The 567,640-nt window shown below is 43.0% G+C and overlaps 20 protein-coding genes, 11 long non-coding RNA genes and 2 pseudogenes across 53 annotated transcripts; 18 read left to right on the top strand and 15 right to left on the bottom strand.

The window, feature by feature from the left end:
* Positions 1 to 10,426: 10,426 nt before the first annotated feature.
* On the top strand, positions 10,427 to 38,864 carry LOC125715055 (uncharacterized). Of its 12 annotated transcripts, none has more exons than XM_048986271.1 (7): positions 10,428 to 10,663; positions 12,772 to 13,074; positions 26,796 to 27,092; positions 30,716 to 30,736; positions 32,536 to 32,613; positions 36,667 to 36,695; positions 36,782 to 38,864. In XM_048986271.1, the coding sequence occupies exons 1-7, from the start codon at positions 10,603 to 10,605 to the stop codon at positions 36,905 to 36,907; spliced, it is 915 nt and encodes a 304-aa protein (XP_048842228.1). In that variant the 5' UTR covers positions 10,428 to 10,602; the 3' UTR covers positions 36,908 to 38,864. The 12 variants fall into 12 exon arrangements, with proteins under 12 accessions (XP_048842224.1, XP_048842228.1, XP_048842232.1 ...); XM_048986270.1 differs by lacking the exon at positions 26,796 to 27,092 and adding an exon at positions 13,396 to 13,692 and having other exon boundaries at positions 10,430 to 10,663; XM_048986269.1 differs by lacking the exon at positions 12,772 to 13,074 and adding an exon at positions 26,172 to 26,474 and having other exon boundaries at positions 10,434 to 10,663.
* A 4,610-nt stretch (positions 38,865 to 43,474) lies between these two features.
* Positions 43,475 to 45,198, top strand: LOC125715268 (uncharacterized). The gene is made up of 2 exons (XR_007383985.1): positions 43,475 to 43,858; positions 44,722 to 45,198. It is a non-coding gene; the product is annotated as an uncharacterized LOC125715268 (long non-coding RNA).
* Positions 45,199 to 70,770: 25,572 nt separating this feature from the next.
* On the bottom strand, positions 70,771 to 73,708 carry LOC125714999 (general transcription factor II-I repeat domain-containing protein 2-like). The gene is made up of 2 exons (XM_048986186.1): positions 72,216 to 73,708; positions 70,771 to 71,714 (listed from the first exon to the last, which is right to left on the bottom strand). Exons 1-2 carry the CDS (start codon positions 73,486 to 73,488, stop codon positions 71,200 to 71,202), a joined length of 1,788 nt encoding a protein of 595 aa, XP_048842143.1. The 5' UTR covers positions 73,489 to 73,708; the 3' UTR covers positions 70,771 to 71,199.
* A 22,494-nt stretch (positions 73,709 to 96,202) lies between these two features.
* LOC125715000 (kelch-like protein 10) lies at positions 96,203 to 212,411 on the top strand. Of its 6 annotated transcripts, none has more exons than XR_007383909.1 (6): positions 96,203 to 96,425; positions 96,942 to 97,431; positions 97,811 to 98,422; positions 98,941 to 99,090; positions 211,604 to 211,964; positions 212,052 to 212,411. XR_007383909.1 is itself a non-coding variant. In XM_048986189.1 (6 exons), the coding sequence occupies exons 1-6, from the start codon at positions 96,265 to 96,267 to the stop codon at positions 212,138 to 212,140; spliced, it is 1,602 nt and encodes a 533-aa protein (XP_048842146.1). In that variant the 5' UTR covers positions 96,203 to 96,264; the 3' UTR covers positions 212,141 to 212,411. The 6 variants fall into 6 exon arrangements, 3 of the variants coding, with proteins under 3 accessions (XP_048842146.1, XP_048842145.1, XP_048842144.1); XM_048986189.1 differs by having other exon boundaries at positions 211,604 to 211,703; XR_007383910.1 differs by lacking the exon at positions 211,604 to 211,964 and adding an exon at positions 99,726 to 100,086 and having other exon boundaries at positions 96,204 to 96,425.
* On the top strand, positions 111,331 to 116,726 carry LOC125714997 (kelch-like protein 10). The gene is made up of 6 exons (XM_048986183.1): positions 111,331 to 111,511; positions 112,041 to 112,530; positions 112,910 to 113,521; positions 114,126 to 114,275; positions 114,891 to 115,218; positions 116,203 to 116,726. The coding sequence occupies exons 1-6, from the start codon at positions 111,351 to 111,353 to the stop codon at positions 116,256 to 116,258; spliced, it is 1,797 nt and encodes a 598-aa protein (XP_048842140.1). The 5' UTR covers positions 111,331 to 111,350; the 3' UTR covers positions 116,259 to 116,726.
* LOC125715010 (odorant receptor 131-2-like) lies at positions 120,943 to 129,952 on the bottom strand. The gene is made up of 3 exons (XM_048986199.1): positions 129,765 to 129,952; positions 122,768 to 123,365; positions 120,943 to 121,002 (listed from the first exon to the last, which is right to left on the bottom strand). Exons 1-3 carry the CDS (start codon positions 129,912 to 129,914, stop codon positions 120,974 to 120,976), a joined length of 777 nt encoding a protein of 258 aa, XP_048842156.1. The 5' UTR covers positions 129,915 to 129,952; the 3' UTR covers positions 120,943 to 120,973.
* Positions 133,830 to 143,209, top strand: LOC125715003 (odorant receptor 131-2-like). 3 transcript variants are annotated; one of them, XM_048986194.1, is made up of 3 exons: positions 133,830 to 133,859; positions 142,152 to 142,448; positions 142,704 to 143,209. In XM_048986194.1, exons 2-3 carry the CDS (start codon positions 142,161 to 142,163, stop codon positions 143,106 to 143,108), a joined length of 693 nt encoding a protein of 230 aa, XP_048842151.1. In that variant the 5' UTR covers positions 133,830 to 133,859; positions 142,152 to 142,160; the 3' UTR covers positions 143,109 to 143,209. The 3 variants fall into 3 exon arrangements, with proteins under 3 accessions (XP_048842151.1, XP_048842149.1, XP_048842150.1); XM_048986192.1 differs by having other exon boundaries at positions 142,152 to 143,209; XM_048986193.1 differs by lacking the exons at positions 133,830 to 133,859; positions 142,152 to 142,448 and adding an exon at positions 138,232 to 138,573.
* LOC125715006 (odorant receptor 131-2-like) lies at positions 133,882 to 135,378 on the top strand (annotated as a pseudogene).
* On the top strand, positions 138,097 to 152,379 carry LOC125715009 (odorant receptor 131-2-like). Its single transcript, XM_048986198.1, has 3 exons — positions 138,097 to 138,127; positions 146,855 to 147,282; positions 151,839 to 152,379. Exons 2-3 carry the CDS (start codon positions 146,879 to 146,881, stop codon positions 152,377 to 152,379), a joined length of 945 nt encoding a protein of 314 aa, XP_048842155.1. The 5' UTR covers positions 138,097 to 138,127; positions 146,855 to 146,878.
* LOC125714574 (odorant receptor 131-2-like) lies at positions 160,098 to 162,975 on the top strand. Its single transcript, XM_048985292.1, has 2 exons — positions 160,098 to 161,104; positions 162,938 to 162,975. The coding sequence occupies exons 1-2, from the start codon at positions 160,183 to 160,185 to the stop codon at positions 162,973 to 162,975; spliced, it is 960 nt and encodes a 319-aa protein (XP_048841249.1). The 5' UTR covers positions 160,098 to 160,182.
* Positions 177,159 to 181,332, top strand: LOC125715001 (kelch-like protein 10). The gene is made up of 5 exons (XM_048986190.1): positions 177,159 to 177,276; positions 177,656 to 178,267; positions 178,872 to 179,021; positions 179,640 to 179,967; positions 180,951 to 181,332. The coding sequence occupies exons 2-5, from the start codon at positions 177,662 to 177,664 to the stop codon at positions 181,004 to 181,006; spliced, it is 1,140 nt and encodes a 379-aa protein (XP_048842147.1). The 5' UTR covers positions 177,159 to 177,276; positions 177,656 to 177,661; the 3' UTR covers positions 181,007 to 181,332.
* On the bottom strand, positions 185,033 to 189,045 carry LOC125715011 (odorant receptor 131-2-like). The gene is made up of 3 exons (XM_048986200.1): positions 188,998 to 189,045; positions 187,483 to 188,183; positions 185,033 to 185,717 (listed from the first exon to the last, which is right to left on the bottom strand). The coding sequence occupies exons 2-3, from the start codon at positions 188,171 to 188,173 to the stop codon at positions 185,689 to 185,691; spliced, it is 720 nt and encodes a 239-aa protein (XP_048842157.1). The 5' UTR covers positions 188,174 to 188,183; positions 188,998 to 189,045; the 3' UTR covers positions 185,033 to 185,688.
* Positions 193,324 to 195,523, bottom strand: LOC125715002 (odorant receptor 131-2-like). Its single transcript, XM_048986191.1, has 2 exons — positions 195,483 to 195,523; positions 193,324 to 194,584 (listed from the first exon to the last, which is right to left on the bottom strand). Exon 2 carries the CDS (start codon positions 194,572 to 194,574, stop codon positions 193,609 to 193,611), a length of 966 nt encoding a protein of 321 aa, XP_048842148.1. The 5' UTR covers positions 194,575 to 194,584; positions 195,483 to 195,523; the 3' UTR covers positions 193,324 to 193,608.
* LOC125715007 (odorant receptor 131-2-like) lies at positions 198,535 to 199,733 on the top strand. Of its 2 annotated transcripts, none has more exons than XM_048986197.1 (2): positions 198,535 to 198,567; positions 198,719 to 199,733. In XM_048986197.1, the coding sequence occupies exon 2, from the start codon at positions 198,728 to 198,730 to the stop codon at positions 199,670 to 199,672; it is 945 nt and encodes a 314-aa protein (XP_048842154.1). In that variant the 5' UTR covers positions 198,535 to 198,567; positions 198,719 to 198,727; the 3' UTR covers positions 199,673 to 199,733. The 2 variants fall into 2 exon arrangements, with proteins under 2 accessions (XP_048842154.1, XP_048842152.1); XM_048986195.1 differs by having other exon boundaries at positions 198,537 to 198,567; positions 198,704 to 199,733.
* LOC125715008 (odorant receptor 131-2-like) lies at positions 207,144 to 208,317 on the top strand (annotated as a pseudogene).
* Positions 212,412 to 212,894: 483 nt separating the features above from the next.
* On the bottom strand, positions 212,895 to 334,107 carry LOC125715089 (general transcription factor II-I repeat domain-containing protein 2-like). The gene is made up of 4 exons (XM_048986330.1): positions 334,023 to 334,107; positions 213,846 to 215,398; positions 213,053 to 213,344; positions 212,895 to 212,916 (listed from the first exon to the last, which is right to left on the bottom strand). The coding sequence occupies exons 2-4, from the start codon at positions 215,116 to 215,118 to the stop codon at positions 212,895 to 212,897; spliced, it is 1,587 nt and encodes a 528-aa protein (XP_048842287.1). The 5' UTR covers positions 215,119 to 215,398; positions 334,023 to 334,107.
* On the top strand, positions 226,329 to 231,784 carry LOC125714998 (kelch-like protein 10). Its single transcript, XM_048986184.1, has 6 exons — positions 226,329 to 226,568; positions 227,085 to 227,574; positions 227,949 to 228,560; positions 229,165 to 229,314; positions 229,933 to 230,260; positions 231,248 to 231,784. Exons 1-6 carry the CDS (start codon positions 226,408 to 226,410, stop codon positions 231,301 to 231,303), a joined length of 1,797 nt encoding a protein of 598 aa, XP_048842141.1. The 5' UTR covers positions 226,329 to 226,407; the 3' UTR covers positions 231,304 to 231,784.
* LOC125715088 (kelch-like protein 10) lies at positions 231,909 to 235,983 on the top strand. Its single transcript, XM_048986329.1, has 6 exons — positions 231,909 to 231,914; positions 232,526 to 232,909; positions 233,259 to 233,870; positions 234,391 to 234,540; positions 235,176 to 235,536; positions 235,624 to 235,983. Exons 1-5 carry the CDS (start codon positions 231,909 to 231,911, stop codon positions 235,479 to 235,481), a joined length of 1,458 nt encoding a protein of 485 aa, XP_048842286.1. The 3' UTR covers positions 235,482 to 235,536; positions 235,624 to 235,983.
* Positions 236,468 to 237,821, bottom strand: LOC125715087 (general transcription factor II-I repeat domain-containing protein 2-like). The gene is made up of 3 exons (XM_048986328.1): positions 237,419 to 237,821; positions 236,626 to 236,917; positions 236,468 to 236,489 (listed from the first exon to the last, which is right to left on the bottom strand). Exons 1-3 carry the CDS (start codon positions 237,819 to 237,821, stop codon positions 236,468 to 236,470), a joined length of 717 nt encoding a protein of 238 aa, XP_048842285.1.
* Positions 276,257 to 278,960, bottom strand: LOC125715013 (T-box transcription factor T-like). Its single transcript, XM_048986204.1, has 4 exons — positions 278,365 to 278,960; positions 277,759 to 277,935; positions 276,876 to 277,008; positions 276,257 to 276,563 (listed from the first exon to the last, which is right to left on the bottom strand). The coding sequence occupies exons 1-4, from the start codon at positions 278,486 to 278,488 to the stop codon at positions 276,542 to 276,544; spliced, it is 456 nt and encodes a 151-aa protein (XP_048842161.1). The 5' UTR covers positions 278,489 to 278,960; the 3' UTR covers positions 276,257 to 276,541.
* Positions 291,977 to 434,837, top strand: LOC125715015 (mitochondrial pyruvate carrier 1-like). The gene is made up of 4 exons (XM_048986206.1): positions 291,977 to 292,166; positions 433,682 to 433,778; positions 433,921 to 434,053; positions 434,268 to 434,837. The coding sequence occupies exons 1-4, from the start codon at positions 292,047 to 292,049 to the stop codon at positions 434,290 to 434,292; spliced, it is 375 nt and encodes a 124-aa protein (XP_048842163.1). The 5' UTR covers positions 291,977 to 292,046; the 3' UTR covers positions 434,293 to 434,837.
* On the bottom strand, positions 388,784 to 391,190 carry LOC125715018 (uncharacterized). 2 transcript variants are annotated; one of them, XR_007383912.1, is made up of 4 exons: positions 390,101 to 391,190; positions 389,839 to 389,935; positions 389,559 to 389,691; positions 388,784 to 389,344 (listed from the first exon to the last, which is right to left on the bottom strand). It is a non-coding gene; the product is annotated as an uncharacterized LOC125715018 (long non-coding RNA). The 2 variants fall into 2 exon arrangements; XR_007383911.1 differs by lacking the exon at positions 390,101 to 391,190 and having other exon boundaries at positions 389,839 to 390,078.
* LOC125715026 (uncharacterized) lies at positions 402,357 to 404,317 on the bottom strand. Its single transcript, XR_007383921.1, has 4 exons — positions 404,103 to 404,317; positions 403,685 to 403,916; positions 403,377 to 403,483; positions 402,357 to 402,367 (listed from the first exon to the last, which is right to left on the bottom strand). It is a non-coding gene; the product is annotated as an uncharacterized LOC125715026 (long non-coding RNA).
* Positions 404,878 to 406,632, bottom strand: LOC125715028 (uncharacterized). Its single transcript, XR_007383923.1, has 3 exons — positions 406,135 to 406,632; positions 405,389 to 405,596; positions 404,878 to 405,137 (listed from the first exon to the last, which is right to left on the bottom strand). It is a non-coding gene; the product is annotated as an uncharacterized LOC125715028 (long non-coding RNA).
* Positions 434,838 to 450,997: 16,160 nt separating the features above from the next.
* On the top strand, positions 450,998 to 460,263 carry LOC125715017 (uncharacterized). Its single transcript, XM_048986208.1, has 2 exons — positions 450,998 to 456,634; positions 457,005 to 460,263. The coding sequence occupies exons 1-2, from the start codon at positions 455,404 to 455,406 to the stop codon at positions 459,137 to 459,139; spliced, it is 3,366 nt and encodes a 1,121-aa protein (XP_048842165.1). The 5' UTR covers positions 450,998 to 455,403; the 3' UTR covers positions 459,140 to 460,263.
* Positions 460,264 to 463,173: 2,910 nt separating this feature from the next.
* On the top strand, positions 463,174 to 469,672 carry LOC125715022 (uncharacterized). Its single transcript, XR_007383917.1, has 3 exons — positions 463,174 to 463,318; positions 465,989 to 466,046; positions 467,469 to 469,672. It is a non-coding gene; the product is annotated as an uncharacterized LOC125715022 (long non-coding RNA).
* A 174-nt stretch (positions 469,673 to 469,846) lies between these two features.
* Positions 469,847 to 486,144, bottom strand: LOC125715012 (T-box transcription factor T-like). Of its 2 annotated transcripts, none has more exons than XM_048986202.1 (4): positions 486,129 to 486,144; positions 471,174 to 471,350; positions 470,291 to 470,423; positions 469,847 to 469,978 (listed from the first exon to the last, which is right to left on the bottom strand). In XM_048986202.1, exons 1-4 carry the CDS (start codon positions 486,133 to 486,135, stop codon positions 469,957 to 469,959), a joined length of 339 nt encoding a protein of 112 aa, XP_048842159.1. In that variant the 5' UTR covers positions 486,136 to 486,144; the 3' UTR covers positions 469,847 to 469,956. The 2 variants fall into 2 exon arrangements, with proteins under 2 accessions (XP_048842159.1, XP_048842158.1); XM_048986201.1 differs by lacking the exon at positions 486,129 to 486,144 and adding an exon at positions 471,771 to 472,174.
* Positions 486,145 to 514,279: 28,135 nt separating this feature from the next.
* On the bottom strand, positions 514,280 to 515,614 carry LOC125715021 (uncharacterized). 2 transcript variants are annotated; one of them, XR_007383916.1, is made up of 4 exons: positions 515,597 to 515,614; positions 515,335 to 515,431; positions 515,055 to 515,187; positions 514,280 to 514,840 (listed from the first exon to the last, which is right to left on the bottom strand). It is a non-coding gene; the product is annotated as an uncharacterized LOC125715021 (long non-coding RNA). The 2 variants fall into 2 exon arrangements; XR_007383915.1 differs by lacking the exon at positions 515,597 to 515,614 and having other exon boundaries at positions 515,335 to 515,575.
* Positions 515,615 to 518,088: 2,474 nt separating this feature from the next.
* On the top strand, positions 518,089 to 528,133 carry LOC125715024 (uncharacterized). Its single transcript, XR_007383919.1, has 2 exons — positions 518,089 to 521,463; positions 526,108 to 528,133. It is a non-coding gene; the product is annotated as an uncharacterized LOC125715024 (long non-coding RNA).
* Positions 528,134 to 528,701: 568 nt separating this feature from the next.
* Positions 528,702 to 529,644, bottom strand: LOC125715027 (uncharacterized). Its single transcript, XR_007383922.1, has 3 exons — positions 529,430 to 529,644; positions 529,012 to 529,243; positions 528,702 to 528,810 (listed from the first exon to the last, which is right to left on the bottom strand). It is a non-coding gene; the product is annotated as an uncharacterized LOC125715027 (long non-coding RNA).
* A 560-nt stretch (positions 529,645 to 530,204) lies between these two features.
* Positions 530,205 to 531,803, bottom strand: LOC125715029 (uncharacterized). The gene is made up of 3 exons (XR_007383924.1): positions 531,462 to 531,803; positions 530,716 to 530,923; positions 530,205 to 530,464 (listed from the first exon to the last, which is right to left on the bottom strand). It is a non-coding gene; the product is annotated as an uncharacterized LOC125715029 (long non-coding RNA).
* Positions 531,804 to 538,093: 6,290 nt separating this feature from the next.
* Positions 538,094 to 545,899, bottom strand: LOC125715030 (uncharacterized). Its single transcript, XR_007383925.1, has 3 exons — positions 545,273 to 545,899; positions 538,727 to 538,972; positions 538,094 to 538,225 (listed from the first exon to the last, which is right to left on the bottom strand). It is a non-coding gene; the product is annotated as an uncharacterized LOC125715030 (long non-coding RNA).
* Positions 545,900 to 556,153: 10,254 nt separating this feature from the next.
* On the top strand, positions 556,154 to 557,649 carry LOC125715025 (uncharacterized). Its single transcript, XR_007383920.1, has 4 exons — positions 556,154 to 556,328; positions 556,494 to 556,590; positions 556,733 to 556,865; positions 557,080 to 557,649. It is a non-coding gene; the product is annotated as an uncharacterized LOC125715025 (long non-coding RNA).
* The last annotated feature ends 9,991 nt before the right edge of the window (positions 557,650 to 567,640 follow it).

Here is a 567,640-nt window from a genome sequence, read left to right as displayed (position 1 = left end):
GTCAGAAATGATTTCATTTAGAATAAGTGCCTTAGTAGTTAGTGATCTAGTATTTAGTAATCCTATTTTTAGCTTAGTGGTGCAGGTGGTCTTTATCAGCTGCTCTATCTTAATACAAATTAAATTTGATAGGGATGCTTTTTGCGGTCTAGGTGTACTATTTTTGGTTCGGGGCTCAGATAAAATATCAATATGGTGGTGCAGTGGTTAGCACTGTCGCCTCACACCTCTGGGACCCGGGTTCAAGTCTCCGCCTGGGTCACATGTGTGCAGAGTTTGCATGTTCTCCCCATGTCGTCATGGGGTTTCCTCTGGGTACTCCGGTTTCCCCCCACAGTCCAAAAACATGCTGAGGCTAATTGGAGTTGCTAAATTGCCCATAGGTGTGTATGTGTGAGTGAATGGTGTGTGAGTGTGCCCTGCGATGGACTGGCCCCCCATCCTGGGTTGTTCCCTGCCTCATGCCTATTGCTTCCAGGATAGGTTCCAGACCCCCCGCAACCCAGTAGGATAAGCGGTTTGGAAAATGGATGGATGGATGGTACCTAGGTGACAACTCAAGACAACTCACAGGCAGCCGGTTTAGGTTTTCTGCCTGCAGGCTGGCCCTAGCTCCATCTTGTCAAAGGCCACCTAAACCTGTACCTGCATAACAACTAGCTGCTAAGTTCATTGAAATTTACCCCCCCGATCTTGCCTCACTATCTTCACCTACTATTGGTGACGAACACACCATGTTCCCTATTTCAAATTGGCAGCGAGCCAAAAAGGGGTCCTAACGTTAACACACACGCGCTTCCTTTTCTTGACTGTCCCGAAGCCCCCCCCCAAATATGTCTCATGCTCTTTTAAAAAGATATTCCTCCACCCCTTCCGGATACAGCTCATTAGTTACCAGAGAGTAAGTACTCTCCACAGTCCTCACTACACTATACTGTGTTATTCTACTATAAACCTAAAATTAGCTACATCAAAACCATTGGGGTAGTTTATAAACCATACAGACTATTTATAAGGTTATAAAACTGTTACATGCATGTAAATGCATGTGTATATATGTGCAGACATGTCTCGAATTGCAAATTTCACGCTAGCCAGCTGACCAAAGTTGACAACCCCGTTTAAATGTCAAGAAAGATGAATCCCTAGCTAATTACGCGTAGGAGCATAACAAGAGCTCTTCTTACAATGGGCAGTTGACCAGTGATTGTCCTGTTCTGGCTGTCCCCCTGAACACTGCAGACAGGAATGAGACACTGTAGCTCCAGTTAGCTGGCATTCAGATAGCTCTGTCTGAGTGGATCACTACACACTCTTTTGTGTCCAACACATGTGACCGCTGCCAAACTTACTCCACAAAGAGCAAGTTGAGGGAGGTGTAAAGATAATATCCCTACAGGGGATCAATAAAATATCAATAAATGACTCCCCCAGGCAACTGACATCCACATTAGTTAATACCTGTCACACATTCTCACTGTACTTCTTGTCTGCACCTTAAGTTTGAACCTATGACTACCTCATGCTTTTTACACAAAACCATACTGTACACTTAATCATAATTCATTTATAATTTATTAGATTTTTTTGTCCTCTCTTGTGACAACACGGTAGCCCAGTGGTTAGTTCCCACCTGCGCCTGTTGTTCCTGGGATAGGCTCCGGGCTTATGCACTAAACGGCAGTTCACAATATACACCATTTTTGGAGACCTTGGAAGGAGTGTTATAGAACAATCCTCCTTGGGACTCCCTTGTTTTGCTGGGGAACTTCAATGCTCACATGGACAATGACAGTGAGACCTGGAGGGATGTGATTGGGAGGAATGACCCCCCTCGATCTGAACCCAAGTGGTGTTTTGTTATTGGACTTCTGTGCTCACCACGGATTGTGCGTAATGAACATCATGTTCGAACATAAGGGTGTCCAAATGTCCACTTAGCACCAGGACACCCTAGGCCGCAGTTCAATAATTGACTTTGTGGTCGTGTCATCGGACTTGCGGCCACATGTATTGGACACCCAAGGTGGTGAGGAGAGGGGTGGAGCTGTCAATCGATCACCACCTGGTGATGGGTTGGCTCCGCTGGTAGGGAGGAAGCCGGTCAGGCCTGGCAGGCCCAAGTGTATAGTGAGGGTCTGCTGGGAACGTTCCCAGACAGAAGTGTTTTGTCCCAGAGGGCACCCTGGATATTATCGAAAGGAGTTATAGTGACAATTCCAGTCTGTACCAGAATCTGTGGTCTAGTGACCCCCGTCCTTCTCACAGAGGAATTGAAGCATTACGCACATCTGAATATGTTCCTCAGAGACTTGCAGAAGGGTGACTTACAGTAGGGTGAATTGCAGTAGGCAGATGATGGAATAGTCCTTACAGATGACACTGCAGTTGTGACCCTCTGTGCTGGCTACTTTGAGCAGTTGTTTAAAGCTAAAGCTCCTGCTAGGATGTTGGACATCTCTGGGTCCACGGTTCTCGAGGCTGAACCTCCAATCAGCTGTGAACCACCCAGTCTCACTGAGATTGCACAGGTGGTGAATCAACTGGGGGACGGGTAGGCCGCAGGGATTGTTGGTATCCGGAGTGAATTTCTCTAAGCTGGCAGTAAGTCTGTCGTCTTGTCATTGCAGGCAATCTTTGCTTCCATTTGGGATTCAGGCATCATCCCAACTGACTGAAAAGCAGGACTTCTGGAAAGGGAAAGGTGATCCACTGGATCCCCAGGGATAACTGGATCCCCAGGAACTACAGTGGGATAACACTGTTTTCAGTGCCGGGTAAGGTCCATGCTAGGGTCATCCTTTACAGGATCCATGATTTCTTGCTCACCTGTCAGTGACCAGACCAGTCTGGTTTCACATCTAAGGAGTCTACCATCGACTGCATCCTGGCACTGAGGGTACTTGTCAAGCATAAGTGTGAATATCAGCAGTGGATCTTTGCAGCCTTTGTCGATTTTGTATATCATTTGACTCAGCTGATGGAGTTGCCCTGTGGGACATCCCATATGTCATAGCTGGTCTTTACACTGATATTGTGAATGCTGTGCAGAGTGAAGAGAGAACCTTTGCGTTCTTTGCGGTTGATTCTGGAATTTGTCAGGTTTGTGTTCTTGCTTCTACTCTGTTCAATGATTCTATGGACTTCTATGGAGTATTGGGCAAGGTCATGGGGTCTAGCAGCAATGGGGCATCCATTGGTGAAGAAAGATTTACTGATCTTGACTTTGCCGAGGATATTGGGATCTTAGTGGAGTCAATAGACGCTCTGATCTTGGCTCTCGAGAGACTGAGTGAGAAGTCTCAGTGTCTAGAATTGCGGGAGTCCTGAATAAAGACCAAGATCCAGGCCTTAAATGACTTCTTAGGCACTGCCATCAGTAGTGTGTCGGTCTGCAGGGAGAAAGTTAATCTTGTCAAGAGAATTTTTCTTACCTTGGCAGCGACAATCATGTCTCTGATTTTCAGGGCCCACTGGGGGGCCAGGCATGTTGTCACAGGGGCACTGCCCCCCCCCCCCAGAACCACCCCTGGGCATGCCGAAATTATTGAGACATAGCTCAGTATCAGCATTTAATTGGCAATTAAAAAGAAAAGCAGAGAAGGAAGACCCTTAAACCATTAAGTCCCTATTTCAAGCCTATTTCCAAGTATCTTAGCCCCGACGCCAATCTTCCTTAAAAAAAAACAAGATAAACCCAAAGTAAATTTGACTTAGCCCTTGATCTTTTCAATAGCAAGAAACATCCATCAATCCATTTTCCAAACCACTTATCCTACTGGGTCGCGGGGGGTCTGGAGCCTAACCCGGACGCAATGGGCACGAGGCAGGGAACAACCCAGGATGGGGGGCCAGCCCATTGCAGGGCACACTCACATACTATTCACTCACACATGCACTCCTATGGACAATTTAGCAAGTCCTATTAGCCTCAGCATGTTTTTTTTTTGGACTGTGAAGGGAAACCAGAGTACCCGGAGGAAACCCCACGACGACATGGTGAGAACATGCAAACTCCACACGCATGTAACCCAGGCGGAGACTCGAACCCGGGTCCCAGAGGTATGAGGCAACAGTGCTAACCACTGCACCACCATGCCGCCCCTCGCAAGAAAACACATTATTAATGTTGTCATTGCATAGTTTATCCACCAGAGAGCACACTGAAACACCCCTGTGGGCAACATGTGTGTGGAATGCCACAAGTCACAATAATATGTTGCCCAAACCAAGCAGAGTTGATCAGAGTAGCCCACAATGGAGATCATCTGTGTTCATGGCAAGTTGATAATTGTTCTGTGAAATACATACTTACATAATAATAATATTCCCATCAGTTCTCCTCAGCCTAAATAAGCCTAACAACATTAATGTCAGTCAAACATGCTTTTGCTGCAGTCACATGAAAGATGGTTGTCAGGTTTCGGGTGTGCGGTCAAGCAAAAAGTGGGGAAGGACCAGGCGGGCAAGCAGGCAGGCAGGGAATTCAGGGTTTATTAAGGATAGGAACGGAGAAAGGAACAGGACATCCACTAACATTAACTAACATCAATGACGGACGAAAGGCAAGGCAAGACGTGGACTCAAATAGACAAGACTGGGCAAAAATAATAGGACACAGCTGGACAAGATCGGGGAAGCACATGTGGATAATCAGGGGGCGTGGCACACACGAGGATCGGACGAGTCGGGCATGACAGAACCCCCCCCCCCAAAGGCACGCACTCTGGGCGCGCCTCAGAGGAGGCGACGGACGAGACGAGGGAAACGGGACCTGGAAAAGAAGAACAGAACCATTAATGCGGAACAGGGAACAGAACGGACAGACAAAACTGGCATAGGGGCAAAAGCCACGACAGCACCTGACACAGGATGGGGAACGCAGATCAGGAAAGGAGACACTGAGGGAAAAGGTGGGACGAAAGGGCCAGGAGTGAACGAAGGGAACACAGGGGGACAAGGAGCAGAGATAGGCGTAGCAAAGGGACGAGGAACAAACATAGGAGGGACAAAGATGGGACGTTAGGAAGTTGGAGGGGGCACCAGGGGAGGTGATGAGGGAGCCGGAGGGGACACCGGCAAAGGCAAGGAGGGAGGGGAAGCCGCAGAAGGCGACGGTAAAGCCACAGCTGGCCCAGGCGACGTCCACCAACGCGCTGGAGTGGGGGGACCTGCAGGCGACAGCCGGACTGGAGCCCCAGGACCCACAGGCGCCCCCCGAGCCCCAGCCAAGGCGAGCAAGGGCGAACCAGGGGGCAGGGCGGGTGGGACCCCAGCCCTACGTCTATGCCCTTTCCCCTCATGAGACACAGACATGTGGGCCATCGGCCGGGGTCAAGCTAGCCGGGCCGAGGGAAGGGAGGTCACCAAGAATGCCCCCAAGGGATCCCATTCCAGCTCCTCCGCCTCCAAGGAGGGAGGAGCGGTGGTTGGATTGTCTGGGACCTCCTCGTGGACTGGAGCTGGAGGGACAGGAGCTGGAGGGGTTACAGTCACAAGTGCAGATGGAGCCGCGGGCGGACGCAGAGGAGCCTGCAGCAGCTGCAGGCGGTGGAGGCTGAGGGGCCTCGGGTGTCCCTGCCTGCCTGCTTGCCCACCTGATCCTTCCTGCCCGCCTGCCCGTCCGCTTACCCGAAACCTGACAGAATGACGGACCCAACAAAGAGAAGATTACCTCGGTCTCGTCGATCAGGTGCTGTACTGGATCGCCCAGCCCGACATCCAGGAAGATCCCTGGGCATGGGACCTCACAATCCAGAGCCGGGACATCCTGGAGGGGATGTCCCTTGAGGAGAAAATCTCCAGTGGCTTCGGGGCAGGATCACGGAAAGGCGGAACCGCCTGGACCCGCCGCGGAGGGAGGTGACCGATCTGCTGTCTCTGCTGGCTGGCGCACGTCGGAGAAGGAGGAAGAAGCGGAGAGAGCGACAACCGGAAGAAGAATTGACGATCTTCCTGGGGGCCTGCACTCTCTCCACAGCGTCGATCCCGGCTGAATATTTCCTGGTTCGGAAACCGGTGAGGCTCGCCCCTGACGTTGCAGCCACCGCTGAGCAGCCACCTCCACTGGCTGCATACCACTACCAGGTGGCGTGACTGGTGAATAATGGGGCTAGACCCCTTTGGGACACTATTCCTCGGATCCCCAGGGCTTTTAAAGGGGCAGCGCATGCGTTCACGACCCCAACCCTAGCGGCACTGGCCGACGCATCTGATCTGCCTGTCCTGTCCGTGGCTGACCAGCCTGCCCCAGAGATCCCCGATCCAGTTTCGTAGAGGCCCGCCACGACATCCCTGGCTGGGACATATTTCACCCTCCTGGGTCTCTTCTGGAGGGTGATGGAGGACCAGATGGCAGGCGAGGCTCCAGAGGTTGCCCAATTAATAATGCAGCTCCAGGAGGCCTTCGCAGCGTTTTCTCCAGCATTGTCGTCGTACGAGCTGGAGGAGATTGCCGCATCCTTGGGGAGGCTGCTACAGTTGAGGAAAGAGCAGTCCCCCTCAACAGAACCCCCCAAGGTTCCTGTGGCGCCCCCTGCTGGTCCCGATTCGGCAGCTGCTGCACCGCCCGAGCTGGAGGTCCCGGCTACGCCCGCTGTACCGGCTGCATCGCCCGAGCTGGAGGTCCCGGCTACGCCCGAGGCTCTGCCTCCGCCCGAGGTGCTGCCTGCAGCTACGCCTCGAGTTGGAGTAGATGCGTTGCCAGCTGGCCAGCTGGGAGCAAGAGCACAACTGAGGTGGTAGGCCGCGGCACCAGAAGCAGCACTGCTCGGCTGTCAGTGGGTGTGTCACGCTTTGGAGGCTCAGTTGACCCAGAAGTGCTGCAAGCCTGAGGAGGATGAATAGTGACAGTGGGAGGAGCTGGAGGAGGGGAGGCATGTTCTAGAGGTCTAGGTGGCCCAGACATGCCAGGAGCTGAAGATACGCGAGGGGCAACTGCAGGATGAACTGGAGGAGCAGTGACGTGGTCTGCTGGCCCAAGTGGATAACTAGCACTGCAAGCTGGAGGAGCATCACCACCATTACTAGTGGGACCTTGACCAGTTGCGCTACCCAATATGCAGAGCAGGAGGGGCAGCAGGGCCCCTCTAAGCCGTGTAAGGAAGGACTCGGAATGCCAGCACCCGGCAGCAGCTCAATGCCCCCCCAGCAGCCCAGCATCTGCCAGCCTCCTGGTCTCCTCCGCAAGCTTGAAAGCTGAAGGACAGCACTCTGTGTGCAACCTTGTGTGTGCCCTGAGACCTGCCTGCTTTCCTGTTATGTGTGGTTCGGAGTCTTGTGTTTGGTCCTTTTAAGAATTACTTTAAAGAGGTGCTTCACGTGAAACTGACTCACCTTGTCTTTCACTACCGCCACAATACCTGTCTGCCAAGTGCCACAGTATATACAAATATATTACCATTAGATTAAAGGGTAAATTAAACTAAATGCTAAATAAAAACTGCTTCAATTAAAATGACTGAAAAAGCAGTTTCAACAGAAGTAGCGTGTCCTCACAATCTGAAGTCAAAGTGTATGTAAAAGTTTACTATGCAGAGATCCTATGGATTTCATAGCTCCCCAGAGCTCTGGTGCAGCCATGTAGGTGGCAGAAGGAAAGGAAGCAGAAGTAGGGGAAGAATGTTGGCATTTACAGCAAGCGGCAAGCCAGCCCATACAGAAGAGCCCTATCTTGCTCTAACCAATTCCTGAGGCCTCATTTATCAAACTTAAAATTTACTGTGAAGAAATACATACACAGGAAAAGAAAAAAAAATAGTATGCAGAAAAAGACTTGGATTTATCAAACCTGGCTTATGGACATGTTGTTAATGTGCATTTGTGGAAAACCTGAGATCTTGCCCAGTTGCTGCCCAAAAATAACCATAAATGGTCAAAGCAAATGAACTACATGCTCATATAATCTACAAATCATGCCTTTTAGGTGATAATGTCAGATGATCACGACTGTAAATTAGAAAGCGAAAAGAGGAATTTTGAACAGTATGATTAGTGGCGCGACAAAGTATATTTGGGGAACTAAGTACATTTATCGTAAACAAGGTCATGCATTAACGTGCATTTTTAAATTATTTATCACATGTGTATTGTATTACTGTTTCTAGTACTTCTGCACTATTTTGCACTTTTGGATCAGCATTTCTTTGAGTACAGTACTTATATTTTATGCAATGATGATAAAGTTGAATCTAAAAAAGATTCATGAATGATAAATCCCATCATCTCTACAATATAGACTATTACCCAGAATTTATGTTAAAAAAGTGCTCTGATCTGAAGATAGAGAGGATGGGATGATTTGCTGTGCCGAGGGCCAATGTAAGAGTGTAACTATCTGGGACAAACCCACATCTTTGCCTCCAAGCTTTGATATGTGTGTGCCGGAGCAGTCGGGATATATTGATGTGGTACATAAAACTCAAAATGAGTCATATCAATGTCATGATGGCATTACAGACGACTTACCCATTAATAGAATTAAATGGCTTTTGATTAACAAAACTAGCTTAATTAATGCTCATTTCAAATTTCCGCTTCTACTGTTGCATGATTTGTTAAACTTTATTTTTAAGACTCCTGATCACAATGCACCGATTGCCCTGATTCCATTAGGAAAACTGCTTTGCTGCAAATGTAGGCTTGTTTTTACATTTGCCTGTTCATCCACAGCATAGAGAAGCATAAATTTAATGGAAATGGCAAAGTGCAAAGACATTTAAAGAAGTGTCAACAGTAAAAATAAAAGTGAAAATAGTCTTGTTGGTCTTGTTCCCTTCTAATATTTGCAATAACAAGAACACCATTATACCATATTATATTCGGACACCTAATACATTTTTAGTACAATTAATGGCAAATACAGACATTTTCAGTTCATGGGAAGAACTGACACTAATGCCTATTCAATAATGTGTTTGTTTGTAATAGTCTATTTAGTTAATTTCTATGGCACTTGAAACAAAATTTATAAATAAACACAATGGTAAAATGTAAATGAGTGGACAACTAGACTGGTTGGTAAAGATTTTACAAGAAAATATTTTGGACTGGGGATACCCATGAAGTAGCATGGTGGTATGCTGAACCAATGCCATTTGTAAAGAATGTAAATAGCTGCGTGTAGTTCGCCATTATTGTCTTGCTATTGTTTTGTACCATAACATCATGTGTAGTGGTAACATTATGTGGTTTATGTAAATGAGGTGTGCATGTGGCCACCGTGTAGCATATGAGTAGTTGGGACAACCAGCACGGTGGGCAGAGTGTAAGTTGTGAATACGACTGGCGTACATACAGTAAAAGCTATTTTTGAGCTTTCCCACACTTCTGTGTCCAGCTCATAATTTCTGTGCATTATGTCTGGTACCTGTGGTACACTAGTGTCAAAACTGGGGATGCAAGTGAAAGAGTTCAGGAAAGAAAATTGAAGAGCTTCTGGCAATCTGCCGCCAAGGGGGTACAGCAAACCTCAGGAGACCCACAGAAACTGAGAGCTCCTGCTTCCTGGGGATACTGGACACCGCTAGCACCACCCCACCTGCCCAGCTGACAGTGCTGTAACCAGGGGTAGCATGACGCGAGGAAGCAGCTGATTGCAGCAAAGAACCCCCTAAAGCTGCCCCACTAAGCCTGAACAGGATCCTTGGAACCCTACCCTGTCCAGGACCATCTAGTGAGGCGGTTCAACAGCCGGTTCCCCAAAGAAACGGCAATATAGCTGGAAAAGCAGGCACTTTAAACTTTCCTAAGCCTCTCTCCTGAGGAACTGGGTGACAGTGGAGCCCATACCACTGTGCTAGAGTGGCGACCTGGCCGGAGACAGAGCATGGAGAAGATGAGGGAGCAGCTCGGGGTCCGGCACTGGCACACCTTCAAAAGTTTGGGGCATTCATGGCCAAGCTGGAGGACTATGCATGGTGGGACTGCCTTTACTTCCCTCTGTCAGTGCTGGATGAGCTGCCCCAAAAGACTTTTGAGTGCTTTCCCTGCAACAGCATGTGTGCCTGCTGAAGCCAGCCATGCCGGGGACAGCCAGGTTTCTGCAACCTGCAGGGCACAGGTGTGAGGTAAACTGTGCCAGTGGCTGGGGAGCATGCAGAGCCACACCAGCCCTCTCCATCCTCAGAATGACGGGCCGGTTGAGCAGCTTCATCGTACCTTATCCACACAACTAAGCAATCCTCACCTACCAGCACCAGCACAATTGGGATGCACACCTTCCCCTGGTCCTATGGACTTGTCACGCAGAATTGGGGGCGAACACCAGCTGTATCCCCACCACCATCATGTTTGGCCATGAGCTGCGGACCCCAGTAGAGCTTGTGTTCAGCTCATCACCTGAGCCAGAGCTGTTAGTGATACCGGGACTGGATTACCTAGACCGATGCCAAATGTAAACAATGTATATAGCTGTATGTAGTGAATCGTGTTGTCATTGTGTTATACCATAATGTCATGTGTGGTGTTAATGTTATGTGTTGTAAATAAGGTCACACTGAGGAAATGATACCTTAGCTTCAGTGTTAAAAGCAGCTTCCACCACACACTAAGACACTGTTCACATGAAATATATCATAGAAGAAAAAGCGAACCAGAGAGAAAATGAATCTAGTGAAATATATTCTTGTTGGGCTGCTCTTAATCACTGGATATCATGCCATGGGTAAGAGAAAATAATTTTATCAATGTGGAAATATTTAGAATGTTATATATGTTTAAAATCACAAGACATTCATTAAGGATGTTGTTACTAAGGACATATTCTTAACAATGCCTTAAGCCAATATTCTTAACAATTTTTTTGAAGAGACAACAGTTAACAGATTTGTTCTACAAAATACCAATACTACAAAAGCAAGTCATCTGCACAAATATCTGTAGGAAACTTTTATGATTATGCACCATATCTACAATGTATTGATGTTTAAAAAGACTCGTGTTTATTCAGCAATTTTCCATGTGTGGTTTAATTCAGTGATGTACGGATGCCTGTAAAACAATCCTTGGCCAAAACTGATGTTACCAAATGACATCAATGAGCAGGTTGAGAGTTTGTCTCTTAAATTATGAGCCACAGCTGCTCCTATAGGCATGGCTCTGATGTTAAGAGACAACATGGTTGCTTTAAACTGTCTTACAATTTTTCTTGACTGCTTCGCAGGATTTCCCAAATGCAATTAACATTTGCAAAACAAGGAGTGTAATTCCCAATTGCGTTAGCCACCACATACAAAAGTTAATCAAGCTTTGAAAATGATTTAAAAATATACTCCATAAATTGCAGTGCTATGCCATTGTGTTTTCGGTTCCCATGGTGCATGATTTGGTTGTCAGGTAGTGCCATGATGCTCTTCTTGTGTTATGCAGAACTGTGCGACTTTTTTATTCACTATTGTACTGCGTCTTGAGATCTGAAAAAGTTACATGTGCATGCAAATGCTTTATCTGGCCAATGAACTTTGCATAGTGTAATGCAGAGCTTGTAATAATGAAACTGGAGTCTTTGACATGAATAAGTGTCAGTTTATTAAAGAAACATGATCATGTCTGTTATTGTTACGATTGTTGTGTCGGGGTCCCCCCCCCCCCCCCCCCCTTTTTTTTAAAAAAAAATTGCTGTACTAGGACGGGTAAGTTCGGAGCGGCTACACTCTTTACACTGTACCTTTAATTTAATGTATAACAAAGTTGTCCTCCGAAGAGGGGGGGGTGGTGGTGGGCAATAAAAAAAAATATATTAAAAAAAAGAAACATGATCAGTCAGTGGGAATGAGCCCAGGAGCAGACTGTACTTACACTGACATTTTGACAATGTAAACATTTTTACTGTTGTGAGTAAAATGATACTGATTGTACTTTTCATTTTGCACTGACTAGTTCATCAGTGGAATTATTTGCTTTTCAGACATGAGTTGAAACTTTTGCGTATGTTACAGGCCTTTGCAGCTAAACCATAGTGCTTTGCTGTCTGCATGAACTGCTTTGAGAAATGCTCTTGAGAATGTTAAGTATGTTTCATGAACTGTGCCAAAGTGAGCGAGAAAAACTGTAAAAGAGGTTAATTAATTAGGTACTTTAATTATAACATTACATCCATCCATCCATTATCCAAACTGCTTATCCGACTGAGTCGCAGGAGCCTATTCCGAAAGCAATGGGCACGAGGCAGGGAACAAACCAGGATGGGGGGGCCAGCCCATCACAGTGACATTACATATACTTATTTAAATAATAGAGCAATAAATATCAAGAATGGAAAATATGAAAATCAGGAAGTGACTTGGGTTTATACTGATTTATAACAAATAGAACATAGGTTTGAACCTATATCTGTTTTAGTCTCATTCAGGAGTCTTTAATTAGGTAATTAAACAATAGACTGTCTAATGTTTATTAATATCTTACACTGATGAACATTTCCTGTCTGCTTTTCTCAGTTCTGGGTTTTGTTCTGTATAAATAAGAAGTAAATAAAAGAATAGCCTTCAGTTTTAAGGAAGTATATGACTCACTCAGGGAGCAGGTTTTATGCTGTTTGTAGTCTTGATTCATGTCATCTTCTGCTTAAAGCTTCAGTACCCAACAAACAATTATGCAGTAAATTCTTTAAACAAATTCAAATCCAGTTCATGTCAAAACCAGAATCAGCTGCCAGTCACTTTTCCCTTTGTGTGTCTCTGCTGCTAATCTTTGTAGGAATAATGGGGATTTTTTTATCATGAGGAATACAAAGTGAATATCATTTCTTTTTGCTTCCATTTTCTCCTCCAGGTGTCAGTGTAGGGCTCACTGCTGTCAACTCCAGAGTGGGAGATGATGTTACTCTGCCATGTAACAATGTCATTCATTCTAACTGCTCCTCAACTACGTGGCTTTATGCACAGAGCATACATCAGGAATTAGTACAACTGGTTAATAATTCACACAGAAATGAGAAAATTACAATGGGGTCTGACTGCTCTCTGCACATTCATAAAGTCAGCACTGAGGATGCTGGGTCCTACACCTGTAGGCAGATTATCCATGGAACGCAACGTGGAGCTGATGCTGTAGTTTACCTGTCTCTACTCACAGGTATAAACTTCATTGTTAGATATAATTTTATTAATGTTCTTAAGATGTATTTGAAATAATTAATGCATGCTGATTCATTAAAAGTATAATTATTTGAGAAGAAATCCATGAACTCTTGGTAAAAATATACAAGAGAAAATATTCTTCAAGGTTTGATCTAATTACCAGCTCTTCCATGTGCATAAAGTCTGTTTATATTTCAGCCACTTAAAACCCCTTTGTTGTTGAAATGTTAACATGTAAAACATTTTGATTTACCGGCTGTACATGTGTTCTCATCATATTCTTATGCACCTGTCATTTCTCTTTCTTCTTTCTCAGTTGTTCCACTAAACGATCTGATGCCCGGCAGCAACATGACGCTACAGTGTCTCCTGTACACCTATGGTGGTCCTGGGCAGTGTAATAAACAGCCATTTAACAGTCTGACCCTGAGGTGGGTGAATGACACAGGCACTGATCTGCAGGGAGATCCCAGATACCAGATACACGCGTCCTCCTGCGACTCCACTCTGACAACTGAACTTCAGTGGACAGACAACAACAGGAAGTGGAAATGTCAGCTGGCTGATAAGGGGGAAGTGAAAGTCTCACAGAGCTACAGCAGCACATTCCCTGGTAAGAAATATTACACTGAAAATAATATTCAGTAAGGTAGTGCAGAAATGATTAATATAAACTTGAGAATTTAATTTTACCCATCCATCTTCTAACTATTTACCATGGTCAGGGCAGCAGGGAGGGCTGGAGTCTATCCAAGGCAACATATTTAGAGTACAAGGCTGAGGACACCCAGGACAGGATGGCAGTCCACAATATGGGCACAGACACAATATGGGCAATCAGAACAATATGTTTAGAGACAGAAGTTAATGCAATTGCACGTATGAGACTGCATGAGGAAACCCCTGTGGCAGGGGGAGAACATGTAAAGCTCCACACACATACAGCAGAGGTGTGATTCGAACCCCAAACCTTGGACATTAGAAGTAGCACTGCTAGTTACTGAGTAACAGGCTGAAAGTCGATAAAATAAATATTTAATAAATATTTATAGATCATGATCACTAGCATAATTGCATTTTTATTCTACTGGATTCTGCTTTTGTTTATAAAGTACAGGGTAATGTTTGTATTATTGTAACAGTTTCTGCTTCTTCTACAAGTCACAGACAGAAGCCCGACTACAGCAGGTACCGTGTTTTTACTTTTATTACCAGCTGCACTTGTAGTTACAGCTCAGGAAAAATTTAAGAGACCACAGCAAAATTTTCAGTTTCACTTATTTCTCAATTCATACTGTAGATATGTGCCTGTGTGAAATACATTATTTTGCAAACTCCAGCTTGGCTCTATCCTGTTTCTCATTAATGATGGGCTTCTTCCTTGCTTTATGGGACTTCAGTCCTGCTTCTAGGAGCCTAGCAGTGCACCTCATACCTGCACTCAATGTTTCCCATTCCTTTTGAAGGTCACTTGATGTCATCCTATAATTCATGAGAAACTGTCAGATAAGTTGATGGTCAACCTGGCTGCTTTCTGGTCACTGCCAGTGTCTCCTGCTTCACCTTGTTCTTGTGTCCTGCTGTCTTAGAAACTTTGAGCATGGAAGCAGCCTGCCTCGCAGTGTAGCCTTCTGACAGCAGAACCAGATTAAACCAGGATTTAAAAATGCACATTTTTTAAAAATGTAGAGTGGTCTCTTGATTTTTTTCCAGACCTATATATACACACACATTTAGTCTGAAGAATATAATCAGTCATCAGTGACAAAATATACAATGACAGGCTATATATATACAGCACTACACCAAATTTTACACTGTTACTATCTGTCAGCTGAATGTACCCTTTTCACTCTCTCAGTATCTCTAATCTTCTCCTGGCAGGTATGGTGCTTGGAGTTGCTCTTTTGGAGCTGTGTGCATGGCTGTTGTTGTCATGGTGATAATCAGGAGAAAACCAGGTGAGACACAGTACAGCTGACTAGAGTAAACCTCTCATAAAGTAGTAGTATGTAATGTACAGTAATTACTTAGAACAATTATTAATTCAGGAACATATTAATATGATTATGAAAAAAGCAAGACAATTTGAACTGCACCTTCTTCCCCACTTGGTACAGTGGTGCTTGAAAGTTAGTGAATGCTACAGAATTTTCCATGTTCCTGCATAAATATGACTCATTAATTATAATGGAAAATGTCAGGACATCTGCCAGTGGACTACATCTCAAGAGAAATGAGGTAATGCAGCAGACAACGACCCAAAGCACACAAGTCATTCTACCAAAGGTTGAAGAAGAATAAGATAAAGGTTTTGGAATGGCTAAGTCAAAGTCATGACCGCAACCCAATAGAAATGTTGTGGCAGGACCTGAAGCACACCATTAATTTGAGAAAACCCAGCAACATCCCTGAGTTGATGCAATTTTGGGCTAAAATTCCCCAAGCCATTGGGCAGGACTGATGAAGATCTACTGAAAATGTTTTGTTGCACACAAAACATTGAAAGAAAGGCTCATATACTTCTGTTCTGTTCATATACTCACATGTTTATGACACTGGATCATTTTCCTCAATAAATGAATTGTCATGCCCGGCTCGTCCGCTCCTCGTGTGTGCCACGCCCCCTGATTACCCACGTGTGCTTCCCTGACCGTCTCCAGCTTTGTCCGCTTCCTTTGATTAGTCTTTGTGTATTTAAGTCCTGGTCTGACCTGTTCCCCTTGTCCGTCATTGTGCATCTTGTGTGGTTTGTTCCTGCCTGATGTTCCTTCGTCCTTCTTCCCTGATTAAGCCCCGATCTCGACCTGTCTGCCTGCTCCTTGCACGCCTGCCCGCACGAACGCCGCTTACCTCCGCCGTGATCGTGACATGAATGACCAACTATGACATTTTTTTCTTATTTGTTCAATTGTTTATTCGAATGTTTAACAGTGCCGTGATTTGTTTTACACTTAATTGCTATTTTTATACTTGTATTGTTCTTGTCTTCGTGTTTATATGTGATTGTGCAGTCGCAATGTGAGCAGATTCCTCCGGGATTAATAAAGTCATCTGATTATGATTATGATTCTGACTTGGACAGTCCACGATCAAAGTAAAATCTGATGCATTCGTCCATGTGGATAATACTAAACCTCGAGATCATGGGAAAGTGACAGGGGTTATGTCGAGATCACAAGAGAAAAATAAGTAGTGATCTCGAGAAAACAACTTTGGTTATGTCGTGATCTCAAAGTAATGAAAAGAAAAAAAAAAGTTTATTCATGTCCTCTACAGACTTCTAAAGTAATATTCAGTTTACAGATTTCGCTTTGGATTGTTTATGAAATCTGATTGTATCATTTATAAGGTAACAGACTCCTGATTCTGTGCTCTATGCTGTGATTGGCCTCATAAAATCCAAGCTAGAAGAAAGAGACAAACCAGTGATAGGGTGAATAAGTGTTTGTTGTTATGGTGTGTAGGTGTTTATAATGTTTGTGTATTGCCCCCGTGGTTTAGGTCACATGTCATCAAATTTCAAGTTAAACTACGATCCATGGATCCACTTCACATGTTCATGCATCTCTGCCTGGATGTTCATGGGTTCAGTCGAGGTGGATTATTTCTGCTGCGACTCTTCAAAAGACAGTTTTCACCACACTGCAGCCAGTGCGCTCTCAGATATAACATTCTTTTGGATTTTCGTTGTATGAAATCTGCTAGTTTTCTGTACATTTTTGCTTGATCCCTTCCTTGGTTTTGTTTTACCTGGGATCCATTTATAGATTAGAGATTTTGTTTGTTACTTTAGCTGTCATTTTTTATTCGGGCTGTAGGATATGGGTGCCATTGTTTCTTTTACTCTTTTTAATATTTGTTTTTGGGTCAGTTAGGGAGTTAATATAGTGGATTGTTTTTGAGTTGTTCTTTTTTTGGTGGAGTAGGTACCTGTAGAGGTGTTTTGTTTGTTGCTTTGGCAATATCCACGTCTGAGCCAATTGTCCGTCACCAGTCACTATTATTAAATAAATCCCATTGAAAGCACATTTCTTGTAATAAGTTTAATCTTTCCCAGCTCTTCCAAACTATACACTATTCGTCTGTTATGATGTACCCCTAGACCGTATCGTAGCACCAGAAATCAACAGCTTAACTGAGTACACCTCTATCAGGACAGACAACTTATTCCGGCATTGAAAGGACCTGCTATATCATTTTATTCAAGTTACAGTATTACCAATACATTTTAATATCTTGTATATGATTGTATTTACACTCACAGCTCACCTCAACCTAAGTGGAAACAGCCTCAGCCCATATGACATCATCATCTTGGTCAAGAACAGTCCAATGCTCTTAAATGTCACAGTCCGTCCTAAACCCATTGGTTTAAAAATAAGATGCAGTGAAAAATTTTGGGGGTTGGTGGTGGGTCCTGTAGCCTAGACGGCGCTCAGCACCTGCTCTGGATCATGGTACCACAACAGCACAATAACAAAACCACTTCCCTATGTCATTAAGATTATATACAGCCCGTGATCCTTGTGGATACCCCAAATCTCGGTGTGCACTCCAAACCTACCAAAGTACAAACTCTTCATTTCACAGCCAACGATAATAATGATCCACTGAAAACAACGGATCCGATAATAATCCTGTAGCATTCGTACCTGTTCTGTACACATTAGGAAAACTGGAGTGAGAATTGTGGGTTTGGTCTGTGGTGCGTGTGTGTAATTGTTTTGGCGAGCAGGGATAAGTAAAAGGGGAAACTGCGAAAGTCACTCTCGTGTCCAGTTGTATTTATTCGGGTAAACGGCATAACAGTACCATTCCTACACGTGGGGGGAGCAACTTGATAAACACACTTATATGGACTAGAATAGCAATCCACCCTCATTACAGACAACTTGGGCTGTCCCCAACTCAAACAAATGTAACAGGACCTTGGATTTAGACCCCTACCGATAAATCAGTATCCCCAGTGAAGGTTCTAGAGCATTTCAACTGGGGGGGGGGGGGGGGGGGGGGGGCAGACTGAGGCAAGTTGTTCTATTAGGGATTGCATTAGGATGAACTTGCAGATGAATATGTTGCCTAGAATTAATCATTATATTCCTATTACTGTCATACATATGAGGTGATTGAGGCATTGATTGATTCTGATCGTATATGGACTGATCAAATACGTTCTCCATGATTCACCTGTAGTATTAAGGATAAAACCACATAAGCATGTTTTTTTCCCTCTCTGATCACTTATATAACTTGTTTTTCACAAATGACTGGTTTCAGATTATTCTTATCTTATGTGAAAGAAGCCTTACTGTCATGCCCGGCCCGTCCGCTCCTCGTGTGTGCCACGCCCCCCTGATTATCCACGTGTGCTTCCCCAATCGTACCCAGCTGCACCCTGTTATTTTGCCTGGTCTCGTTCTATATCAGTCCACATCTTGCCCTGGTGTTTTTCCGTCATTGATGTTAGTTTATGTCAGTACTAGTGTTCTGTTCTGTCCTGCCCCGCAATAAATCCCCATTTTCCCCCGACTTTCGCCTGCCTGCCTGATCCTTCCCTGCCTCCTTCCTGCCAGCCTGCCCGTCCGCACCCGTGATCCTCACACTTACCATGTTTCCCCGGATTTAGAGGGGCTTACTGGAGACAGGGAAAGGTGCTGCTCAATATGTTTTGTACGCCACTGGTCAGTGTATGAGACACCTGCCTTATCTTCATGGGGAGGGAAAGCACTGCTCAAGGACACTCCTTTAATTATTTTAGGTACTGCATCTAATTAGTCAGTGTGTGTAAAACGTTTACCCCCATCCTTAGGAGGAGGGGATACATTGATTATAGAAACGTCCCAATTGAAACTGCAGGCGACATTGCTCGGACAAAATTGGAAACTTGAGAACGCGTTGCCTGGGGTGGGGGGTATGAGCCTGGCCAGCTCGTCCCCTGCCCACATGTAATGCCCAAAATTTAGTATAAAGGAAGGGGGAGATCTCAGTGCTGGTTGGAGCTCAGCTGTGGTATAGGGCGCGCATCGCCCGGCACTTTCTTGGGACTTACGTGTTGGTCTCCTGCCAGGACTGAAAAGGGCTCCCCAGTCTGAGTGAGGGTAGGTGATGATGGCACGTCTGAGTGTGAATAGCTTTGCTGTGTCAATGTGTTGATTCAATCAATTATCACAATAACAATAATATCAATTTGCACTTTCTATGTATGCATGTTTCATTGTCACCCTTTTTATATATACACCTATACTGTAATCTCATGTATTTTCAGTTTTATTCTTGTTAATGACATATGTATATAACTATATTTATTAGATATCACTTGTGATATGGGATTATTTTGCATTGTCTTTGATCCAATGTCTTGGTATTGATTTTAATGCAAGGTTATTTTGTATTGCTTGTAATAAATAGTTTTTAGAAGCGAACCTAAGTGTGCCTGTTTGTTCCTTCAAGAGCCATATATTCCCCTCACATCATCTTAAAACAGGGATGCAGATGCATTTGGCCTTAATGTTCTCCACAAATTACGGCATTGGCCCAAATATAAGACGACCCCGATTATAAGATGACCCCCTACTTCTTAGCAACTAATTTAGAAAAGTTTAGTTTTTGGAATTCCAAATCTTTACCTTTATAAAAAAAAAATCATTTATGCATTGAGGAGAAAGGTTGAACGATGTTCAGGGGTTCCCTAAGGATAGGGAAAAGTTAGGATGATCCCAAGGGCCCCTGAGTGACAGGGGGCCAAGAAATATTTGGAAAATAACTGGAATGGTCTGGGCTGGTGGGCCCAATATGATATGATTCATGAGAAATCTCCAGCAATGCCCCTGACCATATTAATAAATGATAAGGCAGCTCTTTTAAAATGTCTTTTAAAGCAGCAGCCCAGCCTGGGAAGCCAACAATTAACACGACACCAAGGGATACACGCTAAACACACGCTTTTCCAGACTTGCCGTCTAGCGTGACACCCATACTTTTTGACTTTCAAGCACACAAGTAACCTTACGGAAAATTGGAATCATTATGGTAAGCCGAAACACTTATAAAATATTTTTGCCGTCATCTATTCCCATTTTTGTCCATAGCACAAATATAAGAGGACACAACTTTTTCAGACCTATTTTGAGGAAAAAATATCCCCATCCTATATTTGGGTCAACATGGTACTTACACTAGGATTGCCAGCATTACGAAGCAGTAAGAGCCAGTAAGAATTAGGAATTAAGGACATCAAGTAAGCCTTATGAAAGACAATTTAGCTTGCCATTAGCTTGCCAACATTCATGTCAACCAGACAGATTTTGCTGCAGTCAAGTGAAGGATAATACAATTAAACTTCAAACTTAGGTTTAATGTAGAGTGGTAGTTGAGTAGTGTAGGTTAAGCTGTTTACAGACTTGATTTTAGGTTAATGTATGAAACATGTAGGCAAATCAATTTGGGTAAAATACTCATCGATTAAAAAAAAATTGTTTCAATTATAATGAGTGAAAAACAGCTTCAACAAAAGAAAAAAAAATAGTATGCAGAAAAAGACTTGGATTTATCAAACCTGGCTTATGGACATGTTGGAACTATCTTGTTAATGTGCATTTGTGCCCAAGCTTGAGATCTTGCCCAGTTGCTGCCCACAAATAACCAAAATGGTTGATGCAAATGAACTACCTGCTCATATAATGTACAAATCATGCCTCTCCTGTTACAAAGTCAGATGATAATGACTGTAAATTAGAAACCAAAAAGAGGAATAGCCCTTAGACGACCTAGGAGAGGACCGCCACCTCTTCCCATGACAGCCGCCACTGTGTGCCCACCCATAGCATAACAAGTTGCAGGGCTGGGTCACATCACTCAGCAACCCCTACCCCCTGCAGTTCTCTGCATGCCTGCGTGGCCACCCCACGCACCATCTCACCTGTCCCAGAGCTAAGCTCACCTTCCCTGGTGTCCCTCCGCTCGCAATACTTGCACTCGTGTGCACTGCATGGGCGTCGAGACAGTGCGTCAGCATTGCCATTCTGGTCCCCTGCACGGTGGATCACCATGAACTCATAGCTCTGAAGTTCTTCCAACCAACGAGCCACCTGCCCTTCTGGCTCTTTGAAGGACATCAGCCACTGCAGGGAGGCATGATCAGAGCGCAGGGTGAAGTGCCGACCACTCAGGTAACATATGAAATTCCTGATGGCAGAGACTGCAGCCAACAGTTCCCGGTGGGCAACATGGTACCTCCGCTCTGCTTTGCTCAGTGCCTTGCTATAAAAGGCCACCACCCGCTCCCCATCTGGCCACCTCTGGGACAGAACCGCCCCCACCCCCTCCCACTCGCATCGGTGTCTAATACAAAAGGCAAGTCGGGGTCAGGGGGTGCCAGGATGGGTGAGATAGTCAGGGCTTCCTGTAGAGCTCGAAAAGCTGCCTGGCAATCCTCTGAGCAGACAAAATGACGGTCCTTTTGCAGAAGCTTGTACAAGGGGACTGCAATGCAGGAAAACCCCTCATACAAACTTCCTATAGTAGGAAGCTAAGCCTAAAAAGCTTTTCAGGCCTCTGTGATCTGCAGGTGTGGGCCACTCGCGAATGGCACGCATCTTCTCTTCTACAGTGCCCACCCCCTCACAGCCTATCCTGTGCTCCAGAAAGGTCAGTTCCCTGCTCAGGAGCTTGCACTTGTCGGGGGGTGTAGCTTCAGCCCTGCTGCCCTGATCCTCTCCAGCACCTGTAACACCTTCCTGTAATCAACGCAGAAGCGCCACTCACCCCCCTTCTTAGGGACCATGACCACTGGAGATGCCCAGGGGCTCTAAGAAGGCTCTATTATGCCAGAATGTAACATCTTTACTAGATCCTGCTCTGCAACTTCCTGTCGGCCCAACGGAAGACGGCATGGACGCTGCCGTATGGGTGCAGCGTCCCCTGAGTCAATACTGTGTTGTACAAGGGAAGTCTGCCCCAACTCGCCGTCATCGCAGGCAAAACAGTCCTGAAATTCCAGCAACAACTGCCACAGTTGTTCCTGCTGCTGCTCATCCAGATCGCTGCCACTCCTGTGCCGGATCTCCTGCAGAGCCACCTTTTTCCTATCCTCTCTGTCCAGCAAAGCATCTGGTCTGCCCTGTCCCCCCAGTAGTGGGGGCCTGCAGCATCCCACCTACTGCGACCCCGCACCGTTTCCCGCCGATTTAGCTTGTGCTGGGTAAGATCTGACTAAGTGGCTTGGCTGTCCACATCCCCAGCAAAGATGGACCGGTGCCTGCTGGTGCCTGGCTGGAGGCAAAGTTAGCCCCCATATCATCTCGGTGATCTCCTCCACCCAGGCAGGCTTCTGCACTACCCCTCTGCAATTTCCGGCTGCCCTAACTGCAGGTGACGAGTCAGCACACTGGAGCACTGGAGTATGCACTGCACAAAGAAATCACCAACATCATCACTGAATGACTATTGCCCCATAGCACTCACACCCATCATGATGAAGTGCTTTGAAAGGTTAGTCAAAAATCACATCACATCCAGACTGCCTGCTACATTTGATCAACTTCAATTTGCATACTGCCCAAATCACTCCACTGATGATGCCAGAACAACTGCACTCCATCTGACTTTGGCCCATCTGGAAAATAAAAACAGTCATGTGAGGATGCTTTTTATTGACTTCAGCTCTGCCTTCCCATACTGTCATCCCACAACACCTGGTAAAGAAACTGGAGCCGCTAGGTATCAACACCCCTATGTGTAACTGGTTACTAGACTTCCTCACAGACAGACCCCAGACAGTATGTCTTGGAAAAAACACCTCTGAGACCCACCATCATGAACACTGGGGTTCCCCAGGGCTGTGTATTAAGCTCCCTACTATTTGCCTTGTTGACCCACGACTGCTGTGCAAATTGCAACTCGAATCACATCATAAAATTCGCAGATGACACGACAGTAGTGGGACTCATCAGTAATGACGACTCCTCCGCATACAGAGAGGAAGTTAACCAAGTCATTGCCTGGTGTGGAAAAAAACAACCTGGCACGGAATGTCAGTAACACCAAAGAGACCCTCGACTTCAGAAGAAAGCACATGTCACACCGGCCACTTACAATCCATGGCAACAGTGTGGAGTCAGTGAGAAGCACCAAGTCTCTGGGAGGGCACATCATGGACGACCTGACATAGACCACAAATACCACTTCTCTTGTGAAGAGGGCACAACAGCGAAAAGAGCAAACCTCCCCTCTATTGTCCTCACAACTTTCTACAGAGGCACTATTGAAAGCATACTGACCAGCAGCATCACAGTCTGGTACCGTAGCTGCACTGCCGCTGTACAGAAGACACTTCAGAGAGTAGCGAGGACGGCGAAGAAAATCATTGGGATCTCTCTCCCATCTGTTCAAGAACTACACTACTCATGTTGCCAAAACAGATCCACTAAGATCATAACGCACCCGGCACATGGGCTGGCCCCCCGTCCTGGGTTGTTCCCTGCCTCGTGTCCATTGCTTCCGGAATAGGCTCCGGACCCCCCGCGATCCGTCGTATGAGATTGGCCTGTTCCTCTGCAGTCAATGGTCCCTGGTTGCTGACTAACTATTCTGCTAATTCTGTTGGCTTGAAAGGAGAGGCATGCAGTACTAAAATCCTGAGCTGTTGTATAAGGGTGTAAGAAAGGGTAGTAAAACAGACCATCAATGGAATCCTACCACTGTGAAAGGTTGTGTGAAATTTTTAAATGCATTTTAAATGTTATTTTAAACATGACCTACTTAAAGAATGTCAACATTTCAACTAGGAAAACCATCCCGATCCCCACCTACATACACAGCTTCACTGAGGAAATGATACCTTAGCTTCAGTGTTAAAAGCAGCTTCCACCACACACTAAGACACTGTTCACATGAAATATATCATAGAAGAAAAAGCGAACCAGAGAGAAAATGAATCTAGTGAAATATATTCTTGTTGGGCTGCTCTTAATCACTGGATATCATGCCATGGGTAAGAGAAAATAATTTTATCAATGTGGAAATATTTAGAATGTTATAATGTTTAAAATCACAAGACATTCATTAAGGATGTTGTTACTAAGGACATATTCTTAACAACGCCATATTTTATGAACGGCTGATTTTTTTGAAGAGACAACAGTTAACAGATTTGTTCTACAAAATACCAATACTACAAAAGCATGTCATCTGCACAAATATCTGTAGGAAATGTTTATGATTATGCACCATATCTACAGTGTATTGATGTTTAAAAAGACTCGTGTTTATTCAGCAATTATCCATGTGTGGTTTAATTCAGTGATGTACAGATGCCTGTAAAACAATCCTTGGCCAAAACTGATGTTACCAAATAACATCAATGAGCAGGTTGAGAGTTTGTCTCTTAAATTATGAGCCACAGCTGCTCCTATAGGCATGGCTCTGATGTTAAGAGACAACATGGTTGCTTTAAACTGTCTTACAATTTTTCTTGACTGCTTCGCAGGATTTCCCAAATGCAATTAACATTTGCGAAACAAGGAGTGTAATTCCCAATTGCGTTAGCCACCACATACAAAAGTTAATCAAGCTTTGAAAATGATTTAAAAATATACTCCATAAATTGCAGTGCTATGCCATTGTGTTTTCGGTTCCCATGGTGCATGATTTGGTTGTCAGGTAGTGCCATGATGCTCTTCTTGTGTTATGCAGAACTGTGCGACTTTTTTATTCACTATTGTACTGCGTCTTGAGATCTGAAAAAGTTACATGTGCATGCAAATGCTTTATCTGGCCAATGAACTTTGCATAGTGTAATGCAGAGCTTGTAATAATGAAACTGGAGTCTTTGACATGAATAAGTGTCAGTTTATTAAAGAAACATGATCATGTCTGTTATTGTTACGATTGTTGTGTCGGGGTCCCCCCCCCCCCCCCCCCCCCCCCTTTTTTTTTTTTTTAAATTGCTGTACTAGGACGGGTAAGTTCGTAGCGGCCACACTCTTTACACTGTACCTTTAATTTAATGTATAACAAAGTTGTGGGGGGGTGGTGGTGGGCAATAAAAAAAAATATACTAAAAAAAAGAAACATGATCAGTCAGTGGGAATGAGCCCAGGAGCAGACTGTACTTACACTGACATTTTGACAATATAAACATTTTTACTGTTGTGAGTAAAATGATACTGATTGTACTTTTCATTTTGCACTGACTAGTTCATCAGTGGAATTATTTGCTTTTCAGACATGAGTTGAAACTTTTGCGTATGTTACAGGCCTTTGCAGCTAAACCATAGTGCTTTGCTGTCTGCATGAACTGCTTTGAGAAATGCTCTTGAGAATGTTAAGTATGTTTCATGAACTGTGCCAAAGTGAGCGAGAAAAACTGTAAAAGAGGTTAATTAATTAGGTACTTTAATTATAACATTACATCCATCCATCCATTATCCAAACTGCTTATCCGACTGAGTCGCAGGAGCCTATTCCGAAAGCAATGGGCACGAGGCAGGGAACAAACCAGGATGGGGGGGCCAGCCCATCACAGTGACATTACATATACTTATTTAAATAATAGAGCAATAAATATCAAGAATGGAAAATATGAAAATCAGGAAGTGACTTGGGTTTATACTGATTTATAACAAATAGAACATAGGTTTGAACCTATATCTGTTTTAGTCTCATTCAGGAGTCTTTAATTAGGTAATTAAACAATAGACTGTCTAATGTTTATTAATATCTTACACTGATGAACATTTCCTGTCTGCTTTTCTCAGTTCTGGGTTTTGTTCTGTATAAATAAGAAGTAAATAAAAGAATAGCCTTCAGTTTTAAGGAAGTATATGACTCACTCAGGGAGCAGGTTTTATGCTGTTTGTAGTCTTGATTCATGTCATCTTCTGCTTAAAGCTTCAGTACCCAACAAACAATTATGCAGTAAATTCTTTAAACAAATTCAAATCCAGTTCATGTCAAAACCAGAATCAGCTGCCAGTCACTTTTCCCTTTGTGTGTCTCTGCTGCTTATCTTTGTAGGAATAATGGGGATTTTTTTATCATGAGGAATACAAAGTGAATATCATTTCTTTTTGCTTCCATTTTCTCCTCCAGGTGTCAGTGTAGGGCTCACTGCTGTCAACTCCAGAGTGGGAGATGATGTTACTCTGCCATGTAACAATGTCATTCATTCTAACTGCTCCTCAACTACGTGGCTTTATGCGCAGAGCATACATCAGGAATTAGTACAACTGGTTAATAATTCACACAGAAATGAGAAAATTACAATGGGGTCTGACTGCTCTCTGCACATTCATAAAGTTAGCACTGCGGATGCTGGGTCCTACACCTGTAGGCAGATTATCCATGGAACGCAACGTGGAGCTGATGCTGTAGTTTACCTGTCTCTACTCACAGGTATAAACTTCATTGTTAGATATAATTTTATTAATGTTCTTAAGATGTATTTGAAATAATTAATGCATGCTGATTCATTAAAAGTATAATTATTTGAGAAGTAATCCATGAACTCTTGGTAAAAATATACAAGAGAAAATATTCTTCAAGGTTTGATCTAATTACCAGCTCTTCCATGTGCATAAAGTCTGTTTATATTTCAGCCACTTAAAACCCCTTTGTTGTTGAAATGTTAACATGTACAACATTTTGATTTACCGGCTGTACATGTGTTCTCATCATATTCTTATGCACCTGTCATTTCTCTTGCTTTTTTCTCAGTTGTTCCACTAAACGATCTGATGCCCGGCAGCAACATGACTCTACGGTGTCTCCTGTACACCTATGGTGGTCCTGGGCAGTGTAATAAACAGCCATTTAACAGTCTGACCTTGAGGTGGGTAAATGACACAGGCACTGATCTGCAGGGAGATCCCAGATACCAGATACACGCGTCCTCCTGCGACTCCACTCTGACAACTGAACTTCAGTGGACAGACAACAACAGGAAGTGGAAATGTCAGCTGGCTGATAAGGGGGAAGTGAAAGTCTCACAGAGCTACAGCAGCACATTCCCTGGTAAGAAATATTACACTGAAAATGATATTCATAAAGGTAGTGTGGAAATGAAGTATTAATATGAACCTGAGAATTTAATTTCACCAGTTCATCTTCTAACCATTTACCATGGTCAGGGTAGCTGGAGTCTATCCAAGGCAGCATAGAGTACAAGGCTGGGGACACCCAGGACAGGAAGGCTGTCCATCACGGGGCACAGACACAATATAAGCAGTTTATAGACAGAAGTTACCCTAACTGCACATATGAGACAACATGAGGGAACGCCACTGCCATGGGGAGCTGTGGAAGTCAAAAATTTCAGACGGCCGTAAACATGGGCATCGTAGTGGAGAGAAAAGTGGGACTGTCTTACCAGGGCCCCAAGTCAAGGGAGGGCCCTTGAGAAGTCTGGAATTTAATTTTTCTTTCAATATTACTATCATAAATAAAGGTCACCATGAATGTTGCTAACTAATGTAAATTGAATGTTTTGGTTGAATAAATCGGTTGAGTGATGGATTGAATTTTGTACCCCACATACTCTGCCTCATGCCCATTGCTTCCGGGACAGGCTCCGGACCCCCCGCGACCCAGTAGGATAAGCGGTTTGGAAAATGGACGGATGGATGGATCCTACATACTGTATATAGTGTCTGAGGACAGACCACCCCTCACCCCTTGCAAAAACACAAAATGGTTTAGTGTGCCATCAGCGAGCTTTTTAACTAGACGCATTTTACTTATCGTTCCGTTCTTTTGGCTATAGCGCACATTGTAGCCTTGCCGTTGACAATGCCCATGTCCAAGAAAGTGAAATCAGGCTGTCAGGAAAGAAAAGAAAGGCAGGTACAAGAGAAAAAGCAAAATGAGGGAAGTCACCTTTTCCAAGAAAGGTGAGCACAAATGTGAAAACAGCCTATATGAAATTAAATCTCATGGGTATAAACTGCCTGAATACCTCCGCGATTGTCAGTGCTAAAAACCGCATGACGATTGATAGAACGTCTAATACACTTTAAGTGATGCCTTGGTTACATCTGTAATTTGAGGTAAAGCCCAAATAACTTGTTGTTTGCATACCACGCCATTGTAATAGTACTAATTTTAAAAATAAATGAATATTTATTAGTTATTATATGTCATAACATACTAACAGGCTAATATTTGCTTAATAAGCTCAGTGTCATAGGTTCATATAGATCAGGGCAGGGCACACACACACACATACACACATATAGTTGTGCTCAAAAGTTTACATACCCTGGCAGAATTTGTGATGTTTTGGCCATTTTTCAGAGAATATGAATGATAACACAATAACCTCTCTGTCACTCGTGGTTAGTGGTTGGGTGAAGCCATTTATTATCAAACAATTGTGTTTGCCTTTTTTACATCATAATGACAACAGAAAATATCCAAATTTCTGAAATGATTCAAGCTGTACTGCAAGACAGTGGCATGCCATTAGAGGACTGTAGAGGAGAAGGTTATGCTAATGGAGCCAACATGTCAGGGAAACTGAAAGGCATGCAAGCTCATGCATGCATCCCATTCCCTATTTGATGGGTGTACATGCAGCTGAAACGTGTCAGGAGGTCGCAACATTTTTTGGTAGTGTTAATCACCTCTACAATTTCTTCAGTGTTAGTCCAGAGCGATGGGCAATCTTGAAGAAAGAAACTGGATGCTCTCTTCATCGTCTGTCTGACACTCGATGGGGTGCACGGATTGTTGCTGTACGAGTTGTGGCAACACATTTACCCTCTATTCTGGTGGCACTAGGAGGTGTATTAGACACATGCAACCTTACGAGAGAAGCCAAGTCTGAGGCAAATGGTCTTCGATGCAGTTGTTCTACTCACTGTGTGGGTAAAGGTACTACAGTGCATTGAAAACCGAAACCTTATACTTCGGGCAGGAGATATTTCTTTGGATATTCAGGCTGCGAACATCAAGGCTCTACAGGAGGAAAGACGGGCTATTCCTGATGAATGGGACTCTCTTCTCACTGAAGCCTCTTTAGTAGCCCAAGCCATGGAGAACCCTGCTCAATTTCAGAGGCAAGAGAAGCGGAAAGGGAAAAGGAAATGTATGCCTGATGAGAGGAGGAGTCAAGAAGATGAGACTGAGTGTAATGCAGAAATGACATTCCAAAACAGTGTGTTTTTTTTGTTGCAATTGATAACATCATTAGTGATTTGAGTGCAAGATTCCAGACCACAGCCACCATATGCGAATACTCTGCACCTATTCTGAGGTTGGCGGATATGCCAGGAGAACAAATCAAGGCAACATGCCGGGCTCTGAGATGAACTTGCCCAATAGATCTCACAGTTGAATTTGAGATACTCCTAAACACACCATAAAATGCCACATTTCCTCATAACCTATCACCTCATCAGCTCCTTAATGCCATATAAAAGTAGCAGCTACAGAGCATTTTTGGAGAAATCTGCATTGTATTGAGGATTTTCTGCACCTTACCTGTCACTGTTGCTGGAAGTGAGTGGGTTTTCACCAAGATGAAACTGGTTAAAAACTACTTGAGATCAACAATGAGCCAGAATAGATTAAACAGCCTTGCCCTTCTCTCCATTGAAAGTCAAATGGCAAGAAAATTGGACTTTAAAGACCTCATCAGTGATTTTGCCCCCAAGAAAACCCGTCAAAGGGCATTTACTGGGGTATAAACTTCAGTGTCTATCACTTTTGGAAATCTTATCTTTAAATGTAAAATGACTGGTGAGTCAAGGGAGACTGCTTGTGTGTAGGGCCCATAATTTGTACTGGAGGACCATTTAATTTTGTGCTACGCCTCTGACTATAAATACAATGCATATACCTTAAGGTAGGAGACCTTACTGGTCGGTCACGAGCGACGTGTTGGGCACCCCTGGTCTATATGAACCTGCAACCCCAGGTTGATCAGAAGGATAGTGCAGATGATAGAAAAAGAGCCAATGAAACCATCTAAAACCATTCAAGCTGAGCTCCAAGGTCAAGGTGCGTCACCTTCTGATCACACCATCCATCGCATTTTGAAAAATAATGGGCTCCATGGAAGAACCCAGGAGGGCTTCACTATTGACGGAAAAACATTCAAAAAATGGATGTTGACGAGCCCCAAAGTTTCCGGGAGAGAATGACAGAATGTCCTTTGGACTGATGAGACAAAACTGGAGCTTTTTGGCCAGTCACATCAGCTCTGTGTTTACAGAAGGAAACATGAAGCTTTAAAAGAAAAGAACACAAACCTACTGTGACACATGGAGGGGGCTCGGTTTCGTTTTGGGGCTGCTTTGGTGCATCTGGCACGAGGAGCCTTGAGCACAATGACGTCTCAAGACTACCAAGGCATCCTGGAGTGAAACACACTGCCCAGTGTCAGAAAGCTCAGCCTCAGTCGCTGGTCATGGGTCACTGATTTGAGTGGCTCACCACACAGCACAAACGAGACTGACTGTAATCCCAACATGTTCTCATTCTTATTGATGTTATAGGCATATCAAGCTTTAAATTTCACTTCCACCGAGACCATGTAAAGCTCCATACAAAATCTTGTTTCTATTGTACAGTGTGATTTACTTATATCCTCATATATCTTAAGTCACATTGTAACTGCCTCTGTTTCTCCTTGACAGACAGAAGTCCTACTACAGCAGGTACAGTGTTTTTGCTTTTATTACCACATATATGTTTTATTGTCAATAATATATACTAATATATATACTAATGAACAGTAATATAATTAAAAATTCAGGAGCACTTCAGCTGGTCCATATCATTGTTTATTAACCAGTTCATACATTTTATAAGATACTGATTAACCAAATAAGTTAGGCCAGCGGTCAAGTTCAACAAATATACGGTTATACTGGATTGCGGGCTCAGGCACACTCCAGAATGCATTCATGAAGTCCAATCTAAATCAGGAAATGGAACAAAAAACTATGGGGAACAGAATTGGAACTGAATTCGAAGTTCAGGAAGATTGAAATTCCAACTCCAGTTCCGGCTTCCTGATTTGGATTGGAATTGATCAATGCATTCTAGAATGGCCCCAACCGTACTGGATTGCATGAGAAGGTGCTGGCATGACTAGAGGTTTTGAAATGGACCTAAAATCATGCTTTAAGGAAACAAACTTAAACATGACAAATCACCATGGCATTCCTCAACAATGACGTTAATGCCTGGAAACTGGCTGTCAACCAATAGGCCATGAGCAGATAAATATAATGCATAAATATAATGCGAAATGATTTCTGTGGAGAGGTGGCATGGTGGTGCAGTGGTTAGCACTGTTGCCTCACGCCTCTGGACCCGGGTTTGAGTCTCCGCCTGGGTCACATGTGTGCAGAGTTTGCATGTTCTCCTCATGTCCTCCGGGTACTCCGGTTTCCCGCCACGGTCCAAAATCATGCTGAGGCTAATTGGAGTGGCTAAATTGCCCATAGGTGTGCATGTGTGAGTAACTGGTGTGTGAGTGTGCCCTGCGATGGGCTGGCCCCCCATCCTGGGTTGTTCCCTGCCTCGTGCCCATTCCTTTCGGGATAGGCTCTGGACCCCCCGCGACCCAGTAGGATAAGCGGTTTGGAAAATGGATGGATGATTTCTGTGGAAAGTAAAAGGGGCATTAGGGTAAACCTGATCACATTCATGATAATGAATGAAAGTGTGTACCATGTACAGCCAGTTTTTAGCACCATTATCTCGAGATAACACAATAACAAATCTCGTTTTCTTCAGATAGTGAGATGATTTAGCAGCATGGCAGCGTAAGATAAAAATGGGACTTGTAGTTTATATACAGTTTAAATTGATATTTAAGGGTTGCTTTGCATGTCTGCCAATATGTAAATAGAACATTTCATTGAGTGGAATAAACCCTCAAGGATTCAGACCATTTCTTTAGATCTGAATGTGGGTGTTTATATAAAGGTCTGTTGATATCAAATTTCAGTATTTTTATTGTTGTGTATGGTGATGTCATAGCATTTCCCAGGACCATGGTGAAACTTAGTGGCAGGATATGAAATGCAAGTCACGGTAAAACACTACACAGCTGCAACACTTAATTCCAACATTAAACACAGGGATGCACACATTGAATAACACAGTTACAGTACATGTACGAGCAGCACTGCATAAGGCATGACTACCCTGCAGCGTCACAATGTTTATCATTGTAATTATTCAGAGACAATTATCTCATTATCTCAGGATAATGGCATTAAGCAAATAATTGCAAGCATGGCCGTTCTCAGCTTCAGGATACTGTAGTGCAGTTTTAGTGTACACTATACACTATACACTATACACCATACACTATACACTATAATTTCACATTTAATGTGCAGAATAGTCATTATGATTATGGTTAAATATACACAGCACAACACAGCAATGTTACACATCTACAGCTGATTGTTCTGCACTCTCTCCAATCTTCTCCTGGCAGGTATTGTGTCTGGAGTTGCTGTGTTCGGAGCTGTGTGTGTGGCTGTTGTTGTCATGGTGATAATCAAGAGGAGAGCAGGTGAGACACAGTACAGCTGACCAGACTGACTCTCTCTTAATGAAATTCAATATTTGGTTTTATTTGTGGAATTCGAAGTACACATAGCAGCGTTATCCATCAACTTACGTCCAGGTTATGTTCTGGAAGTGAGGATATAAGTCTTTGCTCTCTATTAGGCATGTAATGATTAATCGCGAATCAGTTAGAAATCGAAGTAAACATATATCAATATAAACCGGCTGATGTGGAAAATGAATCACTATTTTTGGAGTACTTCACAGTACTTTAACAGAAACACTGATGCAATCGTACTTTTGCTTTCACAATGTCAGTTCAAAATCAGATGCCACTGCGTATTCACGTCGATGTCATACGTTATTTTTTTGGTTTTGACCGAACGTGAGATGGTGAGCGAATTTGAAATTGAGGACCCACCGCCGGGTGGTGTGGTGGCACAGTGGTTAGCGGTGCTGCCTCACAGCAAGAGGGTTCGGTCCCCGGGCTGGGTGTGGCTCCTTTCTGTGTGAAGCTCGCACACGCTCCTTATGTTCATGTGGGTTTTTGCCCGAGGCTCCGGTTTCCTCCCAAAAGCGTGCAGAATAGGTTGATTGGTGAGTCTAAATAGGCCCTGTAGTTGTGTGCGCCCTGTGGTGTGTTGGCACCTGCTCAGGGTTGGTTCCCGCCTGTGCCCATTGCTCCCAGGATAGGCTCTGGTCCCCCCCCCCCCCCCCGTGACCCCAGGTGGGATTAAGAAATTTCAGAAAATGGATGGATGGATGGATGGACGCACCACTTGATCTCAAATCGGCGGTGTGACAGCATTTTAGCTTTCCGGTAATCACAAATGAGAAAGGCGAGAAAAGCACAGACAAGACAAAAACTGTGTGCAAACATTGTAAAAGACTGATAACATGCACAAATAGCACAATGAACATGCTTCAGCATGTCCACCGGCACCACAGTGAGCTCAATTCACCACCGCCAGAGCGAAGATTATTAAAAGGGCAAACCACGCTAAAAAGCTGCACATGCGAGGCTTAGATGAAAGATGAATATACAGTAGGAATATTTTTGGATAAATTTGTCTGTAGATCATTGTGTTAAAAAATCATGAGAAAATCGCATCGTGAACTCAGAATTGTGAATCATATCGAATCGTAATTTGAGTGTATTGTTACATCCCTAATCTCTATGCATGTAAATTAATCACAAAAGCCATTGATGCAAAAAAACATGTTGAATTAAGCTAATTAAAAAAAAAACACATTGCATTTAATAATATTTGGGGCTATAATTTACATCTCATTATAGTTTACATCTAAACATCGAAAATATCCATGCATCCATTTTCCAAACCGCTTATCCTACTGGGTCACGGGGGGTCTGGAGCCTATCCTAGAAGCAATGGGCACGAGGCAGGGAACAACCCAGGATGGGGGGCCAGCACATCACAGGACCCACTCACACACCATGCACTCACACATGCACACCTATGGGCAATTTAGCAACTCCAATTAGCCTCAGCATGTTTTTGGACTGTGGGGGGAAACCGGAGTACCCGGAGGAAACCCCACAACAACATGGGGAGAACATGCAAACTCCACACACATGTGACCCAGGAGGAGACTCGAACCTGGGTCCCAGAGGTATGAGGCAACAGTGCTATCACTGCACCACCATGCCGCCCCCATTGAAAATATTTCAGTTGTAATTTCATTAGTAAAATAATTAATCAATGAAAAAAGATTCGACTTCCACAGTTCAGTTCTAAAATATACAGTTTATAAAGTTCATTTTTTTAATTTAATCACCTGAATTCAATTAATTAACTTTTGCCTCAAAATAAATTTCAAGACACCAAATTTAGTTGGAAACATTCAACGTGTTTTAATGCCATTTTCATAATTCAAGGGGTAATATTCAGTCCTTTTACTTTCGCTTTACAAATACGCTGTCAAAATTTCAGTGGTTTAAAATACGGTCTGAAATTCAACCTTCTGCATCCAGGACTAGCAAGATGAGCAGTTGAGTGCCGATAGAGTTCTTGTATAGATCCACAGTGAGCATGTGATAAGTAGGCCTACAAGTTCCATCACATTTGTGGACAGAACGGTAGATTTTCATTGATTGTATCATTGCAGATATGACTAAGCGGTGTGTGTGAACGGTGTATGTGAGTGTGTGTTTAGTTTCTTTTGTACTCTCTCCCTGACTCCCCCTGAGGCATCTTGTGGTCAGTCGTGTTTTAATGGTTAGGGATGTGCAACTGTAGTGGCAAGATTGCAGGTTTGAATATCCGACCAGCAAGGTGTTGCTTGCTGGTCGCTGAATTAGCTGTTCCCTACTATATCACATTCTCACATGTGGGTTAAATGCAGAGAACACATTTTGTTAATCTGTTTGTTAATAACTAAATTCTAAATCTGATGGGTGGAGTGTGAAAAGGATGTCTCAGCTGGTTCTGCCTGCCCGCTCCCACCTGCCCTACTTGCCTGCCCACTCCCGCCTGCCCTGTCCGCCTGCCTGCTCACTCCTGCCTGCCCTGTCCGCCTGCCTGCCCACTCCTGCCTGCCCTGTCCGCCTGCCTGCTCACTCCCACCTGCCCTGTCCGCCTGCCTGCCCACTCCCGCCTGCCCTGTCTGCCTGCCTCCTCACTCCCACCTGCCCTGTCCGCCTGCCTGCCCACTCCCACCTGCCCTACCTGCTTGCCCGCCTGCCTGTTCCCATCTGCCCTACCTGCCTGCTCACTCCCGCCTGCCCTGTCCGCCTGCCTGCTCACTCCCACCTGCCCTGTCCGCCCGCCTGCCCACTCCCGCCTGCCCTGTCCGCCTGCCTGCTCACTCCCGCCTGCCCTGTCCGCCTGCCTGCTCACTCCCACCTGCCCTGTCCGCCCGCCTGCCCACTCCCGCCTGCCCTGTCCGCCTGCCTGCTCACTCCTGCCTGCCCTGTCCGCCTGCCTGCCCACTCCTGCCTGCCCTGTCCGCCTGCCTGCTCACTCCCACCTGCCCTGTCCGCCTGCCTGCCCACTCCCGCCTGCCCTGTCTGCCTGCCTCCTCACTCCCACCTGCCCTGTCCGCCTGCCTGCCCACTCCCACCTGCCCTGTCCGCTTGCCTGCCGGCTCCCACCTGCCCTACCTGCCTGCCCGTTCCCACCTGCCCTACCTGCCTGCCCGTTCCCACCTGCCCTACCTGCTTGCCCGCCTGCCTGTTCCCATCTGCCCTACCTGCCTGCTCACTCCCGCCTGCCCTGTCCGCCTGCCTGCTCACTCCCACCTGCCCTGTCCGCCCGCCTGCCCACTCCCGCCTGCCCTGTCCGCCTGCCTGCTCACTCCCGCCTGCCCTGTCCGCCTGCCTGCTCACTCCCACCTGCCCTGTCTGCCCGCCTGCCCACTCTGGCCTGCCCTGTCCGTCTGCCCGCTCCCGCCTGCCCACTCCCACCTGCCCTGTCCGCCTGCCTGCCGGCTCCCACCTGCCCTGTCCGCCTGCCCACTCCCACCTGCCCTGTCCGCCTGCCTGCCGGCTCCCACCTGCCCTGTCCGCCTGCCCACTCCCACCTGCCCTGTCCGCCTGCCTGCTGGCTCCCGCCTGCCCTCTACTACGATCCCGACCCATCTCCACTGCTCGTCCTCCCCTCTAGTCGTCTTGTCCTGTACCTGCTCGTGGGACTGACCCTTTCGGCTTTCGACTCCCTGTATCCAATCCGACTACGATTTTGGCTTGTGGACTTGGCTTTGGTTGTTCCTGGTTACAGAAGTAAAACACCTGTCTCCTGCACTACGGGGTCTGCCTCTTGTTTGCTCTCCCAGCGTCACAATATGAGTGTTTCTATACTAATACCCTTCTGAAGTAAGGGACCTGACATCTTGTGTGGGGATGTTATCAAATTTTCTAATAATTATTTCAGTGGTATAATAGCTGGTTTGTATCTAGTATCCTTTTCAGGTTTGGATAAACCTCAAAAGGATTATCCAACATTAACATGCTCTGTCTGTATGTCTTACTGACTTATTATTGCAGTCTTTATAATATATTTTATTAATATATTTAATTTATGATCTTCTTATATTTCAGGGAATCAAAAAGAAACCAGTCACAGCAAGGTCAGTAGAGTGATATTTATTCAATTTTTAAATTCATGATTATTTAGATTATATCTCATAACTAACTGCTGTTTCTTTGTAAACAGACTTGTGATTCTGAGACCTACGCTACGATCGACTACCTGACAACCCAGCAGGCAGAGAAGGGGAAACTAGAAACGTACATCTTTAGTGAATATGCCACCATAACTGAACACACACTTAAACATTAAAGCCATTAACTAATTTAAGGACTGAATACAGTCGTCTTAATCTAGGCACAAAACTAGTGGCGCTGTTTTAATATTTGGTATTTTTACTTAAGTACGGTTTCATTCCGTGAGCCTGGAACATAAACCTTATGCCTAATCAGAAGTCATTATATAAATGAATATTCATTAATTTTTTCAGTTTCCAGAAAAATTTATTTGATTTGTATAAGTAACAATATTTCAAATACAACCCCAAATCAGAATAAGTTGGGACTGAAAACAGTACTTTGTTAAATTATCTTTGACCTGAATTACATTGAAAACAATACAACAGCACATTATTTAATGTGTTCTTCATGAATTGTATTGTTTTTCTCAAAATAAACACGTATTTCAATTTTGGTTCTTGCAACACATTTAAAAAAAAGTTGGGACAGTAAAGCATTTACCACTTTGTAATGTTGCCATTCCTTTTCACAACACTTAAAAGACGTTTAGGGACACCAAGTGATGAAGTGTTTCAGGTGTAATTTTGTCCCAAACAAGTCTTAAGGTGGGCAACAGTACGGGGTCTTCGTTGTTGCATTTTGCACTTCAAAATGCGCCACACATTCTCTATTGGAGACAGGTCGGGACTGCAGGCAGGCAGTCAAGTACCCAAACCCTCTTCCTCCGCAGCCAGGACTTTGTAATGTGTGCAGAATGTGGTTTTGCATTGTCTTGTTGAAATATGTATGGGTGTCCCTGGAGAAGATGTCTTCTTTTGGAGCATATTGTGCTCTAAAATCTCTATGTACTTTTCAGCATTAATGATGCCATCACAGAAGTGCAAGTTACCTTTGCCAAGGGCACTGGCACAACCCCATACCATGACAGACCCTGGCTTTTGGACTGGTAACAGTCTGGATGATCCTTTTCTTCTTTGGTCCGTAGCACACAGCGTCCATTTCTCCCAGAAATACCTGACATACTGATTCATCTGACCACAGTAAACGTTTCCACTGTGTGATGGTCCGACCCAGATGCCTCTGAGCCCAGAGAAGTTGACGGTGGTTCTGGACACTGTTAAGATGGGGCTTCCTTTTGGTACAGTACAGTTTTAACTGGCATTTGTGGATGTAACTACGTATTGTGGTACTCGACAAAGGTTTGCCAAAGTAGCCCTGAGCCCATGTGATCATATCGCTTATAGATGAATGACGATTCTTGATGCATCGCCACCTGAGAGATCGGAGATCACGGTTGTTCAGCTTAGGCTTGTGCGCTTGTCCTTTACTCACTGAAATTCCTCCAGATTCCTTGAATCTTTTAATTATGTTATGCACTGTTTTCACAAGTCATAACTTTTTATGATTTGGGGTTGAATCAAAAGCACAGGAAGTTTTGGCTACTTATAAAACTGAACTTAGGCCTAACAGTTTGAGCATGCTGTCTAACCTTCATAGCCTGCAGGCTTTCTTTAATACATTGATTGATTTGTTCACTGCTGTAGCCTGTGTCAACTTTCCTTTCAGACAGATGTAAAGTCCTTTCTGTTTTTGTTCTGTGGAGTTTCTTTTGAACAGCATATGGCTGAATTCTGTTAGACCTCAGACTGAAGAAAATTGTGTTAATTGAAAAGCAAATATCAAAAACTCAGTCCGCAGGAATGTTTTTCAGAAGATTTCTGTGGACTTTTGGAAATTTCACGAACTTCCATCGCTCGATTACATAAACACTGAGTGAGATTTCATTGCCATTACTGCAACGTATGAAGAGGATTATGACTTATTACTTTAGGTTATCGGACTGAGTGAGTTTTGGAAATTTGCTCTTCAATCAATAACTGAAGCAGGGCTGCGAATGCAGAGGTTATATACGTCGCATATCAACAGAACTGTATGTGTATGTCTTGTCTTAATTATTTTGATTAAATGTCTGACTATTGCCAGTATGTGTGAATATACTTGGCCAAATAAAGCTGATTCTGATTCAGTCAGAGGGTAATCGTCGGTGTGATGTACTATCGTGGTGACCCACACAGAAAGCTTAGGACCATGATTTCAGTGTGCGCTTGTGTGAGGGGACAGGCAGGACGGCTGCTCACTGGGTGATGCACTCCTGTGGGTATAGGGGCTGGGGTAGGGTGCGGAGCGGTTACTCCTCAAGGAGGAGTAACGGTCACAGCCGTGGGGGGAGGAGAGGGAGAGGGTGCTCCCAAACTGGGGGTGTGGGTTTGATGAAGAGCAGAGAGACCCTGAGCCTGGGATGAACCAGCTGCCTACTGAAACAAAAGCGGATAAAGACAGAAACTAGAACCTCAAACTAAACAAGACAAACAACAATATCAAGTTATATTCAATCATTAAACAGTTATATATTTAATCTAAACAATAGTAATAAATATCGCTCCGGGCAATTTAGCAACTCCAATTAGCCTCAGCATGTTTTTGAACTGTGGGGGGAGACCGGAGTACCCGGAGGAAACCCCACAACGACATGGGGAGAACATGCAAACTCCACACCCATGTGACCCAGGCGGAGACTCGAACCCGGGTCCCAGAGGTGTGAGGCAACAGTGCTAACCACTGCACCACCATGCCACCCCCTGTATGCTATTTCATTGTATAAAAAGAAACTTACTGTACTGTACAATAAAGTATTTCAGGATGCTGTGGACTGTGTTTGTGGGTGAGCTGCAGCTGCATGTTCCTTACATTTTTTTATCAACACCAGCACCGTGAGGTTTGGCCTGGACTGGGTCCTGTCCTGCACAGTTGAAGGCATGTTGACTGATGGTGTGTTCTGTTGGATCCCACAGAAAGGAAATGGGAATCCCATTTGGATCGGATGCTGACAGTTGGAAAAAAAACTTATGTCTGTGTGTTATGAAGGAATATCAATAAATGTTTCCGAAAGGGAATGACTCATTTGGTAATTATTTACGGCTTATGTTATGGCTGCCAATGTACAGTCTTTACTGAAGTCTGACTTCTTTCGAGTCACCTTTAATATAGATTGGACACTCTCTATGCAATGTGCAATGTGCAATACTTATATAGATGGTAAATGTTTACCTGCTTGCACAGATGGTTGATTATTTTTTTCTTTTTTTGCTGCCATCTCGTGGCCAAAAGTAGGTACTGCAATTTCGTTTTTTTTTACTCTTTATACTGCCGTCTTGTGGCAAAATGTGAATACTGCAGTTTGAAAACAATTAAATGATTTCTTCCCGAAATACAAAAATTATTTTCCCCCAGTGTACTAGCAGCTTTGTGTGCCAATTGTTTATATTAAAAATACATTGGACCAAGTCAAACTATTTTAATGAAGACTTAACACCAAAAACTGAATATTATATACCTGCTTGCACAGATGGTTGATTAGGTAATTAGTGTAAGTGTGTGTGTGTGTGTGTCTCCAATGGCATGTATGTCCAAGGTCCATAGTAAATAATATACACTGATCAAGAGATGCCCGAAAGTGGATGAAAGAGGACATTAGTGGGGGTATCACTTAGTGTAACGGGTATAGGAAAATGAGCAGGACTGCAAGCCATATAATGACCCACTGTCCTTATCTAGCTCTTAATACAGTATGCATACAGTGATGTATATACAATGGACAGCTACTATAAGCAGATAGTACAGTACAGGTTTATCTGTATGCTATTTCCATCCATTCATCCATCCATTTTCCAAACTGCTTATCCTACTGGGTCGCGGTAGGTCCGGAGCCTACCCCGGAAGCAATGGGCACGAGGCAGGGAACAACCCAGGATGGGGGGGCCAGCCCATCACAGGGTACATGTCGTCGTGGGGTTTCCTCCAGGTACTCTGGTTTTCTCCCACAGTCCAAAAACATGTTGAGGCTAATTGGAGTTGCCAAATTGCCCGTAGGAATGCATGTGAGAGTGCATGGTGTGTGAGTGTGCCCTGCAACCCCATCCTGGGTTGTTCCCTGCCTCGTGCCCATTGCTTCCAGGATAGGCTCCGGACCCCCTGCGACCCAGTAGGATAAGCGTTTGGAAAATGGATGGATGGATGGATGTTTAATAATCTCACACTAATATATTGTAAGAATCCTCTGGAATTTCGTTAATGGTACCTTCACCCTGCTGCATGTTAGATCAGCTCTGTGTTTTATTGTTTGATTTCAGCACTTCTGGGGACCTATTATTAATTGGGGTCTGCCCATAGTCGCTGTGACGGACATGAGGAAGAGCCCTGAAATAATCAGCGGTTGAATGACCTTAGGTAAGAGGCAGAGGGCTCACCTTCCATCTATATGAGCGTCCCCTGGGTCACTCGGGTCTCCAGAGGGACTTTTTAAAGTTTTAAAGCTGGTTGCTCTTCTTCTTTCAGGCCTCTGACCCCTGCATGATCTCTGTCTCTCCAGCTCTTACCTGTTACTCGCTGATTTTCATGAGGTTCTCCTATCGAGTCCAGCCCCGAAACTGGCTCCTGTTCACTTGCCACATGGCCAATGTGCCGGCACAAACGATCCAGGGTGGCCGGCTCATCCGACACAAGTAGGTCCCCACCAGGCTCCCTCTAGAATATTTAAATCTCCACCCCTCATTGTGACGCGGGACGTCGGCGGTAGAGGCGCACGGGTACGGTGACGAGCGGAGAGGCAAGTGACCAGGCAGAAGTAGGGTAAACGGGGATTTATTATAACGACAAGGACTGGGGAACATGACACGCCAACGACCATCACCACCCACAAGGACACTGCTAACAGGTAAGACCAGGACTTAAAACCAGACAAGACTAATCAAAGTAACCAGATACAGCAGGGTACAATCAGGGAAATACACGTGGGAAGGCAGGGGGCGTGGCACACACGAGGATCGGACGAGCTGGGCGTCACACTCATCTGTTGATTAATGCCATATTACTGCTCGACATAGCATTTGCAGCCGGCAGCCAGGCAATCACTCTGCCAGCTTTTCTGTCAGTCAGATCCTTCCTTAAGTGTCACACAAGTACCTTTTATAGGTTTGTGTTCTTCATGAATGTTTTTTTTTCTTCCATTTCAGAATGCAGAAAATGTGAAATGAGCCTTTGCGTCCATAAAGAAATCTCCCCTCCTTCCAAATAAATATATATATATATATATATATATATATATATATATATATATATATATATATATATATATATATATATATATATAAATTTATATATCTGTGTATAAATTTCTTTCATTTTTCTTATTATGAAACCATACGTGAGTAGGGGCAATTCACTGCCCATACAAAGTGTGAGGGGATAACATTTACCTAATGTAGTCCTGTATTAGACAAAATCATTTTATCATATGGGTCAGTTACAGTTACCTACATAAGAACATAAGAAATTTACAAACGAGAGGAGACCAATCAGCCCATCAAGTTCATTTGGGGAGAACTTAACTAATAGCTCAGAGTTGTTAAAATCTTATCTAGCTCTGATTTAAAGGAACCCAGGGATTTATCTTACTACTTACTAAACTAGAAGCAAGACTATTCCTTACTCTAAAAACATGATGTGTAAAAAAGTGCTTCCTCAAATTTGTTTTAAAATGTTCTCTCACTCATGGTGGTGCAGTGGTTAGCACTGTTGCCTCACACCTCTGGGACCCAGGTTCGAGTCTCCGCCTGGGTCACATGTGTGTGGAGTTTGCATGTTCTCCCTATGTTGTCGTGGGGTTTCCTCCGGGTACTCCGGTTTCTCCCCACAGTCCAAAAACATGCTGAGGCTAATTGGAGTTGCTGAATTGCCTGTAGGTGTGAATGTGTGAGTGAATGGTGTGTGAGTGTGCCCTGCGATGGGCTGGCCCCCCATCCTGGGTTGTTCCCTGCCTCGTGCCCATTGCTTCCGGGATAGGCTCCGGACCACCCGCGACACAATAGGATAAGCGGTTTGGAAAATGGATGGATGGATGGATGAAATATTGAACAAGCGGTTTGGAAAATGGATGGATGGATGGATGAAATATTGAACAGCATCCAGACCTGTTAGAATCTTATATACCTGGATCATGTCCCTCTTAGTCTCCTTTACTCGAGGCTAAACGGATTCTGCTCAGTTAACCTCTCATAAGACATTCCTCTAAGACCAGGAATCATTCTGGTACCCCTACGTTGCACCTTTTCCAAGGCAGCAATGTCCTTCTTAAGGTATGGTGACCAAACCTGCACACAATATTCTAGGTGAGGACTTACCAAGGAATTATATAATCGAGCTGTTTGTGGTGGACAACATCAAAGGCCCTCTGCAGAACTAAGCAGATAACATCATAGGCCTTTTTGTGATCGATTTCTTTCATAGCTTCCTCAAAGAACTCAAGTAGATTAGTTAAACAGGACCTACCTCTCCTAAATCTATGATGGCTATCCCTCAGAATGTTATTTTAATCCAGGTAATCTACCGTTTTCACTTGGATTATAGCTTCCATTACCATTCCAGTTATGCAAGTTAAACTGATTGGCTTATAGTTTGCTGAATTACTTCTATCCCCTTTTTTGAATATGGGTGTTATATTAGTATGCTTCCAATTAGAAAGTGCCACACCAGTAGATAAGGATTTCTCAAATAGTAATGTTAAAGGTTGGCTAATAATATCCCTCATCTCTTTTAAAACTACATTTTATACTGTATTTAGTCCATGTCTAAGTCCGTATTCCCCAGATCCGTCATTGATGTTCGTCGCCGTCTGCCCTGTCTTCAGTGACTAAACCCTGGTTTCCTTTATCCTGCCTACCTGCCTTCTCCTTTCCCCGCTTCCTGCTTGCCCATCCTCCCCGCCGATCGCAACAGAATGACGGACCTCCTGAAAGAAGCACTGCGGCGGGCCAAGGACCAGCGCCTTGATCTACTGCAGGAGGTGCTTTATTAGCTAATTCAACTGGAGGTCCAGGAGGACCCAGCATCCCGGGATTTGGCCAGCCGGAGCGGGGACCTCCTAAGTGAGGCAGCCCCGCCCGGAGACGCGTACCCCTTGTGGGAGGTACGTGAAAATCTCCGGCTGCTAATGCAGCGGATTACTGAGCAGAGAGCCCAGTCAGTAGCGCTGTACTACGCGGAGGCTGCTGTACCGCCTTCCGTCCCTGAGGAAAAGGCCCAACCTCCCTCCACCGCTGCAAGCTGGAGAAAGAAGAGGAGGAAGCCCCAACGATCATCCTGGGGGCTTGCTCTCTCTTCCCCACTTCTCTCCTTGCAAGTGATCGGGAGGGCTCCCCGATCAGCTCGGACGTTGCCTTTGCGGGCAGCTTCCCCCTTCCGGGGAACACGCCTGGCTCTAAAAGGGGCCAGGGCAGTATGGGACGCTATCCCGCGGGTTAGCGGGCTCTTAAAGGGGCAATGCCTGCTAGTGAGGCAGCAACCCTGGAGCCCGTGACTGTCCTACCTGTCCCGCCGGCGCCTGACGTCCTTGTCCCGCCTGATCTGCCTGTCCAGCCCATATTCTCCCCATGTCGTTCTGGGGTTTCCTCCGGGTACTCCGGTTTCCCCCCACAGTCCAAAAACATGCAGAGGCTAATTGGATTGCTAAATTGCCCGTAGGTGTGCATGTGTGAGTGAATGGTGTGTGAGTGTGCCCTGCGATGGGCTGGCCCCCAATCCTGGGGTGTTCCCTGCCTCGTGCCCATTGTTTCTGGCAGCTTGCTACCCTTATGGGCCGTATCCAGGAGGCAGGCACTGAGATTGTGGAGGCCAAGGCTGGGGCAGGCTCTGCCACACTGGATGGCATATGCAGGGGCTGGATTCACATACTCTCTGCTGGATGCTATGAATGACAAAGAGGGGGTGTGGAGTGTGTGTTTCTGAGGTCTGAGGAAAGTGAAAATACTTCTCTACCCCTCTCCTCCTTAGGAGACATGGAATTGAGAAGAACCTGGGCCTTGGCGAGCTCTCCACCTTTGATGAGAAGCTGGTGGCAGAGGCTTTGGGCTTGAAGTTGACGGCCTCCATCATGTAAGGGGAGGATTTAGTGCTGCTCAAGGGCAGCCCCACAAAAATGGACCGTGACAACCTGGAGCAAAAGTAAAAAGACAGTGCTTCTCACGCAGGCTTTTTGCAACATTTTCTCTGTTCTGCTTTTCTAAGATCTAAATATTCCTGGAATGATGGGAAAGAGCAGGATCTGGCTGTGGTAACATCTACTGTCCTCAAATCTACTTTTAGTAGTCTTACAACCTACTTTTTTGTGTGTTGTTTTTTGGTGTGTCAAACAAAAAACTGAGAGTAAAGTAAAGGTTAATATGTATTCCGTTGCACTGGATTTATTTTGATCTGTTTCGGATTTTAAGTTTTTATAAGCTGCCAAACTAAAAAAAAGTTTTCAGAGTATTCCTCATTGCCCTCTTGCCTGCTTGTTTCCTTAAAGGCTCTCTGTGTGTGTGAAAGTGAGTTAATTCTTTATTTTCTCTCGTTGTTCAACCGCTGAGATGATTCTTTTTTCATGTCTGGAGTTAAGCTGTTTATGCACTAACTGTACTAGTGCAGCATGTTTTTGTTTCACCAAGTTGCCAACTGTTATTCTCAGGGCTCTCAAGTCTCATGTATTTCAACCAGTTCACACGTTCACATGCTACACCTTATATTTCTCACGCTGAGTGTCACACCCTGCTCACCTGTTCCTTGTCTGTGCCACGCCCCCTCATTTACCGCGTGTGCCCGTCTTCTGAATCAAAGCCTGCCCAACTCGTGATTCCCCGCTTCCTACTTGCTCGCTCGACATGGATCGTTACTGAATGACAGACCACCCTGAAGACTCACCACAGCGAGCCGAGAGCCAGCTGGAGGTCATGTACTGGCTCAACCAGCCCGAGGTCGGCGTGTGCTTTCCTCACACTGTTTGGTGTGTAAAAGTAGTTTCAGCATGAGGAAGAACAGACTCATAACTTTAACCCTGCAGCTAAGATAATTGCATATTTCAGCTTAAATGTAGCTTGAATGTTTCCTGGTCAACATTAGACAGAGGAATACAAGCCAGTTAACCCCTAGTCAGTGCCCCCCCCCCCCCCAGCGGAGACACCGGGTTGGTCTCATAAGCTCTTGATCTGAGCTTTTCCGAAGGGATGTTGAGGCACACTGTTGAGGCTCTTCAGGTGGTGGGCCGCCCTGAAGATGGGCCCCAGTCAGCAGGAGACAGCAGGTCCATCCAGAGCAGACTACAGAAGCAGGGATCAGGAAGAGGAATCCTTGAGATCCTGGGGTCCCCCACACATTATCAAGCAGCACGAAATGGCACTGAATAATAAACGTATATGTCTGACACACTTGTCCTTTTTTAATTACAAATACTATATTGGGAAATAAAAAATAACCTCCTCCTTTTGCATACAGAATGAAATATTGTTATTTACGTCTAAAATGGAGTAATGGAAGCCCCTAATCTTGAGGTTTTAAGTAACTACTTCCATTAATATTATCTTCAGCAGACCAATTAGAACCAACTTCTATATTGGATTTATCTGTGTGTATGGAGCCACCATTTTCAGAGTTACTGTGTGTTATTGTTAGAGTGTATCTGTGTATTTTATCATATTATTATCCTCCTATATGTGTACGTGCAACCCTTAACATCTAACCCATGGCCCAGAAAGGGTTGCAGACAAGATGTCCTCACAGGGGCCTACCAGATTGTGACGCAGGAATAAGAGACCTTGAGAAAGGAAACAGATTCTGTCAACATAGCAGGGGGCCCACCTTGAGAAATGTAATGCTTTGTATTAACCCTGTTTCACGGAGGCCTCACACAGCATTGACTAGTTTAAAGACAAGACCCATGTAACCCCTCCCCTACCCTATAAATAAAGAAGCCAAGGGACTGTCCTGTGTGACACTCAACAGAGGCGCAGATACTGTCTGTTGCACCTGAAGTGGGCACCCTTGCGCAAGTAAAACAGAAAGACGTGTGCTGTCTCGTTATTCCTGGGTCCTAAAAGTGGAAGTGTGTGAGTAGTAAGCTGCGGCGCTTCCTCACACAGGAGATTGTAGGAGTGAAAGCTATGGCGCTTTCTCCTAACAGTTATGTCTGCTGTACAGCCCTGATGTGGTAGCTGCTGAAATCATTCACTGGGGCTAAGCAGAAACAGCAGTGTACTCCAACACCTTAACCTCCAGAAAGAGCCATGCAGCTCAAAGCCACGCAGAGAAAGCGTTGCATCAAAGGAAGATCAAAATGCCTGATCGTCATGAGAATTTCCCCACAGGGATCAATAAAGTGTTATTATTATATTTCAGGCTTACCTAGATTAAGGGCATGTTGTTAGTGTATAGTGCTTAGAATGTTTAATTACTCTTGTTTTCTTAACTTGTATAATAGATGAGCCATCATATCCTTAATGTGTATTGATATATGCAAAGGGAGGAGAAGGGAACAGACCCAAGGTGCAGAGTAAGCGTTAATGTTGAGTAAAATAGCATTAGAGAAATAGAATTTACAATAAATTCATGGTTTATGTCCATGGTTAATGTTACATTAACTTTATCCAGTCTCCTAGCTGAATATGTTAAGCAGGGTTTCAAGTGGGCTGGAAAGATCTGGAACAGGGTTCTGACACCTTCATTTAATAAATAAATAAATATTATTGCCAATTTCATACATAAAGTCAAGAGTTTTTTTTCATTTGTTGCATCCTGGCCTTCCTTCCAGTTGATGCTATAAAGACCAGTATTTCCCACACAAAGACTGCTTGTAGGGCTCCAGACTGGAACAATTTATTCACATTTTGAGATAATTTTTGGAGAAAGTGTCACTAAATTTAAGTGTGATATCTGAATGGTATCAACAATTAGATATCGCCTAATACTATTAAATCTTTTGGTTATATATGACCCAATCCACCGGATTAAATTATACCACAAGTAAGTGTTATGCGTAGTTACGAAATTATCTGCTGCTAGAACTAAAAGTTAGTCTTCATGTACAAACGTTTAAGAACTGTGGTAGGTATTACATGCTTATACCCAGATACACTATATGGACAAATGTTTTGGGACACAGGAGCCAGGCCATGTCCAACATTAATGCCTGACCTCACAAATGCTCTTCTGGATGAATGGAAAAAAAATCCCACAGACACCCTCCAAAATCTTGTGGTCAGCCTTTCAGGAACATTGGCAGCTGTTATAGCTGCAAGGGGGGGACCAACTCCACATTGATGCCTAAGGATTTCATAGAATTTCCTGTAGGTATTGTGGCCAGATGTCCCAGTACTTTTGTCCATAGAGTGTAGCTGGAAGACTCAGGTTAGGCTCGGCTGATGTGCTGCAGTGTCGGCTTAGTTTGCAGTGGCTTACAGGAGTTGTGCCAAGTGCGGCTTATGCACGGCAATCAGGGTGTTGGCAAAAAGTAAGAGGACCGATTCATTTATGCTACCATTGGCGCAGTTACGCTCAGGCCATGGTTGCATATCATAAGGCAACCGGTAAGGATCCATGAACTAAGTTTTCCCGTTTCACAACAACTCTGTACATAAATAAGGAGCCTACCGTCCATTTTTGTGTCAATAACATATTTATGTACATTCTGATTTTTTATGATGATGTGTTAAATATGCTGGATCCAATTTAGAATAGCTTTCTGTTTTTCAAATATTATGTATAAAATAATAAATTATGTCAATTTTTATTAACATATGAAGATGTTTTGTTATCATATTTATGATATTTACACTGTAAAAATATCCATGCTCTTACAAGACAAAGTACTGTATTTTGATTATACTAAGTGTCCGTATTATTGCAAATACAGGACTGTTATTTTTTCCCAACTTCGCATGCATTCTGGGTTTTGCAATAGCTGTTGGAGATCACGAGCCTGAAGACATATTACAGCTTTACTGTGACAGTCTCCAAACCTGCTGTCAGAAAGAGCATCACCTCTGGGGTAACATGTGTTTCTGTAGATTTATTCATATTATTAGTTGGTCATTAGATAATTACGGTGAACTCTGTTGTTCAATGTATAAAATTTAACTGTTAACCCTGCTGAAAAAACCAACAAAGACCAGCATAGCTGGTAACCAGCATGACCAGCATAATGCATGTGATTATACCAGCATATATTGTATTTTAGTGCCGGGTGACCAGCATCATTAATGAAATATTGCTGGTCGAACAGCTTCACGTGAAAGTGCGGACAGAAAATTGGACATTGGTAGACCCGGGAGGGGAGGCATATTGGGTCTGTTATGTCTTAGGCAAGAAGAGATTGTTTTGAATACTGCATGACCTCGCTCCATGATAGCTGCCTGCAGTTAGTTCCACAGACACTGAAGAGAGATCAGAACTTAGAGAGACAGACAGTGGAGTACAGTGGGGGGGGGGGGAGAAACTGCATGCGGAAGGTATTCGAAGCTACCCCAACTGGTGCACATAGAGTTGTAGTTATAAAGTAGTCACAGTAGGCCTTATGCAATATGTTATGCGGTAGTACAAATATATTGTCACGTTAATCCTATTAAATGTTAACCATGTATTTACAGTGACTCAATGACAAGATGTCAATAACAATCTTGAATCAAAGGTCAACCTAATATTCACTGTGATTCAATGTCAATATAATCAATATCTATATTCTTATCTCAGGTAGGAGCCTGTTCTGGTAAATTGATCAAAATGGGTGGATTTTACCTTGCTGCAAATGTGAACCAATAGAACTTGATTTCTTGTTGTTTCATGACCAATCAGGACTTAGATGTCCTTATAGGGAATTAGCTATTATAGTCTATCAACTGGTTGCTCTTTGTGCTCGGGGTACCTGATGGATGGAATAATAAATATGACTGGTGTGTGCGTGTCAGGGGCGCCGCTAGCAATTTTGGGCCCTATGACAAAATATGAGGTTGGGCCCCCCTACCACACCCATTCAGATCTCTGGGGGCCCCTAAAGGGCGTGGGCCCTTAGAATTGTCCCAACTTTCCCCCCCTTAGCGGCGCCCCTGGTGCGTGTACCCTGCGATGGGCTGCCCCCCCACCCCATCCTGGGTTGTTCCCTGCCTCGTGCCCATTGCTTACGGGATAGGCTCCGGACTCCCCGCGACCCAGAAGGATAAGCGGATGGATGGATGGAATAATAAAAAAGTTACGTGTGATCCCGCTGCAAATAATAATACGTAATACGTTATTTACATGAATGCGCACACATCCGGAGTGCAGAAAAGGTGGAAGCGTAAGAGCAGGATCCGATGAATGCGGTAGGCAGGGGTCTTAAGTCCCACGCATTAACAGTGAGACACGCGTTTCTCCCATAATGTAATCTATCTTAAAGGTTTTGATGAAACTTGAGAGCCTTGAATAAAATAAGGCAACAATTTGCACCCACATAACTGTTTATTGGAGTAAACTGTTTTTTGTGAAATACACCCAATTTAAAGAAAATAGATATTTTAAATATTTAACTGTAAAATGTGGAATTCTACACTGTACTGTTTTTTCGCCATACTACCTTTACCAGCATGCTGTGCAGTTTGTACATTCCCACCGTTAAGGCAGTTTTTTTTTTCATCTTGGATGGACCAATTACAGTGGAGAAATCCACTTAGCCCGCGAAATCGCGGCGGCGATGCGTCAGTTGCTGGAGTTGTTCTTTTTGGCGGAGATAACGGGTCTGTCGGCAAAGACTTATTTTGTTTGTTTGTTAATATAATCGTGGTTTGCGGTTGGAGTTGTGTACAGCTGGCAAAGTTAAAAATTACCAGGAGGATAATGTTAGCTGACCGGGAGGAGCCAACCGCGGTTAAACTAATTCATCTTGCCGCCCCTCCGAAATTCGGTGAAGAAATTAATTCGAAATCGTAGTCCGGTGTTGGACCCACCAGAGACACTGGATCTAAGACGGGGAGACGGATCCCTCATCGTGCTGCTGTGTGCCATGTGGTCGGCTGTAACCAACCTCGCCATAGGATGTTCCCTATCTACTCATTGGAGGTAGTGGCAGGACACCCGCTCCACCTGTTACAGGCTCCGTGACTGAGAGAAACCATTTGTGAGTAACCTACACCTATACTGATACACGCATACGTGTGGCATCGACAGGTCTGGGTTTGAATGTGGAAGCGCTGTAATATCTGCTGGATTTAATTCCTCCAGAGTTGAACATCATTGTGCACCAACAACGGGCCCCGACGACAAGCTCTTGATTTTAATATATATATATATATATTTTTTTCTTTTTGGTTGGCAGCGTGACTGATTCATTTGCTTATGTTAAAGTATGAACGGTTAGGGCCAGGATACAATTGACACAACGTGTACGCTACTGCGTGCTTAGTGTACGTTTATCTGGAGGATTAAGGGTCATGTCCACCAGGGGGCAGTGCGAGACAACCATCTTGCTCAGCTCCTTCATTTCCGGTGTCACTTTTTTATTTTAATTTTCAGTAAATTACATAACAAACAAGAGTACACACTACAGACCAAGGAGATTAAGTGAAGGTAGAGAGAACAAGAAACAAAATAAAACAAAAAGTTGTCATTACAATACGGCCGGTACATCAGCAGAATAGCAGGGTTACGTAAACAGATTCAACAGACTGAACATAGAGTATGTCCGGATAGCTTTTCTGTTTTTACACTTTGATATAGTTTGAAGATAAATATTTACCTCTACTTTAAATTACTCAAATACAAGGTGTTTCCTCGGTCTCACTTGTTTGTATGAGGTCGTGGCATGAAATGTGTTGGACAAGCAGTTTTTTAGTCCGCAGAAGGGGCGAACGTTGTTGCACTACATAAGATTTATGATTTAAGACGTTTTTGTACTGATCGTTAGGCAAGGTTCTTAATATTTGTGATTTGTTTTTAATTGCAATTTATGCATTATACTGTTTCCCGAGTAGTCAGTTACTGCGTCAATCCTTTCACTGTAAAAAACAAAAAGTTAAGACAACTTAAAATTTAAAGGCAACTTAGTGCACTAAATTTTGAAGTTTTTTAAGTTTAGAAGAAAAACACCTACTGTTATGCTGAGCAATTATTTTTCGCTCAGATCATTTCTTTCATATCCATAAAAACTTAATTGTACATACAATTGCTAACAACAAAAGTTGTTCCACCCTATTGTATTTCCGTAAGATTTATCTTTCATATGTGTAAAGACTTTAAAATTTGAGTTTAGTATGCTACGGCTTCACCCATTGCAGTGCCGAGGGGTACAAAAACAGTGCCCAGACATGTGCTGGGTTGGTCTTGAATAGGCAATCTTTGGGTCAGAAATGACACTGCCAAAACTCTGTAAACAGTGTTTTTGTGTTAGCACCTTATTCAGCTTATGTTCCATACACCTGTGTCAACTAAGCCTCTCTACTCATGGTTCAAAGGCCACCAGTTCAAGCCCACTGTCAGCGCATGTGGGGGCCCTTGAGCAAGGCCTGTGACCCCCAGCTCCCTATAGGTGCCACAACTGGTAGCTACCCTTCACAGTCAAGTTTGCTGTCATTCCCCACAGGGATCCTCAAAATCTGTCTGCTGTTATTTATTACTATCATGTTTTAAATAAACATGCTATTTGACTGTTTTGTTATCTTCATTTATAATAATTAGATGACACATATTTTGCGGTTTTGAATTCTTAGCATGTTTAACTGAAATTTTAAAGTTTTTACACATATGAAAGATAAATCATCTGAGTAAAAGAAAGTTGGCGCAACTTTTATTGTTTGTAATTCTTAGTATTTAAAACTAAAAATCTGATATTTTTATACATATGAAAGATTCCCAGTCAAAATGTCATATTCACTGATTCAGCTAGAACACATTAGACATTTGTGGTTGTCGGTACAAGCAACAGCTAAATGATCAGTTGTCTTTGTGCACTTAAGGTGAAACCACCGCCAGCAAATGACTCATCCCTGTACTCTGGATCAACCTTACATTTTGACGAGTAGCACAAGGCCCAGTTCTTAGTGTTTGTGTGATTTAGCTTTCACCCTTGCAAGGTAGAGTTTAGAGCTGGACGGTATAACCAAAGGTTTACAGTATATCATGGTATTTTTCAAAGTTAGATCGGTTTGACGTTACACAACTGTATTTTTTTTAAATATAATTTGAGTATGACTGGGCGTTTACCACATTTTACAGGACACATTTTTGTTTTACGCTTTTGTATTGTTCCCACGTTAATGATATTATTTTATTATTACTCATTGCATTAATGATAACAGACGGCTAACATGTTTGTTGGCTAACTGCTTATAGATTTCCTTTTCTTAGAAGGAAAATGCATTGCCTGGTTTTTATTACAAAGGCTTTAATGGGCAAATGACCTCAGTACGTATGTAGTTTGCTGACATTCCGCACCAATACATACAGAACCCGTTCATCAGTTAAGCTTCTCCTTCAGCCTCCCACCACACTCACAGTACTGAGGAAATCCGCCTTTTGTTTTTATGCACCACATGAGTGGAATATATTACAAAATACCCTGCTCAAAAAAATTTAAGGAACACTTTTTAATCAGTATAGCATCAAGTCTACTAAACTTCTGGGATATTGATCTGGTCAGTTAAGTAGCAGAGGGGGTTGTTTCAGCTGCTTTTGTGTTAATGAAATTAACAACAGGTGCACTAGAGGTGCAACAATGAGACGACCCCCAAAACAGGAATGGGTTAGCAGGTGGAGGCCACTGGCATTTTTCCATCCTCATCTTTTCTGACTCTTTTTCACTACTTTTGCATTTGAGCTACGGTCAGTGTCACTACTGGCAGCATGAGGTGATACCTGGACCCTACAGAGGTTACACAGGTCTTAGTCCAACAAAACGCTGAGCATATTAGCTGTTCTTATGAAGAAAATAAAGTCATTATTATGGCTGCAACTATGGATTATTTTAGTACTCAAGTATTCTATGAATTATTCCATCGCGTAATCGGATAAGAAATACTTTTGTCTTATTAAATAGCAATAGTAACTAGTCTTAAAATTAATAACTCATTGGTTTCCGTTTTAGGAACATTTTTAATGATTGAACTCCATACAACAACTGACAAAAGAACTAAACCCTTTTAGTGCATTGATGTACATATTTGTTTTGCTTTTTAAAAAAAAAAAACACTTTCTTAAATGCATAAAATAAATAATCGAATATTCTATCGATTATTCCATTGATTAATCGGATAAGAAATACTTTTGTCTTATTAAAAAAACAATAGTAACTATTCTAAAAAGAAAAAATAGCCAGGTCTCGTAAAATGAATGAACTCCTGGGTTTCCTTTGTAGGAACATTTTTAGTGATTGAACTCCATATACAACAACTGACAAAAGTACTAAACCCTTTTAGTACATTTATGTATATACTTGTTTTTTTTTTTGAAAGAAAACACTCTTAAATAAAAAAATAAAATAATATCAAATAAAATTACTGAAAAAAAGGTATACATATGTCTTAAACTAAGGCATAAATTAGAACAGCCTTTACTCTCTGTGTTCTTGTACATTTGTAGTTGGCATAAAAAAGTTCTGACAAGTTTGTATCTCCTGGATGAGGTAGGAATGGTGTGTGCATGTTCATGTGTGTGTAAGTGAATGTAAGTGAGAGTGTGTGTGTTTAAGTGTGTTAGAGAATGGGTGTGTGTGTAAGCCTTTAAAGGAGCATGTGGCGGTTGGATAATTCAGCGTCTCAGTTTCACTAGCCCAAGGTTGTTGGGGGAAAAGGGTGGGTGGGTAATTTTTGTATTATATTTCTATAATATTTATATTATAATTATGTAATATTATTCATAATAATCTAAATCTGCAAAATAATATCACTAAAGCCTTGAAATAGATCTAGTTGAGTACACTCCATGCTCCCCTTTAGACTCACCCCTGCATGCTGCAGATATCACTGAGAAAAAGTGTAACGGCTGCTGTCAGCCTGCTGCAAGTTTCCAAATCTAAATACTGTGTCAAACTAAGCTAACAGTTTATCTGCATACAAACAGCTTCTACTTTAATTTGTATAGCTTTACTATAGCCTTGCTGCTGTGGAACACAGACGGCGGTGGATGGGGGCAGCTGAAAACATCGCTTTTCTTCACATTTCAACTTGTTGAACAGCTGGTTTGATTAAGGACTCTCGCCAGCTCTTTACCAGTAAAGGTTTAGTAGCAATTACAAGCACTACTGTTGTTTTCCTTCACTCCACCTGAGTTCACCATCTCTGCAACGGAACCGTCTCTTTGCTGTTAGTGTATAGACATGCTCCAGCTCCATGTTAATTAAATTACGACAGCATCATTTTCACTGCTCTTATGTTATCAATGTTTTTATTTAGGAAAAATAGGGGCTGCTTCAGCTGAGTCTCGTTATACTTTTTTTATTCACACATATGCCCATAAATACACTTCTATCGCAGGTCTATTTTAACCGCGAATGTGAGTGAAACGCTCTCGCTAATCTGGTGTTGGTTCCGCTATGTGGAGTGGATGCATCGACTGGGTGCTTTCTGTTGAGATGTTCAATCATTAATGTTGTGCTATTGTGGTAAGCTAATTCGATTTTACAATGGACACACTGTACAGTATGTTCGCTTTTCTTTTGTTTGAAATGGTCCCAAACTTTAGACATTTTTCATCTTTTTCTCTGACTTTCCTCGCTATTTTCCCTGTCTTCCTCCACTGCGCCATCAAATCAAACCTGCTACACGTAATGCAGCGTAAGCACACTGTGCGACAGTGATAATCCCCCGAGTGAAACACGCTGATCACTAAGCAGTACATAGTCATGCGGTTTACACGAAGCATCGAAGCAAAGAATTTGCATCGAGGATTTTTTGTAATGGAGTAATTTGAGTTACTCGATGAATCCTTGCAGCCCTACTTTGATGTGCTTTTCACCAGTGCAGTGGATTGACACTGAGCAATAGGGGAGCTTCCTCTTTGTATCTTGGCATCTCCTCCTTTGCCTGGTCCTCTGCATTTTTCAATTTCTTTGCCGAACCTGTAGCAGAGTATGACAACACAATAAATAAGTATGAGTAATGTCACAATAGAATATCATTCTAAATACATTGTTTGTTTACAGCAATAGGCACTGAGTGACTTTGTCCGACACCCTTTCATCACAGGCTGCTAGTGAATTGTAACTTTTTAAAGCAAACTTAACACGTTTTTCAGAGATGTTTATGATGAAACATTATGGTAGTTATTTTTTCCAGTGACCTTTAAAGTATTATCAAACTAACCTGCAGCATGTGTTTGACCAAGCAGGTCAGCTAGAGAGCAAGAATGCCTTGATTACTTGTTACTGCAGAGATATCTTCTTGCTGAGGACAATGATTGCCGTCCATGTCTTTTTCTGGCAGCACATTTACATCAGTTTCTGCCTCTTCAATCTCCACTCCTGTCTCACTCTGCTGTGAAACAGCAATGCATCAATATTAGCTTTACAGAATTAGTAAATATAAGATTAGTAAGTATAAAATCCAAATGCCAGTTGAATTAAATTTACCAGACTTTGACTATCATTCACAAGTATTTATGATTTTTAAATATGGATGATTTTTAAATGAATGGATATTTAAAATGTTATTAGAATGTAAATTGTTGTTTACAGTAGTTAAACAATGCCATAAACTAAAATATTTATCTTAAATGTAGTGCCCCCTTGCTCCTTGCAGCTTCTGCAATAATTCTAGCATACGTGTCTTGGCACTGGTCCTCTGTAAGGTCGGGCAGGACTTCAAGCCTTGGATCTACATCTGAGGCCACATAAAAAATCTTCTTGGGCTTCATAGCAGTGACAATTTTTTCAGCAGCTGTTATGTCTGACTCGCTTAGTGTGCAGATCTCCTTCTCCGTCTTCCTCACTTCAGCTGAGAAGAGGGCGGCATGGATTGCTGACTGTAGTTCTAAAAAGTGCTCCAGTATGTCATGTGCACTATTTCACGTGGTAACAATGTTAGTGAGCAATGTGTTTTGAGGTAAGTTCAGCAACTTTTGTTTTTCACGGAGTACATGGCTGGCTATAGTGCCGTGTTTGAAAAAACTACTTATTCTTCTAACCTTTCCCGGCAATCGAGTGACTGATGCTAGCTTTAGCGGACACTGTGAAGCTAAATTCAGTGTGTCAACAAAGCATTTAAAATATGTCATATTGGCAAGCTGCGCTGCAATGGTCATGTTTGACTATGCTTTTTATGTCCCATACCTCCACTGCCCCTTTCAACAGCTTGGCGATGTTACCGGCAGTATGGTTCTAACGCAATGCCCTTGTCTGCAAAACACTGGAAATCAGTTGCCAGTCCTCATTAATGAGGTGCGAGGTGATCATAATGTAGGATTCAGTTGCTCACGAAGTCCAGCAATTGCACATAAGTGCCACTCTTTCTGCAGAGAGAAGAGATTTTTTTTTTTACAGCTTGCGTTACCTCCTCAACTTACCTCCGTCAGTTGTTTGCGAGTTGGGATCACATAGCACTGCTCCAGGGTGTTGACAATGTACCTGAAGCTGGTGTTTTCTGCCACGCTATAGGGGTGCGAATCCTGATAAATAAAAAACACTACCGATTCTGTAATTTTTTGAGCACTAGGCAAGGTGGATGGGAGTTTGCGATATCAAGCGTACTTTGTCTTTTTGTGTTGATAGGCTTCGGTTGTTGCCGTACTGTATCTGGAAGGTGCATGATCAAATGAGCTCGTAAATTGGTTGTGTTACCTGAATATTTTACAGAAGCGTGACACAGCGTGCAAATTGCATTTCCTTTATCCAAGTCCATACTACCTGGCTAATTTTTAAAACAGAAGTGTGTCCACACGTCGGCTTTATATGTTGAAGGGGCCGCTCTAATGACAACCGCTCGGTCTGCCATGTTTTGCGATTTCAATCTGCCAGAAATGCCAAGTGGTAATTCAAAATACCTAGCCGTACAGCGACATCTACAGCAGTTGAGACTGTAGCTGTAGGAAATCCCAAAACGTCCGGTTATATTTTCCATGATTCTCCCCCTTGAAGATATCGATTTTTGGAGTAAGAAATGGATGTAGTATATCATGAAAGGAAAATTCGGGATATATTGATGGATCAATTTTCTTTTTGCACAGCCCTACTGTTCACCAGCTTGGCTCATTGATTTTTATGTGCAGCCGAGGAGCAAATATGTTTTGCCCTGTTTGTGTTTTTTTTCCAGATCAGGTTCTGCCTCTGGGATTCTCACCATACCAGACCACCTAGTATGATGACTGCTGCTGTCTCCCTCAGAATTTGATGTGTGCATAGTCATATCACAATTATCCGTGTTGTCCTGTTTTATAGTGACATTAGGGAGAACTTGGGACATATCATGCAACAGGGAGCCATGCATTTTTGAAAGTAATGAATCTGGGGCCGGATTCACTGAGTAATCATAAACTTTTGTTCATGGTTTTTTTTCTTCCGGATTTGCTCTCACTTCCTCTACGCCTTTTCCGCATTAATGAAAGGCTGTACTCTGTTTTGTGGAGAAACGTAGCCCGGTACCCATTTCCACAGCCAGAATGTGGAAACACTTCCCTATGTGCTAGGGCAGGAGCATGTTGTGCCGCTGGAGGTATTTTGCAGTACGTGGACTGATTTGTTTGATGGACTTTTAACTACGAACACTCCCAAAGATGAATTCAGACTCACCAGGCCCATCTCAACCACAGGAGGTCTGTGACGTCAATTGATTGACATGGGCCTTGATTCGTCCAACAATGCTCTACAAGGGAATAAATGAAGGTATCTTAACATCCCACAGAGCAACAGTGACCCTCTGCTTTTTACTGTAATTTTCAGTGGTGCAACGGATCAAAAAACTCACGGGTCGGATTGGATCACAGTTTTAAGTCACGGATTGGATCAATTTTCGGATCAGCGAAAAAAGACAAGACATTTAACTCTCCATTTATTTACTTAAGTATTTTTTGCCCATTAAAAAAAATTCAACTCAAGACTTATTCCACGCAATTATATAAAAACAAATTAAGGTGCAATATGGGGCATGATAATTATTTCAGCCACAACTTTAGACTATTCCTGTTAAGCTGGTTGCTGTAAATGTTGTTATAATTTAACTAGGGCTGCAAGGATTCATCGAGTAACTCAAATAACTCGATTACAAAAGATCCTCGATGCAAATTCTTTGCTTTGATGCTTTGTGTAATCCGCATGACTATGTACTGCTTAGTGATCAGCGTGTTTCACTCGGGGGATTATCACTGTAGCACAGTGTGCTTACGCTGCATTATGTGTAGCAGGTTTGATTTGATAGACATCATCCCCCTTTGGCTCCAGGGGGGGTTCATTGGGAATTAAACCTTTGTTGTTGTTCGGCATTAACAAGAATGGGCTCAATTTCGGACAGAGTAAACTCTGACTCTATTCGCATGAAAGACATAATTTCTCAGTTCGTTACCACAACTGTAAAATAGTAAAAATTTTATTAATGGAGACTTGAAGTTTCCCAGACAGTTGCAATAACTCTCATGCCTGGTGGTGTAATTCATAAGCTCTGTGCATTAACTGTGCACATTGGCCCTCACTGGTGCCATGCAGCTGTATGCTAGGCTGTTTTCTTATTTGTTGATCATTCTGCTGTGTGTGTGACCCCATGCAGTATTTTTTATTTGGTGGGGGGGGTGTAAGGATCGATATAATCTGGTTTATGTGTATGTTAATAGGATACTAAGCTGTTCTGTTTTCCCTCTATACTACATTCACCAGCATGCTGGGCAGTTTGTACATTCCTGCTGTTCAAGATCTTTGTATTATTATTTTGGATGGACCAATTACAATGGAGGTCCAGTACAAAATGGAGAAGTGTCCATTTTGGTAGAGAAGAAAAACACCCAGTCTGACAGCAAAGACTTCTTGTCTTGTATGTACTTTTTTCTTTTGTTATTTTAATTGTGGTTTGTGGTTGCAATTGTGTGTACCTGGAGTGTTAGAAATTACCAGATGGTTTCTACATGCTGACTAGCAGGGGCCAGCGCCTTTTAAACTGATTCATCTTGTCGCTGCACCCACTGGAGGCACAGGAATTACCTGAGACGGGGAAACTGCTCCCTCATCGCGCTGCTGTGTGCCAAGTGTTTTGGCCATAACTGACCTCGCCATAGATTGTTCTGGAACTCTATTCAGCGGAAGCAGCAGCAGGACACTTGTTCTATGCTGCGGAAATGAGTGAAACCAAAATGAGTGAGTAACCTACACCTATACTGATACGCACACATATCTGTGGCATTGGCAAATCTGGGTTTTAAAGTGGATGCAGTGTAGTGTCTGCTGGATTCAGCTCCAGGAACATCACTGTGCACCAACGATGGGCCCCAACGACAAGCACTTGATTTAAACTTTTTTTTTCTGGTTGTTAATGTGAGTGATTCACCTGCTTATGTTAATATGTGAACTGTGGTATACACACGTATTTGGGAATAAGTGGCTATAAGACCAAGACCTACCCACTACTGAGACCATCCGACTGAAATCAGTGTGGGTGGGAGGGTGGGGTGCTGTAACACCCCCTTTTGCATTTTCGCCAATATCTTCTGAATTGTTAATTCTGGAGTCTAAATTCTTTTTTTTTGGTGGTCATGCCCTACCAATGTGCCAGTGGGGCTGGTAAGTTCTGCCTACGAAGTATTTCAGCTGATTAGCAAAATTTCAAAAAACCTACTTTTGTGAGGTAGTCGTACCTCTTCTAACCGACAATTGTGATGTCAGACCAGTCTGACCCCTGAGCTGGTTAATAATTGTTTAAAAAAACACGCTCAAACATAACCTTAATCACGGCAGTTTTAATCAGACAACTAGAATTTGGTGATGCCTTGTCTTCCCATGACCAAATTTGAAGTCCTACATCCCAACACCATTCTGGAGACACAGTAAAAGGTCGGCTGCATTTTGTCAATAGAATGACAAACTACAACTAGTCTGTGCAAAGGACACACATACAGTAGTCATTTTGAAATAATTAAAAAATAAAAATTACATCATTTTAAATCAGACTAACACTGTTTAGGGTATGGTTTCACAACTAAAAAATTGACCCAAACAATTTTGTTTAATACAGTACTACAGTCTTCATTAGGTATATGTTTTCTCCTTGTGCTCTGCATGCTCAGTGAATTGGGTTTAGTAATGTGTGGATTCATAGGAAAATTGAAAGGACCTCACATTTAATTCTTTGTTTATTCATTTATTTGTTGGGAAGGACGGGACAAGGAGGGCGAGTCTGCACAGCACATCGAGACTCACTTTGTCACTAATTTGCCACCACTCATTTTGTCTTTGTCTCTGTCTGTCAGTCTGTTCCGGTCTGTGTGCATTTCTGCATTTCTATGCCAAGACAGGACACAGAGACTTGGCACTTTTCTTCCCCATTCTGAAAAGGAAGAAAAAACGCATTCATGAAGAACTCAAACCTATGAAAGCCACCTGTGTGGCGCCGTTAAGGAAGGACCACACTGGGAGAAAAACTGGTTGGCTGCTGGCTACAAATGCTATGTCGAGCAGTAATGTGGCATTAATGATGAGGGGTGGTGATTTACAGGGGCGGTTCCCCCTAAAACTGAAAAAGTTTTAGGAGATGCCTAGTGTTGGTGGTGAACTGTCTGCTTTTCTGTTTTATGGTGAACTGCCCCTTCATATATACTAGAGGGAGGCTCCGCAAGAACAGTGAGCTGGTTCAAAGCCCTGGCGGCAGCCTACTTGTATTTGATGAGCTAGTTGCCCTGCATCAGTTACGCCGTCCCATTTGTGATGTGACACACAAAGAGGAGCCAGTTCCTCCACCCATATGATAAAATGATTTTGTCTAATACAGGACTACAGTCTTCATTAGGTATACAGTATGCTATGCCCTCGCACTTTGTATGGGCAGTGAATTGCCCCTACTGACGTGTGGTTTCATAATAAGAAAAATGAAAGAAATGAATGCACAGATATATAAATTTATATATATATATATATATATAATTTATTTATTTGGAAGGAGGGGAGATTTCTTTATGGCCGCAAAGGCTCATTTCACATATTTCTTCTGGATTCTGAAATGGAAGAAAAACAAACATTCATGAAGAACACAAACCTATAAAAGGTACTTGTGTGACACTATTAAGGAAGGATCTGACTAAGAGAAAAGCTGGCAGAGTGATTGCCTGGCTGCCGGCTGCAAATGCTATGTCGAGCAGTAATATGGCATTAATCAACAGATATGAGGTGAAGATTTAAATATTCTAGAGGGAGCCTGGTGGGGACCTACTTGTGTCGGATGAGCCGGCCTCCCTGGATCGTTTGTGCCGGCACATTGGCCATGTGGCAAGTGAACAGGAGCCAGTTTCGGGGCTGGACTCGATAGGAGAACCTCATGAAAATCAGCGAGTAACAGGTAAGAGCTGGGGAGACAGAGATCATGCAGGGGTCAGAGGCCTGAAAGAAGAAGAGCAACCAGCTTTAAAACTTTAAAAAGTCCCTCTGGAGTCCCGAGTGACCCAGTGGACGCTCATATAGATGGAAGGTGAGCCCTCTGCCTCTTACCGAAGTTCATTCGACCACTGATTATTTCTGGGCTCTTCCTCATATCCATCACAGCGACTATGGGCAGACCCCAATTGATTACAGGTCCCCAGAAGTGCTGAAATCAAACAATAAAACACAGAGCTGATCTAACATGCAGCAGGGTGAAGGTACCATTAAAGAAATTCCAGAGGATTCTCACAATAAATTAGTGTGAGATTATGAAACAGTAGTCATAAAATTATATTTATATTAACAAAAAAAATCAGTTTGTGACTTTCTTACCGTGCTTTTGTTGGAAGTTTTTCCCAACAGGCACATTTAGATCTCGGAAAGACAAAGGAAACAAACAAAAAAAATTATAAGTGCAATTCTGTGATCACCAGCAGCACTTCTGCAATGATGGACCCAAATGTAAGCAGTGATATGTAAAGAGCACAGTTCACCCTAAAACTGAAGGATTTTTTTAAAGGATTTACTGATATCTAACCATCTAGTTCATTGCACTGGGAGATACCTGATTTTGGAGCTGAACGGCCCCCTTTTCTCAGTTTTAGGGTGAATTGTCCTTTTTAATATATTATAGGAGCCTTTGAATGAACAGTGAGCCAGTTTGAAGCCCTGGTGGCAGCCTACTTGTATTTGATGAGCTGGCCACCCTGGATTAGTTTCACAGGCTTAAACCTCCTTTACAAAGTCTCTCTGGAGTCCCGAGTGACCCAGTGGACGCTCACACAGATGGAAGGTGAGCCCTCTGCATCTTACCGAAGGTCATTTGGCCACTGATGATCTCAGGGCTCTTCTTCATATCACTCATCGCTGCTTTGGGCAGACCTCAGTTAATCAGGTCCCCATAAGTGCTGAAATCAAACAATAAAACACAGAGCTGATCTAACATGCAGCAGGGTGAAGGTACAGTCGAACCTCGTTACTACGTACCCCGGATACAACGTTTTCACCTTTTCAACGTACAGGTTTCTAATTCCCATTTTTAGCCTAGGTATTATTCCAATAGCAGCCATTGTTTACAGCGTACACCCTTACAGCGTAAACTTCGATACAACATCCACATTTCTAGAGAAAATATGAAAACTAACCATTGTTCCAACGTACAGCACTCTCCCCGCCCACCACAACTTGTGTCGCTACATCTACCTGTATCTACCTGATCTTCGCCCGACAATGCACATTTGTCTATTGCGTTGCTTGGCGTTAAATGAGTTGCCTTGACCGATCATTACTGGACTGCGTAGTAATGGCTTAAGTGTTGTGTGCGTATTCTTTGTTTATTAAACCTTGTGAAATACCGGTCATCTCGGTAATTGTGAATTCAGAATAATAATGGAAGGAAAGGATTTTATGATTTAATTTGACCAATATTTCATTTGGATGCAAATGTTTATTTTAAAAATCCATTTTGACCAGCCGTTGTGTATTTTCGTTGCCGTTTATCGCAGGCCGGCACTAAGTAATCGTGAGTAATTTAATGAAAATTCCAAGGATCCAAATGAGCTTTGTCGAATTATTTAACAAGTAATAATGTCTATGTCATTGTAAATAAGAAACTGGTCTTAATGTTTTACATTAATTACATAAAAAAAAATATATATATGTACTTCTACTTCTTTTGTTTAAATACTAACCTGAATAATAAAACGTATATAACTGACATACTTGTCCTTTTTTAATTACAAATACTATATTGGGAAATAAAAAATAACCTCCTCCTTTTGCATGCAGATTGAAATATTGTTATTTACGTCTAAAATGGAGTAATGGAAGCCCCTAATCTTGAGGTTTTAAGTAACTACTTCCATTAATATTACCTTCAGCAGACCAATTAGAACCAACTTCTATATTGGATTTATCTGTGTGTATGGAGCCACCATTTTCAGAGTTACTGTGTGTTATGTCTGCTGTACAGCCCTGATGTGGTAGCTGCTGAAATCATTCACTGGAGTTACCATTTGTTTTGTGTCTGGTAAAATTGTTGCTTTTTAGAATACAGTCAAAATATTTCATATCTGAGTGTGATATTTGGACGGTATCAAAAATTATATACTGTATCGCCTACTACTATTAAATATGTCGGTTATATAAGACCAAATCCATCGATTTACTAAAATTAAGTATTAGTTCGGAAATTATCTGTTGCTAAAACTAAAACCTAGTCTTCAAGTACAAATGTCTAATCATTGTGATTTAAGTGGGTATTACACGGTTATACTCAGAAATACCATATGGACAAAAGTTTTGGGACACACTTCTGAATCACCGAATAGAGGTGTTTCATTCAAACCCATCACCAAAATCAAGCACCTAGCCATGCAGTCAGGTTTACAAACATTTGTGAATGAATGGGTCATTCTGAAGAACTCAATGAATTCAAGTGTGGTACTGTCATAGGGTGACACCGTGGCAATTAAAAAGTTTGTGAGATTTCTTCCCTGAAAGATATGATTCAGATCATGTATAGTAATAATGCGGGGCTTGCAGCATGCTGAGAAAATTCAAAATCCCAACAAGAAAACTGTGTGCCAGGATCTTCATGGAATGGGCTTCCATGGCTGAACAGCTGCATGCAAAGCTCACATCACGGGGTGGTGTAAAGTATGTTACCACTGGACGGCAACAGTGGAAACATGTTCTGGGGAGGGACCACTCACACTTTTCTGTCTGGAAGTCTGACAGAAGAGTCTGTGTTTGGTGCATGCCAGAAGAACATTACCTGCCTGACTACATTGTTTTAACTGTCATGGATGCTGGAGGAGAGGTGATGGTATGGGTTAGGGTTATGCCCCTTAGCTCCAGTAAAAAGAATTCTGCCAGCAAACCCAGACATTTTCAATAATTCTATGCTTCCAACTTTGTGGGAACAGTTGATGGAATGTCTTTTTCTATTCCAGAATAACTGTGCACAAAGCAAGGTCCATAAAGACATGGTTGAGTGAGTCTGGTGTGGAAGAACTCGACTGGTCAACAGAGCCCTGAACTCCACTCCATCTAACACCTTTGGGATGAGCTACAATGCAGACTGAGAGCCAGGCCTTCATGTCCAACATCAGTGCCTGACCTCACTAATGCTCTTCTGGGTGGAGAAAAAAATCCCACAGAAACACTCCAAACTCTTGTGGAAAGCCTTCACAGAAGAGTGGCAGCAGTTATGGCTGCAAAGTGGGGACCAACTCTATATCGATGCTGATCATAGAACGACATGTCATAAAAATTCCTGTAGGTGTAAAGGCCAGGTTTCCCAGTACTTTTGTCCATATAATACAGCATGAAGGTTCGGTTGAGGCTAGGCTGATGTGCTGTAGTGTCGGCTAAGTTAGCAGTGGCTTTCCAGAATCATGCTGAGCATGGCTTCCGCACGGCAACCAAGGTGTTGGCAAAAGGTTGTAGGACCGATTCATTTACGCTACCATTGACCCAATTACGCTAGGGGCCGATAAAGGTATATCATAAGGCAACATGTAAAAGTACATGACCCATGTTTTGCCATTTTTAATGACTCCGTACTTGAGGAATCTACAGGTCATGTTTGTTTCAATAACATGTTTATGCACATGCTGCTATTATGATTTATAGCTTATTATTTGTGATAAGTTAAATGAGCTGGCTGCAAATTCGACTTTTTCAAATATAATGCATAAAATATATTCTCAAATTTTAACAACATTTAGATGTTTTATCAACACATTTATAATATTTACATATATAATATTTATTATTGCAAGTACAGAACCAGACTTGAAGGAAAAGAAAGGAAACCATTCTGGGGACGGTGTGAAATCAATCAATTTAAAAATAAAGATTACAACATTTAAAATGAGACTTGTCAGGGAAACTAGAACAGAAAGGCACGGATCCAGAGATGCAAGCCCAAATACGCTTTATTTGCGCTGTAAGGCAAGCTAAGGCACCAGAAGGGAAAGGCGAAAGGCAAGGTCGAGGGACAGGCAGGTAGGTCGTAATCCGGGGAAGCAATCCGACACGGAGGCACGGGACAGGACCACACAGGGGTACAGGGACGGGACGTGCCGGGCTCGGTGGGGAAAACGGGTCAGGTGCGGGAACGGGTCTGGAACGGGAAGGAAAACAGGTAAGGCAAATACACGGGGCAAACAGATCAGGTTAGGAGTTCGGGTAAGACGATAGACAAGAAAGTGCTCGGCAAGGCTATAAATCATTAGCGCAATACTTCGCGTTTGGCTGTTGCGACTTGGCTCTTTTTATCCACCCTCTCGTTAAGCATAATACTCTACAGCTTGGCATTTATATTTATATATATGGCATTAATCAACAGATGAGGGGTGATTTAAATATACTGGAGGGAGCCTGGCAGGGGCCTACTTGTATCTGATGAGCCGGCCAGCCTGTATCAGCTGTGCCCATTTATCAATGATATGTAAAGAGCACAGTTCACCCTAAAACTGAAGGATTTTTTTAAAGGATTTACTGATATCTAACCATCTAGTTCATTGCACTGGGAGATGCCTGATTTTGGAGCTGAACGGCCCCCTTTTCTCAGTTTTAGGGTGAATTGTCCTTTTTAATATATTACAGGAGCCTTTGAATGAACAGTGAGCCGGTTTGAAGCCCTGGTGGCAGCCTACTTGTATTTGATGAGCTGGCCACCCTGGATTAGTTTCACAGGCTTAAACCTCCTTTACAAAGTCTCTCTGGAGTCCTGAGTGACCCAGTGGACGCTCACACAGATGGAAGGTGAGCCCTCTGCATCTTACCGAAGGTCATTTGGCCACTGATGATCTCAGGGCTCTTCTTCATATTACTCATCGCTGCTTTGGGCAGACCTCAGTTAATCAGGTCCCCATAAGTGCTGAAATCAAACAATAAAACACAGAGCTGATCTAACATGCAGCAGGGTGAAGGTACAGTCGAACCTCGTTACTACGTACCCCGGATACAACATTTTCACCTTTTCAACGTACAGGTTTCTAATTCCCATTTTTAGCCTAGGTATTATTCCAATAGCAGCCATTGTTTACAGCGTACACCCTTACAGCGTAAACTTCGATACAACATCCAAATTTCTAGAGAAAATATGAAAACTAACCATCGTTCCAACGTACAGCGCTCTCCCCGCCCACCACAACTTGTGTCGCTACATCTACCTGTATCTACCTGATCTTCGCCCGACAATGCACATTTGTCTATTGCGTTGCTTGGCGTTAAATGAGTTGCCTTGACCGATCATTACTGGGCTGCGTAGTAATGGCTTAAGTGTTGTGTGCGTATTCTTCGTTTATTAAACCTTGTGAAATACGGGTCATCTCGGTAATTGTGAATTCAGAATAATAATGGAAGTAAAGGATTTTATGATTTAATTTGACCAATATTTCATTTGGATGCAAATGTTTATTTTAAAAATCCATTTTGACCAGCCGTTGTGTATTTTCGTTGCCGTTTATCGCAGGCCGGCACTAAGTAATCGTGAGTAATTTAATGAAAATTCCAAGGATCCAAATGAGCTTTGTCGAATTATTTAACAAGTAATAATGTGTTCGTTTGTTTTGTAGTCAATTTAAGGGTCTGTTCTATTAAAGTTTTATCATTTACATGGATATTTCGTGAGTTCTTTCATCCATCTTCCACTAAGTGGTTACAACGTTCTATGCTTATAACGTACATGTTTTTGATATCCCGTCTTGTACGTAGTAACGAGGTTCGACTGTACCATTAAAGAAATTCCAGAGGATTCTGACAACACATCAGTGTGAGATTATTAAACAGTAGTCATAAAATTATATTTATATTAACAAAAAAATCAGTTTGTGACTTTGTTGGAATGTTTTCACAACAGGCACATTTAGATCACGGAAATAGATCATGCCCCTGCATGCCCCCACCTAGAATATTGTGTGCAGGTTTGGTCACCATACCTTAAGAAGGACATTGCTGCCTTGGAAAAGGTGCAACGTAGGGGTACCAGAATGATTCCTCGTCTTAGAGGAATGTCTTACGAGAGGTTAACTGAGCAGAATCCGTTTAGCCTCGAGTAAAGGAGACTAAGAAGGACATGATCCAGGTATATAAGATTCTAACAGGTCTGGATGCTGTTCAATATTTCAATATTAGTTTAAATATTAGAAATCGTGGCCATAAGTGGAAATTAGTGAGAGAACATTTTAAAACAAATTTGAGGAAGCACTTTTTTACACATCATGTTTTTAGAGTCTTGCTACTAGTTTAGTAAGTAGTAAGCTAAATCCCTGGGTTCCTTTAAATCAGAGCTAGATAAGATTTTAACAACTCTGAGCTATTAGTTAAGTTCTCCCCATATGAGCTTGATGGGCTGATTGGTCTCCTCTCGTTTGTAAATTTCTTTAAAGTTCTTATGTAGGTAACTGTAACTGACCCATATGATAAAATGATTTTGTCTAATACAGGACTACATTAGGTAAATGTTATCCCCTCACACTTTGTATGGGCAGTGAATTGCCCCTACTCACGTGTGGTTTCATAATAAGAAAAATGAAAGAAATGAATACACAGATATATAAATTTATATATATATATTTATTTGGAAGGAGGGGAGATTTTTCTTCTGCATTCTGAAATGGAAGAAAAAAAACATTCATGAAGAACACAAACCTATAAAAGATACTTGTGTGACACTATTAAGGAAGGATCTGACTGGCAGAAAAGCTGGCTGAGTGATTGCCTGGTTGCCGGCTGCAAATGCTATGTCGAGCAGTAATATGGCATTAATCAACAGATGAGGGGTGGAGATTTAAATATTCTAGAGGGAGCCTGGTGGAGACCTACTTGTGTCGGATGAGCCGGCCACCCTGAATTATCTGCGCCGTCGCATTGGTGACATGGCATCCGAAGAGGACTCGATAGGAGAACTTCATAAAAACGAGTGAGTTACAGGTAAGAGCTGGGGAGACAGAGATCATGCAGGGGTCAGAGGCCAGAAAGAAGAAGAGCAACCAGCTTAAAACCTTTAAAAAGTCCCTCTGGAGTCCCGAGTGACCCAGTGGACACTTATATAGATGGAAGGTGAGCCCTCAGCCTCTTACCTAAGGTCATTCGACGACTGATTATTTCAGGGCTCTTCCTCATGCCCGTCACAGCGACTATGGGCAGACCCCAATTAATTACAGGTCCCCAGAAGTGCTGAAATCAAACAATAAAACACAGAGCTGATCTAACATGCAGCAGGGTGAAGGTACCATTAACGAAATTCCAGAGGATTCTTACAATATATTAGTGTGAGATTATTAAACAGTAGTCATAAAATTACATGTATATTAACAAAAAATCAGTTTGTGACTTTCTTGCCGTGCTTTTGTTGTAAGGATTTTCCCAACAGGCACATTTAGATCACGGAAAGACAAAGAAAACAAACAAAAAAAATTATAAGTGCAATTCTGTGATCACCAGCAGCACTTCTGCAATGATGGACCCAAACGTAAGCAGTGACTTTATGCTTACATCTACAACAAAGCGAAGAGTTTAAGCTCTATATGCACTGAAGGCAATCGACAAGGAAAGTTTACATATAGGATTTTTAAATAAACTGCAAGCGCCTCTGGATGCACATACCTCCTCAGATACTTCTGAAACTCCCTGTTCCTCAGTTGGTTTACAGCTCTTTGAAAAAAATTGCTTGCCATTTAAAATTTGACGTGCCGACAGACCTGTTATCTCCGCCAAAAAGAACACCCTCACTCCAGCAACTGACGCATTGCCGCCGCTATTTCGCGGGCTAAGTGGATTTCTCCACTGTAATTGGTCCATCCAAGATGAAAAAAAAACTGCCTTAACGGTGGGAATGTACAAACTGCACAGCATGCTGGTAAAGGTAGTATGGCGGAAAAACAGTACAGTATAGAATTCCACATTTTACAGTTAAATATTTAAAATATTTATTTTCTTTAAATTGGGTGTATTTCACTAAAAAAAACAGTTTACTCCAATAAACAGTTATGTTTACTCCCAAAAAGTGGGTGCAAATTGTTGCCTTATTTTATTCAAGGCTCTCAAGTTTCATCAAAACCTTTAAGATAGATTACATTATGAGAGAAACGCGTGTCTCACTGTTAATGCGAGGACTCCTGCCTACCGCATTCATCTTGCTCTTACGCTTCCACCTTTTCCGCACTCCATCTGTGTGCGCATTCATGTAATAACGTATTACGTATTATTATTTGCAGCGGGATCACACGTAACTTACTTATTATTCCATCCATCCATTTTCCAAACCGCTTATCCTTCTACCTCGCGGGGGGCACGAGGCGGGGAACAACCCAGGATGGGGGCCAGCCCATCGCAGGGCACAGTCACACATCAGTCTTATTTATTATTCCATCCATCCATCCATTTTCCAAACCGCTTATCCTATTGGGTCGCGGGGGGTCCGGAGCCTATCCCGGAAGCAATGGGCACGAGGCAGGGAACAACCCAGGACGGGCGGCCAGCCCACACACACTCACACACCAGTCTTATTTATTATTCGCAGCGTCTTATTCGGATTTTCCGGTCCATCTTAAATGTTGCGCAGCCGAATGCAATGATGCGATTGCGCATGTAGGGGGAGCATTTTAATACCTTAAACCAGGGGTGCCCAAACATTTTCCCTTAGTGGGCCAAAATGAAAATCTATCGGAGGACCGCGGGCCAAATGTAATATTTTACACAAAATACAAACACTAATAGTAAAGTAAAGTAGTTTTATTTATCAAACAGTTATCTAACCTTCCGTTCTGTGTAAATACCATTAAACAAAATATGACAAATAAGTCATATATAGGCATTTAGAACACGTCTAAACTTTTGTAATCACATATAGTGCAAAATGTCAAAGAGTGCATGTCCAACAGCAACACAACAACAACAGTAGGAACAATATAATTGCACCACTAGTGAGAAACATGAAGCTGTTCTTTGGCGTTTATCAGCCTATCAATATTAGGTTGCAGCTGACTCACTGAGAGGGTGAGGATGTCCTGTAGGTGTGGGTCAGTCAGAGTGCTTCTGAGCCTGGACTTGTTAAGGTTCATTACACTAAAAGTCTGTTCACAGATGTAAGTGCTGCCAAACAAAGCTAACATGACCTGTGCATGTTTCCTAATGTCTGGGTACCTTTCAGATGAGACATGTGTGTAGAAGTCTTTCAGGTGTAGTGACATGAATTTATTCTTTAGCTCAGAATCACACTGAAACTCAATTAGCTGCATCTGAATGTGATCAGGCACTGAGTCCACACTTATGGTGAAGGGTTGAGAAAACAGCTCCATGTCACCTCTACTTTCCCTAAAGTCCTCAAAGCGCAACGCAAAGTCCTGGTCCAAGTGTCTGAGAAGTGCTGCATATTCAGGCAGTCTCTGCTTCACCAGGTTGACCTCTCTCAGACTAGGGAAGTGTGCAAGGTTTCCTGGGAAGAAGTGAAAGAGCTGCTAAGTCGTCAAATAATAATAAATATTGCAACATAAATGTTGTTTTATGTACTTTGAAAGAGTTAGCCTTACAATTTTATTACAATACTTTTTAACAATACTTTTTAACTGCACAACAGTGGAATATGGATATGTTAGTAAATGCACTTACTAACATATTCCACATAATATCAGTCCCAGTAACTGCACTTTTATCATGTGAGGTGCAGGTACATGCTGCCACCTTTCCTCTCCATTGTCACTTGATTAAATCATAAGCATTTTTACAATCACAAAAAATATGCAAGCTCCAAAAGACAAACAAAGCGCATGTCTGCCTGTCAATCAAGTTTAAGAACCATGGACAGCGCTGTCCCTCCGCGACACAGTTAACAAGGACGGGACTTATTTACGGCATAAAATACAGTATGATAGACATTATCACCATTAAAACTGAATGTGTATGTGTGTCTCTGTGTGTGTACAATGTATTAACCAACCTGCTGACAGATGTCGACAGAGTAGCTGCAGCTTCGACCTGAAGGCCGTTATGTGGTCAAACAGCTCAGTGATGATCTGATCCTTCCCTTGAAGCTGAATATTCAGGGTGTTGAGCAGGTCAGTGATGTCCACCATAAAAGCCACGTCACAAAACCATTTTTCATCTGTGGGGACTTGAGTGTCACTGTTCTTGCTTGTCAGAAACTCCGCGATGACATGGCGCAGCTCAAAAAATCTTTTGAGGACTTTCCCGCGGCTCAGCCACCTCACCTCTTGGTGGTAAAGCACATCCTTGTATTGTGAATCAACCTCCTCTAGAAGAGCTCTGAACTGGCGGTGTGAGAGCGCTTTTGATCGTATGCAGTTTATGATTTTAATCACGTCACGCACCACGTCTCCCATACCAACTGATCTGGCACATAGTTGCTCTTGGTGCAGGATGCAGTGGTATTTTGCCACCTTACCTCCACATTGGGAAACCTTCTGGGAAATTAGTGTGGCAAGGCCTGTTTTCCTCCCAACCATGGCAGGTGCTCCATCAGTTGTTATCCCAACCAATTTTTCCCAGCTCAGCCCGTTCGTATCCAACACTCGCTCAACGGCTGCAAACAAATCCTCACTTTTTGTTGTGCTGCGCAGTGTCTCAAATCCAGCCAGCTCCTGAGTTATTTCCATGTTTTCATTTACTCCCCGTATGAAAACCAAAAGTTGTGCAGAGTCCGAAATGTCCGTGCTCTCATCACACGCCAAAGAAAAGGCGACAAATCCAGCAGCCTTTGCTTTAAATTGCTCCTTAATGTCTCGAGACATTTCTTCAATACGACGTGTCACAGTATTTCGTGAGAGGCTGATCTGGGAGAAAGTTTTTGCCTGTGACGGGCACATGATTGTCGCAGCTATGGACAGACACTCCTTAACAAAGTCACCCGTTGAAAATGATCTCCCAGTCCGGGCAATTAGCGCAGTAATCTCAAAGCTGGCCCGTGTCGCGCTGTCCTGGGCTGTCGAGGGCCGTGTAAGAGTCCCTTGTTGCCTGTGAAGTTTAGCCAGCAGCTCCCTGGTCTTGTTCTTTCGCGCATCACCTTTGAATTGCGAAAATGCTGCGTGCTTCGTCTCATAATGACGACGAATGTTATACTCCTTTAGTACAGCAACAGACTGGTTACAAATAAGGCAGACCGCTTTAGCATTTATGTCAGTGAAAAAATATTCTTCCTCCCAGCATTTTTTAAAATGTCTTTTGTCTGTGTGCCACTGACGATGCCGCTCCATGTTGATAGTGGCTTAAGCTAGCAGCCTGGTGGTGACCCGCCACAAACTGGTTTGATCCCGTATGGCGGCAACAAAGACTCATGGGACTTTTTGCAAATTGTTAAAATATGACTATTTATGAAGTGTGAAAATGTACATATGTGCACAGATATTGTCATGCCCGGCTCGTCCACTCCTCCTGTGTGCCACGCCCCCTGATTACCCATGTGTTTTCTCCCGATTGTACCTAGCTGTATCTAGTTCATTTGCTCAGTCCTGTGTATTTCAGTCCGTGTCTTACCTGAGTCCTTCGTCCGTCATTGATGTCAGTCAGTGTCCGATGTTCCCTGTTCCCCGAAAACCTTTGATTAAATCCCCGTTTGCCCCGAATCCTGCCTGCCTGCTTCCTGATTCCCCGCTTGCCCTCACGATCGCCGCTCTGCCCGCGGTCGCCCGTGACAGATATACTCTACATTACCCTTATAGTTGCTTGTATTTCAATTTTAGTCTTAGATATTTCAAATGTAATCAAAGCACCATGAGTGAGGACTGTATAATATATATTAGTTAGGTCAACGTACACTAAAAATAAACGCACTGATAGCTACACTGGGATTCGTGCTTTAAGAGTTTTTGAAACAAATTTTAGTACAGTAATAATTAAAAATTTTAGATATCCATTGGCGGGCCAATCTAAATAGTACGGCGGGCCAACCTTGGCCCGCGGGCCCCACTTTGGGCACCCCTGCACTAAGGTTTTTCGTAATCCATTGAAATACTGGTTTAGTGCAACCCCTTCCCCTGGGACCTACAGTAAACATAGCCGGCAACTTGAATTTGGAGAAGTGATGTTACCTCTGGACTGATTACAGTATGTACTGTACACGATATTATTATATTGTGGGTGTCAGAGTTTGCGGGTGCGGACGGGCAGGCTGGCAGGAAGGAGGCAGGGAAGGACGAAGCAGGGAGGTAGAATACGGGGAAAACTGGGGTTTTATTAGGGGAAAGACGGCTATGGGCAGAACGGGACATAACAGCACTAACATCAATGACGGACATCGGACAGGGCAAGATGTGGACTGATATAGACAAAAGACATGGTGAAACAACAAGATACAGCTGGGCATGATTGGGGAAGCACACGTGGATAATCAGGGGGCGTGGCACACACGACGATCGTACGAGCCGGGCATGACAGTGGGCCTGCGTTCATAGTGGGGTACCGTAGGGTTAAATTTTAGGACCACTACTGTTCCTAATTTACATTAATGATATTGACACCAATACATACAGTAAACTGGTTACATTTGCAGACGACACCAGGGTGGGTGGTGTAGCAGGTACTGATCTAGCAGCGGAGAGGCTACAACGGGATCTGGATTTAATTAGCGACTGGGTGGATACCTGGCAGATGGAATTTAACATAGATAAATGTAAGGTAATCCATACAGGGAGCAGAAATATAAAAGTACAGATATATTATGGGTTCCATTGAAATAAAGGTAGCTGGTTATTAGAAAGATCTCGGTGTGTATGTTGATGCTTCCATGTCAGTGTGGGGAAGCAATAAAAAAGGCCAATAGGATGTTAGGTTACAACTCTAGGTGTGTGGAGTTTAAGACAAGGGAAGAGATGCTACAATTATACATTGTTCAAAAAAATTTAAGGAACACTTTTTAATTAGAGTATAGCATCAAGTCTATTAAACATCTGAGATATTGATCTGGTCAGTTAAGTAGCGGAGGGGGTGGTTAATCAGTTTCAGCTGCTTTGGTGTTAATGAAATTATGAACAGGTGAACTAGAGGGGCAACAATGGGACGACCCCCAAAACAGGAATGGTTTAACAGGTGGAGGCCACTGGCATTTTCCCCTCCTCATCTTTTCTGACGGTTTTTTCACTAGTTTTGCATTTGATGACGGTCAGTGTCACTACTAGTAGCATGAGGCGATACCTGGACCCTACAGAGGTTGCACAGGTAGTCCAACTCCTCCAGGATGGCGCATCAATATGTGCCATTGCCAGAAGATTTGCTGTGTCTCCCAGCACAGTCTCAAGGGCATGGAGGACATTCCAGGAGACAGGAAGATACTTAAGGAGAGCTGGACAGGGCCGTAGAAGGTCCTTAACCCATCAGCAGAACCGGTATTGGCTTCTTTGTGCAAGGAGGAACAGGATGAACACTGCTGAAGCCCTAGAAAATGACCTCCATCAGGCCACTGGTGTGAATGTTTCTGATTGTTTGGTCAGAGACAGACTTCATGAGGGTGGCTTGAGGGCCCAACGTCCTCTAGTGGGCCCGGTGCTCACTGCCCAGCAACATAGAGCTCGATTGGCATTTGCCATAGAATACCAAAATTTGCAGGTCTGCCACTGGCACCCTGAGCTTTTCACAGATGAGAGCAGGTTCATCCTGAGCACATACAAGGGTTGGACGCACAGGTCATGACAATTATTGTGTTATATTAGTATACTACGGGGTTAGCAAAAATATTTCTGAGCTACAGTTATTAAAGGTACCACCCTAACTTTTGGCACATAATAGCTGTGTAAAAATATTACAAAAAGTGGACCACGTCAATCAGTGGCAAAAATAATATTCCGGGGGACCTGCCCTCTAGTCTAAGTGAAAAATATTTTTAGGGAGCCACTGCTGGAAAGATAAGATTAAAGCCCTTCCTGACCCTACTTCTTAAGTACCTATGTGATCATCTGTGGCAGGGGGTCCTTAGCTCTGGTCGATATTCATTTGGGGGTCCCTGGATCAGAAGAGTTAGGAAACCCAAAATTATTAAATGAGTCCCGTTGTGGTCCTGTTTTTTATTTTTTGTATGTCTCCTGTTTAAGTTCACTGAGAGTGACAACAAACTGGAGACAAATTCCTTGTGTGATCAGCCAAAAAGCTGATTCTGACTCACATCTGGATTGTTTTCAGGGCTCTGTTCACCGGTGACTGGAAGGATTCGGGAAAGCGGGAGTACCAGTTCCCAGGCATTTCCCCAGATACGATGCAGCAGATCATGGAATACACCTACACGTACTCTGTGCTCGTCACGGCTGAGAATGTGGAGAACCTCCTGGCAGCTGCTGATCGGCTGAGTATCCTGGGCATCATACAGCGCTGCAGTGACTTTCTGCATGAGCAGCTCTGCCTCGACAACTGTGTTGGGCTTCTGAAGATCGGAGATGTCTACTGCCTCAATGAGCTGCGCCAGTCTGCATTCGACTTCATCCTGAAAAACTTCCAGGAGGTTGCCATCACCTCAAACGAGTTCCCAGAACTCACCCTGGAACAACTTTCTGACATCATAGAGCAGGATGAGCTGAATGTCAGACAAGAGGATGCGGTGTTTGACGGCATCATCCGGTGGATCGAGCACGAGCCTGCCACCCGAGAGGCCCACATTTCAGTCCTATTGGCCAAGGTGAGTATAGTTATACTATGTTCTCATTGACTTGTGTATATAACAATAGAATGCTCATTGAGTGAAGTCCTTATTACTGTAGCTAGAGACTGAACCTCCATTTCCATGTCCCATAAGTCTACAACCAAGGCTTCCAGGTATTACACCTGGGAGGAGAGTGTAACAAATAATGGAAAACAAAACACTGAAATGTCTTACATGAAATAAGTGTTAGCTGACACATCTGAGACTTTCTATGTAAATGGCTTCAGCTAATGTACCTTTAATGTTAGGAATTGCTCATCTCCAGAGATTCACAGAAAGCACTAAGGAACTCATGGGAATTCTCTCATTTTTGTTTCCTGTGTAGATTCGTATGGCTCGTATGGATCCGGAGTACTTTATGAAGATCGTCAAAGCCAACGATCTAGTGAAGGCCAATGCGGCGTGCAGGCCAATTATCACTGATGTATTGAAGATCATACATGATCTCGACGATAAAAGTCCACGATCTGACTTTGAAAGGTCACTGATCTGGCCGTCTGGTCGGGGTCTGGGCTGGTGCGCTTCTCGGCTGCTGCGGGGTCCAGGGTGGTCTTCCGGTTATATACGGGGAGTGAGAGTGTGTGTACAGCGTTCATTTCTGTGTGTCTCTATGTTGGGTGAATGTGTAAATATTTGTTTATGTGTGCATGAGGGTGGGAACGTATGCTTGTATATGTGTGTGCCTGTTTGTCTATATGCATGTGTCAGGTTGGGTTCTAGACTCCACCTGAAATAACATCTCGGGCTCTATTCCCCCCCCGCCACACTCCCTGCTGGTGGATGGGGCACCTGGCCACTGGTGCGTTGGTGGTTCTCGATGTCCAGGGCTGGGTGCTCGGGTGGGTGCTGGCTCGCCCTCGGCGGTTGCCTGGCGGGATCTGGCCCTCCTGGCTCTGTCGGGCCCTTGCTGGGGGGTGGGGGGGCCCTTGGATCTCTGGGCCCAGGGCCTGGTCTGCCCTGGTGGGGCTGGCCGCCGGTGGAGCCTGCGGGCTCGCCGCCACGGCCCCCTGGGGCTCCTGCACTGTGGCTGCCGGATGGCCTCCCTCCGGAGCTCTCCTCTGCCCTTTTCTGGGTGAGGGATGCTATTCTACCTGCGGTGGTCCTCCGGGGGCTCCCATGCCCTGGGGGGCCTCTGGCTGTCTGGGGTCCGGGCCTCCTCCGTGTCTGCTTCATGTCCTTGGGGATGGGGCTGTGGCTCCCCACACACACTAAAAGAAAAAGAAAGGCCACTGATCCGCCCACGCCTGCCCGCTGACATCTTATTGGCCATTGGTGGCTAGAATTTCCGCAAAACCAATTGGATTGAAGCCTATGACACCCGGGCCGACCACTGGCAGTGTGTACTTAAATGGCTTTGGGTATTGTTTTGGGGGTTTTGATGGCCACAATTTCACCAACACTACGCAGATTTGACCCCGTCGCACGGACATGGTAGCACATGGCACCGATGCACTGGTGCCACTGAAATGTTAGCGTGGCCGTAATTAATGGTTCCATCTATGTAATGGGTGGCCATTTACGCTTCTCGCCTCTAATCATAATCGAGTGATATGACCAAGAAGCCAACGAATGGACTATTATCCAGCCCATGCATGAGGAGCGACAGGATGCCAGTGCCACCACCCTGAATGGAAAGGTAGGTTAATAGGAGGGCGTCTGACTGTGGTTACCCTCATTTTCCCCTTGAAATTGATTATGTTACATACTCAGTAGCTCGCTTTGTCTTCAAATGGTTGATTTCAATCCATAATTTAATATAAGTTCAGTAAACGTCAGTGTTTAGATAAAACATAAATGACCTTGCATTGTCGCTCTGCATTAGTGGCACATTGGGCAGTGCTGTGGTGTCCAGCTCTGTGTTTTTGCAATTTTTCCCACAGCCCAAGACTTGTGAGATACAATAACTGGTGTTAACGTAGGAGCTTTACCCAATTCCAGTCCTGGAGGGTCAGAATCCTAAACAATTTGCAGATTTCCCTATTCAAACAAACCTAGTGAACTTAATAATTATCTGATTAAGCTGCGGTTCACAAGGGAAATGATCACAACTAACTGTAAATTCCCTACCAATGCCCATGTGCTTCCTGTGGTAGGTTCCAGGTTCACCACCACCCTGTACCAAATAAACTTTTATGGAAGATGGATGGATTAAACATGCATTAGCTAAATGTACATTTATGCTTTCTAGATCTCCATCTCCAATCATATACAGCATAACACACATCACTTGTGAACCATCTTTCCTAGATATACATTTGTGGGGGTAACAATGGAGCTCAGACCACTTCCACTGCGGAGTGCTATGATCCACTCACGTGCGAATGGACCTTGATCGCTCCCATGCGCACTCGCTGACGTGGCCTCGGAGTAGCTGCATATCAGGGAAACATCTATGCGGTGAGTGATTCCTTTCTTGTACTCTGAAACAAAGGAGTCAAATCTCAAGATTTATCTGAGACTCATTTTTTGTCACTGCTGCTGTGTCACAGATTGTAATGCGCTTAAATCAAACAAAAGAATTCAGTGGATGAAATGACCTGCTGGGAAGGCCCATCTCAATACACATATGCTCCCTGCATATCTGGGTTATAAACGAATACGCTTAGTAAAGCTTAGATTTTTAATTATAGTTATATTCTGTAGTTCCAGACATAATTGCTCTGTTTGTTGTTTTTTTTCAGTGTCTGACTACAAGTATTATTTTTAGTACTAATAAAAATAATAATAAAAGTAAAATATATGAACATAAGAAGTATTTCACTGAATTGTACAGGTTTTCTGTTGCCCAAATCCACTTTTTTCACTGCAGTTATGTTGACATGTATGTTCAACACAAACTAGTAATAAGCTTGTGTCCTATATACACAATGGGAGGTTCTGTGCAGTCTGCTATTATAGGGCGATAATTCCTTAAGAGTTCCTGACTTCCAGAAAGCTGATATTTACTTATCCGTTTGGTACCCGAGTGATCACTTACCATTGGTGTCTCCCAGGTAGGCGGTACCAACGGGGCTCATCCAGTGCGGAGTATGGAGGTTTATGACCCTGCAATTAATCAGTGGCACGCTGCACCTCCCATGAAACAACAAAGGAGCTATTTCGGCATCGCAGTGGTGGACGGCTTGCTGTTTGCAATGGGAGGCTCCGATGGCTTCAAAGTCACTGCAAAGGTGGAATGCTACAATGCAGAGAAAGGCAGCTGGTTCCGTACGCAGGACATGATTACGCCCAAGAGGAACTTCAGCTGCTGCACAGTGCCCCCCTGCATCATACAGTACGCTGCACCTCGCCCACCTGCCCCCATCTGCCTGCCTGGTGGGTAACCAGGTTACGCATCTACCGGTGTGGCTAGCATCACTGGACTTAATCAACAGAAACAGTGGACACTAACAAGAATCAGAAACATTCACCATAATAAGGAAAATGACTCTTGAATAATGGACTGAGGGAACAGAACTTAGACCTTACAGTGGAGTCAGAGCATAGAGGTTAAGGCACTAGAACAGCTATCAAAATGCAATTATGGCAAGACAACTGCTTTCCTTTGTTATCGGATGCTGTAATGGTTTGCTCCTGTTGTGTAACATGCCACTTGTTTGCATGCATTTGTTAATTGCCTTGTTCTCTCCAACCATTTCTCTGTCTTAGAGCATCTGCCAAATGAATAATACACAGAGCACAACTATAGCAGAGCTCAGCTGGGACCTCCTGCATGCTTTTACAGCAAGCAATGAGTGTGCTCTTCTAGAACAGATTTAATATCTGGCTACGGTTGTTGGGGACACATGTGTTAGATATGTGAAATGCTTTATTCATACAACTAAAGCCCTTATATTTGTATATTGTATTATATTTGTATATTTGTATAATTTGTATTATAACCAAGATGCAGCCAAAGCCCCAAAAATAAATTCTGAATATCAATCAATTAACAAAAACAATACAGAACAATGTTCTTCAACCTGATCCACAGGAACCCCCAGTCCATCCACGTTTTTGCTCCTTGCCAGACAGCTGGTGCTGGGAGAGAGCAAAAACATGGACTGCTGAGGGTCCACAAGAAACACTGATAAAACATAATATATATGCAGACCGAATGTCTATGGCACCCCCTAAAGGAGCATCATATGCGTAAAGAACTGCTTAAGGTTTCATGCCACAGCACCCTCCAGAGCATGAAAGCCAGCTTCTGCTTCTGGTTCCAACACTTAGCCAATCTACTGACCCTTCATCACCGATTGCTGAGTTGGAAACATTCAGGTGGATCAGCTGACCTGCATGCTTGCATCCAATCAGAAGCAGCAAATTTCCCTCCATTTTCCCCTTCTTTTTCTCTTATCAGCTTACAGTTATATTTCCTGTTGCTCATCTCAGTTTGTCCTAGTCAATTAATATTCTCTCATTTGTTAAGTGCTACTATTTATTGTCTTTCTGTGAGTTAAACTGAAGGTTACTTTCCCCTATAGACCGTCTCTTCCTGCTATCAGGCAATCATAGGCCAGTGGGACAGGAGGGAGGGTTCTACCCTTTTTCACTCAGGGTGACTGGAATTTTCCAAACAAACGGGCAGTTTCAGAATCCCCCATTTGTTGCGGTCTCCAGAAAAGTGTTACATATGAACCATGTGGTACAGTCTGATTAGACGAAAGCATCCCATAGAGCTGTTTCTGATCTAAATGAACAAATTCTGAATTATGACTCTTGAGCTTTGTTGATTTTAGAGTTTTCTGCCATCTGGAGTAGAAAAAAAAACACACATTTATCTCAGAATTCTGACTTATTAAGTCGAAATTCTGATTTTTTTTCCCTCACAATTCTTACTTTATTTCTCATTATTCTGAGTACTTCTCTAACAACCAGCAATTAGTCGGAGACATCACTTCTGCTCCAGCTTTAATGGTTCAGTGAGATTTGCATACAGCAGCAGACAGGAGCGAAGGCTACAATGGCTGTATCTGCTCTGTCCAGGCATTTTATTATTTCCAGTTGTGTGTGTGAATGGCAGCCTACATCAGAACTTGCAATTAATTATCCTGTAAATGTTAAGCTGGTTTGCAATGAAAATGGGCAATAGAACTTCTCTCTTGCCTAATAAGATGTGGTACAAGCAAATCTAACATTAATGCTTCGTGCATTAGACCAGGGGCGCTGTAAAGGGGGGGTAAACGATGACGATTCTCGGGGCCCATGACTGAGAGGGGGCCCAGAGAAGCCCCCAATAAACTGTGTGGGGGGCCCTGTCAAGATTCCTTTCATGGGACCCAAAATCCTTAGCAGCGCCCCTGCATTAGACATATATAATATGATGTCTACTGTTAATGTAATAACTGCCAATAATGTGCTAATTTTCCCCCTTAATATAATAAAGGCTGATACAGTAATAACTTACCAATATCATACTAACATATTTGAATCAAAAACGTATCACATTATTACATTATAGGCTTTATTACACAAAAAAACGGGAAAATTGTTATGTTATTAGCAGTTATATTAACAGTAGTTTATAGTAGCTGCTATTAACAGCAGTGATTAGCTGCTACAGACCCTAACAATCACACAATTTCTTTTGACTGCTTATGATTTTTTGCACACTACTGTACACACACACACACACATATATGTACATATTCATATGGTTGATTGCCCACAAAACTCAACTGTGATTAATCAGCCTGTTCTCCAGACCAAAGAACAGTGAAAACCATTCTAACTTAACCTACAAGAAGCAATTCCAGAACACAAAGAAGAAGATGTGCTAGATGTCTTTATGGGGACTCTGCATTCATGTCTATGGGCAAAACCCTAATCCCAACTATGAAAACGTTATCCCCTACCCAGCCCCAACCCACAGTCGTTGCTGTTGTAGTTCTCTCCTACCATTTATATTGTCACAATGAACTATATCCTAAGATGTACAAGTAAAAAGTTTGTATATAGTATAGCATGAAAAATAATAATAAGAAGAAAACTCAGCCAGAGTGGAATTGTTTTATATAAACACTCGTGCGCTCTTGCGTTGTGTACACCCAAAATGGCGATTCCACAATAAACTGCGGCTATATCGAGTGTGATGTTAGCTGCAAAAGACGCAAGCAGATCCCAACTTCACTTTGCTACACGTGCATTGTAAAAGCAGGGCCACAAACAAAACAACACCTACGTCTCTGTACTCGATTCAAACGGAAAATGTCGCCAAATCCATTCACCATTTCACTATGTGCTAGCTAGTCATGGCGCGAGCATTAGCTGCGGACGCGAACAGCTTCAGCTTATCTTCCCACAATTCAGCTCGACTGTTTAAACTTCAGCCAAAGACAACATTCTGTGTTAAGTGAGAATTCTAACGATAAATAATAATTACTTACATCGTTCAATGGGCGCCCTCGGAATATCTGTCCTGCCGCTACTCCCATCCACTTCTAGCTTAACTCGTCCATCTGTGTGGGTGCGCAAGAACGATGGGTGCCGTGAAGCTGCAGGAAAACAAACTTAAAAACCTGCACGAAAATATATTAAACGTGGAGGAGTTAGTCGGCAGAAGTGAGGAATTACAAAAAAATAAAATAAAAAACGATTTCTCAAGAAAAGATCATAAAACAGGAAAATGGTCAATAGCTCATGGAGTGATATTGCACACTGTACCTTGATTAACATAACTGCTCTATAATACATAATCGATTATATTCAATAGCGTTCAGGATTTGGGTGAAGTGTACACAGCACAATAATCATTGTGATAATTCCACACTTGCTGCAATTTGTTTTCATGACCTTATTGGGGATATATGCGGTCCGATAAATACGTCCGCCTTGTGCTAAATGTTGACCAAAACAGACGGACCGCCCAGCCCAATTTTCAAGGACTATTCTTGTTCCAAATAATTGCCACAACGGGCCGACCAGATTTACCCCATAAAATAATGTCTTGTGGACATTTGTTGCTCAATGGCTTATGTCTAAAGTGGAAACTAGGGAATAAGATGCGAATTTAAACCTCGTTCCTGACAGACATGTAAAGGACCTTTTTTGTTTTTCATTTTTAGAAACGTAGCGGAGGAGAAAAAATATGAAAACATTTATTTATTTATTTATTTTATTTCGGGAATTCGTGATTTGACTATTCTCACATAATACAAAACTTAAATTCTAAGATAAGCACGGTATACATTTTCCAAAAGTGATGTTAAAAACATTTCACTTGTTCTTCTTGTACAGCTGATTGTGCGTAGAATATACCCCCCCCCCCAATCCATTTCGAGTCTCAAATATAGATTTAAAAATAAACATTATGGTATCTTAGGAAACTGTGATGCAAAGTGCGGTTTTTGCGTCTTAGAATGTATGTACACGTCATTTCGAGTGATATAAAAAGGAGAGAGAGACGAGATATCCACATTTTTGAATTATGATGGCACACGACATGGAGCGAGTACTGATGTCCCCTGCGTTCGAAGTGTTTAACAAGCTTCGGCTGGCAGGACAGCTTTGTGACGTGGTCCTCATCACCGACGGTGTTAAATTCAACGCCCATAGAGTAATTCTGTGTGGCTGTAGCTCCTACTTCCAGTAAGTAGCTGTGACCCATATATGAAGATGCGAAAACAGCAAGGAGTCAGTTTTTATCTCTCGTTAGCAATGACTTCTCCTTGGCAATAAGGCTCTAGGATGACAGAAAGTTTATATTAATATACATTATATTAAATTATATTAATGTAGGTCAGTGCTGATCAGAAATATTTCTGATAAGTGTACCACCTTAACTTTTACTATATAATAATAATAATAATAATGGTATAAATATATAAAAAGGGGACCATGTCAAACAGGCAAAACAAAGTATTCCGGGGGACTTGCCCACCAGCCCAAGTAAAATATATTAAAGGGGGAGCTACTGTTGGAAAAATAAGAATTAAAGCCACCGGTTCCTAGTTCTTAGATGCCTATGAGATCATCTGTAGCAGGGGGTCCTCTGCTTAATTTCCATTTGGGGGTCCCTGGTTCAGAAGATTTAGAAAACCCCTTATTTAACTTTGCCTGCAAAACCGATATTTATTAGATGAGTCACTTCTGGATTGTGTTTCAGGGCTCTGTTCGCCAGTGACTGGAGTGATTCAGGAAAGCGGGAGTACCAACTCCCAGGCATTTCCCCAGAAACACTGAGGCAGGTCATAGAGTATGCCTACACATACTCTGTGGTCATCACAGCTGAAAATGTGGAGAACCTCCTGGCAGCTGCTGATTATCTCAGTGTCTTGGGCATCGTGCAGCGCTGCTGTGATTTCCTGCATGAGCAGCTCTGCCTCAACAACTGCATTGGCCTTCTTAAAATCGCCGATGTCTACTGCGTAAACGAGCTGCACCAGTCTGCATTCAACTTAATCTTGAAAAACTCGTATGGATCCGGAATACTTCATGAAAATCGTCAAAGCCAACGATCTAGTGAAGGCCAATGTGGCGTGCAGGCCAATCATCACTGATGTACTGAAGGTCATCTATGATCTTCATGATGAACGTCCACGATCTGATTTTGAGAACCCACTGATCCGCCCGCGCTTGCCCTCTGACATTTTGCTGGCTGTTGGTGGATGGAACATGCGCACGACAAACTGGATTGAAGCCTATGACACCCGGGCCGACCGCTGGGTGGATATAACACAGGGGCAGGAGACTCGCCAGTCCGGCCATGGCAGTGTGTGTTTAAATGGCTTCATGTATTGTTTTGGGGGTTATGATGGCCATAATTTCACCGATGCTGTGCTCAGATTTGACCCCGTCGCACGGACATGGCAGCACATGGCCCCTATGCACTGGCGCCGCTGTTGTGTCAGTGTGGCCGTAAGTAACGGCTTCATCTATGTGATGGGTGGCCGTTTAGACGTGTCGCCTCTGAATATCGTAGAGCGATATGACCCAAATGCCAATGAGTGGACCATCATCCAGCCCATGAACGAGGAGCGACAGGATGCCAGTGCCACCACCCTGAATGGAAAGGTAGGTTAATAGGAGGGCGTCTGCCTGTGGTTACCCTCATTTTCCCCTTGAAATTGATTATGTTACATACTCAGTAGCTCGCTTTGTCTTCAAATGGTTGATTTCAATCCATAATTGTTTATTCAGTAAACGTCAGTGTTTAGATAAAACATAAATGACCTTGCATTGTCGCTCTGCATTAGTGGCACATTGGGCAGTGCTGTGGTGTCCAGCTCTGTGTTTTTGCAATTTTGCCCACAGCCCAAGACTTGTGAGATACAATAACTGGTGTTAACGTAGGAGCTTTACCCAATTCCAGTCCTGGAGGGTCAGAATCCTAAACAATTTGCAGATTTCCCTATTCAAACAAACCTAGTGAACTTAATTAGCTGATTAAGCTGCGGTTCACAAGGGAAATGATCACAACTAACTGTAAATTCCCTACCAATGCCCATGTGCTTCCTGTGGTAGGCTCCAGGTTCACCACCACCCTGTACTGAATAGACTTTTATGGAAGGTGGATGGATTAAACATCCATTAGCTAAATGTACATTTACGCTTTCTAGATCTCCATCTCCAATCATGTACAGCATAACACACATCACTTGTGAACCATCTTTCCTAGATATACATTTGTGGGGGTAGCAATGGAGCTCAGACCACTTCCACTGCGGAGTGCTATGATCCACTCACGGGCGAATGGACCTTGATCGCTCCCATGCGCACTCGCCGACGTGGCCTTGGAGTAGCGGCATATCAGGGAAACATCTATGCGGTGAGTGATTCCTTTCTTGTACTCTGAAACAAAGGAGTCAAATCTCAAGATTTATCTGAGACTCATATTTTTTGTCACTGCTGCTGTGTCACAGATTGTAATGCGCTTAAAACAAACAAAAGAATTCAGTGGATGAAATGACCTGCTGGGAAGGCCCATCTCAATACACATATGCTCCCTGCATATCTGGGTTATAAACGAATACGCTTAGTAAAGCTTAGATTTTTGATTACAGTTATATTCTGTAGTTCCAGACGTAATTGCTCTGTTTGTTTTTTTTTTCAGTGTCTGACTACAAGTATTATTTTTAGTACTAATAAAAATAATAATAAAAGCAAAATATATGATCATAAGAAGTATTTTTTTGATGGTTGACAGTTTTCGCTGAATTGTACAGGTTTTCTGTTGCCCAAATTCCCTTTTTTTCACTGCAGTTATGTTGACATGTATGTTGAACACAAATTAGTTATAAGCTTGTGTCCTATATAGACAATGGGAGGTTCTGTGCAGCCTGCTATTATAGGGCGATAATTCCTTAAGAGTTCCTGACTTCGAGAAAGCTGATATTTACTTATCTGTTTGGTACCCGAGTGATCACTTACCATTGGTGTCTCGCAGGTGGGCGGTACCAACGGGGCTCATCCAGTGCGGACTATGGAGGTCTATGACCCTGCAATTAACCAGTGGCACGCTGGGCCTCCCATGAGACAACAAAGAAGCTATTTCGGCATCGCAGTGGTGGACGGCTTGCTGTTTGCGATGGGAGGCTCCGATGGCTTCAAAGTAACTGCAAAAGTGGAATGTTTCAATGCAGTGAAAGGCAGCTGGTGCCGTGCGCAGGAAATGATTGCACCTAAGAGGAGCTTCAGCTGCTGCACAGTGCCTGCGCACCGCCGCTTCGTACAGTACGCTGCACCTCGCCCACCTGCCCCCATCTGCCTGCCTGGTGGGTAACCAGCTCATCATGTCTAACGTTAATGCTTCGTACATTAGACCTATATAACATGTGCCCTTGAGAGGTAAAGTGGGCTATCCCACAAAAACAAAGTTTTGAGAAAATGAGCTCCAAAGTTGAATTAAAAAAAAAAAAAATCAGTGTGTCTATACCCTACAATTGATATGTATCATAGGTAGCACAGATCTCAGTATATTTAAAAGATAGATAGACCCTCAATAATTAATATTGGACAGTCATTTTTGACTGACATGTGGGATAGCCCACTTTACCTCTCAAGGGCACATATGATACCTACCGTTAATGTAATAACTGCCAATAATGTGCTAATTTTCCCCCTTAATGTAATAAAGGCTGATACAATAATATCTTGCCAATACCATACTAACATATTTGAATCAAAAACACACATTACTACATTATATACTTTATTACACAAAAAACGGGAAAATTGTTATGTTATTAGCAGTTATAGTAACAGTAGTTTAGCTGCTACAGACAGCAGCTATTAGCTGCTATTAACAGCAGTGATTAGCTGCTACAAACCGTAACAATCGTGACATCACACAATTTCTTTTGACTGCTTATGATTTTTTGCACACTACTGTACACACACACACACACATATATATGTACATATGTATATGGTTGATTGTCCACAAAAATCAACTGTGATTAATCAGCCTGATCTCCAGACCAAAGAACTGTGAAAACCATTCTAACTTAACCTACAAGAAGCAATTCCTGAACACAAAGAAGAAGATGTGCTACGGCCCTGCTACACACACACACACACACACACATATAAGGTATCTGTATCTTTGTGGGGACTCCATACTGAGTTCCAACCCACAACACAATTAATCAGTGAGGAAATTCATAGTATTATCTCTTGTTATGTTATTTTTTTAAATTATTTATAATGTATTTAAAAGCCTATGGCAAACAGTAAGTTAATGAATTGAAATTACAGGTAACCACGTGCTCAACAAGTGGCTGGCAGGGAACAAGGGAAACGCTACAGACTGACAACAGGGGAGGACAAGAAAGACTGACAACACGTGGGACGAGATGACCAATGACACCTACTGGCCAAACAGGGAAGGGACACAGAATGGGACAGTTAAATAACACTGGGATTCCCTGAAGGGTTTGGCATTCCCTGAAGCCAAGCTGTTAATTATTGTACTCCACGCCACCTCTGGTGATTGAATTGCAATGTAATGATTATGTTGTTCTATAATCTTATTGAATAAGTGTTATAAGTTGTTAGAAGTTATTTTTGTATTCTTTTATACTTCATTTTTAACAGTGTGATTTTTGACCTGACAGCTTTGTTTGGCAGTAAAAAGCTTTAAGGGGGCAGTTTAATGGCTCTATACACAGCAATATGTATAATGGCCAAAGTGTTCTTGTTGAACATGCTTAATTTATTTTTGTATACAACGTTTAAATAAATGTCTTATTTGGAGAACAAAGGCTGGAAAAAATGTTATTTGTTGTCTGAAAACCAAAATAATTTTGAGAGCTTTGTACAATTTGTTAGCAGAATTACCTTATAGACCTAATACACTTTTGAATGCAATATAATTCTCCATGGCAGTAACCCAGCTGACTGGTGGAGCAAGTTCATTTTGTCTCTGCAAGACCTCAAAGTGAATTTGAAGATCATTGTCTCCACAAAGACTACGAAGATTTTCAGGAGATACATGGAATCCACAGTTTCTTCCATTAAACCTAGAGTGCAATCCAACAAAATGTTTCAATAATAAAATTTACATTTCAAAAAGTGGCTTCTGGTTTGTCAGATGGGCAGTGTGCATTCCATACCTACTTGTAGTCATCTAGTTCTTTTTGCAGGACACCCAGAAAGCTGAATACTGTAGCAGCAAACATTTCTGTTGGTAACAGCCATTAAAGAGATTCCTTCGTCCAAAATTGCCCCCTAGTGGTGGAATATTGCAACGCAAATAATGGAGATTTCACTTCACTGTATTTTACAGCTAACGAAAATGTAATGTGTGTGTGTATACATTTTTTGTTTCATACATTTAAATGTACATTTTTTATATAACAAACAACATTACTTTATAGTTGTTTAAAAGGCAGAAACTTCAATGTACACGAAGTCACCAATAAATTACATCTATTTATCCAACATGTTATATAATATACATACTGTGTTTGAAAACTTTTCAGTTTTACGATTTCAGGACAGATCAGCCACTCTATTAGGAACATTACGCTTTTTGGTTGCGGGTGTTAGCTTTGCTGCTGCTATTACAGTTTTTACCCATTGCTTGAACACTATAGACACATGCTTAAACCAAAGTAACATAACTTGAAGTTGTTGTTACTATACCTTAAACAAAGTGCAACCATACCTTAAATAAAAGTTCTGGTTAGCACTTTAGTTGCAATTCTGCAACACACTCACTCCTTTCTACAACACACTTACTCCTGCACACTACACACTATGTCATACATAAGACACTTCATTCAAAAATGAAATCTCAGGGTACCAGTGGGAAAACACATCTATTCAAAATACAAAACACATTGGGCAATTGAAAATACTTAGACACACACCTGAAAATGCTTACTTACAAAATGGAACACCAATCAGCCAGCTACAAATACACCTCACTTAAGCCATTTTGAGAAGTTTGCAAGCATGGAAGCAGGGAGAGCTAGAGGCAGAGGTAGAGGAAGAGGAAGACAGGCAGAGAGAGAGAGGAGGAAGTGGTCGAAGAGGCTATGCAAGGACCATTATTTCTGATGACATAAGAGCAACTTTGGTGGACCATGTAATAAACCATGGCCTGACTATGAGGGAAGCTGGGCAGAGAGTCCACCCTAATCTAAGCCGTTTCACAGTTTCATCCATAATAAGGACATTCCGACTGGAAAACAGGTATGTCTTCAACTCTCTACTCTACTCAGACTGTATCTAGAGTATTTACAATACTGTACCATATCACATTGCCGTATCACATGTACTGTATTTCAGGGTGACTAATGCTCCTTTTTGAAGAAAAGTAGTAGTTTTGTGAAACATACGATGATAACGTGTTGAGATGTTTCAGTACTGTGTATGGTATACACAGTAAAGTACAGTATATACAGTACTGTAAAAAAGAAGCAAACCAATAACAATTTGTGGTTGCATTTTTCTACAGAATGGCTAGAAGACCTACTGGGGGTGGACGGCAGCGCCTGTTCACACAACAGCAGGAACTTGCCATTGTGAACCTAGTGAGAGCAAACAATGCAATCCGTCTCCACCAGCTACAGCAACAAATACTTGAAGATAGGCAGGTATTCAACAACATAAATCGAGTAAGCATTACCACTATCAGACGCATCCTGGTAAAGCACAACATGACCATGAAGCAACTGTACAGGGTCCCAATTGAGAGGAACAGTGTCAGGGTCAAAGGACTTCGACATGAATATGTACAGGTAAGTGTAACAGTCCTTTACATTTACAATACAGAATGGGTGCAGTCCAGTAACAGCTGAATATGTACCATTTGATCAGTACCACATAGATATATTCGGAAAGCTACACAGGTACCTGTGTGGTGGGGTGGGGCGGTTCTGTATGTGTAGTAGTGTAGTTGTGTGTTTTGAGTAATGCCATCTACAATATGTATTTTTTGTTGCAGAGAATTTTGGACGTGGATGGAGCTGCTCAGCCTCATGAATTTATTTACGTTGACGAGGCTGGATTCAACCTTAGCAAAAGTAGACGACGGGGACATAATATACTTGGCCAAAGGACGATTGTGCACGTCCCGGGGCAGTGCGGGGGAAATATCACATTGTGTGCCGCCATAAGCCTCCGAGGGCTACTGTACCATCATTCCAAACTGGGTCCATATAATGCGCAACACATAATCACATTTCTAGATGCACTTCATGATGCAGTTGTACAGGACAGACCAGAGCAGCCCAGGTTTGTTGTTGTCTGGGATAATGTCAGTTTCCATCGGGCTGCTATCGTCCAGAACTGGTTCACCAACCATGATCAATTTGAAGTTGTGTATTTGCCCCCTTACTCGCCATTTCTCAACCCTATAGAAGAGTTTTTTTCTGCTTGGAGATGGCGCGTATATGACCGCCAACCACATGCCCGCATGCCTCTTCTGCAGGCAATGGAACAGGCCTGCGGAGATATTGAGGAAAGGTCAATCCATGGATGGATTCGGCACACAAGGGGATATTTTCCCCGATGCTTAGCAAGAGCAGACATTGCTTGTGATGTTGATGAGATTCTGTGGCCAGACCCCAACAGACGGCAGGATCCATAAGTGCAAATGTGGAATGCTACAATGCAGAGAAAGGCAGCTGGTTCCGTACGCAGGACATGATTACACCCAAGAGGAACTTCAGCTGCTGCACAGTGCCCCCCTGCATCATACAGTACGCAGCACCTCGCCCACCTGCCCCCATCTGCCTGCCTGGTGGGTAACCAGGTTACGCATCTACCGGTGTGGCTAGCATCACTGGACTTAATCAACAGAAACAGTGGACACTAACAAGAATCAGAAACATTCACCAAAATAAGGAAAATGCCTCTTGAATAATGGACTGAGGGAACAGAACTAAGACCTTACAGTGGAGTCAGAGCATAGAGGTTAAGGCACTAGAACAGCTATCAAAATGCAATTATGGCAAGACAACTGCTTTCCTTTGTTATCGGATGCTGTAATGGTTTGCTCCTGTTGTGTAACATGCCACTTGTTTGCATGCATTTGTTAATTGCCTTGTTCTCTCCAACCATTTCTCTGTCTTAGAGCATCTGCCAAATGAATAATACACAGAGCACAACTATAGCAGAGCTCAGCTGGGACCTCCTGCATGCTTTTACAGCAAGCAATGAGTGTGCTCTTCTAGAACAGATTTAATATCTGGCTACGGTTGTTGGGGACACATGTGTTAGATATGTGAAATGCTTTATTCATACAAATAAAGCCCTTATATTTGTATTTTTATCACATGTGTTATCACATTAAATTTATGAGTAGTATCTTTATAGAATTTGTGCCGTGTGTGTGGTGTTCTCCATATTAATTCATATCTCAATTAAACATTATAACCAAGATGCAGCCAAAGCCCCAAAAATAAATTCTGAATATCAATCAATTAACAAAAACAATACAGAACAATGTTCTTCAACCTGATCCACAGGAACCCCCAGTCCATCCACGTTTTTGCTCCTTGCCAGACAGCTGGTGCTGGGAGAGAGCAAAAACATGGACTGCTGAGGGTCCACAAGAAACACTGATAAAACATAATATATATGCAGACCGAATGTCTATGGCACCCCCTAAAGGAGCATCATATGCGTAAAGAACTGCTTAAGGTTTCATGCCACAGGACCCTCCAGAGCATGAAAGCCAGCTTCTGCTTCTGGTTCCAGCACTTAGCCAATCTACTGACCCTTCATCACCGATTGCTGAGTTGGAAACATTCAGGTGGATCAGCTGACCTGCATGCTTGCATCCAATCAGAAGCAGCAAATTTCCCTCCATTTTCCCCTTCTTTTTCTCTTATCAGCTTACAGTTATATTTCCTGTTGCTCATCTCAGTTTGTCCTAGTCAATTAATATTCTCTCATTTGTTAAGTGCTACTATTTATTGTCTTTCTGTGAGTTAAACTGAAGGGTATTTTCCCTTATAGACCGTCTCTTCCTGCTATCAGGCAATCATAGGCCAGTGGGACAGGAGGGAGGGTTCTACCCTTTTTCACTCAGGGTGACTGGAATTTTCCAAACAAACGGGCAGTTTCAGAATCCCCCATTTGTTGCGGTCTCCAGAAAAGTGTTACATATGAACCATGTGGTACAGTCTGATTAGACGAAAGCATCCCATAGAGCTGTTTCTGATCTAAATGAACAAATTCTGAATTATGACTCTTGAGCTTTGTTGATTTTAGAGTTTTCTGCCATCTGGAGTAGAAAAAAAAACACACATTTATCTCAGAATTCTGACTTATTAAGTCGAAACTCTGATTTTTTTTCCCTCACAATTCTTACTTTATTTCTCATTATTCTGAGTACTTCTCTAACAACCAGCAATTAGTCGGAGACATCACTTCTGCTCCAGCTTTAATGGTTCAGTGAGATTTGCATACAGCAGCAGACAGGAGCGAAGGCTACAATGGCTGTATCTGCTCTGTCCAGGCATTTTATTATTTCCAGTTGTGTGTGTGAATGGCAGCCTACATCGGAACTTGCAATTAATTATCCTGTAAATGTTAAGCTGGTTTGCAATGAAAATGGGCAATAGAACTTCTCTCTTGCCTAATAAGTTGTGGTACAAGCATATCTAACGTTAATGCTTCGTGCATTAGACCAGGGGCGCTGTAAAGGGGGGGTAAACGATGACGATTCTCGGGGCCCATGACTGAGAGGGGGCCCAGAGAAGCCCCCAATAAACTGTGTGGGGGGCCCTGTCAAGATTCCTTTCATGGGACCCAAAATCCTTAGCAGCGCCCCTGCATTAGACATATATAATATGATGTCTACCGTTAATGTAATAACTGCCAATAATGTGCTAATTTTCCCCCTTAATATAATAAAGGCTGATACAGTAATAACTTACCAATATCATACTAACATATTTGAATCAAAAACGTATCACATTATTACATTATAGGCTTTATTACACAAAAAAATGGGAAAATTGTTATGTTATTAGCAGTTATATTAACAGTAGTTTATAGTAGCTGCTATTAACAGCAGTGATTAGCTGCTACAGACCCTAACAATCACACAATTTCTTTTGACTGCTTATGATTTTTTGCACACTACTGTACACACACACACACACACACACATATATGTACATATTCATATGGTTGATTGCCCACAAAACTCAACTGTGATTAATCAGCCTGTTCTCCAGACCAAAGAACAGTGAAAACCATTCTAACTTAACCTACAAGAAGCAATTCCAGAACACAAAGAAGAAGATGTGCTAGATGTCTTTATGGGGACTCTGCATTCATGTCTATGGGCAAAACCCTAATCCCAACTATGAAAACGTTATCCCGTACCCAGCCCCAACCCACAGTCGTTGCTGTTGTAGTTCTCTCCTACCATTTATATTGTCACAATGAACTATATCCTAAGATGTACAAGTAAAAAGTTTGTATATAGTATAGCATGAAAAATAATAAGAAGAAGAAAACTCAGCCAGAGTGGAATTGTTTTATATAAACACTCGTGCGCTCTTGCGTTGTGTACACCCAAAATGGCGATTCCACAATAAACTGCGGCTATATCGAGTGTGATGTTAGCTGCAAAAAACGCAAGCAGATCCCAACTTCACTTTGCTACACGTGCATTGTAAAAGCAGGGCCACAAACAAAACAACACCTACGTCTCTGTACTCGATTCAAACGGAAAATGTCGCCAAATCCATTCACCATTTCACTATGTGCTAGCTAGTCATGGCGCGAGCATTAGCTGCGGACGCGAACAGCTTCAGCTTATCTTGCCACAATTCAGCTCGACTGTTTAAACTTCAGCCAAAGACAACATTCTGTGTTAAGTGAGAATTCTAACGATAAATAATAATTACTTACATCGTTTAATGGGCGCCCTCGGAATATCTGTCCTGCCACTACTCCCATCCACTTCTAGCTTAACTCGTCCATCTGTGTGGGTGCGCAAGAACGATGGGTGCCGTGAAGCTGCAGGAAAACAAACTTAAAAACCTGCACGAAAATATATTAAACGTGGAGGAGTTAGTCGGCAGAAGTGAGGAATTACAAAAAATAAAATAAAAAACGATTTCTCAAGAAAAGATCATAAAACAGGAAAATGGTCAATAGCTCATGGAGTGATATTGCACACTGTACCTTGATTAACATAACTGCTCTATAATACATAATCGATTATATTCAATAGCGTTCAGGATTTGGGTGAAGTGTACACAGCACAATAATCATTGTGATAATTCCACACTTGCTGCAATTTGTTTTCATGACCGTATTGGGGATATATGCGGTCCGATAAATACGTCCGCCTTGTGCTAAATGTTGACCAAAACAGACGGACCGCCCAGCCCAATTTTCAAGGACTATTCTTGTTCCAAATAATTGCCACAACGGGCCGACCAGATTTAGCCCATAAAATAATGTCCTGTGGACATTTGTTGCTCAATGGCTTATGTCTAAAGTGGAAACTAGGGAATAAGATGCGAACTTAAACCTCGTTCCTGACAGACATGTAAAGGACCTTTTTTGTTTTTCATTTTTAGAAACGTAGCGGAGGAGAAAAAATATGAAAACATTTATTTATTTATTTATTTATTTATTTAATTTCGGGAATTCGTGCTTTGACTATTCTTACATAATACAAAACTTAAATTCTATGATAAGCACGGTATACATTTTCCAAAAGTGATGTTAAAAACATTTCACTTGTTCTTCTTGTACAGCTGATTGTGCGTAGAATATACCCCCCCCCCCCAATCCATTTCGAGTCTCAAATATAGATTTAAAAATAAACATTACGGTATCTTAGGAAACTGTGATGCAAAGTGCGGTTTTTGCGTCTTAGAACGTATGTATACGTCATTTCGAGTGATATAAAAAAGAGAGAGAGACGAGATATCCACATTCTTGAATTATGATGGCACACGACATGGAGCGAGTACTGATGTCCCCGGCGTTCGAAGTGTTTAACAAGCTTCGGCTGGCAGGACAGCTTTGTGACGTGGTCCTCATCACCGACGGTGTTCAATTCAACGCCCATACAGTAATTCTGTGTGGCTGTAGCTCCTACTTCCAGTAAGTAGCTGTGACCCATATATGAAGATGCGAAAACAGCAAGGAGTCAGTTTTTATCTCTCGTTAGCAATGACTTCTCCTTGGCAATAAGGCTCTAGGATGACAGAAAGTTTATATTAATATACATTATATTAAATTATATTAATGTAGGTCAGAGCTGATCAGAAATATTTCTGATAAGTGTACCACCTTAACTTTTACTATATAATAATAATAATGGTATAAATATATAAAAAGGGGACCATGTCAAACAGGCAAAACAAAGTATTCCGGGGGACTTGCCCACCAGCCCAAGTAAAATATATTAAAGGGGGAGCTACTGTTGGAAAAATAAGAATTAAAGCCACCGGTCCCTAGTTCTTAGATGCCTATGAGATCATCTGTAGCAGGGGGTCCTTATCTCTGCTTAATTTCCATTTGGGGGTCCCTGGTTCAGAAGATTTAGAAAACCCCTTATTTAACTTTGCCTGCAAAACCGATATTTATTAGATGAGTCACTTCTGGATTGTGTTTCAGGGCTCTGTTCGCCAGTGACTGGAATGATTCAGGAAAGCGGGAGTACCAACTCCCAGGCATTTCCCCAGAAACACTGAGGCAGGTCATAGAGTATGCCTACACGTACTCTGTGGTCATCACAGCTGACAATGTGGAGAACCTCCTGGCAGCTGCTGATTATCTCAGTGTCTTGGGCATCGTGCAGCGCTGCTGTGATTTCCTGCATGAGCAGCTCTGCCTCAACAACTGCATTGGCCTTCTTAAAATCGCCGATGTCTACTGCGTAAACGAGCTGCACCATTCTGCATTCAACTTTATCTTGAAAAACTTCAAGGAGGTTGCCATCAGCTCAAACGAGTTCCCAGAACTAAGTCTTGAACAACTTTCTGACATCATCGAGCAGGATGAGCTTAATGTCAGAGAAGAGGATGTGGTGTTTGAGGCCATCCTCCGGTGGATCGAGCACGAGCCTGCCACCCGAGAGGCCCACATTTCAGTCCTATTGGCCAAGGTGAGTATAGTTATACTATGTTCTCATTGACTTGTGTATATAACAATAGAATGCTCATTGAGTGAAGTCCTTATTACTGTAGCTAGAGACTGAACCTCCATTTCCATGTCCCATAAGTCTACAACCAAGGCTTCCAGGTATTCCACCTGGGAGGAGAGTGTAACAAATAATGGAAAACAAAACACTCAGATGTCTTACATTAAACAAGTGTTAGCTGACACATCTGAGACTTTCAAAGTAAATGGCTTCAGCTAAAGAAATAAAAATTTGCACTTACTGCTGTATCCTTAATGTTAGGAATTGCTCATCTCCAGAGATTCACAGAAAGCACTAAGGAACTCATGGGAATTCTCTCATTCTCTCATTGTTTCCTGTGTAGATTCGGATGGCTCGTATGGATCCGGAATACTTCATGAAAATCGTCAAAGCCAACGATCTAGTGAAGGCCAATGTGGCGTGCAGGCCAATTATCACTGATGTACTGAAGGTCATCTATGATCTTCATGATGAAAGTCCACTCTCTGATTTTGAGAACCCACTGATCCGCCCGCGCTTGCCCTCTGATATTTTGCTGGCTGTTGGTGGATGGAACATGCGCACGACAAACTGCATTGATGCATATGACACACGGGCCGACCGCTGGGTAGATATCACGCAGGAGGAGCAGAGCAACCTAGCTGGTCATGGCACAGTGTACCATGATGGGTTTGTGTACTGCATTGGGGGGTTTGATGGGCAAAATTTCATCAATACCGTGCGCAGATACGACCCGATCACACGAGCATGGCAGCAGATGGCCCCCATGCACTGGAATCGATGTAATGTTAGTGTGGTCGTGCTCGATGGGCTCATCTACGCCATGGGTGGCCATATTGGTTTCAGGCCCCTCAACATCGTAGAGTGCTACAACCCAATAACCAATGAATGGACCCAGATCGAGCACATGAATGAGAGGAGAAACGATGCCAGCGCCACCACCCTGAATGGCAAGGTAGGGTAATGGGAGGGCGTCTGACTGTTTACCCTCATTTTCCCCTTGAAATTGAGTATTTTACACAGTCATGAATTCTCTTTCTCTTCAGATTGCTGATTTTAATCCACAATTACTATGTTCAATACATTTAAGTATTTGGATAAATGCATTATTGGTCTCCATTAGTGGCACATTGGGTAGTGCTGTGGTGTCATATCCAAGACTTGTGAGATAGATGAAATGGTGTTCCCATGTCAGGTTTCCTTTATTCTGTTCCTGGGGGAGCAGAATCCAAAACTGTTTGCAGATTTCCCTTTTCAAACAGCCATACTAAACCTGAAAATTAGCTGATTATGGTGTGTTTGAGAAGGGAAATTTGCAAACTGTGTTCCTCCAGGAACGGGACTGGGGAACCCTGTCATACACTATGCATAGCATATACTTTTATTTTTGAGTCACAATGAACTTTATCTGTAACCTCCAAACCCCAGTCATATACAGTATAACGGTCTTCACAGTTTAACTGGTTTTCATAGATATACATCTGTGGGGGCCACAGTGGAACAGAGAGCCTTTCTACAGTGGAGTGCTTTGACCCACTCTCTAACGAATGGAGCTTGATCACTCCAATGAGCACTCCCCGTCACAGCCTTGGAGTCACGGCGTATAAAGGCAAGATCTATGCGGTGAGTGATTCCTTTCTGTGTCAAATCTCACATTTTACCTGTAAGACTCATGGTTTTTTTGTCTTTGCTGCTGTGTCTTTCATTGTGATACATTTAAACCAAACAAAACAGTTAAATGCCAGAAATACCTGCTGCAAAGGCTTATCTTTATACACATAAAAAACATATATGCTACCCTCTTTAGCCTCCCTGCATTCATTTCTGGGTTATAAATGGATCTGCTGGGGGGTCTCTGCTACTAGCTCGGGTTGTAAAGTTTAGATTTTTTATTAATTATTTTCCCTAGTTCCAGATATAATTAGTCAGATTGTTGTTTTTTTCAGTGTCTGATTAGCTTCAAGTGTTCGTTTTAAGTAATAACAATAAAAAAGCAAAATATATTAGCATAAGGAGTCTTTTTTGAAGGCTCACAATTTTCACCGAATGATACAAGTTTTCTGTTGCCCAAATCCATGTTTTCATTGCATATAGGTTGACTTCTGTATATAAGCTTGTGTCATCTATAGACAATGGGAGGTTCTAAGGCGCCTGCTTTCATAGGGTGAAAATTGCTTAAGAGTTCATGACTTTGGGAAAGTTGATGTTTGCCCATCCTTTTGGCAAGCAAGTGATAATGAATCTTTGGCATCTCTCAGGTGGGCGGTATCAACAGGCCTGATCACCTGCAGACCATGGAGGTCTATGACCCTACCACAAACCGCTGGCATGCTGTGGCCCCCATGTCCACACCGCGCAGTGAGTTTGGCATCGCAGTGGTGGACGACCTCCTATTTGTGATGGGCGGCCACGATGGGTTTGGGGTAACTAACAAGGTGGAGTGCTATGATGCGGGGACAGGCAGCTGGTATCGTGCGCAGGACATGAGCAGAGCCAGAAACCATTTCAGCTGCTGCGTAGTGCCTGCGCACCCCCGCATCATAGAATATGCTTCACCTCGTTAGTCCCTAATGGCCGCCAAGGAGGAGAGAAACCCATCTGCCCACAACAGCATGCCCAGTACGTAACCTCATTTACACCCCCCACCCCGAATTCTTTCCCTATAACATACATTGAGTTTATATAGACACCTCTTTTTTTCCCCAGACTCTGCTTCCTCATTGGAAGGTGTGTTGGTGGGATCGAGGTCTTTGAAGACGAAGCTGTCCGGAAGTAATTTTCCATGGCCTCGCTAAACTCCTCCCACACCTGAGTTTTTACCTCGACGACCGCCGAAGCCGCATTCCAACATTTCATCAACGCTGTCCACCAGCGGGTTCGGGGATTGCTGCCACAACAGGCCACAGCTCCAGTCAGCTGCCTCCACAATGGAGGCATGGAACAAGGCCCATTCGTACTAGTCAGTCCCCTGCGTCCTCCAGGACATGGGAGAAGCTCTGCTGGAGATGGGAGCTGAATCTTCTCCTGACATTGCATACTTAAAATAAAGTTTTCTTTTTCATATTATCTAGTTTGTGAAAGCGTCATAAATTTCCCATTTTGGATAAACGTTGTTCTCGTTTGACGGTTCTCTTCAGAAATTCCGCTGCAACCATCGGTGATTACTAATTAAGCACTAAGGTTTTTCGTAATCCATTGAAATACTGGTTTAGTGCAACCCCTTCCCCTGGGACCTACAGTAAACATAGCCGGCAACTTGAATTTGGAGAAGTGATGTTACCTCTGGACTGATTACAGTATGTACTGTACACGATATTATTATATTGTGGGTGTCAGAGTTTGCGGGTGCGGACGGGCAGGCTGGCAGGAAGGAGGCAGGAAAGGACGAAGCAGGGAGGTAGAATACAGGGAAAACTGGTGTTTTATTAGGGGAAAGACGGCTATGGGCAGAACAGGACATAACAGCACTAACATCAATGACGGACATCGGACAGGGCAAGATGTGGACTGATATAGACAAAAGACATGGTGAAACAACAAGATACAGCTGGGCATGATTGGGAAAGCACATGTGGATAATCAGGGGGCATGGCACACACGACGATCGTACGAGCCGGGCATGACAGTGGGCCTGCGCAGGTTCATAGTGGGGTACCGTAGGGTTAAATTTTAGGACCACTACTGTTCCTAATTTACATTAATGATATTGACACCAATACATACAGTAAACTGGTTACATTTGCAGACGACACCAGGGTGGGTGGTGTAGCAGGTACTGATCTAGCAGCGGAGAGGCTACAACGGGATCTGGATTTAATTAGTGACTGGGTGGATACCTGGCAGATGGAATTTAACATAGATAAATGTAAGGTAATCCATACAGGGAGCAGAAATATAAAAGTACAGATATATTATGGGTTCCACTGAAATAAAGGTAGCTGGTTATTAGAAAGATCTCGGTGTGTATGTTGATGCTTCCATGTCAGTGTGGGGAAGCAATAAAAAAAGGCCAATAGGATGTTAGGTTACAACTCTAGGTGTGTGGAGTTTAAGACAAGGGAAGAGATGCTACAATTATACATTGTTCAAAAAAATTTAAGGAACACTTTTTAATTAGAGTATAGCATCAAGTCTATTAAACATCTGAGATATTGATCTGGTCAGTTAAGTAGCGGAGGGGGTGGTTAATCAGTTTCAGCTGCTTTGGTGTTAATGAAATTATGAACAGGTGAACTAGAGGGGCAACAATGGGACGACCCCCAAAACAGGAATGGTTTAACAGGTGGAGGCCACTGGCATTTTCCCCTCCTCATCTTTTCTGACGGTTTTTTCACTAGTTTTGCATTTGGCGACGGTCAGTGTCACTACTAGTAGCATGAGGCGATACCTGGACCCTACAGAGGTTGCACAGGTAGTCCAACTCCTCCAGGATGGCGCATCAATATGTGCCATTGCCAGAAGATTTGCTGTGTCTCCCAGCACAGTCTCAAGGGCATGGAGGACATTCCAGGAGACAGGAAGATACTTAAGGAGAGCTGGACAGGGCCGTAGAAGGTCCTTAACCCATCAGCAGAACCGGTATTGGCTCCTTTGTGCAAGGAGGAACAGGATGAACACTGCTGAAGCCCTAGAAAATTACCTCCATCAGGCCACTGGTGTGAATGTTTCTGATTGTTTGGTCAGAGACAGACTTCATGAGGGTGGCTTGAGGGCCCAACATCCTCCAGTGGGCCCTGTGCTCACTGCCCAGCACCATAGAGCTCAATTGGCATTTGCCATAGAATACCACAATTTGCAGGTCTGCCACTGGCACCCTGAGCTTTTCACAGATGAGAGCAGGTTCATCCTGAGCACATACAAGGGCTGGACGCACAGGTCATGACAATTATTGTGTTATATTAGTATACTACGGGGTTAGCAAAAATATTTCTGAGCTACAGTTATTAAAGGTACCACCTTAACTTTTGGCATATAATAGCTGTGTAAAAATATTACAAAAAGTGGACCACGTCAATCAGTGGCAAAAATAATATTCCGGGGGACCTGCTCTCTAGTCTAAGTGAAAAATATTTTTAGGGAGCCACTGCTGGAAAGATAAGATTAAAGCCCTTCCTGACCCTACTTCTTAAGTACCTATGTGATTATCTGTGGCAGGGGGTCCTTAGCTCTGGTCGATATTCATTTGGGGGTCCCTGGATCAGAAGAGTTAGGAAACCCAAAATTATTAAATGAGTCCCGTTGTGGTCCTGTTTTTTATTTTTTGTATGTCTCCTGTTTAAGTTCACTGAGAGTGACAACAAACTGGAGACAAATTCCTTGTGTGATCAGCCAAAAAGCTGATTCTGACTCACATCTGGATTGTTTTCAGGGCTCTGTTCACCGGTGACTGGAAGGATTCGGGAAAGCGGGAGTACCAGTTCCCAGGCATTTCCCCAGATACGATGCAGCAGATCATGGAATACACCTACACGTACTCTGTGCTCGTCACGGCTGAGAATGTGGAGAACCTCCTGGCAGCTGCTGATCGGCTGAGTATCCTGGGCATCATACAGCGCTGCAGTGACTTTCTGCATGAGCAGCTCTGCCTCGACAACTGTGTTGGGCTTCTGAAGATCGGAGATGTCTACTGCCTCAATGAGCTGCGCCACTCTGTATTCGACTTCATCCTGAAAAACTTCAAGGAGGTTGCCATCACCTCAAACGAGTTCCCAGAACTCACCCTGGAACAACTTTCTGACATCATCGAGCAGGATGAGCTTAATGTCAGAGAAGAGGATGTGGTGTTTGACGCCATCCTCCAGTGGATCGAACACGAGCCTGCCACCCGAGAGGCCCACATTTCAGCTCTGTTGCCCAAGGTGAGTATAGTTATACTATGTTCTCATTGACTTGTGTATATAACAATAGAATGCTCATTGAGTGAAGTCCTTATTACTGTAGCTAGAGACTGAACCCCCATTTCCATGTCCCATAAGTCTACAACCAATGCTTCCAGGTATTACACCTGGGAGGAGAGTGTAACAAATAATGGAAAACAAAACACTCAAATGTCTTACATGAAATAAGTGTTAGCTGACACATCTGAGACTTTCTATGTAAATGGCTTCAGCTAAAGAAATTAAAATTTGCACTTACTGTTGTACCCTTAATGTTAGGAATTGCTCATCTCCAGAGATTCACAGAAAGCACTAAGGAACCCATGGGAATTCTCTCATTTTTGTTTCCTGTGTAGATTCGTATGGCTCGTATGGATCCGGAGTACTTTATGAAGATCGTCAAAGCCAACGATCTAGTGAAGGCCAATGCGGCGTGCAGGCCAATTATCAGTGATGTATTGAAGATCATACATGATCTCGACGATAAAAGTCCACGATCTGACTTTGAAAGGTCACTGATCTGGCCGTCTGGTCGGGGTCTGGGCTGGTGCGCTTCTCGGCTGCTGCGGGGTCCAGGGTGGTCTTCCGGTTTCCTCGCCAGAGGAAAAAAATGGGGTCCACAGAGAGTATATACGGGGAGTGAGAGCGTGTGTACAGCGTTCATTTCTGTGTGTCTCTATGTTGGGTGAATGTGTAAATATTTGTTTATGTGTGCATGAGGGTGGGAACGTATGCTTGTATATGTGTGTGCCTGTTTGTCTATATGCATGTGTCAGGTTGGGTTCTAGACTCCACCTGAAATAACATCTCGGGCTCTATTCCCCCCCGCCACACTCCCCGCTGGTGGATGGGGCCCCTGGCCGCTGGTGCGTTGGTGGTTCTCGATGCCCAGGACTGGGTGCTCGGGTGGGTGCTGGCTCACCCTCAGCGGTTGCCTGGCGGGATCTGGCCCTCCTGGCTCTGTCGGGCCCTTGCTGGGGGGTGGGGTGGCCCTTGGATCTCTGGGCCCAGGGCCTGGTCTGCCCTGGTGGGGCTGGCCGCCGGTGGAGCCTGCGGGCTCGCCGCCACGGCCCCCTGGGGCTCCGGATGGCCTCCCTCCGGGGAGCTCTCCTCTGCCCTTTTCTGGGTGAGGGATGCTATTCTCCCTGCGGTGGTCCTCCGGGGGCTCCCATGCCCTGGGGGGCCTCTGGCTGTCTGGGGTCCGGGCCTCCTCCGTGTCTGCTTCATGTCCTGAGGGATGGGGCTGTGGCTCCCCACACACACTACTAGACATTTACATGGAGAAACCTTTTGAACACCAGCGCGCTCACATACACAGGTGTGCACACAGGGGTACAAACAGGTACTTACAGACACATACAGGTGTACAAACAGGTACTCACAGATACACACTGTCTTGATCGGCTGTTGCTCCTTAACATGCTCATTGTGACTCGTACAGATGTTGGTTGTTGTTTTCTCTCATCAGCAGGTATTGAAGCAGATTATCTGTGGTTTTCTTTCTTCTTTTTTTTTTCTCTTTTCCCTCGCTCTCTCTCTATTTCCCTTCTTCTCCGTTTTCGTCCTTCTGTCCCCCTCTCTCTCTCCCTCTCCCTCTCTTGAGGAAATAAATAAAAATAAATAAATAAATAGAAATAAAGTAGTCCTCCGCAGAGGGGGGGTGGTGGAGGGAATATATATATAAAAAAAAAAGAAAGGCCACTGATCCGCCCACGCCTGCCCGCTGACATCTTATTGGCCATTGGTGGCTGGAATTTCCGCAAAACCAATTGGATTGAAGCCTATGACACCCGGGCCGACCACTGGGTCGATGTAACGCAGGGGCAGGAGACTCGCCAGTCCGGCCATGGCAGTGTGTGTTTAAATGGCTTTGGGTATTGTTTTGGGGGGTTTGATGGCCACAATTTCACCAACACTACGCAGATTTGACCCCGTCGCACGGACATGGTAGCACATGGCACCGATGCACTGGTGCCACTGAAATGTTAGCGTGGCCGTAATTAATGGTTCCATCTATGTAATGGGTGGCCATTTACGCTTCTCGCCTCTAATCATAATCGAGTGATATGACCAAGAAGCCAACGAATGGACTATTATCCAGCCCATGCATGAGGAGCGACAGGATGCCAGTGCCACCACCCTGAATGGAAAGGTAGGTTAATAGGAGGGCGTCTGACTGTGGTTACCCTCATTTTCCCCTCATTTTCCCCTTGAAATTGAATACTCAGTAGCTCGCTTTGTCTTCAAATGGTTGATTTCAATCCATAATTTAATATAAGTTCAGTAAACGTCAGTGTTTAGATAAAACATAAATGACCTTGCATTGTCGCTCTGCATTAGTGGCACATTGGGCAGTGCTGTGGTGTCCAGCTCTGTGTTTTTGCAATTTTGCCCACAGCCCAAGACTTGTGAGATACAATAACTGGTGTTAACGTAGGAGCTTTACCCAATTCCAGTCCTGGAGGGTCAGAATCCTAAACAATTTGCAGATTTCCCTATTCAAACAAACCTAGTGAACTTAATAATTATCTGATTAAGCTGCGGTTCACAAGGGAAATGATCACAACTAACTGTAAATTCCCTACCAATGCCCATGTGCTTCCTGTGGTAGGCTCCAGGTTCACCACCACCCTGTACCGAATAAACTTTTATGGAAGATGGATGGATTAAACATGCATTAGCTAAATGTACATTTATACTTTCTAGATCTCCATCTCCAATCATATACAGCATAACACACATCACTTGTGAACCATCTTTCCTAGATATACATTTGTGGGGGTAACAATGGAGCTCAGACCACTTCCACTGCGGAGTGCTATGATCCACTCACGGGCGAATGGACCTTGATCGCTCCCATGCGCACTCGCCGACGTGGCCTCGGAGTAGTTGCATATCAGGGAAACATCTATGCGGTGAGTGATTCCTTTCTTGTACTCTGAAACAAAGGAGTCAAATCTCAAGATTTATCTGAGACTCATTTTTTGTCACTGCTGCTGTGTCACAGATTGTAATGCGCTTAAATCAAACAAAAGAATTCAGTGGATGAAATGACCTGCTGGGAAGGCCCATCTCAATACACATATGCTCCCTGCATATCTGGGTTTTAAACGAATACGCTTAGTAAAACTTAGATTTTTGATTATAGTTATATTCTGTAGTTCCAGACACAATTGCTCTGTTTGTTGTTTTTTTCAGTGTCTGAATACAAGTATTATTTTTAGTACTAATAAAAATAATAATAAAAGCAAAATATATGAACATAAGAAGTATTTCACTGAATTGTACAGGTTTTCTGTTGCCCAAATCCACTTTTTTCACTGCAGTTATGTTGACATGTATGTTGAACACAAATTAGTTATAAGCTTGTGTCCTATATAGACAATGGGAGGTTCTGTGCAGTCTGCTATTATAGGGCGATAATTCCTTAAGATTTCCGGACTTCGAAAAAGCTGATATTTACTAATCTGTTTGGTACCCGAGTGATCACTTACCATTGGTGTCTCCCAGGTGGGCGGTACCAACGGGGCTCATCCAGTGCGGAGTATGGAGGTTTATGACCCTGCAATTAACCAGTGGCACGCTGCACCTCCCATGAAACAACAAAGGAGCTATTTCGGCATCGCAGTGGTGGACGGCTTGCTGTTTGCAATGGGAGGCTCCGATGGCTTCAAAGTCACTGCAAAGGTGGAATGCTACAATGCAGAGAAAGGCAGCTGGTTCCGTACGCAGGACATTATTACGCCCAAGAGGAACTTCAGCTGCTGCACAGTGCCCCCCTGCATCATACAGTACGCTGCACCTCGCCCACCTGCCCCCATCTGCCTGCCTGGTGGGTAACCAGGTTACGCATCGACCGGTGTGGCTAGCATCACTGGACTTAATCAACAGAAACAGTGGACACTAACAAGAATCAGAAACATTCACCAAAATAAGGAAAATGCCTCTTGAATAATGGACTGAGGGAACAGAACTTAGACCTTACAGTGGAGTCAGAGCATAGAGGTTAAGGCATTAGAACGGCTATCAAAATGCAATTATGGCAAGACAACTGCTTTCCTTTGTTATCGGATGCTGTAATGGTTTGCTCCTGTTGTGTAACATGCCACTTGTTTGCATGCATTTGTTAATTGCCTTGTTCTCTCCAACCATTTCTCTGTCTTAGAGCATCTGCCAAATGAATAATACACAGAGCACAACTATAGCAGAGCTCAGCTGGGACCTCCTGCATGCTTTTACAGCAAGCAATGAGTGTGCTCTTCTAGAACAGATTTAATATCTGGCTACGGTTGTTGGGGACACATGTGTTAGATATGTGAAATGCTTTATTCATACAAATAAAGCCCTTATATTTGTATTTTTATCACATGTGTTATCACATTAAATTTATGAGTAGTATCTTTATAGAATTTGTGCCGTGTGTGTGGTGTTCTCCATATTAATTCATATCTCAATTAAACATTATAACCAAGATGCAGCCAAAGCCCCAAAAATAAATTCTGAATATCAATCAATTAACAAAAACAATACAGAACAATGTTCTTCAACCTGATCCACAGGAACCCCCAGTCCATCCACGTTTTTGCTCCTTGCCAGACAGCTGGTGCTGGGAGAGAGCAAAAACATGGACTGCTGAGGGTCCACAAGAAACACTGATAAAACATAATATATATGCAGACCGAATGTCTATGGCACCCCCTAAAGGAGCATCATATGCGTAAAGAACTGCTTAAGGTTTCATGCCACAGGACCCTCCAGAGCATGAAAGCCAGCTTCTGCTTCTGGTTCCAGCACTTAGCCAATCTACTGACCCTTCATCACCGATTGCTGAGTTGGAAACATTCAGGTGGATCAGCTGACCTGCATGCTTGCATCCAATCAGAAGCAGCAAATTTCCCTCCATTTTCCCCTTCTTTTTCTCTTATCAGCTTACAGTTATATTTCCTGTTGCTCATCTCAGTTTGTCCTAGTCAATTAATATTCTCTCATTTGTTAAGTGCTACTATTTATTGTCTTTCTGTGAGTTAAACTGAAGGTTACTTTCCCCTATAGACCGTCTCTTCCTGCTATCAGGCAATCATAGGCCAGTGGGACAGGAGGGAGGGTTCTACCCTTTTTCACTCAGGGTGACTGGAATTTTCCAAACAAACGGGCAGTTTCAGAATCCCCCATTTGTTGCGGTCTCCAGAAAAGTGTTACATATGAACCATGTGGTACAGTCTGATTAGACGAAAGCATCCCATAGAGCTGTTTCTGATCTAAATGAACAAATTCTGAATTATGACTCTTGAGCTTTGTTGATTTTAGAGTTTTCTGCCATCTGGAGTAGAAAAAAAAACACACATTTATCTCAGAATTCTGACTTATTAAGTCGAAATTCTGATTTTTTTTCCCTCACAATTCTTACTTTATTTCTCATTATTCTGAGTACTTCTCTAACAACCAGCAATTAGTCGGAGACATCACTTCTGCTCCAGCTTTAATGGTTCAGTGAGATTTGCATACAGCAGCAGACAGGAGCGAAGGCTACAATGGCTGTATCTGCTCTGTCCAGGCATTTTATTATTTCCAGTTGTGTGTGTGAATGGCAGCCTACATCGGAACTTGCAATTAATTATCCTGTAAATGTTAAGCTGGTTTGCAATGAAAATGGGCAATAGAACTTCTCTCTTGCCTAATAAGTTGTGGTACAAGCATATCTAACGTTAATGCTTCGTGCATTAGACCAGGGGCGCTGTAAAGGGGGGGTAAACGATGACGATTCTCGGGGCCCATGACTGAGAGGGGGCCCAGAGAAGCCCCCAATAAACTGTGTGGGGGGCCCTGTCAAGATTCCTTTCATGGGACCCAAAATCCTTAGCAGCGCCCCTGCATTAGACATATATAATATGATGTCTACCGTTAATGTAATAACTGCCAATAATGTGCTAATTTTCCCCCTTAATATAATAAAGGCTGATACAGTAATAACTTACCAATATCATACTAACATATTTGAATCAAAAACGTATCACATTATTACATTATAGGCTTTATTACACAAAAAAAAAAAACGGGAAAATTGTTATGTTATTAGCAGTTATATTAACAGTAGTTTATAGTAGCTGCTATTAACAGCAGTGATTAGCTGCTACAGACCCTAACAATCACACAATTTCTTTTGACTGCTTATGATTTTTTGCACACTACTGTACACACACACACACACATATATGTACATATTCATATGGTTGATTGCCCACAAAACTCAACTGTGATTAATCAGCCTGTTCTCCAGACCAAAGAACAGTGAAAACCATTCTAACTTAACCTACAAGAAGCAATTCCAGAACACAAAGAAGAAGATGTGCTAGATGTCTTTATGGGGACTCTGCATTCATGTCTATGGGCAAAACCCTAATCCCAACTAAGAAAACGTTATCCCCTACCCAGCCCCAACCCACAGTCGTTGCTGTTGTAGTTCTCTCCTACCATTTATATTGTCACAATGAACTATATCCTAAGATGTACAAGTAAAAAGTTTGTATATAGTATAGCATGAAAAATAATAAGAAGAAAACTCAGCCAGAGTGGAATTGTTTTATATAAACACTCGTGCGCTCTTGCGTTGTGTACACCCAAAATGGCGATTCCACAATAAACTGCGGCTATATCGAGTGTGATGTTAGCTGCAAAAGACGCAAGCAGATCCCAACTTCACTTTGCTACACGTGCATTGTAAAAGCAGGGCCACAAACAAAACAACACCTACGTCTCTGTACTCGATTCAAACGGAAAATGTCGCCAAATCCATTCACCATTTCACTATGTGCTAGCTAGTCATGGCGCGAGCATTAGCTGCGGACGCGAACAGCTTCAGCTTATCTTCCCACAATTCAGCTCGACTGTTTAAACTTCAGCCAAAGACAACATTCTGTGTTAAGTGAGAATTCTAACGATAAATAATAATTACTTACATCGTTTAATGGGCGCCCTCGGAATATCTGTCCTGCCACTACTCCCATCCACTTCTAGCTTAACTCGTCCATCTGTGTGGGTGCGCAAGAACGATGGGTGCCGTGAAGCTGCAGGAAAACAAACTTAAAAACCTGCACGAAAATATATTAAACGTGGAGGAGTTAGTCGGCAGAAGTGAGGAATTACAAAAAATAAAATAAAAAACGATTTCTCAAGAAAAGATCATAAAACAGGAAAATGGTCAATAGCTCATGGAGTGATATTGCACACTGTACCTTGATTAACATAACTGCTCTATAATACATAATCGATTATATTCAATAGCGTTCAGGATTTGGGTGAAGTGTACACAGCACAATAATCACTGGGATAATTCCACACTTGCTGCAATTTGTTTTCATGACCGTATTGGGGATATATGCGGTCCGATAAATACGTCCGCCTTGTGCTAAATGTTGACCAAAACAGACGGACCGCCCAGCCCAATTTTCAAGGACTATTCTTGTTCCAAATAATTGCCACAACGGGCCGACCAGATTTAGCCCATAAAATAATGTCCTGTGGACATTTGTTGCTCAATGACTTATGTCTAAAGTGGAAACTAGGGAATAAGATGCGAACTTAAACCTCGTTCCTGACAGACATGTAAAGGACCTTTTTTGTTTTTCATTTTTAGAAACGTAGCGGAGGAGAAAAAATATGAAAACATTTATTTATTTATTTATTTTATTTCGGGAATTCGTGATTTGACTATTCTTACATAATACAAAACTTAAATTCTAAGATAAGCACGGTATACATTTTCCAAAAGTGATGTTAAAAACATTTCACTTGTTCTTCTTGTACAGCTGATTGTGCGTAGAATATACCCCCCCCCCCCCCCCGCCCCCCAATCCATTTCGAGTCTCAAATATAGATTTAAAAATAAACATTACGGTATCTTAGGAAACTGTGACGCAAAGTGCGGTTTTTGCGTCTTAGAACGTATGTACACGTCATTTCGAGTGATATAAAAAGGAGAGAGAGACGAGATATCCACATTTTTGAATTATGATGGCACACGACATGGAGCGAGTACTGATGTCCCCGGCGTTCGAAGTGTTTAACAAGCTTCGGCTGGCAGGACAGCTTTGTGACGTGGTCCTCATCACCGACGGTGTTCAATTCAACGCCCATAGAGTAATTCTGTGTGGCTGTAGCTCCTACTTCCAGTAAGTAGCTGTGACCCATATATGAAGATGCGAAAACAGCAAGGAGTCAGTTTTTATCTCTCGTTAGCAATGACTTCTCCTTGGCAATAAGGCTCTAGGATGACAGAAAGTTTATATTAATATACATTATATTAAATTATATTAATGTAGGTCAGTGCTGATCATGAAATATTTCTGATAAGTGTAACACCTTAACTTTTACTATATAATAATAATAATAATAATAATAATGGTATAAATATATAAAAAGGGGACCATGTCAAACAGGCAAAACAAAGTATTCCGGGGGACTTGCCCACCAGCCCAAGTAAAATATATTAAAGGGGGAGCTACTGTTGGAAAAATAAGAATTAAAGCCCCAGGCCCCTAGTTCTTAGATGCCTATGAGATCATCTGTAGCAGGGGGTCCTTATCTCTGCTTAATTTCCATTTGGGGGTCCCTGGTTCAGAAGATTTAGAAAACCCCTTATTTAACTTTGCCTGCAAAACCGATATTTATTAGATGAGTCACTTCTGGATTGTGTTTCAGGGCTCTGTTCGCCAGTGACTGGAATGATTCAGGAAAGCGGGAGTACCAACTCCCAGGCATTTCCCCAGAAACACTGAGGCAGGTCATAGAGTATGCCTACACATACTCTGTGGTCATCACAGCTGAGAATGTGGAGAACCTCCTGGCAGCTGCTGATTATCTCAGTGTCTTGGGCATCGTGCAGCGCTGCTGTGATTTCCTGCATGAGCAGCTCTGCCTCAACAACTGCATTGGCCTTCTTAAAATCGCCGATGTCTACTGCGTAAACGAGCTGCACCAGTCTGCATTCAACTTAATCTTGAAAAACTTCAAGGAGGTTGCCATCAGCTCAAATGAGTTCCCAGAACTAAGTCTTGAACAACTTTCTGACATCATCGAGCAGGATGAGCTTAATGTCAGAGAAGAGGATGTGGTGTTTGAGGCCATCCTCCGGTGGATCGAGCACGAGCCTGCCACCCGAGAGGCCCACATTTCAGTCCTATTGGCCAAGGTGAGTATAGTTATACTATGTTCTCATTGACTTGTGTATATAACAATAGAATGCTCATTGAGTAAAGTCCTTATTACTGTAGCTACAGACTGAACCTCCATTTCCATGTCCCATAAGTGTACAACCAAGGCTTCCAGGTATTACACCTAGGAGGAGAGTGTAACAAATAATGGAAAACAAAACACTCAGATGTCTTACATTAAACAAGTGTTAGCTGACACATCTGAGACTTTCAAAGTAAATGGCTTCAGCTAAAGAAATAAAAATTTGCACTTACTGCTGTATCCTTAATGTTAGGAATTGCTCATCTCCAGAGATTCACAGAAAGCACTAAGGAACTCATGGGAATTCTCTCATTCTCTCATTGTTTCCTGTGTAGATTCGGATGGCTCGTATGGATCCGGAATACTTCATGAAAATCGTCAAAGCCAACGATCTAGTGAAGGCCAATGTGGCGTGCAGGCCAATCATCACTAATGTACTGAAGGTCATCTATGATCTTCATGATGAACGTCCACGATCTGATTTTGAGAACCCACTGATCCGCCCGCGCTTGCCCTCTGACATTTTGCTGGCTGTTGGTGGATGGAACATGCGCACGACAAACTGGATTGAAGCCTATGACACCCGGGCCGACCGCTGGGTGGATATAACACAGGGGCAGGAGACTCGCCAGTCCGGCCATGGCAGTGTGTGTTTAAATGGCTTCATGTATTGTTTTGGGGGTTATGATGGCCATAATTTCACCGATGCTGTGCTCAGATTTGACCCCGTCGCACGGACATGGCAGCACATGGCCCCTATGCACTGGCGCCGCTGTTGTGTCAGTGTGGCCGTAAGTAACGGCTTCATCTATGTGATGGGTGGCCGTTTAGACGTGTCGCCTCTGAATATTGTAGAGCGATATGACCCAAATGCCAATGAGTGGACCATCATCCAGCCCATGCATAAGGAGCGACAGGATGCCAGTGCCACCACCCTGAATGGAAAGGTAGGTTAATAGGAGGGCGTCTGACTGTGGTTACCCTCATTTTCCCCTTGAAATTGATTATGTTACATACTCAGTAGCTCGCTTTGTCTTCAAATGGTTGATTTCAATCCATAATTGTTTATTCAGTGAACGTCAGTGTTTAGATAAAACATAAATGACCTTGCATTGTCGCTCTGCATTAGTGGCACATTGGGCAGTGCTGTGGTGTCCAGCTCTATGTTTTTGCAATTTTGCCCACAGCCCAAGACTTGTGAGATACAATAACTGGTGTTAACGTAGGAGCTTTACCCAATTCCAGTCCTGGAGGGTCAGAATCCTAAACAATTTGCAGATTTCCCTATTCAAACAAACCTAGTGAACTTAATTAGCTGATTAAGCTGCGGTTCACAAGGGAAATGATCACAACTAACTGTAAATTCCCTACCAATGCCCATGTGCTTCCTGTGGTAGGCTCCAGGTTCACCACCACCCTGTACTGAATAGACTTTTATGGAAGGTGGATGGATTAAACATCCATTAGCTAAATGTACATTTACGCTTTCTAGATCTCCATCTCCAATCATGTACAGCATAACACACATCACTTGTGAACCATCTTTCCTAGATATACATTTGTGGGGGTAGCAATGGAGCTCAGACCACTTCCACTGCGGAGTGCTATGATCCACTCACGGGCGAATGGACCTTGATCGCTCCCATGCGCACTCGCCGACGTGGCCTTGGTGTAGCGGCATATCAGGGAAACATCTATGCGGTGAGTGATTCCTTTCTTGTACTCTGAAACAAAGGAGTCAAATCTCAAGATTTATCTGAGACTCATTTTTTGTCACTGCTGCTGTGTCACAGATTGTAATGCGCTTAAATCAAACAAAAGAATTCAGTGGATGAAATGACCTGCTGGGAAGGCCCATCTCAATACACATATGCTCCCTGCATATCTGGGTTATAAACGAATACGCTTAGTAAAGCTTAGATTTTTGATTACAGTTATATTCTGTAGTTCCAGACGTAATTGCTCTGTTTGTTTTTTTTTCAGTGTCTGACTACAAGTATTATTTTTAGTACTAATAAAAATAATAATAAAAGCAAAATATATGATCATAAGAAGTATTTTTTTGATGTTTGACAGTTTTCGCTGAATTGTACAGGTTTTCTGTTGCCCAAATTCCCTTTTTTTCACTGCAGTTATGTTGACATGTATGTTGAACACAAATTAGTTATAAGCTTGTGTCCTATATAGACAATGGGAGGTTCTGTGCAGCCTGCTATTATAGGGCGATAATTCCTTAAGAGTTCCTGACTTCGAGAAAGCTGATATTTACTTATCTGTTTGGTACCCGAGTGATCACTTACCATTGGTGTCTCGCAGGTGGGCGGTACCAACGGGGCTCATCCAGTGCGGACTATGGAGGTCTATGACCCTGCAATTAACCAGTGGCACGCTGGGCCTCCCATGAGACAACAAAGAAGCTATTTCGGCATCGCAGTGGTGGACGGCTTGCTGTTTGCGATGGGAGGCTCCGATGGCTTCAAAGTAACTGCAAAAGTGGAATGTTTCAATGCAGTGAAAGGCAGCTGGTGCCGTGCGCAGGAAATGATTGCACCTAAGAGGAGCTTCAGCTGCTGCACAGTGCCTGCGCACCCCCGCTTCGTACAGTACGCTGCACCTCGCCCACCTGCCCCCATCTGTCTGCCTGGTGGGTAACCAGCTTATCATGTCTAACGTTAATGCTTCGTACATTAGACCTATATAACATGTGCCCTTGAGAGGTAAAGTGGGCTATCCCACAAAAACAAAGTTTTGAGAAAATGAGCTCCAAAGTTGAATAAAAAAAAAAAAAATCAGTGTGTCTATACCCTACAATTGATATGTATCATAGGTAGCACAGATCTCAGTATATTTAAAAGATAGATAGACCCTCAATAATTAATATTGGACAGTCATTTTTGACTGACATGTGGGATAGCCCACTTTACCTCTCAAGGGCACATATGATACCTACCGTTAATGTAATAACTGCCAATAATGTGTTAATTTTCCCCCTTAATGTAATAAAGGCTGATACAATAATATCTTGCCAATACCATACTAACATATTTGAATCAAAAACACACCACATTACTACATTATATACTTTATTACACAAAAAACGGGAAAATTGTTATGTTATTAGCAGTTATATTAACAGTAGTTTAGCTGCTACAGACAGCAGCTATTAGCTGCTATTAACAGCAGTGATTAGCTGCTACAAACCGTAACAATCGTGACATCACACAATTTCTTTTGACTGCTTATGATTTTTTGCACACTGCTGTACACACACAAACACATATATATGTACATATGTATATGGTTGATTGTCCACAAAAATCAACTGTGATTAATCAGCCTGATCTCCAGACCAAAGAACTGTGAAAACCATTCTAACTTAACCTACAAGAAGCAATTCCTGAACACAAAGAAGAAGATGTGCTACGGCCCTGCTACACACACACACACACACACACACATATAAGGTATCTGTATCTTTGTGGGGACTCCATACTGAGTTCCAACCCACAACACAATTAATCAGTGAGGAAATTCATAGTATTATCTCTTGTTATGTTATTTTTTTAAATTATTTATAATGTATTTAAAAGCCTATGGCAAACAGTAAGTTAATGAATTGAAATTACAGGTAACCACGTGCTCAACAAGTGGCTGGCAGGGAACAAGGGAAACGCTACAGACTGACAACAGGGGAGGACAAGAAAGACTGACAACACGTGGGACGAGATGACCAATGACACCTACTGGCCAAACAGGGAAGGGACACAGAATGGGACAGTTAAATAACACTGGGATTCCCTGAAGGGTTTGGCATTCCCTGAAGGGTTTGGCATTCCCTGAAGCCAAGCTGTTAATTATTGTACTCCACGCCACCTATGGTGATTGAATTGCAATGCAATGATTATGTTGTTCTATAATCTTATTGAATAAGTGTTATAAGTTGTTAGAAGTTATTTTTGTATTCTTTTATACTTCATTTTTAACAGTGTGATTTTTGACCTGACAGCTTTGTTTGGCAGTAAAAAACTTTAAGGGGGCAGTTTAATGGCTCTATACACAGCAATATGTATAATGGCCAAAGTGTTCTTATTGAACATGCTTAATTTATTTTTGTATACAACGTTTCAATAAATGTCTTATTTGGAGAACAAAGGCTGGAAAAAATGTTATTTGTTGTCTGAAAACCAAAATAATTTTGAGAGCTTTGTACAATTTGTTAGCAGAATTACCTTATAGACCTAATACACTTTTGAATGCAATATAATTCTCCATGGCAGTAACCCAGCTGACTGGTGGAGCAAGTTCATTTTGTCTCTGCAAGACCTCAAAGTGAATTTGAAGATCATTGTCTCCACAAAGACTATGAAGATTTTCAGGAGATACATGGAATCCACAGTTTCTTCCATTAAACCTAGAGTGCAATCCAACAAAATGTTTCAATAACAAAATTTACATTTCAAAAAGTGGCTTCTGGTTTGTCAGATGGGCAGTGTGCATTCCATACCTACTTGTAGTCATCTGGTTCTTTTTGCAGGACACCCAGAAAGCTGAATACTGTAGCAGCAAACATTTCTGTTGGTAACAGCCATTAAAGAGATTCCTCCGTCCAAAATTGCCCCCTAGTGGTGGAATATTGCAACGCAAATAATGGAGATTTCACTTCACTGTATTTTACAGCTAACGAAAATGTAATGTGTGTGTGTATACATTTTTTGTTTCATACATTTAAATGTACATTTTTTATATAACAAACAACATTACTTTATAGTTGTTTAAAAGGCAGAAACTTCAATGTACACGAAGTCACCAATAAATTACATCTATTTATCCAACATGTTATATAATATACATACTGTGTTTGAAAACTTTTCAGTTTTACGATTTCAGGACAGATCAGCCACTCTATTAGGAACATTACGCTTTTTGGTTGCGGGTGTTAGCTTTGCTGCTGCTATTACAGTTTTTACCCATTGCTTGAACACTATAGACACATGCTTAAACCAAAGTAACGTAACTTGAAGTTGTTGTTACTATACCTTAAACAAAGTGCAACCATACCTTAAATAAAAGTTCTGGTTAGCACTTTAGTTGCAATTCTGCAACACACTCACTCCTTTCTACAACACACTTACTCCTGCACACTACACACTATGTCATACATAAGACACTTCATTCAAAAATGAAATCTCAGGGTACCAGTGGGAAAACACATCTATTCAAAATACAAAACACATTGGGCAATTGAAAATACTTAGACACACACCTGAAAATGCTTACTTACAAAATGGAACACCAATCGGCCAGCTACAAATACACCTCACTTAAGCCATTTTGAGAAGTTTGCAAGCATGGAAGCAGGGAGAGCTAGAGGCAGAGGTAGAGGAAGAGGAAGACAGGCAGAGAGAGAGAGGAGGAAGTGGTCGAAGAGGCTATGCAAGGACCATTATTTCTGATGACATAAGAGCAACTTTGGTGGACCATGTAATAAACCATGGCCTGACTATGAGGGAAGCTGGGCAGAGAGTCCACCCTAATCTAAGCCGTTTCACAGTTTCATCCATAATAAGGACATTCCGACTGGAAAACAGGTATGTCTTCAACTCTCTACTCTACTCAGACTGTATCTAGAGTATTTTCAATACTGTACCATATCACATTGCCGTATCACATGTACTGTATTTCAGGGTGACTAATGCTCCTTTTTGAAGAAAAGTAGTAGTTTTGTGAAACATACGATGATAACGTGTTGAGATGTTTCAGTACTGTGTATGGTATACACAGTAAAGTACAGTATATACAGTACTGTAAAAAAGAAGCAAACCAATAACAATTTGTGGTTGCATTTTTCTACAGAATGGCTAGAAGACCTACTGGGGGTGGACGGCAGCGCCTGTTCACACAACAGCAGGAACTTGCCATTGTGAACCTAGTGAGAGCAAACAATGCAATCCGTCTCCACCAGCTACAGCAACAAATACTTGAAGATAGGCAGGTATTCAACAACATAAATCGAGTAAGCATTACCACTATCAGACGCATCCTGGTAAAGCACAACATGACCATGAAGCAACTGTACAGGGTCCCAATTGAGAGGAACAGTGTCAGGGTCAAAGGACTTCGACATGAATATGTACAGGTAAGTGTAACAGTCCTTTACATTTACAATACAGAATGGGTGCAGTCCAGTAACAGCTGAATATGTACCATTTGATCAGTACCACATAGACATATTCGGAAAGCTACACAGGTACCTGTGTGGTGGGGTGGGGCGGTTCTGTATGTGTAGTAGTGTAGTTGTGTGTTTTGAGTAATGCCATCTACAATATGTATTTTTTGTTGCAGAGAATCTTGGACGTGAATGGAGCTGCTCAGCCTCATGAATTTATTTACGTTGACGAGGCTGGATTCAACCTTAGCAAAAGTAGACGACGTAGCTACTGCACCATCATTCCAAACTGGGTCCATATAATGCGCAACACATAATCACATTTCTAGATGCACTTCATGATGCAGTTGTACAGGACAGACCAGAGCCGCCCAGGTTTGTTGTTGTCTGGGATAATGTCAGTTTCCATCGGGCTGCTATCATCCGGAACTGGTTCACCAACCATGATCAATTTGAAGTTGTGTATTTGCCCCCTTACTCGCCATTTCTCAACCCTATAGAAGAGTTTTTTTCCGCTTGGAGATGGCGCGTATATGACCGCCAACCACATGCCCGCACGCCTCTTCTGCAGGCAATGGAACAGGCCTGCGGAGACATTGAGGTAAGGTCAATCCATGGATGGATTCGGCACACAAGGGGATATTTTCCCCGATGCTTAGCAAGAGCAGACATTGCTTGTGATGTTGATGAGATTCTGTGGCCAGACCCCAACAGACGGCAGGATCCATAAGTCCACTTATGCACAATTGTGTTTTTCTGTGTTTACAGTAGTGTATTATTTGTTTTATTGTTGCTTTAACTGAATTTACTGTAAAGTACACGACTGTAATGTACAGTATTTAGTATTTCATTTTTTGGGGGTTGTGAAAACGTGCCTTCTGTGGAACTGAATAAAAACAGTGCAAACAAAAGCCTGCCGTGTTTTATATAAAGTAGACTAGTGTGTTGCTGCTGATTTGTAAGTGTATTCATATGATGCAAGTGGGTTTCATTTTGTCATTAGAGCGACATTTTGACAAAGGATTGTTAGGTTTTGATAGCAGAGTTTCAATTTGACATAGATGTGAATGGTTTATTTCCCAGTGTCGTGTCTTATTTTCTTGTGTGTGGAGTTTTGACATGATGAGCCAAGTTTTGCAAAACGTGTTCAAGCAACGGGCAAAAACTGTAATAATAGAAAAAGGTTTTTGAATTTTACATCATGATAAATGAGAACTATGTGTGATTACTAATTACTGTTGACTAATTTCCTGTCTGGACTTTTCCCCCCTCATTGTTAAAAGTCGTTATATGTCAGGGTGCCAGTCAGTGGCACAGACACGTTGGCCAGCTGGTCTATTCATTCAGAACCAGTCCATCAATTAGAGAATTCAGCACCACGGACAGAGATCTGTGCTACTATGACGCCAGGTCCTTTCATTGGCTCTATATATTTTTCTAGAAATAACTAAATGGCTCTTTTGTAGAAATATCTATCCAGAGACTTGGTTCCTGTACGAAGAGAATATTTTATTTTTATTCAGGCTATAAAATTACAGAAAATCAGCTATGCATGTGATCTCCCCTTTACTCCTTAAGCAGGGCACACGCACATCAACAAGTACCAATGCAGCAAATGCAGATGAACAATTTCTCACAGCTTCAGAAGAAGTCAGATTACTATGTAATTCAGAGATTGTCCAAGACTTCTGCTAGAACATTTTCTACATTTGAGCCTAATTTCAAAATAAATGGCACCTGGGTGTATTAAAAAAAGGTATCCTGGACAAACCTTTATACACGGACATTAATAACAAGGGATCCTTACTTGTCAGGTGTGACTTGGGAATATAAGCACACCAATGATGTCACTGAAATTTAAAAAACGAAAATTAACTCTGTGGAGATGTGCGTATGTCAGCAGCCCGAAAACAGCACCATCTAATGATTGAACATCTGTATTTTGATCTCCTGCAGTGTTCAATCAACACCACAAGGGGGTGCTGAAATAACATATGAATCAATTGTGATATGGTACAGTACAGTGGGTAACACAAAGCCCTGATGTAAATTTTTATAATCACTTTAAGGCTGCAGAAACAAATGATGAAAATTAGCGCTAATAAGTAGCTCCTGAGTTAGGTATAAAAGTCCTGGACTGGCCCTGCTGTCCATAATTATTAAACCGAGAGCTGATAGGTGAGATTCCAGTAGTTTTGAAAACGGAGTTGTTGTTGTTGTTGTTCGAAAAGCTTTAGCAGGAGCTCATCTCACTGGTGTTTCCTGAGAAACAGAGGCAAAGGGGCTAAGGTCATGTCTGAGGGAATGGCTTCATCAGCAACTGTGGACTAAAGGGCATATATCTTGCTTTTAGATGTTAGGTGACACAGCCAGCAGCCTGCAGCAATGGAAATGTCCATTAAAGTCATGAACAAGCAGTATTTCCCAAAAATAAACAACATGGTGAGAAGAGCCCAGTGGTCTACTGTATATGGGGGGTTTTCCTGGTGTAGTCACATGATCACACATCCTTCACCCTTTTATCAAAGCAAGGATTCAGTCTCAAGTCATGTTAATATTGTGGTAGTTAAATGTTGTAATCAATATAAATAATAGTTAGGGTTGTGGTACTACAGGAAGACAACATTTTATGAGATTTCAGGCTTAGGCACTAACTCCAGTCTCTAGCTTTTGGAACAACAAAATTTCCCTGCTAAGCTGTTGAGTGCGTGATGATTACAGAGGCTGAACGTGCTCCCTGCTCTGGGGAAGGACCTCCATCATGTGGGAGCCTGAGCTGGTCCTGCCTCCACACCTCTCCCCTGTGCTGCCATTAACACTCATCAATTATTAATGTCAGTCCTGTGATAGACGGCTTGTTTGTTCTGCTGCTGAGCAAACAGGGCTTCCCTGTGGAGATGAGCTGCCTTGTGACAGTGCGGGACCCCACAGATCTCAGCCTGGGCCTAGTCAGTGCTGAGGCCTTCTGAACAACAGGCCTGATTGCAGCCTTAGTCTGGCCTAATGGAAAAACCACATACACTCCAGTACTTGCACTTGCAATACTAACTGTGAATGCAGTCACTAACACCTGTTAACATGCCTCGACTTGTATCTGTGCCTCTCTTATTTTACAAAAATGCCTGTGTGTGACTCAACTGCAGGGAGCACAGCAGCTAATATATGGATCAGTACCTCAGAGCTTGCAGGTTATACTTCTGGGAAGCGCTGGTGAATTGCAGTGGAATTTACCATGTGCTATCTGGCCTAAGGAGCTTATACTACAGTGGGATATTCCGCTTGCATAATACCTGCAGATATGAGTTATACAGGTAACAGTACAGATTCACTGAACTGTAGACAAACTGCAGGTTATATTAGCTGATGTGCTTTGGTCATTCAAATCATCATCTATCTGAGTCACCCTGGATCTGCTGGGAGTGTAAGCGGCAGTATTACTGTCACGTCATGGGTTTGTGTTTACAGGTTTGTTTAATTTATGTACTGAAACTTCCCTGGGACCCCGACTGGATAAATGGTTAAAAGATCGATTGGCTGATAGAATCTTAGCTGATTATACTATGATTAGATTTTTCAGCAAGTACAAACATGCACACGGAATTTTACTTGGTACAAAAGGTGTGGATATAAGGACACACTGGCATGGCTCTATATACATGAACTGACTAGAGGGTAAAATATGTAAGACAGTACTGAGTAACAAGCATAATGTGAAGGTGCCATAGAGCGAAACTAATGCCTCAGTGCCAAGTCTTTGGAACTAAATGAGGAGCATCTGGTTGAATCTTCTTATCCAGGCCACAAACAGCATAGTGTTTCAATGCCTGGAAGAAGTTCTGGTCCCTCAAACCATAGATCAATGGGCTCAGGCATCGTGGAGCTATCATGAAGACAACAAAATTGACAATGCGGATTTTGGCGTAGATCACCACGCTGATCTGTAACACAGCCATCTCCACGAAAGGCGTAAGTAGCTGTATGAGGCAAAGGAGAAGCTGGATGGCATGGAGAGCCACTGTCCTCGTACCTTTGGCGCTTGACTTGCTGTTGTCACCAGAGGCAGACCGGGCAGCTGCAGCCACCTTGACGTATGTGAAGGCGATGACCATGGACATGAGCAAGAAATAGAATTTGAACACAGCAATTTGGAGGTACTTCTGCCACTCAATCACAATCAGTGCATCCATGGAGCACAAGACTCTCATGCTGAGCTGCTTAACTGAGACTGAGGCTGTGCAAGAAAAGATGATGACGAGGGCAGGTACACAGCCCAGCCCCCAAATGAGGAGCAGGCCCACCACTCTAATCCTCGGCGTGGAGATGGCAGCGTGCCTTAGGGGCTTACACACAGCCACATAGCGCTCCAGGCACATGGCCACCAAGGTCAGAGGCGTGCAGAAATCCAACCAGGTCATCATCAGGTTGAGCACTATACAGACCTCAAAGGGGATCACCACACCATAGTGCATAAACAGCACAGCCAGGTTTGTCGTCACCATCACCGAGGAATCCACAAAGAGCATGTGGGCAAAAAGGATATAGCGGGTATCAGTGCGAAAGGCCTCCTTCATGAAGAAGGTGAAGATCATGAGGCCGTTGATGTATAAGAAGATGCCCACCAGCACCTGAATGATTATCACATCGAGCATGAAACGCTTTGGAGGGACAGTATCTGATGATTTGCTGCCATTGGTTATTCCTGTCATATTGTCTGCCATTTTGAGTTTCCTGGGAACAAAGAGAAGGGGAAAATGAGCAGATGGTTTTCCTTTATTATTTTTGGTAAACACTGTTATCACTAGGCTGTAAGATTTAAAACGGCCCCTGAAATCTATTGAACAGCCTGAGTAACATGATCATTTTCCTGCTTATTTTATGAATATGTCATATACATAGGTACTGAAATGATTCCCAAAAGCCTTGGAAAATCATTGTCCACTGTATTGACATCCACGACATATCCTGAGGAACAGGAGAGCATTCTGGAAACGGGCAGAGTGTGCCTTTACGCTCCATGTGCTGCCTGAAGTAACCCTCAGTACCTCTCTTATGAGCTGAGTCCCTACGAGACTCTGCCTTTCTATATAGCTGCTACATTGAACTATGATTCACACAACATCCCAAACCTGCACGTTTGTTGAGTCGTGATTCCAAGAATTTCAGTACTATTCCCTGCTTTTCCCTGTCAGAATATCAGGGTCATTTTTTTGGATACGTCTGCTTTCTGCATTGTGCAATATAAGTATCAAAACATTCCATGTAACAAATTTCACAGATTTTTTTACGTTTATGTTTGAGGTCATAAGTATGTCAAGGCCTCCTACAACTGAAAAGTGATATCATCCGAAAATCAATCTGGCTGTTATAAAAGTGTTAATCTATTATGAATAAAGTATACAAAGTTATCAGACAGTCTGATTGGCTAATATTAGCTACATGAGAAGAGAACATTGTAAGACCATAAAAGTATTAGTCAGTGTTTTGATTTTAGGTACTCAGTCAGATCAAAATTCCCTCTCCTGAATCACGAACGTTACATTACCTTTTATGCGCTTTGAAGTGTCCTCAGTAAACAATACTGGTAAGAAACAGTTATTCTGGCCAAACCTTTATACACAGACACCAATGACAAGGGATCCTTACTTCTCAGGTGTAATCCTGGGAATAGAAGCACACCAATGATGTCACTGAAAATCAAAAACAAGAAATGGACTCTCTGGAGATGAGTGTATATCAGCAGCTTGAAAACATCGCCATCTAGTGATTAAACATCTGCATTTTGTTCTCCAGCATTTTGATCAACCAACACCATAGGGTACAGTTCTCCAATAGGCCTTTGGCCCCAGATTTCATCATCATGCTTTGTAACTCACACTTGTTGGGATTATTGTGTACTGTCAGTCATGGGCAGCAGGAATTGCTAAACAATGCAGTGGTGAAGTGTCATGGTTTGGTGAATACTGGTGATTTGCAGAGAAAAGATTTAATAGTCAGTGAGCGAAAGGTGTTTAAATCTGGTGAAGATTATGGGAGCTATAGGTGTCTAACAGACAACAGAACTACACAGGTAACCCTAAAGGAAACACATGAGTTGACTGAAAATAAGAACTTTCATAAAGGTGTAGCTCATGAGTTATGTATAGAAGTCCTGGACCGGCTCTGCTGCCCAGGATTTACATGGCTATAGATCCATCTATTTTCTGTCCGCTTGTCCTGTCTGGGGTCACAGGGGGTCAGGAGCCTTGTGGCCCATAGGAGGGAACGACCCAAGATGGTGTACCAACCCATCAGAGGACACATTCACAGAACAGTCACACTTATGGGTAGTTTGGTAACCCCAACTCACCTTAACATATATTTAGGCTGTGAAGGACAAGTCAAAAGCAAATGACATGGTTGAGAGGTAGGTTCTGGGTCGTATATGGTGGGAAATACATTTTCCTGGTATCATTTAGGCCCAGTCAGCCACTTTTAGGGCAAAGCAAATGCCAATAGTTACAAGGTCATTCTGAATGATCATCTGTGTCACAGTGAAGTGTTGAATATTCCAGGTGGCGAAGTCCCCAGCCACAGGGCACAACTGTGACTTAATGTGTCCATAAGCACAATACAAGCCCCCTGCCATGACTATCAGAGTCACTTTATTGCAATCAGATAAATAAAGGACACAGCAAAACTACCTCAGACAATGTTTTTTCATCGTTTTTCCCATAACACCAGATGATGGAAGAATGATGTCACATCCCTCCAACAGAGTTTCATACGCCTCTACTGATTGCTTTTGATAGTTCAGATGGGCTTTTTACTTTGGCATTACATGTATTTATCTCCCATAACCACTCAAATATATACAGTCATGGCCGAAATTATTGGCACCCCTGGAATTTTTCCAGAAAATTCACCATTTCTCCAAGAAAATTGTTACAATTAGAAATATTTCGGTATACACATGTTTATTTCATTTATGTGTATTGGAACAACATCAAAAAAACAGAGAAAAAAGCCAAATTTGACATCATTTCACACAGAATTCCAAAAATAGGCCAGACAAAATTATTGGCACTTAAATTGGGCAAAATCGATGGCATGTCATTTTATTTCAAGCATATGATGCTCATTTGAACGGACCTGTGGCAAGAAACAGGTGCTGGCAATATAGCAAACACTCCTGACACCAGTTAAAATGGAGAAAAGTTGACTCAACCTTTCTGTTGTGTGTCTGTGTGCCACACTAAGCATGGAGAACAGAGAGAAGAGCAGAGAATTGTCTGAGGACTTGAGAACAAAAATTGTGGAAAAATATCAACAATCTCAAGGCTACAAGTCGATCTCCAGAGATCTTCATGTTCCTCTGTCCACTGTGCACAACATAGTCAAGAAGTTCACAAGACATGGCACTGTAGCTAATCTCCCTGGACGTGGACGGAAGAGAAAGATTGATAAAAGACTGCAATGAAGGATAGTCCGAATGGTGGATAAACAGCCACAATCAACTTCTAAACAAATTCAAGCTGTTCTGCAGACTCAGGGTGAAACAGTGTCAGGTCGATCTATCCATCGACATCTGAACAAAAAGAAACACGATGGCAGGAGACCCAGAAGGACACAGAAACATAAAAAAGCCAGACTGGAGTTTTCCAAAATGTACTTGAGGAAGCCAAAATCCTTCTGGGAGAACGTCTTGTGGACAGATGAGACCAAAGTAGAGCTGTTTGGTAAAGCTCATCATTCTACTGTTTACAGAAAACGAAATGAGGCCTTTTGAAGAAAAGAACACGATGTACTGGAGAGTTCTGAAGTGGCCAGCAATGAGTCCGGATCTAAATCTGATTGAACACTTATGGAGAGATCTCAGAATTGCTGTTGGGAGAAGGCAGCCTTCATATCTGAGAGACCTTGAGCAGTTTGCAAAAGAAGAGTGGTCAAAAATTCCAGGTGAGGGGTGTAACAAGCTTGTTGATGGCTATAGGAAGCGATTGATTTCAGTTATTTTTTTACAAAGGACGCGCAACCAAATATTAAGCTGAGGCTGCCAATAATTTTGTCCGGACCAGTTTTTGAGATTTGTCTGAAATGATATCAAATTTGGCTTATTTTCTATGTTTTTTTGTTGTTGTTCCAATGCATATAAAGGAAATAAACATGTGTATACCAAAACATTTATAATTTTAACAATTATCTGGGAGAAATGGTGCATTTTCTGGAAAAATTCCAGGAGTGCCGATAATTTGTTGTAGTCAATATAAATAATATTTAGGGTTGTGGTACTACAGGAAGACAACATTTTATGAGATTTCAGGCTTAGGCACTAACTCCAGTCTCTAGTTAGTGGAACAGCAGAATTTCCCTGCTGAGCTGTCGAGTGCGTGATGATTACAGAGGCTGAACGTGCTCCCTGCTCTGGGGAAGGACCTCCATCATGTGGGAACCTGAGCTGGTCCTGCCTCCACACCTCTCCCCTGTGCTGCCATTAACACTCATCAATTATTAATGTCAGTCCTGTGATGGACGGCTTGTTTGTTCTGCTGCTGAGCAAACAGGGCTTCCCTGTGGAGATGAGCTGCCTTGTGACAGTGCTGGACCCCACAGCTCTCTGCCTGGGCCTAGTCAGTGCTGAGGCCTTCTGAACAACAGGCCTGATTGCAGCCTTAATGTGACCTAATGAAAACACCACATACACTCTGCTGCCTGCACATGCAGTGCTGAAGAAGTAATAACTGTGAATACAGTGGGCAACACCTGTTAACGTGCTTCGAGTTGTATCTTTGCCTTTCTAATTTCATGAAAATTCCTGTGTGTGACTCAGCTGCAGGGAGCACAGCAGCTAATAGATGTATCAGTACCTCAGAGCTTGCAGGTTATATTTGCGGGAAGCGCTGGTGAATTGCAGCTGACAAATGAAGACTTTTTTCGGTCTTTTGCATGACTCTAAAAGTTAGAGTATGGAAATCGCCATGTGCTGCATGGCCTTAAGGAGCTTATACAACATTAAGATGTTCCTTATGTACGATACCTGCAGATATGAGTTATTCAGGGAACAGTTCAGGTTCACTGAACTGTAAACAAAGTGTAGGTGTTAAGGAATGGGGTGCTTCTGCTATGAACTCAGGGGCATGGTACAGACAGGAAAGGAAGGTGGCGACAATCCGCTTACGGCTCCGCAGCATGGGTTTATTCACAGAAAGTGAGAACACTATAGGAACACTACAAACATGGCCTTGAGGAGCTTATACAACATTAAGATGGTCCATATGTACGATACCTTCAGATTTGAGTTATACAGGTAACAGTACAGATTCACTGAACTCTTTCCAAACTGCAGGTTATATTAGCTGATATGCTTTGGTCATTCAGATCATCAGCTGTCATCCTGGATCTGCTGGGAAGGTCAAAGGCAGCATTACTGTCAGGTCACAGGTCATCTCTACAGCTCTGGTAAGTTTATGGACTGAAAGTTCCTTGTGACCCTGATCTGGAAAAGCAGTAGAAGGATGGGTGGGCTGGGAAAACCTTAGCTTATTCTTTTAAAATGAATATTAGATGAAGCATGAAGATGAGTGTGACTTCAAAATTAAACCACATGCAGAGACCAACGAAAAAGCGCAATTTAGTTATTAGCATTTAACACATCATAATGACATTCAAATGAGGAATATGCAGTTAAACTTTGCATAATAATAATAATAATAATAATAATAATAATAATAGGGGCGGCATGGTGGTGCAGTGGTTAGCACTATTGCTTCGCACCTCTGGAACTCAGGTTCGAGTGGCCGCCTGGGTCACATGTGTGTGGAGTTTGCATGTTCTCCCCATGTCGTCGTGGGGTTTCCTCCGGGTACTCCGGTTTCCCCCCACAGTCCAAAAACATGCTGAGGCTAATTGGAGTTGCTAAATTCTGTGCATGTGTGAGTGAATGGTGTGTGAGTGTGCCCAGTGATGGGCTGGCCCCCCATCCTGGGTTGTTCCCTGCCTCGTGCCCATTGCTTCCGGGATAGGCTCCGGACCAACCACGACCCAGTAGGAAAAGCGGTTTGGAAAATGGATGGATGGATGGATGGACAATAATAATAGCAATAGCCAATATATCCAGTCTTATCCAGTCTTATCCAGTGTCTCTCATTGCTTCCTTCACATTAATGCCTCAGATCCACCTTCCTGGAATGAGAAGCAGCTGGTTGAACCTTCTTATCCAGGCCACAAACAGCATAGTGTTTCAATGCCTGGAAGAAATTCTGGTCCCTCAAACCATAGATCAATGAACTCAGGCAACGCGGCGCTATCACAAACATTATGAAATTCACAAAACGGATATAGATGTAGATCACCACGCTGATCTTTAGCAGAGCCATGTCCACAAAAGGCGTAAGTAGCTGTATGAGGCAAAGGAGAAGCTGGATGGCATGGAGAGCCACTGTCCTCGTACCTTTGGCGCTTGACTTGCTGTTTTTACCAGAGGCAGACCGGGCAGCCGCAGCCACCTTGACGTACGTGAAGGCGATGACCATGGACATGAGCAAGAAATAGAATTTGAACACAGCAATTTGGAGGTACTTCTGCCACTCAATCACAATCAGTGCATCCAAGGAGCACAAGACTCTCATGGTGAGCTGCTTCACTGAGACCAAGGCTGCGAAGGAAAGGAGGATGACGAGGGCAGGTACACAGCCCAGCCCCCAAATGAGGAGCAGGCCCACCACTCTAATCCTCGGCGTGGAGATGGCAGCGTGCCTTAGGGGCTTACACACAGCCACATAGCGCTCCAGGCACATGGCCACCAAGGTCAGAGGCGTGGAAAATTCCAGCCACATCATGACCAAGTTGAGCACTATGCAGGACTCATAGGGGATCGTCACTCTGTAGTAGGTCAGCAGCGCAATCAAGCTGGTCACCACCAGCAGTGAGGAATCCACAAAGAGCATGTGGGCAAAAAGGATATAGCGGGTATCGGTGCGAAAGGCCTCCTTCATGAAGAAGGTGAAGATCATGAGGCCGTTGATGTATAAGAAGATGCCCACCAGCACCTCTGTGATGAGAGGCCCGAATGAGAGAATTTCTGACCATTTGCTGCCATCCACTATTCCTGTCGAATTGTCCCCCATTTTCAGGGTCCTGGGAGCAAAGAGAAGGAGAAAATGTGCAAATTGAGTTTTTTTCTTTTCAGCGAACAGCATGTCACCACTGGACTGTCAGGTTGTACAGACCTGCTGAAATGTACTGAACACGCTAAATAATGGGGCCCTTTTCCTGCTTGTTTTACAAATGCACCATAAAAATATAGTCAGTGTGTACGTATTGAAATTAAAACTATAAGCCTTGGAAAGTCAATGATCACTATATTAACATCAGTCAGACATCCTGAGGAACAGGAGAGCATTCTGGAAACGGGCAGAGTGTGCCTTTATGCTCCATGTGCTGCCTGAAGTAACCCTCAGTACCTCTCTTATGAGCTGAGTCCCTACGAGTCTCTGCCTTTCTATATAGCTGCTACATTGAACTATGATTCACACAACATCCCAAACCTGCACGTTTGCTGAGTCCTGATTCTGAGAATTTCAGCACTATCCCCTGCTTTTCCTTGTCAGAATATCAGAGTCATTTTTTTGTATGTACCTGCATTTTACATTATGTATTTTAACAGGAAGTCCAAGAGTCAGTCTCAAAACATTTCAAGTGACTAATTTGATTTATTTCTCATATTATTTTGAAGGTCATAAGCATGTCAAGTCATCCTACAAATGAAAGGGTGATTCTATCCTAATTACTACCTGATTGTTATATAATCTAATAACTTCCTGAGTATTATATAATATATGTGGTATTTTGTTATAAATGTAGCGCAAAATGTTATCAGTCTAATTAGCTAAGTATATGACATTTGACTTTCAGTAAAGCAGATGGTATGAAGAAAGAACATTGTAAGACTCTAAAAGAATAACTCTGTGATTTGATTTCAGGTAATTAGTCAGATCAAAAACTCCCTCTCCTGACCTATGAACATTACATTACCTATTGCGCGCTTTGAGGGGTCCTCAATGAGCAATACTGGTAAGAAAAAGGTATCCTGGACAAACCTTTATACATGGACTTTAATGACAAGGGATCCTTACTTGTCAGGTGTGTCCTGGGAATATAAGCACACCAATGATGTCACTGGAATTTAAAAAACAAAAATTAACTCTGTAGAGACGTGCGTATGTCAGCAGCCTGAAAACAGCACAATCTAATGACTAAACATCTGCATTTTGATCTCCTGCAGTGTTCAATCAACACCACAAGGGGGTGCTGAAATATCATATGAATCAATTGTGATATGGTACAGTACAGTGGGTAACACAAAGCCCTGATGTAAATTTTTATAATCACTTTAAGGCTGTAGAAACAAATGACAAGCGGTTAGGTTTGTAATTGGGAGGATGGGTTTAAAACTGCAATATAGCTTGGACTGACATTGAACTTAAGGTCCCCCCTATGACAAAGTGATTAGTCTTGTGTACTTGTAGGTGTGCAATAGGGAGTAGAACTCTACATATTACCCTAAAGGAAAACCATGAGTTGATGAAAATAAGCGCTAATAAGTAGCTCCTGAGTTACGTGTAAAAGTCCTGGACTGGCCCAGCTGTCCATAATTATTAAACCGAGAGCTGATAGGTGAGATTCCAGTAGTTTTGAGAACAGGGTTGTTGTTGTTGTTGTTGTTGTTGTTGTTGTTCGAAAAGCTTTAGCAGGAGCTCATCTCACTGGTGTTTCCTGAGAAACAGAGGCAAAGGGGCTAAGGTCATGTCTGAGGGAATGGCTTCATCAGCAACTGTGGACTAAAGGGCATATATCTTGCTTTTAGATGTTAGGTGACACAGCCAGCAACCTGCAGCAATGGAAATGTCCATTAAAGTCATGAACAAGCAGTATTTCCCAAAAATAAACAACATGGTGAGAAGAGCCCAGTGGTCTACTGTATATGGGGGTTTTCCCGGTGTAGTCAAATGATCACACATCCTTCACCCTTTTATCAAAGCAAGGATTCAGTCTAAAGTCATGTTAATATTGTGGTAGTTAAATGTTGTAATCAATATAAATAATAGTTAGGGTTGTGGTACTACAGGAAGACAACATTTTATGAGATTTCAGGCTTAGGCACTAACTCCAGTCTCTAGTTAGTGGAACAGCAGAATTTCCCTGCTGAGCTGTCGAGTGCGTGATGATTACAGAGGCTGAACGTGCTCCCTGCTCTGGGGAAGGACCTCCATCATGTGGGAGCCTGAGCTGGTCCTGCCTCCACACCTCTCCCCTGTGCTGCCATTAACACTCATCAATTATTAATGTCAGTCCTGTGATAGACGGCTTGTTTGTTCTGCTGCTGAGCAAACAGGGCTTCCCTGTGGAGATGAGCTACCTTGTGACAGTGCAGGACACCACAGCTCTCAGCCTGGGCCTAGTCAGTGCTGAGGCCTTCTGACCAACAGGCCTGATTGCAGCCTTAGTCTGACCTAATCAAAACATCACATACACTCCAATACCTACATATGCAATGCTATAGCCTGTTAACCAATTAAACAATGACCAGAGTAGCTAAACCTTAATTAAGCTGCAGTTTACTAAAAGGACACTGCTACATAACCCCAGACAGAAAAAAATATAAACAAAACCATTGTTATTATTTTTACGATCATTAGGCTTGAGTGGGATTAACTTTGTTGCTCTGCAGTGACCTCTAGTGTCAGCTGGGCTCCTACCAGAAGGTGAGTGGAGTTAAGCGGATTAGCTGTGCAAAGTTACATGATGAATCCTGCAGCATGTAAAGGGAAAGGAAGCGGATGGTTGACAGTGCTCACAATAGCGGACAAGTGGACCTCAGCTTCCACAATATTTTATTGAGACATAAACAGGAAAATGTATGAGTAGACCTGTGTGAAACATTTGTCTTATAGGCTCGTTGTGTCTGTATGGAGGCACAAAGGTTAATGAATCAAAAATGTCCACAGAGAGGCTGGTCTCAGGCCTTTACCATTTCTGGTATGGAGCAGGACTGAAAACGTAATCACAATTTTGTTACAATATACAGTAGAAGCTTGGAACTCGAATGGCTCTTATCTCGACCAACTCGGACGTCAAGCGAGTCTCTCAGATTTCTTCCGATTTGCACCTCGACTGAAATCTTGGAACTTGTCTGTTGCAGCTTGACCAGAAACTCGGAACAAGACAAAACAAAATAGTCATGCTAAAATTTGTATGGATGGAGACGCGTCTCCCCTTCCAAGCAATAATCCCTCCTTTTCTCTTCCTCTCCACCTGCCACCTGCAGTACGCCATCAGCTCACCTCAACAGAGCTGACGTGCTCATAAATTGTCACTTATTTCATGATTATTGCTTTCCTATGTGCGTTTCATGTGTATTAGCTTTGGTAATGATTTTATCATTGATTAGGTAGGTAGTTAGGTTTAAATAGGCAATCATTTGGGTCTGGAACAGAATAAATCCATCTACATTATTTGTTATGGGGAAATTCGACTTGGATCTCAATCAAATCACAACTCAACCAACCATCCAGAACAAATTAAGTTCATATTCCAAGGTACCACTGCGCTGTATCACAGATGGCAGTGGAACGTTTGCATAGAATTAATAAGGTAGAGTCAGTAACAGTAACGATAGAGTGACTCAAAGGTGAGGACTGCATCAAAAAAATAAAAGAAACAAAAAACAAACATGATGTAACACATGCAATATTCCCTTACAATCACTGAATAATTCCCTATATTGCTTCATCTTTCTTTTTAGTAAATAACAATGACAGTGAATGTGAGAAATCGTCTTCTTTAAACTGCAGATAATAAAATACAAAAAAAAGATATAAGATATATAAAGACATACAGGTATAAGACAAAAAAAGAGAGTTTCTCCTATATAAAACCCTTCATCCTTACTTGAAATGGCTTTTTAATCTACTAATAGTAACATTCCCAACAGAGATATGCATGCCCATCACACCTCACCCCAGGGGCCTACTATGCTGGACACACCTACAGAGTGCATGTGATGTCATGTGTCATTGGATTCTTTATAAACTAGAGCACATGCTACTCCAGAAGTGTTTGAGTCAAGTACTCAACAGAGGCAGGTAAAGAAACAAATATATCTTTTATTGTGTCTCTCTTTCATTTCATTTAAATAGGGGCCTTCTTGGGAGAAATATATGTTGGTTTTGCTTATTGACAACAATTTGTGTTTTAATGTACATTTATTGTACATTTCAGCTCTTTTCGTTTCAGAGTTGACCAATGGCTGGCCAGAATGGTTCCTCTCTGGAGCTCAACTTCCTGTACTACCAGTCCATGACAGGGACAATAGACTTCATGACAACAATAAAATCATCTCTCGTGCTGTCCACTGCCCTATTCTTCATCTCCCTGAACCTCATCATGTTCGTTGCCATGTGGAGTAAACCCAGCTTCCGTGAGACTTCCCGCTATCTTCTATTCAGCCAAATGCTCCTCAGTGACTCCATCCATCTGGGATTCACCACATTGCTCTACTCGTGTAGCATGGCTAACATCAACCTCATCAAGGTGCTCTGCTCCATGATCGTCCTTGTAAGCGGGACAACTTTCCGCATCTCCCCCCTGACGTTGGCTGTCATGTGTCTGGAACGCTATGTGGCCATTTGTTTCCCACTCTGACACACTGACATCGCCACCCCCGGGAGAACCAATATTGCCATTGCAGTGGTCTGGTTCCTGGGCTCTGTGAACTATGTGATTGATATCATTTTTTTAGCAGCTACAGATGCCCATTTCTTCACTAAAACTATTTACTGCACACAGGAGCGCCTCTTTCTGGCCAAGTGGCAGTTTGATGTGTTCCAGAGCTTTAACGGTGTCTTTTTTGTTGCCGTGGGAATCATCGTCATCAGCACCTACACAGGCATCATGATGGCAGCCCGGTCCGTCAAGGCCAAAAAGGCCAGCAGGACGGTTCTCCTTCACCTGGTCCAGTTGGTCCTCTGCCTCTCCTCCTTCCTGTTCAGCAGCATCGAGAGAGCCCTATCTACAATCAGCTCAGCCCTCTTTATCCACCTGCGCTACCTGAACTTCTTTCTCCTCGTCCTCCTGCCCCGCTGCCTGAGCCCCCTCATCTATGGCCTGAGAGACGAAGGAGTTCGCCCCCTCTTCCTCTGTTACCTCCGCTGCAGTCGCTGGAGGATCAAACCAAGCACAAAACATTAACATAGTATATCAAGATATTTCAAAATGTAAGGAAAAAGTCATAAAGACATTCTAAAGAGATTTATATGAATTTATCATTATAAAATTATAGTTCCAGTGCTGTGGGGAGTAGGCAAGGCGAAATCTCTCAGGGCGGGGGGCAGAGTAGTGGGATAGGTCTCTGATCGTGATTAACTTTGCCAGGTCTTTGTTTCCTGTGTTTCTCCTTGAGTGTGTTTGTTTTCTTCTTCCCATGTCTTTAGATCCAGTAATTAATCACTACGTAATTTTTTCCCTACAAAAACAGCACAGCCCTGTACCATGTCTTTGTCATATTTTCCAAATCTAATGCGCCTTTCCTGTTGTCTGTATCTGTGTAATTGTTTGTGTTTACTTGCTTGCTGTCATGCTTGATTATGTGCATTTTGAAGGCAAAAAAAATAACAACAAACAATACGCTGATGTCTGAGTTGTCAGGGTCTCATTTCCCCAACTGTAACTGGTGTTTGCTAAGACAGTATTTAGTGGCAATAGAAACTCTTTCTTCCAATAATACGAAATGGTGAACCACAAAACATACTGTAACTACCGGCAGGGGGAGGGGGCTCCCAGGTTAGTTAGCCAATGTTGTTTTATCGATTGGTATATTATGTACTAGCTGTGTCTTTCCATATATAAGAATATAAGAAATTTACAAATGAGAGGAGGCCATTCAGCCCATCAAGCTCGTTTGGGGAGAACTTAGCTAATAGCTCAGAGTTGTTAAAATCTCATCTAGCTCTGATTTAAAGTAACCCAGGGTTTTAGCTTGCATTACACTAGCAGGAAGACTATTCCATACTCTTCATTAACTACTTCATTAACTACATGCTGTGTAAAGAAGTGCTTCCTCAAATTCGTTTTAAAATGTTCTCCCGCTAATTTCCACTTATGGCCAGGAGTTCTAGCATTTCAACTGATATTGAAATAGCTATTTGACTGAATAGCATCCAGACCTGTTAGAATCTTATATACCTGGATCATATCCCCCCCTTAGTCTCCTTTGTTCGAGGCTAAACAGATTCAGCTCAGCTAACCTCTCCTCATAAAACATTCCTCTAAGACCACCTACCTTGCGCCCGCCCCACCCCACAACCCTGTCCTCACTTAGCAGTTGGAAGATAGATGGATTATCACAAGACAATTACTAATACCAATTATTAACATGCCTCCGATTGACAACAGAATTTCCCTGCTGTGCTGTCGAGTGCGTGATGATTACAGAGGCTGAACGTGCTCCCTGCTCTGGGGAAGGACCTCCATCATGTGGGAGCCTGAGCTGGTCCTGCCTCCACACCTCTCCCCGGTGCTGCCATTAACACTCATCAATTATTAATGTCAGGCCTCTGATAGACGGCTGGTTTGTTCTGCTGCTGAGCAAACAGGGCTTCCCTGTGGAGATGAGCTGCCTTGTGACACTGCCAGACCCCACAGATCTCAGCCTGGGCCTAGTCAGTGCTGAGGCCTTCTGACCAACAGGCCTGATTGCACCCTTAGTCTGACCTAATCAAAACATCACATACACTCCAATACCTACATATGCAATGCTATAGCCTGTTAACCAATTAAACAATGACCAGAGTAGCTAAACCATAAGTTCATTAACAGGTGTAGTAGTTAATTTTGTAACAGGTTATAACGTGTTAATGTGAAGCAGTTTTATATGGAATTTTGAAGAATAATTTGTATTTTATGAATATTAAACTGCAGTTTACTAAAAGGACACTGCTACATAACCCCAGACAGAAAAAATATAAACAAAACCATTGTTATTATTTTTACGATCATTAGGCTTGAGCGGGATTAACTTTGTTGCTCTGCAGTGACCTCTAGTGTCAGCTGGGCTCCTACCAGAAGGTGAGTGGAGTTAAGCGGATTAGCTGTGTGAAGTTACATGATGAATCCTGCAGCATGTAAAGGGAAAGGAAGCGGATGGTTGACAGTGCTCACAATAGCGGACAAGTGGACCTCAGCTTCCACAATATTTTATTGAGACATAAACAGGAAAATCTATAAGTAGACCTGTGTGAAACATTTGTCTTATAGGCTCGTTGTGTCTATATGGTGGCACAAAGGTTAATCAAATCAAAAATGTCCACGGAGAGGCTGGTCTCAGGCCTTTACCATTTCTGGAATGGAGCAGGACTGAAAACGTAATCACAATTTTGTTACAATATACAGTAGAAGCTTGGAACTGGAACGGCTCTTATCTCGACCAACTCGGACGTCAAGCGGGTCTCTCAGATTTCTTCCGATTTGCACCTCGACTGAAATCTTGGAACTTGTCTGTTGCAGCTTGACCAGAAACTCGGAACAAGACAAAACAAAATAGTCATGCTAAAATTTGTACGGATGGAGACGCGTCTCCCCTTCCAAGCAATGATCCCTCCTTTTCTCTTCCTCTCCAGCTGCCACCTGCAGTACGCCATCAGCTCACCTCAACAGAGCTGACGTGCTCATAAATTGTCACTTATTTCATGATTATTGCTTTCCTATGTACGTTTCATGTGTATTAGCTTTATATTGATTGGTAATGATTTTTTCATTGATTAGGTAGGTAGATGGGTTTAAATAGGCAAACAAATTAAGTTCATATTCCAAGGTACCACTGCGCTGTATCACAGATGGCAGTGGAACGTTTGCATAGAATTAATAAGGTAGAGTCAGTAACAGTAACGATAGAGTGACTCAAAGGTGAGGACTGCATCAAAAAAATAAAAGAAACAAAAAACAAACATGATGTAACACATGCAATATTCCCTTACAATCACTGAATAATTCCCTATACTGCTTCATCTTTCTTTTTAGTAAATAACAATGACAGTGAATGTGAGAAATCGTCTTCTTTAAACTACAGATAATACAAGACAAAAAAGATATAAGATATATAAAGATATACAGGTATAAGACAAAAAAGGGAGTTTGCCCTATATAAAACCCTTCATACTTACTTGAAATGGCTTTTTAATCTACTAATAGTAACATTCCCAACAGAGATATGCATGCCCATCACACCTCACCCCAGGGGCCTACTATGCTGGACACACCTACAGAGTGCATGTGATGTCATGTGTCATTGGATTCTTTATAAACTAGAGCACATGCCACTCCAGAAGTGTTTGAGTCAAGTGCTCAACAGAGGCAGGTAAAGAAACAAATATATCTTTTATTGTGTCTCTCTTTCATTTCATTTAAATAGGGGCCTTCTTGGGAGAAATATATGTTGGTTTTGCTTATTGACAACAATTTGTGTTTTAATGTACATTTAATGTACATTTCAGCTCTTTTCGTTTGAGTTGACCAATGGCTGGCCAGAATGGTTCCTCTCTGGAGCTCAGCTTCCTGTACTACCAGTCCATAACAGGGACAATAGACTTCATGACAACAATAAAATCATTTCTCGTGCTGTCCACTGCCCTATTCTTCATCTCCCTGAACCTCATCATGTTCGTTGCCATGTGGAGTAAACCCAGCTTCCGTGAGACTTCCCGCTATCTTCTATTCAGCCAAATGCTCCTCAGTGACTCCATCCATCTGGGATTCACCACATTGCTCTACTCGTGTAGCATGGCTAACATCAACCTCATCAAGGTGCTCTGCTCCACGATCGTCCTTGTAAGCGGGACAACTTTCCACATCTCCCCCCTGACGTTGGCTGTCATGTGTCTGGAACGCTATGTGGCCATTTGTTTCCCACTCCGACACACTGACATCGCCACCCCCGGGAGAACCAATATTGCCATTGCAGTGGTCTGGTTCCTAGGCTCTGTGAACTATGTAATTAATATAATATTTTTGGCAGCCACAGATGCCTATTTCCTAACCAAAACTATTTACTGCTCACAGGAGCGCCTCTTTCTGGCCAAGTGGCAGTTTGATGTGTTCCAGAGCTTCAATGGTGTCTTTTTTGTTGCCGTGGGGATCACCGTCACCAGCACCTACACAGGCATCATGATCGCAGCCCAGTCCATCAAGGCCAAAAAGGCCAGCAGGACGGTTCTCCTTCACCTGGTCCAGTTGGTCCTCTGCCTCTCCTCCTTAGTGTACAGCAGCATCGAGAGAGCCCTGTCTACAATCAGCTCAGCCCTCTTTATCCACCTGCGCTACCTGACGTTCTTTCTCCTCGTCCTCCTGCCCCGCTGCCTGAGCCCCCTCATCTATGGACTGAGGGACGAAGGAGTTCGCCCCCTCTTCCTCTGCTACCTCCGCTGCAGACGCTGGAGGATCAAACCAAGCACAAAACATTAACATAGTATATCAAGATATTTCAAAATGTAAGGAAAAAGTCATAAAGACATTTTAAAGAGATTTATATGAATTTATCATTATAAAATTATAGTTCCAGTGCTGTGGGGAGTAGGCAAGGCAAAATCTCTCAGGGCCGGGGGGGGTGGGGGGCAGAGTAGTGAGATAGATCTCTGATCGTGATTAACTTTGCCAGGTCTTTGTTTCCTGTGTTTCTCCTTGAGTGTGTTTGTTTTCTTCTTCCCATGTCTTTAGATCCAGTAATTAATCACTACGTAATTTTTTCCCTACAAAAACAGCATAGCCCTGTACCATGTCTTTGTCATATTTTCCAAATCTAATGCGCCTTTCCTGTTGTCTGTATCTGTGTAATTGTTTGTGTTTACTTGCTTGCTGTCGTGCTTGATTATGTGCATTTTGAAGGCAAAAAAAATAACAACAAACAATACGCTGATGTCTGAGTTGTCAGGGTCTCATTTCCCCAACTGTAACTGGTGTTTGCTAAGACAGTATTTAGTGGCAATAGAAAAACTTTCGTCCAATAATACGAAATGGTGAACCACAAAACATACTGTAACTACCGGCAGGGGGAGGGGGCTCCCAGGTTAGTTAGCCAATGTTGTTTTATCGATTGGTATATTATGTACTAGCTGTGTCTTTCCATATATAAGAATATAAGAAATTTACAAATGAGAGGAGGCCATTCAGCCCATCAAGCTCGTTTGGGGAGAACTTAGCTAATAGCTCAGAGTTGTTAAAATCGTATCTAGCTCTGATTTAAAGGAACCCAGGGTTTTAGCTTGCATTACACTAGCAGGAAGACTATTCCATACTCTTCATTAACTACTTCATTAACTACATGCTGTGTAAAGAAGTGCTTCCTAAAACTCGTTTTAAAATGTTCTCCCGCTAATTTCCACTTATGGCCAGGAGTTCTAGCATTTCAACTGATATTGAAATAGCTATTTGACTGAATAGCATCCAGACCTGTTAGAATCTTATATACCTGGATCATATCCCCCCTTAGTCTCCTTTGCTCGAGGCTAAACAGATTCAGCTCAGCTAACCTCTCCTCATAAAACATTCCTCTAAGACCACCTACCTTGCGCCCGCCCCACCCCACAACCCTGTCCTCACTTAGCAGTTGGAAGATAGATGGATTATCACAAGACGATTACTAATACCAATTATTAACATGCCTCCGATTGACAACAGAATTTCCCTGCTGTGCTGTCGAGTGCGTGATGATTACAGAGGCTGAACGTGCTCCCTGCTCTGGGGAAGGACCTCCATCATGTGGGAGCCTGAGCTGGTCCTGCCTCCACACCTCTCCCCTGTGCTGCCATTAACACTCATCAATTATTAATGTCAGGCCTCTGATAGACGGCTGGTTTGTTCTGCTGCTGAGCAAACAGGGCTTCCCTGTGGAGATGAGCTACCTTGTGACAGTGCCGGACCCCACAGATCTCAGCCTGGGCCTAGTCAGTGCTGAGGCCTTCTGACCAACAGGCCTGATTGCACCCTTAGTCTGACCTAATCAAAACATCACATACACTCCAATACCTACATATGCAATGCTGCAGCTTGTTGGACAGTTAAACAGTGACCAGAATAATTAAACATTCAGTCCATTTACAGTTGTTGTGATTTTGTAATAAGTTAATCTGTGTTTTATGAATATTAAACTGCAGTTTACTAAAAGTACACTGCTTCATAAGCCCAGACAGAAACAAGACACACAAAATCACTGTAATTATTTTTAAAATCATTAAGCTTGACCGGGTTTAACCTTGTTGTTCTGTAGTGACCTCCAGTGTCAGCTGGATTCCTACAGGGAGGTGAGTGAATTTTAGCACATTAGCTGTGTAAAGTTATATGATGAATACTGCAGGGAAACGATGGCCGACAGTGCTCACAAAAGAGGACAGGTGGACCTCAGCTTCTTGCAATATTTACTGAGAGATAAATAAAAAAATATATAAATAGAACTACACACAACACACTTCTAAACTACACACCTGTATGGTGACACATAGGTTAATCAATAAAAATAGTCCAGCTGTGGGTGACCTCTGGCGTTTAACATTTCTGATACAGAGCCAGAGTGAATATTTCATCACAAAAGCCACCAGCACAGGAACCACGGAGGGCAGTGCAGCAACCACAGCACAGGAATCACAGGGGCCTGAGCAGACTAGAAACAAGGGTAGATAACATGACTACAGAACATGACAACAAGACTAGATCAAGTAAGGCTAACTAAGAACAAAGGCACAAGTAAAAAAACAATGATCACAACATACAACATGTTTCCCATGTTGACCATCTACTTTGGAATTTAGGTTCCAACTTTGTCAAATAATACAGGTATATTACTTTATTAACTTGTACTTGCAGAGTGAACTGAACGTTACGTAATGCACATGTGTACCACAATAGCCCCAGTCAACACTGGTCATTGTCCTACATTACTGCACACTAACCACCTTTGCAGCGAACACAGTGAATGTGAGATACCTAATGATCTTTTTCATTGAACTACAGCTTGAATGAGCTAAATAGAATCCCTAGTCATTGCTTGAAATGGCTTCATAATAAATTAATAGTTACTCTTCAGGCAGAGATATGCATGCCCATCCTGTTTCACCCAAGAGGCCAATTATGCTGGACACACCTACAGAGTCCATGTGATGTCATGTGTCGTTTGATTTGTTATAAACTAGAGCACATGCCACTCTAGACGTGTTTGAGGCAAATGCTTAACAGAGGTAGGTAAAAAAACATCGCATATATTTTTCATTGTGTTTGTTTTTCATTTCAGTTAAATAGAGGTCCTTCTTTTCTTCTGAGAAAGATATGTAGGTGTTTCTAACTGTGAATGACAATTTGTGTTTTAATGTATATTTCTGCTCTTTTCATTTCAGAGTTAACCAATGGCTGGCCAGAATGGTTCCTCTCTGGAGCTCAGCTTCCTGTACTACCAGTCCATAACAGAGACAATAGACTTCATGACAACAATAAAATCATCTCTCGTGCTGTCCACTGCCCTATTCTTCATCTCCCTGAACCTCATCATGTTCGTTGCCATGTGGAGTAAATCCAGCTTCCGTGAGACTTCCCGCTATCTTCTATTCAGCCAAATGCTCCTCAGTGACTCCATCCATCTGGGATTCACCACATTGCTCTACTCGTGTAGCATGGCTAACATCAACCTCATCAAGGTGCTCTGCTCCATGATCGTCCTTGTAAGCGGGACAACTTTCCGCATCTCCCCTCTGACGTTGGCTGTCATGTGTCTGGAACGCTATGTGGCCATTTGTTTCCCACTCCGACACACTGACATCGCCACCCCCGGGAGAACCAATATTGCCATTGCAGTGGTCTGGTTCCTAGGCTCTGTGAACTATGTAATTAATATAATATTTTTGGCAGCCACAGATACCTATTTCCTAACCAAAACTATTTACTGCACACAGGAGCGCCTCTTTCTGGCCAAATGGCAGTTTGATGTGTTCCAGAGCTTTAACGGTGTCTTTTTTGTTGCCGTGGGGATCACCGTCATCGGCACCTACACAGGCATCATGATGGCAGCCCAGTCAATCAAGGCCAAAAAGGCCAGCAGGACGGTTCTCCTTCACCTGGTCCAGTTGGTCCTCTGCCTCTCCTCCTTCCTGTTCAGCAGCATCGAGAGAGCCCTGTCTACAATCAGCTCAGCCCTCTTTATCCACCTGCGCACCCTAAACTTCTTTCTCCTCGTCCTCCTGCCCCGCTGCCTGAGCCCCCTCATCTATGGCCTGAGAGACGAAGGAGTTCGTCCCCTCTTCCTCCGCTACCTCCGCTGCGGTCGCTGGAGGATCAAACCACGCACAAGCACAAGATAAAATATATCAAGTTCATTCAAACTGTAAGGAAAATTTCAGAATGAAATATTAAAGAGAACAGATTTAAAGTGGTTTATATGAGTTCATAATTATAAAAACTATAGTTCCAGTGCTGTGGGGAGTAGGCGAGGTGCAGTTTGTCAGGGGTGGGGGGGTGGGACAGGTCTCTGATCGTGATTAACTTTGCCAGGTCTTTATTCCCTATGTTTCTGCTTGAGTGTGTTTGTCTTCTTCCCGGGTCTTTAGATCCAGTAATTAATCATCCATCCATCCATTTTCCAAACCGCTTACCCTACTGGGTCATGGGGGGTCCGGAGCCTATCCCGGAAGCAATGGGCACGAGGCAGGGGCAAGCCCATCGCAGGGCTCACTCACACACCATTCATTCAGACATACACACCGATGGGGAATTTAGCAAGTCCAATTAGCCTCAGCATGTCTTTGGACTGTGAGGGGAAACCGGAGTACCCGGAGGAAACCCCACGACGACATGGGGAGAACATGCAAACTCCACACACATGTGACCCAGGTGGAGACTTGAACCCGGGTCCCAGAGGTGTGAGGCAACAGTGCTAACCACTGCACCACTATGCCGCCCCGTAATTAATCACTACATCATTTTTTCCCTACAAAAACAGCACAGCCCTGTACCATGTCTTTGCCTTATTTTCCAAATCTAATGCACCTTTCCTGTTGTCTGCACCTGTGTAACTTCTTGTGTTTACTTGCTTGCTGTTGTGCTTAAATAAGTGCATTTTCAATAGACAATAAAATAATAACAAACACAATGCTGGTGTCTGAGATATCTGGGTCTCATTTCCCTAACTTTTATTCACGTTTGCTAAGACAGTATTTAGTGGTAATACAAACACTTTTTTCCAATAATACAAAATGCTGAACCACGAAACATACTGTAAGTACCGGCAGGGGGAGGGGAGGGGGCTCCCAGGCTAATTAGCGAGTGTTGTGTTATCGATTGGCATATTATCCTCCTGCCAGTGAAGCAAGTGGCTGGTTGGCACTTCCAGTCACATGCCTCTCTTTCCAGTCAGTGCTGTGTTTTTCCAGCTAGTCTAAGCTGTATCCAGTTCACAATAACTCCACCCCCTCAGCGAACTGTAATTGGAGAACAGGAATCACTGTTGGAAGTTTCTCTGCTATATCAAATCATGTTTACTTGCCTCAGTTTGCGTTAAGACATCAGTGCTGCACAAACAAACAAATCAATTAAGTAGAATCGGGTATAGCAGTGAATGAGACGCCAAATGATGTTCCAAGCAGCCATACTTCTAATATGTTTGTTGTTTTGATTATAAACGATAATAAATATATCATTAAGTAATAGTCATAGGGCCAGCACAGCTTATAGCACCAAGGTTGGCTCCTGTATCACTTCTCTATTTCCGTGGAGTTTGCACATCCTCTCTGAGTGGGGGGGTCTCTCAAACAGTCCAAAAAGTGGTTAGTTGAATTTGTGTCTTTATGTTGCCCAATGTGTGTATGACTCTGTGTGTGTTGTGACCTGTAATGGACTGTCTTTCTGTCCAGGGTGATCCCCTGCCATGCCCCCCAGGACCCTCTACTGACTTAGCGGTTGGAAGATACACAGATTACCACAAGACAATTATTAGTATCAAACATGCCTCTGATTAACAGCAGAATTTCCCTGCTGAGCTGTCGAGTGCGTGATGATTACAGAGGCTAAACATGCTCCCTGCTCTGGGGAAGGACCTCCATCATGTGGGAGCCTGAGCTGGTCCTGCCTCCACACCTCTCCCCTGTGCTGCCATTAACACTCATCAATTATTAATGTCAGTCCTGTGATAGACGGCTTGTTTGTTCTGCTGCTGAGCAAACAGGGCTTCCCTGTGGAGATGAGCTGCCTTGTGACAGTGCAGCACCCCACAGCTCTCTGCCTGGGCCTAGTCAGTGCTGAGGCCTTCTGAACAACAGGCCTGATTGCAGCCTTAGTCTGACCTAATCAAAACATCACATACACTCCAATACCTACATATGCAATGCTATAGCCTGTTAACCAATTAAACAATGACCAGAGTAGCTAAACCTTAATTAAACTGCAGTTTCCTAAAAGGACACTGCTACATAACCCCAGACAGAAAAAAATATAAACAAAACCATTGTTATTATTTTTACGATCATTAGGCTTGAGTGGGATTAACTTTGTTGCTCTGCAGTGACCTCTAGTGTCAGCTGGGCTCCTACCAGAAGGTGAGTGGAGTTAAGCGGATTAGCTGTGCAAAGTTACATGATGAATCCTGCAGCATGTAAAGGGAAAGGAAGCGGATGGTTGACAGTGCTCACAATAGCGGACAAGTGGACCTCAGCTTCCACAATATTTTATTGAGACATAAACAGGAAAATGTATAAGTAGACCTGTGTGAAACATTTGTCTTATAGGCTCGTTGTGTCTGTATGGAGGCACAAAGGTTAATGAATCAAAAATGTCCACAGAGAGGCTGGTCTCAGGCCTTTACCATTTCTGGTATGGAGCAGGACTGAAAACGTAATCACAATTTTGTTACAATATACAGTAGAAGCTTGGAACTGGAACGGCTCTTATCTCGACCAACTCGGACGTCAAGCAGGTCTTTCAGATTTCTTCCGATTTGCACCTCGACTGAAATCTTGGAACTTGTCTGTTGCAGCTTGACCAGAAACTCGGAACAAGACAAAACAAAACAGTCATGCTAAAATTTGTACGGATGGAGACGCGTCTCCCCTTCCAAGCAATAATCCCTCCTTTTCTCTTCCTCTCCACCTGCCACCTGCAGTACGCCAATCAGCTCACCTCAACAGAGCTGACGTGCTCATAAATTGTCACTTATTTCATGATTATTGCTTTCCTATGTGCGTTTCATGTGTATTTGCTTTGGTAATGATTTTATCATTGATTAGGTAGGTAGTTAGGTTTAAATAGGCAATCATTTGGGTCTGGAACAGAATAAATCCATCTACATTATTTGTTATGGGGAAATTCGACTTGGATCTCAATCAAATCACAACTCAACCAACCATCCAGAACAAATTAAGTTCATATTCCAAGGTACCACTGCGCTGTATCACAGATGGCAGTGGAACGTTTGCATAGAATTAATAAGGTAGAGTCAGTAACAGTAACGATAGAGTGACTCAAAGGTGAGGACTGCATCAAAAAAATAAAAGAAACAAAAAACAAACATGATGTAACACATGCAATATTCCCTTACAATCACTGAATAATTCCCTATATTGCTTCATCTTTCTTTTTAGTAAATAACAATAACAGTGAATGTGAGAAATCGTCTTCTTTTAACTGCAGATAATAAAATACAAAAAAAAGATATAAGATATATAAAGACATACAGATATAAGACAAAAAAAGAGAGTTTCTCCTATATAAAACCCTTCATCCTTACTTGAAATGGCTTTTTAATCTACTAATAGTAACATTCCCAACAGAGATATGCATGCCCATCACACCTCACCCCAGGGGCCTACTATGCTGGACACACCTACAGAGTGCATGTGATGTCATGTGTCATTGGATTCTTTATAAACTAGAGCACATGCTACTCCAGAAGTGTTTGAGTCAAGTACTCAACAGAGGCAGGTAAAGAAACAAATATATCTTTTATTGTGTCTCTCTTTCATTTCATTTAAATAGGGGCCTTCTTGGGAGAAATATATGTTGGTTTTGCTTACTGACAACAATTTGTGTTTTAATGTACATTTAATGTACATTTCAGCTCTTTTCGTTTCAGAGTTGACCAATGGCTGGCCAGAATGGTTCCTCTCTGGAGCTCAACTTCCTGTACTACCAGTCCATGACAGGGACAATAGACTTCATGACAACAATAAAATCATTTCTCGTGCTGTCCACTGCCCTATTCTTCATCTCCCTGAACCTCATCATGTTCGTTGCCATGTGGAGTAAACCCAGCTTCCGTGAGACTTCCCGCTATCTTCTATTCAGCCAAATGCTCCTCAGTGACTCCATCCATTTGGGATTCACCACATTGCTCTACTCATGTAGCATGGCTAACATCAACCTCATCAAGGTGCTCTGCTCCATGATCGTCCTTGTAAGCGGGACAACTTTCCGCATCTCCCCCCTGACGTTGGCTGTCATGTGTCTGGAACGCTATGTGGCCATTTGTTTCCCACTCCGACACAGATGCAGACCCTGTACAGGTGTCTCAGCAGGTGTCCTCAAGGTCAGCTCTCCTCTTGTGCTAAGCTTTGCTTTTGGTTATTTTCTTCACCTCCAAAGATCCTCCAAATAGGGACTTTTTGAACAGTTTTTATGATTGATGTGTAGTTATTTGGGTGGTTTGAAGCAGTGGATTGTGAATCTGAAAGGTGATTTTCAGTGGATTGAGATTGGGCCTGTAGGTGGTAGTGGAGCCATCTTCATTTACCTAGCCAGCTCCAGGCTTTCCAGCCACTACCACCAGGCCGGCTCAAGGCTTTTTTTCAGCCACTACCACCAGGCCGGCTCTAGGCTTTTTCTTTTCAGCCACCACCACCAGGCCGGCTAGGCTTTTTCCAGCCACCACCACCAGGCCGGCTCTAGGCTTTTTTCAGCCACCACCACCAGGCCGGCTCTAGGCTTCTAGCCACTACCATCAGGCCGGTTTCAGGCTTTCCAGCCACTACCACCAGGCCAGTTTCAGGCTTTCCAGCCACTACCACCAGTCCGGTTCCAGGCTTCCAGCTTCTAGGGTTAGCAGAACATGGCTCCTCCAAAGTTGAGGAACACAGAGGAGGAATATGCAACCATCACTCAGGTAAATGAATTGTTACAACAGCAAAAAGATATGTTCATGGCTCTGTTACAGCAACAACAGGAAATGTTCAAGGACTTTGTTAAAATTATTATGGACTCAGTGAACACCAGAATGGATAATGTTTCCAAAGAATTACAAGAGCTAAAAGCAAGTTTACAATATACACAGAAGGACGTAGATGAACTTAAAGTCACTCAGGCTAAACAGTCTGAGCATGAAAAAATCACAGAAACTGATATAGTGAAAATCTGTGAGAGTTTGCAAGTCATGTGTGACAAACAAGAATATCTTGAAGGTCAATTAAGGAGAAATAATATTGTGATTGATGGAGTTCCTGAATCCACTGGGGAATCCTGGGTAGACTCTGAAGAAAAGGTGAAGGACATTTTTAGACAAAAACTACAATTACAAGGAGACATGGAGATGGAGGGTGCACACCGAATAGGAAAACCTGAAGCTGCTAGAAACAGACCCAGATCTATTATTGTTAAATTTCTGAACTTTAAGGACAAAGCTGCTGTTATGCAAAGAGCAAAGAACCTCAAGGGCACAAAAATTTTCATTAATGACGATTACACTGATGCTGTGCGGTTAAAAAGAAAGGAATTGATGCCAAAGTTAAAAGAAGCACGGGATAAAGGAGACATTGCCTACCTCAGACACGACAAACTCATCATCCATTCCCGCACTAGCACCCCTAAGTAATCTTTTCGCAACTCTGAAGGTATGACAGCACACAAAACTCATGTATTCATTACCAAGAAAAGGCTTAAGACTAGCACATATTAATATAAACAGTCTCAGGAATAAAATCAATGATGTTGCTGAACTGTTAAATGATTATAAAATACACATTCTTGCTATCTCGGAGACTCATTTGGACTCTTCCTTTGATGACACAGAACTATTTATTGAAGGTTACAACATATACAGAAATGATAGAAATGGTTTTGGTGGGGGAGTAGCTTTTTATATTCAGAACCATTTGCCAGTAAAAATAAGAACTGATTTAATGAGTTTTAATATCGAAATATTATGGTTGCAAATGCATCTACCTCACCGAAAGTCGATACTATTGTGCTGCTGTTACCGGTCACCAAGTGCCAATTGTGAATATCTAGATACTATTTGTAAAATGTTGGATATAAATACTAATGTAAGTCAGGATATTTATTTTATGGGTGACTTAAACATTGACTGGTTTTCTAAAGACTGCCACTTGAAAAAAAAAACTGTTAATTACCGCAAATGCATGTGGACTTACCCAACTTATAAATAAACCTACAAGAATATGTTTTAAGTGCGATGGCTCCAGAACATCTACCTGTATAGATCATATTTTCACAAACCGTCCTGAACTGTGTAAAAAGGTACTGTCTATTCCTACTGGTTGCAGTGATCATAATCTGATCATTTCTGTGTTAACAACCAAGTTGAGTGGATCTGGAACTGCAGTCCTATTTAAAAGATCTTATAAATTGTTTAAAAATGACAAGTTTATTGAAGATGTTCAAGCTATATGCTGGTCTGATGTGTTGGCAACTAGTAACCTAGAAATTGCCCTCTTTAAATTTAACAATTTATTCTTGTCATTGATTGAGAAACATGCGCCTTTAAAGAAGTTTACTGTCAGGAACAACGTCACACCTTGGTTGGATGATGAACTGAAAAATTCTATGAAAAGAAGAGGTCAAATGAAAAGAACAGCAGTTACAACAGGAAATAAATATGACTGGGACCTATATCGTAAAATGAGAAATTCTGTTACTAAACTTAATAAAAAGAAGAAGAAAATCTATTTTGATAATCATGTTAAAAACATAGGTAATGATAGTAGGAAGTTATGGAATGTTTTAAATCAATTGACTGGTAAGAAAAATAAAATAATTCCATCTTTTCTGGAAACAGGGGATAAATTTATAACTAAGCCAATAGATATTGCAAATTATCTTAATGATTATTTTATAAGAAAAGTAGACAAACTAAGAGAAAATATGCCTAATCTAAGTAATGACATATCTCACCTATTAATAAGAAATGAACTGATGAAAAATAAGGATTCAAGGTTCAAATTAGAAAGTGTGAATGTAGATCAAGTAAAGAATCTTTTAAAATCCTGTAAAAACAAACCACCGGGTGTTGACGGTCTTGACAGCAGGCTTCTTAAACTAGCTGCTGACTCTATTGCCCCTGTTTTAACCCATATCATTAACCTTAGTTTTATTTGCTGTACCTATCCACATGCATGGAAGCAGGCTAAAATAATTCCTCTACCCAAAGATAAAAAACTGCCTTTTTCTGGTCCCAACAGTCGTCCGATAAGTATATTACCTGTATTATCTAAAATAATGGAATCTATAGTATATGATCAAATTAATAGCTATTTTTATATAAACGATTTATTAACAGAGTTTCAGCATGCATATAGAAAAAGTCACTCTACTGCCACTGCACTGACTCATATGTCTGATGACTGGCTTAAAGAGATTGAAAAGAAAAATATTATTGGTGCTGTATTTTTAGATTTTTCTGCTGCCTTTGACATCATAGATCACGAACTGTTATTAGCAAAGTTATCTTGTTATGGTTTTGAGCAGTCAGCAATTACATGGATGTACAGTTATCTGTCTAACAGAACACAGACAGTGTTTTTTAATGGCAGCTTCTCAGGTATCAGAAATACTACATGTGGAGTCCCCCAAGGCAGTTGTCTGGGTCCACTATTATTTAATATTTTTACGAATGATTTACCGTACATTTTACATAAGGCTAACATTGTCATGTATGCTGATGATTCAACTATATATACATCAGCAAGTACACAAATGGAATTAGAATCTGTTTTAAATTTAGAATTACAATATGTAGTAGATTGGATTAAATTAAATACATTGGCATTAAACCCAGTAAAAACAAACTGCATGATTTTAGGTTCAAACTATAACATTAATCAAAATCCTGTAATTAATATTCAAATTAATAACGTAAATATTAAACAGGTGCATGAGACCAAACTGCTGGGTGTAATAGTTGACTCTAGATTATCGTGGAAAATACATATTAGTAATATTATTGCAAAAATGGGAAGAGGTATATCTATTATGAAAAGACATGCATATTTAACTTCAAATATTATGAATTATGCTATGAAAGCACTACTATTGATATACCTCGACTATTGCCCTGCAGTTTGGGCAAATGCTACTGGTGAATATATGAATAAATTACAACTTATACAGAATAGAGCTGCTCGTGTAGCACTTAGGTGCAGCTATAGGAGAAATATTATATTAATGCACAAAGATCTTAATTGGTTGTTGGTTGAAGACAGACTGTTGTATTCACTGTTAATCTTCATAAGAAACATTTTCATCTCAAAATTGCCTTCTGTTTTGTTTAAACATCTTTCTTTTAGTGTAGACAATCATCAGTACAGTACCAGACATGCAACTAAAGGCAACTTCACCTTACCCATAGCAAGAACAAATGCCATAAAAAACACTGTTATGTTCAGAGGTATGAAGGAATGTAATAAATTGCCAAAGCATATCATACTTACTAACAATGTAAATAAGTTTAAAGTATATGTAAAAAAGCATCTATCAAAATAATATATCTGACTGCTTATATTCATTTATATATGTGTGAGGATGTGTGTATTTGCAATGTGTAGGTATATTTTTGGGGGATTATTTATGGGTGTATGTGTATAAATGCGTTTTTATATGTGTATATTTCATGCCCGTATGAGGGTATATTTGTACGTTGATTTGTGTATATACATGTGAATATGTGGGTGTATATGTGTATATGTATTTATCTTTTTTAATTATTTGTTGTATGTTTAATGATTTTTTTTTTTCAGGACCCCAGGAAGAATAGCTGCAGCATGGCTGTAGCTAATGGGGATCCTTTGAATAAAACTCAAACTCAAACTCAACACTGACATCGCCACCCCCAGGAGAACCAATATTGCCATTGCAGTGTTCTGGTTCCTAGGCTCTGTGAACTATGTAATTAATATAATATTTTTGGCAGCCACAGATACCTATTTCCTAACCAAAACTATTTACTGCACACAGGAGCGCCTCTTTCTGGCCAAATGGCAGTTTGATGTGTTCCAGAGCTTTAACGGTGTCTTTTTTGTTACCGTGGGGATTACCGTCATCAGCACCTACACAGGCATCATGATGGCAGCCCAGTCAATCAAGGCCAAAAAGGCCAGCAGGACGGTTCTCCTTCACCTGGTCCAGTTGGTCCTCTGCCTCTCCTCCTTCCTGTTCAGCAGCATCGAGAGAGCCCTGTCTACAATCAGCTCAGCCCTCTTTATCCACCTGCGCTACCTGAACTTCTTTCTCCTCGTCCTCCTACCCCGCTGCCTGAGCCCCCTCATCTATGGACTGAGGGACGAAGGAGTTCGTCCCCTCTTCCTCTGTTACCTCCGCTGCAGTCGCTGGAGGATCAAACCAAGCACAAAACATTAACATAGTATATCAAGATATTTCAAAATGTAAGGAAAAAGTCATAAAGACATTCTAAAGAGATTTATATGAATTTATCATTATAAAATTATAGTTCCAGTGCTGTGGGGAGTAGGCAAGGCGAAATCTCTCAGGGCGGGGGGCAGAGTAGTGGGATAGGTCTCTGATCGTGATTAACTTTGCCAGGTCTTTGTTTCTTGTGTTTCTCCTTGAGTGTGTTTGTTTTCTTCTTCCCATGTCTTTAGATCCAGTAATTAATCACTACGTAATTTTTTCCCTACAAAAACAGCACAGCCCTGTACCATGTCTTTGCCTTATTTTCCAAATCTAATGCACCTTTCCTGTTGTCTGTATCTGTGTAATTGTTTGTGTTTACTTGCTTGCTGTCGTGCTTGATTATGTGCATTTTGAAGGCAAAAAAAATAACAACAAACAATACGCTAATGTCTGAATTGTCAGGGTCTCATTTCCCCAACTGTAACTGGTGTTTGCTAAAACAGTATTTAGTGGCAATAGAAACTCTTTCTTCCAATAATACGAAATGCTGAACCACAAAACATACTGTAACTACCGGCAGGGGGAGGGGGCTCCCAGGTTAGTTAGCCAATGTTGTTTTATCGATTGGTATATTATGTACTAGCTGTGTCTTTCCATATATAAGAATATAAGAAATTTACAAATGAGAGGAGGCCATTCAGCCCATCAAGCTCGTTTGGGGAGAACTTAGCTAATAGCTCAGAGTTGTTAAAATCTTATCTAGCTCTGATTTAAAGGAACCCAGGGTTTTAGCTTGCATTACACTAGCAGGAAGACTATTCCATACTCTTCATTAACTACTTCATTAACTACATGCTGTGTAAAGAAGTGCTTCCTCAAATTCGTTTTAAAATGTTCTCCCGCTAATTTCCACTTATGGCCAGGAGTTCTAGCATTTCAACTGATATTGAAATAGCTATTTGACTGAATAGCATCCAGACCTGTTAGAATCTTATATACCTGGATCATATCCCCCCTTAGTCTCCTTTGCTCGAGGCTAAACAGATTCAGCTCAGCTAACCTCTCCTCATAAAACATTCCTCTAAGACCACCTACCTTGCGCCCACCCCACCCCACAACCCTGTCCTCACTTAGCAGTTGGAAGATAGATGGATTATCACAAGACGATTACTAATACCAATTATTAACATGCCTCCGATTGACAACAGAATTTCCCTGCTGAGCTGTCGAGTGCGTGATGATTACAGAGGCTGAACGTGCTCCCTGCTCTGGGGAAGGACCTCCATCATGTGGGAGCCTGAGCTGGTCCTGCCTCCACACCTCTCTCCTGTGCTGCCATTAACACTCATCAATTATTAATGTCAGTCCTGTGATGGACGGCTTGTTTGTTCTGCTGCTGAGCAAACAGGGCTTCCCTGTGGAGATGAGCTACCTTGTGACAGTGCCGGACCCCACAGATCTCAGCCTGGGCCTAGTCAGTGCTGAGGCCTTCTGACCAACAGGCCTGATTGCACCCTTAGTCTGACCTAAGCAAAACATCACATACACTCCAATACCTACATATGCAATGCTGCAGCTTGTTGGACAGTTAAACAGTGACCAGAATAATTAAACATTCAGTCCATTTACAGTTGCTGTGATTTTGTAATAAGTTAATCTGTGTTTTATGAATATTAAACTGCAGTTTACTAAAAGTACACTGCTTCATAAGCACAGACAGAAACAAGACACACAAAATCACTGTAATTATTTTTAAAATCATTAAGCTTGACCGGGTTTAACCTTGTTGTTCTGTAGTGACCTCCAGTGTCAGCTGGATTCCTACAGGGAGGTGAGTGAATTTTAGCACATTAGCTGTGTAAAGTTACATGATGAATACTGCAGGGAAACGATGGCCGACAGTGCTCACAACAGAGGACAAGTGGACCTCAGCTTCTTGCAATATTTACTGAGAGATAAATAGAAAAATATATAAATAGAACTACACACAACACACTTCTAAACTACACACCTGTATGGTGACACATAGGTTAATCAATAAAAATAGTCCAGCTGTGGGTGACCTCTGGCGTTTAACATTTCTGATACAGAGCCAGAGTGAATATTTCATCACAAAAGCCACCAGCACAGGAATCACAGGGGCCTGAGCAGACTAGAAACAAGGGTAGATAACATGACTACAGAACATGACAACAAGACTAGATCAAGTAAGGCTAACTAAGAACAAAGGCACAAGTAAAAAAACAATGATCACAACATACAACATGTTTCCCATGTTGACCATCTACTTTGGAATTTAGGTTCCAACTTTTTCAAATAATACAGGTATATTACTTTATTAACTTGTACTTGCAGAGTGAACTGAACGTTACGTAATGCATATGTGTACCACAATAGCACCAGTCAACACTGGTCATTGTCCTACATTACTGCACACTAACCACCTTTGCAGCGAACACAGTGAATGTGAGATACCTAATGATCTTTTTCATTGAACTACAGCTTGAATGAGCTAAATAGAATCCCTAGTCATTGCTTGAAATGGCTTCATAATAAATTAATAGTTACTCTTCAGGCAGAGATATGCATGCCCATCCTGTTTCACCCAAGAGGCCAATTATGCTGGACACACCTACAGAGTCCATGTGATGTCATGTGTCGTTTGATTTGTTATAAACTAGAGCACATGCCACTCTAGACGTGTTTGAGGCAAATGCTTAACAGAGGCAGGTAAAAAAACATCGCATATATTTTTCATTGTGTTTGTTTTTCATTTCAGTTAAATAGAGGTCCTTCTTTTCTTCTGAGAAAGATATGTAGGTGTTTCTAACTGTGAATGACAATTTGTGTTTTAATGTATATTTCTGCTCTTTTCATTTCAGAGTTAACCAATGGCTGACCAGAATGGTTCCTCTCTGGAGCTCAGCTTCCTGTACTACCAGTCCATAACAGGGACAATAGACTTCATGACAACAATAAAATCATTTCTCGTGCTGTCCACTGCCCTATTCTTCATCTCCCTGAACCTCATCATGTTCGTTGCCATGTGGAGTAAACCCAGCTTCCGTGAGACTTCCCGCTATATTCTATTCAGCCAAATGCTCCTCAGTGACTCCATCCATCTGGGATTCACCACATTGCTCTACTCGTGTAGCATGGCTAACATCAACCTCATCAAGGTCCTCTGCTCCACGATCGTCCTTGTAAGCGGGACAACTTTCCGCATCTCCCCCCTGACGTTGGCTGTCATGTGTCTGGAACGCTATGTGGCCATTTGTTTCCCACTCCGACACACTGACATCGCCACCCCCGGGAGAACCAATGTTGCCATTGCAGTGGTCTGGTTCCTAGGCTCTGTGAACTATGTAATTAATATGATATTTTTGGCAGCCACAGATGCCTATTTCCTAACCAAAACTATTTACTGCTCACAGGAGCGCCTCTTTCTGGCCAAGTGGCAGTTTGATGTGTTCCAGAGCTTCAACGGTGTCTTTTTTGTTGCCGTGGGGATCACCGTCACCAGCACCTACACAGGCATCATGATGGCAGCCCGGTCCGTCAAGGCCAAAAAGGCCAGCAGGACAGTTCTCCTTCACCTGGTCCAGTTGGTCCTCTGCCTCTCCTCCTTAGTGTACAGCAGCATCGAGAGAGCCCTGTCTACAATCAGCTCAGCCCTCTTTATCCACCTGCGCTACCTGACGTTCTTTCTCCTCGTCCTCCTGCCCCGCTGCCTGAGCCCCCTCATCTATGGCCTGAGAGACGAAGGAGTTCGCCCCCTCTTCCTCTGCTACCTCCGCTGCAGACGCTGGAGGATCAAACCAAGCACAAAACATTAACATAGTATATCAAGATATTTCAAAATGTAAGGAAAAAGTCATAAAGACATTTTAAAGAGATTTATATGAATTTATCATTATAAAATTATAGTTCCAGTGCTGTGGGGAGTAGGCAAGGCAAAATCTCTCACGGCCGGGGGGGGTGGGTGGGAAAGGTCTCTGATCGTGATTAACTTTGCCAGGTCTTTATTCCCTATGTTTCTGCTTGAGTGTGTTTGTCTTCTTCCCGGGTCTTTAGATCCAGTAATTAATCATCCATCCATTCATTTTCCAAACCGCTTACCCTACTGGGTCATGGGGGGTCCGGAGCCTATCCCGGAAGCAATGGGCACGAGGCAGGGGCCAGCCCATCGCAGGGCTCACTCACACACCATTCATTCAGACATACACACCGATGGGGAATTTAGCAAGTCCAATTAGCCTCAGCATGTCTTTGGACTGTGGGGGGAAACCGGAGTACCCGGAGGAAACCCCACGACGACATGGGGAGAACATGCAAACTCCACACACATGTGACCCAGGCGGAGACTTGAACCCGGGTCCCAGAGGTGTGAGGCAACAGTGCTAACCACTGCACCACTATGCCGCCCCGTAATTAATCACTACATCATTTTTTCCCTACAAAAACAGCACAGCCCTGTACCATGTCTTTGCCTTATTTTCCAAATCTAATGCACCTTTCCTGTTGTCTGCACCTGTGTAACTTCTTGTGTTTACTTGCTTGCTGTTGTGCTTAAATAAGTGCATTTTCAATAGACAATAAAATAATAACAAACACAATGCTGGTGTCTGAGATATCTGGGTCTCATTTCCCTAACTTTTATTCACGTTTGCTAAGACAGTATTTAGTGGTAATACAAACACTTTTTTCCAATAATACAAAATGCTGAACCACGAAACATACTGTAAGTACCGGCAGGGGGAGGGGAGGGGGCTCCCAGGCTAATTAGCGAGTGTTGTGTTATCGATTGGCATATTATCCTCCTGCCAGTGAAGCAAGTGGCTGGTTGGCACTTCCAGTCACATGCCTCTCTTTCCAGTCAGTGCTGTGTTTTTCCAGCTAGTCTAAGCTGTATCCAGTTCACAATAACTCCACCCCCTCAGCGAACTGTAATTGGAGAACAGGAATCACTGTTGGAAGTTTCTCTGCTATATCAAATCATGTTTACTTGCCTCAGTTTGCGTTAAGACATCAGTGCTGCACAAACAAACAAATCAATTAAGTAGAATCGGGTATAGCAGTGAATGAGACGCCAAATGATGTTCCAAGCAGCCATACTTCTAATATGTTTGTTGTTTTGATTATAAACGATAATAAATATATCATTAAGTAATAGTCATAGGGCCAACACAGCTTATAGCACCAAGGTTGGCTCCTGTATCACTTCTCTATTTCCGTGGAGTTTGCACATCCTCTCTGAGTGGGGGGGTCTCTCAAACAGTCCAAAAAGTGGTTAGTTGAATTTGTGTCTTCATGTTGCCCAATGTGTGTATGACTCTGTGTGTGTTGTGACCTGTAATGGACTGTCTTTCTGTCCAGGGTGATCCCCTGCCGTGCCCCCCAGGACCCTGTACTGACTTAGCGGTTGGAAGATACACAGATTACCACAAGACAATTATTAGTATCAAACATGCCTCTGATTAACAGCAGAATTTCCCTGCTGAGCTGTCGAGTGCGTGATGATTACAGAAGCTAAACATGCTCCCTGCTCTAGGGAAGGACCTCCATCATGTGGGAGCCTGAGCTGGTCCTGCCTCCACACCTCTCCCCTGTGCTGCCATTAACACTCATCAATTATTAATGTCAGTCCTGTGATGGACGGCTTGTTTGTTCTGCTGCTGAGCAAACAGGGCTTCCCTGTGGAGATGAGCTACCTTGTGACAGTGCGGGACCCCACAGATCTCAGCCTGGGCCTAGTCAGTGCTGAGGCCTTCTGAACAACAGGCCTGATTGCAGCCTTAGTCTGACCTAATCAAAACATCACATACACTCCAATACCTACATATGCAATGCTATAGCCTGTTAACCAATTAAACAATGACCAGAGTAGCTAAACCTTAATTAAACTGCAGTTTCCTAAAAGGACACTGCTACATAACCCCAGACAGAAAAAAATATAAACAAAACCATTGTTATTATTTTTACGATCATTAGGCTTGAGTGGGATTAACTTTGTTGCTCTGCAGTGACCTCTAGTGTCAGCTGGGCTCCTACCAGAAGGTGAGTGGAGTTAAGCGGATTAGCTGTGCAAAGTTACATGATGAATCCTGCAGCATGTAAAGGGAAAGGAAGCGGATGGTTGACAGTGCTCACAATAGCGGACAAGTGGACCTCAGCTTCCACAATATTTTATTGAGACATAAACAGGAAAATGTATGAGTAGACCTGTGTGAAACATTTGTCTTATAGGCTCGTTGTGTCTGTATGGAGGCACAAAGGTTAATGAATCAAAAATGTCCACAGAGAGGCTGGTCTCAGGCCTTTACCATTTCTGGTATGGAGCAGGACTGAAAACGTAATCACAATTTTGTTACAATATACAGTAGAAGCTTGGAACTGGAACGGCTCTTATCTCGACCAACTCGGACGTCAAGCGAGTCTCTCAGATTTCTTCCGATTTGCACCTCGACTGAAATCTTGGAACTTGTCTGTTGCAGCTTGACCAGAAACTCGGAACAAGACAAAACAAAATAGTCATGCTAAAATTTGTACGGATGGAGACGCGTCTCCCCTTCCAAGCAATAATCCCTCCTTTTCTCTTCCTCTCCAGCTGCCACCTGCAGTACACCATCAGCTCACCTCAACAGAGCTGACATGCTCATAAATTGTCACTTATTTCATGATTATTGCTTTCCTATGTGCATTTTCATGTGTATTAGCTTTATATTGATTGGTAATGATTTTTTCATTGATTAGGTAGGTAGATGGGTTTAAATAGGCAAACAAATTAAGTTCATATTCCAAGGTACCACTGCGCTGTATCACAGATGGCAGTGGAACGTTTGCATAGAATTAATAAGGTAGAGTCAGTAACAGTAACGATAGAGTGACTCAAGGTGAGGACTGCATCAAAAAAATAAAAGAAACAAAAAACAAACATGATGTAACACATGCAATATTCCCTTACAATCACTGAATAATTCCCTATACTGCTTCATCTTTCTTTTTAGTAAATAACAATGACAGTGAATGTGAGAAATCGTCTTCTTTAAACTACAGATAATACAAGACAAAAAAGATATAAGATATATAAAGATATATGTCACGATCGCGGGTCATGCTGAGCGGCGATTGTGTGGGCAGGCGTGCAAGGAGCAGGCGAGACAGGCGAAAGTCAGGGCAAACAACGAGTTTAATCCAGAGATCAGGGACCAGGGAACACCAGACAGGAAAGCACATCACCATGCCACAATGACGGACAAGGGGAACAGGTAAGACCAGGACTTAAATAGGACGTGACTAATCAAAATAAGCAGACACAGATGGAGACGATCAGGGAAGCACACGTGGGTAAGCAGGGGGCGTGGCACACACGAGGAGGGGACGAGCCGGGCATGACAATATACAGATATAACACAAAAAAGGGAGTTTGCCCTATATAAAACCCTTCATCCTTACTTGAAATGGCTTTTTAATCTACTAATAGTAACATTCCCAACAGAGATATGCATGCCCATCACACCTCACCCCAGGGGTCTACTATGCTGGACACACCTACAGAGTGCATGTGATGTCATGTGTCATTGGATTCTTTATAAACTAGAGCACATGCTACTCCAGAAGTGTTTGAGTCAAGTGCTCAACAGAGGCAGGTAAAGAAACAAATATATCTTTTATTGTGTCTCTCTTTCATTTCATTTAAATAGGGGCCCTCTTGGGAGAAATATATGTTGGTTTTGCTGACTGACAACAATTTGTGTTTTAATGTACATTTAATGTACATTTCAGCTCTTTTCATTTCAGAGTTAACCAATGGCTGACCAGAATGGTTCCTCTCTGGAGCTCAACTTCCTGTACTACCAGTCCATGACAGGGACAATAGACTTCATGACAACAATAAAATCATCTCTCGTGCTGTCCACTGCCCTATTCTTCATCTCCCTGAACCTCATCATGTTCTTTGCCATGTGGAGTAAACCCAGCTTCCGTGAGACTTCCCGCTATCTTCTATTCAGCCAAATGCTCCTCAGTGACTCCATCCATCTGGGATTCACCACATTGCTCTACTCGTGTAGCATGGCTAACATCAACCTCATCAAGGTGCTCTGCTCCATGATCGTCCTTGTAAGCGGGACAACTTTCCGCATCTCCCCCCTGACGTTGGCTGTCATGTGTCTGGAACGCTATGTGGCCATTTGTTTCCCACTCCGACACACTGACATCGCCACCCCCAGGAGAACCAATATTGCCATTGCAGTGGTCTGGTTCCTGGGCTCTGTGAACTATGTGATTGATATCATTTTTTTAGCAGCTACAGATGCCCATTTCTTCACTAAAACTATTTACTGCACACAGGAGCGCCTCTTTCTGGCCAAGTGGCAGTTTGATGTGTTCCAGAGCTTCAACGGTGTCTTTTTTGTTGCCGTGGGGATCATCGTCATCGGCAACTACACAGGCATCATGATCGCAGCCCGGTCCATCAAGGCCAAAAAGGCCAGCAGGACGGTTCTCCTTCACCTGGTCCAGTTGGGCCTCTGCCTCACCTCCTTCCTATATAGCAGCATTGAGAGAGCCCTGTCCACAGTCACCTTAGCTTCCTTTATCCACCTGCGCTACCTGAACGTCTTTCTCCTTGTCCTCCTGCCCCGCTGCCTGAACCCCCTCATCTATGGCCTGAGAGACGAAGGAGTTCGCCCCCTCTTCCTCTGTTACCTCCGCTGCAGGATCAAACCAAGCACAAAACATCCATCCATCCATCCATTTTCCAAACCGCTTATCCCATTGGGTCGCGGGGGGTCCGGAGCCTATCCCGGAATCAATGGGCACAAGGCAGGGAACAACCCAGGATGGGGGGCCAGCCCATCGCAGGGCACACTCACACACCATTCACTCACACATGCACACCTACGGGCAATTCAGCAACTCCAATTAGCCTCAGCATGTTTTTGGACTGTGGGGGGAAACCGGAGTACCCGGAGGAAACCCGACGACGACACAGGGAGAACATGCAAACTCCGCACACATGTGACCCAGGCGGAGACTCGAACCCGGGTCCCAGAGGTGTGAGGCGACAGTGCTAACCACTGCACCACCATGCCGCCCCGCACAAAACATTAACATAGTATATCAAGATATTTCAAAATGTAAGGAAAAAGTCATAAAGACATTTTAAAGTGATTTATATGAATTTATCATTATAAAATTATATTTCCAGTGATGTGGGGAGTAGGCAAGGCGAAATCTCTCAGGGCGGGGGGCAGAGTAGTGAGATAGGTCTCTGATCGTGATTAACTTTGCCAGGTCTTTGTTTGCTGTGTTTCTCCTTGAGTGTGTTTGTTTTCTTCTTCCCATGTCTTTAGATCCAGTAATTAATCACTACGTAATTTTTTCCCTACAAAAACAGCACAGCCCTGTACCATGTCTTTGTCATATTTTCCAAATCTAATGCGCCTTTCCTGTTGTCTGTATCTGTGTAATTGTTTGTGTTTACTTGCTTGCTGTCGTGCTTGATTATGTGCATTTTGAAGGCAAAAAAAATAACAACAAACAATACGCTGATGTCTGAGTTGTCAGGGTCTCATTTCCCCAACTGTAACTGGTGTTTGCTAAGACAGTATTTAGTGGCAATAGAAAAACTTTCTTCCAATAATACGAAATGGTGAACCACAAACATACTGTAACTACCGGCAGGGGGAGGGGGCTCCCAGGTTAGTTAGCCAATGTTGTTTTATCGATTGGTATATTATGTACTAGCTGTGTCTTTCCATATATAAGAATATAAGAAATTTACAAATGAGAGGAGGCCATTCAGCCCATCAAGCTCGTTTGGGGAGAACTTAGCTAATAGCTCAGAGTTGTTAAAATCTTATCTAGCTCTGATTTAAAGGAACCCAGGGTTTTAGCTTGCATTACACTAGCAGGAAGACTATTCCATACTCTTCATTAACTACTTCATTAACTACATGCTGTGTAAGGAAGTGCTTCCTCAAATTCGTTTTAAAATGTTCTCCCGCTAATTTCCACTTATGGCCAGGAGTTCTAGCATTTAAACTGATATTGAAATAGCTATTTGACTGAATAGCATCCAGACCTGTTAGAATCTTATATACCTGGATCATATCCCCCCTTAGTCTCCTTTGCTCGAGGCTAAACAGATTCAGCTCAGCTAACCTCTCCTCATAAAACATTCCTCTAAGACCACCTACCTTGCGCCCACCCCACCCCACAACCCTGTCCTCACTTAGCAGTTGGAAGATAGATGGATTATCACAAGACGATTACTAATACCAATTATTAACATGCCTCCGATTGACAACAGAATTTCCCTGCTGAGCTGTCGAGTGCGTGATGATTACAGAGGCTGAACGTGCTCCCTGCTCTGGGGAAGGACCTCCATCATGTGGGAGCCTGAGCTGGTCCTGCCTCCACACCTCTCCCCTGTGCTGCCATTAACACTCATCAATTATTAATGTCAGTCCTGTGATAGACGGCTTGTTTGTTCTGCTGCTGAGCAAACAGGGCTTCCCTGTGGAGATGAGCTACCTTGTGACACTGCCGGACCCCACAGATCTCAGCCTGGGCCTAGTCAGTGCTGAGGCCTTCTGACCAACAGGCCTGATTGTACCCTTAGTCTGACCTAAGCAAAACATCACATACACTCCAATACCTACATATGCAATGCTGCAGCTTGTTGGACAGTTAAACAGTGACCAGAATAATTAAACATTCAGTCCATTTACAGTTGCTGTGATTTTGTAATAAGTTAATCTGTGTTTTATGAATATTAAACTGCAGTTTACTAAAAGTACACTGCTTCATAAGCCCAGACAGAAACAAGACACACAAAATCACTGTAATTATTTTTAAAATCATTAAGCTTGACCGGGTTTAACCTTGTTGTTCTGTAGTGACCTCCAGTGTCAGCTGGATTCCTACAGGGAGGCGAGTGAATTTTAGCACATTAGCTGTGTAAAGTTACATGATGAATACTGCAGGGAGACGATGGCCGACAGTGCTCACAACAGAGGACAAGTGGACCTCAGCTTCTTGCAATATTTACTGAGAGATAAATAGAAAAATATATAAATAGAACTACACACAACACACTTCTAAACTACACACCTGTATGGTGACACATAGGTTAATCAATAAAAATAGTCCAGCTGTGGGTGACCTCTGGCGTTTAACATTTCTGATACAGAGCCAGAGTGAATATTTCATCACAAAAGCCACCAGCACAGGAACCACGGAGGGCAGTGCAGCAACCACAGCACAGGAATCACAGGGGCCTGAGCAGACTAGAAACAAGGGTAGATAACATGACTACAGAACATGACAACAAGACTAGATCAAGTAAGGCTAACTAAGAACAAAGGCACAAGTAAAAAAACAATGATCACAACATACAACATTTTTCCCATGTTGACCATCTACTTTGGAATTTAGGTTCCAACTTTGTCAAATAATACAGGTATATTACTTTATTAACTTGTACTTGCAGAGTGAACTGAACGTTACGTAATGCACATGTGTACCACAATAGCACCAGTCAACACTGGTCATTGTCCTACATTACTGCACACTAACCACCTTTGCAGCGAACACAGTGAATGTGAGATACCTAATGATCTTTTTCATTGAACTACAGCTTGAATGAGCTAAATACACTGAACAAAAATATAAACGCAACACTTTTGTTTTTGCTCCCATTTTTCATGAGATGGACTTAAAGATCTACAATTCATTCCAGATACACAATATTACCATTTCTCTCAAACATTTCTCACAAATCAGTCTAAATGTGTGATAGTGAGCACTTCTGCTTTGCTGAGATAATCCATCCCACCTCACAGGTGTGCCACATCAAGATGCTGATCTGACATCATGGGTAGTGCACAGGTGTACCTTATACTGCCCACAATAAAAGGCCACCCTGGAATGTGCAGTTTTGTCTCACAGCAAAATGCCACAGATGCCACAAGCATTGAGGGAGCGTGCAATTGGCATGCTGACAGCAGGAATGTCAACCAGATCTGTTGCTCGTGCATTGAATGTTCATTTCTCAACCATAAGCCGTCTCCAAAGGCGTTTCAGAGAATATGGCAGTACATCCAACCGGCCTCACAACCGCAGACCACGTGTAACCACACCAGCCCAGGACCTCCACATCCAGCAGGTTCACCTCCAAGATCGTCTGAGACCAGCCACTCAGACAGATAATGCACGGCCCCATGTTGCAAGGATCTGTACACAGTTCTTGGAAGCTGAAAATGTCCCAGTTCTTGCATGGCCAGCATACTCACCGGACATGTCACCCGTTGAGCATGTTTGGGATGTGCTTGACCGGCGTATACGACAGCGTGTACCAGTTCCCACTAATATCCAACAACTTCGCACAGCCATTGAAGAGGAGTGGACCAACATTCCACAGGCCACAATTGACAATCTGATAAACTCTATGCGAAGAAGATGTGTTGCATTGCATGAGGCAAATGGTGGTCACACCAGATACTGACCGGTTCTGAGTCCCCAGACCCCCAATAAAGCAAAAAACTGCACATTCCAGGGTGGCCTTTTATTGTGGGCAGTATAAGGTACACCTGTGCACTACCCATGATGTCAGATCAGCATCTTGATGTGGCACACCTGTGAGGTGGGATGGATTATCTCAGCAAAGCAGAAGTGCTCACTATCACACATTTAGACTGATTTGTGAGAAATGTTTGAGAGAAATGGTAATATTGTGTATCTGGAATGAATTGTAGGTCTTTAAGTCCATCTCATGAAAAATGGGAGCAGAAACAAGAGTGTTGCGTTTATATTTTTGTTCAGTATAGAATCCCTACTCATTGCTTGAAATGGCTTCATAATAATTTTTTTTTTTTTTGTGACCAAATTTTTATTAGAGAGTTTTATAACAAAGAACAAAATGGAACAAAACAGAACATACTCCACCCCCACCCCACCCCCAATACACCCTGAGACAGCAGTTCAAATATAAAGAAACAAAAAACCAATAAAGGTCACCGGCACACTCAGCCACGGAGAGCACAGATAAAAATTGAGGATAAAAGAAATAACACACTTATACCACTGAAAAATGTTAGAATTAGGAAAGTAAAAATCAAAACAAAAAACAAGGAATATGGCCTCAGGACATGACCTGCAACCAATCTTTGACCAGCTGCACGTCATGGACCCAGCTCTGGATTGTAGAACCAGACGAGTTGTTAATCCGGGCTGCAGAGAGTTCCAGCAGAAGCAGATCAAGAAAGGTGGACTTCCAGACAGAAGGAATGGCACGATCAGGAGACTTCCAACGAGAGGCTAATAACAACTTGGCCGCTAAGGAGGCAGACATCAGAAGCCTCTGCTGGAAGCGAGAGAGAGAGAGAGAAGAGAAGTCCAGGAGAAGAAGGACCATGGGAGACAGGGGGATGGGAGAGGAAAGAACTGAAGAGAGAGATCTGGCCACGTAATCCCAAAGAGCAGCCACTGGAGGACAGTCCCAGAACATATGGAGAAAGGTACCAGGGACCTGGAGGGGACAAAGATGACACAAGGGGTCAGGCTCTAAGCCCATGAGATGGCGTTTCCTGGGAGTGGGGTATAATCTGTGAACAAACTTAAATTGTGTTTGCTGGTGATTGGGATTTTTAGAACAATTTTTAATATTATGAAAAATAACACTCCAAGATAAGACGGGGGTGGGAGAGAGCTCCCCCTGCCAGACAGCAATTATGGGGAGAGGTTTATGAGAGGATTTGCGGAGGAGGGAATAGAGACTGGACACGGGCTTAGAAACAGGAGAAAGGGACAGAGCAAATCTGCACAGCGGGTGAAACGGAAGAGGTGAGGAAAAGGAGATATTACAGGCCCTAAGCATGGACCTCAGCTGGAGGTAGAAAAAATATGAAGAAGAGGGAAGATTAAATGTGACCTTAAGAGACTGGAACAATTTGAGACCCGAGCTATCAAAAATATCACCCAGGGTGGAGATACCTGACTGAGACCACGGCGAGGAAGAGATGGGGCGGCCTCCAATGTTCAGGACAGGATTATGGAGCAACGGAACACTGGGGTGCCATTTTGGGAAGGGGCCCAACAATTTCTCAACCCTTCTCCATGTGCGAAGGGCCTGACAGATAATCGGACCGACTGAGGCAGAGATGGATTTGAATTTAACAGGGAGGAAAGGGAGCGAGGCTAGACGATGGGGGAGAACATATTCTGCTTCGATAGGAAGCCAGGCAGGGGGATGCTGGGGAGGACTGATCCAGCTCCAAACTGGCCTTAGAGTAAAAGCAAGGTGGTAAATTTCGAAGTCCGGTAGAGAGACGCCTCCATCCAACCGGTCACGGATTAGGGTAGAGTGTCTGACGGAGGGTCTCTTGCCATCCCAAAGAAAAGTAGAAATAGTAGACTTAACTGAGGCCCAGTACCCAGGTGGAGGGGAGAGGGGAAGCATGGAACTCATAAAATTAATTCTAGGGAGCACGTTCATCTTAATAACAGCCAGCCTAGCCCGAAATGAGAGGGGAAGAGAAGACCACGAGGAGATCGAGGCTTTAATGCCCTCGAGAGTGCGGCGGAAGCCAGCAGCTGTGAGCTCTGAAACTGATGGGTAAATGTCCAACCCCAGGTATCTGAAAGACCCTGCCTGAGGAATAGAAGGAGGAAGTGAAGAGGAGCGGCAGGCAGGATTCAACGGAAGGAGAGAGGATTTTGCCCAGTTAATCCTATAGCCAGACAGGGATTCGTATGACTGAAACAGGCTAAGGACATGAGGGAGATCCACAGGAGCATTGCCGAGGTAAAGAAGCAGATCATCAGCATATAAAGAAACTGTCTGAGGGACACCTTTCACTAGGATGGGGGAAATAACATCTGAGTGAGGGAGAGCGGCAGCCAGAGGCTCCAACGACAGATTAAAGAGTAGGGGGGAGAGGGGACAGCCCTGCCTGGCCCCCTGAAGAAGCCGAAAAGGAGGAGAAATGTTGGCATTAGTCAAAAGGACAGAAGAGGGGGAGGAGTAAAGGGTCTGGACCAGGTTGGTAAAATAAGAGCCAAAACCCATTCTATGCAGGACCCTCCACAAAAAAGACCAATTCATCCTATCGAAAGCCTTCTCTGCGTCTAAAGAGAGAAGGGTGGCAGGGAAGGGAAAGGAAGGAGCAGTGTGAAGTACATGGAGGAGGCGACGGATGTTGTCGGCCGCGTGACGGGATTTAATAAAACCAGTTTGGTCTGGGTGAATCAATTTGGAAATCACCGCCTGCAGTCGACGGGCAAGCACCTTGGCAAGCAGTTTGATGTCTGAATTCATAAGGGACAACGGGCGATAGCTGGAGCAATCTGTAGGGTCCTTACCTTGTTTGAGCAACAAAGTCATCAAGGACTGATTAAGAGAAGGATGGAGATGGGAGGCAGAAATGGCAGAATTCAGCATGTGGAAGAGCGGAATAGAGAGCTGCTTCCAGAAGGCAGAAAGGAGTTCCGGAGGGAGGCCATCGGGCCCTGGAGACTTCCCAGGGCTCATGGAGTCCAGAGCCTCTTTAAGTTCTGACATTGAAAGGGGAGCCTCGAGCATAGAGGCTTCTGGGCCTGAGAGACAAGGAAGTGGTACAGAGTCAAGAAACGAATCAGGGTCAGAGGGTGGAAAGACAGTGGGAGGGGAGAATAGATCTGAGTAAAATTGAAAAAAGCTACTGTTAATTTCCTGTGGGTCAGTGGTGAGAGCTCCGTCCTTGGTTCTAACAGAAGAAATTGAGGAGAAAGAGTCACATTGCCGGAGCCTGAGAGCCAACAACTTACTGGGCCTAGCACCTGAGACATAATATCGTGACCTAGTGCGATGAACCATAAACTCAGCGCGGTGTGACAGAAGGACATTTAGCTCCGCCCTGGTGTTTAAAATGAGGGTCTCATGATCCGGATCAACCACTACAGGACGAGCACTCTCTAAGTGAGCTAGCCGCCTTTCGAGATCACAGATCTTCCGGTGACGTTCGCGATCCAGGCCACTGGCAAAAGCAACTGTGGCATCGCGGAGAAAGCCCTTTATTGCCATCCAGCAGTAGACTGGGTCATCAGTTGAGCCTGTATTAATTGAAATAAATTCTTCAAGTCTAGGAGTCAGATAGGCTATATATTTAGAGTTTTGAAGCAAAGAAGTGTTGAGCCTCCATCTTGGGGCCCGAGGAGAAAGAGTAGGTACAGCTAAGTGGAGGAGAGCACACTTGTGGTCAGACAAAGAGGAAGAAATCAGAGAAGCATTAGAAACAGCAGAGGCAAGAGAGCGAGAAACAAAGATATAGTCTATGCGAGACTGGGATTTGAAGCGAGGTGAGAAGAAGGAAAATTCTCTGGCGGAGGGGTTAATTAGGCGGAATGAATCGACCAAATTCAAGTCCTCCACGAATTTACACAGGGAACGTGTGGAGGGAGGCACCCGGCTACCCACGAGAGAGGGAGATTTATCAAGGACAGGGTTGTGGACAGCGTTAGCATCAGTTCCAATAACAAGGTCAAATTCCTGAAATTTAAGAAGGTGGTCAGAAAGATCCCGAAAGAATGAGGCGCGTGGGGGAGTGGGAGCGTATGCGGCAACAAAGCAGACCTTCCTACCCCCCAGGTCAGAGAGGGCGTAACAGTACCTGCCGTCAGCATCCCCCCCAGAGTTAAGAATATGAATCTGAAGGGACCGCTTGACCAATATGGCTACTCCACATCTACGTGAGGAAGCTGATGAAGTGGAGATAACCCTGTAGAACCTGGAGGCCGCCCGCAGTGCATCTCGCTGGAGAAGGTGGGTCTCAATTAAAAAGGCAAGGTCAACGTGCTGCCTCTTCAGAAAATCAGTCACACTGGACCGTTTGTTGGGGGTATTCAGAGCCCTAACATTCCAGGAAGCTATATTTATACTGGCCATGATCAAAACAAAACAGACAGTAAGATGTAAACAAGGAAAAAAAAACAAGTTAACAAAATCTCAATATGCCAGACATGAACCAGAAGCTGAATGTGCCGGTCGATGAACCGTGACTTCAAGAAGTAAGTCTCAGGGAAAAACCCCTTCCCACCCCCCCAAGCAGACACAAAAATCCCCCAGACCCATGCTCCGGACAGGCAACGCAGCAGTAACATAGAAGACATTAAAAAACTAATCGGGACTGCGGCCAGGTCCAGAACAACCACCCTCCCGCCCCCTCCGACCGAAGTCAGAAACTGCGCGCACGTGGCGCCCGAAGCTAAGCCACAAAACAGACTAACTCCGCGCACACGTCCCCCAGCCCATTCTGAGTAACAGAGACACAAATAAAACAGACCCCGTGCCACTGCTGCTGCCCCGTGTACCGAACAGGAAAAACGGCAAATGGGAGTAGTCAGGCAATAGCACTAAAGCAGACATCCAATTAATAAACTAATAGAAGCAGGCGAAAAGTGCAGAGTAAAACAAAAACAAAAACATCCCATAACAAAACAATATACAGGACCCACAGCGATCGCAGAAAAATTAAAATAAATGTAAAAATAAATGAATAATAATAATATATAAAAAAGAAAACGGCAAACCCAAAGGGGAGCGAAATAATTATACGGGAAGAGTCCCAAGAGACTGAAAATGATCCATGGCGGTATTCGCGTCCTCCGGAGTAGCGGACATGACCTGCTGGCTTCCAAAAGACAGCTTCAGGCGCGCAGGGAAAATCAGGAAAGGAGAAAGACCCAACTCCTTCGCTCTCCGGATCGGCGCGTTCATCGCCTTCCTGGCTGCAGCCGTCTTGGCGCTAAAGTCTTGAAAGAAGAAAATTCTCCCACCTTCAAAACTGAGGTCCTGGACTTTGCGGGCTTCACGTACCACAGCCTGCCGGTCACGGAAGTCCATGAAGTGCATGAGGATGGGAGGCGGACGAGAAGAGGTATCGGACCGGCCATGCAGCCTGTGGGCATGGTCAATGGCTGGCTGGAAATTAGGGAGATGGGGGAAAATAGCTGGCCAGAGGCTGTTAAGAAAAGACCGCATATCGCCCCCTTCGCGCCCTAGTTTAATCCCAACTACTTTAAGATTAAGGCGACGGCTGCGGTCCTCAATCTCAGTGATTTTAACATCCAGGGAAAGTATGCCCTTATTAAAATCAGCCAGCTCCCTGGAGTGTCGATCGGTCACAGACTTCACAGAGGCGACTTCTTTTTGTATAGATTTAAAGTCCGCCCTCAACGAGTTCAGGTCAGCGCGGAGCTCCGAATGGTGTTGCTAGAGCGTGCCATTTAAGGAGTTCACCTGTTCGGAAACGAAGTTCTTCATTTCCTCAAGAAAAGGTGCCAGGAGAGGGGAAAGGGCCTCTTCAGAAGCGCCGCCATCAGAGCGGGGCACTTTCTTCTCCGGACTGGGAAGAACTGGGCGAGGTCTGCGCTGATTAGCAGCCATCAGGAAAAATAAAAGAATGAGCGCCGAATTCGTATAGAATTGCGAACGGGTAAGTGGCAAGGGGACTGACTAAAGGGCAAATAGGTGGATGGGACGCGCGGACGAGCAGAGTTAGGCAGCCATTAGCGACGAGCGTCACGTGACCTCTCAACACACATCACTTGTGAACCATCTTTCCTAGATATACATTTGTGGGGGTAACAATGGAGCTCAGACCACTTCCACTGCGGAGTGCTATGATCCACTCACGGGCGATTGGACCTTGATCGCTCCCATGCGCACTCGCCGACGTGGCCTTGGAGTAGCGGCATATCAGGGAAACATCTATGCGGTGAGTGATTCCTTTCTTGTACTCTGAAACAAAGGAGTCAAATCTCAAGATTTATCTGAGACTCATTTTTTGTCACTGCTGCTGTGTCACAGATTGTAATGCGCTTAAATCAAACAAAAGAATTCAGTGGATGAAATGACCTGCTGGGAAGGCCCATCTCAATACACATATGCTCCCTGCATATCTGGGTTTTAAACAAATACGCTTAGTAAAACTTAGTAAAGCTTAGATTTTTTATTATAGTTATATTCTGTAGTTCCAGACACAATTGCTCTGTTTGTTGTTTTTTTCAGTGTCTGAATACAAGTATTATTTTTAGTACTAATAAAAATAATAATAAAAGCAAAACATATGAACATAAGTATTTCACTGAATTGTACATGTTTTCTGTTGGCCAAATCCACTTTTTTCACTGCAGTTACGTTGACATGTATGTTGAACACAAATTAGTTATAAGCTTGTGTCCTATATAGACAATGGGAGGTTCTGTGCAGCCTGCTATTATAGGGCGATAATTCCTTAAGAGTTCCTGACTTCGAGAAAGCTGATATTTACTTATCCGTTTGGTACCCGAGTGATCACTTACCATTGGTGTCTCCCAGGTGGGCGGTACCAATGGGGCTCATCCAGTGCGGAGTATGGAGGTTTATGACCCTGCAATTAACCAGTGGCACGCTGCGCCTAGCATGAAACAACAAAGGAGCTATTTCGGCATCGCAGTGGTGGACGGCTTGCTGTTTGCAATGGGAGGCTCCGGTGGGTTCAAAGTCACTGCAAAGGTGGAATGCTACAATGCAGAGAAAGGCAGCTGGTTCCGTACGCAGGACATGATTACGCCCAAGAGGAACTTCAGCTGCTGCACAGTGCCCCCCTGCATCGTACAGTACGCTGCACCTCGCCCACCTGCCCCCATCTGCCTGCCTGGTGGGTAACCAGGTTACGCATCTGCCGGTGTGGCTAGCATCACTGGACTTAATCAACAGAAACAGTGGACACTAACAAGAATCAGAAACATTCACCAAAATAAGGAAAATGCCTCTTGAATAATGGACTGAGGGAACAGAACTTAGACCTTACAGTGGAGTCAGAGCATAGAGGTTAAGGCACTAGAACAGCTATCAAAATGCAATTATGGCAAGACAACTGCTTTCCTTTGTTATCGGATGCTGTAATGGTTTGCTCCTGTTGTGTAACATGCCACTTGTTTGCATGCATTTGTTAATTGCCTTGTTCTCTCCAACCATTTCTCTGTCTTAGAGCATCTGCCAAATGAATAATACACAGAGCACAACTATAGCAGAGCTCAGCTGGGACCTCCTGCATGCTTTTACAGCAAGCAATGAGTGTGCTCTTCTAGAACAGATTTAATATCTGGCTACGGTTGTTGGGGACACATGTGTTAGATATGTGAAATGCTTTATTCATACAAATAAAGCCCTTATATTTGTATTTTTATCACATGTGTTATCACATTAATTTTATGAGTAGTATCTTCATAGAATTTGTGCCGTGTGTGTGGTGTTCTCCATATTAATTCATATCTCAATTAAACATTATAACCAGGATGCAGCCAAAGCCCCAAAAATAAATTCTGAATATCAGTCATTTAACAAAAACAATACAGAACAATGTTTTTCAACCTGATCCACAGGAACCCCCAGTCCATCCACGTTTTTGCTCCTTGCCAGACAGCTGTTGCTGGGAGAGAGCAAAAACATGGACTGTCTGAGTGTCCACAAGAAACACTGATAAAACATAATATATATGCAGACCGAATGTCTATGGCACCCCCTAAAGGAGCATCATATGCGTAAAGAACTGCTTAAGGTTTCATGCCACAGGACCCTCCAGAGCATGAAAGCCAGCTTCTGCTTCTGGTTCCAGCACTTAGCCAATCTACTGACCCTTCATCACCGATTGCTGAGTTGGAAACATTCAGGTGGATCAGCTGACCTGCATGCTTGCATCCAATCAGAAGCAGCAAATTTCCCTCCATTTTCCCCTTCTTTTTCTCTTATCAGCTTACAGTTATATTTCCTGTTGCTCATCTCAGTTTGTCCTAGTCAATTAATATTCTCTCATTTGTTAAGTGCTACTATTTATTGTCTTTCTGTGAGTTAAACTGAAGGTTACTTTCCCCTATAGACCGTCTCTTCCTGCTATCAGGCAATCATAGGCCAGTGGGACAGGAGGGAGGGTTCTACCCTTTTTCACTCAGGGTGACTGGAATTTTCCAAACAAACGGGCAGTTTCAGAATCCCCCATTTGTTGCGGTCTCCAGAAAAGTGTTACATATGAACCATGTGGTACAGTCTGATTAGACGAAAGCATCCCATAGAGCTGTTTCTGATCTAAATGAACAAATTCTGAATTATGACTCTTGAGCTTTGTTGATTTTAGAGTTTTCTGCCATCTGGAGTAGAAAAAAAAACACACATTTATCTCAGAATTCTGACTTATTAAGTCGAAAATCTGATTTTTTTTCCCTCACAATTCTTACTTTATTTCTCATTATTCTGAGTACTTCTCTAACAACCAGCAATTAGTCGGAGACATCACTTCTGCTCCAGCTTTAATGGTTCAGTGAGATTTGCATACAGCAGCAGACAGGAGCGAAGGCTACAATGGCTGTATCTGCTCTGTCCAGGCATTTTATTATTTCCAGTTGTGTGTGTGAATGGCAGCCTACATCGGAACTTGCAATTAATTATCCTGTAAATGTTAAGCTGGTTTGCAATGAAAATGGGCAATAGAACTTCTCTCTTGCCTAATAAGTTGTGGTACAAGCATATCTAACGTTAATGCTTCGTGCATTAGACCAGGGGCGCTGTAAAGGGGGGGTAAACGATGACGATTCTCGGGGCCCATGACTGAGAGGGGGCCCAGAGAAGCCCCCAATAAACTGTGTGGGGGGCCCTGTCAAGATTCCTTTCATGGGACCCAAAATCCTTAGCAGCGCCCCTGCATTAGACATATATAATATGATGTCTACCGTTAATGTAATAACTGCCAATAATGTGCTAATTTTCCCCCTTAATATAATAAAGGCTGATACAGTAATAACTTACCAATATCATACTAACATATTTGAATCAAAAACGTATCACATTATTACATTATAGGCTTTATTACACAAAAAAAATAAACGGGAAAATTGTTATTAGCAGTTATATTAACAGTAGTTTATAGTAGCTGCTATTAACAGCAGTGATTAGCTGCTACAGACCCTAACAATCACACAATTTCTTTTGACTGCTTATGATTTTTTGCACACTACTGTACACACACACACACACATATATGTACATATTCATATGGTTGATTGCCCACAAAACTCAACTGTGATTAATCAGCCAGTTCTCCAGACCAAAGAACAGTGAAAACCATTCTAACTTAACCTACAAGAAGCAATTCCAGAACACAAAGAAGAAGATGTGCTAGATGTCTTTATGGGGACTCTGCATTCATGTCTATGGGCAAAACCCTAATCCCAACTATGAAAACGTTATCCCCTACCCAGCCCCAACCCACAGTCGTTGCTGTTGTAGTTCTCTCCTACCATTTATATTGTCACAATGAACTATATCCTAAGATGTACAAGTAAAAAGTTTGTATATAGTATAGCATGAAAAATAATAAGAAGAAGAAAACTCAGCCAGAGTGGAATTGTTTTATATAAACACTCGTGCGCTCTTGCGTTGTGTACACCCAAAATGGCGATTCCACAATAAACTGCGGCTATATCGAGTGTGATGTTAGCTGCAAAAGACGCAAGCAGATCCCAACTTCACTTTGCTACACGTGCATTGTAAAAGCAGGGCCACAAACAAAACAACACCTACGTCTCTGTACTCGATTCAAACGGAAAATGTCGCCAAATCCATTCACCATTTCACTATGTGCTAGCTAGTCATGGCGCGAGCATTAGCTGCGGACGCGAACAGCTTCAGCTTATCTTCCCACAATTCAGCTCGACTGTTTAAACTTCAGCCAAAGACAACATTCTGTGTTAAGTGAGAATTCTAACGATAAATAATAATTACTTACATCGTTTAATGGGCGCCCTCGGAATATCTGTCCTGCCACTACTCCCATCCACTTCTAGCTTAACTCGTCCATCTGTGTGGGTGCGCAAGAACGATGGGTGCCGTGAAGCTGCAGGAAAACAAACTTAAAAACCTGCACGAAAATATATTAAACGTGGAGGAGTTAGTCGGCAGAAGTGAGGAATTACAAAAAATAAAATAAAAAACGATTTCTCAAGAAAAGATCATAAAACAGGAAAATGGTCAATAGCTCATGGAGTGATATTGCACACTGTACCTTGATTAACATAACTGCTCTATAATACATAATCGATTATATTCAATAGCGTTCAGGATTTGGGTGAAGTGTACACAGCACAATAATCATTGTGATAATTCCACACTTGCTGCAATTTGTTTTCATGACCTTATTGGGGATATATGCGGTCCGATAAATACGTCCGCCTTGTGCTAAATGTTGACCAAAACAGACGGACCGCCCAGCCCAATTTTCAAGGACTATTCTTGTTCCAAATAATTGCCACAACGGGCCGACCAGATTTAGCCCATAAAATAATGTCCTGTGGACATTTGTTGCTCAATGACTTATGTCTAAAGTGGAAACTAGGGAATAAGATGCGAACTTAAACCTCGTTCCTGACAGACATGTAAAGGACCTTTTTTGTTTTTCATTTTTAGAAACGTAGCGGAGGAGAAAAAATATGAAAACATTTATTTATTTATTTATTTTATTTCGGGAATTCGTGATTTGACTATTCTTACATAATACAAAACTTAAATTCTAAGATAAGCACGGTATACATTTTCCAAAAGTGATGTTAAAAACATTTCACTTGTTCTTCTTGTACAGCTGATTGTGCGTAGAATATACCCACCCCCCCCCCCCCGGCCCCCAATCCATTTCGAGTCTCAAATATAGATTTAAAAATAAACATTATGGTATCTTAGGAAACTGTGATGCAAAGTGCGGTTTTTGCGTCTTAGAACGTATGTACACGTCATTTCGAGTGATATAAAAAGGAGAGAGAGACGAGATATCCACATTTTTGAATTATGATGGCACACGACATGGAGCGAGTACTGATGTCCCCGGCGTTCGAAGTGTTTAACAAGCTTCGGCTGGCAGGACAGCTTTGTGACGTGGTCCTCATCACCGACGGTGTTCAATTCAACGCCCATAGAGTAATTCTGTGTGGCTGTAGCTTCTACTTCCAGTAAGTAGCTGTGACCCATATATGAAGATGCGAAAACAGCAAGGAGTCAGTTTTTATCTCTCGTTAGCAATGACTTCTCCTTGGCAATAAGGCTCTAGGATGACAGAAAGTTTATATTAATATACATTATATTAAATTATATTAATGTAGGTCAGTGCTGATCATGAAATATTTCTGATAAGTGATAAGGGGGAGCTACTGTTGGAAAAATAAGAATTAAAGCCCCAGGCCCCTAGTTCTTAAATGCCTATGAGATCATCTGTAGCAGGGGGTCCTTATCTCTGCTTAATTTCCATTTGGGGGTCCCTGGTTCAGAAGATTTAGAAAACCCCTTATTTAACTTTGCCTGCAAAACCGATATTTATTAGATGAGTCACTTCTGGATTGTGTTTCAGGGCTCTGTTCGCCAGTGACTGGAATGATTCAGGAAAGCGGGAGTACCAACTCCCAGGCATTTCCCCAGAAACACTGAGGCAGGTCATAGAGTATGCCTACACATACTCTGTGGTCATCACAGCTGAGAATGTGGAGAACCTCCTGGTAGCTGCTGATTATCTCAGTGTCTTGGGCATCGTGCAGCGCTGCTGTGATTTCCTGCATGAGCAGCTCTGCCTCAACAACTGCATTGGCCTTCTTAAAATCGCCGATGTCTACTGCGTAAACGAGCTGCACCAGTCTGCATTCAACTTAATCTTGAAAAACTTCAAGGAGGTTGCCATCAGCTCAAATGAGTTCCCAGAACTAAGTCTTGAACAACTTTCTGACATCATCGAGCAGGATGAGCTTAATGTCAGAGAAGAGGATGTGGTGTTTGAGGCCATCCTCCGGTGGATTGAGCACGAGCCTGCCACCCGAGAGGCCCACATTTCAGTCCTATTGGCCAAGGTGAGTATAGTTATACTATGTTCTCATTGACTTGTGTATATAACAATAGAATGCTCATTGAGTGAAGTCCTTATTACTGTAGCTAAAGACTGAACCTCCATTTCCATGTCCCATAAGTGTACAACCAAGGCTTCCAGGTATTACACCTAGGAGGAGAGTGTAACAAATAATGGAAAACAAAACACTCAGATGTCTTACATTAAACAAGTGTTAGCTGACACATCTGAGACTTTCAAAGTAAATGGCTTCAGCTAAAGAAATAAAAATTTGCACTTACTGCTGTATCCTTAATGTTAGGAATTGCTCATCTCCAGAGATTCACAGAAAGCACTAAGGAACTCATGGGAATTCTCTCATTCTCTCATTGTTTCCTGTGTAGATTCGGATGGCTCGTATGGATCCGGAATACTTCATGAAAATCGTCAAAGCCAACGATCTAGTGAAGGCCAATGTGGCGTGCAGGCCAATCATCACTAATGTACTGAAGGTCATCTATGATCTTCATGATGAACGTCCACGATCTGATTTTGAGAACCCACTGATCCGCCCGCGCTTGCCCTCTGACATTTTGCTGGCTGTTGGTGGATGGAACATGCGCACGACAAACTGGATTGAAGCCTATGACACCCGGGCCGACCGCTGGGTGGATATAACACAGGGGCAGGAGACTCGCCAGTCCGGCCATGGCAGTGTGTGTTTAAATGGCTTCATGTATTGTTTTGGGGGTTATGATGGCCATAATTTCACCGATGCTGTGCTCAGATTTGACCCCGTCGCACGGACATGGCAGCACATGGCCCCTATGCACTGGCGCCGCTGTTGTGTCAGTGTGGCCGTAAGTAACGGCTTCATCTATGTGATGGGTGGCCGTTTAGACGTGTCGCCTCTGAATATCGTAGAGCGATATGACCCAAATGCCAATGAGTGGACCATCATCCAGCCCATGCATGAGGAGCGACAGGATGCCAGTGCCACCACCCTGAATGGAAAGGTAGGTTAATAGGAGGGCGTCTGACTGTGGTTACCCTCATTTTCCCCTTGAAATTGATTATGTTACATACTCAGTAGCTCGCTTTGTCTTCAAATGGTTGATTTCAATCCATAATTGTTTATTCAGTGAACGTCAGTGTTTAGATAAAACATAAATGACCTTGCATTGTCGCTCTGCATTAGTGGCACATTGGGCAGTGCTGTGGTGTCCAGCTCTATGTTTTTGCAATTTTGCCCACAGCCCAAGACTTGTGAGATACAATAACTGGTGTTAACGTAGGAGCTTTACCCAATTCCAGTCCTGGAGGGTCAGAATCCTAAACAATTTGCAGATTTCCCTATTCAAACAAACCTAGTGAACTTAATTAGCTGATTAAGCTGCGGTTCACAAGGGAAATGATCACAACTAACTGTAAATTCCCTACCAATGCCCATGTGCTTCCTGTGGTAGGCTCCAGGTTCACCACCACCCTGTACTGAATAGACTTTTATGGAAGGTGGATGGATTAAACATCCATTAGCTAAATGTACATTTACGCTTTCTAGATCTCCATCTCCAATCATGTACAGCATAACACACATCACTTGTGAACCATCTTTCCTAGATATACATTTGTGGGGGTAGCAATGGAGCTCAGACCACTTCCACTGCGGAGTGCTATGATCCACTCACGGGCGAATGGACCTTGATCGCTCCCATGCGCACTCGCCGACGTGGCCTTGGAGTAGCGGCATATCAGGGAAACATCTATGCGGTGAGTGATTCCTTTCTTGTACTCTGAAACAAAGGAGTCAAATCTCAAGATTTATCTGAGACTCATATTTTTTGTCACTGCTGCTGTGTCACAGATTGTAATGCGCTTAAAACAAACAAAAGAATTCAGTGGATGAAATGACCTGCTGGGAAGGCCCATCTCAATACACATATGCTCCCTGCATATCTGGGTTATAAACGAATACGCTTAGTAAAGCTTAGATTTTTGATTACAGTTATATTCTGTAGTTCCAGACGTAATTGCTCTGTTTGTTTTTTTTTTCAGTGTCTGACTACAAGTATTATTTTTAGTACTAATAAAAATAATAATAAAAGCAAAATATATGATCATAAGAAGTATTTTTTTGATGGTTGACAGTTTTCGCTGAATTGTACAGGTTTTCTGTTGCCCAAATTCCCTTTTTTTCACTGCAGTTATGTTGACATGTATGTTGAACACAAATTAGTTATAAGCTTGTGTCCTATATAGACAATGGGAGGTTCTGTGCAGCCTGCTATTATAGGGCGATAATTCCTTAAGAGTTCCTGACTTCGAGAAAGCTGATATTTACTTATCTGTTTGGTACCCGAGTGATCACTTACCATTGGTGTCTCGCAGGTGGGCGGTACCAACGGGGCTCATCCAGTGCGGACTATGGAGGTCTATGACCCTGCAATTAACCAGTGGCACGCTGGGCCTCCCATGAGACAACAAAGAAGCTATTTCGGCATCGCAGTGGTGGACGGCTTGCTGTTTGCGATGGGAGGCTCCGATGGCTTCAAAGTAACTGCAAAAGTGGAATGTTTCAATGCAGTGAAAGGCAGCTGGTGCCGTGCGCAGGAAATGATTGCACCTAAGAGGAGCTTCAGCTGCTGCACAGTGCCTGCGCACCCCCGCTTCGTACAGTACGCTGCACCTCGCCCACCTGCCCCCATCTGCCTGCCTGGTGGGTAACCAGCTTATCATGTCTAACGTTAATGCTTCGTACATTAGACCTATATAACATGTGCCCTTGAGAGGTAAAGTGGGCTATCCCACAAAAACAAAGTTTTGAGAAAATGAGCTCCAAAGTTGAATTAAAAAAAAAAAAAATCAGTGTGTCTATACCCTACAATTGATATGTATCATAGGTAGCACAGATCTCAGTATATTTAAAAGATAGATAGACCCTCAATAATTAATATTGGACAGTCATTTTTGACTGACATGTGGGATAGCCCACTTTACCTCTCAAGGGCACATATGATACCTACCGTTAATGTAATAACTGCCAATAATGTGCTAATTTTCCCCCTTAATGTAATAAAGGCTGATACAATAATATCTTGCCAATACCATACTAACATATTTGAATCAAAAACACACCACATTACTACATTATATACTTTATTACACAAAAAACGGGAAAATTGTTATGTTATTAGCAGTTATATTAACAGTAGTTTAGCTGCTACAGACAGCAGCTATTAGCTGCTATTAACAGCAGTGATTAGCTGCTACAAACCGTAACAATCGTGACATCACACAATTTCTTTTGACTGCTTATGATTTTTTGCACACTACTGTACACACACACACACATATATATGTACATATGTATATGGTTGATTGTCCACAAAAATCAACTGTGATTAATCAGCCTGATCTCCAGACCAAAGAACTGTGAAAACCATTCTAACTTAACCTACAAGAAGCAATTCCTGAACACAAAGAAGAAGATGTGCTACGGCCCTGCTACACACACACACACACACACACATATAAGGTATCTGTATCTTTGTGGGGACTCCATACTGAGTTCCAACCCACAACACAATTAATCAGTGAGGAAATTCATAGTATTATCTCTTGTTATGTTATTTTTTTAAATTATTTATAATGTATTTAAAAGCCTATGGCAAACAGTAAGTTAATGAATTGAAATTACAGGTAACCACGTGCTCAACAAGTGGCTGGCAGGGAACAAGGGAAACGCTACAGACTGACAACAGGGGAGGACAAGAAAGACTGACAACACGTGGGACGAGATGACCAATGACACCTACTGGCCAAACAGGGAAGGGACACAGAATGGGACAGTTAAATAACACTGGGATTCCCTGAAGGGTTTGGCATTCCCTGAAGCCAAGCTGTTAATTATTGTACTCCACGCCACCTCTGGTGATTGAATTGCAATGCAATGATTATGTTGTTCTATAATCTTATTGAATAAGTGTTATAAGTTGTTAGAAGTTATTTTTGTATTCTTTTATACTTCATTTTTAACAGTGTGATTTTTGACCTGACAGCTTTGTTTGGCAGTAAAAAGCTTTAAGGGGGCAGTTTAATGGCTCTATACACAGCAATATGTATAATGGCCAAAGTGTTCTTATTGAACATGCTTAATTTATTTTTGTATACAACGTTTAAATAAATGTCTTATTTGGAGAACAAAGGCTGGAAAAATGTTATTTGTTGTCTGAAAACCAAAATAATTTTGAGAGCTTTGTACAATTTGTTAGCAGAATTACCTTATAGACCTAATACACTTTTGAATGCAATATAATTCTCCATGGCAGTAACCCAGCTGACTGGTGGAGCAAGTTCATTTTGTCTCTGCAAGACCTCAAAGTGAATTTGAAGATCATTGTCTCCACAAAGACTATGAAGATTTTCAGGAGATACATGGAATCCACAGTTTCTTCCATTAAACCTAGAGTGCAATCCAACAAAATGTTTCAATAACAAAATTTACATTTCAAAAAGTGGCTTCTGGTTTGTCAGGTGGGCAGTGTGCATTCCATACCTACTTGTAGTCATCTAGTTCTTTTTGCAGGACACCCAGAAAGCTGAATACTGTAGCAGCAAACATTTCTGTTGGTAACAGCCATTAAAGAGATTCCTCCGTCCAAAATTGCCCCCTAGTGGTGGAATATTGCAACGCAAATAATGGAGATTTCACTTCACTGTATTTTACAGCTAACGAAAATGTAATGTGTGTGTGTATACATTTTTTGTTTCATACATTTAAATGTACATTTTTTATATAACAAACAACATTACTTTATAGTTGTTTAAAAGGCAGAAACTTCAATGTACACGAAGTCACCAATAAATTACATCTATTTATCCAACATGTTATATAATATACATACTGTGTTTGAAAACTTTTCAGTTTTACGATTTCAGGACAGATCAGCCACTCTATTAGGAACATTACGCTTTTTGGTTGCGGGTGTTAGCTTTGCTGCTGCTATTACAGTTTTTACCCATTGCTTGAACACTATAGACACATGCTTAAACCAAAGTAACGTAACTTGAAGTTGTTGTTACTATACCTTAAACAAAGTGCAACCATACCTTAAATAAAAGTTCTGGTTAGCACTTTAGTTGCAATTCTGCAACACACTCACTCCTTTCTACAACACACTTACTCCTGCACACTACACACTATGTCATACATGACACTTCATTCAAAAATGAAATCTCAGGGTACCAGTGGGAAAACACATCTATTCAAAATACAAAACACATTGGGCAATTGAAAATACTTAGACACACACCTGAAAATGCTTACTTACAAAATGGAACACCAATCAGCCAGCTACAAATACACCTCACTTAAGCCATTTTGAGAAGTTTGGAAGCAGGGAGAGCTAGAGGCAGAGGTAGAGGAAGAGGAAGACAGGCAGAGAGAGAGAGGAGGAAGTGGTCGAAGAGGCTATGCAAGGACCATTATTTCTGATGACATAAGAGCAACTTTGGTGGACCATGTCATAAACCATGGCCTGGCTGTGAGGGAAGCTGGGCAGAGAGTCCACCCTAATCTAAGCCGTTTCACAGTTTCATCCATAATAAGGACATTCCGACTGGAAAACAGGTATGTCTTCAACTCTCTACTCTACTCAGACTGTATCTAGAGTATTTACAATACTGTACCATATCACATTGCCGTATCACATGTACTGTATTTCAGGGTGACTAATGCAAAAATAATAATACAAAAGTAGTAGTTTTGTGAAACATACGATGATAACGTGTTGAGATGTTTCAGTACTGTGTATGGTATACACAGTAAAGCACATACAGTACTGTAAAAAAGAAGCAAACCGATAACAATTTGTGGTTGCATTTTTCTACTGAATGGCTAAAAGACCTACTGGGGGTGGACGGCAGCACCTGTTCACACAACAGCAGGAACTTGCCATTGTGAACCTAGTGAGAGCAAACAATGCAATCCGTGTCCACCAGCTACAACAACAAATACTTGAAGATAGGCAGGTATTCAACAACATAAATCGAGTAAGCATTACCACTATCAGACGCATCCTGGTAAAGCACAACATGACCATGAAGCAACTGTACAGGGTCCCAATTGAGAGGAACAGTGTCAGGGTCAAAGGACTTCGACATGAATATGTACAGGTAAGTGTAACAGTCCTTTACATTTACAATACAGAATGGGTGCAGTCCAGTAACAGCTGAATATGTACCATTTGATCAGTACCACATAGACATATTCGGAAAGCTACACAGGTACCTGTGTGGTGGGGTGGGGCGGTTCTGTATGTGTAGTAGTGTAGTTGTGTGTTTTGAGTAATGCCATCTACAATATGTATTTTTTGTTGCAGAGAATCTTGGACGTGAATGGAGCTGCTCAGCCTCATGAATTTATTTACGTTGACGAGGCTGGATTCAACCTTAGCAAAAGTAGACGACGTAGCTACTGCACCATCATTCCAAACTGGGTCCATATAATGCGCAACACATAATCACATTTCTAGATGCACTTCATGATGCAGTTGTACAGGACAGACCAGAGCCGCCCAGGTTTGTTGTTGTCTGGGATAATGTCAGTTTCCATCGGGCTGCTATCATCCGGAACTGGTTCACCAACCATGATCAATTTGAAGTTGTGTATTTGCCCCCTTACTCGCCATTTCTCAACCCTATAGAAGAGTTTTTTTCCGCTTGGAGATGGCGCGTATATGACCGCCAACCACATGCCCGCACGCCTCTTCTGCAGGCAATGGAACAGGCCTGCGGAGACATTGAGGTAAGGTCAATCCATGGATGGATTCGGCACACAAGGGGATATTTTCCCCGATGCTTAGCAAGAGCAGACATTGCTTGTGATGTTGATGAGATTCTGTGGCCAGACCCCAACAGACGGCAGGATCCATAAGTCCACTTATGCACAATTGTGTTTTTCTGTGTTTACAGTAGTGTATTATTTGTTTTATTGTTGCTTTAACTGAATTTACTGTAAAGTACACGACTGTAATGTACAGTATTTAGTATTTCATTTTTTGGGGGTTGTGAAAACGTGCCTTCTGTGGAACTGAATAAAAACAGTGCAAACAAAAGCCTGCCGTGTTTTATATAAAGTAGACTAGTGTGTTGCTGCTGATTTGTAAGTGTATTCATATGATGCAAGTGGGTTTCATTTTGTCATTAGAGCGACATTTTGACAAAGGATTGTTAGGTTTTGATAGCAGAGTTTCAATTTGACATAGATGTGAATGGTTTATTTCCCAGTGTCGTGTCTTATTTTCTTGTGTGTGGAGTTTTGACATGATGAGCCAAGTTTTGCAAAACGTGTTCAAGCAACGGGCAAAAACTGTAATAATAGAAAAAGGTTTTTGAATTTTACATCATGATAAATGAGAACTATGTGTGATTACTAATTACTGTTGACTAATTTCCTGTCTGGACTTTTCCCCCCTCATTGTTAAAAGTCGTTATATGTCAGGGTGCCAGTCAGTGGCACAGACACGTTGGCCAGCTGGTCTATTCATTCAGAACCAGTCCATCAATTAGAGAATTCAGCACCACGGACAGAGATCTGTGCTACTATGACGCCAGGTCCTTTCATTGGCTCTATATATTTTTCTAGAAATAACTAAATGGCTCTTTTGTAGAAATATCTATCCAGAGACTTGGTTCCTGTACGAAGAGAATATTTTATTTTTATTCAGGCTATAAAATTACAGAAAATCAGCTATGCATGTGATCTCCCCTTTACTCCTTAAGCAGGGCACACGCACATCAACAAGTACCAATGCAGCAAATGCAGATGAACAATTTCTCACAGCTTCAGAAGAAGTCAGATTACTATGTAATTCAGAGATTGTCCAAGACTTCTGCTAGAACATTTTCTACATTTGAGCCTAATTTCAAAATAAATGGCACCTGGGTGTATTAAAAAAAGGTATCCTGGACAAACCTTTATACACGGACATTAATAACAAGGGATCCTTACTTGTCAGGTGTGACTTGGGAATATAAGCACACCAATGTTGTCACTGAAATTTAAAAAACGAAAATTAACTCTGTGGAGATGTGCGTATGTCAGCAGCCCGAAAACAGCACCATCTAATGATTGAACATCTGTATTTTGATCTCCTGCAGTGTTCAATCAACACCACAAGGGGGTGCTGAAATAACATATGAATCAATTGTGATATGGTACAGTACAGTGGGTAACACAAAGCCCTGATGTAAATTTTTATAATCACTTTAAGGCTGCAGAAACAAATGATGAAAATTAGCGCTAATAAGTAGCTCCTGAGTTAGGTATAAAAGTCCTGGACTGGCCCTGCTGTCCATAATTATTAAACCGAGAGCTGATAGGTGAGATTCCAGTAGTTTTGAGAACGGAGTTGTTGTTGTTGTTGTTCGAAAAGCTTTAGCAGGAGCTCATCTCACTGGTGTTTCCTGAGAAACAGAGGCAAAGGGGCTAAGGTCATGTCTGAGGGAATGGCTTCATCAGCAACTGTGGACTAAAGGGCATATATCTTGCTTTTAGATGTTAGGTGACACAGCCAGCAGCCTGCAGCAATGGAAATGTCCATTAAAGTCATGAACAAGCAGTATTTCCCAAAAATAAACAACATGGTGAGAAGAGCCCAGTGGTCTACTGTATATGGGGGGTTTTCCTGGTGTAGTCACATGATCACACATCCTTCACCCTTTTATCAAAGCAAGGATTCAGTCTCAAGTCATGTTAATATTGTGGTAATTAAATGTTGTAATCAATATAAATAATAGTTAGGGTTGTGGTACTACAGGAAGACAACATTTTATGAGATTTCAGGCTTAGGCACTAACTCCAGTCTCTAGCTTTTGGAACAACAAAATTTCCCTGCTAAGCTGTTGAGTGCGTGATGATTACAGAGGCTGAACGTGCTCCCTGCTCTGGGGAAGGACCTCCATCATGTGGGAGCCTGAGCTGGTCCTGCCTCCACACCTCTCCCCTGTGCTGCCATTAACACTCATCAATTATTAATGTCAGTCCTGTGATAGACGGCTTGTTTGTTCTGCTGCTGAGCAAACAGGGCTTCCCTGTGGAGATGAGCTGCCTTGTGACAGTGCGGGACCCCACAGATCTCAGCCTGGGCCTAGTCAGTGCTGAGGCCTTCTGAACAACAGGCCTGATTGCAGCCTTAGTCTGGCCTAATGGAAAAACCACATACACTCCAGTACTTGCACTTGCAATACTAACTGTGAATGCAGTCACTAACACCTGTTAACATGCCTCGACTTGTATCTGTGCCTCTCTTATTTTACAAAAATGCCTGTGTGTGACTCAACTGCAGGGAGCACAGCAGCTAATATATGGATCAGTACCTCAGAGCTTGCAGGTTATACTTCTGGGAAGCGCTGGTGAATTGCAGTGGAATTTACCATGTGCTATCTGGCCTAAGGAGCTTATACTACAGTGGGATATTCCGCTTGCATAATACCTGCAGATATGAGTTATACAGGTAACAGTACAGATTCACTGAACTGTAGACAAACTGCAGGTTATATTAGCTGATGTGCTTTGGTCATTCAAATCATCATCTATCTGAGTCACCCTGGATCTGCTGGGAGTGTAAGCGGCAGTATTACTGTCACGTCATGGGTTTGTGTTTACAGGTTTGTTTAATTTATGTACTGAAACTTCCCTGGGACCCCGACTGGATAAATGGTTAAAAGATCGATTGGCTGATAGAATCTTAGCTGATTATACTATGATTAGATTTTTCAGCAAGTACAAACATGCACACGGAATTTTACTTGGTACAAAAGGTGTGGATATAAGGACACACTGGCATGGCTCTATATACATGAACTGACTAGAGGGTAAAATATGTAAGACAGTACTGAGTAACAAGCATAATGTGAAGGTGCCATAGAGCGAAACTAATGCCTCAGTGCCAAGTCTTTGGAACTAAATGAGGAGCATCTGGTTGAATCTTCTTATCCAGGCCACAAACAGCATAGTGTTTCAATGCCTGGAAGAAGTTCTGGTCCCTCAAACCATAGATCAATGGGCTCAGGCATCGTGGAGCTATCATGAAGACAACAAAATTGACAATGCGGATTTTGGCGTAGATCACCACGCTGATCTGTAACACAGCCATCTCCACGAAAGGCGTAAGTAGCTGTATGAGGCAAAGGAGAAGCTGGATGGCATGGAGAGCCACTGTCCTCGTACCTTTGGCGCTTGACTTGCTGTTGTCACCAGAGGCAGACCGGGCAGCTGCAGCCACCTTGACGTATGTGAAGGCGATGACCATGGACATGAGCAAGAAATAGAATTTGAACACAGCAATTTGGAGGTACTTCTGCCACTCAATCACAATCAGTGCATCCATGGAGCACAAGACTCTCATGCTGAGCTGCTTAACTGAGACTGAGGCTGTGCAAGAAAAGATGATGACGAGGGCAGGTACACAGCCCAGCCCCCAAATGAGGAGCAGGCCCACCACTCTAATCCTCGGCGTGGAGATGGCAGCGTGCCTTAGGGGCTTACACACAGCCACATAGCGCTCCAGGCACATGGCCACCAAGGTCAGAGGCGTGCAGAAATCCAACCAGGTCATCATCAGGTTGAGCACTATACAGACCTCAAAGGGGATCACCACACCATAGTGCATAAACAGCACAGCCAGGTTTGTCGTCACCATCACCGAGGAATCCACAAAGAGCATGTGGGCAAAAAGGATATAGCGGGTATCAGTGCGAAAGGCCTCCTTCATGAAGAAGGTGAAGATCATGAGGCCGTTGATGTATAAGAAGATGCCCACCAGCACCTGAATGATTATCACATCGAGCATGAAACGCTTTGGAGGGACAGTATCTGATGATTTGCTGCCATTGGTTATTCCTGTCATATTGTCTGCCATTTTGAGTTTCCTGGGAACAAAGAGAAGGGGAAAATGAGCAGATGGTTTTCCTTTATTATTTTTGGTAAACACTGTTATCACTAGGCTGTAAGATTTAAAACGGCCCCTGAAATCTATTGAACAGCCTGAGTAACATGATCATTTTCCTGCTTATTTTATGAATATGTCATATACATAGGTACTGAAATGATTCCCAAAAGCCTTGGAAAATCATTGTCCACTGTATTGACATCCACGACATATCCTGAGGAACAGGAGAGCATTCTGGAAACGGGCAGAGTGTGCCTTTACGCTCCATGTGCTGCCTGAAGTAACCCTCAGTACCTCTCTTATGAGCTGAGTCCCTAGGAGACTCTGCCTTTCTATATAGCTGCTACATTGAACTATGATTCACACAACATCCCAAACCTGCACGTTTGTTGAGTCGTGATTCCAAGAATTTCAGTACTATTCCCTGCTTTTCCCTGTCAGAATATCAGGGTCATTTTTTTGGATACGTCTGCTTTCTGCATTGTGCAATTTAAGTATCAAAACATTCCATGTAACAAATTTCACTGATTTTTTTACGTTTATGTTTGAGGTCATAAGTATGTCAAGGCCTCCTACAACTGAAAAGTGATATCATCCGAAAATCAATCTGGCTGTTATAAAAGTGTTAATCTATTATGAATAAAGTATACAAAGTTATCAGACAGTCTGATTGGCTAATATTAGCTACATGAGAAGAGAACATTGTAAGACCATAAAAGTATTAGTCAGTGTTTTGATTTTAGGTACTCAGTCAGATCAAAATTCCCTCTCCTGAATCACGAACGTTACATTACCTTTTATGCGCTTTGAAGTGTCCTCAGTAAACAATACTGGTAAGAAACAGTTATTCTGGCCAAACCTTTATACACAGACACCAATGACAAGGGATCCTTACTTCTCAGGTGTAATCCTGGGAATAGAAGCACACCAATGATGTCACTGAAAATCAAAAACAAGAAATGGACTCTCTGGAGATGAGTGTATATCAGCAGCTTGAAAACATCGCCATCTAGTGATTAAACATCTGCATTTTGTTCTCCAGCATTTTGATCAACCAACACCATAGGGTACAGTTCTCCAATAGGCCTTTGGCCCCAGATTTCATCATCATGCTTTGTAACTCACACTTGTTGGGATTATTGTGTACTGTCAGTCATGGGCAGCAGGAATTGCTAAACAATGCAGTGGTGAAGTGTCATGGTTTGGTGAATACTGGTGATTTGCAGAGAAAAGATTTAATAGTCAGTGAGCGAAAGGTGTTTAAATCTGGTGAAGATTATGGGAGCTATAGGTGTCTAACAGACAACAGAACTACACAGGTAACCCTAAAGGAAACACATGAGTTGACTGAAAATAAGAACTTTCATAAAGGTGTAGCTCATGGGTTATGTATAGAAGTCCTGGACCGGCTCTGCTGTCCAGGATTTACATGGCTATAGATCCATCTATTTTCTGTCCGCTTATCCTGTCTGGGGTCACAGGGGGTCAGGAGCCTTGTGGCCCATAGGAGGGAACGACCCAAGATGGTGTACCAACTCATCAGAGGACACATTCACAGAACAGTCACACTTATGGGTAGTTTGGTAACCCCAACTCACCTTAACATATATTTAGGCTGTGAAGGACAAGTCAAAAGCAAATGACATGGTTGAGCGGTAGGTTCTGGGTCGTATATGGTGGGAAATACATTTTCCTGGTATCATTTAGGCCCAGTCAGCCACTTTTAGGGCAAAGCAAATGCCAATAGTTACAAGGTCATTCTGAATGATCATCTGTGTCACAGTGAAGTGTGGAATATTCCAGGTGGCGAAGTCCCCAGCCACAGGGCACAACTGTGACTTAATGTGTCCATAAGCACAATACAAGCCCCCTGCCATGACTATCAGAGTCACTTTATTGCAATCAGATAAATAAAGGACACAGCAACACTACCTCAGACAATGTTTTTTCATCGTTTTTCCCGTAACACCAGATGATGGAAGAATGATGTAACATCCCTCCAACAGAGTTTCATACGCCTCTACTGATTGCTTTTGATAGTTCAGATGGGCTTTTTACTTTGGCATTACATGTATTTATCTCCCATAACCACTCAAATATATACAGTCATGGCCGAAATTATTGGCACCCCCGGAATTTTTCCAGAAAATTCACCATTTCTCCAAGAAAATTGTTACAATTAGAAATATTTCGGTATACACATGTTTATTTCATTTATGTGTATTGGAACAACATCAAAAAAACAGAGAAAAAAGCCAAATTTGACATCATTTCACACAGAATTCCAAAAATAGGCCAGACAAAATTATTGGCACTTAAATTGGGCAAAATCGATGGCAAGTCATTTTATTTCAAGCATATGATGCTCATTTGAACGGACCTGTGGCAAGAAACAGGTGCTGGCAATATAGTAAACACTCCTGACACCAGTTAAAATGGAGAAAAGTTGACTCAACCTTTCTGTTGTGTGTCTGTGTGCCACACTAAGCATGGAGAACAGAGAGAAGAGCAGAGAATTGTCTGAGGACTTGAGAACAAAAATTGTGGAAAAATATCAACAATCTCAAGGCTACAAGTCGATCTCCAGAGATCTTCATGTTCCTCTGTCCACTGTGCACAACATAGTCAAGAAGTTCACAAGACATGGCACTGTAGCTAATCTCCCTGGACGTGGACGGAAGAGAAAGATTGATAAAAGACTGCAATGAAGGATAGTCCGAATGGTGGATAAACAGCCACAATCAACTTCTAAACAAATTCAAGCTGTTCTGCAGACTCAGGGTGAAACAGTGTCAGGTCGATCTATCCATCGACATCTGAACAAAAAGAAACACGATGGCAGGAGACCCAGAAGGACACAGAAACATAAAAAAGCCAGACTGGAGTTTTCCAAAATGTACTTGAGGAAGCCAAAATCCTTCTGGGAGAACGTCTTGTGGACAGATGAGACCAAAGTAGAGCTGTTTGGCAAAGCTCATCATTCTACTGTTTACAGAAAACGAAATGAGGCCTTTTGAAGAAAAGAACACGATGTACTGGAGAGTTCTGAAGTGGCCAGCAATGAGTCCGGATCTAAATCTGATTGAACACTTATGGAGAGATCTCAGAATTGCTTTTGGGAGAAGGCAGCCTTCATATCTGAGAGACCTTGAGCAGTTTGCAAAAGAAGAGTGGTCAAAAATTCCAGGTGAGGGGTGTAACAAGCTTGTTGATGGCTATAGGAAGCGATTGATTTCAGTTATTTTTTACAAAGGACGCGCAACCAAATATTAAGCTGAGGCTGCCAATAATTTTGTCCGGACCAGTTTTTGAGATTTGTCTGAAATGATATCAAATTTGGCTTATTTTCTATGTTTTTTTGTTGTTGTTCCAATGCATATAAAGGAAATAAACATGTGTATACCAAAACATTTATAATTTTAACAATTATCTGGGAGAAATGGTGCATTTTCTGGAAAAATTCCAGGAGTGCCGATAATTTGTTGTAGTCAATATAAATAATAGTTAGGGTTGTGGTACTACAGGAAGACAACATTTTATGAGATTTCAGGCTTAGGCACTAACTCCAGTCTCTAGTTAGTGGAACAGCAGAATTTCCCTGCTGAGCTGTCGAGTGCGTGATGATTACAGAGGCTGAACGTGCTCCCTGCTCTGGGGAAGGACCTCCATCATGTGGGAGCCTGAGCTGGTCCTGCCTCCACACCTCTCCCCTGTGCTGCCATTAACACTCATCAATTATTAATGTCAGTCCTGTGATGGACGGCTTGTTTGTTCTGCTGCTGAGCGAACAGGGCTTCCCTGTGGAGATGAGCTGCCTTGTGACAGTGCCGGACCCCACAGCTCTCTGCCTGGGCCTAGTCAGTGCTGAGGCCTTCTGAACAACAGGCCTGATTGCAGCCTTAATGTGACCTAATGAAAACACCACATACACTCTGCTGCCTGCACATGCAGTGCTGAAGAAGTAATAACTGTGAATACAGTGGGCAACACCTGTTAACATGCTTCGAGTTGTATCTTTGCCTTTCTAATTTCATGAAAATTCCTGTGTGTGACTCAGCTGCAGGGAGCACAGCAGCTAATAGATGTATCAGTACCTCAGAGCTTGCAGGTTATATTTGCGGGAAGCGCTGGTGAATTGCAGCTGACAAATGAAGACTTTTTTCGGTCTTTTGCATGACTCTAAAAGTTAGAGTATGGAAATCGCCATGTGCTGCATGGCCTTAAGGAGCTTATACAACATTAAGATGTTCCTTATGTACGATACCTGCAGATATGAGTTATTCAGGGAACAGTTCAGGTTCACTGAACTGTAAACAAAGTGTAGGTGTTAAGGAATGGGGTGCTTCTGCTATGAACTCAGGGGCATGGTACAGACAGGAAAGGAAGGTGGTGACAATCCGCTTACGGCTCCGCAGCATGGGTTTATTCACAGAAAGTGAGAACACTATAGGAACACTACAAACATGGCCTTGAGGAGCTTATACAACATTAAGATGGTCCATATGTATGATACCTTCAGATTTGAGTTATACAGGTAACAGTACAGATTCACTGAACTCTATCCAAACTGCAGGTTATATTAGCTGATATGCTTTGGCCATTCAGATCATCAGCTGTCATCCTGGATCTGCTGGGAAGGTCAAAGGCAGCATTACTGTCAGGTCACAGGTCATCTCTACAGCTCTGGTAAGTTTATGGACTGAAAGTTCCTTGTGACCCTGATCTGGAAAAGCAGTAGAAGGATGGGTGGGCTGGGAAAACCTTAGCTTATTCTTTTAAAATGAATATTAGATGAAGCATGAAGATGAGTGTGATTTCAAAATTAAACCACATGCAGAGACCAACGAAAAAGTGCAATTTAGTTATTAGCATTTAACACATCATAATGACATTCAAATGAGGAATATGCAGTTAAACTTTGCATAATAATAATAATAATAATAATAATAATAATAATAATAATAATAATAATAATAATAGGGGCGGCATGGTGGTGCAGTGGTTAGCACTATTGCTTCGCACCTCTGGGACTCAGGTTCGAGTGGCCGCCTGGGTCACATGTATGTGGAGTTTGCATGTTCTCCCCATGTCGTCGTGGGGTTTCCTCCGGTTGCCCCCACAGTCCAAAAACATGCTGAGGCTAATTGGAGTTGCTAAATTGCCCATAGGTGTGCATGTGTGAGTGAATGGTGTGTGAGTGTGCCCTGCGATGGGCTGGACCCCCATGCTGGGTTGTTCCCTGCCTCGTGCCCATTGCTTCCGGGATAGGCTCCGGACCAACCACGACCCAGTAGGATAAGCGGTTTGGAAAATGGATGGATGGATGGATGGACAATAATAATAACAATAGCCAATATGTACAGTCTATCCAGTCTTATCCAGTGTCTCTCATTGCTTCCTTCACATTAATGCCTCAGATCCACCTTCCTGGAATGAGAAGCAGCTGGTTGAACCTTCTTATCCAGGCCACAAACAGCATAGTGTTTCAATGCCTGGAAGAAATTCTGGTCCCTCAAACCATAGATCAATGAACTCAGGCAACGCGGCGCTATCACAAACATTATGAAATTCACAAAACGGATATAGATGTAGATCACCACGCTGATCTTTAGCAGAGCCATGTCCACGAAAGGCGTAAGTAGCTGTATGAGGCAAAGGAGAAGCTGGATGGCATGGAGTGCCACTGTCCTCGTACCTTTGGCGCTTGACTTGCTGTTTTTACCAGAGGCAGACCGGGCAGCCGCAGCCACCTTGACGTATGTGAAGGCGATGACCATGGACATGAGCAAGAAATAGAATTTGAACACAGCAATTTGGAGGTACTTCTGCCACTCAATCACAATCAGTGCATCCAAGGAGCACAAGACTCTCATGGTGAGCTGCTTCACTGAGACCAAGGCTGCGAAGGAAAGGAGGATGACGAGGGCAGGTACACAGCCCAGCTCCCAAATGAGGAGCAGGCCCACCACTCTAATCCTCGGCGTGAAGATGGCAGCGTGCCTTAGGGGCTTACACACAGCCACATAGCGCTCCAGGCACATGGCCACCAAGGTCAGAGGCGTGGAAAATTCCAGCCACATCATGACCAAGTTGAGCACTATGCAGGCCTCATAGGGGATCGTCACTCTGTAGTAGGTCAGCAGCGCAACCAAGCTGGTCACCACCAGCAGTGAGGAATCCACAAAGAGCATGTGGGCAAAAAGGATATAGCGGGTATCAGTGCGAAAGGCCTCCTTCATGAAGAAGGTGAAGATCATGAGGCCGTTGATGTATAAGAAGATGCCCACCAGCACCTCTGTGATGAGAGGCCCGAATGAGAGAATTTCTGACCATTTGCTGCCATCCACTATTCCTGTCGAATTCTCCACCATTTTCAGTGTCCTGGGAGCAAAGAGAAGGAGAAAATGTGCAAATTGAGTTTTTTTCTTTTCAGCGAACAGCATGTCACCACTGGACTGTCAGGTTGTACAGACCTGCTGAAATGTACTGAACACGCTAAATAATGGGGCCCTTTTCCTGCTTGTTTTACAAATGCACCATAAAAATATAGTCAGTGTGTACATATTGAAATTAAAACTATAAGCCTTGGAAAGTCAATGATCACTATATTAACATCAGTCAGACATCCTGAGGAACAGGAGAGCATTCTGGAAATGGGCAGAGTGTGCCTTTATGCTCCATGTGCTGCCTGAAGTAACCCTCAGTACCTCTCTTATGAGCTGAGTCCCTACGAGTCTCTGCCTTTCTATATAGCTGCTACTTTGAACTATGATTCACACAACATTCCAAACCTGCACGTTTGCCGAGTCCTGATTCCGAGAATTTCAGCACTATCCCCTGCTTTTCCCTGTCAGAATATCAGTCATTTTTTTGTATGTACCTGCATTTTACATTATGTATTTTAACAGGAAGTCCAAGAGTCAGTCTCAAAACATTTCAAGTGACTAATTTGATTTATTTCTCATTTTATTTTGAAGGTCATAAGCATGTCAAGTCATCCTACAAATGAAAGGGTGATTCTATCCTAATTACTACCTGATTGTTATATAATCTAATAACTTCCTGAGTATTATATAATATACGTGGTATTTTGTTATAAATATAGCGCAAAATGTTATCAGTCTAATTAGCTAAGTATATGACATTTGGCTTTCAGTAAAGCACATAGTATGAAAAAGAAAGAACATTGTAAGACTCTAAAAGAATAACTCTGTGATTTGATTTCAGGTAATTAGTCAGATCAAAAACTCCCTCTCCTGACCTATGAACATTACATTACCTATTGCGCGCTTTGAGGGGTCCTCAATGAGCAATACTGGTAAGAAAAAGGTATCCTGGACAAACCTTTATACATGGACATTAATGACAAGGGATCCTTACTTGTCAGGTGTGTCTTGGGAATATAAGCACACCAATGATGTCACTGAAATTTAAAAAACAAAAATTAACTCTGTAGAGACGTGCGTATGTCAGCAGCCTGAAAACAGCATCATCTAATAACTAAACATCTGCATTTTGATCTCCAGCAGTGTTCAATCAACACCACAAGGGGGTGCTGAAATAACATATGAATCAATTGTGATATGGTACAGTACAGTGGGTAACACAAAGCCCTGATGTAAATTTTTATAATCACTTTAAGGCTGTAGAAACAAATGACAAGCGGTTAGGTTTGTAATTGGGGGGATGGGTTTAAAACTGCAATGTGGCTTGGACTGACATTGAACTTAAGGTCCCCCCTATGACAAAGTGATTAGTCTTGAGTACTTGTAGGACAGTAGTGATGAGATGGATGATGGTTTGAAACACGTTAGTTGGGATTATTGTGTAGAGTCAGTCATGGGCTGCATGAACTTAAATTACGAGGTGAGGGGTTGTGGTTTAGTGAATAACAGTGATCTGCAAAGAGGACAGTGTTAATAATAGCCAAGAATGCATGGGAAAAGATGTTTAAAACTCATATGGTTTATGGGAGCTGTAGGTGTGCAATAGGGAGTAGAACTCTACATATCACCCTAAAGGAAAACCATGAGTTGATGAAAATTAGCGCTAATAAGTAGCTCCTGAGTTACGTATAAAAGTCCTGGACTGGCCCTGCTGTCCATAATTATTAAACCGAGAGCTGATAGGTGAGATTCCAGTAGTTTTGAGAACGGGGTTGTTGTTGTTGTTGTTCGAAAAGCTTTAGCAGGAGCTCATCTCACTGGTGTTTCCTGAGAAACAGAGGCAAAGGGGCTAAGGTCATGTCTGAGGGAATGGCTTCATCAGCAACTGTGGACTAAAGGGCATATATCTTGCTTTTAGATGTTAAGTGACACAGCCAGCAACCTGCAGCAATGGAAATGTCCATTAAAGTCATGAACAAGCAGTATTTCCCAAAAATAAACAACATGGTGAGAAGAGCCCAGTGGTCTACTGTATATGGGGGTTTTCCCGGTGTAGTCACATGATCACACATCCTTCACCCTTTTATCAAAGCAAGGATTCAGTCTCAAGTCATGTTAATATTGTGGTAGTTAAATGTTGTAATCAATATAAATAATAGTTAGGGTTGTGGTACTACAGGAAGACAACATTTTATGAGATTTCAGGCTTAGGCACTAACTCCAGTCTCTAGTTAGTGGAACAGCAGAATTTCCCTGCTGAGCTGTCAAGTGCGTGATGATTACAGAGGCTGAACGTGCTCCCTGCTCTGGGGAAGGACCTCCATCATGTGGGAGCCTGAGCTGGTCCTGCCTCCACACCTCTCCCCTGTGCTGCCATTAACACTCATCAATTATTAATGTCAGTCCTGTGATAGACGGCTTGTTTGTTCTGCTGCTGAGCAAACAGGGCTTCCCTGTGGAGATGAGCTACCTTGTGACACTGCCGGACCCCACAGATCTCAGCCTGGGCCTAGTCAGTGCTGAAGCCTTCTGACCAACAGGCCTGATTGCAGCCTTAGTCTGACCTAATCAAAACATCACATACACTCCAATACCTACATATGCAATGCTATAGCCTGTTAACCAATTAAACAATGACCAGAGTAGCTAAACCTTAATTGAACTGCAGTTTCCTAAAAGGACACTGCTACATAACCCCAGACAGAAAAAAATATAAACAAAACCATTGTTATTATTTTTACGATCATTAGGCTTGAGCGGGATTAACTTTGTTGCTCTGCAGTGACCTCTAGTGTCAGCTGGGCTCCTACCAGAAGGTGAGTGTAGCCTCTCCACAGAGAGGCTGGTATCAGGCCTTTACCATTTCTGGTATGGAGCAGGACTGAAAACGTAATCACAATTTTGTTACAATATACAGTAGAAGCTTGGAACTCGAACGGCTCTTATCTCGACCAACTCGGACGTCAAGCAAGTCTCTCAGATTTCTTCCGATTTGCACCTCGACTGAAATCTTGGAACTTGTCTGTTGCAGCTTGACCAGAAACTCGGAACAAGACAAAACAAAATAGTCATGCTAAAATTTGTACGGATGGAGACGCGTCTCCCCTTCCAAGCAATAATCCCTCCTTTTCTCTTCCTCTCCACCTGCCACCTGCAGTACGCCATCAGCTCACCTCAACAGAGCTGACGTGCTCATAAATTGTCACTTATTTCATGATTATTGCTTTCCCATGTGCGTTTCATGTGTATTAGCTTTATATTGATAGGTAATGATTTTATCATTGATTAGGTAGGTAGTTGGGTTTAAATAGGCAATCATTTGGGTCTGGAACAGAATAAATCCATCTACATTATTTGTTATGGGGAAATTCGACTTGGATCTCAAATCACAACTCAACCAACCATCCAGAACAAATTAAATTCATATTCCAAGGTACCACTGCACTGTATCACAGATGGCAGTGGAACGTTTGCATAGAATTAATAAGGTAGAGTCAGTAACAGTAACGATAGAGTGACTCAAAGTGAGGACTGCATCAAAAAAATAAAAGAAACAAAAAACAAACATGATGTAACACATGCAATATTCCCTTACAATCACTGAATAATTCCCTATACTGCTTCATCTTTCTTTTTAGTAAATAACAATGACAGTGAATGTGAGAAATCGTCTTCTTTAAACTGCAGATAATAAAATACAAAAAAAAGATATAAGATATATAAAGACATACAGGTATAAGACAAAAAAAGAGAGTTTCTCCTATATAAAACCCTTCATCCTTACTTGAAATGGCTTTTTAATCTACTAATAGTAACATTCCCAACAGAGATATGCATGCCCATCACACCTCACCCCAGGGGCCTACTATGCTGGACACACCTACAGAGTGCATGTGATGTCATGTGTCATTGGATTCTTTATAAACTAGAGCACATGCTACTCCAGAAGTGTTTGAGTCAAGTGCTCAACAGAGGCAGGTAAAGAAACAAATATATCTTTTATTGTGTCTCTCTTTCATTTCATTTAAATAGGGGCCTTCTTGGGAGAAATATATGTTGGTTTTGCTTACTGACAACAATTTGTGTTTTAATGTACATTTAATGTACATTTCAGCTCTTTTCGTTTCAGAGTTGACCAATGGCTGGCCAGAATGGTTCCTCTCTGGAGCTCAACTTCCTGTACTACCAGTCCATGACAGGGACAATAGACTTCATGACAACAATAAAATCATTTCTCGTGCTGTCCACTGCCCTATTCTTCATCTCCCTGAACCTCATCATGTTCGTTGCCATGTGGAGTAAACCCAGCTTCCGTGAGACTTCCCGCTATCTTCTATTCAGCCAAATGCTCCTCAGTGACTCCATCCATCTGGGATTCACCACATTGCTCTACTCGTGTAGCATGGCTAACATCAACCTCATCAAGGTGCTCTGCTCCATGATCGTCCTTGTAAGCGGGACAACTTTCCGCATCTCCCCCCTGACGTTGGCTGTCATGTGTCTGGAACGCTATGTGGCCATTTGTTTCCCACTCCGACACACTGACATCGCCACCCCCGGGAGAACCAATATTGCCATTGCAGTGGTCTGGTTCCTGGGCTCTGTGAACTATGTGATTGATATCATTTTTTTAGCAGCTACAGATGCCCATTTCTTCACTAAAACTATTTACTGCACACAGGAGCGCCTCTTTCTGGCCAAGTGGCAGTTTGATGTGTTCCAGAGCTTTAACGGTGTCTTTTTTGTTGCCGTGGGAATCATCGTCATCAGCACCTACACAGGCATCATGATGGCAGCCCGGTCCATCAAGGCCAAAAAGGCCAGCAGGACGGTTCTCCTTCACCTGGTCCAGTTGGGCCTCTGCCTCTCCTCCTTCCTGTTCAGCAGCATCGAGAGAGCCCTGTCTACAATCAGCTCAGCCCTCTTTATCCACCTGCGCTACCTGAACTTCTTTCTCCTCGTCCTCCTGCCCCGCTGCCTGAGCCCCCTCATCTATGGCCTGAGAGACGAAGGAGTTCGCCCCCTCTTCCTCTGTTACCTCCGCTGCAGTCGCTGGAGGATCAAACCAAGCACAAAACATTAACATAATATATCAAGATATTTCAAAATGTAAGGAAAAAGTCATAAAGACATTCTAAAGAGATTTATATGAATTTATCATTATAAAATTATAGTTCCAGTGCTGTGGGGAGTAGGCAAGGCAAAATCTCTCAGGGCCGGGGGGGGTGGGGGGCAGAGTAGTGAGATAGATCTCTGATCGTGATTAACTTTGCCAGGTCTTTGTTTCCTGTGTTTCTCCTTGAGTGTGTTTGTTTTCTTCTTCCCATGTCTTTAGATCCAGTAATTAATCACTACGTAATTTTTTCCCTACAAAAACAGCACAGCCCTGTACCATGTCTTTGTCATATTTTCCAAATCTAATGCGCCTTTCCTGTTGTCTGTATCTGTGTAATTGTTTGTGTTTACTTGCTTGCTGTCGTGCTTGATTATGTGCATTTTGAAGGCAAAAAAAATAACAACAAACAATACGCTGATGTCTGAGTTGTCAGGGTCTCATTTCCCCAACTGTAACTGGTGTTTGCTAAGACAGTATTTAGTGGCAATAGAAAAACTTTCGTCCAATAATACGAAATGGTGAACCACAAAACATACTGTAACTACCGGCAGGGGGAGGGGGCTCCCAGGTTAGTTAGCCAATGTTGTTTTATCGATTGGTATATTATGTACTAGCTGTGTCTTTCCATATATAAGAATATAAGAAATTTACAAATGAGAGGAGGCCATTCAGCCCATCAAGCTCGTTTGGGGAGAACTTAGCTAATAGCTCAGAGTTGTTAAAATCGTATCTAGCTCTGATTTAAAGGAACCCAGGGTTTTAGCTTGCATTACACTAGCAGGAAGACTATTCCATACTCTTCATTAACTACTTCATTAACTACATGCTGTGTAAAGAAGTGCTTCCTCAAACTCGTTTTAAAATGTTCTCCCGCTAATTTCCACTTATGGCCAGGAGTTCTAGCATTTCAACTGATATTGAAATAGCTATTTGACTGAATAGCATCCAGACCTGTTAGAATCTTATATACCTGGATCATATCCCCCCTTAGTCTCCTTTGCTCGAGGCTAAACAGATTCAGCTCAGCTAACCTCTCCTCATAAAACATTCCTCTAAGACCACCTACCTTGCGCCCGCCCCACCCCACAACCCTGTCCTCACTTAGCATTTGGAAGATAGATGGATTATCACAAGACGATTACTAATACCAATTATTAACATGCCTCCGATTGACAACAGAATTTCCCTGCTGTGCTGTCGAGTGCGTGATGATTACAGAGGCTGAACGTGCTCCCTGCTCTGGGGAAGGACCTCCATCATGTGGGAGCCTGAGCTGGTCCTGCCTCCACACCTCTCCCCTGTGCTGCCATTAACACTCATCAATTATTAATGTCAGGCCTCTGATAGACGGCTTGTTTGTTCTGCTGCTGAGCAAACAGGGCTTCCCTGTGGAGATGAGCTACCTTGTGACACTGCTGGACCCCACAGATCTCAGCCTGGGCCTAGTCAGTGCTGAGGCCTTCTGACCAACAGGCCTGATTGCACCCTTAGTCTGACCTAAGCAAAACATCACATACACTCCAATACCTACATATGCAATGCTGCAGCTTGTTGGACAGTTAAACAGTGACCAGAATAATTAAACATTCAGTCCATTTACAGTTGTTGTGATTTTGTAATAAGTTAATCTGTGTTTTATGAATATTAAACTGCAGTTTACTAAAAGTACACTGCTTCATAAGCCCAGACAGAAACAAGACACACAAAATCACTGTAATTATTTTTAAAATCATTAAGCTTGACCGGGTTTAACCTTGTTGTTCTGTATTGACCTCCAGTGTCAGCTGGATTCCTACAGGGAGGTGAGTGAATTTTAGCACATTAGCTGTGTAAAGTTATATGATGAATACTGCAGGGAAACGATGGCCGACAGTGCTCACAAAAGAGGACAGGTGGACCTCAGCTTCTTGCAATATTTACTGAGAGATAAATAAAAAAATATATAAATAGAACTACACACAACACACTTCTAAACTACACACATGTATGGTGACACATAGGTTAATCAATAAAAATAGTCCAGCTGTGGGTGACCTCTGGCGTTTAACATTTCTGATACAGAGCCAGAGTGAATATTTCATCACAAAAGCCACCAGCACAGGAACCACGGAGGGCAGTGCAGCAACCACAGCACAGGAATCACAGGGGCCTGAGCAGACTAGAAACAAGGGTAGATAACATGACTACAGAACATGACAACAAGACTAGATCAAGTAAGGCTAACTAAGAACAAAGGCACAAGTAAAAAAACAATGATCACAACATACAACATGTTTCCCATGTTGACCATCTACTTTGGAATTTAGGTTCCAACTTTTTCAAATAATACAGGTATATTACTTTATTAACTTGTACTTGCAGAGTGAACTGAACTTTACGTAATGCATATGTGTACCACAATAGCACCAGTCAACACTGGTCATTGTCCTACATTACTGCACACTAACCACCTTTGCAGCGAACACAGTGAATGTGAGATACCTAATGATCTTTTTCATTGAACTACAGCTTGAATGAGCTAAATAGAATCCCTAGTCATTGCTTGAAATGGCTTCATAATAAATTAATAGTTACTCTTCAGGCAGAGATATGCATGCCCATCCTGTTTCACCCAAGAGGCCAATTATGCTGGACACACCTACAGAGTCCATGTGATGTCATGTGTCGTTTGATTTGTTATAAACTAGAGCACATTCTACTCCAGAAGTGTTTGAGGCAAATGCTTAACAGAGGCAGGTAAAAAAACATCGCATATATTTTTCATTGTGTTTGTTTTTCATTTCAGTTAAATAGAGGTCCTTCTTTTCTTCTGAGAAAGATATGTAGGTGTTTCTAACTGTGAATGACAATTTGTGTTTTAATGTATATTTCTGCTCTTTTCATTTCAGAGTTAACCAATGGCTGGCCAGAATGGTTCCTCTCTGGAGCTCAGCTTCCTGTACTACCAGTCCATAACAGAGACAATAGACTTCATGACAACAATAAAATCATCTCTCGTGCTGTCCACTGCCCAATAATATTCTTCATCTCCCTGAACCTCATCATGTTCGTTGCCATGTGGAGTAAATCCAGCTTCCGTGAGACTTCCCGCTATCTTCTATTCAGCCAAATGCTCCTCAGTGACTCCATCCATCTGGGATTCACCACATTGCTCTACTCGTGTAGCATGGCTAACATCAACCTCATCAAGGTGCTCTGCTCCATGATCGTCCTTGTAAGCGGGACAACTTTCCGCATCTCCCCTCTGACGTTGGCTGTCATGTGTCTGGAACGCTATGTGGCCATTTGTTTCCCACTCCGACACACTGACATCGCCACCCCCGGGAGAACCAATATTGCCATTGCAGTGGTCTGGTTCCTAGGCTCTGTGAACTATGTAATTAATATAATATTTTTGGCAGCCACAGATACCTATTTCCTAACCAAAACTATTTACTGCACACAGGAGCGCCTCTTTCTGGCCAAATGGCAGTTTGATGTGTTCCAGAGCTTTAACGGTGTCTTTTTTGTTGCCGTGGGGATCACCGTCATCGGCACCTACACAGGCATCATGATGGCAGCCCAGTCAATCAAGGCCAAAAAGGCCAGCAGGACGGTTCTCCTTCACCTGGTCCAGTTGGTCCTCTGCCTCTCCTCCTTCCTGTTCAGCAGCATCGAGAGAGCCCTGTCTACAATCAGCTCAGCCCTCTTTATCCACCTGCGCACCCTAAACTTCTTTCTCCTCGTCCTCCTGCCCCGCTGCCTGAGCCCCCTCATCTATGGCCTGAGAGACGAAGGAGTTCGTCCCCTCTTCCTCCGCTACCTCCGCTGCGGTCGCTGGAGGATCAAACCACGCACAAGCACAAGATAAAATATATCAAGTTCATTCAAACTGTAAGGAAAATTTCAGAATGAAATATTAAAGAGAACAGATTTAAAGTGGTTTATATGAGTTCATAATTATAAAAACTATAGTTCCAGTGCTGTGGGGAGTAGGCGAGGTGCAGTTTGTCAGGGGTGGGGGGGTGGGACAGGTCTCTGATCGTGATTAACTTTGCCAGGTCTTTATTCCCTATGTTTCTGCTTGAGTGTGTTTGTCTTCTTCCCGGGTCTTTAGATCCAGTAATTAATCATCCATCCATCCATTTTCCAAACCGCTTACCCATTTTCCAAACCCGGTCATGGGGGGTCCGGAGCCTATCCCGGAAGCAATGGGCACGAGGCAGGGGCAAGCCCATCGCAGGGCTCACTCACACACCATTCATTCAGACATACACACCGATGGGGAATTTAGCAAGTCCAATTAGCCTCAGCATGTCTTTGGACTGTGAGGGGAAACCGGAGTACCCGGAGGAAACCCCACGACGACATGGGGAGAACATGCAAACTCCACACACATGTGACCCAGGCGGAGACTTGAACCCGGGTCCCAGAGGTGTGAGGCAACAGTGCTAACCACTGCACCACTATGCCGCCCCGTAATTAATCACTACATCATTTTTTCCCTACAAAAACAGCACAGCCCTGTACCATGTCTTTGCCTTATTTTCCAAATCTAATGCACCTTTCCTGTTGTCTGCACCTGTGTAACTTCTTGTGTTTACTTGCTTGCTGTTGTGCTTAAATAAGTGCATTTTCAATAGACAATAAAATAATAACAAACACAATGCTGGTGTCTGAGATATCTGGGTCTCATTTCCCTAACTTTTATTCACGTTTGCTAAGACAGTATTTAGTGGTAATACAAACACTTTTTTCCAATAATACAAAATGCTGAACCACGAAACATACTGTAAGTACCGGCAGGGGGAGGGGAGGGGGCTCCCAGGCTAATTAGCGAGTGTTGTGTTATCGATTGGCATATTATCCTCCTGCCAGTGAAGCAAGTGGCTGGTTGGCACTTCCAGTCACATGCCTCTCTTTCCAGTCAGTGCTGTGTTTTTCCAGCTAGTCTAAGCTGTATCCAGTTCACAATAACTCCACCCCCTCAGCGAACTGTAATTGGAGAACAGGAATCACTGTTGGAAGTTTCTCTGCTATATCAAATCATGTTTACTTGCCTCAGTTTGCGTTAAGACATCAGTGCTGCACAAACAAACAAATCAATTAAGTAGAATCGGGTATAGCAGTGAATGAGACGCCAAATGATGTTCCAAGCAGCCATACTTCTAATATGTTTGTTGTTTTGATTATAAACGATAATAAATATATCATTAAGTAATAGTCATAGGGCCAGCACAGCTTATAGCACCAAGGTTGGCTCCTGTATCACTTCTCTATTTCCGTGGAGTTTGCACATCCTCTCTGAGTGGGGGGGTCTCTCAAACAGTCCAAAAAGTGGTTAGTTGAATTTGTGTCTTTATGTTGCCCAATGTGTGTATGACTCTGTGTGTGTTGTGACCTGTAATGGACTGTCTTTCTGTCCAGGGTGATCCCCTGCCGTGCCCCCCAGGACCCTGTACTGACTTAGCGGTTGGAAGATACACAGATTACCACAAGACAATTATTAGTATCAAACATGCCTCTGATTAACAGCAGAATTTCCCTGCTGAGCTGTCGAGTGCGTGATGATTACAGAGGCTAAACATGCTCCCTGCTCTGGGGAAGGACCTCCATCATGTGGGAGCCTGAGCTGGTCCTGCCTCCACACCTCTCCCCTGTGCTGCCATTAACACTCATCAATTATTAATGTCAGTCCTGTGATAGACGGCTTGTTTGTTCTGCTGCTGAGCAAACAGGGCTTCCCTGTGGAGATGAGCTGCCTTGTGACAGTGCAGCACCCCACAGCTCTCAGCCTGGGCCTAGTCAGTGCTGAGGCCTTCTGACCAACAGGCCTGATTGCAGCCTTAGTCTGACCTAATCAAAACATCACATACACTCCAATACCTACATATGCAATGCTATAGCCTGTTAACCAATTAAACAATGACCAGAGTAGCTAAACCTTAATTGAACTGCAGTTTCCTAAAAGGACACTGCTACATAACCCCAGACAGAAAAAAATATAAACAAAACCATTGTTATTATTTTTACGATCATTAGGCTTGAGCGGGATTAACTTTGTTGCTCTGCAGTGACCTCTAGTGTCAGCTGGGCTCCTACCAGAAGGTGAGTGGAGTTAAGCGGATTAGCTGTGCAAAGTTACATGATGAATCCTGCAGCATGTAAAGGGAAAGGAAGCGGATGGTTGACAGTGCTCACAATAGCGGACAAGTGGACCTCAGCTTCCACAATATTTTATTGAGACATAAACAGGAAAATGTATAAGTAGACCTGTGTGAGACATTTGTCTTATAGGCTCTTTGTGTCTGTATGGAGGCACAAAGGTTAATGAATCAAAAATGTCCACAGAGAGGCTGGTCTCAGGCCTTTACCATTTCTGGTATGGAGCAGGACTGAAAACGTAATCACAATTTTCTTACAATATACAGTAGAAGCTTGGAACTCGAACGGCTCTTATCTCGACCAACTCGGACGTCAAGCAGGTCTCTCAGATTTCTTCCGATTTGCACCTCGACTGAAATCTTGGAACTTGTCTGTTGCAGCTTGACCAGAAACTCGGAACAAGACAAAACAAAACAGTCATGCTAAAATTTGTACGGATGGAGACGCGTCTCCCCTTCCAAGCAATAATCCCTCCTTTTCTCTTCCTCTCCACCTGCCACCTGCAGTACGCCAATCAGCTCACCTCAACAGAGCTGACGTGCTCATAAATTGTCACTTATTTCATGATTATTGCTTTCCTATGTGCGTTTCATGTGTATTTGCTTTGGTAATGATTTTATCATTGATTAGGTAGGTAGTTAGGTTTAAATAGGCAATCATTTGGGTCTGGAACAGAATAAATCCATCTACATTATTTGTTATGGGGAAATTCGACTTGGATCTCAATCAAATCACAACTCAACCAACCATCCAGAACAAATTAAGTTCATATTCCAAGGTACCACTGCGCTGTATCACAGATGGCAGTGGAACATTTGCATAGAATTAATAAGGTAGAGTCAGTAACAGTAACGATAGAGCAACTCAAAGGTGAGGACTGCATCAAAAAAATAAAAGAAACAAAAAACAAACATGATGTAACACATGCAATATTCCCTTACAATCACTGAATAATTCCCTATATTGCTTCATCTGTCTTTTTATTAAATAACAATGACAGTGAATGTGAGAAATCGTCTTCTTTAAACTGCAGATAATAAAATACAAAAAAAAGATATAAGATATATAAAGACATACAGGTATAAGACAAAAAAAGAGAGTTTCTCCTATATAAAACCCTTCATCCTTACTTGAAATGGCTTTTTAATCTACTAATAGTAACATTCCCAACAGAGATATGCATGCCCATCACACCTCACCCCAGGGGCCTACTATGCTGGACACACCTACAGAGTGCATGTGATGTCATGTGTCATTGGATTCTTTATAAACTAGAGCACATGCTACTCCAGAAGTGTTTGAGTCAAGTGCTCAACAGAGGCAGGTAAAGAAACAAATATATCTTTTATTGTGTCTCTCTTTCATTTCATTTAAATAGGGGCCTTCTTGGGAGAAATATATGTTGGTTTTGCTTACTGACAACAATTTGTGTTTTAATGTACATTTAATGTACATTTCAGCTCTTTTCGTTTGAGTTGACCAATGGCTGGCCAGAATGGTTCCTCTCTGGAGCTCAACTTCCTGTACTACCAGTCCATGACAGGGACAATAGACTTCATGACAACAATAAAATCATTTCTCGTGCTGTCCACTGCCCTATTCTTCATCTCCCTGAACCTCATCATGTTCGTTGCCATGTGGAGTAAACCCAGCTTCCGTGAGACTTCCCGCTATCTTCTATTCAGCCAAATGCTTCTCAGTGACTCCATCCATCTGGGATTCACCACATTGCTCTACTCGTGTAGCATGGCTAACATCAACCTCATCAAGGTGCTCTGCTCCATGATCGTCCTTGTAAGCGGGACAACTTTCCGCATCTCCCCCCTGACGTTGGCTGTCATGTGTCTGGAACGCTATGTGGCCATTTGTTTCCCACTCCGACACACTGACATCGCCACCCCCGGGAGAACCAATATTGCAATTGCAGTGGTCGGTTCCTGGGCTCTGTGAACTATGTGATTGATATCATTTTTTTAGCAGCTACAGATGCCCATTTCTTCACTAAAACTATTTACTGCACACAGGAGCGCCTCTTTCTGGCCAAATGGCAGTTTGATGTGTTCCAGAGCTTTAACGGTGTCTTTTTTGTTGCCGTGGGAATCATCGTCATCAGCACCTACACAGGCATCATGATGGCAGCCCGGTCCATCAAGGCCAAAAAGGCCAGCAGGACGGTTCTCCTTCACCTGGTCCAGTTGGGCCTCTGCCTCACCTCCTTCCTATATAGCAGCATTGAGAGAGCCCTGTCCACAGTCACCTTAGCTTCCTTTATCCACCTGCGCTACCTGAACTTCTTTCTCCTCGTCCTCCTGCCCCGCTGCCTGAGCCCCCTCATCTATGGCCTGAGAGACGAAGGAGTTCGCCCCCTCTTCCTCTGTTACCTCCGCTGCAGTCGCTGGAGGATCAAACCAAGCACAAAACATTAACATAGTATATCAAGATATTTCAAAATGTAAGGAAAAAGTCATAAAGACATTTTAAAGAGATTTATATGAATTTATCATTATAAAATTATAGTTCCAGTGCTGTGGGGAGTAGGCAAGGCAAAATCTCTCAGGGCCGGGGGGGGTGGGGGGCAGAGTAGTGAGATAGATCTCTGATCGTGATTAACTTTGCCAGGTCTTTGTTTCCTGTGTTTCTCCTTCAGTGTGTTTGTTTTCTTCTTCCCATGTCTTTAGATCCAGTAATTAATCACTACGTAATTTTTTCCCTACAAAAACAGCACAGCCCTGTACCATGTCTTTGCCTTATTTTCCAAATCTAATGCGCCTTTCCTGTTGTCTGTATCTGTGTAATTGTTTGTGTTTACTTGCTTGCTGTCGTGCTTGATTATGTGCATTTTGAAGGCAAAAAAAATAACAACAAACAATACGCTGATGTCTGAGTTGTCAGGGTCTCATTTCCCCAACTGTAACTGGTGTTTGCTAAGACAGTATTTAGTGGCAATAGAAACTCTTTCTTCCAATAATACGAAATGCTGAACCACAAAACATACTGTAACTACCGGCAGGGGGAGGGGGCTCCCAGGTTAGTTAGCCAATGTTGTTTTATCGATTGGTATATTATGTACTAGCTGTGTCTTTCCATATATAAGAATATAAGAAATTTACAAATGAGAGGAGGCCATTCAGCCCATCAAGCTCGTTTGGGGAGAACTTAGCTAATAGCTCAGAGTTGTTAAAATCGTATCTAGCTCTGATTTAAAGGAACCCAGGGTTTTAGCTTGCATTACACTAGCAGGAAGACTATTCCATACTCTTCATTAACTACTTCATTAACTACATGCTGTGTAAAGAAGTGCTTCCTCAAATTCGTTTTAAAATGTTCTCCCGCTAATTTCCACTTATGGCCAGAAGTTCTAGCATTTCAACTGATATTGAAATAGCTATTTGACTGAATAGCATCCAGACCTGTTAGAATCTAATATACCTGGATCATATCCCCCCTTAGTCTCCTTTGCTCGAGGCTAAACAGATTCAGCTCAGCTAACCTCTCCTAATAAAACATTCCTCTAAGACCACCTACCTTGCGCCCGCCCCACCCCACAACCCTGTCCTCACTTAGCAGTTGGAAGATAGATGGATTATCACAAGACGATTACTAATACCAATTATTAACATGCCTCCGATTGACAACAGAATTTCCCTGCTGTGCTGTCGAGTGCGTGATGATTACAGAGGCTGAACATGCTCCCTGCTCTGGGGAAGGACCTCCATCATGTGGGAGCCTGAGCTGGTCCTGCCTCCACACCTCTCCCCGGTGCTGCCATTAACACTCATCAATTATTAATGTCAGGCCTCTGATAGACGGCTGGTTTGTTCTGCTGCTGAGCAAACAGGGCTTCCCTGTGGAGATGAGCTACCTTGTGACACTGCCGGACCCCACAGATCTCAGCCTGGGCCTAGTCAGTGCTGAGGCCTTCTGACCAACAGGCCTGATTGCACCCTTAGTCTGACCTAATCAAAACATCACATACACTCCAATACCTACATATGCAATGCTATAGCCTGTTAACCAATTAAACAATGACCAGAGTAGCTAAACCATAAGTTCATTAACAGGTGTAGTAGTTAATTTTGTAACAGGTTATAACGTGTTAATGTGAAGCAGTTTTATATGGAATTTTGAAGAATAATTTGTATTTTATGAATATTAAACTGCAGTTTACTAAAAGGACACTGCTACATAACCCCAGACAGAAAAAAATATAAACAAAACCATTGTTATTATTTTTACGATCATTAGGCTTGAGCGGGATTAACTTTGTTGCTCTGCAGTGACCTCTAGTGTCAGCTGGGCTCCTACCAGAAGGTGAGTGGAGTTAAGCGGATTAGCTGTGTGAAGTTACATGATGAATCCTGCAGCATGTAAAGGGAAAGGAAGCGGATGGTTGACAGTGCTCACAATAGCGGACAAGTGGACCTCAGCTTCCACAATATTTTATTGAGACATAAACAGGAAAATGTATAAGTAGACCTGTGTGAAATATTTTCCCCTTGAAATTGAGTATTTTACACAGTCATGAGTTCTCTTTCTCTTCAGATTGCTGATTTTAATCCACAATTACTATGTTCAATACATTTAAGTATTTGGATAAATGCATTATTGGTCTCCATTAGTGGCACATTGGGTAGTGCTGTGGTGTCATATCCAAGACTTGTGAGATAGATGAAATGGTGTTCCCATGTCAGGTTTCCTTTATTCTGTTCCTGGGGGAGCAGAATCCAAAACTCTTTGCAGATTTCCCTTTTCAAACAGCCATACTAAACCTGAAAATTAGCTGATTATGGTGTGTTTGAGAAGGGAAATTTGCAAACTGTGTTCCTCCAGGAACGGAACTGGGGAACCCTGTCATACACTATGCATAGCACATACTTTTATTTTTGAGTCACAATGAACTTTATCTGTAACCTCCATACCCCAGTCATATACAGTATAACGGTCTTCACAGTTTAACTGGTTTTCATAGATATACATCTGTGGGGGCCACAGTGGAACAGAGAGCCTTTCTACAGTGGAGTGCTTTGACCCACTCTCTAACGAATGGAGCTTGATCACTCCAATGAGCACTCCCCGTCACAGCCTTGGAGTCACGGCGTATAAAGGCAAGATCTATGCGGTGAGTGATTCCTTTCTGTGTCAAATCTCACATTTTACCTGTAAGACTCATGGTTTTTTTGTCTTTGCTGCTGTGTCTTTCATTGTGATACATTTAAACCAAACAAAACATTTAAATGCCAGAAATACCTGCTGCAAAGGCTTATCTTTATACACATAAAAAACATATATGCTACCCTCTTTAGCCTCCCTGCATTCATTTCTGGGTTATAAATGGATCTGCTGGGGGGTCTCTGCTACTAGCTCGGGTTGTAAAGTTTAGATTTTTTATTCATTATTTTCCCTAGTTCCAGATATAATTAGTCAGATTGTTGTTTTTTTCAGTGTCTGATTAGCTTCAAGTGTTCGTTTTAAGTAATAACAATAAAAAAGCAAAATATATTAGCATAAGGAGTCTTTTTTGAAGGCTCACAGTTTTCACCGAATCATACAAGTTTTCTGTTGCCCAAATCCATGTTTTCATTGCATATAGGTTGACTTCTGTATATAAGCTTGTGTCATCTATAGACAATGGGAGGTTCTAAGGCGCCTGCTTTCATAGGGTGAAAATTGCTTAAGAGTTCATGACTTTGGGAAAGTTGATGTTTGCCCATCCTTTTGGCAAGCAAGTGATAATGAATCTTTGGCATCTCTCAGGTGGGCGGTATCAACAGGCCTGATCACCTGCAGACCATGGAGGTCTATGACCCTACCACAAACCGCTGGCATGCTGTGGCCCCCATGTCCACACCGCGCAGTGAGTTTGGCATCGCAGTGGTGGACGACCTCCTATTTGTGATGGGCGGCCACGATGGGTTTGGGGTAACTAACAAGGTGGAGTGCTATGATGCGGGGACAGGCAGCTGGTATCGTGCGCAGGACATGAGCAGAGCCAGAAACCATTTCAGCTGCTGCGTAGTGCCTGCGCACCCCCGCATCATAGAATACGCTTCACCTCGTTAGTCCCTAATGGCCGCCAAGGAGGAGAGAAACCCATCTGCCCACAACAGCATGCCCAGTACGTAACCTCATTTACACCCCCCACCCCGAATTCTTTCCCTATAACATACATTGAGTTTATATAGACACCTCTTTTTTTCCCCAGACTCTGCTTCCTCATTGGAAGGTGTGTTGGTGGGATCGAGGTCTTTGAAGACGAAGCTGTCCGGAAGTAATTTTCCATGGCCTCGCTAAACTCCTCCCACACCTGAGTTTTTACCTCGACGACCGCCGAAGCCGCATTCCAACATACCATCAACGCTGTCCACCAGCGGGTTCGGGGATTGCTGCCACAACAGGCCACAGCTCCAGTCAGCCGCCTCCACAATGGAGGCATGGAACAAGGCCCATTCGTACTAGTCAGTCCCCTGCGTCCTCCAGGACATGGGAGAAGCTCTGCTGGAGATGGGAGCTGAATCTTCTCCTGACATTGCATACTTAAAATAAAGTTTTCTTTTTCATATTATCTAGTTTGTGAAAGCGTCATAAATTTCCCATTTTGGATAAACGTTGTTCTCGTTTGACGGTTCTCTTCAGAAATTCCGCTGCAACCATCGGTGATTACTAATTAAGCACTAAGGCAGGGGTGCCCAAACATTTTCCCTTAGTGGGCCAAAATGAAAATCTATCGGAGGACCGCGGGCCAAATGTAATATTTTACACAAAATACAAACACTAATAGTAAAGTAAAGTAGTTTTATTTATCAAACAGTTATTTAACCTTCCTTTCTGTGTAAATAACATAAACAAAATATGACAAATAAGTCATATATACGCATTTAGAACACGTCTAAACTTTTGTAATCACATATAGTGCAAAATGTCAAAGAGTGCATGTCCAACAGCAACACAACAACAACAGTAGGAACAATATAATTGCACCACTAGTGAGAAACATGAAGCTGTTCTTTGGCGTTTATCAGCCTATCAATATTAGGTTGCAGCTGACTCACTGAGAGGGTGAGGATGTCCTGTAGGTGTGGGTCAGTCAGAGTCCTTCTGAGCCTGGACTTGTTATGGTTCATTACACTAAAAGTCTGTTCACAGATGTAAGTGCTGCCAAACAAAGCTAACATGACCTGTGCATGTTTCCTAATGTCTGGGTACCTTTCAGATGAGACATGTGTGTAGAAGTCTTTCAGGTGTAGTGACATGAATTTATTCTTTAGCTCAGAATCACACTGAAACTCAATTAGCTGCATCTGAATGTGATCAGGCACTGAGTCCACACTTATGGTGAAGGGTTGAGAAAACAGCTCCATGTCACCTCTACTTTCCCTAAAGTCCTCAAAGCGCAACGCAAAGTCCTGGTCCAAGTGTCTGAGAAGTGCTGCATATTCAGGCAGTCTCTGCTTCACCAGGTTGACCTCTCTCAGACTAGGGAAGTGTGCAAGGTTTCCTGGAAAGAAGTGAAAGAGCTGCTAAGTCGTCAAATAATAATAAATATTGCAACATAAATGTTGTTTTATGTACTTTGAAAGAGTTAGCCTTACAATTTTATTACAATACTTTTTAACAATACTTTTTAACTGCACAACAGTGGAATATGGATATGTTAGTAAATGCACTTACTAACATATTCCACATAATATCAATCCCAGTAACTGCACTTTTATCATGTGAGGTGCAGGTACATGCTGCCACCTTTCCTCTCCATTATCACTTGATTAAATCATAAGCATTTTTACAATCACAAAAAATATGCAAGCTCCAAAAGACAAACAAAGCGCATGTCTGCCTGTCAATCAAGTTTAAGAACCATGGACAGCGCTGTCCCTCCGCAACACAGTTAACAAGGCCGGGACTTATTTACGGCATAAAATACAGTATGATAGACATTATCACCATTAAAACTGAATGTGTATGTGTGTCTCTGTGTGTGTACAATGTATTAACCAACCTGCTGACAGATGTCGACAGAGTAGCTGCAGCTTCGACCTGAAGGCCGTTATGTGGTCAAACAGCTCAGTGATGATCTGATCCTTCCCTTGAAGCTGAATATTCAGGGTGTTGAGCAGGTCAGTGATGTCCACCATAAAATCCACGTCACAAAACCATTTTTCATCTGTGGGGACTTGAGTGTCACTGTTCTTGCTTGTCAGAAACTCCGCGATGACATGGCGCAGCTCAAAAAATCTTTTGAGGACTTTCCCGCGGCTCAGCCGCCTCACCTCTTGGTGGTAAAGCACATCCTTGTATTGTGAATCAACCTCCTCTAGAAGAGCTCTGAACTGGCGGTGTGAGAGCGCTTTTGATCGTATGCAGTTTATGATTTTAATCACGTCACGCACCACGTCTCCCATACCAACTGATCTGGCACATAGTTGCTCTTGGTGCAGGATGCAGTGGTATTTTGCCACCTTACCTCCACATTGGGAAACCTTCTGGGAAATTAGTGTGGCAAGGCCTGTTGTCCTCCCAACCATGGCAGGTGCTCCATCAGTTGTTATCCCAACCAATTTTTCCCAGCTCAGCCCGTTCGTATCCAACACTCGCTCAACGGCTGCAAACAAATCCTCACTTTTTGTTGTGCTGCGCAGTGTCTCAAATCCAGCCAGCTCCTGAGTTATTTCCATGTTTTCATTTACTCGCCGTATGAAAACCAAAAGTTGTGCAGAGTCCGAAATGTCCGTGCTTTCATCACACGCCAAAGAAAAGGCGACAAATCCAGCAGCCTTTGCTTTAAATTGCTCCTTAATGTCTCGAGACATTTCTTCAATACGACGTGTCACAGTATTTCGTGAGAGGCTGATCTGGGAGAAAGTTTTTGCCTGTGACGGGCACATGATTGTCGCAGCTATGGACAGACACTCCTTAACAAAGTCACCCGTTGAAAATGATCTCCCAGTCCGGGCAATTAGCGCAGTAATCTCAAAGCTGGCCCGTGTCGCGCTGTCCTGGGCTGTCGAGGGCCGTGTAAGAGTCCCTTGTTGCCTGTGAAGTTTAGCCAGCAGCTCCCTGGTCTTGTTCTTTCGCGCATCACCTTTGAATTGCGAAAATGCTGCATGCTTCGTCTCATAATGACGACGAATGTTATACTCCTTTAGTACAGCAACAGACTGGTTACAAATAAGGCAGACCGCTTTAGCATTTATGTCAGTGAAAAAATATTCTTCCTCCCAGCATTTTTTAAAATGTCTTTTGTCTGTGTGCCACTGACGATACCGCTCCATGTTGATAGTGGCTTAAGCTAGCAGCCTGGTGGTGACCCGCCACAAACTGGTTTGATCCCGTATGGCGGCAACAAAGACTCATGGGACTTTTTGCAAATTGTTAAAATATGACTATTTATGAAGTGTGGAAATGTACATATGTGCACAGATATTGTCATGCCCGGCTCGTCCGCTCCTCCTGTGTGCCACGCCCCCTGATTACCCACGTGTTTTCTCCCGATTGTACCCAGCTGTATCTAGTTCATTTGCTCAGTCCTGTGTATTTCAGTCCGTGTCTTACCTGAGTCCTTCGTCCGTCATTGATGTCAGTCAGTGTCCGATGTTCCCTGTTCCCCGAAAACCTTTGATTAAATCCCCGTTTGCCCCGAATCCTGCCTGCCTGCTTCCTGATTCCCCGCTTGCCCTCACGATCGCCGCTCTGCCCGCGGTCGCCCGTGACAGATATACTCTACATTACCCTTATAGTTGCTTGTATTTCAATTTTAGTCTTAGATATTTCAAATGTAATCAAAGCACCATGAGTGAGGACTGTATAATATATATTAGTTAGGTCAACGTACACTAAAAATAAACGCACTGATAGCTACACTGGGATTTGTGCTTTAAGAGTTTTTGAAACAAATTTTAGTACAGTAATAATTTAAAATTTTAGATATCCATTGGCGGGCCAATCTAAATAGTACGGCGGGCCAACCTTGGCCCGCGGGCCCCACTTTGGGCACCCCTGCACTAAGGTTTTTCGTAATCCATTGAAATACTGGTTTAGTGCAACCCCTTCCCCTGGGACCTACAGTAAACATAGCCGGCAACTTGAATTTGGAGAAGTGATGTTACCTCTGGACTGATTACAGTATGTACTGTACACGATATTATTATATTGTGGGTGTCAGAGTTTGCGGGTGCGGACGGGCAGGCTGGCAGGAAGGAGGCAGGAAAGGACGAAGCAGGGAGGTAGAATACGGGGAAAACTGGTGTTTTATTAGGGGAAAGACGGCTATGGGCAGAACAGGACATAACAGCACTAACATCAATGACGGACATCGGACAGGGCAAGATGTGGACTGATATAGACAAAAGGCATGGTGAAACAACAAGATACAGCTGGGCATGATTGGGGAAGCACACGTGGATAATCAGGGGGCGTGGCACACACGACGATCGTACGAGCCGGGCATGACAGTGGGCCTGCGTTCATAGTGGGGTACCGTGGGGTTAAATTTTAGGACCACTACTGTTCCTAATTTACATTAATGATATTGACACCAATACATACAGTAAACTGGTTACATTTGCAGACGACACCAGGGTGGGTGGTGTAGCAGGTACTGATCTAGCAGCGGAGAGGCTACAACGGGATCGGGAATAGCGACTGGGTGGATACCTGGCAGATGGAATTTAACATAGATAAATGTAAGGTAATCCATACAGGGAGCAGAAATATAAAAGTACAGATATATTATGGGTTCCACTGAAATAAAGGTAGCTGGTTATTAGAAAGATCTCGGTGTGTATGTTGATGCTTCCATGTCAGTGTGGGGAAGCAATAAAAAAGGCCAATAGGATGTTAGGTTACAACTCTAGGTGTGTGGAGTTTAAGACAAGGGAAGAGATGCTACAATTATACATTGTTCAAAAAAATTTAAGGAACACTTTTTAATTAGAGTATAGCATCAAGTCTATTAAACATCTGAGATATTGATCTGGTCAGTTAAGTAGCGGAGGGGGTGGTTAATCAGTTTCAGCTGCTTTGGTGTTAATGAAATTATGAACAGGTGAACTAGAGGGGCAACAATGGGACGACCCCCAAAACAGGAATGGTTTAACAGGTGGAGGCCACTGGCATTTTCCCCTCCTCATCTTTTCTGACGGTTTTTTCACTAGTTTTGCATTTGGTGACGGTCAGTGTCACTACTAGTAGCATGAGGCGATACCTGGACCCTACAGAGGTTGCACAGGTAGTCCAACTCCTCCAGGATGGCGCATCAATATGTGCCATTGCCAGAAGATTTGCTGTGTCTCCCAGCACAGTCTCAAGGGCATGGAGGACATTCCAGGAGACAGGAAGATACTTAAGGAGAGCTGGACAGGGCCGTAGAAGGTCCTTAACCCATCAGCAGAACCGGTATTGGCTCCTTTGTGCAAGGAGGAACAGGATGAACACTGCTGAAGCCCTAGAAAATTACCTCCATCAGGCCACTGGTGTGAATGTTTCTGATTGTTTGGTCAGAGACAGACTTCATGAGGGTGGCTTGAGGGCCCAACGTCCTCTAGTGGGCCCTGTGCTCACTGCCCAGCACCATAGAGCTCGATTGGCATTTGCCATAGAATACCAGAATTTGCAGGTCTGCCACTGGCACCCTGAGCTTTTCACAGATGAGAGCAGGTTCATCCTGAGCACATACAAGGGCTGGAGGCACAGGTCATGACAATTATTGTGTTATATTAGTATACTACGGGGTTAGCAAAAATATTTCTGAGCTACAGTTATTAAAGGTACCACCTTAACTTTTGGCATATAATAGCTGTGTAAAAATATTACAAAAAGTGGACCACGTCAATCAGTGGCAAAAATAATATTCCGGGGGACCTGCCCTCTAGTCTAAGTGAAAAATATTTTTAGGGAGCCACTGCTGGAAAGATAAGATTAAAGCCCTTCCTGACCCTACTTCTTAAGTACCTATGTGATCATCTGTGGCAGGGGGTCCTTAGCTCTGGTCGATATTCATTTGGGGGTCCCTGGTTCAGAAGATTTAGAAAACCCCTTATTTAACTTTGCCTGCAAAACCGATATTTATTAGATGAGTCACTTCTGGATTGTGTTTCAGGGCTCTGTTCGCCAGTGACTGGAATGATTCAGGAAAGCGGGAGTACCAACTCCCAGGCATTTCCCCAGAAACACTGAGGCAGGTCATAGAGTATGCCTACACGTACTCTGTGGTCATCACAGCTGAGAATGTGGAGAACCTCCTGGCAGCTGCTGATTATCTCAGTGTCTTGGGCATCGTGCAGCGCTGCTATGATTTCCTGCATGAGCAGCTCTGCCTCAACAACTGCATTGGCCTTCTTAAAATCGCCGATGTCTACTGCGTAAACGAGCTGCACCAGTCTGCATTCAACTTCATCTTGAAAAACTTTAAGGAGGTTGCCATCAGCTCAAACGAGTTCCCAGAACTAAGTCTTGAACAACTTTCTGACATCATAGAGCAGGATGAGCTTAATGTCAGAGAAGAGGATGTGGTGTTTGACGCCATCCTCCGGTGGATCGAGCACGAGCCTGCCACCCGAGAGGCCCACATTTCAGTCCTATTGCCGAAGGTGAGTATAGTTATACTATGTTCTCATTGACTTGTGTATATAACAATAGAATGCTCATTGAGTGAAGTCCTTATTACTGTAGCTAGAGACTGAACCTCCATTTCCATGTCCCATAAGTCTACAACCAAGGCTTCCAGGTATTACACCTGGGAGGAGAGTGTAAGAAATAATGGAAAACAAAACACTCAAATGTCTTACATGAAATAAGTGTTAGCTGACACATCTGAGACTTTCTATGTAAATGGCTTCAGCTAATGTACCTTTAATGTTAGGAATTGCTCATCTCCAGAGATTCACAGAAAGCACTAAGGAACTCATGGGAATTCTCTCATTTTTGTTTCCTGTGTAGATTCGCATGGCTCGTATGGATCCGGAGTACTTTATGAAGATCGTCAAAGCCAACGATCTAGTGAAGGCCAATGCGGCGTGCAGGCCAATTATCACTGATGTACTGAAGATCATACATGATCTCGACGATAAAAGTCCACGATCTGACTTTGAAAGGTCACTGATCTGGCCGTCTGGTCGGGGTCTGGGCTGGTGCGCTTCTCGGCTGCTGCGGGGTCCAGGGTGGTCTTCCGGTTTCCTCGCCAGAGGAAAAAAATGGGGTCCACAGAGAGTATATACGGGGAGTGAGAGTGTGTGTACAGCGTTCATTTCTGTGTGTCTCTATGTTGGGTGAATGTGTAAATATTTGTTTATGTGTGCATGAGGGTGGGAACGTATGCTTGTATATGTGTGTGCCTGTTTGTCTATATGCATGTGTCAGGTTGGGTTCTAGACTCCACCTGAAATAACATCTCGGGCTCTATTCCCCCCCGCCACACTCCCTGCTGGTGGATGGGGCACCTGGCCACTGGTGCGTTGGTGGTTCTCGATGTCCAGGGCTGGGTGCTCGGGTGGGTGCTGGCTCGCCCTCGGCGGTTGCCTGGCGGGATCTGGCCCTCCTGGCTCTGTCGGGCCCTTGCTGGGGGGTGGGGGGGCCCTTGGATCTCTGGGCCCAGGGCCTGGTCTGCCCTGGTGGGGCTGGCCGCCGGTGGAGCCTGCGGGCTCGCCGCCACGGCCCCCTGGGGCTCCTGCACTGTGGCTGCCGGATGGCCTCCCTCCGGAGCTCTCCTCTGCCCTTTTCTGGGTGAGGGATGCTATTCTACCTGCGGTGGTCCTCCGGGGGCTCCCATGCCCTGGGGGGCCTCTGGCTGTCTGGGGTCCGGGCCTCCTCCGTGTCTGCTTCATGTCCTTGGGGATGGGGCTGTGGCTCCCCACACACACTACTAGACATTTACATGGAGAAACCTTTTGAACACCAGCGCGCTCACATACACAGGTGTGCACACAGGGGTACAAACAGGTACTCACAGACACACACTGTCTTGATCGGCTGTTGCTCCTTAACATGCTCATTGTGACTCGTACAGATGTTGGTTGTTGTTTTCTCTCATCAGCAGGTATTGAAGCAGATTATCTGTGGTTTTCTTTCTTCTTTTTTTTTCTCTTTTCCCTCGCTCTCTCTCTATTTCCCTTCTTCTCCATTTTCGTCCTTCTGTCCCTCTCTCTCTCTCTCCCTCTCCTGAGGAAATAAATAAAAATAAATAAATAGAAATAAAGTAGTCCTCCGCAGAGGGGGGGTGGTGGAGGGAATATATATATAAAAAAAAAGAAAGGCCACTGATCCGCCCACGCCTGCCCGCTGACATCTTATTGGCCATTGGTGGCTGGAATTTCCGCAAAACCAATTGGATTGAAGCCTATGACACCCGGGCCGACCACTGGGTCGATGTAACGCAGGGGCAGGAGACTCGCCAGTCCGGCCATGGCAGTGTGTGTTTAAATGGCTTTGGGTATTGTTTTGGGGGTTTTGATGGCCACAATTTCACCAACACTACGCAGATTTAACCCCGTCGCACGGACATGGTAGCACATGGCACCGATGCACTGGTGCCACTGAAATGTTAGCGTGGCCGTAATTAATGGTTCCATCTATGTAATGGGTGGCCATTTACGCTTCTCGCCTCTAATCATAATCGAGTGATATGACCAAGAAGCCAACGAATGGACTATTATCCAGCCCATGCATGAGGAGCGACAGGATGCCAGTGCCACCACCCTGAATGGAAAGGTAGGTTAATAGGAGGGCGTCTGACTGTGGTTACCCTCATTTTCCCCTTGAAATTGATTATGTTACATACTCAGTAGCTCGCTTTGTCTTCAAATGGTTGATTTCAATCCATAATTGTTTATTCAGTAAACGTCAGTGTTTAGATAAAACATAAATGACCTTGCATTGTCGCTCTGCATTAGTGGCACATTGGGCAGTGCTGTGGTGTCCAGCTCTGTGTTTTTGCAATTTTTCCCACAGCCCAAGACTTGTGAGATACAATAACTGGTGTTAACGTAGGAGCTTTACCCAATTCCAGTCCTGGAGGGTCAGAATCCTAAACAATTTGCAGATTTCCCTATTCAAAAAACCTAGTGAACTTAATAATTATCTGATTAAGCTGCGGTTCACAAGGGAAATGATCACAACTAACTGCAAATTCCCTACCTTTGCCCATGTGCTTCCTGTGGTAGGTTCCAGGTTCACCACCACCCTGTACCGAATAAACTTTTATGGAAGATGGATGGATTAAACATGCATTAGCTAAATGTACATTTATGCTTTCTAGATCTCCATCTCCAATCATATACAGCATAACACACATCACTTGTGAACCATCTTTCCTAGATATACATTTGTGGGGGTAACAATGAAGCTCAGACCACTTCCACTGCGGAGTGCTATGATCCTCTCACGGGCGAATGGACCTTGATCGCTCCCATGCGCACTCGCCGACGTGGCCTTGAAGTAGTTGCATATCAGGGAAACATCTATGCGGTGAGTGATTCCTTTCTTGTACTCTGAAACAAAGGAGTCAAATCTCAAGATTTATCTGAGACTCATATTTTTTGTCACTGCTGCTGTGTCACAGATTGTAATGCGCTTAAATCAAACAAAAGAATTCAGTGGATGAAATGACCTGCTGGGAAGGCCCATCTCAATACACATATGCTCCCTGCATATCTGGGTTATAAACGAATACGCTTAGTAAAGCTTATATTTTTGATTATAGTTATATTCTGTAGTTCCAGACATAATTGCTCTGTTTGTTGTTTTTTTCAGTGTCTGACTACAAGTATTATTTTTAGTACTAATAAAAATAATAATAAAAGCAAAATATATGAACAAAAGAAGTATTTCACTGAATTGTACAGGTTTTCTGTTGCCCAAATCCACTTTTTTCACTGCAGTTATGTTGACATGTATGTTGAACACAAATTAGTTATAAGCTTGTGTCCTATATAGACAATAGGAGGTTCTGTGCAGTCTGCTATTATAGGGCGATAATTCCTTAAGAGTTCCTGACTTTGAGAAAGCTGATATTTACTTATCCGTTTGGCACCCGAGTGATCACTTACCATTGGTGTCTCCCAGGTGGGCGGTACCAACGGGGCTCATCCAGTGCGGAGTATGGAGGTTTATGACCCTGCAATTAACCAGTGGCACGCTGCGCCTCCCATGAAACAACAAAGGAGCTATTTCGGCATCACAGTGGTGGACGGCTTGCTGTTTGCAATGGGAGGCTCCGATGGCTTCAAAGTCACTGCAAAGGTGGAATGCTACAATGCAGAGAAAGGCAGCTGGTTCCGTACGCAGGACATGATTACACCCAAGAGGAACTTCAGCTGCTGCACAGTGCCCCCCTGCATCATACAGTACGCTGCACCTCGCCCACCTGCCCCCATCTGCCTGCCTGGTGGGTAACCGGGTTACGCATCTACCGGTGTGGCTAGCATCACTGGACTTAATTAACAGAAACAGTGGACACTAACAAGAATCAGAAACATTCACCAAAATAAGGAAAATGCCTCTTGAATAATGGACTGAGGGAACAGAACTTAGACCTTACAGTGGAGTCAGAGCATAGAGGTTAAGGCACTAGAACAGCTATCAAAATGCAATTATGGCAAGACAACTGCTTTCCTTTGTTATCGGATGCTGTAATGGTTTGCTCCTATTGTGTAACATGCCACTTGTTTGCATGCATTTGTTAATTGCCTTGTTCTCTCCAACCATTTCTCTGTCTTAGAGCATCTGACAAATGAATAATACACAGAGCACAACTATAGCAGAGCTCAGCTGGGACCTCCTGCATGCTTTTACAGCAAGCAATGAGTGTGCTCTTCTAGAACAGATTTAATATCTGGCTACGGTTGTTGGGGACACATGTGTTAGATATGTGAAATGCTTTATTCATACAAATAAAGCCCTTATATTTGTATTTTTATCACATGTGTTATCACATTAAATTTATGAGTAGTATCTTTATAGAATTTGTGCCGTGTGTGTGGTGTTCTCCATATTAATTCATATCTCAATTAAACATTATAACCAAGATGCAGCCAAAGCCCCAAAAATAAATTCTGAATATCAATCAATTAACAAAAACAATACAGAACAATGTTCTTCAACCTGATCCACAGGAACCCCCAGTCCATCCACGTTTTTGCTCCTTGCCCAGGTGCTGGGAGAGAGCAAAAACATGGACTGCTGAGGGTCCACAAGAAACACTGATAAAACATAATATATATGCAGACCGAATGTCTATGGCACCCCCTAAAGGAGCATCATATGCGTAAAGAACTGCTTAAGGTTTCATGCCACAGGACCCTCCAGAGCATGAAAGCCAGCTTCTGCTTCTGGTTCCAGCACTTAGCCAATCTACTGACCCTTCATCACCGATTGCTGAGTTGGAAACATTCAGGTGGATCAGCTGACCTGCATGCTTGCATCCAATCAGAAGCAGCAAATTTCCCTCCATTTTCCCCTTCTTTTTCTCTTATCAGCTTACAGTTATATTTCCTGTTGCTCATCTCAGTTTGTCCTAGTCAATTAATATTCTCTCATTTGTTAAGTGCTACTATTTATTGTCTTTCTGTGAGTTAAACTGAAGGTTACTTTCCCCTATAGACCGTCTCTTCCTGCTATCAGGCAATCATAGGCCAGTGGGACAGGAGGGAGGGTTCTACCCTTTTTCACTCAGGGTGACTGGAATTTTCCAAACAAACGGGCAGTTTCAGAATCCCCCATTTGTTGCGGTCTCCAGAAAAGTGTTACATATGAACCATGTGGTACAGTCTGATTAGACGAAAGCATCCCATAGAGCTGTTTCTGATCTAAATGAACAAATTCTGAATTATGACTCTTGAGCTTTGTTGATTTTAGAGTTTTCTGCCATCTGGAGTAGAAAAAAACACACATTGACTTATTGCAGACTGGTGCAGCTGCATTTCTGACTTATTAAGTCGAAATTCTGATTTTTTTTCCCTCACAATTCTTACTTTATTTCTCATTATTCTGAGTACTTCTCTAACAACCAGCAATTAGTCGGAGACATCACTTCTGCTCCAGCTTTAATGGTTCAGTGAGATTTGCATACAGCAGCAGACAGGAGCGAAGGCTACAATGGCTGTATCTGCTCTGTCCAGGCATTTTATTATTTCCAGTTGTGTGTGTGAATGGCAGCCTACATCAGAACTTGCAATTAATTATCCTGTAAATGTTAAGCTGGTTTGCAATGAAAATGGGCAATAGAACTTCTCTCTTGCCTAATAAGATGTGGTACAAGCATATCTAACATTAATGCTTCGTGCATTAGACCAGGGGCGCTGTAAAGGGGGGGTAAACGATGACGATTCTCGGGGCCCATGACTGAGAGGGGGCCCAGAGAAGCCCCCAATAAACTGTGTGGGGGGCCCTGTCAAGATTCCTTTCATGGGACCCAAAATCCTTAGCAGCGCCCCTGCATTAGACATATATAATATGATGTCTACTGTTAATGTAATAACTGCCAATAATGTGCTAATTTTCCCCCTTAATATAATAAAGGCTGATACAGTAATAACTTACCAATATCATACTAACATATTTGAATCAAAAACGTATCACATTATTACATTATAGGCTTTATTACACAAAAAAACGGGAAAATTGTTATGTTATTAGCAGTTATATTAACAGTAGTTTATAGTAGCTGCTATTAACAGCAGTGATTAGCTGCTACAGACCCTAACAATCACACAATTTCTTTTGACTGCTTATGATTTTTTGCACACTACTGTACACACACACACACACATATATGTACATATTCATATGGTTGATTGCCCACAAAACTCAACTGTGATTAATCAGCCTGTTCTCCAGACCAAAGAACAGTGAAAACCATTCTAACTTAACCTACAAGAAGCAATTCCAGAACACAAAGAAGAAGATGTGCTAGATGTCTTTATGGGGACTCTGCATTCATGTCTATGGGCAAAACCCTAATCCCAACTATGAAAACGTTATCCCCTACCCAGCCCCAACCCACAGTCGTTGCTGTTGTAGTTCTCTCCTACCATTTATATTGTCACAATGAACTATATCCTAAGATGTACAAGTAAAAAGTTTGTATATAGTATAGCATGAAAAATAATAATAAGAAGAAAACTCAGCCAGAGTGGAATTGTTTTATATAAACACTCGTGCGCTCTTGCGTTGTGTACACCCAAAATGGCGATTCCACAATAAACTGCGGCTATATCGAGTGTGATGTTAGCTGCAAAAGACGCAAGCAGATCCCAACTTCACTTTGCTACACGTGCATTGTAAAAGCAGGGCCACAAACAAAACAACACCTACGTCTCTGTACTCGATTCAAACGGAAAATGTCGCCAAATCCATTCACCATTTCACTATGTGCTAGCTAGTCATGGCGCGAGCATTAGCTGCGGACGCGAACAGCTTCAGCTTATCTTCCCACAATTCAGCTCGACTGTTTAAACTTCAGCCAAAGACAACATTCTGTGTTAAGTGAGAATTCTAACGATAAATAATAATTACTTACATCGTTTAATGGGCGCCCTCGGAATATCTGTCCTGCCACTACTCCCATCCACTTCTAGCTTAACTCGTCCATCTGTGTGGGTGCGCAAGAACGATGGGTGCCGTGAAGCTGCAGGAAAACAAACTTAAAAACCTGCACGAAAATATATTAAACGTGGAGGAGTTAGTCGGCAGAAGTGAGGAATTACAAAAAATAAAATAAAAAACGATTTCTCAAGAAAAGATCATAAAACAGGAAAATGGTCAATAGCTCATGGAGTGATATTGCACACTGTACCTTGATTAACATAACTGCTCTATAATACATAATCGATTATATTCAATAGCGTTCAGGATTTGGGTGAAGTGTACACAGCACAATAATCATTGTGATAATTCCACACTTGCTGCAATTTGTTTTCATGACCGTATTGGGGATATATGCGGTCCGATAAATACGTCCGCCTTGTGCTAAATGTTGACCAAAACAGACGGACCGCCCAGCCCAATTTTCAAGGACTATTCTTGTTCCAAATAATTGCCACAACGGGCCGACCAGATTTAGCCCATAAAATAATGTCCTGTGGACATTTGTTGCTCAATGGCTTATGTCTAAAGTGGAAACTAGGGAATAAGATGCGAACTTAAACCTCGTTCCTGACAGACATGTAAAGGACCTTTTTTGTTTTTCATTTTTAGAAACGTAGCGGAGGAGAAAAAATATGAAAACATTTATTTATTTATTTATTTATTTATTTATTTAATTTCGGGAATTCGTGCTTTGACTATTCTTACATAATACAAAACTTAAATTCTATGATAAGCACGGTATACATTTTCCAAAAGTGATGTTAAAAACATTTCACTTGTTCTTCTTGTACAGCTGATTGTGCGTAGAATATACCCCCCCCCCCAATCCATTTCGAGTCTCAAATATAGATTTAAAAATAAACATTACGGTATCTTAGGAAACTGTGATGCAAAGTGCGGTTTTTGCGTCTTAGAACGTATGTATACGTCATTTCGAGTGATATAAAAAAGAGAGAGAGACGAGATATCCACATTCTTGAATTATGATGGCACACGACATGGAGCGAGTACTGATGTCCCCGGCGTTCGAAGTGTTTAACAAGCTTCGGCTGGCAGGACAGCTTTGTGACGTGGTCCTCATCACCGACGGTGTTCAATTCAACGCCCATACAGTAATTCTGTGTGGCTGTAGCTCCTACTTCCAGTAAGTAGCTGTGACCCATATATGAAGATGCGAAAACAGCAAGGAGTCAGTTTTTATCTCTCGTTAGCAATGACTTCTCCTTGGCAATAAGGCTCTAGGATGACAGAAAGTTTATATTAATATACATTATATTAAATTATATTAATGTAGGTCAGAGCTGATCAGAAATATTTCTGATAAGTGTACCACCTTAACTTTTACTATATAATAATAATAATGGTATAAATATATAAAAAGGGGACCATGTCAAACAGGCAAAACAAAGTATTCCGGGGGACTTGCCCACCAGCCCAAGTAAAATATATTAAAGGGGGAGCTACTGTTGGAAAAATAAGAATTAAAGCCACCGGTCCCTAGTTCTTAGATGCCTATGAGATCATCTGTAGCAGGGGGTCCTTATCTCTGCTTAATTTCCATTTGGGGGTCCCTGGTTCAGAAGATTTAGAAAACCCCTTATTTAACTTTGCCTGCAAAACCGATATTTATTAGATGAGTCACTTCTGGATTGTGTTTCAGGGCTCTGTTCGCCAGTGACTGGAATGATTCAGGAAAGCGGGAGTACCAACTCCCAGGCATTTCCCCAGAAACACTGAGGCAGGTCATAGAGTATGCCTACACGTACTCTGTGGTCATCACAGCTGACAATGTGGAGAACCTCCTGGCAGCTGCTGATTATCTCAGTGTCTTGGGCATCGTGCAGCGCTGCTGTGATTTCCTGCATGAGCAGCTCTGCCTCAACAACTGCATTGGCCTTCTTAAAATCGCCGATGTCTACTGCGTAAACGAGCTGCACCAGTCTGCATTCAACTTAATCTTGAAAAACTTTAAGGAGGTTGCCATCAGCTCAAATGAGTTCCCAGAACTAAGTCTTGAACAACTTTCTGACATCATCGAGCAGGATGAGCTTAATGTCAGAGAAGAGGATGTAGTGTTTGAGGCCATCCTCCGGTGGATCGAGCACGAGCCTGCCACCCGAGAGGCCCACATTTCAGTCCTATTGGCCAAGGTGAGTATAGTTATACTATGTTCTCATTGACTTGTGTATATAACAATAGAATGCTCATTGAGTGAAGTCCTTATTACTGTAGCTAGAGACTGAACCTCCATTTCCATGTCCCATAAGTCTACAACCAAGGCTTCCAGGTATTACACCTGGGAGGAGAGTGTAACAAATAATGGAAAACAAAACACTCAGATGTCTTACATTAAACAAGTGTTAGCTGACACATCTGAGACTTTCAAAGTAAATGGCTTCAGCTAAAGAAATAAAAATTTGCACTTACTGCTGTATCCTTAATGTTAGGAATTGCTCATCTCCAGAGATTCACAGAAAGCACTAAGGAACTCATGGGAATTCTCTCATTCTTGTTTCATGTGTAGATTCGGATGGCTCGTATGGATCCGGAATACTTCATGAAAATCGTCAAAGCCAACGATCTAGTGAAGGCCAATGTGGCGTGCAGGCCAATCATCACTGATGTACTGAAGGTCATCTATGATCTTCATGATGAACGTCCACGATCTGATTTTGAGAACCCACTGATCCGCCCGCGCTTGCCCTCTGACATTTTGCTGGCTGTTGGTGGATGGAACATGCGCACGACAAACTGGATTGAAGCCTATGACACCCGGGCCGACCGCTGGGTGGATATAACACAGGGGCAGGAGACTCGCCAGTCCGGCCATGGCAGTGTGTGTTTAAATGGCTTCATGTATTGTTTTGGGGGTTATGATGGCCATAATTTCACCGATGCTGTGCTCAGATTTGACCCCGTCGCACGGACATGGCAGCACATGGCCCCTATGCACTGGCGCCGCTGTTGTGTCAGTGTGGCCGTAAGTAACGGCTTCATCTATGTGATGGGTGGCCGTTTAGACGTGTCGCCTCTGAATATCGTAGAGCGATATGACCCAAATGCCAATGAGTGGACCATCATCCAGCCCATGAACGAGGAGCGACAGGATGCCAGTGCCACCACCCTGAATGGAAAGGTAGGTTAATAGGAGGGCGTCTGCCTGTGGTTACCCTCATTTTCCCCTTGAAATTGATTATGTTACATACTCAGTAGCTCGCTTTGTCTTCAAATGGTTGATTTCAATCCATAATTGTTTATTCAGTAAACGTCAGTGTTTAGATAAAACATAAATGACCTTGCATTGTCGCTCTGCATTAGTGGCACATTGGGCAGTGCTGTGGTGTCCAGCTCTGTGTTTTTGCAATTTTGCCCACAGCCCAAGACTTGTGAGATACAATAACTGGTGTTAACGTAGGAGCTTTACCCAATTCCAGTCCTGGAGGGTCAGAATCCTAAACAATTTGCAGATTTCCCTATTCAAACAAACCTAGTGAACTTAATTAGCTGATTAAGCTGCGGTTCACAAGGGAAATGATCACAACTAACTGTAAATTCCCTACCAATGCCCATGTGCTTCCTGTGGTAGGCTCCAGGTTCACCACCACCCTGTACTGAATAGACTTTTATGGAAGGTGGATGGATTAAACATCCATTAGCTAAATGTACATTTACGCTTTCTAGATCTCCATCTCCAATCATGTACAGCATAACACACATCACTTGTGAACCATCTTTCCTAGATATACATTTGTGGGGGTAGCAATGGAGCTCAGACCACTTCCACTGCGGAGTGCTATGATCCACTCACGGGCGAATGGACCTTGATCGCTCCCATGCGCACTCGCCGACGTGGCCTTGGAGTAGCCGCATATCAGGGAAACATCTATGCGGTGAGTGATTCCTTTCTTGTACTCTGAAACAAAGGAGTCAAATCTCAAGATTAATCTGAGACTCATATTTTTTGTCACTGCTGCTGTGTCACAGATTGTAATGCGCTTAAAACAAACAAAAGAATTCAGTGGATGAAATGACCTGCTGGGAAGGCCCATCTCAATACACATATGCTCCCTGCATATCTGGGTTATAAACGAATACGCTTAGTAAAGCTTAGATTTTTGATTACAGTTATATTCTGTAGTTCCAGACGTAAATGCTCTGTTTGTTTTTTTTTTCAGTGTCTGACTACAAGTATTATTTTTAGTACTAATAAAAATAATAATAAAAGCAAAATATATGATCATAAGAAGTATTTTTTTGATGGTTGACAGTTTTCGCTGAATTGTACAGGTTTTCTGTTGCCCAAATTCCCTTTTTTTCACTGCAGTTATGTTGACATGTATGTTGAACACAAATTAGTTATAAGCTTGTGTCCTATATAGACAATGGGAGGTTCTGTGCAGCCTGCTATTATAGGGCGATAATTCCTTAAGAGTTCCTGACTTCGAGAAAGCTGATATTTACTTATCTGTTTGGTACCCGAGTGATCACTTACCATTGGTGTCTCGCAGGTGGGCGGTACCAACGGGGCTCATCCAGTGCGGACTATGGAGGTCTATGACCCTGCAATTAACCAGTGGCACGCTGGGCCTCCCATGAGACAACAAAGAAGCTATTTCGGCATCGCAGTGGTGGACGGCTTGCTGTTTGCGATGGGAGGCTCCGATGGCTTCAAAGTAACTGCAAAAGTGGAATGTTTCAATGCAGTGAAAGGCAGCTGGTGCCGTGCGCAGGAAATGATTGCACCTAAGAGGAGCTTCAGCTGCTGCACAGTGCCTGCGCACCCCCGCTTCGTACAGTACGCTGCACCTCGCCCACCTGCCCCCATCTGCCTGCCTGGTGGGTAACCAGCTCATCATGTCTAACGTTAATGCTTCGTACATTAGACCTATATAACATGTGCCCTTGAGAGGTAAAGTGGGCTATCCCACAAAAACAAAGTTTTGAGAAAATGAGCTCCAAAGTTGAATTAAAAAAAAAAAAAATCAGTGTGTCTATACCCTACAATTGATATGTATCATAGGTAGCACAGATCTCAGTATATTTAAAAGATAGATAGACCCTCAATAATTAATATTGGACAGTCATTTTTGACTGACATGTGGGATAGCCCACTTTACCTCTCAAGGGCACATATGATACCTACCGTTAATGTAATAACTGCCAATAATGTGCTAATTTTCCCCCTTAATGTAATAAAGGCTGATACAATAATATCTTGCCAATACCATACTAACATATTTGAATCAAAAACACACCACATTACTACATTATATACTTTATTACACAAAAAACGGGAAAATTGTTATGTTATTAGCAGTTATAGTAACAGTAGTTTAGCTGCTACAGACAGCAGCTATTAGCTGCTATTAACAGCAGTGATTAGCTGCTACAAACCGTAACAATCGTGACATCACACAATTTCTTTTGACTGCTTATGATTTTTTGCACACTACTGTACACACACACACACACACATATATATGTACATATGTATATGGTTGATTGTCCACAAAAATCAACTGTGATTAATCAGCCTGATCTCCAGACCAAAGAACTGTGAAAACCATTCTAACTTAACCTACAAGAAGCAATTCCTGAACACAAAGAAGAAGATGTGCTACGGCCCTGCTACACACACACACACACACACACATATAAGGTATCTGTATCTTTGTGGGGACTCCATACTGAGTTCCAACCCACAACACAATTAATCAGTGAGGAAATTCATAGTATTATCTCTTGTTATGTTATTTTTTTAAATTATTTATAATGTATTTAAAAGCCTATGGCAAACAGTAAGTTAATGAATTGAAATTACAGGTAACCACGTGCTCAACAAGTGGCTGGCAGGGAACAAGGGAAACGCTACAGACTGACAACAGGGGAGGACAAGAAAGACTGACAACACGTGGGACGAGATGACCAATGACACCTACTGGCCAAACAGGGAAGGGACACAGAATGGGACAGTTAAATAACACTGGGATTCCCTGAAGGGTTTGGCATTCCCTGAAGGGTTTGGCATTCCCTGAAGGGTTTGGCATTCCCTGAAGCCAAGCTGTTAATTATTGTACTCCACGCCACCTCTGGTGATTGAATTGCAATGTAATGATTATGTTGTTCTATAATCTTATTGAATAAGTGTTATAAGTTGTTAGAAGTTATTTTTGTATTCTTTTATACTTCATTTTTAACAGTGTGATTTTTGACCTGACAGCTTTGTTTGGCAGTAAAAAGCTTTAAGGGGGCAGTTTAATGGCTCTATACACAGCAATATGTATAATGGCCAAAGTGTTCTTGTTGAACATGCTTAATTTATTTTTGTATACAACGTTTAAATAAATGTCTTATTTGGAGAACAAAGGCTGGAAAAAATGTTATTTGTTGTCTGAAAACCAAAATAATTTTGAGAGCTTTGTACAATTTGTTAGCAGAATTACCTTATAGACCTAATACACTTTTGAATGCAATATAATTCTCCATGGCAGTAACCCAGCTGACTGGTGGAGCAAGTTCATTTTGTCTCTGCAAGACCTCAAAGTGAATTTGAAGATCATTGTCTCCACAAAGACTACGAAGATTTTCAGGAGATACATGGAATCCACAGTTTCTTCCATTAAACCTAGAGTGCAATCCAACAAAATGTTTCAATAATAAAATTTACATTTCAAAAAGTGGCTTCTGGTTTGTCAGATGGGCAGTGTGCATTCCATACCTACTTGTAGTCATCTAGTTCTTTTTGCAGGACACCCAGAAAGCTGAATACTGTAGCAGCAAACATTTCTGTTGGTAACAGCCATTAAAGAGATTCCTTCGTCCAAAATTGCCCCCTAGTGGTGGAATATTGCAACGCAAATAATGGAGATTTCACTTCACTGTATTTTACAGCTAACGAAAATGTAATGTGTGTGTGTATACATTTTTTGTTTCATACATTTAAATGTACATTTTTTATATAACAAACAACATTACTTTATAGTTGTTTAAAAGGCAGAAACTTCAATGTACACGAAGTCACCAATAAATTACATCTATTTATCCAACATGTTATATAATATACATACTGTGTTTGAAAACTTTTCAGTTTTACGATTTCAGGACAGATCAGCCACTCTATTAGGAACATTACGCTTTTTGGTTGCGGCTGATTATCTCAGTGTCTTGGGCATCGTGCAGCGCTGCTATGATTTCCTGCATGAGCAGCTCTGCCTCAACAACTGCATTGGCCTTCTTAAAATCGCCGATGTCTACTGCGTAAACGAGCTGCACCAGTCTGCATTCAACTTCATCTTGAAAAACTTTAAGGAGGTTGCCATCAGCTCAAACGAGTTCCCAGAACTAAGTCTTGAACAACTTTCTGACATCATACAGCAGGATGAGCTGAATGTCAGAGAAGAGGATGTGGTGTTTGACGCCATCCTCCGGTGGATCGAGCACGAGCCTGCCACCCGAGAGGCCCACATTTCAGCTCTGTTGCCCAAGGTGAGTATAGTTATACTATGTTCTCATTGACTTGTGTATATAACAATAGAATGCTCATTGAGTGAAGTCCTTATTACTGTAGCTAGAGACTGAACCTCCATTTCCATGTCCCATAAGTCTACAACCAAGGCTTCCAGGTATTACACCTGGGAGGAGAGTGTAACAAATAATGGAAAACAAAACACTGAAATGTCTTACATGAAATAAGTGTTAGCTGACACATCTGAGACTTTCTATGTAAATGGCTTCAGCTAATGTACCTTTAATGTTAGGAATTGCTCATCTCCAGAGATTCACAGAAAGCACTAAGGAACTCATGGGAATTCTCTCATTCTTGTTTCATGTGTAGATTCGGATGGCTCGTATGGATCCGGAGTACTTTATGAAGAGAGTCAAAGCCAACGATCTGGTGAAGGCCAATGCGGCGTGCAGGCCAATTATCACTGATGTCATGAAGGTCATCTATGATCTTCATGATGAAAGTCCATTCTCTGATTTTGAGAACCCACTGATCCGCCCGCGCTTGCCCTCTGACATTTTGCTGGCTGTTGGTGGATGGAACATGCGCACGACAAACTGCATTGATGCATATGACACACGGGCCGACCGCTGGGTGGATATCACGCAGGAGGAGCAGAGCAACCTAGCTGGTCATGGCACGGTGTACCATGATGGGTTTGTGTACTGCATTGGGGGGTTTGATGGGCAAAATTTCATCAATACCTTGCGCAGATACGACCCGATCACACGAGCATGGCAGCAGATGGCCCCCATGCACTGGCATCGATGTAATGTTAGTGTGGTCGTGCTCGATGGGCTCATCTACGCCATGGGTGGCCATATTGGTTTCAGGCCCCTCAACATCGTAGAGTGCTACAACCCAATAACCAATGAATGGACCCAGATCGAGCACATGAATGAGAGGAGAAACGATGCCAGCGCCACCACCCTGAATGGCAAGGTAGGGTAATGGGAGGGCGTCTGACTGTGTTTACCCTCATTTTACCCTTGAAATTGAGTATTTTACACAGTCATGAGTTCTCTTTCTCTTCAGATTGCTGATTTTAATCCACAATTACTATGTTCAATACATTTAAGTATTTGGATAAATGCATTATTGGTCTCCATTAGTGGCACATTGGGTAGTGCTGTGGTGTCAACTCCAAGACTTGTGAGATAGATGAAATGGTGTTCCCATGTCAGGTTTCCTTTATTCTGTTCCTGGGGGAGCAGAATCCAAAACTCTTTGCAGATTTCCCTTTTCAAACAGCCATACTAAACCTGAAAATTAGCTGATTATGGTGTGTTTGAGAAGGGAAATTTGCAAACTGTGTTCCTCCAGGAACGGGACTGGGGAACCCTGTCATACACTATGCATAGCATATACTTTTATTTTTGAGTCACAATGAACTTTATCTGTAACCTCCAAACCCCAGTCATATACAGTATAACGGTCTTCACAGTTAAATTGGTTTTCATAGATATACATCTGTGGGGGCCACAATGGAACAGAGAGCCTATCTACAGTGGAGTGCTTTGACCCACTCTCTAACGAATGGAGCTTGATCACTCCAATGAGCATTCCCCGTCACAGCCTTGGAGTCACGGCGTATAAAGGGAAGATATATGCGGTGAGTGATTCCTTTCTGTGTCAAATCTCACATTTTACCTGTAAGACTCATGGTTTTTTTGTCTTTGCTGCTGTGTCTTTCATTGTGATACATTTAAACCAAACAAAACAGTTAAATGCCAGAAATACCTGCTGCAAAGGCTTATCTTTATACACATAAAAAACATATATGCTACCCTCTTTAGCCTCCCTGCATTCATTTCTGGGTTATAAATGGATCTGCTGGGGGGTCTCTGCTACTAGCTCGGGTTGTAAAGTTTAGATTTTTTATTAATTATTTTCCCTAGTTCCAGATATAATTTGTCAGATTGTTGTTTTTTTCAGTGTCTGATTAGCTTCAAGTGTTCGTTTTAAGTAATAACAATAAAAAAGCAAAATATATTAGCATAAGGAGTCTTTTTTGAAGGCTCACAGTTTTCACCGAATCATACAAGTTTTCTGTTGCCCAAATCCATGTTTTCATTGCATATAGGTTGACTTCTGTATATAAGCTTGTGTCATCTATAGACAATGGGAGGTTCTAAGGCGCCTGCTTTCATAGGGTGAAAATTGCTTAAGAGTTCATGACTTTGGGAAAGTTGATGTTTGCCCATCCTTTTGGCAAGCAAGTGATAATGAATCTTTGGCATCTCTCAGGTGGGCGGTATCAACAGGCCTGATCGCCTGCAGACCATGGAGGTCTATGACCCTACCACAAACCGCTGGCATGCTGTGGCCCCCATGTCCACACCGCGCAGTGATTTTGGCATCGCAGTGGTGGACGACCTCCTATTCGTGATGGGCGGCCACGATGGGTTTGGGGTAACTAACAAGGTGGAGTGCTATGATGCGGGGACAGGCAGCTGGTATCGTGCGCAGGACATGAGCAGAGCCAGAAACCATTTCAGCTGCTGCGTAGTGCCTGCGCACCCCCGCATCATAGAATACGCTTCACCTCGTTAGTCCCTAATGGCCACCAAGGAGGAGAGAAACCCATCTGCCCACAACAGCATGCCCAGTACGTAACCTCATTTACACCCCCCACCCCGAATTCTTTCCCTATAACATACATTGAGTTTATATGGACACCTCTTTTTTTCCCCAGACTCTGCTTCCTCATTGGAAGGTGTGTTGGTGGGATCGAGGTCTTTGAAGACAAAGCTGTCCGGAAGTAATTTTCCATGGCCTCGCTAAACTCCTCCCACACCTGAGTTTTTACCTCGACGACCGCCGAAGCCGCATTCCAACATTTCATCAACGCTGTCCACCAGCGGGTTCGGGGATTGCTGCCACAACAGGCCACAGCTCCAGTCAGCTGCCTCCACAATGGAGGCATGGAACAAGGCCCATTCGTACTAGTCAGTCCCCTGCGTCCTCCAGGACATGGGAGAAGCTCTGCTGGAGATGGGAGCTGAATCTTCTCCTGACATTGCATACTTAAAATAAAGTTTTCTTTTTCATATTATCTAGTTTGTGAAAGCGTCATAAATTTCCCATTTTGGATAAACGTTGTTCTCGTTTGACGGTTCTCTTCAGAAATTCCGCTGCAACCATCGGTGATTACTAATTAAGCACTAAGGCAGGGGTGCCCAAACATTTTCCCTTAGTGGGCCAAAATGAAAATCTATCGGAGGACCGCGGGCCAAATGTAATATTTTACACAAAATACAAACACTAATAGTAAAGTAAAGTAGTTTTATTTATCAAACAGTTATCTAACCTTCCTTTCTGTGTAAATAACATAAACAAAATATGACAAATAAGTCATATATAGGCATTTAGAACACGTCTAAACTTTTGTAATCACATATAGTGCAAAATGTCAAAGAGTGCATGTCCAACAGCAACACAACAACAACAGTAGGAATTAATATAATTGCACCACTAGTGAGAAACATGAAGCTGTTCTTTGGCGTTTATCAGCCTATCAATATTAGGTTGCAGCTGACTCACTGAGAGGGTGAGGATGTCCTGTAGGTGTGGGTCAGTCAGAGTGCTTCTGAGCCTGGACTTGTTAAGGTTCATTACACTAAAAGTCTGTTCACAGATGTAAGTGCTGCCAAACAAAGCTAACATGACCTGTGCATGTTTCCTAATGTCTGGGTACCTTTCAGATGAGACATGTGTGTAGAAATCTTTCAGGTGTAGTGACATGAATTTATTCTTTAGCTCAGAATCACACTGAAACTCAATTAGCTGCATCTGAATGTGATCAGGCACTGAGTCCACACTTATGGTGAAGGGTTGAGAAAACAGCTCCATGTCACCTCTACTTTCCCTAAAGTCCTCAAAGCGCAACGCAAAGTCCTGGTCCAAGTGTCTGAGAAGTGCTGCATATTCAGGCAGTCTCTGCTTCACCAGGTTGACCTCTCTCAGACTAGGGAAGTGTGCAAGGTTTCCTGGGAAGAAGTGAAAGAGCTGCTAAGTCGTCAAATAATAATAAATATTGCAACATAAATGTTGTTTTATGTACTTTGAAAGAGTTAGCCTTACAATTTTATTACAATACTTTTTAACAATACTTTTTAACTGCACAACAGTGGAATATGGATATGTTAGTAAATGCACTTACTAACATATTCCACATAATATCAATCCCAGTAACTGCACTTTTATCATGTGAGGTGCAGGTACATGCTGCCACCTTTCCTCTCCATTATCACTTGATTAAATCATAAGCATTTTTACAATCACAAAAAATATGCAAGCTCCAAAAGACAAACAAAGCGCATGTCTGCCTGTCAATCAAGTTTAAGAACCATGGACAGCGCTGTCCCTCCGCAACACAGTTAACAAGGCCGGGACTTATTTACGGCATAAAATACAGTATGATAGACATTATCACCATTAAAACTGAATGTGTATGTGTGTCTCTGTGTGTGTACAATGTATTAACCAACCTGCTGACAGATGTCGACAGAGTAGCTGCAGCTTCGACCTGAAGGCCGTTATGTGGTCAAACAGCTCAGTGATGATCTGATCCTTCCCTTGAAGCTGAATATTCAGGGTGTTGAGCAGGTCAGTGATGTCCACCATAAAAGCCACGTCACAAAACCATTTTTCATCTGTGGGGACTTGAGTGTCACTGTTCTTGCTTGTCAGAAACTCCGCGATGACATGGCGCAGCTCAAAAAATCTTTTGAGGACTTTCCCGCGGCTCAGCCACCTCACCTCTTGGTGGTAAAGCACATCCTTGTATTGTGAATCAACCTCCTCTAGAAGAGCTCTGAACTGGCGGTGTGAGAGCGCTTTTGATCGTATGCAGTTTATGATTATAATCACGTCACGCACCACGTCTCCCATACCAACTGATCTGGCACATAGTTGCTCTTGGTGCAGGATGCAGTGGTATTTTGCCACCTTACCTCCACATTGGGAAACCTTCTGGGAAATTAGTGTGGCAAGGCCTGTTTTCCTCCCAGCCATGGCAGGTGCTCCATCAGTTGTTATCCCAACCAATTTTTCCCAGCTCAGCCCGTTCGTATCCAACACTCGCTCAACGGCTGCAAACAAATCCTCACTTTTTGTTGTGCTGCGCAGTGTCTCAAATCCAGCCAGCTCCTGAGTTATTTCCATGTTTTCATTTACTCCCCGTATGAAAACCAAAAGTTGTGCAGAGTCCGAAATGTCCGTGCTCTCATCACACGCCAAAGAAAAGGCGACAAATCCAGCAGCCTTTGCTTTAAATTGCTCCTTAATGTCTCGAGACATTTCTTCAATACGACGTGTCACAGTATTTCGTGAGAGGCTGATCTGGGAGAAAGTTTTTGCCTGTGACGGGCACATGATTGTCGCAGCTATGGACAGACACTCCTTAACAAAGTCACCCGTTGAAAATGATCTCCCAGTCCGGGCAATTAGCGCAGTAATCTCAATGCTGGCTCGTGTCGCGCTGTCCTGGGCTGTCGAGGGCCGTGTAAGAGTCCCTTGTTGCCTGTGAAGTTTAGCCAGCAGCTCCCTGGTCTTGTTCTTTCGCGCATCACCTTTGAATTGCGAAAATGCTGCGTGCTTCGTCTCATAATGATGACGAATGTTATACTCCTTTAGTACAGCAACAGACTGGTTACAAATAAGGCAGACCGCTTTAGCATTTATGTCAGTGAAAAAAATATTCTTCCTCCCAGCATTTTTTAAAATGTCTTTTGTCTGTGTGCCACTGACGATGCCGCTCCATGTTGATAGTGGCTTAAGCTAGCAGCCCGGTGGTGACCCGCCACAAACTGGTTTGATCGCGTATGGCGGCAACAAAGACTCATGGGACTTTTTACAAATTGTTAAAATATGACTATTTATGAAGTGTGGAAATGTACATATGTGCACAGATATACTCTACATTACCCTTATAGTTGCTTGTATTTCAATTTTAGTCTTAGATATTTCAAATGTAATCAAAGCACCATGAGTGAGGACTGTATAATATATATTAGTTAGGCCAACGTACACTAAAAAGTAAACGCACTGATAGCTACACTGGGATTCGTGCTTTAAGAGTTTTTGAAACAAATTTTAGTACAGTAATAATTTAAAATTTTAGATATCCATTGGCGGGCCAATCTAAATAGTACGCCGGGCCAACCTTGGCCCGCGGGCCCCACTTTGGGCACCCCTGGTATAAAGTATAGTTTTAAAAGAGATGAGGGATATTATTAACCAACCTTTAACATTACTATTTGAGAAATCCTTATCTACTGGTGTGGCACTTTCTAATTGGAAGCATGCTAATATAACACCCATATTCAAAAAAGGGGATAGAAGTAATCCAGCAAACTATAAGCCAATCAGTTTAACTTGCATAACTGGAATGGTAATGGAAGCTATAATCCAAGTGAAAATGGTAGATTACCTGGATTAAAATAACATTCTGAGGTATAGCCATCATAGATTTAGGAGAGGTAGGTCCTGTTTAACTAATCTACTTGAGTTCTTTGAGGAAGCTACGAAAGAAATTGATCACAAAAAGGCCTATGATGTTATCTGCTTAGTTCTGCAGAAGGCCTTTGATGTTGTCCACCACAAACGGCTCCATTATATAATTCCTCGGTAAGTCCCCACCTAGAATATTGTGTGCAGGTTTGGTCACCATACCTTAAGAAGGACATTGCTGCCTTGGAAAAGGTGCAACGTAGGGGTACCAGAATGATTCCTCGTCTTAGAGGAATGTCTTACGAGAGGTTAACTGAGCAGAATCCGTTTAGCCTCGAGTAAAGGAGACTAAGAAGGACATGATCCAGGTATATAAGATTCTAACAGGTCTGGATGCTGTTCAATATTTCAATATTAGTTTAAATATTAGAAATCGTGGCCATAAGTGGAAATTAGCGAGAGAACATTTTAAAACAAATTTGAGGAAGCACTTTTTTACACATCATGTTTTTAGAGTCTTGCTACTAGTTTAGTAAGTAGTAAGCTAAATCCCTGGGTTCCTTTAAATCAGAGCTAGATAAGATTTTAACAACTCTTGAGCTATTAGTTAAATTCTCCCCATATGAGCTTGATGGGCTGATTGGTCTCCTCTCGCTTTCTTATGTCCTTATGTAGGTAACTGTAACTGACCCATGTGATAAAATGATTTTGTCTAATACAGGACTACATTAGGTAAATGTTATCCCCTCACACTTTGTATGGGCAGTGAATTGCCCCTACTCACGTGTGGTTTCATAATAAGAAAAATGAAAGAAATGAATACACAGATATATAAATTTATATATATATATATATATTTATTTGGGAGGAGGGGAGATTTTTCTTCTGCATTATGAAATGGAAGAAAAAAACATTCATGAAAAACACAAACCTATAAAAGGTACTTGTGTGACACTATTAAGGAAGGATCTGACTAGGAGAAAAGCTGGCTGAGTGATTGCCTGGTTGCCGGCAGCAAATGCTATGTCGAGCAGTAATATGGCATTAATCAACAGATGAGGGGTGGAGATTTAAATATTCTAGAGGGAGCCTGGTGGAGACCTACTTGTGTCGGATAAGCCGGCCACCCTGAATTATCTGCGCCGTCGCATTGGTGACATGGCATCCGAAGAGGAGCCAGTATTGGCGCTGGACTTGATAGGAGAACTTCATAAAAATGAGTGAGTTACAGGTAAGAGCTGGGGAGACAGAGATCATGCAGGGGTCAGAGGCCAGAAAGAAGAAGAGCAACCAGCTTAAAACCTTTAAAAAGTCCCTCTGGAGTCCCGAGTGACCCAGTGGACACATATAGATGGAAGGTGAGCCCTCTGCCTCTTACCTAAGGTCATTCGACGACTGATTATTTCAGGGCTCTTCCTCATATCCATCACAGCGACTATGGGCAGACCCCAATTAATTACAGGTCCCCAGAAGTGCTGAAATCAAACAATAAAACACAGAGCTGATCTAACATGCAGCAGGGTGAAGGTACCATTAACGAAATTCCAGAGGATTCTTACAATATATTAGTGTGAGATTATTAAACAGTAGTCATAAAATTACATGTATATTAACAAAAAATCAGTTTCTGACTTTCTTGCCGTGCTTTTGTTGTAAGGATTTTCCCAACAGGCACATTTAGATCACGGAAAGACAAAGAAAACAAACAAAAAAAATTATAAGTGCAATTCTGTGATCACCAGCAGCACTTCTGCAATGATGGACCCAAACGTAAGAAGTGACTTTATGCTTACATCTACAACAAAGCGAAGAGTTTAAGCTCTATATGCACTGAAGGCAATCGACAAGGAAAGTTTACATATAGGATTTTTAAATAAACTGCAAGCGCCTCTGGATGCACATACCTCCTCAGATACTTCCGATACTACTTGTTCCTCAGTTGGTTCATAGCTTTTGGAAAGAAATTGCTTGCCATTTAAAATTTGACGTGCCGACAGCCCCGTTATCTCCGCCAAAAAGAACACCCTCACTCCAGCAACTGGCGCATTGCCGCCGCGATTTCGCGGGCTAAGTGGATTTCTCCACTGTAATTGAAAACAAAAAAAAACCGCCTTAACGGTGGGAATGTACAAACTGCACAGCATGCTGGTAAAGGTAGTATGGCGAAAAAACAGTACAGTATAGAATTCCACATTTTACAGTTAAATATTTAAAATATTTATTTTCTTTAAATTGGGTGTATCTCACAAAAAAAAACAGTTTACTCCAATAAACAGTTATGTTTACTCCCAAAAAGTGGGTGCAAATTGTTGCCTTATTTTATTCAAGGCTCTCAAGTTTCATCAAAACCTTTAAGATAGATTACATTATGAGAGAAACGCGTGTCTCACTGTTAATGCGAGGACCCCTGCCTACCGCATTCATCTTGCTCTTACGCTTCCACCTTTTCCGCACTCCATCTGTGTGCGCATTCATGTAATATCGTATTACGTATTATTATTTGCAGCGGGATCACACGTAACTTACTTATTATTCCATCCATCCATTTTCCAAACCGCTTATCCTTCTACCTCGCGGGGGGCACGAGGCGGGGAACAACCCAGGATGGGGGCCAGCCCATCGCAGGGCACAGTCACACATCAGTCATATTTATTATTCCATCCATCCATCCATCCATTTTCCAAATCGCTTATCCTTCTGGGTCACGGGAAGTCCGGAGCCTATCCCAGAAACAATGGGCACGAGGCAGGGAACAACCCAGGATGAGGGGCCAGCCCACACACACTCACACACCATCCATCCATCCATTTTCCAAACCGCTTATCCTACTGGGTCGCGGGGGATCCGGAGCCTATCCCGGAAGCAATGGGCACGAGGCAGGGAACAACCCAGGATGGCGGGCCAGCCCACAAACACTCACACACCAGTCATATTTATTACTCGCAGCGTTTTATTGCGCATGTAGGGGGAGCATTTTAATACTTTAAACCTCTCTGGATCAGGCATATATGAACTTCTCAGTACACGTCAGGTATGCACAATATAGAATAAGTCACATTGTCCTGGCCCAGACTGATTTAATGTATTAAAATGGGCATGGAAACCTGGCTTCTCATTCACATCTTTGTGCGCTATAGTATGACATGCCTTGTTTCCATCTGATCTTTAAAGTATTAAATCAGTCTGGGTCAGGACAATGTCACTTTTCCTATATACTGGCATACCTGATGTGTACTGAGAAGTTCATATTTGCCTGATTGGGCATATTTCTGGGCCTGATTGGGAGTGGAAAGACGTTTGCGTTTGTCTCATTTTCTGATAAAATACACACATACTATTACTGAAACTGCCCAGATATATACTTTCCTCAAAGTGGCAACAAGTCAGTATAATCGTGTTCAGTTAATAGGAATCGAAAGCCAAATGAAGTTCTGAAGGTAACCCTCGCTAAATGAGCCCCTCTACAGGCGCAATCGCGTCATTGCATTCGGCTGCGCAGCATTTAAGGTGGATCGGAAAATGTGAGTAAGGAGCTGCAAATAAGGAGCCAACTTCAGCCTTATTCGGGAAGCTCCACTCCGCGTGCCTGCGCAACCACTGATTCTATATAAGGGAAATTATGAATCAACCTCTCTGATAACTCTAGTTGAGCCATTTAGAATTAAACTCCAGACCTCTCAGTTGGTGAGAGAGTTCTCTTTTATTCAAGCAATCCAGCAAAGTGCTTCTGTCACACTCTAGCACCAGGCACCCCGAGCACAAAGAGCAACCAGTTGATAGACTATAATAGCCAATTCCCTATAAGGACATCTAAGTCCTGATTGGTCATGAAACAAGAAATCAAGTTCTATTGGTTCACATTTGCAGCAAGGTAAAATCCACCCATTTTGATCAATTTACCAGAACAGGCTCCAACCTGAGATAAGAATATTGATATTGATTATATTGACATTGAATCACAGTGAATATTAGGTTGACCTTTGATTCAAGATTGGTATTGACATCTTGTCATTGAGTCACTGTAAATACATGGTTAACATTTAATAGGATTAACGTAACAATATATTTGTACTACCGCATAACATATTGCATAAGGCCTACTGCGACTACTTTATAACTACAACTCTATGTGCACCAGTTGGGGTAGCCTCGAATACCTTCCGCATGCAGTTTCTCCCCCCCCCCCACTGTACTCCACTGTCTGTCTCTCTAAGTTCTGATCTCAGAGAGAGGGATGGAATACCGCTTCCATCAAATTGACAGGTCGGGTCAAAAGGTCACTTGGGGGCGGGGCTTGTGTAGGCGGGGCTTGGTTGTGGTGGTACGATGTAACATCACGGGAGTTGGATTTAATTTTTATTTATTTATTTATTATTTATTTAATTATTTATTATTATTTATTTTAAATTATTATTTATTATTATAAATTATTTATTATTATTATAAATTATTTATTATTATTATAAATTATTTATTTATTTTAAATGATTTATTTAATTATAATTTTATTTTTAAATTATATTGAGGAGAGTGCTTATGAGTGTGTGTGTTATTTTAACAAGTTATTATTTTGTCGGGGGGGCGGCATGGTGGTGCAGTGGTTAGCACTGTTGCCTCACACCTCTGGGACCCGGGTTCGAGTCTCCACCTGGGTCACATGTGTGCGGAGTTTGCATGTTCTCCCCATGTCGTCGTGGGGTTTCCTCCGGGTACTCCGGTTTCCCCCCACAGTCCAAAAACATGCTGAGGCTAATTGGAGTCGCTTAATTGCCCATAGGTGTGCATGTGTGAGTGAATGGTGTGTGAGTGTGCCCTGCGATGGGCTGGCCCCCCATCCTGGGTTGTTCCCTGCCTCGTGCCCATTGCTTCCGGGATAGGCTCCGGACCCCCCGCGACCCAATAGGATAAGCGGTTTGGGAAATGGATGGATGGATGGATTATTTTGTCGGGCGCCGCCAGGGCTGAGCGGGGGTGGGTTACCTGATGGAGCGTGAGCGTACGCTGTGTCTGGTGTTGCGGTACTGCGGTAAGGTCCCGGGCTTTGGAGAATCACCAAAGGACTTAGAATGCTGTGTCTGGTGCGGTACTGCGGTAAGGTCCCCACGGCCTTGGATAATCCTCGGAGAGAGCGATGCCGGAGAGCTGAGAGCCGTGCTGCTGCGCGAGTCTGATGACGGAGAGCTGAGAGCCATGCCGCTGCGCGAGTCTGATGCCGGAGAGCTGAGTCTGAGAGAAACTCTGAGAGACTGAGACTCTGGGAGAAAATGATAAAGTTGGAGCAAAGAATGAGAGGAGGCGGAGGGTCTGTCGTCCAATAAAAACGCTTGCCGGTAGTTTTGACAGTGTATGTGTGTTTCTTCCTCACGCAAGCGTTTGTATTACATCAGCGTATGGGGCCACACTTTTGAAGGCCATCTCTAACAACTTGGGCCATACATAAAATCTGTTTGAAGTGTTGTTTTTCATATATGACCTCGCACAAGTACAGATATGGGTTAATAGAGAAACAATATGAGTGCACCTGGTTAATTGCAATTAAATAATCTAGTAAAGACACGCAAGCGTTGTATTACATCAGCATATGGAGCCATACTTTTGAAGGTCATCTCTAATGACTCGGGCCATACACACTTTGTCTCCCAGTAAATCCTGTTTTTCATACACGACAGTACAGATATGGGTTAATAGAGAAACGATATGACTGCACCTGGTTGATATTACGTCGAGCGGGGGGGCCTTTTCCTCCTAGGGTAGAGGCACAAGTATCTTCGAGGTCTTACCCTTCCTGCCAGCCAAAGAGGTTCATCCAGGCCTTACCCGGTGAGTATATTATTTCTTTTATTCGCGTGATAAAAACGCTAATTAATTAAATTAAATTAAAAATAACATTCTAATAATAGGTATTCTCTGTTTTTTTTTTCTATGTACAAGAGAGAGACTGTGCTGACCGGTCAAGAGAAAATCTACAAGAGACCTGAATCAAATTGGAATCAGTAGTCTTTAAAAGAATAAATGGACTAGCAACTGTCTCTGGGGGAGCACCCCCGGTTAGGTACTATTAAGCAGCATTTAGTGACATGCATCAAAACACATTTTTAAAAACTTTGACAGAATAAAGTCTTAGTTATTTTAATAAATACGTTTTTCAGTAAATGTTTATTCACGCGCATGCAGACAAACACACACCCCGGAGGTCAAACTAAAAAAAAGTTGATACAAACTACAGTTGTATCGGACACGCACACAAAAACACAAAAGAGTTTGCTCAATCAAAAAAACACCAAACAAATATAGTTCACGTTTTTTATTAAAATGTATAAGGATTGTTTTGTTATAGCGAAATTTTAAATTAATATGAACAACCTACAAGATGAACAACCTACACACACAGACACACAGACACACACACAGCAAAACCTCAAGCATGCGCACAAGTGCACAACCAAAGGTTGGGAAGTGTGCTTTCCTTATCTCACAAGTCATGGAATGGTGGGAGGGGGGCCACATAAGTGTGGGGTAGGAACTGTGGAATCAGGCAAGGGTGTAAGAATTTAGGATATAGTCTTGTTATTTTAAAGAAGGTGTACATGATTATTTAATTATATTTAATAGGAACCAGTAAGCTGCATTTAGCACCATGCTGCAAATACACATTAAAAACTTTAAAGAATAAGGTCTTAGTTATTTTAATAAAGACATCCTACAAGGTGCCCACGGCCCCAGCTTATATAATCTACAAGCTTGATCTGAGATGCTTGCTGGAGTACAATGCTAAGTTGACAACGGTAACGGAGCTGCAGACTGTTTGACAGTTAATGAAACATAGTTCAAATTCAACAGTGTCAGCAGTCATCCACTATGCAGGGAGACTACAGATTCACTATAACGACCCCATTTATCTGCTGGAATTATTAAAAAAAAAAATTTGACAGAATAAAGCCTTAGTTATTTTAATAAATATGTTTTTTCGGTAAATGTATATTCATGCTCATGTGCACAAACACACACGCACACACACACACACACACACCGGTGGTTAGGGGCTTTAGAGTTTAACTTTAGGTCTGTGAAAGTATAGGACCGCGATGTGTATACAGACCCCAAAACATACTAACTTAGTCGTTCATGAGTCTTATTGTGAAAAACCACACAAAATAGACTTGTACCTTTTAAAGAAAACACATTAACAGCTTTTGTTAATGTTTAAATGTATAAAATTTTAGATGTGTTTGTTAAACAGTCAAACAAAAATGTGTTTCTGATTTAGTTAGTTAAATACCGATTTTAATCGTTTTTTCACTCTGCTCATTGGAGTTGTCACTACCTGACATTTTTGGAGTTTTTTGTGAGAAAAAATGCGAAAGGCCAATATTGTTCGAAGGTTTTGAAAATATATTTCCATTAACGAGGTTTCCTACAATACCTTTTATGGAAATGGAATTCCCACTCCAAGAGATTAACATGTCATCAGGAGTCACGCTGGGCCACACTCTGGGTGATTACAGTCAGAGCCACATTGGGCCTTGTGCCATGTGAGTAACATCTGATTTCACACAGAGACATGAACTGAAGCAGGTTTATGATTTCTAACATGAAAAACATTAGGTTGATTTCTAATCAGTTGCAGCTGGAAGGCTGATATATGTCTTAATCATTAACTCAGAGATTATTAATATAGTATCATTGCCTCTGAGCTATGATTTCCGTCTGAGACAGTCGAGCTTGTTCACAGTCTTGTATAAAGTACCCGAAAGTCACACTTAAGTATAAGTACAGATACCCTCCCAAGTCACCAACTAGAATTCCACTCAAGTAAAAGTCTTAAAGTACCTAGTGTTCACTGTACTTAAGTATTACAAATAATCTGTAACTAACTGTACTTGAGTAATTAAAGTGCAAGTAAATATGAATAACAACGGAACGCTGTCTAAACTTTTAATATCAAAACGTTTACTCAGCATTTTAAAGCATGGAAAAGAAAAATTTTGCATACATCACACACTTCAAAAAGAGGGCTTTAAAAACCTAAACAGGAGTATGCTATTGTTAAAAAAGAAGTACAGGTTAATGTTAACGTATTTTAAAGCCATTTCTGAAAACACAAGTCACCGTTTTTCCTATTACCAGCATGGGGTTCATTATCTCAGTCACAAAACCCTGTTTTTCAGCTTACATAACTATTTCAGTGTTCATTGTTCAAATGTCCAAGTTAATATTAGTGATTCAAATGCCCTAACCAGCCTATCACCAAGAGAAGAAAACGTTCACTTAACATCAGACACAAAGCTCTCCCCAAGCTGTTATCCAGGCTAATCATGATAACTGAAATTAATTCACTGGTGTTTACCATTAGTTTAGCTTTCCTCGATGTGCTTCTTTAGATTGAGCTTTTAAAAGCCAAAATCCCAATGTCTTTCCAATGGGACACGTCCCAAATACACAGACGCCGAACTGCAAGATGCACACACGGTGGATGATTTACACACGCTAAATACACGTGAGGATCGGACCGTTTACAAAACACGGCCAAACACACACGCGACAATAGGGAAATGCAACCATTAACATTAACAACCACAACAATGCAAGGGGTTTAATGACTGTAAATAAAAAGCGTAATTACCCCAGCAAGCAAGTCTCCATGTCTCCCGTAATGCCTCGGTCCGCCCGTCGCCACACTATATTGTGTTTTTCTTTAAAGTTTTCACTATAAAAACCAGAAAAACAATTGACAACAAATCATTATTTGGTAGACTTCTGAACGAATTAATGGAATTTAAATGCTTTCTTATTGGGAAAATTGCCTTGGATCGCGTACAAATTGGTTCACGACCACTTTCCTGGAACGGATTGTGTTCGTGAACCGCAGGCACCACTGTAGTAAGAATCCACGCAATAAAAGTCACACTGAAATATCCAGGTGTGGATACAGATGTGTCTGCGTCCATGTGCCTGCTGAGTACTTTGTACTTTATGGTATGCCAAGTGTCAAGCGCTGATTTTTCGTGACTCTGCAACAGATGAAATGCATTTCCTGCTTCCACAAAAGCACTCCGTAATTCCGCAGAATCGATTTCTTCCACGAAATGACTCTGTATCATTCATGACATTCCTTTCCTCCACAAAATGACTTTCGTTCAGGAAATGCATTTTGTACACAAAATGAATTTATTCAGTTGACAAAATTCATTTCGCCCACTAACATTCTTCCATTCAATTCCAGTCCGTTTCCAAGGAGATGTTGGAACAGTTACGTCAGTTACATAAGCAGTAGCCTACGTATGTAAGTTCTAGAATCTAGAGTGCTGATGTCATTCGCATTCCTATATAAACGGCAAATTCATCTTCACATTTCATTTTGAACAAAATCAACATACGTGCATGTACATTGACTTTAACATGGCAAGGAATTTCTTTCAGAGAGCTGTAAACCAGCTTAAAAACAAAGAGTTTCGGAAGTATCTGAGGAGGTATGTGCATCCAGAGGCGCTTGCAGTTTATGTAAAAATCCAATATGTAAACTTTCCTTGTCGATTGCCGTCAGTGTATAAGAAGCTTAAACTCTTCACTTTGTTGTAGATGTAAGCATAAAGTCACTGCTTACATTTGGGTCCCTCATTGCAGAAGTGCTGCTGGTGATCACAGAATTGCACTTATAATTTTTTTTGTTTGTTTTCTTTGTCTTTCCGTGATCTGAATGTGCCTGTTGGGAAAATCCTTACAACAAAAGCACGGTAAGAAAGTAACAAACTGATTTTTTGTTAATATACATGTAATTTTATGACTACTGTTTAATAATCTCACACTAATGTATTGTAAGAATCCTCTGAAATTTATTTAATGGTACCTTCACCCTGCTGCATGTTAGATCAGCTCTGTGTTTTATTGTTTGATTTCAGCACTTCTGGGGACCAGTTATTAATTGGGGTCTTCCCCTAGTCGCAGTCAGCGATATGAGGAAGAGCCCCGACATCATCAGCGGTCGAATGACCTTCGGTAAGAGGCAGAGGGCTCACCTTCCATCTATATGCGCGTCCACTGGGTCACTCGGGACTCCAGAGGGACTTTTTAAAGGTTTTAAGCTGGTTGCTCTTCTTCTTTCTGGCCTCTGACCCCTGCATGATCTTTGTCTCCCCAGCTCTTACCTGTTACTCTGTGATATTTATGAGGTTCTCATACCGAGTCCAGCCCCGAAACTGGCTCCTTTTTTCTTGCCACATGGCCAATGTGACGGCACAAGTGATCCAGGGAGGCCGGCTCATCCGACACAAGTAGGTCCCCACCAGGCTCCCTCTAGAATATTTAAATCTTCACCTCATATCTGTTGATTAATGCCATATTACTGCTCGACATAGCATTTGCAGCCGGCAGCCAGGCAATCACTCTGCCAGCTTTTCTCCTTAATAGTGTCACACAAGTACCTTTTATAGGTTTGTGTTCTTCATGAAAGTTTTTTTTCTTCCATTTCAGAATGCAGAACAAAAATGCGAAATGAGCCTTTCCATGCAGTAGATAAGAGCACAGACGGGTTCGTGCAGATAAAGGCAAATTGAGGAAGATCTCTACCAGATCCATGCATCAGATCAAGAGAGCAGCTGCTAAAATGCCATTATGTAGCAGCAAACAGATATTTGAAGCTGCTGGTGCCTCTGGAGTCCCATGGACATCAAGGTGTAGAGTCCTCCACTGCAACTGTGCATAAACCTTCTATTCTGCCACCACTAACCAGTGCTCACAAGCAGAAACTGTCCAAATACACAAGTTTAATGGATGCAAGACTTGTGAAGCTGCTATCAAATAAGGGGTCCTATGTCAAAATGTGACGTGACCTGTTTGATTTCAGTACATATGCTGCAAACACAACAAATGACAATTTTCAGTTCTTTGCAACTTATAAAGTGTTTTGCAGCTTACTGTGCATAATAATTTGGAACAGTTCATTGTAAGTGTTTTGTTTGACAAAAAAATACTGTAATCATTAGATTTGTTCAATAAAATTTGAATTGCACTCAATAGTTGACAACATGAGAATTATTCTGACTATATGTGTGTTCATTTCTTGCATTTTTCTTATTAGGAATCCACACGTAAGTAGGGGCAATTCACTGCCCATACAAAGTGCGAGGGGAAAATATATACCTAATGAAGACTGTAGTCCTGTATTAGACAAAATCATTTTATCATATGGTCAGTTATTTTTATACCTACATAAGAACATAAATTTACAAATGAGAGGAGGTCATTTGGCCTATCAAGCTCGTTTGGGGAGCACTCAACTAACAGCTCAGAGTTGTTAAAATCTTACAAAAGAACATAAGAAATTTACAAACGAGAGGAGACCAATCAGCCCATCAAGCTCTTTTGGGGACAACTTAACTAATAGCTCAAAGTTATTAAAATCTTCTCTAGCTCTGATTTAAAGGAACCCAGGGATTTAGCTTGCGTTACACTAGTAATAAGACTATTCCGTACTCTACGTACACGCTGTGTAAAGAAATACTTCCTCAAATTCGTTTTGAAATGTTCTCCCACTAATTTCCACTTAAGGCCACCGGTTCTATTATTTAAACTAATATTGAAATATCGAACAGCATCCAGACCTGTTAGAATTTTATATACCTGGATCATGTCCCCCCCTTAGTCTCCTTTGCTCGAGGCTAAACAGATTCAGCTCAGGTAATCTCTCCTCATAAAACATTCCTCTAAGACCAGGAATAATTCTCGTAGCCCTACATTGCACCTTTTCCAAGGCAGCAATGTCCTTCTTAAGGAATGGTGACCAAACCTGCACACAATATTCTAGGTGGGGTCTTACCAAGGAATTAAATAATCGTAGCATCAGTTCCCTTGAACTCCACACACCTAGAGATGTAACCCAACATCCTATTGGCCTTTTTAATTGCTTCCCCACACTGGCAAGAGTGGGACATGGAAGCATCAACATACACACCGAGGTCTTTCTCATAATCAGCTACCTTTATTTCAGTGGAACCCATAAAATATCTGTACTTTATATTTCTGCTCCCTGCATGGATTACCTTACATCTATCTACATTAAATTTCATCTGCCAGGTATCAGCCCAGTCGCAAATTAAATCAAGATCCCGTTGTAGCCTCTGTGCTCTTAACCAATTCTCAATCCAAGCTGCTACAGTTGCTAAAATCCCTTCAGTTTGGAGTTTAAGCAAGAGCCGTTTGTGGTGGACAACATCAAAGGCCTTCTGCAAAACTAAGCAGATCACATCATAGGCCTTTTTGTGATCAATTTCTTTTGTAGCTTCCTCAAAGAACCCAAGTAGATTAGTTAAACAGGACCTAAATCCCTAAATCCATGTTGGCTATCCCTCAGAATGTTATTTGCATCCAGGTAATCTACCATTTTCACTTGGATTATAGCTTCCATTACCATTCCAGTTATGCAAGTTAAACTGATTGGCTTATAGTTTGCTGGATTACTTCTATCCCCTTTTTTGAATATGGGTGTTATATTGGCATGCTTCCAATTAGAAAGTGCCACACCAGTAGATAAGGATTTCTCAAATAGTAATGTTAAAGGTTGGCTAATAATATCCCTCATCTCTTTTAAAACTATAGGTAAGATGCCATCAGGGCCCTGCAATTTATTTATTTTGAGCTTAGCAAGGCTTTGTACCACATCAGCCTCAGTTATACATATATTGCTCATAGAGGACACTGTATTTGTATTAAATGGTGGCAGGTTACCTGCGTTCTCTATTGTGTAAAAGAATCATTAAACTCTTATTTTTACTATATCAATTTCATTTTCAGTTATAAGACCCTTACTATCCTACAGATTACTGATTTCAGCTTTTAGAGCTCTTTTGGAGTTAAAATATTGGAGGAAACTTTTAATGTCATCCTTAGCCTCCAATCCAACCTTCCTTTCTACATTCCTCTTACAGGTTTCCCACGTGTCCTGAAAACCTGAAAATATTTAGGGTTATTTTCCAGTCATTGAAATGACCTGTAAAGTGATACAAATGGCAAAATGTCCTGGAATTTCATTTCTGTTTTTGCTTTTAAATTTTTCTACATTTGTAAAATTGAGGAATCACAATTATAACAACATCATCATGAGCAGAGCTTTGGAATGTTTCTCACCCAGTTTGCTTCTGCTATGTTTTAGATGTAATTTGTGTCCTTGTGAAATTATTATACATTATTTGCCTTTTTAAAGATGTCCAGTGAGACCATTACAATTGTTGACCCATTGGAAAAGTAAGATGCATATGAATGTAAAGTTCTGAGAAATTGGAGGTAACTGTGCATATGATGTCATGTGGGAATATTTCTAATTAAACAAGTCACTCCGATGTAATTTAATTGAAAACATGTTAAGAGTTATTACATGCATTTCAGTAATGACCATTGGAGAGAAAACACGGGCTTTAATTCTTAGCATGATTTTTTATGTTCCCAGATTTGAATACAGTTTTTAATGTCTTTTACAATATCTAGAAATTTTCTGAAGATGAGAGACTGTGCCGAGCACAATGCAGTGTGGCAAGTGCAAACCCGAGCTACAGCAAGATTCCAGCAGTTGTGGAGTTCTTATTTTGAAGGTACCTGTTTGCTGAGTTATACTGGGCAGTTATTACTTTGAATTAATATGAATACAACTGAATTTTGCAGTTTGCACCTTTCAAGGGGTCACATCAGTGATATGAAGACGAGCCAAAGTGCAGTGAGCGCATCTCGAATGGAAATTGCATGTGCACTGCTGGAATGTCGAGGTATGTTTAGGACTATTGCTAATATTTTGGCAATTACAAATGAAAAGAAGATTAAGAATCTGGATGTACCAGATGAAACACCCTCAGAGAGAGGTCTTGTGGGATGGTGACATTACACAACAGGCACAAAATATTCACATGGTAACTACACTGGACGTACAAATCCTGTTCTAGTATCAACTGTCATAAATGTATGTTTTGTGAATTTTTTGGTAATATGATCTGTATCGGTAATCATTTACATTACAAAGCGTGTCGTTTGTAGCCTAGTCTGTGGTCAGTTGTATACTGTGTTACATGGTCAACAATGCAATAGAATTACAGTAATAACTACAGTATATTGTGCAGTAACAGTGTAGTAATTTAGGGTTATTCTTTTAACCCAACTTTCAATGTTGTGGACTATAATTTGCTGAATTGTAGTTGGATTTTTCAGTTCATTTTGAATAGATTATTCAAATGGTATGCTCCTAGGAAATGTAGAGGACTACTGTGTGGTTTGCTCTATGTTGGAAGGAAATGCTGATGAAAGCATGATTGAAATGGTAAGAAGTCATACTCCCATACAAATTATTCTGTTTCTACTTTAACATCTCAACTTGTCAAAGAAACATTTCCAACCAGTACAGCATTGACTGAATTCACAAAAGGAGAACTCCTGGAAATATACCTGATCCTTGTAATGAAGATATTTTAATGGAGCCAAATGCACTTTATTATGAACTCATAAAATGCTTGTCCTAACCTCACATATTTTAATATAGATTAAAAATATTACGTTTCTCCAAAGACCTGTCATAAAGGTTTGTTTCGTTGTTTCAGATGACATATTAATTTAACTGTCTTTTAGGTGCAGTGTGACCTCTGCAGTAGGTGGGCACTTTTCTAATGTACCAAATACAAGAAAGACTTGACTTATGTGTGTGACAAATGTTCAGAAAAATAAACTTCGTTCAGTTTTTCTTTAAACCTGCTTGTTTGTTCACAGATTATTATAAAACTGAGGAAACATTTTTTTTTATCACATAAGATGCCCACAATGTGGTTAAAACCAGCAGAAATGCATGGGGCATAAGAAGCTAATAACTACTTCATCAACGATGATTATTTTATGACATTACATTCTTAGTGTAAAAAACTGATAGCCCATTAAAAACTATAGGCAGCAATTTCTGGAAGCATAAAACTATGTGTAAAAACTGCTACCCCCTTTAAAGTACAGGAAAGTTATTTTGATAGCATAAATCCTTATACAGATGTCCATTCAGGAGTATGGGTAGGAAATTCTGGCAAGGCAACAAAAAAATGGCAGAACATCGGCTTCTGCCTGTGAGCCGGAGTCAGAGCGGCTATTTTTCTTTCTCTATTTTTTTTTCCAAGCCGCATGGATTGGAAAACCTTGCTCTCGCGAGGTTTTTGTACCATGTGACATGGTCACGGGTGGTGACGTTTTGCAGCGCCGGCTGAAGTCGGACAAAAAATCCTAACCATGATGCATTGCGTTGGGACCAGAATGCATTGGTTTAAGCCAGCGCGGCAGCGTGAAGTGGAATGTACCCACAGACAAATGCAGCAATCACACGCATAGAGAAAGAAACAGGAGGGAAGGAGACGCGCGACAAAATGAGTGACCGCAGGAAACAGAGTAAAATTTGGATGCATTACATTGACAATACAAAGGCAGAGTGTAGAGCGTGCAAGGATAAAATCTCATATCGAACAGGCTCTACAAATAACCTGCATCAGCACATGAGAACTGTACGTCCATCAGTGCAGTGGGAAGAAAAAGGACAAGCAAGTGAACAATCCCTCCACTCTGCGTGTGATAAGCACAGTAGTGTCGACGGTCGATTTTCAACCACTCAGAGAGCTTGTGGACCACCTGATTAGAGAAATGTGTACCATTATCAGTGGTAATGCATGTTGGAACATCCCATCGCGGGAATATTTCTTTTAATATTTAATATTTATTTTAAATATTTAATTTAATATTTTTCGCAACTATCTGGGCCGTTGCTTGCTTGGCCGGGAAGGCTTCCACCCATCTGGAAAAGAGATCAACAACCACCAGACAATAACGATAACCTCTACAGGGTGTTAGTTCTATGAAATCCATCTGCAAATGTTGGAAAGGACCCTCAGCTGGAGGAGTTGTGGCAGTTGGTGGCTTCAATGCACGACCCATGTTGTGAGTCATACATGTGGAACACCTGGAAACGAAAGTTTGAGCATAAGCCGTGAATGAAGGGGCGGCCCAGTGTCTCTGGTCCAATCCATGGGCCACCTTTGCCAATCCTGGAAAGGCAGACTTTGGGAGGTAAGGAAGATTAGTTGTTTGTTCCCTCCAGACCCCATCACTCCCCAACACTCCAGCTTTTCGTTTCCAGTGTCCTTTGTCCTCCGGAGTTGCCCCTGTCTGTAGGAGAGAAAGGTCAGCAGGATTAGTAGTAATGCACATCATCAGCTTCACTGGGGCCTCTGGGTCTGTGGCGGCTTTCTTTGCCCACCAATCAGCCCAGTTATTCCCCACGCTCACCTCGTCCTTTTGCTTAGTGTGTGCCTTACATTTCACAATGGCTAATCGTTTTGGCAGCTGAATGGATTGGAGAAGGTCCTACACAAGTGAGTGATTTTGAATAGGTTTGCCTGAACTTGTGAGAAATCCTCTCTGTTTCCACAGTGCCCCATGGTCATGACAGACTCCGAACGCATACCTTGAGTCAGTAAAAATAGTCACTTTTTGGTTTCTCATTTTATTACAAGCCTGAGTTAGGGCATACAGCTCTATTGCCTGCACGGACCACGTCCTTGGTAACTTCCCTCCTTCTATTAGTTCCCCATTCGGCCGGACAACTGCATATGATGTGGAGGGCTCCCCATTCTCCAGCCGGAGTGAACACCCATCCACAAAAACCAGTTCTCCCTCTGTTAGGGGTCCTCCTCCAAGTCATCCCTAGGCTTTGCCAATGCCTGGGTCGCCTCAATGCAATCATGCTCGTCACCGTCCACCTCAGTGGGAACTAGTGTAGCAGGATTGACTGCTCCACATCACTCTATCGTCACGTTTGCTAAAGTTAGCAAAACGTTCTGATAATAGATCAGCCTAGCAGCAGTTAGGTGAGAGGTTTTTGCCTGAGTCAGAAGGGCATGTACTGCATGAGAGGCGCAGACCTGGAGAGGATGCATTTGCACTAGATCAGATGACATTAACACAGCTTCAGCAGTGGCTGCCACAGCCCGAAGACACGCAGGGAGGGAGCACGCCACAGAGTCCAACTTCCTAGAACAGTAAGCAATAGGTCAGAATTGGCCCCCGTGCTCCTGTCCCAGAACAGCAGTCATGAAACCACCTCTTTCATCCACACACAATTGAAACGGGCGTTTGTAATTTGGGACCCTCAATGCCGGGGTCACACAAAGCGCCTGCTTTAGATCAGTGAATGCCCGCTCGCTTTCATCTGTCCATTCTAACACATCGTGGGGTCCCATTCCCTTACCATGCATTAGGTCTTGCAGGGGCTGGGCCCTTGTGGCAAAATCCTGAATCCATGGACAGCAATAGCCAATCATACCCATCCATTTCATCATTTGCCTTTTGGTTGCAGGTTTTGGTGCCTGGGTGATAGCTTCCACCGTTTTGGCTCCCAGCTTTCTACCCTGGGAGTTCAGGACATGTCCTAGGTAGTGCACTTCAGATCTTACCAGCTGCAGCTTGCTTTTAGAGGCCTTATGTCCATTCTCTGCACAGAACAACAACGCTCGCGTATCTCTCTCACAACTCTCTCTCGTTTCTGCACACAGCAACAAATCATCCACATACTGCACCAGTGTACTTCCCCCTGGGGGGTGAAGCGCTCTAAGTTTTTTCCTAGCTCCTGAGCATAAACACTCGGTGACTCAGTATAGCCCTGTGGCATGACTGTCCAGGTGTACCTTTTCCCTTTAAAGGTGCGTGCAAACCAGTACTGAGAGTCTGGGTGAACTGGGACAGAGAAGAAAGCATTTGCCAGATCAATAACTGAAAACCATTTAGACTCTGGGGGTATGGATGATAGAATGGTGATTGGGTTAGGGACTATGGGCGCTCGCGGATACACTGAGTCATTTACCCCCCTTAGGTCCTGCACAAATCTCCAGGACCCATCTGCTTTCTTTACTGGCAGGATGAGGGAGTTCACCGGAGAATAGCTTATCTCAGCTATGGCCCCACGAGCCAGCAAATCGCCATGCACTTTTTCAATTCCCTCTTCTGCTTCTCTGGAGAGGGGGTACTGCGCGCGCTGTGGTCTGTATTGAGACTTAGGCATTACCCGTAGAGGTTCAGCCGTCACAATTTGCCCAAAATCGTTTTTCCCCTTTGCCCAAAAGTTTTCTGGGATCTCATCCAGCCATGCCGGTGAATCCTCAATCTCTACAGATTGCCCTTTTGTTCTATTATCGCAATGAATTTACCGTTTTACCTCAACAATTAAAACCTTGTCATACCTTTGTACAGTCCCGTCCTTAGTTACCCATCTACCTTTCTCCACATTCACCCAATCATCTCGCTCCTTACACTCTTTTACCCATAATCCTAGAAATTTCCAGTTTTTACCTTCTACCTTTCCCAAGGAGACATGTGGAACGCCTTCATCTCCAGGGCAGAACCAGCGAAGCTGTTGTTCTTGGAGTGTCACAGAAACAGCAGTGGCTTGATGTCCCACATAAATACAGTCAATTTGAATCATTTCTGTAGGAAATCCATTCCCCATGAAGTCTTGAATATCATCCAAATCGTGTTGTGTGGGGTTTTCCACATAAGTGGCTGTGCAGTGGAGTCGTGATGCTGGTAGACGTCGTCCAGGTTCATCACCTCCTGCCAGAAGCGGTGTCTCCCCACCTCTTGTGGATCTGGGAGGGAGTTGACCACCTCTCTGAGCTCTGCCAAGTCCCAGTTGCGCTGGACGTACAGTACACCATCCTTGGTGTTCCATCAGGCGCAGGGCCCCTTGGGTCAGGCATCTCCACCAAGGGGTACAACTGCGATGGCTGTGAGCCTGAGTCTCTCCCCCTTTGCAGCAGTCTCTGGCTCTGTCTCAGCGGCGGGGCTCCTGCTTCCCCCACTGCGTCATCTTCCTCCTTCTTCTCTGAGGGAGGGGCAGTGGCCTCCACAGACGCCGGTGCTGCTGCAGCTGTTCCTAGCTGAGGATGATAAGCAGGGGGAGGAGGCACATTCGGCAGAGGAGGGTACAGAGGTATCTCTTCCTTTTTCTTCTTAGTATTCTGTAACACCATGCTGAGGGATTGGGCCTGAGCCTCATTCTTGGCCCTTTCAGCGTTTAACTCCGCTGACTCCCTGGTCCCCCTGTTCCCCAGTTTGTCCCGCAGTCCCTTATTATTTGCCTTTTCCTTCTCTAACTCTTTCAATTTAGCCACATATATCCACTTTTCAAACTTATCATCCATCCATCCATCCATCCATTTTCCAAACCGCTTATCCTACTGGGTCGTGGGGGGTCCGGAGCTTATCCCGGAAGCAATGGGCACAAGGCAGGGAACAACCCAGGATGGGGGGCTTGCCCATCGCAGGGCACACTCTCACACCATTCACTCACACATGCACACCTATGGGCAATTTAGTAACTCCAATTAACCTCAGCATGTTTTTGGACTGTGGGGGGAAACCGGAGTACCCGGAGGAAACCCCACGAAGACATGGGGAGAACATGCAAACTCCACACACATGTGACCCAGGCGGAGACTTGAACCTGGGTCCATTTGGCACATTCTTTGCTAAAACTCTCCCATCTCAGTCTCGACCACATCGCGACATATACGTTTCTAGCCTGGCTTTCGACAACTGTGTTTTCTCATTTGTTTTTCAAATTTTGTCATACCCTCTGGGTCATATGCATGATCTGGAGCCCATTTGCTCTCTTTGCTATTTGAACTGCCCATGACTTTTCCTATCTGTTCACCAGTTACCCTCAACGAAGTACTTCAGGAAATTAAGCAGTTTACTTCGTTGCGAAAGCAGAAGCAAGTTTCTTCGTTGCAACAGAATTTGCGAGAAAGCAAAAGCAAATTCCTTCCTTGCGACAGAGCTAGCTATTTATTATGAACACAAACGAATACTTTGATTTAGCAGGATTGGTGAATAATATAATTAATATTTTATTATGCGCACCAGACACACATTCCAGCAATATAAATGTTGACTCATAAATGAGACAAATTTAGTTTGGCCCCGGCCGCTTGGCCTCCATCCGCTTTTTACACTGGTATCTCTGTCTAATTTTCTGGACGCTTATTAGTTCGTTTACCTGATATTCTGCACTAGACAACACATTCACATTCATCACAACCAGGATATTTACACGCTTCACACATTCAAACAACAACACGAATCACTGCGTGGCAGGTACTATTCATTCACTTCCCTGGCAGGATTCAGTCCGCTACCAGGCTGCCCCCGGCAGAGCCGTGTTAACTGCCAGTTGCCAGTAACGGATCAGTTTCCACACACAACCTTATTTATACCCCGGTGGGGCAAATTCCAACCAACCGGCCTGTTTTCACTCCCTCGTGAAAACCCTTTCACTTCCTTGTGAAAGACCTGTGTCTCTGTAGACACCTGTATTTGCTTCCTTGCAAATACCTGTATTCACCTTCCTGTGAATACGAGGATCCTCCTGTGGATCGCAATCCACTAGCGCTTTTTCCAAAGTTTGTCAAACAGCACATATAGATACTATACAGACTTAAACATCGACTTGTGATTTAATAAATCAACTTACAATTTTTTTCCCTTCAATTTTGGTCCGTTGATCGGATTGGGATGTCCAGGCGTTCGTCCTGAGCCGGATCGAGTAACTTTTTTCCTCGCTCCTTGGCTGGCAGTGACGTCTCACCACTCCATTCTAACAGGACACCTCGTTCCTCGCCGTCCGTGCGCTCTGGCTGCTCCCTTTCTCCGATCCCGGACGAGCCCCCAAATCTGTGGAAGAAATTTCTCAAAGTCTGATGTTTAAGTGTTTGACAGAACTTTATTATTCGATGAGCTCAAAGGGAACAGACACTCAGCAATCATGCGTCTCATGTTCTGCTCCCCGAGCAACAAATGCATACATCTTTTATGGCCTAAAATGCGACAGTCATCTGACAAATCAAGGACAAGTCGGATATCTGGACATTCCAGTTACTTCTGCCTTTCATGGTCCAGGCAGTTCAAAGAAAATTTGGCCATCTGGAGATACCAGTTTCTTCTACTTTTTCAAGGTCCACCTATCAGCTTAGAACAAGTCTATCTATTTGGGACTTTTTGCTATATTATTCTAGGACTCGTTGTTCTCTTTTTCTACATTTTATATTATCCAATACCATGCATTCATTTTATAATATCTTCATAATATAATATAATATCTTTGTACCATCAGACACACACTCTGTGTCACTGTGGGCTTCACTGCACAGTAATACACAGTTGTGTCTTCTGTCCTACTGTCACTGATGGAGAGGTTGGTGAGACATTGTTTTCTGTTCATATCCATTGAGAATCTTCCTTTAGGAGAAACCTTATCAAGTGCCTGAATCAGAAGTTCAGGAGCCTTTCTTTGGCTGCTGTACATAACGGCACACAGAGTAGAAGTTAGTAATACTAGGGCAGTATGTCAGTACATCTTTGTCTACCTCAGGTGAATTAATCAAAGGAGGCTGAACAACTTTTGATGCTTCCACTCCCACAGCAACATAAATAACTAAATAAAATATGAACAAAATTATGAATAAATAACAAATATGAATATAAGGCTGTAAATATGCTGACAGAGGATTTCATTGACTAGTATTACTACTAGGGATGTCCCGATCAGGTTTTTTTGCCCTTGAGTCCGAGTCATTTGATTTTGAGTATCTACCGATACCGAGTCCCGATCCGATACTTCTATAATACATAAAAAAAGAATAAAGAAGAGCGAGGAAAGGATGTTCCTTATTTTTTATTTATTTCACCTTATTTTAACATTCAACAACTCTGTTAACAAACAGAGCACTTCTTTAAAGTAGCTTGAACAATCATGTAATAAATAACATAAATTCTTCACTTTTGGACTAGTGCAACAGTAAATATAAAAAAAAAAGTCTAATATAAAAACAAATAGCACCTCAACTTAAAATACCTGGCAGACATGTAAACAAATAAAAAAAATAAAAGTGCCACAGTGTTTGCAAAGACAGTAATGTGCTTTTAGGAACTGCACTCCTAACTCTTACTGTCATCACAGTAGTAAGTTTCACAGAAGGAAATGTATGTTTTTCTTAATGAAAACTAACATCTCTACCTTGTCAGGTTTGAGCCTGTTTCTGTTCTCATCAAGGACATTTGCAACGGCACTAAAAAGTCTCTCACTGTCCACAGAGCTGCAGGGGGCACTGAGATACTGGGTTGCAACAGCAGCCATAGAGGGAAACTGATTAGCATGTTCTTTCCAGTACTGAAGTGGGTCGCTTTTCTTAGGGGTGTTTTTTTCTGAGAGGTAGATCTGCACTTGAGTTTCTGCTGATGTAGTACTCACAAGCGCTGAAGCACTGCCTCCAGCAGAGTCCTCTTCATTGTTTTTATTCCCTGGTCATCATCATCCTCCCGAGACAGAACACGTCTGAGGACTAATGAGTAAATGAATGATTTAATGAATGCATGGGATTATAGTTTGTTTTAAATAACATCAATAAATGTTACAGTATAAAGTAATAAATAAAAATACAAACTACCTGTTATGGCAGGGATCACATCAGCTGCAGTTGCAGTCTCCCTGCTCACACTCTGATCAGCTCTTCAAAGGGGGATAGCAGATCAGCAGTCTTATTCATCAGCTCCCACTGGTGAACTGTCAGTGTTGCTGGTAGAGTGCACTCAGCTGCAAAGACACTAAGAGCACGTTTTTGTTGCAGTAGGCTCTGCAGCATGTAGGGGCTGCTGTTCCATCGTCTGCACATAAGAGAACATGATTCACTTTATTTTTGTGCAAATTAGGTGCAGAGCACATAATGTATTAGTGGCTTACTAAATCAAGTGTATGGGAAACAATAATAAAATAGAAATACATTAAAGAAAGTTACGAGAGGAATCTCACCTGTACATCTTGCTGTAGGCGCTTGATATCCATATTTAGGTCCATCTGTATGTCTTCTAGTCGAGAGTAGGCCAACGGGGAGTGTTTAAAATGGCCTACAATCTTCCTTGCATTGGCCAGGGTCTCCGTCACGCTGCGCTGAGACAGCAGGCCCTCATGCACACAGAGTTGACAGGAATGGGCGACACAGCCCACACTCGGCACTCCCATATCCCTCATAGCTTTCTTCATATTTGCCGCGTTGTCACGCAAAATTACGTGGACCCGTTGCTTGTCAATTCCCCAGTTGTTTATCATCTTTTCCACCGATTGCTGGATGCGCTCTGCGGTGTGCGATCCGCGAAATTCCTGGACATGTAGGATCGCACGGCGTAAAACAAAACTTGAGCCAATCCACTGTGCGGTAAGGCTTAGTAGAGACATGGGAGCTACGGACGAACTCCAGATGTCTGTGGTGAACAAAACATAGGGTACATCTGATAACAGGACAAGTAGTTTGTCAGAAATCTTCTTATAAAGGGCTGGCAGAGCTTTCTCGGTGAAATAGTGGCGAGACGGCATTTCAAATCGAGGTTCTACGTGCTCCATAAGCATAAGAAATCCAGGGTTCTCTACAAAGGCGAATGGCAGGTCACTCATTGCGATCATTTGTGCTATCTTGGCTGTGATGTCCTGTGCCTTCGCGCTGTCACGGGGCATTTTTTCTCTCCTCTTCAAACTCTCCTGCAGTGTGAGCTGACTCGTCTTCGGCTGGGTTGCCTGGGTAAACTCGCTGTATTGTGTCGGGTGTTTGTTTTTGAGGTGCTGTATTAGGTTTGTTGTGTTAAATGTAGCCTTTTCCTTTCCACCACTTGCAATCCCAAGTTTACATATCTCACAGTTTGCTATGGCAATGTTGTTGTCATCAACTAATATAATACCTCCAGACCGCAGACATACTCGCGCTTTCCGCTTCAAGCTGCTTCTGTGTTCTACTTTGCCGGCATTTAACCAATAGCGTCTCTGCAACAAAGTGATGTCATGCCGCACGCGTTGCTGTTTCTGTGTGGAGTCAAGAGGTCTAACTCTGGGCCACCGCATAACTATAGATGTGTTAAAAAATAATGAGAATATATATACATATATATCCGAATCCTGATCGGGAGCTAACGTCCGATTCCGATCGAGTCTGAAACCACGTGATCGGGCCCGATTTCCGATCACGTGATCGGATCTGGACATCCCTAATTACTACTAAAATAAACATGTCCAGGTTCATGAATTAACTAGTGATCAGCATCCTCGGTGATGAGTGCACTCACAATGATTATCCATCCATCCATTTTGCAAACCGCTTATCCTTCTGGGTCGCACGGGGTCCGGAGCCTATCCTGGAAGCTATTTGCATGAGGCAGGGAACAACCCAGGACGGGGGGCCAGCTCATCACAGGGTACACTCACACATCATTCACTCACACACATCTGACTAGTTTTAGATTTGGTAATTTTGCTGGAAATTATACATAACCTCAACCTAGCTGAGAAGCAGCACAATCTGGAGGTTACAAAGCAGGCTTATCTCTGCTTCTGCACTTAATTAGGTCAAAATCATGTCACTCCACTTTTTCTCATGATAAATGTTTGGTATATATATCGAGTCATACTACATTAAAAATGTCAGTTTTTTATTTGCAAGAGAAATCGGGATCATACTGGGTTTTGTGATAGAGTAGCCCCTGCCGTTCAGCTCTGCTGTGACAAACAATCATATGGATTATTGTGCCAAGTTTTTTGGAAAGACAGATGTTTGTTTATTTTTCATAAATATATGGGTGATTTATTATGGGACAGAATCATTCCAGTACAAATAATGTTTAAATAATCTGCTTATAGTAATCAAGTAGTCCACTTACAGCATTCATTTTGGGTCTTCTTATACATGAGAACATATGGAAAAAATTAAAACTGTAATATTTTATTTTTTACTGTACCTGTCATAACCTGCTCGTATTATCCTTGTGTGTGCCACGCCCCCTTATTAACCATGTGTTCTACCCCGATTGTAACCAGCTGTTTTCTGTCAGTTTGAATAGTCCTGTGTATTTAGTCTGCGTTCAAGTCTGTTTCCCCAGCCCGGTCATTGGCGTTGCCTACCGTGTGTGCCTTGCCTTGTCGCTTTGTTTAAATAAACCTCGTTTCCTGGATTCCCGTCTGCTTGCTCCTGATTCCCCGTTCCCTACTGCTCACAGTCGTCACAGTACCTTGATCACCCTATTTTGTCTTGCAGTGACCTACCTACTTCTGGCTAGCTACCTGAGGCCAATGTGGCATGCAAGGAAAATATGATGGGAAGAAGAAAGTCATTTTCTCTCAATGACAAATATAGCCTCATCAAAGCTTATGACTTCCATGCTTATCGCTTCTATAAAACTGAATTTAATAAACATAAGGATATGACGAATTCATGCAGATTACTAACTTCTGGCCGTCACAATTCTGGCTCATACAATTGTGGGCGTAAATAAATGTCCACATAGTGGTGAAACTCCGGCATCCATGACGTATGCCCTACAATAACATACAGTATGTTGCTGTCATAATAAACTTAACTTAAATGAGACGGTCAGTATGATTTTCTGGAGAACAAATAATCACATAGATTAATCAAACCATCAGTAAAATAGTTGATAAATTAACCTACAGAAAAATATTGTTGTAAGTGGCTGCCCTAATCGCATCGCTATATCATTGAAATAGCGATATGACACTTTCTATCACAAAACAAATGTATGCTAGTGTTATCGTGGACGATTGATATGGCACAACCTTATTGCTAATACTTAAAGTCCATCCATCCATCTTCCAAACCGCTTATCCTACTGGGTCGCGGGGGGTCCGGAGCCTATCCCGGAAGCAATGGGCACGAGACATGGAACAACCCAGGACGGGGGGCCAGCTCATCACAGGGTACACTCACACACCATTCATACACACATGCATTCCTACGGGCAATTTAGCAAGTCCAATTAGCCCCAGCATGTCTTTGGACTGTGGGGGAAAACCAGAGTACCTGGAGGAAACCCCACGACGACATGGGGAGAACATGCAAACTCCATGCACATGTGTCCCAGGCGGAGACTCAAACCTGGGTCCGAGAGGTGGTGTGAGGCAACAGTGCCGCCCCATACTTAGTACATGTACAATATAATAATCTATGCCACAAATGTGTCTGCTGGGGTGTGGCACGAGTAAATGGTGTCCTGTAGTTGTGTTCTGGGCATACAGCAGCTCTGGATATAACGGATTTTGGATATAATGGACTGTTTTGCCAGGTCCCTTGAAGTTATAACGTTATAACTGGATTTACTGTAGTTAAATATTGCGCACCTCGTTATCTTTGTTACACGTCTCTGCTCCCTCCCCCAACCCGGCTCGTAAGAGAGAAACAAGCTCAGGGCTGCCACTAATTCAGCGGGATGGTGAGTTGTATTTTTACACACTTTGTTTTTAGTTGTTTCTATATCGGCCCGTGAAAATATTGTTTTACATGAAATTGATTCATGGCACAAAAAAGGTTGGGGACCATTGTGCGTTTACGCACGTCACAAGACGGCCCCCAACCAGTCCGGGGAAATGATAATGGAATAAAACCAGCCCATGGTGGCAAAAAGGTTGGGGACCACTGCTCTACAGATACCTATGCAAAACAATCATTAAACTTATTAACTATATCAATTTCACTTTTAATAATAAGACTCTTTCAATCTTGCAGATTAGTGATTTTAGCTTTTAGAGCTCTTTTAAAGTCTTATAAGAAGACTGGACAAAAATAAGAAGATGCCCATGCTTGCAAGTCTCCTGCACCACCCTCTGTCTGACAAAAGACGTTGCAGGAGAGTTTTCAGAGAGCCCTACCAGAGTTTCCAGGGCTGGGTGGAATTAGGGATAAAAGGGTTCATGGTAAACCATGGTAAAATTCCTGACGGTTAAGGTTACATAAGGTAATGGCTATGTTATTATTTTAATGTTTATGCAAACAGAAGGTGTTAAGTGTTAAGTTTCTGATTTAAAACTAGACAATTACTTTTGTCACGATCACTAGCGAGCAGAATGGCGATCGTGTGGGTGCGGCGAGCAAGCAGCAGGCACACAGGCAAATACGGGGCAAAACTGGGGTTTATTACCGAAATGGGGGTAGGAGACGCTACACCACACCATAAGCACAACAAACTACAATGACGGACAGGGGAAACGAGTCAGACCAGGACTTAAATACACAGAGACTAATCAAAGTAAGCGGACAAAGCTGGAGAAGATCAGGGAGGTACACGTGGGTAATCAGGGGGCGTGGCACACACGAGGAGCGGACGCGCCGGGCATGACAACTTTCTTGCACTGGTTGCATTATAATTATTTGCTCTAGTGGGTATCTGTATCACCTAGCAAATTAACTTGTACCAACAAAAAAGGAAACTTTTATTTTGGAGGCAAGGAAGAGTGGCAGTGTCTGGCACGCATGTGTGAAAACCGGGAAGAAGGCACTGGGAAGATGGCGACTCAGTTGAAAATAGAAGCTTTATTTGCTTAACTTAAAAGGTGTGTATGTTTTTATATTAACACTCCTAACTGAACTGTTTGGGAGCAATTATTTAAGTAGTCCATCATCCATCTGCAGATGTTAAACTTTAAATATTGTAACTATTTTTACAAAATCTAATAAGCAAAGAAAGCATAATATACAGTAGGTTTCTCTTGTCCAGTGCATTTCTTCATTGTTAATAAACCAGTCCGGGGAAGTGTTTATGGAATAAAACCAGCCCGTGGTGGCAAAAAGGTTGGGGACCACTGCTCTACAGATACCTATGCAAAACAATCATTAAACTTATTAACTATATGAATTTCATTTTAAATAATAAGACTCTCATTACAATCTTGCAAATTAGGAGTCCGGATAGGCTCATAATATACAGTAGGTTTCTCTTGTTCTGTGCATCTCTTCATTGCTAATAAGCAGTGCATATTGAATTGATAAAGGATTCAGTCTATTACAGAAGTAACGCAATGTACACCTATTTAGTATCCTATACTCTTCATATGTAAAGTATAAATGATGAATATTGGTTACTTGTCAGCTATGTTGATTTTTAAGACCAGCACATAAGATTAAAAATGTTCCTCCTTAAACAAACCTAGAGAAGGTCTTCACTTCCTTCATGTTAATTTTGCGTCCATAAATGATATGTTGACTGATTTCCTTCTGTGCACAATCGATGATGGTTCCAGCCATCCATCCATTCCATTCCAGCTTCTGGACATGAGGAAGAAAGCTCCAGTGCAGTGCATACATGTAGATCTCTTCCTCTGAATTGAGCTGGTCTGTCCTGTCCAGGTTGCAGAACATTGTATAGAAAAGGTCCAGCACTCCTCCAAAGACATCTCCACAGTCTCTTTATTCTAAATAAGTAGAGGAAAACAAGAAAAATATAGACAAGTTGTTGCTGAGGTTGTGTGGTTATCAATGAAAGATAGACAGAAAAGGATAAAACCTGCCACCAAATTAGATTTCCTACAACATTTCATGTTCGTAGCTTTTAATACCAGTGAGAGACCACACTAAATACAGAATGAATCTGTATATATTGCTTGTAAAACATTTTTGGTCAAGCTATAGTTTCAGTCGGTTCATATCTAAAAGTAATGAAGATATTATACATTTTTTTTCAAAGTTGTATTGCCTCTGGCTGTGCGTGCTGCTGCCAGTAAGATGGGAATTCCTGTTCAGGCCTCTGGTCGACACCATGAAGCGTGCAACTTCAATATTTTCTTTGCCCAAGTCAGACCTTTCTCATGAGGGCTCCTCGTAGATGCTGCTTCATGATCATCACCGTTTAGGCTTCGTTATTCCTTGCAGCATTAAGGTAAACAATAAGATGACTAAAGCCATAGATTCCTCCATAGACAACAATTTGCCATCTGTAATATGCAAAATTATAACCAAACTGCATCTGCTTATGTAGAGGTCTTAAGCTTCTCCAGTTTAAACAATAGTATGCAAGCATGTGTTACATGTAGGACTGGGCGATATGGGAAAAATCTCTCGATATTTTTTTATCAGCCAATATTGATATATATCACGATATGATTCAAATCACTGTCAAACCACCTTTTTATTGTATGTTTATATTTGTAGCATCACCATTTAAACTGTTAAAAAATATATAATTTTTTATATGGACACAAGCATTGTGCTAATTTAGTTTAAGTTCTTTCTTTGTATTATTTGTTTTTAAACTATTTACCTTTTCTAAATGACCTGATTTGAGTATCCTTTTTTATTTCTTAAATCAATTTTTTAGTAATTTTTTAGTTTAATATCATATCTATCTATCTATCTATCTATCTATCTATCTATCTATCTATCTATCTATCTATCTATCTATCTAGTATATATATACATTTTCTATATATACACACACACTCACATATATGTACACTGTGCATGTGTGTGTGTGTGTGTGTGTGTATATATATATATATATATATATATATATATATATCCATCCATCCATTTTCCAAACTGCTTATCCTACTGGGTCACGGGGGGTCCGGAGCCTATCCTGGAAGCAATGGGCACGAGGCAGGGATCAACCCAGGATGGGGGCCAGCCCGTCGCAGGGCACACTCACACACCATTCACTCACACATGCACTCCTACGGGCAATTTAGCAACTCCAGTTAGCTGACATATGTCCCAGGTTTCGCTGTCTTTGAACGCAGTAATTCACTGTAACAGAAAACGCAGATCCGACTGTACCATAAAGTCTTCTACGACAGTCCTTCACGACATGAGACCTATCAAGCAGCAACATGTCGTCTTTCCGAGTGCGCATGGGTACGCATTCTTGGAACAGAATGACTTAAGACAGATCGTGCAGCACTGTCAGTACCCTTTGCGTGCTGGCTGCACAATCTGTCTTAAGTCATCTTGCTCTCGCGAGGTTTTTGTACCATGTGACATGGTGACATGTGGTGACATTTTGCAGTGCTAGACAAAAAAATCTAACCATGATGCATTGCATCAGGACCAGAATGCATTGCTTTAAGACAGGGCTGTAAGTGGCTGCATGAAGTTGAACGCACCCTATTTTTTTCTTGTTGCCAATAGCAACCTATGACCACACCTAAGATTGGTGACAGAGAACATTTGGAATCAACACCGGGGGCATTTCAGATTTCAGCACAGACGGTTTGATTGTTACACTCTGGCAATAGCATCAAGATAAGTGTTATTAGCCCAATAAATCATGAAAACGAGGTTTAACATTTTCTACATGAAGGGCAGGGAGATTATCAGTCAATGTGTATGATTTAGTGTTGTTTTGTGCTATAGTATAGGCTGAAACCTGTGATTATCATCAAAAACAAAATGCGGTAATCGTAAGTATTAACAGGAATGTTAAATCTGCATTTGCATGATTTCAGAAACTACTGAGAGGTATGAAGAGAAAGGATGACATCACTAGTTTCTTACACACAAAGAGGAGGGATCAGGGAGGAAAAGCAGACGTAGTTGCGGATGGCGAAAGAGGAGAAGGAGCAAGAAGAAGAAGATCAAGCTGAGCCAGGGCAAGAAGGTGAAACAGGTAAGCAGCAGAGGAAGTATGAATAGACATACACTCCAAAGCTGAGGTGCTTGGGAGGAGAGACTGTGAGTTCCCTGGATTTGATGTATTTTAACCATATATGGTACATGCAGTATTAGAGAATGTAACACCTGCAAATGTATAAAGAAACGGCTTTGATTTTGCCACCCCAACTGATTTCCATGCCACCCTCATGCCACCCTAAGAAAATTTCTCTAGATCCGCCCTTGTCGGTGAACAAGGGAATGTTACCTGGCTAACTAGCCCCAGGTAGCTTACATGCCCTCCCTTAGGCTGCTTTCCTCACACTGTTCAGTGAGTAAAAGTACTTTCAGCATGAGGAAGAGCAGACTCATAACTTTAACCCTGCAGCTAAGATAATTGCATATTACAGCTTAAATGTAGCTTGAATGTTTCCTGGTCAACATTAGACAGAGGAATACAAGCCAGCTAACCCCTAGTCAGTGCCCCCCCCCCCAGCAGAGACACCGGGTTGGTCTCATAAGCTCTTGATCTGAGCTTCTCCGAAGGGATGTTGAGGCACACTGTTGAGGCTCTTCAGGTGGTGGGCCGCCCTGAAGATGGGCCCCAGTCAGCAGGAGACAGCAGGTCCATCCAGAGCAGACTACAGAAGCAGAGATCAGGAAGAGGAATCCTTGAGATCCTGGGGTCCCCCACACATTATCAAGCAGCACGAAATGGCACTGAATAATAAACGTATATGTCTGACACACTTGTCCTTTTTTAATTACAAATACTATATTGGGAAAAGAAAAATAACCTCTTCCTTTTGAATGCAGATTGAAATATTGTTATTTACATCTAAAATGGAGTAATGGAAGCCCCTAATCTTGAGGTTTTAAGTAACTACTTCCATTAATATTATCTTCAGCAGATCAATTAGAACCAACTTCTATATTGGATTTATCTGTGTGTATGGAGCCACCATTTTCAGAGTTACTGTGTGTTATGTCTGCTGTACAGCCCTGATGTGGTAGCTGCTGAAATCATTCACTGGGGCTAAGCAGAAACAGCAGTGTACTCCAACACCTTAACCTCCAGAAAGAGCCATGCAGCTCAAAGCCACGCAGAGAAAGCGTTGCATCAAAGGAAGATCAAAATGCCTGATCGTCATGAGAATTTCCCCACAGGGATCAATAAAGTGTTATTATTATATTTCAGGCTTACCTGGATTAAAGGGCATGTTGTTAGTGTATAGTGCTTAGAATGTTTAATTACTCTTATTTTCTTAACTTACATAATAGATGAGCCATCATATCCTTAATGTGTATTGATATATGCAAAGGGAGGAGAAGGGAACAGACCCAAGATGCAGAGTAAGAGCTAATGTTGAGTAAAATAGCATTAGAGAAATAAAATTTACAATAAATTCATGGTTTTTGTCCATGGTTAACCAAAATCTTTTGGTTATATATGACCCAATCCACCAGATTAAATTATACCACAAGTAAGTGTTACGCGTAGTTAGGAAATGATCTGCTGCTAGAACTAAAAGTTAGTCTTCATGTACAAACGTCTATGAACTGTGGTTTTCGTAGGTATTACATGCTTATACCCAGATACACTATATGGATAAATGTTTTGGGACACAGGAGCCAGGCCATGTCCAACATTAATGCCTGACCTCACAAATGCTCTTCTGGATGAATGGGAAAAAAATCCCACAGACACCCTCCAAAATCTTGTGGTCAGCCTTTCAGGAACATTGGCAGCTGTTATAGCTGCAAGGGGGGACCAACTCCACATTGATGCCTAAGGATTTCATAGAATTTCCTGTAGGTATTGTGGCCAGATGTCCCAGTACTTTTGTCCATAGAGTGTAGCTGGAAGACTCAGGTTAGGCTCAGCTGATGTGCTGCAGTGTCGGCTTAGTTTGCAGTGGCTTACAGGAGTTGTGCCAAGTGCGGCTTATGCACGGCAATCAGGGTGTTGGCAAAAAGTAAGAGGAACGATTCATTTATGCTACCATTGGCCCAGTTACGCTCAGGCCTATGGTTGCATATCATAAGGCAACCGGTAAGGGTCCATGAACTAAGTTTTCCCGTTTTACAACAACTCTGTACATAAATAAGGAGCCTACCGTCCATTTTTGTGTCAATAACATATTTATTCACATTATGATTTTTTATGATGAGGTGTTAAATAAGCTGGCTCCAATTTAGAATAGTGTTCTGTTTTTCAAATATTATGTATAAAATAATAAATTATGTCAATTTTATTAACATATTAAGATGTTTTGTTATCATATTTATGATATTTACACTGTAAAAATATCCATGCTCTTACAAGACAAAGTACTGTATTTTGATTATACTAAGTATGGCGTCAAATTAGTGCCAAAAGCCGTGCGCATAAAAACCAGCCGCGCATGCGCTCGCGAGCAGAAAATCCATGCTCTCTACGCGCTCGCGATTGCACAGCACTCGCTCGCTCGCTCGCTCGGCGTTAAATTAGTGCCAAAAGTCGAACCACGCGCGTGTGTGCGCTCGCGTGCTGAAAACCCATCCCCTCTACGCGCGCGTTCGCTGGACCCTATCTACGCGCTCGTGTCTGCTCAGCGCTCGCTCGCTAGACAGGAAGAATTTTGACACTTTGGAGGCGGGAACAGTGGCTAATGGCTCCGCTTCTTTGATTGTTTTTTTTTTAAATATTGACTACTATTTGCTATTTGCTTTGGTAGAAGATAAAGATAATTGACCAATGGATGTGGGATTCACACTGTCATGATGTCGGAGCAAGTAAGTCTTACACTTCACATGTTCACATGTTTTAGAGATTCTGTTTTCATATTCCACGTTAAGGATTGGAATCGCGTGTGTCTTAATTAAAGCAGAGCTTGAAATTCAATGCGGTATAGCTGGTATCTCGTGCAATATTATTTATTCACAGTCTGCTATCATAATTTGGGAATTTCCCGCTTCGTCTTACTGTATATAAAAGAATAGGCCAATGTACGGTAAATTGCATTGTGAATAACATTTCTTAATACAACATCACAAAGCCAATTTAATAAATTCAAATCCTGGGAAGAGCGCTCCTCAGATATTAGTTCTCGGGTTAGTGTTAACAGACTATAGGCGAAACCACCTTAAGTGCTATCTGTTAATGTTTATTAAATTAGCATTAGAATGGAGAGGTTTTTAATATCTTTTGTCCTTGTACCTGCTAAATACACTCATTATTAGGCCACTTAAAAAAAATTGGTTCTCGTCCTTTTTTTTGGAGGGGGTGGGTCGGGCGGGAGGGATTATTTATTTATTTATTTATTTTTACAAATTTTAATTGTTTGAACTTTCAAATATGTAAGAAAATACATATTTGAAAATACATACAGAAGAGAGCAGACCTACTTAGTACGCCTCCTCAGTTCTTCCAGTTTGTTGCGTTTCAAATATATTAAATGTAAGAAAACACAAGAATGTAAATGTATCTCATAAATGCCTTCCCAACTATGGATTTGGATACTTTATGCTGATGTTTCATGTGAATATAAAAATGATACTATTTGAAACCAATATTCTGTTTGTCATTCCCATTCTAAATGAACAACCAAGATTTTAAAATATATATCTAGAAAGAAAGTGTATTAAAACATCTTAAAACACGAGGAATTTACAAAATACAGGAACCTGAATGGTTGAACAAGGAAATGCAACTCTACAAACAAGTACTTAAGAACATGTACCACATAACTTCCCCAGATTTAAATCTTTGCACCAGCCCATCTCAGGTAGAGTCAAATTTAGGTTCATTAAACCATTCCAAGACTAGGATTACACAATGTGGATCAATCGTTGATGTGGAATGCGCGGGAAATTCAAATTTCGTCATTCTGGGGCATTTTCCATGTGATTTTTACGAAGAAAAAAAGAATTAATTCGGGTTGGAGGCATTTCAGTGGGTCGGGCGGGGACGAGAACCAATTTTTTTTTTTTAAGTGGCCTTAAAGCCATAAAGTTGTCTGCCTGCTACATTGGAATCTCCACTGAGTGTTTTTGGTGGATTTTATTTAACTTTATATAAAATGTATCATCATACATGAACAAGCACCTCACAAAACAAAAACATTTCATTTTCATAATTAAAACTTTTGAATGGTAGGCCTAGTGTGTTGATCAGAGACAAGATCTTGACACCTCATTAACTATAATTTGTTCTGTGAACAGCTCAGATACCACCTTCTCGAAAGTCTTCTGCATAAAATAGAAATGGGATTCAGCGCGACTCCACTAAATTTGGATTACCTGGAGTTCCTTTGTCATCAGGAGCTGTATCTTCTGCAGGCCCTGTCTAATCACATTGAAGTACCTCCTGCTATCACCCTGGCTTTGCAAGAGCTCTTTGACCTTGTGAGGGCACATCTGGAACGTCCAGCCCCATGTGTCACACAAGAAGTCACTGCCACCAAAGGACGACCCAAGATTTTGATTGAAGAACAACGTTTGAAAGAAATGCTCCATACACAACTTGCTGTGCCTTGCATAGCCACACTGATGGGTGTTTCAAGGAGAACAATCTTAAGAAGAATGAAAGAGTATGAGCTCTGTGTTAGGGACAAATATAATTCCATCCGTGGTGAGGAACTTGACAATTTGGTTTCTTCTGTCAAGAATGATCTACCAAATGCAGGCTACAAGATGGTCAGAGGGAGGCTGCAGTCAATGGGCTACAGGGTTCGGTGGAGAAGAGTTGCAGCCTCCATGCATAGGGTTGATTCCATGGGCATCATATCAAGGTTGTCAAGTCTTGGCTGTGTTGTACGCAGAATGTACTCTGTACCAGCGCCCTTGTCTCTGGTACAACGTGGACACAAACCACAAGTTGATCCGGTTTGTATTAACAGCAAATTCATTTGAAGTTTGTTCATCTACAGCCCTGGGTGGATTGGTGTGAGGTGGTGGTGGGGCTTTGGAGAAGATTTCCTGCCGATCAACACTGGCAGCTTATATCTATGTGTCATGGAGGTCTCGGGACTCACAGATATTCAGAGACATGTGGATAGTTTACCAGTGTTTTTCAGCAGGAAATAGTTATTACTACAAATTGTCACCCCCCCCACAGAAACTGGATCTGGCTATAGTGGGAAAATCTTTGTTTTTTTATTATTTGTGAGAACTTGACAGCCCTTAAATTGCTTTCAGCAAAGTAAACAAAACTTGGAAAAAATATATGCTCATTCACCAGCAGTTTCTAATCTGGGGTCTAAAGTGGTCAGGCTTGCAAGTGTATTTGGTTATTTGTCTATCCTAGCCTGTTGCAGTGTATATTTCCTGTATATTTTGCATATAAAAATGTTGTATGTTATGTCAGTGCTTAATATTATCATGTAGTCTTCATGAACTTTGTTTTAACCCGACTTAATGGCTTTCTTCATCTTGGCCAGGGACTGCATTTGAAAAGTAGCCACTTGACTAAAACTGGCACGTTTTCAGAAATGCCAGCAACAATAGTGATAATGAACACCCCTCTAACTGACTCTCAGTTGGTTTAGAAAAAAAGACTTTTAAGAGAAAAGAAAGCCTTCCTTTGGTTTTGCATTTTTCTCTTTTTTGTTAGCTGTGCACATCATATCAGAAGAATACATCACAATTAAATTAGTTAAGAAATAACAGACTACGTATATACAATATTAAGGTGATAACAACAACCCTCACTGTCTCTTGGTGCTGGTTCAGACAGGGCATTCTGCAGCAGGGACACCACCCGTAAATCTCCCTATCACAACAGCCCACACAACAGAATAACATTAGCGTTTGATTCAGTAGGGCTAGTCCGGGTCTGGAAAGCAGTTGGGCCAGATTTTCAAACCAAGAAATTTAGCTGGGCCAGACATTTTCAGCGGCCCAGTAAGCAGCAGGTAATGGCATTTTAAACAAACACAAATCAAGGTACATTATTTTAAAAAGATACAACTGAACAGAATCTGAGAGCAATATTTTTTTTCCACTTCTGCAATAAGAAAAATATTTTGGTCGTATCTGACCTAGACACATCTCAAAGTGCATAAAAAGAAAAATTGGGGAAAAAAAGGGAAAAACTGGCTATAATCATCATCCGCTTATACTGTAGTGATCCATTTCACCCACACAGGCATGATCACCATAAGCGGTTTCCACATTATTGTCGAGGTGACTATTCACTTTACCTCTGCTTTCTCCGACATCTTCCTGATTCTGCCGCCAACAAGGGGCTCATAGGGTGGAGACTGAGGGTGTTAAACAGACCAATCTTACTTTTGTCCCTGAATGCAACAAATAATGTTGTATTTATCTGTCAAAAGTCCAGCACCAAGAAAAGCAACAGAGCGATGATAGAAACTGCAATAATAATGGAAGTGCGCCGCCCTACAGGGAAGGAGGAGTGATGGGAGTCCAGGTGGTGGCTAAGCGTGCGTGGGGAGAGGCGTCGTACTGTGAGGCTTTATGAACTTCCGATGGGGCAGTGCTGTCATACAGGGGGGAGCCTTAGAGGGGCACTGTGGCCGCGTGCGAGAGCCCTGGGTAATGAGTGGTAGAGCTGCGCAGGAACTGAGAGCCCAAGCTGTTGTACATTCCACTGGACTGGGAAACTGGAGTGAGCGAGGAGGAGCTCATTGACCACAAACCGGGATACTGGCTGTGTGTGAGCAATGGGGTGGAGATTAAGGAAAGACGTTAAATCAGCATGCAGTGTTGCCTGGAAAAAACAACAAATAGTGTCACTGTACTAAAACAATATCAAAATAATGCCTATTTTTTATTCATTTTACTTGTAGAGTGCAAAGTACAAAGGAAAACAAAGAGTAACTATGCTGAAATAAATCAAAGCATGTCCCAGAATGCAGTGATGGGCCTGAATGGATCAGGACAGAAGAAGGTAAAAGACCTGTTAACGAGGTGAGACGATGCAGACACAGGCCGGGATGTGGGTATAGGCGAGAACAAGAGGGAAGACGGGGGCCCAAGACTCAGCATGGGGGCAGGTGGGGGAGGGGAGGCACGGGCTCACCTGGAGCTGCTCCCGGAGGTGCCGCTATGACTCATGGGTAACATGCCGGAATGGGACGGCACCTGTAGGCTGGACCAGTTGTCATGGGACGGCAACATGGACAGACAGGTAGACGAGGTGTCTGAATAAGCAGCTGCAAGTATAAAACAATAAATGAAGCAGGTATGTGGTGGGCAGTGTCCTTAATATGGTCAGTACAGAAAAGGCATGTCATCATGTTATGTATATACTACCTCCAGTTACTTAATGCCTAACTTTAATACATTGATTGATTTGTTCACTGCTGTAGCCTGTGTCAACTTTCCTTTCAGACAGATGTAAAGTCCTTTCTGTTTTTGTTCTGCTGAGTTTCTTTTGAACAGCATATGGCTGAATTCTGTTAAACCTCAGACTGAAGAGAATTGTGTTAATTGAAAAGCAAATATCAAAAACTCAGTCCGCAGGAATGTTTTTCAGAAGATTTCTGTGGACTTTTGGAAATTTCACGAAATTCCATCGCTCGATTACATAAACACTGAGTGAGATTTCATTGCCATTACTGCAACGTATGAAGAGGATTATGACTTATTACTTTAGGTTATCGGACTGAGTGAGTTTTGGAAATTTGCTCTTCAATCGATAACTGAAGCAGGGCTGCGAATGCAGAGGTTATATACGTCGCATATCAACAGAACTGTATGTGTATGTCTTGTCTTAATTATTTTGATTAAATGTCTGACTATTCCCAGTATGTGTGGACATACTTGGCCAAATAAAGCTGATTCTGATTCAGTCAGAGGGTAATCGTCGGTGTGCTGTACTATCGTGGTGACCCACAGAGAAAGCTTAGGACCATGATTTCAGTGTGCGCTTGTGTGAGGGGATAGGCAGGGCGGCTGCTCACTGGGTGATGCACTCCTGTGGGTATAGGGGCTGGGATAGGGTGCGGAGCGGTTACTCCTCAAGGAGGAGTAACGGTCACAGCTGTGGGGGGAGGAGAGGGAGAGGGTGCTCCCAAACTGGGGGTGTGGGTTTGATGAAGAGCAGAGAGACCCTGAGCCTGGGATGAACCAGCTGCCTACTGAAACGAAAGCGGATAAAGACAGAAACTAGAACCTCAAACTAAACAACACAAACAACAATATCAAGTTATATTCAATCATTGAACAGTTATATACTTAATCTAAACAATAGTAATAAATATCGCTCCGGGCAATTTAGCAACTCCAATTAGCCTCAGCATGTTTTTGGACTATGGGGGGAAACCGGAGTACCCGGAGGAAACCCCACAACGACATGGGGAGAACATGCAAACTCCACACCCATGTGACCCAGGCGGAAACTCGAACCCGGGTCCCAGAGGTGTGAGGCAACAGTGCTATCCACTGCACCACCATGCCACCCCCTGCTATTTCATTGTATAAAAAGAAACTTACTGTACTGTACAATAAAGTATTTCAGGATGCTGTGGACTGTGTTTGTGGGTGAGCTGCAGCTGCATGTTCCTTACATTTTTTTATCAACACCAGCACCGTGAGGTTTGGCCTGGACTGGGTCCTGTCCTGCATGGTTGAAGGCATGTTGACTGATGGTGTGTTCTGTTGGATCCCACAGAAAGGAAATGGGAATCCCATTTGGATCAGATGCTGACAGTTGGAAAAAAATCTTATGTCTGTGTGTTATGAAGGAATATCAATAAATGTTTCTGAAAGGGGATGACTCATTTGGTAATTATTTACGGCTTATGTTATGGCTGCCAATGTACAGTCTTTACTGAAGTCTGACTTCTTTCGAATCACCTTTAACATAGATTGGACACTCTCTATGCAATGTGCAATGTGCAATACTTATATAGATGGTAAATGTTTACCTGCTTGCACAGATGGTTAATTATTTTTTTCTTATTTCTTGCTGCCATCTCGTGGCCAAAAGTAGGTACTGCAATTTCGTTTTTTTTTTACTCTTTATACTGCCGTCTTGTGGCAAAATGTGAATACTGCAGTTTGTAAACAATTAAATGATTTCTTCCCGAAATACAAAAATTATTTTCCCACAGTGTACTAGCAGCTTTGTGTGGCAATTGTTTATATTAAAAATACATTGGACCAAGTCAAACTATTTTAATGAAGACTTAACACCAAAAATGGGCAAAAAAAACCACAACCTGCTAGTAGACTGGGAAAATAATTTTAAAATTTTCTTGCTGCCATCTCGTGGCCTAAAGTAGGTACTGCAATTTCGGGAAGAAATCATTTAATTGTTTTTAAACTGCAGTATTCAAATTTTGCCACAAGACGGCGGTATAAAGAGCGAAAAACATTATTTTACTAAACAAAAACAGTTTTTTTACGCAATAAAGCAATTTTAATATTGTTTCACTTTCCAAAAAAGTTTTCATCAATAATTACCATATAAAGCGGCCACAGGACCGTGGGAAAATCATCAATTTAATGTCAAAATTGCAATTATGGGGAAAAATGATAATCTGAATATTCTCATAAGGCCAGCAGAAGGTAGTATGTAAAATTAACAACTATTTTCCTTGTACTGGTTTGTAATTCTGCTAAGGCCCCATGGTATTAATAATTTGCCCCATCTTGCTCTCCATAAAGGCAAGAACGAGCTTGGGGGTCACAGTGAAGAGACTGCTACCTTGAGGCCCCCAGGGTTTTCAGGTCTTGTTCAAAAGCCTGTGGATATGTGGCTATTCTGCCAATTCCGAGCACGAACCGTCGACCTTCTGATCACAGCCACAGAGTCTTAGTCTGCTGAGCTACACACTCATTATATGTATTTCACTCTTCTGACCCTTATTCTTAAGTTGTTGTAGTGTTTCCATCATATGTAAGAGGGCCTGCCCATCAGAGTAATGTACATCCTGTGACATGTATTGACTATCAAGAGAAACTGAAACATGGTGTATTAGGCTGTCAATGAGTACTGGACTAGGGCGAAAATCTGTCTGATAATCTATCTATTAACTGGAAGAGTACAAACTGGAGACAGATCCCCTAATACAGAGGGATTAACGTCTGTGCCACATCCAGAACCATTCAGTGTAGGAGTCTGGTGGTTCTACTGGATACTGACAAGTACCCAGCCCCTTTGTTCCCTCTGATAATCATCAGTCCTCCTCTGAATGCCTTCACCACTCTATTCCTGAATAGGTACACATTTAAATATGCTAGCAAGATCAAGGTATTGGGATAACCGCTGTTCAGAGAATTGCAGTGAAAACCATCATACACAGCGGCCCTTTCTGGATAAGATTACCTCCCTCTGATCTAACGGGTAAAAATCAAAGCAAGGTGCATTGCAATGTCTGACACCCAGCACACTACAGCATATAAAATACAGGTATCCATCGACGTCCGGATTTGGAACCAGGACCACTTGTTGCAAGTCAATTTGGGCGTATCTCATGTTATACGAGAGAGGCAAGACATTAAGGACAGTATACACAGCACTGAAATAATAATGTACATATTAAACCACAGCACTTAATAAACAGATACTGCACTTACATTTCACAAAAAAAAAATAAAGCACAGATTGCACTAAGAAATCAAAAGATGCATGTGCTAGCAAACAGTGGGAGCTGAGGAAGAAGCAGTGGTGAAATACTTTATTGTACAGTACAGTAAGTTTCTTTTTATACAATGAAATAGCATACAGGGGGCGGCATGGTGGTGCAGTGGTTAGCACTGTTGCCTCACACCTCTGGGACCCGGGTTCGAGTCTCCGACTGGGTCACGTGTGTGTGGAGTTTGCATGTTCTCCCCATGTCATCGTGGGGTTTCCTCCGGGTACTCCGGTTTCTCCCGCACAGTCCAAAAACATGCAGAGGCTAATTGGAGTTGCTAAATTGCCCGTAGGTGTGCATGTGTGAGTGAATGGTGTGTGAGTGTGCCCTGCGATGGGCTGGCCCCAAATCCTGGGGTGTTCCCTGCCTCGTGCCCATTGTTTCTGGGATAGGCTCCAAACCCCCCGCGACCCAGTAGGATTCCAGTGGTTTGGAAAATGGATGGATGGATATACATACAGTCGTACCTGCGGTTCATGAATGCTGCGGTCTTTTGGTTTGCGACAAAAAATGTTGTGGAAAATTATGCATTGATTCGCGCACAAAATTCGCTTGACGAATAGATTCCTGGACCAGATTCCTTTTTCATGCTAGTGTAGCACCGGCAGAGCGCATGTACCAGCATGCCCCGCTTTCAATTGTAAACAGAAAGATCAGAACAGGCAACCAACAAGCACCGAACCCAAATTCACAGATGCTGCACTGCAAGATGCACATGCAGTGGATGATTTACACACGCTAAAAACACGTGAGGATCAAACCGGGTATACACATGACATGGGCAAACAATAGGGAAATGCAACTATTAATATTAACAACAACAATAAAAGGAGTTAAATGACTGTTAATAAAGACAAAGGTGTGGATGCGGGTCTTCGCTGCAACTCCCTATTTAGATTACTGATTGGCTGAAGAGTCCTCACACCTGGGTGTGACCTACAGATTACCACAAAAACCTGCATACACACCGGCCCTTTGCGGATAAGATTGGACACCCTTGTGTAATTGTTATTCTAGAAAAAGTGACAGAGTAGGATTCGTTACAACAGGAGGGAATCTGCGCCAAGATTTTTCATTGGCTTGGCTGAAAAATATTTAAAATGTAATAAAAACAGTGATACTAATGAGTAATATAACAGTGAAAGTATGAGCCCAGGAAATATTTATTATTATTTTTTTAATTTTAATTACATTTTTATTACATTGAAAATGAAAGTGAAATGTAATTACAAGAGTCTGCAAAATTAAAGCCGCCGCTCCACCTTCTGGTCATTGAAAGGTACTACTCTCCCCACAGGAAATGCCTACTGTGTGCCTTTCGTGACTTGGCAAATGAAGAAATGCATTTAGTTGTTCCAAAGGCATTGCATAATTACACAGAATCGATTTCACCCACAAAATTACTTTCTTTCATTCATGAAATGCATTTTGTCCAGAAAATGACATTCTTCCATTTAGTTCCGGTCTGTTTCAAAGGAGATGCTGGAACAGTTACGTAAGCTACATTCGGAATTTAAATCATAATGTTGTCAGATGTTCATCTCAGAGCGACATTTTCCACAGCAAGGATTATCTATGAATCTGTATAATTTACGTTTTGTTTTAAACTTGTCAGCAAATCAGTACTCAGAATGTTTTCCCGCCTTGCAAGATCAGCACAAATCATCATTTGGAACTTGTCCACCTCCATCCAGAACAATGCCAAGGTGGCAATGTTGGGTGCATCGGCCAGGACCCCTGGTGAGCCAGTTCTCCCTCTATGATATTATCTACACTCCCAGTGTTGCTGCTGACCTTAGCCACATTGAGACCAGGTCCCAGGTCACTGGCTACATCGGCCCAGATCAACTCGATGCTGCTCTGAAGGGGTGTGAAGTTGTGCTAATTCCTGCTGGAATGCACAGAAAGCCCAGAATGACTCACGATGATCTCTTTAACACCAACACCACCATCATGGCCACCCTGGCTGACGCCTGTGTCAGCAAGTGCCCTGAACCAACCCTGTAAACTCTGGATGGCATATGCAGGATTCACATTCTCTCTTCTGGATGCTATGAATGACAAAGAGGGGGTGTGGAGTGTGTGTTTCTGAGGTCTGAGGAAAGTGAAAATACTTCTCTACCCCTCTCCTCCTTAGGAGACATGGAATTGAGAAGAACCTGGGCCTTGGCGAGCTCTCCACCTTTGATGAGAAGCTGGTGACAGAGGCTTTGGGCTTGAAGTTGACGGCCTCCATCATGTAAGGGGAGGATTTAGTGCTGCTCAAGGGCAGCCCCACAAAAATGGACCGTGACAACCTGGAGCAAAAGTAAAAAGACAGTGCTTCTCACGCAGGCTTTTTGCAACATTTTCTCTGTTCTGCTTTTCTAGGATCTAAATATTCCTGGAATGATGGGAAAGAGCAGGATCTAGCTGTGGCTAACATCTACTGTGAATCCCACCTTTCAGTGTCCCAAAAGGGGAGAGGGCACAGGGCCAGTGTCCCACCCACCCTTCCCCTTGGTTCGCCCTCTCTTGCCTGGGCTGGGGCTCGGAGGAGGGGGGTGAGGGGCGCCTGCGGGTTGATGGTCCTGTGTCCCCAGTCTCGTCTCGTCTATCGCCTCCCCTGATGCACGCCTGGAGTGCGCGCCTTTGGGGGGGGGGGGGGTTCTGTCACGCCAAGCTCTTCCAATGCTTGTGTGTGCCACGCCCCCTCATTAACCGTGTGTGCTGCCCCGATTGTGATCACCTGTTTCCTGTTATTTTGGCTTGTCTTGTGTCTTCAAGTCTGTTTCCCCAGGTCTGTCATTGATGTTTGTACCTTGTGGTCCTTGTAGTTCATGCTTTCCCCGTCTTTTGAATCAAAGGCTGCCCGACTCGTGATTCCCCGCTTCCTGCTTGCTCGCTCACCAAGGTGTCCCATTATATAGAATAACTGGATGATGCGCAGGCATGCAGAGTGGAGTTTCTGCCGAATTCAATTTACAGAGCTAAAAGCCACTTACCAGACAATCAGAAAATACCATTTGTTGTTTCCAAGTAAATTGCAAAATAAATTCCTGCCCTTCCTTGAATAAAAGTCCCGTTCATTGGGTGAAGGTGGCTACATTTGATTAACTGGTGGATTGTTATGGAAATGTAGCATGAAAGCAAGATTAAAGTAACCTAAATAGCATCTGAATTGTCGTACTGATTTCAGTCAGAAGTAGTGAGGTGATCTTGTTCTCAGAAAAGATGCAGGATGAGTCTTCAGAATTATCCTTTCTCCTGCAACTGGCCCACTGTGTCTCCAAGGCACAGTAATAATTATTTCAGTGTCCTATTTCTGTGTTGGAGATGTTCAAAACCCGAGACTTCAAGTTCCTATTCAGATCTGCACTCCACTATTCCTCTAACACTGGCTGTCCAAAAGTTTTCTTTGGACTTCTGTTGGGCTTCTGTCTGTACCAATGCATCTTAGTGACAGTGGAGTCTTGGTAGGATCAGTGAATGGTCACCATCTCTCCTTCACTCACTTCAGTTGCTACATTCTGACTCACTTGGCCTTCACAGAGCCCATGTGAGGAATGAGAGCCCGGTGTGATGTCAGGTCAACACAAGAACACTGGAGTTAAACGCAGCAGATAGCAGAGCCAGGTGGCCGCCAGCATGGTTCAGACTGAGGAGGAAGTGCCAGTAGGGACCTTCTCCGGTACCCTAAGCCCCTCCTCACTGCTGCACTGTTAGGGCCGCGATATACTTCATGCAAGGCGACGTATTCACAACACGCCTCACAAGCAACAGGACTCACACGCAACGCGAGCAATGTACTGACTTTACTTGCACGCGTAGATTACGTCTATCCACCAGGGGCAATGCCAGAAAATCGGCAAATTGGCTATTTCATTTCCGGTCTCACTTGTTTTGTATGATGTTGTGACATGAAATGAGGTACAGTCGCTGCCTCCACAGTGATTGAGTTGCACGTTTTTTAATACTGCTGCTGCATTCTTTGTATTCTAACCACTGCTCCACATCATACTCTGCTCTGCCACATATGATTTTGCTACCCCATGTTAAATGTTACAATGTATATTGTTAGATATCTCGTAGTAGTTAGTATTTTGTAATTATAGTTCATGTCCACCAGGGGGCCTAACCCTAACTCTTAACCTAACCACAAAACAATGTATACTAGTGTTATGGTGGACGATTGACATGGCACAACCTTATTGCTAATACTTAAAGTCAACTTTACATAATTAAAGCAACTATTATTAATAGTCAGGCATCTGGTCAGGTAAAGTTGGATTAGTACACGTAATAGGCCTAATCTATACCACAAGTGTGTCTGCTGGGGTGTGGCATGAGTAAATGGTGTCCTGTAGTTGTGTTCTGGGCATACAGCAGCTCTGGATATAACGGACTTTGGATATAACAGACTCTTGTGCCAGGTCCCTTGAAGTTCGTTATAATGGGATTTTAGTGTAGTTAAATATTGCGCACCTCATTACAGTATCTTTGTTACACATCTCCGCTCCCTCCCCCAACCCGGCTCGTAAGAGAGAAACAAGCTCAGGGCTGCCACTAATTCTGCGGGATGGTGAGTTGTATTTTTACGCACTTTGTTTTTAGTTGTTTCTATACCGGCAAATTAGACTCCGGACTCCTCATAATATACAGTAGGTTTCTCTTGTCCTGTGCATCTCTTCATTGCTAATAAGCAGTACATATTGAACTGATAAAGGATTCAGTCTATTACAGAAGTAAAGCGGTGTACACCCATTTAGTATCCTATAACTTCACATGTAAAGTATAAATGACGACTGTTAGTTACTTGTCAGCTATGTTGATTTTTAAGACCAGCACATAAGATTAAAATAGTTCCTCCTTAAACAAACCTGGAGAAGGTCTTCACTTCCTTCGTGTTAATTTTGCATCCATAAATGACGTGTTGACTGTTTTCCTGCTGTGCACAATCGATGATGGTTCCATCCATCCATCCATCCATTCCATTCCAGCCTCTGGACATGAGGATGAATGCTCCAGTGCACCGCTTATCCTTCTGGGTCACGGGGAGTCCGGAGCCTATCCCAGAAGCAATGGGCACGAGGCAGGGAACATCCCAGGATGGGGGGCCAGCCCTTCGTGGCACACTCACACACCATTCACTCACACGGGCAATTTAGCAACTCCAATCAGCCTCAGCATGTCTTTGGACTGTGGGGGGAAACCGGAGTATCCGGAGGAAACCCCACGGCGACATGGGGGGAACATGCAAACTCCACACACACGCGACCCAGGTGGAGACTCGAACCCCGGTCCCAGAGGTGTGAGGCAACAGTGCTAACCACTGCACCACCATGCCGCCCCTACATACATACACACGTAAATCATAATTCAACTTTGGAGGAATTTTTCAGCTTTTTCTACTTTTGGGGGGGGGGGTGAATAAACATTGACTTTCTCGCTGGCTTTGAATGCAGTAATTCGCTGTAACAGAAAACGCAGATCCGACTGTGCCATGAAGTCTTGTACGACAGTCCTTCACGACATGAGACCTATCAAGCAGCAACATGTCATCTTTCCGAGTGCGCATGGGTACGCATTCTTGGAACAGAATGACTTAAGACAGATCGTGCAGCACTGTCAGTACCCTTTGCGTGCTGGCTGCACAATCTGTCTTAAGTCATCTTGCTCTCGCGAGGTTTTTGTACCATGTGACATGGTGACATGTGGTGACATTTTGCAGTGCCGGAGAAAAAAATCTAACCATGATGCATTGCATCAGGACCAGAATGCATTGCTTTAAGACAGCGCTGTAAGTGGCTGCATGAAGTTGAACGCACCCTATTTTTTTCTTGTTGCCATTAGCAACCTATGACCACACCTAAGATTGGTGACAGAGAACATTTGGAATCAACACCGGGGGCATTTCATATTTCAACACAGACGGTTTGATTGTTACACTCTGGCAATGGCATCAAGATAAGTGTTATTAGCCCAATAAATCATGAAAACGAGGTTTAAAATTTTCTACATGAAGTGCAGGGAGATTATCAGTCAATGTGTATGATTTAGTGTTGTTTTATGCTACAGTATAGGCTGAAACCTGTGATTATCATCAAAAACAAAATGCGGTAATCGTAAGTATTAACAGGAATGTTAAATCTGCATTTGCATGATTTCAGAAACTACTGAGAGGTATGAAGAGAAAGGATGACATCACTAGTTTCTTACACACAAAGAGGAGGGATCAGGGAGGAAAAGCAGACGTAGTTGCGGATGGCGAAAGAGGAGAAGGAGCAAGAAGAAGAAGAAGATCAAGCTGAGCCAGGGCAAGAAGGTGAAACAGGTAAGCAGCAGAGGAAGTATGAATAGACATACACTCCAAAGCTGAGGTGCTAGGGAGGAGAGACTGTGAGTTCCCTGGATTTGATGTATTTTAACCATATATGGTACATGCAGTATTAGAGAATGTAACACCTGCAAATGTATAAAGAAACGGCTTTGATTTTGCCATCCCAACTGATTTCCATGCCACCCTCATGCCACCCTAAGAAAATTTCTCTAGATCCGCCCTTGTCGGTGAACAAGGGAATGTTACCTGGCTAACTAGCCCCAGGTAGCTTACATGCCCTCCCTTAGGCTGCTTTCCTCACACTGTTCAGTGAGTAAAAGTACTTTCAGCATGAGGAAGAGCAGACTCATAACTTTAACCCTGCAGCTAAGATAATTGCATATTACAGCTTAAATGCAGCTTGAATGTTTCCTGGTCAACATTAGACAGAGGAATACAAGCCAGCTAACCCCTAGTCAGTGCCCCCCCCCCCAGCAGAGACACCGGGTTGGTCTCATAAGCTCTTGATCTGAGCTTCTCCGAAGGGATGTTGAGGCACACTGTTGAGGCTCTTCAGGTGGTGGGCCGCCCTGAAGATGGGCCCCAGTCAGCAGGAGACAGCAGGTCCATCCAGAGCAGACTACAGAAGCAGGGATCAGGAAGAGGAATCCTTGAGATCCTGGGGTCCCCCACACATTATCAAGCAGCACAAAATGGCACTGAACAATAAACGTATATGTCTGACATACTTGTCCTTTTTTAATTACAAAAACTATATTGGGAAATAAAAAATAACCTCCTCCTTTTGCATGCAGATTGAAATATTGTTATTTACATCTAAAATGGAGTAATGGAAGCCCCTAATCTTGAGGTTTTAAGTAACTACTTCCATTAATATTACCTTCAGCAGACCAATTAGAACCAACTTCTATATTGGATTTATCCGTGTGTATGGAGCCACCATTTTCAGAGTTACTGTGCGTTATGTCTGTTGTACAGCCCTGATGTGGTAGCTGCTGAAATCATTCACTGGAGCCAAGCAGAAACAGCAGTGTACTCCAACACCTTAACCTCCAGAAAGAGCCATGCAGCTCAAAGCCACGCAGAGGAAGTTTCGCATCAAAGGAAGTTCAAAATGCCTGATCGTCATGAGAATTTCCCCACAGGGATCAATAAAGTGTTATTGTTATATTTCAGGCTTACCTGGATTAAAGGGCATGTTGTTAGTGTATAGTGCTTAGAATGTTTAATTACTCTTATTTTCTTAACTTGTATAATAGATGAGCCATCATATCCTTAATGTGTATTGATATATGCAAAGGGAGGAGAAGGGAACAGACCCAAGGTGCAGAGTAAGAGCTAATGTTGAGTAAAATAGCATTAGAGAAATAAATTTTAAATAAATTCATGGTTTATGTCCATGGTTAATGTTACATTAACTCTATCCAGTCTCCTAGCTGAATATGTTAAGCAGGATTTCAAGTGGGCTGGAAAGATCTGGAACAGGGTTCTGACGCCTTCGTTTAATAAATAAATATATCTTGATGCCAATTTCATACATAAAGTTTGTTTTCATTTGTTGCATCCTGGCCTTCCTTCCAGTTGATGCCATAAAGATCAGTATTTCCCACACAAAGACTTTGCTTGTAGGGCTCCAGACTGGGACAATTTATTCACATTTTGAGATCATTTTTGGAGACAGTGTCACTAAATTTTATAAGAAGGTACAGCAGTGCAACTTAACATTTGTTTGTTTTTGTCTGGAATACTGTTGCTTTTTTAAATACATTCAAAATATCTTATACCTGAGTGTGATATCTGAACGGTATCAAAACATAAGAACATAAGAACTATACAAACGGGAGGAGGCGATTCGGCCCATCAAGCTCGCTTGGGGAGAACTTAACTAATAGCTCAGAGTTGTTAAAATCTTATCTAACTCTGATTTAAAGGAACCCAAGGATTTAGCTTGCACTACATTATCAAGAAGACTATTCCATACTCTGAGTACGCACTGTGTAAAGAAGTGCTTCCTTAAATCCAGTTTGAAATGTTCTCCCGCTAATTTCCACCTATGGCCACGAGTTCATGAATTTGAACTAATGCTGAAGTAACTATTTGGTTAAACAGCATCCAAACCTGTTAGAATCTTATATACCTGGATCATGTCCCCCCTCAGTCTCCTTTGCTTGAGACTGAACAGATTTAGCTCAAGTAACCTTTCCTCGTATGGCATTCCTCTAAGACCAGGAATCATTTTTGTGGCCCTACGCTGCACCTTTTCTAAGGCCACAATGTCCTTTTTAAGATATGGTGACCAAACCTGCACACAATATTCTAGGTGAGGTCTCACCAGGGAATTGTATAATCTTAGCATTACCTCCCTTGACTTATACTCCACACACCTGGAGATATACCCCAACATCCTATTGGCCTTTTTTATTGCTTCCCCACACTGACGAGAATGGGACATGGAAGCAAAATTAGATATCGCCTAATACTATTAAATCTTTTGGTTATATATGACCCAATCCACCAGATTAAGTTATACCACAAGTAAGTGTTACGCGTAGTTAGGAAATTATCTGCTGCTAGAACTAAAAGTTAGTCTTCATGTACAAACATCTAAGAACTGTGGTTTTCGCAGGTATTACATGCTTATACCCAGATACACTATATGGACAAATGTTTTGGGACACAGGAGCCAGGCCATGTCCAACATTAATGCCTGACCTCACAAATGCTCTTCTGGATGAATGGAAAAAAAATCCCACAGACACCCTCCAAAATCTTGTGGTCAGCCTTTCAGGAACATTGGCAGCTGTTATAGCTGCAAGGGGGGACCAACTCCACATTGATGCCTAAGGATTTCATATAATTTCCTGTAGGTATTGTGGCCAGATGTCCCAGTACTTTTGTCCATAGAGTGTAGCTGGAAGACTCAGGTTAGGCTCGGCTGATGTGCTGCAGTGTCGGCTTAGTTAGCAGTGGCTTACAGGAGTTGTGCCAAGTGCGGCTTATGCACGGCAATCAGGGTGTTGGCAAAAAGTAAGAGGACCGATTCATTTATGCTACCATTGGCGCAGTTACGCTCAGGCCATGGTTGCATATCATAAGGCAACCGGTAAGGATCCATGAACTAAGTTTTCCCGTTTTACAACAACTCTGTACATAAATAAGGAGCCTACCGTCCATTTTTGTGTCAATAACATATTTATGCACATTATGATTTTTTATGATGAGGTGTTAAATAAGCTGGCTCCAATTTAGAATAGCTTTCTGTTTTTCAAATATTATGTATATAATAATAAATTATGTCAATTTTTATTAACATACTAAGATGTTTTGTTATATTCATGATATTTAAACTGTAAAAATATCCATGCTCATACAAGACAAAGTACTGTATTTTGATTATACTAAGAGTCCATATTATTGCAAATACAGGACTGTTATTTTTTCCCAACTTCGCATGCATTCTGGGTATTGCAAAAGCTGTTGGAGATCACGAGCCTGAAGACATTTTATGGTTTTACTGTGTCCGAACCTGCTGTCAGAAAGAGCATCACCTCTGGGGTAACATGTGTTTCTGTAGATTTATTCACATTATTAGTTGGTCATTAGATAATTACGGTGAACTCTGTTGTTCAATGTACAAAATTTAACTGTTAACCTAAAACTAGTTTTTATGTGGCAGTCAAATCTCGTTGCATAAATCAGTAAAATTTAATACAACACATTGACCGTGAGACATACACATTCCAACCAGCCCACACACTATACTCAGCGAAAGGAATAACGCCTACTAACGTGTCCCCTTATATAGAATTAGTGGATTGCGCAGGCACGCGGAGTGGAGCTTCCCGAATAAGGCTGAAGTTGGCTCCTTATTTGCAGCTCCTTACTCAGATTTTCCGATCCACCTTAAAATGCTGCGCAGCCGAATGCAATGACGCGATTGCGCCTGTAGAGGGGCTCATTTAGCGAGGGTTACATTCAGAACTTCATTTGGCTTTCGATTCCTATTAACTGAACACGATTATACTGACTTGTTGCCACTTTGAGGAAAGTATATATCTGGGCAGATTCAGTAATAGTATGTGTGTATTTTATCAGAAAATGAGACAAACGCAAACGTCTTTTCACTCTCAATCAGGCCCAGAAATATGCCCAATCAGGCAAATATGAACTTCTCAGTACACATCAGGTATGCTACTATATCGGAAAAGTGACATTGTCCTGACCCAGACTGATTTAATACTTTAAAGATCAGATGGAAACAAGGCATGTCATACTATAGCGCACAAAGGTGTGAATGAGAAGCCAGGTTTCCATGCCCATTTTAATACATTAAATCAGTCTGGGCCAGGACAATGTGACTTATTCTATATTGTGGATACCTGACGTGTACTGAGAAGTTCATATTTGCCTGGTCCAGAGAGGTTGAAGGTATTAAACATGCGCAATCGCGTCATTGCATTCGGCTGCGCAACATTTAAGATGGACCGGAGAATCGGAATAAGACGCTGCGAAAAATAAATATGACTGGTGCGTGAGTGTGTGTGGGCTGGCCCCCCATCCTGGGTTGTTCCCTGCCTCGTGCCCATTGCTTCTGGGATAGTCTCCGGACCCCCCGCGACCCAGTAGGATAAGCGTTTTGGAAAATGGATGGATGGATGGATGGATGGTGTGTGAGTGTGTGTGGGCTCGCCCCCCATCCTGGGTTGTTCCCTGCCTCGTGCCCCCGCGACGCAGAAGGATAAGCGGTTTGGAAAATGGATGGATGGATGGAATAATAAGTAAGTTACGTGTGATCCCGCTGCAAATATTTATACGTAATACGTTATTACATGAATGCGCACACAGATGGAGTGCGGAAAAGGTGGAAGCGTAAGAGCAAGATGAATGCGGTAGGCAGGGGTCCTCGCATTAACAGTGTGACACGCGTTTCTCCCGTAATGTAATCTATCTTAAAGGTTTTGATGAAACTTGAGAGCCTTGAATAAAATAAGGCAACAATTTGCACCCACGTTTTGGGAGTAAACATAACTGTTTATTGGAGTAAACTGTTTTTTTTAGTGAGATACACCCAATTTAAAGAAAATAAATATTTTAAATATTTAACTGTAAAATCTGGAATTCTATACTGTACTGTTTTTTCGCCATACTACCTTTACCAGCATGCTGTGCAGTTTGTACATTCCCACCGTTAAGGCAGTTTTTTTTTTCATCTTGGATGGACCAATTACAGTGGAGAAATCCACTTAGCCCGCGAAATCGCGGCGGCGATGCGCCAGTTGCTGGAGTGAGGATGTTCTTTTTGGCGGAGATAACAGGTCTGTCGGCACGTCAGTTTTTAAATGGCAAGCAATTTCTTTCGAAAAGCTATGAACCAACTGAGGAACAAGGAGTTTCAGAAGTATCTGAGGAGGTATGTGCATCCAGAGGCGCTTACAGTTTATTTAAAAATCCTATATGTAAACTTTCCTTGTCGATTGCCTTCAGTGCATATAGAGCTTAAACTCTTCACTTTGTTGTAGATGTAAGCATAAAGTCACTGCTTACGTTTGGGTCCATCATTGCAGAAGTGCTGCTGGTGATCACAGAATTGCACTTATAATTTTTTTTGTTTGTGTTCTTTGTCTTTCCGTGATCTAAATGTACCTGTTGGGAAAATCCTTACAACAAAAGCACGGCAAGAAAGTCACAAACTGATTTTTTTGTTAATATAAATATAATTTTGTGACTACTGTTTAATAATTTCACACTAATATATTGTAAGAATCCTCTGGAATTTCTTTAATGGTACCTTCACCCTGCTGCATGTTAGATCAGCTCTGTGTTTTATTGTTTGATTTCGGCACTTCTGGGGACCTGTAATTAATTGGGGTCTGCCCATAGTCACTGTGATGGATATGAGGAAGAGCCCTGAAATAATCAGTCGTCGAATGACCTTCGGTAAGAGGCAGAGGGCTCACCTTCCATCTATATGAGCGTCCACTGGGTCACTCGGGACTCCAGAGGGACTTTTTAAAGGTTTTAAGCTGGTTGCTCTTCTTCTTTCTGGCCTCTGACCCCTGCATGATCTCTGTCTCCCCAGCTCTTACCGGTTACTTGCTCATTTTTATGAGGTTCTCATATCGAGTCCAGCGCCAATACTGGCTCCTCTTCGCATACCACATGGCCAATGTGACGGCACAAACGATCCAGGGAGGCCGGCTCATCCGACACAAGTAGGTCCCCACCAGGCTCCCTCTAGAATATTTAAATCTTCACCTCATATCTGTTGATTAATGCCATATTACTGCTCGACATAGCATTTGCAGCCGGCAGCCAGGCAATCACTCTGCCAGCTTTTCTCCTAGTCAGATCCTTCCTTAATAGTGTCACACAAGTACCTTTTATAGGTTTGTGTTCTTCATGAATGTTTTTTTTTCTTCCATTTCAGAATGCAGAAGAAAAATGTGAAATGAGCCTTTGCGTCCGTAAAGAAATCTCCCCTCCTGCCGCCCCCCCAAATAAATATTTATATAAATTTATATATCTGTGTATTCATTTCTTTCATTTTTCTTATTATGAAACCACACGTGAGTAGGGGCAATTCACTGCCCATACAAAGTGCGAGGGGATAACATTTACCTAATGAAGACTGTAGTCCTGTATTAGACAAAATCATTTTATCATATGGGTCAGTTACAGTTACCTACATAAGAACATAAGATATTTACAAACGAGAGGAGACCAATCAGCCCATCAAGCTCATATGGGGAGAACTTAACTAATAGCTCAGAGTTGTTAAAATCTTATCTAGCTCTGATTTAAAGGAACCCAGGAATTTAGCTTACTACTTACTAAACTAGTAGCAAGACTCTAAAACATGATGTGTAAAAAAGTGCTTCCTCAAATTTGTTTTAAAATGTTTTCTCGCTAATTTCCACTTATGGCCACGATTTCTAATATTTAAACTAATATTGAAATATTGAACAGCATCCAGACCTGTTAGAATCTTATATACCTGGATCATGTCCCTCTTAGTCTCCTTTACTCGAGGCTAAACGGATTCTGCTCAGTTAACCTCTCATAAGACATTCCTCTAAGACCAGGAATCATTCTGGTACCCCTACGTTGCACCTTTTCCAAGGCAGCAATGTCCTTCGTAAGGTATGGTGACCAAACCTGCACACAATATTCTAGGTGGGGACTTGCCAAGGAATTGTATAATCGAGCCGTTTGTGGTGGACAACATCAAAGGCCCTCTGCAGAACTAAGCAGATAACATCATAGGCCTTTTTTTGATCAATTTCTTTCGTAGCTTCCTCAAAGAACTCAAGTAGATTAATTAAACAGGACCTACCTCTCCTAAATCTATGATGGCTATCCCTCAGAATGTTATTTTAATCCAGGTAATCTACCATTTTCACTTGGATTATAGCTTCCATTACCATTCCAGTTATGCAAGTTAAACTGATTGGCTTATAGTTTGCTGGATTACTTCTATCCCCTTTTTTGAATATGGGTGTTATATTAGTATGCTTCCAATTAGAAAGTGCCACACCAGTAGATAAGGATTTCTCAAATAGTAATGTTAAAGGTTGGTTAATAATATCCCTCATCTCTTTTAAAACTATATTTTATACTGTATTTAGTCCATGTCTAAGTCCGTATTCCCCAGGTCCGTCATTGATGTTCGTCGCCGTCTGCCCTGTCTTCAGTGACTAAACCCTGGTTTCCTTTATCCTGCCTACCTGCCTTCTCCTTTCCCCGCTTCCTGCTTGCCCATCCTCCCCGCCGATCGCAACAGAATGACGGACCTCCTGAAAGAAGCACTGCGGCGGGCCAAGGACCAGCGCCTTGATCTACTGCAGGAGGTGCTTTATTAGCTAATTCAACTGGAGGTCCAGGAGGACCCAGCATCCCGGGATTTGGCCAGCCGGAGCGGGGACCTCCTAAGTGAGGCAGCCCCGCCCGGAGACGCGTACCCCTTGCGGGAGGTACGTGAAAATCTCCGGCTGCTAATGCAGCGGATTACTGAGCAGAGAGCCCAGTCAGTAGCGCTGTACTACGCGGAGGCTGCTGTACCGCCTTCCGTCCCTGAGGAAAAGGCCCAACCTCCCTCCACCGCTGCAAGCTGGAGAAAGAAGAGGAGGAAGCCCCAACGATCATCCTGGGGGCTTGCTCTCTCTTCCCCACTTCTCTCCTTGCAAGTGATCGGGAGGGCTCCCCGATCAGCTCGGACGTTGCCTTTGCGGGCAGCTTCCCCCTTCCGGGGAACACGCCTGGCTCTAAAAGGGGCCAGGGCAGTATGGGACGCTATCCCGCGGGTTAGCAGGCTCTTAAAGGGGCAATGCCTGCTAGTGAGGCAGCAACCCTGGAGCCCGTGACTGTCCTACCTGTCCCGCCGGCGCCTGACGTCCTTGTCCCGCCTGATCTGCCTGTCCAGCCCGTGCCTGATCTGCCTATCCTGCCAGATCTGCCTATCTGGCCACTGCGACGCCCCTTGCTGGCCCAGAGTCAGCGGTGCCTGCGGCACCCGAGGCGCCTGCCACGGCCCCGCCTCCAGCTACTGCTCTGCCTGAGGCCCCTCTGCCTCCGCCTGTCCCTTCTCCGCCCGAGGCCACTCTGCCTCCACCCGTGGCTCTGTCCGCGCCTGTGACTCCTGCCCCTGTTGCCCATGTCCCTGACCCAGCTCCAGTCCCCCCATCACCGGTCCCTGTCTCCGAGGAGGTCCTGGACAATCTAACCACTGCTCCTTCCTCCTTTAGGCACATCCTCAGGCTGCATGTGTGTGGAAACTGGGCACCTTACCCAGATTCTCTTCAATGTATTCTGTTAAAAATTAAGCCAACAGTAGTGCCCATTGTGGAGAGCAATATCTGCAGGGGACCAACGACATATAGGGAGGCCCTGTGCGTACCAAAGTTAATCTATTGACGCAGGCTGTGGTGACAGTTGCTAGGCAAAGGAGAACAACAGGGTGTACCAGATAAGGCGAAATTGCCAGAAAATGGAAAAGTACGGACAGGGGCGGGGGCAGCTTGTAGAAGGGGTATAAGACAAACATGAACAACAAGGAAGTCAAACTCTGTTGGGATACGGTGTGTCGCAGAGTTCCCAGATCAATCTGTTGGAATAAAAGGAATAAAAGGTTATTGGACAACTCATCCAAGCCTCCGGGTGATCACTTCTCATCCAGGGACCCGGTGGAATCGGCGTAACTCCAACACCATGGGGATGTTTAAATATTTAATAAAAATTTTGTATATTATATTCTTTATATAATTCCTTATGTACATTTTATAATATATTTTTCTATACTTTATTATAGGAGTCTTTTTTGTTGTTTTATTGTTGAGGAAACACCCCAGTGCAATTCTCATCTGTATGTATCTGTATGAAATATACATACAAGGGGCGGCATGGTGGTACAGTGGTTAGCACTGTTGCCTCACACCTCTGGGACCCGGGTTCGTGTGTGGGGAGTTTGCATGTTCTCCCCATGTCGTCGTGGGGTTTCCTCCGGGTACTCCCGCACAGTCCAAAAACATGCAGAGGCTAATTGGAGTTGCTAAATTGCCCGTAGGTGTGCATGTGTGAGTGAATGGTGTGTGAGTGTGCCCTGCGATGGGCTGGCCCCCAATCCTGGGGTGTTCCCTGCCTCGTGCCCATTGTTTCTGGGATAGGCTCCAAACCCCCCGCAACCCAGTAGGATTCCAGTGGTTTGGAAAATGGATGGATGGATATACATACAGTCGTACCTGCGGTTCATGAATGCTGCGGTCTTTTGGTTTGCGACCAAAAATGTTGTGGAAAAGAATGCATTGGTTCGCGCACAAAATTCGCTTGACGAATAGATTCCTGGACCATTTTCTTTTTTCATGCTAGTGTAGCACCGGCAGAGCGCATGTACCAGCATGCCCCGCTTTCAATTGTAAACAGAAAGATCAGAAAAGGCAACCAACAAGCACCGAACCCAAATTCACAGATGCTGCACTGCAAGATGCACATGCAGTGGATGATTTACACACGCTAAAAACACGTGAGGATCAAACCGGGTATACACACGACATGGGCAAACAATAGGGAAATGCAACTATTAATATTAACAACAACAATAAAAGGAGTTAAATGACTGTTAATAAAGACAAAGGTGTGGATGCGGGTCTTCGCTGCAACTCCCTATTTAGATTACTGATTGGCTGAAGAGTCCTCACACCTGGGTGTGACCTACAGATTACCACAAAAACCTGCATACACACCGGCCCTTTGCGGATAAGATTGGACACCCTTGTGTAATTGTTATTCTAGAAAAAGTGACAGAGTAGGATTCGTTACAACAGGAGGGAATCTGCGGCAAGATTTTTCATTGGCTTGGCTGAAAAATATTTAAAATGTAATAAAAACAGTGATACTAATGAGTAATATAACAGTGAAAGTATGAGCCCAGGAAATATTTATTATTATTTTTTTAATTTTAATTACATTTTTATTACATTGAAAATGAAAGTGAAATGTAATTTCAAGAGTCTGCAAAATTAAAGCCGCCGCTCCACCTTCTGGTCATTGAAAGGTACTACTCTCCCCACAGGAAATGCCTACTGTGTGCCTTTCGTGACTTGGCAAATGAAGAAATGCATTTAGTTGTTCCAAAGGCATTGCATAATTACACAGAATCGATTTCACCCACAAAATTACTTTCTTTCATTCATGAAATGCATTTTGTCCAGAAAATGACATTCTTCCATTTAGTTCCGGTCTGTTTCAAAGGAGATGCTGGAACAGTTACGTAAGCTACATTCGGAATTTAAATCATAATGTTGTCAGATGTTCATCTCAGAGCGACATTTCCCCAGCAAGGATTATCTATGAATCTGTATAATTTACGTTTTGTTTTAAACTTGTCAGCAAACCAGTACTCAGAATGTTTTCCCGCCTTGCAAGATCAGCACAAATCATCATTCGGAACTTGTCCACCTCCATCCAGAACAATGCCAAGGTGGCAATGTTGGGTGCATCGGCCAGGACCCCTGGTGAGCCAGTTCTCCCTCTATGATATTATCTACACTCCCGGTGTTGCTGCTGACCTTAGCCACATTGAGACCAGGTCCCAGGTCACTGGCTACATCGGCCCAGATCAACTCGATGCTGCTCTGAAGGGGTGTGAAGTTGTGCTAATTCCTGCTGGAATGCACAGAAAGCCCAGAATGACTCACGATGATCTCTTTAACACCAACACCACCATCATGGCCACCCTGGCTGACGCCTGTGTCAGCAAGTGCCCTGAACCAACCCTGTAAACTCTGGATGGCATATGCAGGGGCTGGATTCACATTCTCTCTGCTGGATGCTATGAATGACATGGAGGGGGTGTGGAGTGTGTGTTTCTGAGATCTGAGGAAAGTACAAATACTTCTCTACCCCTCTCCTCCTTAGCAGACATGGAATTGAGAAGAACCTGGGCCTTGGCGAGCTCTCCACCTTTGATGAGAAGCTGGTGGCAGAGGCTTTGGGCTTGAAGTTGACGGCCTCCATCATGTAAGGGGAGGATTTAGTGCTGCTCAAGGGCAGCCCCACAAAAATGGACCGTGACAACCTGGAGCAAAAGTAAAAAGACAGTGCTTCTCACGCAGGCTTTTTGCAACATTTTCTCTGTTCTGCTTTTCTAGGATCTAAATATTCCCAGAATGATGGGAAAGAGCAGGATCTAGCTGTGGCTAACATCTACTGTCCTCAAATCTACCGTTAGTAGTCTTACAACCTACTTTTTTGTGTGTTGTTTTTTGATGTGTCAAACAAAAAACGGAGAGTAAAGTAAAGGTTAATATGTATTCCGTTGCACTGGATTTATTTTGATCTGTTTCGGATTTTAAGTTTTCATAAGCTGCCAAACTAAAAAAAAGTTTTCAGAGTATTCCTCATTGCCCTCTTGCCTGCTTGTTTCCTTAAAGGCTCTCTGTGTGTGTGAAAGTGAGTTAATTCTTTATTTTCTCTCGTTGTTCAACCGCTGAGATGATTCTTTTTTCATGTCTGGAGTTAAGCTGTTTATGCACTAACTGTACTAGTGCAGCATGTTTTTGTTTCACCAAGTTGCCAACTGTTATTCTCAGGGCTCTCAAGTCTCATGTATTTCAACCAGTTTACACGTTCACATGCTACACCTTATATTTCTCACGCTGGGTGTTACATCTCGCTCGCCTGTTCCTTGTGTGTGCCACGCCCCCTCATTAACCGCGTGTGCTGGCCCGATTGTGATCACCTGTTTCCTGTTATTTCGGCTTGTCTTGTGTATTTCAGTCCGCGTTCAAGTCTGTTTCCCCAGGTCTGTCATTAACGTTTGTACCGTGTGGTCACAACAGCGAGCCGAGAGCCAGCTGGAGGTCATATACTGGCAAAATCAGACCGAGGTCGGCGAAGACCCCGAGGCGCTGGAGATAGTCAGGCGAAGCGGGACTCTCCTGGAGGAGAGGTGCACGAAAATCTCCGGCTGCTGGTGTGGCGCGTGACAGACAGGAGGCTGCAGCTGGTCACGCCGCTCGCAGCAGCGGCTGTAAACCAGCCGTCTGTGCCTGTGGACACGCCGCAACCTCCTTCCACCACCGCAAGCCGGAAGAAAATGAGAAGGAAGCAGAGAGGAAGGCCAGATGAAGCCCAGACCATCCTCCTGGGAGCAGTCCCCCTCTCACCAGCTTCACTCCATACTGATTATCGGGGGGAATTCTCGATTGCCGTGGACATCCCCACTGCAGCCTGCCATGCTGTATGTCGGGAGGAGCCGCTTCTGAGCCTGGCTGTGTTTGCCCCGGACATCACCACCACTTACCTGCAACCACCCAGCTCTTGTTTGCCTACAGCCACTACGCTGCCAGTGATGGCAGCACATCCCTTTTCAGGGACTCGTCTGGCTCTTAATGGGGCCAGATCTGCTTGGGACACCATCCCGCAGGTCCCACGGTCCCTTAACAGGGCAGCTTGACATGCCTGTCCTGCTGGCGCCTAATGTGCCTGACCTGCCTGTGCTGCTTGCAGCTTCGCCGCCCATGGTTCCTGAGGCTACTGCTGCGCCCGTTCCTGCTCCACCCGTCCGCCCATCCCTGAGGCACCTGCTACACCTGAGGCCCCTCTGCCTTCACCTACGCCTGTTGCTCCAGCCCCGGCTCCACCCGCTCCTAATGGGCTGGCTCCACGCAAAGGGGCTTCGGCTCTAGCTCCAGTCCCCGAGGAGGTCTCAGGCTGTCAGATCATCGCTCCTCCTCCCTTGTTGGAGGGAGAGGAAGAGCTTGAGTGGGATCCCACGGGGACCTCCCTAATGACTCTTCTGCCCTCGCCCCGGCGAGGTTGACCCCGGCCAGAATCCCACCTTTCAGTGTCCCAAAAGGGGAGAGGGCACAGGGCCAGTGTCCCACCCACCCTTCCCCTTGGTTCGCCCTCTCTTGCCTGGGCTGGGGCTCGGAGGAGGGGGGTGAGGGGCGCCTGCGGGTTGATGGTCCTGTGTCCCCAGTCTCGTCTCGTCTATCGCCTCCCCTGATGCACGCCTGGAGTGCGCGCCTTTGGGGGGGGGGGGGGTTCTGTCACGCCAAGCTCTTCCAATGCTTGTGTGTGCCACGCCCCCTCATTAACCGTGTGTGCTGCCCCGATTGTGATCACCTGTTTCCTGTTATTTTGGCTTGTCTTGTGTCTTCAAGTCTGTTTCCCCAGGTCTGTCATTGATGTTTGTACCTTGTGGTCCTTGTAGTTCATGCTTTCCCCGTCTTTTGAATCAAAGGCTGCCCGACTCGTGATTCCCCGCTTCCTGCTTGCTCGCTCACCAAGGTGTCCCATTATATAGAATAACTGGATGATGCGCAGGCATGCAGAGTGGAGTTTCTGCCGAATTCAATTTACAGAGCTAAAAGCCACTTACCAGACAATCAGAAAATACCATTTGTTGTTTCCAAGTAAATTGCAAAATAAATTCCTGCCCTTCCTTGAATAAAAGTCCCGTTCATTGGGTGAAGGTGGCTACATTTGATTAACTGGTGGATTGTTATGGAAATGTAGCATGAAAGCAAGATTAAAGTAACCTAAATAGCATCTGAATTGTCGTACTGATTTCAGTCAGAAGTAGTGAGGTGATCTTGTTCTCAGAAAAGATGCAGGATGAGTCTTCAGAATTATCCTTTCTCCTGCAACTGGCCCACTGTGTCTCCAAGGCACAGTAATAATTATTTCAGTGTCCTATTTCTGTGTTGGAGATGTTCAAAACCCGAGACTTCAAGTTCCTATTCAGATCTGCACTCCACTATTCCTCTAACACTGGCTGTCCAAAAGTTTTCTTTGGACTTCTGTTGGGCTTCTGTCTGTACCAATGCATCTTAGTGACAGTGGAGTCTTGGTAGGATCAGTGAATGATCGCCATCTCTCCTTCACTCACTTCAGTTGCTACATTCTGACTCACTTGGCCTTCACAGAGCCCATGTGAGGAATGAGAGCCCGGTGTGATGTCAGGTCAACACAAGAACACTGGAGTTAAACGCAGCAGATAGCAGAGCCAGGTGGCCGCCAGCATGGTTCAGACTGAGGAGGAAGTGCCAGTAGGGACCTTCTCCGGTACCCTAAGCCCCTCCTCACTGCTGCACTGTTAGGGCCGCGATATACTTCATGCAAGGCGATGTATTCACAACACGCCTCACAAGCAACAGGACTCACACGCAACGCGAGCAATGTACTGACTTTACTTGCACGCGTAGATTACGTCTATCCACCAGGGGCAATGCCAGAAAATCGGCAAATTGGCTATTTCATTTCCGGTCTCACTTGTTTTGTATGATGTTGTGACATGAAATGAGGTACAGTCGCTGCCTCCACAGTGATTGAGTTGCACGTTTTTTAATACTGCTGCTGCATTCTTTGTATTCTAACCACTGCTCCACATCATACTCTGCTCTGCCACATATGATTTTGCTACCCCATGTTAAATGTTACAATGTATATTGTTAGATATCTCGTAGTAGTTAGTATTTTGTAATTATAGTTCATGTCCACCAGGGGGCCTAACCCTAACCCTTAACCTAACCACAAAACAATGTATACTAGTGTTATGGTGGACGGTTGACATGGCACAACCTTATTGCTAATACTTAAAGTCAACTTTACATAATTAAAGCAACTATTATTAATAGTCGCGCATCTGGTCAGGTAAAGTTGGATTAGTGCATGTAATAGGCCTAATCTATACCACAAGTGTGTCTGTGGGGTGTGGCATGAGTAAATGGTGTCCTGTAGTTGTGTTCTGGGCATACAGCAGCTCTGGATATAACGGACTTTGGATATAACAGACTCTTGTGCCAGGTCCCTTGAAGTTCGTTATAATGGGATTTACTGTAGTTAAATATTGCGCACCTCATTACAGTATCTTTGTTACACATCTCCGCTCCCACCCCCAACCCGGCTCGTAAGAGAGAAACAAGCTCAGGGCTGCCACTAATTCTGCGGGATGGTGAGTTGTATTTTTACGCACTTTGTTTTTAGTTGTTTCTATGCTGGTCCGTGAAAATATTGTTTTACATGAAATTGATTCATGGCACAAAAAAGGTTCGGGACCATTGTGTGTTTACGCACGTCACAAGACGGCCCCCAACCAGTCCGGGGAAATGATAATGGAATAAAACCAGCCCGTGGTGGCAAAAAGGTTGGGGACCACTGCTCTACAGATACCTATGCAAAACAATCATTAAACTTATTAACTATATGAATTTCATTTTAAATAATAAGACTCTCATTACAATCTTGCAAATTAGGAGTCCGGATAGGCTCATAATATACAGTAGGTTTCTCTTGTTCTGTGCATCTCTTCATTGCTAATAAGCAGTGCATATTGAACTGATAAAGGATTCAGTCTATTACAGAAGTAAAGCGGTGTACACCCATTTAGTATCCTATAACTTCACATGTAAAGTATAAATGATGACTGTTAGTTACTTGTCAGCTATGTTGATTTTTAAGACCAGCACATAAGATTAAAATAGTTCCTCCTTAAACAAACCTGGAGAAGGTCTTCACTTCCTTCATGTTAATTTTGCGTCCATAAATGACGTGTTGACTGTTTTCCTGCTGTGCACAATCGATGATGGTTCCAGCCATCCATCCATCCATTCCATTCCAGCCTCTGGACATGAGGATGAATGTTCCAGTGCACCGCTTATCCTTCTGGGTCACGGGGAGTCTGGAGCCTATCCCAGAAGCAATGGGCACGAGGCAGGGAACATCCCAGGATGGGGGGCCAGCCCTTCGTGGCACACTCACACACCATTCACTCACACGGGCAATTTAGCAACTCCAATCAGCCTCAGCATGTCTTTGGACTGTGGGGGGAAACCGGAGTATCCGGAGGAAACCCCACGGCGACATGGGGGGAACATGCAAACTCCACACACACGCGACCCAGGTGGAGACTCGAACCCCGGTCCCAGAGGTGTGAGGCAACAGTGCTAACCACTGCACCACCATGCCGCCCCTACATACATACATACACACGTAAATCATAATTCAACTTTGGAGGAATTTTTCAGCTTTTTCTACTTTTGGGGGGGGGGGGTGAATAAACATTGACTTTCTCGCTGGCTTTGAATGCAGTAATTCGCTGTAACAGAAAACGCAGATCCGACTGTGCCATAAAGTCTTGTACGACAGTCCTTCATGACATGAGACCTATCGAGCAGAAACATGTCGTCTTTTTGAGTGTGCATGCGTACGCATTCTTGGAACAGAATGACTTAAGACAGATCGTGCAGCACTGTCAGTACCCTTTGCGTGCTGGCTGCACAATCTATCTTGTCATCTTGCTCTCGCGAGGTTTTTGTACCATGTGACATGGTGACATGTGGTGACGTTTTGCAGGGCCGGACAAAAAAAATCTAACCATAATGCATTGCATCAGGACCAGAATGCATTGCTTTAAGACAGGGCTGTAAGTGGCTGCATGAAGTTGAACGCACCCTATTTTTTTTCTTGTTGCCAATAGCAACCTATGACCACACCTAAGATTGGTGACAGAGAACATTTGGAATCAACACCGGGGGCATTTCAGATTTCAACACAGATGGTTTGATTGTTACACTCTGGCAATAGCATCAAGATAAGTGTTATTAGCCAAATAAATCATGAAAACGAGGTTTAACATTTTCTACATGAAGTGCAGGGAGATTATCAGTCAATGTGTATGATTTAGTGTTGTTTTGTGCTATAGTATAGGCTGAAACCTGTGGTTATCATCAAAAACAAAATGCGGCAGGGCTGGACTGGTAATCTGGCATACCGGGCAAATGCCCGGTGGGCCGACGCACTTGGGGGCTGGTCGATTTAATATGATTTTTTTTTTTAATTGGCCAACGACCGGCCCATAAAGCAGGGACATCGGCCCATTGGTTCATTTTCTATACTGACACTGGGCTGGCCTAATCATCTCTTAACAGGCTCCACCCCTCCCCCTCTGTTTCTTGTGTCAGATGCAGTCAGTGGCTCAGAACCAGAAATCAGTGGATTTAGGATGGAGAAGCAAAAGCGCAAGGGGGGTGCAGAGAAGTTGCGGGCCAAAAAAAAAAAATCTAGAGGTTGATGCCTCAACATGTGCAAAAATAACCGACATGTTTAGTGCTGTAGCTTCGGTTTCCAAGCCAACAGTAACGTTACCTGACGACATTAAACAGGTGAACATAGCACATGGAGGAGAGGTGACTAGTCATGGCGGCACCCAGGCAGAGGAGCAGGTATCTGACAGTGAAGTCAAGGAGGGACAGAGACAGAGTGAGCAGGAGGAGTGTAGTTCAAACGGTAAGCATGGTAGCTACATGATTTAACAGGGAGGGAGTGTTAAACAGGGCGGATGCAGCAGGATAGCGTGTGTGGGCCTGGCTGGGCCACGAGGAAGATGATGATTTACCTAAATTAATGAATATTATAATTAATGGTGGGCCGTTATCGGCGTTAACGTGCTGTGTTAATGCGAGACTCTTATTGCGCGATAAAAAAAATATTGCCGTTAATCTATTCACAAAGTTGGGAGCTGGGTCTTATACTATGCAAGCTATGATGAAAGAATGAAAAAGTATATCAAAGACATCGCATTCGGAAATGATCAGATTTTGTGAGAGAAAAACACAGACATAGCAGATTCGGAAGGGATTAAAATCACCAAGTATGTCTGTGAAACAAAACATTCTCTAACGACCCCCTGAAACACTAGTTACTTTTAATCATTATTTAGGTAGCACAGATATTCTGAATGTCTTTGGCAGAATTCAGATGATTAATTTCTAAATTAATCTAGATTAAAAATAATCCATGCCCACCCCTAATTATAATAAAGCAAACTAATCGTTGTCACTATTATAAAGTCTGTCATATTATCAGTCTGTTACTGCACTAGCGACTCGGTCAGCTAATGTCAAATTACACAGCATAAGCTATTTTGCATTGTTTTTGTAGCTAGGTTAGCAGAGTTAACTTATTCAATTGCAACTTCTGCTGACTATTCTAATGGTAACCCTTTAAAACACATAACGGCCGTCGACAGCCCTTCTCTAGAAAAACTTAGATGATGCTATTTGATTATTTTAATTATTCAATCATTTATCTCTGTCCTTATGTATAGTCAATTTTTGGGAATGGAACAGTAGATATGCATATCTACAGGGACCGCAACGATGGTGTACTTGTTGGTTGTGTCCGACCGATTGTGGTGGGCCGGTCTAAGCGAAAATGCCAGGGCCCTTTTTTTTGTCCCAGTCCAGCCCTGAAATGCGGTAATCGTAAGTATTAACAGGAATGTTAAATCTGCATTTGCATGATTTCAGAAACTACTGAGAGGTATGAAGAGAAAGGATGACATCACTAGTTTCTTACACACAAAGAGGAGGGATCAGGGAGGAAAAGCAGACGTAGTTGCGGATGGCGAAAGAGGAGAAGGAGCAAGAAGAAGAAGATCAAGCTGAGCCAGGGCAAGAAGATGAAACAGGTAAGCAGCAGAGGAAGTATGAATAGACATACACTCCAAAGCTGAGGTGCTAGGGAGGAGAGACTGCCTGAGTTCCCTGGATTTGATGTATTTTAACCATATATGGTACATGCAGTATTAGAGAATGTAACACCTGCAAATGTATAAAGAAACGGCTTTGATTTTGCCACCCCAACTGATTTCCATGCCACCCTCATGCCACCCTAAGAAAATTTCTCTAGATCCGCCCTTGTCGGTGAACAAGGGAATGTTACCTGGCTAACTAGCCCCAGGTAGCTTACATGCCCTCCCTTAGGCTGCTTTCCTCACACTGTTCAGTGAGTAAAAGTAGTTTCAGCATGAGGAAGAGCAGACTCATAACTTTAACCCTGCAGCTAAGATAATTGCATATTTCAGCTTAAATGTAGCTTGAATGTTTCCTGGTCAACATTAGACAGAGGAATACAAGCCAGCTAACCCCTAGTCAGTGCCCCCCCCAGCGGAGACACCGGGTTGGTCTCATAAGCTCTTGATCTGAGCTTCTCCGAAGAGATGTTGAGGCACACTGTTGAGGCTCTTCAGGTGGGCCCCAGTCAGCAGGAGACAGCAGGTCCATCCAGAGCAGACTACAGCAGCAGGGATCAGGAAGAGGAATCCTTGAGATCCTGGGGTCCCTCACACATTAACAAGCAGCACGAAATGGCACTGAATAATAAACGTTTATGTCTGACACACTTGTCCTTTTTTAATTCCAAATACTATATTGGGAAATAAAAGAATAATCTCCTCCTTTTGCATACAGAATGAAATATTGTTATTTACGTCTAAAATGGAGTAATGGAACCCCCTAATGTTGAGGTTTTAAGTAACAACTTCCATTAATATTACCTTCAGCAGACCAATTAGAACCAACTTCTATACTGGATTTATCCGTGTGTATGGAGCCACCATTTTCAGAGTTACTGTGTGTTATGTCTGCTGTACAGCCCTGATGTGGTAGCTGCTGAAATCATTCACTGGGGCGAAGCAGAAACAGCAGTGTACTCCAACACCTTAACCTCCAGAAAGAGCCATGCAGCTCAAAGCCACGAAGAGGAAGTTTCGCATCAAAGGAAGTTCAAAATGCCTGATCGTCATGAGAATTTCCCCACAGGGATCAATAAAGTGTTATTATTATATTTCAGGCTTACCTGGATTAAAGGGCATGTTGTTAGTGTATAGTGCTTAGAATGTTTAATTACTCTTATTTTCTTAACTTGTATAATAGATGAGCCATCATATCCTTAATGTGTATTGATATATGCAAAGGGAGGAGAAGGGAACAGACCCAAGGTGCAGAGTAAGAGCTAATGTTGAGTAAAATAGCATTAGAGAAATAAATTTAAAACAAATTCATGGTTTATGTCCATGGTTAATGTCACATTAACTTTATCCAGTCTCCTAGCAGAATATGTTGAGCAGGGTTTCAAGTGAGCTGGAAAGATCTGGAACAGGGTTCTGACACCTTCGTTTAATGAATAAATAAATCTTATTGCCAATTTCATACATGAAATTTGCAGATGACACCAAGGTGGGTGGTGTAGCAGATACTGAATTAGTGGCTCAGCAGCTACAGCGGGATCTTGATTTAATTAGTGACTGGGCCGATACCTGGCAGATGAAATTTAACGTCGATAAATGTAAGGTACTCCATCTAGGGAGCAGAAATATAAAGTACAGGTATTTCATGGGTGTCACTGAAATAAAGGTAGCTGATCATGAGAAAGACCTTGGTGTGTATGTTGATGCTTCCATGTCCCATTCTCGCCAGTGTGGGGAAGCAATAAAAAAGGCCAATAGGATGTTGGGGTATATCTCCAAGTGTGTGGAGTTTAAGTCAAGGGAGGTAATGCTAAGATTATACAATTCCTTGGTGAGACCTCACCTAGAATATTGTGTGCAGGTTTGGTCACCATATCTTAAAAAGGACATTGTGGCCTTAGAAAAGGTGCAGCGTAGGGCCACAAAAATGATTCCTGGTCTTAGAGGAATGTCATACGAGGAACGGTTACTTGAGCTAAATCTGTTCAGTCTCAAGCAAAGGAGATTGAGGGGGGACATGATCCAGGTATATTAGATTCTAACAGGTTTGGATGCTGTTCAACCAAATAGTTACTTCAGCATTAGTTTAAATACACGAACTCGTGGCCATAGGTGGAAATTAGCGGGAGAACATTTCAAGCTGGATTTAAGGAAGCACTTCTTTACGCAGCGTGTAGTCAGAGTATGGAATAGCCTTCCTGATAATGTAGTGCAAGCTGAATCCTTGGGTTCCTTTAAATCAGAGCTAGATAAGATTTTAATGACTCTGAGCTATTAGTTTAGTTCTCCCCAAGCGAGCTTGATGGGCCGAATGGCCTCCTCTCGTTTGTATAGTTCTTATGTTCTTATGTTCTTATAAAGTTCAAGAGTTTTTTTCATTTGTTGCATCCTGGCCTTCCTTCCAGTTGATGCCATAAAGATCAGTATTTCCCACACAAAGACTTTGCTTGTAGGGCTCCAGACTGGGACAATTTATTCACATTTTGAGATCATTTTTGGAGACAGTGTCACTAAATTTTATAATAAGGTACAGCAGTGCAACGTAACATTTGTTTGTTTTTGTCTGGAATACTGTTGCTTTTTTAAATACATCCAAAATATCTTATACCTGAGTGTGATATCTGAACGGTATCAAAAATTATATATCGCCTAATACTATTAAACATTTTGGTTATATATGACCCAATCCACCGGATTAAATTATACCACAAGTAAGTGTTACGCGTAGTTACAAAATTCTCTGCTGCTAGAACTAAAAGTTAGTCTTCATGTACAAACGTCTAAGAACTGTGGTTTTCGTAGGTATTACATGCTTATACCCAGATACACTATATGGACAAATGCTTTGGGACACAGGAGCCAGGCCATGTCCAACATTAATGCCTGACCTCACAAATGCTCTTCTGGATGAATGGAAAAAAAATCCCACAGACACCCTCCAAAATCTTGTGGTCAGCCTTTCAGGAACATTGGCAGCTGTTACAGCTGCAAGGGGGGGACCAACTCCACATTGATGCCTAAGGATTTCATATAATTTCCTGTAGGTATTGTGGCCAGATGTCCCAGTACTTTTGTCCATAGAGTGTAGCTGGAAGACTCAGGTTAGGCTCGGCTGATGTGCTGCATTGTCGGCTTAGTTAGCAGTGGCTTACAGGAGTTGTGCCAAGTGCGGCTTATGCACGGCAATCAGGGTGTTGGCAAAAAGTAAGAGGACCGATTCATTTATGCTACCATTGGCGCAGTTATGCTCAGGCCATGGTTGCATATCATAAGGCAACCGGTAAGGATCCATGAACTAAGTTTTCCCGTTTTACAACAACTCTGTACATAAATAAGGAGCCTACCGTCCATTTTTGTGTCAATAACATATTTATGCACATTATGATTTTTTTATGATGAGGTGTTCTCTTAGGCTCCTCAAAACTACCCAACCTATGAATCTGCTGTGGGTCCCAATTTTAATAGTTTTATTAATATATTTTTTTTAATTTGCGAATACAAAAAATGTCGTCTTTACTGCAAAAAGTCATCCCTTATGTGTAATGTAATGCTTTTTTTTTACCACTGGATGTCGACATAGACCGTGGAAAGCCGGTCAAAGTAAGTGGGACACCTAGCGGTAATTACAATATTTATTGTTAAATCAATGTAAAAAAAATAAAAAATTTAAATGTAATGATTTGTGCTTTTTTATGAATTTGGATCTCTTTAGAGCAAACATATTCAAATGGTTTGCTTTTATGACGCTCTAAGTGACTGCGCAAGCCCCTCAAAGTGCCTTATGCCTCAATTCATTTCAATGGGCTTTCCCGACATTTGGGTAATTGTTTATTCCAAAGCCTCGAAAACACTCTGAACTGTAATTTTTCATGCAAAATGCATAATTTGTTGTATAAAATATGCTGACTTCTAAAAAACAATTTATTAAAAGAAAATAAAAAGGGCATGCCATTATATATTTGGTTGCTTTTTGCCACCGTTTGACCGCTTTTCTGCTCAGTAACTGCCTGGTCCTTCCCTGCTGTAAAGCTATTTTAAGTGCCTCTTGCTAGCTCACCATTTGGTCACTGACAAAAGATAAAAGAAGCCGACCACCCAGACGGGCAGGCGCCCAGAGTAATTACTGCCATAGAGCTATTACGTGTACGGGGAATGCAAAGAAAGAAACTAAACTGATACAAACAAACCAGCCCATTTCAAAACAAAAACATTTCGCTGCTATTTTGCAACATTCTGGATATTTCAGAGCACAATGTTTACCTTCTGTGGAAAGAGCTAAATCCCAGATGAAAAGCAAAGTCACAAAATATTCCTGCAGGAGCGCCGAAACCCCCTCCCCCGCTGTTCCCCCCAGTTCAGGAGTGGACGCGTCTGCTCAGAAGCTGCAAGGCTTTTGGCACAGTGAGAGCGTTTGGAGAAGCTCGGGGAAAGGAGCAGTCGAGCCCAGAGGACCCCCCCCCCCCCCCCGCGGAAGTGAATGCGTCTTTTCCGGTGCTGCAAGGGTTTTACACGGTGCCAGCGTTTGGAGAGGCCCAGCTCGGCGAAATATTAGGTAAGTTGAATCCTAAGTCTTTAGGACCCAGAGCGTATTCACAGTGGGCTGTCTTTTCGGAGCCTGTTTTTATTACGAGTTTAGCTGTTTATTACTAGCTATCATTTTTTCTAGGTTTCATACCTTTAGCCCCATCCCTTCCGCATTGCCATAACTGTGGTTTCATATTTGATTAGGATTTAGTTTTTTTCATGGGCGTTGAATGCAGGCTCTGCCCTAATCTCATTAAATTTGAATACTGGGTCCTTAGGACCTATACGGAGTCAGAGGCACCATTTTGGTCACGCAAACTTTTTTTTTTTCCCTTTTATTGGTGTTATACCGTCCTGAGATATGCCCCGAAACACACAAAGTCAGCGCACCACAACTGAATCCCAACATGTTTAAAAAAATGCTTCTAAACCGCAAATTAAATTGTAAAGTGGGCAAGAGTATAAGCTGGCTCCATGTGAGGGACCGCGATGGCAGGCATGAGGCACACAGCTAAATTAGAAAAAAATCCTTTTTAATTTACAAAAAGAAAACAATTTAACAAAAGAAATAAACCTGGGCCCACAAAGAAAATCAACATCACACCACAGCTAACAATACAACTAAACCAACAAGCTGACTTCTCAAACAAGACACCATAAGGACTATATATACTGGTTGGCCAACCCACAAGATACAAAAGAAAAAAGTAACAATGACAAATACCACAAATAAATCAAAACAGAACAATCAACTAATACTTCAATCATAATAAACAAAATCAAATTAACTCCAAAAACATACCTAAACAATAAAATAAAACTAAATACCAAACTATTCCACCCCCAACAAACAACCAGTTGGAGTTGTCCAATTTCCTGTCTTTTAGCCCAGCTTCCATATTGGCCACCTCTTTGCCTGGAACAGCCGGGAATCCCTTCAGTACTCCACACGGTAAATCAAAAAGAAACAATTAAACTCAAGACACATTATTCCACAGTTAACTAAATGTGCGCGCTTCATCCAGCAAACTGGGTAAATGTGTTAAATAAAGAAACAAAATAATTAAATATTTAAATCATTTAATTAATTAAATATTAATTAAATCAAATATTAATTATCAATATGCTACAACTAAACAAACAAAAACCATGAAATGATACCTCCCTTCAACTTAACTGTGTGGCTGTAGAGGCAGCCATCACACACATCCCCCCTTCAGAAACCTCGCTGCAGCAGCGGGACAGATAATCTGTTGTGACGTTGTCTCGGCCCGGAACATGGACGATTGTAAACCGGAAGGGCTGCAGGGCCAGGTACCATCTTGTGATCCTCCCATTAGTGTCTTTCATACGTTCCAGCCACTGAAGAGCCTTGTGGTCGGTCTCCAACATAAATTCCCTACCCAGTAGATAATATTTAAAGGAATCCAGGGCCCATTTGATAGCCAAAGCCTCCTTCTCGATGGTGGAATAACGACACTCCCTGGGAAAAAGCTTACGGCTTATAAAAGCAACAGGATGTCGGTCCTCTGGAAGACCCTGCAAAAGCACAGCCCCAATTCCCCTGTCGGAAGCATCAGTCTGTACAATAAATGATTTATCAAAGTCTGGATTGTGAAGCACTGGGTCCTTACTCAAGGCCTGCTGGACATCACGAAATGCTGCTGTTGCTTCGGCAGTCCACTGCACCTGATTAGGAGATCTTGAGCCAGTCATATCAGTCAGTAGAGCAGCCCTAGCTGAAAAGTTGGGTATGAAACGATGGTAAAATCCAGCCATCCCCATGAAGGACCTCAGCTGCTTCCTCGTCTGTGGCAGAGGACACGCCTCAATAGCCTTGACCTTCTGAACCTGGGGCCTTACCACTCCACTACCTACAATGAACCCCAGATATTCAGTCTCCATTTTAGCAAACACGCACTTTGCAGGATTGACGGTCACGCCTGCAGAATGCAGACACTCCAGCACTCTCTGCAAGTGATCCAAATGCTCTTGCCAGGTGTTGCTGAAAATGACAATGTCATCCAAGTATGCACAAGTAAAATCTGATAGTCCATCCAATACCCGATCCATCAGCCTTTGGAAGGTTGCGGGGGCCCCATGCAAGCCAAAAGGAAGAACCGTAAATTGGTAAAGACCCCATGGGGTCCTAAATGCTGTTAACTCCCGAGACCGCTTGGTCAAGGGTACTTGCCAATAACCTTTACACAAATCCATTGTGGTCAAATACTTTGCCTTACCTAAACGGTCAATCAACTCATCAATTCGTGGAGTTGGATATGAATCAAACTTTGAAACAGAGTTAAGATACCGGAAGTCAATACAAAATCTAATTGTTCCATCCTTCTTGGGAACCAAGACCACCGGATTACACCACTCACTCCTTGAAGCTTCAATAATCCCCCTTGCCTGCATAAAATCCACTTCCTCCTTTAGAGCTCCAAGAAGACGTTCTGATATCCTATAACTCCTACGCTTTACCGCTGCATCAATTTTCAAACAAATATCATGCACCACCAAATGTGTACGACCCGGATGCTCCTCAAATACCTCCGGATTAAGTAAGGATTTCACCTGCATCTGTTGCTGTTCGGTGAGATGGCCCAGATCCACTTCAGGGGTCGAGGGTAGAGGCAAGTACTCATCTACCTCTTCCTCTTCTTCCACACTCCTGATCAGCAACACCTTACTCCCTTCTTCAGGTCCTGGCACCCACTCTTTCAAAAGGTTCACATGAAGCACTCTACTGGACCGATGGTGCCCTGGAGTGGCAACCTGATAAGTAGTAGATCCCAACTTCCTCTGCACCTCAAAGGGACCTTGCCATTTTGCCAACAATTTGCTTTCAGTAGTAGGCAACATCACCAAAACCTTCTGCCCGGGGGCAAAGCTCCTCTGCCGAGCTGATCGATCGTACCAAACCCTCTGACGATGTTGCGCATCTGCCATATGCATTTGAGCCAGCTCACTCATATCTTTCAGTTTCTCTCTCATCTGTACCACATACGAAATAACATTAACAGACTTGGTCTTCCCCTGGTCCTCTTCCCAAGTTTGTCTCAACAAGGAGAGCGGCCCTCTAACCTCATGCCCATAAAGCAACTCGAAGGGGGAAAACCCTGTAGAGGCCTGTGGTACTTCCCTGTACGCAAAGAGCAAATAGGGGAGCCATTGGTCCCAGTCTGAACCCGTATCATTTACAAATCGCCGGAGCATCTGCTTAAGAGTTTGATTAAACCGTTCCGTCAACCCATCTGTCTGTGGATGGTAAGGTGTAGTCCGCATGCTTTTAATACCAAGTAGCTTGTATACCTGTTGAAGCAGTGATGACATAAAATTAGTTCCCTGGTCCGTTAAAATCTCCAAAGGAAACCCAACCCTTGAAAATAATTGCACCAAGGAAAATGCCACAGCCTTTGCCTTAACAGACTTTAAGGGGAAAACTTCAGGGTATTTTGTTGCATAGTCTGTAACAACCAACATATACCGATTACCCATTTTGCTCCTCTCCACTGGACCAACAACATCCATACCCAATCGCTCAAATGGAGTAGCAATGATAGGCAAAGGCTGAAGTGGAGCTTTAGAAGGGCCTTTGGCTGATGTCAACTGACACTGAGGGCAGCTTCTACAGAATTTAGCCACATCAGACTGCAAGCCAGGCCAATAGAAATGCCGTTTAATACGAGCTGTAGTCTTGTGTCTCCCCAGATGACCAGCCCAAGGAATGGAATGACCCAAGGTAAGTACAAGTTGCCGAACCATATTAGGGACCATCAACTGTACTACTGACCCCTGCCGTCGATACAACACACCTTTCTGCAGGAAATACTTTTCCCTTCTGTCCACCAGCCTCAGTTCTTGCCTCCCCCTCCCTTACCCCCGGGAAAAAGGGAGCCAAACTTGAATCGTTGTGCTGCATTTCCACCATGTTAACCGGGATCTCATAACCCAAGAGCATGTCAGGAGCTACACCCTCTGGCGGATTCACAACAGTATGCTGAAATTTCTCACGCCGCCTTTGGGTCCGTGGCTTCCTAGACTTCCCAGGCCGCGTCTCCAGGTCAACACCAAAAAAAGGCAGTCCACTGAGGGTTGAAGGAGGTTCTTCTACCCGTTTACCTCGGGCCCGGGTAACCACAATATTACAGTTCTGGATTGGAGATAACAGGTCAAAAAGGACTGGCATATCCCGGCCCAAGACCACTGGAAACGGCAAACGATCAGCAACGCCAACCGTTAATAAATAGACTTGACCACCGACCTCAATGTAAACATCCGCTGTAGGGTAAAACTTCTCGTCCCCATGTATACAGCAAATGGGAAGAGTCTCCAGTAAACTGATTGCATTGGTGGGTACAAACTGTCTCTGAACCAGGGTCTGGTCACTACCTGAATCAATTAAAGCTTTAAGAGGTCTCCCGTTTATTTTAACAGACCTGGTTTGATGTGCACCCAACATGGGTTTTACTTCCGAACATGGCACCAAACACATTTGGGTGAGCTTAGCTGGATTCCTAGGGCACCTAGACTTGATATGACCATCTTGTCCACACAGATAACACACAGGTATTTTACCTTGCTTTGATGCTGACTGATTCTCTCTCATAAGGAGCTTACTCCCCCCCGATGTTGGATTTTGAGGGTACTGAGCGGGTGTTTGCCTATGGGAGACTCTGGCAGTTTTCCATGCTGCATAACTCCATGGTTCCCCCTTCCTGCGAGCAGCTACAAACACATCAGCCAGATTGGCCGCCTCAGCAGCAGATACTGGATCATGTTCCCTAATCCAGACCTGCAATTCTGGAGACAACATCCTGAGATACTGTTCCAGAATAATTACTTCCCCAATCTCACAGACTGTCTTACCATGGGGCTGAGTCCATTTGTTATACAGCTCCTTCAGCCTCACATACAACTCTTTAGGGGTTTCTCCACGTCCAACTTCTGAAGAGCGAAACCTCTGTCTGTAAGCCTCAGGGTTGATGTCATATTTCCTTAAAATTGCTGCTTTTACACAATCATAATCATTAGACTCAGCCAAATCCATCTGAACATACGCACTCCTGGCCTTACCAGTTAACAGGGGGAGGAGGCGAAAAACCCAGTCCAGCTTGGGCCACCGGCATGCTGCAGCAATTCTTTCAAATGTTAACAAAAAATGCTCCACATCATCGTCATCCATTAACTTTTCCAATTTAGGGTCACTAAAGGAGCGGGGCTGCCCCGTGAAAGTACTGACTCGCTCACGGCCTGGTACAAGCATACCTGGGGCTTGTGGGGGTGGGTAGAGTCCCTCAGAAACCTCCTGTGACTCTGGTCCTGTCACCAATAGCTCTGGAACAGAAGTGCGAGCCTGCACCTCCAGCTGCAAAAGTTGAAATTGATGTTGTAAAGCTTTAAAGCGCTGCTCCTGTCGTGCCGCTTCTTCACTCATCCGTGCTTCTCGTGCCTCTTGCTGCCCCATAAATGCCCGAAAGATTGCTGGCAGTTCTGCTAAGGACTGTTCTCCCATGGTTTCCCCGTCGGTGCCTATAGGGCCTTCAGAGGCTCCAGCTTCTTCTACCTCAGCCCCAGCAGTCTGGGCCTCTAGCCCAGCCTGTATCTCTGTCCCAGCCCAGCTCACTTTCAATCCTTTACCTCCACGGAGCATCATTCAAAAACTTAACCAAAAAACTGTGTCCTCTACCCAACGATCCCACCGCTGCCACCATATGTGAGGGACCGCGATGGCAGGCATGAGGCACACAGCTAAATTAGAAAAAAATCCTTTTTAATTTACAAAAAGAAAACAATTTAACAAAAGAAATAAACCTGGGCCCACAAAGAAAATCAACTTATCACACCACAGCTAACAATACAACTAAACCAACAAGCTGACTTCTCAAACAAGACACCATAAGGACTATATATACTGGTTGGCCAACCCACAAGATACAAAAGAAAAAAGTAACAATGACAAATACCACAAATAAATCAAAACAGAACAATCAACTAATACTTCAATCATAATAAACAAAATCAAATTAACTCCAAAAACATACCTAAACAATGAAATAAAACTAAATACCAAACTATTCCACCCCCAACAAACAACCAGTTGGAGTTGTCCAATTTCCTGTCTTTTAGCCCAGCTTCCATATTGGCCACCTCTTTGCCTGGAACAGCCGGGAATCCCTTCAGTACTCCGCACGGTAAATCAAAAAGAAACACAATTAAACTCAAGACACATTATTCCACAGTTAACTAAATGTGCGCGCTTCATCCAGCAAACTGGGTAAATGTGTTAAATAAAGAAACAAAATAATTAAATATTTAAATCATTTAATTAATTAAATATTAATTAAATCAAATATTAATTATCAATATGCTACAACTAAACAAACAAAAACCATGAAATGATACCTCCCTTCAACTTAACTGTGTGGCTGTAGAGGCAGCCATCACACTCCAATTTAGAATAGCTTTCTGTTTTTCAAATATTATGTATAAAATAATAAATTATGACAATTTTTATTAACATATTAAGATGTTTTATTACATTTATGATATTTACACTGTAAAAATATCCATGCTCTTACAAGACAAAGTACTGTATTTCAATTATACTAAGTGTCCATATTATTGCAAATACAGGACTGTTATTTTCCCCAACTTCGCATGCATTCTGGGTATTGCAAAAGCTGTTGGAGATCACGAGCCTGAAGACATTTTACGGCTTTACTGTGACAGTCTCCAAACCTGCTATCAGAAAGAGCATCACCTCTGGGGTAACATGTGTTTCTGTAGATTTATTCATATTATTAGTTGGTCATTAGATAATTATGGTGAACTCTGTTGTTCAATGTATAAAATTTAACTGTTAACCCTGCTGAAAAAAAAACAACAAAGACCAGCATAGCTGGTAACCAGCATGACCAGCATAATGCATGTGATTATACCAGCATATATTGTATTTTAGTGCCGGGTGACCAGCATCATTAATGAAATATTGCTGGTGGAACAGCTTCAGTTGCAAGTGTGGAAAGAAAATTGGACATTGGTAGACCCGGGAGGGGAGGCATATTGGGTCTGTTATGTCTTAGGCAAGAAGAGATTGTTTTGAATATTGCGCGACCTCGCTTCATGATAGCTGTCTGCAGTTAGTTCCACAGACACTGAAGAGAGATCAGACCTTAGAGAGACAGACAGTGGAGTACGGGGGGAACTGCCTGCGGAAGGTATTCGAAGCTACCCCAACTGGTGCACATAGAGTTGTAGTTATAAAGTAGTCGCAGTAGGCCTTATGCAATATGTTATGGGTAGTACAAATATATTATTATGTTAATCCTATTAAATGTTAACCATGTATTTACAGTGATTCAAAGACAATATGTCAATACCAATCTTGAATCAAAGGTCAACCAAATATTCACAGTGATTCAAAGTCAATATAATCAATATCTATATTCTTATCTCAGGTAGCCTAGCAGTCAAGACATGCTCTGGTAAACTGATCAAAATGGGTAGGTTTTACCTTGCTGCCAATGTGAACCTTTAGAACTTGGTTTGTTAGTGTTTTGTGACCAATCAGGACTTAGAAGTCCTTACAGGGAATTGGTTATTATAGTCTATCAACTGGTTGCTCTTTGTTCTCGGGGTACCTGGTGCTAGAGTGTGACGGGAGCACTTTGCTGGATTGCTTGAATAAAAGAGAACTCTCTCACCAACTGAGAGGTCTGGGCCCATATTCACAAAGCTTCTTAAGCCTAAAAGTTGCTCCTAGTGATGAAATTCTAAGAAAAATCTTAGAATTATGGCATTTTCCTAGAATTTCCCCTTAAATTTAGGATTAAATCTTAGTAACGATAAAAATGATTCACAAAACATATTAGCCCTAAAAACAGCTTCTAAGGTAAAATTTGTTAAGAGTAGAGAGGAGGACTTTTAAGAGGCTTAAGAGTTTCTATAGCAGAGGACAAAATGACGGACAGAAGAAATATTCTCCAAACACTGAATGATCATGAGTTAATTAAACGCTACAGATTGGATCATGATGGGATAATGTTTGTGGTCGAACTTATTAGAGATGCGCTCACATCTCCCACTCAACGTAGTAATGCCATAACGCCAGAAATGAAAGTGATTACAACACTGAGGTATTTGGCAACTGGAAAAATGCAACAGTGCAGTAGTGATGACTTGTGTCTGTCACAACCTTCCATCAGCAGAGTGATCACACAAACTATTGAAGCGCTTTCACAGTCTCATATAGTGAAACAGTTCATTTCATTTCCACTGGACGTTCGCACTCTGCAGGCTCACAAAAGGGCATTCATGGACATAGCGGGGTTTCCCGGTGTTGACGGTGTAATTGATGGGACACACATCTGCATAATCACACCATCGGAAAATGAAGATGTTTTTGTCAACAGAAAGAGGTTCCACAGCATCAACACGCAACTTGTTTTCAGTGCAGATTACAAGATTTTAGACATTGTTGCAAAGTGGCCAGGCTCAACACATGATGCCAGGATACTGTCTGAGAGTGGCCTGAAACAGCTTTTTGAAGGACATTATGTGCCAGTTAACTGTCATTTGTTAGGGGACAGTGGCTATCCATGCAAACCATGGCTCCTCACACCGTACCTCCGCCCAGACCCAGGACCACAGCTAAACTACAACAGGTACTAAACAGTAGACTAACAGTGAATCATTGTGCATGAAAATAAAGTGTAGTTACAAATGTGCTCGAATATACCACAAACAAGAGAAGGCTCTTTAATCAAACATATCCACATTATTGTTGAGTACATTAGGCCACCTTAACTTATATCTTTTGATATTTTCTCTTTTAGAGCCCACAAGAAAACACGTTCAGTAGTTGAGCGGGGTATTGGCCAGCTGAAGAGGAGGTTTCATGTGTTGCATGGAGAAGTGCGCCTGTCACCAGCTAAGGTCTGCAAAGTCATTACAGCCTGTGCAGTGCTTCACAACATCTGCAAAGTACGACAAATCCCCGAACCTCTCGAAAGCAGCCATGGTAACAGTGATGAAGGTGATTGTAATGAATATGATGAAGACATTCAGTTTACCCAGGGGAGAGACATGTCCCAGAGTGGGCTTCGTCACAGAGCTCAATTTACAAATTTGCATTTTAGGTAAGTGACAGTAACTGCTCTCTGTAGCCCATTGAACAATTATTCCATACAACTATAGTTGAACACAAATGCTGTTATAAAGACCACATGACCATGATACACTTTTTATTTTTCATTCTTTTTACATTTTAGCAGCTCAATTTTTAGCTTATAATACTCCTCCTGTAAACAGAGAACTTTTTTGTGCTGTGTGAGAGTATCAATTTCGATCTCCAATTTTCTTTCCAGCAGGGATGGTGTTGAGGTGGCTGCAGCAGGCTGGTTTATCTGATACACTGGCCGAGGGTCACACATCTGCGACGTTGACGGTCGCGGTTCCTCTGATGGTTCCATGCTGCAAAAAATGCAGAAAACAATTCTTTTGTTTATTGTTTTGTTTGTTGTTCACATGCAAGTGCACAAAAGATGGCACATTGTCTATATATTAAACAGCACTTGTTCTTGACAAATAAAATTTGACTTGAATTTGAAATGTCACATACACAGTCATACACTGTACGATATGCAGTGAAATGGTTATACGACCGCCCGTGACCTTAAAAATAAAAGCTTATTAATAGGAAATAAATATGAATAAAAAGAAATACAACAGAAAATACATTTAGCTAGGATAAAAATATTCTGTACAATATAGAGAATATTGAAATTTTAGTATAAATAAAAAGTAAAAATATCTATTTATTTGCCTATTGTACACTTTAAAAATTTCATCCTACCTTTGTTGTATTCCCATTAGCTGGATCATTGAGCTGTCTGTGCCTTCCTTCAGCCCAGTGACAGATATTTCTGAGTGTCCAAGTACATTAAATACAGTTTCCGCTACCTGAGACAGTTGTTTAGCGGGTGGTCCTCCACCTAAAAACACAGTAGCTTAGGTGTACAGTCCTGTAGGCATATTCAATCAAACCAGATATAGTAACAAACTGCAATAATCACTCACCTGTGCTTGAAGAATCCCGTTTGTGTGCTGCAATCTCCCTCCTGGCTTGAGACGGCAACACATACCACCGCTTTTCACATTCCTCACTGGTGCGCACAACCAGAGGGAAAGAGGAGTTTATCTGCTGAGATATTTTCTCCCAGGTCTGCCTCTTTCCTTGAGCTGTGACACTGGAGCCAAATTTACCTTTTAAAATTGCTTTCTTTTCTTCAACTAACTGAGCTAAAAGTAAACACTGCTCTTCTGTCCAATTTGGTTTTCGTGGTCTTTTACTTCCTTCCATCTCTCTTGGATTGTTGGCTACATACCATCCAAAAGTGCATCTTGAATAGACTGGCCTGCAATCATGTACATTGGTAAAAGCTGAGCCATTTTGCTCCAATCAATCTGAAATGGATTACAAGTAATAAAATCAGTATGGTAAATAAATGTAAGAACCTAATTATAGTAACTGCTGCGTGGAAATTGGTTGCTTTAAAAGTAGACACATTTTCAACATTTGACTATTTTAATTACCTTTAATATATTTTGCCTATAACAGAAACTTTGCATAAAGTATCCTGTAGTCATGATTATACAATTTCTTTATATACAAACATTATGATTTCACTGTCTATTCTATTATCATATATTCTATTTTTACCAAAAGTCCATTTTATGACCTTTACAGATTTTTTTTTTGTTATCAACCAATCACAGTCCTTGAATTGCTGCATCATCCCTAGCAACGGAGTCGACCACACCTCCTCACTAAGATAAAGGTTTTTGTACTTTCCTTACTCAGAGTTGCTCTAAGACGTTTTCTAAATCACTTTTAGTCTAAGACTCCCAGCTAGGACGCTTTAGGCTAAGATATGAGCTATCTGAGAGCATTCTAAGAAGCTTTGTGAATACGGGCCCTGGAGTTTAATTCTAAGCGGCTCAACTAGAGTAATCAGAGAGGTTGGTTGATTCATAATTTTCTTACCACACAAGCAGACCAGAATTAACTATTATAGACCAGCATGTAAACAGTTGAATAGGACAGTTGTCTCAGGGTTGCCAACTCTCCCGCATATGGAATTACACACAGTCAGACCCTCACGCTCAAGCAAGAAGTGCTACTGCAAATCTATATTATTCTGTTATAAACCAAAAGTTAGATACATTAAAAGCATTGGAGTACAGACTATTTAGGTACTGTAATAAATCTATTAAAGACATGTAAAGGTGTGTGCAGACGTCTCAAATTGAAAATCTGCGCAACATTTAAGGTGGACCGGAAAATCCGAATAAGACGCTGCGAATAATAAATAAGACTGGTGTGTGAGTGTGCCCTGCGATGGGCTGGCCCCCCATCCTGGGTTGTTCCCTGCCTCGTGCCCATTGCTTCCGGGATAGGCTCCGAACTACACGTGACCCAGAAGGATAAGCGGTTTGGAAAATGGATGGATGGATGGAATAATAAATATGACTGGAGTGTGAGTGTACCCTGCGATGGGCTGCCCCCCCATCCTGGGTTGTTCCCTGCCTCGTGCCCATTGCTTACGGGATAGGCTCCGGACTCCCCGCGACCCAGAAGGATAAGCGGGTGGATGGATGGAATAATAAATAAGCTACGTGTGATCCCGCTGCAAATAATAATACGTAATACGTTATTTACATGAATGCGCACACATCCGGAGTGCAGAAAAGGTGAAAGCGTAAGAGCAGGATCCGATGAATGCGGTAGGCAGGGGTCTTAAGTCCCACGCATTAACAGTGAGACACGCGTTTCTCCCATAATGTAATCTATCTTAAAGGTTTTGATGAAACTTGAGAGCCTTGAATAAAATAAGGCAACAATTTGCACCCACTTTTTTGGGAGTAAACATAACTGTTTATTGGAGTAAACTGTTTTTTTGTGAAATACACCCAATTTAAAGAAAATATTTTAAATATTTAACTGTAAAATCTGGAATTCTATACTGTACTGTTCGCCATACTACCTTTACCAGCATGCTGTGCAGTTTGTACATTCCCACCATTAACGAAGTTTTTTTTTCATCTTGGACGGACCAATTACAGTGGAGAAATCCACTTAGCCCGCGAAATCGCGGCGGCAATGAGTCAGTTTCTGGAGTGAGGATGTTCTTTTTGGCGGAGATAACGGGTGTGTCGGCAAAGACTTATTTTGTTTGTTTGTTAATATAATCGTGGTTTGCGGTTGGAGTTGTGTACAGCTGGCAAAGTCAGAAATTACCAGAAGGATAATGCTAGCTGACCGGGAGGAGCCAACCGCGGTTAAACTGATTCATCTTGCCGCCGGTGAAGAAATTAATTCAAACTCGTAGTCCGGTGTTGGACCCACCAGAGACACTGGATCTAAGACGGGGAGACGGATCCCTCATCGTGCTGCTGTGTGCCATGTGATCAGCTGTAACCAACCTCGCCATAGGATGTTCCCTATCTACTCATTGGAGGTAGTGGCAGGACACCCGCTCAACCTGTTACAGGCTCCGTGACTGAGAGAAACCATTTGTGAGTAACCTACACCGATACTGATACGTATACGCTACTGCGTGCTTAGTGAACGTTTATCTGGAGGATTAAGGGTCATGTCCACCAGGGGGCATGCTTAGCTACTTCATTTCCAGTGTCACTTTTTTATTTTAATTTTCAGTAAATTATATAACAAACAAGAGTACACACTACAGACCAAGGAGATTAAGTGAAGGTAGAGAGAACAAGAAACAAAATAAAACAAAAAGTTGTCATTACAATACGGCCGGTACATCAGCAGAAGGTTACGTAAACAGATTCAACAGACTGAACATAGAGTATGTCCGGATAGCTTTTCTGTTTTTACACTTTGATATAGTTTGAAGATAAATATTTACCTCTACTTTAAATTACTCAAATACAAGGTGTTTCCTCGGTCTCACTTGTTTGTATGAGGTCGTGGCATGAAATGGGCGAACGTTGTTGCACTACATAAGATTTAGGATTTAAGACGTTTTTGTATTCATCGGTAGGCAAGGTTCTTAATATTTGTGATTTGTTTTTAATCGCAATTTATACATTGTATAATGGCAACTGCAGGACTGTTTCCCGAGTAGTCAGTTACTGCGTCAATCTTTTCACTGTAAAAAACAAAAAGTTAAGACAACTTAAAATTTAAAGGCAACTTAGTGCACAAAATTTTGGAGTTTTTTAAGTTTTGAAGAAAAACCTGAGCTTGTGTTATGCTGTTATGCTACTGTTATGCTGAGCAATTATTTTTCGTTCAGATCATTTCTTTCATATCCATAAAAACTTAGTTGTACATAGAATTGCTAACAACAAAAGTTGTTCCAACCTTTTGTATTTCCGTAAGATTTATCTTTCATATGTGTAAAGACTTTAAAATTTGAGTTTAGTATGCTACGGCTTCACCCATTGCAGTGCCCAGGGGTACAAAAGCAGTGCCCAGACATGTGCTGGGTTGGTCTTGAATAGGCAATCTTTTGGTCAGAAATGACACTGCCAAAACTCTGTAAACAGTGTTTTTGTGTTAGCACCTTATTCATTCATTCATTCATTATAGCACTTATGTTCCATACACCTGTGTGAACTAAGCGTCTCTACTCATGGTTCAAAGGTCACCAGTTCAAGCCCACTGTCAGCGCATGTGGGGGCCCTTGAGCAAGGCCTGTGACCCCCAGCTCCCTATAGAAGCCACAACTGGTAGCTACCCTTCACAGTCAAGTTTGCTGTCATTCCCCACAGGGATCCTCAAAGTCTGTCTGCTGTTATTTATTACTGTCATGTTTTAAATAAACATGCTATTTGACTGTTTTGTGATCTTCATTTATAATAATTAGATGACACATATTTTGCGGTTTTGAATTCTTAGCATGTTTAACTGAAATTTTTAAGTTTTTACACATATGAAAGATAAATCATCTGAACAAAAGAAAGTTGGCACAACTTTTATTGTTTGTAATTCTTAGTATTTAAAACTAAAAATCTGATATTTTTTATACATATGAAAGATTCCCAGTCAAAATGTCATATTCACTGATTCAGCTAGAACACATTAGACATTTGTGGTTGTCGGTACAAGCAACAACTAAATGATCAGTTGTATTTGTGCACTTAAGGTGAAACCACCGCCAGCAAATGACACACAAAATGTACTCATCCCTGTACTCTGGATCAACCTTACATTTTGACGAGTAGCACAAGGCCCAGTTCTTAGTGTTTGTGTGATTTAGCTTTCACCCTTGCAAGGTAGAGTTTAGAGCTGGGCGGTATAACCAAAGGTTTACAGTATATCATGGTATTTTTCAAAGTTAGATCGGTTTGACGTTACACAACTGTTTTTTTTTTTTTAAATATAATTTGAGTATGACTGGGCATTTACCACATTTTACAGGACACATTTTTGTTTTACGCTTTTGTATTGTTCCCACGTTAATGATGTTATTTTATTATTAGTCATTGCATTAATGATCACAGACGGCTAACATGTTTGTTGGCTAACTGCTTATAGATTTCCTTTTCTTAGAAGGAAAATGCATTGCCTGGTTTTTATTACAAAGGCTTTAATGGGCAAATTACCTCAGTACTTATGTAGTTTGCTGACATTATGCACCACATGAGTGGAATATATTACAAAATACACTGCTCAAAAAAATTTAAGGAACACTTTTTAATCAGTATAACATCAAGTCTACTAAACTTCTGGCATATTGATCTGGTCAGTTAAGTAGCAGAGGGGGTTGTTTCAGCTGCTTTTGTGTTAATGAAATTAACAACAGGTGCACTAGAGGTGCAACAATGAGACGACCCCCGAAACAGGAATGGGTTAGCAGGTGGAGGCCACTGGCATTTTTCCATCCTCATCTTTTCTGACTCTTTTTCACTACTTTTGCATTTGAGCTACGGTCAGTGTCACTACTGGCAGCATGAGGTGATACCTGGACCCTACAGAGGTTACACAGGTCTTAGTCCAACAAAACGCTGAGCATATTAGCTGTTCTTATAAAGAAAATAAAGTCATTATTAGGGCTGCAACTATCGATTATTTTAGTACTCGAGTATTCTTTCAATTATTCCATCGAGTAATCGGATAAGAAATACTTTTGTCTTATTAAATAGCAATATAATCTTAAATGCAAAATAAAATAATGTCAAATAAAATTACTGAAAAAAAGGTTTACATATGTCTTAAACTTAGGTATAAATTGGAACGGCCTTTACTCTCTGTGTTCTTGTACATTTGTAGTTGGCATAAAAATGTTCTGACAAGTTTGTATCACCTGGATGAGGTAGGAATGGTGTGTGCATGTTCATGTGTGTGTAAGTGAATGTAAGTGAGAGTGTGTGTGTTTAAGTGTGTTAGAGAATGGGTGTGTGTGTAAGCCTTTAAAGGAGCATGTGGCGGTTGGATAATTCAGTGTCTGAGTTTCACCAGCCCAAGGTTGTTGGGGGAAAGGGGTGGGTGGGTAATTTTTGTATTATATTTATATAATATTTCTATTATAATTATGTAATATTATTCATATCAATCTAAATATACAAAATAATATCACTAAAGCATTGAAATAGATCTAGTTGAGTACACCCCATGCTCCCCTTTAGACTCACCCCTGCATGCTGCAGTTATGACTGAGGAAAAGTGTAACGGTCAGCCTGCTGCAAGTTTCCAAATCTAAATACTGTGTCAAACTAAGCTAACAGTTTATCTGCATACAAACAGCTTCTACTTTAACTTGTATAGCTTCACTATAGCCTTGCTGCTGTGGAACACAGACGGCGGTGGATGGGGGCAGCTGAAAACATCGCTTTTCTTCACATTTCAGCTTGTTGAACAGCTGGTTTGATTAAGGACTCTCGCCAGCTCTTTGCCAGTAAAGGTTTAGTAGCGATTACAAGCACTACTGTTGTTTTCCTTCACTCCACCTGAGTTCACCATCTCTGTAACGGAACCGTCTCTTTGCTGTTAGTGTATAGACAGGCTCCAGCTCCATGTTAATTAAATTACGACAGCATCATTTTCACTGCTCTTATGTTATCAATGTTTTTATTTAGGAAAAATAGGGGCTGCTTCAGCTGAGTCTCGTTATACTTTTTTTATTCACACATATGCCCATAAATACATTTCTATCGCAGGTCTATTTTAACCACGAATGTGAGTGAAACGCTCTCGCTAATCTGGTGTTGGTTCCTCTATGTGGAGTGGATGCATAGACTGGGTGCTTTCTGTTGAGATGTTCAATCATTAACGTTGTGCTATTGTGGTAAGCTAATTCGATTTTACAATGGACACACTGTCATGCCCTGCTCGTCGGCTCCTCCTGTGTGCCACGCCCCCTGCTTGCCCACGTGTGTTTCCCGGATTGTACCCAGCTGTGTCTGCTTATTTTCAATCAGTCCTGTGTATTTCAGTCCGTGTCTTACCCGAGTCCTTTGTCCGTCATTGATGTCTGTTGCCGTCCTGTGTTCCCTACCCCCGATTTCCTGGTAATAAACCCCGTTCGTCCTGAAATCTGCCTGCCTACTTCCTGATTCCCCGCTTGCCCGCACGATCGCCGCTTACCTCCGCGACCGATCGTGACAGAATGACGGACCCTAAGAAGAAGCGGAGAAGGAGGAAGAAGCTCCCAGAAGAGCCGATCTGTCTGGGCGCCTGCTCGCTCTCCAGCCCTTGGCTCCCTCAGGAGGAGGAGCTCGTCCTGGGTCCCGACCTGGGACCGTACGGTCTGGGACCCTGCTCCCTGGCGAGGCTCTGGGCTCCGAGCGAGGATGAAGAGGACGAGCCCTTCGTCTTCCCGGACCCAGAGCCCCTCCCTGCGGAACAGCTACCGCCCCCCAAGCGGTGCGATAACCGGCCCGAGCGGCTGGCCAATGGGGGGGCCAGAGCGGTGCGGGAAGCCATCCCGCGAGTCCCCAACTTTCTTAAAGGGGCCCCGTCCATTTCACCCGCGGTCCTAGCTGACCGATACTTCACCCTCCAGGGGCTTTATTGGAGGGTGATGGGAGAACCGGCCCCACAGGCCACCCTGGAGGGGGAAAGACTCGCCGCACAGCTGGGGCAGGACTTCGCCGCCTTCTCTCCAGACTCCCCGTATTCCGACCTGGAGAGAATGGCTGAGGACCTTAGGAGGCTGATCAAGCTCCGGAGAGCACCGGCTTCAGCTTCTGAGCAGCGGCAGCCGACACCGTCACCCGCAGACCCCGCAGACCCCGCTCCCGTGCAGCCGCCTTCGCAGCCGCCTGCGCAGCTATCGCCTGCGCAGCTCCCCCTGCCTGCAGCTCCAGGGCAGACGCCCCCACTGCAGCAGCCTGCAGCTCCCGGGCAGGCGCCCCCACTGCAGCAGCCTGCAGCTCCCGGGCAGGCGCCCCCACTGCAGCAGCCTGCAGCTCCCGGGTTCTCACCCCCACAGCCTCCAGTTCCTGACCGCGCTCCAGTTCCTGACCGCGCTCCAGAGGCGCCCCCTCCGCCTGCAGCAGCTCCAGAGGCGCCCCCTCCGCCTGCAGCAGCTCCAGCTCCTGTCCCTTCTCCCCCAGTGACTCCTCTGCCCTCGCCCCGGCGCCATCGACCCCGACCTGGGGTCATCATGTCTGTGTCCCGTAAAGGGAGGGGACACAGACGCAGGGCTGGGGTCCCGCCCGCCCTGCCCCCTGGCTCGCCCTGCCTCGCCTGCGCTGGGGCTCGGTTGGCGCCTGCGGGTCCTGGCCCTCCGGGTCGGCTGTCGCCTGCGGGTCCCTCTCCGATGCCTCGTCAACCTGCCTCGCTCCCCCCTCCGGTGCCTGGTCCGTCGCCGGGGGGCTCCCCGACGGCGGCTCCTCGGTCGCCTGCGGGGCCCCCACCTTCGGCCCGTCGGAGGACGTCGCCGCCTGCGGCGGCTCCCCCCCTCGCCTTGCCTTCGCCCTGGCCCCTTCCAGCTCCCTCGTCCCCTTCCCTGGTGCTCCCTCCTGCTCCCTCCCTGGCCCCTCCGTGGGTCCCTCGCCCTGTCTCCTCTGCCCCTCCGTGGTCCCCTCCGGCTCCGGCCTCCCGGCCGTCTGCGGCCCCTCCGGCTGCCGCCCGTCGCCCGCTGGGGCTCCCACGGGCTCCCCTTTGTTCCCCCGCCTTCTCTCCTGCCCCGGTCCCGCCGGTGTTTGTCCCTCCTCCTGCCTCTGTCCCGCTGTCCTCTGTTCTTGGTCCCTTTGTTCTGCCCCGCTCCGCTCCTGGTTTCCCGTCGTTCCCTCCCGTCACTCCCGCTCCTTTTGTTCCTCCTGTTCCCTCTGTTTCTCCCTTCCTGATTTGTCTTTCTGCCTTCCCTGTCCTGTGTCGGCTCCTGTCTCACGTCCTGTCGCTTGCCCTGTTTTGTGCCTCGGTCCTGTTTCCCGTCTCTCGTTGATGGTTCTGTTTTTTTTTTGCTCCAGGTCCTGGTTCCCGTGTCCCGTCTGTCGCCTCCTCCCTGGCGCGCCCGGTGAAGCGCGCCTTTGGGGGGGGTTCTGTCATGCCCTGCTCGTCGGCTCCTCCTGTGTGCCACGCCCCCTGCTTACCCACGTGTGTTTCCCGGATTGTACCCAGCTGTGTCTGCTTATTTTCAATCAGTCCTGTGTATTTCAGTCCGTGTCTTACCCGAGTCCTTTGTCCGTCATTGATGTCTGTTGCCGTCCTGTGTTCCCTACCCCCGATTTCCTGGTAATAAACCCCGTTCGTCCTGAAATCTGCCTGCCTACTTCCTGATTCCCCGCTTGCCCGCACGATCGCCGCTTACCTCCGCGACCGATCGTGACACACACTGTACAGTATGTTAGCTTTTCTTTTGTTTGAAATGGTCCCAAACTTTAGACATTTTTCATCTTTTTCTCTGACTTTCCTCGCTATTTTCCCTGTCTTCCTCCATTGCGGCATCAAGACAAACCTGCTACATGCAAAGCAGCGTAAGCACACTGTGCGACGGTGATAATCCCCCGAGTGAAACACGCTGATCACTAAGCAGTACATAGTCATGCGTTTTACACGAAGCATCGAAGCAAAGAATTCGCATCGAGGATCTTTTGTAATCGAGTTATTCGAGTTACTCGATGAATCCTTGCAGCCCTAGTTAAATTATAACAACATTTTAAAATACGGTGGCAGAGTGATGAAGCGGTATTACCATATTAGGACACCTCAGTATGACAAGGCATCATCAGAATTTAACCCTCTGGGGTCTAGGGGTAGGGAACACACTTTCACTGACTGGGGTCATGGTCACATATTAGCTTTACAGAATTAGTAAATATAAGATTAGTAAATATAAATTCCAAATGCCAGTTGAATTAAATTTACCAGACTTTGACTATCATTCACAAGTATTTATGATTTTTAAATATGGATGATTTTTAAATGAATGGATATTTAAAATGTTTTTAGAATGTAAATTGTTGTTTACAGTAGTTAAACAATGCCATAAACTAAAATATTTATCTTACCTGTAGTGCCCCCTTGCTCCTTGCAGCTTCTGCAATAATTCTAGCATACGCGTCTTGGCGCTGGTCCTCTGTAAGGTAGGGCAGGACTTCAAGCCTTGGATCTACATCTGAGGCCACATAAAAAATCTTCATGGGCTTCATAGCAGTGACAATTTCTTCAGCAGCTGTTATGTCTGACTCGCTTAGTGTGCAGATCTCCTTCTCCGTCTTCCTCACTTCAGCTGAGAAGAGGGCGGCATGGATTGCTGACTGTAGTTCTAAAAAGTGCTCCAGTATGTCATGTGCACTATTTCACGTGGTAACAATGTTAGTGAGCAATGTGTTTTGAGGTAAGTTCAGCAACTTTTGTTTTTCACGGAGTACATGGCTGGCTGTAGTGCTGTGTTTGAAAAAACTGCTTATTCTAACCTTTCCCGGCAATCGAGTGACTGATGCTAGCTTTAGCGGACACTGTGAAGCTAAATTCAGTGTGTCAGCAAAGCATTTAAAATATGGCATATTGGCAAGCTGCGCTGCAATGGTCATGTTTGACTATGCTTTTTATGTCCCATACCTCCACTGCCCCTTTCAACAGCTTGGCGATGTTACCGGCAGTATGGTTCTAACGCAATGCCCTTGTCTGCAAAACACTGGAAATCAGTTGCCAGTCCTCATTAATGAGGTGCGACGTGATCGTAATGTAGGATTCAGTGGCTCACAAAGTCCAGCAATTGCACGTAATTGCCACTCTTTCTGCAGAGAGAAGAGTTATTTTTTTTTTTACAGCTTGCGTTACCTCCTCAACTTACCTCCGTCAGTTGTTTGCGAGTTGGGATCACATAGCACTGCTCCAGGGTGTTGACAATGTACCTGAAGCTGGTGTTTTCTGCCACGCTATAGGGGTGCGAATCCTGATAAATAAAAAACACTACCGATTCTGTAATTTTTTGAGCACGAGGCAAGGTGGATGGGAGTTTGCGATATCGAGCGTACTTTGTCTTTTTGTGTTGATAGGCTTCGGTTGTTGCCGTACTGTATCTGGAAGGCGCATGATCAAATGAGCTCGTAAATTGGTTGTGTTACCTGAAAATTTTACAGAAGCATGACACAGCGTGCAAATTGCATTTCCTTTATCCAAGTCCATACTACCTGGCTAATTTTTTAAACAGAAGTGTGCCCACACGTCGGCTTTATATGTTGAAGGGGCCGCTCTAATGACAACCGCTCGGTCTGCCATGTTTTGCGATTTCAATCTGCCAGAAATGCCAAGTGGTAATTCAAAATACCTAGCCGTACAGCGACATCTACAGCAGTTGAGATTGTAGCTGTAGGAAATCCCAAAACGTCCGGTTATATTTTCCATGATTCTCCCCCTTGAAGATATCGATTTTTGGAGTAAGAAATCGATGTAGTATATCATGAAAGGAAAATTCGGGATATATTGATGGATCAATTTTTTTTTGCCCAGCCCTACTGTTGACCAGCTTGGCTCATTGATTTTTATGTGCAGCCGAGGAGCAAATATGTTTTGCCCTGTTTGTGTTTTTTTTTCCAGATCAGGTTCTGCCTCTGGGATTCTCACCATACCAGACCACCTAGTAGTATGACTGCTGCTGTCTCCCTCAGAATTTGATGTGTGCATAGTCATATCACAATTATCCGTGTTGTCCTGTTTTATAGTGACATTAGGGAGAACTTGGGACATATCATGCAACAGGGAGCCATGCATTTTTGAAAGTAATGAATCTGGGGCCGGATTCACTGAGTAATCATAAACTTTTGTTCATGGTTTTTTTTCTTCCGGATTTGCTCTCACTTCCTCTACGCCTTTTCCGCATTAATGATAGGCTGTACTCTGTTTTGTGGAGAAACGTAGCCCGGTACCCATTTCCACAGCCAGAATGTGGAAACACTTCCCTGTGCTAGGGCAGGAGCATGTTGTGCCGCTGGAGGTATTTTGCAGTACGTGGACTGATTTGTTTGATGGACTTTTAACTACGAACACTCCCAAAGATGAATTCAGACTCACCTTATTCGTCCTTGATTCGTCCAACAATGCTCTACAAGGGAATAAATGAAGGTATCTTAACATCCCACAGAGCAACAGTGACCCTCTGCTTTATACTGTAATTTTCAGTGGTGCAACGGATCAAAAAACTCACGGTTCGGATCGGATCACAGTTTTAAGTCACGGATTGGATCAATTTTCGGATCAGCGAAAAAAGACAAGACATATTTAACTCTCCATTTATTTATTTAAGTATTTTTTGCCCATTAAAAAACATTCAACTCAAGACTTATTCCACGCAATTATATAAAAACAAATTAAGGTGCAATATGGGGCATGATAATTATTTCAGCCACAACTTTAGACTATTCCTGTTAGGCTGGTTGCTGTAAATGTTATAATTTAACTACGGCTGCAAGGATTCATCGAGTAACTCGAATAACTCGATTACAAAAGATCCTCGATGCAAATTCTTTGCTTTGATGCTTTGTGTAATCCGCATGACTATGTACTGCTTAGTGATCAGCGTGTTTCACTCGGGGGATTATCACTGTCGCACAGTGTGCTTACGCTGCATTACGTGTAGCAGGTTTGATTTGATAGACATCATCCCCCTTTGGCTCCAGGGGGGGTTCATTGGGAATTAAACCTTTGTTGTTGTTCGGCATTAACAAGAATGGGCTCAATTTCGGACAGAGTAAACTCTGACTCTATTCGCATGAAAGACATAATTTCTCAGTTCGTTACCACAACTGTAAAATAGTAAAATTTAATTAATGGAGACTTGAAGTTTCCCAGACAGTTGCAATAACTCTCATGCCTGGTGGTGTAATTCACAAGCTCTGTGCATTAACTGTGCACATTGGCCCTCACTGGTGCCATGCAGCTGTATGCTAGGCTGTTTGTTTTCTTATTTGTTGATCATTCTGCTGTGTGTGTGACCCCATGCAGTATATTTGGTGGGGGGGGGGGTGTAAGGATCGATATAATCTGGTTTATGTGTATGTTAATAGGATACTAAGCTGTTCTATTTTCCCTCTATACTACATTCACCAGCATGCTGGGCAGTTTGTACATTCCTGCTGTTCAAGATCTTTGTATTATTATTTTGGATGGACCAATTACAATGGAGGTCCAGTACTTGGAGAAGTGTCCATTTTGGCAGAGAAGAAAAACACCCAGTCTGACAGCAAAGACTTCTTGTCTTGTATGTACTTTTTTCTTTTGTTATTTTAATTGTAGTTTGTGGTTGCAATTGTGTGTACCTGGAGTGTTAGAAATTACCAGATGGTTTCTACATGCTGACTAGCAGGGGCCAGCGCCTTTTAAACTGATTCATCTTGTCGTTGCACCCACTGGAGGCACAGGAATTACCTGAGACGGGGAAACTGCTCCCTCATCGCGCTGCTGTGTGCCAAGTGTTTTGGCCATAACTGACCTCGCCATAGATTGTTCTGGAACTCTATTCAGCGGAAGCAGCAGCAGGACACTTGTTCTATGCTGCGGAAATGAGTGAAACCAAAATGAGTGAGTAACCTACACCTATACTGATACGCACACATATCTGTGGCATTGGCAAATCTGGGTTTTAAAGTGGATGCAGTGTAGTGTCTGCTGGATTCAGCTCCAGGAACATCACTGTGCACCAACGATGGGCCCCAACGACAAGCACTTGATTTAAACTTTTTTTTTCTGGTTGTTAATGTGAGTGATTCACCTGCTTATGTTAATATGTGAACTGTGGTATACACACGTATTTGGGAATAAGTGGCTATAAGACCAAGACCTACCCACTACTGAGACCATCCGACTGAAATCAGTGTGGGTGGGAGGGTGGGGTGCTGTAACACCCCCTTTTGCATTTTCGCCAATATCTTCTGAATTGTTAATTCTGGAGTCAAAATTCTTTTTTTTGGTGGCCATGCCCTACCAATGTGCCAGTGGGGCTGGTAAGTTCTGCCTACGAAGTATTTCAGCTGATTAGCAAAATTTCAAAAAACCTACTTTTGTGAGGTAGTCATACCTCTTCTAACCGACAATTGTGATGTCAGACCAGTCTGACCCCTGAGCTGGTTAATAATTGTTTAAAAAAACACGCTCAAACATAACTGTCATGCCCGGCTCGTCCGCTCCTCCTGTGTGCCACGCCCCCTGATTACCCACGTGTTTTCTCCCGATTGTACCCAGCTGTATCTAGTTCATTTGCTCAGTCCTGTGTATTTCAGTTCGTGTCTTACCCGAGTCCTTTGTCCGTCATTGATGTTTCCTGATGTCTGTTGCCGTCCAGTGTTCCCTGCCCCGGATATCCTTATTAAAACCCCGTTTTCCCGTATCCCGCTTGCCTGCCTGCTCCTTACCCGCACGATCGCCGCTCTGCTCGCGATCGCTGCCTTGTCTCCCGTGACAGAATGACGGACCACAAGAAGAGGAGCAAGAAGGCCAGGCGGATCTCGGAGGAGCCAGAGATCCGTCTGGGAGCGTGCGCATTATCCCGGCTGTGGTTCCCGTCTGGGGACGAGGAGGAAGTAATCCTCCGTCCCGCCGAGACAGAGTCCAGCGACCCCGTCCTCCAACCGCCATTCAGGCGGTATGATTACCGGCCCGAGGGACTGGCCAACGGAGGAGGGATACGGAAGGGGAGAGACGCCATTCCGCGCGTCCCCCGCTCTGTTAAAGGGACCACGCCAGTTTCGCCCGCGGTCCTGGCCAACCGGTTCTTCACCCTCCAGGGGTTATACTGGAGGGTGATGGATGAACCAACCGGGCGAGGTTCACCAGAGGTGGACCTACTCGCCAGGCAGCTCAGGGAGGGGTTCGCCGCATTCACTCCCGCTTCATCTCCAGCTGACCTGGAGATCTTAATTGAAGACCTCCAGAGGCTGATCTTGCTCCGGAGAACTGCGGACCCTGAGCCCGCGCAGCCGCCGCTCCCGCCTTCGCCCGCGCAGCCGCCGCTCCCGCCTTCGCCCGCGCAGCCGCCGCTCCCGCCTTCGCCCGCGCAGCCGCCGCTGCCGGCGGACCCCGCTCCCGTGCAGCCGCCATTGCCGGCGGATCCCGCTCCCGTGCAGCCGCCATTGCCGGCGGATCCCGCTCCCGTGCAGCCGCCATTGCCGGCGGACCCCGCTCCCGTGCAGCCGCCATTGCCGGCGGACCCCGCTCCCGTGCAGCCGCCATTGCCGGCGGACCCCGCTCCCGTGCAGCCGCTGCCGCCTGCGCAGCCGCCTTCGCTGCCCCCTTCGCCTGCTGCAGCTCCAGGGCAGGCGCCCCCACTGCAGCCACCTGCAGCTCCAGGGCAGGCGCCCCCACTGCAGCCACCTGCAGCTCCAGGGCAGGCGCCCCCACTGCAGCCACCTGCAACTCCAGGGCAGGCGCCCCCTCCGCCTGCTCCAAGTCCTGACCGCGCTCCAAGTCCTGACCGCGCTCCAAGTCCTGACCGCGCTCCAGCAGCTCCAGAGGCGCCCCCTCCACAGCTGCCTCCAGTCCCTTCTCCCCCTGTGACTGTGTCTCCCTCGCCCCGGCGAACTCGACCTCGACCTGGGGTCATGTCTGTGTCCCGTAAAGGGAGGGGACACAGACGCAGGACTGGGGTCCCGCCCACCCTGCCCCCTGGCTCGCCCTGCCTCGCCTGCGCTGGGGCTCGGATGGCGCCCGCAGGTCCTGGCCCTCCGGGTCGGCTGTCGCCTGCGGGTCCCTCTCCGGTGCCTCGTCGCCCTGCCTCGCTCCCCCCTCCGGTGCCTGGTCGGTCGCCTGGGGGCTCCCCGACGGCGGCTCCTTGGTCGCCTGCGGGGCCCCTACCTTCAGCCCGTCGGAGGACGTCGCCGCCTGCGGCGGCTCCCCCCCTCGCCTTGCCTTCGCCCTGGCCCCTTCCAGCTCCCTCGTCCCCTTTCCCGGTGCTCCCTCCTGCTCCCTCCCTGGCCCCTCCGCGGGTCCCTCGCCCTGTCTCCTCAGCCCCTTCTCGGTCCCCTCCGGCTCCGGCCTCCCGGCCGCCTGCGGCCCCTCCGGCTACCTCCCGTCGCCCGCTGGGTCTCCCTCGGGCTCCCCCTAGTTCCCCCTCCTTGTCTCCCTACGCCCCTGCCTTTGTCCCGCCTGTCTCTGCCCCTCTGTTTTCTGCTCGCCCTTTCGTTCCGCCCGTCTCTGTTCCTTGTGCCCCGGTGTACCCGCCTTGCACTCCTGGCCCCTTTGTTCCGCCCGTTCCTTCTGTGTCTCCCTTCCTGGTTTGCCTGTCTGCCTTCCCGACCCTCTGTCAGGTTTTGTCTTTTGTCTTGTCCCTCGCTCTGTTTTGTGCCTCGGTCCTGTTCCCTGTCCTGCGTTGATTCTGTTCTTGTTTTTCAGGTCCTGTTTTGCCTCGTCCCGTCCGTCGCCCCCTTCCTTGGCGCGCCCGGAGCAGCGCGCCTTTGGGGGGGGGTTCTGTCATGCCCGGCTCGTCCGCTCCTCCTGTGTGCCACGCCCCCTGATTACCCACGTGTTTTCTCCCGATTGTACCCAGCTGTATCTAGTTCATTTGCTCAGTCCTGTGTATTTCAGTCCGTGTCTTACCCGAGTCCTTTGTCCGTCATTGATGTTTCCTGATGTCTGTTGCCGTCCAGTGTTCCCTGCCCCGGATATCCTTATTAAAACCCCGTTTTCCCGTATCCCGCTTGCCTGCCTGCTCCTTACCCGCACGATCGCCGCTCTGCTCGCGATCGCTGCCTTGTCTCCCGTGACAATAACCTTAATCAACAGCAGCAAAGGACACACATACAGTAGTCATTTTGAAATAATTAAAAAATAAAAATTACATCATTTTAAATCAGACTAACACTGTTTAGGGTATGGTTTCACAACTAAAAAATTGACCCAAACAATTTTGTTTAATACAGTACTACAGTCTTCATTAGGTATATGTTTTCTCCTTGTGCTCTGCATGCTCAGTGAATTGGGTTTAGTAATGTGTGGATTCATAGGAAAATTGAAAGGACCTCACATTTAATTCTTTGTTTATTCATTTATTTGTTGGGAAGGACGGGACAAGGAGGGCGAGTCTCCACAGCACATCGAGACTCACTTTGTCACTAATTTGCCACCACTCATTTTGTCTTTGTCTCTGTCTGTCAGTCTGTTCCGGTCTGTGTGCATTTCTGCATTTCTATGCCAAGACAGGACACAGAGACTTGGCACTTTTCTTCCCCATTCTGAAAAGGAAGAAAAAATACATTCATGAAGAACTCAAATCTATGAAAGCCACCTGTGTGGCGCCGTTAAGGAAGGACCACACTGGGAGAAAAACTGGTTGAATAATGGCCTGGCTGCTGGCTACAAATGCTATGTCGAGCAGTAATGTGGCATTAATGATGAGGGGTGGTGATTTACAGGGGCGGTTCCCCCTAAAACTGAAAAAGTTTTAGGAGATGCCTAGTGTTGGTGGTGAACTGTCTGCTTTTCTGTTTTATGGTGAACTGCCCCTTCATATATACTAGAGGGAGCCTCCGCAAGAACAGTGAGCTGGTTCAAAGCCCTGGCGGCAGCCTACTTGTATTTGATGAGCTAGTTGCCCTGGATCAGTTACGCCGTCCCATTTGTGATGTAACACACAAAGAGGAGCCAGTTCCTTGGCTGAACTAGGGTAGCGCAAGCTAAATCCCTGGGATCCTTTAAATCCGAGCCAGATGAGATTATAACAACTCTGAGCTGTTAGTCGAGTTCTCCCCAAATGAGCTTGACAGGCTGAATGGCCTCCTCTCATTTGTAAATTTATTATGTTCTTATGCAGGTATAAAAATAACTAACCCATATGATAAAATGATTTTGTCTAATACAGGACTACAGTCTTCATTAGATATACAGTATGCTATCCCCTCGCACTTTGTATGGGCAGTGAATTGCCCCTACTCACGTGTGGTTTCATAATAAGAAAAATGAAAGTAATGAATACACAGATATATAAATTTATTTATATATATATATATATATATATATATATATATATATATATATATGGAAGGAGGGGAGATTTCTTTATGGACGCAAAGGCTCATTTCACATTTTTCTTCTGCATTCTGAAATGGAAGAAAAAAAAAACATTCATGAAGAACGCAAACCTATAAAAGGTACTTGTGTGACACTTAAGGAAGGATCTGGCTAGGAGAAAAGCTGGCAGAGTGATTGCCTGGCTGCCGGCTGCAAATGCTATGTCGAGCAGTAATATGGCATTAATCAACAGATATGAGGTGAAGATTTAAATATTCTAGAGGGAGCCTGGTGAGGACCTACTTGTGTCGGATGAGCCGGCCTCCCTGGATTGTTTGTGCCGTCACATTGGCCATGTGGCAAGTGAACAGGAGCCAGTTTCGGGGCTGGACTCGATAGGAGAACCTCATGAAAATCAGCGAGTTACAGGTAAGAGCTGGGGAGACAAAGATCATGCAGGGGTCAGAGGCCTGAAAGAAGAAGAGCAACCAGCTTAAAAACTTTAAAAAGTCCCTCTGGAGTCCCGAGTGATCCAGTGGACGCTCATATAGATGGAAGGTGAGCCCTCTGCCTCTTACCGAAGTTCATTCGACCACTGATTATTTCTGGGCTCTTCCTCATATCCATCACAGCGACTATGGGCAGACCCCAATTGATTACAGGTCCCCAGAAGTGCTGCAATCAAACAGAAACATATTCATGCATATTGGATTTTTTTAAACAAGTGCCTAAGGTGCATGCACCTCAAGTACTCCCAAAACTCCTTGCTCTTCAGCTGGTTGGTTGGCAGGTTTGTGAAAGAAAATGCCGACCGTTGCAATTGAATATGCATGCTTTTGTGTTTCATTGTGACTCTTTCAAACTGAAATGTGAAGGTGACATCACCCATTCTATAGAAAATCTTTCATCTACGAAACTTACTGGTTGGTGATGTCTGTTACTTCGAAAACATTTCCATTCTGCGACATCACAAAACTATTATGAAGTGGAACTTTTTTAAAAGTAGCAACACCGTCATTATTGTTAATGGAAAGTATATACAATATACAATCTAGCACAAAAAAACTCCCAAATTCCCAAAGAGCCCACTGCGTAATGTTTTTGTGATGTCACAGAATAGAAAATGGTTTTGTGAAGTCACAGAATGGAAAGGCATAGCAGACCTGCAACCCTGAAAATTAGATGGGTATTAAGTCAAGTATTTCTCCATTATGGGTTGGAACCGGGGCCTAACGCTGCATTCCTATTAAACTCGTAAATTCCGTATTCCTTGTCAGGAATTTCAACTGGAATGCCCCCAGAGCTCTGAATTCAAAAGGGCTGTACCCTTTATCAACAGACGTTAGTTTGGTACTGTGTATTAGCACTCATGTCTTATTTGTGACTCATTGAACTGGTTGTACACGCAGTACTGTCCAACTGCTATCTTATGCTCAGAACACTACGTAATGTGTTACCAACTGATATTGCTAACAGTGGCTGACAAATTACTGGGCTAGAATTGGGGCCTGTTTCATTAAGCAGGATTTCTTGCTTAAGTGGACAACGTGTCAGATTTAAGGTAGTCTGGGCTAAATATAAGTGAACAAAGACAAAGGCCATTTAAACTGGGGTGAATTAAATCTGACAATTTAGCTGGGTAAGCAAGGAGTCTTGCTTTTTGAAACGGATCCCTGGTATTGCTAAATGGCTATCCAACTACCTGTACTGGAACACTGTTATCTTGTGTTTGTGACGTCATTCCCAGCGAGTTCTGACATCACAGATAAAAGGAATGTAATCTAATTTTACGTGTCACAGCACTTACATGACACATAGTACTTGTGCTGATGACTATGTATTATGTCGCTTAGGGAGCAAGCTATGCAGAAACATAAATAGATGTCTAATAAAAATCTCAGTGCCAGCGGCATAGAATGTCTGTCTCAAATTTGGTACTCAAAACTGCCGAACTACTGTACTTGGATGTATGTCTCTTTATATATATTCACCAGTGCATATCTATGTATATGTATTATGTATATACAGTACTGTGCAAAAGTCTTAGGCACTCAAAAGAAATGTTTAGCGCTATTTTTCTGGGTAATAAGTGCACATTTTCTTAGAACAAAAAATATAATTTGACATAAGAACATATGAAAATTACGAGTAACACAATGAAAACTAGTATAAGTCTTCTGTTCTCCAAAAAGTTACTGATATCTACTTGGATAGCTAGATGAACACCACTTCAGTTCCCAAACTTCTCCTCAGTGGCACCCGAACCATTCTATAATTGGGTTATTTTAGCAGAGGTTTTGAAATGGCTAAGCTGACGCATTTTGCTAGATGTAACAGCATAGTTTTACACCAACAATTATTTGAACATAATTTTTTTTTTGGCTGCCTAAGACTTTTGAACAGTACTGTGTATAATCTACAGTTTACTTGTTTTATATCTCAGTTGCTGACATTGCTGCTGCTTTTTCTTGCCTTTAAGGTCCAACGACTATTCTGAGCTCCAAGGTTCATATGGGTGAAGAATGCAAATTCCTGCTTTGGTTACTGACTTATGAAATTGATGCCATGTTTTGTCGTTCCTTGTTCAGCTGCAAATCTGTTTGAGTGAGCTGGATGAAAGTCTGCTGACAATACAGCCTCCCCCTCAGGGCCTGATTTTGGCTGGCCTGGCAGACCTGAGTCGACCCGCTGACACCTTTTTACAGTAACATTTGTTGGTGCTTCTGACAGTTTCCAGCTGTTCAGAATCTGGAGGTGAGTAGGCCTCTGCTGCTGAAGCAGAAGGAACAGGAGGCAGCAGCGCAGTACTGAGCTCCAACCTTTCCATCTGGTCCCATAGACTAAAAGGATATCTGCCCACTTGACTCCACTCCCCTCCAACCCTGTCCAAATCCTTAACCGGAAAATATTTGTTTCATTGCTTAAACATTGGTCCTTAGTACACCCCTCTCCATGTGCAGACTCCAGGCACACAAGGTACTGCCAGGACCAAGACCAGGATGGGCTGCATGGGAGCCAGAGTAAAGCTGAACAGGGAGACCATTAAGGATGCCCAGGGAACAGAACAGACTGGACTTGGCCCAATTGTAGTTCCTTAGAGGCATCTTCCAGAACCTCAGACTAGGGCTGTGTCTGAATTTGGGAGCTGCAAACTTTGAAGGACACGGTCTATGAATGAGTAGCCTTGAGTCATGAAGCGTTTCTCCTTTTGCCTAGCCTGGACACACCTACTTTACCTCTGTGCAATGAGTCTTGGGATATGGTGGACTGTGAAGTATCCATCAGGTGGATCCTTCACGACTTGACAAAAGGAAGACCTGTTTCTACACTGCATTTGAAGGAAGCGTCGAAATAGGACTGCTTTGTCACACCACTGTGACACACACGGACTTCAAATGCAGTCTTCAAAGGATTCACTCCCTGAATTTGGACACAGCCTAGGCACTTACCGTTCGACCATGAACTACTGGGGAGGCACTTACAGCGATAACTTGCCAACAACAGCTGTTTTTATTATTAAAAGTTTCATCGCACTGATAAATTTCACCTTTCCTCCCATTATTGACAAAAGTTGCAGGAGCTGTAGCAAACTAGAAAGATTATGAAGAAACCCAAACTTTAATCACACAAAATAGTCCAATTCCACCTTTCTTCCTTTTATTGAAAAGGCGTAAAAGCAAACTAGAAAGATTCTGAAGAAACTGATCATAATGTAACCAATCCAAAACTAATCACTGCTCCATGATAGTATTAGGCTTAGGTGCATTAATGGTTGCTGTCACCTTCTCATCTGTAGGGTGCAGACCCTTTTTGTCAATCTGATGGTTTATGTTTGCAATGGTGCTTTCCAGAAATTCGCATTTCGAAAGCTTTACTGCAATGCCGTACCTTTCCAGGCAAGTGAGGACTTCATCTAGTTTTTGTACATGTTCTTGCTTTGTGCTGGCAGTGATCAGGATATCGTCAAAAAAATAACATGTGATGTGATCCAGTCCCTGAAGTATCTGGTGCTTCTGCTGCACTAGCTCCAGTTTGCCCTGGCTGCAGTGGCATCACCGCCTTCTGCCCACTGTAGGGTGCCCGCCCCTCGCTGGGCCTCGCCGCCTTCTCTGCCGTCACCTCCTCTTCCCGGCCACTGACTGAAAAGACGGCACAATTAGGGCCATGAGCCCCACAGCATCAACTTCTCGCTGCACTGCTCCAACTGATGCATTCCCACCGTGATTTCACGAGCAAATTTCTCTATTGTAATTGGTTCATCCAAAATAGTAATAATTAAAAAAACACTCAAATGGCAGGAATGTACACGCTACACAGCATGCTGGTAAATGTATACAGGAAAAAACAGGACAGGACTTTAAGTATATTTACAAACAAATATTTAACTTAAGTAGAAAGGCCACTTTTACTAGAGCACATTTGCTTGTTTACTTCTGCTTCTACTGCATCATTACCAGAATTTGTTTACTATATAAGGGTTAAAAACATCAACTTTTATTGATTTATGCAAACACATTTGACTGCCACATAAAACTAGTTTTTGTGGTAAATAAGACGACAGGGTTGCAATCTTTGGTCAGCTGGCTGGTGTGAGATTGTCAATTTGAGACAAGTCTGCACTCACATTTACATGTATGTAAGATTTATTACAGTACCATGTAAATGGTCTGTAGGGTTTGATGTAGCTAATCTTTGGTTTGTAATGGAATAATATAGATTAGCTGTAGGACTTCTTGCTTGAGCATGAGGGTCTGACTGCGTGTAATGCCAGGCGCATAAGAATTGGCAATCTTGAGATAACTGTCCTACACAGCTATTTAATGCTGGTTTGGAGAGTGCATAAAATCAGAACAGAGTGCATAAAATCTTGCAGCCCATGTACTAAAGACAAACTGGAATTTAGAGTTTGCTTCTTGTGTAGTCCGAATTATAGGGTTCCTGGGTCTGGACAGCCCTCCTGCTGCAGTGTGCAGGGGATGGGTAAATGAATGTAATTTACTGGGGCACCATCCAGCCCAGCCCCTTCTAGGAATAATAAAACAGCGTATTATACCTCCTCACAGCTGTCTTGTACGCCATACGTGCCCAGAGCTGATCCTTCTGCTTTCGGAAGCCCTCTCCTGAACCTGATGCCGGTTCTTCCTGACTATTAGTCCTCGAATCTCCAATTTATTATTTGTATGCCCTCAGTTGCGGAGGATTGCGAACACCTGTCAGGTTCGCTCTTGTGTGGGGGGGTGTTACGTGCCGTAAGGTTAGGGGAGGGATTGTCCTGCAGATCCTGATCGTTGCCCAGCTCCCTTCGACTCCGCCTCCCGGACCTGGCCACGCCCCAACCTTCGACGCTGCTTCCGCATCGAGTGTTGAAAAAGCCGTGGCGGGAAATTAGCGGGAGCTCTGCTCACTGTTGGTTGTTATTGGATTGCTTGTGTGTTGATTAATTGTGTATGACAGATTTCTGGTTTTCTGGTCTTGACTCTCGCTTTGCCCCTTCAGTACCTTTGCCTTTGGTTTTGATTGTTTACTGGTTTTGATCTCTTGCCTTCCTCCTGACTACTCTCTTTGCCTCGCCCCTTTGGTTACTGTGTTTCGGCTTTGGTGTGTTCTGTATGTTCATTTCTGTTAAGTGCGTAGGGAGTGACTGCTATTTTGTTTTGCGTACGTGTGGCTTATTCTGTGTTTTGGTTAGGGAGTTAGGCTTAGTCTGTGTCATTTCCTTTTCTCATCTTTTCGTTTTGTTTAGAATTAGTTTAGTTGGGGACGTGCTCGGTAGTGCTGTTTTGTTTATTGTTTTGGCTGTGTCACTCCCGAAGTCTGTGGCCCTATTGTTTGTGAAAGTCTTTGTGAATAAACATATAAAAATACAAAAAAAGATCCCTTTGTGTCCCGTGTTCCCTTCTCCCATCCCCTGGTTGTCTCGTTTTCCCCTCTCCTTTCCCTTTACCTTTCTGACGGTCCTCAACCCTAGACTGAGGATCGTAACAGAAATTGCTGTTTGGGCAGCACTTAGCCCAAAGCCCAGGGGAAGGTCTCAGAACCATTTTGCAATTCTTGCTCCTCCATAATACGAATAATTTCAAAATCCATTCGCTGGCTGACCTCCGAGAGTTTCACCACGTATCCAACACACTGATGATGGAGGACATCACTTTAACGCTCTGGGGTCTAAGGGTAGGGAACATACTTTCACTGACTGGGGCATGATCACACATTCCATTCAATATCATAAACTTAATTCATGGCAAATAAATAATTTCTTATAAATTTGTTTTGGCATTACGCTCATCTTTATTTTAATGTACTTTGTAAATATGGCAGATTTATTTGAAGTTTGTAATTTGCCATCAAAGTATAGAAATTGCAAAATGTAGTTTAGAACACTTGCGGAAACATTATAAAAGTACATAGTAATCAATGGTGGAAGTTTGTTTTGATCTCAGATATCTGATCACCAAAGTCTTGGCTACATGAAGATGACTAAATGGTGTAGTTGCAACATTCAGTTGGATAAATAAATAAGAAAAACCTAACTCGTGTCACTATTTCTGGGCGCCTTTCATTGAATATGTAGCAACTTTCATGTGTGCGCATGAGCCATTCACGCCTGGGCACACCCCCACCTTTTTATGGCGCTGATGGGGATGTATCTGGATCGCGTTTCACCATTGTGTTGTTCATCAAATTACCATGCAGTTGCGATTTGAATACGCGGAAATGCGCTATTTAAAATGTGAATAGTGATCTTCAGGTGAGAGCAGCACTACACGCCCCGGATTGAGGCAAAACGAAGAAAGGTGACATGGTTTACTTTTTTGCTGAATTTAACCTAATTTTGAAAACTTTAATACTTCCAACAATTGACGTTTTGAAAAGAATACAGTTTACTGATTTAGTCAGCGTTTTTTTCATGTTTTCAACACTAGCAAGATATGTGGCATCGCCGATGATGCCGTCGACTCCAGAGGAATAAATGAGCATGACGTTTTTCTGCATGCAGTAAATTAAGCAAGTGATTTCTTTTGGGACAACTATGGCACTACAGGAAAAGAATCAAAATTAAAAAAAAACTCAACATATGAGGGAGGGCATACGAAACCATATACTATGTTTTGTCCTTCGGTCACCCCCCGGTAACCTTGGGGTATCCATGGACAGCTGAGTCACTGGGTACCTTCAAATGGCGACTAGAAATCTTTTGGAAGTACTTGGATTAGCACTTCCAGGATGATACTTTTATTATTTAAAAAATAATAATTAACCATACTACTTGTGGGGCAGCATAGTGGTGTAGTGGTTAGCACTGTTGCCTGGCACCTCTGGGTCCCAGGTTCAAGTCTCCGCCTGGGTCACATGTGCGGAGTTTGCATGTTCTCCCCATGTTGTCGTGGGATTTCGTCCGGGTACTCCGGTCTCCCCCACAGTCCAAAGACATGCTGAGGCTAATTGGAGTCGCTAAATTGCCCATAGGAGTGCATGTGTGAGTGACTGGTGTGTGAGTGTGCCCTGCGATTGGCTGGCCCCCCATCCTGGGTTGTTCCCTGCCTTGTGCCCATTGGCTCCGGACCCCCCGCGACCCAGAAGGATAAGCGGTTTGGAAAATGGATGGATGTATTACTTGCCAACAGAGTTTTTTAGAGTGATAGTCTTCTTAGCCAGGTTCTGTTGAACCAGTATCACAATGTATTCACTGATGAGAATTCTAAGCACTTATGTAAGTCGCTCTGGCTAAGGGCGTCTGCCAAATTCTATAAATGTAAGAACGCAGTCGTTTCATGCTGCTTGATAATGTGTGGGGGACCCCAGGATCTCAGGGATTCCTCTTCCTGGTCCCTGCTGCTGTAGTCTACTCTGGATGGACCTGCTGTCTCCTGTTGACTGAGGCTCATCTTCTAGGCGGCCCACCACCTGAAGAGCGATCTGATGTCTCCGCTGGGGGCGCACTAACAGAGCATTAGCCAGCTTGTATTCTTCTACATAATCAACATTCAAGCTACATTTAAGCTGAAAAACACAATTTATTCAACACGGTTAGGGTTATGAGTCTGCTCTTCCTCATGATGAAACTACTTTTACTCACTGAACAATGTGAGTAATGTAGCCTGAGGTAGGGTAGGTAAGTTACCTGGAGCCAGCTAACCAGTTAGCATTCCCTGATTCACAGGTCGTGATTAAAAGTAATGTAGCGCTGGCGGGATTTGTATGTCCCAGCATGCTCGTGGGCAATGTACTGTACATAGACCTGTTTGTAACTGTTATAGTTAACAGTTATTATTTCCCATCGTGGCATCTGTGTTTGCTTGTGACTTACGTGAATCCTGTTCGATCCTCTTGTTATTAGTGTTGTATGAATGTGATGAGGCTGACTCTGGCATCTTCGATATTTTGGAAGAAGTCATCCATCTTATTAACGTCAGAGGAAGCAAAAGTTTCAAATTAGTGGGATGCCCTTCATATGTAGTGCCAGTACAAATACTGCAGAGCTACTTGCTTGCAGGGGGTACCTATTTGTGACATTCCAACCCTATTCGGGGTTACTGAGGGCACAATTCAACACCGAATGATAAGTCACGTTAACATGTTAACATGCTAGCTGGACATCTGTCTAATAATCATAAAATGCATAACACTGGCTAGATAGCTTATATTTTTAGGAATCAATAAAATATGGCATTGTGCTGTTCTAAATGGAATCAGACCTATTCAGCAACCTTGGGATTGAAGAGCTGGATGAAGAGAACTTGTGCATGAGGTCCTCAGCTGCCACCCACATACCGGATATACAGTAAAGTGATGATTCGTCACCTTAACGCTCAAGGCATATGTCACAGAGTAACAGAAACTATCAGGCTTGCCTACATGCGAGGCAAGTTAAAGTTATGTGAGGTACATGTGATTGCTGTTGTACATGGTGCAATTTGGAAGAGTATTGTTCGATGTGTTTGCTGAAGGCATAGTTCAGTCGTGTACTACCACTTGCCACGAGAGCCAAAATGCTGCTGGTTTTCATTACAAACGCTGTCTGCAGTAGGTGATTTCATTGATCAGCACCTCCAGTCTAGATAAAGTTGAGCGAATCAGTGAAATCACCTGGTTCACTGTAGTTGGAATGAAAATCTGCAGCCTCTTAGCCTTCCACGGCAAATGATTAGAGACCCCTTGAATAGTTAGTCTATTAAAGATATGTGACCCGTACTGGCAAAATGAGTCGGAATGCGCACAGGCTAATTATGAGCTAGAGTCAAAAATGTCAAAGATTTTTTTTTGACAATTTTCATCCAAATTGAGATTTTCCCAAAAATGAGTCCATTAAGTCATCATCTATCGATCCCAATAATCAAAATAGCAAATAAATACCTTGAACCATCATAATTTGAATGTTTTGTACGGGCTTTGTCTTCAGAAATTAGTCCTTTATCTTAAATTTTCTTAGCAAATCCTTTTTCTCCACTCACTCGCGGCATGACTGGGAATCCCCCCACCGATTGTTTGGTATCACCGTGAAGCGAGGCTCACCTACTTCCTAAAAATTTGCATAGAATTTCCAATGACATCACTCTGAACCAATAGAACTCGGTTTTATAAAGCCCTGTTGATGTAAACAACTTCTAACGGATGTAACTCGGTCATTTTTTGTCCAATTTCAACAGACCAAACTCCATTTTGAAAATGTCCTCATTGTGACTCATATGTATGTATATTTAGTAGATATTTATGTAAATGTTTTTGTGTTTTGTGTCTATTGCTAAAGGAAGCCATGTGTCACGTGGGTCCTCAAGGTGTTGAGATGCATACTCTAGGCTTGCAGACTTTGAGACGCAAGTGATACTTTGTACCAGTGCATAACAGTTTATGGCATATACATGGTAACCACAAACTGATACGGTACAATATTTGAATGATATGCAATTTAAAGTAACATGCAACTAGGGCTGGGCGACAAAACGATAGAGATAATGATTGCAAAATAAAATTTCCTCGATTGAAAAATAGATATAGTCGATATAAAGTCGATAGCGACACTTGCTATCACAGACTGGACGATTAAACAAATAAAGCAGCGCAACATTACAATAACTAACGACAAGTAAACCACTAACTTACGTGTATTATTAGAGCATTCGTGTAATTTATTTAAACTTTATTTTACCAGGTAAATTAACTGAAAACCAGTTCTCATTGCTTTACGTGCTTTTCGGGAGAAATAACAGAAGGAACTTCCTGGGATACATACGTCATGTGTGTGACTAAACTCTTCAGCCAATAAGGGCAAAGCTGTGTCGTTACGGAGGCAGTTCCAGTTTGTGCAGCCGGCTGAGAGGTGCTTGTTAAAACGTCACCATGTCACATGGTACAAAAACCTCGCGAGAGCAAGACGACTTAAGACATATCGTGCAGCGCACCATGACGACACAACAGTGCCGTTATTGGCTAATTTTAGAGAAAAAAAATCATAGCAAGTAAACAAAGGGTTAAAATTGAATGAAAGTTGCTATGTCCTATACTGCTCAGGTAGTAGTATAATTTGCATCCATTTGGGGGTCATAAGCTCCCATTGTCTAGAAGCTATTGAAAAAAATCTATTTACCCATTTTTTACTTTTACAACGATCATATAAAATGCAATAAAGTGTTAAAAATGAGTAAAATTCACTGTGTCCTGTGTATGTCAGGTAGTTGTAGAATATGCACCCATTTTGGAGTTACTGGATCCCATTGCATTGAAGTTATTGCAAGTAATCAGTATTTTATTATTCTGACAGTAATTCGATGATGGTTCCTAAGTCAGCGGTGCCTGAGCGTCTCCGAGGCTGTGGAATTGATCTGGCCGTCTTTCGACCGCCTTATGCTGGCTAGTGTGAGTGAAACACTGCCGCTAAATGTGGAGAGTGTGGATCTGAATATCCAGCCAAAAACAGATTTCACCTCGGTGCTGACGAGAGTATCCAGAGTATTGAGTATTGTGTGGCTGCACAAAGTTGAACGGAGAAAACTGATGAATAAAGCTACGTCAGCGCCCAGATACATGGACATACCTGTAGTAAGATACGTAAGTACTTTGAATTTAAATGTTAATTTGCCAAGATGGCGAGTAGCATATTAGCTAGTTAGTTATTGTGTAACTGGTGTGTTCACTAATTAACTTAACATTATCATTGCAGGCCTGTTGCTGGTAAAACCTGCACTAATTTGCTCCCTATGTGATCAGAAATTATTGCAGCTTAAACCTTGTTTCATTCCGCTTAATACTTGAAATATCAATTGGAAGCTATGAGAAAACTGCTTTTCTTTGTACTTTTTGTTGTTTTTGTGATATTTTTAGTTGAGTTTTAAAAATTTGCATTCAAGATTTTCCCCATATAAGAACATGAATACACACCAATGACAGCTTTACAGAGGAGCATGTCTCCAAAGGCCTCCTTCTGGCCAGACCCCTGCCAGCACAACTGTTGGGCCAGTGGGGTTGAGAGGACATGGCCCAGAACTTGCCAAGTGTTGGATGTGGAGTCTGTTCCACCATTAGTAGACACAAATGTAAGCTAAATATGGACATTTATAACATAAATAAAGGTAGAAATAACAGAAATAACACAGAAAATATTAAAATGGTGTGGAAGTAAAATTGGACATTGGTAGCCCGGGAGAGGAAGCATTTTGGGTCTATTATGTCTTAGGCCTTAGGTAAGAAGAGATTGCTTTGAATACTGCGTGACCTCGCTTCGTGATAGCGGTCTGAGGTTAGTTCCACAGACACTGAAAAGAGATCAGACCATGGAGAGACAGACAGCAGAGCAAAGGCGAGGAGAAACCACCTGCAGGAAGAGATTCCAGGCTACCCCAACTGGTGCACAAAGAGTTATAGCTTTATAAAATAGTTGCAGTAGACAATATATAATATGTTGCACGGTAGTGCAAATGTTTAAGTAGTTGTTACATTAATCATACTAATCATATGTTAACCATGTATTTGCAGTGATTCAATGACAATATGTCAATGTATTAATCATTAATCAATGGAACACCCAAACATTAATAGTGATTCATTGTCATATCATCCATCCATCCATCCATTTTCCAAACCGCTTATCCTATTGGGTCGCGGGGGGTCCGGAGCCTATCCCAGAAGCAATGGGCACGAGGCAGGGAACAACCCAGGATGGGGGGCCAGCCCATCGCAGGGCACACTCACACACCAGTCACTCACACATGCACACCTATGGGCAATTTAGCGACTCCAATTAGCCTCAGCATGTTTTTAGACTGTGGGGGGAAACCGGAGTACCCGGAGGAAACCCCACGACGACATGGGGAGAACATGCAAACTCCACACACATGTGACCCAGGCGGAGACTCGAACCCGGGTCCCAGAGGTGTGAGGCAACAGTGCTAACCACTGCACCACCATGCCGCCCCGTGTCATATCATCAATATCTATATACATATCTCAAGTAGAATCTGGAAGCCGAGACAGATTCCGGTAAAATCTGCAAAATGTGTGGATTTTACCTTGCTACCAAGGTGAACCAGTAGAGCAGGAGAATTGTGCTTGTTATACGTTTGAGCTCAGTTTGTTGGTGTTGATTGGTCCGGATTTAGAAGTCTTTATTGGGAATTGGGAGTTATGGTTTATCAACTGGTTGCTCTTTGTACTCCAGGTGACCTGGTACTGAGTGCCAGAGTGTGACGGGAACGCATTGCTGGAATAAAATACATTTTCTTTACTCACCAAACTGAGAGGTCCAAACTTTCATTCTAAGTGTCTCAGTTATCAGAGCAGTTGATTTATAATTTTTCTACCATAATGGAAAATGTTATAATGGTGAGTTTTTTGAACATTCAATGTTTTTGCAAACTTACAATACCATTCCAATGAAACAAGCTTGGTCTTCAGCAAGTTTTCTTGTATGTTCTCCGCATGTTTGTGAGAGGTAAATTAATGGCTTCTGGCAATATGGCCAATATATAGGAGCTATTAGTGAGATAGAGGAGCATCTGCTAGAAAATGGCCATCTCTTCCGTCAGGTACTCCAAGGTGGTGATGATGTCCTGATCTGTTGATGTTAACAAGGTAAGTAATATGTATTCAGTTTGTTGTAAAGTACTACTAGTTAAATTTAACATTATTTTAGCTTTGTCATTGTTAAAGTGACTGATGTTAAGATAAAAAATATATATATTGTATTACTGTAGTTTTTTAGTGTTAGTAATTCAGATACATGGATATGCATATGTGTCTTGTGCTACAGACACTGCATAGACAGATATTCTAATGGGCGAGCAGCTTATCATTAAGGAATTCATGGAAGTAAATTAATGGCAAAACTCGTTGATGCAGAAAAGCACATTGAATTGCACTACTTATATATAAATGCATTGCATTTGATAATGTGTGACTATTTGCGGGCTGGAATTTAATGTGGGTGTACATTTAAACATTGAATATTACCTGTTACTCGGTGATTTTCATGAGGTTCTCATACCGAGTCCAGCCCCGAAACTGGCTTCTGTTCACTTGCCACATGGCCAATGTGACGGCACAAGTGATCCAGGGAGGCCGGCTCATCCGACACACGTAGGTCCCCACCAGGCTCCTTCTAGAATATTTAAATCTCCACCCCTCATCTGTTGATTAATGCCATATTACTGCTCGACATATCATTTGCAGCCGGCAGCCAGGCAATCACTCTGCCAGCTTTTCTCCTAGTCAGATCCTTCCTTAATAGTGTCACACAAGTACCTTTTATAGGTTTGTGTTCTTCATGAATGTTTTTTTTCTTCCATTTCAGAATGCAGAACAAAAATGCGAAATGAGCCTTTGCATGCAGTAGATCAGAGCACAGACGGGTTCGTGCAGATAAAGGCAAATTGAGGAAGATCTCTACCAGATCCATGCATCAGATCAAGAGAGCAGCTGCTAAAATGCCATTATGTAGCAGCAAACAGATATTTGAAGCTGCTGGTGCCTCTGGAGTCCCATGGACATCAAGGTGTAGAGTCCTCCACTGCAACTGTGCATAAACCTTCTATTCTGCCACCACTAACCAGTGCTCACAAGCAGAAACTGTCCAAATACACAAGTTTAATGGATGCAAGACTTGTGAAGCTGCTATCAAATAAGGGGTCCTATGTCAAAATGTGACGTGACCTGTTTGATTTCAGTACATATGCTGCAAACACAACAAATGACAATTTTCAGTTCTTTGCAACTTATAAAGTGTTTTGCAGCTTACTGTGCATAATAATTTGGAACAGTTCATTGTAAGTGTTTTGTTTGACAAAAAATACTGTAATCATTAGATTTGTTCAATAAAATTTGAATTGCACTCAATAGTTGACAACATGAGAATTATTCTGACTATATGTGTGTTCATTTCTTGCATTTTTCTTATTAGGAATCCACACGTAAGTAGGGGCAATTCACTGCCCATACAAAGTGCGAGGGGAAAATATATACCTAATGAAGACTGTAGTCCTGTATTAGACAAAATCATTTTATCATATGGTCAGTTATTTTTATACCTACATAAGAACATAAATTTACAAATGAGAGGAGGTCATTTGGCCTATCAAGCTCGTTTGGGGAGCACTCAACTAACAGCTCAGAGTTGTTAAAATCTTACAAAAGAACATAAGAAATTTACAAACGAGAGGAGACCAATCAGCCCATCAAGCTCTTTTGGGGACAACTTAACTAATAGCTCAAAGTTATTAAAATCTTCTCTAGCTCTGATTTAAAGGAACCCAGGGATTTAGCTTGCGTTACACTAGTAATAAGACTATTCCGTACTCTACCTACACGCTGTGTAAAGAAATACTTCCTCAAATTCGTTTTGAAATGTTCTCCCGCTAATTTCCACTTAAGGCCACCGGTTCTAGTATTTAAACTAATATTGAAATAACGAACAGCATCCAGACCTGTTAGAATTTTATATACCTGGATCATGTCCCCCCCTTAGTCTCCTTTGCTCGAGGCTAAACAGATTCAGCTCAGGTAACCTCTCCTCATAAAACATTCCTCTAAGACCAGGAATAATTCTCGTAGCCCTACATTGCACCTTTTCCAAGGCAGCAATGTCCTTCTTAAGGAAAAGTGACCAAACCTGCACACAATATTCTAGGTGGGGTCTTACCAAGGAATTAAATAATCGTAGCATCAGTTCCCTTGAACTCCACACACCTAGAGATGTAACCCAACATCCTATTGGCCTTTTTAATTGCTTCCCCACACTGGCAAGAGTGGGACATGGAAGCATCAACATACACACCGAGGTCTTTCTCATAATCAGCTACCTTTATTTCAGTGGAACCCATAAAATATCTGTACTTTATATTTCTGCTCCCTGCATGGATTACCTTACATCTATCTACATTAAATTTCATCTGCCAGGTATCAGCCCAGTCGCAAATTAAATCAAGATTCCGTTGTAGCCTCTGTGCTCTTAACCAGTTCTCAATCCAAGCTGCTACAGTTGCTAAAATCCCTTCAGTTTGGAGTTTAAGCAAGAGCCGTTTGTAGTGGACAACATCAAAGGCCTTCTGCAAAACTAAGCAGATCACATCATAGGCCTTTTTGTGATCAATTTCTTTTGTAGCTTCCTCAAAGAACCCAAGTAGATTAGTTAAACAGAAGCTACCTCTCCTAAATCCATGTTGGCAATCCCTCAGAATGTTATTTGCATCCAGGTAATCTACCATTTTCACTTGGATTATAGCTTCCATTACCATTCCAGTTATGCAAGTTAAACTGATTGGCTCATAGTTTGCTGGATTACTTCTATCCCCTTTTTTGAATATGGGTGTTATATTGGCATGCTTCCAATTAGAAAGTGCCACACCAGTAGATAAGGATTTCTCAAATAGTAATGTTAAAGGTTGGCTAATAATATCCCTCATCTCTTTTAAAACTATAGGTAAGATGCCATCAGGGCCCTGCAATTTATTTATTTTGAGCTTAGCAAGGCTTTGTACCACATCAGCCTCAGTTATACATATATTGCTCATAGAGGACACTGTATTTGTATTAAATGGTGGCAGGTTACCTGCGTTCTCTATTGTGTAAAAGAATCATTAAACTCTTATTTTTACTATATCAATTTCATTTTCAGTTATAAGACCCTTACTATCCTACAGATTACCGATTTCAGGTTTTAGAGCTCTTTTGGAGTTAAAATATTGGAGGAAACTTTTAATGTCATCCTTAGCCTCCAATCCAACCTTCCTTTCTACATTCCTCTTACAGGTTTCCCACGTGTCCTGAAAACCTGAAAATATTTAGGGTTATTTTCCAGTCATTGAAATGACCTGTAAAGTGATACAAATGGCAAAATGTCCTGGAATTTCATTTCTGTTTTTGCTTTTAAATTTTTCTACATTTGTAAAATTGAGGAATCACAATTATAACATCATCATGAGCAGAGCTTTGGAATGTTTCTCATCCAGTTTGCTTCTGCTATGTTTTAGATGTAATTTGTGTCCTTGTGAAATTATTATACATTATTTGCCTTTTTAAAGATGTCCAGTGAGACCATTACAATTGTTGACCCATTGGAAAAGATGCACATGAATGTTGTCATGCCCGGCTCGTCCGCTCCTCCTGTATGCCACGCCCCCTGATTACCCACGTGTTTTCTCCCGATTGTACCCAGCTGTATCTAGTTCATTTGCTGTCCTGTGTATTTCAGTCCGTGTCTTACCTGAGTCCTTCGTCCGTCATTGATGTCTGTTGCCGTCCTGTGTTTCCTGATCCCCGGTTACCTGAATAAACCCCGTGTTTGCCCTGATTACGGCTTGTCTGCCCGTTCCTGCCTGCTTGCCCGCACGATCGCCGCTTCGCCCGACCGCGTCCCGTGACAAATGTAAAGTTCTGAGAAATTGGAGGTAACTGTGCATATGATGTCATGTGGGAATATTTCTAATTAAACAAGTCACTCCGATGTAATTTAATTGAAAACATGTTAAGAGTTATTACATGCATTTCAGTAATGACCATTGGAGAGAAAACACAGGCTTTAATTCTTAGCATGATTTTTTATGTTCCCAGATTTGAATAGTTTTTAATGTCTTTTACAATATCTAGAAATTTTCTGAAGATGAGAGACTGTGCCGAGCACAATGCAGTGTGGCAAGTGCAAACCCGAGCTACAGCAAGATTCCAGCAGTTGTGGAGTTCTTATTTTGAAGGTACCTGTTTGCTGAGTTATACTGGGCAGTTATTACTTTGAATTAATATGAATACAACTGAATTTTGCAGTTTGCACCTTTCAAGGGGTCACATCAGTGATATGAAGACGAGCCAAAGTGCTGTGAGCGCATCTCGAATGGAAATTGCATGTGCACTGCTGGAATGCCGAGGTATGTTTAGGACTATTGCTAATATTTTGGCAATTACAAATGAAAAGAAGATTAAGAATCTGGATGTACCAGATGAAACACCCTCAGAGAGAGGTCTTGTGGGATGGTGACAGTACACAACAGGCACAAAATATTCATATGGTAACTACACTGGACGTACAAATCCTGCTCTAGTATCAACTGTCATAAATGTATGTTTTGTGAATTTTTTTAGTTATATGATCTGTATCGGTAATCATTTACATTACAAAGCGTGTCGTTTGTAGCCTAGTCTGTGGTCAGTTGTATACTGTGTTACATGGTCAACAATGCAATAGAATTACAGTAATAACTACAGTATATTGTGCAGTAACAGTGTAGTAATTTAGGGTTATTCTTTTAACCCAACTTTCAATGTTGTGGACTATAATTTGCTGAATTGTAGTTGGATTTTTCAGTTCATTTTGAATAGATTATTCAAATGGTATGCGCCTAGGAAATGTAGAGGACTACTGTGTGGTTTGCTCTATGTTGGAAGGAAATGCTGATGAAAGCATGATTGAAATGGTAAGAAGTCATACTCCCATACAAATTATTCTGTTTCTATTTTAACATCTCAACTTGTCAAAGAAACATTTCCAACCAGTAAAGCATTGACTGAATTCACAAAAGGAGAACTCCTGGAAATATACCTGATCCTTGTAATGAAGATATTTTAATGGAGCCAAAGGTTAATGCACTTTTTTATGAACTCATAAAATGCTTGTCCTAACCTCACATATTTTAATATAGATTAAAAATATTACGTTTCTCCAAAGACCTGTCATAAAGGTTTGTTTTGTTGTTTCAGATGACATATTAATTTAACTGTCTTTTAGGTGCAGTGTGACCTCTGCAGTAGGTGGGCACTTTTCTAATGTACCAAATACAAGAAACACTTGACTTATGTTTGTGACAAATGTTCAGAAAAATAAACTTTGTTCAGTTTTTCTTTAAACCTGCTTGTTTGTTCACAGATTATTATAAAACTGAGGAAACATTTTTTTTAATCACATAAGATGCCCACAATGTGGTTAAAACCAGCAGAAATGCATGGGGCATAAGAAGCTAATAACTACTTCATCAACGATGATTATTTTATGACATTACATTCTTAGTGTAAAAAACTGATAGCCCATTAAAAACAATAGGCAGCAATTTCTGGCAGCATTAAACTATGTGTAAAAACTGCTACCCCCTCTAAAGTACAGGAAAGTTATTTTATTTTATAAATCCTTATACAGATGTCCATTCAGGAGTATGGGTAAGAAATTCTGGCAAGGCAGCAAAAAATGGCAGAACATCGGCTTCTGCCTGTGAGCCGGAGTCAGAGCGGCTATTTTTCTTTCTCTATTTTTTTTCCCAAGCCGCATGGATTGGTCAACTACACAATGCGTGTCTGCAATGAGCAATAGGGGTAGGGGCAGTGCTACAGGGTGCGTTCGACTTGGGTCAGTTGTATACATACAACTTAAGTCGTCTTGCTCTTGCGAGGTTTTTGTACCATGTGACATGGTCACGGGTGGTGACGTTTTGCAGCGCCGGCTGAAGTCGGACAAAAAATCCTAACCATGATGCATTGCGTTGGGACCAGAATGCATTGGTTTAAGCCAGCGCGGCAGCGTGAAGTGGAATGTACCCACAGACAAATGCAGCAATCACACGCACAGAGAAAGAAACAGGAGGGAAGGAGACGCGCGACAAAATGAGTGACCGCAGGAAACAGAGTAAAATTTGGATGCATTACATTGACAATACAAAGGCAGAGTGTAGAGCGTGCAAGGATAAAATCTCATATCGAACAGGCTCTACAAATAACCTGCATCAGCACATGAGAACTGTACGTCCATCAGTGCAGTGGGAAGAAAAAGGACAAGCAAGTGAACAATCCCTCCACTCTGCGTGTGATAAGCGGTCTTGGTCCTGGCAGTACCTTGTGTGCCTGGAGTCTGCACATGGAGAGGGGTGTACTAAGGACCAATGTTTAAGCACTGAAACAAATATTTTTCGGTTAAAGGTTTGGACAGGGTTGGAGGGGAGTGGAGTCAAGTGGCCAGATATCCTTTTAGTCTATGGGACCAGATGGAAAGGTTGGAGCTCAGTACTGCGCTGCTGCCTCCTGTTCCTTCTGCTTCAGCAGCAGAGGCCTACCCACCTCCAGATTCTGAACAGCTGGAAACTGTCAGAAGCACCAACAAATGTTACTGTAAAAAGGTTCCAGTTCTTTAGGGCAATTACCAGAGAGTATCTGGCCCACATGAAGCCTGGGTGAGAGATGGGCTGACATAAAAACTCATATCAACAATTCCTGCACCATTCACCACCATGGTAAGCTATCACAGGTTGGTCACATAGCTAAGGAGTGCTGCACTTCTGCCAAATCTCGCCTCGTTTTCCCCGTACACAACGTACCAAAATTGCAGCACCCCACTCCAGTGCTGTACCTGTGGCAGTCAGTACTGCACACTGGATGGTACTCAGCTTGTCAGCGGGTCGACTCAGGTCTGCCAGGCCAGCCAAAATCAGGCCCTGAGGGGGAGGCTGTATTGTCAGCAGACTTTCGTCCAGCTCACTCAAACAGATTTGCAGCTGAACAAGGAACGACAAAACATGGCATCAATTTCATAAGTCAGTAACCAAAGCAGGAATTTGCATTCTTCACCCATATGAACCTTGGAGCTCAGAATAGTCGTTGGACCTTAAAGGCAAGAAAAAGCAGCAGCAATGTCATCAACTGAAATATAAAACAAGTAAACTGTAGATTATACACAGTACTGTTCAAAAGTCATAGGCAGCAAAAAAAAATAAAAAATATGTTCAAATAACTGTTGGTGTAAAACTATGCTGTTACGCCTAGCAAAATGCGTCAGCTTAGCCATTTCAAAACCTCTGCTAAAATAACCCTATTATTTCCAGCAACCATACAATACACCCATGTATTTTTTTGACCTGACCACTAGCCCACCTCAAATATCTATCCAATATCTCGTTCACTTTTTTAACTAATTAAGTTAACTAATTAAGCGAGCTGTTGGTGAAATTTAATAAATACATAGAATGGTTCGGGTGCCACTGAGGAGAAGTTTGGGAACTGAAGTGGTGTTCATCTAGCTATCCAAGTAGATATCAGTAACTTTTTGGAGAACAGAAGACATTTATACTAGTTTTTATTGTGTTACTCGTAATTTTCATATGTTCTTATGTCAAATTATATTTTTTGTTCTAAGAAAATGTGCACTTATTACCCAGAAAAACAGCGCTAAACATTTCTTTTGAGTGCCTAAGACTTTTGCACAGTACGGTATATACATAACACATATACATAGATATGCACTGGTGAATATATATAAAGAGACATACATCCAAGTACAGTAGTTCGGCAGTTTTGAGTACCATATTTGAGACAGACATTCTATGCCGCTGGCACTGAGATTTTTATTAGACATCTATTTATTATGTTTCCGCATAGCTTGCTCCCTAAGCCACATAATACATAGTCATCAGCACAAGTACTATGTGTCATCTAAGTGCTGTGACACGTAAAATTAGATTGCATTCCTTTTATCTGGGATGTCAGAACTCGCTGGGAGCTGGGAATGACGTCACAAACACAAGATAACAGTGTTCCAGTACAGGTAGTTGGAAAGCCATTTAGCGATACCAGGGATCCGTTTCAAAAAGCAAGACTCCTTGCTTACCCAGCTAAATTGTCAGATTTAATTCACCCCAGTTAAAATGGCCTTTGTCTTTGTTCACTTATATTTAGCCCAGACTACCTTAAATCTGACACGTTGTCCACTTAAGCAAGAAATCCCGCTTAATGAAACAGGCCCCAATTCTAGCCCAGTAATGTGTCAGCCACTGTTAGCGATATCAGTCGGTAACACATTACGTAGTGTCCTGAGCATAAGATAGCAGTTGGACAGTACTGCGCGTACAACCAATTCAATGAGTCACAAATAAGACATGAGAGCTAATACACAGTACCAAACTAACGTCTGTTGATGAAGGGCGCAGCCCTTTTGAATTCAGAGCTCTGGGGGCATTCCAGTTGAAATTCCTGACAAGGAATACGGAATTTACGAGTTTAATAGGAATGCAGCATTAGGCCCCGGTTCCAACCCATAACGGAGAAATACTTGACTTAGTACCCATCTAATGTTCAGGGTCGCAGGTCTGCTATGCCTTTCCATTCTGTGGCATCACAAAACCATTTTCTATTCTGTGACATCACAAAAACATTACGAAGTGGGCTCTTTGGGAATTTGGGAGTTTTTTTGTGTTAGATTGTATATACTTTCCATTAATAATAATGACGGTGTTGCTACTTTTGAAAAAGTTCCACTTCATAATAGTTTTGTGATGTCGCAGAATGGAAATGTTTTCGAAGTAGCAGACATCACCAACCAGTAAATGTCGTAGATGAAAGATTTTCTATCCAGTGGGTGATGTCACCTTCACATTTCAGTTTGAAAGAGTCACAATGAAACACAGAAGCATGCATATTCAATTGCAACGGTCGGCATTTTCTTTCACAAACCTGCCAACCAACCAGCTGAAGAGCAAGGAGTTTTGGGAGTACTTGAGGTGCATGCACCTTAGGCACTTGTTTAAAAAAATGCAATTTGCATGAATATGTTTCTGTTTGATTGCAGCACTTCTGGGGCCCAGTAGCAAACTGGGGTCTGCCCATAGCAGCGATGAGTGACACGAAGAAGAGCCCTGAGATCATCGGTGGCCGAATGACCTTCGGTAAGAGGCAGAGGGCTCACCTTCCATCTGTGTGAGCGTCCACAGGGTCACTCGGGACTCCAGAGGGACTTTTTAAAGGTTTGAGCCAGTTGCTGTGAACTTCACATTTCAGTTTGGACAAAAGCGACATACGTGCATGCACGTTGAATTTAAAATGGCAAGCAATTTTTTTCAAAGAGCTGTAAACCAACTGAGGAACAGGGAGTTTCAGAAGTATCTGAGGAGGTATGTGCATCCAGAGGCGCTTGCAGTTTATTTAAAAATCCAATATGTAAACTTTCCTTGTCGATTGCCATCAGTGCATAAGAAGCTTAAACTCTTCGCTTTGTTGTAGATGTAAGCATAAAGTCACTGCTTACATTTGGGTCCATCATTGCAGAAGTGCTGCTGGTGATCACAGAATTGCACTTATAATTTTTTTTTTGTTTCCTTCCTTTGTCTTTCCGAGATCTAAATGTGCCTGTTGGGAAAAACCTTCCAACAAAAGCACGGCAAGAAAGTCACAAACTGATTTTTTTGTTAATATAAATATAATTTTATGACTACCGTTTAATAATTTCACACTAATATATTGTAAGAATCCTCTGGAATTTCTTTAATGGCGCCTTCACCCTGCTGCATGTTAGATCAGCTCTGTGTTTTATTGTTTGATTTCGGCACTTCTGGGGACCTGTAATCAATTGGGGTCTGCCCACAGTCGCTGTGACGGATATGAGGAAGAGCCCTGAAATAATCAGTGGTCGAATGACCTTCGGTAAGAGGCAGAGGGCTCACCTTCCATCTATATGAGCGTCCCCTGGGTCACTCGGGTCTCCAGAGGGACTTTTTAAAGGTTTTAAGCTGGTTGCTCTTCTTCTTTCTGGCCTCTGACCCCTGCATGATCTCTGTCTCTCCAGCTCTTACCTGTTACTCACTCGTTTTTATGAGGTTCTCATATCGAGTTCAGCCGAGAAACTGGCTACTCTTCAATTGTCATGTCACCAATGCGACGGCGCAGATGATTCAGGGTGGCCGGCCGGCTCATCCGACACAAGCAGGTCCCCACCAGGCTCCCTCTAGAACATTTAAATCTTCACCCCTCATCTGTTGATTAATGCCATATTACTGCTCGACATAGCATTTGCAGCCGGCAGCCAGGCAATCACTCAGCCAGCTTTTCAGGGACTCGTCTGGCTCTTAATGGGGCCAGATCTGCTTGGGACACCATCCCGCAGGTCCCACGGTCCCTTAAAGGGGCAGCTTGACATGCCTGTCCTGCCTGGCGCCTGATGTGCCTGCCCTGCCTGTGCTGCTTGCAGCTTCGCCGCCCATGGTTCCTGAGGCTCCTGCTCCGCCCGTCCTTGCTTCGCCCGCTCCTCCAGTCCCTGCTGCGCCCGTTCCTGCTCCACCCGTCTCTGAGGCGCCAGATCCGCCCATCCCTGAGGCACCTGCTACGCCTGAGGCCCCTCTGCCTTCACCTTCGCCTGTTGCTCCAGCCCTGGGCTCCACCCGCTCCTAATGGGCTGGCTCCACGCAAAGGGGCTTCGGCTCCAGCTCCAGTCCCCGAGGAGGTCTCAGGCTGTCAGATCATCGCTCCTCCTCCCTTGATGGAGGGAGAGGAAGAGCTTGAGTGGGATCCCACGGGGACCTCCCTAATGACTCCTCTGCCCTCGCCCCGGAGAGATTGACCCCGGCCAGAACCCCACCTTTCAGTGTCCCAAAAGGAGAGAGGGCACAGGGCCCGGGTCCCGCCCACCCTGCCCCCTGGTCCGCCCTCTCTTGCCTGGGCTGGGGCTCGGGGGAGGGGGCGCTTGCGGGTTCCCCCGCTCCGACTCCTCCGCCGTCTGCAGGTCCCCCCACTCCGGCGCATCGGTGGACGGCGCCTTTGCCAGCTGTGGCTAAGCCCATCCTGGTCTTGGTCCTGGCAGTACCTTGTGTGCCTGGAGTCTGCACATGGAGAGGGGTGTACTAAGGACCAATGTTTAAGCACTGAAACAAATATTTTCCGGTTAAAGGTTTGGACAGGGTTGGAGGGGAGTGGAGTCAAGTGGCCAGATATCCTTTTAGTCTATGGGACCAGATGGAAAGGTTGGAGCTCAGTACTGCGCTGCTGCCTCCTGTTCCTTCTGCTTCAGCAGCAGAGGCCTACCCACCTCCAGATTCTGAACAGCTGGAAACTGTCAGAAGCACCAACAAATGTTACTGTAAAAAGGTTCCAGTTCTTTAGGGCAATTACCAGAGAGTATCTGGCCCACATGAAGCCTGGGTGAGAGATGGGCTGATATAAAAACTCATATCAACAATTCCTGCACCATTCACCACCATGGTAAGCTATCACAGGTTGGTCACATAGCTAAGGAGTGCTGCACTTCTGCCAAATCCCGCCTCGTTTTCCCCGTACACAACGTACCAAAATTGCAGCACCCCACTCCAGTGCTGTACCTGTGGCAGTCAGTACTGCACACTGGATGGTACTCAGCTTGTCAGCGGGTCGACTCAGGTCTGCCAGGCCAGCCAAAATCAGGCCCTGAGGGGGAGGCTGTATTGTCAGCAGACTTTCGTCCAGCTCACTCAAACAGATTTGCAGCTGAACAAGGAACGACAAAACATGGCATCAATTTCATAAGTCAGTAACCAAAGCAGGAATTTGCATTCTTCACCCATATGAACCTTGGAGCTCAGAATAGTCGTTGGACCTTAAAGGCAAGAAAAAGCAGCAGCAATGTCATCAACTGAAATATAAAACAAGTAAACTGTAGATTATACACAGTACTGTTCAAAAGTCATAGGCACCCAAAAAAAAAAAAAAAATATGTTCAAATAACTGTTGGTGTAAAACTATGCTGTTACGCCTAGCAAAATGCGTCAGCTTAGCCATTTCAAAACCTCTGCTAAAATAACCCTATTATTTCCAGCAACCATACAATACACCCATGTATTTTTTGACCTGACCACTAGCCCACCTCATATATCTATCCAATATCTCGTTCACTTTTTTAACTAATTAAGTTAACTAATTAAGCGAGCTGTTGGTGAAATTTAATAAATACATAGAATGGTTCGGGTGCCACTGAGGAGAAGTTTGGGAACTGAAGTGGTGTTCATCTAGCTATCCAAGTAGATATCAGTAACTTTTTGGAGAACAGAAGACATTTATACTAGTTTTTATTGTGTTACTCGTAATTTTCATATGTTCTTATGTCAAATTATATTTTTTGTTCTAAGAAAATGTGCACTTATTACCCAGAAAAACAGCGCTAAACATTTCTAAACTCTGTCAGCTTTTCTCCTAGTCAGATCCTTCCTTAATAGTGTCACACAAGTACCTTTTATAGGTTTGTGTTTTTCATGCTAAAATGCCATTATGTAGCAGCAAACAGATATTTGAAGCTGCTGGTGCCTGCAGTAGAGTCCTCCACTGCAACTGTGTATAAACCTTCTATTCGGCCACCACTAACCAGTGCTCACAAGCAGAAACTGTCCAAATACACAAGTTCAATGGATGCAAGACTTGTGAAGCTGCTATCAAATAAGGGGTCCTATGTCAAAATGGGACGTGACCTGTTTGATTTCAGTACATATGCTGCAAACACAACAAATGACAATTTTCAGTTCTTTGCAACTTATAAAGTGTTTTGTAGCTTGCAAGCTTTGGTGTGCATAATAATTTGGAACAGTTCATTGTAAGTGTTTAGTTTGACAAAAAAATACTGTAATCATTAGATTTGTTCAATAAAATTTGAATTGCACTCAATAGTTGACACGAGAATTATTCTGACTATATGTGTGTTCATTTCTTGCATTTTTCTTAATAGGAATCCACACGTAAGTAGGGGCAATTTACTGCCCATACAAAGTGCGAGGGGAAAATATTTACCTAATGAAAACTGTAGTCCTGTATTAGACAAAATCATTTTATCATGTGGTCAGTTATTTTTATACCTACATAAGAACATAATAAATTTACAAATGAGAGGAGGCCATTCGGCCTGTCAAGCTCATTTGGGGAGAAGTCAACTAACAGCTCAGAGTTGTTATAATCTTATCTAGCTCGGATTTAAAGGATCCCAGGGATTTAGCTTGCGCTACCCTAGTTCAGCCAAGGAACTGGCTCCTCTTTGTGTGTCACATCACAAATGGGATGTCGTAACTGATCCAGGGCAACTAGCTCATCAAATACAAGTAGGCTGCCGCCAGGGCTTTGAACCAGCTCACTGTTCTTTCGGAGCCTCCCTCTAGTATATATGAAGGGGCAGTTCACCATAAAACAGAAAAGCAGACAGTTCACCTCCAACACTAGGCATCTCCTAAAACTTTTTTAGTTTAAGGGGGAACCGCCCCTGTAAATCACCACCCCTCATCATTAATGCCACATTACTGCTCGACATAGCATTTGTAGCCAGCAGCCAGGCCATTATTCAACCAGTTTTTCTGCCAGTGTGGTCCTTCCTTAACGGCGCCACACAGGTGGCTTTCATAGGTTTGAGTTCTTCATGAATGCGTTTTTTCTTCCTTTTCAGAATGGGGAAGAAAAGTGCCAAGTCTCTGTGTCCTGTCTTGGCAAAGAAATGCAGAAATGCACACAGACCGGAACAGACTGACAGACAGAGACAAAGACAAAATGAGTGGTGGCAAATTAGTGACAAAGTGAGTCTCGATGTGCTGTGCAGACTCGCCCTCCTTGTCCCGTCCTTCCCAACAAATAAATTAATAAACAAAGAATTAAATGTGAGGTCCTTTCAATTTTCCTATGAATCCACACATTACTAAACCCAATTCACTGAGCATGCAGAGCACAAGGAGAAAACATATACCTAATGAAGACAGTAGTACTGTATTAAACAAAATCGTTTGGGTCAATTTTTTAGTTGTGATACCATACCCTAAACAGTGTTAGTCTGACTTAAAAAGATGTAATTTTTATTTTTTAATTATTTCAAAATGACTACTGTATGTGTGTCCTTTGCACAGACAAGTTGTAGTTTGTCATTCTATTGACAAAATGCAGCCGACCTTTTACTGTGTCTCCAGAATGGTGTTGGGATGTAGGACTTCAAATTTGGTTATGGGAAGACTAGGCATCACCAAATTCTAGTTGTCTGATTAAAACTGTCGTGATTAAGGTTATGTTTGAGCGTGTTTTTTTTTTAACAATTATTAACCAGCTCAGGGGTCTGACTGGTCTGACATCACAACTGTCGGTTAGAAGAGGTACGACTACCTCACAAAAGTAGGTTTTATGAAATTTTGCTGATCAGCTGAAATACTTCGTAGGCAGAACTTACCAGTCCCACTGGCACATTGGTAGGGCATGGCCACCAAAAAAAAGAATTTCGACTCCAGAACTAACAATTCAGAAGATATTGGCGAAAATGCAAAAGGGGGTGTTACAGCACCCCACCCTCCCACCCACACTGATTTCAGTCGGATGGTCTCAGTAGTGGGTAGGTCTTGGTCTTATAGCCACTTATTCCCAAATACGTGTGTATACCACAGTTCACATATTAACATAAGCAGGTGAATCACTCACATTAACAACCAGGAAAAAAAAGTTTAAATCAAGTGCTTGTCGTTGGGGCCCATCGTTGGTGCACAGTGATGTTCCTGGAGCTGAATCCAGCAGACACTACACTGCATCCACTTTAAAACTCAGATTTGCCAATGCCACAGATATGTGTGCGTATCAGTATAGGTGTAGGTTACTCACTCATTTTGGTTTCACTCATTTCCGCAGCATAGAACAAGTGTCCTGCTGCTGTTTCCGCTGAATAGAGTTCCAGAACAATCTATGGCGAGGTCAGTTATGGCCAAAACACTTGGCACACAGCAGCGCGATGAGGGAGCAGTTTCCCCGTCTCAGGTAATTCCTGTGCCTCCAGTGGGTGCAGCGACAAGATGAATCAGTTTAAAAGGCGCTGGCCCCTGCTAGTCAGCATGTAGAAACCATCTGGTAATTTCTAACACTCCAGGTACACACAATTGCAACCACAAACCACAATTAAAATAACAAAAGAAAAAAGTACATACAAGACAAGAAGTCTTTGCTGTCAGACTGGGTGTTTTTCTTCTCTGCCAAAATGGACACTTCTCCAAGTACTGGACCTCCATTGTAATTGGTCCATCCAAAATAATAATACAAAGATCTTGAACAGCAGGAATGTACAAACTGCCCAGCATGCTGGTGAATGTAGTATAGAGGGAAAACAGAACAGCTTAGTATCCTATTAACATACACATAAACCAGATTATATCGATCCTTACACCCCCCCCCCCACCAAATATACTGCATGGGGTCACACACACAGCAGAATGATCAACAAATAAGAAAACAAACAGCTTAGCATACAGCTGCATGGCACCAGTGAGGGCCAATGTGCACAGTTAATGCACAGAGCTTGTGAATTACACCACCAGGCATGAGAGTTATTGCAACTGTCTGGGAAACTTCAAGTCTCCATTAATAAAATTTTTACTATTTTACAGTTGTGGTAACGAACTGAGAAATTATGTCTTTCATGCGAATAGAGTCAGAGTTTACTCTGTACGAAATTGAGCCCATTCTTGTTAATGCCGAACAACAACAAATTCCCAATGAACCCCCCCTGGAGCCAAAGGGGGATGATGTATATCTATATAAGAGTCTGAATGGAGGAAAATCATGGAATTTTGATTTGACCAAATGCAGTGGAAACAGAAAGGGTTAAATTTTGGGCTGCAGCTATCGATTATTTTAGTAGTCGAATATTCTATCGTTTATTCCATCGATTAATCGGATAAGAAATACTTTTGCGTTATTAAAAAACAATAGTAACTATTCGAAAAAGAAAAAAATAGACAGGTCTCTTAAAATGAATGAACTCATGGGTTTCCTTTATAGGAACATTTTTAGTGATTGAACTCCATATACAACAACTGACAAAAGAACTAAACCATTTTAGTGCATTTATGTATATATATGTAATTTTTTTTCAAGAACACACTTTCTTAAATGCAAAATGAAATAATGTCAAATAAAATTACTGAAAAAAAGGTATACATATGTCTTAAACTAAGGCATAAATTAGAACGGCCTTTACTCTCTGTGTTCTTGTACATTTGTAGTTGGCATAAAAAAATGTTCTGACAGGATTGTATCTCCTGGATGAGGTAGGAATGGTGTGTGCATGTTCATGTGTGTGTAAGTGAAAGTAAGTGAGAGTGTGTGTTTAAGTGTGTTACAGAATGTGTGTGTGTGTAAGCCTTTAAAGGAGCATGTGGCGGTTGGATAATTCAGCGTCTCAGTTTCACTAGGCCAAGGTTGTTGGGGGAAAGGGGTGGGTGGGTAATTTTTGTATTATATTTATATTATAATTATGTAATATTATTCATATTAATCTAAATCTGCAAAACAATATTACTAAAGCCTTGAAATAGATCTAGTTGAGTACACTCCATGCTCCCCTTTAGACTCACCCCTGCATGCTGCAGATATCACTGAGAAAAACTGTAACGGCTGCTGTCAGCCTGCAGCAAGTTTCCAAATCTAAATACTGTGTCAAACTAAGCTAACAGTTTATCTGCATACAAACAGCTTCTACTTTAACTTGTATAGCTTTACTATAGCCTTGCTGCTGTGGAACACAGACGGCGGTGGATGGGGGTAGCTGAAAACATCGCTTTTCTTCACATTTCAGCTTGTTGAACAGCTGGTTTGATTAAGGACTCTCGCCAGCTCTTTACCAGTAAAGGTTTAGTAGCGATTACAAGCATTACTGTTGTTTTCCTTCACTCCACCTGAGTTCACCATCTCTGTAACAGAACCGTCTCTTTGCTGTTAGTGTATAGACATGCTCCAGCTCCATGTTAATTAAATTACGACAGCATCATTTTCACTGCTCTTATGTTATCAATGTTTTTATTGAGGAAAAATAGGGGCTGCTTCAGCTGAGTCACGTTATACTTTTTTTTTTATTCACACATATGTCTATAAATACGTTTCTATCGCAGGTCTATTTTAGCTGCGAATGTGAGTGAAACGCTCTCGCTAATCTGGTATTGGTTCCGCTTTGTGGAGTGGATGCATAGACTGGGTGCTTTCTGTTGAGATGTTCAATCATTGACATTGTGCTATTGTGGTAAGCTAATTCAATTTTACAATGGAGACACTGTACAGTATGTTCGCTTTTCTTTTGTTTGAAATGGTCCCAAACTTTAGACATTTTTCATCTTTTTCTCTGACTTTCCTCGCTATTTTCCCCGTCTTCCTCCACTGCACCATCAAATCAAACCTGCTACATGTAATGCAGCGTAAGCACACTGTGCAACAGTGATAATCCCCCGAGTGAAACACGCTGATCACTAAGCAGTACATAGTCATGCAGATTACACGAAGCATCAAAGCAAAGAATTTGCATCGAGGATCTTTTGTAATCGAGTTATTCGAGTTACTCGATGAATCCTTGCAGCCCTAGTCAAATTATAACAACATTTTAAAATACAGTGGCAGAGTGATGAAGCGGTATTACCGTATTAGGACACTTCAGTATGACAAGGCATCATCAGAATTTAACCCTCTCGGGTCTAGGGGTAGGGAACACACTTTCACTGACTGGGGTCATGGTGACACATTTCATTCAATATCATAAACTTAATTTATTTGCCATGAATTATTTCTTATACATTTGTTTTGGCATTACACTCAGCTTTATTTCAACGTGCTTTGTAAATATGTCAGATTTGTACATACATTGCAAAATGCAGTTTGAAACACTTGCAGAACTGGCGTACCAGCTTCCAGGTTTTGTCTGGTACAAAGTATTCCCAATCTTCTAGTTTTTGCTGGGATGCCTGATATACTGGATTTCGCACGCGCCAACTTGGAGGATGCCATTACGTTCAACTACCCTCAAATCCTTAGCTATGACACAACCTTTCAGATGGGTGACTTATGTTTGTGTGCTTGCCATAACAAGCACTTTTCTAGTTAATGACCCTGTATTTCCTGTAGGGTTCATGCTGCATGAGCGCAAATTCATGCAACATCATGAAATGTTTCTGGTTCTTATTCTGAGGAAACTAGGTTTTAAAAAATTCAAGAAAGTGCCTGTCACTGGAGACAGAGGAAGGGAATTGTTGGGGCCTTGAAGAGGAGGTTTCCCAACGTTAGCCTAGTTTTCTGCAGGAATCATGTGATGCACGACATTGAGCACTGGGTCAAAAAACATGGTGATACAAGGGAAGGTGTGAAGGTACTGAAAGACCAAATCGACACTCTCATTGATTCAGCCAACAGAGATGAATTTGAGGCACAATGTTCCAAATTTGTGAATGGGTGGTCAGAGGAATTTGTCAAATACTTCCACCAGCATCTGAAAGCATATTTATGTGACAACATAGTCTCCTTCCACACCAAGCAATTGGAAGCATTCAAACACAAACAATATCAGTGAGACCATAAACAAAATGATAAAATCACAAAATGAGTGGAGGGAACTTCCCGTTGATGCAATGGTTCTGTCTTTGTACTACATGCAGTCATACATCCTTTTAGAATTTCAAAGAGCCAGATGTGGTTTGGGAAAGTACTCGTGGTGCCACGGATCACTGTTGATCCGTGATCCGAACCGATCCCTCTCCACGGTTCAGCATGCACGTAATCTGAAAATTCGAAGAAAAAAAAAAAAAAAGTTCCACTGTATGGTGCACATGGTCATTCTATCAAGCCATAGTTATTGCCAGTGGCAGCGGTCCAAGTGGAGGAGCAGAGGAGCTCGAGAAACCTCCAGCATCACTTAAATCTCATGTGTGGGAGCACTTTGGCTTCCCCGTTAAATATATTGATGGGAAAAGGGTGGTGGATAAAACCACTACAGTTTGTCAACAGTGTGGCACGAGGAAGACGTATGAGACTGGCAACACGTCGGGCATGACTGCTCATTTGAAACGACATCACCCTGGTGTGACAGAAGCTAAGACGAAGGCTGCGCAACAACTGCTGATATCCACGCCATTTAAGCAGTCCTTTGCTGCCCAATCCGACCGGGCTGAAGTTATTACAAAAGCCATTGGGGTGTTTATAGCTGCAGACATGAGGCCATATTCCATTGTGCAAAACAAGGGCTTTAAACATATGATGAACATGCTTGAACCACACTATGATATCCCGTCGCATGCCTACTTCAGTGACAAGATCGTTCCAAGCATGTATGAGCAGGAATAGTCTAAAGTTATGGCTGAAATAATTATCATGCCCCATATTGCACCTTAATTTGTTTTTATATAATTGCGTGGAATGAGTCTTGAGTTGAATGTTTTTTAATGAGCAAAAAATACTTAAATAAATAAATGGAGAGTTAAATATGTCTTGTCTTTTTTCGCTGATCCGAAAATTGATCCAATCTGTGACTTAAAACTGTGATCCGATCCGAACCGTGAGTTTTTTGATCCGTTGCACCACTGAAAATTACAGTATAAAGCAGAGGGTCACTGTGGGATGTTAAGATACCTTCATTTATTCCCTTGTAGAGCATTGTTGGACGAATCAAGGGCCATGTCAATCAATTGATGTCACAGACCTCCTTAGCAAAGACTGTGGTTGAGATGGGCCTGGTGAGTCTGAATTCATCTTTGGGCGTGTTCGTAGTTAAAAGTCCATCAAACAAATCAGTCCACGTACTGCAAAATACCTCCAGCGGCACAACATGCTCCTGGCCTAGCAGATAGGGAAGTGTTTCCACATTCTGGCTGTGGAAATGAGTACTGGACTACGTTTCTCCACAAAACAGAGTACAGCCTTTCATTAATGCGGAAAAGGCGTAGAGGAAGTGAGAGCAAATCCGGAAGAAAAAAAAAACCATGAACAAAAGTTTATGATTACTCAGTAAATCCGGCCCCAGATTCATTACTGTCAAAAATGCATGGCTCCCTGTTGCATGATATGTCCCAAGTTCACCCTAATTTCACTATAAAACAGGACAACACGGATAATTGTGATATGACTATGCACACATCAAATTCCGAGGGAGACAGCAGCAGTCATCATACTAGGTGGTCTGGTATGGTGAGAATCCCAGAGGCAGAACCTGATCTGGAAAAAAAAAACACAAACGGCAAAACATATTTGCTCCTCGGCTGCACATAAAAATCAATGAGCCAAGCTGGTCAACAGTAGGGCTGTGCAAAAAGAAAATTGATCCATCAATATATCCCGAATTTTCCTTTCATGATATACTACATCGATTTCTTACTCCAAAAATCGATATCTTCAAGGGGGAGAATCATGGAAAATATAACCGGACGTTTTGGGATTTCCTACAGCTACAATCTCAACTGCTGTAGATGTCGCTGTACGGCTAGGTATTTTGAATTACCACTTGGCATTTCTGGCAGATTGAAATCGCAAAACATGGCAGACCGAGCGGTTGTCATTAGAGCGGCCCCTTCAACATATAAAGCCGACGTGTGGGCACACTTCTGTTTAAAAAATTAGCCAGGTAGTATGGACTTGGATAAAGGAAATGCAATTTGCACGCTGTGTCACGCTTCTGTAAAATATTCAGGTAACACAACCAATTTACGAGCTCATTTGATCATGCACCATCCAGATACAGTACGGCAACAACCGAAGCCTATCAACACAAAAAGACAAAGTACGCTCGATATCGCAAACTCCCATCCACCTTGCCTCGTACTCAAAAAATTACAGAATCGGTAGTGTCTTTTATTTATCAGGATTCGCACCCCTATAGCGTGGCAGAAAACACCAGCTTCAGGTACATTGTCAACACCCTGGAGCAGTGCTATGTGATCCCAACTCGCAAACAACTGACGGAGGTAAGTTGAGGAGGTAACGCAAGCTGTAAAAAAAAAAAAATCTCTTCTCTCTGCAGGACTTTGTGAGCCACTGGATCCTACATTACGATCACGTCGCACCTCATTAATGAGGACTGGCAACTGATTTCCAGTGTTTTGCAGACAAGGGCATTGCGTGAGAACCATACTGCCGGTAACATCGCCAAGCTGTTGAAAGGGGCAGTGGAGGTATGGGACATAAAAAGCATAGTCAAACATGACCATTGCAGCGCAGCTTGCCAATATGCCATATTTTAAATGCTTTGCTGACACACTGAATTTCAGATGTAGATCCAAGGCTTGAAGTCCTGCCCGACCTTATAGAGGACCAGCGCCAAGACATGTATGCTAGAATTATTGCAGAAGCTGCAAGGGGCAAGGGAGCACTACAGGTATATTTTAGTTTATGGCATTGTTTAACTACTGTAAACAACAATTTACATTCTAAAAACATTTTAAATATCCATTCATTTAAAAATCATCCATATTTAAAAATCATAAATACTTGTGAATGATAGTCAAAGTCTGGTAAATTTAATTCAACTGGCATTTGGATTTTATACTTACTAATCTTATATTTACTAATTCTGTAAAGCTAATATTGATGCATTGCTGTTTCACAGCAGAGTGAGACAGGAGTGGAGATTGAAGAGGCAGAAACTGATGTAAATGTGCTGCCAGAAAAAGACATGGACGGCAATCATTGTCCTCAGCAAGAAGATATCTCTGCAGTAACATCAAAGAGATCAAGGCATTCTTGCTCTCTAGCTGACCTGCTTGGTCAAACACATGCTGCAGGTTAGTTTGATAATACTTTAAAGGTCACTGGAAAAAATAACTACCATAATGTTTCATCATAAACATCTCTGAAAGACGTGTTAAGTTTGCTTTAAAAAGTTACAATTCACTAGCAGCCTGTGATGAAAGGGTGTCGGACAAAGTCACTCAGTGCCTATTGCTGTAAACACTATATCAGAATGATATTCTATTGTGACATTACTCATACTTATTTATTGTGTTGTCATACTCTGCTACAGGTTAGGCAAAGAAATTGAAAAATGCAGAGGACCAGGCAAAGGAGGAGATGCCAAGATACAAAGAGGAAGCTCCCCTATCGCTCAGTGTCAATCCACTGCACTGGTGAAAAGCACATCAACGTAGGGCTGCAACGATTCATCGAGTAACTCAAATTACTTGATTACAAAAAATCCTCGATGCAAATTCTTTGCTTCGATGCTTCGTGTAAACCGCATGACTATGTACTGCTTAGTGATCAGCGTGTTTCACTCGGGGGATTATCACTGTCGCACAGTGTGCTTACGCTGCTTTGCATGAAGCAGGTTTGAGTTGATGCCGCAATGGAGGAAGACAGGGAAAATAGCGAGGAAAGTCAGAGAAAAAAATGAAAAATGTCTAAAGTTTGGCACCATTTCAAACAAAAGAAAAGCGAACATACAGTACAGTGTGTCCATTGTAAAATCGAATTAGCTTACCACAATAGCACAACGTTAATGATTGAACATCTCAACAGAAAGCACCCAGTCTATGCATCCACTCCACATAGCGGAACCAACACCAGATTAGCGAGAGCGTTTCACTCACATTCGCGGTTAAAATAGACCTGCAATAGAAATGTATTTATAGACATATGTGTGAATAAAAAAAGTATAACGAGACTCAGCTCAAGCAGCCCCTATTTTTCCTCAATAAAAACATTGATAACATAAGAGCAGTGAAAATGATGCTGTCGTAATTTAATTAACATGGAGCTGGAGCATGTCTATACACTAACAGCAAAGAGACGGTTCCGTTACAGAGATGGTGAACTCAGGTGGAGTGAAGGAAAACAACAGTAGTGCTTGTAATCGCTACTAAACCTTTACTGGCAAAGAGCTGGCGAGAGTCCTTAATCAAACCAGCTGTTCAACAAGCTGAAATGTGAAGAAAAGCGATGTTTTCAGCTACCCCCATCCACCGCCGTCTGTGTTCCACAGCAGCAAGGCTATAGTGAAGCTATACAAGTTAAAGTAGAAGCTGTTTGTATGCAGATAAACTGTTAGCTTAGTTTGACACAGTATTTAGATTTGGAAACTTGCTGCAGGCTGACAGCAGCCGTTACACTTTTTCTCAGTGATATCTGCAGCATACACGGGTGAGTCTAAAGGGGAGCATGGCGTGTACTCAACTAGATCTATTTCAAGGCTTTAGTAATATTGTTTTGCAGATTTAGATTAATATGAATAATATTACATAATTATAATATAAATATAATACAAAAATTACCCACCCACCCCTTTCCCCCAACAACCTTGGCCTAGTGAAACTGAGACGCTGAATTATCCAACCGCCACATGCTCCTTTAAAGGCTTACACACACACACATTCTGTAACACACTTAAACACACACTCTCACTTACTTTCACTTACACACACATGAACATGCACACACCATTCCTACCTCATCCAGGAGATACAAACTTGTCAGAACTTTTTTATGCCAACTACAAATGTACAAGAACACAGAGAGTAAAGGCCGTTCTAATTTATGCCTTAGTTTAAGACATATGTATACCTTTTTTTCAGTAATTTTATTTGACATTATTTTATTTTGCATTCAAGAGAGTGTTTTCTTTCAACAAAAAAAAAACAAGTATATACATAAATGCACTAAAAGGGTTTAGTTCTTTTGTCAGTTGTTGTATGGAGTTCAATCATTAAAAATGTTCCTAAAACGGAAACCAATGAGTTATTAATTTTAAGACTAGTTACTATTGCTATTTAATAAGACAAAAGTATTTCTTATCCGATTACGCGATGGAATAATTCATAGAATACTTGAGTACTAAAATAATCCATAGTTGCAGCCATAATAATGACTTTATTTTCTTTATAAGAACAGCTAATATGCTCAGCGTTTTGTTGGACTAAGACCTGTGTAACCTCTGTAGGGTCCAGGTATCACCTCATGCTGCCAGTAGTGACACTGACCGTAGCTCAAATGCAAAAGTAGTGAAAAAGAGTCAGAAAAGATGAGGATGGAAAAATGCCAGTGGCCTCCACCTGCTAACCCATTCCTGTTTCGGGGGTCGTCTCATTGTTGCACCTCTAGTGCACCTGTTGTTAATTTCATTAACACAAAAGCAGCTGAAACAACCCCCTCTGCTACTTAACTGACCAGATCAATATCCCAGAAGTTTAGTAGACTTGATGCTATACTCTGATTAAAAAGTGTTCCTTAAATTTTTTTGAGCAGTGTATTTTGTAATATATTCCACTCATGTGGTTCATAAGAAAAAAGGCGGATTTCCTCGGTTCTGTGAGTGTGGTGGGAGGCTGAAGGAGAAGCTTAACTGATGAACGGGTTCTGTATGTATTGGTGTGGAAAGTCAGCAAACTACATACGTACTGAGGTAATTTGCCCATTAAAGCCTTTGTAATAAAAACCAGGCAATGCATTTTCCTTCTAAGAAAAGGAAATCTATAAGCAGTTAGCCAACAAACATGTTAGCCGTCTGTTATCATTAATGCAATGTGTAATAATAAAATAATATCATTAACGTGGGAACAATACAAAAGCGTAAAACAAAAATTTGTCCTGTAAAATGTGGTAAACGCCCAGTCATACTCAAATTATATTTAAAAAAAATACAGTTGTGTAACGTCAAACCGATATAACTTTGAAAAATACCATGATATACTGTAAACCTTTGGTTATACCGCCCAGCTCTAAACTCTACCTTGCAAGGGTGAAAGCTAAATCACACAAACACTAAGAACTGGGCCCTGTGCTACTAGTCAAAATGTAAGGTTGATCCAGAGTACAGGGATGAGTCATTTGCTGGCGGTGGTTTCACCTTAAGTGCACAAAGACAACTGATCATTTTGCTGTTGCTTGTACCGACAACCACAAATGTCTAATGTGTTCTAGCTGAATCAGTGAATATGACATTTTGACTGGGAATCTTTCATATGTATAAAAATATCAGATTTTTTGTTTTAAATACTAAGAATTACAAACAATAAAAGTTGTGCCAACTTTCTTTTGTTCAGATGATTTATCTTTCATATGTGTAAAAACTTAAAAATTTCAGTTAAACATGCTAAGAATTCAAAACCGCAAAATATGTCATCTAATCATTATAAATGAAGATAAACATGCTATTTGACTGCTTTGTTATTTAAAACATGACAGTAATAAATAACAGCAGACAGACTTTGAGGATCCCTGTGGGGAATGACAGCAAACTTGACTGTGAAGGGTAGCTACCAGTTGTGGCACCTATAGGGAGATGGGGGTCACGGGCCTTGCTCAAGGGCCCCCACATGCGCTGACAGTGGGCTTGAACTGGTGACCTTTGAACCATGAGTAGAGAGGCTTAGTTCACACAGGTGTATGGAACATAAGCTGAATAAGGTGCTAACACAAAAACACTGTTTACGGAGTTTTGGCAGTGTCATTTTTGACCCAAAGATTGCCTGTTCAAGCCCAACCCAGCACATGTCTGGACACTGTTTTTGTACCCCTGGGCACTGCAATGGGTGAAGCCGTAGCATACTAAACTCAAATTTTAAAGTCTTTACACATATGAAAGATAAATCTTACGGAAATACAATAGGTTGGAACGACTTTTGTTGTTAGCAATTGTATGTACAACTAAGTTTTTATGGATATGAAAGAAATGATCTGAACGAAAAATAATTGCATAATTAATGCATAAATTGTAATGCATAAAATGCAATTAAAAACAAATCACAAATATTAAGAACCTTGCCTACCGATGAATACAAAAACGTCTTAAATCCTAAATCTTATGTAGTGCAATAACGTTCGCCCCTTCTGCGGACTAAAAAAAACTGCTTCTCCAACACATTTCATGCCACGACCTCATACAAACAAGTGAGACCGAGGAAACACCTTGTATTTGAGTAATTTAAAGTAGAGGTAAATATTTATCTTCAAACTATATCAAAGTGTAAAAACAGAAAAGCTATCCGGACATACTCTATGTTCAGTCTGTTGAATCTGTTTACGTAACCCTGCTATTCTGCTGATGTACCGGCCGTATTGTAATGACAACTTTTTGTTTTATTTTGTTTCTTGTTCTCTCTACCTTCACTTAATCTCCTTGGTCTGTAGTGTGTACTCTTGTTTGTTATGTAATTTACTGAAAATTAAAATAAAAAAGTGACACCGGAAATGAAGGAGCTGAGCAAGATGGTTGTCTCGCACTGCCCCCTGGTGGACATGACCCTTAATCCTCCAGATAAACGTACACTAAGCACGCAGTAGCGTATACGTTGTGTCAATTGTATCCTGGCCTTAACCGTTCATACTTTAACATAAGCAAATGAATCAGTCACGCTGCCAACCAAAAAGAAAAATATATATATATATATTAAAATCAAGAGCTTGTCGTCGGGGCCCGTTGTTGGTGCACAATGATGTTCAACTCTGGAGGAATTAAATCCAGCAGATATTACAGCGCTTCCACATTCAAACCCAGACCTGTCGATGCGACACGTATGCGTGTATCAGTATAGGTGTAGGTTACTCACAAATGGTTTCTCTCAGTCACGGAGCCTGTAACAGGTGGAGCGGGTGTCCTGCCACTACCTCCAATGAGTAGATAGGGAACATCCTATGGCGAGGTTGGTTACAGCCGACCACATGGCACACAGCAGCACGATGAGGGATCCGTCTCCCGGTCTTAGATCCAGTGTCTCTGGTGGGTCCAACACCGGACTACGATTTCGAATGAATTTCTTCACCGAATTTCGGAGGGGCGGCAAGATGAATTAGTTTAACCGCGGTTGGCTCCTCCCGGTCAGCTAGCATTATCCTCCTGGTAATTTTTAACTTTGCCAGCTGTACACAACTCCAACCGCAAACCACGATTATATTAACAAACAAACAAAATAAGTCTTTGCCGACACACCCGTTATCTCCGCCAAAAAGAACAACTCCAGCAACTGACGCATCGCCGCCGCGATTTCGCGGGCTAAGTGGATTTCTCCACTGTAATTGGTCCATCCAAGATGAAAAAAAAAAACTGCCTTAACGGTGGGAATGTACAAACTGCACAGCATGCTGGTAAAGGTAGTATGGCGAAAAAACAGTACAGTGTAGAATTCCACATTTTACAGTTAAATATTTAAAATATCTATTTTCTTTAAATTGGGTGTATTTCACAAAAAAACAGTTTACTCCAATAAACAGTTATGTGGGTGCAAATTGTTGCCTTATTTTATTCAAGGCTCTCAAGTTTCATCAAAACCTTTAAGATAGATTACATTATGGGAGAAACGCGTGTCTCACTGTTAATGCGTGAGACTTCAGACCCCTGCCTACCGCATTCATCGGATCTTGCTCTTACGCTTCCACCTTTTCTGCACTCCGGATGTGTGCGCATTCATGTAAATAACGTATTACGTATTATTATTTGCAGCGGGATCACACGTAACTTATTTATTATTCCATCCATCCATCCGCTTATCCTTCTGGGTCGCGGGGAGTCCGGAGCCTATCCCGTAAGCAATGGGCACGAGGCTGGGAACAACCCAGGATGGGCGGCCAGCCCATCGCAGGGCACACTCACACACCAGTCTTATTTATTATTCGCAGCGTCTTATTCGGATTTTCCGGTCCACCTTAAATGTTGCGCAGATTTTCAATTTGAGACAAGTCTGCACACACCTTTACATGTCTTTATTAGATTTATTACAGTACCTAAATAGTCTGTACTCCAATGCTTTTAATGTATCTAATTTTTGGTTTATAACAGAATAATATAGATTTGCTGTAGGACTTCTTGCTTGAGCGTGAGGGCCTGACTGTGTTTAATTCCATATGCGGGAGAGTTGGCAACCCTGAGGCAACAGTCCTATTCAACTGTTTACATGCTGGTCTATGATAGTTAATTCTGGTCTGCTTGTGTGGTAAGAAAATTATGAATCAACCTCTCTGATAACTCTAATTGAGCCACTTAGAATTAAACTCCAGACCTCTCAGTTGGTGAGAGAGTTCTCTTTTATAAAAACAATCCAGCACACTCTAGCACCAGGTACCCCGAGCACAAAGAGCAACCAGTTGATAGACTATAATAGCCAATTCCCTATAAGGACATCTAAGTCCTGATTGGTCATGAAACAACAAGAAATCAAGTTCTATTGGTTGACATTTGCAGCAAGGTAAAATCCACCCATTTTGATCAATTTACCAGAACAGGCTCCCCCCCCCCCACTGTACTCCACTGTCTGTCAAGTTCTGATCTCTCTTCAGTGTCTGTGGAACTAACTGCAGGCAGCTATCATGGAGCGAGGTCACGCAGTATTCAAGACAATCTCTTCTTGCCTAAGACATAACAGACCCAATATGCCTCCCCTCCCGGGTCTACCAATGTCCAATATTCTTTCCACACTTGCAACTGAAGCTGTTCCACCAGCAATATTTCATTAATGATGCTGGTCACCCGGCACTAAAATACAATATATACTGGTAAAATCATATGCATTATGCTGGTCATACTGGTTACCAGCTATGCTGGTCTTTGTTGGTTTTTTTCAGCAGGGTTAACAGTTAAATATTATACATTGAACAACAGAGTTCACCATAATTATCTAATGACCAACTAATAATATGAATAAATCTACAGAAACACATGTTACCCCAGAGGTGATGCTCTTTCTGACAGCAGGTTTGGAGACTGTCACAGTAAAGCCGGAAAATGTCTTCAGGCTCGTGATCTCCAACAGCTTTTGCAATACCCAGAATGCATGCGAAGTTGGGAAAAAATAACAGTCCTGTATTTGCAATAATATGGACACTTAGTATAATCAAAATACAGTACTTTGTCTTGTAAGAGCATGGACATTTTTACAGTGTAAATAAAATAAATATGATAACAAAACATCTTAATATGTTAATAAAAATTGACATAATTTATTATTTTATACATAATATTTGAAAAACAGAAAGCCATTCTAAATTGGAGCCAGCTTATTTAACACCTCATCATAAAAAATCATAATGTGCATAAATATGTTATTGACACAAAATGGACGGTAGGCTCCTTATTTATGTACAGAGTTGTTGTAAAACGGGAAAACGTAGTTCATGGACCCTTACCGGTTGCCTTATGATATGCAACCATAGGCCTGAGCGTAACTGGGCCAATAGTAGCATAAATGAATCGGTCCTCTTACTTTTTGCCAACACCCTGATTGCCGTGCATAAGCCGCACTTGGCACAACTCCTGTAAGCCACTGCTAACTAAGCCGACACTGCAGCACATCAGCCAAGCCTAACCTGAGTCTTCCAGCTACACTCTATGGACAAAAGTACTGGGACATCTGGCCACAATACTTACAGGAAATTATATGAAATCCTTAGGCATCAATGTGGAGTTGGTCCCCCCTTGCAGCTGTAACAGCTGCCAATGTTCCTGAAAGGCTGACCACAAGATTTTGGAGGGTGTCTGTGGGATTTTTTTTCCATTCATCCAGAAGAGCATTTGTGAGGTCAGGCATTAATGTTGGACATGGCCTGGCTCCTGTGTCCCAAAGCATTTGTCCATATAGTGTATCTGGGTATAAGCATGTAATACCTACGAAAACCACAGTTCTTAGACGTTTGTACATGAAGACTAACTTTTAGTTCTAGCAGCAGAGAATTTCGTAACTACGCGTAACACTTACTTGTGGTATAATTTAATCCGGTGGATTGGGTCATATATAACCAAAAGATTTAATAGTATTAGGCGATATCTAATTTTTGATACCGTTCAGATATCACACTCAGGTATAAGATATTTTGAATGTATTTAAAAAAGCAACAGTATTCCAGACAAAAACAAACAAATGTTACTTTGCACTGCTGTACCTTCTTATAAAATTTAGTGACACTGTCTCCAAAAATGATCTCAAAATGTGAATAAATTGTCCCAGTCTGGAGCCCTACAAGCAAAGTCTTTGTGTGGGAAATACTGATCTTTATGGCATCAACTGGAAGGAAGGCCAGGATGCAACAAATGAAAACAAACTTTATGTATGAAATTGGCATCAAGATATATTTATTTATTAAATGAAGGCGTCAGAACCCTGTTCCAGATCTTTCCAACCCACTTGAAACCCTGCTTAACATATTCAGCTAGGAGACTGGATAAAGTTAATGTGACATTAACCATGGACATAAACCATGAATTTATTGTAAATTTTATTTCTCTAATGCTATTTTACTCAACATTAGCTCTTACTCTGCATCTTGGGTCTGTTCCCTTCTCCTCCCTTTGCATATATCAATACACATTAAGGATATGATGGCTCATCTATTATACAAGTTAAGAAAGTAAGAGTAATTAAACATTCTAAGCACTATACACTAACAACATGCCCTTTAATCCAGGTAAGCCTGAAATATAATAATAACACTTTATTGATCCCTGTGGAGAAATTCTCATGACGATCAGGCATTTTGAACTTCCTTTGATGCAACACTTTCTCTGCGGGGCTTTGAACTGCATGGCTCTTTCTGGAGGTTAAGGTGTTGGAGTACACTGCTGTTTCTGCTTAGCTCCAGTGAATGATTTCAGCAGCTACCACATCAGGGCTGTACAGCAGACATAACACACAGTAACTCTGAAAATGGTGGCTCCATACACACGGATAAATCCAGTATAGAAGTTGGTTCTAATTGGTCTGCTGAAGGTAATATTAATGGAAGTTGTTACTTAAAACCTCAACATTAGGGGCTTCCATTACTCCATTTTAGACGTAAATAACAATATTTCATTCTGTATGCAAAAGGAGGAGGTTATTTTTTATTTCCCAATATAGTATTTGGAATTAAAAAAGGACAAGTGTGTCAGACATATACCTTTATTATTCAGTGCCATTTCGTGCTGCTTGATAATGTGTGGGGGTCCCCAGGATCTCAAGGATTCCTCTTCCTGATCCCTGCTGCTGTAGTCTGCTCTGGATGGACCTGCTGTCTCCTGCTGACTGGGGCCCATCTTCAGGGCGGCCCACCACCTGAAGAGCCTCAACAGTGTGCCTCAACATCCCTTCGGAGAAGCTCAAATCAAGAGCTTATGAGACCAACCCGGTGTCTCCGCTGGGGGGGGGCACTGACTAGGGGTTAGCTGGCTTGTATTCCTCTGTCTAATGTTGACCAGGAAACATTCAAGCTACATTTAAGCTGTAATATGCAATTATCTTAGCTGCAGGGTTAAAGTTATGAGTCTGCTCTTCCTCATGCTGAAACTACTTTTACTCACTGAACAGTGTGAGGAAAGCAGCCTAAGGGAGGGCATGTAAGCTACCTGGGGCTAGTTAGCCAGGTAACATTCCCTTGTTCACCGACAAGGGCGGATCTAGAGAAATTTTCTTAGGGTGGCATGAGGGTGGCATGGAAATCAGTTGGGATGGCAAAATCAAAGCCGTTTCTTTATACATTTGCAGGTGTTACATTCTCTAATACTGCATGTACCATATATGGTTAAAATACATCAAATCCAGGGAACTCACAGTCTCTCCTCCCTAGCACCTCAGCTTTGGAGTGTATGTCTATTCATACTTCCTCTGCTGCTTACCTGTTTCACCTTCTTGCCCTGGCTCAGCTTGATCTTCTTCTTCTTCTTGCTCCTTCTCCTCTTTCGCCATCCGCAACTACGTCTGCTTTTCCTCCCTGATCCCTCCTCTTTGTGTGTAAGAAACTAGTGATGTCATCCTTTCTTTTCATACCTCTCAGTAGTTTCTGAAATCATGCAAATGCAGATTTAACATTCCTGTTAATATTTACGATTACCGCATTTTGTTTTTGATGATAACCACAGGTTTCAGCCTATACTATAGCACAAAACAACACTAAATCATAAACATTGACTGATAATCTCCCTGCACGTCATGTAGAAAATGTTAAACCTCGTTTTCATGATTTATTGGGCTAATAAGACTTATCTTGATGCTATTGCCAGAGTGTAACAATCAAACCGTCTGTGCTGAAATCTGAAATGCCCCCGGTGTTGATTCCAAATGTTCTCTGTCACCAATCTTAGGTGTGGTCATAGGTTGCTATTGGCAACAAGAAAAAAATAGGGTGCGTTCAACTTCATGCAGCCACTTCTCGCTGTCTTAAAGCAATGCATTCTGGTCCTGATGCAATGCATCATGGTTAGATTTTTTTGTCTGGCACTGCAAAACGTCACCACATGTCACCATGTCACATGGTACAAAAACCTCGCGAGAGCAAGATGACTTAAGACAGATTGTGCAGCCAGCACGCAAAGGGTACTGACAGTGCTGCACGATCTGTCTTAAGTCATTCTGTTCCAAGAATGCGTACCCATTGGCACTCGGAAAGACGACATGTTGCTGCTTGATTGGTCTCATGTTGTAAAGGACTGTCTTACAAGACTTTATGGCACAGTCGGATCTGCGTTTTCTGTTACAGCGAATTACTGCGTTCAAAGCCAGCGAAGCCTGGGACATATGTGAACTAACTGGAGTTGCTAAATTGCCTGTAGGAGTGCATGTGTGAGTGAATGGTGTGTGAGTGTGCCCTGCGACGGGCTGGCCCCCATTCTGGGTTGTTCCCTGCCTCATGCCCATTGCTTCCGGGATAAGCTCCCCCCGCGACCCAGTAGGATAAGCGGTTTGGAAAATGGATGGATGGATGGATGATAAGTTTGAAAAGTGGATATATGTGGCTAAATTGAAAGAGTTAGAGAAGGAAAAGGCAAATAATAAGGGACTGCGGGACAAACTGGGGGACAGGGGGACCAGGGAGTCAGTGGAGTTAAACGCTGAAAGGGCCAGGAATGAGGCTCAGGCCCAATCCCTCAGCATGGTGTTACAGAATACTAAGAAGAAAAAGGAAGAGATACCTCTGTACCCTCCTCTGCCGAATGTGCCTCCTCCCCCTGCTTATCATCCTCAGCTAGGAACAGCTGCAGCAGCACCAGCGTCTGTGGAGGCCACTGCCCCTCCCTCAGAGAAGAAGGAGGAAGATGACGCAGTGGGGGAAGCAGGAGCCCCGCCGCTAAGACAGAGCCAGAGACTGCTGCAAAGGGGGAGAGACTCAGGCTCACAGCCATCGCAGTTGTACCCCTTGGTGGAGATGCCTGACCCAAGGGGCCCTGCGCCTGATGGAACACCAAGGATGGTGTACTGTACGTCCAGCGCAACTGGGACTTGGCAGAGCTGAGAGAGGTGGTCAACTCCCTCCCAGATCCACAAGAGGTGGGGAGACACCGCTTCTGGCAGGAGGTGATGAACCTGGACGACGTCTACCAGCATCACGACTCCACTGCACAGCCACTTATGTGGAAAACCCCACACAACACGATTTGGATGATATGCAAGACTTCATGGGGAATGGATTTCCTACAGAAATGATTCAAATTGACTGTATTTATGTGGGACATCAAGCCACTGCTGTTTCTGTGACACTCCAAGAACAACAGCTTCGCTGGTTCTGCCCCGTTGATGAAGGCGTTCCACATGTCTCCTGTGGAAAGGTAGAAGGTAAAAACTGGAAATTTCTAGGATTATGGGTAAAAGAGTGTAAGGAGCGAGATGATTGGGTGAATGTGGAGAAAGGTAGATGGGTAACTAAGGACGGGACTGTACTAAGGTATGACAAGGTTTTAATTGTTGAGGTAAAACGGTAAATTCATTGCGATAATAGAACAAAAGGGCAATCTGTAGAGATTGAGGATTCACCGGCATGGCTGGATGAGATCCCAGAAAACTTTTGGGCAAAGGGGAAAAACGATTTTGGGCAAATTGTGACGGCTGAACCTCTACGGGTAATGCCTAAGTCTCAGTACAGACCATAGCGCGTGCAGTACCCCCTCTCCAGAGAAGCAGAAGAGGGAATTGAAAAAATGCATGGCGATTTGCTGGCTCGTGGAGCCATAGCTGAGATAAGCTATTCTCCGGTGAACTCCCTCATCCTGCCAGTAAAGAAAGCAGATGGGTCCTGGAGATTTGTGCAGGACCTAAGGGGAGTAAATGACTCAGTGTATCCGCGAGCGCCCATAGTCCCTAACCCAATCACCATTCTATCATCCATACCCCCAGAGTCTAAATGGTTTTCAGTTATTGATCTGGCAAATGCTTTCTTCTCTGTTCTAGTTCACCCAGACTCTCAGTACTGGTTTGCACGCAAAGGGAAAAGGTACACCTGGACAGTCATGCCACAGGGCTACACTGAGTCACCGAGTGTTTATGCTCAGGAGCTAGGAAAAAACTTAGAGCGCTTCACCTCCCCAGGGGGAAGTACACTGGTGCAGTATGTGGATGATTTGTTGCTGTGTGCAGAAACGAGAGAGAGTTGTGAGAGAGATACGCAAGCGTTGTTGTTGTTCTGTGCAGAGAATGGACATAAGGCCTCTAAAAGCAAGCTGCAGCTGGTAAGATCTGAAGTGCACTACCTGCACTTCACTGATCTAAAGCAGGCGCTTTGTGTGACCCCGGCATTGGGGGTCCCAAATTACAAACGCCCATTTCAATTGTGTGTGGATGAAAGAGGTGGTTTCATGACTGCTCCCAAAGTCTGCCTTTCCAGGATTGGCAAAGGTGGCCCATGGATTGGACCAGAGACACTGGACCGCCCCTTCATTCACGGCTTATGCTCAAACTTTCGTTTCCAGGTGTTCCACATGTATGACTCACAACATGGGTCGTGCATTGAAGCCACCAACTGCCACAACTCCTCCAGCTGAGGGTCCTTTCCAACATTTGCAGATGGATTTCATAGAACTAACACCCTGTAGAGGTTATCGTTATTGTCTAGTGGTTGTTGATCTCTTTTCCAGATGGGTGGAAGCCTTCCCGGCCAAGCAAGCAACGGCCCAGATAGTTGCGAAAAATCTGTTAAAAGAAATATTCCCGCGATGGGATGTTCCAATATGCATTACCACTGATAATGGTACACATTTCTCTAATCAGGTGGTCCACAAGCTCTCTGAGTGGTTGAAAATCGACCGTCGACACTACTGTGCTTATCACACGCAGAGTGGAGGGATTGTTCACTTGCTTGTCCTTTTTCTTCCCACTGCACTGATGGACGTACAGTTCTCATGTGCTGATGCAGGTTATTTGTAGAGCCTGTTCGATATGAGATTTTAACCTTGCACGCTCTACACTCTGCCTTTGTATTGTCAATGTAATTGAAATGCATCCAAATTTTACTCTGTTTCCTGTGGTCACTCATTTTGTCGCGCGTCTCCTTCCCTCCTGTTTCTTTCTCTGTGCGTGTGATTGCTGCATTTGTCTGTGGGTACATTCCACTTCACGCTGCCGCGCTGGCTTAAACCAATGCATTCTGGTCCCAACGCAATGCATCATGGTTAGGATTTTTTGTCCGACTTCAGCCGGCGCTGCAAAACGTCACCACCCTTGACCATGTCACATGGTACAAAAACTTCGCGAGAGCAAGGTTTTCCAATCCATGCGGCTTGGAAAAAAAAATAGAGAAAGAAAAACAGCCGCTCTGACTCCGGCTCACAGGCAGAAGCCGATGTTCTGCCATTTTTTGCTGCCTTGCCAGAATTTCCTACCCATACTCCTGAATGGACATCTGTAAAAGGATTTATGCTATCAAAATAACTTTCCTGTACTTTAGAAAGGGTAGCAGTTTTTACACATAGTTTTATGCTGCCAGAAATTGCTGCCTATAGTTTTTAATGGGCTATCAGTGTTTTACACTAAGAATGTAATGTCATAAAATAATCATTCAAATCTGGGAACATAAAAAATCATGCTAAGAATTAAAGCCCGTGTTTTCTCTCCAATGGTCATTACTGAAATGCATGTAATAGCTCTTAACATGTTTTCAATTAAATTACATCGGAGTGACTTGTTTAATTAGAAATATTCCCACATGACATCATATGCACAGTTACCTCCAATTTCTCAGAACTTTACATTCATATGCATCTTACTTTTCCAATGGGTCAACAATTGTAATGGTTTCACTGGACATCTTTAAAAAGGCAAATAATGTATAATAATTTCACAAGGACACAAATTACATCTAAAACATAGCAGAAGCAAACTGGGTGAGAAACATTCCAAAGCTCTGCTCATGATGATGTTGTAATAATTGTGATTCCTCAATTTTACAAATGTAGAAAAATTTAAAAGCAAAAACAGAAATGAAATTCCAGGACATTTTGCCATTTGTATCACTTTACAGGTCATTTCAATGACTGGAAAATAACCCTAAATATTTTCAGGTTTTCAGGACACGTGGGAACCCTGTAAGAGGAATGTAGAAAGGAAGGTTGGATTGGAGGCTAAGGATGACATTAAAAGTTTCCTCCAATATTTTAACTCCAAAAGAGCTCTAAAAGCTGAAATCAGTAATCTGTAGGATAGTAAGGGTCTTATAACTGAAAATGAAATTGATATAGTAAAAATAAGAGTTTAATGATTCTTTTACACAATAGAGAACACAGGTAACCTGCCACCATTTAATACAAATACAGTGTCGTCTATGACCAATATATGTATAACTGAGGCTGATGTGGTACAAAGCCTTGCTAAGCTCAAAATAAATAAATTGCAGGGCCCTGATGGCATCTTACCTATAGTTTTAAAAGAGATGAGGGATATTATTAGCCAACCTTTAACATTACTATTTGAGAAATCCTTATCTACTGGTGTGGCACTTTCTAATTGGAAGCATGCCAATATAACACCCATATTCAAAAAAGGGGATAGAAGTTATCCAGCAAACTATAAGCCAATCAGTTTAACTTGCATAACTGGAATGGTAATGGAAGCTACAATCCCAGTGAAAATGATAGATTACCTGGATGCATGAAATAACATTCTGAGGGATAGCCAACATGGATTTAGGAGAGGTAGCTTCTGTTTAACTAATCTACTTGAGTTCTTTGAGGAAGCTACAAAAGAAATTGATCACAAAAAGGCCTATGATGTGATCTGCTTAGTTTTGCAGAAGGCCTTTGATGTTGTCCACCACAAACGGCTCTTGCTTAAACTCCAAACTGAAGGGATTTTAACAACTGTAGCAGAGGCTCCAACGGGATCTTGATTTAATTTGCGACTGGGCTGATACCTGGCAGATGAAATTTAATGTAGATAGATGTAAGGTAATCCATGCAGGGAGCAGAAATATAAAGTACAGATATTTTATGGGTTCCACTGAAATAAAGGTAGCTGATTATGAGAAAGACCTCAGTGTGTATGTTGATGCTTCCATGTCCCACTCTTGCCAGTGTGGGGAAGCAATTAAAAAGGCCAATAGGATGTTGGGTTACATCTCTAGGTGTGTGGAGTTCAAGGGAACTGATGCTACGATTATTTAATTCCTTGGTAAGACCCCACCTAGAATATTGTGTGCAGGTTTGGTCACCATTCCTTAAGAAGGACATTGCTGCCTTGGAAAAGGTGCAATGTAGGGCTACGAGAATTATTCCTGGTCTTAGAGGAATGTTTTATGAGGAGAGATTACCTGAGCTGAATCTGTTTAGCCTCGAGCAAAGGAGACTAAGGGGGGGGACATGATCCAGGTATATAAAATTCTAATGGGTCTGGATGCTGTTCGATATTTCAATATTAGTTTAAATAATAGAACCGGTGGCCTTAAGTGGAAATTAGTGGGAGAACATTTCAAAACGAATTTGAGGAAGTATTTCTTTACACAGCGTGTAGGTAGAGTACGGAATAGTCTTATTACTAGTGTAACGCAAGCTAAATCCCTGGGTTCCTTTAAATCAGAGCTAGAGAAGATTTTAATAACTTTGAGCTATTAGTTAAGTTGTCCCCAAAAGAGCTTGATGGGCTGATTGGTCTCCTCTCATTTGTAAATTTCTTATGTTCTTTTGTAAGATTTTAACAACTCTGAGCTGTTAGTTGAGTGCTCCCCAAACGAGCTTGATAGGCCAAATGACCTCCTCTCATTTGTAAATTTATGTTCTTATGTAGGTATAAAAATAACTGACCATATGATAAAATGATTTTGTCTAATACAGGACTACAGTCTTCATTAGGTATATATTTTCCCCTCGCACTTTGTATGGGCAGTGAATTGCCCCTACTTACGTGTGGATTCCTAATAAGAAAAATGCAAGAAATGAACACACATATAGTCAGAATAATTCTCATGTTGTCAACTATTGAGTGCAATTCAAATTTTATTGAACAAATCTAATGATTACAGTATTTTTTTGTCAAACAAAACACTTACAATGAACTGTTCCAAATTATTATGCACAGTAAGCTGCAAAACACTTTATAAGTTGCAAAGAACTGAAAATTGTCATTTGTTGTGTTTGCAACATATGTACTGAAATCAAACAGGTCACGTCACATTTTGACATAGGACTCCTTATTTGATAGCAGCTTCACAAGTCTTGCATCCATTGAACTTGTGTATTTGGACAGTTTCTGCTTGTGAGCACTGGTTAGTGGCGGCAGAATAGAAGGTTTATGCACAGTTGCAGTGGAGGACTCTACACCTTGATGTCCATGGGACTCCAGAGGCACCAGCAGCTTCAAATATCTGTTTGCTGCTACATAATGGCATTTTAGCAGCTGCTCTCCTGATCTGATGCATGGATCTGGTAGAGATCTTCCTCAATTTGCCTTTATCTGCACGAACCCGTCTGTGCTCTGATCTACTGCATGCAAAGGCTCATTTCGCATTTTTGTTCTGCATTCTGAAATGGAAGAAAAAAAACATTCATGACGAACACAAGCCTATAAAAGGTACTTGTGTGACACTATTAAGGAAGGATCTGACTAGGAGAAAAGCTGGCAGAGTGATTGCCTGGCTGCCGGCTGCAAATGATATGTCGAGCAGTAATATGGCATTAATCAACAGATATGAGGTGAAGATTTAAATATTCTAGAGGGAGCCTGGTGGGGACCTACTTGTGTCGGATGAGCCGGCCTCCCTGGATCACTTGTGCCGTCACATTGGCCATGTGGCAAGAAAAAAGGAGCCAGTTTCGGGGCTGGACTCGGTATGAGAACCTCATAAATATCATTGAGTAACAGGTAAGAGCTGGGGAGACAAAGATCATGCAGGGGTCAGAGGCCAGAAAGAAGAGAAGAAGAGCAACCAGCTTAAAACCTTTAAAAAGTCCCTCTGGAGTCCCGAGTGACCCAGTGGACGCGCATATAGATGGAAGGTGAGCCCTCTGCCTCTTACCGAAGGTCATTCGACCGCTGATGATGTCGGGGCTCTTCCTCATATCGCTGACTGCGACTAGGGGAAGACCCCAATTAATAACTGGTCCCCAGAAGTGCTGAAATCAAACAATAAAACACAGAGCTGATCTAACATGCAGCAGGGTGAAGGTACCATTAAATAAATTTCAGAGGATTCTTACAATACATTAGTGTGAGATTATTAAACAGTAGTCATAAAATTACATGTATATTAACAAAAAATCAGTTTGTTACTTTCTTACCGTGCTTTTGTTGTAAGGATTTTCCCAACAGGCACATTCAGATCACGGAAAGACAAAGAAAACAAACAAAAAAAATTATAAGTGCAATTCTGTGATCACCAGCAGCACTTCTGCAATGAGGGACCCAAATGTAAGCAGTGACTTTATGCTTACATCTACAACAAAGTGAAGAGTTTAAGCTTCTTATACACTGACGGCAATTGACAAGGAAAGTTTACATATTGGATTTTTACATAAACTGCAAGCGCCTCTGGATGCACATACCTCCTCAGATACTTCCGAAACTCTTTGTTTTTAAGCTGGTTTACAGCTCTCTGAAAGAAATTCCTTGCCATGATAAAGTGAATGTACATGCACGTATGTTGATTTTGTTCAAAATGAAATGTGAAGATGAATTTGCCGTTTATATAGGAATGCGAATGACATCAGCACTCTAGATTCTAGAACTTACATACGTAGGCTACTGATAACGTAACTGACGTAACTGTTCCAACATCTCCTTGGAAACGGACTGGAATTGAATGGAAGAATGTTAGTGGGCGAAATGAATTTTGTCAACTGAATAAATTCATTTTGTGTACAAAATGCATTTCCTGAACGAAAGTCATTTTGTGGAGGAAAGGAATGTCATGAATGATACAGAGTCATTTCGTGGAAGAAATCGATTCTGCGGAATTACGGAGTGCTTTTGTGGAAGCAGGAAATGCATTTCATCTGTTGCAGAGTCACGAAAAATCAGCGCTTGACACTTGGCATACCATAAAGTACAAAGTACTCAGCAGGCACATGGACGCAGACACATCTGTATCCACACCTGGATATTTCAGTGTGACTTTTATTGCGTGGATTCTTACTACAGTGGTGCCTGCGGTTCACGAACACAATCCGTTCCAGGAAAGTGGTCGTGAACCAATTTGTACGCGATCCAAGGCAATTTTCCCAATAAGAAAGCATTTAAATTCCATTAATTCGTTCAGAAGTCTACCAAATAATGATTTGTTGTCAATTAATTTTCTGGTTTTTATAGTGAAAACTTTAAAGAAAAACACAATATAGTGTGGCGACGGGCGGACCGAGGCATTACGGGAGACATGGAGACTTGCTTGCTGGGGTAATTACGCTTTTTATTTACAGTCATTAAACCCCTTGCATTGTTGTGGTTGTTAATGTTAATGGTTGCATTTCCCTATTGTCGCGTGTGTGTTTGGCCGTGTTTTGTAAACGGTCCGATCCTCACGTGTATTTAGCGTGTGTAAATCATCCACCGTGTGTGCATCTTGCAGTTCGGCGTCTGTGTATTTGGGACGTGTCCCATTGGAAAGACATTGGGATTTTGGCTTTTAAAATCTCAATCTAAAGAAGCACATCGAAGAAAGCTAAACTAATGGTAAACACCAGTGAATTAATTTCAGTTATCACGATTAGCCTGGATAACAGCTTGGGGAGAGCTTTGTGTCTGATGTTAAGTGAACGTTTTCTTCTCTTGGTGATAGGCTGGTTAGGGCATTTGAATCACTAATATTAACTTGGACATTTGAACAATGAACACTGAAATAGTTATGTAAGCTGAAAAACAGGGTTTTGTGACTGAGATAATGAACCCCATGCTGGTAATAGGAAAAACGGTGACTTGTGTTTTCAGAAATGGCTTTAAAATACGTTAACATTAACCTGTACTTCTTTTTTTAACAATAGCATACTCCTGTTTAGGTTTTTAAAGCCCTCTTTTTGAAGTGTGTGATGTATGCAAAATTTTTCTTTTCCATGCTTTAAAAAGCTGAGTAAACGTTTTGATATTAAAAGTTTAGACAGCGTTCCGTTGTTATTCATATTTACTTGCACTTTAATTACTCAAGTACAGTTAGTTACAGATTATTTGTAATACTTAAGTACAGTGAACACTAGGTACTTTAAGACTTTTACTTGAGTGGAATTCTAGTTGGTGACTTGGGAGGGTATCTGTACTTATACTTAAGTGTGACTTTCGGGTACTTTATACAAGACTGTGAACAAGCTCGACTGTCTCAGACGGAAATTATAGCTCAGAGGTAATGATACTATATTAATAATCTCTGAGTTAATGATTAAGACATATATCAGCCTTCCAGCTGCAACTGACTAGAAATCAACCTAATGTTTTTCATGTTAGAAATCATAAACCTGCTTCAGTTCATGTCTCTGTGTGAAATCAGATGTTACTCACATGGCACAAGGCCCAATGTGGCTCTGACTGTAATCACCCAGAGTGTGGCCCAGCGTGACTCCTGATGACATGTTAATCTCTTGGAGTGGGAATTCCATTTCCATAAAAGTTATTGTAGGAAACCTCGTTAATGGAAATATATTTTCAAAACCTTCGAACAATATTGGCATTTCGCATTTTTCTCACAAAAAACTGTCAGGTAGTGACAACTCCAATGAGCAGAGTGAAAAAACGATTAAAATCGGTATTTAACTAACTAAATCAGAAGAGGAAAAAGAAGAATAATTTAGCTTGGCATAATTCTATGTTTAAAACATTTTGAACAGTTTCCATGCCAGGTAGTGCAACCCAAGAAAACCCATCAAAACATGATGAATATCATAAAGTATGAATATCATGAAATAATTTATTATTTAAATCATATATAAAAACTTGATATCAAGGACAAAGGTTAAAATTGTGCAGGTGGTGCAACCGGAATCAGTATTACTACTAATTATAAATGCAGTTTACAAGTAGGAATAAACATTGATGAAGTGTAGACACTTAACCTTATGGGAATTGACAGGGCTTCATGTTTGATTGGGCCAATTTTTTGCCTTTGGTTTGGTTACTATATAACCTCAGATGTGAATTATGTCTGATAGCTGAAATGAAAGCTGACCATTGATTGCAGTAACTTGGATAATTCAAATTCATAACTTCTGTCTAAAAAGTCAAAAAATTTGACAAAAAAGTCAAACAAATACAAAAACACATCTTTGTGTTTTGGTATTTTGTGAATATCTCAAAAACTACATGATGGATTATATCAAAGTTAAAATATGTGGTTCTCAGACTTGTTTTCTAAATGTACACCTAATTTTATTGTGCTAAAATGCTTTTATAAAATTAAATTATGTGAAATATACAAATATCTCCTGCTCCTTCAGTATTTCCTCCAAAGAAAGTGTACATTCGACACAAGCATTGTCTTTTTTTAGTTAAATATATGTGTAACAGCAATTCTGTGACCATTGTATTCTGTGACTCCAGTAGATACTGTTGCCACTATATAGCTTGAGCTTGCTCACACAGATGTGTTCCTAACGCAAACAATGTAAACTCATACGTTGTAAACAAATGAATGTCAATGCGATGTAGAGTGGGTGTATAGAAATGCTGGCTTTTAACATGATATAGGTTTAGCTGCTTGTTATATCAGATTAAACAAAATTAGGCTGATTTGTAGAGTAGCCTATTTGTATAATTCTAACACAACTAAAAAGTGATTAAAGCTCACATGGGCAACTTGATGCTATGAGTATACAGTCAAAGTAAAAAGTATGTGAACCCCTTGGAATTTATTCATAAAAAGTGATCTGATCTTCATCTAAGTCACAGGTACTGATATACACAATGAGCTTAAGCCAATAACACAAAAAAGGTTCTACTCTTTCAAGTTTTTATTATTCAAACATATTCAGCATTCACAGTGGTACTGGAGAAGGTAAGTGAACCCTTAGGTTCAATAACTGGTTGACCCTCCTTTGGCAGCAATGACCGCAACCAGGCACTTCCTGTAATTGCAGATCAGACCTGCACATCGTGTGGAGAGAGTTTTAGCCCATTCTTCCCCTGCAAAACTGCCTTAACTCTTCCATATTCTTTGGTTGCCTTCTGTGTATTGCTCTCTTAAAGTTATTCCACAGCATCTCAATAGGATTGAGATTGGGGCTCTGACTGGGCCACTCCACTGCGATGTTTGGGGTCATTGTCCTGTTACATCACCCAGCCTCAGTTGAAGGACAGACATTCTCACATTATCCTGAAGAATTTGCTGATAAAGTTGGGAATTCATTTTCCCCTCAATGATGGCGAGCTTTCCAGACCCTGATGCAGCAAAGCAGACCCAAATCATGATGTTCCCTCCACCATACTTTACTGTAGGGATGATGCATTTATCTTTTTACGCCAAATGAAGTTCTGCTTGTTCCTCCCAAATAGTTCAATTTTAGTTTCATCACTCCACAAAACATTTTCCCAGTATCGCTGTGGAGTGTCCAAGTGCTCCTTCGCAAACTTCAGGCGTACAGCAATGTTTGACAGCAGTGGCTTCCTTCTTGGTGCTCTGCCATGGACTCCTTTCTAGCTGATTCATGAACACAGATGCTAGACAGTTCTAATGACTTCTTCAAGTCTTTCGCTGTCACTTTAGGATTCTTCTTTTCCTCAAAGATGACTTTGCGTTGTGCTATTGGGGTCATCTTGGCAGGGCGCCCACTTCTAGGCAGAGTAGCCACGGTACCAAATTGTCTCCATTTATAGACAACTTGCCTAATAGTTTATATTAATAATAATATAATAATAATTTATAGACAACTTGCCAACAGTAGACTAATGAATATGTAAAATCTTTGAGACAACTTTGTAACCCTTTCCAGCCTTATGTAACTTAACAATTCTTGATCTTAGGTCTTCAGACAGCTCTTTTGTGCGAGGCATGATTCCCATCTGGACATGCTTCTTGTCAAAAGCCCAAACTGAACCTTTTCAGTGGTTTTTATCAACCAAAGTAATTCTAGGCCACACCCCTGAACTCGTTTCATTAAATGGACTCCAGGTGTGCTAAATTTTTAAGCTTTTAAAAAAAGTCATTTACTTGGGGTTCACTTACTTTTTCCTACTTTATACAATATGGTCAAATATTCTCTGAAAATCTGTGTATCTTAATTATAGGACACAGTGTTTGTAAATTATTGTGACTTACATGAAGATTCAACTATGTTTTATATGGGATTTAGTCATACACGTAGAAAATTCCAAGGGGTTCACATACTTTTTACTTTGAACATATTTAAATGGGCCACTCTAACCTGCGAGAGAGTGCCTGTTGGAAAGGCCGTCTCCGAAAACGGGATGCCAACGCGCATACGCTTGGATCAGCGTCAGGAGCGTCTCTTTTGAGTTTTCAGAGGTGGTTTTCTGATTGTGCCGCACCAGATCATCCTACCCAGTGCCGAACGATCCTGGCCAGTTACTCACCATATTCAGGGGTGCAGTATTGTGTGCCACTGACGAACTGTAAGTGACTGGTCCTGGACTGATTACATTCGGTGCTTTAATATTGCAATGCGGTCTACCGGATTGTTAGTTGTTAGTGTGTAACTTTTGAGGAGCTCTGCTACTGAGTGTATTGCAGGCAGATTCTCTGTATTCTGCGTTCGTTCTTGTAATTGTGTATCTTATATATTAAATTTGTTTTGTTAGTCAGTTCTCGTTAGACTGCAAAATATTTAGGAGAGATGGGATAATACAGTAAGGGAGGGTAATAGTATTACTGTTACGTATCCGGTATGTACCGGGGTTAACCAATAGATGGCAGTACTGTTACATGATTGATGATTAGAGATCGTATAAAGTGGTTGTATTTGTGTTAATTAGCTGAACATGTCTCCATGTTCTTATTGTTTTAGTTATTTATATAATATTATTTTCTTCCTTAGACCACATGCACACCCTGTCTACAACTAAGTCATTGCACCTGTAACAGCCAATGGCCAGCCTACAGTATGTTAACTCCAGTGCAATACTGTACCGCCTAATTGAATGCAGTAAAGTTTGGAACTGCGTCTGCCTTCCCTGGTGTTCTTACCGATGCCACCAGAGAGGTGCCATCTTACCGGTACCTTCCTCATACAGTCATAGCTTCTAACACTTTAATAATGCCAGACACACCAACCTTATTTAAATGGGCCACATCAGGTGGCTTATCTGCCTTTCCTATGTATAACCAAAAACTGTCACAACTCTGGTTAACAGCTGGGCCTAGGTACATGGGCTCACAATTTCTGATAGCAACCATCAAATTATGTGATCCCAAACAAATCAAGGAAAAAACAGTGACTAAGCAATCAAAAACCCTTCAGGTAATTTGTCCTAAATAGATATTATAATTGTCATGCCCGGCTCGTCCGCTCCTCGTGTGTGCCACGCCCCCTAATTACCCACGTGTGATTTCCTGATCGTGCCCAGTCGTGTCTTGTTTCCTGCTGCCTTGTTCCATGTATTTAAGTTCCTGTTTTGTACTAACCCGTTGTCTGTCATTAATGTCAGTTGAAGTCAGTCTGCGTCCAGTGTTCCCGGCTCCCCGAAGCCAGAATAAACCCCCGTTTTCCCGTATACTGTTGCCTGCCTGCTCCTTTCCCGCACGATCGCCGCTCTGCTCGCGATCGCTCACCTCGTCCCGTGACAGAATGACAGACCCAAGAAAAGCAGCTTCCGTGACTGTGGAAGACTACCGCGGTTACGTAGATCAGCTGCTATTTTGGATCGCCCAGCCCGGCATCCGGGAAGATCTCCCGGCCTGGGATCTCATCAGCCGGAGCTGGGACATCCTGGACCGGCTGTCCCTGGAAAAGGACGTGCACCTCGCGGAGGAGGTGCGCGATAACTTCCAGCGGGTGGCCGAGTTCCGTAAAGAGCGGTGGGTTGCGCTACGAGAACCGGGGACCATCCTCCCGCGGTCCGCTTTCTCAGACAGTGCGCAGCCTATCCCCCCGACGGTGACGCGGAGAAGGAGGAAGAAGCGGACGGTCGCCCGGACGATCGTCCTAGGGGCGTGCGCTCTCGTCCCCGCCTCCTTCCCAGCTGGTGAGCTGGAGGACGACACGGAGGCCCTCAGCGCTGCTAAGCCGCCTCCGCGACTAGAGGCCATAGCCGAGCCTGAGGAGCTCCCTCCGCTCCTGCCGCCCGCGGACCCCGCTCCCGTGCAGCCGCCATTGCCGGCGGACCCCGCTCCCGTGCAGCCGCCATTGCCGGCGGACCCCGCTCCCGTGCAGCCGCCATTGCCGGCGGACCCCGCTCCCGTGCAGCCGCCATTGCCGGCGGACCCCGCTCCCGTGCAGCCGCCATTGCCGGCGGACCCCGCTCCCGTGCAGCCGCCATTGCCGCCTTCGCCGCTGCCGCCTTCGCTGCCTGCTGCAGCTCCCGGGCAGGCGCCCCCACTGCAGCAACCTGCAGCTCCCGGGCAGGCGCCCCCACTGCAGCAACCTGCAGCTCCCGGGCAGGCGCCCCCACTGCAGCAACCTGCAGCTCCCGGGCAGGCGCCCCCACTGCAGCAACCTGCAGCTCCCGGGCCGGCGCCCCCGCTGCAGCCACCTCCTGTTCCTGACCGCGCTGCAGCTCCCGGGCCGGCGCCCCCCGCTGCAGCCACCTCCTGTTCCTGACCGCGCTCCAGTTCCTGCAGAGGCGCCCCCTCTGCAGCCGCCTGCTGCAGCTCCCGGGCAGGCGCCCCCTCTGCAGCCGCCTGCTGCAGCTCCCGGGCAGGCGCCCCCTCTGCAGCCGCCTGCTGCAGCTCCCGGGCAGGCGCCCCCTCTGCAGCCGCCTGCTGCAGCTCCCGGGCAGGCGCCCCCACTGCAGCCACCTCCTGTTCCTGACCGCGCTGCAGCTCCCGGGCCGGCGCCCCCGCTGCAGCCACCTCCTGTTCCTGACCGCGCTCCAGTTCCTGCAGAGGCGCCCCCTCTGCAGCCGCCTGCTGCAGCTCCCGGGCAGGCGCCCCCTCTGCAGCCGCCTGCTGCAGCTCCCGGGCAGGCGCCCCCACTGCAGCCAGCTCCTGTTCCTGACCGTGTTCCAGTTCCTGACCGCGCTCCAGTTCCTGCAGAGGCGCCCCCTCTGCAGCCGCCTGCTGCAGCTCCCGGGCAGGCGCCCCCACTGCAGCCAGCTCCTGTTCCTGACCGTGTTCCAGTTCCTGACCGCGCTCCAGTTCCTGCAGAGGCACCCCCTCTGCAGCCGCCTGCTGCAGCTCCCGGGCAGGCGCCCCCACTGCAGCCACCTGCTGCAGCTCCCGGGCAGGCGCCCCCACTGCAGCCAGCTCCTGTTCCTGACCGCGCTCCTGTTCCTGTCCAGGCGCCCCCACTGCAGCCACCTGCAGCTCCCGGGCCGGCGCCCCCACTGCAGCCACCTGCAGCTCCCGGGCCGGCGCCCCCACTGCAGCCACTTGCAGCTCCTGACCGTGTTCCTGTCCCGGCGCCCCCACTGCAGCCACCTGCAGCTCCCGGGCCGGCGCCCCCACTGCAGCCACCTGCAGCTCCCGGGCCGGCGCCCCCACTGCAGCCACCTGCTGTTCCTGACCGCGCTCCTGTTCCTGACCGCGCTCCTGTTCCTGACCGCGCTCCTGCTCCTGACCGCGCTGCAGCAGCTCCCGAGGCGCCCCCTGTGACAGTTTCTCCCTTGCCCCGGCGAACTCGACCCCGACCTGGGGTCATGTCTGTGTCCCGTAAAGGGAGGGGACACAGACGCAGGGCTGGGGTCCCGCCCGCCCTGCCCCCTGGCTCGCCCTGCCTCGCCTGCGCTGGGGCTCGGTTGGCGCCTGCGGGTCCTGGCCCTCCGGGTCGGCTGTCGCCTGCGGGTCCCTCTCCGGTGCCTCGTCGCCCTGCCTCGCTCCCCCCTCCGGTGCCTGGTCGGTCGCCTGGGGGTTCTCCGACGGCGGCTCCTCGGTCGCCTGCGGGGCCCTTACCTCCGGCCCTTCCCCGGACGTCGCCGCCTGCTGCGGCTCCCCCCTCCTCCGGGCCTTCGCCCTGGCCCCTTCCAGCTCCCTCGTCCCCTTCCCTGGTGCTCCCTCCTGCTCCCTCCCTGGCCCCTCCGCGGGTCCCTCGCCCTGTCTCCTCTGCCCCTTCTCGGTCCCCTCCGGCTCCGGCCTCCCGGCCGCCTGCGGCCCCTCCGGCTGCCGCCCGTCGCCCGCTGGGGCTCCCACGGGCTCCCCTTTGTTCCCCCGCCTTCTCTCCCTTCTCTCCTGCCCTGGTCCCTCCTTTGTTTGCTCCTCCTTTCTCCATTCCTCGTTCCTTTGTTCCTCCCGTCTCTGCTCCTTGTGTTCCTCCTTCTCCCTCTGGCTTCCCTCCGTTCACTCCCGGTCCTTTTGTCCCGCCTGTTCCCTCTGTGTCTCCCTTTCTGGTCTGTCTCTCCGCTTTCCCGACCCTCTGTCAGGTTTTGTCCTTCGTCTTGTCCCTCGCTGTGTTTTGTACCTCAGTCCTGTTCCCTGTCCAGCGTTGATTCTGTTCTTGTTTTCCAGGTCCTGTCCTGCCTCGTCCCGTCCGTCGCCCCCTTCCTTGGCGCGCCCGGTGTAGCGCGCCTTTGGGGGGGGGTTCTGTCATGCCCGGCTCGTCCGCTCCTCGTGTGTGCCACGCCCCCTAATTACCCACGTGTGATTTCCTGATCGTGCCCAGTCGTGTCTTGTTTCCTGCTGCCTTGTTCCATGTATTTAAGTTCCTGTTTTGTACTAACCCGTTGTCTGTCATTAATGTCAGTTGAAGTCAGTCTGCGTCCAGTGTTCCCGGCTCCCCGAAGCCAGAATAAACCCCCGTTTTCCCGTATACTGTTGCCTGCCTGCTCCTTTCCCGCACGATCGCCGCTCTGCTCGCGATCGCTCACCTCGTCCCGTGACAATAATCTTGGATAGATTTCATGACTTCAGTTGAAGGGTCACAATTTCTGATATCAGCCATCAGATGTTGTGACCCCAAACAAATCAAAAACAACACAGTACCACAGCAGTCAAAAAAGACATCAGGGGAATTATCATAAATATAAATAATAATCCTGGAAAGATTTCATAACTGGGGTGTACAGGTCACCTCTGTCAAAGGGGTGACTTTCATACAGCTGTCATCTGATTTTGTGATCTGAGTGTGGCTTTTGAAAAAGCAACAACACACCATTAAATTTCAGGCAAAAGAAACATGTCCATCTTCAGACTTTCACCATGTTTACACACTGCAGACAATTGTTGTGACAATTTATCAAACATTCCTTATTGTGTCAGTACATGCAGTGTGCTACAGTACACAATATGCTGCTCCACAAAATGAGCTGCATCAACCAATTTGGTACTGTAACAGCTCTTTGAGTATCAGAAAGTAGGACAGGGTTTAAGTATCATAAAGTTAATGAAACTGAAAAATCATAATGATCTTTTTAAACATTTATTTGAAATATGCCTTTACATACAGTACAAAAATCAATAAAATGAAAACAAAGAAATGTGGAAATTACCCGAAACATTGGCTACATGTTTTGGAGTTCAGATATATCCTCTTTCTTAGCCCTCTGTATATTTTTCTAATGTTGATTTTTTAAATTACATATACTTCTTTCCAGCCATAACTCCTCAGACAACAGACGCTTGAAACCCTGATCGGCAAGTCTGCAATTGGTTGTTTAAATGGCAATTGGCTGTCTAAATGTATAAAAATGAATTTCCGTTTTATGCAACTTTGGGTCAACTTTATGCTTTTACTCCACTATTTTACTCCAATATTAAACCAAAAACCAAAGTACTCCGTCAAAAAAGGAACTTTGTCCGTATACAGTAGTATATATATGGGTGTTTGTGTCCACCTACTTCTGTCCATGTAGTATACAGTACATGTATGTGTGTATATGTCTCCATCTACTTCTGTCCATGTAGTACATATGTATGTGTATGTGCGTTTGTGTCACAGATCAGCACAGGGAAGCAGGCGAAGGAAGCCGTGGATAAAAAAAGGGTTTTATTTGCAGAGGAACATACGTAACGTTAATGACAGAACTAGGAAAACGCATGTGAACGCGGTCTGCAAATACACTGAACTAACAACAGCAACCAGAAACAGCTGGTGAACACAGGGACTCTGCACGAGGTTAACGAGGGGGCATGATCGACGAGAGGGCAGGACGAATGGAGCATGACATTACCCAATGGGAGTGAAGGGACTAACAGGACCTAGAGAAACAAAAGCAAAATATCAATGAGGAACCGGGAACAGGACAGACACACAGAGCAGACACAGGGACAAGAAGCAGGAAAACCACTGACAAACCAACGGGAACGCAGACAGGCACAGGGGCACCAAGAACGGAGACACTGGGGGAACACCAACAGGAGGAAAAAAAGGACCAGGAGCGAACAAAGGAGCGGAGCGACGAGGAGCAGACACAGAGGTACGAAAACAGGAGGCAGGATGGTAGAGGACGGGGGAAAATGGGGAGCCCGAGGGAACCCCAGTAGGCAAGAGGCAGAAGCTGCAGAGGCAGCCGGCGACTGCGAGGTTGGAGCCGAAGGGACCTTCGGCAACAGCGAGGCAGGAGCAGGAGGGGACGACGAAGGGGGCAAGGAGGCAGATGGAGGGACAGGCAAAGGAGGTGAAGAGGAAGATAACCAGAGGAGGCGAAGAGGAAGGCGAAGGGGGCACTGGGAGAGGGGAAGAGTGAACAGCAGCCACAGCCGGCCCAGGCATAGGTGACCGATGAGTCGGAGCGGGGGAACCCGCAGACGACCGATGAGTTAACGGAGGCGGGGCCGAAGAGTCATCGGAGAAGCACCCACAGGCGACCGCCAAGCAGGAGTCCAGGGAACCGCAGGCGACCGCTGAGCAGGAACCGAAGGACCCGCAGGTGCTGCATGAGTCCCAGCCACAGGGACCGAGGATGAGCCAGGGGGCAGGGCAGGCAGGAACCAACCCCTGCGCAAGTGACCTCTCCCCCTCCTGGATATGAAGAGCCCAATTCCTGGTTGGGATCTGCCAAGTGGGGGTAACAGAGCTGGGGTTCGCGCCTTGGCAGTGGGTGCAGGCGAAGTAGCAACAGGCAGACGGGCTTGGGCTCCGGGCCCAAGCGCAGGCGACGTCAGGTTTGGTTCCTTTTGGCATACTGCGGGGGAAATGGCGGAGATGGAGACGGCCCCTAGGGAAACGTGCAACGCTTTCCCTCGTCGCTTTCCCTGCTTCTCTCTCCCCCGAACAAGCGCAACGAGGTCCGGCAATTCATGTGGAATAAAAGGACAAAGACTGTAATCGCCCCCTACCTGCTGGATCATGTCCTCAGCTACCCAGCTCTTCAGCCGGGCTAAATGCCACCATACCTCTGCTGTGAGGCGCGGGTCTTCGGCAGGGGAGAAGTGGGTCAAGATTTCCCTTGACCGGCGAGCGACGGCTTGCGCCGTGGGGTCTCCCTTCATTTTGGACTCCTTGAGCCAGTATTCTACCTCGTCCAAAAGGTCAAGGTGTTCCGCCTCATGGAAGGGAGGCATCTTCTCCTGTAGTCCTGTCATTCTGTCACGGATCAGTACAGGGAAGCAGGCGAAGGAAGCCGTGGTAATAAAAAGGGTTTTATTTGAAGGGGAACATATGTTAATGACAGGACTAGGAAAACGTACTTGAACGCGGACTGAAATACACTGAACTAACAACAGCAACTAGAAATAGGTGGTGAATACGGAGACTCCACATGAGGTTAACGAGGGGGCGTGGTCGACGAGAGGGCAGGACAAAATATGTGTCCGCCGCCTTCTGTCCATCTAGTATTTTTGCATGTGTATGTGCGTTTGTATATATACTGTACATGTGTCTGCCTTCTTCTCTCCATGTAGTATATACAATGAGGGAAATAATTATTTTTATAGTTTGTAACTGTTACATAATGACTTTTTCTTGCTTGTTTTGTTAATAATCTATCTTTTGCTGGTTCAATAAACATACCAGTGAAATTACAGACTTCTCATTTCCTTATTAGTGGGTCAACTTAAGAATTCAGCAGAGGTCACTGTATGTATGTGTATGTGCGTTTTGTGTATATATGTGTCCGCCTACTTCTGTCCATGTAGTATATATGTATATGTATATGTAAATGTATATGTATGTGTGTGTATGCGTGTATATATATAATATTTTATCCTGCATGTCATGTTTAATTCTGCTGTGCATTTCAGAATTGCATTTTTCCCAGCTGTGCATGAAAAATAAAATGTGTACAATGACATTATTCCTAAAGTCCTAAATCACATTGTAATATGCAAAATATGTATGGAAAGCATGAAAACAAGTATTTTCATTGGTTATCAATGTTTCTATGGAGAGTAAAGAGCTGAAAGTGCAACTTTGGTGCCATCTCGAGCTCAAAAGCAATTATTCAGGGTTAGGCATGGGTCAGCCCGTAATAGAGACAAATGATCTTAAGTGTAATAGTTAATGTGAAAACACCATAAAACATTTAAAAGGGATTTTAGAAAATGAATACAGGGTCCAATTTATTAAGAGTACACAATAAAAAATGACAAAGTACCGAGTGTATAAACAGCAGCTAAGATGTTAAGCCTTCTTCTTTGATTTATATGATTAAAGCATCACTTTCCAGTCTGAAATTCACTTCTTTTGAAGAAAGTCCACGTCCTAAAAAAAGACAAATGGAGAATATCAATATCCATATTGAAAATGTGCAGAGACATGTGTCACTGTATAACCTGTATATTTTAGAAATACAAATACCTAGGGTACCGTCATCAACATATGCTACCTATTTCACCTGTCGAAGCTGTTCACTGGACTGTGATGAGCTACCTGGCTTCTCACCACTCTCACCAGCCCGATCACCTGCGTGGATGTGGAGCTGTGGTCCGCTGTGGCTGTATTGGCTGTTCTCAGTGCTGGTTGCTCTCTCTCATGGTGCCAGTGCTTGCAGTTTTCTTCGTTGTAGTCGCTGCCATGGTGCTCCTTATCGCTCAGGCTGGAGTGGCTTCCGCATGGGGAGTTCATGTCGTATCGCTTCGTCTTGTTGAATCCCTCGAGGCTGCTGCTGGAGTTCCTCTCAGATGTATCCTGGTCTCTAAAAGGGTAAGGACACATTAACGATATAGTAAACTGTATAGTGTTTGCTATTCTTCAGAATAAACAGATGCTCAAAAACAAAGAATTAAGCTATAATCCCACCAAAGTGTATCATGACAGATGAAGGAATGAACTGAAAAATCTCTTAATGCTTCAAGCTAGCTCTGTGTCACAGAAAACTTACCAGTGGTCACGTTACATGTCCTTGACATTCTTCTTTGTCTTGGATGCTTTGTGTCTCTTGGCGAGACGCTCCTCGGAGTGCTGGTCTCACTCAGGTAGTTTCATGTGGATGTTTTTGCTGTGGTCAGGGTGCGAGTGTCTGGCTCCATCATGGTCGCCATCCTGAGTACAGTGCACCCGTCCGTGTCTCTCCTCTGAACGGGGCCTCAGATCCCCCTTAATTATAAAGTACGCGTAGCAACCAGATATAGAGCACAACTGAGTATGGTGAACTGATAATACTTGAATCAGAACATCTACAGAATAGTAACAGTTAAGAAGTACCAGTGTGTCTTGAGGTGTGATTATATTTGAAAGGAAAAAAGAGTCTCACCAGCAATTGTGATAATTATATTACAGAATATATATAATGGCACTTAATATTGTCTAGTATCACCATAGTCTACCTGTCAGAGTCGCTGGGTGAGCGGGTGAGCGCACGGGCATGCAAGCGAGCAGGAAGCAGGCAAGGAACCGCAAGTCGGGGAAAAACTGGGGATTTATTAAGGTGCAGGCAGGGCATGATGGAACAGCACTAAGACTCACTAACACCAATGACGGACAAGAAACCAGGGCAAGACATGGACTGAAATAAACAAGACTGGGCAAAAATAATCAGACACAGTTGGGCTAGATCGGGGAAGCACACATGGATAATCAGGGGGCATGGCGCACACGAGGATCATACGAGCCGGGAATGACACTACCATTTTGATGTTTCTGACAGTGACTGAAGTGTCAGTCATCAAATACCACTGGACACTCCTGGCCTGGAACAAACCAGCATATTTGTTTCAACCATATGCTGAGTTCGTACTAAAGCATCTCAAGGCAATGGAATGAAAGGAGCCCACAAGACGAACCTTGATGTAGCAGTAGTAATGTCCAGTGTGACAGCTGAATCCCAAGTGAACCAGCACGGTATACAGATGGTTAGATCTTGGGTTCTCCGTGGGACCAAAACATAAATGGACGCATGTCCAGGTATTCAGGGTACCTCACATTATGAGAAAAACAGCAGAGTCATTGTAATTGCAACAAATATATCATGCTATCCATTGGAAACCTGGGACTTGGAAGCACAAGTAATCATAAGGTACAAAGTAATTTGATTTCCCAACCTAAATATCCCACTTGCAGATCTGTGTCAGCTAAGAAACCCCTGCTTGAGTTACTCAGTTATGATGCTCAGACCAGAGGCAGCGTGTTTCAAAACATATTTACGAAGAAGGCTGAGAATAGCTCTACCTTAGATGCTAGGTAACCCATTTAAAGCCTTGACTTGGGTCTCAAGTTCTTTACTGGCTGCGGAAGATCCAACACTCTGCTGGTCCCGCAGTCTTTTAATCTCCTCCTCAAGTGCCTCTGAAGCAGTCTCCACTGGGCTGAGGTTAGGTTCTTCTTGGGAGAGAACCTCTAATTCAGACTGTCTTGCAGCTATGAGTTTGTAGTTTTTCTGTTGGGTAAAAATGATCAAATCAATTATGTATGAAAGAATACACACAAGAGTTATGAAAGTGAAACCAAAAATGTATCAAAATTAATCATCAAGTTTAATATGGTTCCATGGCGAGAATCTGTTTAAATTCATAGCTGTTGTACTATAGTTCCTTTTTTAAGTTGCCAGGAACTTTTCTTGTACAACCCAGCAGCGCTAACACATACAGACACATAAACACCTATGAGCAATTTACCAATTCACCTAACATGCAACCTTTGGCCTGTGGGAGGAAGGCAGAGAACCCAGAGAGAATAGCAAACTCCACACAGAAAGGCCCCAGCTAACCAGAGGGTTTGAACTCAGAACCCTCTTGCTGTGAGGCGACAGTGCTAGCCACTACACCACTACACCAATTGTGTGAGGCTAGTCTCAACACAATTGCAGCAAATATTTTTTTTCTATTGTTTGTGTTAGTCTGGCTCACAACCAAACTACAAAACTTACAGAAATGTAAAAATATCAAAACAGCCGTCATGAAAAGAACCCTTATTACCTTTTTTGCAACTACAGTTTCTTCCTGGGTGTCAGGGAAGAGTTTGTTGGGTAACCTCTTTCTCTTCTTGCTTTTTGGTTGGTCCTCTTGCAAGACTTTCTGCTCAGTAGTCTTAAGTGTAGACTCCTTTTCTGTTAGTAAAAAATAGTAGCAAGACAGAATTTAATTCCTAGAAATTATGTTTACGTTGCATCAAATACTTTTGGTTAGTTTCAGCCATGCCCACTGAAATCCATTGTTTTCATTTAATTCCGTGTAAATACATTAGAACACTATGGATAGCCCATGGGATGGAAGAAGTTGGGATGGGCATGGATGAAACAGGTGGTGCATCCCATCATTTTCACTGTTAACGTTCAAATTCACATTCAGCATGGCCAGAGCATGCAAAAAAAGTTGTTTTCCTTCGGAGGGAGGGGTGCACTCTGACGCTATTTGACCCGTGGCCTATTTATTTTTCCGTCCAATTTGTCTTTTGTTTTTACAGTTTTTGTATTTTTTTCCCCTATTTTTTTTTTATAGTTTACTCTGTTCGTTACACTTGTTAAATTTTGCCATATGTATACTGTAGCTGCCAAACTGATTTTTATTGTATAATGTTTCCTGACAATGTTGATATGTGACAGTTAGGAATTCTTATTAACCCAAATCTTACCTGAGATTCTTCAATTTAGGTGTATAATTAATGTTTCACTGCTAATTAAAAATTCATATGAAGCGAGACTCATATGACTAATGGCCGTTAGCTAGCTTGCTAAAAATTTGAATGAAGTGGGACTCTCATCATTAGCAAAAGCTAAAAGTTCAAATGAAGTGTCACTCGCGTAACTATCGGCTGTTAACGTTCAACAGCATGACTTTAGGCCTAGTCCCCCTTCGTCACTGTCCCGAAGCTAATAGCCTACAGCAAACGTTACTTGGCCAATGATGCAAAAACCATCCATCCATCCATTTTCCAAACCGCTTATCCTACTGGGTCGCGGGGGGTCCAGAGCCTATCCTGGTAGCAATGGGCACGAGGCAGGGAACAACCCAGGATGGGGGGCCAGCCCATCGCAGGGCACACTCACACACCATTCACACACACATTCACACCTACGGGCAATTTAGCAAGTCCAATTAACCTCCGCATGCTTTTGAACTCCGGGGGGAAACCGGAGTACCCGGAGGAAACCCCACGACAACATGGGGAGAACAATCAAACTCCGCACACATGTAACCCAGGCGGAGATTTGAACCCGGGTCCCAGAGGTGTGAGGCAACAGTGCTAATCACTGCACCACCATGCCACCCAAATGACTTTCATATGAACACATTTTTGTGGTTTCAGATTTAATGAGCTTCCTTGTCTCTTCTAGCAGGTGCCACAATGTAAACCACCATGTAGAGAGCAGTGCCAAGGAAATATCTATGTCATTGTAAATAAGAAACTGGTCTTAATGTTTTACCCGGTAAATTACATAAAAAAATATATATATGTACTTCTACTTCTTTTGTTTAAATACTAACCTGAATAATAAAACGTATATAACTGACATACTTGTCCTTTTTTAATTACAAATACTATATTGGGAAATAAAAAATAACCTCCTCCTTTTGCATGCAGATTGAAATATTGTTATTTACGTCTAAAATGGAGTAATGGAAGCCCCTAATCTTGAGGTTTTAAGTAACTACTTCCATTAATATTACCTTCAGCAGACCAATTAGAACCAACTTCTATATTGGATTTATCTGTGTGTATGGAGCCACCATTTTCAGAGTTACTGTGTATTATGTCTGCTGTACAGCCCTGATGTGGTAGCTGCTGAAATCATTCACTGGAGTTACCATTTGTTTTGTGTCTGGTAAAATTGTTGCTTTTTAGAATACAGTCAAAATATTTCATATCTGAGTGTGATATTTGGACGGTATCAAAAATTATATACTGTATCGCCTACTACTATTAAATATGTCGGTTATATAAGACCAAATCCATCGATTTACTAAAATTAAGTATTAGTTCGGAAATTATCTGTTGCTAAAACTAAAACCTAGTCTTCAAGTACAAATGTCTAATCATTGTGATTTAAGTGGGTATTACACGGTTATACTCAGAAATACCATATGGACAAAAGTTTTGGGACACACTTCTGAATCACCGAATAGAGGTGTTTCATTCAAACCCATCACCAAAATCAAGCACCTAGCCATGCAGTCAGGTTTACAAACATTTGTGAATGAATGGGTCATTCTGAAGAACTCAATGAATTCAAGTGTGGTACTGTCATAGGGTGACACCGTGGCAATTAAAAAGTTTGTGAGATTTCTTCCCTGAAAGATATGATTCAGATCATGTATAGTAATAATGCGGGGCTTGCAGCATGCTGAGAAAATTCAAAATCCCAACAAGAAAACTGTGTGCCAGGATCTTCATGGAATGGGCTTCCATGGCTGAACAGCTGCATGCAAAGCTCACATCACGGGGTGGTGTAAAGTATGTTACCACTGGACGGCAACAGTGGAAACATGTTCTGGGGAGGGACCACTCACACTTTTCTGTCTGGAAGTCTGACAGAAGAGTCTGTGTTTGGTGCATGCCAGAAGAACATTACCTGCCTGACTACATTGTTTTAACTGTCATGGATGCTGGAGGAGAGGTGATGGTATGGGTTAGGGTTATGCCCCTTAGCTCCAGTAAAAAGAATTCTGCCAGCAAACCCAGACATTTTCAATAATTCTATGCTTCCAACTTTGTGGGAACAGTTGATGGAATGTCTTTTTCTATTCCAGAATAACTGTGCACAAAGCAAGGTCCATAAAGACATGGTTGAGTGAGTCTGGTGTGGAAGAACTCGACTGGTCAACAGAGCCCTGAACTCCACTCCATCTAACACCTTTGGGATGAGCTACAATGCAGACTGAGAGCCAGGCCTTCATGTCCAACATCAGTGCCTGACCTCACTAATGCTCTTCTGGGTGGAGAAAAAAATCCCACAGAAACACTCCAAACTCTTGTGGAAAGCCTTCACAGAAGAGTGGCAGCAGTTATGGCTGCAAAGTGGGGACCAACTCTATATCGATGCTGATCATAGAACGACATGTCATAAAAATTCCTGTAGGTGTAAAGGCCAGGTTTCCCAGTACTTTTGTCCATATAATACAGCATGAAGGTTCGGTTGAGGCTAGGCTGATGTGCTGTAGTGTCGGCTAAGTTAGCAGTGGCTTTCCAGAATCATGCTGAGCATGGCTTCCGCACGGCAACCAAGGTGTTGGCAAAAGGTTGTAGGACCGATTCATTTACGCTACCATTGACCCAATTACGCTAGGGGCCGATAAAGGTATATCATAAGGCAACATGTAAAAGTACATGACCCATGTTTTGCCATTTTTAATGACTCCGTACTTGAGGAATCTACAGGTCATGTTTGTTTCAATAACATGTTTATGCACATGCTGCTATTATGATTTATAGCTTATTATTTGTGATAAGTTAAATGAGCTGGCTGCAAATTCGACTTTTTCAAATATAATGCATAAAATATATTCTCAAATTTTAACAACATTTAGATGTTTTATCAACACATTTATAATATTTACATATATAATATTTATTATTGCAAGTACAGAACCAGACTTGAAGGAAAAGAAAGGAAACCATTCTGGGGACGGTGTGAAATCAATCAATTTAAAAATAAAGATTACAACATTTAAAATGAGACTTCAGGGAAAATGAGAGTCAGGGAAACTAGAACAGAAAGGCACGGATCCAGAGATGCAAGCCCAAATACGCTTTATTTGTGCTGTAAGGCAAGCTAAGGCACCAGAAGGGAAAGGCGAAAGGCAAGGTCGAGGGACAGGCAGGTAGGTCGTAATCCGGGGAAGCAATCCGACACGGAGGCACGGGACAGGACCACACAGGGGTACAGGGACGGGACGTGCCGGGCTCGGTGGGGAAAACGGGTCAGGTGCGGGAACGGGTCTGGAACGGGAAGGAAAACAGGTAAGGCAAATACACGGGGCAAACAGATCAGGTTAGGAGTTCGGGTAAGACGATAGACAAGAAAGTGCTCGGCAAGGCTATAAATCATTAGCGCAATACTTCGCGTTTGGCTGTTGCGACTTGGCTCTTTTTATCCACCCTCTCGTTAAGCATAATACTCTACAGCTTGGCATTTATATTTATATATATGGCATTAATCAACAGATGAGGGGTGATTTAAATATACTGGAGGGAGCCTGGCAGGGGCCTACTTGTATCTGATGAGCCGGCCAGCCTGTATCAGCTGTGCCCATTTATCAATGATATGTAAAGAGCACAGTTCACCCTAAAACTGAAGGATTTTTTTAAAGGATTTACTGATATCTAACCATCTAGTTCATTGCACTGGGAGATGCCTGATTTTGGAGCTGAACGGCCCCCTTTTCTCAGTTTTAGGGTGAATTGTCCTTTTTAATATATTACAGGAGCCTTTGAATGAACAGTGAGCCGGTTTGAAGCCCTGGTGGCAGCCTACTTGTATTTGATGAGCTGGCCACCCTGGATTAGTTTCACAGGCTTAAACCTCCTTTACAAAGTCTCTCTGGAGTCCTGAGTGACCCAGTGGACGCTCACACAGATGGAAGGTGAGCCCTCTGCATCTTACCGAAGGTCATTTGGCCACTGATGATCTCAGGGCTCTTCTTCATATTACTCATCGCTGCTTTGGGCAGACCTCAGTTAATCAGGTCCCCATAAGTGCTGAAATCAAACAATAAAACACAGAGCTGATCTAACATGCAGCAGGGTGAAGGTACAGTCGAACCTCGTTACTACGTACCCCGGATACAACATTTTCACCTTTTCAACGTACAGGTTTCTAATTCCCATTTTTAGCCTAGGTATTATTCCAATAGCAGCCATTGTTTACAGCGTACACCCTTACAGCGTAAACTTCGATACAACATCCAAATTTCTAGAGAAAATATGAAAACTAACCATCGTTCCAACGTACAGCGCTCTCCCCGCCCACCACAACTTGTGTCGCTACATCTACCTGTATCTACCTGATCTTCGCCCGACAATGCACATTTGTCTATTGCGTTGCTTGGCGTTAAATGAGTTGCCTTGACCGATCATTACTGGGCTGCGTAGTAATGGCTTAAGTGTTGTGTGCGTATTCTTCGTTTATTAAACCTTGTGAAATACGGGTCATCTCGGTAATTGTGAATTCAGAATAATAATGGAAGTAAAGGATTTTATGATTTAATTTGACCAATATTTCATTTGGATGCGAATGTTTATTTTAAAAATCCATTTTGACCAGCCGTTGTGTATTTTCGTTGCCGTTTATCGCAGGCCGGCACTAAGTAATCGTGAGTAATTTAATGAAAATTCCAAGGATCCAAATGAGCTTTGTCGAATTATTTAACAAGTAATAACGTGTTCGTTTGTTTTGTAGTCAATTTAAGGGTCTGTTCTATTAAAGTTTTATCATTTACATGGATATTTCGTGAGTTCTTTCATCCATCTTCCACTAAGTGGTTACAACGTTCTATGCTTATAACGTACATGTTTTTGATATCCCGTCTTGTACGTAGTAACGAGGTTCGACTGTACCATTAAAGAAATTCCAGAGGATTCTGACAACACATCAGTGTGAGATTATTAAACAGTAGTCATAAAATTATATTTATATTAACAAAAAAATCAGTTTGTGACTTTGTTGGAATGTTTTCACAACAGGCATATTTAGATCACGGAAATAGATCATGCCCCTGCATGCCCCCACCTAGAATATTGTGTGCAGGTTTGGTCACCATACCTTAAGAAGGACATTGCTGCCTTGGAAAAGGTGCAACGTAGGGGTACCAGAATGATTCCTCGTCTTAGAGGAATGTCTTACGAGAGGTTAACTGAGCAGAATCCGTTTAGCCTCGAGTAAAGGAGACTAAGAAGGACATGATCCAGGTATATAAGATTCTAACAGGTCTGGATGCTGTTCAATATTTCAATATTAGTTTAAATATTAGAAATCGTGGCCATAAGTGGAAATTAGTGAGAGAACATTTTAAAACAACTTTGAGGAAGCACTTTTTTACACATCATGTTTTTAGAGTCTTGCTACTAGTTTAGTAAGTAGTAAGCTAAATCCCTGGGTTCCTTTAAATCAGAGCTAGATAAGATTTTAACAACTCTGAGCTATTAGTTAAGTTCTCCCCATATGAGCTTGATGGGCTGATTGGTCTCCTCTCGTTTGTAAATTTCTTTAAAGTTCTTATGTAGGTAACTGTAACTGACCCATATGATAAAATGATTTTGTCTAATACAGGACTACATTAGGTAAATGTTATCCCCTCACACTTTGTATGGGCAGTGAATTGCCCCTACTCACGTGTGGTTTCATAATAAGAAAAATGAAAGAAATGAATACACAGATATATAAATTTATATATATATATATTTATTTGGAAGGAGGGGAGATTTTTCTCCTGCATTCTGAAATGGAAGAAAAAAAACATTCATGAAGAACACAAACCTATAAAAGATACTTGTGTGACACTATTAAGGAAGGATCTGACTGGCAGAAAAGCTGGCTGAGTGATTGCCTGGTTGCCGGCTGCAAATGCTATGTCGAGCAGTAATATGGCATTAATCAACAGATGAGGGGTGGAGATTTAAATATTCTAGAGGGAGCCTGGTGGAGACCTACTTGTGTCGGATGAGCCGGCCACCCTGAATTATCTGCGCCGTCGCATTGGTGACATGGCATCCGAAGAGGACTCGATAGGAGAACTTCATAAAAACGAGTGAGTTACAGGTAAGAGCTGGGGAGACAGAGATCATGCAGGGGTCAGAGGCCAGAAAGAAGAAGAGCAACCAGCTTAAAACCTTTAAAAAGTCCCTCTGGAGTCCCGAGTGACCCAGTGGACACTTATATAGATGGAAGGTGAGCCCTCTGCCTCTTACCTAAGGTCATTCGACGACTGATTATTTCAGGGCTCTTCCTCATGCCCGTCACAGCGACTATGGGCAGACCCCAATTAATTACAGGTCCCCAGAAGTGCTGAAATCAAACAATAAAACACAGAGCTGATCTAACATGCAGCAGGGTGAAGGTACCATTAACGAAATTCCAGAGGATTCTTACAATATATTAGTGTGAGATTATTAAACAGTAGTCATAAAATTACATGTATATTAACAAAAAATCAGTTTGTGACTTTCTTGCCGTGCTTTTGTTGTAAGGATTTTCCCAACAGGCACATTTAGATCACGGAAAGACAAAGAAAACAAACAAAAAAAATTATAAGTGCAATTCTGTGATCACCAGCAGCACTTCTGCAATGATGGACCCAAACGTAAGAAGTGACTTTATGCTTACATCTACAACAAAGCGAAGAGTTTAAGCTCTATATGCACTGAAGGCAATCGACAAGGAAAGTTTACATATAGGATTTTTAAATAAACTGCAAGCGCCTCTGGATGCACATACCTCCTCAGATACTTCTGAAACTCCCTGTTCCTCAGTTCGTTTACAGCTCTTTGAAAAAAATTGCTTGCCATTTAAAATTTGACGTGCCGACAGACCTGTTATCTCCGCCAAAAAGAACACCCTCACTCCAGCAACTGACACATTGCCGCCGCGATTTCGCGGGCTAAGTGGATTTCTCCACTGTAATTGGTCCATCCAAGATGAAAAAAAAAACTGCCTTAACGGTGGGAATGTACAAACTGCACAGCATGCTGGTAAAGGTAGTATGGCGGAAAAACAGTACAGTATAGAATTCCACATTTTACAGTTAAATATTTAAAATATTTATTTTCTTTAAATTGGGTGTATTTCACTAAAAAAACAGTTTACTCCAATAAACAGTTATGTTTACTCCCAAAAAGTGGGTGCAAATTGTTGCCTTATTTTATTCAAGGCTCTCAAGTTTCATCAAAACCTTTAAGATAGATTACATTATGAGAGAAACGCGTGTCTCACTGTTAATGCGAGGACTCCTGCCTACCGCATTCATCTTGCTCTTACGCTTCCACCTTTTCCGCACTCCATCTGTGTGCGCATTCATGTAATAACGTATTACGTATTATTATTTGCAGCGGGATCACACGTAACTTACTTATTATTCCATCCATCCATTTTCCAAACCGCTTATCCTTCTACCTCGCGGGGGGCACGAGGCGGGGAACAACCCAGGATGGGGGCCAGCCCATCGCAGGGCACAGTCACACTTCAGTCTTATTTATTATTCCATCCATCCATCCATTTTCCAAACCGCTTATCCTATTGGGTCGCGGGGGGTCCGGAGCCTATCCCGGAAGCAATGGGCACGAGGCAGGGAACAACCCAGGATGGGGGGCCAGCCCACACACACTCACACACCAGTCTTATTTATTATTCGCAGCGTCTTATTCGGATTTTCCGGTCCATCTTAAATGTTGCGCAGCCGAATGCAATGATGCGATTGCGCATGTAGGGGGAGCATTTTAATACCTTAAACCAGGGATGCCCAAACATTTTCCCTTAGTGGGCCAAAATGAAAATCTATCGGAGGACCGCGGGCCAAATGTAATATTTTACACAAAATACAAACACTAATAGTAAAGTAGTTTTATTTATCAAACAGTTATCTAACCTTCCGTTCTGTGTAAATAACATTAAACAAAATATGACAAATAAGTCATATATAGGCATTTAGAACACGTCTAAACTTTTGTAATCACATATAGTGCAAAATGTCAAAGAGTGCATGTCCAACAGCAACACAACAACAACAGTAGGAACAATATAATTGCACCACTAGTGAGAAACATGAAGCTGTTCTTTGGCGTTTATCAGCCTATCAATATTAGGTTGCAGCTAACTCACTGAGAGGGTGAGGATGTCCTGTAGGTGTGGGTCAGTCAGAGTGCTTCTGAGCCTGGACTTGTTAAGGTTCATTACACTAAAAGTCTGTTCACAGATGTAAGTGCTGCCAAACAAAGCTAACATGACCTGTGCATGTTTCCTAATGTCTGGGTACCTTTCAGATGAGACATGTGTGTAGAAGTCTTTCAGGTGTAGTGACATGAATTTATTCTTTAGCTCAGAATCACACTGAAACTCAATTAGCTGCATCTGAATGTGATCAGGCACTGAGTCCACACTTATGGTGAAGGGTTGAGAAAACAGCTCCATGTCACCTCTACTTTCCCTAAAGTCCTCAAAGCGCAACGCAAAGTCCTGGTCCAAGTGTCTGAGAAGTGCTGCATATTCAGGCAGTCTCTGCTTCACCAGGTTGACCTCTCTCAGACTAGGGAAGTGTGCAAGGTTTCCTGGGAAGAAGTGAAAGAGCTGCTAAGTCGTCAAATAATAATAAATATTGCAACATAAATGTTGTTTTATGTACTTTGAAAGAGTTAGCCTTACAATTTTATTACAATACTTTTTAACAATACTTTTTAACTGCACAACAGTGGAATATGGATATGTTAGTAAATGCACTTACTAACATATTCCACATAATATCAGTCCCAGTAACTGCACTTTTATCATGTGAGGTGCAGGTACATGCTGCCGCCTTTCCTCTCCATTATCACTTGATTAAATCATAAGCATTTTTACAATCACAAAAAATATGCAAGCTCCAAAAGACAAACAAAGCGCATGTCTGCCTGTCAATCAAGTTTAAGAACCATGGACAGCGCTGTCCCTCCGCGACACAGTTAACAAGGACGGGACTTATTTACGGCATAAAATACAGTATGATAGACATTATCACCATTAAAACTGAATGTGTATGTGTGTCTCTGTGTGTGTACAATGTATTAACCAACCTGCTGACAGATGTCGACAGAGTAGCTGCAGCTTCGACCTGAAGGCCGTTATGTGGTCAAACAGCTCAGTGATGATCTGATCCTTCCCTTGAAGCTGAATATTCAGGGTGTTGAGCAGGTCAGTGATGTCCACCATAAAAGCCACGTCACAAAACCATTTTTCATCTGTGGGGACTTGAGTGTCACTGTTCTTGCTTGTCAGAAACTCCGCGATGACATGGCGCAGCTCAAAAAATCTTTTGAGGACTTTCCCGCGGCTCAGCCACCTCACCTCTTGGTGGTAAAGCACATCCTTGTATTGTGAATCAACCTCCTCTAGAAGAGCTCTGAACTGGCGGTGTGAGAGCGCTTTTGATCGTATGCAGTTTATGATTTTAATCACGTCACGCACCACGTCTCCCATACCAACTGATCTGGCACATAGTTGCTCTTGGTGCAGGATGCAGTGGTATTTTGCCACCTTACCTCCACATTGGGAAACCTTCTGGGAAATTAGTGTGGCAAGGCCTGTTTTCCTCCCAACCATGGCAGGTGCTCCATCAGTTGTTATCCCAACCAATTTTTCCCAGCTCAGCCCGTTCGTATCCAACACTCGCTCAACGGCTGCAAACAAATCCTCACTTTTTGTTGTGCTGCGCAGTGTCTCAAATCCAGCCAGCTCCTGAGTTATTTCCATGTTTTCATTTACTCCCCGTATGAAAACCAAAAGTTGTGCAGAGTCCGAAATGTCCGTGCTCTCATCACACGCCAAAGAAAAGGCGACAAATCCAGCAGCCTTTGCTTTAAATTGCTCCTTAATGTCTCGAGACATTTCTTCAATACGACGTGTCACAGTATTTCGTGAGAGGCTGATCTGGGAGAAAGTTTTTGCCTGTGACGGGCACATGATTGTCGCAGCTATGGACAGACACTCCTTAACAAAGTCACCCGTTGAAAATGATCTCCCAGTCCGGGCAATTAGCGCAGTAATCTCAATGCTGGCTCGTGTCGCGCTGTCCTGGGCTGTCGAGGGCCGTGTAAGAGTCCCTTGTTGCCTGTAAAGTTTAGCCAGCAGCTCCCTGGTCTTGTTCTTTCGCGCATCACCTTTGAATTGCGAAAATGCTGCGTGCTTCGTCTCATAATGATGACGAATGTTATACTCCTTTAGTACAGCAACAGACTGGTTACAAATAAGGCAGACCGCTTTAGCATTTATGTCAGTGAAAAAAATATTCTTCCTCCCAGCATTTTTTAAAATGTCTTTTGTCTGTGTGCCACTGACGATGCCGCTCCATGTTGATAGTGGCTTAAGCTAGCAGCCCGGTGGTGACCCGCCACAAACTGGTTTGATCGCGTATGGCGGCAACAAAGACTCATGGGACTTTTTACAAATTGTTAAAATATGACTATTTATGAAGTGTGGAAATGTACATATGTGCACAGATATACTCTACATTACCCTTATAGTTGCTTGTATTTCAATTTTAGTCTTAGATATTTCAAATGTAATCAAAGCACCATGAGTGAGGACTGTATAATATATATTAGTTAGGCCAACGTACACTAAAAAGTAAACGCACTGATAGCTACACTGGGATTCGTGCTTTAAGAGTTTTTGAAACAAATTTTAGTACAGTAATAATTTAAAATTTTAGATATCCATTGGCGGGCCAATCTAAATAGTACGCCGGGCGCACTGATAGCTACACTGGGATTCGTGCTTTAAGAGTTTTTGAAACAAATTTTAGTACAGTAATAATTTAAAATTTTAGATATCCATTGGCGGGCCAATCTAAATAGTACCCGCGGGCCCCACTTTGGGCACCCCTGGTATAAAGTATAGTTTTAAAAGAGATGAGGGATATTATTAACCAACCTTTAACATTACTATTTGAGAAATCCTTATCTACTGGTGTGGCACTTTCTAATTGGAAGCATGCTAATATAACACCCATATTCAAAAAAGGGGATAGAAGTAATCCAGCAAACTATAAGCCAATCAGTTTAACTTGCATAACTGGAATGGTAATGGAAGCTATAATCCAAGTGAAAATGGTAGATTACCTGGATTAAAATAACATTCTGAGGTATAGCCATCATAGATTTAGGAGAGGTAGGTCCTGTTTAACTAATCTACTTGAGTTCTTTGAGGAAGCTACGAAAGAAATTGATCACAAAAAGGCCTATGATGTTATCTGCTTAGTTCTGCAGAAGGCCTTTGATGTTGTCCACCACAAACGGCTCCATTATATAATTCCTTGGTAAGTCCCCACCTAGAATATTGTGTGCAGGTTTGGTCACCATACCTTAAGAAGGACATTGCTGCCTTGGAAAAGGTGCAACGTAGGGGTACCAGAATGATTCCTTGTCTTAGAGGAATGTCTTACGAGAGGTTAACTGAGCAGAATCCGTTTAGCCTCGAGTAAAGGAGACTAAGAAGGACATGATCCAGGTATATAAGATTCTAACAGGTCTGGATGCTGTTCAATATTTCAATATTAGTTTAAATATTAGAAATCGTGGCCATAAGTGGAAATTAGCGAGAGAACATTTTAAAACAAATTTGAGGAAGCACTTTTTTACACATCATGTTTTTAGAGTCTTGCTACTAGTTTAGTAAGTAGTAAGCTAAATCCCTGGGTTCCTTTAAATCAGAGCTAGATAAGATTTTAACAACTCTGAGCTATTAGTTAAATTCTCCCCATATGAGCTTGATGGGCTGATTGGTCTCCTCTCGCTTGTAAATTTCTTATGTCCTTATGTAGGTAACTGTAACTGACCCATGTGATAAAATGATTTTGTCTAATACAGGACTACATTAGGTAAATGTTATCCCCTCACACTTTGTATGGGCAGTGAATTGCCCCTACTCACGTGTGGTTTCATAATAAGAAAAATGAAAGAAATGAATACACAGATATATAAATTTATATATATATATATATTTATTTGGGAGGAGGGGAGATTTTTCTTCTGCATTCTGAAATGGAAGAAAAAAACATTCATGAAAACACAAACCTATAAAAGGTACTTGTGTGACACTATTAAGGAAGGATCTGACTAGGAGAAAAGCTGGCTGAGTGATTGCCTGGTTGCCGGCAGCAAATGCTATGTCGAGCAGTAATATGGCATTAATCAACAGATGAGGGGTGGAGATTTAAATATTCTAGAGGGAGCCTGGTGGAGACCTACTTGTGTCGGATAAGCCGGCCACCCTGAATTATCTGCGCCGTCGCATTGGTGACATGGCATCCGAAGAGGAGCCAGTATTGGCGCTGGACTTGATAGGAGAACTTCATAAAAATGAGTGAGTTACAGGTAAGAGCTGGGGAGACAGAGATCATGCAGGGGTCAGAGGCCAGAAAGAAGAAGAGCAACCAGCTTAAAACCTTTAAAAAGTCCCTCTGGAGTCCCGAGTGACCCAGTGGACACATATAGATGGAAGGTGAGCCCTCTGCCTCTTACCTAAGGTCATTCGACCACTGATTATTTCAGGGCTCTTCCTCATGCCCGTCACAGCGACTATGGGCAGACCCCAATTAATTACAGGTCCCCAGAAGTGCTGAAATCAAACAATAAAACACAGAGCTGATCTAACATGCAGCAGGGTGAAGGTACCATTAACGAAATTCCAGAGGATTCTTACAATATATTAGTGTGAGATTATTAAACAGTAGTCATAAAATTACATGTATATTAACAAAAAATCAGTTTCTGACTTTCTTGCCGTGCTTTTGTTGTAAGGATTTTCCCAACAGGCACATTTAGATCACGGAAAGACAAAGAAAACAAACAAAAAAAATTATAAGTGCAATTCTGTGATCACCAGCAGCACTTCTGCAATGATGGACCCAAACGTAAGAAGTGACTTTATGCTTACATCTACAACAAAGCGAAGAGTTTAAGCTCTATATGCACTGAAGGCAATCGACAAGGAAAGTTTACATATAGGATTTTTAAATAAACTGCAAGCGCCTCTGGATGCACATACCTCCTCAGATACTTCTGAAACTCCCTGTTCCTCAGTTCGTTTACAGCTCTTTGAAAAAAATTGCTTGCCATTTAAAATTTGACGTGCCGACAGACCTGTTATCTCCGCCAAAAAGAACACCCTCACTCCAGCAACTGACGCATTGCCGCCGCGATTTCGCGGGCTAAGTGGATTTCTCCACTGTAATTGGTCCATCCAAGATGAAAAAAAAAACTGCCTTAACGGTGGGAATGTACAAACTGCACAGCATGCTGGTAAAGGTAGTATGGCGGAAAAACAGTGCAGTATAGAATTCCACATTTTACAGTTAAATATTTAAAATATTTATTTTCTTTAAATTGGGTGTATTTCACTAAAAAAAAACAGTTTACTCCAATAAACAGTTATGTTTACTCCCAAAAAGTGGGTGCAAATTGTTGCCTTATTTTATTCAAGGCTCTCAAGTTTCATCAAAACCTTTAAGATAGATTACATTATGAGAGAAACGCGTGTCTCACTGTTAATGCGAGGACTCCTGCCTACCGCATTCATCTTGCTCTTACGCTTCCACCTTTTCCGCACTCCATCTGTGTGCGCATTCATGTAATAACGTATTACATATTATTATTTGCAGCGGGATCACACGTAACTTACTTATTATTCCATCCATCCATTTTCCAAACCGCTTATCCTTCTACCTCGCGGGGGGCACGAGGCGGGGAACAACCCAGGATGGGGGCCAGCCCATCGCAGGGCACAGTCACACATCAGTCTTATTTATTATTCCATCCATCCATCCATTTTCCAAACCGCTTATCCTATTGGGTCGCGGGGGGTCCGGAGCCTATCCCGGAAGCAATGGGCACGAGGCAGGGAACAACCCAGGATGGGGGGCCAGCCCACACACACTCACACACCAGTCTTATTTATTATTCGCAGCGTCTTATTCGGATTTTCCGGTCCATCTTAAATGTTGCGCAGCCGAATGCAATGATGCGATTGCGCATGTAGGGGGAGCATTTTAATACCTTAAACCAGGGGTACCCAAACATTTTCCCTTAGTGGGCCAAAATGAAAATCTATCGGAGGACCGCGGGCCAAATGTAATATTTTACACAAAATACAAACACTAATAGTAAAGTAGTTTTATTTATCAAACAGTTATCTAACCTTCCGTTCTGTGTAAATAACATTAAACAAAATATGACAAATAAGATATATATAGGCATTTAGAACACGTCTAAACTTTTGTAATCACATATAGTGCAAAATGTCAAAGAGTGCATGTCCAACAGCAACACAACAACAACAGTAGGAACAATATAATTGCACCACTAGTGAGAAACATGAAGCTGTTCTTTGGCGTTTATCAGCCTATCAATATTAGGTTGCAGCTAACTCACTGAGAGGGTGAGGATGTCCTGTAGGTGTGGGTCAGTCAGAGTGCTTCTGAGCCTGGACTTGTTAAGGTTCATTACACTAAAAGTCTGTTCACAGATGTAAGTGCTGCCAAACAAAGCTAACATGACCTGTGCATGTTTCCTAATGTCTGGGTACCTTTCAGATGAGACATGTGTGTAGAAGTCTTTCAGGTGTAGTGACATGAATTTATTCTTTAGCTCAGAATCACACTGAAACTCAATTAGCTGCATCTGAATGTGATCAGGCACTGAGTCCACACTTATGGTGAAGGGTTGAGAAAACAGCTCCATGTCACCTCTACTTTCCCTAAAGTCCTCAAAGCGCAACGCAAAGTCCTGGTCCAAGTGTCTGAGAAGTGCTGCATATTCAGGCAGTCTCTGCTTCACCAGGTTGACCTCTCTCAGACTAGGGAAGTGTGCAAGGTTTCCTGGGAAGAAGTGAAAGAGCTGCTAAGTCGTCAAATAATAATAAATATTGCAACATAAATGTTGTTTTATGTACTTTGAAAGAGTTAGCCTTACAATTTTATTACAATACTTTTTAACAATACTTTTTAACTGCACAACAGTGGAATATGGATATGTTAGTAAATGCACTTACTAACATATTCCACATAATATCAGTCCCAGTAACTGCACTTTTATCATGTGAGGTGCAGGTACATGCTGCCGCCTTTCCTCTCCATTATCACTTGATTAAATCATAAGCATTTTTACAATCACAAAAAATATGCAAGCTCCAAAAGACAAACAAAGCGCATGTCTGCCTGTCAATCAAGTTTAAGAACCATGGACAGCGCTGTCCCTCCGCGACACAGTTAACAAGGACGGGACTTATTTACGGCATAAAATACAGTATGATAGACATTATCACCATTAAAACTGAATGTGTATGTGTGTCTCTGTGTGTGTACAATGTATTAACCAACCTGCTGACAGATGTCGACAGAGTAGCTGCAGCTTCGACCTGAAGGCCGTTATGTGGTCAAACAGCTCAGTGATGATCTGATCCTTCCCTTGAAGCTGAATATTCAGGGTGTTGAGCAGGTCAGTGATGTCCACCATAAAAGCCACGTCACAAAACCATTTTTCATCTGTGGGGACTTGAGTGTCACTGTTCTTGCTTGTCAGAAACTCCGCGATGACATGGCGCAGCTCAAAAAATCTTTTGAGGACTTTCCCGCGGCTCAGCCACCTCACCTCTTGGTGGTAAAGCACATCCTTGTATTGTGAATCAACCTCCTCTAGAAGAGCTCTGAACTGGCGGTGTGAGAGCGCTTTTGATCGTATGCAGTTTATGATTTTAATCACGTCACGCACCACGTCTCCCATACCAACTGATCTGGCACATAGTTGCTCTTGGTGCAGGATGCAGTGGTATTTTGCCACCTTACCTCCACATTGGGAAACCTTCTGGGAAATTAGTGTGGCAAGGCCTGTTTTCCTCCCAACCATGGCAGGTGCTCCATCAGTTGTTATCCCAACCAATTTTTCCCAGCTCAGCCCGTTCGTATCCAACACTCGCTCAACGGCTGCAAACAAATCCTCACTTTTTGTTGTGCTGCGCAGTGTCTCAAATCCAGCCAGCTCCTGAGTTATTTCCATGTTTTCATTTACTCCCCGTATGAAAACCAAAAGTTGTGCAGAGTCCGAAATGTCCGTGCTCTCATCACACGCCAAAGAAAAGGCGACAAATCCAGCAGCCTTTGCTTTAAATTGCTCCTTAATGTCTCGAGACATTTCTTCAATACGACGTGTCACAGTATTTCGTGAGAGGCTGATCTGGGAGAAAGTTTTTGCCTGTGACGGGCACATGATTGTCGCAGCTATGGACAGACACTCCTTAACAAAGTCACCCGTTGAAAATGATCTCCCAGTCCGGGCAATTAGCGCAGTAATCTCAATGCTGGCTCGTGTCGCGCTGTCCTGGGCTGTCGAGGGCCGTGTAAGAGTCCCTTGTTGCCTGTAAAGTTTAGCCAGCAGCTCCCTGGTCTTGTTCTTTCGCGCATCACCTTTGAATTGCGAAAATGCTGCGTGCTTCGTCTCATAATGATGACGAATGTTATACTCCTTTAGTACAGCAACAGACTGGTTACAAATAAGGCAGACCGCTTTAGCATTTATGTCAGTGAAAAAAATATTCTTCCTCCCAGCATTTTTTAAAATGTCTTTTGTCTGTGTGCCACTGACGATGCCGCTCCATGTTGATAGTGGCTTAAGCTAGCAGCCCGGTGGTGACCCGCCACAAACTGGTTTGATCGCGTATGGCGGCAACAAAGACTCATGGGACTTTTTACAAATTGTTAAAATATGACTATTTATGAAGTGTGGAAATGTACATATGTGCACAGATATACTCTACATTACCCTTATAGTTGCTTGTATTTCAATTTTAGTCTTAGATATTTCAAATGTAATCAAAGCACCATGAGTGAGGACTGTATAATATATATTAGTTAGGCCAACGTACACTAAAAAGTAAACGCACTGATAGCTACACTGGGATTCGTGCTTTAAGAGTTTTTGAAACAAATTTTAGTACAGTAATAATTTAAAATTTTAGATATCCATTGGCGGGCCAATCTAAATAGTACGCCGGGCGCACTGATAGCTACACTGGGATTCGTGCTTTAAGAGTTTTTGAAACAAATTTTAGTACAGTAATAATTTAAAATTTTAGATATCCATTGGCGGGCCAATCTAAATAGTACCCGCGGGCCCCACTTTGGGCACCCCTGGTATAAAGTATAGTTTTAAAAGAGATGAGGGATATTATTAACCAACCTTTAACATTACTATTTGAGAAATCCTTATCTACTGGTGTGGCACTTTCTAATTGGAAGCATGCTAATATAACACCCATATTCAAAAAAGGGGATAGAAGTAATCCAGCAAACTATAAGCCAATCAGTTTAACTTGCATAACTGGAATGGTAATGGAAGCTATAATCCAAGTGAAAATGGTAGATTACCTGGATTAAAATAACATTCTGAGGTATAGCCATCATAGATTTAGGAGAGGTAGGTCCTGTTTAACTAATCTACTTGAGTTCTTTGAGGAAGCTACGAAAGAAATTGATCACAAAAAGGCCTATGATGTTATCTGCTTAGTTCTGCAGAAGGCCTTTGATGTTGTCCACCACAAACGGCTCCATTATATAATTCCTTGGTAAGTCCCCACCTAGAATATTGTGTGCAGGTTTGGTCACCATACCTTAAGAAGGACATTGCTGCCTTGGAAAAGGTGCAACGTAGGGGTACCAGAATGATTCCTTGTCTTAGAGGAATGTCTTACGAGAGGTTAACTGAGCAGAATCCGTTTAGCCTCGAGTAAAGGAGACTAAGAAGGACATGATCCAGGTATATAAGATTCTAACAGGTCTGGATGCTGTTCAATATTTCAATATTAGTTTAAATATTAGAAATCGTGGCCATAAGTGGAAATTAGCGAGAGAACATTTTAAAACAAATTTGAGGAAGCACTTTTTTACACATCATGTTTTTAGAGTCTTGCTACTAGTTTAGTAAGTAGTAAGCTAAATCCCTGGGTTCCTTTAAATCAGAGCTAGATAAGATTTTAACAACTCTGAGCTATTAGTTAAATTCTCCCCATATGAGCTTGATGGGCTGATTGGTCTCCTCTCGCTTGTAAATTTCTTATGTCCTTATGTAGGTAACTGTAACTGACCCATGTGATAAAATGATTTTGTCTAATACAGGACTACATTAGGTAAATGTTATCCCCTCACACTTTGTATGGGCAGTGAATTGCCCCTACTCACGTGTGGTTTCATAACAAGAAAAATGAAAGAAATGAATACACAGATATATAAATTTATATATATATATATATTTATTTGGGAGGAGGGGAGATTTTTCTTCTGCATTCTGAAATGGAAGAAAAAAACATTCATGAAAAACACAAACCTATAAAAGGTACTTGTGTGACACTATTAAGGAAGGATCTGACTAGGAGAAAAGCTGGCTGAGTGATTGCCTGGTTGCCGGCAGCAAATGCTATGTCGAGCAGTAATATGGCATTAATCAACAGATGAGGGGTGGAGATTTAAATATTCTAGAGGGAGCCTGGTGGAGACCTACTTGTGTCGGATAAGCCGGCCACCCTGAATTATCTGCGCCGTCGCATTGGTGACATGGCATCCGAAGAGGAGCCAGTATTGGCGCTGGACTTGATAGGAGAACTTCATAAAAATGAGTGAGTTACAGGTAAGAGCTGGGGAGACAGAGATCATGCAGGGGTCAGAGGCCAGAAAGAAGAAGAGCAACCAGCTTAAAACCTTTAAAAAGTCCCTCTGGAGTCCCGAGTGACCCAGTGGACACATATAGATGGAAGGTGAGCCCTCTGCCTCTTACCTAAGGTCATTCGACCACTGATTATTTCAGGGCTCTTCCTCATGCCCGTCACAGCGACTATGGGCAGACCCCAATTAATTACAGGTCCCCAGAAGTGCTGAAATCAAACAATAAAACACAGAGCTGATCTAACATGCAGCAGGGTGAAGGTACCATTAACGAAATTCCAGAGGATTCTTACAATATATTAGTGTGAGATTATTAAACAGTAGTCATAAAATTACATGTATATTAACAAAAAATCAGTTTCTGACTTTCTTGCCGTGCTTTTGTTGTAAGGATTTTCCCAACAGGCACATTTAGATCACGGAAAGACAAAGAAAACAAACAAAAAAAATTATAAGTGCAATTCTGTGATCACCAGCAGCACTTCTGCAATGATGGACCCAAACGTAAGAAGTGACTTTATGCTTACATCTACAACAAAGCGAAGAGTTTAAGCTCTATATGCACTGAAGGCAATCGACAAGGAAAGTTTACATATAGGATTTTTAAATAAACTGCAAGCGCCTCTGGATGCACATACCTCCTCAGATACTTCCGATACTACTTGTTTCTCAGTTGGTTCATAGCTTTTGGAAAGAAATTGCTTGCCATTTAAAATTTGACGTGCCGACAGCCCCGTTATCTCCGCCAAAAAGAACACCCTCACTCCAGCAACTGACGCATTGCCGCCGCGATTTCGCGGGCTAAGTGGATTTCTCCACTGTAATTGGTCCATCCAAGATGAAAAAAAAAAACTGCCTTAACGGTGGGAATGTACAAACTGCACAGCATGCTGGTAAAGGTAGTATGGCGGAAAAACAGTACAGTATAGAATTCCACATTTTACAGTTAAATATTTAAAATATTTATTTTCTTTAAATTGGGTGTATTTCACTAAAAAAAACAGTTTACTCCAATAAACAGTTATGTTTACTCCCAAAAAGTGGGTGCAAATTGTTGCCTTATTTTATTCAAGGCTCTCAAGTTTCATCAAAACCTTTAAGATAGATTACATTATGAGAGAAACGCGTGTCTCACTGTTAATGCAAGGACTCCTGCCTACCGCATTCATCTTGCTCTTACGCTTCCACCTTTTCCGCACTCCATCTGTGTGCGCATTCATGTAATAACGTATTACGTATTATTATTTGCAGCGGGATCACACGTAACTTACTTATTATTCCATCCATCCATTTTCCAAACCGCTTATCCTTCTACCTCGCGGGGGGCACGAGGCGGGGAACAACCCAGGATGGGGGCCAGCCCATCGCAGGGCACAGTCACACATCAGTCTTATTTATTATTCCATCCATCCATCCATTTTCCAAACCGCTTATCCTATTGGGTCGCGGGGGGTCCGGAGCCTATCCCGGAAGCAATGGGCACGAGGCAGGGAACAACCCAGGATGGCGGGCCAGCCCACAAACACTCACACACCAGTCATATTTATTACTCGCAGCGTCTTATTGCGCATGTAGGGGGAGCATTTTAATACTTTAAACCTCTCTGGATCAGGCATATATGAACTTCTCAGTACACGTCAGGTATGCACAATATAGAATAAGTCACATTGTCCTGGCCCAGACTGATTTAATGTATTAAAATGGGCATGGAAACCTGGCTTCTCATTCACACCTTTGTGCGCTATAGTATGACATGCCTTGTTTCCATCTGATCTTTAAAGTATTAAATCAGTCTGGGTCAGGACAATGTCACTTTTCCTATATAGTGGCATACCTGATGTGTACTGAGAAGTTCATATTTGCCTGATTGGGCATATTTCTGGGCCTGATTGGGAGTGGAAAGACGTTTGCGTTTGTCTCATTTTCTGATAAAATACACACATACTATTACTGAAACTGCCCAGATATATACTTTCCTCAAAGTGGCAACAAGTCAGTATAATCGTGTTCAGTTAATAGGAATCGAAAGCCAAATGAAGTTCTGAAGGTAACCCTCGCTAAATGAGCCCCTCTACAGGCGCAATCGCGTCATTGCATTCGGCTGCGCAGCATTTAAGGTGGATCGGAAAATGTGAGTAAGGAGCTGCAAATAAGGAGCCAACTTCAGCCTTATTCGGGAAGCTCCACTCCGCGTGCCTGCGCAACCACTGATTCTATATAAGGGAAATTATGAATCAACCTCTCTGATAACTCTAGTTGAGCCATTTAGAATTAAACTCCAGACCTCTCAGTTGGTGAGAGAGTTCTCTTTTATTCAAGCAATCCAGCAAAGTGCTTCTGTCACACTCTAGCACCAGGCACCCCGAGCACAAAGAGCAACCAGTTGATAGACTATAATAGCCAATTCCCTATAAGGACATCTAAGTCCTGATTGGTCATGAAACAAGAAATCAAGTTCTATTGGTTCACATTTGCAGCAAGGTAAAATCCACCCATTTTGATCAATTTACCAGAACAGGCTCCAACCTGAGATAAGAATATTGATATTGATTATATTGACATTGAATCACAGTGAATATTAGGTTGACCTTTGATTCAAGATTGGTATTGACATCTTGTCATTGAGTCACTGTAAATACATGGTTAACATTTAATAGGATTAACGTAACAATATATTTGTACTACCGCATAACATATTGCATAAGGCCTACTGCGACTACTTTATAACTACAACTCTATGTGCACCAGTTGGGGTAGCTTCGAATACCTTCCGCATGCAGTTTCTCCCCCCCCCCCCCACTGTACTCCACTGTCTGTCTCTCTAAGTTCTGATCTCAGAGAGAGGGATGGAATACCGCTTCCATCAAATTGACAGGTCGGGTCAAAAGGTCACTTGGGGGCGGGGCTTGTGTAGGCGGGGCTTGGTTGTGGTGGTACAATGTAACATCACGGGAGTTGGATTTAATTTTTATTTATTTATTTATTATTTATTTAATTATTATAAATTATTTATTATTATTATAAATTATTTATTATTATTATAAATTATTTATTATTATTATAAATTATTTATTTATTTTAAATGATTTATTTAATTATTATTTTATTTTTAAATTATATTGAGGAGAGTGCTTATGAGTGTGTGTGTTATTTTAACAAGTTATTATTTTGTCGGGCGCCGCCAGGGCTGAGCGGGGGTGGGTTACCTGATGGAGCGTGAGCGTACGCTGTGTCTGGTGTTGCGGTACTGCGGTAAGGTCCCGGGCTTTGGAGAATCACCGAAGGACTTAGAATGCTGTGTCTGGTGCGGTACTGCGGTAAGGTCCCCACGGCCTTGGATAATCCTCGGAGAGAGCGATGCCGGAGAGCTGAGAGCCGTGCCGCTGCGCGAGTCTGATGCCGGAGAGCTGAGAGCCATGCCGCTGCGCGAGTCTGATGCCGGAGAGCTGAGTCTGAGAGAAACTCTGAGAGACTGAGACTCTGGGAGAAAATGATAAAGTTGGAGCAAAGAATGAGAGGAGGCGGAGGGTCTGTCGTCCAATAAAAACGCTTGCCGGTAGTTTTGACAGTGTATGTGTGTTTCTTCCTCACGCAAGCGTTTGTATTACATCAGCGTATGGGGCCACACTTTTGAAGGCCATCTCTAACAACTTGGGCCATACATAAAATCTGTTTGAAGTGTTGTTTTTCATATATGACCTCGCACAAGTACAGATATGGGTTAATAGAGAAACAATATGAGTGCACCTGGTTAATTGCAATTAAATAATCTAGTAAAGACACGCAAGCGTTGTATTACATCAGCATATGGAGCCATACTTTTGAAGGTCATCTCTAATGACTCGGGCCATACACACTTTGTCTCCCAGTAAATCCTGTTTTTCATACACGACAGTACAGATATGGGTTAATAGAGAAACGATATGACTGCACCTGGTTGATATTACGTCGAGCGGGGGGGCCTTTTCCTCCTAGGGTAGAGGCACAAGTATCTTCGAGGTCTTACCCTTCCTGCCAGCCAAAGAGGTTCATCCAGGCCTTACCCGGTGAGTATATTATTTCTTTTATTCGCGTGATAAAAACGCTATTTAATTAAATTAAATTAAAAATAACATTCTAATAATAGGTATTCTCTGTTTTTTTTTTCTATGTACAAGAGAGAGACTGCGCTGACCGGTCAAGAGAAAATCTACAAGAGACCTGAATCAGCATATGGCACCAAATTGGAATCAGTAGTCTTTAAAAGAATAAATGGACTAGCAACTGTCTCTGGGGGAGCACCCCCGGTTAGGTACTATTAAGCAGCATTTAGTGACATGCATCAAAACACATTTTTAAAAACTTTGACAGAATAAAGTCTTAGTTATTTTAATAAATACGTTTTTCAGTAAATGTTTATTCACGCGCATGCAGACAAACACACACCCCGGAGGTCAAACTAAAAAAAAGTTGATACAAACTACAGTTGTATCGGACACGCACACAAAAACACAAAAGAGTTTGCTCAATCAAAAAAACACCAAACAAATATAGTTCACGTTTTTTATTAAAATGTATAAGGATTGTTTTGTTATAGCGAAATTTTAAATTAATATGAACAACCTACAAGATGAACAACCTACACACACAGACACACAGACACACACACAGCAAAACCCCAAGCATGCGCACAAGTGCACAACCAAAGGTTGGGAAGTGTGCTTTCCTTATCTCACAAGTCATGGAATGGTGGGAGGGGGGCCACATAAGTGTGGGGTAGGAACTGTGGAATCAGGCAAGGGTGTAAGAATTTAGGATATAGTCTTGTTATTTTAAAGAAGGTGTACATGATTATTTAATTATATTTAATAGGAACCAGTAAGCTGCATTTAGCACCATGCTGCAAATACACATTAAAAACTTTAAAGAATAAGGTCTTAGTTATTTTAATAAAGACATCCTACAAGGTGCCCACGGCCCCAGCTTATATAATCTACAAGCTTGATCTGAGATGCTTGCTGGAGTACAATGCTAAGTTGACAACGGTAACGGAGCTGCAGACTGTTTGATAGTTAATGAAACATAGTTCAAATTCAACAGTGTCAGCAGTCATCCACTATGCAGGGAGACTACAGATTCACTATAACGACCCCATTTATCTGCTGGAATTCTAAAAAAAAAAAATTTGACAGAATAAAGCCTTAGTTATTTTAATAAATATGTTTTTTCGGTAAATGTATATTCATGCTCATGTGCACAAACACACACGCACACACACACACACACACCGGTGGTTAGGGGCTTTAGAGTTTAACTTTAGGTCTGTGAAAGTATAGGACCGCGATGTGCATACAGACCCCAAAACATACTAACTTAGTCGTTCATGAGTCTTATTGTGAAAAACCACACAAAATAGACTTGTAACTTTTAAAGAAAACACATTAACAGCTTTTGTTAATGTTTAAATGTATAAAATTTTAGATGTGTTTGTTAAACAGTCAAACAAAAATGTGTTTCTGATTTAGTTAGTTAAATACCGATTTTAATCGTTTTTTCACTCTGCTCATTGGAGTTGTCACTACCTGACATTTTTGGAGTTTTTTGTGAGAAAAATGCGAAAGGCCAATATTGTTCGAAGGTTTTGAAAATATATTTCCATTAACGAGGTTTCCTACAATACCTTTTATGGAAATGGAATTCCCACTCCAAGAGATTAACATGTCATCAGGAGTCACGCTGGGCCACACTCTGGGTGATTACAGTCAGAGCCACATTGGGCCTTGTGCCATGTGAGTAACATCTGATTTCACACAGAGACATGAACTGAAGCAGGTTTATGATTTCTAACATGAAAAACATTAGGTTGATTTCTAGTCAGTTGTAGCTGGAAGGCTGATATATGTCTTAATCATTAACTCAGAGATTATTAATATAGTATCATTACCTCTGAGCTATGATTTCCGTCTGAGACAGTCGAGCTTGTTCACAGTCTTGTATAAAGTACCCGAAAGTCACACTTAAGTATAAGTACAGATACCCTCCCAAGTCACCAACTAGAATTCCACTCAAGTAAAAGTCTTAAAGTACATAGTGTTCACTGTACTTAAGTATTACAAATAATCTGTAACTAACTGTACTTGAGTAATTAAAGTGCAAGTAAATATGAATAACAACGGAACGCTGTCTAAACTTTTAATATCAAAACGTTTACTCAGCATTTTAAAGCATGGAAAAGAAAAAATTTGCATACATCACACACTTCAAAAAGAGGGCTTTAAAAACCTAAACAGGAGTATGCTATTGTTAAAAAAGAAGTACAGGTTAATGTTAACGTATTTTAAAGCCATTTCTGAAAACACAAGTCACCGTTTTTCCTATTACCAGCATGGGGTTCATTATCTCAGTCACAAAACCCTGTTTTTCAGCTTACATAACTATTTCAGTGTTCATTGTTCAAATGTCCAAGTTAATATTAGTGATTCAAATGCCCTAACCAGCCTATCACCAAGAGAAGAAAACGTTCACTTAACATCAGACACAAAGCTCTCCCCAAGCTGTTATCCAGGCTAATCGTGATAACTGAAATTAATTCACTGGTGTTTACCATTAGTTTAGCTTTCTTCGATGTGCTTCTTTAGATTGAGATTTTAAAAGCCAAAATCCCAATGTCTTTCCAATGGGACACGTCCCAAATACACAGACGCCGAACTGCAAGATGCACACACGGTGGATGATTTACACACGCTAAATACACGTGAGGATCGGACCGTTTACAAAACACGGCCAAACACACACGCGACAATAGGGAAATGCAACCATTAACATTAACAACCACAACAATGCAAGGGGTTTAATGACTGTAAATAAAAAGCGTAATTACCCCAGCAAGCAAGTCTCCATGTCTCCCGTAATGCCTCGGTCCGCCCGTCGTCACACTATATTGTGTTTTTCTTTAAAGTTTTCACTATAAAAACCAGAAAAACAATTGACAACAAATCATTATTTGGTAGACTTCTGAACGAATTAGTGGAATTTAAATGCTTTCTTATTGGGAAAATTGCCTTGGATCGCGTACAAATTGGTTCACGACCACTTTCCTGGAACGGATTGTGTTCGTGAACCGCAGGCACCACTGTAGTAAGAATCCACGCAATAAAAGTCACACTGAAATATCCAGGTGTGGATACAGATGTGTCTGCGTCCATGTGCCTGCTGAGTACTTTGTACTTTATGGTATGCCAAGTGTCAAGCGCTGCTTTTTCGTGACTCTGCAACAGATGAAATGTATTTCTTGCTTCCACAAAAGCACTCCGTAATTCCGCAGAATCGATTTCTTCCACGAAATGACTCTGTATCATTCATGACATTCCTTTCCTCCACAAAATGACTTTCGTTCAGGAAATGCATTTTGTACACAAAATGAATTTATTCAGTTGACAAAATTCATTTCGCCCACTAACATTCTTCCATTCAATTCCAGTCCGTTTCCAAGGAGATGTTGGAACAGTTACGTCAGTTACATAAGCAGTAGCCTACGTATGTAAGTTCTAGAATCTAGAGTGCTGATGTCATTCGCATTCCTATATAAACGGCAAATTCATCTTCACATTTCATTTTGAACAAAATCAACATACGTGCATGTACATTGACTAAACATGGCAAGGAATTTCTTTCAGAGAGCTGTAAACCAGCTTAAAAACAAAGAGTTTCGGAAGTATCTGAGGAGGTATGTGCATCCAGAGGCGCTTGCAGTTTATGTAAAAATCCAATATGTAAACTTTCCTTGTCGATTGCCGTCAGTGTATAAGAAGCTTAAACTCTTCACTTTGTTGTAGATGTAAGCATAAAGTCACTGCTTACATTTGGGTCCCTCATTGCAGAAGTGCTGCTGGTGATCACAGAATTGCACTTATAATTTTTTTTGTTTGTTTTCTTTGTCTTTCCGTGATCTGAATGTGCCTGTTGGGAAAATCCTTACAACAAAAGCACGGTAAGAAAGTAACAAACTGATTTTTTGTTAATATACATGTAATTTTATGACTACTGTTTAATAATCTCACACTAATGTATTGTAAGAATCCTCTGAAATTTATTTAATGGTACCTTCACCCTGCTGCATGTTAGATCAGCTCTGTGTTTTATTGTTTGATTTCAGCACTTCTGGGGACCAGTTATTAATTGGGGTCTTCCCCTAGTCGCAGTCAGCGATATGAGGAAGAGCCCCGACATCATCAGCGGTCGAATGACCTTCGGTAAGAGGCAGAGGGCTCACCTTCCATCTATATGAGCGTCCACTGGGTCACTCGGGACTCCAGAGGGACTTTTTAAAGGTTTTAAGCTGGTTGCTCTTCTTCTTTCTGGCCTCTGACCCCTGCATGATCTTTGTCTCCCCAGCTCTTACCTGTTACTCTGTGATATTTATGAGGTTCTCATACCGAGTCCAGCCCCGAAACTGGCTCCTTTTTTCTTGCCACATGGCCAATGTGACGGCACAAGTGATCCAGGGAGGCCGGCTCATCCGACACAAGTAGGTCCCCACCAGGCTCCCTCTAGAATATTTAAATCTTCACCTCATATCTGTTGATTAATGCCATATTACTGCTCGACATAGCATTTGCAGCCGACAGCCAGGCAATCACTCTGCCAGCTTTTCTCCTAGTCAGATCCTTCCTTAATAGTGTCACAGAAGTACCTTTTATAGGTTTGTGTTCTTCATGAAAGTTTTTTTTCTTCCATTTCAGAATGCAGAACAAAAATGGAAAATGAGCCTTTCCATGCAGTAGATAAGAGCACAGACGGGTTCGTGCAGATAAAGGGAAATTGAGGAAGATTTCTGCCAGATCCATGCATCAGATCAAGAGAGCAGCTGCTAAAATGCCATTATGTAGCAGCAAACAGATATTTGAAGCTGCTGGTGCCTCTGGAGTCCCATGGACATCAAGGTGTAGAGTCCTCCACTGCAACTGTGCATAAACCTTCTATTCTGCCGCCACTAACCAGTGCTCACAAGCAGAAACTGTCCAAATACACAAGTTCAATGGATGCAAGACTTGTGAAGCTGCTATCAAATAAGGGGTCCTATGTCAAAATGTGACGTGACGTGTTTGATTTCAGTACATATGTTGCAAACACAACAAATGACAATTTTCAGTTCTTTGCAACTTATAAAGTGTTTTGCAGCTTACTGTGCATAATAATTTGGAACAGTTCATTGTAAGTGTTTTGTTTGACAAAAAAATACTGTAATCATTAGATTTGTTCAATAAAATTTGAATTGCACTCAATAGTTGACAACATGAGAATTATTCTGACTATATGTGTGTTCATTTCTTGCATTTTTCTTATTAGGAATCCACACGTAAGTAGGGGCAATTCACTGCCCATACAAAGTGCGAGGGGAAAATATATACCTAATGAAGACTGTAGTCCTGTATTAGACAAAATCATTTTATCATATGGTCAGTTATTTTTATACCTACATAAGAACATAAATTTACAAATGAGAGGAGGTCATTTGGCCTATCAAGCTCGTTTGGGGAGCACTCAACTAACAGCTCAGAGTTGTTAAAATCTTACAAAAGAACATAAGAAATTTACAAACGAGAGGAGACCAATCAGCCCATCAAGCTCTTTTGGGGACAACTTAACTAATAGCTCAAAGTTATTAAAATCTTCTCTAGCTCTGATTTAAAGGAACCCAGGGATTTAGCTTGCGTTACACTAGTAATAAGACTATTCCGTACTCTACGTACACGCTGTGTAAAGAAATACTTCCTCAAATTCGTTTTGAAATGTTCTCCCACTAATTTCCACTTAAGGCCACCGGTTCTATTATTTAAACTAATATTGAAATATCGAACAGCATCCAGACCTGTTAGAATTTTATATACCTGGATCATGTCCCCCCCCTTAGTCTCCTTTGCTCGAGGCTAAACAGATTCAGCTCAGGTAATCTCTCCTCATAAAACATTCCTCTAAGACCAGGAATAATTCTCGTAGCCCTACATTGCACCTTTTCCAAGGCAGCAATGTCCTTCTTAAGGAATGGTGACCAAACCTGCACACAATATTCTAGGTGGGGTCTTACCAAGGAATTAAATAATCGTAGCATCAGTTCCCTTGAACTCCACACACCTAGAGATGTAACCCAACATCCTATTGGCCTTTTTAATTGCTTCCCCACACTGGCAAGAGTGGGACATGGAAGCATCAACATACACACCGAGGTCTTTCTCATAATCAGCTACCTTTATTTCAGTGGAACCCATAAAATATCTGTACTTTATATTTCTGCTCCCTGCATGGATTACCTTACATCTATCTACATTAAATTTCATCTGCCAGGTATCAGCCCAGTCGCAAATTAAATCAAGATCCCGTTGTAGCCTCTGTGCTCTTAACCAGTTCTCAATCCAAGCTGCTACAGTTGCTAAAATCCCTTCAGTTTGGAGTTTAAGCAAGAGCCGTTTGTGGTGGACAACATCAAAGGCCTTCTGCAAAACTAAGCAGATCACATCATAGGCCTTTTTGTGATCAATTTCTTTTGTAGCTTCCTCAAGGAACCCAAGTAGATTAGTTAAACAGGACCTAAATCCCTAAATCCATGTTGGCTATCCCTCAGAATGTTATTTGCATCCAGGTAATCTACCATTTTCACTTGGATTATAGCTTCCATTACCATTCCAGTTATGCAAGTTAAACTGATTGGCTTATAGTTTGCTGGATTACTTCTATCCCCTTTTTTGAATATGGGTGTTATATTGGCATGCTTCCAATTAGAAAGTGCCACACCAGTAGATAAGGATTTCTCAAATAGTAATGTTAAAGGTTGGCTAATAATATCCCTCATCTCTTTTAAAACTATAGGTAAGATGCCATCAGGGCCCTGCAATTTATTTATTTTGAGCTTAGCAAGGCTTTGTACCACATCAGCCTCAGTTATACATATATTGCTCATAGAGGACACTGTATTTGTATTAAATGGTGGCAGGTTACCTGCGTTCTCTATTGTGTAAAAGAATCATTAAACTCTTATTTTTACTATATCAATTTCATTTTCAGTTATAAGACCCTTACTATCCTACAGATTACTGATTTCAGCTTTTAGAGCTCTTTTGGAGTTAAAATATTGGAGGAAACTTTTAATGTCATCCTTAGCCTCCAATCCAACCTTCCTTTCTACATTCCTCTTACAGGTTTCCCACGTGTCCTGAAAACCTGAAAATATTTAGGTCATTGAAATGACCTGTAAAGTGATACAAATGGCAAAATGTCCTGGAATTTCATTTCTGTTTTTGCTTTTAAATTTTTCTACATTTGTAAAATTGAGGAATCACAATTATAACAACATCATCATGAGCAGAGCTTTGGAATGTTTCTCACCCAGTTTGCTTCTGCTATGTTTTAGATGTAATTTGTGTCCTTGTGAAATTATTATACATTATTTGCCTTTTTAAAGATGTCCAGTGAGACCATTACAATTGTTGACCCATTGGAAAAGTAAGATGCATATGAATGTAAAGTTCTGAGAAATTGGAGGTAACTGTGCATATGATGTCATGTGGGAATATTTCTAATTAAACAAGTCACTCCGATGTAATTTAATTGAAAACATGTTAAGAGTTATTACATGCATTTCAGTAATGACCATTGGAGAGAAAACACGGGCTTTAATTCTTAGCATGATTTTTTATGTTCCCAGATTTGAATACAGTTTTTAATGTCTTTTACAATATCTAGAAATTTTCTGAAGATGAGAGACTGTGCCGAGCACAATGCAGTGTGGCAAGTGCAAACCCGAGCTACAGCAAGATTCCAGCAGTTGTGGAGTTCTTATTTTGAAGGTACCTGTTTGCTGAGTTATACTGGGCAGTTATTACTTTGAATTAATATGAATACAACTGAATTTTGCAGTTTGCACCTTTCAAGGGGTCACATCAGTGATATGAAGACGAGCCAAAGTGCTGTGAGCGCATCTCGAATGGAAATTGCATGTGCACTGCTGGAATGTCGAGGTATGTTTAGGACTATTGCTAATATTTTGGCAATTACAAATGAAAAGAAGATTAAGAATCTGGATGTACCAGATGAAACACCCTCAGAGAGAGGTCTTGTGGGATGGTGACATTACACAACAGGCACAAAATATTCACATGGTAACTACACTGGACGTACAAATCCTGTTCTAGTATCAACTGTCATAAATGTATGTTTTGTGAATTTTTTGGTAATATGATCTGTATCGGTAATCATTTACATTACAAAGCGTGTCGTTTGTAGCCTAGTCTGTGGTCAGTTGTATACTGTGTTACATGGTCAACAATGCAATAGAATTACAGTAATAACTACAGTATATTGTGCAGTAACAGTGTAGTAATTTAGGGTTATTCTTTTAACCCAACTTTCAATGTTGTGGACTATAATTTGCTGAATTGTAGTTGGATTTTTCAGTTCATTTTGAATAGATTATTCAAATGGTATGCTCCTAGGAAATGTAGAGGACTACTGTGTGGTTTGCTCTATGTTGGAAGGAAATGCTGATGAAAGCATGATTGAAATGGTAAGAAGTCATACTCCCATACAAATTATTCTGTTTCTACTTTAACATCTCAACTTGTCAAAGAAACATTTCCAACCAGTACAACATTGACTGAATTCACAAAAGGAGAACTCCTGGAAATATACCTGATCCTTGTAATGAAGATATTTTAATGGAGCCAAAGGTTAATGCACTTTATTATGAACTCATAAAATGCTTGTCCTAACCTCACATATTTTAATATAGATTAAAAATATTACGTTTCTCCAAAGACCTGTCATAAAGGTTTGTTTCGTTGTTTCAGATGACATATTAATTTAACTGTCTTTTAGGTGCAGTGTGACCTCTGCAGTAGGTGGGCACTTTTCTAATGTACCAAATACAAGAAAGACTTGACTTATGTTTGTGACAAATGTTCAGAAAAATAAACTTCGTTCAGTTTTTCTTTAAACCTGCTTGTTTGTTCACAGATTATTATAAAACTGAGGAAACATTTTTTTTTATCACATAAGATGCCCACAATGTGGTTAAAACCAGCAGGAATGCATGGGGCATAAGAAGCTAATAACTACTTCATCAACGATGATTATTTTATGACATTACATTCTTAGTGTAAAAAACTGATAGCCCATTAAAAACTATAGGCAGCAATTTCTGGAAGCATAAAACTATGTGTAAAAACTGCTTCCCCCTCTAAAGTACAGGAAAGTTATTTTGATAGCATAAATCCTTATACAGATGTCCATTCAGGAGTATGGGTAGGAAATTCTGGCAAGGCAACAAAAAAATGGCAGAACATCGGCTTCTGCCTGTGAGCCGGAGTCAGAGCGGCTATTTTTCTTTCTCTATTTTTTTTTCCAAGCCGCATGGATTGGAAAACCTTGCTCTCGCGAGGTTTTTGTACCATGTGACATGGTCACGGGTGGTGACGTTTTGCAGCGCCGGCTGAAGTCGGACAAAAAATCCTAACCATGATGCATTGCGTTGGGACCAGAATGCATTGGTTTAAGCCAGCGCGGCAGCGTGAAGTGGAATGTACCCACAGACAAATGCAGCAATCACACGCACAGAGAAAGAAACAGGAGGGAAGGAGACGCGCGACAAAATGAGTGACCGCAGGAAAAATTTGGATGCATTACATTGACAATACAAAGGCAGAGTGTAGAGCGTGCAAGGATAAAATCTCATATCGAACAGGCTCTACAAATAACCTGCATCAGCACATGAGAACTGTACGTCCATCAGTGCAGTGGGAAGAAAAAGGACAAGCAAGTGAACAATCCCTCCACTCTGCGTGTGATAAGCACAGTAGTGTCGACGGTCGATTTTCAACCACTCAGAGAGCTTGTGGACCACCTGATTAGAGAAATGTGTACCATTATCAGTGGTAATGCATGTTGGAACATCCCATCGCGGGAATATTTCTTTTAACAGATTTTTCGCAACTATCTGGGCCGTTGCTTGCTTGGCCGGGAAGGCTTCCACCCATCTGGAAAAGAGATCAACAACCACCAGACAATAACGATAACCTCTACAGGGTGTTAGTTCTATGAAATCCATCTGCAAATGTTGGAAAGGACCCTCAGCTGGAGGAGTTGTAGCAGTTGGTGGCTTCAATGCACGACCCATGTTGTGAGTCATACATGTGGAACACCTGGAAACGAAAGTTTGAGCATAAGCCGTGAATGAAGGGGTGGCCCAGTGTCTCTGGTCCAATCCATGGGCCACCTTTGCCAATCCTGGAAAGGCAGACTTTGGGAGGTAAGGAAGATTAGTTGTTTGTTCCCTCCAGACCCCATCACTCCCCAACACTCCAGCTTTTCGTTTCCAGTGTCCTTTGTCCTCCGGAGTTGCCCCTGTCTGTAGGAGAGAAAGGTCAGCAGGATTAGTAGTAATGCACATCATCAGCTTCACTGGGGCCTCTGGGTCTGTGGCGGCTTTCTTTGCCCACCAATCAGCCCAGTTATTCCCCACGCTCACCTCGTCCTTTTGCTTAGTGTGTGCCTTACATTTCACAATGGCTAATCGTTTTGGCAGCTGAATGGATTGGAGAAGGTCCTACACAAGTGAGTGATTTTGAATAGGTTTGCCTGAACTTGTGAGAAATCCTCTCTGTTTCCACAGTGCCCCATGGTCATGACAGACTCCGAACGCATACCTTGAGTCAGTAAAAATAGTCACTTTTTGGTTTCTCATTTTATTACAAGCCTGAGTTAGGGCATACAGCTCTATTGCCTGCACGGACCACGTCCTTGGTAACTTCCCTCCTTCTATTAGTTCCCCATTCGGCCGGACAACTGCATATGATGTGGAGGGCTCCCCATTCTCCAGCCGGAGTGAACACCCATCCACAAAAACCAGTTCTCCCTCTGTTAGGGGTCCTCCTCCAAGTCATCCCTAGGCTTTGCCAATGCCTGGGTCGCCTCAATGCAATCATGCTCGTCACCGTCCACCTCAGTGGGAGCTAGTGTAGCAGGATTGACTGCTCCACATCACTCTATCGTCACGTTTGCTAAAGTTAGCAAAACGTTCTGATAATAGATCAGCCTAGCAGCAGTTAGGTGAGAGGTTTTTGCCTGAGTCAGAAGGGCATGTACTGCATGAGAGGCGCAGACCTGGAGAGGATGCATTTGCACTAGATCAGATGACATTAACACAGCTTCAGCAGTGGCTGCCACAGCCCGAAGACACGCAGGGAGGGAGCACGCCACAGAGTCCAACTTCCTAGAACAGTAAGCAATAGGTCAGAATTGGCCCCCGTGCTCCTGTCCCAGAACAGCAGTCATGAAACCACCTCTTTCATCCACACACAATTGAAACGGGCGTTTGTAATTTGGGACCCTCAATGCCGGGGTCACACAAAGCGCCTGCTTTAGATCAGTGAATGCCCGCTCGCTTTCATCTGTCCATTCTAACACATCGTGGGGTCCCATTCCCTTACCATGCATTAGGTCTTGCAGGGGCTGGGCCCTTGTGGCAAAATCCTGAATCCATGGACAGCAATAGCCAATCATACCCATCCATTTCATCATTTGCCTTTTGGTTGCAGGTTTTGGTGCCTGGGTGATAGCTTCCACCGTTTTGGCTCCCAGCTTTCTACCCTGGGAGTTCAGGACATGTCCTAGGTAGTTTTTAGAGGCCTTATGTCCATTCTCTGCACAGAACAACAACAACGCTCGCGTATCTCTCTCACAACTCTCTCTCGTTTCTGCACACAGCAACAAATCATCCACATACTGCACCAGTGTACTTCCCCCTGGGGGGTGAAGCGCTCTAAGTTTTTTCCTAGCTCCTGAGCATAAACACTCGGTGACTCAGTATAGCCCTGTGGCATGACTGTCCAGGTGTACCTTTTCCCTTTAAAGGTGTGTGCAAACCAGTACTGAGAGTCTGGGTGAACTGGGACAGAGAAGAAAGCATTTGCCAGATCAATAACTGAAAACCATTTAGACTCTGGGGGTATGGATGATAGAATGGTGATTGGGTTAGGGACTATGGGCGCTCGCGGATACACTGAGTCATTTACCCCCCTTAGGTCCTGCACAAATCTCCAGGACCCATCTGCTTTCTTTACTGGCAGGATGAGGGAGTTCACCGGAGAATAGCTTATCTCAGCTATGGCCCCACGAGCCAGCAAATCGCCATGCACTTTTTCAATTCCCTCTTCTGCTTCTCTGGAGAGGGGGTACTGCACGCGCTATGGTCTGTATTGAGACTTAGGCATTACCCGTAGAGGTTCAGCCGTCACAATTTGCCCAAAATCGTTTTTCCCCTTTGCCCAAAAGTTTTCTGGGATCTCATCCAGCCATGCCGGTGAATCCTCAATCTCTACAGATTGCCCTTTTGTTCTATTATCGCAATGAATTTACCGTTTTACCTCAACAATTAAAACCTTGTCATACCTTTGTACAGTCCCGTCCTTAGTTACCCATCTACCTTTCTCCACATTCACCCAATCATCTCGCTCCTTACACTCTTTTACCCATAATCCTAGAAATTTCCAGTTTTTACCTTCTACCTTTCCCAAGGAGACATGTGGAACGCCTTCATCTCCAGGGCAGAACCAGCGAAGCTGTTGTTCTTGGAGTGTCACAGAAACAGCAGTGGCTTGATGTCCCACATAAATACAGTCAATTTGAATCATTTCTGTAGGAAATCCATTCCCCATGAAGTCTTGAATATCATCCAAATCGTGTTGTGTGGGGTTTTCCACATAAGTGGCTGTGCAGTGGAGTCGTGGTGCTGGTAGACGTCGTCCAGGTTCATCACCTCCTGCCAGAAGCGGTGTCTCCCCACCTCTTGTGGATCTGGGAGGGAGTTGACCACCTCTCTGAGCTCTGCCAAGTCCCAGTTGCGCTGGACGTACAGTACACCATCCTTGGTGTTCCATCAGGCGCAGGGCCCCTTGGGTCAGGTATCTCCACCAAGGGGTACAACTGCGATGGCTGTGAGCCTGAGTCTCTCCCCCTTTGCAGCAGTCTCTGGCTCTGTCTCAGCGGCGGGGCTCCTGCTTCCCCCACTGCGTCATCTTCCTCCTTCTTCTCTGAGGGAGGGGCAGTGGCCTCCACAGACGCCGGTGCTGCTGCAGCTGCTCCTAGCTGAGGATGATAAGCAGGGGGAGGAGGCACATTCGGCAGAGGAGGGTACAGAGGTATCTCTTCCTTTTTCTTCTTAGTATTCTGTAACACCATGCTGAGGGATTGCGCCTGAGCCTCATTCCTGGCCCTTTCAGCGTTTAACTCCACTGACTCCCTGGTCCCCCTGTTCCCCAGTTTGTCCCGCAGTCCCTTATTATTTGCCTTTTCCTTCTCTAACTCTTTCAATTTAGCCACATATATCCACTTTTCAAGCTTATCATCCATCCATCCATCCATTTTCCAAACCGCTTATCCTACTGGGTCGTGGGGGGTCCGGAGCTTATCCCGGAAGCAATGGGCACAAGGCAGGGAACAACCCAGGATGGGGGGCTAGCCCATCGCAGGGCACACTCTCACACCATTCACTCACACATGCACACCTATGGGCAATTTAGTAACTCCAATTAACCTCAGCATGTTTTTGGACTGTGGGGGGAAACCGGAGTACCCGGAGGAAACCCCACGAAGACATGGGGAGAACATGCAAACTCCACACACATGTGACCCAGGCGGAGACTTGAACCTGGGTCCATTTGGCACATTCTTTGCTAAAACTCTCCCATCTCAGTCTCGACCACATCGCGACATATACGTTTCTAGCCTGGCTTTCGACAACTGTGTTTTCTCATTTGTTTTTCAAATTTTGTCATACCCTCTGGGTCATATGCATGATCTGGAGCCCATTTGCTCTCTTTGCTATTTGAACTGCCCATGACTTTTCCTATCTGTTCACCAGTTACCCTCAACGAAGTACTTCAGGAAATTAAGCAGTTTACTTCGTTGCGAAAGCAGAAGCAAGTTTCTTCGTTGCAACAGAATTTGCGAGAAAGCAAAAGCAAATTCCTTCCTTGCGACAGAGCTAGCTATTTATTATGAACACAAACGAATACTTTGATTTAGCAGGATTGGTGAATAATATAATTAATATTTTATTATGCGCACCAGACACACATTCCAGCAATATAAATGTTGACTCATAAATGAGACAAATTTAGTTTGGCCCCGGCCGCTTGGCCTCCATCCGCTTTTTACGCTGGTATCTCTGTCTAATTTTCTGGACGCTTATTAGTTCGTTTACCTGATATTCTGCACTAGACAACACATTCACATTCATCACAACCAGGATATTTACACGCTTCACACATTCAAACAACAACACGAATCACTGCGTGGCAGGTACTATTCATTCACTTCCCTGGCAGGATTCAGTCCGCTATCAGGCTGCCCCCGGCAGAGCCGTGTTAACTGCCAGTTGCCAGTAACGGATCAGTTTCCACACACAACCTTATTTATACCCCGGTGGGGCAAATGCCAACCAACCGGCCTGTTTTCACTCCCTCGTGAAAACCCTTTCACTTCCTTGTGAAAGACCTGTGTCTCTGTAGACACCTGTATTTGCTTCCTTGCAAATACCTGTATTCACCTTCCTGTGAATACGAGGATCCTCCTGTGGATCGCAATCCACTAGCGCTTTTTCCAAAGTTTGTCAAACAGCACATATAGATACTATACAGACTTAAACATCGACTTGTGATTTAATAAATCAACTTACAATTTTTTTCCCTTCAATTTTGGTCCGTTGATCGGATTGGGATGTCCAGGCGTTCGTCCTGAGCCGGATCGAGTAACTTTTTTCCTCGCTCCTTGGCTGGCAGTGACGTCTCACCACTCCATTCTAACAGGACACCTCGTTCCTCGCCGTCCGTGCGCTCTGGCTGCTCCCTTTCTCCGATCCCGGACGAGCCCCCAAATCTGTGGAAGAAATTTCTCAAAGTCTGATGTTTAAGTGTTTGACAGAACTTTATTATTCGATGAGCTCAAAGGGAACAGACACTCAGCAATCATGCGTCTCATGTTCTGCTCCCCGAGCAACAAATGCATACATCTTTTATGGCCTAAAATGCGACAGTCATCTGACAAATCAAGGACAAGTCGGATATCTGGACATTCCAGTTACTTCTGCCTTTCATGGTCCAGGCAGTTCAAAGAAAATTTGGCCATCTGGAGATACCAGTTTCTTCTACTTTTTCAAGGTCCACCTATCAGCTTAGAACAAGTCTATCTATTTGGGACTTTTTGCTATATTATTCTAGGACTCGTTGTTCTCTTTTTCTACATTTTATATTATCCAATACCATGCATTCATTTTATAATATCTTCATAATATAATATAATATCTTTGTACCATCAGACACACACTCTGTGTCACTGTGGGCTTCACTGCACAGTAATACACAGCTGTGTCTTCTGTCCTACTGTCACTGATGGAGAGGTTGGTGAGACATTGTTTTCTGTTCATATCCATTGAGAATCTTCCTTTAGGAGAAACCTTATCAAGTGCCTGAATCAGAAGTTCAGGAGCCTTTCTTTGGCTGCTGTACATAACGGCACACAGAGTATAAGTTAGTAATACTAGGGCAGTATGTCAGTACATCTTTGTCTACCTCAGGTGAATTAATCAAAGGAGGCTGAACAACTTTTGATGCTTCCACTCCCACAGCAACATAAATAACTAAATAAAATATGAACAAAATTATGAATAAATAACAAAGAATACAAGGCTGTAAATATGCTGACAGAGGATTTCATTGACTAGTATTACTACTAGGGATGTCCCCATCAGGTTTTTTTGCCCTTGAGTCCGAGTCATTTGATTTTGAGTATCTACCGATACCGAGTCCCGATCCGATACTTCTATAATACATAAAAAAAAGAATAAAGAAGAGCGAGGAAAGGATGTTCCTTATTTTTTATTTATTTCACCTTATTTTAACATTCAACAACTCTGTTAACAAACAGAGCACTTCTTTAAAGTAGCTTGAACAATCATGTAATAAATAACATAAATTCTTCACTTTTGGACTAGTGCAACAGTAAATATAAAAAAAAAGTCTAATATAAAAACAAATAGCACCTCAACTTAAAATACCTGGCAGGCATGTAAACAAATAAAAAAAATAAAAGTGCCACAGTGTTTGCAAAGACAGTAATGTGCTTTTAGGAACTGCACTCCTAACTCTTACTGTCATCACAGTAGTAAGTTTCACAGAAGGAAATGTATGTTTTTCTTAATGAAAACTAACATCTCTACCTTGTCAGGTTTGAGCCTGTTTCTGTTCTCATCAAGGACATTTGCAACGGCACTAAAAAGTCTCTCACTGTCCACAGAGCTGCAGGGGGCACTGAGATACTGGGTTGCAACAGCAGCCATAGAGGGAAACTGATTAGCATGTTCTTTCCAGTACTGAAGTGGGTCGCTTTTCTTAGGGGTGTTTTTTTCTGAGAGGTAGATCTGCACTTGAGTTTCTGCTGATGTGGTACTCACAAGCGCTGAAGCACTGCCTCCAGCAGAGTCCTCTTCATTGTTTTTATTCCCTGGTCATCATCATCCTCCCGAGACAGAACACGTCTGAGGACTAATGAGTAAATGAATGACTTAATGAATGCATGGGATTATAGTTTGTTTTAAATAACATCAATAAATGTTACAGTATAAAGTAATAAATAAAAATACAAACTACCTGTTATGGCAGGGATCACATCAGCTGCAGTTGCAGTCTCCCTGCTCACACTCTGATCAGCTCTTCAAAGGGGGATAGCAGATCAGCAGTCTTATTCATCAGCTCCCACTGGTGAACTGTCAGTGTTGCTGGTAGAGTGCACTCAGCTGCAAAGACACTAAGAGCACGTTTTTGTTGCAGTAGGCTCTGCAGCATGTAGGGGCTGCTGTTCCATCGTCTGCACATAAGAGAACATGATTCACTTTATTTTTGTGCAAATTAGGTGCAGAGCACATAATGTATTAGTGGCTTACTAAATCAAGTGTATGGGAAACAATAATAAAATAGAAATACATTAAAGAAAGTTACGAGAGGAATCTCACCTGTACATCTTGCTGTAGGCGCTTGATATCCATATTTAGGTCCATCTGTATGTCTTCTAGTCGAGAGTAGGCCAACGGGGAGTGTTTAAAATGGCCTACAATCTTCCTTGCATTGGCCAGGGTCTCCGTCACGCTGCGCTGAGACAGCAGGCCCTCATGCACACAGAGTTGACAGGAATGGGCGACACAGCCCACACTCGGCACTCCCATATCCCTCATAGCTTTCTTCATATTTGCCGCGTTGTCACGCAAAATTACGTGGACCCGTTGCTTGTCAATTCCCCAGTTGTTTATCATCTTTTCCACCGATTGCTGGATGCGCTCTGCGGTGTGCGATCCGCGAAATTCCTGGACATGTAGGATCGCACGGCGTAAAACAAAACTTGAGCCAATCCACTGTGCGGTAAGGCTTAGTAGAGACATGGGAGCTACGGACGAACTCCAGATGTCTGTGGTGAACAAAACATAGGGTACATCTGATAACAGGACAAGTAGTTTGTCAGAAATCTTCTTATAAAGGGCTGGCAGAGCTTTCTCGGTGAAATAGTGGCGAGACGGCATTTCAAATCGAGGTTCTACGTGCTCCATAAGCATAAGAAATCCAGGGTTCTCTACAAAGGCGAATGGCAGGTCACTCATTGCGATCATTTGTGCTATCTTGGCTGTGATGTCCTGTGCCTTCGCGCTGTCACGGGGCATTTTTTCTCTCCTCTTCAAACTCTCCTGCAGCGTGAGCTGACTCGTCTTCGGCTGGGTTGCCTGGGTAAACTCGCTGTATTGTGTCGGGTGTTTGTTTTTGAGGTGCTGTATTAGGTTTGTTGTGTTAAATGTAGCCTTTTCCTTTCCACCACTTGCAATCCCAAGTTTACATATCTCACAGTTTGCTATGGCAATGTTGTTGTCATCAACTAATATAATACCTCCAGACCGCAGACATACTCGCGCTTTCCGCTTCAAGCTGCTTCTGTGTTCTACTTTGCCGGCATTTAACCAATAGCGTCTCTGCAACAAAGTGATGTCATGCCGCACGCGTTGCTGTTTCTGTGTGGAGTCAAGAGGTCTAACTCTGGGCCACCGCATAACTATAGATGTGTTAAAAAATAATGAGAATATATATACATATATATCCGAATCCTGATCGGGAGCTAACGTCCGATTCCGATCGAGTCTGAAACCACGTGATCGGGCCCGATTTCCGATCACGTGATCGGATCTGGACATCCCTAATTACTACTAAAATAAACATGTCCAGGTTCATGAATTAACTAGTGATCAGCATCCTCGGTGATGAGTGCACTCACAATGATTATCCATCCATCCATTTTGCAAACCGCTTATTCTTCTGGGTCGCACGGGGTCCGGAGCCTATCCTGGAAGCTATTTGCATGAGGCAGGGAACAACCCAGGACGGGGGGCCAGCTCATCACAGGGTACACTCACACATCATTCACTCACACACATCTGACTAGTTTTAGATTTGGTAATTTTGCTGGAAATTATACATAACCTCAACCTAGCTGAGAAGCAGCACAATCTGGAGGTTACAAAGTAGGCTTATCTCTGCTTCTGCACTTAATTAGGTCAAAATCATGTCACTCCACTTTTTCTCATGATAAATGTTTGGTATATATATCGAGTCATACTACATTAAAAATGTCAGTTTTTTATTTGCAAGAGAAATCGGGATCATACTGGGTTTTGTGATAGAGTAGCACCTGCCGTTCAGCTCTGCTGTGACAAACAATCATATGGATTATTGTGCCAAGTTTTTTGGAAAGACAGATGTTTGTTTATTTTTCATAAATATATGGGTGATTTATTATGGGACAGAATCATTCCAGTACAAATAATGTTTAAATAATCTGCTTATAGTAATCAAGTAGTCCACTTACAGCATTCATTTTGGGTCTTCTTATACATGAGAACATATGGAAAAAATTTAAACTGTAATATTTTTTTTTTTACTGTACCTGTCATAACCTGCTTGTATTATCCTCGTGTGTGCCACGCCCCCTTATTAACCATGTGTTCTACCCCGATTGTAACCAGCTGTTTTCTGTCAGTTTGAATAGTCCTGTGTATTTAGTCTGCGTTCAAGTCTGTTTCCCCAGCCCGGTCATTGGCGTTGCCTACCGTGTGTGCCTTGCCTTGTCGCTTTGTTTAAATAAACCTCGTTTCCTGGATTCCCGTCTGCTTGCTCCTGATTCCCCGTTCCCTACTGCTCACAGTCGTCACAGTACCTTGATCACCCTATTTTGTCTTGCAGTGACCTACCTACTTCTGGCTAGCTACCTGAGGCCAATGTGGCATGCAAGGAAAATATGATGGGAAGAAGAAAGTCATTTTCTCTCAATGACAAATATAGCCTCATCAAAGCTTATGACTTCCATGCTTATCGCTTCTATAAAAGTGAATTTAATAAACATAAGGATATGACGAATTCATGCAGATTACTAACTTCTGGCCGTCACAATTCTGGCTCATACAATTGTGGGCGTAAATAAATGTCCACATAGTGGTGAAACTCCGGCATCCATGACGTATGCCCTACAATAACATACAGTATGTTGCTGTCATAATAAACTTAACTTAAATGAGACGGTCAGTATGATTTTCTGGAGAACAAATAATCACATAGATTAATCAAACCATCAGTAAAATAGTTGATAAATTAACCTACAGAAAAATATTGTTGTAAGTGGCTGCCCTAATCGCATCGCTATATCATTGAAATAGCGATATGACACTTTCTATCACAAAACAAATGTATGCTAGTGTTATCGTGGACGATTGATATGGCACAACCTTATTGCTAATACTTAAATTCCATCCATCCATCTTCCAAACCGCTTATCCTACTGGGTGGCGGGGGGTCCGGAGCCTATCCCGGAAGCAATGGGCACGAGACATGGAACAACCCAGGACGGGGGGCCAGCTCATCACAGGGTACACTCACACACCATTCATACACACATGCATTCCTACGGGCAATTTAGCAAGTCCAATTAGCCCCAGCATGTCTTTGGATTGTGGGGGAAAACCAGAGTACCTGGAGGAAACCCCACGATGACATGGGGAGAACATGCAAACTCCATGCACATGTGTCCCAGGCGGAGACTCAAACCTGGGTCCGAGAGGTGGTGTGAGGCAACAGTGCCGCCCCATACTTAGTACATGTACAATATAATAATCTATGCCACAAATGTGTCTGCTGGGGTGTGGCACGAGTAAATGGTGTCCTGTAGTTGTGTTCTGGGCATACAGCAGCTCTGGATATAACGGATTTTGGATATAATGGACTGTTTTGCCAGGTCCCTTGAAGTTATAACGTTATAACTGGATTTACTGTAGTTAAATATTGCGCACCTCGTTATCTTTGTTACACGTCTCTGCTCCCTCCCCCAACCCGGCTTGTAAGAGAGAAACAAGCTCAGGGCTGCCACTAATTCAGCGGGATGGTGAGTTGTATTTTTACACACTTTGTTTTTAGTTGTTTCTATATCGGCCCGTGAAAATATTGTTTTACATGAAATTGATTCATGGCACAAAAAAGGTTGGGGACCATTGTGCGTTTACGCACGTCACAAGACGGTCCCCAACCAGTCCGGGGAAATGATAATGGAATAAAACCAGCCCATGGTGGCAAAAAGGTTGGGGACCACTGCTCTACAGATACCTATGCAAAACAATCATTAAACTTATTAACTATATCAATTTCACTTTTAATAATAAGACTCTTTCAATCTTGCAGATTAGTGATTTTAGCTTTTAGAGCTCTTTTAGAGTCTTATAAGAAGACTGGACAAAAATAAGAAGATGCCCATGCTTGCAAGTCTCCTGCACCACCCTCTGTCTGACAAAAGACGTTGCAGGAGAGTTTTCAGAGAGCCCTACCAGAGTTTCCAGGGCTGGGTGGAATTAGGGATAAAAGGGTTCATGGTAAACCATGGTAAAATTCCTGACGGTTAAGGTTACATAAGGTAATGGCTATGTTATTATTTTAATGTTTATGCAAACAGAAGGTGCATAGTGTTAAGTTTCTGATTTAAAACTAGACAATTACTTTTGTCACGATCACTAGCGAGCAGAACGGCGATCGTGTGGGTGCGGCGAGCAAGCAGCAGGCACACTGGCAAATACGGGGCAAAACTGGGGTTTATTACCGAAATGGGGGCAGGAGACGCTACACCACACCATAAGCACAACAAACTACAATGACGGACAGGGGAAACGAGTCAGACCAGGACTTAAATACACAGAGACTAATCAAAGTAAGCGGACAAAGCTGGAGAAGATCAGGGAGGTACACGTGGGTAATCAGGGGGCGTGGCACACACGAGGAGCGGACGCGCCGGGCATGACAACTTTCTTGCACTGGTTGCATTATAATTATTTGCTCTAGTGGGTATTGAAGGGGGGCTAGGCCGCGTGCTAACCTTTGTCACACTGAGAATGGGGAACTAACTGGAACTGGAACATAGGCAGGACAAAAAGGGGGGCTCCGGCCCTCCTCGAAGTGCAAGTAAATTTAGAAAAGCAGAAGGTACATTGACAGGGTCGCGGTGACATTAAGCTTATGCTTGACATGCGGGGACATAACAAGGGAGGGGGTCGCTGACGCTGCTAAATTGCAACATAACAAGACAAGGTAAAAGGGAACGGGTGTGGGGACTAACGCCAGTAATTTCAAAACAACACTTGTATGTTACGCCAACTGGAAAAATACCAACAAGAACAGTAGACGCCCTAAACGGGGTATAAAAACTAGACCCTGACAAGAGATATTGAGCTACTCTTGGTATGTACTGTTTTGTGCATCTAAGTGTGCTCCCTGATTGCAATCTGTGACGTCATTAAAGAGAGCTTACTTGCAACCAACCTTCGCCTCAGACTGCATCCTTCCCTCATCAACGGACTCGGTGGAGTCTAACTCCAACAATTTGGGGGCTCGTCCGGGATGAGGAGGAGGTTGTGCTAATTGGAACCAGAGACGGGGTCTTGCGGACGCGGACAGCCACGGGGCCCAGAGAAAAAGGTAGGCAGAGCCTGTTTTATCAAACTCTGCATATTGGCTATTCCTAAAAAGTGGCTGGAAGTGTCTCAGGATCTGTCAACCAATATTGGGGCGAGGGTTTGTTGGGGGTGTAGCTCTGAAGGGTCTGGGACCCTTGAGAATAGTATCGTTGTTGAAGGGTCTGGGACCCCTGAGAATAGTACCGTTGTGGAGAGGTCTGGAACCTTTGAGTAGAGTAGTGTTGTTGAAGGGTCTGGGACCCCTGAGAATAGTATCGTTGTGGAGAGGTCTGGGACCTTTGAGTAAAGTAGTGTTGTAGAGGGGTCTGGGACCCGTGAGAATAGTATTGTTGTAGAAGGGTCTGGGACCCAGGAGGAAAGCACCGGTGTGGAAGGGTCGGGGACCCTGGAGGAGAGAAGGGAGAAGTACTGTTGAGGAGGGTCTGGGACCCGTGAGGAAAGCGCTGTGATAGAAGGTCTGGGACCTGGGAGCCTTCGCAGGGGGTCAGGGACCCTGTAAAACAGAGGGCTCTCAGATGTGACGGTGGGTCAGGGACCTCCGTCACAGAACCTATTGGCAAGGGTCTGGGACCCGTCCGTGGATTGGCACCCCACCTACTGCTGGCAGGTAGTAGGACAGCTGGGACTGAGCAGCCCGGGGATATAGGACCCCCAAGCAGCTCGTTTGGCTGGAGGAGTCAGGTTCATCCTCCCGAAAACGGGTCATTGTAGGCCCGAGGTATAGAGTCCTCGAAGCTACCCTTGTAAATAAAGTGTATTTAGTGCGAGTTGGTGACTGGGGGTTGGTGGGGAACTGGTGTGAGATAAGGTGTACATAGAGCCATTTATTCTTTGCAGTTACGATTGATTACTTACTGTTTACTGTTTACTGTTGTCCGTGGCTTGATAATTGTGTGTGTGTTTATGTTTTGGTGGTGTTTATTGGTGGGGCACTCAGTGACAGCGAAAAGGTGTACTAAGTGTGGATAGGTCGACTAAGGTAAAATATGGATCACGAATTTGATAGAGAATTGGATGACGGAGGCTGGCGTCCACCAGTGCGCGGGCGGTGGAAGCCTCTGTCTGAACAAATGCAGTTGCTAAAAATAGCAGTGGGTAAAGCAGCACAGGAAAAGGGCAGAGAGAGAGAAGGCAGATGCGTGGAAGCGTATGGGTATTGCAGTGAAAAGTGCTGGATACAAGCCAGAGGATAGACAATCATTAGGAGCACTTTTATGGCGTAAGGAAAGGGAGCATAGAGGCCTGAAAGATGAGGCAGGATGTCAGCTGGACAAAGCAGGGGTGTTACAACGGGGAAAGTGGAGAAAAGAGGGAGAGAAACAGGAGTAGGAGAGGCAAGTGTGGGCTCACCTAGCCATTTTCTGGCAAGGGATCGATCACCTGCATAGGGAAAGTGGAGATAACGATAACTGTGACCCAGTCCCAGAGGGGCAGGGAACTAGGAAAAGTGACAAACAACCCCCGGCGTACACCAGCCGTGGGGGATTTCCCACCGCTCCCCCGGCGCACATATGTCCAGTAATACATGTTACCGGGGAAACGGTTCAGGTTCAAACCCAGGGGGAAGGGAACCTCCTGGGAAGGGATGGCGGTAGTGTGGAGGAAAGAGACTCGGATTGTGAAACCGCTAGGGATTCCGAGGGAGAAAGTACGGGCACCCCTGGTAAAGGCAGCACTAAGCAAGCCTTCCAGGAAAGGGTGATCAGAGAGCAAAAGGAGGAGGCAGCCCAGGGTAATCGGGGCAGCCTCACCCCTCTCCGAGACCGGGCACGGGTTAGGAGAGGGGAAGTTGAGATTATCGGTGAATTGTCGGGGTATTGTGAGGAAGATGAGGATGAGAAAGTGTTGATTGATTTGGACGGTGAACAATGCGAGGGGGTAGAGCCGGAGAGAAGGGAATCCTCAGGGAAACTGATTCTCAGGTCCCGCATTCTACAGCGGCGACCTAGCCTGAAGTCTAAGCAGTTTCCCCTATTAAGGGGGGCTTCAGGGGGCCCAGAGAGATACAAGCCGTTCTCTTTGGGGGACGTGCAGGCACTAGCAGACAAGATGCCCCCCTGCAGACGGGGGAGGTCACTGGATGGATAAATTAGACCAGCTGACGCAGGGAACAAAGTTGGCCTTGGGTGATTTCAGAGCAGTGGCTGCGAGGTGCCTCACTAAACATTCTCTGCAGGAAATAGAGGAAATGGCAGGGACACTCACTCGCGGTGACAGTGTGACGTAGTGCTGGGCTTGGGGGAAGCCATGCGGGAGATGTTCCCCGCCCCAAGTGGGGCTAGCATGCCAAAATTTTCGTGGGACCCTAAAACACCCCCCAGAGAATATCTGGATAAATGTAAGGAGGATTGGACGCGGAGAACTGGGTGTCACCCGGGGCAGGCGGGGGTTCAGCAGGAGTGGTTCCGGCGAGCGGTCCTGGAAGGTGTCCCTGAGCAAGTGAAAGCAGCTATTTTGGCTAATCCTGACCTCCCAGGCGCTGAGTCCCCCGTGTGGGATAGACATGTGTTGCATCATCTTCAGAGAGCGAGGGACGAGGCCACAAAAAAGGAAGGAGGTCTGAAAGATTTACAGACACAGTTGTTGAAACTGCAGGTGGGAGAAGCGAGACAAAAAGCACAGACTTACAAAAAGAAAGGGCAGGGGAGACAGATGGTGGCAGGAGCACCACCACCCCAGTTCGGCCCATGGGTCGGACAAAATACCAATTACAGTAATCGAGGTTGGGGTCCCCAGCAATGGGGAAGAGGCCGTGGGGGCCGAGGCCGGGGAGCCGGGAACTGGGGATGGGGCCGGGGTATGTCGCAAAGGTGGCCACCGCAGGGAGCTTGTTTCCGGTGTGGGGCTGTGGGTCATTGGGCCAGGGAGTGCGGGGCAGGACAGGCCCAAGGAGGACCCCCAGCAGGACAAGCGACTGCACCCAATCCACAGGCTGTTCCCGGAGGAGGGCAGTACCCCACCCTCACCGGATCCGAGGACTGGGAGTGGGGAGACCCCTCCCAGTGACGGTGCCCACGGGTGGCCCGGGACGCAGGGGGGGCAGACCCCATGCTGTCCCTAATGGTCATGGACAAAGAACTGCCGTTCTTGGTGGACACAGGGGCCACATATTCGACTTTGAATGTGATGCCTAACCAACAACATCTTTCCACCACTACAGTGACCGTTGTGGGCTTCTCCGGGGAAGAGCAGAAACTGCCAGTGACTAAGCCTGTGAGAGTGCGGTTGGGGGGACAGACCTTTCTACACCTGTTTGTGGTCTCCGCTGCAGTGCCTGTGAACCTTCTGGGGCGGGATATGCTGGTGAAGCTGGGGGCTTCAATTCTGTGTAATGCTGATGGTTTGGTTGTCACCCTCCCCGAAGGGACCCGCCTGCCATGTGACGGAGCGACAGGCGGCACCGGGCAGTGGCTGATGCAACCTGTGTCACAACACCCGGTGGCTGACATCTACTGGGGCCTCCTGCAGCCTAGCCCGGCGGGTATCCTGGCGGTGTACTCCGCGTGGCGCTCCTGGATCTCCCTCCTGGAACCCTACGTTCCTCCGCCCGACCCCCCACATGTGACACTGTTTTATGACCGAAATTCCACAGAATGGTATGGGGACCTGTTTTCTGAGCAACTGGAAGGCCACGAGTGGCAAGTTGCTTCCCAAAACATTTATGCAGGTCCCGAGGGGGTGGCCTCAGCAGTCCACCTGTCTCCGGAGCAACTGCCCTGGTACAGGATGGGAGAGGAGACGGTGCCACACGTCTCACTCGCCCTACATCCTAAGCATCAGGCCCAATGGTGAAAAGAGCCATTTCGGCTACGGACTGGGTTCTCACCCAGATCCCTCAAATCTCGTACTCCCCCTCCTGCAGTTCCTACTGTATTCAAACTAAGGTGACAGACACAGCCATGTTACAGCATGAACAATTGTCTAGGGACCATGGTAGGGAAAAGATGGATCATCCCGGTGCAGCAGCACTACTGGCTTCTCTGCCAGACTCACTGTGGTCCACCAGCCCCACTGATGTTGGTTTGGTGGACTGCACGCCCGTCGACTTCCTACTGCACCCCAGTGCTGGACCCCTCTGGGTCAAGCAATATCAACACAAACCAGCGGCAGAGGAAGGGATAGCAGAGACTGTAGCCGGTCTCTTACGGGCGGGTGTATTAGAAGGGTCCACTTCTCAGTGGAATACTCCTATACTCCCAGTAGAGAAGGCAGGAACAGGCAAGTATCGTATGGCGCACGACTTGCGCGCTATCAATGAGCTGCTGCTGACTCCCACTGTTCCGGTTCCTAATCCCTACGTCGCTCTCACCAATCTTACACCGTCCCAAACATGGTTCACTTGCGTTGATCTGGCTAATGCTTTCTTTTCTGTACCACTAGCACCCCACTGCAGGGATGTATTCTCGTTCACGTACAGGGGATGCCAGTTCAGGTACACGCGACTCCCACAGGGATTTGCTCTGTCTCCTGGGATTTTCAACCAGGTGTTGAAGCAGTCGTTGCAGGGCTGCCATCTCCCTGATGGGGTCACCCTCGTCCAGTACGTCGATGACTTGCTTATCGCGGCCCCGACAGCGGAGGCGGCGCTCGAGGCAACGCGGTCAGTGCTCCTCTGGCTGGCAGAAAAAGGATTTAAGGTCAGTAAGGATAAGATACAGGTGGCCCGGACGGTGGTGTCCTTCCTGGGGAGGGTCCTGTCAGGTAAGGGAACAGGGCTCTCTCCGGCCCATCGGTCAGCCATCCTGAATCACTCCAAACCAATTATTGTGAAGGACATGTTGTCCTTTTTGGGACTGACCGGCTACAGCCGAACTTACATTGCAGATTACACAGGTCTGACGCAACCCCTGAGGGCTCTGGTGCGGCCACATGGCCTGCGGAGCCTCAGCGCCACTCTGACGTGGGATCAACCTGCAGAGGAGGCTTTCATCTCTCTCAAGCAGAGGTTGGCCCAAGCAGCTGATTTGGCGTTACCTGATTATTCTCTCCCGTTTCATTTAGATGTTTCTGAAACTGGAGACGTCGTGAACGCCGTCTTCCATCCATCCATTTTCCAAACCGCTTATCCTATTGGGTCGCGGGGGGTCCGGAGCCTATCCCGGAATCAATGGGCACGAGGCAGGGAACAACCCAGGATGGGGGGCCAGCCCATCGCAGGGCACACTCACACACCATTCACTCACACATGCACACCTACGGGCAATTCAGCAACTCCAATTAGCCTCAGCATGTTTTTGGACTGTGGGGGGAAACCGGAGTACCCGGAGGAAACCCCACGACGACATGGGGAGAACATGCAAACTCCGCACACATGTGACCCAGGTGGAGACTCGAACCCGGGTCCCAGAGGTGTGAGGCGACAGTGCTAACCACTGCACCACCATGCCGCCCCCTGTGAACGCCGTCTTGTTTCAGAAAAAGGGGGGAGAGAGGAAGGTATTGATGTATATTAGCACCAAACTCGACACCACAGAACAGCGACATCCGTCATGCACCAGACATGTGGCAGGAGTGGCAAAAGCCGTGCAGAAAACAGCACACATTGTGATGGGCCATGCCCTACACATCCTGACCACGCACAGTGTGGTGGCCTATGTGAACTCACAAACGTTCACAATGACGTCTCTAAGACAGCAGAGGCTCAGCAAAATTTTAGAGGCACCACATTTAACTTTTGTCCATGAGGGCATCAACATGGCTGATCGAATGGGGGGAGGGGCACCCCACGAATGTGAGGCCAGGGTTAGGAAAGAGGAAAAGGTCAGGGAGGACCTAACAGCCGAAAAGATAGAAGGTACGGAGGAGTGGTTTACCGATGGATGTTGTTTTCGAACAGAGAGTGGAAGTTTGCAAGCAGGTTTTGCAGTGGTAGCGAGAGAAGGCCTGGGATTCAGGACACTGAAAGCAGAAAGACTGGAGGGGGCCCAATCGGCCCAGAGAGCGGAGATCAGGGCAGTCATTGAAGCTTTGAAATTGGCCGAAGGTAAAGCAGTCACCCTCTATTCAGACTCAGCGTATGCGGTGGGGGCTGTGCATGTGGAACTCAGCCAGTGGCTGAGGGCTGGGTTCTTAACGGCAGGAAACAAACCGATTAAGCATGAGGCAGATATGAGAGAGTTAGCGGAGGCATTGATGCTTCCGGAGAAAATAGCTGTGGTAAAGTGCAAAGGACATGAGGGGTCAGGGACAGTGATAGCACAAGGCAATCAAGCAGCAGATGCGGAAGCAAAAGTGGCAGCGGGGTATGAGGTAAGCAGGCAGATGGTTACAGTAGAAGAGGAACTGGAGGGACAGGGCAGGCTGACCTCAAGCAGGATCCGAGTCATGCAGGCGCAAGCCTCCCCAGAGGAGAAGAACATGTGGGCAGAAAAGGGGGGCATAGAAACAGAGGGCCTGTGGTGTAACAGGGAGGGGAAGCCAGCCCTCCCTCTGGGAATTAGGCAACAGGTCATAGAGGAGGCACACGGTGTGGGGCACGTAGGGACAGGACAGATGCTTCACAATTTGAGAGCATGGTGGCATCCGTTCCTGAAGGATATGGTAAAGGAGTTTGTGAGAAGCTGTGAGATCTGTGCGCTGCACAACCCGAGACCCACGCTAAAACCAGAAAAGGGTCAGTTTCCAGCATGTCATAGGACTGGAGAGGAAATAGTCCTAGACTACACCGACATGATAATACCGGTGCGGGGGAGGCGATATGTACTGATGTGTGTGGATGCATTCTCAGGGTGGCCAGAAGCCTGGCCCACTAGGAGAGAAGACGGGGCCTCGGTGGTGAAGTTCCTAGTAAACCACTATATACCCAGGCATGGGTTCCCCGAGAGGGTGAGGTCAGACAATGGTTCACATTTCAAAAGCGAGGATCTGCAGAAGGCAGAAAGGGCGTTGGGACTTAAACATGCGTTCGAGACAGTGTATCATCCTCAGTCCCGGGGGAAGGTGGAACGCATGAACCAGACGGTCAAACAAAAATTGGCAAAAATCTGTGCACAGACTAAATTGAATTGGGTTGAGGCATTACCCCTGGCACTAATGTCAATCAGGTGCTCCATAAATCGGGGAACCGGGTTCACTCCGTTCGAGTTGCAGACAGGACGACAATTCCCCGGGCCCTACGGAGGACTCGAGGGAAAACCAGAACAAGGAGGGGTAAGCACGGCCAAAGCATATTATGAGGAGTTACAGGTGCTGGTGACAGATTTCTCCAAGCAGGTCCAGGAAACGAGACCAGGGGCCCAGCCAGCCAAGCCACATACAGCGGAGTGGGTCCTTCTGAAGGTCATCAAAAGGAAGTGGTCAGAGCCCAGGTGGACCGGCCCCTTCCAAGTCACGGAACGGACGTCTCACGCGGTGCGGCTGAAAGGCAAAGGTGAAACCTGGTACCATTGGAGCCAGTGCGCAGCGGTAGCAGAGCCCAGCAGATCATTTGCCGAGATCCAGGAGGACCTCGCCGACAGCGCAAAGCAACCCGGTTCGGCTGAACCGGCAGTAACTCAGGTCCCAGCAGTAGGGGCAGAATAATCCCCTGACCTGAAGCAACCAGCAGGGTAGTCCACCCCTGACTGAAAGAAGACGACTACACCTCATCCACCAGAGAAAGATCGGGACCAGGATGATGATGATGATCAAGATAAAAAGGGGGACTTTGGGGGAAAGCAAGTAATGCGTATGACGTATAACGTGACTAACATGCCGATGGTGAAAATGTACGGTTCTGTCACTAAGGCGCTAGAAGGTCTCCACACCCTCTCTTACACCCTACATGAGCAGTCTGGTATCGTGCACGTGTGGGAGGACTGGATCGCCTCTAAGTTAAGGGACTAATCGCTTCGCTACTTATATCAATCGCTACGTTTCTCGCAATAACCGTTACCTGTGGATGTTGTTGTATTCCCTGCCTGCGGGCTCTCGCTGTCAGACTCATCACCACCGCCATAGAGAAAAAGGCTGAGGAACCCCCTGACACGTATGTGCCCATGATGCCTCTGCTGCCGATTAAAGAGGTGGGGGAGTTTGAGGAGGGGGTCATCGGCCTGTCTCTGGTTAGTCTGGAGCGCCCGCTGTAAGTAGTGATCTCCTTGCGGAGATCAAAATGGGGATACCACAAATTTTCGCGCAAAGCAATTTAATCATTAAAACCAGTAATGATCTCTTAGTAGAGATCAAAAGGGGGAATTGAAGGGGGGCTAGGCCGCGTGCTAACCTTTGTCACACTGAGAATGGGGAACTAACTGGAACTGGAACATAGGCAGGACAAAAAGGGGGGCTCCGGCCCTCCTCGAAGTGCAAGTAAATTTAGAAAAGCAGAAGGTACATTGACAGGGTCGCGGTGACATTAAGCTTATGCTTGACATGCGGGGACATAACAAGGGAGGGGGTCGCTGACGCTGCTAAATTGCAACATAACAAGACAAGGTAAAAGGGAACGGGTGTGGGGACTAACGCCAGTAATTTCAAAACAACACTTGTATGTTACGCCAACTGGAAAAATACCAACAAGAACAGTAGACGCCCTAAACGGGGTATAAAAACCAGACCCTGACAAGAGATATTGAGCTACTCTTGGTATGTACTGTTTTGTGCATCTAAGTGTGCTCCCTGATTGCAATCTGTGACGTCATTAAAGAGAGCTGACTTGCAACCAACCTTCGCCTCAGACTGCATCCTTCCCTCATCAACGGACTCGGTGGAGTCTAACTCCAACAGTATCTGTATCACCTAGCAAATTAACTTGTACCAACAAAAAAGGAAACTTTTATTTTGGAGGCAAGGAAGGGTGGCAGTGTCTGGCACGCATGTGTGAAAACCGGGAAGAAGGCACTGGGAAGATGGCGACTCAGTTGAAAATAGAAGCTTTATTTGCTTAACTTAAAAGGTGTGTATGTTTTTATATTAACACTCCTAACTGAACTGTTTGGGAGCAATTATTTAAGTAGTCCATCATCCATCTGCAGATGTTAAACTTTAAATATTGTAACTATTTTTACAAAATCTAATAAGCAAAGAAAGCATAATATACAGTAGGTTTCTCTTGTCCAGTGCATTTCTTCATTGTTAATAAACAGTGCATATTGAATTGATAAAGGATTCAGTCTATTACAGAAGTAACGCAATGTACACCTATTTAGTATCCTATACTCTTCATATGTAAAGTATAAATGATGAATATTGGTTACTTGTCAGCTATGTTGATTTTTAAGACCAGCACATAAGATTAAAAATGTTCCTCCTTAAACAAACCTAGAGAAGGTCTTCACTTCCTTCATGTTAATTTTGCGTCCATAAATGATATGTTGACTGATTTCCTTCTGTGCACAATCGATGATGGTTCCAGCCATCCATCCATTCCATTCCAGCTTCTGGACATGAGGAAGAAAGCTCCAGTGCAGTGCATACATGTAGATCTCTTCCTCTGAATTGAGCTGGTCTGTCCTGTCCAGGTTGCAGAACATTGTATAGAAAAGGTCCAGCACTCCTCCAAAGACATCTCCACAGTCTCTTTATTCTAAATAAGTAGAGGAAAACAAGAAAAATATAGACAAGTTGTTGCTGAGGTTGTGTGGTTATCAATGAAAGATAGACAGAAAAGGATAAAACCTGCCACCAAATTAGATTTCCTACAACATTTCATGTTCGTAGCTTTTAATACCAGTGAGAGACCACACTAAATACAGAATGAATCTGTATATATTGCTTGTAAAACATTTTTGGTCAAGCTATAGTTTCAGTCGGTTCATATCTAAAAGTAATGAAGATATTATAAATTTTTTTTCAAAGTTGTATTGCCTCTGGCTGTGCGTGCTGCTGCCAGTAAGATGGGAATTCCTGTTCAGGCCTCTGGTCGACACCATGAAGCGTGCAACTTCAATATTTTCTTTGCCCAAGTCAGACCTTTCTCATGAGGGCTCCTCGTAGATGCTGCTTCATGATCATCACCGTTTAGGCTTCGTTATTCCTTGCAGCATTAAGGTAAACAATAAGATGACTAAAGCCATAGATTCCTCCATAGACAACAATTTGCCATCTGTAATATGCAAAATTATAACCAAACTGCATCTGCTTATGTAGAGGTCTTAAGCTTCTCCAGTTTAAACAATAGTATGCAAGCATGTGTTACATGTAGGACTGGGCGATATGGGAAAAATCTCTCGATATTTTTTTATCAGCCAATATTGATATATATCACGATATGATTCAAATCACTGTCAAACCACCTTTTTATTGTATGTTTATATTTGTAGCATCACCATTTAAACTGTTAAAAAATATATAATTTTTTATATGGACACAAGCATTGTGCTAATTTAGTTTAAGTTCTTTCTTTGTATTATTTGTTTTTAAACTATTTACCTTTTCTAAATGACCTGATTTGAGTATCCTTTTTTATTTCTTAAATCCATTTTTTAGTAATTTTTTAGTTTAATATCATATCTATCTATCTATCTATCTATCTATCTATCTATCTATCTATCTATCTATCTATCTATCTATCTAGTATATATATATACATTTTCTATATATACACACACACTCACATATATGTACACTGTGCATGTGTGTGTGTGTGTGTGTATATATATATATATATATATATATATATATATATATATATATCCATCCATCCATTTTCCAAACTGCTTATCCTACTGGGTCACGGGGGGTCCGGAGCCTATCCTGGAAGCAATGGGCACGAGGCAGGGATCAACCCAGGATGGGGGCCAGCCCGTCGCAGGGCACACTCACACACCATTCACTCACACATGCACTCCTACGGGCAATTTAGCAACTCCAGTTAGCTCACATATGTCCCAGGTTTCGCTGGCTTTGAACGCAGTAATTCACTGTAACAGAAAACGCAGATCCGACTGTACCATAAAGTCTTCTACGACAGTCCTTCACGACATGAGACCTATCAAGCAGCAACATGTCGTCTTTCCGAGTGCGCATGGGTACGCATTCTTGGAACAGAATGACTTAAGACAGATCGTGCAGCACTGTCAGTACCCTTTGCGTGCTGGCTGCACAATCTGTCTTAAGTCATCTTGCTCTCGCGAGGTTTTTGTACCATGTGACATGGTGACATGTGGTGACATTTTGCAGTGCTAGACAAAAAAATCTAACCATGATGCATTGCATCAGGACCAGAATGCATTGCTTTAAGAAAGGGTTGTAAGTGGCTGCATGAAGTTGAACGCACCCTATTTTTTTCTTGTTGCCAATAGCAACCTATGACCACACCTAAGATTGGTGACAGAGAACATTTGGAATCAAAACCGGGGGCATTTCAGATTTCAGCACAGATGGTTTGATTGTTACACTCTGGCAATAGCATCAAGATAAGTGTTATTAGCCCAATAAATCATGAAAACGAGGTTTAACATTTTCTACATGAAGGGCAGGGAGATTATCAGTCAATGTGTATGATTTAGTGTTGTTTTGTGCTATAGTATAGGCTGAAACCTGTGATTATCATCAAAAACAAAATGCGGTAATCGTAAGTATTAACAGGAATGTTAAATCTGCATTTGCATGATTTCAGAAACTACTGAGAGGTATGAAGAGAAAGGATGACATCACTAGTTTCTTACACACAAAGAGGAGGGATCAGGGAGGAAAAGCAGACGTAGTTGCGGATGGCGAAAGAGGAGAAGGAGCAAGAAGAAGAAGATCAAGCTGAGCCAGGGCAAGAAGATGAAACAGGTAAGCAGCAGAGGAAGTATGAATAGACATACACTCCAAAGCTGAGGTGCTAGGGAGGAGAGACTGCCTGAGTTCCCTGGATTTGATGTATTTTAACCATATATGGTACATGCAGTATTAGAGAATGTAACACCTGCAAATGTATAAAGAAACGGCTTTGATTTTGCCACCCCAACTGATTTCCATGCCACCCTCATGCCACCCTAAGAAAATTTCTCTTGATCCGCCCTTGTCGGTGAACAAGGGAATGTTACCTGGCTAACTAGCCCCAGGTAGCTTACATGCCCTCCCTTAGGCTGCTTTCCTCACACTGTTCAGTGAGTAAAAGTACTTTCAGCATGAGGAAGAGCAGACTCATAACTTTAACCCTGCAGCTAAGATAATTGCATATTACAGCTTAAATGTAGCTTGAATGTTTCCTGGTCAACATTAGACAGAGGAATACAAGCCAGCTAACCCCTAGTCAGTGCCCCCCCCCCCCCCAGCAGAGACACCGGGTTGGTCTCATAAGCTCTTGATCTGAGCTTCTCCGAAGGGAGGTTGAGGCACACTGTTGAGGCTCTTCAGGTGGTTGGCCGCCCTGAAGATGGGCCCCAGTCAGCAGGAGATCAGGAAGAGGAATCCTTGAGATCCTGGGGTCCCCCACACATTATCAAGCAGCACGAAATGGCACTGAATAATAAACGCATATGTCTGACACACTTGTCCTTTTTTAATTACAAATACTATATTGGGAAAAGAAAAATAACCTCTTCCTTTTGAATGCAGATTGAAATATTGTTATTTACATCTAAAATGGAGTAATGGAAGCCCCTAATCTTGAGGTTTTAAGTAACTACTTCCATTAATATTACCTTCAGCAGACCAATTAGAACCAACTTCTATATTGGATTTATCCGTGTGTATGGAGCCACCATTTTCAGAGTTACTGTGCGTTATGTCTGTTGTACAGCCCTGATGTGGTAGCTGCTGAAATCATTCACTGGGGCTAAGCAGAAACAGCAGTGTACTCCAACACCTTAACCTCCAGAAAGAGCCATGCAGCTCAAAGCCACGCAGAGAAAGCGTTGCATCAAAGGAAGATCAAAATGCCTGATCGTCATGAGAATTTCTCCACAGGGATCAATAAAGTGTTATTATTATATTTCAGGCTTACCTGGATTAAAGGGCATGTTGTTAGTGTATAGTGCTTAGAATGTTTAATTACTCTTATTTTCTTAACTTACATAATAGATGAGCCATCATATCCTTAATGTGTATTGATATATGCAAAGGGAGGAGAAGGGAACAGACCCAAGATGCAGAGTAAGAGCTAATGTTGAGTAAAATAGCATTAGAGAAATAAAATTTACAATAAATTCATGGTTTTTGTCCATGGTTAACCAAAATCTTTTGGTTATATATGACCCAATCCACCAGATTAAATTATACCACAAGTAAGTGTTACGCGTAGTTAGGAAATTATCTGCTGCTAGAACTAAAAGTTAGTCTTCATGTACAAACGTCTATGAACTGTGGTTTTCGTAGGTATTACATGCTTATACCCAGATACACTATATGGATAAATGCTTTGGGACACAGGAGCCAGGCCATGTCCAACATTAATGCCTGACCTCACAAATGCTCTTCTGGATGAATGGGAAAAAAATCCCACAGACACCCTCCAAAATCTTGTGGTCAGCCTTTCAGGAACATTGGCAGCTGTTATAGCTGCAAGGGGGGACCAACTCCACATTGATGCCTAAGGATTTCATAGAATTTCCTGTAGGTATTGTGGCCAGATGTCCCAGTACTTTTGTCCATAGAGTGTAGCTGGAAGACTCAGGTTAGGCTCAGCTGATGTGCTGCAGTGTCGGCTTAGTTTGCAGTGGCTTACAGGAGTTGTGCCAAGTGCGGCTTATGCACGGCAATCAGGGTGTTGGCAAAAAGTAAGAGGAACGATTCATTTATGCTACCATTGGCCCAGTTACGCTCAGGCCTATGGTTGCATATCATAAGGCAACCGGTAAGGGTCCATGAACTAAGTTTTCCCGTTTTACAACAACTCTGTACATAAATAAGGAGCCTACCGTCCATTTTTGTGTCAATAACATATTTATTCACATTATGATTTTTTATGATGAGGTGTTAAATAAGCTGGCTCCAATTTAGAATAGCGTTCTGTTTTTCAAATATTATGTATAAAATAATAAATTATGTCAATTTTATTAACATATTAAGATGTTTTGTTATCATATTTATGATATTTACACTGTAAAAATATCCATGCTCTTACAAGACAAAGTACTGTATTTTGATTATACTAAGTATGGCGTCAAATTAGTGCCAAAAGTCGTGCGCATAAAAACCAGCCGCGCATGCGCTCGCGAGCAGAAAATCCATGCTCTCTACGCGCTCGCGATTGCACAGCACTCGCTCGCTCGCTCGCTCGGCGTTAAATTAGTGCCAAAAGTCGAACCACGCGCGTGTGTGCGCTCGCGTGCTGAAAACTCATCCCCTCTACGCGCGCGTTCGCTGGACCCTATCTACGCGCTCGTGTCTGCTCAGCGCTCGCTCGCTAGACAGGAAGAATTTTGACACTTTGGAGGCGGGAACAGTGGCTAATGGCTCCGCTTATTTGATTGTTTTTTTTTTTAAATATTGACTACTATTTGCTATTTGCTTTGGTAGAAGATAAAGATAATTGACCAATGGATGTGGGATTCACACTGTCATGATGTCGGAGCAAGTAAGTCTTACACTTCACATGTTCACATGTTTTAGAGATTCTGTTTTCATATTCCACGTTAAGGATTGGAATCGCGTGTGTCTTAATTAAAGCAGAGCTTGAAATTCAATGCGGTATAGCTGGTATCTCGTGCAATATTATTTATTCACAGTCTGCTATCATAATTTGGGAATTTCCCGCTTCGTCTTACCGTATATAAAAGAATAGGCCAATGTACGGTAAATTGCATTGTGAATAACATTTCTTAATACAACATCACAAAGCCAATTTAATAAATTTAAATCCTGGGAAGAGCGCTCCTCAGATATTAGTTCTCGGGTTAGTGTTAACAGACTATAGGCGAAACCACCTTAAGTGCTATCTGTTAATGTTTATTAAATTAGCATTAGAATGGAGAGGTTTTTAATATCTTTTGTCCTTGTAGCTGCTAAATACACTCATTATTAGGCCACTTAAAAAAATTGGTTCTCGTCCTTTTTTTTGGAGAGGGTGGGTCGGGCGGGAGGGATTATTTATTTATTTATTTATTTTTACAAATTTTAATTGTTTGAACTTTCAAATATGTAAGAAAATACATATTTGAAAATACATACAGAAGAGAGCAGACCTACTTAGTACGCCTCCTCAGTTCTTCCAGTTTGTTGCGTTTCAAATATATTAAATGTAAGAAAACACAAGAATGTAAATGTATCTCATAAATGCCTTCCCAACTATGGATTTGGATACTTTATGCTGATGTTTCATGTGAATATAAAAATGATACTATTTGAAACCAATATTCTGTTTGTCATTCCCATTCTAAATGAACAACCAAGATTTTAAAATATATATCTAGAAAGTGTATTAAAACATCTTAAAACACGAGGAATTTACAAAATACAGGAACCTGAATGGTTGAACAAGGAAATGCAACTCTACAAACAAGTACTTAAGAACATGTACCACATAACTTCCCCAGATTTAAATCTTTGCACCAGCCCATCTCAGGTAGAGTCAAATTTAGGTTCATTAAACCATTCCAAGACTAGGATTACACAATGTGGATCAATCGTTGATGTGGAATGCGCGGGAAATTCAAATTTCGTCATTCTGGGGCATTTTCCATGTGATTTTTACGAAGAAAAAAAGAATTAATTCGGGTCGGAGGCATTTCAGTGGGTCGGGCGGGGACGAGAACCAATTTTTTTTTTTAAGTGGCCTTAAAGCCATAAAGTTGTCTGCCTGCTACATTGGAATCTCCACTGAGTGTTTTTGGTGGATTTTATTTAACTTTATATAAAATGTATCATCATACATGAACAAGCACCTCACAAAACAAAAACATTTCATTTTCATAATTAAAACTTTTCAATGGTAGGCCTAGTGTGTTGATCAGAGACAAGATCTTGACACCTCATTAACTATAATTTGTTCTGTGAACAGCTCAGATACCACCTTCTCGAAAGTCTTCTGCATAAAATAGAAATGGGATTCAGCGCGACTCCACTAAATTTGGATTACCTGGAGTTCCTTTGTCATCAGGAGCTGTATCTTCTGCAGGCCCTGTCTAATCACATTGAAGTACCTCCTGCTATCACCCTGGCTTTGCAAGAGCTCTTTGACCTTGTGAGGGCACATCTGGAACGTCCAGCCCCATGTGTCACACAAGAAGTCACTGCCACCAAAGGACGACCCAAGATTTTGATTGAAGAACAACGTTTGAAAGAAATGCTCCATACACAACTTGCTGTGCCTTGCATAGCCACACTGATGGGTGTTTCAAGAAGAACAATCTTAAGAGGAATGAAAGAGTATGAGCTCTGTGTTAGGGACACATATAATTCCATCCGTGGTGAGGAACTTGACAATTTGGTTTCTTCTGTCAAGAATGATCTACCAAATGCAGGCTACAAGATGGTCAGAGGGAGGCTGCAGTCAATGGGCTACAGGGTTCGGTGGAGAAGAGTTGCAGCCTCCATGCATAGGGTTGATTCCATGGGCATCATATCAAGGTTGTCAAGTCTTGGCTGTGTTGTACGCAGAATGTACTCTGTACCAGGGCCCTTGTCTCTGGTACAACGTGGACACAAACCACAAGTTGATCCGGTTTGTATTAACAGCAAATTCATTTGAAGTTTGTTCATCTACAGCCCTGGGTGGATTGGTGTGAGGTGGTGGTGGGGCTTTGGAGAAGATTTCCTGCCGATCAACACTGGCAGCTTATATCTATGTGTCATGGAGGTCTCGGGACTCACAGATATTCAGAGACATGTGGATAGTTTACCAGTGTTTTTCAGCAGGAAATAGTTATTACTACAAATTGTCACCCCCCCCCCACAGAAACTGGATCTGGCTATAGTGGGAAAATCTTTGTTTTTTTATTATTTGTGAGAACTTGACAGCCATTAAATTGCTTTCAGCAAAGTAAACAAAACTTGGAAAAAATATATGCTCATTCACCAGCAGTTTCTAATCTGGGGTCTAAAGTGGTCAGGCTTGCAAGTGTATTTGGTTATTTGTCTATCCTAGCCTGTTGCAGTGTATATTTCCTGTATATTTTGCATATAAAAATGTTGTATGTTATGTCAGTGCTTAATATTATCATGTAGTCTTCATGAACTTTGTTTTAACCCGACTTAATGGCTTTCTTCATCTTGGCCAGGGACTGCATTTGAAAAGTAGCCACTTGACTAAAACTGGCACGTTTTCAGAAATGCCAGCAACAATACTGATAATGAACACCCCTCTAACTGACTCTCAGTTGGTTTAGAAAAAAGACTTTTAAGAGAAAAGAAAGCCTTCCTTTGGTTTTGCATTTTTCTCTTTTTTGTTAGCTGTGCACATCATATCAGAAGAATACATCACAATTAAATTAGTTAAGAAATAACAGATTACGTATATACAATATTAAGGCGATAACAACAACCCTCACTGTCTCTTGGTGCTGGTTCAGACAGGGCATTCTGCAGCAGGGACACCACCCGTAAATCTCCCTATCACAACAGCCCACACAACAGAATAACATTAGCGTTTGATTCAGTAGGGCTAGTCCGGGTCTGGAAAGCAGTTGGGCCAGATTTTCAAACCAAGAAATTTAGCTGGGCCAGACATTTTCAGCGGCCCAGTAAGCAGCAGGTAATGGCATTTTAAACAAACACAAATCAAGGTACATTATTTTAAAAAGATACAACTGAACAGAATCTGAGAGCAATATTTTTTTTCCACTTCTGCAATAAGAAAAATATTTTGGTCGTATCTGACCTAGACACATCTCAAAGTGCATAAAAAGAAAAATTGGGGAAAAAAAGGGAAAAACTGGCTATAATCATCATCCGCTTATACTGTAGTGATCCATTTCACCCACACAGGCATGATCACCATAAGCGGTTTCCACATTATTGTCGAGGTGACTATTCACTTTACCTCTGCTTTCTCCGACATCTTCCTGATTCTGCCGCCAACAAGGGGCTCATAGGGTGGAGACTGAGGGTGTTAAACAGACCAATCTTACTTTTGTCCCTGAATGCAACAAATAATGTTGTATTTATCTGTCAAAAGTCCAGCACCAAGAAAAGCAACAGAGCGATGATAGAAACTGCAATAATAATGGAAGTGCGCCGCCCTACAGGGAAGGAGGAGTGATGGGAGTCCAGGTGGTGGCTAAGCGTGCGTGGGGAGAGGCGTCGTACTGTGAGGCTTTATGAACTTCCGATGGGGCAGTGCTGTCATACAGGGGGGAGCCTTAGAGGGGCACTGTGGCCGCGTGCGAGAGCCCTGGGTAATGAGTGGTAGAGCTGCGCAGGAACTGAGAGCCCAAGCTGTTGTACATTCCACTGGACTGGGAAACTGGAGTGAGCGAGGAGGAGCTCATTGACCACAAACCGGGATACTGGCTGTGTGTGAGCAATGGGGTGGAGATTAAGGAAAGACGTTAAATCAGCATGCAGTGTTGCCTGGAAAAAACAACAAATAGTGTCACTGTACTAAAACAATATCAAAATAATGCCTATTTTTTATTCATTTTACTTGTAGAGTGCAAAGTACAAAGGAAAACAAAGAGTAACTATGCTGAAATAAATCAAAGCATGTCCCAGAATGCAGTGATGGGCCTGAATGGATCAGGACAGAAGAAGGTGAAAGACCTGTTAACGAGGTGAGACGATGCAGACACAGGCCGGGATGTGGGTATAGGCGAGAACAAGAGGGAAGACGGGGGCCCGAGACTCAGCATGGGGGCAGGTGGGGGAGGGGAGGCACGGGCTCACCTGGAGCTGCTCCCGGAGGTGCCGCTATGACTCATGGGTAACATGCCGGAATGGGACGGCACCTGTAGGCTGGACCAGTTGTCATGGGACGGCAACATGGACAGACAGGTAGACGAGGTGTCTGAATAAGCAGCTGCAAGTATAAAACAATAAATGAAGCAGGTATGTGGTGGGCAGTGTCCTTAATATGGTCAGTACAGAAAAGGCATGTCATCATGTTATGTATATACTACCTCCAGTTACTTAATGCCTAACTTTAATACATTGATTGATTTGTTCACTGCTGTAGCCTGTGTCAACTTTCCTTTCAGACAGATGTAAAGTCCTTTCTGTTTTTGTTCTGCTGAGTTTCTTTTGAACAGCATATGGCTGAATTCTGTTAAACCTCAGACTGAAGAGAATTGTGTTAATTGAAAAGCAAATATCAAAAACTCAGTCCGCAGGAATGTTTTTCAGAAGATTTCTGTGGACTTTTGGAAATTTCACGAAATTCCATCGCTCGATTACATAAACACTGAGTGAGATTTCATTGCCATTACTGCAACGTATGAAGAGGATTATGACTTATTACTTTAGGTTATCGGACTGAGTGAGTTTTGGAAATTTGCTCTTCAATCGATAACTGAAGCAGGGCTGCGAATGCAGAGGTTATATACGTCGCATATCAACAGAACTGTATGTGTATGTCTTGTCTTAATTATTTTGATTAAATGTCTGACTATTCCCAGTATGTGTGGACATACTTGGCCAAATAAAGCTGATTCTGATTCAGTCAGAGGGTAATCGTCGGTGTGCTGTACTATCGTGGTGACCCACAGAGAAAGCTTAGGACCATGATTTCAGTGTGCGCTTGTGTGAGGGGATAGGCAGGGCGGCTGCTCACTGGGTGATGCACTCCTGTGGGTATAGGGGCTGGGATAGGGTGCGGAGCGGTTACTCCTCAAGGAGGAGTAACGGTCACAGCTGTGGGGGGAGGAGAGGGAGAGGGTGCTCCCAAACTGGGGGTGTGGGTTTGATGAAGAGCAGAGAGACCCTGAGCCTGGGATGAACCAGCTGCCTACTGAAACGAAAGCGGATAAAGACAGAAACTAGAACCTCAAACTAAACAACACAAACAACAATATCAAGTTATATTCAATCATTGAACAGTTATATACTTAATCTAAACAATAGTAATAAATATCGCTCTGGGCAATTTAGCAACTCCAATTAGCCTCAGCATGTTTTTGGACTATGGGGGGAAACCGGAGGAAACCCCACAACGACATGGGGAGAACATGCAAACTCCACACCCATGTGACCCAGGCGGAGACTCGAACCCGGGTCCCAGAGGTGTGAGGCAACAGTGCTATCCACTGCACCACCATGCCACCCCCTGCTATTTCATTGTATAAAAAGAAACTTACTGTACTGTACAATAAAGTATTTCAGGATGCTGTGGACTGTGTTTGTGGGTGAGCTGCAGCTGCATGTTCCTTACATTTTTTTATCAACACCAGCACCGTGAGGTTTGGCCTGGACTGGGTCCTGTCCTGCATGGTTGAAGGCATGTTGACTGATGGTGTGTTCTGTTGGATCCCACAGAAAGGAAATGGGAATCCCATTTGGATCAGATGCTGACAGTTGGAAAAAAATCTTATGTCTGTGTGTTATGAAGGAATATCAATAAATGTTTCTGAAAGGGGATGACTCATTTGGTAATTATTTACGGCTTATGTTATGGCTGCCAATGTACAGTCTTTACTGAAGTCTGACTTCTTTCGAATCACCTTTAACATAGATTGGACACTCTCTATGCAATGTGCAATGTGCAATACTTATATAGATGGTAAATGTTTACCTGCTTGCACAGATGGTTAATTATTTTTTTTTTATTTCTTGCTGCCATCTCGTGGCCAAAAGTAGGTACTGCAATTTCGTTTTTTTTTTTTACTCTTTATACTGCCGTCTTGTGGCAAAATGTGAATACTGCAGTTTGTAAACAATTAAATGATTTCTTCCCGAAATACAAAAATTATTTTCCCACAGTGTACTAGCAGCTTTGTGTGGCAATTGTTTATATTAAAAATACATTGGACCAAGTCAAACTATTTTAATGAAGACTTAACACCAAAAATGGGCAAAAAAAACCACAACCTGCTAGTAGACTGGGAAAATAATTTTTAAATTTTCTTGCTGCCATCTCGTGGCCTAAAGTAGGTACTGCAATTTCGGGAAGAAATCATTTAATTGTTTTTAAACTGCAGTATTCAAATTTTGCCACAAGACGGCGCTATAAAGAGCGAAAAAACATTATTTTACTAAACAAAAACAGTTTTTTTACGCAATAAAGCAATTTTAATATTGTTTCACTTTCCAAAAAAGTTTTCATCAATAATTACCATATAAAGCGGCCACAGGACCGTGGGAAAATCATCAATTTAATGTCAAAATTGCAATTATGGGGGAAAATGATAATCTGAATATTCTCATAAGGCCAGCAGAAGGTAGTATGTAAAATTAACAACTATTTTCCTTGTACTGGTTTGTAATTCTGCTAAGGCCCCATGGTATTAATAATTTGCCCCATCTTGCTCTCCATAAAGGCAAGAACGAGCTTGGGGGTCACAGTGAAGAGACTGCTACCTTGAGGCCCCCAGGGTTTTCAGGTCTTGTTCAAAAGCCTGTGGACATGTGGCTATTCTGCCAATTCCGAGCACGAACCGTCGACCTTCTGATCACAGCCACAGAGTCTTAGTCTGCTGAGCTACACACTCATTATATGTATTTCACTCTTCTGACCCTTATTCTTAAGTTGTTGTAGTGTTTCCATCATATGTAAGAGGGCCTGCCCATCAGAGTAATGTACATCCTGTGACATGTATTGACTATCAAGAGAAACTGAAACATGGTGTATTAGGCTGTCAATGAGTATTGGACTAGGGCGAAAATCTGTCTGATAATCTATCTATTAACTGGAAGAGTACAAACTGGAGACAGATCCCCTAATACAGAGGGATTAACGTCTGTGCCACATCCAGAACCATTCAGTGTAGGAGTCTGGTGGTTCTACTGGATACTGACAAGTACCCAGCCCCTTTGTTCCCTCTGATAATCATCAGTCCTCCTCTGAATGCCTTCACCACTCTATTCCTGAATAGGTACACATTTAGATATGCTAGCAAGATCAAGGTATTGGGATAACCGCTGTTCAGAGAGTTGCAGTGAAAACCATCATACACAGCGGCCCTTTCTGGATAAGATTACCTCCCTCTGATCTAACGGGTAAAAATCAAAGCAAGGTGCATTGCAATGTCTGACACCCAGCACACTACAGCATATAAAATACAGGTATCCATCGACGTCCGGATTTGGAACCAGGACCACTTGTTGCAAGTCAATTTGGGCGTATCTCATGTTATACGAGAGAGGCAAGACATTAAGGACAGTATACACAGCACTGAAATAATAATGTACATATTAAACCACAGCACTTAATAAACAGATACTGCACTTACATTTCACAAAAAATAAATAAAGCACAGATTGCACTAAGAAATCAAAAGATGCATGTGCTAGCAAACAGTGGGAGCTGAGGAAGAAGCAGTGGTGAAATACTTTATTGTACAGTACAGTAAGTTTCTTTTTATACAATGAAATAGCATACAGGGGGCGGCATGGTGGTGCAGTGGTTAGCACTGTTGCCTCACACCTCTGGGACCCGGGTTCGAGTCTCCGACTGGGTCACGTGTGTGTGGAGTTTGCATGTTCTCCCCATGTCATCGTGGGGTTTCCTCCGGGTACTCCGGTTTCTCCCGCACAGTCCAAAAACATGCAGAGGCTAATTGGAGTTGCTAAATTGCCCGTAGGTGTGCATGTGTGAGTGAATGGTGTGTGAGTGTGCCCTGCGATGGGCTGGCCCCAAATCCTGGGGTGTTCCCTGCCTCGTGCCCATTGTTTCTGGGATAGGCTCCAAACCCCCCGCGACCCAGTAGAATTCCAGTGGTTTGGAAAATGGATGGATGGATATACATACAGTCGTACCTGCGGTTCATGAATGCTGCGGTCTTTTGGTTTGCGACAAAAAATGTTGTGGAAAATTATGCATTGATTCGCGCACAAAATTCGCTTGACGAATAGATTCCTGGACCAGATTCCTTTTTCATGCTAGTGTAGCACCGGCAGAGCGCATGTACCAGCATGCCCCGCTTTCAATTGTAAACAGAAAGATCAGAACAGGCAACCAACAAGCACCGAACCCAAATTCACAGATGCTGCACTGCAAGATGCACATGCAGTGGATGATTTACACACGCTAAAAACACGTGAGGATCAAACCGGGTATACACATGACATGGGCAAACAATAGGGAAATGCAACTATTAATATTAACAACAACAATAAAAGGAGTTAAATGACTGTTAATAAAGACAAAGGTGTGGATGCGGGTCTTCGCTGCAACTCCCTATTTAGATTACTGATTGGCTGAAGAGTCCTCACACCTGGGTGTGACCTACAGATTACCACAAAAACCTGCATACACACCGGCCCTTTGTGGATAAGATTGGACACCCTTGTGTAATTGTTATTCTAGAAAAAGTGACAGAGTAGGATTCGTTACAACAGGAGGGAATCTGCGCCAAGATTTTTCATTGGCTTGGCTGAAAAATATTTAAAATGTAATAAAAACAGTGATACTAATGAGTAATATAACAGTGAAAGTATGAGCCCAGGAAATATTTATTATTATTTTTTTTATTTTAATTACATTTTTATTACATTGAAAATGAAAGTGAAATGTAATTACAAGAGTCTGAAAAATTAAAGCTGCCGCTCCACCTTCTGGTCATTGAAAGGTACTACTCTCCCCACAGGAAATGCCTACTGTGTGCCTTTCGTGACTTGGCAAATGAAGAAATGCATTTAGTTGTTCCAAAGGCATTGCATAATTATACAGAATCGATTTCACCCACAAAATTACTTTCTTTCATTCATGAAATGCATTTTGTCCAGAAAATGACATTCTTCCATTTAGTTCCGGTCTGTTTCAAAGGAGATGCTGGAACAGTTACGTAAGCTACATTCGGAATTTAAATCATAATGTTGTCAGATGTTCATCTCAGAGTGACATTTTCCACAGCAAGGATTATCTATGAATCTGTATAATTTACGTTTTGTTTTAAACTTAGCAAATCAGTACTCAGAATGTTTTCCCGCCTTGCAAGATCAGCACAAATCATCATTTGGAACTTGTCCACCTCCATCCAGAACAATGCCAAGGTGGCAATGTTGGGTGCATCGGCCAGGACCCCTGGTGAGCCAGTTCTCCCTCTATGATATTATCTACACTCCCAGTGTTGCTGCTGACCTTAGCCACATTGAGACCAGGTCCCAAGTCACTGGCTACATCGGCCCAGATCAACTCGATGCTGCTCTGAAGGGGTGTGAAGTTGTGCTAATTCCTGCTGGAATGCACAGAAAGCCCAGAATGACTCACGATGATCTCTTTAACACCAACACCACCATCATGGCCACCCTGGCTGACGCCTGTGTCAGCAAGTGCCCTGAACCAACCCTGTAAACTCTGGATGGCATATGCAGGATTCACATTCTCTCTTCTGGATGCTATGAATGACAAAGAGGGGGTGTGGAGTGTGTGTTTCTGAGGTCTGAGGAAAGTGAAAATACTTCTCTACCCCTCTCCTCCTTAGGAGACATGGAATTGAGAAGAACCTGGGCCTTGGCGAGCTCTCCACCTTTGATGAGAAGCTGGTGACAGAGGCTTTGGGCTTGAAGTTGACGGCCTCCATCATGTAAGGGGAGGATTTAGTGCTGCTCAAGGGCAGCCCCACAAAAATGGACCGTGACAACCTGGAGCAAAAGTAAAAAGACAGTGCTTCTCACGCAGGCTTTTTGCAACATTTTCTCTGTTCTGCTTTTCTAGGATCTAAATATTCCTGGAATGATGGGAAAGAGCAGGATCTAGCTGTGGCTAACATCTACTGTGAATCCCACCTTTCAGTGTCCCAAAAGGGGAGAGGGCACAGGGCCAGTGTCCCACCCACCCTTCCCCTTGGTTCGCCCTCTCTTGCCTGGGCTGGTGCTCGGAGGGGGGGGGGGGGGGGTGGAGGGGCGCCTGCGGGTTGATGGTCCTGTGTCCCCAGTCTCGTCTCGTCTATCGCCTCCCCTGATGCATGCCTGGAGTGCGCGCCTTTGGGGGGGGGGGGGGGGGGGGGGGTTCTGTCACGCCAAGCTCTTCCAATGCTTGTGTGTGCCACGCCCCCTCATTAACCGTGTGTGCTGCCCCGATTGTGATCACCTGTTTCCTGTTATTTCGGCTTGTCTTGTGTCTTCAGGTCTGTTTCCCCAGGTCTGTCATTGATGTTTGTACCTTGTGGTCCTTGTAGTTCATGCTTTCCCCATTAAAGCCCCGTCTTTTGAATCAAAGGCTGCCCGACTCGTGATTCCCCGCTTCCTGCTTGCTCGCTCACCAAGGTGTCCCATTATATAGAATACCTGGATGATGCGCAGGCATGCAGAGTGGAGTTTCTGCCGAATTCAATTTACAGAGCTAAAAGCCACTTACCAGACAATCAGAAAATACCATTTGTTGTTTCCAAGTAAATTGCAAAATAAATTCCCGCCCTTCCTTGAATAAAAGTCCCGTTCATTGGGTGAAGGTGGCTACATTTGATTAACTGGTGGATTGTTATGGAAATGTAGCATGAAAGCAAGATTAAAGTAACCTAAATAGCATCTGAATTGTCGTACTGATTTCAGTCAGAAGTAGTGAGGTGGTCTTGTTCTCAGAAAAGATGCAGGATGAGTCTTCAGAATTATCCTTTCTCCTGCAACTGGCCCACTGTGTCTCCAAGGCACAGTAATAATTATTTCAATGTCCTATTTCTGTGTTGGAGATGTTCAAAACCCGAGACTTCAAGTTCCTATTCAGATCTGCACTCCACTATTCCTCTAACACTGGCTGTCCAAAAGTTTTCTTTGGACTTCTGTTGGGCTTCTGTCTGTACCAATGCATCTTAGTGACAGTGGAGTCTTGGTAGGATCAGTGAATGATCGCCATCTCTCCTTCACTCACTTGGCCTTCACAGAGCCCATGTGAGGAATGAGAGCCCGGTGTGATGTCAGGTCAACACAAGAACACTGGAGTTAAACGCAGCAGATAGCAGAGCCAGGTGGCCGCCAGCATGGTTCAGACTGAGGAGGAAGTGCCAGTAGGGACCTTCTCCGGTACCCTAAGCCCCTCCTCACTGCTGCACTGTTAGGGCCGCGATATACTTCATGCAAGGCGACGTATTCACAACACGACTCACAAGCAACAGGACTCACACGCAACGCGAGCAATGTACTGACTTTACTTGCACGTGTAGATTACGTCTATCCACCAGGGGCAATGCCAGAAAATCGGCAAATTGGCTATTTCATTTCCGGTCTCACTTGTTTTGTATGATGTTGTGACATGAAATGAGGTACAGTCGCTGCCTCCACAGTGATTGAGTTGCACGTTTTTTAATATTGCTGCTGCATTCTTTGTATTCTAACCACTGCTCCACATCATACTCTGCTCTGCCACATATGATTTTGCTACCCCATGTTAAATGTTACAATGTATATTGTTAGATATCTCGTAGTAAGTTAGTATTTTGTAATTATAGTTCATGTCCACCAGGGGGCCTAACCCTAACCCTTAACCTAACCACAAAACAATGTATACTAGTGTTATGGTGGACGATTGACATGGCACAACCTTATTGCTAATACTTAAAGTCAACTTTACATAATTAAAGCAACTATTATTAATAGTCAGGCATCTGGTCAGGTAAAGTTGGATTAGTACACGTAATAGGCCTAATCTATACCACAAGTGTGTCTGCTGGGGTGTGGCATGAGTAAATGGTGTCCTGTAGTTGTGTTCTGGGCATACAGCAGCTCTGGATATAATGGACTTTGGATATAACAGACTCTTGTGCCAGGTCCCTTGAAGTTCGTTATAATGGGATTTTAGTGTAGTTAAATATTACGCACCTCATTACAGTATCTTTGTTACACATCTCCGCTCCCACCCCCAACCCGGCTCGTAAGAGAGAAACAAGCTCAGGGCTGCCACTAATTCTGCGGGATGGTGAGTTGTATTTTTACGCACTTTGTTTTTAGTTGTTTCTATACCGGCAAATTAGACTCCGGACTCCTCATAATATGTCCTGTGCATCTCTTCATTGCTAATAAGCAGTACATATTGAACTGATAAAGGATTCAGTCTATTACAGAAGTAAAGCGGTGTACACCCATTTAGTATCCTATAACTTCACATGTAAAGTATAAATGACGACTGTTAGTTACTTGTCAGCTATGTTGATTTTTAAGACCAGCACATAAGATTAAAATAGTTCCTCCTTAAACAAACCTGGAGAAGGTCTTCACTTCCTTCGTGTTAATTTTGCATCCATAAATGACGTGTTGACTGTTTTCCTGCTGTGCACAATCGATGATGGTTCCATCCATCCATCCAACCATTCCATTCCAGCCTCTGGACATGAGGATGAATGCTCCAGTGCACTGCTTATCCTTCTGGGTCACGGGGAGTCTGGAGCCTATCCCAGAAGCAATGGGCACGAGGCAGGGAACATCCCAGGATGGGGGGCCAGCCCTTCGTGGCACACTCACACACCATTCACTCACACGGGCAATTTAGCAACTCCAATCAGCCTCAGCATGTCTTTGGACTGTGGGGGGAAACCGGAGTATCCGGAGGAAACCCCACGGCGACATGGGGGGAACATGCAAACTCCACACACACGCGACCCAGGTGGAGACTCGAACCCCGGTCCCAGAGGTGTGAGGCAACAGTGCTAACCACTGCACCACCATGCCGCCCCTACATACATACATACACACGTAAATCATAATTCAACTTTGGAGGAATTTTTCAGCTTTTTCTACTTTTGGGGGGGGGGGGGGGGGGGGTGAATAAACATTGACTTTCTCGCTGGCTTTGAATGCAGTAATTCGCTGTAACAGAAAACGCAGATCCGACTGTGCCATGAAGTCTTGTACGACAGTCCTTCACGACATGAGACCTATCAAGCAGCAACATGTCATCTTTCCGAGTGCGCATGGGTACGCATTCTTGGAACAGAATGACTTAAGACAGATCGTGCAGCACTGTCAGTACCCTTTGCGTGCTGGCTGCACAATCTGTCTTAAGTCATCTTGCTCTCGCGAGGTTTTTGTACCATGTGACATGGTGACATGTGGTGACATTTTGCAGGGCCGGAGAAAAAAATCAAACCATGATGCATTGCATCAGGACCAGAATGCATTGCTTTAAGACAGCGCTGTAAGTGGCTGCATGAAGTTGAACGCACCCTATTTTTTTCTTGTTGCCATTAGCAACCTATGACCACACCTAAGATTGGTGACAGAGAACATTTGGAATCAACACCGGGGGCATTTCAGATTTCAACACAGACGGTTTGATTGTTACACTCTGGCAATGGCATCAAGATAAGTGTTATTAGCCCAATAAATAATGAAAACGAGGTTTAAAATTTTCTACATGAAGTGCAGGGAGATTATCAGTCAATGTGTATGATTTAGTGTTGTTTTGTGCTATAGTATAGGCTGAAACCTGTGATTATCATCAAAAACAAAATGCGGTAATCGTAAGTATTAACAGGAATGTTAAATCTGCATTTGCATGATTTCAGAAACTACTGAGAGGTATGAAGAGAAAGGATGACATCACTAGTTTCTTAACACAAAGAGGAGGGATCAGGGAGGAAAAGCAGACGTAGTTGCGGATGGCGAAAGAGGAGAAGGAGCAAGAAGAAGAAGATCAAGCTGAGCCAGGGCAAGAAGATGAAACAGGTAAGCAGCAGAGGAAGTATGAATAGACATACACTCCAAAGCTGAGGTGCTAGGGAGGAGAGACTGTGAGTTCCCTGGATTTGATGTATTTTAACCATATATGGTACATGCAGTATTAGAGAATGTAACACCTGCAAATGTATAAAGAAACGGCTTTGATTTTGCCACCCCAACTGATTTCCATGCCACCCTCATGCCACCCTAAGAAAATTTCTCTTGATCCGCCCTTGTCGGTGAACAAGGGAATGTTACCTGGCTAACTAGCCCCAGGTAGCTTACATGCCCTCCCTTAGGCTGCTTTCCTCACACTGTTCAGTGAGTAAAAGTACTTTCAGCATGAGGAAGAGCAGACTCATAACTTTAACCCTGCAGCTAAGATAATTGCATATTACAGCTTAAATGCAGCTTGAATGTTTCCTGGTCAACATTAGACAGAGGAATACAAGCCAGCTAACCCCTAGTCAGTGCCCCCCCCCCCCCCCAGCAGAGACACCGGGTTGGTCTCATAAGCTCTTGATCTGAGCTTCTCCGAAGGGATGTTGAGGCACACTGTTGAGGCTCTTCAGGTGGTGGGCCGCCCTGAAGATGGGCCCCAGTCAGCAGGAGACAGCAGGTCCATCCAGAGCAGACTACAGAAGCAGGGATCAGGAAGAGGAATCCTTGAGATCCTGGGGTCCCCCACACATTATCAAGCAGCACAAAATGGCACTGAACAATAAACGTATATGTCTGACATACTTGTCCTTTTTTAATTACAAAAACTATATTGGGAAATAAAAAATAACCTCCTCCTTTTGCATGCAGATTGAAATATTGTTATTTACATGTAAAATGGAGTAATGGAAGCCCCTAATCTTGAGGTTTTAAGTAACTACTTCCATTAATATTACCTTCAGCAGACCAATTAGAACCAACTTCTATATTGGATTTATCCGTGTGTATGGAGCCACCATTTTCAGAGTTACTGTGCGTTATGTCTGTTGTACAGCCCTGATGTGGTAGCTGCTGAAATCATTCACTGGGGCTAAGCAGAAACAGCAGTGTACTCCAACACCTTAACCTCCAGAAAGAGCCATGCAGCTCAAAGCCACGCAGAGGAAGTTTCGCATCAAAGGAAGTTCAAAATGCCTGATCGTCATGAGAATTTCCCCACAGGGATCAATAAAGTGTTATTATTATATTTCAGGCTTACCTGGATTAAAGGGCATGTTGTTAGTGTATAGTGCTTAGAATGTTTAATTACTCTTATTTTCTTAACTTGTATAATAGATGAGCCATCATATCCTTAATGTGTATTGATATATGCAAAGGGAGGAGAAGGGAACAGACCCAAGGTGCAGAGTAAGAGCTAATGTTGAGTAAAATAGCATTAGAGAAATAAATTTTAAATAAATTCATGGTTTATGTCCATGGTTAATGTTACATTAACTCTATCCAGTCTCCTAGCTGAATATGTTAAGCAGGATTTCAAGTGGGCTGGAAAGATCTGGAACAGGGTTCTGACGCCTTCGTTTAATAAATAAATATATCTTGATGCCAATTTCATACATAAAGTTTGTTTTCATTTGTTGCATCCTGGCCTTCCTTCCAGTTGATGCCATAAAGATCAGTATTTCCCACACAAAGACTTTGCTTGTAGGGCTCCAGACTGGGACAATTTATTCACATTTTGAGATCATTTTTGGAGACAGTGTCACTAAATTTTATAAGAAGGTACAGCAGTGCAACTTAACATTTGTTTGTTTTTGTCTGGAATACTGTTGCTTTTTTAAATACATTCAAAATATCTTATACCTGAGTGTGATATCTGAACGGTATCAAAACATAAGAACATAAGAACTATACAAACGGGAGGAGGCGATTTGGCCCATCAAGCTCGCTTGGGGAGAACTTAACTAATAGCTCAGAGTTGTTAAAATCTTATCTAACTCTGATTTAAAGGAACCCAAGGATTTAGCTTGCACTACATTATCAAGAAGACTATTCCATACTCTGAGTACGCACTGTGTAAAGAAGTGCTTCCTTAAATCCAGTTTGAAATGTTCTCCCGCTAATTTCCACCTATGGCCACGAGTTCATGAATTTGAACTAATGCTGAAGTAACTATTTGGTTAAACAGCATCCAAACCTGTTAGAATCTTATATACCTGGATCATGTCCCCCCTCAGTCTCCTTTGCTTGAGACTGAACAGATTTAGCTCAAGTAACCTTTCCTCGTATGACATTCCTCTAAGACCAGGAATCATTTTTGTGGCCCTACGCTGCACCTTTTCTAAGGCCACAATGTCCTTTTTAAGATATGGTGACCAAACCTGCACACAATATTCTAGGTGAGGTCTCACCAGGGAATTGTATAATCTTAGCATTACCTCCCTTGACTTATACTCCACACACCTGGAGATATACCCCAACATCCTATTGGCCTTTTTTATTGCTTCCCCACACTGACGAGAATGGGACATGGAAGCAAAATTAGATATCGCCTAATACTATTAAATCTTTTGGTTATATATGACCCAATCCACCAGATTAAGTTATACCACAAGTAAGTGTTACGCGTAGTTAGGAAATTATCTGCTGCTAGAACTAAAAGTTAGTCTTCATGTACAAACATCTAAGAACTGTGGTTTTCGCAGGTATTACATGCTTATACCCAGATACACTATATGGACAAATGTTTTGGGACACAGGAGCCAGGCCATGTCCAACATTAATGCCTGACCTCACAAATGCTCTTCTGGATGAATGGAAAAAAAATCCCACAGACACCCTCCAAAATCTTGTCAGCCTTTCAGGAACATTGGCAGCTGTTATAGCTGCAAGGGGGGACCAACTCCACATTGATGCCTAAGGATTTCATAGGATTTCCTGTAGGTATTGTGGCCAGATGTCCCAGTACTTTTGTCCATAGAGTGTAGCTGGAAGACTCAGGTTAGGCTCGGCTGATGTGCTGCAGTGTCGGCTTAGTTAGCAGTGGCTTACAGGAGTTGTGCCAAGTGTGGCTTATGCACGGCAATCAGGGTGTTGGCAAAAAGTAAGAGGACCGATTCATTTATGCTACCATTGGCGCAGTTACGCTCAGGCCATGGTTGCATATCATAAGGCAACCGGTAAGGATCCATGAACTAAGTTTTCCCGTTTTACAACAACTCTGTACATAAATAAGGAGCCTACCGTCCATTTTTGTGTCAATAACATATTTATGCACATTATGATTTTTTATGATGAGGTGTTAAATAAGCTGGCTCCAATTTAGAATAGCTTTCTGTTTTTCAAATATTATGTATATAATAATAAATTATGTCAATTTTTATTAACATATTAAGATGTTTTGTTATATTCATGATATTTACACTGTAAAAATATCCATGCTCATACAAGACAAAGTACTGTATTTTGATTATACTAAGAGTCCATATTATTGCAAATACAGGACTGTTATTTTTTCCCAACTTCGCATGCATTCTGGGTATTGCAAAAGCTGTTGGAGATCACGAGCCTGAAGACATTTTATGGTTTTACTGTGACAGTCTCCGAACCTGCTGTCAGAAAGAGCATCACCTCTGGGGTAACATGTGTTTCTGTAGATTTATTCACATCATTAGTTGGTCATTAGATAATTACGGTGAACTCTGTTGTTCAATGTACAAAATTTAACTGTTAACCTAAAACTAGTTTTTATGTGGCAGTCAAATCTCGTTGCATAAATCAGTAAAATTTAATACAACACATTGACCGTGAGACATACACATTCCAACCAGCCCACACACTATACTCAGCGAAAGGAATAACGCCTACTAACGTGTCCCCTTATATAGAATTAGTGGATTGCGCAGGCACGCGGAGTGGAGCTTCCCGAATAAGGCTGAAGTTGGCTCCTTATTTGCAGCTCCTTACTCAGATTTTCCGATCCACCTTAAAATGCTGCGCAGCCGAATGCAATGACGCGATTGCGCCTGTAGAGGGGCTCATTTAGCGAGGGTTACATTCAGAACTTCATTTGGCTTTCGATTCCTATTAACTGAACACGATTATACTGACTTGTTGCCACTTTGAGGAAAGTATATATCTGGGCAGTTTCAGTAATAGTATGTGTGTATTTTATCAGAAAATGAGACAAACGCAAACGTCTTTTCACTCCCAATCAGGCCCAGAAATATGCCCAATCAGGCAAATATGAACTTCTCAGTACACATCAGGTATGCTACTATATAGGAAAAGTGACATTGTCCTGACCCAGACTGATTTAATACTTTAAAGATCAGATGGAAACAAGGCATGTCATACTATAGCGCACAAAGGTGTGAATGAGAAGCCAGGTTTCCATGCCCATTTTAATACATTAAATCAGTCTGGGCCAGGACAATGTGACTTATTCTATATTGTGGATACCTGACGTGTACTGAGAAGTTCATATTTGCCTGGTCCAGAGAGGTTGAAGGTATTAAAATGCTCCCCCTACATGCGCAATCGCGTCATTGCATTCGGCTGCGCAACATTTAAGATGGACCGGAGAATCGGAATAAGACGCTGCGAATAATAAATATGACTGGTGTGTGAGTGTGTGTGGGCTGGCCCCCCATCCTGGGTTGTTCCCTGCCTCGTGCCCATTGCTTCTGGGATAGGCTCCGGACCCCCCGCGACCCAGTAGGATAAGCGTTTTGGAAAATGGATGGATGGATGGATGGTGTGTGAGTGTGTGTGGGCTCGCCCCCCATCCTGGGTTGTTCCCTGCCTCGTGCCCCCGCGACGCAGAAGGATAAGCGGTTTGGAAAATGGATGGATGGAATAATAAGTAAGTTACGTGCGATCCCGCTGCAAATATTTATACGTAATACGTTATTACATGAATGCGCACACAGATGGAGTGCGGAAAAGGTGGAAGCGTAAGAGCAAGATGAATGCGGTAGGCAGGGGTCCTCGCATTAACAGTGAGACACGCGTTTCTCCCATAATGTAATCTATCTTAAAGGTTTTGATGAAACTTGAGAGCCTTGAATAAAATAAGGCAACAATTTGCACCCACGTTTTGGGAGTAAACATAACTGTTTATTGGAGTAAACTGTTTTTTTTAGTGAGATATACCCAATTTAAAGAAAATAAATATTTTAAATATTTAACTGTAAAATGTGGAATTCTATACTGTACTGTTTTTTCGCCATACTACCTTTACCAGCATGCTGTGCAGTTTGTACATTCCCACCGTTAAGGCAGTTTTTTTTTTCATCTTGGATGGACCAATTACAGTGGAGAAATCCACTTAGCCCGCGAAATCGCGGCGGCAATGCGCCAGTTGCTGGAGTGAGGGTGTTCTTTTTGGCGGAGATAACGGGTCTGTCGGCACGTCAGTTTTAAAATGGCAAGCAATTTCTTTCGAAAAGCTATGAACCAACTGAGGAACAAGGAGTTTCAGAAGTATCTGAGGAGGTATGTGCATCCAGAGGCGCTTACAGTTTATTTAAAAATCCTATATGTAAACTTTCCTTGTCGATTGCCTTCAGTGCATATAGAGCTTAAACTCTTCGCTTTGTTGTAGGTGTAAGCATAAAGTCACTGCTTACGTTTGGGTCCATCATTGCAGAAGTGCTGCTGGTGATCACAGAATTGCACTTATAATTTTTTTTGTTTGTGTTCTTTGTCTTTCCGAGATCTAAATGTACCTGTTGGGAAAATCCTTCCAACAAAAGCACGGCAAGAAAGTCACAAACTGATTTTTTTGTTAATATAAATATAATTTTATGACTACTGTTTAATAATTTCACACTAATATATTGTAAGAATCCTCTGGAATTTCTTTAATGGCACCTTCACCCTGCTGCATGTTAGATCAGCTCTGTGTTTTATTGTTTGATTTCGGCACTTCTGGGGACCTGTAATCAATTGGGGTCTGCCCATAGTCGCTGTGACGGATATGAGGAAGAGCCCTGAAATAATCAGTGGTCGAATGACCTTCGGTAAGAGGCAGAGGGCTCACCTTCCATCTATATGAGCGTCCCCTGGGTCACTCGGGTCTCCAGAGGGACCTTTTAAAGGTTTCAAGCTGGTTGCTCTTCTTCTTTCTGGCCTCTGACCCCTGCATGATCTCTGTCTCTCCAGCTCTTATCTGTTACTCACTCATTTTTATGAGGTTCTCATATCGAGTTCAGCCGAGAAACTGGCTACTCTTCAATTGTCATGTCACCAATGCGACGGCGCAGATGATTCAGGGTGGCCGGCCGGCTCATCCGACACAAGCAGGTCCCCACCAGGCTCCCTCTAGAACATTTAAATCTTCACCCCTCATCTGTTGATTAATGCCATATTACTGCTCGACATAGCATTTGCAGCCGGCAGCCAGGCAATCACTCAGCCAGCTTTTCAGGGACTCGTCTGGCTCTTAATGGGGCCAGATCTGCTTGGGACACCATCCCGCAGGTCCCACGGTCCCTTAAAGGGGCAGCTTGACATGCCTGTCCTGCCTGGCGCCTGATGTGCCTGCCCTGCCTGTGCTGCTTGCAGCTTCGCCGCCCCCTGGTTCCTGAGGCTCCTGCTCCGCCCGTCCTTGCTTCGCCCGCTCCTCCAGTCCCTGCTGCGCCCGTTCCTGCTCCACCCGTCTCTGAGGCGCCAGATCCGCCCATCCCTGAGGCACCTGCTACGCCTGAGGCCCCTCTGCCTTCACCTTCGCCTGTTGCTCCAGCCCTGGGCTCCACCCGCTCCTAATGGGCTGGCTCCACGCAAAGGGGCTTCGGCTCCAGCTCCAGTCCCCGAGGAGGTCTCAGGCTGTCAGATCATCGCTCCTCCTCCCTTGATGGAGGGAGAGGAAGAGCTTGAGTGGGATCCCACGGGGACCTCCCTAATGACTCCTCTGCCCTCGCCCCGGAGAGATTGACCCCGGCCAGAACCCCACCTTTCAGTGTCCCAAAAGGAGAGAGGGCACAGGGCCCGGGTCCCGCCCACCCTGCCCCCTGGTCCGCCCTCTCTTGCCTGGGCTGGGGCTCGGGGGAGGGGGCGCTTGCGGGTTCCCCCGCTCCGACTCCTCGGCCGTCTGCAGGTCCCCCCACTCCGGCGCATCGGTGGACGGCGCCTTTGCCAGCTGTGGCTAAGCCCATCCTGGTCTTGGTCCTGGCAGTACCTTGTGTGCCTGGAGTCTGCACATGGAGAGGGGTGTACTAAGGACCAATGTTTAAGCACTGAAACAAATATTTTCCGGTTAAAGATTTGGACAGGGTTGGAGGGGAGTGGAGTCAAGTGGCCAGATATCCTTTTAGTCTATGGGACCAGATGGAAAGGTTGGAGCTCAGTACTGCGCTGCTGCCTCCTGTTCCTTCTGCTTCAGCAGCAGAGGCCTACCCACCTCCAGATTCTGAACAGCTGGAAACTGTCAGAAGCACCAACAAATGTTACTGTAAAAAGGTTCCAGTTCTTTAGGGCAATTACCAGAGAGTATCTGGCCCACATGAAGCCTGGGTGAGAGATGGGCTGATATAAAAACTCATATCAACAATTCCTGCACCATTCACCACCATGGTAAGCTATCACAGGTTGGTCACATAGCTAAGGAGTGCTGCACTTCTGCCAAATCTCGCCTCGTTTTCCCCGTACACAACGTACCAAAATTGCAGCACCCCACTCCAGTGCTGTACCTGTGGCAGTCAGTACTGCACACTGGATGGTACTCAGCTTGTCAGCGGGTCGACTCAGGTCTGCCAGGCCAGCCAAAATCAGGCCCTGAGGGGGAGGCTGTATTGTCGGCAGACTTTCGTCCAGCTCACTCAAACAGATTTGCAGCTGAACAAGGAACGACAAAACATGGCATCAATTTCATAAGTCAGTAACCAAAGCAGGAATTTGCATTCTTCACCCATATGAACCTTGGAGCTCAGAATAGTCGTTGGACCTTAAAGGCAAGAAAAAGCAGCAGCAATGTCATCAACTGAAATATAAAACAAGTAAACTGTAGATTATACACAGTACTGTTCAAAAGTCATAGGCAGCCAAAAAAAAAATATATATATGTTCAAATAACTGTTGGTGTAAAACTATGCTGTTACGCCTAGCAAAATGCGTCAGCTTAGCCATTTCAAAACCTCTGCTAAAATAACCCTATTATTTCCAGCAACCATACAATACACCCATGTATTTTTTGACCTGACCACTAGCCCACCTCATATATCTATCCAATATCTCGTTCACTTTTTTAACTAATTAAGTTAACTAATTAAGCGAGCTGTTGGTGAAATTTAATAAATACATAGAATGGTTCGGGTGCCACTGAGGAGAAGTTTGGGAACTGAAGTGGTGTTCATCTAGCTATCCAAGTAGATATCAGTAACTTTTTGGAGAACAGAAGACATTTATACTAGTTTTTATTGTGTTACTCGTAATTTTCATATGTTCTTATGTCAAATTATATTTTTTGTTCTAAGAAAATGTGCACTTATTACCCAGAAAAACAGCGCTAAACATTTCTAAACTCTGCCAGCTTTTCTCCTAGTCAGATCCTTCCTTAATAGTGTCACACAAGTACCTTTTATAGGTTTGTGTTTTTCATGCTAAAATGCCATTATGTAGCAGCAAACAGATATTTGAAGCTGCTGGTGCCTGCAGTAGAGTCCTCCACTGCAACTGTGTATAAACCTTCTATTCGGCCACCACTAACCAGTGCTCACAAGCAGAAACTGTCCAAATACACAAGTTCAATGGATGCAAGACTTGTGAAGCTGCTATCAAATAAGGGGTCCTATGTCAAAATGGGACGTGACCTGTTTGATTTCAGTACATATGCTGCAAACACAACAAATGACAATTTTCAGTTCTTTGCAACTTATAAAGTGTTTTGCAGCTTGCAAGCTTTGGTGTGCATAATAATTTGGAACAGTTCATTGTAAGTGTTTAGTTTGACAAAAAAATACTGTAATCATTAGATTTGTTCAATAAAATTTGAATTGCACTCAATAGTTGACACATGAGAATTATTCTGACTATATGTGTGTTCATTTCTTGCATTTTTCTTAATAGGAATCCACACGTAAGTAGGGGCAATTTACTGCCCATACAAAGTGCGAGGGGAAAATATTTACCTAATGAAGACTGTAGTCCTGTATTAGACAAAATCATTTTATCATGTGGTCAGTTATTTTTATACCTACATAAGAACATAATAAATTTACAAATGAGAGGAGGCCATTCGGCCTGTCAAGCTCATTTGGGGAGAAGTCAACTAACAGCTCAGAGTTGTTATAATCTTATCTAGCTCGGATTTAAAGGATCCCAGGGATTTAGCTTGCGCTACCCTAGTTCAGCCAAGGAACTGGCTCCTCTTTGTGTGTCACATCACAAATGGGATGTCGTAACTGATCCAGGGCAACTAGCTCATCAAATACAAGTAGGCTGCCGCCAGGGCTTTGAACCAGCTCACTGTTCTTTCGGAGCCTCCCTCTAGTATATATGAAGGGGCAGTTCACCATAAAACAGAAAAGCAGACAGTTCACCTCCAACACTAGGCATCTCCTAAAACTTTTTTAGTTTAAGGGGGAACCGCCCCTGTAAATCACCACCCCTCATCATTAATGCCACATTACTGCTCGACATAGCATTTGTAGCCAGCAGCCAGGCCATTATTCAACCAGTTTTTCTGCCAGTGTGGTCCTTCCTTAATGGCGCCACACAGGTGGCTTTCATAGGTTTGAGTTCTTCATGAATGCGTTTTTTCTTCCTTTTCAGAATGGGGAAGAAAAGTGCCAAGTCTCTGTGTCCTGTCTTGGCAAAGAAATGCAGAAATGCACACAGACCGGAACAGACTGACAGACAGAGACAAAGACAAAATGAGTGGTGGCAAATTAGTGACAAAGTGAGTCTCGATGTGCTGTGCAGACTCGCCCTCCTTGTCCCGTCCTTCCCAACAAATAAATTAATAAACAAAGAATTAAATGTGAGGTCCTTTCAATTTTCCTATGAATCCACACATTACTAAACCCAATTCACTGAGCATGCAGAGCACAAGGAGAAAACATATACCTAATGAAGACAGTAGTACTGTATTAAACAAAATCGTTTGGGTCAATTTTTTAGTTGTGATACCATACCCTAAACAGTGTTAGTCTGACTTAAAAAGATGTAATTTTTATTTTTTAATTATTTCAAAATGACTACTGTATGTGTGTCCTTTGCACAGACAAGTTGTAGTTTGTCATTCTATTGACAAAATGCAGCCGACCTTTTACTGTGTCTCCAGAATGGTGTTGGGATGTAGGACTTCAAATTTGGTTATGGGAAGACAAGGCATCACCAAATTCTAGTTGTCTGATTAAAACTGTCGTGATTAAGGTTATGTTTGAGCGTGTTTTTTTTTTAACAATTATTAACCAGCTCAGGGGTCTGACTGGTCTGACATCACAACTGTCGGTTAGAAGAGGTACGACTACCTCACAAAAGTAGGTTTTATGAAATTTTGCTGATCAGCTGAAATACTTCGTAGGCAGAACTTACCAGTCCCACTGGCACATTGGTAGGGCATGGCCACCAAAAAAAAGAATTTCGACTCCAGAACTAACAATTCAGAAGATATTGGCGAAAATGCAAAAGGGGGTGTTACAGCACCCCACCCTCCCACCCACACTGATTTCAGTCGGATGGTCTCAGTAGTGGGTAGGTCTTGGTCTTATAGCCACTTATTCCCAAATACGTGTGTATACCACAGTTCACATATTAACATAAGCAGGTGAATCACTCACATTAACAACCAGAAAAAAAAAGTTTAAATCAAGTGCTTGTCGTTGGGGCCCATCGTTGGTGCACAGTGATGTTCCTGGAGCTGAATCCAGCAGACACTACACTGCATCCACTTTAAAACCCAGATTTGCCAATGCCACAGATATGTGTGCGTATCAGTATAGGTGTAGGTTACTCACTCATTTTGGTTTCACTCATTTCCGCAGCATAGAACAAGTGTCCTGCTGCTGCTTCCGCTGAATAGAGTTCCAGAACAATCTATGGCGAGGTCAGTTATGGCCAAAACACTTGGCACACAGCAGCGCGATGAGGGAGCAGTTTCCCCGTCTCAGGTAATTCCTGTGCCTCCAGTGGGTGCAGCGACAAGATGAATCAGTTTAAAAGGCGCTGGCCCCTGCTAGTCAGCATGTAGAAACCATCTGGTAATTTCTAACACTCCAGGTACACACAATTGCAACCACAAACCACAATTAAAATAACAAAAGAAAAAAGTACATACAAGACAAGAAGTCTTTGCTGTCAGACTGGGTGTTTTTCTTCTCTGCCAAAATGGACACTTCTCCAAGTACTGGACCTCCATTGTAATTGGTCCATCCAAAATAATAATACAAAGATCTTGAACAGCAGGAATGTACAAACTGCCCAGCATGCTGGTGAATGTAGTATAGAGGGAAAACAGAACAGCTTAGTATCCTATTAACATACACATAAACCAGATTATATCGATCCTTACACCCCCCCCCCCCCCACCAAATATACTGCATGGGGTCACACACACAGCAGAATGATCAACAAATAAGAAAACAAACAGCTTAGCATACAGCTGCATGGCACCAGTGAGGGCCAATGTGCACAGTTAATGCACAGAGCTTGTGAATTACACCACCAGGCATGAGAGTTATTGCAACTGTCTGGGAAACTTCAAGTCTCCATTAATAAAATTTTTACTATTTTACAGTTGTGGTAACGAACTGAGAAATTATGTCTTTCATGCGAATAGAGTCAGAGTTTACTCTGTACGAAATTGAGCCCATTCTTGTTAATGCCGAACAACAACAAATTCCCAATGAACCCCCCCTGGAGCCAAAGGGGGATGATGTATATCTATATAAGAGTCTGAATGGAGGAAAATCATGGAATTTTGATTTGACCAAATGCAGTGGAAACAGAAAGGGTTAAATTTTGGGCTGCAGCTATCGATTATTTTAGTAGTCGAATATTCTATCGTTTATTCCATCGATTAATCGGAAGAAATACTTTTGCGTTATTAAAAAACAATAGTAACTATTCGAAAAAGAAAAAAATAGACAGGTCTCTTAAAATGAATGAACTCATGGGTTTCCTTTATAGGAACATTTTTAGTGATTGAACTCCATATACAACAACTGACAAAAGAACTAAACCATTTTAGTGCATTTATGTATATATATGTAATTTTTTTTCAAGAAAACACTTTCTTAAATGCAAAATGAAATAATGTCAAATAAAATTACTGAAAAAAAGGTATACATATGTCTTAAACTAAGGCATAAATTAGAACGGCCTTTACTCTCTGTGTTCTTGTACATTTGTAGTTGGCATAAAAAAATGTTCTGACAGGATTGTATCTCCTGGATGAGGTAGGAATGGTGTGTGCATGTTCATGTGTGTGTAAGTGAAAGTAAGTGAGAGTGTGTGTTTAAGTGTGTTACAGAATGTGTGTGTGTGTAAGCCTTTAAAGGAGCATGTGGCGGTTGGATAATTCAGCGTCTCAGTTTCACTAGGCCAAGATTGTTGGGGGAAAGGGGTGGGTGGGTAATTTTTGTATTATATTTATATTATAATTATGTAATATTATTCATATTAATCTAAATCTGCAAAACAATATTACTAAAGCCTTGAAATAGATCTAGTTGAGTACACTCCATGCTCCCCTTTAGACTCACCCCTGCATGCTGCAGATATCACTGAGAAAAAGTGTAACGGCTGCTGTCAGCCTGCAGCAAGTTTCCAAATCTAAATACTGTGTCAAACTAAGCTAACAGTTTATCTGCATACAAACAGCTTCTACTTTAACTTGTATAGCTTTACTATAGCCTTGCTGCTGTGGAACACAGACGGCGGTGGATGGGGGTAGCTGAAAACATCGCTTTTCTTCACATTTCAGCTTGTTGAACAGCTGGTTTGATTAAGGACTCTCGCCAGCTCTTTACCAGTAAAGGTTTAGTAGCGATTACAAGCATTACTGTTGTTTTCCTTCACTCCACCTGAGTTCACCATCTCTGTAACAGAACCGTCTCTTTGCTGTTAGTGTATAGACATGCTCCAGCTCCATGTTAATTAAATTACGACAGCATCATTTTCACTGCTCTTATGTTATCAATGTTTTTATTGAGGAAAAATAGGGGCTGCTTCAGCTGAGTCACGTTATACTTTTTTTTTATTCACACATATGTCTATAAATACGTTTCTATCGCAGGTCTATTTTAGCTGCGAATGTGAGTGAAACGCTCTCGCTAATCTGGTATTGGTTCCGCTTTGTGGAGTGGATGCATAGACTGGGTGCTTTCTGTTGAGATGTTCAATCATTGACATTGTGCTATTGTGGTAAGCTAATTCGATTTTACAATGGAGACACTGTACAGTATGTTCGCTTTTCTTTTGTTTGAAATGGTCCCAAACTTTAGACATTTTTCATCTTTTTCTCTGACTTTCCTCGCTATTTTCCCCGTCTTCCTCCACTGCACCATCAAATCAAACCTGCTACACGTAATGCAGCGTAAGCACACTGTGCAACAGTGATAATCCCCCGAGTGAAACACGCTGATCACTAAGCAGTACATAGTCATGCAGATTACACGAAGCATCAAAGCAAAGAATTTGCATCGAGGATCTTTTGTAATCGAGTTATTCGAGTTACTCGATGAATCCTTGCAGCCCTAGTCAAATTATAACAACATTTTAAAATACAGTGACAGAGTGATGAAGCGGTATTACCGTATTAGGACACTTCAGTATGACAAGGCATCATCAGAATTTAACCCTCTCGGGTCTAGGGGTAGGGAACACACTTTCACTGACTGGGGTCATGGTGACACATTTCATTCAATATCATAAACTTAATTTATTTGCCATGAATTATTTCTTATACATTTGTTTTGGCATTACACTCAGCTTTATTTCAACGTGCTTTGTAAATATGTCAGATTTGTACATACATTGCAAAATGCAGTTTGAAACACTTGCAGAACTGGCGTACCAGCTTCCAGGTTTTGTCTGGTACAAAGTGTTCCCAATCTTCTAGTTTTTGCTGGGATGCCTGATATACTGGATTTCGCACGCGCCAACTTGGAGGATGCCATTACGTTCAACTACCCTCAAATCCTTAGCTATGACACAACCTTTCAGATGGGTGACTTATGTTTGTGTGCTTGCCATAACAAGCACTTTTCTAGTTAATGACCCTGTATTTCCTGTAGGGTTCATGCTGCATGAGCGCAAATTCATGCAACATCATGAAATGTTTCTGGTTCTTATTCTAAAGAAACTAGGTTTTAAAAAATTCAAGAAAGTGCCTGTCACTGGAGACAGAGGAAGGGAATTGTTGGGGCCTTGAAGAGGAGGTTTCCCAACGTTAGCCTAGTTTTCTGCAGGAATCATGTGATGCACGACATTGAGCACTGGGTCAAAAAACATGGTGGTACAAGGGAAGGTGTGAAGGTACTGAAAGACCAAATCGACACTCTCATTGATTCAGCCAACAGAGATGAATTTGAGGCACAATGTTCCAAATTTGTGAATGGGTGGTCAGAGGAATTTGTCAAATACTTCCACCAGCATCTGAAAGCATATTTATGTGACAACATAGTCTCCTTCCACACCAAGCAATTGGAAGCATTCAAACACAAACAATATCAGTGAGACCATAAACAAAATGATAAAATCACAAAATGAGTGGAGGGAACTTCCCGTTGATGCAATGGTTCTGTCTTTGTACTACATGCAGTCATACATCCTTTTAGAATTTCAAAGAGCCAGATGTGGTTTGGGAAAGTACTCGTGGTGCCACGGATCACTGTTGATCCGTGATCCGAACCGATCCCTCTCCACGGTTCAGCATGCACGTAATCTGAAAATTCGAAGAAAAAAAAAAAAAAAGTTCCACTGTATGGTGCACATGGTCATTCTATCAAGCCATAGTTATTGCCAGTGGCAGCGGTCCAAGTGGAGGAGCAGAGGAGCTCGAGAAACCTCCAGCATCACTTAAATCTCATGTGTGGGAGCACTTTGGCTTCCCCGTTAAATATATTGATGGGAAAAGGGTGGTGGATAAAACCACTACAGTTTGTCGACAGTGTGGCACGAGGAAGATGTATGAGACTGGCAACACGTCGGGCATGACTGCTCATTTGAAACGACATCACCCTGGTGTGACAGAAGCTAAGACGAAGGCTGCGCAACAACTGCTGATATCCACGCCATTTAAGCAGTCCTTTGCTGCCCAATCCGACCGGGCTGAAGTTATTACAAAAGCCATTGGGGTGTTTATAGCTGCAGACATGAGGCCATATTCCATTGTGCAAAACAAGGGCTTTAAACATATGATGAACATGCTTGAACCACACTATGATATCCCGTCGCATGCCTACTTCAGTGACAAGATCGTTCCAAGCATGTATGAGCAGGAATAGTCTAAAGTTATGGCTGAAATAATTATCATGCCCCATATTGCACCTTAATTTGTTTTTATATAATTGCGTGGAATGAGTCTTGAGTTGAATGTTTTTTAATGAGCAAAAAATACTTAAATAAATAAATGGAGAGTTAAATATGTCTTGTCTTTTTTCGCTGATCCGAAAATTGATCCAATCCGTGACTTAAAACTGTGATCCGATCCGAACCGTGAGTTTTTTGATCCGTTGCACCACTGAAAATTACAGTATAAAGCAGAGGGTCACTGTGGGATGTTAAGATACCTTCATTTATTCCCTTGTAGAGCATTGTTGGACGAATCAAGGGCCATGTCAATCAATTGATGTCACAGACCTCCTTAGCAAAGACTGTGGTTGAGATGGGCCTGGTGAGTCTGAATTCATCTTTGGGCGTGTTCGTAGTTAAAAGTCCATCAAACAAATCAGTCCACGTACTGCAAAATACCTCCAGCGGCACAACATGCTCCTGGCCTAGCAGATAGGGAAGTGTTTCCACATTCTGGCTGTGGAAATGAGTACTGGACTACGTTTCTCCACAAAACAGAGTACAGCCTTTCATTAATGCGGAAAAGGCGTAGAGGAAGTGAGAGCAAATCCGGAAGAAAAAAAAAACCATGAACAAAAGTTTATGATTACTCAGTAAATCCGGCCCCAGATTCATTACTGTCAAAAATGCATGGCTCCCTGTTGCATGATATGTCCCAAGTTCACCCTAATGTCACTATAAAACAGGACAACACGGATAATTGTGATATGACTATGCACACATCAAATTCCGAGGGAGACAGCAGCAGTCATCATACTAGGTGGTCTGGTATGGTGAGAATCCCAGAGGCAGAACCTGATCTGGAAAAAAAAAACACAAACGGCAAAACATATTTGCTCCTCGGCTGCACATAAAAATCAATGAGCCAAGCTGGTCAACAGTAGGGCTGTGCAAAAAGAAAATTGATCCATCAATATATCCCGAATTTTCCTTTCATGATATACTACATCGATTTCTTACTCCAAAAATCGATATCTTCAAGGGGGAGAATCATGGAAAATATAACCGGACGTTTTGGGATTTCCTACAGCTACAATCTCAACTGCTGTAGATGTCGCTGTACGGCTAGGTATTTTGAATTACCACTTGGCATTTCTGGCAGATTGAAATCGCAAAACATGGCAGACCGAGCGGTTGTCATTAGAGCGGCCCCTTCAACATATAAAGCCGACGTGTGGGCACACTTCTGTTTAAAAAATTAGCCAGGTAGTATGGACTTGGATAAAGGAAATGCAATTTGCACGCTGTGTCACGCTTCTGTAAAATATTCAGGTAACACAACCAATTTACGAGCTCATTTGATCATGCACCATCCAGATACAGTACGGCAACAACCGAAGCCTATCAACACAAAAAGACAAAGTACGCTCGATATCGCAAACTCCCATCCACCTTGCCTCGTACTCAAAAAATTACAGAATCGGTAGTGTCTTTTATTTATCAGGATTCGCACCCCTATAGCGTGGCAGAAAACACCAGCTTCAGGTACATTGTCAACACCCTGGAGCAGTGCTATGTGATCCCAACTCGCAAACAACTGACGGAGGTAAGTTGAGGAGGTAACGCAAGCTGTAAGAAAAAAAAAATCTCTTCTCTCTGCAGGACTTTGTGAGCCACTGGATCCTACATTACGATCACGTCGCACCTCATTAATGAGGACTGGCAACTGATTTCCAGTGTTTTGCAGACAAGGGCATTGCGTGAGAACCATACTGCCGGTAACATCGCCAAGCTGTTGAAAGGGGCAGTGGAGGTATGGGACATAAAAAGCATAGTCAAACATGACCATTGCAGCGCAGCTTGCCAATATGCCATATTTTAAATGCTTTGCTGACACACTGAATTTCAGATGTAGATCCAAGGCTTGAAGTCCTGCCCGACCTTATAGAGGACCAGCGCCAAGACATGTATGCTAGAATTATTGCAGAAGCTGCAAGGGGCAAGGGAGCACTACAGGTATATTTTAGTTTATGGCATTGTTTAACTACTGTAAACAACAATTTACATTCTAAAAACATTTTAAATATCCATTCATTTAAAAATCATCCATATTTAAAAATCATAAATACTTGTGAATGATAGTCAAAGTCTGGTAAATTTAATTCAACTGGCATTTGGATTTTATACTTACTAATCTTATATTTACTAATTCTGTAAAGCTAATATTGATGCATTGCTGTTTCACAGCAGAGTGAGACAGGAGTGGAGATTGAAGAGGCAGAAACTGATGTAAATGTGCTGCCAGAAAAAGACATGGACGGCAATCATTGTCCTCAGCAAGAAGATATCTCTGCAGTAACATCAAAGAGATCAAGGCATTCTTGCTCTCTAGCTGACCTGCTTGGTCAAACACATGCTGCAGGTTAGTTTGATAATACTTTAAAGGTCACTGGAAAAAATAACTACCATAATGTTTCATCATAAACATCTCTGAAAGACGTGTTAAGTTTGCTTTAAAAAGTTACAATTCACTAGCAGCCTGTGATGAAAGGGTGTCGGACAAAGTCACTCAGTGCCTATTGCTGTAAACACTATATCAGAATGATATTCTATTGTGACATTACTCATACTTATTTATTGTGTTGTCATACTCTGCTACAGGTTCGGCAAAGAAATTGAAAAATGCAGAGGACCAGGCAAAGGAGGAGATGCCAAGATACAAAGAGGAAGCTCCCCTATCGCTCAGTGTCAATCCACTGCACTGGTGAAAAGCACATCAACGTAGGGCTGCAACGATTCATCGAGTAACTCAAATTACTTGATTACAAAAAATCCTCGATGCAAATTCTTTGCTTCGATGCTTCGTGTAAACCGCATGACTATGTACTGCTTAGTGATCAGCGTGTTTCACTCGGGGGATTATCACTGTCGCACAGTGTGCTTACGCTGCTTTGCATGAAGCAGGTTTGAGTTGATGCCGCAATGGAGGAAGACAGGGAAAATAGCGAGGAAAGTCAGAGAAAAAAATTAAAAATGTCTAAAGTTTGGCACCATTTCAAACAAAAGAAAAGCGAACATACAGTACAGTGTGTCCATTGTAAAATCGAATTAGCTTACCACAATAGCACAACGTTAATGATTGAACATCTCAACAGAAAGCACCCAGTCTATGCATCCACTCCACATAGCGGAACCAACACCAGATTAGCGAGAGCGTTTCACTCACATTCGCGGTTAAAATAGACCTGCAATAGAAATGTATTTATAGACATATGTGTGAATAAAAAAAGTATAACGAGACTCAGCTCAAGCAGCCCCTATTTTTCCTCAATAAAAACATTGATAACATAAGAGCAGTGAAAATGATGCTGTCGTAATTTAATTAACATGGAGCTGGAGCATGTCTATACACTAACAGCAAAGAGACGGTTCCGTTACAGAGATGGTGAACTCAGGTGGAGTGAAGGAAAACAACAGTAGTGCTTGTAATCGCTACTAAACCTTTACTGGCAAAGAGCTGGCGAGAGTCCTTAATCAAACCAGCTGTTCAACAAGCTGAAATGTGAAGAAAAGCGATGTTTTCAGCTACCCCCATCCACCGCCGTCTGTGTTCCACAGCAGCAAGGCTATAGTGAAGCTATACAAGTTAAAGTAGAAGCTGTTTGTATGCAGATAAACTGTTAGCTTAGTTTGACACAGTATTTAGATTTGGAAACTTGCTGCAGGCTGACAGCAGCCGTTACACTTTTTCTCAGTGATATCTGCAGCATACACGGGTGAGTCTAAAGGGGAGCATGGCGTGTACTCAACTAGATCTATTTCAAGGCTTTAGTAATATTGTTTTGCAGATTTAGATTAATATGAATAATATTACATAATTATAATATAAATATAATACAAAAATTACCCACCCACCCCTTTCCCCCAACAACCTTGGCCTAGTGAAACTGAGACGCTGAATTATCCAACCGCCACATGCTCCTTTAAAGGCTTACACACACACACATTCTGTAACACACTTAAACACACACTCTCACTTACTTTCACTTACACACACATGAACATGCACACACCATTCCTACCTCATCCAGGAGATACAAACTTGTCAGAACTTTTTTATGCCAACTACAAATGTACAAGAACACAGAGAGTAAAGGCCGTTCTAATTTATGCCTTAGTTTAAGACATATGTATACCTTTTTTTCAGTAATTTTATTTGACATTATTTTATTTTGCATTCAAGAGAGTGTTTTCTTTCAACAAAAAAAAAACAAGTATATACATAAATGCACTAAAAGGGTTTAGTTCTTTTGTCAGTTGTTGTATGGAGTTCAATCATTAAAAATGTTCCTAAAACGGAAACCAATGAGTTATTAATTTTAAGACTAGTTACTATTGCTATTTAATAAGACAAAAGTATTTCTTATCCGATTACGCGATGGAATAATTCATAGAATACTTGAGTACTAAAATAATCCATAGTTGCAGCCATAATAATGACTTTATTTTCTTTATAAGAACAGCTAATATGCTCAGCGTTTTGTTGGACTAAGACCTGTGTAACCTCTGTAGGGTCCAGGTATCACCTCATGCTGCCAGTAGTGACACTGACCGTAGCTCAAATGCAAAAGTAGTGAAAAAGAGTCAGAAAAGATGAGGATGGAAAAATGCCAGTGGCCTCCACCTGCTAACCCATTCCTGTTTCGGGGGTCGTCTCATTGTTGCACCTCTAGTGCACCTGTTGTTAATTTCATTAACACAAAAGCAGCTGAAACAACCCCCTCTGCTACTTAACTGACCAGATCAATATCCCAGAAGTTTAGTAGACTTGATGCTATACTCTGATTAAAAAGTGTTCCTTAAATTTTTTTGAGCAGTGTATTTTGTAATATATTCCACTCATGTGGTTCATAAGAAAAAAGGCGGATTTCCTCGGTTCTGTGAGTGTGGTGGGAGGCTGAAGGAGAAGCTTAACTGATGAACGGGTTCTGTATGTATTGGTGTGGAATGTCAGCAAACTACATATGTACTGAGGTAATTTGCCCATTAAAGCCTTTGTAATAAAAACCAGGCAATGCATTTTCCTTCTAAGAAAAGGAAATCTATAAGCAGTTAGCCAACAAACATGTTAGCCGTCTGTTATCATTAATGCAATGTGTAATAATAAAATAATATCATTAACGTGGGAACAATACAAAAGCGTAAAACAAAAATTTGTCCTGTAAAATGTGGTAAACGCCCAGTCATACTCAAATTATATTTAAAAAAAATACAGTTGTGTAACGTCAAACCGATATAACTTTGAAAAATACCATGATATACTGTAAACCTTTGGTTATACCGCCCAGCTCTAAACTCTACCTTGCAAGGGTGAAAGCTAAATCACACAAACACTAAGAACTGGGCCCTGTGCTACTAGTCAAAATGTAAGGTTGATCCAGAGTACAGGGATGAGTCATTTGCTGGCGGTGGTTTCACCTTAAGTGCACAAAGACAACTGATCATTTTGCTGTTGCTTGTACCGACAACCACAAATGTCTAATGTGTTCTAGCTGAATCAGTGAATATGACATTTTGACTGGGAATCTTTCATATGTATAAAAATATCAGATTTTTTGTTTTAAATACTAAGAATTACAAACAATAAAAGTTGTGCCAACTTTCTTTTGTTCAGATGATTTATCTTTCATATGTGTAAAAACTTAAAAATTTCAGTTAAACATGCTAAGAATTCAAAACCGCAAAATATGTCATCTAATCATTATAAATGAAGATAAACATGCTATTTGACTGCTTTGTTATTTAAAACATGACAGTAATAAATAACAGCAGACAGACTTTGAGGATCCCTGTGGGGAATGACAGCAAACTTGACTGTGAAGGGTAGCTACCAGTTGTGGCACCTATAGGGAGATGGGGGTCACGGGCCTTGCTCAAGGGCCCCCACATGCGCTGACAGTGGGCTTGAACTGGTGACCTTTGAACCATGAGTAGAGAGGCTTAGTTCACACAGGTGTATGGAACATAAGCTGAATAAGGTGCTAACACAAAAACACTGTTTACGGAGTTTTGGCAGTGTCATTTTTGACCCAAAGATTGCCTGTTCAAGCCCAACCCAGCACATGTCTGGACACTGTTTTTGTACCCCTGGGCACTGCAATGGGTGAAGCCGTAGCATACTAAACTCAAATTTTAAAGTCTTTACACATATGAAAGATAAATCTTACGGAAATACAATAGGTTGGAACGACTTTTGTTGTTAGCAATTGTATGTACAACTAAGTTTTTATGGATATGAAAGAAATGATCTGAACGAAAAATAATTGCATAATTAATGCATAAATTGTAATGCATAAAATGCAATTAAAAACAAATCACAAATATTAAGAACCTTGCCTACCGATGAATACAAAAACGTCTTAAATCCTAAATCTTATGTAGTGCAATAACGTTCGCCCCTTCTGCGGACTAAAAAAAACTGCTTCTCCAACACATTTCATGCCACGACCTCATACAAACAAGTGAGACCGAGGAAACACCTTGTATTTGAGTAATTTAAAGTAGAGGTAAATATTTATCTTCAAACTATATCAAAGTGTAAAAACAGAAAAGCTATCCGGACATACTCTATGTTCAGTCTGTTGAATCTGTTTACGTAACCCTGCTATTCTGCTGATGTACCGGCCGTATTGTAATGACAACTTTTTGTTTTATTTTGTTTCTTGTTCTCTCTACCTTCACTTAATCTCCTTGGTCTGTAGTGTGTACTCTTGTTTGTTATGTAATTTACTGAAAATTAAAATAAAAAAGTGACACCGGAAATGAAGGAGCTGAGCAAGATGGTTGTCTCGCACTGCCCCCTGGTGGACATGACCCTTAATCCTCCAGATAAACGTACACTAAGCACGCAGTAGCGTATACGTTGTGTCAATTGTATCCTGGCCTTAACCGTTCATACTTTAACATAAGCAAATGAATCAGTCACGCTGCCAACCAAAAAGAAAAATATATATATATATATTAAAATCAAGAGCTTGTCGTCGGGGCCCGTTGTTGGTGCACAATGATGTTCAACTCTGGAGGAATTAAATCCAGCAGATATTACAGCGCTTCCACATTCAAACCCAGACCTGTCGATGCGACACGTATGCGTGTATCAGTATAGGTGTAGGTTACTCACAAATGGTTTCTCTCAGTCACGGAGCCTGTAACAGGTGGAGCGGGTGTCCTGCCACTACCTCCAATGAGTAGATAGGGAACATCCTATGGCGAGGTTGGTTACAGCCGACCACATGGCACACAGCAGCACGATGAGGGATCCGTCTCCCGGTCTTAGATCCAGTGTCTCTGGTGGGTCCAACACCGGACTACGATTTCGAATGAATTTCTTCACCGAATTTCGGAGGGGCGGCAAGATGAATTAGTTTAACCGCGGTTGGCTCCTCCCGGTCAGCTAGCATTATCCTCCTGGTAATTTTTAACTTTGCCAGCTGTACACAACTCCAACCGCAAACCACGATTATATTAACAAACAAACAAAATAAGTCTTTGCCGACACACCCGTTATCTCCGCCAAAAAGAACAACTCCAGCAACTGACGCATCGCCGCCGCGATTTCGCGGGCTAAGTGGATTTCTCCACTGTAATTGGTCCATCCAAGATGAAAAAAAAAAACTGCCTTAACGGTGGGAATGTACAAACTGCACAGCATGCTGGTAAAGGTAGTATGGCGAAAAAACAGTACAGTGTAGAATTCCACATTTTACAGTTAAATATTTAAAATATCTATTTTCTTTAAATTGGGTGTATTTCACAAAAAAACAGTTTACTCCAATAAACAGTTATGTGGGTGCAAATTGTTGCCTTATTTTATTCAAGGCTCTCAAGTTTCATCAAAACCTTTAAGATAGATTACATTATGGGAGAAACGCGTGTCTCACTGTTAATGCCTGAGACTTCAGACCCCTGCCTACCGCATTCATCGGATCTTGCTCTTACGCTTCCACCTTTTCTGCACTCCGGATGTGTGCGCATTCATGTAAATAACGTATTACGTATTATTATTTGCAGCGGGATCACACGTAACTTATTTATTATTCCATCCATCCATCCGCTTATCCTTCTGGGTCGCGGGGAGTCCGGAGCCTATCCCGTAAGCAATGGGCACGAGGCTGGGAACAACCCAGGATGGGCGGCCAGCCCATCGCAGGGCACACTCACACACCAGTCTTATTTATTATTCGCAGCGTCTTATTCGGATTTTCCGGTCCACCTTAAATGTTGCGCAGATTTTCAATTTGAGACAAGTCTGCACACACCTTTACATGTCTTTATTAGATTTATTACAGTACCTAAATAGTCTGTACTCCAATGCTTTTAATGTATCTAATTTTTGGTTTATAACAGAATAATATAGATTTGCTGTAGGACTTCTTGCTTGAGCGTGAGGGCCTGACTGTGTTTAATTCCATATGCGGGAGAGTTGGCAACCCTGAGGCAACAGTCCTATTCAACTGTTTACATGCTGGTCTATGATAGTTAATTCTGGTCTGCTTGTGTGGTAAGAAAATTATGAATCAACCTCTCTGATAACTCTAATTGAGCCACTTAGAATTAAACTCCAGACCTCTCAGTTGGTGAGAGAGTTCTCTTTTATAAAAACAATCCAGCACACTCTAGCACCAGGTACCCCGAGCACAAAGAGCAACCAGTTGATAGACTATAATAGCCAATTCCCTATAAGGACATCTAAGTCCTGATTGGTCATGAAACAACAAGAAATCAAGTTCTATTGGTTGACATTTGCAGCAAGGTAAAATCCACCCATTTTGATCAATTTACCAGAACAGGCTCCCCCCCCCCACTGTACTCCACTGTCTGTCAAGTTCTGATCTCTCTTCAGTGTCTGTGGAACTAACTGCAGGCAGCTATCATGGAGCGAGGTCACGCAGTATTCAAGACAATCTCTTCTTGCCTAAGACATAACAGACCCAATATGCCTCCCCTCCCGGGTCTACCAATGTCCAATATTCTTTCCACACTTGCAACTGAAGCTGTTCCACCAGCAATATTTCATTAATGATGCTGGTCACCCGGCACTAAAATACAATATATACTGGTAAAATCATATGCATTATGCTGGTCATACTGGTTACCAGCTATGCTGGTCTTTGTTGGTTTTTTTCAGCAGGGTTAACAGTTAAATATTATACATTGAACAACAGAGTTCACCATAATTATCTAATGACCAACTAATAATATGAATAAATCTACAGAAACACATGTTACCCCAGAGGTGATGCTCTTTCTGACAGCAGGTTTGGAGACTGTCACAGTAAAGCCGGAAAATGTCTTCAGGCTCGTGATCTCCAACAGCTTTTGCAATACCCAGAATGCATGCGAAGTTGGGAAAAAATAACAGTCCTGTATTTGCAATAATATGGACACTTAGTATAATCAAAATACAGTACTTTGTCTTGTAAGAGCATGGACATTTTTACAGTGTAAATAAAATAAATATGATAACAAAACATCTTAATATGTTAATAAAAATTGACATAATTTATTATTTTATACATAATATTTGAAAAACAGAAAGCCATTCTAAATTGGAGCCAGCTTATTTAACACCTCATCATAAAAAATCATAATGTGCATAAATATGTTATTGACACAAAATGGACGGTAGGCTCCTTACTTATGTACAGAGTTGTTGTAAAACGGGAAAACGTAGTTCATGGACCCTTACCGATTGCCTTATGATATGCAACCATAGGCCTGAGCGTAACTGGGCCAATAGTAGCATAAATGAATCGGTCCTCTTACTTTTTGCCAACACCCTGATTGCCGTGCATAAGCCGCACTTGGCACAACTCCTGTAAGCCACTGCTAACTAAGCCGACACTGCAGCACATCAGCCGAGCCTAACCTGAGTCTTCCAGCTACACTCTATGGACAAAAGTACTGGGACATCTGGCCACAATACCTACAGGAAATTATATGAAATCCTTAGGCATCAATGTGGAGTTGGTCCCCCCCTTGCAGCTGTAACAGCTGCCAATGTTCCTGAAAGGCTGACAAGATTTTGGAGGGTGTCTGTGGGATTTTTTTTCCATTCATCCAGAAGAGCATTTGTGAGGTCAGGCATTAATGTTGGACATGGCCTGGCTCCTGTGTCCCAAAGCATTTGTCCATATAGTGTATCTGGGTATAAGCATGTAATACCTACGAAAACCACAGTTCTTAGACGTTTGTACATGAAGACTAACTTTTAGTTCTAGCAGCAGAGAATTTCGTAACTACGCGTAACACTTACTTGTGGTATAATTTAATCCGGTGGATTGGGTCATATATAACCAAAAGATTTAATAGTATTAGGCGATATCTAATTTTTGATACCGTTCAGATATCACACTCAGGTATAAGATATTTTGAATGTATTTAAAAAAGCAACAGTATTCCAGACAAAAACAAACAAATGTTACTTTGCACTGCTGTACCTTCTTATAAAATTTAGTGACACTGTCTCCAAAAATGATCTCAAAATGTGAATAAATTGTCCCAGTCTGGAGCCCTACAAGCAAAGTCTTTGTGTGGGAAATACTGATCTTTATGGCATCAACTGGAAGGAAGGCCAGGATGCAACAAATGAAAACAAACTTTATGTATGAAATTGGCATCAAGATATATTTATTTATTAAATGAAGGCGTCAGAACCCTGTTCCAGATCTTTCCAACCCACTTGAAACCCTGCTTAACATATTCAGCTAGGAGACTGGATAAAGTTAATGTGACATTAACCATGGACATAAACCATGAATTTATTGTAAATTTTATTTCTCTAATGCTATTTTACTCAACATTAGCTCTTACTCTGCATCTTGGGTCTGTTCCCTTCTCCTCCCTTTGCATATATCAATACACATTAAGGATATGATGGCTCATCTATTATACAAGTTAAGAAAGTAACAGTAATTAAACATTCTAAGCACTATACACTAACAACATGCCCTTTAATCCAGGTAAGCCTGAAATATAATAATAACACTTTATTGATCCCTGTGGAGAAATTCTCATGACGATCAGGCATTTTGAACTTCCTTTGATGCAACACTTTCTCTGCGGGGCTTTGAACTGCATGGCTCTTTCTGGAGGTTAAGGTGTTGGAGTACACTGCTGTTTCTGCTTAGCTCCAGTGAATGATTTCAGCAGCTACCACATCAGGGCTGTACAGCAGACATAACACACAGTAACTCTGAAAATGGTGGCTCCATACACACGGATAAATCCAGTATAGAAGTTGGTTCTAATTGGTCTGCTGAAGGTAATATTAATGGAAGTTGTTACTTAAAACCTCAACATTAGGGGCTTCCATTACTCCATTTTAGACGTAAATAACAATATTTCATTCTGTATGCAAAAGGAGGAGGTTATTTTTTATTTCCCAATAGAGTATTTGGAATTAAAAAAGGACAAGTGTGTCAGACATATACCTTTATTATTCAGTGCCATTTCGTGCTGCTTGATAATGTGTGGGGGTCCCCAGGATCTCAAGGATTCCTCTTCCTGATCCCTGCTGCTGTAGTCTGCTCTGGATGGACCTGCTGTCTCCTGCTGACTGGGGCCCATCTTCAGGGCGGCCCACCACCTGAAGAGCCTCAACAGTGTGCCTCAACATCCCTTCGGAGAAGCTCAAATCAAGAGCTTATGAGACCAACCTGGTGTCTCCGCTGGGGGGGGGCACTGACTAGGGGTTAGCTGGCTTGTATTCCTCTGTCTAATGTTGACCAGGAAACATTCAAGCTACATTTAAGCTGAAATATGCAATTATCTTAATTAAAGTTATGAGTCTGCTCTTCCTCATGCTGAAAATACTTTTACTCACTGAACAGTGTGAGGAAAGCAGCCTAAGGGAGGGCATGTAAGCTACCTGGGGCTAGTTAGCCAGGTAACATTCCCTTATTCACCGACAAGGGCGGATCTAGAGAAATTTTCTTAGGGTGGCATGAGGGTGGCATGGAAATCAGTTGGGATGGCAAAATCAAAGCCGTTTCTTTATACATTTGCAGGTGTTACATTCTCTAATACTGCATGTACCATATATGGTTAAAATACATCAAATCCAGGGAACTCACAGTCTCTCCTCCCTAGCACCTCAGCTTTGGAGTGTATGTCTATTCATACTTCCTCTGCTGCTTACCTGTTTCATCTTCTTGCCCTGGCTCAGCTTGATCTTCTTCTTCTTGCTCCTTCTCCTCTTTTGCCATCCGCAACTACGTCTGCTTTTCCTCCCTGATCCCTCCTCTTTGTGTGTAAGAAACTAGTGATGTCATCCTTTCTTTTCATACCTCTCAGTAGTTTCTGAAATCATGCAAATGCAGATTTAACATTCCTGTTAATACTTACGATTACCGCATTTTGTTTTTGATGATAACCACAGGTTTCAGCCTATACTATAGCACAAAACAACACTAAATCATAAACATTGACTGATAATCTCCCTGCACGTCATGTAGAAAATGTTAAACCTCGTTTTCATGATTTATTGGGCTAATAACACTTATCTTGATGCTATTGCCAGAGTGTAACAATCAAACCGTCTGTGCTGAAATCTGAAATGCCCCCGGTGTTGATTCCAAATGTTCTCTGTCACCAATCTTAGGTGTGGTCATAGGTTGCTATTGGCAACAAGAAAAAAATAGGGTGCGTTCAACTTCATGCAGCCACTTACAGCGCTGTCTTAAAGCAATGCATTCTGGTCCTGATGCAATGCATCATGGTTAGATTTTTTTGTCTGGCACTGCAAAACGTCACCACATGTCACCATGTCACATGGTACAAAAACCTCGCGAGAGCAAGATGACTTAAGACAGATTGTGCAGCCAGCACGCAAAGGGTACTGACAGTGCTGCACGATCTGTCTTAAGTCATTCTGTTCCAAGAATGCGTACCCATTGGCACTCGGAAAGACGACATGTTGCTGCTTGATTGGTCTCATGTTGTAAAGGACTGTCTTACAAGACTTTATGGCACAGTCGGATCTGCGTTTTCTGTTACAGCGAATTACTGCGTTCAAAGCCAGCGAAGCCTGGGACATATGTGAACTAACTGGAGTTGCTAAATTGCCTGTAGGAGTGCATGTGTGAGTGAATGGTGTGTGAGTGTGCCCTGCGACGGGCTGGCCCCCATTCTGGGTTGTTCCCTGCCTCATGCCCATTGCTTCCGGGATAAGCTCCCCCCGCGACCCAGTAGGATAAGCGGTTTGGAAAATGGATGGATGGATGGATGATAAGTTTGAAAAGTGGATATATGTGGCTAAATTGAAAGAGTTAGAGAAGGAAAAGGCAAATAATAAGGGACTGCGGGACAAACTGGGGGACAGGGGGACCAGGGAGTCAGTGGAGTTAAACGCTGAAAGGGCCAGGAATGAGGCTCAGGCCCAATCCCTCAGCATGGTGTTACAGAATACTAAGAAGAAAAAGGAAGAGATACCTCTGTACCCTCCTCTGCCGAATGTGCCTCCTCCCCCTGCTTATCATCCTCAGCTAGGAACAGCTGCAGCAGCACCGGCGTCTGTGGAGGCCACTGCCCCTCCCTCAGAGAAGAAGGAGGAAGATGACGCAGTGGGGGAAGCAGGAGCCCCGCCGCTAAGACAGAGCCAGAGACTGCTGCAAAGGGGGAGAGACTCAGGCTCACAGCCATCGCAGTTGTACCCCTTGGTGGAGATGCCTGACCCAAGGGGCCCTGCGCCTGATGGAACACCAAGGATGGTGTACTGTACGTCCAGCGCAACTGGGACTTGGCAGAGCTGAGAGAGGTGGTCAACTCCCTCCCAGATCCACAAGAGGTGGGGAGACACCGCTTCTGGCAGGAGGTGATGAACCTGGACGACGTCTACCAGCATCACGACTCCACTGCACAGCCACTTATGTGGAAAACCCCACACAACACGATTTGGATGATATGCAAGACTTCATGGGGAATGGATTTCCTACAGAAATGATTCAAATTGACTGTATTTATGTGGGACATCAAGCCACTGCTGTTTCTGTGACACTCCAAGAACAACAGCTTCGCTGGTTCTGCCCCGTTGATGAAGGCGTTCCACATGTCTCCTGTGGAAAGGTAGAAGGTAAAAACTGGAAATTTCTAGGATTATGGGTAAAAGAGTGTAAGGAGCGAGATGATTGGGTGAATGTGGAGAAAGGTAGATGGGTAACTAAGGACGGGACTGTACTAAGGTATGACAAGGTTTTAATTGTTGAGGTAAAACGGTAAATTCATTGCGATAATAGAACAAAAGGGCAATCTGTAGAGATTGAGGATTCACCGGCATGGCTGGATGAGATCCCAGAAAACTTTTGGGCAAAGGGGAAAAACGATTTTGGGCAAATTGTGACGGCTGAACCTCTACGGGTAATGCCTAAGTCTCAGTACAGACCATAGCGCGTGCAGTACCCCCTCTCCAGAGAAGCAGAAGAGGGAATTGAAAAAATGCATGGCGATTTGCTGGCTCGTGGAGCCATAGCTGAGATAAGCTATTCTCCGGTGAACTCCCTCATCCTGCCAGTAAAGAAAGCAGATGGGTCCTGGAGATTTGTGCAGGACCTAAGGGGAGTAAATGACTCAGTGTATCCGCGAGCGCCCATAGTCCCTAACCCAATCACCATTCTATCATCCATACCCCCAGAGTCTAAATGGTTTTCAGTTATTGATCTGGCAAATGCTTTCTTCTCTGTTCTAGTTCACCCAGACTCTCAGTACTGGTTTGCACGCAAAGGGAAAAGGTACACCTGGACAGTCATGCCACAGGGCTACACTGAGTCACCGAGTGTTTATGCTCAGGAGCTAGGAAAAAACTTAGAGCGCTTCACCTCCCCAGGGGGAAGTACACTGGTGCAGTATGTGGATGATTTGTTGCTGTGTGCAGAAACGAGAGAGAGTTGTGAGAGAGATACGCAAGCGTTGTTGTTGTTCTGTGCAGAGAATGGACATAAGGCCTCTAAAAGCAAGCTGCAGCTGGTAAGATCTGAAGTGCACTACCTGCACTTCACTGATCTAAAGCAGGCGCTTTGTGTGACCCCGGCATTGGGGGTCCCAAATTACAAACGCCCATTTCAATTGTGTGTGGATGAAAGAGGTGGTTTCATGACTGCTCCCAAAGTCTGCCTTTCCAGGATTGGCAAAGGTGGCCCATGGATTGGACCAGAGACACTGGACCGCCCCTTCATTCACGGCTTATGCTCAAACTTTCGTTTCCAGGTGTTCCACATGTATGACTCACAACATGGGTCGTGCATTGAAGCCACCAACTGCCACAACTCCTCCAGCTGAGGGTCCTTTCCAACATTTGCAGATGGATTTCATAGAACTAACACCCTGTAGAGGTTATCGTTATTGTCTAGTGGTTGTTGATCTCTTTTCCAGATGGGTGGAAGCCTTCCCGGCCAAGCAAGCAACGGCCCAGATAGTTGCGAAAAATCTGTTAAAAGAAATATTCCCGCGATGGGATGTTCCAATATGCATTACCACTGATAATGGTACACATTTCTCTAATCAGGTGGTCCACAAGCTCTCTGAGTGGTTGAAAATCGACCGTCGACACTACTGTGCTTATCACACGCAGAGTGGAGGGATTGTTCACTTGCTTGTCCTTTTTCTTCCCACTGCACTGATGGACGTACAGTTCTCATGTGCTGATGCAGGTTATTTGTAGAGCCTGTTCGATATGAGATTTTAACCTTGCACGCTCTACACTCTGCCTTTGTATTGTCAATGTAATTGAAATGCATCCAAATTTTACTCTGTTTCCTGTGGTCACTCATTTTGTCGCGCGTCTCCTTCCCTCCTGTTTCTTTCTCTGTGCGTGTGATTGCTGCATTTGTCTGTGGGTACATTCCACTTCACGCTGCCGCGCTGGCTTAAACCAATGAATTCTGGTCCTAACGCAATGCATCATGATTACGATTTTTTGTCCGACTTCAGCCGGCGCTGCAAAACGTCACCACCCTTGACCATGTCACATGGTACAAAAACTTCGCGAGAGCAAGGTTTTCCAATCCATGCGGCTTGGAAAAAAAAATAGAGAAAGAAAAACAGCCGCTCTGACTCCGGCTCACAGGCAGAAGCCGATGTTCTGCCATTTTTTGCTGCCTTGCCAGAATTTCCTACCCATACTCCTGAATGGACATATGTAAAAGGATTTATGCTATCAAAATAACTTTCCTGTACTTTAGAAAGGGTAGCAGTTTTTACACATAGTTTTATGCTGCCAGAAATTGCTGCCTATAGTTTTTAATGGGCTATCAGTGTTTTACACTAAGAATGTAATGTCATAAAATAATCATTCAAATCTGGGAACATAAAAAATCATGCTAAGAATTAAAGCCCGTGTTTTCTCTCCAATGGTCATTACTGAAATGCATGTAATAGCTCTTAACATGTTTTCAATTAAATTACATCGGAGTGACTTGTTTAATTAGAAATATTCCCACATGACATCATATGCACAGTTACCTCCAATTTCTCAGAACTTTACATTCATATGCATCTTACTTTTCCAATGGGTCAACAATTGTAATGGTCTCACTGGACATCTTTAAAAAGGCAAATAATGTATAATAATTTCACAAGGACACAAATTACATCTAAAACATAGCAGAAGCAAACTGGGTGAGAAACATTCCAAAGCTCTGCTCATGATGATGTTGTAATAATTGTGATTCCTCAATTTTACAAATGTAGAAAAATTTAAAAGCAAAAACAGAAATGAAATTCCAGGACATTTTGCCATTTGTATCACTTTACAGGTCATTTCAATGACTGGAAAATAACCCTAAATATTTTCAGGTTTTCAGGACACGTGGGAACCCTGTAAGAGGAATGTAGAAAGGAAGGTTGGATTGGAGGCTAAGGATGACATTAAAAGTTTCCTCCAATATTTTAACTCCAAAAGAGCTCTAAAAGCTGAAATCAGTAATCTGTAGGATAGTAAGGGTCTTATAACTGAAAATGAAATTGATATAGTAAAAATAAGAGTTTAATGATTCTTTTACACAATAGAGAACACAGGTAACCTGCCACCATTTAATACAAATACAGTGTCGTCTATGACCAATATATGTATAACTGAGGCTGATGTGGTACAAAGCCTTGCTAAGCTCAAAATAAATAAATTGCAGGGCCCTGATGGCATCTTACCTATAGTTTTAAAAGAGATGAGGGATATTATTAGCCAACCTTTAACATTACTATTTGAGAAATCCTTATCTACTGGTGTGGCACTTTCTAATTGGAAGCATGCCAATATAACACCCATATTCAAAAAAGGGGATAGAAGTTATCCAGCAAACTATAAGCCAATCAGTTTAACTTGCATAACTGGAATGGTAATGGAAGCTACAATCCCAGTGAAAATGATAGATTACCTGGATGCATGAAATAACATTCTGAGGGATAGCCAACATGGATTTAGGAGAGGTAGCTTCTGTTTAACTAATCTACTTGAGTTCTTTGAGGAAGCTACAAAAGAAATTGATCACAAAAAGGCCTATGATGTGATCTGCTTAGTTTTGCAGAAGGCCTTTGATGTTGTCCACCACAAACGGCTCTTGCTTAAACTCCAAACTGAAGGGATTTTAACAACTGTAGCAGAGGCTCCAACGGGATCTTGATTTAATTTGCGACTGGGCTGATACCTGGCAGATGAAATTTAATGTAGATAGATGTAAGGTAATCCATGCAGGGAGCAGAAATATAAAGTACAGATATTTTATGGGTTCCACTGAAATAAAGGTAGCTGATTATGAGAAAGACCTCAGTGTGTATGTTGATGCTTCCATGTCCCACTCTTGCCAGTGTGGGGAAGCAATTAAAAAGGCCAATAGGATGTTGGGTTACATCTCTAGGTGTGTGGAGTTCAAGGGAACTGATGCTACGATTATTTAATTCCTTGGTAAGACCCCACCTAGAATATTGTGTGCAGGTTTGGTCACCATTCCTTAAGAAGGACATTGCTGCCTTGGAAAAGGTGCAATGTAGGGCTACGAGAATTATTCCTGGTCTTAGAGGAATGTTTTATGAGGAGAGATTACCTGAGCTGAATCTGTTTAGCCTCGAGCAAAGGAGACTAAGGGGGGGGACATGATCCAGGTATATAAAATTCTAATGGGTCTGGATGCTGTTCGATATTTCAATATTAGTTTAAATAATAGAACCGGTGGCCTTAAGTGGAAATTAGTGGGAGAACATTTCAAAACGAATTTGAGGAAGTATTTCTTTACACAGCGTGTAGGTAGAGTACGGAATAGTCTTATTACTAGTGTAACGCAAGCTAAATCCCTGGGTTCCTTTAAATCAGAGCTAGAGAAGATTTTAATAACTTTGAGCTATTAGTTAAGTTGTCCCCAAAAGAGCTTGATGGGCTGATTGGTCACCTCTCATTTGTAAATTTCTTATGTTCTTTTGTAAGATTTTAACAACTCTGAGCTGTTAGTTGAGTGCTCCCCAAACGAGCTTGATAGGCCAAATGACCTCCTCTCATTTGTAAATTTATGTTCTTATGTAGGTATAAAAATAACTGACCATATGATAAAATGATTTTGTCTAATACAGGACTACAGTCTTCATTAGGTATATATTTTCCCCTCGCACTTTGTATGGGCAGTGAATTGCCCCTACTTACGTGTGGATTCCTAATAAGAAAAATGCAAGAAATGAACACACATATAGTCAGAATAATTCTCATGTTGTCAACTATTGAGTGCAATTCAAATTTTATTGAACAAATCTAATGATTACAGTATTTTTTTGTCAAACAAAACACTTACAATGAACTGTTCCAAATTATTATGCACAGTAAGCTGCAAAACACTTTATAAGTTGCAAAGAACTGAAAATTGTCATTTGTTGTGTTTGCAACATATGTACTGAAATCAAACAGGTCACGTCACATTTTGACATAGGACTCCTTATTTGATAGCAGCTTCACAAGTCTTGCATCCATTGAACTTGTGTATTTGGACAGTTTCTGCTTGTGAGCACTGGTTAGTGGCGGCAGAATAGAAGGTTTATGCACAGTTGCAGTGGAGGACTCTACACCTTGATGTCCATGGGACTCCAGAGGCACCAGCAGCTTCAAATATCTGTTTGCTGCTACATAATGGCATTTTAGCAGCTGCTCTCCTGATCTGATGCATGGATCTGGTAGAGATCTTCCTCAATTTGCCTTTATCTGCACGAACCCGTCTGTGCTCTGATCTACTGCATGCAAAGGCTCATTTCGCATTTTTGTTCTGCATTCTGAAATGGAAGAAAAAAAACATTCATGACGAACACAAACCTATAAAAGGTACTTGTGTGACACTATTAAGGAAGGATCTGACTAGGAGAAAAGCTGGCAGAGTGATTGCCTGGCTGCCGGCTGCAAATGATATGTCGAGCAGTAATATGGCATTAATCAACAGATATGAGGTGAAGATTTAAATATTCTAGAGGGAGCCTGGTGGGGACCTACTTGTGTCGGATGAGCCGGCCTCCCTGGATCACTTGTGCCGTCACATTGGCCATGTGGCAAGAAAAAAGGAGCCAGTTTCGGGGCTGGACTCGGTATGAGAACCTCATAAATATCATTGAGTAACAGGTAAGAGCTGGGGAGACAAAGATCATGCAGGGGTCAGAGGCCAGAAAGAAGAGAAGAAGAGCAACCAGCTTAAAACCTTTAAAAAGTCCCTCTGGAGTCCCGAGTGACCCAGTGGACGCGCATATAGATGGAAGGTGAGCCCTCTGCCTCTTACCGAAGGTCATTCGACCGCTGATGATGTCGGGGCTCTTCCTCATATCGCTGACTGCGACTAGGGGAAGACCCCAATTAATAACTGGTCCCCAGAAGTGCTGAAATCAAACAATAAAACACAGAGCTGATCTAACATGCAGCAGGGTGAAGGTACCATTAAATAAATTTCAGAGGATTCTTACAATACATTAGTGTGAGATTATTAAACAGTAGTCATAAAATTACATGTATATTAACAAAAAATCAGTTTGTTACTTTCTTACCGTGCTTTTGTTGTAAGGATTTTCCCAACAGGCACATTCAGATCACGGAAAGACAAAGAAAACAAACAAAAAAAATTATAAGTGCAATTCTGTGATCACCAGCAGCACTTCTGCAATGAGGGACCCAAATGTAAGCAGTGACTTTATGCTTACATCTACAACAAAGTGAAGAGTTTAAGCTTCTTATACACTGACGGCAATTGACAAGGAAAGTTTACATATTGGATTTTTACATAAACTGCAAGCGCCTCTGGATGCACATACCTCCTCAGATACTTCCGAAACTCTTTGTTTTTAAGCTGGTTTACAGCTCTCTGAAAGAAATTCCTTGCCATGATAAAGTGAATGTACATGCACGTATGTTGATTTTGTTCAAAATGAAATGTGAAGATGAATTTGCCGTTTATATAGGAATGCGAATGACATCAGCACTCTAGATTCTAGAACTTACATACGTAGGCTACTGATAACGTAACTGACGTAACTGTTCCAACATCTCCTTGGAAACGGACTGGAATTGAATGGAAGAATGTTAGTGGGCGAAATGAATTTTGTCAACTGAATAAATTCATTTTGTGTACAAAATGCATTTCCTGAACGAAAGTCATTTTGTGGAGGAAAGGAATGTCATGAATGATACAGAGTCATTTCGTGGAAGAAATCGATTCTGCGGAATTACGGAGTGCTTTTGTGGAAGCAGGAAATGCATTTCATCTGTTGCAGAGTCACGAAAAATCAGCGCTTGACACTTGGCATACCATAAAGTACAAAGTACTCAGCAGGCACATGGACGCAGACACATCTGTATCCACACCTGGATATTTCAGTGTGACTTTTATTGCGTGGATTCTTACTACAGTGGTGCCTGCGGTTCACGAACACAATCCGTTCCAGGAAAGTGGTCGTGAACCAATTTGTACGCGATCCAAGGCAATTTTCCCAATAAGAAAGCATTTAAATTCCATTAATTCGTTCAGAAGTCTACCAAATAATGATTTGTTGTCAATTAATTTTCTGGTTTTTATAGTGAAAACTTTAAAGAAAAACACAATATAGTGTGGCGACGGGCGGACCGAGGCATCACGGGAGACATGGAGACTTGCTTGCTGGGGTAATTACGCTTTTTATTTACAGTCATTAAACCCCTTGCATTGTTGTGGTTGTTAATGTTAATGGTTGCATTTCCCTATTGTCGCGTGTGTGTTTGGCCGTGTTTTGTAAACGGTCCGATCCTCACGTGTATTTAGCGTGTGTAAATCATCCACCGTGTGTGCATCTTGCAGTTCGGCGTCTGTGTATTTGGGACGTGTCCCATTGGAAAGACATTGGGATTTTGGCTTTTAAAATCTCAATCTAAAGAAGCACATCGAAGAAAGCTAAACTAATGGTAAACACCAGTGAATTAATTTCAGTTATCACGATTAGCCTGGATAACAGCTTGGGGAGAGCTTTGTGTCTGATGTTAAGTGAACGTTTTCTTCTCTTGGTGATAGGCTGGTTAGGGCATTTGAATCACTAATATTAACTTGGACATTTGAACAATGAACACTGAAATAGTTATGTAAGCTGAAAAACAGGGTTTTGTGACTGAGATAATGAACCCCATGCTGGTAATAGGAAAAACGGTGACTTGTGTTTTCAGAAATGGCTTTAAAATACGTTAACATTAACCTGTACTTCTTTTTTTAACAATAGCATACTCCTGTTTAGGTTTTTAAAGCCCTCTTTTTGAAGTGTGTGATGTATGCAAAATTTTTCTTTTCCATGCTTTAAAAAGCTGAGTAAACGTTTTGATATTAAAAGTTTAGACAGCGTTCCGTTGTTATTCATATTTACTTGCACTTTAATTACTCAAGTACAGTTAGTTACAGATTATTTGTAATACTTAAGTACAGTGAACACTAGGTACTTTAAGACTTTTACTTGAGTGGAATTCTAGTTGGTGACTTGGGAGGGTATCTGTACTTATACTTAAGTGTGACTTTCGGGTACTTTATACAAGACTGTGAACAAGCTCGACTGTCTCAGACGGAAATTATAGCTCAGAGGTAATGATACTATATTAATAATCTCTGAGTTAATGATTAAGACATATATCAGCCTTCCAGCTGCAACTGACTAGAAATCAACCTAATGTTTTTCATGTTAGAAATCATAAACCTGCTTCAGTTCATGTCTCTGTGTGAAATCAGATGTTACTCACATGGCATAAGGCCCAATGTGCCTCTGACTGTAATCACCCAGAGTGTGGCCCAGCGTGACTCCTGATGACATGTTAATCTCTTGGAGTGGGAATTCCATTTCCATAAAAGTTATTGTAGGAAACCTCGTTAATGGAAATATATTTTCAAAACCTTCGAACAATATTGGCATTTCGCATTTTTCTCACAAAAAACTGTCAGGTAGTGACAACTCCAATGAGCAGAGTGAAAAAACGATTAAAATCGGTATTTAACTAACTAAATCAGAAGAGGAAAAAGAAGAATAATTTAGCTTGGCATAATTCTATGTTTAAAACATTTTGAACAGTTTCCATGCCAGGTAGTGCAACCCAAGAAAACCCATCAAAACATGATGAATATCATAAAGTATGAATATCATGAAATAATTTATTATTTAAATCATATATAAAAACTTGATATCAAGGACAAAGGTTAAAATTGTGCAGGTGGTGCAACCGGAATCAGTATTACTACTAATTATAAATGCAGTTTACAAGTAGGAATAAACATTGATGAAGTGTAGACACTTAACCTTATGGGAATTGACAGGGCTTCATGTTTGATTGGGCCAATTTTTTGCCTTTGGTTTGGTTACTATATAACCTCAGATGTGAATTATGTCTGATAGCTGAAATGAAAGCTGACCATTGATTGCAGTAACTTGGATAATTCAAATTCATAACTTCTGTCTAAAAAGTCAAAAAATTTGACAAAAAAGTCAAACAAATACAAAAACACATCTTTGTGTTTTGGTATTTTGTGAATATCTCAAAAACTACATGATGGATTATATCAAAGTTAAAATATGTGGTTCTCAGACTTGTTTTCTAAATGTACACCTAATTTTATTGTGCTAAAATGCTTTTATAAAATTAAATTATGTGAAATATACAAATATCTCCTGCTCCTTCAGTATTTCCTCCAAAGAAAGTGTACATTCGACACAAGCATTGTCTTTTTTTAGTTAAATATATGTGTAACAGCAATTCTGTGACCATTGTATTCTGTGACTCCAGTAGATACTGTTGCCACTATATAGCTTGAGCTTGCTCACACAGATGTGTTCCTAACGCAAACAATGTAAACTCATACGTTGTAAACAAATGAATGTCAATGCGATGTAGAGTGGGTGTATAGAAATGCTGGCTTTTAACATGATATAGGTTTAGCTGCTTGTTATATCAGATTAAACAAAATTAGGCTGATTTGTAGAGTAGCCTATTTGTATAATTCTAACACAACTAAAAAGTGATTAAAGCTCACATGGGCAACTTGATGCTATGAGTATACAGTCAAAGTAAAAAGTATGTGAACCCCTTGGAATTTATTCATAAAAAGTGATCTGATCTTCATCTAAGTCACAGGTACTGATATACACAATGAGCTTAAGCCAATAACACAAAAAAGGTTCTACTCTTTCAAGTTTTTATTATTCAAACATATTCAGCATTCACAGTGGTACTGGAGAAGGTAAGTGAACCCTTAGGTTCAATAACTGGTTGACCCTCCTTTGGCAGCAATGACCGCAACCAGGCACTTCCTGTAATTGCAGATCAGACCTGCACATCGTGTGGAGAGAGTTTTAGCCCATTCTTCCCCTGCAAAACTGCCTTAACTCTTCCATATTCTTTGGTTGCCTTCTGTGTATTGCTCTCTTAAAGTTATTCCACAGCATCTCAATAGGATTGAGATTGGGGCTCTGACTGGGCCACTCCACTGCGATGTTTGGGGTCATTGTCCTGTTACATCACCCAGCCTCAGTTGAAGGACAGACATTCTCACATTATCCTGAAGAATTTGCTGATAAAGTTGGGAATTCATTTTCCCCTCAATGATGGCGAGCTTTCCAGACCCTGATGCAGCAAAGCAGACCCAAATCATGATGTTCCCTCCACCATACTTTACTGTAGGGATGATGCATTTATCTTTTTACGCCAAATGAAGTTCTGCTTGTTCCTCCCAAATAGTTCAATTTTAGTTTCATCACTCCACAAAACATTTTCCCAGTATCGCTGTGGAGTGTCCAAGTGCTCCTTCGCAAACTTCAGGCGTACAGCAATGTTTGACAGCAGTGGCTTCCTTCTTGGTGCTCTGCCATGGACTCCTTTCTAGCTGATTCATGAACACAGATGCTAGACAGTTCTAATGACTTCTTCAAGTCTTTCGCTGTCACTTTAGGATTCTTCTTTTCCTCAAAGATGACTTTGCGTTGTGCTATTGGGGTCATCTTGGCAGGGCGCCCACTTCTAGGCAGAGTAGCCACGGTACCAAATTGTCTCCATTTATAGACAACTTGCCTAATAGTTTATATTAATAATAATATAATAATAATTTATAGACAACTTGCCAACAGTAGACTAATGAATATGTAAAATCTTTGAGACAACTTTGTAACCCTTTCCAGCCTTATGTAACTTAACAATTCTTGATCTTAGGTCTTCAGACAGCTCTTTTGTGCGAGGCATGATTCCCATCTGGACATGCTTCTTGTCAAAAGCCCAAACTGAACCTTTTCAGTGGTTTTTATCAACCAAAGTAATTCTAGGCCACACCCCTGAACTCGTTTCATTAAATGGACTCCAGGTGTGCTAAATTTTTAAGCTTTTAAAAAAAGTCATTTACTTGGGGTTCACTTACTTTTTCCTACTTTATACAATATGGTCAAATATTCTCTGAAAATCTGTGTATCTTAATTATAGGACACAGTGTTTGTAAATTATTGTGACTTACATGAAGATTCAACTATGTTTTATATGGGATTTAGTCATACACGTAGAAAATTCCAAGGGGTTCACATACTTTTTACTTTGAACATATTTAAATGGGCCACTCTAACCTGCGAGAGAGTGCCTGTTGGAAAGGCCGTCTCCGAAAACGGGATGCCAACGCGCATACGCTTGGATCAGCGTCAGGAGCGTCTCTTTTGAGTTTTCAGAGGTGGTTTTCTGATTGTGCCGCACCAGATCATCCTACCCAGTGCCGAACGATCCTGGCCAGTTACTCACCATACTCAGGGGTGCAGTATTGTGTGCCACTGACGAACTGTAAGTGACTGGTCCTGGACTGATTACATTCGGTGCTTTAATATTGCAATGCGGTCTACCGGATTGTTAGTTGTTAGTGTGTAACTTTTGAGGAGCTCTGCTACTGAGTGTATTGCAGGCAGATTCTCTGTATTCTGCGTTCGTTCTTGTAATTGTGTATCTTATATATTAAATTTGTTTTGTTAGTCAGTTCTCGTTAGACTGCAAAATATTTAGGAGAGATGGGATAATACAGTAAGGGAGGGTAATAGTATTACTGTTACGTATCCGGTATGTACCGGGGTTAACCAATAGATGGCAGTACTGTTACATGATTGATGATTAGAGATCGTATAAAGTGGTTGTATTTGTGTTAATTAGCTGAACATGTCTCCATGTTCTTATTGTTTTAGTTATTTATATAATATTATTTTCTTCCTTAGACCACATGCACACCCTGTCTACAACTAAGTCATTGCACCTGTAACAGCCAATGGCCAGCCTACAGTATGTTAACTCCAGTGCAATACTGTACCGCCTAATTGAATGCAGTAAAGTTTGGAACTGCGTCTGCCTTCCCTGGTGTTCTTACCGATGCCACCAGAGAGGTGCCATCTTACCGGTACCTTCCTCATACAGTCATAGCTTCTAACACTTTAATAATGCCAGACACACCAACCTTATTTAAATGGGCCACATCAGGTGGCTTATCTGCCTTTCCTATGTATAACCAAAAACTGTCACAACTCTGGTTAACAGCTGGGCCTAGGTACATGGGCTCACAATTTCTGATAGCAACCATCAAATTATGTGATCCCAAACAAATCAAGGAAAAAACAGTGACTAAGCAATCAAAAACCCTTCAGGTAATTTGTCCTAAATAGATATTATAATTGTCATGCCCGGCTCGTCCGCTCCTCGTGTGTGCCACGCCCCCTAATTACCCACGTGTGATTTCCTGATCGTGCCCAGTCGTGTCTTGTTTCCTGCTGCCTTGTTCCATGTATTTAAGTTCCTGTTTTGTACTAACCCGTTGTCTGTCATTAATGTCAGTTGAAGTCAGTCTGCGTCCAGTGTTCCCGGCTCCCCGAAGCCAGAATAAACCCCCGTTTTCCCGTATACTGTTGCCTGCCTGCTCCTTTCCCGCACGATCGCCGCTCTGCTCGCGATCGCTCACCTCGTCCCGTGACAGAATGACAGACCCAAGAAAAGCAGCTTCCGTGACTGTGGAAGACTACCGCGGTTACGTCGATCAGCTGCTATTTTGGATCGCCCAGCCCGGCATCCGGGAAGATCTCCCGGCCTGGGATCTCATCAGCCGGAGCTGGGACATCCTGGACCGGCTGTCCCTGGAAAAGGACGCGCACCTCGCGGAGGAGGTGCGCGATAACTTCCAGCGGGTGGCCGAGTTCCGTAAAGAGCGGTGGGTTGCGCTACGAGAACCGGGGACCATCCTCCCGCGGTCCGCTTTCTCAGACAGTGCGCAGCCTATCCCCCCGACGGTGACGCGGAGAAGGAGGAAGAAGCGGACGGTCGCCCGGACGATCGTCCTAGGGGCGTGCGCTCTCGTCCCCGCCTCCTTCCCAGCTGGTGAGCTGGAGGACGACACGGAGGCCCTCAGCGCTGCTAAGCCGCCTCCGCGACTAGAGGCCATAGCCGAGCCTGAGGAGCTCCCTCCGCTCCTGCCGCCCGCGGACCCCGCTCCCGTGCAGCCGCCATTGCCGGCGGACCCCGCTCCCGTGCAGCCGCCATTGCCGGCGGACCCCGCTCCCGTGCAGCCGCCATTGCCGCCTTCGCCGCTGCCGCCTTCGCTGCCTGCTGCAGCTCCCGGGCAGGCGCCCCCACTGCAGCAACCTGCAGCTCCCGGGCAGGCGCCCCCACTGCAGCAACCTGCAGCTCCCGGGCAGGCGCCCCCACTGCAGCAACCGGCAGCTCCCGGGCAGGCGCCCCCACTGCAGCAACCTGCAGCTCCCGGGCCGGCGCCCCCACTGCAGCAACCTGCAGCTCCCGGGCCGGCGCCCCCGCTGCAGCCACCTCCTGTTCCTGACCGCGCTGCAGCTCCCGGGCCGGCGCCCCCGCTGCAGCCACCTCCTGTTCCTGACCGCGCTCCAGTTCCTGCAGAGGCGCCCCCTCTGCAGCCGCCTGCTGCAGCTCCCGGGCAGGCGCCCCCTCTGCAGCCGCCTGCTGCAGCTCCCGGGCAGGCGCCCCCTCTGCAGCCGCCTGCTGCAGCTCCCGGGCAGGCGCCCCCACTGCAGCCACCTCCTGTTCCTGACCGCGCTGCAGCTCCCGGGCCGGCGCCCCCGCTGCAGCCACCTCCTGTTCCTGACCGCGCTCCAGTTCCTGCAGAGGCGCCCCCTCTGCAGCCGCCTGCTGCAGCTCCCGGGCAGGCGCCCCCTCTGCAGCCGCCTGCTGCAGCTCCCGGGCAGGCGCCCCCTCTGCAGCCGCCTGCTGCAGCTCCCGGGCAGGCGCCCCCACTGCAGCCAGCTCCTGTTCCTGACCGTGTTCCAGTTCCTGACCGCGCTCCAGTTCCTGCAGAGGCGCCCCCTCTGCAGCCGCCTGCTGCAGCTCCCGGGCAGGCGCCCCCTCTGCAGCCGCCTGCTGCAGCTCCCGGGCAGGCGCCCCCACTGCAGCCAGCTCCTGTTCCTGACCGCGCTCCTGTTCCTGTCCAGGCGCCCCCACTGCAGCCACCTGCAGCTCCCGGGCCGGCGCCCCCACTGCAGCCACCTGCAGCTCCCGGGCCGGCGCCCCCACTGCAGCCACCTGCAGCTCCCGGGCCGGCGCCCCCACTGCAGCCACCTGCAGCTCCCGGGCCGGCGCCCCCACTGCAGCCACCTGCAGCTCCCGGGCCGGCGCCCCCACTGCAGCCACCTGCTGTTCCTGACCGCGCTCCTGTTCCTGACCGCGCTCCTGTTCCTGACCGCGCTCCTGTTCCTGACCGCGCTCCTGCTCCTGACTGCGCTGCAGCAGCTCCCGAGGCGCCCCCTGTGACAGTTTCTCCCTTGCCCCGGCGAACTCGACCCCGACCTGGGGTCATGTCTGTGTCCCGTAAAGGGAGGGGACACAGACGCAGGGCTGGGGTCCCGCCCGCCCTGCCCCCTGGCTCGCCCTGCCTCGCCTGCGCTGGGGCTCGGTTGGCGCCTGCGGGTCCTGGCCCTCCGGGTCGGCTGTCGCCTGCGGGTCCCTCTCCGGTGCCTCGTCGCCCTGCCTCGCTCCCCTCTCCGGGTCCTGGTCGGTCGCCTGGGGGTTCCCCGACGGCGGCTCCTCGGTCGCCTGCGGGGCCCCTACCTCCGGCCCTCCCCCGGACATCGCCGCCTGCTGCGGCTCCCCCCTCCTCCGTGCCTTCGCCCTGGCCCCTTCCAGCTCCCTCGTCCCCTTCCCTGGTGCTCCCTCCTGCTCCCTCCCTGGCCCCTCCGCGGGTCCCTCGCCCTGTCTCCTCTGCCCCTTCTCGGTCCCCTCCGGCTCCGGCCTCCCGGCCGCCTGCGGCCCCTCCGGCTGCCGCCCGTCGCCCGCTGGGGCTCCCACGGGCTCCCCTTTGTTCCCCCGCCTTCTCTCCCTTCTCTCCTGCCCTGGTCCCTCCTTTGTTTGCTCCTCCTTTCTCCATTCCTCGTTCCTTTGTTCCTCCCGTCTCTGCTCCTTGTGTTCCTCCTTCTCCCTCTGGCTTCCCTCCGTTCACTCCCGGTCCTTTTGTCCCGCCTGTTCCCTCTGTGTCTCCCTTTCTGGTCTGTCTCTCCGCTTTCCCGACCCTCTGTCAGGTTTTGTCCTTCGTCTTGTCCCTCGCTGTGTTTTGTACCTCAGTCCTGTTCCCTGTCCAGCGTTGATTCTGTTCTTGTTTTCCAGGTCCTGTCCTGCCTCGTCCCGTCCGTCGCCCCCTTCCTTGGCGCGCCCGGTGTAGCGCGCCTTTGGGGGGGGGTTCTGTCATGCCCGGCTCGTCCGCTCCTCGTGTGTGCCACGCCCCCTAATTACCCACGTGTGATTTCCTGATCGTGCCCAGTCGTGTCTTGTTTCCTGCTGCCTTGTTCCATGTATTTAAGTTCCTGTTTTGTACTAACCCGTTGTCTGTCATTAATGTCAGTTGAAGTCAGTCTGCGTCCAGTGTTCCCGGCTCCCCGAAGCCAGAATAAACCCCCGTTTTCCCGTATACTGTTGCCTGCCTGCTCCTTTCCCGCACGATCGCCGCTCTGCTCGCGATCGCTCACCTCGTCCCGTGACAATAATCTTGGATAGATTTCATGACTTCAGTTGAAGGGTCACAATTTCTGATATCAGCCATCAGATGTTGTGACCCCAAACAAATCAAAAACAACACAGTACCACAGCAGTCAAAAAAGACATCAGGGGAATTATCATAAATATAAATAATAATCCTGGAAAGATTTCATAACTGGGGTGTACAGGTCACCTCTGTCAAAGGGGTGACTTTCATACAGCTGTCATCTGATTTTGTGATCTGAGTGTGGCTTTTGAAAAAGCAACAACACACCATTAAATTTCAGGCAAAAGAAACATGTCCATCTTCAGACTTTCACCATGTTTACACACTGCAGACAATTGTTGTGACAATTTATCAAACATTCCTTATTGTGTCAGTACATGCAGTGTGCTACAGTACACAATATGCTGCTCCACAAAATGAGCTGCATCAACCAATTTGGTACTGTAACAGCTCTTTGAGTATCAGAAAGTAGGACAGGGTTTAAGTATCATAAAGTTAATGAAACTGAAAAATCATAATGATCTTTTTAAACATTTATTTGAAATATGCCTTTACATACAGTACAAAAATCAATAAAATGAAAACAAAGAAATGTGGAAATTACCCGAAACATTGGCTACATGTTTTGGAGTTCAGATATATCCTCTTTCTTAGCCCTCTGTATATTTTTCTAATGTTGATTTTTTAAATTACATATACTTCTTTCCAGCCATAACTCCTCAGACAACAGACGCTTGAAACCCTGATCGGCAAGTCTGCAATTGGTTGTTTAAATGGCAATTGGCTGTCTAAATGTATAAAAATGAATTTCCGTTTTATGCAACTTTGGGTCAACTTTATGCTTTTACTCCACTATTTTACTCCAATATTAAACCAAAAACCAAAGTACTCCGTCAAAAAAGGAACTTTGTCCGTATACAGTAGTATATATATGGGTGTTTGTGTCCACCTACTTCTGTCCATGTAGTATACAGTACATGTATGTGTGTATATGTCTCCATCTACTTCTGTCCATGTAGTACATATGTATGTGTATGTGCGTTTGTGTCACAGATCAGCACAGGGAAGCAGGCGAAGGAAGCCGTGGATAAAAAAAGGGTTTTATTTGCAGAGGAACATACGTAACGTTAATGACAGAACTAGGAAAACGCATGTGAACGCGGTCTGCAAATACACTGAACTAACAACAGCAACCAGAAACAGCTGGTGAACACAGGGACTCTGCACGAGGTTAACGAGGGGGCATGATCGACGAGAGGGCAGGACGAATGGAGCATGACATTACCCAATGGGAGTGAAGGGACTAACAGGACCTAGAGAAACAAAAGCAAAACATCAATGAGGAACCGGGAACAGGACAGACACACAGAGCAGACACAGGGACAAGAAGCAGGAAAACCACTGACAAACCAACGGGAACGCAGACAGGCACAGGGGCACCAAGAACGGAGACACTGGGGGAACACCAACAGGAGGAAAAAAAGGACCAGGAGCGAACAAAGGAGCGGAGCGACGAGGAGCAGACACAGAGGTACGAAAACAGGAGGCAGGATGGTAGAGGACAGGGGAAAATGGGGAGCCCGAGGGAACCCCAGTAGGCAAGAGGCAGAAGCTGCAGAGGCAGCCGGCGACTGCGAGGTTGGAGCCGAAGGGACCTTCGGCAACAGCGAGGCAGGAGCAGGAGGGGACGACGAAGGGGGCAAGGAGGCAGATGGAGGGACAGGCAAAGGAGGTGAAGAGGAAGATAACCAGAGGAGGCGAAGAGGAAGGCGAAGGGGGCACTGGGAGAGGGGAAGAGTGAACAGCAGCCACAGCCGGCCCAGGCATAGGTGACCGATGAGTCGGAGCGGGGGAACCCGCAGACGACCGATGAGTTAACGGAGGCGGGGCCGAAGAGTCATCGGAGAAGCACCCACAGGCGACCGCCAAGCAGGAGTCCAGGGAACCGCAGGCGACCGCTGAGCAGGAACCGAAGGACCCGCAGGTGCTGCATGAGTCCCAGCCACAGGGACCGAGGATGAGCCAGGGGGCAGGGCAGGCAGGAACCAACCCCTGCGCAAGTGACCTCTCCCCCTCCTGGATATGAAGAGCCCAATTCCTGGTTGGGATCTGCCAAGTGGGGGTAACAGAGCTGGGGTTCGCGCCTTGGCAGTGGGTGCAGGCGAAGTAGCAACAGGCAGACGGGCTTGGGCTCCGGGCCCAAGCGCAGGCGACGTCAGGTTTGGTTCCTTTTGGCATACTGCGGGGGAAATGGCGGAGATGGAGACGGCCCCTAGGGAAACGTGCAACGCTTTCCCTCGTCGCTTTCCCTGCTTCTCTCTCCCCCGAACAAGCGCAACGAGGTCCGGCAATTCATGTGGAATAAAAGGACAAAGACTGTAATCGCCCCCTACCTGCTGGATCATGTCCTCAGCTACCCAGCTCTTCAGCCGGGCTAAATGCCACCATACCTCTGCTGTGAGGCGCGGGTCTTCGGCAGGGGAGAAGTGGGTCAAGATTTCCCTTGACCGGCGAGCGACGGCTTGCGCCGTGGGGTCTCCCTTCATTTTGGACTCCTTGAGCCAGTATTCTACCTCGTCCAAAAGGTCAAGGTGTTCCGCCTCATGGAAGGGAGGCATCTTCTCCTGTAGTCCTGTCATTCTGTCACGGATCAGTACAGGGAAGCAGGCGAAGGAAGCCGTGGTAATAAAAAGGGTTTTATTTGAAGGGGAACATATGTTAATGACAGGACTAGGAAAACGTACTTGAACGCGGACTGAAATACACTGAACTAACAACAGCAACTAGAAATAGGTGGTGAATACGGAGACTCCACATGAGGTTAACGAGGGGGCGTGGTCGACGAGAGGGCAGGACAAAATATGTGTCCGCCGCCTTCTGTCCATCTAGTATTTTTGCATGTGTATGTGCGTTTGTATATATACTGTACATGTGTCCGCCTTCTTCTCTCCATGTAGTATATACAATGAGGGAAATAATTATTTTTATAGTTTGTAACTGTTACATAATGACTTTTTCTTGCTTGTTTTGTTAATAATCTATCTTTTGCTGGTTCAATAAACATACCAGTGAAATTACAGACTTCTCATTTCCTTATTAGTGGGTCAACTTAAGAATTCAGCAGAGGTCACTGTATGTATGTGTATGTGCGTTTTGTGTATATATGTGTCCGCCTACTTCTGTCCATGTAGTATATATGTATATGTATATGTAAATGTATATGTATGTGTGTGTATGCGTGTATATATATAATATTTTATCCTGCATGTCATGTTTAATTCTGCTGTGCATTTCAGAATTGCATTTTTCCCAGCTGTGCATGAAAAATAAAATGTGTACAATGACATTATTCCTAAAGTCCTAAATCACCTTGTAATATGCAAAATATGTATGGAAAGCATGAAAACAAGTATTTTCATTGGTTATCAATGTTTCTATGGAGAGTAAAGAGCTGAAAGTGCAACTTTGGTGCCATCTCGAGCTCAAAAGCAATTATTCAGGGTTAGGCATGGGTCAGCCCGTAATAGAGACAAATGATCTTAAGTGTAATAGTTAATGTGAAAACACCATAAAACATTTAAAAGGGATTTTAGAAAATGAATACAGGGTCCAATTTATTAAGAGTACACAATAAAAAATGACAAAGTACCGAGTGTATAAACAGCAGCTAAGATGTTAAGCCTTCTTCTTTGATTTATATGATTAAAGCATCACTTTCCAGTCTGAAATTCACTTCTTTTGAAGAAAGTCCACGTCCTAAAAAAAGACAAATGGAGAATATCAATATCCATATTGAAAATGTGCAGAGACATGTGTCACTGTATAACCTGTATATTTTAGAAATACAAATACCTAGGGTACCGTCATCAACATATGCTACCTATTTCACCTGTCGAAGCTGTTCACTGGACTGTGATGAGCTACCTGGCTTCTCACCACTCTCACCAGCCCGATCACCTGCGTGGATGTGGAGCTGTGGTCCGCTGTGGCTGTATTGGCTGTTCTCAGTGCTGGTTGCTCTCTCTCATGGTGCCAGTGCTTGCAGTTTTCTTCGTTGTAGTCGCTGCCATGGTGCTCCTTATCGCTCAGGCTGGAGTGGCTTCCGCATGGGGAGTTCATGTCGTATCGCTTCGTCTTGTTGAATCCCTCGAGGCTGCTGCTGGAGTTCCTCTCAGATGTATCCTGGTCTCTAAAAGGGTAAGGACACATTAACGATATAGTAAACTGTATAGTGTTTGCTATTCTTCAGAATAAACAGATGCTCAAAAACAAAGAATTAAGCTATAATCCCACCAAAGTGTATCATGACAGATGAAGGAATGAACTGAAAAATCTCTTAATGCTTCAAGCTAGCTCTGTGTCACAGAAAACTTACCAGTGGTCACGTTACATGTCCTTGACATTCTTCTTTGTCTTGGATGCTTTGTGTCTCTTGGCGAGACGCTCCTCGGAGTGCTGGTCTCACTCAGGTAGTTTCATGTGGATGTTTTTGCTGTGGTCAGGGTGCGAGTGTCTGGCTCCATCATGGTCGCCATCCTGAGTACAGTGCACCCGTCCGTGTCTCTCCTCTGAACGGGGCCTCAGATCCCCCTTAATTATAAAGTACGCGTAGCAACCAGATATAGAGCACAACTGAGTATGGTGAACTGATAATACTTGAATCAGAACATCTACAGAATAGTAACAGTTAAGAAGTACCAGTGTGTCTTGAGGTGTGATTATATTTGAAAGGAAAAAAGAGTCTCACCAGCAATTGTGATAATTATATTACAGAATATATATAATGGCACTTAATATTGTCTAGTATCACCATAGTCTACCTGTCAGAGTCGCTGGGTGAGCGGGTGAGCGCACGGGCATGCAAGCGAGCAGGAAGCAGGCAAGGAACCGCAAGTCGGGGAAAAACTGGGGATTTATTAAGGTGCAGGCAGGGCATGATGGAACAGCACTAAGACTCACTAACACCAATGACGGACAAGAAACCAGGGCAAGACATGGACTGAAATAAACAAGACTGGGCAAAAATAATCAGACACAGTTGGGCTAGATCGGGGAAGCACACATGGATAATCAGGGGGCATGGCGCACACGAGGATCATACGAGCCGGGAATGACACTACCATTTTGATGTTTCTGACAGTGACTGAAGTGTCAGTCATCAAATACCACTGGACACTCCTGGCCTGGAACAAACCAGCATATTTGTTTCAACCATATGCTGAGTTCGTACTAAAGCATCTCAAGGCAATGGAATGAAAGGAGCCCACAAGACGAACCTTGATGTAGCAGTAGTAATGTCCAGTGTGACAGCTGAATCCCAAGTGAACCAGCACGGTATACAGATGGTTAGATCTTGGGTTCTCCGTGGGACCAAAACATAAATGGACGCATGTCCAGGTATTCAGGGTACCTCACATTATGAGAAAAACAGCAGAGTCATTGTAATTGCAACAAATATATCATGCTATCCATTGGAAACCTGGGACTTGGAAGCACAAGTAATCATAAGGTACAAAGTAATTTGATTTCCCAACCTAAATATCCCACTTGCAGATCTGTGTCAGCTAAGAAACCCCTGCTTGAGTTACTCAGTTATGATGCTCAGACCAGAGGCAGCGTGTTTCAAAACATATTTACGAAGAAGGCTGAGAATAGCTCTACCTTAGATGCTAGGTAACCCATTTAAAGCCTTGACTTGGGTCTCAAGTTCTTTACTGGCTGCGGAAGATCCAACACTCTGCTGGTCCCGCAGTCTTTTAATCTCCTCCTCAAGTGCCTCTGAAGCAGTCTCCACTGGGCTGAGGTTAGGTTCTTCTTGGGAGAGAACCTCTAATTCAGACTGTCTTGCAGCTATGAGTTTGTAGTTTTTCTGTTGGGTAAAAATGATCAAATCAATTATGTATGAAAGAATACACACAAGAGTTATGAAAGTGAAACCAAAAATGTATCAAAATTAATCATCAAGTTTAATATGGTTCCATGGCGAGAATCTGTTTAAATTCATAGCTGTTGTACTATAGTTCCTTTTTTAAGTTGCCAGGAACTTTTCTTGTACAACCCAGCAGCGCTAACACATACAGACACATAAACACCTATGAGCAATTTACCAATTCACCTAACATGCAACCTTTGGCCTGTGGGAGGAAGGCAGAGAACCCAGAGAGAATAGCAAACTCCACACAGAAAGGCCCCAGCTAACCAGAGGGTTTGAACTCAGAACCCTCTTGCTGTGAGGCGACAGTGCTAGCCACTACACCACTACACCAATTGTGTGAGGCTAGTCTCAACACAATTGCAGCAAATATTTTTTTTCTATTGTTTGTGTTAGTCTGGCTCACAACCAAACTACAAAACTTACAGAAATGTAAAAATATCAAAACAGCCGTCATGAAAAGAACCCTTATTACCTTTTTTGCAACTACAGTTTCTTCCTGGGTGTCAGGGAAGAGTTTGTTGGGTAACCTCTTTCTCTTCTTGCTTTTTGGTTGGTCCTCTTGCAAGACTTTCTGCTCAGTAGTCTTAAGTGTAGACTCCTTTTCTGTTAGTAAAAAATAGTAGCAAGACAGAATTTAATTCCTAGAAATTATGTTTACGTTGCATCAAATACTTTTGGTTAGTTTCAGCCATGCCCACTGAAATCCATTGTTTTCATTTAATTCCGTGTAAATACATTAGAACACTATGGATAGCCCATGGGATGGAAGAAGTTGGGATGGGCATGGATGAAACAGGTGGTGCATCCCATCATTTTCACTGTTAACGTTCAAATTCACATTCAGCATGGCCAGAGCATGCAAAAAAAGTTGTTTTCCTTCGGAGGGAGGGGTGCACTCTGACGCTATTTGACCCGTGGCCTATTTATTTTTAAAAAAAATCCCACAGAAACACTCCAAACTCTTGTGGAAAGCCTTCACAGAAGAGTGGCAGCAGTTATGGCTGCAAAGTGGGGACCAACTCTATATCGATGCTGATCATAGAACGACATGTCATAAAAATTCCTGTAGGTGTAAAGGCCAGGTTTCCCAGTACTTTTGTCCATATAATACAGCATGAAGGTTCGGTTGAGGCTAGGCTGATGTGCTGTAGTGTCGGCTAAGTTAGCAGTGGCTTTCCAGAATCATGCTGAGCATGGCTTCCGCACGGCAACCAAGGTGTTGGCAAAAGGTTGTAGGACCGATTCATTTACGCTACCATTGACCCAATTACGCTAGGGGCCGATAAAGGTATATCATAAGGCAACATGTAAAAGTACATGACCCATGTTTTGCCATTTTTAATGACTCCGTACTTGAGGAATCTACAGGTCATGTTTGTTTCAATAACATGTTTATGCACATGCTGCTATTATGATTTATAGCTTATTATTTGTGATAAGTTAAATGAGCTGGCTGCAAATTCGACTTTTTCAAATATAATGCATAAAATATATTCTCAAATTTTAACAACATTTAGATGTTTTATCAACACATTTATAATATTTACATATATAATATTTATTATTGCAAGTACAGAACCAGACTTGAAGGAAAAGAAAGGAAACCATTCTGGGGACGGTGTGAAATCAATCAATTTAAAAATAAAGATTACAACATTTAAAATGAGACTTGTCAGGGAAACTAGAACAGAAAGGCACGGATCCAGAGATGCAAGCCCAAATACGCTTTATTTGCGCTGTAAGGCAAGCTAAGGCACCAGAAGGGAAAGGCGAAAGGCAAGGTCGAGGGACAGGCAGGTAGGTCGTAATCCGGGGAAGCAATCCGACACGGAGGCACGGGACAGGACCACACAGGGGTACAGGGACGGGACGTGCCGGGCTCGGTGGGGAAAACGGGTCAGGTGCGGGAACGGGTCTGGAACGGGAAGGAAAACAGGTAAGGCAAATACACGGGGCAAACAGATCAGGTTAGGAGTTCGGGTAAGACGATAGACAAGAAAGTGCTTGGCAAGGCTATAAATCATTAGCGCAATACTTCGCGTTTGGCTGTTGCGACTTGGCTCTTTTTATCCACCCTCTCGTTAAGCATAATACTCTACAGCTTGGCATTTATATTTATATATATGGCATTAATCAACAGATGAGGGGTGATTTAAATATACTGGAGGGAGCCTGGCAGGGGCCTACTTGTATCTGATGAGCCGGCCAGCCTGTATCAGCTGTGCCCATTTATCAATGATATGTAAAGAGCACAGTTCACCCTAAAACTGAAGGATTTTTTTAAAGGATTTACTGATATCTAACCATCTAGTTCATTGCACTGGGAGATGCCTGATTTTGGAGCTGAACGGCCCCCTTTTCTCAGTTTTAGGGTGAATTGTCCTTTTTAATATATTACAGGAGCCTTTGAATGAACAGTGAGCCGGTTTGAAGCCCTGGTGGCAGCCTACTTGTATTTGATGAGCTGGCCACCCTGGATTAGTTTCACAGGCTTAAACCTCCTTTACAAAGTCTCTCTGGAGTCCTGAGTGACCCAGTGGACGCTCACACAGATGGAAGGTGAGCCCTCTGCATCTTACCGAAGGTCATTTGGCCACTGATGATCTCAGGGCTCTTCTTCATATTACTCATCGCTGCTTTGGGCAGACCTCAGTTAATCAGGTCCCCATAAGTGCTGAAATCAAACAATAAAACACAGAGCTGATCTAACATGCAGCAGGGTGAAGGTACAGTCGAACCTCGTTACTACGTACCCCGGATACAACATTTTCACCTTTTCAACGTACAGGTTTCTAATTCCCATTTTTAGCCTAGGTATTATTCCAATAGCAGCCATTGTTTACAGCGTACACCCTTACAGCGTAAACTTCGATACAACATCCAAATTTCTAGAGAAAATATGAAAACTAACCATCGTTCCAACGTACAGCGCTCTCCCCGCCCACCACAACTTGTGTCGCTACATCTACCTGTATCTACCTGATCTTCGCCCGACAATGCACATTTGTCTATTGCGTTGCTTGGCGTTAAATGAGTTGCCTTGACCGATCATTACTGGGCTGCGTAGTAATGGCTTAAGTGTTGTGTGCGTATTCTTCGTTTATTAAACCTTGTGAAATACGGGTCATCTCGGTAATTGTGAATTCAGAATAATAATGGAAGTAAAGGATTTTATGATTTAATTTGACCAATATTTCATTTGGATGCGAATGTTTATTTTAAAAATCCATTTTGACCAGCCGTTGTGTATTTTCGTTGCCGTTTATCGCAGGCCGGCACTAAGTAATCGTGAGTAATTTAATGAAAATTCCAAGGATCCAAATGAGCTTTGTCGAATTATTTAACAAGTAATAATGTGTTCGTTTGTTTTGTAGTCAATTTAAGGGTCTGTTCTATTAAAGTTTTATCATTTACATGGATATTTCGTGAGTTCTTTCATCCATCTTCCACTAAGTGGTTACAACGTTCTATGCTTATAACGTACATGTTTTTGATATCCCGTCTTGTACGTAGTAACGAGGTTCGACTGTACCATTAAAGAAATTCCAGAGGATTCTGACAACACATCAGTGTGAGATTATTAAACAGTAGTCATAAAATTATATTTATATTAACAAAAAAATCAGTTTGTGACTTTGTTGGAATGTTTTCACAACAGGCATATTTAGATCACGGAAATAGATCATGCCCCTGCATGCCCCCACCTAGAATATTGTGTGCAGGTTTGGTCACCATACCTTAAGAAGGACATTGCTGCCTTGGAAAAGGTGCAACGTAGGGGTACCAGAATGATTCCTCGTCTTAGAGGAATGTCTTACGAGAGGTTAACTGAGCAGAATCCGTTTAGCCTCGAGTAAAGGAGACTAAGAAGGACATGATCCAGGTATATAAGATTCTAACAGGTCTGGATGCTGTTCAATATTTCAATATTAGTTTAAATATTAGAAATTGTGGCCATAAGTGGAAATTAGTGAGAGAACATTTTAAAACAAATTTGAGGAAGCACTTTTTTACACATCATGTTTTTAGAGTCTTGCTACTAGTTTAGTAAGTAGTAAGCTAAATCCCTGGGTTCCTTTAAATCAGAGCTAGATAAGATTTTAACAACTCTGAGCTATTAGTTAAGTTCTCCCCATATGAGCTTGATGGGCTGATTGGTCTCCTCTCGTTTGTAAATTTCTTTAAAGTTCTTATGTAGGTAACTGTAACTGACCCATATGATAAAATGATTTTGTCTAATACAGGACTACATTAGGTAAATGTTATCCCCTCACACTTTGTATGGGCAGTGAATTGCCCCTACTCACGTGTGGTTTCATAATAAGAAAAATGAAAGAAATGAATACACAGATATATAAATTTATATATATATATATTTATTTGGAAGGAGGGGAGATTTTTCTCCTGCATTCTGAAATGGAAGAAAAAAAACATTCATGAAGAACACAAACCTATAAAAGATACTTGTGTGACACTATTAAGGAAGGATCTGACTGGCAGAAAAGCTGGCTGAGTGATTGCCTGGTTGCCGGCTGCAAATGCTATGTCGAGCAGTAATATGGCATTAATCAACAGATGAGGGGTGGAGATTTAAATATTCTAGAGGGAGCCTGGTGGAGACCTACTTGTGTCGGATGAGCCGGCCACCCTGAATTATCTGCGCCGTCGCATTGGTGACATGGCATCCGAAGAGGACTCGATAGGAGAACTTCATAAAAACGAGTGAGTTACAGGTAAGAGCTGGGGAGACAGAGATCATGCAGGGGTCAGAGGCCAGAAAGAAGAAGAGCAACCAGCTTAAAACCTTTAAAAAGTCCCTCTGGAGTCCCGAGTGACCCAGTGGACACTTATATAGATGGAAGGTGAGCCCTCTGCCTCTTACCTAAGGTCATTCGACGACTGATTATTTCAGGGCTCTTCCTCATGCCCGTCACAGCGACTATGGGCAGACCCCAATTAATTACAGGTCCCCAGAAGTGCTGAAATCAAACAATAAAACACAGAGCTGATCTAACATGCAGCAGGGTGAAGGTACCATTAACGAAATTCCAGAGGATTCTTACAATATATTAGTGTGAGATTATTAAACAGTAGTCATAAAATTACATGTATATTAACAAAAAATCAGTTTCTGACTTTCTTGCCGTGCTTTTGTTGTAAGGATTTTCCCAACAGGCACATTTAGATCACGGAAAGACAAAGAAAACAAACAAAAAAAATTATAAGTGCAATTCTGTGATCACCAGCAGCACTTCTGCAATGATGGACCCAAACGTAAGAAGTGACTTTATGCTTACATCTACAACAAAGCGAAGAGTTTAAGCTCTATATGCACTGAAGGCAATCGACAAGGAAAGTTTACATATAGGATTTTTAAATAAACTGCAAGCGCCTCTGGATGCACATACCTCCTCAGATACTTCTGAAACTCCCTGTTCCTCAGTTCGTTTACAGCTCTTTGAAAAAAATTGCTTGCCATTTAAAATTTGACGTGCCGACAGACCTGTTATCTCCGCCAAAAAGAACACCCTCACTCCAGCAACTGACGCATTGCCGCCGCGATTTCGCGGGCTAAGTGGATTTCTCCACTGTAATTGGTCCATCCAAGATGAAAAAAAAAACTGCCTTAACGGTGGGAATGTACAAACTGCACAGCATGCTGGTAAAGGTAGTATGGCGGAAAAACAGTGCAGTATAGAATTCCACATTTTACAGTTAAATATTTAAAATATTTATTTTCTTTAAATTGGGTGTATTTCACTAAAAAAAAACAGTTTACTCCAATAAACAGTTATGTTTACTCCCAAAAAGTGGGTGCAAATTGTTGCCTTATTTTATTCAAGGCTCTCAAGTTTCATCAAAACCTTTAAGATAGATTACATTATGAGAGAAACGCGTGTCTCACTGTTAATGCGAGGACTCCTGCCTACCGCATTCATCTTGCTCTTACGCTTCCACCTTTTCCGCACTCCATCTGTGTGCGCATTCATGTAATAACGTATTACGTATTATTATTTGCAGCGGGATCACACGTAACTTACTTATTATTCCATCCATCCATTTTCCAAACCGCTTATCCTTCTACCTCGCGGGGGGCACGAGGCGGGGAACAACCCAGGATGGGGGCCAGCCCATCGCAGGGCACAGTCACACTTCAGTCTTATTTATTATTCCATCCATCCATCCATTTTCCAAACCGCTTATCCTATTGGGTCGCGGGGGGTCCGGAGCCTATCCCGGAAGCAATGGGCACGAGGCAGGGAACAACCCAGGATGGGGGGCCAGCCCACACACACTCACACACCAGTCTTATTTATTATTCGCAGCGTCTTATTCGGATTTTCCGGTCCATCTTAAATGTTGCGCAGCCGAATGCAATGATGCGATTGCGCATGTAGGGGGAGCATTTTAATACCTTAAACCAGGGATGCCCAAACATTTTCCCTTAGTGGGCCAAAATGAAAATCTATCGGAGGACCGCGGGCCAAATGTAATATTTTACACAAAATACAAACACTAATAGTAAAGTAGTTTTATTTATCAAACAGTTATCTAACCTTCCGTTCTGTGTAAATAACATTAAACAAAATATGACAAATAAGTCATATATAGGCATTTAGAACACGTCTAAACTTTTGTAATCACATATAGTGCAAAATGTCAAAGAGTGCATGTCCAACAGCAACACAACAACAACAGTAGGAACAATATAATTGCACCACTAGTGAGAAACATGAAGCTGTTCTTTGGCGTTTATCAGCCTATCAATATTAGGTTGCAGCTAACTCACTGAGAGGGTGAGGATGTCCTGTAGGTGTGGGTCAGTCAGAGTGCTTCTGAGCCTGGACTTGTTAAGGTTCATTACACTAAAAGTCTGTTCACAGATGTAAGTGCTGCCAAACAAAGCTAACATGACCTGTGCATGTTTCCTAATGTCTGGGTACCTTTCAGATGAGACATGTGTGTAGAAGTCTTTCAGGTGTAGTGACATGAATTTATTCTTTAGCTCAGAATCACACTGAAACTCAATTAGCTGCATCTGAATGTGATCAGGCACTGAGTCCACACTTATGGTGAAGGGTTGAGAAAACAGCTCCATGTCACCTCTACTTTCCCTAAAGTCCTCAAAGCGCAACGCAAAGTCCTGGTCCAAGTGTCTGAGAAGTGCTGCATATTCAGGCAGTCTCTGCTTCACCAGGTTGACCTCTCTCAGACTAGGGAAGTGTGCAAGGTTTCCTGGGAAGAAGTGAAAGAGCTGCTAAGTCGTCAAATAATAATAAATATTGCAACATAAATGTTGTTTTATGTACTTTGAAAGAGTTAGCCTTACAATTTTATTACAATACTTTTTAACAATACTTTTTAACTGCACAACAGTGGAATATGGATATGTTAGTAAATGCACTTACTAACATATTCCACATAATATCAGTCCCAGTAACTGCACTTTTATCATGTGAGGTGCAGGTACATGCTGCCGCCTTTCCTCTCCATTATCACTTGATTAAATCATAAGCATTTTTACAATCACAAAAAATATGCAAGCTCCAAAAGACAAACAAAGCGCATGTCTGCCTGTCAATCAAGTTTAAGAACCATGGACAGCGCTGTCCCTCCGCGACACAGTTAACAAGGACGGGACTTATTTACGGCATAAAATACAGTATGATAGACATTATCACCATTAAAACTGAATGTGTATGTGTGTCTCTGTGTGTGTACAATGTATTAACCAACCTGCTGACAGATGTCGACAGAGTAGCTGCAGCTTCGACCTGAAGGCCGTTATGTGGTCAAACAGCTCAGTGATGATCTGATCCTTCCCTTGAAGCTGAATATTCAGGGTGTTGAGCAGGTCAGTGATGTCCACCATAAAAGCCACGTCACAAAACCATTTTTCATCTGTGGGGACTTGAGTGTCACTGTTCTTGCTTGTCAGAAACTCCGCGATGACATGGCGCAGCTCAAAAAATCTTTTGAGGACTTTCCCGCGGCTCAGCCACCTCACCTCTTGGTGGTAAAGCACATCCTTGTATTGTGAATCAACCTCCTCTAGAAGAGCTCTGAACTGGCGGTGTGAGAGCGCTTTTGATCGTATGCAGTTTATGATTTTAATCACGTCACGCACCACGTCTCCCATACCAACTGATCTGGCACATAGTTGCTCTTGGTGCAGGATGCAGTGGTATTTTGCCACCTTACCTCCACATTGGGAAACCTTCTGGGAAATTAGTGTGGCAAGGCCTGTTTTCCTCCCAACCATGGCAGGTGCTCCATCAGTTGTTATCCCAACCAATTTTTCCCAGCTCAGCCCGTTCGTATCCAACACTCGCTCAACGGCTGCAAACAAATCCTCACTTTTTGTTGTGCTGCGCAGTGTCTCAAATCCAGCCAGCTCCTGAGTTATTTCCATGTTTTCATTTACTCCCCGTATGAAAACCAAAAGTTGTGCAGAGTCCGAAATGTCCGTGCTCTCATCACACGCCAAAGAAAAGGCGACAAATCCAGCAGCCTTTGCTTTAAATTGCTCCTTAATGTCTCGAGACATTTCTTCAATACGACGTGTCACAGTATTTCGTGAGAGGCTGATCTGGGAGAAAGTTTTTGCCTGTGACGGGCACATGATTGTCGCAGCTATGGACAGACACTCCTTAACAAAGTCACCCGTTGAAAATGATCTCCCAGTCCGGGCAATTAGCGCAGTAATCTCAATGCTGGCTCGTGTCGCGCTGTCCTGGGCTGTCGAGGGCCGTGTAAGAGTCCCTTGTTGCCTGTAAAGTTTAGCCAGCAGCTCCCTGGTCTTGTTCTTTCGCGCATCACCTTTGAATTGCGAAAATGCTGCGTGCTTCGTCTCATAATGATGACGAATGTTATACTCCTTTAGTACAGCAACAGACTGGTTACAAATAAGGCAGACCGCTTTAGCATTTATGTCAGTGAAAAAAATATTCTTCCTCCCAGCATTTTTTAAAATGTCTTTTGTCTGTGTGCCACTGACGATGCCGCTCCATGTTGATAGTGGCTTAAGCTAGCAGCCCGGTGGTGACCCGCCACAAACTGGTTTGATCGCGTATGGCGGCAACAAAGACTCATGGGACTTTTTACAAATTGTTAAAATATGACTATTTATGAAGTGTGGAAATGTACATATGTGCACAGATATACTCTACATTACCCTTATAGTTGCTTGTATTTCAATTTTAGTCTTAGATATTTCAAATGTAATCAAAGCACCATGAGTGAGGACTGTATAATATATATTAGTTAGGCCAACGTACACTAAAAAGTAAACGCACTGATAGCTACACTGGGATTCGTGCTTTAAGAGTTTTTGAAACAAATTTTAGTACAGTAATAATTTAAAATTTTAGATATCCATTGGCGGGCCAATCTAAATAGTACGCCGGGCGCACTGATAGCTACACTGGGATTCGTGCTTTAAGAGTTTTTGAAACAAATTTTAGTACAGTAATAATTTAAAATTTTAGATATCCATTGGCGGGCCAATCTAAATAGTACCCGCGGGCCCCACTTTGGGCACCCCTGGTATAAAGTATAGTTTTAAAAGAGATGAGGGATATTATTAACCAACCTTTAACATTACTATTTGAGAAATCCTTATCTACTGGTGTGGCACTTTCTAATTGGAAGCATGCTAATATAACACCCATATTCAAAAAAGGGGATAGAAGTAATCCAGCAAACTATAAGCCAATCAGTTTAACTTGCATAACTGGAATGGTAATGGAAGCTATAATCCAAGTGAAAATGGTAGATTACCTGGATTAAAATAACATTCTGAGGTATAGCCATCATAGATTTAGGAGAGGTAGGTCCTGTTTAACTAATCTACTTGAGTTCTTTGAGGAAGCTACGAAAGAAATTGATCACAAAAAGGCCTATGATGTTATCTGCTTAGTTCTGCAGAAGGCCTTTGATGTTGTCCACCACAAACGGCTCCATTATATAATTCCTCGGTAAGTCCCCACCTAGAATATTGTGTGCAGGTTTGGTCACCATACCTTAAGAAGGACATTGCTGCCTTGGAAAAGGTGCAACGTAGGGGTACCAGAATGATTCCTTGTCTTAGAGGAATGTCTTACGAGAGGTTAACTGAGCAGAATCCGTTTAGCCTCGAGTAAAGGAGACTAAGAAGGACATGATCCAGGTATATAAGATTCTAACAGGTCTGGATGCTGTTCAATATTTCAATATTAGTTTAAATATTAGAAATCGTGGCCATAAGTGGAAATTAGCGAGAGAACATTTTAAAACAAATTTGAGGAAGCACTTTTTTACACATCATGTTTTTAGAGTCTTGCTACTAGTTTAGTAAGTAGTAAGCTAAATCCCTGGGTTCCTTTAAATCAGAGCTAGATAAGATTTTAACAACTCTGAGCTATTAGTTAAATTCTCCCCATATGAGCTTGATGGGCTGATTGGTCTCCTCTCGCTTGTAAATTTCTTATGTCCTTATGTAGGTAACTGTAACTGACCCATGTGATAAAATGATTTTGTCTAATACAGGACTACATTAGGTAAATGTTATCCCCTCACACTTTGTATGGGCAGTGAATTGCCCCTACTCACGTGTGGTTTCATAATAAGAAAAATGAAAGAAATGAATACACAGATATATAAATTTATATATATATATATATTTATTTGGGAGGAGGGGAGATTTTTCTTCTGCATTCTGAAATGGAAGAAAAAAACATTCATGAAAACACAAACCTATAAAAGGTACTTGTGTGACACTATTAAGGAAGGATCTGACTAGGAGAAAAGCTGGCTGAGTGATTGCCTGGTTGCCGGCAGCAAATGCTATGTCGAGCAGTAATATGGCATTAATCAACAGATGAGGGGTGGAGATTTAAATATTCTAGAGGGAGCCTGGTGGAGACCTACTTGTGTCGGATAAGCCGGCCACCCTGAATTATCTGCGCCGTCGCATTGGTGACATGGCATCCGAAGAGGAGCCAGTATTGGCGCTGGACTTGATAGGAGAACTTCATAAAAATGAGTGAGTTACAGGTAAGAGCTGGGGAGACAGAGATCATGCAGGGGTCAGAGGCCAGAAAGAAGAAGAGCAACCAGCTTAAAACCTTTAAAAAGTCCCTCTGGAGTCCCGAGTGACCCAGTGGACACATATAGATGGAAGGTGAGCCCTCTGCCTCTTACCTAAGGTCATTCGACCACTGATTATTTCAGGGCTCTTCCTCATGCCCGTCACAGCGACTATGGGCAGACCCCAATTAATTACAGGTCCCCAGAAGTGCTGAAATCAAACAATAAAACACAGAGCTGATCTAACATGCAGCAGGGTGAAGGTACCATTAACGAAATTCCAGAGGATTCTTACAATATATTAGTGTGAGATTATTAAACAGTAGTCATAAAATTACATGTATATTAACAAAAAATCAGTTTCTGACTTTCTTGCCGTGCTTTTGTTGTAAGGATTTTCCCAACAGGCACATTTAGATCACGGAAAGACAAAGAAAACAAACAAAAAAAATTATAAGTGCAATTCTGTGATCACCAGCAGCACTTCTGCAATGATGGACCCAAACGTAAGAAGTGACTTTATGCTTACATCTACAACAAAGCGAAGAGTTTAAGCTCTATATGCACTGAAGGCAATCGACAAGGAAAGTTTACATATAGGATTTTTAAATAAACTGCAAGCGCCTCTGGATGCACATACCTCCTCAGATACTTCTGAAACTCCCTGTTCCTCAGTTCGTTTACAGCTCTTTGAAAAAAATTGCTTGCCATTTAAAATTTGACGTGCCGACAGACCTGTTATCTCCGCCAAAAAGAACACCCTCACTCCAGCAACTGACGCATTGCCGCCGCGATTTCGCGGGCTAAGTGGATTTCTCCACTGTAATTGGTCCATCCAAGATGAAAAAAAAAACTGCCTTAACGGTGGGAATGTACAAACTGCACAGCATGCTGGTAAAGGTAGTATGGCGGAAAAACAGTGCAGTATAGAATTCCACATTTTACAGTTAAATATTTAAAATATTTATTTTCTTTAAATTGGGTGTATTTCACTAAAAAAAAACAGTTTACTCCAATAAACAGTTATGTTTACTCCCAAAAAGTGGGTGCAAATTGTTGCCTTATTTTATTCAAGGCTCTCAAGTTTCATCAAAACCTTTAAGATAGATTACATTATGAGAGAAACGCGTGTCTCACTGTTAATGCGAGGACTCCTGCCTACCGCATTCATCTTGCTCTTACGCTTCCACCTTTTCCGCACTCCATCTGTGTGCGCATTCATGTAATAACGTATTACATATTATTATTTGCAGCGGGATCACACGTAACTTACTTATTATTCCATCCATCCATTTTCCAAACCGCTTATCCTTCTACCTCGCGGGGGGCACGAGGCGGGGAACAACCCAGGATGGGGGCCAGCCCATCGCAGGGCACAGTCACACATCAGTCTTATTTATTATTCCATCCATCCATCCATTTTCCAAACCGCTTATCCTATTGGGTCGCGGGGGGTCCGGAGCCTATCCCGGAAGCAATGGGCACGAGGCAGGGAACAACCCAGGATGGGGGGCCAGCCCACACACACTCACACACCAGTCTTATTTATTATTCGCAGCGTCTTATTCGGATTTTCCGGTCCATCTTAAATGTTGCGCAGCCGAATGCAATGATGCGATTGCGCATGTAGGGGGAGCATTTTAATACCTTAAACCAGGGGTACCCAAACATTTTCCCTTAGTGGGCCAAAATGAAAATCTATCGGAGGACCGCGGGCCAAATGTAATATTTTACACAAAATACAAACACTAATAGTAAAGTAGTTTTATTTATCAAACAGTTATCTAACCTTCCGTTCTGTGTAAATAACATTAAACAAAATATGACAAATAAGATATATATAGGCATTTAGAACACGTCTAAACTTTTGTAATCACATATAGTGCAAAATGTCAAAGAGTGCATGTCCAACAGCAACACAACAACAACAGTAGGAACAATATAATTGCACCACTAGTGAGAAACATGAAGCTGTTCTTTGGCGTTTATCAGCCTATCAATATTAGGTTGCAGCTAACTCACTGAGAGGGTGAGGATGTCCTGTAGGTGTGGGTCAGTCAGAGTGCTTCTGAGCCTGGACTTGTTAAGGTTCATTACACTAAAAGTCTGTTCACAGATGTAAGTGCTGCCAAACAAAGCTAACATGACCTGTGCATGTTTCCTAATGTCTGGGTACCTTTCAGATGAGACATGTGTGTAGAAGTCTTTCAGGTGTAGTGACATGAATTTATTCTTTAGCTCAGAATCACACTGAAACTCAATTAGCTGCATCTGAATGTGATCAGGCACTGAGTCCACACTTATGGTGAAGGGTTGAGAAAACAGCTCCATGTCACCTCTACTTTCCCTAAAGTCCTCAAAGCGCAACGCAAAGTCCTGGTCCAAGTGTCTGAGAAGTGCTGCATATTCAGGCAGTCTCTGCTTCACCAGGTTGACCTCTCTCAGACTAGGGAAGTGTGCAAGGTTTCCTGGGAAGAAGTGAAAGAGCTGCTAAGTCGTCAAATAATAATAAATATTGCAACATAAATGTTGTTTTATGTACTTTGAAAGAGTTAGCCTTACAATTTTATTACAATACTTTTTAACAATACTTTTTAACTGCACAACAGTGGAATATGGATATGTTAGTAAATGCACTTACTAACATATTCCACATAATATCAGTCCCAGTAACTGCACTTTTATCATGTGAGGTGCAGGTACATGCTGCCGCCTTTCCTCTCCATTATCACTTGATTAAATCATAAGCATTTTTACAATCACAAAAAATATGCAAGCTCCAAAAGACAAACAAAGCGCATGTCTGCCTGTCAATCAAGTTTAAGAACCATGGACAGCGCTGTCCCTCCGCGACACAGTTAACAAGGACGGGACTTATTTACGGCATAAAATACAGTATGATAGACATTATCACCATTAAAACTGAATGTGTATGTGTGTCTCTGTGTGTGTACAATGTATTAACCAACCTGCTGACAGATGTCGACAGAGTAGCTGCAGCTTCGACCTGAAGGCCGTTATGTGGTCAAACAGCTCAGTGATGATCTGATCCTTCCCTTGAAGCTGAATATTCAGGGTGTTGAGCAGGTCAGTGATGTCCACCATAAAAGCCACGTCACAAAACCATTTTTCATCTGTGGGGACTTGAGTGTCACTGTTCTTGCTTGTCAGAAACTCCGCGATGACATGGCGCAGCTCAAAAAATCTTTTGAGGACTTTCCCGCGGCTCAGCCACCTCACCTCTTGGTGGTAAAGCACATCCTTGTATTGTGAATCAACCTCCTCTAGAAGAGCTCTGAACTGGCGGTGTGAGAGCGCTTTTGATCGTATGCAGTTTATGATTTTAATCACGTCACGCACCACGTCTCCCATACCAACTGATCTGGCACATAGTTGCTCTTGGTGCAGGATGCAGTGGTATTTTGCCACCTTACCTCCACATTGGGAAACCTTCTGGGAAATTAGTGTGGCAAGGCCTGTTTTCCTCCCAACCATGGCAGGTGCTCCATCAGTTGTTATCCCAACCAATTTTTCCCAGCTCAGCCCGTTCGTATCCAACACTCGCTCAACGGCTGCAAACAAATCCTCACTTTTTGTTGTGCTGCGCAGTGTCTCAAATCCAGCCAGCTCCTGAGTTATTTCCATGTTTTCATTTACTCCCCGTATGAAAACCAAAAGTTGTGCAGAGTCCGAAATGTCCGTGCTCTCATCACACGCCAAAGAAAAGGCGACAAATCCAGCAGCCTTTGCTTTAAATTGCTCCTTAATGTCTCGAGACATTTCTTCAATACGACGTGTCACAGTATTTCGTGAGAGGCTGATCTGGGAGAAAGTTTTTGCCTGTGACGGGCACATGATTGTCGCAGCTATGGACAGACACTCCTTAACAAAGTCACCCGTTGAAAATGATCTCCCAGTCCGGGCAATTAGCGCAGTAATCTCAATGCTGGCTCGTGTCGCGCTGTCCTGGGCTGTCGAGGGCCGTGTAAGAGTCCCTTGTTGCCTGTAAAGTTTAGCCAGCAGCTCCCTGGTCTTGTTCTTTCGCGCATCACCTTTGAATTGCGAAAATGCTGCGTGCTTCGTCTCATAATGATGACGAATGTTATACTCCTTTAGTACAGCAACAGACTGGTTACAAATAAGGCAGACCGCTTTAGCATTTATGTCAGTGAAAAAAATATTCTTCCTCCCAGCATTTTTAAAAATGTCTTTTGTCTGTGTGCCACTGACGATGCCGCTCCATGTTGATAGTGGCTTAAGCTAGCAGCCCGGTGGTGACCCGCCACAAACTGGTTTGATCGCGTATGGCGGCAACAAAGACTCATGGGACTTTTTACAAATTGTTAAAATATGACTATTTATGAAGTGTGGAAATGTACATATGTGCACAGATATACTCTACATTACCCTTATAGTTGCTTGTATTTCAATTTTAGTCTTAGATATTTCAAATGTAATCAAAGCACCATGAGTGAGGACTGTATAATATATATTAGTTAGGCCAACGTACACTAAAAAGTAAACGCACTGATAGCTACACTGGGATTCGTGCTTTAAGAGTTTTTGAAACAAATTTTAGTACAGTAATAATTTAAAATTTTAGATATCCATTGGCGGGCCAATCTAAATAGTACGCCGGGCGCACTGATAGCTACACTGGGATTCGTGCTTTAAGAGTTTTTGAAACAAATTTTAGTACAGTAATAATTTAAAATTTTAGATATCCATTGGCGGGCCAATCTAAATAGTACCCGCGGGCCCCACTTTGGGCACCCCTGGTATAAAGTATAGTTTTAAAAGAGATGAGGGATATTATTAACCAACCTTTAACATTACTATTTGAGAAATCCTTATCTACTGGTGTGGCACTTTCTAATTGGAAGCATGCTAATATAACACCCATATTCAAAAAAGGGGATAGAAGTAATCCAGCAAACTATAAGCCAATCAGTTTAACTTGCATAACTGGAATGGTAATGGAAGCTATAATCCAAGTGAAAATGGTAGATTACCTGGATTAAAATAACATTCTGAGGTATAGCCATCATAGATTTAGGAGAGGTAGGTCCTGTTTAACTAATCTACTTGAGTTCTTTGAGGAAGCTACGAAAGAAATTGATCACAAAAAGGCCTATGATGTTATCTGCTTAGTTCTGCAGAAGGCCTTTGATGTTGTCCACCACAAACGGCTCCATTATATAATTCCTTGGTAAGTCCCCACCTAGAATATTGTGTGCAGGTTTGGTCACCATACCTTAAGAAGGACATTGCTGCCTTGGAAAAGGTGCAACGTAGGGGTACCAGAATGATTCCTTGTCTTAGAGGAATGTCTTACGAGAGGTTAACTGAGCAGAATCCGTTTAGCCTCGAGTAAAGGAGACTAAGAAGGACATGATCCAGGTATATAAGATTCTAACAGGTCTGGATGCTGTTCAATATTTCAATATTAGTTTAAATATTAGAAATCGTGGCCATAAGTGGAAATTAGCGAGAGAACATTTTAAAACAAATTTGAGGAAGCACTTTTTTACACATCATGTTTTTAGAGTCTTGCTACTAGTTTAGTAAGTAGTAAGCTAAATCCCTGGGTTCCTTTAAATCAGAGCTAGATAAGATTTTAACAACTCTGAGCTATTAGTTAAATTCTCCCCATATGAGCTTGATGGGCTGATTGGTCTCCTCTCGCTTGTAAATTTCTTATGTCCTTATGTAGGTAACTGTAACTGACCCATGTGATAAAATGATTTTGTCTAATACAGGACTACATTAGGTAAATGTTATCCCCTCACACTTTGTATGGGCAGTGAATTGCCCCTACTCACGTGTGGTTTCATAACAAGAAAAATGAAAGAAATGAATACACAGATATATAAATTTATATATATATATATATTTATTTGGGAGGAGGGGAGATTTTTCTTCTGCATTCTGAAATGGAAGAAAAAAACATTCATGAAAAACACAAACCTATAAAAGGTACTTGTGTGACACTATTAAGGAAGGATCTGACTAGGAGAAAAGCTGGCTGAGTGATTGCCTGGTTGCCGGCAGCAAATGCTATGTCGAGCAGTAATATGGCATTAATCAACAGATGAGGGGTGGAGATTTAAATATTCTAGAGGGAGCCTGGTGGAGACCTACTTGTGTCGGATAAGCCGGCCACCCTGAATTATCTGCGCCGTCGCATTGGTGACATGGCATCCGAAGAGGAGCCAGTATTGGCGCTGGACTTGATAGGAGAACTTCATAAAAATGAGTGAGTTACAGGTAAGAGCTGGGGAGACAGAGATCATGCAGGGGTCAGAGGCCAGAAAGAAGAAGAGCAACCAGCTTAAAACCTTTAAAAAGTCCCTCTGGAGTCCCGAGTGACCCAGTGGACACATATAGATGGAAGGTGAGCCCTCTGCCTCTTACCTAAGGTCATTCGACCACTGATTATTTCAGGGCTCTTCCTCATGCCCGTCACAGCGACTATGGGCAGACCCCAATTAATTACAGGTCCCCAGAAGTGCTGAAATCAAACAATAAAACACAGAGCTGATCTAACATGCAGCAGGGTGAAGGTACCATTAACGAAATTCCAGAGGATTCTTACAATATATTAGTGTGAGATTATTAAACAGTAGTCATAAAATTACATGTATATTAACAAAAAATCAGTTTCTGACTTTCTTGCCGTGCTTTTGTTGTAAGGATTTTCCCAACAGGCACATTTAGATCACGGAAAGACAAAGAAAACAAACAAAAAAAATTATAAGTGCAATTCTGTGATCACCAGCAGCACTTCTGCAATGATGGACCCAAACGTAAGAAGTGACTTTATGCTTACATCTACAACAAAGCGAAGAGTTTAAGCTCTATATGCACTGAAGGCAATCGACAAGGAAAGTTTACATATAGGATTTTTAAATAAACTGCAAGCGCCTCTGGATGCACATACCTCCTCAGATACTTCCGATACTACTTGTTTCTCAGTTGGTTCATAGCTTTTGGAAAGAAATTGCTTGCCATTTAAAATTTGACGTGCCGACAGCCCCGTTATCTCCGCCAAAAAGAACACCCTCACTCCAGCAACTGACGCATTGCCGCCGCGATTTCGCGGGCTAAGTGGATTTCTCCACTGTAATTGGTCCATCCAAGATGAAAAAAAAAAACTGCCTTAACGGTGGGAATGTACAAACTGCACAGCATGCTGGTAAAGGTAGTATGGCGGAAAAACAGTACAGTATAGAATTCCACATTTTACAGTTAAATATTTAAAATATTTATTTTCTTTAAATTGGGTGTATTTCACTAAAAAAAACAGTTTACTCCAATAAACAGTTATGTTTACTCCCAAAAAGTGGGTGCAAATTGTTGCCTTATTTTATTCAAGGCTCTCAAGTTTCATCAAAACCTTTAAGATAGATTACATTATGAGAGAAACGCGTGTCTCACTGTTAATGCAAGGACTCCTGCCTACCGCATTCATCTTGCTCTTACGCTTCCACCTTTTCCGCACTCCATCTGTGTGCGCATTCATGTAATAACGTATTACGTATTATTATTTGCAGCGGGATCACACGTAACTTACTTATTATTCCATCCATCCATTTTCCAAACCGCTTATCCTTCTACCTCGCGGGGGGCACGAGGCGGGGAACAACCCAGGATGGGGGCCAGCCCATCGCAGGGCACAGTCACACATCAGTCTTATTTATTATTCCATCCATCCATCCATTTTCCAAACCGCTTATCCTATTGGGTCGCGGGGGGTCCGGAGCCTATCCCGGAAGCAATGGGCACGAGGCAGGGAACAACCCAGGATGGCGGGCCAGCCCACAAACACTCACACACCAGTCATATTTATTACTCGCAGCGTCTTATTGCGCATGTAGGGGGAGCATTTTAATACTTTAAACCTCTCTGGATCAGGCATATATGAACTTCTCAGTACACGTCAGGTATGCACAATATAGAATAAGTCACATTGTCCTGGCCCAGACTGATTTAATGTATTAAAATGGGCATGGAAACCTGGCTTCTCATTCACACCTTTGTGCGCTATAGTATGACATGCCTTGTTTCCATCTGATCTTTAAAGTATTAAATCAGTCTGGGTCAGGACAATGTCACTTTTCCTATATAGTGGCATACCTGATGTGTACTGAGAAGTTCATATTTGCCTGATTGGGCATATTTCTGGGCCTGATTGGGAGTGGAAAGACGTTTGCGTTTGTCTCATTTTCTGATAAAATACACACATACTATTACTGAAACTGCCCAGATATATACTTTCCTCAAAGTGGCAACAAGTCAGTATAATCGTGTTCAGTTAATAGGAATCGAAAGCCAAATGAAGTTCTGAAGGTAACCCTCGCTAAATGAGCCCCTCTACAGGCGCAATCGCGTCATTGCATTCGGCTGCGCAGCATTTAAGGTGGATCGGAAAATGTGAGTAAGGAGCTGCAAATAAGGAGCCAACTTCAGCCTTATTCGGGAAGCTCCACTCCGCGTGCCTGCGCAACCACTGATTCTATATAAGGGAAATTATGAATCAACCTCTCTGATAACTCTAGTTGAGCCATTTAGAATTAAACTCCAGACCTCTCAGTTGGTGAGAGAGTTCTCTTTTATTCAAGCAATCCAGCAAAGTGCTTCTGTCACACTCTAGCACCAGGCACCCCGAGCACAAAGAGCAACCAGTTGATAGACTATAATAGCCAATTCCCTATAAGGACATCTAAGTCCTGATTGGTCATGAAACAAGAAATCAAGTTCTATTGGTTCACATTTGCAGCAAGGTAAAATCCACCCATTTTGATCAATTTACCAGAACAGGCTCCAACCTGAGATAAGAATATTGATATTGATTATATTGACATTGAATCACAGTGAATATTAGGTTGACCTTTGATTCAAGATTGGTATTGACATCTTGTCATTGAGTCACTGTAAATACATGGTTAACATTTAATAGGATTAACGTAACAATATATTTGTACTACCGCATAACATATTGCATAAGGCCTACTGCGACTACTTTATAACTACAACTCTATGTGCACCAGTTGGGGTAGCTTCGAATACCTTCCGCATGCAGTTTCTCCCCCCCCCCCCCCACTGTACTCCACTGTCTGTCTCTCTAAGTTCTGATCTCAGAGAGAGGGATGGAATACCGCTTCCATCAAATTGACAGGTCGGGTCAAAAGGTCACTTGGGGGCGGGGCTTGTGTAGGCGGGGCTTGGTTGTGGTGGTACAATGTAACATCACGGGAGTTGGATTTAATTTTTATTTATTTATTTATTATTTATTTAATTATTATAAATTATTTATTATTATTATAAATTATTTATTATTATTATAAATTATTTATTATTATTATAAATTATTTATTTATTTTAAATGATTTATTTAATTATTATTTTATTTTTAAATTATATTGAGGAGAGTGCTTATGAGTGTGTGTGTTATTTTAACAAGTTATTATTTTGTCGGGCGCCGCCAGGGCTGAGCGGGGGTGGGTTACCTGATGGAGCGTGAGCGTACGCTGTGTCTGGTGTTGCGGTACTGCGGTAAGGTCCCGGGCTTTGGAGAATCACCGAAGGACTTAGAATGCTGTGTCTGGTGCGGTACTGCGGTAAGGTCCCCACGGCCTTGGATAATCCTCGGAGAGAGCGATGCCGGAGAGCTGAGAGCCGTGCCGCTGCGCGAGTCTGATGCCGGAGAGCTGAGAGCCATGCCGCTGCGCGAGTCTGATGCCGGAGAGCTGAGTCTGAGAGAAACTCTGAGAGACTGAGACTCTGGGAGAAAATGATAAAGTTGGAGCAAAGAATGAGAGGAGGCGGAGGGTCTGTCGTCCAATAAAAACGCTTGCCGGTAGTTTTGACAGTGTATGTGTGTTTCTTCCTCACGCAAGCGTTTGTATTACATCAGCGTATGGGGCCACACTTTTGAAGGCCATCTCTAACAACTTGGGCCATACATAAAATCTGTTTGAAGTGTTGTTTTTCATATATGACCTCGCACAAGTACAGATATGGGTTAATAGAGAAACAATATGAGTGCACCTGGTTAATTGCAATTAAATAATCTAGTAAAGACACGCAAGCGTTGTATTACATCAGCATATGGAGCCATACTTTTGAAGGTCATCTCTAATGACTCGGGCCATACACACTTTGTCTCCCAGTAAATCCTGTTTTTCATACACGACAGTACAGATATGGGTTAATAGAGAAACGATATGACTGCACCTGGTTGATATTACGTCGAGCGGGGGGGCCTTTTCCTCCTAGGGTAGAGGCACAAGTATCTTCGAGGTCTTACCCTTCCTGCCAGCCAAAGAGGTTCATCCAGGCCTTACCCGGTGAGTATATTATTTCTTTTATTCGCGTGATAAAAACGCTATTTAATTAAATTAAATTAAAAATAACATTCTAATAATAGGTATTCTCTGTTTTTTTTTTCTATGTACAAGAGAGAGACTGCGCTGACCGGTCAAGAGAAAATCTACAAGAGACCTGAATCAGCATATGGCACCAAATTGGAATCAGTAGTCTTTAAAAGAATAAATGGACTAGCAACTGTCTCTGGGGGAGCACCCCCGGTTAGGTACTATTAAGCAGCATTTAGTGACATGCATCAAAACACATTTTTAAAAACTTTGACAGAATAAAGTCTTAGTTATTTTAATAAATACGTTTTTCAGTAAATGTTTATTCACGCGCATGCAGACAAACACACACCCCGGAGGTCAAACTAAAAAAAAGTTGATACAAACTACAGTTGTATCGGACACGCACACAAAAACACAAAAGAGTTTGCTCAATCAAAAAAACACCAAACAAATATAGTTCACGTTTTTTATTAAAATGTATAAGAATTGTTTTGTTATAGCGAAATTTTAAATTAATATGAACAACCTACAAGATGAACAACCTACACACACAGACACACAGACACACACACAGCAAAACCCCAAGCATGCGCACAAGTGCACAACCAAAGGTTGGGAAGTGTGCTTTCCTTATCTCACAAGTCATGGAATGGTGGGAGGGGGGCCACATAAGTGTGGGGTAGGAACTGTGGAATCAGGCAAGGGTGTAAGAATTTAGGATATAGTCTTGTTATTTTAAAGAAGGTGTACATGATTATTTAATTATATTTAATAGGAACCAGTAAGCTGCATTTAGCACCATGCTGCAAATACACATTAAAAACTTTAAAGAATAAGGTCTTAGTTATTTTAATAAAGACATCCTACAAGGTGCCCACGGCCCCAGCTTATATAATCTACAAGCTTGATCTGAGATGCTTGCTGGAGTACAATGCTAAGTTGACAACGGTAACGGAGCTGCAGACTGTTTGATAGTTAATGAAACATAGTTCAAATTCAACAGTGTCAGCAGTCATCCACTATGCAGGGAGACTACAGATTCACTATAACGACCCCATTTATCTGCTGGAATTCTAAAAAAAAAAAATTTGACAGAATAAAGCCTTAGTTATTTTAATAAATATGTTTTTTCGGTAAATGTATATTCATGCTCATGTGCACAAACACACACGCACACACACACACACACACCGGTGGTTAGGGGCTTTAGAGTTTAACTTTAGGTCTGTGAAAGTATAGGACCGCGATGTGCATACAGACCCCAAAACATACTAACTTAGTCGTTCATGAGTCTTATTGTGAAAAACCACACAAAATAGACTTGTAACTTTTAAAGAAAACACATTAACAGCTTTTGTTAATGTTTAAATGTATAAAATTTTAGATGTGTTTGTTAAACAGTCAAACAAAAATGTGTTTCTGATTTAGTTAGTTAAATACCGATTTTAATCGTTTTTTCACTCTGCTCATTGGAGTTGTCACTACCTGACATTTTTGGAGTTTTTTGTGAGAAAAATGCGAAAGGCCAATATTGTTCGAAGGTTTTGAAAATATATTTCCATTAACGAGGTTTCCTACAATACCTTTTATGGAAATGGAATTCCCACTCCAAGAGATTAACATGTCATCAGGAGTCACGCTGGGCCACACTCTGGGTGATTACAGTCAGAGCCACATTGGGCCTTGTGCCATGTGAGTAACATCTGATTTCACACAGAGACATGAACTGAAGCAGGTTTATGATTTCTAACATGAAAAACATTAGGTTGATTTCTAGTCAGTTGTAGCTGGAAGGCTGATATATGTCTTAATCATTAACTCAGAGATTATTAATATAGTATCATTACCTCTGAGCTATGATTTCCGTCTGAGACAGTCGAGCTTGTTCACAGTCTTGTATAAAGTACCCGAAAGTCACACTTAAGTATAAGTACAGATACCCTCCCAAGTCACCAACTAGAATTCCACTCAAGTAAAAGTCTTAAAGTACATAGTGTTCACTGTACTTAAGTATTACAAATAATCTGTAACTAACTGTACTTGAGTAATTAAAGTGCAAGTAAATATGAATAACAACGGAACGCTGTCTAAACTTTTAATATCAAAACGTTTACTCAGCATTTTAAAGCATGGAAAAGAAAAAATTTGCATACATCACACACTTCAAAAAGAGGGCTTTAAAAACCTAAACAGGAGTATGCTATTGTTAAAAAAGAAGTACAGGTTAATGTTAACGTATTTTAAAGCCATTTCTGAAAACACAAGTCACCGTTTTTCCTATTACCAGCATGGGGTTCATTATCTCAGTCACAAAACCCTGTTTTTCAGCTTACATAACTATTTCAGTGTTCATTGTTCAAATGTCCAAGTTAATATTAGTGATTCAAATGCCCTAACCAGCCTATCACCAAGAGAAGAAAACGTTCACTTAACATCAGACACAAAGCTCTCCCCAAGCTGTTATCCAGGCTAATCGTGATAACTGAAATTAATTCACTGGTGTTTACCATTAGTTTAGCTTTCTTCGATGTGCTTCTTTAGATTGAGATTTTAAAAGCCAAAATCCCAATGTCTTTCCAATGGGACACGTCCCAAATACACAGACGCCGAACTGCAAGATGCACACACGGTGGATGATTTACACACGCTAAATACACGTGAGGATCGGACCGTTTACAAAACACGGCCAAACACACACGCGACAATAGGGAAATGCAACCATTAACATTAACAACCACAACAATGCAAGGGGTTTAATGACTGTAAATAAAAAGCGTAATTACCCCAGCAAGCAAGTCTCCATGTCTCCCGTAATGCCTCGGTCCGCCCGTCGTCACACTATATTGTGTTTTTCTTTAAAGTTTTCACTATAAAAACCAGAAAAACAATTGACAACAAATCATTATTTGGTAGACTTCTGAACGAATTAGTGGAATTTAAATGCTTTCTTATTGGGAAAATTGCCTTGGATCGCGTACAAATTGGTTCACGACCACTTTCCTGGAACGGATTGTGTTCGTGAACCGCAGGCACCACTGTAGTAAGAATCCACGCAATAAAAGTCACACTGAAATATCCAGGTGTGGATACAGATGTGTCTGCGTCCATGTGCCTGCTGAGTACTTTGTACTTTATGGTATGCCAAGTGTCAAGCGCTGCTTTTTCGTGACTCTGCAACAGATGAAATGTATTTCTTGCTTCCACAAAAGCACTCCGTAATTCCGCAGAATCGATTTCTTCCACGAAATGACTCTGTATCATTCATGACATTCCTTTCCTCCACAAAATGACTTTCGTTCAGGAAATGCATTTTGTACACAAAATGAATTTATTCAGTTGACAAAATTCATTTCGCCCACTAACATTCTTCCATTCAATTCCAGTCCGTTTCCAAGGAGATGTTGGAACAGTTACGTCAGTTACATAAGCAGTAGCCTACGTATGTAAGTTCTAGAATCTAGAGTGCTGATGTCATTCGCATTCCTATATAAACGGCAAATTCATCTTCACATTTCATTTTGAACAAAATCAACATACGTGCATGTACATTGACTAAACATGGCAAGGAATTTCTTTCAGAGAGCTGTAAACCAGCTTAAAAACAAAGAGTTTCGGAAGTATCTGAGGAGGTATGTGCATCCAGAGGCGCTTGCAGTTTATGTAAAAATCCAATATGTAAACTTTCCTTGTCGATTGCCGTCAGTGTATAAGAAGCTTAAACTCTTCACTTTGTTGTAGATGTAAGCATAAAGTCACTGCTTACATTTGGGTCCCTCATTGCAGAAGTGCTGCTGGTGATCACAGAATTGCACTTATAATTTTTTTTGTTTGTTTTCTTTGTCTTTCCGTGATCTGAATGTGCCTGTTGGGAAAATCCTTACAACAAAAGCACGGTAAGAAAGTAACAAACTGATTTTTTGTTAATATACATGTAATTTTATGACTACTGTTTAATAATCTCACACTAATGTATTGTAAGAATCCTCTGAAATTTATTTAATGGTACCTTCACCCTGCTGCATGTTAGATCAGCTCTGTGTTTTATTGTTTGATTTCAGCACTTCTGGGGACCAGTTATTAATTGGGGTCTTCCCCTAGTCGCAGTCAGCGATATGAGGAAGAGCCCCGACATCATCAGCGGTCGAATGACCTTCGGTAAGAGGCAGAGGGCTCACCTTCCATCTATATGAGCGTCCACTGGGTCACTCGGGACTCCAGAGGGACTTTTTAAAGGTTTTAAGCTGGTTGCTCTTCTTCTTTCTGGCCTCTGACCCCTGCATGATCTTTGTCTCCCCAGCTCTTACCTGTTACTCTGTGATATTTATGAGGTTCTCATACCGAGTCCAGCCCCGAAACTGGCTCCTTTTTTCTTGCCACATGGCCAATGTGACGGCACAAGTGATCCAGGGAGGCCGGCTCATCCGACACAAGTAGGTCCCCACCAGGCTCCCTCTAGAATATTTAAATCTTCACCTCATATCTGTTGATTAATGCCATATTACTGCTCGACATAGCATTTGCAGCCGACAGCCAGGCAATCACTCTGCCAGCTTTTCTCCTAGTCAGATCCTTCCTTAATAGTGTCACAGAAGTACCTTTTATAGGTTTGTGTTCTTCATGAAAGTTTTTTTTCTTCCATTTCAGAATGCAGAACAAAAATGGAAAATGAGCCTTTCCATGCAGTAGATAAGAGCACAGACGGGTTCGTGCAGATAAAGGGAAATTGAGGAAGATTTCTGCCAGATCCATGCATCAGATCAAGAGAGCAGCTGCTAAAATGCCATTATGTAGCAGCAAACAGATATTTGAAGCTGCTGGTGCCTCTGGAGTCCCATGGACATCAAGGTGTAGAGTCCTCCACTGCAACTGTGCATAAACCTTCTATTCTGCCGCCACTAACCAGTGCTCACAAGCAGAAACTGTCCAAATACACAAGTTCAATGGATGCAAGACTTGTGAAGCTGCTATCAAATAAGGGGTCCTATGTCAAAATGTGACGTGACGTGTTTGATTTCAGTACATATGTTGCAAACACAACAAATGACAATTTTCAGTTCTTTGCAACTTATAAAGTGTTTTGCAGCTTACTGTGCATAATAATTTGGAACAGTTCATTGTAAGTGTTTTGTTTGACAAAAAAATACTGTAATCATTAGATTTGTTCAATAAAATTTGAATTGCACTCAATAGTTGACAACATGAGAATTATTCTGACTATATGTGTGTTCATTTCTTGCATTTTTCTTATTAGGAATCCACACGTAAGTAGGGGCAATTCACTGCCCATACAAAGTGCGAGGGGAAAATATATACCTAATGAAGACTGTAGTCCTGTATTAGACAAAATCATTTTATCATATGGTCAGTTATTTTTATACCTACATAAGAACATAAATTTACAAATGAGAGGAGGTCATTTGGCCTATCAAGCTCGTTTGGGGAGCACTCAACTAACAGCTCAGAGTTGTTAAAATCTTACAAAAGAACATAAGAAATTTACAAACGAGAGGAGACCAATCAGCCCATCAAGCTCTTTTGGGGACAACTTAACTAATAGCTCAAAGTTATTAAAATCTTCTCTAGCTCTGATTTAAAGGAACCCAGGGATTTAGCTTGCGTTACACTAGTAATAAGACTATTCCGTACTCTACGTACACGCTGTGTAAAGAAATACTTCCTCAAATTCGTTTTGAAATGTTCTCCCACTAATTTCCACTTAAGGCCACCGGTTCTATTATTTAAACTAATATTGAAATATCGAACAGCATCCAGACCTGTTAGAATTTTATATACCTGGATCATGTCCCCCCCCTTAGTCTCCTTTGCTCGAGGCTAAACAGATTCAGCTCAGGTAATCTCTCCTCATAAAACATTCCTCTAAGACCAGGAATAATTCTCGTAGCCCTACATTGCACCTTTTCCAAGGCAGCAATGTCCTTCTTAAGGAATGGTGACCAAACCTGCACACAATATTCTAGGTGGGGTCTTACCAAGGAATTAAATAATCGTAGCATCAGTTCCCTTGAACTCCACACACCTAGAGATGTAACCCAACATCCTATTGGCCTTTTTAATTGCTTCCCCACACTGGCAAGAGTGGGACATGGAAGCATCAACATACACACCGAGGTCTTTCTCATAATCAGCTACCTTTATTTCAGTGGAACCCATAAAATATCTGTACTTTATATTTCTGCTCCCTGCATGGATTACCTTACATCTATCTACATTAAATTTCATCTGCCAGGTATCAGCCCAGTCGCAAATTAAATCAAGATCCCGTTGTAGCCTCTGTGCTCTTAACCAGTTCTCAATCCAAGCTGCTACAGTTGCTAAAATCCCTTCAGTTTGGAGTTTAAGCAAGAGCCGTTTGTGGTGGACAACATCAAAGGCCTTCTGCAAAACTAAGCAGATCACATCATAGGCCTTTTTGTGATCAATTTCTTTTGTAGCTTCCTCAAGGAACCCAAGTAGATTAGTTAAACAGGACCTAAATCCCTAAATCCATGTTGGCTATCCCTCAGAATGTTATTTGCATCCAGGTAATCTACCATTTTCACTTGGATTATAGCTTCCATTACCATTCCAGTTATGCAAGTTAAACTGATTGGCTTATAGTTTGCTGGATTACTTCTATCCCCTTTTTTGAATATGGGTGTTATATTGGCATGCTTCCAATTAGAAAGTGCCACACCAGTAGATAAGGATTTCTCAAATAGTAATGTTAAAGGTTGGCTAATAATATCCCTCATCTCTTTTAAAACTATAGGTAAGATGCCATCAGGGCCCTGCAATTTATTTATTTTGAGCTTAGCAAGGCTTTGTACCACATCAGCCTCAGTTATACATATATTGCTCATAGAGGACACTGTATTTGTATTAAATGGTGGCAGGTTACCTGCGTTCTCTATTGTGTAAAAGAATCATTAAACTCTTATTTTTACTATATCAATTTCATTTTCAGTTATAAGACCCTTACTATCCTACAGATTACTGATTTCAGCTTTTAGAGCTCTTTTGGAGTTAAAATATTGGAGGAAACTTTTAATGTCATCCTTAGCCTCCAATCCAACCTTCCTTTCTACATTCCTCTTACAGGTTTCCCACGTGTCCTGAAAACCTGAAAATATTTAGGTCATTGAAATGACCTGTAAAGTGATACAAATGGCAAAATGTCCTGGAATTTCATTTCTGTTTTTGCTTTTAAATTTTTCTACATTTGTAAAATTGAGGAATCACAATTATAACAACATCATCATGAGCAGAGCTTTGGAATGTTTCTCACCCAGTTTGCTTCTGCTATGTTTTAGATGTAATTTGTGTCCTTGTGAAATTATTATACATTATTTGCCTTTTTAAAGATGTCCAGTGAGACCATTACAATTGTTGACCCATTGGAAAAGTAAGATGCATATGAATGTAAAGTTCTGAGAAATTGGAGGTAACTGTGCATATGATGTCATGTGGGAATATTTCTAATTAAACAAGTCACTCCGATGTAATTTAATTGAAAACATGTTAAGAGTTATTACATGCATTTCAGTAATGACCATTGGAGAGAAAACACGGGCTTTAATTCTTAGCATGATTTTTTATGTTCCCAGATTTGAATACAGTTTTTAATGTCTTTTACAATATCTAGAAATTTTCTGAAGATGAGAGACTGTGCCGAGCACAATGCAGTGTGGCAAGTGCAAACCCGAGCTACAGCAAGATTCCAGCAGTTGTGGAGTTCTTATTTTGAAGGTACCTGTTTGCTGAGTTATACTGGGCAGTTATTACTTTGAATTAATATGAATACAACTGAATTTTGCAGTTTGCACCTTTCAAGGGGTCACATCAGTGATATGAAGACGAGCCAAAGTGCTGTGAGCGCATCTCGAATGGAAATTGCATGTGCACTGCTGGAATGTCGAGGTATGTTTAGGACTATTGCTAATATTTTGGCAATTACAAATGAAAAGAAGATTAAGAATCTGGATGTACCAGATGAAACACCCTCAGAGAGAGGTCTTGTGGGATGGTGACATTACACAACAGGCACAAAATATTCACATGGTAACTACACTGGACGTACAAATCCTGTTCTAGTATCAACTGTCATAAATGTATGTTTTGTGAATTTTTTGGTAATATGATCTGTATCGGTAATCATTTACATTACAAAGCGTGTCGTTTGTAGCCTAGTCTGTGGTCAGTTGTATACTGTGTTACATGGTCAACAATGCAATAGAATTACAGTAATAACTACAGTATATTGTGCAGTAACAGTGTAGTAATTTAGGGTTATTCTTTTAACCCAACTTTCAATGTTGTGGACTATAATTTGCTGAATTGTAGTTGGATTTTTCAGTTCATTTTGAATAGATTATTCAAATGGTATGCTCCTAGGAAATGTAGAGGACTACTGTGTGGTTTGCTCTATGTTGGAAGGAAATGCTGATGAAAGCATGATTGAAATGGTAAGAAGTCATACTCCCATACAAATTATTCTGTTTCTACTTTAACATCTCAACTTGTCAAAGAAACATTTCCAACCAGTACAACATTGACTGAATTCACAAAAGGAGAACTCCTGGAAATATACCTGATCCTTGTAATGAAGATATTTTAATGGAGCCAAAGGTTAATGCACTTTATTATGAACTCATAAAATGCTTGTCCTAACCTCACATATTTTAATATAGATTAAAAATATTACGTTTCTCCAAAGACCTGTCATAAAGGTTTGTTTCGTTGTTTCAGATGACATATTAATTTAACTGTCTTTTAGGTGCAGTGTGACCTCTGCAGTAGGTGGGCACTTTTCTAATGTACCAAATACAAGAAAGACTTGACTTATGTTTGTGACAAATGTTCAGAAAAATAAACTTCGTTCAGTTTTTCTTTAAACCTGCTTGTTTGTTCACAGATTATTATAAAACTGAGGAAACATTTTTTTTTATCACATAAGATGCCCACAATGTGGTTAAAACCAGCAGGAATGCATGGGGCATAAGAAGCTAATAACTACTTCATCAACGATGATTATTTTATGACATTACATTCTTAGTGTAAAAAACTGATAGCCCATTAAAAACTATAGGCAGCAATTTCTGGAAGCATAAAACTATGTGTAAAAACTGCTTCCCCCTCTAAAGTACAGGAAAGTTATTTTGATAGCATAAATCCTTATACAGATGTCCATTCAGGAGTATGGGTAGGAAATTCTGGCAAGGCAACAAAAAAATGGCAGAACATCGGCTTCTGCCTGTGAGCCGGAGTCAGAGCGGCTATTTTTCTTTCTCTATTTTTTTTTCCAAGCCGCATGGATTGGAAAACCTTGCTCTCGCGAGGTTTTTGTACCATGTGACATGGTCACGGGTGGTGACGTTTTGCAGCGCCGGCTGAAGTCGGACAAAAAATCCTAACCATGATGCATTGCGTTGGGACCAGAATGCATTGGTTTAAGCCAGCGCGGCAGCGTGAAGTGGAATGTACCCACAGACAAATGCAGCAATCACACGCACAGAGAAAGAAACAGGAGGGAAGGAGACGCGCGACAAAATGAGTGACCGCAGGAAAAATTTGGATGCATTACATTGACAATACAAAGGCAGAGTGTAGAGCGTGCAAGGATAAAATCTCATATCGAACAGGCTCTACAAATAACCTGCATCAGCACATGAGAACTGTACGTCCATCAGTGCAGTGGGAAGAAAAAGGACAAGCAAGTGAACAATCCCTCCACTCTGCGTGTGATAAGCACAGTAGTGTCGACGGTCGATTTTCAACCACTCAGAGAGCTTGTGGACCACCTGATTAGAGAAATGTGTACCATTATCAGTGGTAATGCATGTTGGAACATCCCATCGCGGGAATATTTCTTTTAACAGATTTTTCGCAACTATCTGGGCCGTTGCTTGCTTGGCCGGGAAGGCTTCCACCCATCTGGAAAAGAGATCAACAACCACCAGACAATAACGATAACCTCTACAGGGTGTTAGTTCTATGAAATCCATCTGCAAATGTTGGAAAGGACCCTCAGCTGGAGGAGTTGTAGCAGTTGGTGGCTTCAATGCACGACCCATGTTGTGAGTCATACATGTGGAACACCTGGAAACGAAAGTTTGAGCATAAGCCGTGAATGAAGGGGTGGCCCAGTGTCTCTGGTCCAATCCATGGGCCACCTTTGCCAATCCTGGAAAGGCAGACTTTGGGAGGTAAGGAAGATTAGTTGTTTGTTCCCTCCAGACCCCATCACTCCCCAACACTCCAGCTTTTCGTTTCCAGTGTCCTTTGTGCTCCGGAGTTGCCCCTGTCTGTAGGAGAGAAAGGTCAGCAGGATTAGTAGTAATGCACATCATCAGCTTCACTGGGGCCTCTGGGTCTGTGGCGGCTTTCTTTGCCCACCAATCAGCCCAGTTATTCCCCACGCTCACCTCGTCCTTTTGCTTAGTGTGTGCCTTACATTTCACAATGGCTAATCGTTTTGGCAGCTGAATGGATTGGAGAAGGTCCTACACAAGTGAGTGATTTTGAATAGGTTTGCCTGAACTTGTGAGAAATCCTCTCTGTTTCCACAGTGCCCCATGGTCATGACAGACTCCGAACGCATACCTTGAGTCAGTAAAAATAGTCACTTTTTGGTTTCTCATTTTATTACAAGCCTGAGTTAGGGCATACAGCTCTATTGCCTGCACGGACCACGTCCTTGGTAACTTCCCTCCTTCTATTAGTTCCCCATTCGGCCGGACAACTGCATATGATGTGGAGGGCTCCCCATTCTCCAGCCGGAGTGAACACCCATCCACAAAAACCAGTTCTCCCTCTGTTAGGGGTCCTCCTCCAAGTCATCCCTAGGCTTTGCCAATGCCTGGGTCGCCTCAATGCAATCATGCTCGTCACCGTCCACCTCAGTGGGAGCTAGTGTAGCAGGATTGACTGCTCCACATCACTCTATCGTCACGTTTGCTAAAGTTAGCAAAACGTTCTGATAATAGATCAGCCTAGCAGCAGTTAGGTGAGAGGTTTTTGCCTGAGTCAGAAGGGCATGTACTGCATGAGAGGCGCAGACCTGGAGAGGATGCATTTGCACTAGATCAGATGACATTAACACAGCTTCAGCAGTGGCTGCCACAGCCCGAAGACACGCAGGGAGGGAGCACGCCACAGAGTCCAACTTCCTAGAACAGTAAGCAATAGGTCAGAATTGGCCCCCGTGCTCCTGTCCCAGAACAGCAGTCATGAAACCACCTCTTTCATCCACACACAATTGAAACGGGCGTTTGTAATTTGGGACCCTCAATGCCGGGGTCACACAAAGCGCCTGCTTTAGATCAGTGAATGCCCGCTCGCTTTCATCTGTCCATTCTAACACATCGTGGGGTCCCATTCCCTTACCATGCATTAGGTCTTGCAGGGGCTGGGCCCTTGTGGCAAAATCCTGAATCCATGGACAGCAATAGCCAATCATACCCATCCATTTCATCATTTGCCTTTTGGTTGCAGGTTTTGGTGCCTGGGTGATAGCTTCCACCGTTTTGGCTCCCAGCTTTCTACCCTGGGAGTTCAGGACATGTCCTAGGTAGTTTTTAGAGGCCTTATGTCCATTCTCTGCACAGAACAACAACAACGCTCGCGTATCTCTCTCACAACTCTCTCTCGTTTCTGCACACAGCAACAAATCATCCACATACTGCACCAGTGTACTTCCCCCTGGGGGGTGAAGCGCTCTAAGTTTTTTCCTAGCTCCTGAGCATAAACACTCGGTGACTCAGTATAGCCCTGTGGCATGACTGTCCAGGTGTACCTTTTCCCTTTAAAGGTGTGTGCAAACCAGTACTGAGAGTCTGGGTGAACTGGGACAGAGAAGAAAGCATTTGCCAGATCAATAACTGAAAACCATTTAGACTCTGGGGGTATGGATGATAGAATGGTGATTGGGTTAGGGACTATGGGCGCTCGCGGATACACTGAGTCATTTACCCCCCTTAGGTCCTGCACAAATCTCCAGGACCCATCTGCTTTCTTTACTGGCAGGATGAGGGAGTTCACCGGAGAATAGCTTATCTCAGCTATGGCCCCACGAGCCAGCAAATCGCCATGCACTTTTTCAATTCCCTCTTCTGCTTCTCTGGAGAGGGGGTACTGCACGCGCTATGGTCTGTATTGAGACTTAGGCATTACCCGTAGAGGTTCAGCCGTCACAATTTGCCCAAAATCGTTTTTCCCCTTTGCCCAAAAGTTTTCTGGGATCTCATCCAGCCATGCCGGTGAATCCTCAATCTCTACAGATTGCCCTTTTGTTCTATTATCGCAATGAATTTACCGTTTTACCTCAACAATTAAAACCTTGTCATACCTTTGTACAGTCCCGTCCTTAGTTACCCATCTACCTTTCTCCACATTCACCCAATCATCTCGCTCCTTACACTCTTTTACCCATAATCCTAGAAATTTCCAGTTTTTACCTTCTACCTTTCCCAAGGAGACATGTGGAACGCCTTCATCTCCAGGGCAGAACCAGCGAAGCTGTTGTTCTTGGAGTGTCACAGAAACAGCAGTGGCTTGATGTCCCACATAAATACAGTCAATTTGAATCATTTCTGTAGGAAATCCATTCCCCATGAAGTCTTGAATATCATCCAAATCGTGTTGTGTGGGGTTTTCCACATAAGTGGCTGTGCAGTGGAGTCGTGGTGCTGGTAGACGTCGTCCAGGTTCATCACCTCCTGCCAGAAGCGGTGTCTCCCCACCTCTTGTGGATCTGGGAGGGAGTTGACCACCTCTCTGAGCTCTGCCAAGTCCCAGTTGCGCTGGACGTACAGTACACCATCCTTGGTGTTCCATCAGGCGCAGGGCCCCTTGGGTCAGGTATCTCCACCAAGGGGTACAACTGCGATGGCTGTGAGCCTGAGTCTCTCCCCCTTTGCAGCAGTCTCTGGCTCTGTCTCAGCGGCGGGGCTCCTGCTTCCCCCACTGCGTCATCTTCCTCCTTCTTCTCTGAGGGAGGGGCAGTGGCCTCCACAGACGCCGGTGCTGCTGCAGCTGCTCCTAGCTGAGGATGATAAGCAGGGGGAGGAGGCACATTCGGCAGAGGAGGGTACAGAGGTATCTCTTCCTTTTTCTTCTTAGTATTCTGTAACACCATGCTGAGGGATTGCGCCTGAGCCTCATTCTTGGCCCTTTCAGCGTTTAACTCCACTGACTCCCTGGTCCCCCTGTCCCCCAGTTTGTCCCGCAGTCCCTTATTATTTGCCTTTTCCTTCTCTAACTCTTTCAATTTAGCCACATATATCCACTTTTCAAGCTTATCATCCATCCATCCATCCATTTTCCAAACCGCTTATCCTACTGGGTCGTGGGGGGTCCGGAGCTTATCCCGGAAGCAATGGGCACAAGGCAGGGAACAACCCAGGATGGGGGGCTAGCCCATCGCAGGGCACACTCTCACACCATTCACTCACACATGCACACCTATGGGCAATTTAGTAACTCCAATTAACCTCAGCATGTTTTTGGACTGTGGGGGGAAACCGGAGTACCCGGAGGAAACCCCACGAAGACATGGGGAGAACATGCAAACTCCACACACATGTGACCCAGGCGGAGACTTGAACCTGGGTCCATTTGGCACATTCTTTGCTAAAACTCTCCCATCTCAGTCTCGACCACATCGCGACATATACGTTTCTAGCCTGGCTTTCGACAACTGTGTTTTCTCATTTGTTTTTCAAATTTTGTCATACCCTCTGGGTCATATGCATGATCTGGAGCCCATTTGCTCTCTTTGCTATTTGAACTGCCCATGACTTTTCCTATCTGTTCACCAGTTACCCTCAACGAAGTACTTCAGGAAATTAAGCAGTTTACTTCGTTGCGAAAGCAGAAGCAAGTTTCTTCGTTGCAACAGAATTTGCGAGAAAGCAAAAGCAAATTCCTTCCTTGCGACAGAGCTAGCTATTTATTATGAACACAAACGAATACTTTGATTTAGCAGGATTGGTGAATAATATAATTAATATTTTATTATGCGCACCAGACACACATTCCAGCAATATAAATGTTGACTCATAAATGAGACAAATTTAGTTTGGCCCCGGCCGCTTGGCCTCCATCCGCTTTTTACGCTGGTATCTCTGTCTAATTTTCTGGACGCTTATTAGTTCGTTTACCTGATATTCTGCACTAGACAACACATTCACATTCATCACAACCAGGATATTTACACGCTTCACACATTCAAACAACAACACGAATCACTGCGTGGCAGGTACTATTCATTCACTTCCCTGGCAGGATTCAGTCCGCTATCAGGCTGCCCCCGGCAGAGCCGTGTTAACTGCCAGTTGCCAGTAACGGATCAGTTTCCACACACAACCTTATTTATACCCCGGTGGGGCAAATGCCAACCAACCGGCCTGTTTTCACTCCCTCGTGAAAACCCTTTCACTTCCTTGTGAAAGACCTGTGTCTCTGTAGACACCTGTATTTGCTTCCTTGCAAATACCTGTATTCACCTTCCTGTGAATACGAGGATCCTCCTGTGGATCGCAATCCACTAGCGCTTTTTCCAAAGTTTGTCAAACAGCACATATAGATACTATACAGACTTAAACATCGACTTGTGATTTAATAAATCAACTTACAATTTTTTTCCCTTCAATTTTGGTCCGTTGATCGGATTGGGATGTCCAGGCGTTCGTCCTGAGCCGGATCGAGTAACTTTTTTCCTCGCTCCTTGGCTGGCAGTGACGTCTCACCACTCCATTCTAACAGGACACCTCGTTCCTCGCCGTCCGTGCGCTCTGGCTGCTCCCTTTCTCCGATCCCGGACGAGCCCCCAAATCTGTGGAAGAAATTTCTCAAAGTCTGATGTTTAAGTGTTTGACAGAACTTTATTATTCGATGAGCTCAAAGGGAACAGACACTCAGCAATCATGCGTCTCATGTTCTGCTCCCCGAGCAACAAATGCATACATCTTTTATGGCCTAAAATGCGACAGTCATCTGACAAATCAAGGACAAGTCGGATATCTGGACATTCCAGTTACTTCTGCCTTTCATGGTCCAGGCAGTTCAAAGAAAATTTGGCCATCTGGAGATACCAGTTTCTTCTACTTTTTCAAGGTCCACCTATCAGCTTAGAACAAGTCTATCTATTTGGGACTTTTTGCTATATTATTCTAGGACTCGTTGTTCTCTTTTTCTACATTTTATATTA

Source organism: Brienomyrus brachyistius, chromosome 19, assembly GCF_023856365.1.
Source record: "Brienomyrus brachyistius isolate T26 chromosome 19, BBRACH_0.4, whole genome shotgun sequence".
NCBI classification, from domain to species: domain Eukaryota; kingdom Metazoa; phylum Chordata; class Actinopteri; order Osteoglossiformes; family Mormyridae; genus Brienomyrus; species Brienomyrus brachyistius.
This window is presented reverse-complemented; position numbering and strand designations above follow the sequence as displayed.

Excerpts from the sequence above, each read along its gene's own strand:
- LOC125715055 (XM_048986267.1), top strand. The coding sequence starts at position 10,603 with ATGAATCTAGTGAAATATATTCTTGTTGGGCTGCTCTTAATCACTGGA. Across the intron at positions 13,075-13,395 it reads TTACCTGTCTCTACTCACAG|TTGTTCCACTAAACGATCTG; the intron begins GTATAAACTTCA and ends CTTCTTTCTCAG. Across the intron at positions 14,268-14,963 it reads CAGAAGCCCGACTACAGCAG|GTATGGTGCTTGGAGTTGCT; the intron begins GTACCGTGTTTT and ends TTCTCCTGGCAG.
- LOC125714999 (XM_048986186.1), bottom strand. The coding sequence starts at position 73,488 with ATGGAGCGGCATCGTCAGTGGCACACAGACAAAAGACATTTTAAAAAA. Across the intron at positions 71,715-72,215 it reads CTGTCGACATCTGTCAGCAG|GAAACCTTGCACACTTCCCT; the intron begins GTTGGTTAATAC and ends ACTTCTTCCCAG.
- LOC125715000 (XM_048986189.1), top strand. The coding sequence starts at position 96,265 with ATGATGGCACACGACATGGAGCGAGTACTGATGTCCCCGGCGTTCGAA. Across the intron at positions 96,426-96,941 it reads GGCTGTAGCTCCTACTTCCA|GGCTCTGTTCGCCAGTGACT; the intron begins GTAAGTAGCTGT and ends ATTGTGTTTCAG. Across the intron at positions 99,091-211,603 it reads ATAAAGGCAAGATCTATGCG|GTGGGCGGTATCAACAGGCC; the intron begins GTGAGTGATTCC and ends GGCATCTCTCAG.
- LOC125714997 (XM_048986183.1), top strand. The coding sequence starts at position 111,351 with ATGATGGCACACGACATGGAGCGAGTACTGATGTCCCCGGCGTTCGAA. Across the intron at positions 111,512-112,040 it reads GGCTGTAGCTCCTACTTCCA|GGCTCTGTTCGCCAGTGACT; the intron begins GTAAGTAGCTGT and ends ATTGTGTTTCAG. Across the intron at positions 113,522-114,125 it reads CCACCACCCTGAATGGAAAG|ATATACATTTGTGGGGGTAG; the intron begins GTAGGTTAATAG and ends CATCTTTCCTAG.
- LOC125715010 (XM_048986199.1), bottom strand. The coding sequence starts at position 129,914 with ATGCTGTTCGCTGAAAAGAAAAAAACTCAATTTGCACATTTTCTCCTT. Across the intron at positions 123,366-129,764 it reads TCGGGCCTCTCATCACAGAG|GTGCTGGTGGGCATCTTCTT; the intron begins GTGCTGGTGGGC and ends ATAATCATTCAG. Across the intron at positions 121,003-122,767 it reads CAGCAAGTCAAGCGCCAAAG|GAAACACCAGTGAGATGAGC; the intron begins GTACGAGGACAG and ends TCTGTTTCTCAG.
- LOC125715003 (XM_048986192.1), top strand. The coding sequence starts at position 142,161 with ATGGCTGGCCAGAATGGTTCCTCTCTGGAGCTCAGCTTCCTGTACTAC.
- LOC125715009 (XM_048986198.1), top strand. The coding sequence starts at position 146,879 with ATGGCTGGCCAGAATGGTTCCTCTCTGGAGCTCAACTTCCTGTACTAC. Across the intron at positions 147,283-151,838 it reads TGTTTCCCACTCCGACACAG|TGACATCGCCACCCCCAGGA; the intron begins ATGCAGACCCTG and ends CAAACTCAACAC.
- LOC125714574 (XM_048985292.1), top strand. The coding sequence starts at position 160,183 with ATGGCTGACCAGAATGGTTCCTCTCTGGAGCTCAACTTCCTGTACTAC. Across the intron at positions 161,105-162,937 it reads CCGCTGCAGGATCAAACCAA|ATCTCAGCCTGGGCCTAGTC; the intron begins GCACAAAACATC and ends CGGACCCCACAG.
- LOC125715001 (XM_048986190.1), top strand. The coding sequence starts at position 177,662 with ATGGCTCGTATGGATCCGGAATACTTCATGAAAATCGTCAAAGCCAAC. Across the intron at positions 178,268-178,871 it reads CCACCACCCTGAATGGAAAG|ATATACATTTGTGGGGGTAG; the intron begins GTAGGTTAATAG and ends CATCTTTCCTAG. Across the intron at positions 179,968-180,950 it reads TGCCCCCATCTGCCTGCCTG|GTAACCACGTGCTCAACAAG; the intron begins GTGGGTAACCAG and ends TTGAAATTACAG.
- LOC125715011 (XM_048986200.1), bottom strand. The coding sequence starts at position 188,173 with ATGGCAGACAATATGACAGGAATAACCAATGGCAGCAAATCATCAGAT. Across the intron at positions 185,718-187,482 it reads CAGCAAGTCAAGCGCCAAAG|GAAACACCAGTGAGATGAGC; the intron begins GTACGAGGACAG and ends TCTGTTTCTCAG.
- LOC125715002 (XM_048986191.1), bottom strand. The coding sequence starts at position 194,574 with ATGGTGGAGAATTCGACAGGAATAGTGGATGGCAGCAAATGGTCAGAA.
- LOC125715007 (XM_048986197.1), top strand. The coding sequence starts at position 198,728 with ATGGCTGGCCAGAATGGTTCCTCTCTGGAGCTCAACTTCCTGTACTAC.
- LOC125715089 (XM_048986330.1), bottom strand. The coding sequence starts at position 215,118 with ATGGAGCGGTATCGTCAGTGGCACACAGACAAAAGACATTTTAAAAAA. Across the intron at positions 213,345-213,845 it reads CTGTCGACATCTGTCAGCAG|GAAACCTTGCACACTTCCCT; the intron begins GTTGGTTAATAC and ends ACTTCTTTCCAG. Across the intron at positions 212,917-213,052 it reads ACACATGTCTCATCTGAAAG|GACATCCTCACCCTCTCAGT; the intron begins GTACCCAGACAT and ends CCACACCTACAG.
- LOC125714998 (XM_048986184.1), top strand. The coding sequence starts at position 226,408 with ATGATGGCACACGACATGGAGCGAGTACTGATGTCCCCGGCGTTCGAA. Across the intron at positions 227,575-227,948 it reads TTTCAGTCCTATTGGCCAAG|ATTCGGATGGCTCGTATGGA; the intron begins GTGAGTATAGTT and ends TTTCATGTGTAG. Across the intron at positions 229,315-229,932 it reads ATCAGGGAAACATCTATGCG|GTGGGCGGTACCAACGGGGC; the intron begins GTGAGTGATTCC and ends GGTGTCTCGCAG.
- LOC125715088 (XM_048986329.1), top strand. Across the intron at positions 232,910-233,258 it reads TTTCAGCTCTGTTGCCCAAG|ATTCGGATGGCTCGTATGGA; the intron begins GTGAGTATAGTT and ends TTTCATGTGTAG. Across the intron at positions 234,541-235,175 it reads ATAAAGGGAAGATATATGCG|GTGGGCGGTATCAACAGGCC; the intron begins GTGAGTGATTCC and ends GGCATCTCTCAG.
- LOC125715087 (XM_048986328.1), bottom strand. The coding sequence starts at position 237,821 with ATGGGAGACGTGGTGCGTGACGTGATTATAATCATAAACTGCATACGA. Across the intron at positions 236,918-237,418 it reads CTGTCGACATCTGTCAGCAG|GAAACCTTGCACACTTCCCT; the intron begins GTTGGTTAATAC and ends ACTTCTTCCCAG. Across the intron at positions 236,490-236,625 it reads ACACATGTCTCATCTGAAAG|GACATCCTCACCCTCTCAGT; the intron begins GTACCCAGACAT and ends CCACACCTACAG.
- LOC125715013 (XM_048986204.1), bottom strand. The coding sequence starts at position 278,488 with ATGGGATTCCCATTTCCTTTCTGTGGGATCCAACAGAACACACCATCA. Across the intron at positions 277,936-278,364 it reads GCTGGTGTTGATAAAAAAAT|TAGGCAGCTGGTTCATCCCA; the intron begins GTAAGGAACATG and ends CTTTCGTTTCAG. Across the intron at positions 276,564-276,875 it reads ACCTCCGGGAGCAGCTCCAG|GCAACACTGCATGCTGATTT; the intron begins GTGAGCCCGTGC and ends TGTTTTTTCCAG.
- LOC125715015 (XM_048986206.1), top strand. The coding sequence starts at position 292,047 with ATGTTCTTTTTGGCGGAGATAACAGGTCTGTCGGCACGTCAGTTTTTA. Across the intron at positions 292,167-433,681 it reads TTTCAGAAGTATCTGAGGAG|CACTTCTGGGGACCAGTTAT; the intron begins GTATGTGCATCC and ends GTTTGATTTCAG. Across the intron at positions 434,054-434,267 it reads GGCCGGCTCATCCGACACAA|AATGCAGAACAAAAATGGAA; the intron begins GTAGGTCCCCAC and ends CTTCCATTTCAG.
- LOC125715017 (XM_048986208.1), top strand. The coding sequence starts at position 455,404 with ATGGTGAAAAGAGCCATTTCGGCTACGGACTGGGTTCTCACCCAGATC. Across the intron at positions 456,635-457,004 it reads TTTAGATGTTTCTGAAACTG|CGCCCCCTGTGAACGCCGTC; the intron begins GAGACGTCGTGA and ends GCACCACCATGC.
- LOC125715012 (XM_048986201.1), bottom strand. The coding sequence starts at position 471,894 with ATGGGATTCCCATTTCCTTTCTGTGGGATCCAACAGAACACACCATCA. Across the intron at positions 471,351-471,770 it reads GCTGGTGTTGATAAAAAAAT|TAGGCAGCTGGTTCATCCCA; the intron begins GTAAGGAACATG and ends CTTTCGTTTCAG. Across the intron at positions 470,424-471,173 it reads CCACAGGAGTGCATCACCCA|CTGCTTATTCAGACACCTCG; the intron begins GTGAGCAGCCGC and ends TTATACTTGCAG.